The following is a 576,716-nucleotide window of genomic DNA, read 5'->3' as shown; positions in this document are numbered from 1 at the left end:
ACATGCTAGAGAGGTAATTTTGAGAAACCAAGAGCTTGAGTAGTCAGTAGTCAAACTGTCACCACAGGCTATAAATAATCTATTTTTTTTTTCACATGGGAAAAATCTCCATTGCTTTCCAGCACCGAGATTAACTTTCCATGTGACCCTGTGAAAATTCTTTCCTTTCCTTTTTTCCTTCCCTTCTCCTGCTTTCACTTTGGCTGATATTCCATGGTTAAGCTCTTGGTTTAATTTATATAGATAATTTTTCAGTACCAAATAATTCACTCTGCAGTGTTCTTTACACATTTAAAGTGCATTAAAATGATGAATAATACCATCACCTTTCAGTGAACAGCAGACTTGTAGTTTGTTTATACAGTACAAACCAGCATTTATATAGATTTTATATTTAAATCAAAGCAAAAAAATACACTTTTAAAGATCTACTTTACAAAGTAAAAAGAGAAACCTCCTGCACTTGCAGTAGCTCCAGAACATAAAAAAATCTGGTTTGTCTCCAATTACTGTGAGCAAATCCTTGACTATAGCTGTGAATAGTGGGAGATCAGTATACTTCAGAAGAATTGATTTATATTTTCCCCCGCTTCGGAAAATCCAAAATGACAATCTCCCTTCAAAATGTAATTTAAGAAAAAAATATTTCAGAGACAGTTCAGATAAGCTTCAGATACAAGAGAAGGCTAAATTGTAAGTAATTAATTAATGTGTTGGCGTTATTCTGTTATTTTGTGTGTCTGTGAGAGGAAAATCCAGGTAGAAAAAACCCAGCAGATCAGAACTTGGTGACCACCATGATCTTCATGAAAAATTATAATTCCTTGAGATCATGCAGAGCCCATTTTAGGATTGCTCCGCATTTGGCAAAACAGCTAATTTTTGTGGTTCATTTTGCGGTACACTTTGCTACTTTCAGCACAATACAAAATTGCGTATCTGTAAAGGCACCCTTGAATGATCCATTTGTAATTAAAGTAGAACTATAATGCATTTCACCCACTTCCCACATACCTATTTTTACCACTTTACTTCTTCTAACTCGCAGAAGATGGGAAGGGAAGTGCTGGGGCCTTGCCTAAGATGCGGTGTCCCCGGAAACCATTGCCCTCCCACTTGGTTTGCCTCTGTGCAGGAAATGCTGCATGAGCAAGCTACTGCCAGCGTGTGTTGTGTACTGAGTTATGTCTTTGCCCAGGATCCAGGTCCTAATAGCAATACTGAGTCCTTAGGACTCAATATATCACTACTAATTGTGGTGCTTATGCTTATCTGCTAGCCGGCTCAATTCTCAGACATCTCTAAGAACTGGAAGCTGGGGGAAACTTTTTACTGTACAGAGGTCCCTCAGTAGCAATTACAATAGCTGGAACACTCTACATTTTGAAAGTGAAATAATGAAGAAGAGGACAGCACGCTTACATATGTAAACGTGCCTTCCTGGTTCTAAAAAGCCTGCATTTTCATATTTTTGATGTTTCCCCTCCACACCTTCTTAGAAGTTTAGATACTCAAAGTTCCTAAATTCCAAAGTTCTCTCAAGTCAGGTTCTTGCTTATAAATTTCTTTACTGGTTCCTAAACTTCTGGTCAGCAAGAATCATGTAGTAGCTCAAGCTTCTGTGCTCAAACCTCACAGCTATTGAGCAGAAATGAAATTGATCTAAAGAGATACTCCTGGAGGGGAAGACCCGTCATCTTGATCCGTTTCTGATTTCTCTTCAGCCCTAATCTTGGAAACCAAGCTCTGACTTTCTAGTCTTTTAGCCTCAAATCCTACTGGTGATCATCTTGCCTGAATCTGTTCCATTTCTTCTTGCTCCCCACCTTGGACTCTTCTGGTTCACTGGACTGCCTTCTGCGTATCTTTTTGCTGCTCCTACTTGGATCAATGAATGGAGACTCTAGCACCCAATCTGGGGCCTTATATTTGGTCCTTGACCATTCCTTGCTCTGAACTGCTGCTTCCTTTGTTCTCTCCACCGCTTGGCTTTGATTTACCCTGACTGTTGTGTGTGGTTTGTGTATGCATATTGAATCCAGACCAGGCCTAACCATGGATCTATTCTCAGACTCCAAAACCCATAAGAGCTAAGTAGATGGGCTATATGGTTGCTGAAGTCACTCTGTGGACTTGGCAAAGTGTCTTTTGTATTCACATACTAAGACAGCAAAAGAATATGTTCAGGTATATAATTTTAAAAAATTCTTATTGAGTCTGACAGATGGATAAGTCACTTTTATCAAGCTAATCCATAATCCCATTACAGCCATTTCAGGCAACTCAAAAAGCATGTGAAAAAATATTAGCCACTTCAATAATACATTTGAAGACCAATTTTGTGGAAATGGGGTGAACTACATTCTGAAATATGATGTAAATTGAACCATGAAATAAAAGTTGCCATTTCATTAATTTAACAATTAATTATCTCATCTTTTTTGGTAACTATGACATATCATTAATTCTAATTTAAGTATGTCTTCTCATTAACTGATGCCCATATGTGTCGTATGACTATTCACAGTATTTTGGACAAAAGAATCAAACTGATTTTCAGATATGTTGCAGAAGACCACAGTGTTGCATGCATTCTAAATGAAATAACTGTAAAATACAAATCCAAATAACTAAGAATGCCTTGTATTAGAGGATGTTTTTGATCAGATAAAATATATTACATTTATAATGTGGAAATTTGCTATGAAAATCGTTTAAATTGAATTGTATTTGCTAATGTGTTGCATAAATACCGGACTTCAATGGATTTTTTTTTAGCTCTTCTTAATTTTACAATGAAATCTCTTTGGTGGAATGTCCAGCTTCTGTACTTACAGAGCATAAAATGTACCAAGTATGGAATGTTTTTATCTCACTGAATGACAAATACTATCACCCACATTAAAGTGCAAATCTGTTCTGCTACTTGACAAAGTAAACCAGGATCAATGTGTCCCAGTAGTTTCCTCTGAAGCTTGGAAAGCCCAGTTTTTTTGAAAGTAAAGCTGGGATACTATGTGTGCACTTTTTGGAAGAGGGGAAAACTGTCCTGGAAAGAGCTGGGCAGTAAAAGGCTATGTTATCATAACAGATTTTGAAATATAGGGCTCTGGTGTTTGGCTCCACTTATTAAAGAAGTTGAAGTAGCCTTAAAAACTCGGAAAGATTTAAACAACAGTTAATGTTGTCACAGGGAATTCCTTAGGAACTGTTGTCATGTTTGCCCATTAAAATCTTATTAAATTTGGGGTTTCCCACTATGTCCAAATTCTCATATACCGGAGTCATATGTTTCAGGGCTTATTACAGGAGTTGCACCCGATCAAGTCAGCAAGGGGGAAAAGAAGCTCTAATACTAAGATGCTGCTGGAGGATGTGCCTTCTTGTATGACTTCATTGAGCACAGTATCCTGATGAGTAACAAGAACTGTTTTGTAGTTTAGTGGAGTACTACAACTTCTCTAGAAAGATTAGAAATTAAAAGGATCACATAACTGCTTAGTTTAGAAAATATCTTTAAGACCATTGAGTTCAACCATAAACCTAACGTTGCCAAGTCCACCCCTAAATCATGTTCTGAAGCACTACTGCTACACGACTTTGAAATACCTACAGGGATAGTGACTCAGCCACTTCCCTGGGCAGCCTGTTCCAGTGTCCAACCCTTTCAGTGAAATAATATTCCCTAATATCTAATCAAAACCTTCCTTGGCACAACTTGAGGCTAATTCCTTTCATCCTATCACTTGTTACTTAGGAGAGGAGACCAACACCTACTTCCAGGCAGTTGTAGAGGGTGATAAGGTCTCCCCTCAACTTCCTTTTCTCCAGACTAAACAGCCCCAGTTTTCTCAACTGCTACTTATAACAGTGTTGCTCTAGCCCCTTCCTCAGCCTCATTGCCCTTCTCAGGACATGCTCCAGCACCTCAATGTCCTTCTTGTAGTAAGGGGCCCAAAACTGAATACAGTATTCAAGGTGTGGCCTCACCAGTGCCAAGTACTGACCACGCTATTTCTGATACAACCCAGAATGCCATTGGCCTACTTGGCCACCTGCACACAACGCTGGCTCACATTCAGCCCCCTGTCGACCAATACCTCCAAGTCCTTTTCCACCAGGCAGCTTTCCAGCCCCAAGCCTGTAGGGGTTGTTGTGGCCCACGTGCAGCACCCTACACTTGGCGTTGTTGAACCCTATCACATTAACCCTGACCCATCAATCTGGCCTGTCCGGATCTCTCTGTAGGGCATTCCTCTCCTCCAGCAGATCAACACTCCTGCCCAATTCGGTGTCAGTTTTGGCAAACATACTGAAGGTGCACCCATAGTTGATGTGGGCCACTTACATCTGGTACATTTGGTCACAGAGCAGGGAAATGAGTGCTACACAAGGCTAGATGGTGTGAGATTTGACCAGCTCTGTGAATCTCTCTTTGGCAAATACATAGCTCTCATTATGTTCTTTATTTTGTGAAGCCTCTATACTGAAGAGACCAGAATAATTATTTTCTTCAAATATATGGGGCTGATAATACTGGCCTAATAATCACTTTCCCCCAAATCTTCCTGTATATGATCTATTTCCAGCTGCTTATAATTTTTCATAGTCTTAACTGATACAGATTTAACTTAGTTAGTGATCATCTTCCTCACTCTAGATTTTCAGAACTGTTTTGAAAAAAAATCCAAACAGCAGTCATTTCTTAGAATTAATCAAGGGGAAAAGTACATAATTTTCTCCTTCTAAATTGAATGGAATAACCTTTATTTGAAATGTTGAAATGAACAAAGAATTAAGGTAAGGATTGATAATTTGACTGGAAGGATACTTTTTGACATAGTTATGCTTTTGTCATCCATCTGAAAATCATCCTTCTGGTTTAGTTGTAAGCCCTTGAAGCATTCTGATAGGTTTAATTATTTGAATACATCTTAATCAGAAATCAGCTAAATCTGTGCTGAATCTGGCATCATGTCTCTTTATGATAACCAAACTATCATTAAGACAAAATTACTTTTTATGTTGCAAGCCAGTGGACTCTGGACGGAGATGAACACACTTTCTTTGTACTGACTGCAGCTAGCTTCCTTTTATGATGTTTTTGATTTATATATAACACCTAGTGTCCATCTGAAAAATAGGGGAGAAAATACCTGGTGAAAGATTGAATTAAAAAAGACACAACACCTATCGTAAGTGGGACAGTTGTATACTGGAAAAGAAAATGTACTGAAATGAGAAGAGGAAAGCTGGGAGTAGGAGTTGGGGTGGGAAGACATCCATTGAAAAGCTGTACGTCTAACTCTGTGTTTCTTGGTTAATGGATGTTTAACATCTTTGTCAGAGTCATGCACAGTGGGATTGAGTACACTCTCAACAGGTTTATCAACAACATCAAACTGTGTGGCATGCTGGAGGGAAGGGATGTCATCCAAAGGGATCTTTACAGGCATGATAGGTGGGCCTGTGCAAACCTCATGAAGGTCAACAAGGCCAATTGCAACATGCTGTACCTGGGTTGGGGCAACGCCAAGCATAAATACAAGCTGGGCAGAGAATACATTGAAAATAGGCCTGAAGAGGAGGACTTCAGGGTGTTGGTGGGTGAGAAGCTCAGCATGGGCCGACAGTGTGCGCTTGCAGCCCAGAAAGCCAACCGTATCCTGGGCTGCATTAAAAGAAATGCGACCAGCAGGTTGAGGGAGGTGATTCTCCCCCTCCACTCTTGTGAGACCTCATGTGGAGTACTGAGTTCAGTTCTGGAGTCCTTAGCACAGGAAGGACATGGATCTGTTAGAGTCAGTTAAGAGGAGGGCCATGAAGGTTGTCTGAGGACTGGAGCACCTTCCATATGACGACAGTTTGAGAGAGCTGGACTTGTATAGCCTAGAATTGAAAGCTTCTGGGGAGACATTTCAGTAGTTAAAAGGCACCTACAAGAAAGATGAGGAGGGACTCTGCCAGGGAGTGTAGCGACAGGATGAGGGGGTAATGTTTTTAAGCAGAAAGTGGGGAAATTTAGATTAGATATTAGGAAGAACATTTTACTGTGAGGGTGGTGAGGTGCTGGCACAGGCTGTCCAGAGAAGTTGTGGATCTCTAATCCCTGGAGGTATTCAAAGCCAGGTTGGATGAGACTTTGAGCAACCTGATCTAGTGAAAGGTGTCACTGGCCGTGGAAGAGGTATTGGAGCTAGGTGATTTTTAAGGTCCCTTCCAACCCAGACCATTCTATGATTCTATGATATAACATTCTGTCAAAATTTTTAAATGCAAATCTCATTATTTTGTTCTTTGAATTTATTTGAGGGGGGAAAGTAAGACTGCTTCTTTCTTGATATGCTATATATGTGTATTGGTCAAATCCTATGAGAAGTGTTGAGAAGTTCAGAGCTTACTGGTATGAAATGCGACTGCCTTGTTATGGTTATTAGTATCATATGTTCCTTGACATTTTTGAGATTGCTGAGACTCAAGTAAAGATTTTTCTTCTCTGGCTTGTCAAAGAAGTTGGACTGAAATGCTGTTCCAAGATAAAGGATTTAAATCCTAATTATTAGTGGAAATCTAATTTGTATATATTATAACACACTTTAAAAATTAAATATTTAAAATAATGTAATTTTCTTACATCTGCTTTCGGACTTCATGTCCCTTGTGCTTCCCCCTAGAATAAGTGATGGAAGAGCTTTACAGACAGTAAGCTACAAAGGAAATGTTATCAGGCTGCATGTATTCCTGCCTTTTAGAACCTAAAACCCTGGAAGTTTGTTTTATATTAAGAATGTTAGTCTTACCTTTCCCCTAAGGACTTGTCCGGAATTGTAGAACTGGTGAAATGTTGGTGTCACAGGAGACTGACATTGGAACAATTAAATGAAGGAATTTTTAGTTGCAATGTGTACTTTTTGGCCAGAGGGAGAGGATGTCACTTGAATAGTGTAGGGAGTAAGCAAATTTTGTCAGTAGTCCTCCAGCAAAATCAAAGATAGGGAAGTGGAAACACAAGTATCTTTTTTTCTGAGCTTTTTGGTTTTGACACACAATAAAAACAGGAAAAGAGCAATTTAAAATGCAGATTATAGTTAAAAAATACAGCTTTCTGTTCTTGTTTTGCATATTAACAGCCTTCTAAGCTTTGGCAAGAGTCACCCCGAGCTTTGAAGTCAGGTTTTAGCAGAAAAATAAATAACAAAAATCTCAAGCACCTAAACTTTCAAAGCAATAGAAGGGATATAGCTCTAATGTTTCCATATTTTAAAACTGCTTCTATCTGAGGTGGTTCAAATTCATGACTTTACAGGAATGTACAGAGTGCCTCTCTCAATTCCCTTCAATTTTGAGGTCTAGTTGCCCAGCTTTGTCAATGTAGAGCCCAAAAGGCAAAGAGAATTTATTACATATATTGAAAAAATTATTAGCATAGAGCCCATGTCTTTGTTTGCCAACAGATTGACCTGAATTTTACAGAGCTGTCCTATGTGCCTCTGGAATTGAACAAAAATAGCTGCAATTAATATTTCTTCTGCCATATGCCATATTACAGTAGAAGAATATTTTATTATTACCTTGTTTAAAATTAGATTTTTAAATTTATGATCTTTTTGAAAATAAAAATGGCTGGCAGGAGGTGCAGACACAAATACATGAAGACCAGTTGCATTCAATTTTAAGACTTAGTGACTCAGATAATTATGCATAACTAATTAATTCAAAATCTGTTTATCAACAGTAGGCTGTAGCTCCAGCATTTCATCCCAGAGGCATTAACAAAGACTAATCACCTGCTTTCTTGTTGCATTTTATCTGAAAGGCAAAGTATGGAAAAAATACCATTCCCTCAACAGTTTACAAAACTTGCAAGAACTTCTAGTATCTGCTACCGATTAGATTTTCTGGCTTAAACTAAAATAAATTCTAAATAAGAAATGGGTTGTGTTAAAACATCAGCATTTCTGCTTCTAATACATAGAAAAGCTATGTGAAAAAGAAATTTGAAATACAAAGAAATACTTAAAGAATTTCAATAATTGTTTAGGTATTATGCTGTTATTCTTGGCAAAACATTCACTGGGCAGCACTTTTACAGTGTTATTGTTTTATTACTCTCTAATTTCTGCTTCACATTATGTTCTTTTATGTTTTTTTTTATTATATTGTGCTTTGAGGCCCAGGTTTTCTTTCGCTTTTACTTGTACTACAGTAGAAATGTTAACTAACGAAAATAAAGGTATACAAAGTGCTTCCCATGGGTATTTTTTCATGTTCTTCTCGAAGTTTGTAGTACATTCTAATACGGGAATACCTTGATGTCTGGTAGAGTATTCAGTATGTGAGGTTTCAAATATTCTTCTAAGGAAATGCAGTTCTGCACTGGAGAGGTTTGTATTTCTGTTCATCAATACATCTAAAACATTTTGTATGAAAAAATATATAAATCCATATTTTTATAGATCTAAGCTGCAGAATGCCAAAGTAAGCTGACTTCAAGATGTGCTTGTGGAGTTCCCCGTGTCTAAATACTAAATTCTGATTGAACCAGATGGCTACATAAGTACAATAGTTTCTTACAGAATCTGTAGATGAAATCCTGTTCCCAATGAAATCAGTTCCATAAAGTTTTTCCAGCATGACTCAGATACCTACAAAAGGTGACTGTCATGATCCTGCGGATATTCACAGGCGTTATTTACATACATGTAAAATTAGACATGTACATAAACACTGAGAAGGTTTGAGCCGCTATCACAAGGCTATTGTTGTGCTAATGATTTTTTTTTTTTATAAATACTTACACTACTTTTTATACTTGTTGGTAACTGCTTGTTAATAACTCATTCCTTTTTGGGACATATACTTCCCCTCTAGAGATGTCAGTGCTTATGCATATTTCTTAACAAAATTGTGTGCTAAGGTACATTTCTATTAATATTGTCAAATCATATTTAAACAAAGTTCTGCAATAAAATGTAATTTTTTCATCAATGTATTTTAGTGATCAGTAGCAGAAAAGAAAGTCCACTTCAAGGAGACAGAAATACAGACTAGCTGGATTTAATTGCAGGTATGAAGCAAATTCCCTTTTCCAGATAAGCTATATTTACTAAGTATTAGTCATAGCTTTAAAATTTATGGAACAAAGCATAGGAAGAATTATGCATTATGTTCAATGTAGTAAAACATACAATAAATTCAGCAACAAAGAAATCAGTTCCAAAAGTACGTGTCTTGCCTGCTCACAAGAAGCTATAGGTAAAGAGAAGTGACAGTCAAGGGTTAAATTATGAAATTTTGCAATTTATTTCTTATCATTTATGAGATTGTTAAATGTCAGAAAGTGGATTTTTTTTTTTTTTACTATCAGTATAAAACTGAACATACTGTGAGACATAAGGTAGCAGGTGTCTTGGCTCTAAACTATCAAGTCTGTGGGCATTCTGTTATAACAGGTGCTCCAAAAATTTGAACAGATTTTAACAAGAGCTGTATGGGCTTTTTAATTAGCCTGGTTACTCAGCATGTGGAGAAAGCACTAGGTATGTGCTTAAAACATCATTGTATCTTGCAAACAAATGTTTCACATACCCATAGTCATTCTTTTGGTTGTTATCTTAAAATTCCTTTCAATCTGATGCTAGAATTTCATCCTTGTGTTCATTCCTCTTATAAAAAGTGTTACCTGAAAAGAATCATCATTCTAAAAAAAAAAAAAAAAAATTGAATAGCTTATATTCCCTTCTTTGGAAGTAAGCATTTAGAAACTTCGATTTACCTGTACTTAACTGTGATTTTTCTTGGCATTATGGTTCACAGCAAATAAACACCCTACTCTGAATCTCTCGGTTTTAACTACAAAGTGTCTTCACTTCCAGTTCTGCTTTTTCCATTATTGTTAAGATTTTTATAGAAGATACAGTACAATAAACTGTAAAATCAAAGCAAAATAATTAAAAATGTTTTGAATTTACAATCAATGTGATTAATTAGATACTATTTCATAGCTATGACATGATTTTAGAAATTCATATAAATGCATGACTACAGAATGTAACATGAAAATAATACGATATAAATTGATTTGTGTTATAATGTTGATGTAAAAAGAATAAGCCAAAGAATAAGTCACCTTACAGGGGGGAGAAAAAAGGACCAAAGTGAAGTCTGATGTAGGATTTTTGTGCAAACTGTCCTGTAGTGAAAATTAAGATTTTAATTTATAAATAATTATATTTTCACATAGAATTATCTTACTAGTTATATCTACAATACCGACACAAGTATCTGCTGCCAGTATTCATCTAGAGATCTTTGTATCTATAGTGATTTTGTCGCTACGAAGTTTAATATTGCACATCTTAAATTACAGAAATCAGATTTTTAGCTCAGTAGAGATTGTTGAGATATTATGTGGAGGATTTCACACTTGAAACATTCCTGTCAAAATATCTTTAATCATTTGGTCTAAGATTAAAAATACCAAGACACATTTTGATCCATATAAAATGCATGCTTTAAAAAGTGTGCTTAATTTAAAAAGTGCTTATATCTGCATTTTTAAAGGAACTTCTCTTTTACATAAATTCATGTAAGAAGTGTACATTTTATGGTTGCGCTGTGAATTAATTTTCTTTCCTTATGCTATCATTTATTTGTTACAAACCAAGACATGCTGAGCAGTAAGAAACACAAGAATAGTCAATGATCATTTATTGCCTGAAGTACTAATTATTATCACTCTTACTGTATTTTTTTAAGTTTAGAAATCCTAACCAATTACTAAGCTTGATGGAACACAAGGATGGGGACATATTTATGCAGTGAAAAGAACTTAGTACTTGTTAACATAAATGCTAGTTTGCAGAGGTAACAATAGCGGTGAAAACAGCCTAACAAGCGTTAGTATCCCCATAGATTTTGTAGTTTATTTTGTGCTGGAGGGTAGGACCCGTGCCATTGCATTTCTGTTAGGTAAAATGGGTAACAAAAGCAGATTACAGTAGTGCATATTACCATCGCAGCTGAGACTGTGATTTGAGCATCGGTTGCCTTAGGCACCAATACTAACTTGATTTCTGACCCCGTCACCTGCTCCTGCTCCTTCTCCTGTACTACATACCAATCTTTCAGTCGTGCCATTGTGGTTGATTGGGGATTGTGTTACAAGGCAAATTTTCCTCTTTTAGAAACTGGGTATGTTAAGCCAATAATGTTGCTCAATATAATGTATTATCAACCTGTGGTCTCATTTTGCTGTGAAAATATAACTTATGTACAAATTAAGTCTTCTGGGAGTCAGTAGCAAACCTGACAACAATTAAATGGACTCTAAAATGCCAGATACATACAAGATTACTCTGTCAGGGAGACATTGAAGTAGTACTAACTTTGAAAATGTAGCCTTCCTTTTTATTACCATAATTTATTTCTAACGCAAAGTCTTTATTTCAGTCTTCTGTGGGCTAGAGAACAGTGACCACTTTAGCATAGTTTTCTAGATTCATCATGGTGCTACATTATCTGCATAATCATGAAAACTGAACTTAGAAGTATTGCTCCTGCTGAAGGATGATTTGAATTGCTTAACTGCCACGTAGGAAAGTCTGTAATGAGATTGAGATAGTAATGGATGAAAAATACAGCACATGAAACTGTAGGAGGATGGCAATCTAAATTTAGAAATCATTACAGTAATAGTAAGTAAGGGGGGTTAAGAGAGAACCATATGGAGTTGCAGCAACCTATTTCTAAATTCAATAGGGCTAGTCAGGTAATGATCAGAACTAGAACAAGCCATTCTTTTTAGATCTGGAGTTACAAACAAGAAGTCTATTAGTCAAAACTTTGCTATATCTTAAAGCAATGCTTTTGCAGATGTAGAAGCTCTAATTGGATTGATTGAATGTTACACTAAGATTGATGCTAAGTACAAGTGATAAAGTAAAATGTTGGAAGGTGAAAAGAACATGTTTTAAACAATTTCTAATTGCTGTCTAATGTTAACATTGATTTTGTATGATACTGATACTGATGTACTAGATATAAATATGTAAGTTCAAGTAACTATAGGGAGTTGGTCGTGCAGAATAAAGCTAACATGAAGGATTAAATCTGTAAATCAAGATTTGAAAAAGGTTTCAGCATTTATAAGTTTGTCCATGGAGTAGCTGTGGCAGATATAGTTTCGTAATAAAAGCCATGAAGCTGTGTGCCTCATCTAGATAGCTAGAAATCTAGCTAATGTACTTGCTAGTATAAATAATGTGTATGGCAATTCCATTAATTAATATTAAAAATATTACAGCTGTAAATTTATAAAGATTTAGGACCCAGTCATGAAAATAATTACAATCCTTAGTGATATTAATAGTTCCATTAGTTTATGTAAACACAGGAGAGCAATATGGAATTAAATTGAGACATTCATTTAGATATTTGCAGGATTACAGTCTTTGAAAGAGCTCTTGAGAATATCACTAAAAATATCTAGTTGGGTAAGAATTTGCCATTTTCAAAGAGAAGTTGGTAATTCCATGGATCACTGGAAAAGATATTAAAAGATGTGCTCCACAGTTGTCATTGTTTCCCACTGAATTTCACCATCCTACTGACTGCTCATTTTCAGGCACACATAATATAGGCTTGCTAAAATGTGCCAAATTTTGGAAAATTTCAGCCCAAAATCAACTCATAAAGACGAAGTTGTGATTATGAAGGACAGAAAAATTGAAATGAAAAGTGAAGAGTTAAGACACTAATTACAGTTCATTTTTTATTTCTTTTTAACGTTTAGTTTGGCAGTTCCCACTGTCTTTTACTGTACAGTGTCTGAGGTCAAGTAGTATTCAGATGATCTTGGAGTCAGTTGACAATGCTGTTTACAATTAGCGGAAAGAGAAAACATTGATGTGTTCTCTATTTTCCTCATTTGGGGCTGACTGACTCAGCCAGTTTTATTACTAGCCTAAAGGCAGTTAAAAAGGTCATGTGACTGATTCCTAAATTAATTGTTTTGCAAAAGGGTCTCATGTCTTTTCAAGGATACTCCATTGTTAGGATGGATAAATGACTCTTAATAAAATTTTTAAGTGTGCAGTTCATCGCCTTGATAGACAGAGAGAAGCATGTCAATTGTTTTACCTTTCACACTTAAACCTGGGAACTGCAGGGATTCAAATTTTAAATATTGAAGTTTTGCAGAATTTAAACTAAAGGGATCACAAAATCAACCCCAAATTTAGTCTTGAATTTTTATCTTTAACAGCTGCTAAACAGTACTTTCTACAATGCAATTGATATGAATACAGCCAGATCTTTAAAATCATTGCCTGAAATGGTGCTGCTTGATAAAAGTTCATGATAGCGCTAACATAAATGTATTGTATTGCTGTATAACATTCTAAGGTAAAGCAGTTAGCAGGTAGAACTGGTTTATATTTCAACAGCTTTGAAACTTATTAAAAATATTTGCTGTGGATGCTGCAGTGATATAATTAAAATATCCTAATTAATTAATGAATTTGTAATTTTAGACATATTTCTTCTGTTAATATTGCAGAATTTGTTTCATGCTTAGTGCAGCACTGATTCCACTAATATTAAATTAAAGGTGAAATGGGTATTACTTTGCTGGACATTTAGTGCAATGATTTAATCACGGTTTTACTTTGTTAACTGTATTTGGATAATAAACAATGCTTAGACACATAATGTGTGTTACAGCATATGTTACAATAATGCTAATAAAGGCTAAAAGAAAGAAACCCTTTAGTGACGTAACTTGAAATTAATATCAACTGACATTTTAAAGCTCACGAGAGAAAAAAAGGAAAAAACCACAACAAAACAAAAAAGAAAGAATAAACTGTAAGTGAAACAGAAGAGGGGAAGTCCCAGCAGTTCTAATTAAAGATACTTAAGCATTAGAACTACAGCACCCACCCACATGTCATTCTTGCATGACATGTAACAGAAGATCACCAGTTCTGTCTTGTACAATGTAATTTTTCCTTTAATTGTTTATTGATAACAGCAAAAGTGAGAGTTTTTGCATAATCATATTCATAAACTGTACGGAAATCTCTAAATCTGCCTCTAACCAAAAAGTGATTGTTAAAGCAACTTTCAAGAAACTCTGCCATTCATGTATTGTCCAATGTTTTACTGTCTACCTTGGTTCTCTTCGTTAAGCAGGAGATAAAGGAGCAGCCTGGACAAGGTGATTAGCTCATTGCATATGTAAAAAAGTAAAATGCCTGTTTCCTTTATTTCATTCAAAGAGGACAGAAGTGAGAACAAAAAGCCAAGCATATTCATGACAGTGGCAGATGGTGCCAACCTTGCACAGCTATTTTCTTTGATTATTGGCTACTTATTATACTTTTAAAAATGAGAGACAAAGCCAGAAAGCTGTGGTTCGAGAAGTAGATAATGAAGTCACACCAACATAGGTCACCATCTTGAATATACATACGAATTTGTTTTGGGTTTCTATAGAGTTTTCCTTGATTTCTCTTTCCACTTTCTGTTTGCTCTAGGAAACCTCCTAAACTGACTATAGATCTCAGTATGTTTCCACCAATATTAGACAGAGTTTGAGATTAGGTTGAGTAAAATATGTCTGTGCCATTTTAGAACACGTTGTAATAATTAAGAATCTTTAAGAATTGTCTTTTTCTTTTCAAAGAACAATATTAACTCATTGCAATTGGTATCTTATGTCTTTAATCACTATCAAACAGTGAGAGTGGATTTTGAATTTTGAATTTTGAATATACAGTTCTGAAAACTGCATTTACTGTGCTGAATCATACAGAACTTGGCTCAGCTTCGGAAAAAAATAGTGCTGGATTCAGAATAGAGGCATTTTTCAAAGTATCTAAGTAAACGTCAGGACGTTTTTGAATACTTTGAGTACTTTTATTTTTTTCTTTCCTGCTCAGAAGATCCTATTACATAGTATGGCCACAGTTATATGCGTGTTTAATGAAAATAACAACTACAGCCAAATTAGAATGAAAAAGAAAGGAAAGCCTACCAAGGCCTCATTTATGATTCTTGATTCTAATAGTCTTTTGAGAAGCAGCCAGTGGAGAAAGCAACACTTTTTCCACTGAGTGAATGAATCACATTGTCTTTATAAAAGATATAGAGAATGAATAGGAGAGTTTGGGGACCAAACAATGAGACCAACGGTAGTTTTTCCTACACAAGCATGTGACCATGCAGGCTCCTCTTAAAGAATAAAATTCTTTTGCCAGCAATAGAAGAAAATTCAAGCAAACATAACGTGGGTATGGAGCTCAGAGAGAGCCTCCACCAACAGGGAAAAAAGTATCACTGTTGTTCCCAGAGCAGATCAGACATTATAAACACATTAGGGTAGTATAATAATGAGATCTGAATATATTTTTATTGCTATATATAGCCACCTGGATCTGTAATTCTTAGGTCTTGAGCAGTGCTTTAATGCTAACCACATTATAAACCTGTATCCTCATGCTTGTGTGACTGTGTTACAAAGGAAACTATTTGCAAAGATAAACGTCAGGTCAGTGAACTTGTGATCCTTTAATATTTGTTTCAAATAAGTATCTCAAAATTGGGAAGCTCTGTGAGTTCAAGTTTTAGTTTGAACAAGTCACCATTTTGGGTCATGCATGGTCAGGAGAATGAAACGGGGTCTTGGAGGCTTCTCAATAAATATTAAGCTTACCCCATGCCACATAAAATCATCTGAAAAATAACTCTATTCTCATAATTCCAGTTTTAATAATACAAATTTCACCTTTACTGTAAGAAATACAGCAATGAGCTTTCAACATGTAACGGAGATCCTTGTGCCGCTCCGTTTCCTCAGTGTTTCTTTGAGCTGCTGCTAATAGTGCCTCAACATACAGATGCTTTCCAGCCAAGAAATATAACCAGGGATTCAGTTTCATATTCTTTGACTGCGCTGTTCTCTTACTGTTGTATCCCTCTCTCCTCAACTGTTATTGCTCTTAGTTATGAGAAATACCACCTTCTTAAAGTAGGAGCACATAGAGAATATTTTGTTCAACTTGCCCTTGCAAGTGCTGGTGCAATGCCTGTGCAGCATTGTCTTTATGTGCTTGGTAGTGTTTGACGGCACAGCAGAGAGAGTGGGTATGGGTACTCTGTACTTTACAGTCTTAGGTAAGAGACTCAAAGCGTCACACGTCCCAACATGCAGTAGTTCTGATTCCTGGAGAATCAGAAAAGGTTAGTGGTACTTATTCATTCTGTATCATTCATTAAGATATAACTTTTTTTTTTGTTTAATATTATCAGCGTAGTGCTATTGAAAATGAATACATTCCTTTTGAAAATTATTATCCTCCACTAAACCAATAGGTGTACACATGCAAAGATAAGAATATGGCAAGATTATCAGAAAACCTTGACAACAAATCTGCCAGTCTTCTTATCCCAAATTTATATAACTTGTACTTGGCTGAGATGGAAAAAGCAAGACACACGACAGCCCAGACATGCAGAAACACAAGTATCTGTTTTAAAAGTAAGCACACATGTGAGTCTTAACACTATCAGGAACGTCGTGCATTTTTCTGCAGTTTCTCAAAATCAGTCATTTTATGTCTACTTGGTTTTTTTGTTTGTTTGTGCTATAAATTTCTTGATTCTGTCTTTTAGTGCGTGGTTGTACAAAGGCCAGCAAACTGAGAGGACAAATGCTTTTAAATCTTTTTTTATAGAGAGAGTTGAGTGAATTATAACACCTTCTTCCTGAGAAAGATCATCAAATAGCTGTCCTTCCACTATTAAATTTAAAAGGGATGCAATATTCACAGAGCTACTTTAAACTGAAAATTTAAACTATGAGGGGGAAATAACAATAAATACATTTTATAGAAGACTTCCAGAGAATACATTCTGGAATACAAGGAATCACTGGTGAATTCTGCTGATGAAAAAGGAAAGTATGTAGTGTTAGGATCATTTATATTGAAGAAGATGGGGTAGAAAGTATGGTGAACCAGTGAAAAAACATATATTCACTGAAGAACAGTGACTTTATATTAGGCAGCACGTTATGAAGTACATTTGCTGGGCCTGCACTTATATTTTTGAGGCACTCAAATACTTATTGACTTGTGAAAGTAAAAAAGTGCAAACAGAGACCCTGCATCTTTCATGACCATTGGTTCATGTCAACTTTATGTTAATTACCAGAATCTTCAGACAGGCAAACATATGCAGTCTATCTCTGTGAATCACAGAATGGTACTATTCACTAGTACATAATACTGGTACTGGATGATGGATAAAATGTCCCCAGTCCATAACACCAAGAAAATCTGTAACATTGCTGCTAAAAAATGATGATCCTCATCTGAAGACCCTTCTTTTCCCTTTCAAACAATATAGTGGATCTAGGCAAAAGATAGAACTCTTTTATATATTGAAACCAGAGCCAGTTGGCTGCCTTGGCTAGGGTGATCAAATGCCAGCAAACCCAAAATCTTCGTTTGCTTTGAAGACCTCATGCTGAATGAGAAGCTGTTGTTGAGATAAAGATACTCTCTCTGCAAGCTTTTTTATTTTCTAGTTTTTGGACTCTTAAGAGAACAGAAAATTTAAGCAATGAAGTGTGCTTGTCCCTTTTTGATCAGAAAAGTTCAGCATGCGCATAATTTAAAGAACTGAAGTTGATCAACCCGAAGCGTTGTAGCTATAAAACTACATAGACATTTGACCCTATGAAACACAGACTTCGCTGAGAATTACACTAGAAATTTCGTACTGCAGAAAGTAATATAAAATTTCTTTGTATTGGAAGAGCTCTATGCTATTCAGGAGGTTGCTTGGCAAAGTAGTTGATGATGCTGTTGCTTGTAGCCCTCAACTTGCATAAAACTTGCAAAGCCAGCATTTCTCAACGTGCCTTCCTAGCCATCTTTGCTGAATACAGGTGGTTAGAGATCCAAAACTTAGCCGGCGTAGAAAGAGATGTCTTTATTATGCAGATCTGTGTCACTGGGTAGGAATAAATGAAACAAGAAGGGATTGTTCTTGGTAACAAAATATTGTCAAAATTGTATATTGTTACATGTATGTGTTAACTATAGTTACGACTGTAAATAGAGCTGTACTTTTTCTGCAACAGGAATTTATTCTAATACTTTTATGCTTTTCCTTCCTTAGCAGTATAATAAGTACTGTGCCATATATATAGAAATTACTCCCAAGAATGTAGCAAGCAGGATTCACACATTTAAATGAATTTAAAAAAAAAAAGCTGAACACTTTCCAAATTCTTCTATCCAAGCATCACTTAAGAAACTGTTTGTTCAGTTCAGTTTCATCTCTGCAGCTGCCAAACCACTTCAGTTCTGCCAGCTCTGCTCTCTGATTGCAAAATAAAGGGTGGTCACTTCACAGTGTATGCAAGAAATACTATAATTTTGTGAAAATTATGACATTTAAGAAATCCTTTCAATAGTAAATTGCTAGGCTATCCTGCTACATGCCTATTTATCAAAAAAAAAAGAGAATCCTTTATATTCACTTCTCCATGCCTTCCTATAACATTAGTGAATTTAGTATACTGGGTTTGTGTTTTTTAAGACTGATGCACTCTGCTGCAGCTTACATTCATAAATATTTTTGTAGTATAATAGCCTGTCAAAACAAATCTGTTTTCCTCATTTGTGTGTGCAGAAGGGTGTCCTTACTGCTTTTTGTCCATCTCTAAAGATAACAATAGGACAATAGTAATTACAAAATGTAGCAAAGCTTTTCTTTTTTCTTTTTTTTCCCATTTTTTGTCCTTACAAATAAGAGGATATATGAGAAAATGAAGCAAATAGCCCCTTACTATATGAAAAACGTTCCTACATTAAGTGCCTTAACCATTTTCATAGCTTGTATCTGAAGATCGAAGTCTCCTGTGTCTGTACTGTGTGCAGAAACACATAGTACATATGAAACCGCACCTGTTTTATTAAGATGAAATGCATATAATTGCATTGCCTTAGTACTTTCTCATATACATATATATGTATTTTGAATTTTCAGAAAAATAATCTCAATTGGTCCTTAGTCTGTAAATAATATGTCTCCACTTGATGTAAAGTAAAATATATAGATATACCATAATACTTTTAGTCTGAAATATAATTTAAAGCAAAATAGAGAGGGAAAAGCAGTAAACTGCTTATTGGTAATTTTGCTTAAGTTCCAAGCAGTTTTCTTCTCAGGAAAATAATTTTCCTCAACTGAAAAAGAAGTTAAAATATACTTAGGAATAAAAAATGAACAGAATATTAAGAGCTTTGTTTTAGTAGGTTTTTTTTCCTTGATAATAAAAATATTTGAGGATAAGCGGTGATACAGAAGTTATAAAATGACCAGGATATCATTTTCTGCAATACAGAAGCAAAGGAGAAGGAACTTCTAGGGATTTTTCTTTTTTTAAATGGAGCAAATGGAAGAATGAGAACCATTGCAGCATCCTGAATTTTCCCATGACTAGCACTGTATCTTAGTCACGGTACTGTTACTATCAGATCATGTTTTGTTTTGTTTTTTTCTCATTCTGACTTGTACTTTGTTCTGCTCAGAGAGACTCATTATGGGGTAAGGAATCATTTTGAGGGCTTCTTTCTGTTCACCTTCCATTATCACTGTAAAGCGCTAAAACTGACTGTAAGTCAATTCCAAATCCTAATGGTAGTGTCTTGTTCCCATTTTCTACTTAATGTGTATTGTAATTTACATTAATTCTGAATTGGATCTAATATGAATAAAAATTATAGAAATAGGTATTGTTCTTTTTTACTAAGAAATATTCTTGAGAGGATCAGTCAGTTTTTCTTCATATTAGCCTCATAACCAGTACTTGATGTAAGTACAGATACAGAGAATTAAAATAATTCTTTAATATCATGCCTCTTACATGGGATATTACGTAAACATTAGTATTTTTTTTGTCAAATACTATTTTCACGTATACTTGTGCAAACCCACTGAAATAAGTATGTGCACAGAGATATGTCCTCTATCAAATTCTTAACCCATAGATATATATCCTTTGCAACACTGCTTTGTGCCAATCGCCACTTCAGTAAGCATTGCCACATCATGATGACTGCTCTCCAGGAATTAGCAATGAGTTTGTTTATAATCAAGTTTATCAATATTTATAAAGTACTGTACTTAAGGGGATAATATATTGATAAAATACAGCTCTAAAATGCATTACATTTCCACGTTACATTTAATGGCTAAAAATACATGTAGTGGGTGTGGAGTAATAGGGGCCATACCCCGCCCCCACAAACAGTTTCTTTATCACCCCATCTGCTACCCCAAATGCTAACTCTCAGGAACACCACTGCTTTGCAGCATGTTTTATTATTCAAGCTTTGGTGGGAGGAGAGCTGCAGAAAGAAAGTGTTAACTGTAAAGAAAGAGAGGGTCAAACCAAGACCCAGAATAAGCTATATTGCTCCACTAATGCCAGGACAGTGGCACAAACTTCCACTGGACCCGAACTGGCTACTAAATACCATTAGGTTAGATTAAAACCTGCTAGAAAAAAAAGGAACAGTGAGAAGGAGGTCTAAACACATTTGTCAAAGAATTAATAAAGAGGCTAAAGGTATTTACGTAGGCAGGGAACATATGGAAGAGGAACAAGGCAGACTTTGAGAAGAAATTATTTAGCTTCATTAAAAAAAAAAAAAAAACACAAAACCAAAACAGAACAAAGATAAGGCTAGAAAAAAAAAAAGAAAGTTTATACTGTTTTCATACTGCCTTTCTGTTTTTCCAAAAAGAAGCAGGAGGTTGGGGCCTGATCCAATAGTGCACAGAAGTCAAGCAAAGTTTCCTATTGCTTTGGATCGGGTGCTTTGGAGAGAAAGAATTGCTGCTAAATAAGTATCAAATACTGATGAGTGTTAATGGGGGGTGGAGACACAAAGCGTCCAGTTTGAAGCACTTATTGGCGATGTCTACACTATCACCACTTGCCAAAAACATTTCCATCATTGTGCAATGGCTGAGCTTTATAACTGACTTCCAGTGTTTTAATGTATCCCAGCTCAGAGACTGACTTCCAGTGTTTAATGTAACCCAGCTCAGAGCAGGTGAGGAGCTGGCTGAATGCAACTCGTCGAGATGATTTTGGGGATGACAATATTGTTCATAAATGTAAGACAAATTCATTAAGCATGTTCATTTGAAAAAAAATCTGTTGGGGAAAAGAGGAAAGTGAGAAAAACAAAGGGTTTTAAAAAATGTATTCAAAATTTTAAAAATTGATTTTTGATCTTAATATTTTTCTTTTTTAAATTGATCTATTTCTTCTAATAAACAATACTTAAAATGGAAGAATCCTGAAAGGGAGCAAAATGTTTTGTTTTAGGACAATTGAAATTGTTTAGGGCAACACAAAATTAATTATTTCTCTGATTATGTGATTCATCTGTCAATCTGCAAATTCCATCATTCATACAGCTCTCAGACTAGGTTAGTACACTTATAGCCAAAATGACTAGCCAATATTTTGGGCTTCATTGGCATGTATCTGTTAGGACGTGAGGCTAACCATATGAACTGTTTTCTTTCAAAAAATCCCATTGATTTACAATGACTACAGAGAGATCTTCCTTGAATGCAGTCAGAAGAAAGAAGATAGTTTTCCTATTCCCAGCAGCAAGTCAGACAGCAGTCCTTGAAAAGATGCCCTGATTTCTTGGTTGCTGTTTTGCCATGATAAGATTATTGTTTGTTTTTTTTTCTTGGTTGCTTTTTCCCGTCTTTAGGTGTTACATGGATGTTTATGTTTATAGACAAGATTGACCTTTATGCTAAAATGTACAGCACACACCAATACACCCAGAGTTCTACATGTTTATTGAAAGAAAGCTGTAATTCCTGTCCCTTCAGTAATTGTTCATTGAGCTGGAAGGGTGAAGAACAAAAGCATCATACCAGAAGATGTATTAGTAACTTTTCCATAGGTAGTTCTCTGCTCCCGTAGAGATTCCGGTGAGTTAGTCAGATGGTGAAGAGTCAGGGTTACAGTCTGTTTCTACTGCACTCAAATAGAACTCGGGATAAAATAGAAGATCAATGATGTGTTGAAAAAACACAGGTCAGTATTAGGAAATATGGAATGGTGTGTCTTGATGTTAAACTGAATAGTGTCCTGTTAATTTATATATGCCTCAGAGCCTTTCAATTTTTCTGGCACTGGATAATCAAATCCTTGTATAATCAAGTCAGTTTTCAGTTTTGCAAGCCAGAAGATTCCATGCAGTATACTCAGCAGTGATCCTTTGTGAGGTACTATAAAAAATGAAATTCTGTTTTATCTACGTGGCCTTTCCTCAAGAAAATTTATGCTCTCTTGCTGGTTGAAATGTGTTAGCTGACACTCTTCTTCACCAGAAATGGCTGTGGACTGAGTCATGATCAAGGATAGGATGTCTTATATTGGGATGGCTGCAGTAGTTCCCTACCCACACTGCAGGAACAGTTCAGGCACTGATGTAGCAGCTACAGAATTGCAAATAAGAGCTTGGCATTTGTGTAATAAACTTTAGCAGTTCAACTACTGCTTTCTGAGAAGCATAGCCAGCTCTGTAGTCAAGATGGGAGTATCTAAAAGAAGCTAGAAAAAGAGGGATGCAAAACAGTAACTGCCTCAACTTAAGCCAACCTCACTTATGAATCAGATCCCTATGGAGTTTGACTGTTGTGGTGTGTATCCGGCAGGACACTTTGGAATGGAAGGCAGTGCAGTATGAAATATATTCTATTATTACTTGATGAATCAGAATTGGAAGAAACAGCTATTTATTAATCTTCATACAATGATATTGCACATGGCTAGTCTGAGATTCAGGGTCCAGTGGAAAGTAAATTTGACACTTATAGTTTTAAAATTAAGCAAAATAGTAGCACATTGTCTCAGAGTGCAGTGCTATGTTTTCAAGGAAAAAGAATTAATCACACTGAACGCAGTCGGTTTTAAGTATGGCACAAATATAGTTTTGCAAAACATTAGAATCACGCAGCAGAGACATACAACTGCAGACAATGACTAGAAAGAACTAAAGCCTCCCTGGTTACCTGGAATACTGAAGCATGACATTCCCAACTCAGTAGGGAAGGACTGAGACTCACAAATTGTCTGCTATCTAATTGTCTCTTGGCTCAGCTTGGAAAATGCAAATAGAACTAGACTGCAAAAATTGGTTCAAGAAGCCCTAACAGAATATCAAGCACTAAGCAGTATACAGCAGATGGTAAAAGATTTTTAAAAAGCAGTCTTCTTGAAGTTCACAATAGTATAGGGAGTTAGAAAATGGCAGGTGGAGCAGGAACTGTAACAGGTTATGGATTGTCAATAATTTCCTTTTCAGTGGCAATGAAACTGCTCTTGAAATCACCAAAAGGTTATAGAGATACACTTTAATTGGAAGACAAATACCTCAAGTGAGAACTGACACAAAGATGTAACAACTACAAGAAGTGCAGAGGAAGAATGTAATCTTCTGAATTAGCATTTATGAGTTAATACAGAATTATGACCAGTCCAGAAAATCTTGGACCTAGATGCACAAGAGAAGCATGGGCTATCAATCAAGAGAATTAAACAGCCTAAATACTTAGGAACATATTCGGTAGCAGGGCATTATTATTGAGATCCTTGGTGTCCTTCATTACTGTACAAAGGACACAAAAACTACGCCCCAAGGTACTAGAAGTTTATAATCAGAATAGGTATTACATCTTAGAAATAAACATTACATATGGTAGGAGGTTACATCTGAACACTACACAGCGATGCAGAGGACATGCATGTGTACACAAACAGTTCTAGGTTTTTACCTGCACTGGATGCATATTTTATTTACCAGCTACCTCAGCTGGCTTCTTCACTCCCCAGTAGAATACCAAGCAAATTTGAGGCATGACTCTCACCAACGTACCAGTTGTAAAAATAATAAATTCTTGACAGCATATAATAACTGTTAAAATGTTGTCACATTTGTTATTTTCTGGCCCCTTATCCTCTCACTACGGTAGGCAACTGTCTACTTCCCCTATGCTTCAAGTCAGCTATTCTGACTTTGGTGGAACAAACATACTGATAGCAAAATTAAAAAAGGAAGTGAAATTACTGTTGTCAAGCTGATACAAAGTGAATGTAGGACATTGTACAGTTTCAAAGAAATGGAAAAGAATATTAGAATGTAATTATCTTGGTTAGTCTGCACGTAGATAGCCTGGAACAGTGGCATCAACAGTGTCTCCAGGTCTAATGGAGCACTAACTGCAAAACATACTTATGACAGCTTTAAAGCTAATAGTGTTAACTGTTCCATTTCTGAATCATATACCTGATATATCCATTACAGCACCACTTCATTATTGTCGAACTTACTTGCTAAGTACTAATGTTTCATGCATCTTAAATAATTACTTAGAAAAATACTCCTGGAGCCCATAGAATGTCCAGAAGCTGAAAGGCACAAGAGGCCATCTCAGAGACAAGAAACTGCTGCTTTCAGATCTCATTCTGAGGCTTTCGGCTAAACTGCTCATTGATCTCTGATTTCTGCCTGTCGTAGTATTGTTTTTCCACTGCAAGAGAAATCTGATAGCTTCAGGCTTCCCTTACCCCACTCTGATCTCTTAGAAGGAGGTCTTTCAATATTTAAGTCAAAGTGTACCAGTTAGAAACCAGTTTGAGACTTTCAAAAAAAATCAGCAAAACTGGGCTGCTGATAAGGAAGAATGTCACACTGCTATAGAGTAGAGAGCCAAGGGTGAGGAGACCACAGCCTCAGAAAGTTGAGACTTATTAACTCGGTGGGGTATTAGCTTTTCAGAATTGGAATAGCGACAATTATCTCGTAACAGAAAAAAATCAATTCTCTCATCAAATCTCCTATAACTGTAAAAATAGTAATGTATCAATTAGCTCATGTGCAGGAGATAGACTCTCCCACTCCTTATTTTACAGCTATCCATTTGCCTTTCTTTCTTAGTGTATGGAAGAGTCCAAAGATACAGGTGGTTTTTCAACTTTTGTTCAAAATGACTGAGAATTTGGACAAAATTCCTGTAAGTCAAGTCAAAAGAATCTGTCCTGCAGCAATCTCAACGTGGCACATAAAAGAGAGAGAATAAGCACAGTTTATTTGGAGCACTGGAAGGAATCCCACTTATGTTTTCTTGCTGATAACTCAACTCACAGAGAAAGAGGTGATGCTCTTCAGGAAGCGAGGTCTCTCCTACCCAGATGAGTTGGCAGGGAATAAGTGACAGGCCATGTTAATGATGAGAAAATCTCTAGGTGGTTCCCTTTTAAGTCAGTAGTTTTCTGTCCTTTCCACTGTGTAGTGACTCCCTTAAAGACCACTTCTGTAAATGGACGTGTGTGTATACATGTATATGTGTATTTATACACACACGTATGCATGAAAGTAAATGTGTATATCGTGGAGATTCCTTGACTCCTCAAAAACTGCAGAAGAAAACCAAGGTGCTTGAATTTACTGGGTGGGAAGTGGGTTCGAAATAGGACAGTTTATCGAATTATGGTGGTCCCATCCCACAGACTGTTGTCCTTTCTTTGCAAGCTGTATAAATTCACCCTTCAGCTACATTTCCAACTTTGATTCCTTGTCACATTTCTCATTCCTGTTTCTCTGCTCAGCCAATGACAGCAGTGCCAATCCCCCAGTTGTTAAATCTATCCAAAAGCTTCCCCCCTCCTACTTTATATCACCCAAAAAGTGATTTTTGCAGCCTCTCCTCCGGAAAGAGTGAATTTGAACACAAAGACGGAATATTTGAGCCAACGAGAGAAGTAAAAAGAGAATCCTTGAAGATGCTTTTAACTCATGTTATGCTATGCATATTACAGGAAAAAGAATGTCCCTTTAAGTAGTTTGGGAGCCCCCTAGTGATTCTGTCACTGAAGAAACTATGAGATCCTCCCCCCTACCTGTAGGAGGTAGGTGGAGGGGCCTTCCCGTAATGGACTCAGTCTTTGCCATCGCATGATGCCAATGTTAATTCTACAAATCCTTATCGGGGCACAGAGAACCAGAATAAAGTGCTTTCCTTTCCTCGGTCAGCGCTGAATGTCCATTTTATTCATAATTCAAATTCCTATTTTGCAAAATTGCTAATTCTTGGAGATCAGAGACTTAAATCTTTGGTTTGCAAAGACTTAAATCTTTGGTTTGCAAAGGCCCTTCAAGGCAGAAACCCAAGTACATGTATACTTGTGTGTGCTGCAAACCTTCCCTTCTGAGTTTTCAAGAATTAAAGTATAAATCCCAAGCCTTCAGATTATGGTAAGAACTAAACCTTTTGCTATTCTACCATCACAAACCATAAGCTCTTATAAAATATATTTTTAGGAGTCCTATTGAATCGCACAGTATGTAGCATAATGTAATCAATACAAGAAGCTGCATATAAATAATCTGTTTGGATTCTCACACATTTTAAGATGAGAGAGGGCACCATTCCCAGCAGTACTCCCCCCTCCCCCCCAGAGTTCACACCTTTTATGGGGGAAAATGATTGTAAAGTATTCATTTAAGCCAATAACCAAAGCTTATGTTATTCATTTCTCGGTGATATACATAGTGCTCTTTTTGTATACTATTAACTGTGGACATATGTTTTTCATTTGACTATGTTACTTACACACACAATTCTTTTAAAAAATATGTAAAATATAACAGCTGCTGTAAAAAAAATATTTTTAGATCTCTGAAGTGCCTAACGAGCTGCAGTGCACAACAAAAATGGATTGGTCTTTGTAACATATCATGCAAGACTTTAATCTGTTTGGTCATCTCCCAGGAGAGGCGCAAACTGACACAATTCTAATATGACAATGTGATTCTGTGGGGTGTATTTCTTGGCTATAACGGCAAGGTCTTGATCATTCACTGCATCAAAGAAATTATACAAACAATGGATCAGCCAACTTTTAAAACAGCAGTATAAAAGCAATTGTAGAGGCACCAACTGTATAATCCGAGCTCTGCTTTGACATTACTGTTTTCTGATGGCAAAAATATACCTATTTCCTGCCAGTGTAAGTGAGAGATTAAGGGGTAAATATAGAAAACCTAAAGTTTGCTTTGGATGAGAAGTTTTTTCTTTATGAATTATTGAATAAATCAAATATCCTTGGTTCTTATCCCAACAGAGTGTGATGATTGCTAGCTTGAAAAAACGCAGCAAGAGCAAACGTTGGCAAGAGTGAGGCATTATAATGTGATGTCTACAGAGACTTAGAAATAGGAAGGATTGTCAGTTACAGTCAATGCTACCAATGTTGGTAGAAGATACTGAAACTGTAATTCTACCTAGATTAAGGTAATTAAAAACACTGTTCATGCCTTGAAAGCAACCTGTGAGAGCCTCTTTTAAGGAATGAATTTTACCACTGGTTAATACATAGATGCAGATTATTCCATTGCAACATTTTTGGCTGCTACCATGTGAGGGAATGGCAAGTATGGAAAACTGCCAAAACTGAATGTCTTCTTCCTTCGCTTCCAGTTGATAAGACAGGAGAACTAAAATGCTTTTTTTTGAAATAAATCATGTGGTAACTGGAGAGTAGGATGAGAAAACAAAATCTTATTTTTGAAGATCCCAGTCATACAGTGGTAGAGAACATACTGGGGAGGATCCCACTCTCAGAAGAGCTCTGACAATCTCTGCAGTGGCTGCAGCACTATTCCACAAATTTTCCGCTGCCATTTGATGGGGATCCATGATCTTTACTTGCACTAAATCCTACTCTGCCAGATTCTGCTAAAGCACTTTGCATCGTCCAAGTTAAACATCTAGACAGTGTTTCTCATTTGTTTGTTTCTCCTACCTTTTTAATGCTTTAGTCTTGATATTTCCAGAGTGTTGTCCAATGTGTTCAAAAACTGTGTAGACAGTGTCACTGAAATATGTCCATTCTGCTTCAAATGTGTCCAGGTGCACAGACCGCGTCCTTGAAACACTTCTGGTCAGACTTTATGTCACAGAAGGTTGCAGTAATGGTATCCAGCTGTCTTTCCACTGGTTTTTGAAGTGCTGGTTATACAGCAACATTTTTACAGTATTAACTTTAAATTTGTTGAAATTTAGCTTATTCCAAAGCTTTTGTGTAGTTAGATGTGGATGTCAGTTTCCACATATTAGCTAATTTGACTTTTGAGTCTTCTTCCTATAGGCTGTTGTCCCGGAAGCATTGTAATCAGTCACTGCCAATTTTTAGAATGGGAATATGTCTAGGGAATTTTGGTTTTATTTGGAAGCTCAAGGCCTGTGATCATATTAAGTGTATTTATTTAGGAAGAAAGGGTCACTGGTTTTGCACTTTTCATACTGTATTTTTCAATAATATCAGCAGCCTTGACAGTCTTCCTTAAAACAAGCTTTGATGCCGCCAGGATAATAATTATGTTCTTCTTTGTTATCTGAGAATTTATATGCTCCATGTGTCCATAAAAATTATCTCTTGTTTGAACTGTGCTTAAATTGTAATTAGTAATGATGGTGGCATTGCATTTCTTGTACAGTAGCAGTCTTGCTGTATAGTAGCTTTTGCCATTGGGCAATGTAGTTTATTGATTGTTGGAGATGTAATGGTGAAAACACAGCCAGTTTGTCCATTATTTCATCTGTGATTACAAGTCTACAACACAGATAGCTAATCTAAGTTTCCTTGAAACTGCTTTCCTCTTAGGGAAAATTTCATTTTGTGTTATATGAAGCTTGTATCTGGTGACTGCATTGTGCGACAGGGCAGCTCTTCATGTTGGGTGATTAAGTGGGTGTCAGTAATTGCCACTACAACCCTGCTATGTTCAAAGATGTAAATTTGAAGGACTTAAGGGGTAGGGAGGTTCCTCAGGGAATGTCTGGGCTATGCAATTAAATGCCGTGCAGATAGCCCTGAGCTTATGCTGACCCATCTACAAACTGACTGTCTGCATCAGCATGATTTTGCACCTCAGTAAAATCTTTGGCTCCAAGTAGTGAGCTCTGGCTCCAGCTCAGTGCCACGGTGATGCTGATGTACTGCTTTTGCTTCCAGAGCAGGAGTCTGATCTGCTGTTCTCTGTTGTGTGGGAATCACTGAACTCTACTATAGGTTCTAGCCAATGGAAATCATCTGTGGTCCTGAATTTCTTGCGAGCGGGTTTTGAAATTTTAACTCCTATTGAATCCATACCTACAGCTTTGCTAGTGTACTGTCAACTTGGAAGTCTGAAAGAATGGTAGATCAACTTGATTTCAATGCAAAGCACACGTGTTATAGCAGTGTCACACATCCATATTCGGTCACAAGGTAGAGACAAAGAAGATGAAGTGAAGCTGGCTGTAATGTTTGGCTATCATTCCCGTGGAATCTGATAAACGTCTGTCAATGATCTAACGTGTACTTATACTGCATGATAAATTTTCTACACTAAACTAGAACTGGATATAATTTGACCTCAAGCTTACACACTTGTCTGCAGGTGTCTGTTTGCAACAGCAGCTCGTGGGAGGAGAGTTTAGGTTTAACAGTGGGGATCAGGGATTGCTGCAGATTGCAGCTGATTCCTGAGGTAAGGAACGAGCATGATTGCCCTGTGCTCAGAGGGCAAACCAGAATGGTTTTATTTTGAAAATAATATGACAATTGTTATTTTGCTTGTTTTGGGGAAAACCACATTGTCTTTAAATGTTATGTGATTTTTGGATTTCTTAAGGGGAGCAGAAAGGTAGGAGAAAAATACGTGGGATACTTCTCAGCTCTTCAATTTCATACATACAATATGTATTGCACGGTTTTTTTCTAGAATGAACTAAAAGAAATTTGAGATGAATCGCTCCCATGCTTTATTCTCAGTTTCGTTTAGAGAATATGCACGGGTGTGAAAGATTAATTGGTTTGGGGATTGAGAGTGCAGCGCCGAAAGCTGCACTAGGGGGCAGCCGGTGACTGATGCGCCGGATTCGTGAGGCGCTGCCCTCGCTCGCGGCACCGCCGAGCAGACACCAGGACGGCCCCGCGCCTCGGGGAGGGTTTGTGTCCGCAGAAACTTCAATCAGCGCTGCCCCTCCTGCCGAAATCCAACAATCGAAAAGGTCTGGCATGATATCAGAAACTCAGCACATGGGAATGGTGGTGAACTACAGTGGTACAGAAAGCTGGGACAATGAAATGTCCTCTTAATTTTCGCAGTAGGGTTTTTCTGACTCCAGGCTCTTTCAAGAGCTACATTTTAAAGCAGGTCTATATATATTAAATAAATAACTAACTAAATAAATACACATATGTAAAATTCTATTTTATTTAATTGTTCTTGAAATAATTTACCTTTACACAGTACATTTTTCTAGGGAAAAGGAAAGAAAGATGAAATTTGGCTCATTGTCAAAATAAGTAGAAAAACTATGATCATCAGGCAAGATATTTTTTGAAACCATTTCCTTTATAAAGTTGCTTCAATAGAAAATTATATTAAAGATTGTTGCTTATTGCTCAACTTCTCTGTCAGCAGCACATACTCATGAAATGATACTTCATATTTTGAAGTGAATTTACCTATTGCAGCGGAACACTTATAGACCTGGAATGCAGCTAGGAATAGGAAGCTTTAAGTGTACTTCAGATTCAGAGGTTCAGAATTCTCACTGCAAGAACATTTATCGCAAGGAGGGAGGTTAGGTTCCAGTGCTATGATTGCCAGAATGAGTGTTGTTTAGGGAAACTGGTGGTGAGTAATGTATGAGGTTTGGATCATAGTAAGAAATCTGAAAACGTTCTGGTCAGCGAAGTGTTGAGAACTACTACATAAACATACTTGAAATCAAAATTGTATTTACTTTGCAGAACAGAGCTTCAGCTCTCAGAAATGAAAAATTTATTTCCTATTTTGCCAAACGAAGGAAGCTGAGACAGGGACAAATTTATGCTTCCAAAATGTCACAACAAGGAAAACTGGAAAAGTTATTTGACAAAGGAAGACAGAAAAGTGCTAGAAGAAGCAAAGATTCCAGTGGTAAAGTGTACATTGAAGTGTGGAGCCCTTGTGAGGCTAATCTTGTGGGCTTTGCTCTACAGACAGCAAGGAGAGACAAGCTCCTCTAGAATCAGAGAAAGAACTTCACTTCTAAGGAAGATTTTCAATTTCCAATAGTTAAAAAGAAAGCCTGCGAAGAGCTGACTAGCAAGGGTGAAGTTTGATTCTTTGTAGTGCAAGAGAATGATTTTATAATGTCCTGTTTCTATAACTTTCCTTCTTTTCCTCCAATATCTGGCACATATTTTACAAACAAGCATATGAATTGCCTACTGGGTTTCCTTAGTAAGTAAATACGTGGAAGTTTGTGAATCTCAGCTTTTCACTTTTCAAAACCTCAGAAAGTTATGTTAGTGCCCAAACCCAGAAGATCACAATATTTTCGCTTTTGAGATGATGTACTCTAAAAAGAATGGATTTCGTGTCAGTTCACGTGATTAGTTTTAAAGTAGGGTCCTGATACATAAATGGGGTTTGGAGACTACGTTACTGTGAAAAGTAATACATTTTGGCCCTATGAACCATCCTAACTGGAAATTTTCTTTCTAGAGTTGATGGCTGCTAGAGAATTTTACATCTCTGACATTTGATTTCTTCTTGAGCTATAACCATGTGCATTTGTTTGCCTATGTATGAAACTTTTTTTTTTATTCCTTCATCTTTGCATGTCACTGATGTGCAGTTTTGAGTACTAGAGGTAAATTATTGTGTAGGGCTTCACTTTTGATGGGTCAGTTAGTTAACAGCGTATTCTTAAGACTACCAAGGGCACCCAGAGATTTAGGCAAGAATGCGCAACACGGTAAAAATCCCATTCTACCATGTAAAAATGCAGCAGTGGAAAAAAAACCACATTATGTGGATGAAGTATAAGAAAATTTAATACCACTTCACAATGACTGTCTTCTGCCTGTTCTGAACAGAATCCAGATAATGCTTTTCATCTCTAGCTCTCCTGTATATTGTTTTTAGACTTATTACATTATATCACCATCTGTGCTACTCACATTTTGGGTACACTTCTAGATCTGCATACTGTAAGACATGAATTTATAGCTGAAGTGCCTGAGAGTCTCAGAGCTGCGCAAGCATTCTCTAGGTTTGTGCCACAGCAGCATACATCAAGATCGTCTCTGCCCCACAAGGCTAAAAGTTGAAATCACCAGAGAGAAAGAAAAAATGGGAAAAACACATAAATGACAAGATGATATTGATAAGTAAGGTAGTTTTGAGTTCACTAATGTTGATCTATTTATAGGCATCAAGACAAAGGAAAGCTTGAAAGATATGAAGCTAGTGAGGTCTTTTTATCAGTAAATAATAATATATTATTAAATTTGAACTTCGCTTCAGTAGTTATGCCTCTCATTTTACAATAATCAGAAGCATCATCTCTGTCACTACTGTGTTTTCTGCATAAAGCACACTGTTGCTTTATAATTGATTTCTGAAAATTAAAATAATAGAAAATGAAAATTCATTCCAATGCACTGATCTGTATTGTTTTGTCTCCTGGTCTCTTCTGAAAAACTTTCAGTCATGGTTGAATAACAACAAAGATTTCTTTAAACTTTTTGTTTCTGAAACAGATCTGTCTGATGGAAATGTTAGGAAAAGGCCATGTAAGAGGGCAAGGAAATCTTACGTTAATTCACTCATTTGTCAGCAGAGAACATTTCGAAATGAGCTATGTGTTGCCAAAATCAGGCAATATTACCAGACACTGGTCTTACAAATATTTTTGATAATGTGATTCTCATATCAGTTACATTAGAATAAAGCAAATATATTTTCAGTAACTACTTCAGAATTGTTTGGTCTTTTTCTGCTAACAGAATCATTCTTCATGGGCCTTGACTTTAACAGATGTACATAAACTGAACTGACTGGCAGTAACTTACTTTGTAATTACACTAACATTCCCTTTTTCTGTCTGGATGTCTAAATAATATAACTAAGAGATGTCTTGTTCAAGCAATGAGAGAGCAGAAGTATGTGACCATCTTCCTTTCTGAGATGGAGATGACACAATCTTAATTTTTGAAGGAAAGATATGTTGCTCTAAGATTAATTTTACAGACCATATTTAATTTTTCTCCTCAAATATTTTGCACATGCATTGGGGCTGAATTTGTTAATGATGATGTTGCCCAGGCCTGATAAAGCATGCTTGCTTTCTAAAACTCCAAAATGAGTCTTAGAGAGCTTATTTGCTGGCATTTTCACTATCATTGGTAGATTGAGGTCAAATGCAAACACGAGTAATGGCACCAGCACAGCTTTGATTTTGAGCTGCAGGGCAGTGCATAGTTTGGACTTGGCAACACATTGACAAGGTCACGTGGCCTTTGGATCTGACTTGATTCCTGATTTGCTATGGAATATGGTAGCTATGTGTATGATGCATTTTCTAGATCATAATGAAAACTAATTCTTTTTCTGTTCTGCTGCTCAATGCTGTTAGTATAATTTTTTTTCTTGTTCCATTTCAAAATGTCTTCACTGAAAACTGATCCAAGGAGAAAACTCATATATAGCAACTGTCCAAGACACTTCTAACAAGCACAGGATGGAAGGACTCTCTCAGTTCTGTCCATCTGAGTGAGCAAAAGACTTATTCTCATTTATATTGACTGTCATGAATACCTGAGAACTGTTGAAGGACAACATGAACCAATGCATTTTTTTTGGTTCTACCTCCTGCTGGTGGTGAAAGAAAAACTTTAGCATTTTCTATGCATATGTAACCTCGCTCTCCAGGATGCCCTGTTAGAATGGTGCACCACATTCCTTACACAAAAATCTGACCCTTTTTGAACAACTTCTTAGGCAATACTTACTGATTTGTACTAGATCACTCATTGAGGTCTGAGTGATTAATATTGCTCCACTTTTTTTTTTCCCAATATTGATGCTTGTAACCACTGTGGTAGTTCAGCTGGTCAGATGAAAACCAAAACTTGCAAGAATTCAAGGCTGCATTTAGGAGCCGAACTCAATCCTTTTAACAGCCAGGTACGTCTGATTACTCTTTTCCAGGCATTCATTCTCTATCATAAACATAAAGATTTTCACATTTTGCTAATAAATGAATGAAAATACCTTTTGGGGAATAAAGTGATATGTTTTAAAGACATTTGTTTACTTTTTCTGTAAGCTCCTGAGATGGCTAACATACTAGTTGTTAATCACACCATCTGTTCAAGCAGTGTTTGACTAAATGAATCAATTCATACTTTTTCTTCTTAAAGCAGTTTTTTACAGAACAATATGTTTGTGTCTATTACTCCATCGTTTGGCAGTGTAGTATGAGATATTTTAATTTTCCTATTTATTGTGCATGGATTTTCAATCTCCAAATATTTTTTTAAAATATGCATACAGCACAGAAAAGCTGTGTCTATTGATTTCTGTAGCATTGCAAACAGTGGAAAAATCTGTTCCATTCTGCTGTCAAATTTCTACCATCTGATTATATTTAAATGAATTATTTCAACATGTTCGGTTTGAATGACCATCAGATAAGAGATACCTCCTTTGTACCGAAGATGGCAGTGGTGCACAACCTACGTTGCTGCAGAGATTTAGCCTGGAAGAATTTTGACCGTATTTTTGTTTCTAGTTCCAGGAAACAGCAAATTAGGAGCGCAAGATACTGCAAACGGGAATGGCAACCTTTTGTAGTATTCCTTGTCTCAGCTGTCTCTAGTGAGGTTACATTTACATAATTCTAATAAAAGTTCAAGCTAAATATGGAAACTGCAGCTTGAACTAAATATAAATCCAAGTTTAGAAAGGGTGTGATCAATCTGTTTTAAATTTTTATGTTCATGTACACTTCCTGGCTTCAACTGAAACAAAAAAAATCATCAACGCCTGTGTATCAAATCTTGGTCATTCCTGAAATCTCATGTGAAAGGCTGTAAGTTTCAAGTGACTGTGGGTCATTTCTAGCTGTGCAGAAGCTTTGCACGAATGTGGTTGGATAAGTTCCCAACTCTCAGTTTACCTTAAACCAATGTTTTGAGGTTAATCCTAACATAGATTCAGAGGAGGAATGCTGGGCTGCACACCAGGAAAATCTGACAATTAGTAAAACAGTTTCTGAATAAAAATAATGATCGAAGCCACACTGGTAGTACAAACAAATAAAATGAAAATAAGTAATCAAATTCCTTCAGTAAGCTGTAAAGAATAATCCTAAAGGAACGTTGATTGAATGAGTCCTTAATAATTTTTCTGTTGTTGTGGACTAAACGTACCTTGACACTACAGTGGAATCAGAGTTAATAATTGTCCCTAAAGGCTATATCATATTTACATAGTTGCTTAAGAAACGGTAAGTGCTTTTCCCCACTGCTGTGATACCACTGTCCAGACAGTTTGCATTATAAGAGTGGCAGCTGTGTCCTCAGAGGCAAATAGCTATATAGTAAAGACAAAAATTGTTCTAAAATTGCGGCTCCTTTTTATTCTGTCTTTACAGCCTGAGAATTATTTTTGTAGTTCATAAGTGGTCAGGATACTTGACCAGACTAGTTTCTGAAGGATTGCAAGCTATAACAGGAAAATGTTCACTAAGAAATTAAGAATGTTACTGAGGTGATAGTAGCGTCTTTATCACCCTTGATTTGTCTAGTTTTATTTATTGATGGCTTAGGTTTTTTGTTAGCAACAGAGAAAGTAAAAGAGCAACTATGTCCGTGAATGATGTCTCAAAGTTTTGAGGCTGTCGATTGTTATCAGTACTGTGTTGTTCTCATTGGGGGACTTCAGCTTACCAGATGTCTGCTGAAAATACAATGCAGCAGATAGGAAACAGTCTAGGAGGTTCCTGGAGTGTGAGGAACATAACTTCCTGGCACAGCTGGTGAGTTAGCCAACTATGGAAGGAGCCCCACAGCACCTGTTTTTCATGAGCAGAGAAGGAATTGTGGACGATATGATGGTTGGAGACCGCCTTGGGCACAGCAATCACAAAATACTACAGTACTCAGTTCTTGGAGAAGTGAGGAAAGGGGTCTGCAGAACCACCACCTTGGAATTCCAGAGGGTGGACTTTGGCCTGTTTAGGAGACTGTTTACAAAGTCCTTTGGAAAACTGCTTTGAAGGGCAAAGGGGTCCAGGAGAGAAGGACATGCTTCATCTTCAAGGCACAGGAGCAGACCCTCCCCATGTACCAAAAGATGAGCCAGTGGGGAGAAAGACCAGCCTGGCTGAACAGAGATCTTTGTCTGGGGCTCAGGGAAAAAAAGATGCATTTATGACCTTAGGAAGAAGGGACAGGCAACTCAGGTGTTGTGAGGTTATGCAGGGAAAAATAAGAAGGTCCGAAGCCCAGCTTGAACTTAATCTGGCTACTACCATAGATGACACTAAAAATTGTTTCTATAAATACCTTAGCAACAAAAGAAGTGCAGAGGAGAATCTCCATCCTTTATTGGATGTGGGGGAAAAGATACTGACAAAGGATGAGGAAAAGGCTAAGGTTCTTAATACCTTATTTGCCTCAGTCTTTAATAGTAAGACCAGTTGTTCCCTGAGTACCTAGACCCCCTGAACTGAAAGACGGGGATGGCAAACAGAATGGAGCCCCCATAATCCAAGAGGAAATGGTTAGTGACCTGCTACACCACTTAGACATACTCAAGTCTATGAGGTCAGATGGGATCCAACCAAGGGTACTGAGAGACCTGGCAGAAGTGCTCACCAAGCCACTTTCCGTCATTTGTCAACAGTGCTGGCTAACCAGGGACATTGCAGTAGGCTGGAGGTTAGCAAATGTGACACCCATCTGTAAGAAATGCCGGAAGGAGTATCCAGAAAACTAGAGGCCTGTCAGCCTGACCGTGGTGCTAGGGAAGTTTATGGAGCAGATCATCTTGAGTGCCATCATGCAACATATACAGGACAACCAGGTGATCAGGTCCTACTTGACTAACCTGATCTCCTTCTATGACTAAGTGACCTGATTAGTGGATGAGGGAAAGGCTGTGGGTGTGTTCTGTCTAGAGTTCAGTAAAGCCTTTGACACCATTTCTCCTGGAGAAACTGGCTGCTCATGGCTTCGACCAGCATACTCTTCACTGGGTAAAAAACTGTTTGGATGTCTGAGCCAAAAAATCTGTGGTGAATGGAGTTAAATCCAGTTGGTGGGCAGTCGTAAGTGATGTTCCCTGGGGCTCTGTGTTGGGGCTCGTTCTGTTTAATACCTTTATCAGTGATCTGGACGAGAGGATAGAGTGCTTCCTCAGTAAGTTTGCAGATGACATCAAGTTGTGTGGGAGTGTTGATCTGCTTGAGGGAAGGAAGACTCTACAGAGGGATCTGGACAGGCTGAATTGATGGGTTGAGGCCAACAGGATGGGTTTCAACAAGGCCAACTGTCGGGTATGGAGCTTGGGTCACAACACTATACAACACTACAGGCTTAGGGAAGAGTCACTGGAAGTCTGCCCAGCAGAAAAGGACCTGGGAGTACTAGTCAATAGTGGGCTGAATGTGATACGCCAGTGTGCCCCGGAGGCCAAGTTTGCCAATAGCATCCTGGGTTGTATCAGAAATACTATGGCCAGCAGGAGCAGGGAAGTGATCATTCTCCTATACTTGGCACTATATTGTGTCAGGCCACACCTTGAATGCTGTGTTCAGTTTTGGGCTCCTCACTACAAGAAGGACATCGAGGTGCTGTGTCCACAGTAGGGCAATGAAGCTGATGAAGGGTCTGGAGCACAAATGTTATGAGGAGCGGCTGAGAAAACTGGGGCTGTTTAGTCTGGAGAAAAGGGGGCTGAGGGGAGACCTTATTGCTCTTTACAGCTGCCTGAAAGGAGGTTGTACTGAGGCGAGTGTTGGTCTCTTCTCCCAAGTAACAAGGGATAGGATGAGAGGAAGTGACCTGAAGTTGCACAGGGGAGATTCTGACTGGATATTAAGAAAAATTTCTTCACCAGAAAGTTTGCCAAGTGTTGGAATAGGCTGTCCAGGGAAGTGGTTGAGTTACCATTCCTGGAGGTATTCACATGTGTGTAGATGTAGTGCTTAGGGACATGGTGTAGTGGTGGACTTGGCAGTGCCAGGGTAAGGGTAGACTTGGTGATCTTAAAGGTCTTTTCCAACCTAAAGGAGTCTATGATACTATGATTGTGCTGGTGGAACACAATTGGCTTGCTGTATCATAAATAGAAGTGGAGTCTGTTGGTAATGCAGGCATCAGACAGCAGACTTTAGTAAGGAGTGGTACTGCCTTGAACTGGCACTAAAAGTGAACTGGAAGCCAGTGAAAGATATGAAATAATACACGTATTGTTTTCTCAGGTGTACTGGTAAGGTGATAAGCTGTTGACTTATTTTATGGAAGGTGAAGTTTTTGTATTTCTTCTATTTTAATTGCCAGCCTTAATCTGATCCGAATGTATTGCATGAGTCATTGTGAGGTGACTCCTGTAAGAAAAAGGATTATTTCTTGGTATCCCAAAGACAAAAGAAGGCATTCTTTCACTTCAAACCCCTTTTCAAGTCTAAATATTTAGCATTTAGCAAACTTGATCCACTCTGTTGCTCTGAATCACAAAGCTTGTTTGACAGAGGAGGGGCCCATCCCTTCAGTAAAAAAAAAAAAAAAGGGATGCCTCTTGCTTAATCTCACAGCTTCGCTTAGATCTTGCTTAAGTTTCAGTTTGAACCAAACACTACTCACTCCAGTCCTGGTAGTATTAATATATAAAGGATTTATTTCATGTCATTGATTTCTTACGCTGGAGATGTCATTCTGACATTGCTGACAACAAAGGTGTTTCATGTCTTCACATTCATAATGGCTCATCTATAAATGTAGTGAAAGGAAGAGATGAATGTAAGGAGAAAGGATGGTATGCAGACCTCTGGAGGATGAAGGCAGTTGTTATAATGCTACATGGTTCACTTGTGCTCTTGGGGGTCAACAACACCATATTAAGTGTGCTAAAGTCAGCACGGAGGGCAATATTGAGACTGAGGTTTAGTCCAGTTTTAAAGCCTTAGAGAAGTCCTACTGGGAATTTCAGATCTATTTCCTTCAGAAGTATGTGTAAGCTGCATCCAAGTATTTTAATTTGTCTGTGTAATATTTTATTTTTTTAGTTATGAAAACCTTGATTTTTGATTTTTCAACAAACTTTTCAAAACATTATGTTCTCTCCATGTAAGGACTTATAGAAGTTGACTATAGCATACTTTTAAATGTGGGTGTGTGGTTGGAAAAACAGCTTTCACATCAGACTACTGAGAAGCTCAGGCATCAGTGTGAAACTGGTCCTGCACTGCTTTTTCTGATTAGTTGAAAAGGATGTCTTGTGTGTGTGTGCGCGCGCGCACACGTGTGTGTCATGTCAGCTTGAGTCATGAAGTGTTTTTTCTGTACATACTAGAATTCTCCTTGAAAAATACAGGAGACCCTTGACATGTTCTTTCTCACTGGGTGGAGGTGTTCTTTAAGAGTTCAAAATGTTCTAGATCTTTTTGATTAGGCAGCACTTTTACAACTATCTAGTCTTGAAAGCATAAAATCTTCCATAATGTAACCTGATCTCCTTAGTGCTTTTATACGCTAAGAGCTGAATTTGTGCAGTCCTTATTCATATGGTTGATTGCTAACTTATATACAAATTCCAGCAACTTCTGTGGGATTGTCTTTGTGAGTACATGTAGTAGATAGTAGATAATATGTGATTTTTTTGTATGTAAAGAAAATATAGTGCAAGTGGTTACTCTTCTATTGCAGAAGAGTAACCCTATGAGTAAGTCTACTATGAGTTTATTACGTATCTTTTCTAAAGATTTTACAATAATGACTATTTTTCTTCTCTAAAATGTCAGTTAAGGGTAGCCATTTTGAGTCCATTAAAATACCTAAAAAGATTTTAAAGATTTTTTAATTAGTTAAAACCCATGAGTTTTCTGAAAAATGTTTTGCACTTTTGTTTTTTTGAAAATAAAGACAAAATTTTAATGAATGACTTTAAGAAAAGAACAAAACAAGGACCAAGTTTAGATCTTAAAAAAATTTGAGAACTTTGAATTTTTAAATATAGTTCCAATATTATTTGTTCTGGATAACTGTTACTGTCAAGTTAGAAACTAAACAACATCCAATTATATATAGCAATAACATTCAGTTTGTATTGAAGAAAGTTGTCATCAGTCTGTGTAATAATTAGTTTTCAGTATGTTTGATTTGAGTTTTGTACTATAGCTGACTGGGAAGTGGAGACAAAAGAGAAAATACCATCTAACTACTTCTAATGAAAGACAGCCAAACAGAAAAGGAAACTTTTAATTTTTGAGTTGAAGTCTATTTCTATTCCTGCATCTCTAAATTTCTAAAATTAAAGATTATGAAAGTCTATCAGTTTCTTTGTAGTGGTGCAATAGTATGAGATGTTAGGAATGTGTTTGCTATGAACTGTGCGATAGAACCAACGGAATGCCTGGTGTTGGAGCTGGAGTCAAATTGGTGTTGGAGCTGGTGTTGGAGCTGGACAGAGTCAAATTGAAACTTATAATACTCTTGATGATATTTTGATATTTCAATGGAATACAAAAAATAGAATTTCATTTGAATGGAATGTCAAAAACTGTGAGTTGTTATTATTTCTTTATTTTGCCATGGATTTCTGTCCCATGTGAAAGATGCAGTACTTTTTGTTGGCAGAAGGGTCATTGTTATTTTTTTCTCTTTTCTTTTTAGAAAATAAGAACATTTTGAATACAAAAATAAAGAAATAATTTTGTAGAAACCACCCTAAATCTATTTTGGCAAAAAAGTTGCATCCTTGCTATACATCAATAGTAGGGACAGACTTTCATTAGTTTTAATTAATTAGTTTTAATCATTTTAATATTTAAATGATTCCTAAGAATCATTTGTATCAGATCTTGTTTTCCAGACATTGCACTCAGTAAGGAACTCACAAGTCCAGTGAGGTTTAAATGAATGTGCTTGTTCTATTTGCTATCATCGTGCTGCTTATTCATTGCATGTCTCCCACTTACTTTTAAATAGTGCTTAGATCATAAACTAACGTTGTTTAAATTATGTTTATGGCAGATTAGAGGGGAATAAGATGAAGGAAAAGAAAGAAAAGAGGAGATGAGTGAGACAGAGAATGACACTGTTTCTTTGATCATGAAAATGCTTTATCAATTAGGTCCACGTAGTGTCTGATTCTCTGCCATCTTCAGGCCATATGTACTCTACTCTTCACTGAGTCACATCTTTGCTCATTATGTACCATTCTTTGTGCCTTTGCTCCCTCAGTTACTTTCCTCTGTGGTGGTGGCAATGCTCTAGCAGCCTGACAGTTTCTAACTTCCAGTCTTCTCTTTTAAGGAAATTCTTGAAGTATTATGGAAGAGAGAGGATTCAATAAAAAGCAAGTTCTAACTGCTAGATATGGCCCCTACATCATTAATTCCATAGGGTTATTTTCATAACAAAAGGAACTACAGTACAGTAATTCCGCCTAGAATGGAAGCCTTGTAATCAATGGGCTATGCAGAGGATTTTTGCATTTAGTTGCTTATTCTTGTATTAGTTTGCATGTAAACTTTCTCTCTTTCTTTCTCTTATGGGACCTTGAAGAATCAAGTCTTTTATACATTTTATTTAAACATTGTAAAAATATTTCCTTTGCAATTTAAATTGACTACATTTCAAATCAGAGAATAAAAGGAAATAATGATGACAGAAAGACTCGTTTAAAAAAACGCTGCAAATGTGGTGATGTATTATTCAAGGACAAACATTTCCTTTACACAGTGCAAGAGTCTGCTAAATTGCAGAACGCTGTCAAAATTACTGCAGCAACAGTGTTGCAGTTGTTGTAGAGTCTCCCCTCTTCTTGCTGTGCTTGACTTTGCCTCTTAATCTCTTTATTTGTTAATGTAGAAATGAAGTCTTTTGTGGACTTAGCCTAACCCCTCACTATTTTAAGGCCACTTGCCAACACTTCTGAGCACATAAGTGAATCTTGCACAGGAAATGCAATTGTGAGACTTGTTCTGGGTAGGCCAAATGATGAGTTTTGATCCTTCTAGACTCTTCCACTATAGATAACAGTGAACACAAAAATAACGTGCATAACAAACAAGGGCATTTGGAAGCAAGCATTGCAGCAAAAAGTTGTTATTTTCTGGGCCTACTAACATTGATATGTTTTAGAAAGGTAAGGGCATGACAATGGAGTTATTTTTTACCAGGATGGAAGTAAACCAGCTCCAGTCTTAAAGGCACAGTAACACAACAGCCAGAATCACCTGTGGCTGTTGGCTTTCCTGTTTTCAAATAGACTGTTATTGTGCAATATAATGCTTCATGCCATTTCAGGCAGCGCTTCAGCATTCACTCTCTTCCTGTAGAACTCTGAGTAATCTGCTTTTATATATCAAGTGGATAAGGAACTAATGCTTTCCCACAAACTTACTGAAGCTTGTGGGGTTTATATGGTCCATAGAAAATGAACACAAATTTCCATTTAGTTATCATTATGCATCATAGGAGCAGTGTCCTCTAGGTCTTGATTGAGCCAGAAGTTATGATAATCCATTCCTCAAAGGATAACCTAGAAATCGGAGTGTATATGTGCTCAGGGTGTGTGAATATAAATTACAGATGGCAAAGAACTGTATTTCCTAGAGTACAAGGTGCACATATTATTTATTTGTTATTTTGTGCTTAGTTCAAATATTTTAGTAAGAAGTATTTCTAACTACTTTATACTTCAGAATATACAATCCGTATGAGCTTTAAGAGCATATATTTTTGCTTCTGTTCTTTTCAAACCAGAAAGTTATAGTAAACCAGTTTTGTATTATTACATCCTCTCAAGGGACGTTCTTAAGTAAAAAAAAAAGTCTGCAAAACATTGCCCTAAATCACCAGTCAATGAGGCCACTCACAGTACATAAGCCTAACTATGTTCATAAGTCTTTTCTGGGTCAGGGCTGAAGAATGTATTCACTTGCCAGTACTGCCTTAAAGACAACAAACAAAATAATCAACCACAACAAGAAAAGCATCATTCTTATGAAGATACTTAACATTCCCTGAAGCATCCACACCCAAAAAATCAGTCCACACCTGAAAAGCAGGCTAAACTGAAAGCAGTTTAAATATTTTCTAGTAGAAGAAGTTCAAATATTTGCAAATATTAAGCAATTGCTCTATGTGCTTCTAATTCATCTGTCTGCATGAAACTTGAATCACAAAGGTCTCAATATCACTGAGAAAACCAAAAACTTCATAAGCTCTGAAACTCACTGTGTTTACTGAAAATGTGTAGGTCTGTAGTAATTCTAAAGATGTTGTCTTTTCCTACTTCAGGTTCCTCAGGCTTCATAAACAGTGTAATTAACCCCTAGTTGAGAATGACCTCTGTTGTTCATTCAGTACGTAAATTCTTTCAGTAGAGCTAATGTACTAAGTGTTAAGAGTATTTGTATATTGCTACAAAATGCTTTTATTTTGTACAGGTTTTTGTACTACATACTATTTGGAAAACAAAATGTATGTGCACCAAGGTTGCCAAGTTCCATGTTGAAGTATTAAAGATATATAAAAAAATTGATTTGTAATGGAAGTGCGGAATGTAAAGAAAGAGGCTTAAATGGCTGCTTCTCTCTGTCATTTAAAAAGTAACTACATCTATAAAACTCCATCTGTTTTGTCAGAGTATTCTGTACATTCAACTTAACCACTGAAACTTGTACTCTATAGCTGTTTTCACCACTGAGCTTAGAATACTTTTTTCCCAATTGTTTTTAATATTTCTTTTTGCGATACTGGGAGTTAGATGAAAGAATTGGAAACCAGGATCTCTTGAGTCCTCTTTTCCATTCTTTCACTTACTTAAGTGGCTTCTCTGCAAATTGCTATTTAGCCACTTGCAATTTAAGATTACAGTTTTACGGATACCTAATAGATGACAAGAGATTTGGAAAGGGTCTGTAAACTGCTTTGCAAGGCTTGCATGTTAGCTACAGCGTTTTAAACGCAAACTACCTATACTAAGTATTGGAAAACATTTTATTGTGTTTTATGTACTTTGTGGCATTTAAAGAGCTGCTTCTATTTCTGTTGCAGAAATGTCATGTAAAATCCATTTAATTGAATATAGATGATATTTCACCTGTGTAGGGATTTGTTTGGTGGTGTCTTCTGCATTCAGATTATATTTCCACTTGATTCTTTCCTTCCAGTTGCCTGCCAGTTATCTGTGATACAGGAATTCATGTTTGTAGAAAAGCAGTGAGGAAAAGTTTATCTAGTGTGACAGAATCAGGATATAGTTGTATCCTAGGTTCATCTTTAAAATTCTGCTCTTATGGCTATCTATGGCCAGCAGCTGTGCCTATAGACTCAAATCCTCATTCTGATGTCTGCCTCTCTGGAGTTTGTTGGCAAGTGTATACAAACAGAATACATTTAAATAACATTTGAAAAATATTCTTGTGACATTTATACATGTATTGTTGGAGAGATGCTAGTTGCTCCAGATTTGTTCCTACATATTTTTGTACATAAAACTACATCTCTCCCTACAGCATTTCAACATTTACTGTCTTGGATAAAGATAAAACAAGATAGATATTTTTTAGTCTTTTCTCTTTGAGGTTAGAATATTCTATTTATCTACCTTCAAGTGGCAGAGAAAAAGAAATGTAAGATCTCTTAGTCAACATCTATGATTAATAGAAAGATGAAGAATACTGTTTAAAATTGTATATGAATACCGTTTCTTCCTAGTAAGTTTTTTGCTACTTTCTGATGTGATACTACTTTCTGCTGATGCTGATATGAACAATTCATTTCACTGATGTGCAATGACTGTCTAATTTAATAAAAAACTAAATACTTAAATTAATTTTAAAGCTGTAAACTTGTGTATAAACAGTTAATCTGGCCAGCATGAGAGATAGCCTTGTGAGTGCTTCTCTGACAAAATACAAATAATAGTTAATTTATATGCAAAACCGAATTTACCAGAAGAACTTTGACAATAATGATGGCTTGTTTAGGGAAAAGTAAACTAACTGATCATTAGTCTTGGGAAATTCTCTGATGGAAACAAGAGAGTATTAATTTCATTCTTCAAGAGCTATTCAGTTATTAGTTAACACTAGGGCTATCCAGTAATGTGATATTTATCATTAGGTTATACACCAGAGCTTCCAGACACTTAATGCTTGGGGTGGGAATGTAATTCAGATCATTTAACTTCAAAAGCAAAGGCTGTTTACCCACTTGAACAAAAGGAGGATGTTTATTAGTGGGTAGCAGCACAGATCCAAGGAGACTTGGCCAGGCATTAGAACAACTGAGAACATGACAAATTTTGCTCAAAACCACCTACATTTTCATTCCATGAGCTGTAAGTAGGAAATACTTTGTTCACAATTTTTCACCTAAAATTATTTTGCAGGTGTTCTTCATTGAGAACCAGGAAAGTATGCAATCGTCTCTTAAATTTTGCCATTTAAAGCGAGTTTTCTTATTTGATATATCGAGTTTAGTAATAGCTACATATTTTGGAAGAGTATTATTTCAAAATTGGAGCTAACACTTCTAAGCAGTTGGTTTACACCTTTGAACAATGCACATTGAAGTGTGTTTTAGTCTATTTTTCTCCTTTCAAATGGAACGGATAATGAGAATCTCACTCAATTCAATGACTTTAATTAGTAGGTAAATCCGTGTTGTTTAAAATGATACATGAATGAAAACACTAAGTTTTGTTCTTCAAGCAATGATTGATGTAACAATCAAGACTTTTTTCTTTTTATGAATCAACATTTTAATAACTTCCAAAAGAAAAGGAGAACATGGGAGCCTCCAACTACTTTTCCACTGACTACCATTTGAGTTTTCTTGAGGACTGCAAAACCTGACCAACAAATTTGTGGCAAAAAAAATTCCTCTGTTCTGTCATATCACTAGAGGTTTTCATTCCAAATATCAAAATGTGGGGACAGTTATTGATTGAGTTCTGACTTAACTCATCTCTTGAAAATAAGTTTATAAATATTTTCCAAAAGTCTGAAAATAATCTTCCAACATATAGTGCTTTTGGCATTTGTAAAGGACACAGAAAAGCAGACTACGTTGCTTATGGGGTTTTTGGTTGATTGGTTCCTTTCCAGAGCTATTCCATGGGGTGAGATAAAGGAGGCCACACAGAATTGACACAGATTAGAGTTTTTTAGACCATTTCAATGATTGTGAGTAACTTTTGTGACATTCTGCACATCTTTTTATAATATCTTCCTCATAACTTGTTTAAAATCTCTTACAGAATTCTTGTAATTTATGTTAATGAAAACACATATGTGCTTCAGAAACAATAGCATTGCATCTCCGCAACTCATTAGGAAGTGAAAAAAAACATACATTCAAAATAATGTGCAAGTGAAACTTGCTTTTACAACCGTATTTCTACATAATTATCCTGTTTACAGTCTTTCCTATAGCTTTTCTCACAGAAAAATGTAGATTTGGATTCTAACTGAAATAAAAATGCCAGAAAGCTTTGGCAAGAGGATGATTGCTGCATACTTAGGGATATTGCATGGAGAAAGAAATGTGTTTGTAATTAGAGAAACACGGTTCTGATTACATCTAAGAAAATCCAAATAGAGTAACTTTCTGAAGGATGGACCATGTCAGCTTAATTGGATGAACATTCAGTTTACGCTAAAGTATTTAAAGGAAGTACACAGATTCTCACAAATTTACTTTAACAGACGGACTGTTTCACAGTCTTCTATAATAAATTTCTAGATTTGATTTTGAATTAAAACATACACAGTGTTTCTCCTGCAAGGTTCAAATTGTTTGACCAGTTTTCTCTGAAAATCTGTGAGTAATGAATACAAAAGGCTAGAAAAACATTCTGCTGAAGATAGTGGGCACTCCTGAACTCAGTAGGCACTAAATAGACATAGTTGACTATATTGTGTTTTTAAAAGTGTGCAAACTCTGAGTTTGTGAAAGAGTTAAATGGAGAGCAAGGTGCTGCTTCTTCTTGTCAATAGAAGGTTTCCATATCTAACTGACCCCAGTACCTGAATCCAGGCACTTCTAAAATGCATCTCTTTAAAAATATTTTAAAACATTCAGCCTGACTAGTTAGCTTTGGGCTGTTTAGTCTCACACACTTTTACCCTGAGTCCAAAAATTTATACAAGCCAAACTGGTGAACAACTTGGAGAACTAAAGCAACTTAGACCCACTGAACTAATGATGTCACAGAAATGTCTACATAAGGATTATCTCTGCAAAATACAATTTCTGATTGACTGATGTCGACCAATTGCCTTTCACATCCAACCAGCAGGCAAGTTGTATGGGATTTTTAGACTGCACAGAAGCCTTCATTTTGAGAAAACTAAAGCTTCTGAGTGACTTCCTTGTAGTTCTCTCTGCTTTGACGTGAGAATATATTTTCAGGGCACACAACACTAACAGATGCGGTACAGTTTAATTTACTATGAATAACCAAGTTTCATCAAAGCACTATTATTCTCAGAAAATGTTCAGACCTTGACTTTTCAGCCTGACCTCTTCCATTACTATTTTTTCTAATGATTATCTTACCATTAAGATTTTCAAGTCCCTTTTCATGAGGGTAGTGACCAAAAAGCCCCTGAGCCCTGTATCTGTTGTACCTAAGAGTCTCACTTGTTGCTGAATGTGCAAATAAATGACATTATTCTTTTTAGAGAGACCAAGTGAGCCAAAGGGAAATGGAGATATTTCAGTAGAAAAAAAAAATAGCACCAGTGTTCTTAAAACATATTCGTGTCAGCACCTGTAACAGCTCTAGAATTTTAACTCATGATCATAAGAAAAACAAATCATATTGCCTTTATATAAACACAGAAGAAACTTTCCAGAAAAAATGGCAGCAGAAATGGAAAGGGAACAAGACTGAAATTTTCATCCAACATAGATATTTGCTTTGTATATTTGTTGAAGTCAAGCAGGTAATATTTCTGTCTCTTGAACAAACCATGTCTAAAAACAAGGTCTTGAAACACCTTCTTTTCCTATCTCTTTCAGAACCATGACACATTCAATAGCATACCTAAAGGGACACACCAGCCCTAGACATTAAATCCTCAAATCCTTCATGCATTCTTGTGTGAACTTCACCTGTGTCTTGCTACAAGTTAAGAGTTTACACATTGACACTATGTACCAAACCTGCAATCATGTTTGCTAAGCACAGGAAACTTTTTCTTCAGCTGGTAAATTTGTCATGACTCTCTCGAAGAATGACATTATACCTAAGCATATAATTTCAAGAAAAAGCTATTGTGCCTTAGGAATAAATGTTTAAAACATTTAAAGCCTAGAAAGGAGAATCATGAATGTAAGCACAGCCTTTATGCTGCTGTTCCAGTGCTACAAACCAGACAAAATCTGTGGTATGTTGAGACTGTTGTAGTTTAACCTCTAGGTTGACTGAATCTTTTTGTACGCTGTGTGATCATAACTCATCTTTGGCAAAACATCTTATTTTTAGGTTTTTTGAGGGTTAATTGTGCAATATATGGTATGCTTTACTGATATTTTTCTCATTCTGTAGCAATCCTATTGTTGGTGGATTTCTCACTACTTGATATAAAAATCAATTGATATAAAAATATTTTCCAACAATTGTGATTACTTTTAAGGGTATACTGTAAGGCATTTGTCTGGAAGCAATTAGAAGCTAATATAAACTCACTGTTTAGTTTATTCAGTCAATCATACTAATTTCTTTCTCTCAGTGCTTTTCTTCTGTTTTAATTTGTTGAATCTTAACTGTTGATAACAGCTTTTGACTTTTCCTCTTTCTTTTCCCCTCACAGATCAAATCTTTTGCTTCTTTCAGGGTTTTCAAGCAACATTCAGACATACATTCAAAATTCCTTCACACTGCAGTTTTCCTGTTTCCTTTTGTTCTTGATTCAAATATAAACAGCTAGGTTCACTTTAGTTATTTGCAATATACTTAAGTATAACTTTGTATGAGTGTTGTTAGTGTATAATTTTTGGTTTTTCTTCTTCTCCACATCTTCACAAACTAAAACAATACTCACTGTTTACTGAGACCTGAGTTGACCTGATCATCAAGAGTATCATTTAAATTAAAATCTTTCTACTCTTCCATGATGAGGATATTTTGATTTTCAAATGTATTTTTTTTGAGAACTGTTGATATAGTGGCTAAAATGCATGATTCTTTTTTTAAAAATCTCTTCATTATATGTTATTCTGTTTTGTATTAGTTCTTTTTAATATTGCAAATGGATACATGCATAAAAGTGAAGTATAGACAGTTGAATACAGAAAACTAATTGCCTTTTTATTACAGCATGTAAAATCTTAGTCTAGTCCTTAAATCTTTCCTCACTTGCAAGAATAAGTATTGAGAATTTAAACTGCATCAAACTGAAGGATGCTGCAGAAATGTTTCTTCCCTGTTTCTTTAGTGCTATGAAACAAAATGAAAACACTGCCTCTAAATATTTCTTTCTAAGAGTCTTTAGAGGCTGATTAAATATTTACATGGTTCAATAGCAGTTCTGTAGAAGCAGACTCAATGCTCATAAATTCACCGATGTGCAAGACAGAGTCATATTGTAGTGAACTGTTAAATTCTGCTTGTATGTGAAAAGGCATGGAGCAGTATGTACTGAAGCACCACCGCTTAGATAAAGATAAGATTTATTTCTTGATTTGAAATACTTTATAAACAAAGCCAAATCTGTTGTGTGAGCTTTTCACATTATTTTCTTCCCTCTGGATATGATTACGTGCATTATTTTTAACAACTTCTTCAGAAGAGTTCTATGCAGCCTATTTTTGCAGTGGGCAGTATGCTTACCATGAATGACTTATCGCTTACGAGATTACAGTTTACAATAAAGACGAAGGAAGGCAAATGCATTTTAACGTGCAAATGTCAAGAAAAGCTGTACTGTTTCACTGGTTTATGACCTTCATTATGGCCTTAGAATTGAAAAATCTTTCTAAACTCCTACCCATCTGCTCTGAGTAAAGCAAATGTTTGTGCTGCTGCTCTCCATAATCCCCTTTTTCCTTTCTCCCACATCTGCTACTAACCAGGCCTTTTCTTGGTTGTTATGGAGTACTTAGTTTGAAAGGACACAATGACATTAAAATAGGAAGATGTCACTGTTATTAAAACATTCTACTCAGACTCAAAGTCAGGGTTCAGGAATCTTCAGGTTTCCTCAGTGATTTTGAGCAATTGTCTGAATCCTCCATGCTTTGTTTTCCTATCTGTAAAAGGGAATAACCGTGTTTATTTTTAGGGGAAAAGTATTGTTGCTTATTTTGATTGAAAGAATTTGTTCATTGCATAATATGAGGAAATAGTATTATCTCTTGAGTCTTCCACCTACTATATATAATGAAAATACTTTAAAAAGTAAGAGTACTGTCTCAAAATACTTTCAAATTAAGTTATATATGAATTGCTACCTTTGTTTTTTGAGTGTATTTGACCTTCTTCTGTTTCAATATTTTTAGACATTGAAATAATAATTGAATAAATAATACTAAATCTTTTGTGCACTTCCTTTGAACACTGGTAAGCTTTTATGTGCTATATTCTGAAAGTGCTAAACATGTGAGCTCTGCTTATTCTAATGCTCATTTGGAAGGCCAGATGTCTGGAGAGAAAACTTATTAAGGCTTGCCCATGTACGGAAGCTTCTATGGGTATAATTATATAAATCAGATTTATATGACATGTATAAACACTGCACTGTACTGTATCTTGGCAGGCACATGTTATTCGATTTGCTTCCAAGATTTCAGGTTGCTGAGCATCACATAGTGCCTGCCCAGAATACAATGAAAGAAGCAAAGGCAAAAAAAATTTGCAGCCTCTCACCCCCACAAGTCCAGTGGTTCTGAAGTCAGCCATGTTTGGTTTTAGGATATCTAGAATTTTCTTAGCATTTTTCCAAGTGGAGAAGCCTTAAAAATTGATGCAGAGGAGAGCTTGTCAACCTAAACAAGCGTATGCAGAAGTGGCTTAACTTGTCAACACACATTTTTGAAGCAGATCTTTCATTGCACCTTCTTGCTTCAGTCTAATGAAGGAGAAAGGCACAGATTCCTTGAATTAATTGCTCCTGCTTTCAAAGGAGTTGTTTATACAGCAGAGTAGACATTCAGTGAGTTGTTTAGAGATGCTTATGGTATGGAGATATTACTTGTTGCAGAAGACGGGAGACATAAAGGTCACTTGACTTCCTGGACAGTTGTGCCGATAACAAACATGCCATTCTAGGCTTGCACACAAATACAGGATGAGCAGAACTGACTGCAGAGTTTCTACGTGAAGCTATGTGAAAAATTTATTCTATCTTCTATTTCAGAATAAACTTTCAAATGAATCAATGCTAGTATCAAAGGAGCACTCGTGCCTCTGGCTATTTCAGACGCTGTTGGTGATTGCAAACCGGTTTGGTTTCAGAAAGTGAGCTGGCAGGGTATGGCACTGGTACTAAATATTTGTGAATCAACAGCTGGCCAGTGCGTTCTGTACCTCTAGAAAATGTACCAGAAAGAACATCTAATTTCAAGAAATATTTACAAATACAGTAGGGTAAAACTGAATTGCATTTATACTTCCCTCTTTCAGGTGGGTGACTTCTATGACACGTATAAGGTGACCATTCGTAGGTCACCCAGGACTGCAGGGGAATGAGTATGGGTTTGAGACATACTGGTGAAGTGGACAGCAACAGCAGCAGGCTGAGGACATCTCATGGTGCTAACAAGAGCAAGCAAGCACTTTGTTTTCTCCCAACAGCACAGTATGCAGAGTGCTTTATTGCCTGGGATTGGATGGCAGGTGAGAGGAATGGATCTGGAGTTTCCTGTTCTTGTCAAAAATGCATAGTTCCTGAACTAGCTGCAGAATATGGAGAACAGGAGGCTGTAAGGGTCAAACACTTGTGTTTGCAACAAAAAAAAAAGTAGGTCATAAGATAAATAGAAGTGTTGATACAGGCAGTGCCTTAATATCATAACATCGTACTGCCATGTTACATATTCTCTAGTTGCAACTTGTTACCTCTCTTTACACTCATTGTGTTTAACTGTAGTTGAAAATTGAAATATAATCAGAATGTATATACAGTAATGTGAAATGTGATGGTTTTTATTTATTGCAGTTTACTTGAGTTGTGAAATGTCTTCTGTGCCCTACCTCATAGTTGTTTTGATTCTAATATTTACTTGTCTCAATTCAAGGGACATAATGGAATACAGAAGGCTGAAAAAGCTGGTTTTAATTTTGTTTACAGGCAGGTTTTATATTGTTTTAATTCATTGTTAAGACTAAATTCTGTGCACATGATATTAGACCTATATTTTCCATGAGGAGCTTTACCCTTCTCCAATTTAATACCATGTAGCAAACTCCACCCTTCTAAAAACATACTCATTTTATGGTCATGATTAACTCTTTTTTTTATTCTTTACTGCAGCACCTGCCACAAGTTGAGAGCTGCAAGGAATGTTCTAATCTGTGGTTAAATGTGTTGCTGCTTCTCCTTCTTTCTTTTTTGATTACAGCTTCAAAAAATCCTCAACCTCCACCATTCTTTCAAGGGGAAGGAATGAATACTTGATATTCAGGGAAATCCAGCTATTGTAAACGCAAATTAGTCTTTTTATTGAAAGTCCTCATGCCACTGTGCAAATTCACAGAAATTAGTTATACATCTATGCATCAAGGCTGAGGCACACACAAGGCTAGATAATTCCTTTTTCAAAAGTCCACAGGATTGTCCTTTGACACTGTGTACAGAGTGCATTTACTAATTAAATACTTTATCATTCTAGACCTTTTCTTAAATATTTTTAGCTTATGCAACAGCATCTGGTTTAAAACAGGAAACAGGCTTATAGCTAAATGACTTTTGCACATAAATATTTAAGACTCTGTATACTGAAATGTGACACCACAAGTTATCACTTCCCGGCATGCAGCCTCCTATGCTCAGTTTTATTTTGGCAGATATAAAATATCACAGAGACATGATAAATGTAAAGACCTTCTCAGAAAACAAATTAAGTTCTAATATCACTTCGGAATGCTATAATCTTAAAGCAGTATTTCTGATTTTATTGAATTGCTGGTTTTTGGGGAGTGGTTGGTTTTTTTTCCCAAGGTAATCTGCCTTCACATTTACTTAAAAATTTGACCCAGTCCTTCTTTAGCCAGTGGGAGGTTTGCTGTAGACTTCAGCTGATAATTTGTGCTACAGGAATGTGCAATACAAATAGTGTAAACTCTCTTCTTTCATGGGATACCTACAAGCTTTAGGAGATACATTAAGCAAAAAAGTGTAGTTCTGTTATTCTGGAATTGAGTGTTGGGGAGGAAGAGTTGTAGCATTTAAGTAAACGATCAGACTGGCATTGACATGTTTACGACATTAATGCCCTTTTTATTTTATTTTTTAATTTCCTTTTGGAGTTTTGCTCCTTATCCCATGCTTGTATTTGTTTTTAAATTCAGAATACGAACTCCTGTGCTTGCTGTTCTATTTACTCTCCCTCTAACTGTTCCATTTCAGCTTAACAACCTGTGATGTTCTTCTACCTTTTCACTGGCCTGAAATGGACCTCTGTCACACTCAGAGCTTTGCAGAGGGTAGCAGTAGGCATGGTAGAAGCCAGCTGGAAAGCACAGAACATCTTTTAGATGTTAGAGCTTCCAGACTGGTTCCTCCAGACTTTAGCACGTCTTAAGAGATCATTGGGTAATCACTTCTGGTTAATCTTAATGACTGTTTTAGTAATAATGAATAATTTAATGGCTAATAAGAACTTCATTTTGTACTTGTTCAGCACAGGAGGGATTTTGTGTATTACATTCTGTTAAGTGGACAATAAAGAGATGTAGGCCTGGTGTTGAAATATTCCTATGAGATAGATATACCTCAGATAAGAAAACAGTTGAGAACAGTTGTCCGCAAACTGAGTGGGCTGCTTAAAAAGAGACAAAGGGAAAATGAGAAGAGGGGCACAGACAATCTGAAAGAGATTTTGTACACAGGGTGTCTGGGGGTAAGAGCAGTGGAGGGAAGCAACATGCAACAGAGCAGAGTAAGCTCTGACATAGTAGGGCTCTCAGCTATGAGTGGCTTTACTGAGAGCTGTTGTACCGCTCCAGGTTACTTAGGCTGTGTCCCACCTGCTTCCCACAGACCTATGAGAGATGGAAGTTGTGGAAAAATTAATTTCTCTTTCCTCCGTAGCCGATGGGCATGATCAGATAGGAGAGTCAAGGAGAGCGCTAGAGGATGGTATGGTCAAAAAGGAGGATTCTGGTGACAATTCTCTCCAGTTCCAGAAAGCTTTACAGTCTGTCAACTTGAAGTTTTGGTTTGGGGTAGTTTAACCTTAGATATGAGTATTTTTAGTAATAGTATTTCCTTCGTGCTGTTTCTAAAGAGCATCACATATAATCTAGGGAATGCATGTTCTTAGCTTTGTACATCTAAGTACATTGATAACAGCTAGTAGGGATGGACATGCAAGGTCCCAAAATAGTGCGTAGGTATTCTAATATTCCGATAAAACATTTATGAGAGTTATTCAAAACTACATGAAGCATTTACCCTGCACTTTGATTAAAAAAACTAACCTTACTCTGGAAATGGTAACATTTTATCGGTATTGGTTTAAGCTGTAAGGATTGCTGAGAAGTTCATAATCTTTTAAATTTTTTCTTCTCAAAAGCCAATGTTAACTGTGACCATATTAATCTGTTTCTTAGCATGGCACAGTTTTGACACAAATTTTGAAAATAAATAATAATTTCTATGGAAATTAACACTGAAAACCCAAAATATTTTCACTTGTCCTGTGTTTCTTATTCAGATCAAATTTGCGCTGGAGTAAAAAAATGACTGAGCTTATTTTTGATGAAAAAGATACTTTCTGGATACATGAATCATTCAGTAGACTATTTTTAAATTATACTTATTTTGTTCTTCAAGGGGAACTTTTATTTCCAGCAACAAAAGAAAAGAAAGAAGTCAGTGTCATGACTAATTGTTTTATACCTTTCCACTAAATTTTAGAAGATTTGAGCTTGAATACTGCCTTTTTTTTTGCTCCACACTGGTCAGATGATAAGGATTAATTTGCTGTGACCTATTTGGTTTGACCTTATTATGACCTTTAAGGTTTTTTATCCCTTTTCCTGACACTGTCTGTCATCTACCTTGGACTGCTGAGTATAACTTCAAAGCAGTGTTCTGTAGGATACTTAGTTTTATAGCATAGTCATTCATTCCAGCACATAAAAGGTCATTTGCCTATAAACATTGTTCCCGAAAATAGGAGTAAAATGGGTCCATTTTAAGCTTCCCAGCTTCTGCCTCTGGGTGAATGTTCCAAATGGAATAAAAGAGGTGAAACACACTCTTTCAACTACTTCAGTCCATTTTTTAATTTAATTCCTGGAGCAATATTAGCAGAAGAACTTCTGTATATGTAATATAAAAAATGTCCATTGTATTGTATTTCAACAGACGGGGTTTCGTGCAGTTTCTATTGTGCTTAAAGCCATTTTGCTGCTAGGTTTTCACACTTCTGTTGGAATGTTTAATCCGCCTCTGATTATTACAAATGAGCCAGAGGTATCAAACCTGTAGATTTCACATCTGGCTTAGGCACTTACATGTATTCCAGATTGTTTTTGACCTGTAATTTTTTCCTTCTCATCTCTAGTGATCCCACATGCACTTTATAGGGCTGCTCTGACCACTGTGCTTGCACATATTGATTATGGATAAAATTACACATTTTCTAATGGGTGCCATTTGACATGGTGATTTTCCTTTCCTTTCACTATGGCAAGTGACTGTTCTAACTTCAGCAAGCTCCATATCTTGCTATTTAGGAGAAGGAGAAACAAGAACTTCATGTTTCTAGTGAGAAAGACTTCTAACTTTTTGGTGAGATGCAGCACTTTAAGAGTAACATCCCAAACTCTTGATCCTAGAAGTGCAATGTTGTGTGCATGGAAGAGCTGTCTTTTAAGAATGACAAGACAATGGCAGTGCCCTAGCAGCAAAATGTCTTACTGCTCCAGGTTCCTATATCAAAATCACAATGATATAATACAATAACTCCTACTAACAGCATCTTGGGACCTTGATTAATGCAGCTGTCCCAGACTCATGCAGATAAGATGTTTGTACACACATATAAATTATACCTACATGCTCTCCCATGCTCTCTTGTACAAACCCTCACCACAAACCCTTATCAACTCATTTTATTCCTCTCTGTGTTGAGCTGTAGATTAGAGACCTTTTAATTATAAAATTCCTATTTGTTTCACAGGGAGTCCTGGCTGTACCAGGAATGTAGAAGCATCCTCTTAGGTCCCAGTGCAGCAAAACATTTAAGCATATGCTTAGCTGTGAGCACGTTTAAAGTTCTAGGAAAGTAAGAATCTAATCATGTGTTGAATCTGAGCCAGAAAATACAGCACAAGGCATGTGTAAGTAAGTGCAAACAGTTTGCTCAGGTTTTAGGGGTATGTTGAATTTTTTTTTATCGGGAAATGCCGTATAAACAGAGCCAGACTAAGTTTTGGGCATGGATAATCAGAACAATCTGCAACGGCTTCCCGTCTGTGGCTAATGGGATGTTTCTCCAAGCTTTGTCACCATGGCAAATACTTTTTAATACACAAACATTTGCTGCATTGAAAATCCACCCACTCTTGTTGAAAGATGGCCAGGTTTTGTAAAATTGCATTCCAGCTACCCTGCTGATTTTTAAGATAAGCCCTTTCAGTTAACATTCCATGTGTCTAACAAAAGATGTGTGAAAAGCACAGTTTATAAGAACACACATGGAATCTTTACAGTTTCACTGTTCTCTACTTTAATGTGAAAATGAAGTTAAAAAGTCTTCTGTATGTACATGCATGCAAAGCATGCAAACATAGTTTTATTCAGTGTTTTTTCTTTTTCTTTCCTTCCCAACCCTCGGAGGGACAAGCCAGTAACTCCATGCCAAGTTTCCATCTAAACTTGACTTCCCAGTTCTGGCAGGCATTCTGTGAATATCTCGTGTATTAATGAGAGATTAGTCTTTGAGGTTTCTTAGTCTTCACTGAGCAAGATGCTTGTGCTAGGTAATGAGGTATCATTTATGTTTTTTAAAAAATTGCTTTTAAGTTTTCTTCTTGCTTAAATATGAATGTATAGTAGAGCAAGAAATATCTGTAATGTTCTTGAGTGCAACACAAGTTAAATAAAATCTAAACGCTTTCCTTCCCACTATGGCTCTAGGAAGAATGATCTGTCCAGCTTTCATTTTCAGTGCCATATGGGTGTTTGATACCAGTAGGAATGTTCCAAACACTTACATGAGACAGTGAAATTTGAGAAGGGAATTCAGGGGGCATTTGAGGGAAGATATGTGCTATAGCAGTCCCGAGGAAAAGACAACTTGCATTTTGGCAACTTGTGTGAAGTTAGGCAAGACTTTAACTTGGTCAAAAAAAAGAGAAAAGGGAGGAGGGAAGAGGGAAGAGGGAAGAGGATCAAATAACAATCCACTAATTCAGAACCATAAATACACATAGCATTTTGTTCTTCAGGTCTATGCAGGGAAAATTTTTCCAAAGTTTTCTTTTTTTTTTTTTAAGCCAACTGTAATAATTTTATGCCTTTTAGCAAAATCCCTCAGCGGTTTCTTACTGTATTTCTTATTTTTCTGCCCTTTTATAAGGTATTTACTTCAGATCTCACCAAAACATAAACCTTCCTTAATTTTATCTTGCAAAACATAGCAGATAATGTGGTACAGTCCTGTTCACAGTCAAATGCTTCATACTTCCTTCACAATTAAAAAAAAAATTATTAACGCATCACTGTTGCATAAATGACACCTATCCCTACAGGGTAAACTTCTACAAATTTCCACAAAAATACTTCTGTAAAATTCCTGGACAATCTCCAAGAGAAAATGCCACGTGAATATAAAGATAAATCCACACAGTTCTTGGGTATGGTACTTGTTGTTATCCTCATTCTTTTGAAGTATTATCAGAAAATGTCTTAAACAGAAAAGATAACAAATTACTCTGCTCACCCTACGAGGTCACTCCATGAGCTCATATTACATAGGAAATAGAATCTGGAAGCCTGACACCCAGTTTGCAGGACTAACGCCATTTAAATTTTTGTGGGAAGCATGATATTATGTTTTCAAAGCTGTTGTATGGTTTCAGACCCATTGGTTGAGATTTATATGCACTGAAAGGAAAAGAAATCAAAATTTCACTTGAAAACAGGGATATATTTATAACTAACATCATGTTCTCAAATTTTGCCTCAGCGAAAGCAGATATGGTCTAGAAATTATTTTAAAAGATGAGTGTTTTCTGTATTGGGTGGTTGTACTACAAAGAATTCTTAGTAAACTTATTATTCCAACAGCTGAGGCTGCTTTGGAAGCTTCCTGTATTTTACAAGCATGACAGGGGGAGATTTGTTCATTAAACAAATATTCTCTGCTGGTCATGCTACTTCTTCTCATATACCATCTAAAATGTGTCTTTCATGCCCCAGGATGTCTGCTTATTCTTCTGGGCTTCTTGGTGGCCCATGCACCGCCTTTTTTGCTGCTACCAGTAAAATGCCTTCAATGGAATTACTTCATGTGATTTCAGCATCTATTGATTACTTGCTGCACTGGTCTGGAAAGAAAAAAGTGAGTCTGCACAAGTGATGAAAATAGTGGATATTTTGAAATAAACATACTCTGGAGCAGAAAAATATTTGCTGTCCAGGCAGGCTGATTCAAAGCCCATTTAAGTCAAAGCAAAGATTCCTTCTAAAACTAGTGGGCTTTGGATGAAGACCTAAATATACTGGGAAAAGATTCTTGCTATCTGATGTGCACACAGATGAACCAGGGACAGGAATAAACTCCCCCTGGATTCAATCTTAGCAAAAATTTCAGTGGCAGAAAAGGTTTTGAAAGAAATAGTTTCTTTGTAGAAAAATCTTGATCATCTAAATAAGGTAATTTAAAATATACTGAGCTGGTGATTTACTGAGCATGTATGAATTTATGCATATAGCCTAGATTTCTTAAGGCAGGCTGCAAGGTGCCTGTGTATTAGCTAGATGTTGGCAGGCTGGCTGTTGTGGCTCAATTCTGTATTAAAGCTTGTGCAAAGCTTGCTTTCCCAATTCAGAATGGAGATTTTTCTTCCAAGCGAAGGACTGTAAAAGTGTAACAGGAAACAAGTCAGTGTAAAATATTGAAGTCTTTTAAAATATTTAAATAACATTAGCACTGTGCTGAAATACTCATTTCCTAATTGCGTAGCACACAAAATCTTGGTCTTGCTAAGGCCTCCAATAAATTGAAAGCAGACTAAAACAAGTTTTCATACAAGAAACATCTGGTTATTTAAATTTCTTTCTTTTAATACTAATTTTAACAACTCCCAAACGTGGATAGAAATACTACCTTATACTTTTGTTTAAAGTTCATTTCCTGTCCCTGGGATATTTGCTGACCTTTTAATGCTGGCCATTTTGCTTTCCACTTTCTTATTCCTATTCTCATTGACTTCATTCCATTCTTGACCTCTCTTCCCCTCAAGAAAATTAAATGCAGTCCAAAACACGTTGGACACCAATTAGTTTTACAGCTCGTCTTACCTCCCCTCCTACTGCATTCTTCAGTTCATTGAGTCCACTTTTATACTTTCAGTCTTCACAAAACTTACGGCCCCACTGCAAAATAAACATTGTTGGAATGAAATTAAAGCCTTTTTCTCTGCTGTTTTCCTCCTGCTAACAAGGATCAACAAAAAGTGACTAGACACACAAGGAAAAATATCATTAGCTTCTACGTTTAGCAGTTGAAAACAAGCTTTCTTTCTTTTCTTGTAGTTATAATATGACAGAGGTTTATGGCACTTTATAAGAATAAATCTTGACTAAATAATAAGTAAGAATACAACTTTTTGTGTAATTTAATTTACTTGTTTATCTTTTAATTATTGAGGTGCTGGAACAAAGGAGAACGTATTTTTATTTGTTATGGAAATGAATATTCTCTCTTGTAATTTAAAAGCACACCATGAAATATAAACAAACAAAACATAAAAATAATTCAAGATCCTACTTATATTTAAACTTATTATTTAAAAATTAGATATATTTTGCATTCTTACATTGGAACAAATCTGCCATTTCAGTGTGATTATCATCTGGCCTAATAAATCTTTTGTTATTGGCCTACCCCTGATTCAGTGAGGCACTTGCTGAGTGTGGCAAAGTTCAGAACATTGCTGGTTGGATGGAAACCGCTTCTCCATTCCTGACATATGTACCAAAGCAGAAGACAGGCATTTCTCAAATACACTTAGCGACAGTATGCTGTCAGGAAAAATATTACAGACAAAATACCTGCAATTTTCTTTTTTTTTTAAAATGCAACCACGGCTCTGATGCACTAACCATCAAAATTTTCCTTTAACTTCAGTACTGCAAAACTGGACATAAAGCACCCATACGTGTGAACTGTTTCCTAGTATATTTTAGATATTATGGATATATTTATAAGTATATATCATATTTAATATATATGTACAATAGTATGTCTGCTGAGAAATAATGATGTTTTTTTTTAAATACTCTTCTTAATGACACTTGAGAACAGATCTGCATCAAAGCTTATACCTGCCCTAAAGTAACCTGATTTTTTGTAAGAAAAAAACTATAAGCCTGCCAATGGTTGTTGTTCTTAAAACTACTTTTTAAACTAAAAAAGTCAATGATAGGCACTTTAAAGTTTTTAGTAATTTACGGCTATGTGCTATTCAGTTGCTTGGACTGATCTGAAGTGTGTGAGGAAAAACAAGTGTCCTCTCTTCTCTGTTAAACAATCATCCTTCCTTTGGCTGTAAATAACTCTTATCACTACGAGCCAGAGAACACAGCTTTTATTGATTTATTTTCTCTTTGAGCCATCTTGTAATGTCTAAACACTCATATCTAAGCCATAGATTATTCAGGAACTTTCAGTATTGTTTGCAGTATAAACTTTTCTTTGTCCACACTTGCAAGAACAATTTATGCATCTTCCAACTAGATATTAGATCAGTATGTTTCTGTCTAATAGAATCTTTACAACATGAAAGAAACCTACTGAAGCAGAAGTGGTCTCTGTATAGTAGTGTTTCCAGTTTTAGGGATATTTTATTTTACTTTCATCATTAATGCTATTAGTGTCAAACTAAGAACTGTAACTCACATGATTTTGTAAATCTACCTTTGAACTTTATATGCAAAGTATCCATTTCATGGGCGAAATGACTATGTCTTAGAAAAAAACATAAATGTATGGTTCTGTCCTTTAACCAGTTTTTGCCCTGAAAGACTGATGAGCATTAGGTACTAGTGATATATATTTCTGACAGACACTACTCCCATATTTATTTCTTATTGTTCTAACTACATGAAAACCACTGTTTTTACTTCTTTATATCTACTTGGTACCTATCCTGGTAGATTAAGGAGAAATCTGACCTGAAATTTAGAAGATATATTTTGTAATTATATGCTTAGGACAAAAAGATTGATAAATCTTAAGCAAAAATTCACTTTCAGTGTAGCATGGCTTGGTCTTCTCTTTTCTTGGAGAAAAAATGCCCATAACTCAAGTTTTTAGCTGCAAGAGTTCCTTCACTGTCAATGTACTGCTTTGTGATACCTATGGTTCTGCTCGCATGTTGTTAGGCAAAATGAAATCTTTTAATCAGATGCAAGCTACAAAGAAAAACTGAAGTGGTGAGAATTATGCACAGAGAAAGAAGAATATGCCTCAAGAAAGTGTCAGTGTACCGCGTGCAAATGTTATTTACCTTTGGGGCACACAGACAGTTATAACCATATTAACACCCACTATGATCCTAACAGCAATTTTGTACTTTTGAATGTTGAATTAATTTGACATAGATAACTGTGTTTGTGTCCTACTGGAGGGTTATAAACACCTTTCTTTCTAAAAGCTTGCAAAGTCCTCCTCATGTTGAGTAGAAGTCTTATGGCGACTCATGGTGCTGCCTCGGCGCATTTACTTGTCAGGGTGTTCTTCATATTGCTCCAACATTTGTACTATAGCCACTCGCTTTTTGATGTGGAGGATGGAATAGCTCTGTAATACCGAAGTGCAATTTACAGAAGAAAACACAAAAATTAAGTTGGGGGAAAATATTCTGTGCTGAATTTACTGCTGGCTCAGAAGCTTGAGACCACATGACAGTGAAGAAGGCTCAGCTCTGCACTAGACTTAGTGAATGTATCATATGGCGGGTTCCCTTTCAGGGTGGCACAGTTAATCCACAACCCAGCTAATCCCCTCTACTGGTAACTGAGAGCTGATTATATTCAGTGACCTTCTGTACTAGCAATGCTATTTCCTGAATCCTGAAATTAAACTTTCCCGTTCTGCGGAAAGTCAGGGGCACATAAATATATCAAATAGGTCACATGACTGGTAAAGATAAGATCTGCAAAAAGTATGAATACACTGTCCTAGGGCAGCAAACATTTGAATGAACAGTAGTCTCTCTGGATTCCCTGTGTTCACAGAGAAAAAAAGAAAAAGAAATGTATTTTCAAAAATTGGACTCCCAAAAACTAGCCAATTTTGGCATCAAATTACGAAGTTTAATGGATCAAACAGCATTTCTCTGCTCTACTAGTGAGATCACAGCATAAATTATATCAGATTGTATTTCTTGGATTAGTAAATTCCTTTTGATGTGACTAGGAAAAGTGGGAATATAAAAAAATGTCTAAAGAACGTATGTACAGCTTGAACTCCTCCTTGTAATTTTTAAAGAATATGTTAGGATAAAAAAATTCAGAGCAACAATTGTATTAGGTATAGCTCAATGAAATTACCATAGTTCTTTTTAAAATATTTTTTGTTGAACTTGGAAAGTGGGGAATGAAATTCTGTTGTGAAATGGATTTTTGCACAGATAGAGCAATTAGAATCAACCTTTCCTTTTTGACTTTGAAAGTTAGAATACATTCAAAAAATGCAAGATGTAGCTTAGGCTTCAGCATGGGAGGCACAGTCCAAAATTAGCTGCTTGTTCATATTAACTCTTTACTTCCGCATTAATTTTCTGTTTCTCAATTGAATGTTACTTTATTTTCCAGATGTTTCACTCATGCCTTCCACAAGGCTTTAAATTTTTCTTCTGTCTAGAGGCTCTCTGTGTTATGTGAATGATAGATGAATCTGGAATGTGGAGAACTATCTGAACTGATTGAATGTAAATCAGAAGTAACAAGAGAAAGGAGGCAGTTCAATGGAGGCTGTACTTACATTACTGCCTTACTCTCACATCTTTGCTGCTGCATCTTCTCCTTTTACACAGTGCGTCCAAGTTACAACTCGCACAGGTTTGACCACTTGAACCGTAATCAGGCTTGGCTCATTCACTGTAGTTTAAGAGTTAGGGTATTAAAATCCTCCATGGCAGCCTCCATGCTTTTCTTCCCACAAGGGGGAAACTGTGCCATTCCAACTTCCCTAAACACTGCTTGTCTTGTAGATGCAGTGTGTAAGTGTCTTCATACCCCATAGTATCTTCATTTTACAGACAGTTATCATTTTTTGGTTTTCATGCCTCGCGGGCCTACAGACAATCTTCCTAGCTCACAGGGCCAAGTTCTTCAGGAGAAGATGGTAGAATTTAGTCTTTATGTGGTAATATAGTTGGAGAAACAGAACAGGAAAAAACTATTTTGATATGTGGTTTTTGAGAACAGGAATTTTCATGTAGAAGTGTTATCCATCTCACCTTGCTTCATCCTCAGCAGAGCAAAGAATGTTGTTCTGGCAATATTTTAGTTGTTGGAAAACTGCAGTTCTGTTGAAATCAAACTGTTTCACAGGAATGTCTCATTTCTTAAAAAAAATTTACCCAAGAAAAATACAAAATATATTTGAAGCCTAACTCAGTATGTGTGTGAGATTTTAACATCAAACCCAAACTGACAGGATGAAAACAAATGTGTGACCATGCCAGAAACAAATGTTTTCAGAATTCATTTCAAAATAAATCTTATTGTCTTGGCTTGAAATTATTTTTTATATACGCATGACTAACTTGGTGGGTAGGAATTTTGCCTGAGGATGTACAAGAACATACCCCCAGATCATGTGAATTATGTAAAATAAAATTTACTTATTTTACTATCCATACATAAGTACATTTATATAAGAAACCTATGCACGTATTTTTAAAAATCTTACATTTTTAAAAATATCTTTAAGACATCTTTAAAAATATCTTTAAAAACGGTGAAGGGGACATGCAATTGACAAAGGCCGGAGTGATGCTGCATGGTCCTGCAGAACTTATGGCTTATACCATTTGGCACTAATTGTGCTCTGTGAGTCTCTACAGTGTGTATCGCATATCCCTTAAAAAACATCTCCACATGATGTTTCTAGTTTATTTGGTTTTGGCTTTTTTTCTTTCATTTAACTTTCATTTTAAAAGAGTGCTTGATCAGATGAGATATATCTAATATTTTCTTTCAGTTGAGGAAAGGTTGAGTGCCACGTGTACAAAACAAAACAGATCAGGAAAGCCAGAGATGGTTAAATTCTAGAAGCTGATTGCCAAAACCCGTATTCCTGAAAGCTGCTGGAGAAATTCCTTATTCAGCATTCAGGAAAACGTGTCTGAGTTCCATTAGCAAAGTAAGTCAGATCTGTCATTGGAAAGGGAAGAAAATTGAGTTTCTAATGAGAGGTTCACAGGGTTTAGCAAAAGGAAGTCTAAGTCAGTGTTAAACCTGACTTTAATACATAATGTATACATATACTTTGTGTGAATTTATGAGCTGTATGAAGCATAATATAGCTAACACATTTGAGACGTATAGCCTTTAATTTAACCTCAGGAACCAAGGGGGATATTCTGATCCAGAGAACTGAGATTTAGAAGATTTTGGTTTACTGCTGACTTGCCTTGTGACTGTTCGTGTCATTCAGCCTTTACAATGGTCCCACTTTAACACTCATAAACTGGGGATAACATTAATTAACACTTTGCAATCCAGAGTTGAAGAATACTGTAGGAATATAAAAAAGCTGATTTCCTTCCTTAAGTACACATATGAATAATGTATTTGATAAATGTAATTTGAAAAATGTCATATTTATAAATTCAGTTGTGAAATGATCTTAAAACTGTACGCAAACATTACATGGTGAATCCTGTGCGCTCTCCTTAGCTACTCCTTGAACATGGCCCAAAACCAACTTAATTTCTCTGACCACTACAACTACTTTTCCTGGCAGTCTTCATCCTACTTGTCAGACTTCTTTTAGGCTGGTTTTCATCTTTGGCCCCTGGTATTTTCACACTGTTTATCAGATTCTTGTCATCAGACTCATCTCTTTGCCTAATTACTCCAGTTCTTCTGTTGGTTTTCTGTTTGATACTCTTTGTGCTCCCACTTCAGTTCTCTTGCGAACCACAGGTACTTGGGACTATGGGACCTGACGTCTATGGGACCAGACAAGATGCATCCCAGAGTCCTGTGTGAATTGGCTGGTGTGGTTGCCAAGCCACTCTCTGTGGTATTTGAAAAGTCATGACAGTCAGGGGAAGCCCCTGGTAACTGGAAGAAGGGTAACATTGTGCCCATTTTTAAAAAGGATGAAGAAAAGATGATCCTGGGAACTACTGACCTGTCAGCCTCACCTCTGTGTCTGGGAAGATCATGGAACAGATCCTCCTAGAAGCTGTGCCAAAGCACATGAAGGATGGGGAGGTGATTAGAGGCAGCCAGCATGGCTCAACGAAGGGCAAGTCCTGCCTAACCAACCTAGTGGCTTTCTGTGATGGGGTAACCGTATCAGTGGACACAGGAGAAGCAATGGACATAATCTATCTGGACTCCTGTAAAGCCTTTGACAGAGTCCCCCACAACATCCTTCTCTCTAAATTGGGGAGATGTGGATTTGATGGGTGGACAGTTTGGTGGATGAGGAATTGTTTGGATGGTCACATTCAGAGAGTATTAGTCAATAGCTTGATGTCCAGATGAAGATCCATGATAAGTGGTGTCCCTCAGGGATCTGTACTGGAACCAGTGCTATTCAATATCTTCATCAACGATATAGACAGTGAGACCAAATGCACCCTCAGCAAGTTTGCAAATGACACCAAGATGAGAGATGCAGTTGTCACACCGGAAGGACGGGATGTCATCCAGAGGGACCTGGACAAGCTAGAGAAGTAATCTTGTGTGAACCTCATGAGGCCAAGTGCAAGTTCCTACACCTGTATCAGGGCAATCCAAGGTTTCAATACAGGATGGGGGATGACGTGATCAAGAGCAACCCTGCAGAGAAGGACTTGGGGATGCTCATTGATGAGAAGCTTAACATGAGCCAGCAATGCATGCTCCCAGCACAGAAGGCCAACCATATCCTGGGCTTCATCAAAAGAAGTGTGACCAGCAGGTCAAGGGAGGTGATTCTTCCCTTCTACTCCTCTCTTATGAGACTCTACCTGGAGTATTGTGTCCAGTTCTGGAATCCTCCATATAAGAAGGATATGGAACTGTTGAAATGGGTACAGAGGAGGCCACAAAGATGATTAAAGGGCTGAAGCACTTCTACTATGAGGACAGGCTGGGAGAGTTGGGGTTGCTCAGCCTGGAGAAGAGAAGGCTCTGGGAAGACCTTATAGTGACCTTCCAGTACCTGAAGGGGGTCTACAAGAAAGCTGGGGAGGGACTTTTCACAAGGGTATGTAGTGACAGGATCAGAAGGAATGGCTATAAATTGGAAAGAGTTGGATTTAGGAAGAACATTAGGAAGAAATTCTTCATGATGAGGGTAGTGAAACACTGGCACAAGTTGCCCAGGGAAATTGTGGATGCCCCCTCCCTGGAAGGTTCAGATTGGATGGGGACTTGGGCGGCCTGATCTAGTGAGAATTGTCTCTGCCTGTGCAGGAGGGTTGGAACTAGATGATCTTTAAGGTCCCTTCTTTAAGGTCCCTTAAAATCATTCTGTGATTCTAAGATTAACTTAACTTGCAATATTAAGAAGAACTAACGAAAAACATTTTGATATTCTAACTTATGGTTGCTTATTTGTTATGAACACCTGAACAATACAGGTTTGTGCCCTGCAAGATGTCATCTTTGAGGGAGAAAAATTCATATTTTAGACTGACAGAAAGGAGACAAAATAAAGCCTTTTATTGAGACAAGTAAATAAGAGCTTATAGTCTTTGCCATGCATTTTGTGGTTCAGTTGCAACAATTCCTGAACACTGAGGAAGATTGTCCTGGCATGTTCAACTGTACTGTGTAACTAGAGCATAGATTTTCTAAAGTGTTGTGCCATCACTAATTAACCCTGTTTAACAGAGGTAAAGTTCTGTAATCACATTTTCTAAGGCCAACAGTCTCTGCTGATTCCAAGATGCACTTAATACTGGCACTATGGCTAAGTTAAATATGAATAAATATAACTATCTTACAGGATAACATGCCGTATAAAAGAATTCCACTTTTCTAGAATACTTTTCTGCACTTCAGCAGAGTGTTGTGTAATTATCTTAGGTGGTTGAATGTGACCTTAAAAGAGAAGGTGGGCAAAATTACTTTCTGAAAGCTTGGATGAGAGGATGGAAATGTGTTTCATAATAATGAGCATGTCAGCACTGCAGAGTTGCCCCAGGTCATTCGTGGCACATATGAGCACATTGAGTGGTTTTCTTAAAGTGTGAACCCTAAGTTTCTATCAAAGTTAGTTTACATGTACTATGTTTACCTGTGCATGTCACTGGCATTTCTGCAAGCATATACCATGTACCCTGAGGAGGATAGTGACTTGCGTTTGAAAAAGTTTTCTGGGTGTGCAGGACTGAACTGAAGAAAGATACTTCATTGCTGTTCACATGGATCAGCCCGAGTTCTGACCACACCGTACTAGATAAAATGAAACCTTCTTCATGGGACTGGCTAACCTGAGCTTAAGTAACCTAATGCAAGTTGTAATTTTTGGCTAGGTAGAAGCCACACCACTTTGAAAGGAAAAAGTATTCTAAATTCTTTCATGATTCAGCTTTGTCTTGAGAAGAATGATAGAGTTGTGAGCAGGGTATCTTCAACGTACAGTTGTGTGTGCGTGACTGTTCACTACAGCACTGATGATAGTGGTGACAGACAAACTAAATATTCAGGATAAGATTAATCTTGTAACATCACTTCACTTATATTTATGTTATGTTAATAAAAAAATTGAAAACTGATGAAAGACAAAAAAAAGCCTGTTTTTTTCTCTTAATAGCCTGTAGGGCTTGTTAGTTCTCTACCGGTTAAAATTTTCAAAATTAAAATAAATGCTTATATTAATAAGGATTTAAATGTCTTATTAAAATATTTTATATTAATATAAACTTTTACTAAATATTATCTGAGAAATATGTTATATCTTGACTTTTCAGCCTACATTGTTTTGTCTCAGATTTTGTCTTTTGATGCAGATCTAGGCTAAAGCTAAGGTACTTTTTTCATACAAAATACTTCATTGCTTGTGTTTCCAATATTAAAGACTTTAAAAAAATCCTGGTTTTTCATACTATCATTCATTTTGTGCAAGTTTGCAGACTTAAATTATATGAAAATAAAATCTATGCAAATTAGAGTAAAATATGCTAGGTTCACGCAAATAACATACTAACTTCCCTATATATATTTCAAACATCACATCAAAAGCAGAAATTATCAGTTCCTTCTTGCCTATCTGTGGTCTGCCTCTGGCTACTGCCTAGGTATTCTCCAAAGCTAAGGCAAATGTAAGAAGTGCACATGGTAGATGTTTCTCCTTCATGTATCCTATCCACCATGACCATATTATTCGACATATAACTATTAACTTGAGTGTATTATCCAAGCCTGGCTACACTGCATTAAACCAGATTTACTTTAATTCTGGAGTTAATTATAATCTAAGTTAAAATTCTGATTAGAATAAGCAGGAACGTGTGTGTGCATATTTTTAAGGTTTTCAGCACACAGATCTGAGATTTTTTACAACATGCATAGCATCTATAAACCGTCTTCAAAAATGTGAAAGTGATTTCCTCCTTGCCATATTTTCTTTTTGACCTGGTAGCACAAATTTGTGTGTTTAGCTGAAACTGCTTAAATACATTCCACAGATGTTCACTGACAGGGAGTGTCAGCATCTGTTGTTGTAAATGCGTACATTCTGAAACACAAGGATCCTTGAAAGATAATGACTTTTATATCATGTAAATTTGGAGGTTAGTTTGCAGACTGTTCTAGGAGCTCCAGCGCTGTACATTTTTCCATACCCAACCCCTTTTAGAAAAACAGAGCCCAAATATTTTGTCTGAATTCCTTGCTCAATGAACCTACAAGGAAACTTACGGAGCAATGGAATTAAAAGATTAAACCACAAGCCACTTGTGCTAAGTCTTTAAATGACTTACGAAGCATAGAGTTTACATAGTATCTGAGTCTGCAGACTCAATTGCCTTAGGAGAATTCTGAGGACTTTCAGGTTTTTTCTGCCTGACTTGACTGCTTTGTTGCTATGTGTCTGTTCCCATCTGGATGTTACAAAAGAACAAGACCAAAGATAAGACTGCAATTAAGTAACATTTATTTGTTTGGGGTTTATTTAACAGCTTCTTAATTAGAGAGAAAATCCTCTTTACTGTTAACCTAGCGTTAAGAATTGAACGCAACAATATCACAAGGTCACAGTATTCTCACTCACATAAGTACCTTAAGTCTTTTATATATTTCAGGCATGCAATACTATGCATGACAGTCTTGAGACACAATGATTTGATACACACATGCAATGTCCCCAACAAGGTGTTTTTTAACTGTAAATATTAAATATTGACATGACTGAAAGAAATTTTTACCAGTAGGCTCTTCTTTGGCTTTAAATCCATTAAATTCTTTGACACTGGGTAAGGAAAAAAATAAGCACATTGCAAACACTGCAGGAGACAAGTATTTTACCTGGATAACTAGGAATATAATATAGAGGCAAGTTAGTGGTTTGCTACAGGTATGAGGACACAGGTCGTATTATCCTGAGGATGCCTTTCAGTTTGTCTTTAGAGTGTGCAGTACTTAATTTTTAAATTTTGATTCAGTAGCAGCGAGGTATAAGCTGTGCTCTATAGGCTTGGGCTCCTGTTTCTGTTCAGTTATTACAAGGGTGAGAGAGAAAGGAAGCTAATGTGTCTAGCAAGGACTGGGTGATTCCTCCTCTTCTATCAGGAATGGGAAGCTGTGTGTTAGAGAGCTAGGATAAAGCATTTTGCCAGTGAAACAAATGGAAAGGATTAACAGTTAACTGTGTATAGTGGCTTGTAGTTCTACGGATCAACTATAGGCAAGTTCAGTGTTTCTGGGAGATCTAAATAAATAATAATGATGCAGTCATCAAAATATTTCTCATGGCTGATATTTGGGGACAGTGATGATCAGGTATCATTGTGGAATAGCTAGAAATGGTCCGAGACTGGATATGGGTTCCAAGCATGGTCTTGGAGTTGCAGAAGTTGTATCTTTTCATTTGTAGTCTGCTTCAAACAGTACATCTTTCAGAAGAGCACCAGGTGCCAGAGTGGATACTGTAAATTTTATATCCATGGGGTTTTTTTTTTCCATTTTCACCTTGATGATGAAATGTTTTCATACCTAATCACCCTGCTGAAAAAATGAAGCTGGTCAGAACATACTACAGAATGAGAACAGGCTGAGAGCACACTGTAGAGATTATAAACTATGGTCCCCAGAGAAACTCAAGAAAAATGAGGGGTCTCTGGCCTTTGTGATATTTTTTTGTTTTGTAAACAAGCTCATTGCAGCATATATTGGACCCTCCCAATATTTGGTTACTTTTTGTTTCTACATGCTACAAGAAGGATTGTGGGAGCTTTTTTCTTATCTCATGTGATGACTTCACCATTGACAGCCTATCCAGATAGTGACAGATGCATGAAATTTTTTGCTTACTGATCAGTAAAATTTGAGGTGAATTGAAGCTTTTAAAAATATCTTCTCCTTCAACAGACACTCTTGCAAATTAACATAAAACTTTTCAGTGAAACTCCATAAACAAAATGATGAATCTCGATACTGTGGGATTTCTAAGACAGAACTTCTTTTCTGCATCTCTTTACAAAACCTTATTTCTGCCTTATTTGGTTCTGTTTGGTTACTGCATACAGACAATTTTCACTTACAGATTTCTGAGGTGTCAGTAGGAAATATCTAGCTGTAGACAAACCTGCTACTTGACCAGCAGTGCAGGTGACTGTAGCTCATTGAATAGCATTTTTATTAACACCTGCCCTCGACAGGAAAAAAGCCACATTCCACCAGCATGTACTCAGCAACAGGAACAGAGACTGCACTGAGCAGCAGTGCCTATAGGAGACTCAGCAATAAATAGAAATACTTTTTTCCAAAATATGCAAAAAAGTAATTGGAATTTTCAGAGGTGTTTATTATTTTAAATTCCTTTCTGAAGCAGAGTGTTTAGCATTTTCCATCCCTGCATAGTTATCTGTCCAACTACTTTACATTAATGGACTGGTCTTACAGAGAAGGCATAATTATTTTTCATTAATAATTCAGGTACAGCAAATGAATAAAGAGCACTACAATTCACTAAGAAGGACAGGAATGGAATTCAAACCTACCAGTTGAGTATTTTCCACTTCGGGACTAAAAAAACCCCATGTGAAATGTCCGTTGTCTTATGCCTTAAAGTAAGAAGATACTCAAAGGTTCTCTGTACAGCAATGACAGAATATTTCTCGTTATGTAGGATATCAACACAAAGTAGCTGCAAAACCCGTTAAATTCAAAGTTACTCTTCGATATTGTCAGTAGAGTTCTGATATGAAAAATAGGTCATATAAAGCTATTCAACTGCAAAAATAAGATCAAGAAAGGGGTACTTAGGTAGCAGTCGTATAGAAAAGGACTAAGGAGTTATTTTGGATCAGCACCAATATTAGTCAACAGCATCATTTGGGTTTGAAAAAGGCATACATTATGTTGGGATATGAAAACAAAATCGTGTCTTGCAAGATATGAAGTAGTTCTGCTCAACAGAAGCTGAGTGAAGTAAAAAGCTGAAAGCATTAGCAGAAAAGCTGTGCCTGAAATAATGTTTCCAGCTGTAGATATGACAGTTGTGGAAAGACTGTGACCAGTCAATTTCTAGAGGAGAGCAATGAGGTACTCAGAGGAAAACCAGGAAAATCTAAAGTTATTTGTCCAGAGAAAAGGAAGCAGAGACATGGTAACAGTGTAACGTGTACAAAGAGCTGCTGCAAAGGAATGGAAGAATCTATTCCCACATTTGCGAGGGGCAGTACAAGAAGTAATGGTCTTCAGGTTGCTTGTTAGAATTACGTTATTTACTTTAATAATAAAGATGATTAAAGATAGGAATAGATAGCTTGGAGATGTAGTAGCACCTCCTTTGTCTGGAGTTAGAAAAGCATCTGTGAGAAATTATGTGAGGATAGCTCATTCTGTCTTTAGGCAGTGCAGTAGTTTCAATGATCTCAGCATCTTACTCGGCTCTTGAATTCTTTTAGGTTCTGAGGTTCTAACTATCTGATATGTATTTGGCGAATATTAACAAGCACTGGAGTGTGGCTGATGTAAGCTGTCAGGTGAGCGAAAAGGATATGAGCGTTGCACGCAATTTGTCTGAAGTCTCCTGGCTTTAGTAAGAAGTCATGGAAGTGATAATGGGAGGGATGAATTTCCACATGTAACACTAAAATCTGTAATCAGAACAGAACTAGCATAGCCTGTATCTCTTACATCTGAATTTTTCAACCAGAAAGAAATTCTAGTCTTAAACATTATGTGTGATTCAGAATGAATCTGATAGAAGGAATGAATTTTAATAGCATGCCTTAACTGTTTCAAGGATGCAGACTTCTGAGTTGCAAGCATAAAATACTTATGTCTACAAAACCTCTGCAACATGGATACTGTATGTATGAAGATGTGTTTCTTCTGAGAAGCCACACTGTTAGCATTAGTTCTACAGTAGAATTACTTGAAAAGCAAAACAATGCTATAATGGTATCACCTCGATTATTAATTTTTATTAACCTATATACATAGCTATTCTGAAAACCCACATGCAATACACAATCTATCATGAAATTCAGCAGTTGTGCATTATACAAAAGTTGATATTAATCAAATAACAATAATATACTTTGTATGCTTAGAAAAGCCTTCTCATCTATATTTGCAGTTCTCAAACACAAAGATTGCATTTTTGACTTTTCTAGCATTAGGATTTGGAAGAATAATCAACACAGAAATGCTCAGGTTTGACAAGTCGTATAAGATTTCAGTAAACATGTCTTCTCTCAGAGATATCAGAATCAGATAATATTAAGGGAAATTATACTGGTTGAAATGCTGATGTTCAAAGAGAATATAAATACAGATTAAAATAAAAGTGGACATTTAGGGATATTATAAATGCAAATAAAAGTTCATTGGAGGCTCAAAGATACAATTAAATTATGGAAATATGCACAAGTCCAATAAGTTAAAACATAAAACACTTTCGGATGGAAGGCTGTATAAAAATAAGCTTATTATTTTTAAACTAATATTTGGAGTTATCTGGAATATTTTGGTAATATTTAAATTGAAAATTCTCGTTTATAATAGGATGCTTTATGAAAAAGTTCAAAGAATTTAAAGTTTCTGCAGAGAGAAAATTCTTACAAGAATTTAAATTAATTCTACTCCAGCTATTTCAAAACAGAACATTCTGTAAATGTATTGCATTGGTTTGGTTACTGCATACAATTTTAAGACCACCACATAAAAATAGAATATTTAGATTAATCCAAAGTGTTTTTCTGTGCTTTCCTGTGATGGACCATTTCTGATATTTGTATTTGTTTCCATTCCATTTCAACACTAAAAGATATTAGAAATTATTATTTAACCCCAAAGAAAAATGTCAAGTCTGAATTGATTGTCTTAGAGTATTTTTATTTAAAAATGGGTCCTCCAATAAAAGTAAACCAAAAATTTAAATAGTTATTCTAAAATTACAAAATTTAAACAATTAACATGCATTGTGAACAAACTTAATTTATCCCTAATCTCACAGTTTCTAAGGATACAATATAAAGAGGAAACAAATGAAAAGTGAGTTCAACATGCATACATACATTTAAAAATGTAAAATAAAAGTAGTTTTAAATTTGTACTTTTCACATGCTTTAGGATTCTGCCAGATGACATTTATATGCTTTATTGTATCTTATGACTTGTATTTTTCACAGGGAGTAAAAGGATAATAGAATTCTATATTCAGTGACCACCTACAAATCCTTTTTAAAGGTACAGGTTAGACCGAGTGTGTTAACAGCCGAAACACATATTAAGAAAGTGAAAGATTAAGCTAACCCTTATCATGTGAGCACAGAAAGTATGGTTGTAGTTCTAGACTGCAGGATAAAGGGTAGAGATATAGAAATTCAGACAGTAGGAGGTATGTGAGAAAAAAAAAGATAAAATCTTAAGCACTCTCATACATTTCTGTTACTGGATATACCATGGAATAAAACACCAGTTCATAAGCCTCAACTTTTCTCTGCTTTCCTCTCCTATTCAGTGATTCTGTCCTCAAAACCCTTCAAAAGCCATCTAAATTCTGCTTTCCACTACTCCAGATGTGCAGTTTGAATGAGGAACACATAGGAAGTTTAAAGCACCTTCTTGCACTTGCTAGCTGCTATAGAGATTAGCTGCACATCTGTATGGCAAGAAAAATGGGAAACTTTTGGTTTTAATACTGGAAATTAAATAACAGCTTGACAAGAACAAAGGTGGTCTGGAAGGTTCCCACACCTCTCCAAACTACAGAGTTCGGCAAAACTTATTTTTTTAAACAATGTTTTTTGAATATCTCAGCCTTGATTCTTATTTCTTTATGTTTGGTTCTAAGAGTTCACAAAATACATTCTGTCTACTCTTTCTTTTTAGAGCAGGATGCTCAAACCAGTCTTGGGCAAACTATTATCAAACTTATTATTAGATGATACCGCCCATCTAAACACAGCTGCTCTCCCAGGAAGAGCACTACATGTACACTACATATACTATATGCGTTGCGTGTATAAACTTTTACAGTCCCTTTCCCTTAGCAAACAGGATACCATGTTAGTGACTTTAACACATGTGAGGGTTTTCTAATATATAAATGCAGCAGCAATGAACAGTTTAGTTGATTTTTTAGTTTTGTTTTTACCTGAAGTCTGTATCTTCTATCTTTCAGAGCTTTGCTAAATATGATGTTCCCGAAGGATAGTAGTGGAAAATCATATTATCTCAACATGTTATTTGTCACGGTTTTTACTGGAGTAAAAGCAGATGTTCCTCCTGCTTTGATAAATTAAACAGGCATATGTGGCAAGAGGAAGTTGATTTTTATCCCTGTAACATTTCAGTTAAGATAAGGAGAGCACTGAATCTCTCATTTGTCACTACTCACTGTACTTTAATCATGTGGCAGAGGAGTCTTAGAGTGCAATTTGTTTTGAGTGAAACTAAATTGGAATATGCACAATAGGGACACATCTAACACGCTTCAACTGTGAATGGATATTCAGTTAATGGTTACAGGTTGTCTAAAGTAAACAAACAAAAAAAGTAAAATATGTAACTTCAGATCTCCTCAGCCCCAAGTATTTGCTCTTCACTGTTTGACCAGAGCATTTGCTGCTCTAAAGGTATAGAGCAATCTATTCCTGTGCAAGCAGCGCTTCCCCCACCTGAGGTTTGATGTATGCTTTAAAATTGCAGCCGGTATGAGGAAATTACTGTTGAAGGCAAATAGAGTTTTAATGTATTGACCCAAATCTCATTAAAGCTGCTGGATAATTCCTATCAATTTTAGTGGGTTTTGCATGAAACCTAGAATCTTCAGGTATTGCTGCCTACTGCTGTCTGATAGCATTTAGTAATCTTAAAAAAACTAGAACTCAATAGAGCAAATTCTCCATATGAGTCAAAGAAGTGATTTGAGTAGAGAATGCAGATATAACTCTTACACAGATTCTTTCATTTAACAGGATGTGAGTGAAGATTAACTTATGTTCCATTGTATAGCTTGAAAGCATTTGAAAAAGTGAAATAATTCTTAAGAATTCACAGAAGACATTAAACATGACTGACTTGGACTTAAACAAATTACTTCTAGGATAAAACCAAATGTTTTGGTATAATTATATCTGATATAGCAAATATTTACTTATTAAAACTTTTCCTTTTTTTTCAAATTATCAGTGTCCTACAATAAGAAATTATAAAGAAAAGGGAAAAAAAAGACTATGCTTTGTGAAAGGTAAGACATTTTAAATAAAATGATTTTGGTTTTCTGCCACTTCTGTACAAAAAATATATTAGAATATTACGTGTATATATGTCTCTATACAACTCAAACTATGAGAGAGAACTAGAATAATCAATTGATTATGTTGTATTTGAAAACAAATTGGATGATACTTACGTGTCTTGCTAGCATATTGTATAGTAGGTCTTCGGTGCCATGCTTTACATAAGTTTCTGAAAAGGAGATGAAAAAAAAGAGTAAACAACCTACCCTTAACTATCTGATTTGTTTAATTTTATTTTAGAAGAGCAACATATTACTCCAGACTTTCGCGGCGTTAATGCAGACTAGAGGCTAAAACCTGACTGCATTCTCATTGCTGGGGTGGCATGTAGCTTTTTAGGTTTTGGTCTCCAAGCAAACAATAAAATTCCAATCTTCCCTGAATTAAAAAGGCAAATAAGCAGCACATAGAACTAAAGAACTCTGTCTGTTGTCTGCTCCCATAATTTCTCAACAGAAACTCTTTCTTCCATCTTTGGAAACTGGCATGCTCATGTCAAGTGAGTTCTCCTCATTTTTTCCCCACCTTCAGCTCAACTGGAGCGCCTAAATTCTCTCTTGCAGTGTATCTTTATTTTGCTTCATAACTAAAGAATATCCCTTTAAACAGCTCTTTTTCTTGACATCTCTTCCATATAGACCTGCTATCTGAAGGGATTTAGCTTGGGTTTACTTACTGCTGGGCCTCGTCTCCCAATCCTGACACAGAATCAGAATGAAAATTCCTCTCATTTCAGAGCAATTTTTGCATTGTATGGTTCCATCTTGAGACACTTCTGCTTATACCACTTTCAGGGAGCTGCCTCCCTTCCCTGAGAACCACTGTCACATTTTATGTTATGGTAACAGTTTTGGCATTGCTTCTTTCCACTGTAGAGTGCCAGCCTCTGAAATGTCTTTACAAACGGCTGACATACATGTTGTCAGATGTGTAACCTCATTCTTTAATATGCTGCTGTGCTCAAAAGTCTTCTGATGAGATAACACTGGTGAAATCTCTCCAGAGCACTAAGTTCTATGGTCAGTTAGGATGAAGTCAACAATTAATTCTTCCCAGTTCTATACTTTCAAGCTTCTTGTAGACTCCTGGAAGTATTGCTACCTTTATTAACCTTAATTTATTCCTTAAATAGTTGTTATAAACTTTGGCCAGGAACTTAAAAGACATGAAGTGATTATATTTAGTCAATTTAGCTGTGAACTAAAGACCTCAAGTGTCTTGATTCAACCACAGTTCCCTCTGAGTATTTCTTCTCAGGGATAAAAACTGGTTTTATCCTTTCTCTTGATCTTCCCAGCACTTCTAACTTTCCAGTCAGGTTTCTAAGAAGTGCTCTAAGCTAAATATCCCAAGTATGTTGTTGGAAGAACCAGGTAGTATCAGAAACCAGTCACGCTGTAAAGGTCTAGCATGCTATGTTAAATATGTATTATTTAGTTACTGAGTATAGCCTTTCCTTTTATTTGCATTCTTTACCAAAAGATGTTTCTCTCAACTCTCTGGTTCACTCTGTTTTGATCGAGATGGAATTATCAACTATTTATATTTGTTTAAATGTTCTGATTGAATGGATAATACTCAGTCTGCTTTCTGTGGTGTCACTGGCAGCACAGGGTAGTTAGCTGTTGTCAAAGTTTATAAACGAAGTGTCTGTGTACAGGACAGCTCTCTCAGTGTTAGTGAGATCATATTCAGTTAGTCATCTAGTACAAACACAAACCTTTCTGGTTCGGTGCCAGACTCTTATGTATCCCAGTTATATCTATAATGTTGTTTCTTTATTTTCAAGTTATGCAGGCTTGCTCTTCTTTCACTCTGTGGTAACTGGTGGAAACACTGTGCAGCAAAGTGTTGTTTATAATGAGTTAAAAAGTGTCCCTGCCTCTTCTTTTGGTTTTTCCCATACACTGCTGGATTCCAGAATTCAGTCCCACCAGTTGTGCCTCTGCAGTCAATAGATGTAATACACTGCTCAGGAAAAGTTTGAATATTACAGCCTGGCTACTTTTCCTTAATGTTCCAATGCATTTTACAATTATTTGTATTATCATGAAGCAGGTAATAATTTCACTTAAGATGTTTTATCATTTAATAATGCAATGTAGTTTAATTTAAATCAGTGTTGGAAGTTTCACTGCTTTCAGTGAGATGAGGTTAAGGTTTTCTGCAGCATAAGAGTTTGAATTTGTGGTTTCTTCTGAAATTTGTGTGCATTTTTGTTCTTTCCAGTATGGCAATATATTGCTCCTTTTTTCTGTTGCTGTTGGCACACCTTGGAAGTAAAAAAGTGGAAGCCAATAACTTATTTTCATCCAAATAATCTATTGCACCTCTTTAGTGAGATTCTTTCACTATTTCTAAGAAAATACTCACAAAATACTAAAGTATACAGTAGACTGTGGAGATAGGAAGGTGGAAAATATTTTGCTTTGGAGGAACACTGTTGTATTCCAATGTTTTACTGATCTCTACAAATCACTTTTAAACATCAATGGCTGTAAAGGACAGCTCTTGTTCAAAATTCACATACAGAGTTCATAGAGTTAATTGTTCCTAAAATATTTCCAGCAAAAACTTTATCACATAAAGATGTACAGAAAATGTTAATGGTAAGGTTTCAGTAATGTCTCAATGACATAAAAGTTTAAATCCCTTTCAAAAAAGTGGTTAAGGGATGTATTGAAAGCACAAGTATCAGTAGCTTGCAGAAAAACATGGTAGAATGTTCAGCCTACTGAAATAAGTCTTCTAACATCACACAGCTTGATTAGCTGGCTAATCTCCTCGGCCTCTCTGTGTAATTAATGGAGAGAATCAGCTTTCTTCACTGCTGATCCACGGCAAGAACCTAATTTAAGTGCTTGAATTGCCCAGTAGAGGAACCTGTTTCTCCTCACTGATTACAAAGAAAGGAAGCTGGCTAAGCTAGGTACTTCAAGTTTGGTTAAAAGCACTCTCTTCTGTGTCCTAAGTTTGGTTAAAAGCACTTTCTTCTGTTTCATAAGGGCTCAGGCTGCTGGAAGTGCAATTTCAGTCTCATAACCACTTAAAGTGGTTTAGCAAGTTTTTCCTTACAGCTGGTCAAGCATTTTAGATAGAATTCCTCTATCTAAAGATTATTCTGCTGAAATCTTTAATTGTCTCTAAACTACCAGTGAAAAAAAACCTGCTTTTACAAATGTAATTGTTTATCTAGAATGATTTAAATGTGGAGCATAACAAATGTTACCCAATTGGTTAGGAATTGCTTTCTGAGGTTTGTCATGTATTCCTTAGCAGACAGTATTAAAGTTGTCTCACCTAATACAGTATGTTTTCCTGTTCCCTGATGAATTGGGTAGTATCTGTAAAATATTTTTGCTGTGACCCTACAAAAAGATATATGCTTTTTGTTATGCAATCCCGAGTTAAGACCCCAAATTTTAGTCTCCCAAAATGGATTTCAATAAAATGTTCATGAGAAATGAACACAGTGACATGAAGATGACTAGCCCAAAAGTGATATTTGTGAAAAATACTCCTCTCATTGTTCCTCTAAGAAGTAGTAATTCTTTCTGATTTGCCTGTTCATTACCTATTCACTTTCCTGCAAATGAAGATTTAGAATCTGAAAGCACCAGCCAGATAATGCATCACTAGTGAGAGATTTTGTTAATGCAGAAGCCAAAGCACTTTCTAGTGATCGATTACGTATTCCTGAGTTCTGATATAAAAGTACTAATTCAACGGAGAAATGTGATTGTGAGGATTTTGGTTTCAGCACCCGAAAAATGTACTTGGAGATGACACCTCTTGTTATATCTTCCAACAAAACAAACTCACTCTTTCCCTTCCCTTTAGTGCATTTATACTGATCACAGTTTCCATCATCATTCAGATTATTCTTCTGAACAAAAAAAATGGCCATAAGATCTTCTTTCAAAATGTCTGTATAAACTGCTTTCTGTCTTGACTTCTAATTATTTTGTCCACTTAACTTGAGAACAGATGTTTTTAAACAGGCCTGCAGCTTTATCAAAGGGTTGTGAGAACTACTTTGGGATGACTGAGCTTATTTAACAGACAGATATACCTGTTCTAGGAACCTTTGTTTTGAGTCACCATGTGTTATTACCAATGTAATTGGTAAAACAACTATTAGTGTTAGCAGCTTGTAGGAATTCTAGAAAGGATTTTTATGGAACTGGCATACATATGCTGAAAATGGCTTCTTCTTTTTCTGCTTTATTGTTATTATTATTATTAGTAGTAGTAGTCCCATTTTTCCCATGATGTAAGTGAAGCAGAATAATCCTTCCTTCTCTTCATAACTGTTATATTTTTTTGCCATAAAATCCTTTCCAGTGCTTCTTTATTGTTATTGTGTGGAGGTTAGTGTAAGGAAGAGTTTATTTACCTTTTGATTCTGTGCTTAGAAGACACCCTTTTGAGAAGACAGAGGGAAGGCAGATTAGGAGAGAGGGAAGGGAGACAGTAAAATAAAGGATGAATATTCCCTCAGAACCTGTTTTGGTATCTCTAGTGGTGTGAAGGTGGCTGTGAAGCGGAACACAGTACACTGTCACTTCAGATATCATGCCAAAAGTTACATTGAGTTACAGTATTGCTGACTGAAAACACATCTGCTTTATTTCAGATGTGTAGTGCACTTTGCTAAATGCTTCTTTTTCTTCTCTAGCTCCATCTGATGGAAACACTTCAGTACTTGAATCTCCAGATGTGACAGTATCACAATTTTTGTTTATCCATGTTTTGTATTTTCTGTAAGCCATAAGCCAGATTGTATAGTATTCAAAATATGTGTGTACAAATACACTAAAGTTTAAATATTAGGGAAACCTAACAGCATAAATAACAGCATGGGAAAATGACCAAAGTTTTATTAGATCTCTTTTTCAAGAAATAATTTTAAATAATAAGCAGTAAATGCTGTAGAAACCTGCACTGCTATGGGAAATACAGATAGAGAGTGTCAGTGATCTGATTTCATTCTCATAATGATGTTACACATTGCAGAAGAATATCTGTTCTCTTCTTATCTAACTTTTTTTTTTTGTTAAATATTTAGATTCGTCACTTAAGAAGAGAAAGGGAGCATCTTGAAAGGATGCTAAACTGTAACTTAAAATTGAGAAAAAGGAAGCAACCCAGAAATGGCCCAGCTATCAGGTTTTCCTTCTCTGTTCTGAGTCTAGGATTTGGAGACATCTTCTTTGCTTTAAAATTAGTTTTCTTCTTTTCTGCAGACTTTGTTCTTCTATTTTTTTTCTGCATGGAACTATCCCCTTACTGCAGAAGTGAAAAATAAAACTATCAAAATTCCATGCCTCTGGTTATCCTATCAATTATGTGGCAATATTGAATGGAAAAATTAATAAAAACCTGTGCAAACTCTGCTGTTTCTTCAGTTGCAGAATATCCTGTTCCCTCTGGCTTAGAAAAAAAAATTGTGCCCAAGGCATCTCCATGCCATGTCTCAGGTCTGGCAGCAAAAGGTGTTAATTTTGTGATTTGTTAAAGTCAGAAAAGGATGGTGAAATATCTTGAAGATAGCTTGCCTTTACACAGAACTGAAGTTTCTCATATTTAACATGCTTACTAAATGAGTATCAGCAGATACTTAACTGGTGCTTATGAAAGGAATGACCAGCTGGCTTATTGTCGGTGGACATATCCAGGTTGGCTATAGAAGTGAAGGCCCAAATGGGCCAGATGTTTTCCATCATAGCACACTCTCAAAGTGCTGCCCTTATGCATGAACAAACCCCACACATCAAGCAGTAATCGTGCCCTGATTTCTGTTCTAATACACATTGCAGCATGAAATAAGTTACATTCCATCTTGTTGACACAGTGTGCTTCAGCTGCTGGTGTGGCAAGTTGTTTCTTCACTGAAGCTGAACTAAGAAATATCTGGCTTTATTAGACAGATTATCTTGTTACTGTTTTCATGGCAGTTTCTAACAATGGCACTTGTGTGGCACCATGAGAAAGTGAATATTCAGACCACTGAAAGTGCATTAACCAAACAAACCCCAAACATATATACACTTCCAAAACGTTTCTTTGGCACAGAATTCTGGAATAATATAATCTGTTCAGTAGCAAACGGAAAATTAACTTCATGTGACTTCATTTAGCTTCCCCACTAGTGGAAGAAACAGACAAAACTGCTGTAGGTCAGTTAAGGTCCCTGAACTGTGACAAAAGGAGACTTTACAAACGCCCTCTGCAGACATGACCTCCTAGCCATAGTCTTATCCATTTGCACTTTCTTGTCTAGCTTGGGTTTGCTGAAATTGCTTTCTCAGTACCCTGTAGCTTAAACGTGTGGGAGCAATCAACTCAACTAGTTTGACTGCCTCTCTTTTTCTGTCTTTGGCCCCAAAATCTAGCGTTCCTTTTTATGTATCATCTCAGCTTCAAGAGGAGGGCCACAAAAACAAAGAATCAAGGAATTGTTTGGGTTGGAAGGGACCTTAAAGATCATCTAGTTCCAACTGCCCTGCCATGGGCAGGGACACCCCCCACTAGATCAGGCTGCTCAAGGCCTTGAACACTTCCATGGAGTGGGGTATCCACAACTTCCCTCAGCAACCTGTGCCAGTGTTTCGCCACCCTCATCGTGAAGAATTTCTTCCTAATGTTCTTCCTAAATCTTCCCCCCTCCAATTTATAGCCATTCCCCCTCATCCTATCACTACATGCCCTTGTAAAAAGTCCCTCCCCAGCTTCCTTGTAGGCCCCCTTCAGGTACTGTAGGCCATCCCGTTGTCAAAAAAACCAAAGTTATTATGATGACATCAGCCACAGAGCCATATATTTATAGCCTGAGCTTGTCTGATCCTTCCAATGCCGCTGCCCATAACTGGAAAGAAGGATGAAAAAATCACTTGGGCCCCAGATTTCCTCACTAACTGTCCCAAGGCCCTAAAATCTCTTTTGATCAACCTTGGGCTGCGTACTGCAGCTTCGTCACCTCCCACATGGAAGAGCAGTAACGGGCAGTAGTCTGAGGGCCTTATCATACTGGGGATTTTCCTAGCAATATCCCTTTCCTGGTCTCCTGGGAGACAGCAGACTTCCCTGTGAGTAGGGTCTGCTCGACAAATTGGACCCTCTGTTCCCCTCAGCAGGGAGTCACCTACAGCTATGACTCACCTTTTCTTCCTTGTGGCAGTTGTAATAATATGGGGAAGGGTGCTCTTCTGGCCTTGGTACCTCCTGTGATGCAGATGAAGTGTTACCCACGTTGTCCTCTGGTTGGTCTTCCCCAGCTAGACCCTCATATGTGTTATGGAGAGGCACCTGGGGAGGCATGGGCAAGGAAGGGGTTAATTTTCTGCCCTGTTGGTGGACTTGCTTCCACTCACTACTTCCCTTTAAGTTCCTGCCTATATTCTGGTGAGGGAAGGATACCGAATCCCTTTGACTAGGGGCTTTTTCTGGTGGTTGTCTCTGTTCCCGTATCGGGGAGCTCAGGGCATGGTACCACCAGTCTATCTCTTGCTCCGACTCCCTGACGCTCTACTTCCTCTCAGAATCACACAGAATCACAGAATCACAAGGTTGGAAAGGACCCATTGGATCATCGAGTCCAACCGTTCCTAACACTCCCTAAACCATGTCCCTAAGTACTTCATCCACCCGTTCCTTAAACACCTCCAGGGAAGGCGACTCGACCACCTCCCTGGGCAGCCTGTTCCAGTACCCAATGACTCTTACTGTGAAGAATTTTTTTCTGATATCCAACCTGAACCTCCCCTGACGGAGCTTCAGGCCATTCCCTCTAGTCCTGTCCCCTGTCACTTGGGAGAAGAGGCCAGCTCCCTCCTCTCCACAACCTCCTTTCAGGTAGTTGTAGAGAGTAATAAGGTCTCCCCTCAGCCTCCTCTTCTCAAGGCTAAACAACCCCAGCTCTCTCAGCCGCTCCTCATAAGACTTGTTCTCCAGCCCCCTCACCAGCTTTGTTGCTCTTCTCTGGACACGCTCCAGAGCCTCAACATCCTTCTTGTGGTGAGGGGCCCAGAACTGAACACAGTATTCGAGGTGCGGTCTCACCAGTGCCGAGTACAGAGGGAGAATAACCTCCCTGGACCTGCTGGTGACCCCATTTCTGATACAAGCCAAGATGCCATTGGCCTTCTTGGCCACCTGGGCACACTGCTGGCTCATGTTCAGTCGGCTGTCAACCAGCACCCCCAGGTCCTTCTCTTCTGTGCAGCTCTCCAGCCATTCTTCCCCCAGTCTGTAGCGCTGCATAGGGTTGTTGTGCCCCAAGTGCAGGACCCGGCATTTGGCCTTGTTAAACCTCATGCCATTGGCCTCAGCCCAGCAGTCCAGCCTGTTCAGATCCCTTTGCAGAGCCTCCCTACCCTCCAGCAGGTCGACACTTCCTCCCAGCTTAGTGTCATCTGCAAACTTGCTGAGGGTGCACTCGATGCCTTCATCCAGGTCATTGATAAAGACATTGAACAGAGCTGGACCCAGTACTGAGCCCTGAGGAACTCCACTTGTGACTGGCCTCCAGCTGGAGTTAACTCCATTGACCACCACTCTCTGGGCCCGGCCATCCAACCAGTTTTCAACCCAGGAGAGTGTGCGCCTGTCCAGGCCAGAGGCTGACAGTTTCTGAAGCAGAATGCTGTGAGAAACTGTGTCAAAGGCTTTACTGAAGTCCAAGAAGACTACATCCACAGCCTTTCCCCCATCCAGTAGTTGAGTGATTTTGTCATAGAAGGTGATCAGGTTAGTTTGGCAAGATCTGCCTTTTGAAAACCCATGTTGACTGGGCCTGATCACCCGGTTCTCTTGCGTGTGCTTCATGATAGCACTCAAGATTACCTGTTCCATGACTTTCCCTGGCACTGAGGTGAGACTGACAGGCCTGTAGTTCCCCGGATCCTCTCTGCAACCCTTCTTGTATACGGGCACAACATCAGCCAGCCTCCAGTCTAGTGGAACTTCCCCAGTCAGCCAGGACCTCTGGAAGATGATGGATAGGGGTTTGGAAAGGACATCCGCCAGTTCCTTCAATACTCTTGGGTGGATCCCATCCGGCCCCATAGACTTGTGGACGTCTAGCTGGGCAAGCAAGTCTCTAACCGCCTCCTCTTGGATCACGGGAGCCTCAATCTGCCCCTCTAACTCTTGGATTTGTAAACAGAAGGAACAACTTTCTTTGGTATTAAAGACTGAGGCGAAGAAGGCATTAAGTACCTCAGCCTTGTCCTTATCCCCTGTCACTGTTATTCCTTCTGCATCCACTAGAGACTGGATATTCTCCCTCGTCCTCCTTTTCCTGTTAATGTACTTGTAGAAAGACTTTTTGTTGTCTTTCACAGACTTAGCGAGTTTTAATTCTAGTTGGGCCTTGGCCCTCCTGATTTTTTCCCTGCACGATCTCACTTCGTCCCTGTAGTCCACCCAAGATGCCTGTCCTTTCCTCCAGAGCACATAGAGCTTCTTTTTCTTATTGACGCATCTTGAGATCACCCTGCTCCACCAAGCTGGCTTTTCCCCCCACCGGCTCCTTTTCCGGAACACAGGGATGGCCTGCTCTCTCAGCTCTGCCACCAGGCTGAGGAGATCTTCCACCTGCTGGCACCTCACACGACTGTTGCCTCTGCTGCCCGCTGGTGGCACTCCCTGCAGCCAGACACCTGGACAGCTGCATGTTTTCTTGGGAGCGCAGTCTGAGCTGACATGTCCCTTCTGGCAGATGCAAAGGATGCCAAATTATGGCCAAACATTAATAAGTTTGGTATGGTAACATTGGTGTGGCCAAACATTGTAAATAATAGCAGAACTTTTAAAATATTGATGGAAAACACAGTGTTATTTTGCCCTGACATATTCTTAGACTTGTGCTGTTTTTTTATGAACTGGTCACTTGGTGTTACTTGCCTGAGTATGTATTTTCATGTTTGAAATTTATTGGAAAGGAGAAGCATTTGGGACAACCACTGGCCCTTTTTTGATTTGTTTATTCCTGCTGTACTACTGCAGTTTTATCAACGATACTGATAAGATGGAGGTAAAGTCTCTGTACACTTTTACGTCAGTTATCTTGTACAAGTTCATACAGTTGTCTTCTGCAGAGTGCATCTGAGCTAAGGCATAAAATGTTGGGGCCCTGTAAACAACATGCATTACAAGTCACTGGTTCCTAGAGCACGCATGACAGCTGCAGAATCACTCCATCATTAAGGGGAAATTCATAAGCTTTGGTTTTCTACTCTTGGTGACAGTTAGAACTGACCCTTGACAATGGTAGTGTTTGAAGAAACTGTGCATATCTGTTGGGAGCAGATGTTTATGTTTTTGTCTGTAAGAACAAATTTATTGCCAACAGGGCTAGAAAGGAACTGATACTTCAACTGATAGAAACTGATTGTGGCACTTATGACTGCTAGCATTACCAGTACCTGGAGAAGTTTTCTCCATTTTCTATTTGCATAGCCCTTCTTCCAGTGCTGCTGATACGAGGGTAAGAAAGACATATATGGAGACAGTCCAGATTCTACAGTTGCTGCTGCCATTCTGGTAAATGGAAGATCAGGAAGTCCACCTTTGCAGAGGTCTCTTTCTTTTTGCCCTTCTTTCTTTTCGATAAGGATAGTGATAGGCTCAGGTCTAGTGCCACCCCTTCCTAGGAAGATAAAAATATTTTAAAATAGAAGGAAAGCAGAAGTTGCTTAGGAGTTGGAAAATGGGGACTACGTGGCTTATGGAGTCTGAGGTGGGATTTCTTATCGCAGAGAACTGTGGAAACTGGAGAGGACCACAGGTCAGAGTATAGTGAGAAAGGGAAAGAATTCTTTACAGAGCCCTTAACCTCTATTGAAACATTTCAGCAGATCTGCTGTGCGATCTCCTCAACTCTCATCCTGTCTTCCCTTATTCCCCCTCACCCTCCCCTTGCCCAGACCTGATTCCATCACCTGCTTCCGTGTCTTCTCTTAAAGACTGCAGAAGTCCGATGCAATTGATTACAACTGGTGTAGAAGTTCCAGCCTGAGCAGCCTACACACATGGATCAGATTTCTGGATCAAGGCCTAAGGCTGAAACTGTAGCCAAATATTTCCTGCTTTATGTGAGCCCCCACAGTGCCTGGCTGTGTCCTGCAATACTGCATTAACTTTGCAATGTTGCAAATCGTGTTTCTTTTCAAAAACTAATTTTCTCCTATGAAATATCCATTGAAAGTGGTACTAGCTTTTGGTTGTTTGGTTGTGGAAGAGAATGTCTTGTTTGGCTTTGTGTCCTTCATTTTACTTGGGGAAAAATGCAAGACAGACTCTACAGTTTCCACTATTCCTATTTTTCAGCTGGTATTTCTGTGTTGGTAAACTTTGAACAATCACTGGAATCCAGGAATGGACTACAATTCACTTTGCAGCAAGTGCACTACTCACACTGTGATTCAGACTATTTTCCTGGGTTTATGTAAAATAGCTCATGAAATCGTGAGTGCTAATGACACTGAAGGAATCCTTACGGCAGTCAAGAACTGGCTGTATACAAGAGCTTTTCACTATGTGCAGTGGTTTCAAATTGCCTCTAAATCTTAGGAGATTCTTAATCTTATTCTATACATTTTATTTTGTTCTATAACACTGTTGTATGACAAAGCAACATCTCTCTTCTGCTTGATCTACTGCAACCATTAAAGTAATAACTCTGTGTATTTAGCTGTTTGGACCATTTGAGCCCAGACTTTCTTTTTCCCACTGAGGCTGGGGAAAAAGAAATGTGGGATTTCTAGATAAGGGGAAAATAAGGTGTAGAACAACATCAGGGAGTCCTAGGCTCTGCAGCAGTCTTCTGTTATCATTATGTATATTCATATTATGTAGGCAGGCCTTCTGAGGGGAGTTAGGACACTGGAAGATTTTTCTAATCCACTATAGCCAAATTTAAGCAGTGGCCTAGTGAATTAATTTTAAATATCAAGAGAAAGACTGATGAGAGAAACTAAGGAGATGGAAATGAAAGATGAGCAAGACATAGCCGTTTGCAATTTTGGAGCCTTTTCCCTTAAATCATTGAAATTTTTCATCTAAATATGGCTACTTTATGGGGTGCCTGCGTAAGAGACAGAAAGCACTGCTCATCAGAAAACCCTGATGATGTACTTTCAGGAAGCTTTTTCCAGATATCCTGCACTGGAAATATATTTGGACTTGAAAAAAATCTCCATAATTACCTACTGTTTCAGAAACAATTTGTGTTTGTTTGTCAGTTGCAAAAGATCAATGTAACTTTCCTTCTGTATTTAAAAATCTGTGCTAATGCTACTGCCAGTCATTACTGGTTTACTGCTATTTGTTTTGTTACATTATCCAGCGTGTTTGAACACCACCAGCCTAGGCATTTAATCAAAGAGCTTGTCTCTCTGTAATGATCTGAGAACTGATGAAATGCTGTCTGGAAAGACTGTGTTACTTAATCTTTGAAAACAGAGTGCAGATTTATTATTTTTTTTCAAAGTGAAGCACTAAAATGAAGCAATCCACACTGTAAGTTATTCTGATATTGAATCTGACACAGAAATGACATCACATTTATTTATAAACTACAGTAAATTTTCTGATTTAATGTTTGCTTTCATTGAAATGAAAATTATTTGAGAAAAAAAGGGATTTCAGGAATGATTAAAACAAAAAATAGGAGTTACTTTAATGTGATAATTACCTTCTTTAAATCTGAAATGTATATATGAAGGACAATCAGTTTTTTACATACTTCAAATTCTTAAGTCATATAAAACAGGGCTAATAACACAGCAAAATCTAAATATTATGTTTTTCAGGATTAATCATATTGGGACACATTGTAACTATAATTCTAGTGGCTAAGAGATTTGTCCTATAGTATTATTCACATTATTTAATTGCAGGAAATTTTTAAAAGTAATTTTTGTGGGATTTTAATATTATTTTATATAATTATGTATTAAAAACTAGTTATCAAAGTAGCTCAGAAAGCTTGACAACTGTTTTGCTAGAATGAAAACTGAGGACCACTTGAGCACTTTAAGCACAAATTCAGTGTTTTGTGGTTATCAGCCCAAGCTTATGAATGAGGTTGTTCCACTGCTAAAAAGCTAACTCTACTGATCTTTTCCCACTTGAAAAGAAGTGAAAATGAGATACCTTGAGACTAGAAAGGAAGACTGTAGCTAAAGATCCCAGTCCGGCCTCTAATAAACCCAGAGCAAGTCTAATTCCAGAAGAGCAAATAACTGCAAACTCTTTACGAATCAAAAGCTGCAGAATTATTATAGTTATACTCCCAAACAGAGCACTTTGTTCACCCTATCATAGCAGGTAGTAATGCGTGGTTTGTTTATGGATTTAAAACTCTGCAGTTTTGGACTCTGGTAAAGTCGAACTTAAAACTGTGTTTGAGTGAAGATCATATGAGGATCACTATTCTTTCATGAATGTACATCTTTAAATAGATTTCAGATTCCTGTGGCTAGATTCCCCAGGCTAAATGGGCTGCCCTTGGCAAAGCACTGGAAAAATGGAAGAGGAAGTGAGACCTTTAAAGCATTTGTGGTTCCCCCCTCCAAGCTGGCGGACAGTCAATCCAGTTCCAAGTCGGCATGCTGAGATGCCCCTGGCCTCCAAGAGATTATCTGGCAGACAGCAACTGATGCAGGCCAAAAGGCAAGAGCTGCTTCCTTTCCATGTGAGAATGGGCATGAGAGACAGACCTGGGCTAAGATCCTGGCTTTCTGCCTAAAAGTTATCTATTTTGCCAAAGAAACAAGACATTAAGAATCTTTTTGGTATGCAGAGAGTTGATTAATGCTACCACTGGGTAAAAGATCTTTTTGTAAACTGAACACAATTTTACGTTAGGTTAATGAAGAAATTTGGAGGGACAGAAGATCAACAGGAGGGTTTAGGAAGGAACGGATCAGATATGAGGGTGCTGGACACTGATTAAAACTGATGTTAATGGTATAAGAGGGCCATGTAGTTGAGAGTAAGTTAAATTGCTTAAAACTTAATGGACAGAGAACTACAGCTTAAAAATGTTTAAATATACCGAACACGGTGACTCCGTAAGTTAATGAAAGCTTGCATCTTGTGAACCTATGAACAGGAAGGCCCCAGGGTCTAAGGTCTGAAATGAAAAATTTCACCCTCACCCTACCTGCCTCAGTGTCTCTGTTTATACAGTATAAAAGAATATATAATATAGAAGAATATAGCTACATAAAAATATTGTTGGTGTATACGTTCAATTGTATTTGATGATATTTCAGATATGTGCAGAAAAGAAAAAAGTATTTGATAAATATGTGATAACAACTGCATACAGTTTTTTTAACCTCCATCTGCTAAGCTAACAAAAGTTTTGTAGTCTTCTGCACACAAACTGTAACCAACACGTTAGTGCAGTGTTTATTGTCCAAATCTGTGTGTGGAATCTTACAATGAATCCTAAAAGCCTTTTGCCTGAAGAAGGAAAAAGGGATTAGACACAGCCTAATAGATTACCAGCTATTTTAAGGAAACTGAAACAAACCATGTAAATGCTTTCCAGTGGGAACTAACATATACATCGATGTTTTGGAACATATGCATCCATAGAATATAAAAATCCCCTATAAATTTAATAGAAATATGAATGAACTTGTCAGAGCCACAACCATTCCACTATTCAAGGAAGCAAAAGTAGCGTCAGTCAGATTCATAGCGTCCCTCACAATTTTTACCCACTAAACTTGATTCATTCTTGGGTTCATCTTTCCAAGGGATTTTAAAAGGTTAGAGCTGTGATTTTAAAAAACCACAGAGGAGTCAATAACCAAGGAAATGTCCTGTTGTGGTATATATAATTATTCTCGAAGGTTAAAGCCAAAAGCACTATGCTTTGTAAGTTAAAGTCTTTGCTATTTTTGCTATATTTCTTATTTATTAGCTAGATTTTCTATGGCAATGATGGAGGGATTTTAAAAATGGAGATACAACTCATAAAACCAGAAATAAAATGCAACTTGTCTTTAAAGCAACCTTTCAAAACAATTTTTTCAATTTAGGTCATCAAGTTCCTACATTTCATTCTTCAGAGAAGAAAGATAAACCATATGTTTATTATTACAAAATGTTTTCCTCCCTCCACAAGGATGATTTTTTGCACCATGAAGTGCATTGTGCAAAGTTCTGTTACGATGCAAACTGTGGATTTCTGTGGCTATGGGGCCTCAGGTTGAGTGAGAGATCAAGAAAATTCTTCCTTGTTCTCTGATGATTTTGTCAAGTAGGATTGTTTTGCCAAAACAGAAATAGCCCCTGCTCAAAATCTTTCGCACAAATAAAAAAGTGGACTTTTTAATATATTTCTGTTATACGGTAAAGTTATGTTTCTGCTGAATTCTGCCATGCTTTCCTCATTGGTGATCATGTCTCTCAGCTCACGTCTTTCTACTCAGTGATCTCAGTTTATTCCAATTCAACTACCATTCACAAGATGCTTGGCATTTACATGCATTTTTTTCCACTCTGGTAGTACAAATATGTGGTCATAGAGAGGAAACTACAGGCTTTGGGCCTCTGCCCAGAGCAATTTAACTAGCAGAGTCACCACATACTGTAGATAAAGGGAGCTGAGTGCATAGAGCGGCTATGACTTCATGACTTGCAGTGCTAACTGATACACCTTCAAACCGAACACAGAGCAGTGAAATGCCTTTGTGAATAACTGCTTACTGTTATTTCTAAAACATGCTTAGGTCCCATTAATATTATTTTTTTAAAAACAAATTAAGCTGATTATCAAGGAAAGAAACCACAACTTTTTCTGTGCTTTCTTAATGTTGAGTTTACTAAAGCCATTTTATCAAATCAAACTCCTAAAACAGAATTGTCAGCTGTTTATGCCAACTTTGACTCTTAAATAAATTTTTATATTTGAATGACACATCTCAAAAGAAATTGGAAGAAATGGAAACAGTGCTACAAAACCAGTGGGGCTTACAAGTCTAATTTGACTATATAGTACATAAATTCATTCTCTCCATGTTCAACCCCTGCAGTGGAGATTAAACTCCACCAGCATAAATCAGCATTGCTCTATTGGTTTCATCAGAACTATATTGACTTACTTTCATTCAACTCAAGTCTGAGAAAGTTTAGATAATTAGCTAATATCAGCCTCTTTGGTTCTTCAAGAGTTTTGTTGCAAACTGATGGACACCTTGCATTCCTGCTTCAGAATTTTGCTGTTGTTGACCGTCGCAAAATACCAGTATAGTTGGATAAAAAAAGTTCAATTCACATCCCTGATTACTTGTTGCATTTTATAGAGAGGCATGATGCCTAGTCTACAGCATCCCCACCTTTATCTCGGTACCTTCTTTAATTTCTAGATCGTAAAACATCATGAAAATCCTTCACTAAGAAAGGAAAGGCGTTGCGTTTATTTTATGGCTCACAACTTTGATGCAGACCTGGGAGACTCATTAGTAGAAATTAATTCATAAGTTGTGGGAAGTTTTCTTGTCATTTCAGTCAGATTAGACAAGAGTCTAACATCAAAGTAGGGTTATGAATACGTATTTTTCCCAGAGTTCTGTAACTGTTTACACTGAAGGGTCTCTCTTAGAAGCTCCTGCCTATAGTTCAGCTTGGTAGTGGCTTCTACTATTATTAAATACTTTCAGCATAAACACAAATGTTTCACTTTACTCAGTTTATTTTAAAATTTTTAATCTGAAACATTTCCTTAAATCTGTTTCAGATTAGTAATATTAGATGTTTATTGGCTTGAATGAATTAATGTATACTTTATTTGCTGAACTAAGTACAATCACAGAAACAATCCAGGCTTCTCATGCATTAGATCTAAAAGTCTGGAAATTATTTAACAGCATCGCCATAACTGCAGTTTGCAAAATCATGTGAGGAAAGTACTGAGTTTATGGAATGAAAGTAGTTGAAATTTTAGGAGAAAGTAGTGAATTTTCTGTCTTGGAAGGATTTAGAGGATCCTTCTTAGGCGTTTGTCAGTGGAGGTACTGTGCTTTACTCATGTTCCTACAAACAGCAAGTAAAATCCTCAGATATCAAGTGTCATATTTTTTGATAGTTTTGTTCTTAAAAAAGGTAATGGGATATGTAATTTTCTTAGGTGTTAATCCTAAGGACATGAAGCAAGAATCTATCCGTTGTCAAAATCACGTATTTGAAGTCCTTAGGCAGAGAGGGCATGCAAAAATGTACATATGCTTTGAAAACCTGGCCCAAGCTATTTTGTTTTTGTCTCTCTGCCAAAGAATGCTTGCTGTTTTCAAAGGCTATTTACAAGTCAGAGGAAGTTCCCACCAGATTAGAACTGTTTTAAAGAAAGTTAAAGCCTGAGCCAAACTATTCCACAGCACAGAATCTTTTAAATCCGCACATACAATTCTTGAATCTATAAAAAGTTATTTTTTGATAAGGAAACCGAATGCATTGAACCTGCATAATAGCATGTCTTTGTCAAAGGCTGCTGTTACAGTCCCCGTGGTTGGTAGTGTAAACAAAGTGCTGTAGGTCTCTTTTGATGAAAGATTGGTCAAATAACTATGCTTTTGCTGGATAGTGGCAAACACTTTGGAGACCAGTTGTAAAGATTCTGGTATCATTTTACTGTGATCTGAGAAATGAAATGAACTGGCTAAATAAACAAGTAAATTTGACCTACCTTCAGTCATAGGCAAAACATCACATAGTATAGCTTTCTTAATCTGACTATAACTTTAATTCTTTGTTCTCTGCTATTTCTTTCCCTATAGTAAAGAAACAAAGTCTCTGTGGTTCATAAAACAAATAGAAAAAAAATGGTGACAGTTTTTGCAACTTACTGAGCTTTTGAAGCTCTACTAGTTTAGAAGGAGATACTGTCCTTGTCCCCATAGGGTAATTTACAGTAAGGACATCAAACATATCTTGAATATATGACATTATGAAAAAAAAAGTGTAATTTCCAAAGATGAATAGAATTTATCAAATAAATTGTATACTCTAGTCACCAAAAGAACAGTTACTTGTGCTTATATCTGATAATAATATTCTAACTCTTGTGCATCTAACTAGGATGCACAAGAAAAATAAAAAAAAGCACACTGAAATGTGTATGTGTATATGTATATGAGTACTGTATTGGGAAAGTGCAAATCACAACTTTTTACCAAAGTAAATTAAATGAAAAAAACCATAAATTCTTGGGAGACCTATGGAGCCCGAGAGCACAAGCTGCTTGGAGTCTGAAGTTATCTTCTCAAGCATCTTAATGTGAACACCTTGAAACCAAATTTACTACCCTTTCTTGAATATTCTCTTCACTCTAGAAAGTCCTGTTCTTGACTGATTATGACAGAACTCTAGTGCATGAAACCTATTTAAACTCCAGATTATTGAATCCTCTTTTACTTTGGAGCTATTTAAATTCTGTGTCTAAATAGCATAGTGAAAACTCCTCTCTTGTTTAATCCTTTGGTTAAATATTAAGGAATGACACAAAATGTTGAATCTTTACTATAAGGATGAGAAGTGCATATAAGTGTTTAAAGGAGTTTTTTGCTCCTTTTGAATTCTGAATGTTGCAAAATTGTTATGTTACAAGACTTTCTGAAAATTAAAAACTTGAATGGTTGGTAAGACCATTTTGTCCTGTTATCTCTCTCACTATCTTCATTAACATACTCGCCATCTCAGAGCTAGAAAGATACACTGAATATTTATCCATCACTTTCTTTTTCATCTTCTTGCTTTTATCTAATGGTTCAATTGCCATCATTTGATGTAAATGGCAGAGGTCTTCCCCTGTTTTTTAAAGTTTTTTGAATAATAATTTTATTCCTTTGAGATTCTGTGTTCAGCATTGATCTTAACTGAGGGAAAATACTGAATTCCATTTCAATGCAAATTCAAGCCTGCAAATTAGTGATTAAGCAGTGGAAGTCTATTTATAATATATTCAATATCACTGGAAAAATTTCTGTTTCAGGAAAGTGTACTTTTCTGAGAAAGCTGCCTGACACACTAATTTTTACTTTTACACATTGCGTAATCAACGTGTATAAGTATATATTTTTTATATAAGGAGGTCATAGTTTTTATATTAAAATTACACAGAAATAACTATACCTGAGGGTCATTGTTTTATGAATTTCTTGAGCTGTGCAAAATGCAAACAGCAGAAGACTTCAAATAAAATCCTTCAACTCTAAAATATAAACTGTATTGTCTTTAAAACAGGCACATTGACATGTGTCCCATGGTTCATATTTTTAATGATTTATTTTAGGTCAAATTCTGATTTGCAATTCTATTTACATCAGTGTAGTTTCACAGCTGCAATTTAGGGCACAGGGCCTTCAGGCTGTGTTGTTTCTACTGAACTTAGAACAAGCCTTCGCATCTTGGATAAAGCAATCCCTGCTGTCTACTCTCCTCTGAAACATCATCTAGGTGTTTAGCATCTCTTTCTCTCTCTTGCAATCCAAAGAGGACCTATGTTTTACCAATTTCAGCCACACTAATCTAATAGGCTCATCCTCCAATACAAATCAAGATGTGCAATGAGACTTTTGAATCTGGAAGAAAGAGCTGACTCTTGCAACCAGTGCATGGCAACATTCTGAGAAGATCTTGTCAGCACATTGTCTGTATATATCTGGGGAGTTATTCCAAAATTAATCATTTGTGTACAGGCATACCTGCATATCTCTGTGTTAATATCTGTAAGGTTATCATCCTATTGTTGACATTTACCTTAGCAGAATCTTCATATTTTTCATACACTTTTTTATTTTACCTCATTCTGTGGTAAAGCTAAAGTGAAGTAATGCATGTTGAGGCTCTGGAGCGTGTCCAGAGAAGAGCAACGAAGCTGGTGAAGGGGCGGCTGAGAGAGCTGGGGTTGTTTAGCCTGGAGAAGAGGAGGCTGAGGGGAGACCTTATTACTCTCTACAACTACCTAAAAGGAGGTTGTGGAGAGGAGGGAGCTGGCCTCTTCTCCCAAGGGATGGGGGACAGGACAAGAGGGAATGGCCTGAAGCTCCACCAGGGGAGGTTCAGGTTGGATATCAGAAAAAAATTCTTCACAGAAAGAGTCATTGGGCACTGGAACAGGCTGCCCAGGGAGGTGGTCGAGTTGCCTTCCCTGGAGGTATTTAAGGAAAGGGTGGATGAAGTGCTTAGGGACATGGTTTAGGGAGTGTTAGGAATGGTTGGACTCGATGATCCAGTGGGTCCTTTCCAACCTGGTGATTCTGTGATTCTGTGATTTGTCATTTTGCCACCAAGAGTCACTGCGTAGCTCATCTTTGTGGAAGCGAGTTCTGCAGTCACAAGCAATTGCTATGCAAGCTCTGATTTCCCAGTCTGCAATTCTGCCTGTGAAGTGCGATAATGTTCTCGAACTGTCAGTATTCACGCAGAACCACCTCAGTGCTGTTCTTCCCTCCTGTTATAACATATAATGGACATTCTCTACTGCAAGATGTGCTGTTTCAGAAATCACCACTCTTTATCTGCACTAAAGAAAGCATTTGTTTAAAAGCTGCTTTCCCCACTCAAAACATCTTCCAATGAAATGGAGAGTAATAAGCACAGAAAATAATTTGAACCATAACAAATGGTGAACATAGCAAACAGAACAGCAGTCAAGTGCTGTCTTACTTTCTTGTACTGCTAACTTATGCTTAGTAGTTACAAATAAAGTTGCCTGAAAACAGGATGGAGGAACCTTATGTGGCCATTTGCAAAATTAAAAAATGCCTGCTTCTGCCTAGTTCTAGAAATTATGAATTGTATTCTTTAAAAAACTGTATGTGTCATGCAAATACTGAGCTGTTATTGGTGGGAGTGGAATGCATTTTTTAAAAAAAATCTTTTTAAAAAAAGGAATTCTTTTTTAGTTCTGAAAAAAAGATCAGAAAGGAGAATGACTCCACAGATTTATGGCTCTGCATAAAGAAACACAATTTGCCAACGCAATGTCACACAGAATAGCTGCAGCATAAATTAGATTCCAGTTTTAAAAGTATAATCTCTCCAAGTTAATACATTTTGCTCAGATGCTCAGTCGGTTATGTTCTTATGTCTTCATCAAGAGACAGACATTAAGGCCAGGTCAAAGCCCAGTATTTTAACTGGAGAAGATACTAGGTAACATTTATTTTTGTGTCTATCCTTCAGTAAGGAAAGAGGTTTAGCTGAATAGTGTTGTCTATTCCAATTCCATCAGACTTTCAACCCCTATAAAAATTAAGTTTCACATGTAAGGAAGAATACTCAAGAAGCAAGAAAAATTGACTATAATAATCAAAGCACTCACTGTATTGAGAGAGCCATTTTTTAACATATGAGAGCTTCAATAAGTATCAGAACTGTCCCAGCTAACAGAAAGCTTACTGTTAATTCTGGGTTAAAGATTTCCATCTTCTTCAAGAATCACTAGACAATGACAACCATAACATTAACTCTGTCCTAGTGTCCTGGTTTAATTCTTGGAATCTCCCCAAGTTGGGGGATAAAACAGGCATAGCGATGCTTCTGTAGCTTAACACTTGCGGTTTTTCTTACACTGTTGTCTAAAAGGTACATTTCCAAATTCAGATACATATTCTGTCCTACTAATGTCCTTGTGAAAGTTATTATAAACAGCAAAAATGACGAATAATTACCTTCTATTTACCCAAAGCTGTCATGCAGCAGTCATCACCAATTGATGAGCAACTGTTAGTGTGGCATGAACATGTATTTTAAAACGTTCATTTCTCAATTCCTACACTAGGATCCTATCTTATCTGTAGTTGATCTATTTTCTCTGCTTGTTACTCAGGTGATGAATATCTTGAGCTGGGATTTTATCTAATGTTTTTCTCAAAATAATAACAGCACCATAGAAAATAGTATGTTATACTTTCTATTATAAGCCAGAGTTGCCGAAGCAAGAAGGGATTTTATTTGTAAAGTTCAATCATATATTTTTTATCAAATACAAACTATAATAATGAAATGTTCCTATAAATGTCAGCACTTTATCATTCTTACACTCAAAAACCTTTAAAGAAAAAATAAAATGAAGCACACTAAGACAAATGTTGCGCTTAGCCAGAAGTGAACTTGCAGTCAGCATTTTATGGACCAAATACCAGAACAGTACAGAAAATATTTTAAGATTTTTTTATTTAACCTAAATAAAATATTTATGCAGGAGAATTTATGTGAAACACAAAGGCAAGCATTCATCAAGTCTTGCTGCCTGTTTTCCTCGTCTTAGTGTTATGGTAAGTAAAACTGTATGTGTCATACACCAAGAGCTTTATACATGTTTAGTTATGTGGGTGGATCCTCACATTGATGTTAATTTGTCACAGCCAGCTGTCTGTGTAACCTGTGCAATAATCTCTGATAAACTCAAACCACAATGTCATTTACCTGCATTCCTAGGTAGAACCTATATATCATCTATTACAGTGGAGAAATCACCTCCTTAAACCAACAGAAAGTTTTCTAGAAATAATCTAGTAGTACCGAGGAATTGCAGTTCAAAGTAAGGAAAGCTGCTTATAAGACATGTTCTTCTGTTTAGGCAAAGGTCATGTATCCAAACTGCCTCTTCTAGCCCACACTCCTCTCAGACTATTGACAATCGCCTGTCTGTATTTGGTATTTTTAAAAATATGAATGAAAAAACAATTTTGTGGTGGTCTGGATGCAAGTTGGAGAATCTGTTCAGATACAGTTTTCACTACAGGATAATACTAATTGCCTTAGCCTGGGTGAGCCTTCACTAGCTGAAAAGATAGTCCATCTAAATGAAACTTTTTTTAGACTTTAGTCAGTCTGAGTCAGTCAATACTTACGATTGCACCTATTAAGTTACATCTTTTTTCCTCATATTATTTACTAATGTGCTACTAAATCTATTTTCAGATCCTTCCTGTTTATTTTCTTCCATTGTTTTCCTTCAGTTTTTCTTTCTCTGCATCATCTCCACCATTAAAAATAAATTTCCTGTATTTTCTTTGTCTGCTACTCATGTAAATCTCTTTTCCTGTTCCTTGTCCTGTATTTCCTTTTCCATTTTCCTCATTCTTAGATTTCTTCTTTCTTTCTTCTTTCATTCTTTTAAGTCTTATTGGTTTTTTTTAAAGTCTCTTTGTCCGCCTTCCCCATATTTGAGTTATGAACACCTTCTGCAATTAAAAAGCAACGATAGCATTATTACCATCGGTGAGCTTGCTTTTCTTCCTGGACTATCCCACTTTACCCTTTATTTAGTGTAAGCAGGTGGCACCTACTCAGTAAATCATAGCAGAGGAGAAACTGGAGAATGGCTGTCAGGGTGCAGAAAGAAAACTGTTGTCAGTTCTTGGCAGTGTGCTGAATATTTGTGCAGTTAAGAGTAACCTATGCTAAGGCACAAGTTTCAAAAAAAAAAAAAAAGCGCCCCCAAATCCCCAAGGTAACTAAAGCAGCATTCCTGGGTTACAGTTCTGTTGCTAACTGGCATAACTTTGCTTTCATTAATGAATCCCAGGTTAACACCAGCTTCGGATCTGGTCTGAGGTTTGTTCTAGTGAGATTTTGCCAACTGCCTCCTGTCCTTCATACACAGAGTGTGGTGAACGTAATCCTCTTGATAACCTCAACAGTTGCTCCACAGATGGGTTTTGACTGTGTAGGAGGTCCAACTGAATGAAAATGCTTCTCAGAAGGGCAATAAGTCCGCACAGATCTCTGTATTTCTCTGCTTCCAGGTGGCTAACTAGCTAGTTCCCAGTTAACCAGTTCGGAAAGGGCTTAGGTATTTCTGCTTGACAGCACGGAGCTCTATATAAACTGAGGAACCCAAGGTGAACATCAGCTTTTGCCACTAATACATACTTCATGCTCTGGTTTCCATGGAATGAAAATGCAGGTGCTCTAGCTAGAAGGTAGCCAGGGCACAGTCACAACCCTTTACACCCACCGTCTCTGAGTACTGAGGGAGGGCTGCAAGTTCTTCAGCATTAACAGTATGGACATTAGTCCTGAGAGTAAACAGCCTCCTCCTGTTACTCAGACACTAATCTCCCAAAATACTGTTCCTGCCTTTAAAGGTATTGAGAGGCATCAACTGTTTTAAACAAGCATTGTTCAGATTTTTGACCCACTCAAATAATTAATGTCTGGGATTTTTTCGTTGTTCCTTGCTTTGGCACTAAGTTTGTTTTAACAACAATTCATGCAAAAGCTCTCATAACTGTGACTCCTAGGGCACTCCTAAACCAAACTATATGTCCATATTCCTTCTAACACAAGCATTCACTCAAGGCACTGTTTACTGTAGGGCACAAGTCATGTTTTTTTAATTTTTTTTTTAAAACTGTTTTATGCAAGTTACTTAAACTGGAGAAAGAAAAACCTATTTCCCAATGTCCTTGGTTTTTTTTGTACAAGCAGCAAAAACTATTGTTAAAAGAATCAATTTCTGCAGCTGAAAACAGTCCTTTTAAGTGTTTTAGTAGAAAAAAAAAAGCCAGCAGAACCCATGTGTAATATATTCCTGATCAGTGCATTTGTGACCTCCAGGGTGGATTATTGTAGTTTATTTTACCTAGCAATGGTGCCAGGTGCTTTGGGGGGAAAAAAAACCTTCAGCTACTAGGAAGGTAGCAGCTTCCTTTTTCACGAGACAAGTCAAAACGAACCAGTTGTCTCAATAGCCTCTACAGGCTTCTTGGGGATAAATAGTAGTTGTATGTCTCTGCCCTGATATTACAAGATAAATCTGAGAAATCTCTCCAGCCATAACCACTGGCTCTCACAGTAACTGTTTCTTGTTAAATTGTGGATGATTGATGGGGGGAAGTTTGTGGATGTGAAAGACAGCTGTTCTTCAATATAGTCTCTCCTCTTTTTTAGCATGTTAGGGGAAAGTGTCCTCAGAACTTTTTTTTTTTTTTTTCCTCCACTCTCTTGACTACATACACTCTGGAAAAGTATAAAGAAATATAGAAATTACAATCATGACCAAGCAGTTACTAATAATACTGCATTTCAGAGATGTCAGTGAGAGGGTTTGCGGTTATTGTCATTTGTGGATGACTGCAGTCAAATAATATTTTCCTTCTGTGTACCTGTATCATATAAAAAGGGTGTTCAAGCAACATCCGAGTAACAAAGTTGATATTCAGCATGTGATAGTTTAAGAATAAATTTGTTCTTATGGTTTCATGAATTTATAGCAATCAACATCATGCATCAAGCTCATGTAAACTCATGCCATTTTATCAATTTTAATGTAATTATATACTGCAGGTACAGATTGTCAATTTACTCAAGGCAGAAGTATTTCATCTCTTAGAAGCTAATAATGTGTTCTGTATCAGCTACTTGTATTTTACCAGTACGAGACATGTCTTTTTAAGGATCAAGGCCAAAACCACAATTATTATTTCTTCTTATCAACATTCAGCCTTCACAGGCAATTACAGCTTATGCATATTTTATAACAAGCATTTGGAGCACATGTGGGTTGTGTAGTGCTTGCTCAGTGCCTTGTAATATCCAAGAATGCTTATGGCAGTATACAGTATTATGGGATCTTGTATGAAAGAACCCTTTTCCCTTTAATCACTTACATAAACCTGCTTTTTCTGCTTGGCAACCCTGCTATATCTTGTTTGTTTCAATTATTAAAGATGAAAAGAAAGGCAAAATATTCCTGCTTACATTTCTTATCTCTATGCTGGCACTGTGTTACTGTGTGAAAACAGAACTGCAGCAGAGGAACTGCCATGTGGAAAGAGACCTGCAGTATCCAAACATGTAGCCGGCATCTGTTAATGACCAGTTCCAGATATCAGAGTGAAATAAGCAAGAAGCCATAGAAAAAGAAACTTTTTATCCTGATCTTTAACAGCCACTTAGCAAACAGCTTTTGCTTTGAAAAATGAATACTTGTAATTCTCAAACCCGTATAGTCCTATCTAATGTTTATTAGCTAATCCTCATTTTGGTTGTGCATATAAGGCCTATTTCTGCACCAGTGTGCGGAATGCCACCAGTAAACTGTAAGAAGAGAAATATATCTACAATGTGTAGATACACAGAATCTGAGACAGCTGGTACCAGCTTCCTTACCCTTATTTCGATCCTGACCCAGGAATTTTCAGTGTCAGGGAATCCACTTCTGCCCCTTTAAACTTCCTTGCATCTTCTTTGTGCTGTCTCAGCAATGTTCAATGGAAAGAACTGGAGCCAAGAACTTGGATAAAGATGTGTAAGCATGTTTTGTATTCTATTATGCTTTTGGCTTTGGTAGTAACTCATGGCTGTGGGTTCCACAGCTTAATCATAGAATTCATTGTCAAAATCATCATGAGGATCAGTAATTTAATGAGGTTCTAGCCAAGACCAGGAAGCATTTAAAAGTGTCAGTGATTTTTAGGAAGTCTTTATTTAAGAAGCCATAGTTTTTCAAGGAAAGCTTTTCACAGATTTCATTTATCTTTATCCAAATTCAGTTTAATGGTCTACTTTCTTCTTATGAAACTCTAGCATAATATTAAACTAACACTTTTGAAATGGGGAAACTGAATTCAAATGGAGACAGTTTTATCATTACCTGGGCACAAAATGGTGTTTTGCCTGTTCTTTCCCTCTATTTTCAAGGGTAAGGACGAAACCCTGATCCCACAGAGCATGATGGAAATCCCACAGAGCTTTCAGGAACTTGAATGGAAGTTTTCCAAGACCTAATTTACCTGACAGAGCTGTATGTGAGTGATGCAAATGTTAGAGACAAGTTAGTGAAACCACTCATGAACACCTATGTGTGCACATAAATGCCATAAAGCTCAATTTTTTGACATATGATTTTCAAATTCAGTTATTCCACAGAAGTTTATGGTAATATATTTCTGCTCTTCACGTGTTCTGTGGGAGTTTTCCTACACAGTATTTTAGAACTTTGCATGTTCACAGTCTCCCATGAAAATGCTTCTTTTAAGATGGAGGTTTACTTCAATTGCTATCAAGAGAAGCAAGAACTCTAGCAGAAAAAAACCAAAACAACTGAATTCCTTTTGAACTCCAGAGAAATCTCCAAACGCGTGGGCAACAGTTCAAAATTCAAGCAAAAATTTTTCTTGTCAGTTATGTAGCAAACTGTTCTCTTTATCTTTTAAGGACACAACTTGAAGAAAATCAGTAACAAATACCAAATTATAGTTTGGGTTTGAAGCTAGAACTTTATACTTCTTTCACACTGCATGGCGACTCTATGTCTTTATATATGAGAGCTGCTGCATTAGAAAACTTTTCTTTGGCATGGATTACACAGGCCAAAATTTCTGTATCCTTGTTATGCTGGTGTTATCCTGAAACATGTGGTTAATTTCACAATGAGATTATAAATTGTGGCTTTTTTTTTAAACCTGTATTTTGGCATACATGATGCAATTGAATCAGCTTCCCTCTGAAAACAGCCGTTGAAATGCCAATGTGTTTGTTGCTTGCAGGGTTATGTGACTGCAGTCACAGCCATTCAACTTATCACAACAACACAAAATTCTGGTATGGCACATATTACCAATATGCTTCAGAAATAACTTTTCTCATCTGAAATCCTCACTGTGAAAAAGAATGTATATGTTTATTAATTCATTGCCAAAGAAGCAGACTTAGAATCTATCTAAATTAAAGCATAACTTGCAGTCTCTTGTGAATAACTGAATAACTTGGTTCAATGTTAGGTCACAGTGGATCATAGACTGTAACAAGAATATATAAAAGCTCTGAAGGGAGCAAAGAGACTTTATTCTGGAATGGTGAACATCGTTGCCAGAGTAACATAAACCTTGTGTGTTTTTACAAGGAAATGAGTCACTTGTTTCTGTTGGCTGGAACTCTGTTTTCTTTTAATTTCATATTTCAGCTGCCTAATATAGTTTGAAAGAACCCTAGGGTTGCAGTCTTTGGGCTAAGATACCTCATTAATTAAAGCAGAGTAGAAGGGTAGTACAGCAATTACGCAGAATTAAGAAAAATTGATAGTAAATATGACATTATCACATATCATGTGAAGAAAGCCTTGATCTCTACGTAGTACAGTTCTGTGAACTATTTACATAGTTCTGAAAAGATGATTCATTTTCACGTTTTATGTGTATACCTGTATGTATACTTAACATCTGTGGCTTGTGTCCTTGTGAAACAATTTGCAAGTTCTCTCCTTGCAACAATGAGTCTTGTAGTTAACTTAAGAATGTAAAACCTAGTTGTCATCAATGAACAGACTATGTTAGTGTTAAAGATGCTGGATACAATCCACACAAGCAGTGAGGCAATATTTCCTTTCTTTGGAGAAGCAACTCAGAACCAGTAAGATTCTTCACTGTTTTCCTGGTGTTAAGGCAGCCGAGTATTCTTGCAGTGTTGCCCCTTCTTGGTGAGGTGTCCTCATGAGGCTTAAGATCAGCACAGTTCATTCCTAAACCTCTTTCTATTTTCTTTCCTTATAGCTCCAAGATATGGAGATTGTGCCAAGCAAAATAAGTAACACAGACTGAGCAATTCTCAGCTACAGTGGAGCCTCTGAAGGAACATAGCTGGCTGGTACAACATAGGCTACTTTATTCTAGATGTAGTTTGGGCTGAAACTCCATCTAGCTTCCTTCACTACTACAGCCTTAAGTGGAAGTAGCAGAGAATGATGGCCAACTATATTCAGCGGAGAATCAAAGTATACATTGTGACAATTTATTGGTGATATAAATTTATATGCATAAACATTGCACACTTGCGCATGTGTATGAGATAGTTTAGACATCTAAGCATTTTTCAATTTAATGTTTGTGTATGTGTGTAGGTGTAGCAGATAATCATGCATTTATGGCAGCGTGAGTACAAGCAAAGCAAATTCCTATTCCCATTGGTAAAGATTATTCAAAAAGTAATGCTTTATGCTTAGATGTAAACACTGGAAAACACTCAAGAGATGCTTAATCCGTCCTATTCCTAAAACAGTGTTTGCATGCACAGTCAGACTCACCTGAGAATCTCAAACCAAATGTTTATAAATTAAATATTGAGGCATATTTTGACAACCTGATTAAAACTTAAGCAAGTAGTTTTAAATAATTTCAGTAGAGACCAAAGGAGTAATGGAGAAGCTAACTGAAACTTAAAGGTCATCCACTGTGATTGACTCAGGAAAAAAAAACTCTGGCCTGAACCAGGACCTTGCATTGACAGTTTAGACACAGGTAGCTAGTTCAAACTTCTTTAACTATAAATTCTATAAATCCCAAAAGCACAAAAGATGATATTCAGATATGTACAAGTGTAACTGAAGTTAATTAATGACTGCAGCATTAAGATTCTCGTTTATTTTGAAAGATATTATGCAGAGTGATTAGGGATTAGGGATGGGTTAGAGATAAAGTGCAGAGAAAACAACTTAAAATATTTGAAATATATCAGATTCCTTGTTTCCCTTACACAGAAGACTAGGGGTGGTTTTTTCCTCACCAAAAAATGATATAGCATATTAAAATAGGTAAAGATGCAAACTGAGGAAATAGGAACCTTATGTACACGTGATGGACATTGGCCTTCTCTTACAAAAGGCTATCACAGTTAAAGTGAAGGTTTAGGAGCAACATTAACTTGCAGTCTTTGTGAAACATGTAACCATTAATGTAATTGTTTTTCCCATTCAATGACTCCGACCTACCTGATCTGTACAGTCAATATACCTAAGCATTTTGACAGCTGCAGGAGTTGCAGAGTTTGAGTACCTTAAAAATAAAATGCCTCTGCCATAAATTTTAACCAGAGTTTTTAATCTTTGATTCTTCCAATCTTTTCTGTTCAGACAGGTGGAGGATTGTGGAAAGTACATAGCAAATGTAATTGTATGTTTACTAATCCAAATGAGTGTTGTTATTCTGCTAACGATGTATGCCCTCCGTTTCCCTTCTGTGTCTTCTAGCCACAGCTCTTTCAGATTTATGAGGAATCTTTTATTGTTTCTGAAGAACACTACTTCTGTGGAAATCCACAGAAATATGGAAACCTTTCTTATAGCATGGTCAAATAGTTCCTTTGGCCATTTCAAAGTAACAAGTGTTCAGAGATCAAGATCAGAATCTTAAACTCAGTGTGGATTCAGTGCAGGGGTATTTTGCCAGACTGAGTTTCAGGTTTTGGAAACATTTAAGAAAAATTAAATAGAATAGGTACAATAGGCACTTATGTTTAAGATCAAATACTCTTTGGAAGCCAGTATTCCTAAATGAAAACCTTAAAAAAGAGATCTTACAGACTCACCTTTAAAATGTACTGTGAAGACTTTTTACCTCAGCTGTCCCACCTACTATATTCAGTGTCCCTTCTATGCTTCCACAAGTGATGACTTGCGAACATTGAGAAATTTTTAAGGAATTTTTACTTGGCTCTGTGAAGGTTTTATCTTCCAACACCTAATCATTTTGAGGATGATGAAGATAATTTTGAGGATGATGAAGATATAAGGATTTTTTTTCAATATTTTTTTGTAGTGGTGATGGGGTTTATTTTTATTTTAGTTTTTGGTTTTAATTTTATTTTAGTAACTGCAATCCTGAAATATTAAGGTAATTCTGAACAGCATGTGATGTCTTTCTAGCCATTAGAAAAAAAATTAAAAAATTAATGAACTTCAGCCCACTGCAAGTCTCTGTACAAAGCACCATGTAATATGAATTTACTTGCCAAACCCCTTTCCATCATCTACGAGCAGTCCTGTGTGGGGAAGTTCCACTTGACTGGATGCTGGCTGATGTCATACCCATTTACAAGAAGGGTCAGAGGGAGGATCCAGAAAACAACAGGCCTGTCAGTCTGTCCTCAGTGCCGGGGAAAGTCATGGAACAGGTCATCTTGAGTGCTATCATACAGCACATGCAAGAGAACCGGGTGGTCAGGCCCAGTCAGCATGGGTTCATGAGAGGCAAGTCTTGCCAAGCTAACCTGATCACCTTCTATGACAAGGTGACCCGCTTATTGGATGAGGGAAAGGCTGTGGATGTAGTCTTCTTGGACTTCAGTAAAGTCTTTGACACAGTTTCTCACAGCATTCCACTTAGGAAACTGTCAGCCTCTGGCCCGGACAGGCGCACACTCTTCTGAGTGAAAAACTGGTTGGATGACCGGGCCCAGAGAGTGGTGGTCAATGGAGTTAACTCCAGCTGGAGGCCAGTCACAAGTGGTGCCCCCCAGGGCTCAGTGCTGGGTCCAGTCCTGTTCAATGTCTTTATCAATGACCTGGATGAAGGCATTCAGTGCGCCCTCAGCAAGTTTGTAGATGACACTAAGCTGGGAGGAAGTGTGGATCTGATGGAGGGCAGGGAGGCTCTGCAAAGGGACCTGAACAGGCTGGACTGCTGGGCTGAGACCAATGGCATGAGGCTTAACAAGGCCAAGTGCTGAGTCCTGCACTTGGGGCACAATAACCCTGTGCAACGCTACAGACTAGAAGTCTGGCTAGAAAGCTGCCAAGAGGAGAAGGACCTGGGGATGTTGATTGACAGCGACTGAACATGAGCCAGCAGTGTGCCCAGGTGGCCAAGAAGGCCAATGGCATCTTGGCTTGTATCGGAAATGGTGTGGCCACCAGGTGCAGGGAGGTTATTCTGCTCTTGTACTCGACACTGGTGAGACCGCACCTTGACTACTGTGTTTAGTTCTGGGTCCTTCGCTACAAAAGGCATGTTGAGGCTCTGGAGCGTGTCCAGAGAAGAGCAATGAAGCTGGTGAAGGGACTGGAGAACAAATCTTACAAGGAGTGTTTGAGGGAAGTGGGGTTGTTTAGCCTGGAGAAGAGGAGGCTGAGGGAAGACCTTATTACTCTCTACAACTACCTGAAAAAGAGTTGTAGAGAGGTGGGTGCTGGCCTTTTCTCCCAAGTCACAGGAAACAGGACAAGGGGAAATGGCCTCAAGCTGCACCAGGGGAGGTTCAGACTGGATATCAGAAAAAAAATTCACAGAAAAAGTCATTGGGCACTGGCAGAGGCTGCCCAGGGAAGTGGTTGAGTCACCATCCCTCGAGGTATTTAAAAGATGGGTAGACGAAGTGCTCAGGGACATGGTTTAGTGGCAGTTAGGAATGATTGTACTCGATGATCCAAGAGATCTTTTCCAACCTGGTGATTCTATGAGTGTATTTTAGTAGAATATATTACAATCAAATTTTGTGAAAGGTATTACAAGCATTTACCTGCATGTACATATCTATCTATTTATTTTGTTAGTATTATCATAATACTTTGGCTATTAAGTCACAGACAAGGTCTTCCCTTAGCAATTTCACTGCATTTTTTTATAGTCCCAGTCTGTATTCTCACTACAATATTACCTGCTCTAGGAAGCTTATGATGCAAGTGAAAGGTGGGATCACAAATAGAAACAGAAAGATGGAGCAGAAAAAGACTGTGATCAAGATGACAGAGGCTCCAGCACTGTTGCTATAGGTGTTTCTGACTGTGCGGGACTGGGCTTAAAGCAAGCAGACCCAGAGCACACCAGTTATGTGACTTCAGCATATTAAGGTTCATCAACTTCAGCTTTGGGGAATACAATTCAGGCACTCTCGGATTCTTTTCCATGCTGCTCTCGGTCTTATTTTTCATGGATACCACTTCTTCAGAAGTGTGTTGTTACAATTTTACTAGTATCGGTCTATAAAACTTCAAGCTAAAATTTGATTTTGCAAGCTGTTCCCTGAAAACCATTGCCAGTCTTGAAATATTCTGTAGAGTGAAATTCTAAGTGGCCCTGCAAAAGAAACTGATAAAACTTGTGAAATTTCAGAGACATATCGCCAACTTCTATCCCTGCTGGAAATTTGAGTTTACACTGTACCATAACTTATTGTAAGAATTAGCCTTTATTCCAGTTATTAGTACAGCTTCTTGGATAACATCAACATGCAGCATCATGCCTTGCCCTCCACGGCTTGCAGATACTAAACCCCTGAGTGACGTCTCAAAGTACAAATTATTGTTTGAACCACCTAAACTGGGAGTTTTCACTGATACAATCATCCAGATGACAAATACCAGGAAAATACACAACCTTACACAAAGTATCTTTTAGAAAAATGAAAAAGACCTTTTTGAGAGCAAGATAAGTCTTTTCTAGTATCGTATTTTTTCTAGATCGTATTTTTTTTAGGACAGATGTAAAAACAGGTAAATGCAGCTTCCAGAAGGAACCTGGTCTAAAAAAGTTGTGAAAAAATCATAGAATCATAGAATCATTAGGTTGGAAAAGACCTTAGAGATCATCAACTCCAACCATAACTGTCCACTACTAAATCATGTCCCGAAGCACCTCATCTACTCACCTTTTAAAAACCTTCAGGGAAGGTGACTCAACCATCTCCCTGGGCAGCCTGTTCAAGTGCTGGATAACCCTTTCTGTGAAGAAATTTTTCCTAATGTCCAATCTAAACTGCCCCTGATGCAGCTGGACACCATTCCCTCTTGTCCTGTCACTTGAGAGAAGAGACCAACTCTCATATCTCCACAGACTCCCTTTAGGAGGCTGATATGATATGAAGAACCATAGTATGTTCCATGTAATCAGTCCTCTGTGAATGAAACACAATGCTTCCTGTATACCCACATGTCACTTCTACATAGCGTTAAGCAAGTTCCTTAAATCATCTTACAGGCTAGTGCATGCTTGCAGAATATGATTTTATGATAATTAGTCTTTTAAATAAACGATAACTTGAAGGAAATCAAGGATGTGTTAAACTAATAAGGATCTCCCTTCTATCATGTCATTAGCATTTATTTTCATTGAATCATAGAATGGTTTGGGTTGGAAGGGACCTGAAAGTTCATCTACATCCAACCCTGCTGCTCTGGGCAGGGACACCTCCCACTAGATGAGGCTGTCCAAGGCCCTGTCCAGCCTGGCCTTGAACACTTCCAGGGATGGGGCAGCCACAGCTTCCCTGGGCAGCCTGTGCCAGTGCCTCACCACCCTCTTCGAGAAGAATTTCTTCCTAATGTCTAGTCTAAATCTTTCCCTCTCCAATTCATAGCCATTCTAGTGTCTACAACTGTGTAGTTGGCATATACAAAACTTCTCTTTTCTGAGAAAATATGCAGTCTGATGGTCAAACGGCAAGATGCAATCTGTGTATCTTTCTTTTTCTTTCAATGAGAGTTAAATGTTTGTCTTTGTAGAAAGAAATGTAATGTAATAGCAACTATCAACTGGCACTTGAATATGAAGCCATTATAAAGTATGTGGTTTTAATTTCCACGCAGGATAAGCCACTGCATAAATGGCATCAGCTCTTAAACCCAGCCTGGATTTAGCGTGTTGTCTACATACATAGGTCTGCAATATTAAGTAGAGGGTTCCAGTGAAAATCAAGATAGAACATTAATTTGTCTGTTTTATTCTGTCATTTTTTTTAACCCAGTAGTTTTGACAAAGAGGAAAGAAAATATATTATTGGAAAACATTTCAGTAAAATGAACTTAAATGAGAAGGAAATGTTTTCTTTTTAGCCCTTGAGAATGACCAAGGGTAAACATGGACAACACCGAGCAAAGCCTGGACTCCACTTGCAGATGAGGAATTTTGGGTTTTTTCTCTGTCATATAGCCTTTCCTGTAACTAGAAGTTAGTCTTTCATAAAAATGGCTAAGGCACAAGAGTGTTGCGAATGAGTTTCCTAAGTTATGAATTCAGATGCTACACTCAGTGAAGCTGTTGAATGATTTTAGAAGAATGGCATTTCAGCAGAATGTAATTCCTCATTTTTGCACAGAACACTCTGTTTCCACAAATTTTACAAGCATCATTTAACTGACTATTACAACACTTCGAGAGTAAGGAAAAAAACACCACAAAAAGTAATAAATAAATCTGGCAAAGAGATATAAATGCTGGTGTGTCAGAACTTTGATCAGCACAATTTAAATAATTTTCTGGCTTTACAAAAGAAATGAGGAAATCTTTATATGTATGTATTGAGTAGTCTTACATACCTACATGTGTGAGTATTCTGACTCGCTTACTCTCATCACAAGATCCATGCCTGTCCCAAGATAGGAAATGTAATTTCAAAGATGATAATTCTTTATTTATCACTGCATATATGTACAAATCACATGACAGGGATGCTTTCATTTTCATCACTTGGGGTGAACTGCGTTTACCACAGCATTTACTGTTTGTGTATCTCTGGAAAATCTTTGCAGTTTATGGGTTTGAAACCATTCTGTTTGTCAAAAACTAACTTTGAATGCAGGTCTAGAATTCCAGTTACTGCTAGGAACGTACTCTCTGTCTCAGCTGTTCTGGATGCAGCGAGGGGTCTGTCCTGCCCTGAGGTTCCTAAACAGTCTCTATTAAAATAGAAGAGAGGCAGAAAAGCTCACTCTGGTACAGAGCTAGTTATGAGGATGTCGGGCTCAGATTCCTCCTACCTTTGGAAAACCTTCCTCATGTAGAGTGAAATTTCTGGGAGGAACTCACGGCTCCAACGAATTCTTCCCTTAAGCTCATGCATCTCTAGCGAGACCCCTAGTCTCTGTAAGTCTGGATTCTTTCAGGATACTTTAGAAGCTTCTCCTTTTCTGAGACATCGTAAGCAGGATAATCTGTGGCTACCTTAATTCACATACCAGCTGGAATAATCTTTTTAGCACAGTTTGGATCCCTCTGCTTTGTGCTAAGGGCTTAATGTGCAGTCTATTGAATGTCATAGAAGTCTTTCCAGTGATGCTAAGGTGATTTTGGGTAGAGACTATCTGCTGTACCTTTCTCTCTAGAAACTGCAAGATACCAAAGAGCTAAAGAAACTGATTCAAGCTGCGCTTCAGGAGACAGATAAATGCACTACTCCTTTTCAATATGAGAGGAGGAAATGTAGAAACATGAGATGGAAAAGAGATTCCTAAGATATTGAGCCCAGCCTTGCACTGTCATCAGTCATGTCACATATTGTCCTGCAGAAACACATTTATCTCTACCTGCAGAATAGCTGAGTGTCAACTTCCAGTGGAGTGCTGCTCCGGAATGTCCCTACTGAAGGCTGAAGATGTTCTTCTAGTATCAAGGCTAATGCTATTTATGACAGTGTTCCTTTTCTGCTCATGTCCTTTGCTTTAAGTAGCTTGTTCCCTCACATAGCCAGGCCTCATGTAGAGAAAGATATGTCAAGGCACACAGGATATTTAACGTCCTTAGCCAAACTTTGGCATAGTAAAAATACCTATAACTCCTAGAGAAACTGTAACCATTTGCAATGCATATTGACTTCATATGATAAATTGTATGTTGATTTGTAAGGGGATTTCAAAAGATTGCAACAAAAAGCCAAAAAAACCCCAAACCTACAGGCAGTTATGGTGTTACACATTGTAAGACTTTAATGTTACTGTAGCTTCGATTAATAGTAATTGTAAAGCTAAAGCTACTTATTCACATTCTCTTACACAAAAGTTTCCAGTGTCAGCAGGATTTCGCTCCTGTCCAGGACTTGAATTTTAATCTTAATTTGGAAACTTTAGGACTAAAATGAGGTGAGTTGGAAGTTTTACACCTGTCTTGCTGTGTATTTCTTCTTTACAAAACACAATACAACTGAGCCAGCTCAGATCCAGGAAGCAGGATGACAGGTGATGCTGTGCCCCTGCTGGTTACTTCTCCTTCTTTATAATTGTACTCATTATGGGATTCTAGCTAATATCACTCCATTGTTATTTTATTGTGCCATGTAGATAAACCAGCTTACATTTGGAATTAGAGCTAGTCTCTTTTCTTGCCACATCATTGCATGATACAAATGAATGTTTTCAGGAAGTATAAACATCAGGCTTTTTTTTCTAATCTCCTTATCCTTTTCATCTTCTATCTCTGTACAAATTTATGAAATATTTTAAATTCTGTACTTTTTCACTTTTTCCTGGTCCCTTCAACAGAGTCATTCTACTAAAGGAGAGTTATGATTTTTTTTCTCATGGTCAAGTCCAGAATTGTTCATTTGAGAGGTTCTTAGCTGTTACTTAAAAAGATAGAGTACAAACCACTGTCTAAGACAGGATAGCTGAAACTCTGGACCACCAATCTTATATGGTGTGGCAATCCTTGTGTTCTACATCTGTACATTTTTCACCATTGAAAGCAATTGTTTGTTACAATGTTCCTTGTGCATAATTATGCATATACATCTTTGGTAAAAGCTAATTTCCACTAATTAGTAAGTATGATACAAAAGATGGGTTTTGCTAATTAGTTCAACTAATTAAATAGCTATATCACATTTAGATATTAGCTCCAGTTCTTGGATTGTACTGGAGTGTATGCTTCTGGTTTTATGGAATGGGACAGAGTTATCAAGCTCTCAAACAGACTTAGAGCTGCTCACTGTCCTCAGTGACTTATCAGTGACCTCACTTGTAGGTTGCTGGGGGCCAGGGGGGGGGGGATGTGGCGCGGAAAGAGAACAAGAACTCCAGGTGGAAACACTCTGTTTGAGAAAGATATAGCTCCTGGTTTGGTTAATTTGCTTAGGAGGGACTGGGCCCACAAAGAGGCTGGACTTAAATGGTACTGAGTTTTTACTTTATTGCAGACACTAAAAAAGCTAATGAATAGGTTAAAAAAGCTCCTACCCTTGGTAAGGCTTTCAGGTGGAAATAGTAGCAGCTAGCTAGCTTGCGTAAAGAGGGAAAGTATTCCCTCTTCAAACAGCCTGTGACATGTAGTCTGGACTTACACAAAAAAATTAAGTTTGCTTTTTAAAGAAGTGTTTCAGAAATAAGTGCGAGGCAGCTTCTAATTAGATGTCTCTGAATGTGCTGCTTAGTTGTGTTATTTGAATGCTTTCTTTTATTTTTCAAGAGGGAAGCACTAATGAAAATAAGCACTTTTATGCTTCATATTGTCAGGAAGAGTCAGAGCAATGTTGCACTGATTAATACTGAAGTTTGTCAAGAACCACAAGCCTTGGGATGCCGACAAGCCCAGCAGGGGTTTCCTGCAGAGAGGGATGTTTTGAGTGTTTCCCAGTCCCAGCAACAATCTCTTCCCGTGCCGGAGGCAATACTGTCTAATGGAACAAAGAGGGTAAAAGCAAATACCTGTTGCATGTCAGCCTGAAAGTCTTCTCTCTGCTCACTATTGGGCAAGCTATTTTAATGCAAGTCCAACAGCAGCTGATGCTAGTATTTCTGGCTGTGAACCCCGGGGATGAAGTTTCAGCATATATTTTTTTTACTGAAGCTAGTCTGGATGCTAACGTTGTGCAGCGGAGGAGGGGAGGAAGGAAAGCAGGCTGCTGGGAACACCCCATACTGGTGTCTCATATCATCCCAAAGGATCACCAGAGATTTATGAAAGGACTCTTTTGTAGTCCTGTTAGCAGCAACACAACCACTTTCAGAAGCAAGACATAAGTCAACTGAGTATTTTCTAATCAAGATTTACATAAGTATAACTATTGATCCCAGGGTGCCTTATCTGTCTCTGCATCAGCTTAACAGAATTAATTTATTACGCTTCTTTTTCATGGAACATATTTCAAATCTTATTGGTATAAATAAGACTGACTTTTAATCATTTGTAGCTTTCAGATTACATCTGATTTTCACATTTATATAATGTCTCATTGCTAGTGTATGGAATTCCTTGGGAAAAAACAAATCACAAAAATCAAAGGAGACTTTTAATAACTTTTTGATATGAAGCCTGATGAGAAATGTTATTTGTTCCCCAAATACAGCAAGATTTCTTTACTGGCCTGTCATAATACGAAAAACTGCATTTATGTGAGAGATTGTGTCTTAAAAATTGTATGCAACTGCTCTGTTCTAGAAATGTGAATTCTAAGTAGTGCAATAGTACCAGAAAGCATTTTCTTAAGAAAATGTTTTGTTCATTTCATGCAAGAAGCTTTCTCAATAGTTCGGAAAAGAGGCTGCCTACCAGGTATTTTTCTCTATCCTTTTCAAGTAACTGTTCAAGAGTGAGTGTAAGTGTTAAACATTGCTGGGTTCATGCACTTGAAGAGCACCCTAGGGTTAGATTCTAAAGCCCTTTCTTGGCCTTTATACTCATAAATAAGGGATTTGCTGCATTTTAAAGCATATCAGATCACAGTGAAAGTTTAAATTAGCATTCACTCCAAGAAGAACACATTCCCCAATGCTTGTTAACATTCACCTCTTGGGTACATGCAAAGATTGAAATGAGAGGCTTTCCAGACACTCTGGGCATTTTCTTCCTGTTCTCTGTACTTTTTTGCTCCTTCAAAACTGCAAAATAGCAAGATAGGTGTGGGACTGAGTCTGCTGGATTGCTGAAAAATTAGTTCCATATTACTACAGAGATATCACATAGGTGTATTTTATCAGTTTGTGTAATAACTAGATGGCAGCCAATCACAAAGCTATTCAAGTGTTCAAATGCAGCTGCCAATTAGCAGCTGTAGCAATAATCCATCCTAATAGCTATTAGCAGAGTTGGTGATGGGACATGCCTTTACAGCCTGAGACTGAAGAAGTAATGGTTATCTCTAAATCTTCTGGTTTTGAACACAACAGTGGGCTGTTCTCATTCTTGCAGTTTTCCTTCTGAGGATTTTATTGGTATGCAGTTGGAATAAAGTATCTGGTAGGGTGTATCCAATAAGAATATTTGAGGCTGGAATTGTCAGTGGCTTTGCTGAGAGGCACAGTTTGATACTTAAACATGTAAATATTTTCATCCAAAAACAATTTTCATGCATACAGTTGAAGTGACTAATGCAGCTGAGAAGATTTGCCACACTATGCATTTATGACTGCATGATTCCGATATTATTTTGGAAAGATTTATCTACAATAATGGATAAATTACAGTGAGAGATAGTAGAGAGAAGTCTTTGCAGTGCTCTGCAATCTGTGCTCCTCTGAATACAAGCCCACCCAGGCTGCAGCCTGGGGGATGCTGTGTAGGCAACCAACACAAGATTGTGCTGCAGAGTATTAGCTTAGTTGGTTCCTTCTCTTCTTTTTGGTGGAATGTTTGGAGATTTTTTGTGTTGGGATACCTCTGAAAGGGATACTTTCTTCATGGTACCTTCTAACTACTCTTCCAGTTTAATGTGGTTCTGAATTTTCAGCCTTGGTTAACCTCAGTCTCTAAACACGTTCACTCCTACTCATAGGCAAGAAAGGGGATAAAAAAGGAATCTATCACAATTTTTTATTCTGTAGGCAGAGGAGGGGCAGGATAGAAAAAGGTGCTGTTATCTTACTGCTAAATACTTGAAGGAGACTCATTTATTATGATAAGGAGACACACGAGAACCTTAATAGATTGGGTTTTGCAGATACTGATTTTCTGGTTTGTCTCATGATACTCTTTTCTATAAATACAAGCAAAGGTTTACCCACTTCTATAGCACTTTTGATATGGTTCCCTGTACCTGGAGATTGGTAAAACCAAGTCGTGACATGAAGCAGATATTAATGTAGTTTTTATCCAGAGGCTGGGTTGTTAGTAGTTTTGAGTTTTTTTGCATGGATCTCAGAATAAGTTCAGGCTTCTCCTTTTTGAAGCACAGTAAAACTAACAGCTCTGGGCTTGACATTCCATCTCTGGAAGTGAAACTAATTCTTTTGGCCCAGGGTGGTAAAGTTAGACAAATTAGCTGCAGAATTAGAAAATGATTATTCAAAACGTGGTCCCTGAAATAGTAATCTCTGGGTGCCGCTCTGAGTTCTGTTGCTGCTTTGCTTTCTTCAGTGGTAAATTTAATATAATCTAACCCAAGGGTTCTCTGCTGCCATGAAGCACATATTACAAGATCTCCTGATTCATTGCTGTGATAACAGAAAAAACCTATTCCTACTTAAGCTGCTGCACTGCAACTTCTGATGCAGTGTTAGGGAGAAATCTCAAAGCTGACTTTCATCCAGAAAGGAGAGAAATCCCCATACCTTTGTGCTAAAAAAAAGATAGTTAATGTTTATATATGCTGACTCCTGCTCTAAGGTGTAACTAAGAAAAATAATTGTTGAAATAATTGTTGTTATTTAGGAAATTGGGCAATTTATAAAACATTGTTGAGAACAGTAATCTGAGTTATGAACTGCATCAAAAGAGATACTGTCATAGCAATAAATGGTGAATTAAATGGTGAAAGTGCTGGAGGGCTGAGAGTTAGAGCTTAGTCTTGGAATATTAATTAAAATGATAAAAGTACATGGCATTCCTATGAAACAGCTAAGTGTATTGGAACAAACTAATTCCCATTATAACTCTGCTGAAGACACGAGTCACACAGAATAAATTTGGCTCACTGAGTTAAATGCTGCATCACTACTATCGGAGACAGAACTGTACCTATTGTGCCAGGTGCAATTAAAGAACTCACAAGATGCCTAGTCTTACTATAATAACTTTTCTTTCAACAGTCAAAAAGGATTGAGACAAGGCTGTATATAGGAGGAGAAAAAAAGCCTTTTTTTTATGGTTCTCTTTTTTTCTGTTGCAGTGGGAAAAAAAAAGAATTGCGTGAAATGACTGTTTTCTTTTGAGGCAAGTTTTAGAGATTATTGGACGGGGATGCTTATTCTTTGTCCAATATATCGAGGAAAACATAAAAAATAATAAATTGTCTTCTTTTAATTTTGGTTTTGTCACTACTTTTTACAAAACCCACAAAACATCCACTGAAAGGTATTTCTTGATTAGCTTCATGTCTATGCTAACACATCTCCATAGTAATCAGTCTGTTATAATTAACAATCTGGTTTTTTTTCTTTTTTCTTGCAATGATAAGAAGGACAAAAGAACAAAAGTGTGGAAAGGAGCATAACCAGAATAATTTATTAGTAGGAAATAGTCTCAAGTAAGAATTTGAATATGAGTACACAAGTCCAAAATTATTTGGCACTAGTAGTGAAAGTGTAGGGAGAAGCAAAGTATATTCTCTGACTGACATAAAGGGAGGGGGATAGGCTTTAAACTGTTTCCTGGAAAGCTGGTCCTAATAACTTTCAGTCCCATAATGGGATATTTGCCACTTCATATGTAAGTTTGTATTCAATGGTGCCTCCTCTGGCATACTCCCAAAACCTCTATCTAGAGCCCTATTCATGGTTAGCGTAGTGTTAAATGGGTCAATTTAACAAACTTTAATTGGATCAGTTTTCAAACACAAGTTACAAATATGGGTCTCTTCTTTTTTCACTTAACTCTAATTGCAGCTTGCTGTATACTACATGCCTCCATCAACTTGAATGCTGAAGTACAATGATGTTGCTGTAAACTGAGCACCTCATTCTGAAAAGGGAGGCCTACGCTGGTTTCTCAGCAGAAAGCACAGAAAAGCATTCAACAGTGGGTTATTTAGTCCATGGAAAGATTAATTTCTACTTACACTGGTTCTTGTAAAACAGAAGTCTCCTCTATTTCTCAGATACTTTTTAAAGCTGCTTGTTAATTCAAGCCTACAAAGTCCCTGCTAGTGGGAAGGGGAAATAGCTGGAAGATTACTGATTATCTGCTTTAGGATGACTCATTTAATATGAGCAATTGTGAATCATGAACAAACTATCTACAGGCAGCACACTTAAGACTTTATATCTTCCATGTTACTAGGTGCTTCTAATGTTTAGCATTTGCTGCTTTCTTCCTAAAAGCAGGAAGGGTCACAATATGGTATTGAAGAATGATGATTTAAGTGTCACACAAAAATATATGACACTAATTCTCTACCAGTTACCATTGCAGGGAAATTCAGCCAATCTTTTCAGATTCTTGTGTGCATAATTTCAAAAGTCTTTAAAATTACAAAGAAAAATATATTCCTGAGCACATGGGTCATTGCAAGATTGAACTTTGTAATGTGCTTCAACCAGCACAGCCAGCAGGAGGGTGTTCTACTAAATGGTGAAGGGACAGCAGCAGAGTGGGAGAGTAGGTCAGTAGGATTTACAGATGTTACTGACAAGAGAGGAATGGTGAGTTTTGAAAAACTTAAGGGTCACACTGATTCCAGCATGGAGTATTGAACAGTTCACGCATATACTTGATTTCCGCTGCTATTCCACTTTTTCTTTGTCCCAGTATGTTGTACTTTGACATCCAAGTGATCCACTTCATTTCTCATCCTAGCCTTCACATTTTTGTTCAGCTAGACCTATTTTTCCTGACATTGCCTTCTTGCACTAATCCCATAGCTTCCTAGCCCTTCTAGTGCTACCTGTCTCGTTCCAGGCTCTTTTGCCTCACCTCTCTCCTCCCTTTTTAGTTTTCTCATCCAGATTTTTGTTCTGCTTTGTTCTTCTGCTCTTCCTTCACATCTTTCTTTATTCTGGCTCCCTATTTCTCTCCTTCAGATCTCATTTTCAACTATCACCTGCCAATCAGCCTCATTCACGGTCCCAGTCTGCTTGTCCAATTGGTCTTATCTCAATAAGCTGTGTATTCTGGCCCTAAATATATGCTGAGTGGCCTATATTCTTGGCCATTTTCAAACCTGCTGGAGCTGTTCTGTTGCTTCCCTATTCTTTTTGCTTCCTATTTTCAGTTTACTTACTGAAGTGATCTTTTTTTCGGTCAGTTCTATTTTGAGGTCATTTTCCCCAGTCAACTAATTCCTAGGTCTTCTCTATTTTTCTTACCAGCTTCTTACCTGTAGCTCAAACAATCTTCCTATTTATTAATTGTTATTTCCCTTTAGCCACTCAGTCTCAGTATCACCAGATTCCTCGCTCCAGATTTTCTTACCTCTTTACGTCCACGTGCTGCCTGGTATTCTGCCTGCATTTGAATCCTTCTTGTGCACATTGCGAGTGCCAACAGGACACTCTCAGAGAAAGCAGCTCATTTTACAAAGTTCCTTTTCCTTGAGGATCCTTCTCCTACTGTGTGCCCGCCTCAACTCATCCAATTCTCAGGCCATTCCTTGAATGCACAAGTTACCTCAAATGACGAGTGCAACTAGGAGCAGGCTCCATTAAATTCTTGAGTGACCTCTTCTCTCAGACAATCATGGAGCACATAGGATTCGACTTTGGTGGATGTACTTGCAATGCATATGCCATAAAGCTGGTGTTTGTACTATGAATATAGTGCAAGCAATAAGTGTGTCAGACAGGCTCAATTGCTTGTATGGGAGTAGCTGCTCTGTGCAGCTCCCAGTACTGAATGGAGGTGGCCACATAAAGGTTGCCATAGCGCTTCTGAAATACTCTGTATCGTTTTAGGTGCATAACTTCTTTATCTTAGGGAAATTTTAATTCTCTTAAGTAATAAAAGCTGAGATTTTCTATGTACCTGGTAATTCAAGTTACTGAAATTATTCATTTTAAATGCCCTCATCTGTGGTTGCATAGTAAATGCTTTTATTAGCAGAAATATCTACACGACCAGAGAAGCAAGAAACAGGAAGATGACTATTAGGAAAAGTAACTTCCTATGACATGTCAGAGAAGGTATGCTCTACTTTTGAAGAAAATAAATTTCCCTTCATAAATTGGTAAGGCTTCCTATATTCTCTGTTCTGAACATACTCTCTGAACACTTTACATTGCCGTTGGTCCTTTATGTAAGCATCCCTAGATTAATCCTAAATGCTGCTCATGTATAGCCAAAAACTACATGATAACTAAACATTTTGTTTCTGATAGTGCCCTTTTAATGAGTTGCAGGTGCCACAAACTTCATGTTCCCTATAGTGCTTTATTGCTTACTAGATGCAGTAAAACAGTTGGCACACTGTAAATTATCAAGTGATAATTATATTCATGGCCTCAATACAAGAAGAAAATCCTCTGTTAACAACATATTTCTTCCAAAATGTGGTAATGAGATGTGTTGCACCTCCTAAGAAGAGCTTGCAGGGTGACTCTCTATTTAGAATACTGCAATCACAGTTCTATTTTCGGCCAGCATCTCTATGGTCAGAACAGAGAGTGACTCCGTACTCCCAAATGTGTTTTTCTCATTCACGGTACTCTGTAATTTTTATTCATCCACTAAAAGAAAATAGTTCTGTGGTTAAAATTGGGAAAGACATGATACTTATTTACCAGGAAGTTAGCAACGTGAATTTCTCATATGATCTGATTTTAAAAGATTGGTCTGTGAGCTGCAATAACCTGATGGCTCAACCAAGCTACTCTAGTATTTTTCCACTGTTCCGAATGTCTCCTGTATGCGAACACTCCATGACAGCTACATTTCAAATGGTAATAGCGTCTCTGAATAGCATAGGATGCTTCCTATCACTAATAAGCTCCTTTAATATACCAGTCATATAATGATGCTCATCAGTACAAATTAGCACTGCAAGGTCAATGAATGTTGATATGTTTCCTCCAACAGAACCTTGAAGAATAATATAACCCCCTCCTCCTCTCTAAGATAATTCCAGGCTGAGTACTGTCCTACAGCAAAATAAATTAAGGAATACTGGAATGTGTGGTTATGCTGCCACGATTTTGTAACAAACCAACCTCGTCTTGGATTTCTCCTCAAGTGCCATTGTAATTATTCCTTTTTAATGGTTTATATTACTCTGTCAAAAATCTCTGACCACTGTAAACAACTAGAATATTTAGGGAGCAATATTCACACAAGATTTAATTTATATCATTTCAATTTTAATGTTTGGAACCTTCCTCCAGGCTGCAAAGCTCTACACAGGCAAACAGGCACACAGGGGATGTGCAATAGTTACACACTGTGAGACCGCAGCAATAAATTCTGGCTTGATCATTAAAGGATATTGGTGTTGGTTTGTTTGGTTTTTTTTAAATAAATTCTATTCCTGTTTGATTTTGTGAAACAACTGTCTTTTATCCTTTTTTAAACAAATCACCTCAATTCTTGTTATTTCTTAGGTCTTCTTTCTTGCTTTTTGGAAAAATATAGATGTACGCTGAATTAGCTATTCCATATGTAAGCACTAATTCAAGAAAAATTTAAAGCTGTGTTTTGGTGCATCCCTGTTTAGGACAGCGTGTGAAAAACTAAGAATAAGTTATGAACAGGACCCTCAAGCAGATTAATTTTAGTAAATGAAACTTTAATTCAGTATTATCACCAAAAGTTGTTTAGCAAAGAAAAAAGGCTTTCTGAATATTCTGTTCTGTTTTCTTTCACAGCTAACTTAGCCACCTGTCATAGTTGTAGCAGATAATTAATTTCAGAGCATACAATTAGTCTAGCTAAGAATAGGCTTTGCAGCATACTACCTTCTTATTATTTCTTTATCATGCCTCCTAACCCATTGACTCATTACTTCTCAGCTACTACATTTACATTTTACTCTTGGGTGAACCCACAAAATAATAAAATGATAAGATAACCGGCCGATACTGCTCATTATGTATTGTAATAACCATAATAAAAGGGATAATCATATCACACTTATACTTAATGCATACTTCATTGTCTTAAACTCTGGCCTCATTGGTGATGATGTTTTTTTCCTTGGTGCTAGCTAGAAGAATTTAATATTAAACAAAACATATATTAAGAAATAATGGACAATTTATTGGAAAATATAAGGGTAAAACCAGGATAAATAGCTATTTGAAGAACACTTAGAAGAAGAATGTCTTTAATTAAAAAGATATTTCATCATTAAGATGATAGACAAATTAATAAATAGCTGTTTTGCTTTGTAGCATATAACACAGTTAAAAAGGGATTCTCATGAGAACAAAAATGCATAAACCATAGTGTAGTGGGTTTTGCCCAATACATAATTCATACATGCAAATGTTCTGCAGATATTTCACTATAAATATAATTAATTGCTGCAGATTCACAGATGAGGCTGTGTGACTGTGCATGCACGCATTGCCAGACACACTCATTTATGTCGATTTCAGGCTAGAGGCTCTTGTGACAGGCATAATAGGTAAGGGAGGGAAGGAAATCAGCACTTAGAGACACACATATTCATGCAGTATTGATGTAGACAATTCCTTACAGAAATGACAGCAGCCATCAAGAAACTGATGCAAGCGGCCTGAGGTAAATAAGAAAAGGTCTCTCATATTAATAAATACATGTACCACATAATATCGCATAACATTGGCATACTGCAATTTAGTTGAATTTATTCCTTTGTCACTCAGCAGTTATCTCGTTATGCTGTTGCTGATTGTTACTATTGGGAAAACCCTGAAAATGAAGAAAAAAGTTTTAATGATTCTATGTTAATAGCTTTGCAAGATAGAAGCTCTGTGGCTTTTATTACTGAAGCTTTCTCTATAAACAGCTCCAGAAAAGTTTACATATAGTCTTGGTAAAATGGGGAACTCAGGTTGATAAACATAAACATAGGGGTCATTTGGAAAATTCCAAGCAGGGAGAAGCTATTCAGCTTTGGAGGAGGGAAGCAGACACATGAGATGATCTAATAGGCCTTTCTCTTTTCTATTCTATATGATTTCATCACTGGTAACACAAAGCAGCTGTTGGCACCAAGTAAAGTAAATTACAGAGTAAATAGAATTTCTTGTTATTTCATAATCTCAATATCAACATTGTAAAAATTTAATGATATTTTTGCTAAAAAGTCGGTAAAACCATGCACTGAAAAGAAAATTCTTGATTTCTGTCTGGATTTTCAAATCCCTATCTAAAATAGTGAAAAAAAAAAAAGAAAGTCAGGAGATTGCATTCAGTGACTAATTTCCAATGGCATTGTCGGGTGTATAGGATGTGCTCTGATATGTCAGAGAATCATAGAATCACTAGGTTGGAAGGGACTCACTGGTTAATTGAGTCCAAGCATTCCTAACACTCCCTAAACCATGCCCCTCAGCGCCTCATTTACTGGTCCCTTAAACAGCTCCAGGGGAGGTGACTCAGCCACCTCCCTGGGCAGCCTATTCCAGTGCCCAAGGACCCTTTCCATGAAAATTTTTTTCCTGATGTCCAGCCTGAACCTCCCCTGGTGGAGCTTGAGGCCATTCCCCCTTGTCCTGTCCTCAGTCACTTGGGAGAAAAGGCCAGCTCTCTCCTCTCTACAACCTCCTTTCAGGTAGTTGTAGAGAGCAATAAGGTCTTCCCTCAGCCTCCTCTTCTCCAGGCTAAACAATCCCAGCTCTCTCAGATGCTCCTCATAAGACTTGTTTTCCAGACCCCTCACCATCTTCGTTGCTCTTCTCTGGACACACTTCAACATCCTTCTTGTGGTGGGGGGCCCAGAACTGAACACAGTACTCAAGATGCGGTCTCACCAGTGACAAGTACAGAGGGAGAATAACCTTCCTGGACCTGCTGGTCACGCTGTTTCTGATACAAGCCAAGATGCCATTGGCCTTCTTGGCCACCTGGGCACACTGCTGGCTCATGTTCAGTCAGCTGTCGACCAACACCCCCAGGTCCTTCTCCTCTAGGCAGCTTTCTAGCCAGACTTCTCCTGGTCTGTAGCACTGCATAGGGTTATTGTGCCCCAAGTGCAGGATTCAACATGTGGCTTTGTTAAACCTCATGCCATTGGTCTCAGCCCAGTGGTCCAGCTTGTTCAAGTCTCTTTGAAGAGCATCCCTACCCTCCATCAGATCCACGCTTCTACCCAGCTTAGTGTCATCTGCAAACTTGCTAAGGGTGCACTCAATGCCTTCATCCAGGTCATTGATAAAGACATTGAACAGGGCTGGAGCCAGTACTGAGCCCTGAGGAACCCCATGTGTAACTGGCCTCCAGCTGGAGTTAACTCCATTGACCACCAGTCTCTGGGCCCGGCCATCCAACCAGTTTTCTACCCAGGAGAGTGTGCGACTGTCCAGGCCAGAGGCTGACAGTTTCTGAAGCAGAATGATGTGAGAAACTGTGTCAAAGGCTTTACTGAAGTCCAAGAAGACTACATCCACAGCCTTTCCCTCATCCAGTAATCGAGTCATTTTGTCATAGAAGGCGATCAGGTTAGTTTGGCAAGACCTGCCTTTCGTGAACCCATGTTGACTGGGCCTGATCACCCAGTTCTCTTGCACGTGCTTCATGGTAGCACTCAAGATGACCCATTCCATGATTTTCCCCAGCACTGAGGTCAGATTGACAGGCCTGTAGTTCCTTGGATCCTCCCTGCAGCCCTTCTTGTAGATGGGCACAACATCAGCCAGCCTCCGGTCCAGTGGAACTTCCCCAGTCAGCCAGGACCACTGGAAGATGATGGAAAGGGGTTTGGAAAGGACATCCACCAGCTCCTTTAATACTCTTGGGTGGATCCCATCTGACCCCATACACTTGTGGGTGTCTAGCTGGGGAGCAAGTCTCTAACCACCTCCTCTTCGTGTATCATGGGAGCCTCATTCTGGTCCTCTAACTCCTGGGTTTGTACACAGGTGGAACAACTTCCCTTGCTATTAAAGACTGAGGGAAAGAAAGCATTAAGTACCTCAGACTTGTCCTCATCCCTTGTCACTGTTGTTCCTTCTGCATCCAGTAGGGACTGAATATTCTCCCTAGTCCTCCTTTTCATGTTAATGTATTTGGAGAAAGATTTTTTATTATCTTCCACAGACTTGAATTGTCATTACAATTCTGTCTTCGATTTACATATCTGATCAAACTCTGAAAAAGATATTATTTTGAGCTCATACTTCTAAAAATCAAAATAGACACCTTGATTTTTTAAATTCTGATCAGCAAAGGCTTACAATGCCTTCAACAGGAAATCAGTTAATCCCTTCTGAAGACTAATGTATTCTCATAAATAATTAGAGATCATATGTTACAATCCAGTTTCTAAAAAAACCCCAAATTTATGTTGGTGTCTAAAAATTGATGTCCTAATAGATTTCTAGAGTGGAGTTCTTGGAATTTGTGTGATTGCTGTATTCTGTCTTGTCCATGTCTTTGACATAAAGTTTGCAAGAACTGTGACGTTTGTGACTTGGCTGGACTGCTACAGTGGTTGGATAATTCCTTTATTCCTTCCTTTCTAGATTCCTTCCTTTCTAGACATTTTGTAATCAATTTGAAAGCTATATTTAGTTTCTTAGAACTATGTTGTTTGTTATTATAGGAGATAGGTTGGTAGATCAGCATAAGCTTCAGTTCCTTCTATTTTGGTATTACCCAGTAAATATCTGTTCAGAACACATTCTCTTTTTTGTGGTTTATATTGGTTCCATTTAATTTAAATTTAGAATCTTAGAGATGGAATTTAGGTTTCTGAATCTAGGGCTCCCCACACACTAAAAAAAAAAGTCACTTTGGAAAATCCAGGTGATCTTCACATGGAATCAAGTCAAGAGGGAACTGGAAAATGTGAATTTATTATGTTTACTTAATAGTTTCAAGGGTTTTCCATGCCTGATGTGCTATGCAGAAGAATGCATAAATATTTGTAGGTGAATGGGAATTCTGATACCTTAGAAAAGCCAAACAGCAACTGAAGAAGAAAATGAAGAGTTACTTTAGTAAAAGCTTTCTCTGAATACTTATGATAGTCAACTCTGTTTTTGTTGTTTAATTTAAAGTCATAACTCTTATTCACTTCAGTTATCTTGTTTGAGTAGGAAGGGAGAAAGCTTCTCATTCATTTGCTTGCTTTTTGGCTTTCTTCTTCCTGTTTTAACTTGGCCATTTTTCGGTATTCCAAGATTGTGACTGTGTCAGTGAACCCACAGAGAGAAGAAAACAAATATGAATTAGATGAAGTAGCTCAGTATGAATAAGAAAAAGTAAATGGCCAAGATAATTTCACAGGCTGAAATTTCCTTTCAAATTTCAGTACTTGCCACTGGCAGATAATGGCAATTGGCAAGAGCTGATAAATGATTAAATGGGACAAAAAACCTTCAACCTAAGTTAGGCTCAACTTGTTTTCAATAAAGAATCAATTTTTTTTTCTTCCTACTAAGTTTGCATTACCACTATTTTTCTTGAGTGACTTCTCTGATCATGGAAGTTAACCACTAGAAATTCCTCATTTTTTATTGTTTTCTATACAATATTTATACTAATTGTGTTATTTTCCTTGATTGTTTCTCTGGTTTATTAGGTTATTGAAGTCACCTGCATCTTAAGTCACCTTGCAGCTTAAACGCAATATGCCAAAAGTAAATGGGACACATTCTGCTCTGCTTACACCAACATTTATGACACAGTATCTTTTAGAAGAAAATCTCTTTTTTTGTGAATTGTTACTTTAAGGCAAAAAGTATTTTCAATCGTTTCCCCATTGTCTATACCATCTAATTTTTTGCTGACAAATCAATGTAAAATTTTGGTCATGATCTCTTCTTCAATCTGATTTCCTGAAAGAAAGATATAAAAACATTCCAAGTTTCCAGTGAATACAAAATCTACCCATTATCCTTCAACATTCAAAATCTTATTGCAAGTGAAGATGTGTGTCATCTTTTGTTCAGCGACATTTCTGTTCTTTCTATAAAAAGTTGCTTACTATCATATTTCCTTATGAATTGACACCCTGCAGGCTTTTCTTGTATATCTTCTGAAAAGCTGTAATTCTTGCTCTTCTGCCTTTCCCAAGCTTGCAGAATTTGTAGACTAGGATCCTACTCATTATCTCAAAAGGTTTCTTAAGAACTGCTTAATTATTCCCATCTTGCCATCTATTTTTTCAGCTCTTTAATTGTCTCCAAAACATCCATCCTACATGTAAGTTAGAATGATCTTTCTCTTGTGAAAATGCTAGTGTTTGAAAATAATTGTAACTCCATCCTGCCTCTGATTATTGTTTATACCTCTTCGGTAGCTGCAGCTCTCATTAGGATTATAAGAGATCACTTGTCCTTGATAAACACCATAACTAAGATACTGCAGCTAAGAATCTTAGCAAAGAGTTGTAGAGTGAATGGGCAGAAAAATAGATCTGCTTCTCTTTGGAAATAAATCTTTTTGAATTTAGGGTTCATTAATTTGCTTTGTCAATGGGAGTTACTGTAGAGCAACCAACGGAGACTTGGAGAGATTTTCCTCAGATGGCATGAATGCTTGGAAAATCCACAGTGAATGCAGTGGCAGACTTATCAAAGATCCACTTACCTAAAGCTTAAATCTTGTTCAGAGAGATTCGAAAACTAACTTGCTCACCATTTCAGCTTGTTGCTGTATTATGTGGAAGCTGAGCTACTTCACTAATTAAAATATGGATGCTAACTAGCAACCGAGGTTCATTGTTGTAGGATTGGTCTATAGAAGAGCTGTCTTTGAATATGTAGAAAGTAATTCATAGCATTGGTATTCACATAAGAGAATTTATCATGTTCTATATAACACGTAGGTTCAGTAAAGTAGCACTACTATTGTTTTATAAAACATGCCTGAGTTATCATAGACCCATCACAAACTCAAAGGATGATTGAGAGGATCAGCACTGATCCCATCATTCTTGATGTTTGCTACCAATGCTGATGAGCAACATTATCTCTGAAGAGCCCTTACACATCCCTCTAATAGTTTAGGTGTCATTAGGAAATAAAGTTCTGCAGTTGCACCATCTGTGCATCCTTTAATAATTTTTGAAGCTGGTGCTGAAATTGTTGAAGATTACTTGAAATTGGGCGGAAAGACAGAAAACTCGTTGGTCAAATTCCAAAAGGTTTTGTGAAAGTCAGACAAATAGAAAGAGTAGAAGGAAAGAGACACCAAGCAGTGCCCCCAGGGAGGGAGAGGCTGCATGATGAGCTCAGCGGTGAGCAGTCCTGTTTTGCCTGTCGCTAGTCAGTCAGCGTGCAAATGTTGGCTGGCCACTAAGTGCTTTCTTGAGTAGAAACCAGTGACTGGATATGCAGCCTTTTGCGGAAGCAGCAGTTGGAGGCAGAGGAGTGCTGTGGAGATAATGTCAGGGAACATGAGAGGCTGGGAACACGAGAGGCTGGGAACACAATAGGAACCTGCTTTGTCACAGGGTTTGTGCAGTCATAAGGGATACAGAGCTGGGAAGGAGAGGCTTCCAGGGCACAAGCGTATAGCAAATCAAGCTTTGGTAGTTATGCTGTCCATGGAATATTTTAAATTTGATCTGTATTTTGTTCCAATACATGAAATAATATATTTGCTTTGAAGAACTTTCCTGTTTTGTCCTCTTCCTCTCTCATCACTCTCAAACACTTCAGTTTTGCAGAAAGACATAGATTTTGTTAGGATTCTTTTCAATCTGTGAAGACATCTCTATGTAGAATTTGCTCTGGACTTCATCACTTGGATTCTTCCTACACGCTAATTAATTTGTATTTGGATCTCTCCTGTGTATGAAAGCATTATGTGTACCAGCTTGCATAGTGCAGTGTACAGCTTAACCTGCTCCAGGGCCTTCAGGAAGTGCTTTACAAGTGAAATTATCACCTCGGTTTCTGAGAGCTGTAAGCTATTGGTAGAAGGAAGTGAACCAAGGACAGCAAAAAGAGGAGAACATGTATTTTGCAGCTTGAACAGAGAGGCAGAGGAGCTGTAATAGATTTATATTCTCTGTGTCATTCATTCATCGTCATTTCTCTTACGTGTTCTGATGTAGACACCCTAGTAACACTTGAGTAACTCTGGGTTTTGCCTTCAATCCAAGCCAAAGCCAAGTCCTTTTCAACCCTGAATGCGCACATGCTGCTGAAAGGGCCCTCTACAGCTCTGAATAGAGGCCCCTACCATGTAACTGTAAGGTTTTTCATCACTGAAGAGCTGTGGCAAGCGAAAAAGAAAGTAAAGTACCTTAAGTTTTAACAGAAATTTCTCTCTGTCCTTGAGAGTGTAGATGCATTGCCCCTGTTCAGGAAGAATCCCATTGTGGTAGATGAATCACTATAATTGCTTCTTATACATTATCATTGAGTTATGCTCAAAGTTCCTAGTGGGCTGGTCAGGGTAATGCTATGGAGAATTACTGCCATTTCATCCTATTCCCTCCCCACCAGCTCCTATGCAAATCCCTGGGAATATTTCGTTGAAAGAAAACACACCACAGTCAGCATTTTCCCCTCCTATCCGTGGACTTGACCAGGTGGAGATACTAATTCTCATCTCCAGGAAAATGTGATGGAAGTAGTCACATTAATTTTAAAAGGATGTTAGGTGGAATATATGTGGATTGGTTTATCTGTTTTTCCTCGCTTTTATTTTTCCTGTTTATCCCATCTGTTCTGTGCCTGTGTTAGTTTAGCTTATAAACCTTCCGGAGACAGAAGTAAAACATTTCATACAAGGCATTGTCAGTATATAGTCAATAATAATGACGACGTAGCTAGAAGGTCAAGTAGTTCCTTACTATTTTCATTCCCTTCATATATTTTTCTTCATGTATGCTGTGTAATGTACATATTTCTGTGTTCTGGGTTTTTTTTTCCACTAAGGCCATACATTTATTACATGTTTTCTGCTGAAATATTTACAAGGCAAGTATTCCACTGCTGTTTAACAGTTTAATACACATCACTACTGAAATTAGGGGGGAACGGTACTGACTGAGGATAGATTATTTATGTTTAATTTTTTTAAAAACATCCTAAGTTTATGGTTTCGTTATACTGAGACACTTCCAACACTTTCTCCCTTGTGTGTGTGTTTGCATTTATAATTCCCTGGGACTTTTTGGGTTTTGTTGGCACTGGAACTGGCAGCACCAAAATATCCTGATAAGGATTGTTTATGCAATGTTTCCTGCCTTACCAAAGCCAGGAAGCGCAAACACCCATACAAAAATTTTGCAGGCTTCGTAGTCCAAAGCTGTTCAACAAAGCTTCTGAGTTTTCTGGATGCTGATGCCAACTGACCTTTTTTTATATATTTGCCTACCATTTGCACTGTGCCTAGAATGCTGCCAGTTTGTCCTCTTGAATTGTTGGCTGTCCTTGAAGACTGTGTTTACATATTCTTTCAAACAGACAACCATAGCTCACCAGCTTCCTTACACTGTTTGTCCAGTGTATCCCAATTAATTTTGTGTAATAACCATTCCAGGAAGTCACACATAGTTTAGGCTAAGCTTGTTAATTCTTCATGGTGTGACCAATAGCAAGACAGTTAGGATGAGGTACTGTTGAGAATCTTCCACAAGCGTTAAAGAAAACTGTCTAATACAATGGTTTGGGAAGAAAAGTACCACTGTACATTTATTTCTTCCTTACATTGTACAAACATGTACAACAAAGTATCTTCAGTTGCTGTGAGTGTATAGCTACTGAGAAAGGGACAGACATCCCAAGTAACGTTTTTAAATAAAGAAATGAATTGGGAGAATTTGGAAATCCATGCAAATTATTACTGCAAACTCTAGTGCTGAGTATCAACATTTATCAATAAGGTTTACAAGACTTGTTCTGACGGAGGTCTGATACGATGTGCAGAAGGCAGGACAATCCAGGATGTTAGAACAATGTTTTTTACCTTTGCATGTAAGACTTGATCATGAAATCTTTACAGAACCTGTCTGAGAGAACACGTAGCTTCTTCTTGCAGCCCAATAAATTAGTGCTTCATCTCTCCACCTGAAAGAAAGTCAGGTCCAATTTAGGTGTTTGTGTGTTTGTGAGCATGTTTAAGTGAAAAGGAAAAAAAAGGATTCATAGCTGTCAAACCTGCCAGGGAAAACAGTCCTTTTTCATTAAGCCTCTGCCCCAATTCCCACTTTTTCATTTGTAACTATCAGAAACCAAATTCCAGAACCAAGAGCAAAAGAATCTGATGATGTTCTTCCTTCAAGAGGGAGTCATTACAGCAACACGGGAGAATATAATAGCAAAGTGGCTGAGGGAAAAAAAAAAAATAACTTTTTCCGTCCTGTGTGGGTGAGGTACATAAATTAGAAGCCTGCAACTTGCTGGGATCCTGCGCTCTTTCTTCCTGGTAGTAGGTGTATTCCCATAAGGATGGCGTCCCAAGTCTATTACATCAGTTTCCTCTTTATGAGTAAAGTCTTTAAAAGCTGTCTGCTTAGGGAGTTTTTCTATTGGAAAGTGGTACCTCATTCACTTATTTTTTAAATAAATTTCAAGAATCTATATTTTTAAGACCTAAAGAATCTTAGCGTAGATGACCCCTATCTCTGATCCCTTAATAATTTAAACTAACCTAACAAGAATGGAAATGAGCTGAAGGATCAGAAATGGAGACACAAACAAGGGCAGGGATAGCAGCATATAAACACTTGTGGAAGTAAAATTAATTGGGTGACTATCATACCCGTGAAAAAGACTATTCATAAGAATTGGATCATCAGACACAAGCAAAGGCCAAACAACCTGCCAGTGTCAGAAGATGTGTAATGCTTAATTTTTAGTAATAAAATAAATGTTCCTCTTGAGAAGATATGAACCTCGTTAAGCAATGTTCTCGACTTCCTGAATGTATAAAGTGTAAGAAAAAAAGAGAATTAAAAATTGACTTCTGGATTTGAATCATGCCACAGTCAGATGGGAGACTGGAGAGATCATCATCAAGGCCTTCCCTGTGAACTGAGCAATATGAGCAACTGTGACTGAAGCTACATCTTATCTCTTCCTTTGATAAAAAGAGGCTGAGCTCCAACATGAAGTCAAATAACAGCATCCTTCATGCAAACGTCTAATCTCTTGTAATTTTAACTCCACTCTGTTTTGTAAAAAGGTTCTTCACAATTAGAGGCTCTTCAAATCCACAGTCTTAGACCAGATCCCCATATGTGAGCTGAAGATGTCCATATCTGTGCTCACATGCTCCCAGCTGCATTGGTGCATACATACATTTTGCAAAAGGACTCTGTATTGACCCTGTCCTCTTTCAGAAGAGTCTTCACCTCTACTATCGTATTCAGAAATTAGTTCAAATGCCTATCTTACTATAACTTGCTAAGAACGTACTATAACTGGAAATAAAATAAAAGTGGTATTTAGAAATAATAATAAAAAAAAGAAATGAAAGGAATAAAGCAGACTATCCCTTGATTTTAAAATCTATGTTTTTAAAAGAGATTTTTTTCATGATTTTGTCATTTTTTGGTAGAACCTCTGGCTGGTAATGAGAACTTACGCATCGTATTGAAAACTTACATTCCTGTTTAAAAACTTGTATAAATATATTATAAGATATGTGATGAATTTGCATTAGTCCTGTTAAATACTCATGTAAATATATTATTAATTATGATTAATTTCAGTTATTTTAATTATTCACTTTTTCAGTTCTCTCAGATTAATTTTGTTTCCTTTGTGGGTGTTCTGAATACTAAATCGGATTCTGAGATGGGGAATATGTTCAGAGCTTGTCAGAAAATACACAATCAATAGTCAATAATTCAGTACAGTGATTAAAATAAATAATATGAAAGAAAAATACAAAAAAGTAGAGAGGCTGCATAGGAACCAAATAGCTACTTTTCAACATTGTATGCTGTCTTTTTCCTTTTAAAACCAGACAAGAGATAAAGGGACATATTTTATTTTATTTAACATGTAGAGACTATGTTGTAATAAGCTTTAACATATTATTACTATAATCATCATTGTGGTGGTATGTGGGAAGCCCAAAATGTGGAAGGAACTACAGAAAACATTAAACGCTGAAGCTGCTAATGAGGTAGTTGATGTGCAGTAGTGTGAGACCTACAAGGTACTGGTCTCTCCAGAATGGTCTCCTTCAGCACCAATCCATCAGGAAGGAGAACGCAGCTCTGGTTTCAGAGGTCAAAATTGCAATAAAAAAGGTTGAAATGTGTTTCTCTGGGTAAAACGGTAAGGGCATCACCCGGGAGAGGGCTTTTGGCTTTAATAAGTTCCCTGTATTTCTTAAATCAAATTGACGTGACTTTTGAAAGGGGCACGTGTGGCACGGCTGCATCCCTCCAGAACGGTTGTGGCTGGCGTTTGTGCCTGGATCCCTCCAGAACGGTTGTGGCTGGCGTTTGTGCCTGGATCCCTCCAGAACGGGAGCGGGCGGCGTTTGTGCCTGCGTCCACGCGAGCACCAGCAGGCGGCGCTGTCCCCCGCCGCGCCCCGGGGTCCCCAGGTGGACGCCGCTCGCAGCCCCGCGTTCTGCGCGGCTCGAGCCCCGCGTTCTGCCGAGGGCCGGGGGCTCCCGGCTTCACCTGCCCATGGCACGTCTTTAACCCTGCGGAATTCTTCCTCCAAACGTTATCGGCCAATACTGGGAGCCGGGAACGTCCGCGGCTCTGCCACCCGAGCGCCGTTGTCCCGCACGGAAGGCGCGGAACCGGCCGAACAGCCCCGGTCTCCTCTCTCATCCCTGCCTGGGGTGGATCCCGAAGGAGGCTTTTCTTGAGGAATCGGAAAAAAAAGCGTGGTTTTTTTCAGGGAAAAAAAGCGTGGTCTGCGTGCTGCTTTGTAAAAGGCAGCGCTGCGTCTTCCCGGAGGAACTGACCCGCGGGCAGGGGATGCGCCGAGATTTCGGAGGTTATGGGTTACAGTGGTGGTCACATATGTTCATAGGTAATGTAGGAAGTCGAAGGGTGTAAATCAACTAGAAATTATAATAAATTAAAACTTGTAAACCGTTGTGAATTACTAGCATATTTAACCAGCCAGTATAAAATATGAAAACCAGAAAATATAAATCCTACAGATGATTGCAAGGCTTGGAAAGCACGCGCTAGCCTTGAAGTCCTCTGAGGAAAAGTTATTAACATTTGTCATTGCTAGAGATGTGTTGATTACAGCTCAGACTTCAGCTTGTTTGTTCACAGTTCTTCAGGTCCCGTAGGAATGTGCGTTTGGAGGCTTGGTGTCTCTGTGCCTCCCCTAGTGAAAATGGAAGCAAAAGTGCTTTATAAACATCAAATTATACAAAAATGAATCAAAATTCATGAAATAATGCAATAAATACTGCTAGCATCTGATAGAAATATTATCCCACGATCGGTGAGTACATTCTTATGTTTCTCAGCAGATCAAAGCCCCAGAGACCAGAATTGGAAATGCAATATTTTTATTTGAGTAACTTTCCAGCAAAATAAATACACTTTGGTTTATAGCGAGTTGTTGTGAAACACAAGGTCTGGAAAGAATTTTAAGTGCTATGAGCATTTTGGTGCATATCTGAAACACTTTCTTGATATCACAATGCTTCTGACATGCATGAAATCGTAAAGAATGGAAGAACTACAGTAAAATGCGATTTTGATAGTTTTGGAAACAAGAAAGATATAAAATGGTTAAATATGTGTGCAAGAATTCAAAGCTTTTATTGGTGCATTCTCTCGTTTATGTTAGGAACAACAAAAAACATTAAGTTGGTCCAAAACTGTAAAGCTAGCCTTGAAATCAGAAAATCCAAAATTACTTGTGCTTGTTATTTTTTTTCTAATTTTATTTTCTGCAATTTGCAACAAAATTGATGTTGTCTATAACCTTGTCAAAGACAAATAGTCCTTCCATGTCTCAGTTTCAAGTTTGTGAATGGGGTCAAAAAATGGGTTCAAAAAGCATTGTGAAGATGAATCAAAACAATATTGTAATGTTATCACAGTGCAGTAGGACAGGAGCATAAACATCCTAGATGTTTCTAATTAAATAAAAAGGATTTGTCTTCATAGTCCTGCTAACATATAAATTGGCATGTTTTGAAACAGCACAAAATGGACCCAAAAGGATCTCAGCATATCAGAGTATCACTTTTCCATTATCAATTTTCAGAAATAAGAAAACTTTTTAATCCCCTGTAATGAAATAAATTGTAACTGGGACATCTAGCTGGGCCTTGCTCTCAGTTCCACAAATTCACATCAGCATTAGCATTACTGTCTATGCTGAACAGAGAAAAATAAATGAAGATGCTCAGCTCTGGGCTGTCAGTGTGGCATGACTTGAGAACTCTTCTAGCGGGGAATGCTGGCGCTTCCGCAGAGAGGTCATGGGCCAGGGTGAAACACTCCAGCTTGGCTGAGGATCTGGCATTTCATCTAGATGACAGAAGGAGATTCAAAACTCAAGAGTAGGCTTCCATTTTTACAGCAGATCAAGAGTGATGACACTTGAATGTTTTTTTCAGTTACGCAGTAGAGACACCACACCTATTAGCTCTGATGACAATATTGCTCTGTAAGCACTAATTTGCATACACATGGGTCTGAGTGTCCAGCAATTACAAATCGTTCTTGATAAAACTAAACATGATAAATTGTGAACGAAGCTTAAAGACATGAACTAATTGAAAAGGCCAATGTGTTGTGTCCCTTTGTGAAAAAGACTTTTCTCTGGGTAAAGAAAATAAAAGAAAAATAGCACTAGAAGGTATCTGTTGTGACACACAGTTTAAAGGTTTGGTTTGTATGACAAAGGATAGTTTAAATTTATTAAAATGCCTTATTCCTTGGTTCCATTAAATTACAAATATAAGATGTCAAAAATGTATAACTTAATACTGTATACTTGATAATAGGTAAAAGAGCCCATTCACTTTGAGTTATTCGCGTGCTTTCTTTCACACAATTGTTTTACCTACTCACCTTCTCATTCTTCATCCCTTACACCATTATAACTTTGGAAGCCTTCTGGCAATTTCAATAAAGGTGACAATGGAGCAGAGGTGTCACAGATAGGATTGATACTGAAAATTTAGGCACATTTTAGAATAGAAGCCTGAAGGAGGTATCCTTCACCTTTTACTCAGAACTTGCTTAATGTAAGTCTAAAGACTTATAAGTCTAAAGACAATGTGTCCCTACAATCTGTAGAAATAAGACATCCGTTGTCTATGTTAATTGAACTTTTAATTTTTGTTTGCATGACAAGAAAAAATGTTTATTCTGAATTATCCACTAGCATTTAAAATCAGTGCTTTGAGTTCGATCAGGACCAATGACAGCTGGCTGGTCAAGCTGGTAAAAGGAATTCCTATCACTCCACAGCCAAAGTGGGCTGGGCTTGGTGTTTGCCTCATGTGTTGGTGGAGAACAGGAAGGAATGGCAAATACTGCTCTGAAACTGAGATGAAAACATTGAAAGGGAATGCCCTAATGAAAGAATTGTAGCTGATCGGTATTTTTTAGAGGTACAGTTATTCTCTTCCTTTTTCATCTGCTTGCACAGGAAAGACTTCATTGCTAGAGACACTTCAGAGGAACTGCATGGGATGGAATTTTCTGATAAATAATGTATGACTAGAAGTTGGATTCTTAACTACCTCCATCCTAAGATGAACATACTCTTATAATACAGCTAACTTTTGCCATCAGTGAGAAGATGATTTAAATAAAAAGTATCTGTATTAAATAGACCTATAGAGCTGCACCTACAAAAATGCTTCACAGGTTTTATGAAGAATGCTGAAAAAAAAACCCCAATTGCTATTAGTATGCAAACATCTTTATTAGCTCTGAGCATCTTGGGGTAAAGAAAATCAGCATATAGAAAACTGAAAAAATGTGGTGCTAATGTGGGAAAGGATTCTCTCAGACCTATCTAAACGTGAAAAAAAAAGGTTATTGCTGGCAATGGGTGTACCCAGATTCCTGGTGACAGGTTTAGCTGCAAACAAAGGGGGTTTCCCTGAGCAGCCCGGCTGATCTTTTGTTGGCGCCCCATTGCCAACAGTGGGAGCGCTGCCTGGTGCGCGGGAGACTTCATGAGAGGGGAAGGCCGAATGCGAAAGTATGTTAAATGCCTGTATGTTAGTGCCCGTTAAATACTTCAGTTCGACAATCTTAGAATAGCGTCCAGCCCTGTACATTTTACAGAAGTGAAGCTCACGGGGTGCAGCTGTCAGGAGCAGCTGAGCCAGCGCAGCACGGGACACGTCTCACTGAAACGATGTCACACCATGAAAGCTACTGTAAAAATACAAAATCGTAGTTACTCTGTGGCAATAAATATTGAAGAATTTGCTGAAAGGGTTAATAGCCACTAAATCTAGAGAGTTGATTTAATTGATGAAAACAATCAAGTGCTTTTCATCTTGGTGGCCCATTAACAATGGCCGTTTATTTAGCCTTTGTGCTTAAGTGTGGCCTACTGCGACCTGAATTGAAGAGTCTTTCATTTGTGTTGCAAAGCAGTCAAGGCCATATGATGGGGCTAAGGGTGGCATTACAACAAGGAGGTTTTGCAAGTAATTGGAACAGTGTGTGTTGGGGGTGAGGGGAAGAGCAGAGAGGTTATTGGTTGTGAGTTTAAATGTAGTTGCATTTCCATAGCCCCTGCGCACTGTTTGAGGTTATAAAACAGATCTTCGGTTTCTTACCATTTTTAAGTTAATTAGCATGCAGTACCTGGCATCTCTGCATCCAGAAGTGATGCACTGCTACTGCTTCTATTTATTTTAAAACTTTTGTGTGAATCAGATGGGCAGATTCCTAGCAAATGGATGTGGTGCCTTGCATTGCCTACAGACTGACCACACAAGGCAGACAAAGAATAGAAGAGGGTGAATGTTTGACACAGTTTGCAAACCGGGGAAGTGAGGCATAGGGTAATTCAACAATTTGCTCACCCTCTTCCCCACATCCTGTGGTAGATCTGGTATTGGACAAAGATCCCCTAAGACTCAAGTTAGTATCTTAACCAGAAAAAAAAATCGTATATAACCTTGTTCCTGACTGTGTCAAAGTAATAATGATTTCAGCACGAACATGTCTGCCTCTTTAAACCAGTGCAAAGACCCCAAGTGGTGCAGAGTACAGCAGTCCTCTCGGTACCTGGAGTGAGGTGGATTAAATGTATTTCCCTCCTAGTCTGCATTGCAATTGGCTTTTTCTGCCTTGGGGCAGAACTCCTAATGTCTAAATTAATCTGTGAAGCTTAAATAGGATTTCTCTTCCAACGCTCTTAGAGTCAGTGGATAACCATTGATTTGGTTTAACCCAGTTGCCCTAAAACTCCTTTGACATAGCAGTACATGCAGTGATTTTCAGGCTTTTGCAGCAACAGCCCAAATGTGTTTCCATCATGTTTTACTCTGTCATGACCAGTTAGATTAAGCTTTAGAGCAAAAGATGTTGTTTGGGAACATGTTAAGTCTCTTCAAGGAAAGACTGGGAAGGAACTTGGAGATCAGCTTTAGCTGTTACAGTTGTAATCAAATACTCTCTTAGCCAGATTTCTTCTTTCATCACTTTCGGGAGCCGTCGTGGCAGAGTGCATTGCTGCTCCTCTCACTGGCAGCCATCAGCCATTCTCGGTAACTTGACACAATTAAGCTGGAGACTGCTGCAGTTGTAAATGCTGGAATGATACAGGCTGCATTTCCCGTCTCCTCAGTTCCTAGAGACCTGTTTCTTCTGGATGCTTCTCTCTTCATTCATGATTGCTCAATGTACTTGTGACAACCACAGTAGCTGTTTACATGAAGATGGATTCTAGGAAAACACGCTTCTATTTCTAGCTGTCTTCAGTACAATATGTTTTCTTTCAGATCTCATTCTTTCATTGTCCTTGGGAAAATGCCCACAAAATCCATTCATCACCTACTCATCTTTATCTCTTCTTCTTGCTTATTCTGATTTTCTCGGAAGGAAATTAAATGTACAACCACCCATAACCTGTCAGCTTAAGAGAGATCAACATCACATTCCTTGCAGTTCAACCAAAAACTTCAGACCAGAACTTGGCAGTTTTCAAAGCAATCTATAACAGTTTCATCATCTATCTGGGCTGTAGCTACACATTTCCCCACAAACCTCTGAAACTTCATTTCTATTGTCCTCTGACCATCCACTAGCCTGGAACCCTCTTACCTTGCATTCTTCAGATATAATTGCAGCCTTTATGTTTTTTCCAGTGCATAAATGCCGCCACAGTCAACAGAAGGCAGATGATTTTGGCCATGGCCCTTTCAGCTTTTCCAGATGCACATTCTTACCCCCCCCAAATACCTGGTATTTCTGTTCCTCTCAGCTTTTCTCTAACTTTAATATTTGCCTCTCCCACAGAAAGTTATCATCATGGACATAAAATACTGCCAACTTACATGCTTTCTGCACTCATCTTTCTTTCAACAGTCATTCTAGTTTTGTGTTAACCAAAAAAAACCCTATACCAATCCAAATGAAATCCCCAAACCTAACCAAACCTCAAAAGCTGACATGCCTATTTCTTGGAGGAAATGCCACCTCCTAAAAGTACAACTTGTCTTTTAATCTGTGTGGATTTTGATGCATACACAAATTTCTTCCCTGGAAAAAACTTGTAAAGCGATCTTAAAGGCTAGCCAGGAGAGCTGCAGTGTCATTTGCGTAATTGTCCTCTGCTCAGCTGGAATTTGGAAGAATATCTGCAGTTACCTCTCATTGCTCAGCCTGCATTAGGGATTCATGGCTGCACAAAGGCTGCTTTTGCTATAGCACTGTGATGCTTGTCAATGCTTAAGTTTTTTAGTCTTTTCTTTCCACTATTATTACATTTAGCTTGGCTGATGCTAACACACTCAGGGGTTTTGGTGGACTTGACATGTATGTTTTATTAATAAGACAGTGTTGTGAGACAAAAATTATTGCGACTAGTGTGACAAAGAAATGGCATCTGCTTAATACTCTGAGGATCAGTTTATATCTGAGTAGAAAAGAGACACATTTGTCAGAACTAAACCCGTTGGGCTAAGCGCGTTTTTACAAATAACATTGGATTATAGTGTGCTGCTACTGCCTACTTCTAATGTTTGGGAAATTATCTTCCAGAGAGAAAATACTCAAGTGAAAAATATTGTAACTGTTATTGACCAGAACACGAATGTTTCCTGTTTGGGAATGAAGAGTGCTCAGCACCGCTGGCCAAAGTACAAATTTAAGGATGGACAATGGGCAGGTGGAGAATTCCGTGCGGGTTTGCGGTTGCTGTTCTGTAACCCGATTTTAGCACCGCAGCCCATCCTGCTTCTAGCAGAGACGCGGACCCTCGGCAGAACCGAAGCCAAATGTAGTTTTCCCAAAGTGTACCCAGTTCTCCCCTAAAGCCTGCGCCCTCCCCGATCGGCGACGAGATGCACAAAGAGCCAAGGAGATAACAAAGCGCAACCCGGCCAATTAGGTCAGAGGGGAGCCGTACGCGGATGCGACCACTGCAGCCCTCCTCCTCCTTCTCCCGCTGCTGCGGAACCCCGCTCCGCGCCGGGCACCGGCACCGCCACCTCCCCCGCCGCTGCCGCCGCACCCCCCGCCCCGCGGGGCTGCCCCGCCGCCGGGCCGGGCCCCCGGGCGCCGAGCGGGGCTTAAGCACCGCCCCTCGCCCCCTCTCTCCCTCCTCCCCCGCTCCCCCCGCCGCCGCCGCCGGCCCCACTGCCTGGCACCGCCGCGCCCGCCCCGAGCGCTCTCCGCGCCGCCAGCCGCCCCGCCGCTGCTCGGCCCCGGCCGGGCGGGGACTTGGCAGGAACTCCCGTGGAGAGCGAGAGCGCCTGCCCCCGCTCCGCTGTGGCGTTTGGGCGGAGGAGGAGGAAGGTCTGGGCTCGGCCGAGGAGCGGCCGCCGCCGGAGAGGAGGAGGCAGGAGGGACGGAGAGACGGAGAGGCGGCCGGAGCCCCCCAAAGTGCCCCCCGATCCCTGCGCCGCAGGCTGCATTTCCAGCTTCATGGGCAAAGTGTGGAAACAGCAGATGTACCCCCAGTACACCACCTACTACTACCCGCAGTATCTGCAGGCGAAGGTAGGGAGCGGCGGGGCTGCCCCGCGGCGGGGGCTGCGGGGGGCGGGCGAGCTGCCCGGGGCCGGGAGCGGGGCAGGAGCCCCCGGGGCGCCCGCCCCTTCCCCTCGCTGCCGTCCGTGTCGGGTCCGAGCTGTCTCCTTCCCCCTCCCGCCGGCGGTCCCCCCTCTTCCCCGGGGCTCCGCGCTCCCGCCGCCGCCCGGCCCCAAGTTGAGCCGCGGCGCCGGGCCCGTCCCCTGCCGGGAGCCGCGCTGACGGCCCGGGGCGGCGGGGCGCGCTGCTGGCGGCGGCGGGGAGGGCCCCGGTGCCGCTCCGGGACCAGCGCCGGGGCGCCTGCCGCTCTCGGATGGATCCTCATTGTCTGTGGAGTTGAATCTTTGTGAGCTGCCGCCCCGCGGTTCCCGAACTGGGTTAGGAACGCGCCGGGGATCCGGCTCCCGGTGTGTGTCGCAGAGGGCGGCCTCCGTTTGCAGGGGAAGAGGTTTTAGTAGTTCTTGCGGTGGTGGATCTCCACCTTTCCCCCCCCCTCCCTTTCTGCTTCCAGTCGGGAAGGGCGGCCGGCCCCACCGCTCTAGAAGCATCATGCTGCAAGCTGGCAGATGCAGGGGTGGTTGCATCAGCTGTCTGGAACATTTAGCATAAGCCTCTCCAACCACCAGTGTCACTCCTCACAAATCAAAACAGACCCATATGAGGCTTCCATGTGTGAACTTTTTTAGAGGTTATAACCGTGCTGGGGGGGTGTTTTAAGTGGTTTGCTGGGTTTTTTTTTCTTGTTTTTTTTTCTTTTTTTTTTTTCCTTTTTTTTTTTCCTTGGCTATGGAAGTGTCCTCCTGCCTGTATGGCAATGACAGGTCAGGAATTCTCTTTTATTTATCTGCGCATTTGCTAGGCTCTTTTCTTTTTAGAATTGTATCCTGTGTTACTGTATTGCGGAAGGTAATTTATACTGCTTGGCTGAAAAATAAATTCAATTTGACAGTCATGAGACATTTTACAAGTCCACAATGAGGAGGCTTTGAAATGTGCTTTCATATATACAGAAATGGATAGAAATATGATGAAGGTCTTCAGGTGATTTGAAATGACTAATCTCTTAAATGTGCAATCGACATCAGGCTAAAGAGTACAGTCTGTAGCCATCTAAAGATTATGCTGCAGCGTAATCGCTCCAGTACTGTTTAGACATATATTTTTAATGCATTAATTTTAAGAAAGGTTGACTATCTAAAGGACAGCGTTTTGCATCAGTTAGCTGTATGACTATATAAGTATTCTCAAATGAAAAAAAGTCTTTATTCAGAAACTCATACCTTTGTGTTTTTATGTGGCATTAGTAAGTTATGAAGCAAGTCTATAACATTGAATATATACAAAGCAATGTTGTTTGGCTTTTTTGACCTGTAAATAATTCAAGAGGGAGATAAAATGTAATGGCTTACTGTAGTTATTAGAATATGATCCTAGAAATCCATGATCCTGTGAGAAAACTTGATGGACCATCTTTGGAAAATGTTTCCTGTACAGATAATTTAGTATTGATTTGTATTACAATCAATGACATCTTCAAAACATCTTGCAGTCTTTGCTATAAAATTATACAGCCTGAAATTACATTACTGTGTTTCAGCAGAGAGAACACACAGCCTTTTGACCTACACACATGAAATAAAATATCTGTGTTCCAGTGAAAGTTTCCTGTTTCCAGAGATCTTGATTTTGTAAAAGGAATAAAACAAAAATATGTCTCCTTGGTGTAGATAAAAGGACCAGTAACTTTAAGTTTTGATATTCAAGTATGCAGAATTCAATAGTGGAAACGATCTTCTCACTTTGAATCCTCTCTGAACATGTAGAAAAAATAATCTGATTCATAGTTTTCAGCCTAAACCAGCCCATTGTCTCGTGTCTGAACTATTTCAGTGATTCTGGGGAAATCTTTGTTTTTTATTAAAGAAAAATTCTAACAGAATTGAGTAGCCTTTGCTGAATGATGGGTAATGGTCCGTGGTTACACTGGGGGAGGTAAGAGTCTTTGAAACTGGAAGTTTTGCTTCCCACCTTATCCTTATTTAAGTAATGTTGGAAAATCTGCTGACTAATAAACTGCAAATCGATGATTAGGAGATGACAGGAATTGCTTGAAGGTGGATTTTTCCACAGAAAGCTCAAAAATACTCATGAGAAATTGCACGCATTCATTCCTAATGGCTCTTTAGGTTAAGATGTTGATATGGTCAACTATTTTAATTGCTGCAAAATATGTTATAGGTTTTAAAACCAGATTTTGTATTTATCTGTTATGATCTTCACAGTCTTATTGATGAAGTGTTCAAGCTGGTTCAGCCATATATTCTGGGAGGAAATATAAACATTTGCTGTGATTCAGCACCTCCATCCCCTTAATCTCAGGGATCTCAGCATCAAAAGAGATTAGTGAAACCAGGGACTTAAATGAAATGAACAAAGTAAACATTGGAAGAAGGTGTAAGGCTTTTAATATGAAAAATCATTAAGGCAATGAAAATAGTTTGAAGTGGTTTCAAGTTGAGGCTTTTAAAACTTTCTGCATTTTTGGGACTGCCACAGTTTTTACGCTGGCATATTAAAATGTGATTTTAGGACAGTTCCTATACTGCAGCATTGTATGGTGTGCCAGAGAGCATCAAGAATGTTTTCCAAGTTCAGTGGATGTTTCTAAAGGTTTAGATACTTCAACAATATTTCTGTAACATTGCTTTTCAAATTTCAACTCAGTTGTATATAATTTCCTTAACATTTTATTTCTTAACAGCTTTTTAGGAAATTATGTTAATTATTAAGTGTTTTACTAGTGCTTAAAGGCTTCTCTGACCAGGACTAAAATCTGACTGTGCTAGGCAAAGTATCGTAACATATGACAAAACAGAGTACACATAAACAAATATAAATTTATATATACATCCGTAGGCCACAATCTGTTTGCTTTAGTCAAGTAAGAAATAAAAATGAATTTATGTTTTGTTTTCCTTTACCTAAATAAGGGACCCATTGCACACAATGATTTACAAATAAATTGGGGTAACTAGCTGTATTGCGGTTTTTTCCTTGGACAATAATGTGACATGATTAATTTCACTGATAGGTTTCTGTCTTGCAAAGGGAAGTTCTTTGTATATGAGAGAGTTAGCAAAAAATGGTAGATAGCATGGTTTATTTAAAGCACAAGCACTCAATAGTCATAGGTAATATTTATATGGTACTTGAATTCTATTTCTTTTATATGATGTTAGGTAACAACGACCTAGAAGGAATGAAATCTTGTGAATATTGCTAAATTACCTTAGAGTGGGCAGCTATGAAAAGAACTAATATTTCTAGGAGTTTGTGTAGGTTTGTGGGCTGGACTGTAGAGTGATGTAAACTTGTAGTGAGCAGGCAGATTCTGCCATGTCAAAAACTTATTTTCAAGCTGTTGACAGCAAACTTTAAAATGGGAACATTTAATTTTTATCCAAGCTTGTATAAGGCATAGTAAATGGGAAATCGGCTAATAGGAAACTTACTCTAGTGTTAAACAAAGCAGATATGAAACTTTCTTATCGCAGACACTGGATAATCCATAGTTGAGTGTCAGTGTATGTATTTAAAGACCGACATAGAACCTTCTGGTTTAGATGCTTCTAAAGCTGAAGCAGTAGGACCTAACGGTGAACACCTGCTGCTAGTGAACACCTTTACTCACCACATTCTGTGCCAAGCACAGGTCTTTGCCCTTTAAAATGTTTTACTAGCTTATGAGCTGATTTTAATCAGCATAAATAAATACTAATTCTGATCAGTTTAGTTAGATTTATTCCATATGCACTCTGCAAATTCTGTACATAATAAAAGACAACTTTACAGTTACAAAGAGTATGCGTGTATATGTTTATAAGGCTGGATAGAAACAATTTGCACGCTCCTTATTGCGGGAAGTTATATTAGCTATCCGTAATTGCGATATCTCTGGTTCTTGACTGGGCTTGGAAATCCATTAAAAAAACTCCAAACAGACAACCAAAAGAGCACAGGTCAGCTGCAGGCAAAGCTTTTGTCTCTCTGTGGTTACCTGATCCTATTATCCTCCTTAGCCTCTTGAATGTGTTCTCTCGTTCTGGCCAGGCTGGGATTGTATTGTGCAACTATCCAAAGAATTCCTTCAAAAAATTTACCACATTGTGGAAGAGAAAGAAGTAAAAAATATAAGGCTCCTGGAGTGCATTGAAGATAATTTCTTAGTCCAGCTGATAGAGACCCCAACCCGAGGGGATGCAATACGGGAGCTGATGGTCACTAGCACAAGTGAACTCATCAGTGACATTAGGATTGGAGGCAGCCTGGGCTGCAGTGATCATCCACTGTTGGAGTTCAAGGTCCAGAGGGACATGGGACAGGGAAGGACTATAATCATGAACCTAAATTTCAGGAAAGCAGACTTCGAGCTCTTCAAGGAGTTTCTCAGTAGGAACCCCTGGGACATGGTCCTCAGAGGCAGGGCAGAAGAACAGAGCTGGCAAATATTTAAGGATGCTTTCCATAAAGTGCAAGAGTGCTTCATCAATGATATTGGCAGCGAGATTGAGTGTGCCCTCAGCAAGTTCACAGGTGAAACCAAGCTGAGTGGTGCAGTTGCCACACCAGAAGGACGTGATGTCATCCAGAGGGACCTGGACAGGCTGGAGAAGTGAGACTGTGCGAACCTCATGAAGTTCAACAAGGCCAAGTGCAAGGTCCTACACCTGGGTCAGGTCAATCCCCGATTTCAATACAGGATGGGAGATGATGAGATTGAGAGCGGCCTTGCAGAGAAGAACTTGGGGGTGTTGGTTGATAAGAAGCTCGACATGAGCCGGCAATGTGTGCTCGCAGCCCAGAGGGCCAACCATATCCCGGGCTGCATCAAAAGCAGCGTGGCCAGCAGGTCGAGGGAGGGGATTCTGCCCCTCTATTCCTTTCTTGTGAGACCTCATCTGGAGTATTGTATCCGGTTCTGGAATCCTCCATGTAAGAAGGATATGGAACTTTTGGAACAGGTTCAGAGGAGGAGTACAAAGATGATCAGAGGGCTGGAGCACCTCCCATATAAGGACAGGCTGAGAGAGTTGGGGCTGTTCAGCCTGGAGAAGAGAAGGCCCAGAGGAGATCTTATAGCGACCTTCCAGTATCTGATAGGGGCTACAAGAAAGCTGGGGAGCGACTGTTTACAAAGGCTTGTAGCGGTAGGACAAGGGGTAATGGCTGTAAACTGGAGAGGGGCAGATTTAGACTGGACATAAGGAAGAATTTCTTCACCATGAGAGTGGTGAGGCACCGGAACAGGTTGCCAAGGGCAGTTGTGGCTGCCCCATTCCTGGAGGTGTTCAAGGCCAGGTTGGATAGTGCCTTGGGCAGCCTGATCTAGTGGGATGTCCCTGGCCATGGCAGGGGGGTTGGAACTGGATGATCTTTAAGCCCCCTTACAACCCAAACTATTCTATGATTCTATAAAATTTCCCAGTTTTAAGCCAAACTTGAGAGTGCTGGTGGTGAGGTGATTACGATGGCTCTATAAAATAATCTCAGGGGATGTAAAATATGGAGGAATGAAGAGTGTTCTCTAGAAACAGTGTTTTCTTCCAAACATCTCAGTCCAAAACTGGGAGTGCCTATTTGCATCCATCCGTCAGTCAGGGCAGTAATGTTTTGACACTAGCCACAGTGATTGTTCTATATAATAGCTTATTTTGTGTAGGGCATCTCTACCTTTGTTCCAGTTCTAACTCCTTTTAACTTCTGATGTTTAGTTCAGGTAGCTTGCTGTGACCTAGAAATATGTCCTGCAGACAGTATTTCCAGAAACTGTTGTTAGAATGATTCTCGTATGTGGAAAAGTTGAAGCCTTTCTAGAAATGGATCAAGCAAAGTTCATACAAAGCTCTGTAAATGTTTGTCCCCCTTGTCTTGAAATACTCCAGCTTTGAATCATTCTGTATGAGGGCCTCTCTTGAGAAGTAATGTCAAATAAGACCCATGGGCAAATATGCATTCAAAGCAGGATGTAACCAGATATATTGTTTAATAGTAGTGGCTTCAGGAGGATTTAAACCTAGATACTCCATGCTAGGACCACTTGCATTGTTTGGTGCCGTCAAGAAGGATTTGTATTAATGTATTGTGTATGTTAATGTACATCATTGTAACTATCTAAATAACCAGTAAAGATAAAGGTAGAAGCACTTCACAACATCATCATCTTGAAGACTGGCTTCATTGAAGTAAATGCGAGTTTTGCCTTTGATTGCAGATGAGCAACATTTTACTTACTAGCAACTTGATCTATGCTTGGGTTGTACTGACCATGCTTAATTAGGGGGTGATTTGCAATGACATGATATTCATAATCCTGTCTTTGGAGGAGCAAATCTAGGCAGTACCACATAGAATGTGTGATGGGGGCTGGAATCAAGGAGAAGTAGCAATGGCATCTTGTCTATAAGATGTCCTGATTTTGTATTTTTTCTAGAGATTTTTTTTTTAAAAGTTTTTCGAAAATCATGACTCTTCACTTAATCCAGTCTCCTAAGAGAGAGGAATGGCATAAATATACATGCACTAGAGACTAAATTTGAAAATGACAAAGTAAAAAATGTTTTCCCCACATCATTAATGACAGAAATGACAGGTTCTTATTAGCTTTCTAATTTCTAGAAGTTTGAGACTTAACTCATCCCTGGAGTACATTGTGCTTGGGGCTTAAATTGGTACTGTGTGATTTGCCTCATTTAACAAATGTCAACAAAATCTTGGTCGCTTTCCTTGATCTGTAGTAACTTTACTCCTGATGTATGAGTCAGATCCTGAGTCTGATGGTCTTATGGGACTGACTTTTACAGAAAAGTGATAAACCAATATATGACTTGAGAAAGGCTTGAAAATTTATTCAGTGCAGTTTTTCCTTTGTGTTTGATTGTTATCCTCCCCCCTCTCCCCGGGTATGATCCAAACCCATGCTTATGAAGTTTTATGTCCAGTTGGTAGGCAACAGCTGTGAGAGGCCAGAATTACACAATGCATGTGATTTGTACTAGTGTATTTTCTAGCTGTACTTTCAATGCAAGATCCCAAGGCAGTCATTAAAGGTGTGCAATAAGTTTGTGGGCAGAGAAGTTAATTTTCTTTGAATAAAATCATCCTTTAAAGTGTGTTTTCTTTCACAACTTTACTTTTACTCTTGGTAATGACCGTAGTTTTTTCTGCTTACTCTTAAACCAGAGTGGAGCATGCTGTTTAGATTCTTAACCTTATTGGTAAAGGAAACCCTATACTTCAAGATACTTTCCTTCTATTTAGAACATAAAACTTCAGGTCTCTGTCTCAAGGCTGAAATTTCCTGAGATTTTTGAATTTTTCCAATGGACAATAATGCAGTGTAGTAAAGCACTGTTTTTTTAAGCCTATTTTTCTGTAAAACAGTACCTTTCAGAAACATACTTACTTAGAATATACAGTATAAAAAGCTTGGAGAGAAATTTTAAGCTGCTTTAAAGTCCAAGCAGCAATTTGAGCTCTGAATGTTGATAGTAGATCCATCAGTCTTACTCAGAAAGGTAATTGACGCTACTAATCAGTGCTCCTTATGAAGGACACTTGAGTGTGATGGCAGTAAAGAAGTTTCAATGAAGGCATAGTTGTAAACTAGAAAATATAGCTTGGTACAGTTATGTATTTCAGTTTTGGTCTTCTGAGGAGTCATAATCAAGAGCGAATTACAGTGGTTTAAAAACTAAGTAGTTTTTCATGAAATTATGCTTTTGGTTTCAGAAATAGTCCTTTGAAGATACATGCTCAGATATAGCCAAAACTATGCTACAAATTATGCACACATTTTGGTTGTATTGTGTAGACTTTCTATGGCCTGTGCAAAGTAGCGATCACAGCTATTTCTACTAGAGAGTCACCTTCTTTGTTAAAGAAGTGAAAAATGTCAGAAAAACATGCTGATAAAAATCTGTTCTATCCAAGTTTAATTTGATTCAGTCAGAACGGGCACACAACAGATTCAGGTTGTATGTACTGTGGCTAATAGGTGATAATTGTTATCTGACCTCATGTTCTTTCTTAGTTTTCCTCGGCTGAAGATACTGAGACTTGCATCTAAATTTAATTTCATTAAGTTCTAAGCTGAATCACATTATCTCAGAACTGAGTAAGATAAAGAGCTTGAACATGGATATAATCAGGTATCATGGCTCTTTTGTTTCATGGTAGCTTCTGTATCCCTATTCATAGTCTGTGACTTTAAGAATACATTTAGTCTGAACTTGATGAAAACATTTCAAAATATATTTAAGATAAATTTCTGAAATCTCCGTGTACACATAAGGCCTGTGAAAAGCACTTAAAGATCATTCCAGGGAGATAAGTAGAGCCTACTGATGCAAAATGCAACTCACAATATGTGGTGTGACTCTTGTGCATTAAGAGGAAAGTATTGATCTTCTGTAGAGAGGTAGGGCCAATAGGCTTCACTCTGTAGATTTTACTACAGGTTTAGAACTGAATTCCCTTGCTTGTCTCTTGGCAACACACACTGACACAATTTCTATAGCAGTTTATAGGCTGTGGAAGTATCTGTGACCTCTTCTATCCCTCAGGCCATAGCTACATAATCACTTTAATTTTACATAACTATGCACAGCAGCCAAAAAGGGCAGTCTTGTCTTTCCCCATTGCCCTCAGCAACTCATTCCCATCCCTTCTCCTGTGTTGGCACTAGCATTCCTGTGATCAGTCCGCACGCTGAATCAAGAAACCAGCCTGGCTGAAAACTAACCCCAAACCCCCCAAATGTATTTTTACAGTGAAGCAACTAATGAGACATTTAAGGAGTTTGACATTTGTACAGCTATGGGTGAAGTCCTTGAGATAAATACGCCCTCTTGGGTCTCACTTTTGTACAGCAACACGGTGGTGCTTACTTCTCTAAAGAAAAGGTTTTCCATGTCTTTGGCCAGAAGGGTTAAAGATCTAAGCCAAAGGAAGATACAACAGAACGCTTAGGTTTCCAGAATATGTTGATTGCTTATAACTGCTAGCATAATTTTTCTAGGATCTTTTTCCTTTCATGATTTAAAATTGTGTTAGGTGTTGGTGCAGTAAGTGTTAAAAAAACCATTTGAGTTTGTCTTTCATTCTCACTACCAATGAGGGTGGAAGAAAGTGTGAAATAAGTTGTTGAGAGGGCTTAAGTTAGGTATGGGCCTGGGAGGAAAGAAAGAATCAAATGTAACTGGGACTTCCAGAGGCCTTGTAGCATAGTGTTACATCTAACTTTCCATTTTCAGCACAGTGCAACATTGATATTTTATTTCATTCTGGGGAAAGAGGGGAGAAGGCTGGCACTTCAAATTAGCAGCAGCTGCAGAATTAAGACAAGGGTGTTAGTGACTCATTTGGAAAAGTACTAGCTAAAACATTCTGTCTGCTAGAAAAAACATTTAAGAAGGGTTTATGATACAAACTTTGAATTTCATGAATCGTGCCTGTGACCTTCTGGTTTCCTCTGGGTAGCTTTTCCAATCAGTGACCATTTGCTTTTGACAATTATTAAAGTGAGAAGAATACACAGGGACATTTCAGAGGGGAAAACCTCTGTGTTAACGAGAGTCAGAGGCTCCAGAATGGCTCTTATGTCTTTTGACCCAGTCAGTTAGCTAAAAATTCTGATTCTTATTGTTCCAGGTAGAAGGAAAAAATGATGATCTCATTTGTTTCTTTGATGTTGCTGAGTTATTGACCAAGAGGGGTCAAACTCCAGTTTTGCTGAACACAGGGTTCTTGAATAATAGAAGCAGTTTCTTTGTTCGCAGTCCCAAATTCCTTCCCCCAATCTAGTATTCTCTCTGTTCAGGCCTTTTACAGGACCATATACTCAGTGCTCATGTTTAGGTTGTTCTCTGCTCTTTCCATATATCTGTGTTTGGGTGAGTTTTTTACTGTCCTGTGATGAACACGTGTATTTCCTTGTTCTGTCCCCAGGCCCTACAAATGGCTTTATTTAGCTTTAAGAATGGGAGGCTAAGGAGAGATTTTATTGCTGTCTAACTATCAAATACAAATGTATAGACAAGGTGGAGCCAGAGACTTCTCTGAGGTGCCCAGGGATAGGATCACAGGATGATTCAAGTTGGAAAGGACTTTAGAAGCTCTCTATTGGAACTTTCTGCTTAAAGCAGGGTCATCTAGAAGATCAGACAAGGTTGCTTAGGTCCAGACTCGTCTGGAAAGCCTTCAAGGATGGAGATGCAGACTCTCTGCACAACCTCTTCCAATGCTGGCTGTCCTCTGGGGATTGGTTTTTTTTTCCCTTATTTCCAGTCTGAACCTCTCGTTTCAACCTACGCTCTTTGATTCATCCTCACACAATGCACCACCGTAAGAACCTGGTTCCTTCTCTTTGATAACCTCCTCAGAGGTTTCCATTCTACAAATGGAAAGCTGCTGTTAAGTTCCACCAAAGACTTCTCTTGCCCAGACTGCATAGGCGCAGTTGCTTCAGCATGTCACAGAGCATGTGATCCAGCCCTCAGCCACCTGGACAGCCTTGCTCCAGCTTATCAATGACCGTGTGTTACTGGGGGCCTAAAGCTGCGCGTGGTGTTCTTGATGGGGTCTATCAATGCTGAGTCTAGGGGTATAATCACTTCCTTCACCGAAATGCAGCCCAGGAGGCATGCTTTATTCCAGAGCATGCTGCTGGCTTACATCTGGCTTGCTGTCTGCCACAGTCCCTCAGGTCTATTCCAGCAGAGCTGCTCCCCAGCCTCTGTCATTGCAAGAGACTCTTCCTTCCTAGGTGCCGAACTTTGCATTTCTCTGATATAAAAATGTTAAACGCACCTGTCCCACCACAGACCTTTGTAGTGCTCCACTTGTTAATGGCCTCCAGGCGCACTTTAACCCATTAACTGTGATTCTCGGAGCCTGACCCTCCCATTATTTTCATTGCCGTTTAGTTGTCCGTACATCCAGACTACATGATGTCCTTATCTTCGGTCCAACAATATAGTGGGACACAATGTCAAAGTCCTTTCTAAAATCAATGTGGATGACATTCACTGCTCTCCCCTTGCCTACAGATCTAGTAGTTTTCTCCTAGAGGGAACAGGCAATAGAATGCAACACAGTGGATACAAGTTGTGACATGAGAAAATTGTAATTACATATGAATAAAATTTTTCTTCACCATGAGGGTGGCCAAGCACCTGAACAGTTGCCAAGAGAGGTTCTGGAATCTCTTAAAAACAGTAAAAACTCAACTGCACAAGGTCCTGAGCAACCTGATCCAGTTGAACGTATTCTGGAAGGGAAGTTGGACTGGTCAACCTCCAGATGTTCTTTCCAAACTAGCATGTGATTCTGTAAAGTAGACCCTATCATCAGCATAAGAGGCTCTAAAGTAACTCTTACTGTTCTGTGTTTCATCATTGTTAGCTGTGATACGACATTTGGAAAGGAAAGGTATAGAAGAAATTCCCCTTTTCTATTTAACAGAACATGCATTCTACAAATATGCAAATGACATTTCAATAATCTCTTCAGCATGCAAATTCCCTTATCCTATTTTAGCAAATATTGTGTTCAAGCTGCTTAAAATTTAAGGTTTTAGCTTTGTCTATTTGTTTGTTTTTCTCCTGGCAGAACATTATAGTGCTACAAAATTATGCTGTAAATTGTGACAGACGTATACATTCTCATACTAAATCACTTCTTTAGGCTGACATTTTTTGTTCCTGCATCAAATCTGAATTTGTTGATAAGTTTTTGTCTTGGACATGGATTAAAAATAAATAAAACAATAACTAGCCCCCAGTTAGATCTTATTTCTTTCCAAGCAGACCTTATTCAGAGGAACAGCAAAGAGTACTGAGGAAGGCAGTGTTCTGACTTTCTTGTAGAAAAATAGGGAATAATTACTGTGTTCCTGTTGCCCTTCACTGACAGTTCTGCTATATCTCAATTCATTTTTCTTCCAAATTACAGGAAGTTCATCAGCTGCAGGAGCTATGGATATGTGAAGGGCTTCCAAACCCACCCACCCAGCTTCTTCAGTCTGCTCTGCTTTTATTAGCAATTCTTTCCAGTCTTCTGTATATTCCTGGGTTTTATTTTCTGAATTTCTATTTTCTTTATACCCATATTTTCTAAAAATTTTCAGTGGCAGGTATAATAATAGGATGCTGTCATGATCCCAAACCATGAAGTTAATCTTAAAGATGCTGCTTCTACTAGATCTTTAAAAAAAAAAAAAAAATCATATCTATAGTTGTCAACCAGATTGATGATAAGAAAAATGCATAAACCCCACCAAATGTCAGTTCATTTTTACACTGCTAAGTAAATAATATGATCATGGTTATTCATTAATTCTGAAAACTGGGTTTCTTGTTTTGTGCCAGAATATATATTTATGGACCCAAGATGGAATTATATCGGCCTTAACATGACTTCCTTACAGCAAGAAAGTTGCAGAGATGGCAGTATTATCACTCCGAGTCATTACCGTGGAAATGAAATTACCTGACTGAACACTTCTTTATTTCCTTTTTTATCTTAGAGTGTTTACCTTGATTGTGTCTGAACTATCTGAACATATATAAAAGTGAAGATTTTTACAGAAATACAGGATTGGGAAGAAATGAAGAGATATTTGTGCACAGGAGATACTTAGGAATTTTAAATGCTGTTCTTGGACTTCTGTGTACTTGGAGGCCTGAGACTAGGGAGGAGCATTATCCAGCATGTAACACTTACTTGCTAAGTAGCCATGCATCTTTCTGGGAGAAATAGCTAAAAAACATGGTAAAAGTGAAAGAAGAATGACAGAAGTTTACTTTGCCATGTTGCCCCCCAAAGAGGCAGAAAGGCAATTATGCATATTTTATGTGCTACCACTTTCCTTCTTTTAAAACTGAAAGTGGAATTCCATGTCAGATGAATAATTGCATAATGAACAAATTAATAATAAATACTTTTTTTTTTTACTTATGAAATAGAACAGGTCATTTTCCATGCTTACTTACACTCTATTCATCTCTGTCAGGGTTAGTGTAGATGACTCCTCTTTTACTGCTATTTATATGAAATTTAGAAATGCATGCATGTTGTACTCCTGGCATTTCCACAGCACACCTTTTTAAGAGTAAGGATTCATCTGTCTTCCAAAATATATTCCATCTTTCTCATTGATGGAAAGCTTGCTCTATCTCATCCAACTGCTTTTGTCATCCAGGGAAGATGCTGCACATCCCTGTGCTCTGGTGGTGGTTGCTAATACTTGTATATACACATTTGTAAAATGTGTTGAATATATAATTTAGTTGAGATTTACCTACCAATTGCTAGAAAATATTAACTGTTCATTCATTCCTTGATTGACTAGTTATTGTTATTCTTTTATTCTTGATGGCTGCTCTGCAGGATAGTCTGCGCTTCAATTAAATTAGGTATTAGGCAATCTAGTGAAGTATGTATGTGTGTGCATTATTTATAAAATATTCTGGGTTGCTGTCTGTGTAACAAAGGCATTCATGTATAAAATGGGCACTAGTTGTGATTTTTTCATGAATTAAGACTTTAATCCTTCTCTTGACACTGATATGTGAATGCTCCACGTGTTCTCTAATTTAAATGGCCATAGAATCTAGTTTTTGCAGAAAAATCATGCACCAGAATCTTACTTTATCTCAAGAAATAATAGACATTTTATTTTTTTTCATATTTATTTCGTAACAGCCCCCTATTTTTCAGTGTAAATGAGCTGCAAAATCTCTAGACCATACCCGACTATTGTTCATGCCAGCCTATAGCTTTAAAACAGAATTCAGGAGCCATTTGTTCTGGATACCTTGGAGAGAGTGGAAAGAAGGCGCTCTGGTGTCAAAGGTTGTATACAAGCCTGAACCACGCTGGCTTGCCTAAGGACTGGAGGATGTCAGGAGACTGAGCTGGGTTTTCTGGGAGTATAAAGCTGAGAGCCGTGTCTGGGAATGACAAATATTTCACAGTTTTAGTGAGAATCTTTTGATAATTGATACTTGCAGGAGTAGCATCTGGAAAAGAGGAAGGGAGAACATGGCTCAAGATACGAATGAGATAACAAAAGAGAAAGAGTCTGGTTCCATTAATTGTATATAATCTTGGCTTCACTGAAGCAATAGATGCCTTTGGAAGCAGTACCTGCTGTTAGTCTTTACTCCTACGTGGAGACCTGTGCAGCTGGTCTTGGGAGTGGTGGGTTTGCACAGAAGGGAGGTGGTTCCATGGGGCCGATCCACTTTGCTTTCCTTTCCCCCTTAATATTGAGCTTATCTCTGTGAAAGCGGGTTAAATAGGCTCTTGGAAGCTGGCTACAGACCTGTCTCTTGAGCCTTGTGTTGTCATTTGAGGTAGGTGAGTGAAAAATACAAAGTTGGATGGAGGGAAAATTAATTTTCAAAGAGGAAAATTGCTGTAGAGAACAGATAAGGGAAGTGAATAAGACAGAAAAGAGCGGGGAGGAGAAAAACACAGTTCAGTGGAGATGCTGGGGCATGGGAGCCAGAGCATGGCACGAGAAGATACCTCCAGCTGCCAGGCCATCCACGGGGAGCTGCATCTCCAACAAAAGGAGACTGAAGGCTGTATTCTGCAAGAACTCAGTTTGGGGACTGCTAAAGTTCAACAAGAATTAAAGGTTATTTTTACAAAAACAATGGAAGGTTTTGAGGAACACACAGGTAGGACCTCTGGGAAAGGCCTCATTTTATACAGATTGTGAGAAGACTTAAGATACGTGGGGGCAAATTTGGCAATTGTCTTTGCCTCTTAACTGATGGTACTATGGATAAACATGATATGATACTACAGATAAAGTTATGGAGGTAAACTCAGAATTGAAGACTTTGCCATTTCTTTTTATTTCTTGTAGATTATACATCTGTTTTCTTATCACACTGAAACTGAAGTAAGTTCAAGGATTTCCTGAACACCTCTTAAGTGATGTGGTGACAATGCTATTCTTATTTTATATTTTATTTTTCAGAAATTCTCTTATCCTGATAGGCCTGTCATGAATCTGAAAAATATACAGTATTGCAGAAGCTAAATGGAGTTAGCATTCCTTAGAAGCAAGAATATCACTGTACTGTATCACATGCAATTCGTGGCAGAAGTGGCTAAACAGAAAAAAAATCAGAAGGTATCCATCTCAATATAAAAAATTAGAAGAGAATGCATGGAAAACAGAGTTCAGTTGAAATTATGTAGTATATCAGCCAGAGCGAATTTTGAATTTATAACAGTATACTTTTTAATGTTTTCAAGCTTTACACGTACAGAGACATGCTTTCTTATATGAAAGTTTTCATTGTTCATTTGTGCTGTCCAAGCATGCTGTTCTGGTCGTGTGTCAGTCAGCTCCAAGGCAAGGGTCCATCCTGGCAGCCTGAGCAAATCCAGTGTTTGGACTAGAAATAATGTTCCAGCCCACTTTGGTGAGCGGGAGGTGGGCTTTCGCTTTAGATTAAGATCACTTGGAGGGAAAAGCAGGACCAAGAGAAGGCCTGAAGTGCTACTGTCACTACCACAGCATTTTCAGTTCCTATAAGTGAGATGGGACGATTTGCCTATTTTAATGCGTTTTTCTTGTGAAGTGGCTGGAATCATTCTCATCTTTGCTGTGGCCTTTGCAGGTGGTGGAGATCATAATGTTACAAAGGGGTAGGTAACTCAGAGCTTGTATTTTTCCGTCATGGTCTACCACTGTCGAGCACTACAGCTCCCCAAACCGGCTTAGTTTTATGGCAAATAAGTCCTAAGTAATAAATGGTGATTTTGTACTTGGAGTATGCTATCATGAAGCCATAACTACATCTGACCAAGAGAAAGACCTTTTTATTTTGTTCAAGTTTAATGTCTCTTTTTTTGTGGCTTATGGTGTTGTTTCTTTTTGTTGTTTTTTTAATCATTGGTTGTATTGGTGAAACTAGTGTTCAAAAAATGATAAAATCCTAGAGTTTTGCAGCATATAGTTTCATCCCACAACTCTCATCTGCTGTGGTCCTCTGAGATGGTATTTGGCATCTAGTTCCCTTATTCTGACAGGAGGCATCTTTGAGAGGTAACTGCTTTACAAGTGCTATGCACAATACTAGCACAGCAAGCACTGGTGGGAAGCCAGGTATAAGGATTTATTAGGTATTCTGGAATAATTATCCCCAAATAATTTCAAGTGAGCACAGTTTTCTCCTTGAATAGGAGCACCATTGTCCAAAACAGTTTAATCCACTTTCAAAACCAGCTAAGCAAGAAAAGGCATTCTTATTCTGAAATGTGTTTGCCTTCTCATGGTGTTACTTATAAACAACATTGTTATATTTTAAACTGCTAATCTGATACAATTTTTATGGCTACCTGAGGCTTCAGTTCCTACTTCTTTGCAAGGCAGAATCTTAAAGGTTTGATGATACTGATGTTAACACACTGGAGTGTTAGAGAGTAAAAGCTATCATTGGAATATTGATGCTAACAAAATTTAGAGCTTATCTCCACTTAAAAATGTAATGGAAATTATAAGGAAATACTTTTTTTTTTTTGATTATTGAGCGTTAGAAATTCCTGTGTAGATGTTCTTGTATCTACATGTCCATATCGGGGGTTATTTCAGAGTAGTTGTGGTGAATTTCCAAATGTAGACAAGACTTAATTAAGCTGACTTCACGTAATAAACTCATGTCAACTAAAACTCTATTAACTGTATTGTTGTCTAATTAATAATGTTAATATTTTTAATCATATAACTAAATCCAGTAATACCAGAAGTAAATACATACACCATGAATATTTATTCACTTTACTAAGTGAACATTTTGCCTGCATGCGGTATTTGGGCCTGGGCTTCAGAGTGCTTGGCAGAAAACAAATGAGATTTTGCTGTGTTCTTTTTGATGTCTTCCTTCTTGTACATTCTAAGTACTGAAGTTATACAGGTGTCTTACATTTAATTTTAAACTGAAAAGTTTCTAGTATATGCAGTAGTGGAAAACACAGGTAATTATGTGACTATGTGTATCATAATTATATTAATAAATTTATATTAAACATTAGTGGTTTTGTAAATAAAAAATTATATTACACGGAAGGATGGATATGAAGTTGCTTAGCACTGTAAAAAACACATTTACAATGATGTATTCATATACATATGTTTAATTTAATTACATTAAGTGTTAGCATGAGAGACCAACTCTGCTCAGTTATAGCCCTGTAACTGGAGGAGAATGAAGTTAAATAAGTAACGTGGAGTAGAATTTGACTCTAAACGCAGAAAAAAACTCTGTTGCGGTCTGTAGCATATTCTACTTTTGTGAGTCTTGGAGACTTCAAAGAGAATTTGAGTTTCCATCTCAGGGCAGAAACTGGCCATGTGCTTGGAAGCATGAAATCTCTCAAGGTAATACTTCATAACTGTGGAATGTATTCCATGACTGATATGTAGTTTAGAACTGAGAATCAAATTACACATTAGAAATAGTTGAAATTAAGTATTTTTCTAGTAAAGAGAGCATTATACTGGGTAAACAATATATGTTTTCTTTTCTTAAGGATGCACTGGAGCATAAGTATATGAAGCACTTAAATATGCACATTTATGTTTCCTGCTTTTTTCGAAGTAAAATTTCTTATAGTAATAAGAATGTAGTAATTAAAAATTTTTATTGAGTTAAATTATTAGAGTTTTATGTTCGATTCTCATAACTTTCTTTTCCTTTTACATTACTCTTTACTTCACTCCAATTAAGTTTGGAGCTTCTAATCTTAAGCAATTCATTTCCAAACATACAGACTTGTTTCAGCAAGGAAGGAGCAGATATCCCTAAATTTTATTGACGTCTGCACAGAAGCATCTGCTAAGGCGTTCTCAGTGGTCTTTTATTAAAAAAAAGGAGTTACTGAATGCTAAAAATAAATTGGTGAGTTTTGTTGTCCATATTAGTGCATCTAAGATTGACAGGAATTACCTGACTATTCGTTTTCACAGTGGTCCAGACCCTTGCGGGTACAGATTAGCTGTTTTGTCCCCAAGCGTATGTACCTTCCGTAGTGCCAACTCCACTCACTTTTCCTGAGTCCATTCCCATTACAAATTGAAGCCCTGTACTGGTCAGGAGTATCAGAATCCATCCATCTCATCTTCTTCCCATGATACTCTTACCTATCTATAGAGTATTGTGCTAAGTGGGAAAGGTGATGATCGCAATTCCGGCTAAACAGCTCTAATAGTTGTGGAAGTCCCTTCTCAGTTGCCTTTAATCAATGTAAGGAATTGCTGAGGATCCAGCCAAACCTGCACAAAGCAATTCTCCTAGGAAATAAAAAATTATGTTTATTTGACATAAAATAAATAATAAAGGAAATGTAGATTTTCTTATATTTGTTATTTTACATGAGGTTCTGTTCACATGAGCCCAGGTGACCAGGAGGATTTTCTCTGGAAGCTGGGTCTGCCACTGCATGCAATAGACTACAAGGTACTGGTTAATAGATTTAGCTTATCAGTTGCTACTTTTTATATTATAAAAGCACTCTGGCAGCCCTCCGCAGAGGCTGGGAGCCCTTTGCACAACGTGTGTGACTGCCACGGAGGACTTCAATGTCTCAGTGAAACACAGGAAGCAAAATGGACATAAGAAGGTATAAACAAACTAGGTAGTAGTAGTGTTTTGTGTGATAATCCTTGCGTTTAAGGATTACTACTACTTTTTAGAAAAACTGTTGCATAATGTGCTTTCAATATCCTGTGACTAATGGATACTATTAGGGAAATCTCAATAGTTAGGTAGATAATGTCAGACTGTGTGAGTACTGATAAAGAACAAAGAAACACATTCATTGCATTGTCGAAGGAGCTACATATACACATCTCAGTTCCAACAGTAAGATGCTATTTTTTGCTAGTACTTAATTTCTATCAATTTTAACATCCCTCATCTCTGTTTCACAATTTTTAAAAGGCTTAATCATGGGAATAGCATTTGGAGCAGTCAGTGTAGTTTAAAATTCACATGATTAAATATTTGAAGCTCTATCTGACCTGTGAAGTTCGAGTCTGACATACTTTTCCTGTCTTTACCACAGCTCTGATTTGTCTACATTCTGACATGCATGTTGATAAAAATGTAGGTGTGTTGAACTTTGCCTAGGTTTTTAGACATATGTAGTTGGCGTTGGAAAAATAAGTATACTGGTTATTCTGTTATGTTGCAGAACAAAAGCGAAATACAAAAAGCATGTGTTGCAGAACTCATCCTTGAAATGGAATTTCACATGAAGATTGTGCATTTATATGAAATCTAATGGCCATTTCTTAAGGGAAATTTCACTGTCCTGCTGAGCATAAACTACAGAAGCATTTATATAATAGAAAGTTGGAACACTGTAAATTATGTCCTTTGAACAATATATGAGCTTTCTTCGTATAGTGAACCGAAGTGTAGGAATGTAGTGTTGTTTGTCTCATAATTGTGTGCCTGCACACACCCAGTCTGCACTTCTAATAACAACTAGCCGTTGAAGGCTAGTTCATATAGAACACATGTTCTATATTTTTGGCTTCAGCTGTGTATTTTTGTAGCAGAAGTCTTTACAATAACAAAAATAACTTCATAATGATCATACATTAGAGTTAATGGTGCTAGTCTTATAATGTGCCCACATACTTGTTAGGACATGAATGATATTTTCAGAGTAACCATACAGTTTGTGGAACTATTAAGCGTTTTTGTCACCATTCATAAATTAAACAGCGTATTTTTTGAATATGCTCTTTTTTTTTTACTAATCTAATATTGCCATTTGTTATGATGTGATGAATCAATTCTCCAGACAAACTAACAAAAGATAACAGATCAGTTCTATGTCCCGGAGAAAAACACTACATAAACAGAATATCTGCCCAGGGCTTTAGAGGACAACCCATCATTATGTAAAAGAAAAAGGTCAGCCAGGTATGTCTCTAGCTGTGCTCCAGTACAAGTAAATATAAACCATAAAGAAAAGCAATTGTCATTTTACGCTAAGTGCAAAAAGCATAAGCTTCATTATCATGCTGATCTGGATGAACCTTAAACAATGTTTACAGTAAGGTTTGGAGAGTTGCCTAGCACTGGAATATACACAATTAAACAACATAGCTAAACTTCTCTTTCATGTCAGCATACTGCTAAAAAGACCTCCATTGTACTCACATGATAGTCATTCTTGGAACTTACAACATAAACAGAAATAGGGAACATTCACTTGTAATTCTGTATCATGGTAGCCGAGTGCATTAAGGGGCGTAACTGCATTTTCACCCATACAGGTTATGAAGTAAATTAGATATATAAAGTAATGGTAAGGGTGTAGCAAAACATGAACTCAATTCTGACATGTGGATGTGTCCCTGAATTCAGTAGCTGCAAATATGAACTAATACTTATTTAACATATTGCAAAATTAATTTTGATTGGTTTTGTGCACCCTCATTTATGTGACTGATAAGCATCTCTATAGTCATCCTTGCTTTGGGATAGTAACCCAAGAAAAGCAAACACAAATTACTGGGGGAATAAAAGAAAGCTGAAGGAAGAAGACGGTTGACTTTGATAGTAGATAATCTGAATTGGAACTGTAGTTTAGCATAGTGTCGGTCTCAGAAATACTTGTGTTTCACATTATAATAGTAGGAATTTCCAGAATCACCTATATGATTTCATATTTGTTCTAGTTATTTTTAATTCTTATTTTAAAAGAAATTATTTTAGATAACTCTTTTGCATACATGTACATCATTATAGTTCTTATAGTGCTTGTAACTAGTGTTATTTCAGTAACTTGCCTCACTTAGTTTCTATTAAGCTATTTATTTTTATGTAGAGAGTATATCTGAATGAACATTTTTAATGAAAAACTGTTAATGGCTGTATGTAAAAATGGAACTTAATGTAGGATATAAATTTAAATACGCAGTATATGACTTGTTTAAATCTAGGACAATTAACTAGGTTGTATGCAGTTGATGACACTGCAGAAAGATGAACACTAATTGTATTGTATATGAAAAATGCTCTGAACTTTCATCAGCGTTCAGAAGAGAAGAACAGTTCAAAGCTTAGAAACAAATTATAAACATAAATTCTTCAAATAGACAATGTTTCCTTTCAAATATTCTTTTCTAATTGAGACTTCTTGACCTTTGCTTTTTGTAGGAATAATACTAATCCTATGCAATTCCAGATAATCACAATGCTCACTCATCAGAGATTAAAACATGTTTTTGTAGTATTTGGGGACTTGAAATTAAAGTGTGTAAACTACACATTCTCTTCAATTTCACTGAGCAGTTCTTACTGCTCATTGACCAAAAATTATTCACATTATTATCTGAAATTGCAGTTTATTACACTTATAATAGAATAATTATATTCTACTCTATACTAGAGCTGTTAGCAAGGGGAATAACCATCGTTTTGTGTTGTGAGACCCTCAATGGTGTATATTCTGTAATAATTTTTTCAGTTTTAAAAAAATGGCATCTCGTTTGACAGATTCAGCTGAAGAATGGTGACATGCCAGTACTATTGCTTTAAAAACACAGAACTTAGAAATACTGCCTAGGCTTTTGTGTGAGTAGTAGATAAACAATTTCATTAGCAATCCTGCAGCATGTTTGCTAACAGTGTTAGAAAGTACTTTTCCAAGCAGTACCATTGGGTTTTTTTTTTTATCTGAGAATGTACAGCAACTTTTATTATTTTTGGAATACATTTTCTCCAGTTACTGTCCTTCCAGACCTTTCTGCCAGATGTGATTGATACTATATTACCAACTATTGCCAGTATCTTTCCCTCATATTTTTAATAGAAAAGAATTATTTCAATATCTAATGAATTCTTGCTTTTTAAATTGGATGGGGTTTTGTATGTCCTAGGGATCCAAAGAAAGTCCCTGGCTCGCAAAGTCAGGTGAATAAGTTGGTGCTCTAAGAACATTAATCACTGGACAGTAGCTGTATAAATTGTGAGAGGAATTCACTGTTTGCTGAACCCGCCTGGTGCACAGCATTGTGCTTGTAGGCTGGATGCAGGCACCCTACGGGGACACTCGGGGTTTAGGCGGTGTATTTAGGTATGCAAGGATTGTAGGCTGAGCAGAGTAAAAGAAAACACTAGAACTAAAGGTACACGATTGCAGCCAATCAAAAAAGTCACAGTTGTGTCCACTGGGGACTAGAGAGGCTTGCCTGCTAGCTTAGGTGGGGAAACTTATTTTTGATATCTATGTGTAACTTCACCAGTATTTCCACCAATCTGAATGGAGTTACGCCCAATGAATAGCGTGAGAGACTCTTAAAAGCCATTACAGTTAGCTCACTTTCGATTGCAATTATCACATTTACTTTAAGGCTGTAAGAATATTGTGCTACCATGCATGTCTTGTGGCTGTAAATAATTCTGTCTTAATAACGTTTTAATGTCTGCTAATATAAATCTACCTTCTTCTCACTGGCAGCACATTTTTCTTCTAATAATACCTAATGGCATGCATTTGTAGCTGGCCCTTCTGGCTGGTGCCAGCCATCCCTGTGCTGATAAGGGGCTGTCATTGCTTCCGTGATAAATTTGTACTAGCTAGGTTTAGAGCTAGTCTGTATTTTATTTGTTATGTTAACTCATAAACTGGGAATTTGCTCAAAATGAGTTTGTAGAAAATGGTTTGTACCATGTATATTTCTCTGATTTTTTTTTTAATGCAAAAGGAAAATACCGTCTTCTTTGAGTGATACTTTCCTTTCAGCTTTGAATTAAATTAGCAAGTGAGAAAATGTTACCTAATGTTTCAAAATGTGGGCCAAACGTATTTATGTTGTAATGGTAATATGGCTGGTTGAATTTTTAAGGCATTCACTCAAATGTTAGTAAAGTAAGTGTTAAAACAATTATTAAAAGATAAAACACAAATATGCTGCATCATCTGGTAGATATTTTCCGGTGTATGTATATGTTATACTTCTGCTATGCAAATCATTATTTCAGTGGAATTAATAGTCCTGTGTTGTACCCCAGAAAGTCAATGATACGTTCACTCAGTCTCATTCACTGTTTCCAGGGAAAACTAAAATGCATTTGTAGACCTTTCAGTCCAACATGCCCAGATGTGCAGGTGTAAGTTCGTGCCAGTATTCTTTGTTTGTACAGTTCCTCACCACTGATGTGATTGGAATTAGATAAATGAGGAATCCAGATACTGATTATGTAATAGGTTTCCCTCCCAGTCGTTGTCCACATAAAATCTTGATGCTAATGTATAAATTGTTTGAATAGTTTTTGGGTTTTTTTTAGATAAATTCTAAGTATGAATTGCCAGAATAGGGGTGCCATAAAGTCTCACTATTACTGAATTTACACGTCTTCACAATTCTTCCAGACTTTTTTAATTGTTTATTATATTTTATGACATAAAAAGCATGATGAAAAAGGCACGAGCCAGTTTAGCTTGTAGACATAAAAAATACAAACCACTGTAACCCATTAAGCTAATTATGGTATTAAAAATTAACATCTTCAGACTCTATGCTTCCTTTTTTACATTTCTGCACAAAGACAAAAATAGATGTGGCGTGCATGTGAAGCAACATGAATTTGGAGTCAGAAAAAAGAACTATTAACAACAAACTTCCACAGATGCAGTCCTGAAGGACTTTTTCCCAAATGTGTCCTGTTGTAAAGAACTGAGATTACTCATAGTAGTAAGGATTTGTTCTGGGACTTTGCAGGGTTGCCACCCAACCATTTTGTGGCTCCTAAGATATGCAGACCTTTTATAAAACACAGAGGAGCTGAAGAGCAAATGGAAAGTACCTTTTTATCCCTAGCCTTGGCACTTTGGAGACACCAGGACCTTTGGGCTTTATGGTGCCATCACGTTTTAATCAGAACTCTTTGGTGCTTTCACTAGCAAGTTCTGCTTGAGAATTGATGGCAAGAGTATGACCCTGGAGTGGTGTGTGCTTGCAGGCTGTGAGAGGTGGTGGGAGGCCAGCTGTGGAATGTGGGAAAGCGGCTGAACTGCTGAAGTCATGCAGGGAATGTTAAATGTGTCTCCAGCTGGCAGGGAGCTGTGGCTTAAACACAAGCTCCAGGTCCTGAGTATTGTGGAGTGTTCCCAGCACGCTCAACTACTGCTGCCCAGAGCACTGCACTGATATGTGTTGCAAATGGATCGGGAAGAAAATGAAATGCCTGTTGCCTTTTAGGGGAGATAAAGCAGTTTATGGCAGATAAAGCAAGGCGTAAAGGCTTAAACTTTTTTGTTATAAACTAGACTGCTGGAGTAGCCCTACCAAAGCAGTGGGAAGTGCCGTTGAGAAAAGGTAATTCTGCAACTCTCTGCTGAGAGAAAAAGAGTTCTCGTGTTTTTTGTGGTTTTTTTTTAAAAAAAAAAAAAATATTTTTTTTTTTAATTTCTTTGGGATGTGTCCTCTTAGAGAAAATGCAATTAATCCTTTTTTGACAACCCTCTAATTTAGTGGGGTTGTTATCCAGCAACTCAGCCGATGAATTCCAGTTTCACAGTAATGAAGCAGGGGCTGTGGCCTACTTGGCGTGGCAAAGGGCAGAGGGAGAGCAAGTGTGAAGTGTGTTGCAACCCTTCTTATGGGCAGACAGTTAGAATTTCCTCAGGTTCCCATGTGCTCCTCAATTAGCAGGGCAGCTGCTGTGAATACCCCGCAAGGGATACCTGCGGGTGTTTTCACATGTGTTTTTTTATCATGCTGGCAGAAGCTCACTTTGTCTTGGCTCTAAACTAGAGGGAAACTGTTGGGGCAATGCTTCAGCTGAGCTAAAAAGTCCTGCTGAGGTGTCAGCGAAGTGACTGCTGGTCCAACAGCACAGGCTGTGTAATCCCAGGTCTGTTGGAAGAAGAATCTGTAGACCGTTGTCTAAAGGCATACTGAGGAAAGAGAGCATGACAGTAAAACTTGAAGTTGGTACCTGTGGTACGAATAACAAAGGAGTTTAAGTTAAGTACTACCTGTTAAATGTGATATAATCAACAGTATATATCAAATATGATATAATCAACAGTAGCAAATAGATTATTACAAACTGCAGCATATAACTGCCAAACCATGTGAGACCCTAGCAGCAGTCCTCATCTGGAAATTCCTTGGTGCTTTCCTAAGGTTAATTTTCATAATAAGATTACAACTTTAAATAATGAAGAGAAAGCACTGATTGGCTGTTTTTCGGCTTTTGTTTAGCTAAAGGCTCCACCCAAGTAAATATGATCATAAGATATTTTCTTCTGCTACAGTTATAACTTAGGATGTGTCACAAATGGCATTAACATTGAAACGGCAATGGCTTGTGCCTCCTTAATTCTAATCCTGACCACAAACCTTTTGACTCTGCATCAGTAACAGAATGGAGAAACATGAGAAAAATGCTTTTTTAAACTTTTCCTATGCAAGCAATAATTTAAGGGGGTTTAGAGAATTAACTCTGGTGAATCTTGCTGCACAGATTTTAGACATTACTTTCCCCAGCTAACTGCGCTCCCTGCATTGCCTGGCCTCTCCCTACTGATGTACCTTCCCAATGGAGGCAGCAAGGGGATGCCTGCCCGAGTCTCCGCTGCTTCCCTGAAGAGTGTGATATTACCACTCAAACAGCATCATAAATGCTGCTTCTTGAAGCAAGGTGTCTCCACACTGGTAAATACAGATGGCTACCTGGGAACAGAGAAGAAAGTTTGCTGTAAGCAGTTGGTGAAAAAAGAATACATAGTATCATAATATCATAGAATAGTTTTGGTTGGAGGGGACCTTAAAGATCATCCAGTTCCAACCCCCCTGCCATGGGCAGGGACACCTCCCACTAGATCAGGCTGCCCAAGGACTCATCCAACCTGGCCTTGAACACCTCCAGGGATGGGGCATCCATGACCTCCCTGGGCAAGCTGTGCCAGTGTCTCACCACTCTCATGGTGAAGAAATTCTACCTAATGTCTAATCTAAATCTGCCTCTCTCCAGTTTATACCCATTCCCCCTTGTCCTGTCACCACAAGCCTTTGCGAATAGCCCCTCTCCAGCTTTCCTGTAGCCCCTTCAGGTACTGGAAGGTCACTATAAGGTCTCCTCTGAGCCTTCTCTTCTCCAGGCTGAACAACCCCAACTCTCTTAGCCTGTCCTTGTATGGAAGGTGCTCCAGCCCTCTGATCATCTTTGTAGCCCTCCTCTGGACCCGTTCCAACAGCTCCATATCCTTCTTATATTGAGGATTCCACAATTGGACACAGTATTCCAGATGAGGTCTCACAAGAGAGGAATAGAGGGGCAGAATCCCCTCCCTCACCCTGCTGGCCACGCTTCTTTTGATGCAGCCCAGAATACGGTTGGCCTTCTGGGCTGCAAGTGCACATTGCCGGCCCATGTTGAGCTTCTCATCAACCAGCACCCCCAAGTCCTTCTCTGCAGGGCTGCTTTCAAGCACATCATCCCCCACCGTGTACTGAAAATGGGGATTGCCCCAACCCGGGTGCAGGACCTTACACTTGGCCTTGTTGAACCTCATGAGGTTCTCAGAGGCCCACTTCTCCAGCCTGTCCAGGTCCCTCTGGATGACATCCCATCATTCTGGTGTGGCAACCACACCACTCAGCTTGGTGTCATCTGTGAACTTGCTGAGGGTGCACTCAATCTCGCTGTCAATATCATTGATAAAGATATTAAACAGCACCAGTCCCAGTACGGACCCCTGAGGGACACCACTTGTCAGGGATCTCCATCTGGACTTTGACCCATTGGCCATTACTCTCTGAATACGACCATCCAGCTAGTTTCTTATCCACCTTACCGTCCACCCATCAAATCCATCTCTCTCCAATTCAGAGAGAAGGATGTGTGGGACTGTGTCAAAGGCTTTACAGAAGTCTAGAAAGATCACATCCATTGGTTTACCCATGTCCAGTGCTGCGGTTCCCCATCATAGAAAGCCACCAAGTTGGTCAGACAGGACTTGCCCCTGGTGGAGCCATGCTGGCTGCCATTAATCACCTCCCTGCCTTCCATGTGCTTTAGCATAGCTTCTAGGAGGATGTGTTCCATGATCTTCCCATGCACAGAGGTGAGGCTGACAGGTTGGTAGTTTTCAGGGTCGTCTTTTCTACCCTTTTTAAAAATGGGCACATTACCCTTCTTCCAGTCACCAGGGACTTCTCCTGACTGCCATGACTTTTCAAATACCATGAGAGTGGCTTGGCAACCACATCTGCCAGTTCCCTCAGGACTCTGGGATGCATCTCATCAGGCCCCATGGACTTATATATGTTCAGGTTCCTCAGATGTTCGTGTGATCCTCCTGTACTGTGGGAGGGGGTCTACCACCCTGGTTACCATCTTGCTGTCCCATGACCCAGGAGGGGCGATGAGAGCAGTTATCGGTGAAGACTGAGGCAAAGAAGTTGTTGAGCACCTCAGCCTTTTCCTCATCTGTTGATACATGATCCCCGTTTCCAACCATCAGTGTGGGTATGTTCTCTCTGATCTTCCTCTTTCAATTGATGTACCTGTAAAAGCCCTTCTTGCTGGTCTTTACTTCCCTTGCAAAGTTCAGCTCCAGCTGCGCCTTAGCCTTCCTGACTTCTTCCCTACACAACTGGGCAGCGTCTCTATACACGTCCCAGGTTCCCTGTCCCTGCTTGCACTGCCTATGCAGTTCCTTCTTCTTTTTTAGTTTAACCAGCAGGTCTCGACTCAGCCATGCCGGTCTCTTCCCTTTCCTGCCTGATTTTCTACATACGGGGACTGATCTGCGACTAAAATAGAGCCTCATTGAAAAAAAAATGAGTAGGGAAATGAGGTGGCGACACAGCAACGGAGGGAATACAGGAGAGCAGAAACAGAAGGAGTACTTGGCAAGCACATGAAAGCTCACCTTCCAGTCTCCTCCTCCATCTGTCCTATGGGACTAATACGCTTCTCACAGTTAGGAGGTGGAAGGTAACCCTAGTGGTGTGTGAGGGTGGGGAGACGTGAGAAAAAAGGTTGTGGAGCTGAGAGACCACACTCTGTACTTCGAGCAGCTGAGGCTCAAGCATTCCCTTGCGCTCACTCTGCTACTTGGGCATTTTTGGCAAAAGAGCAAAAAGGACACCTGGAGGAAGCAATACCTCAAACTACAAGAGAAAGGCTTGCAAATGCTCATCTGCCAAAGCCAAAATTCTAGTAAGATTATTCGCTGTTCTCCAATAGTCAACCAAGTTGTTGCTGTGTGGTATCAATAGAAGCAGCTGGTGCAAGTAGAGGGTCTGAAGGAGATGAACGGAAAACTGATGTTAAGTGCTTGCAATCTGTGCTCTGAGGTCTGTAACTCAAATTTAGATCAGTATCCTATAATACTGAACATGCATTGTAAAACTAAAGCTGTGTTTTCAGATGTATTCTTTTGTAACAATATCAACTTTAAGCATCCCTCTTTGTCTCCAGCCATTCTTTCTTCCCACCAACAATGGCAGCATAACTGTTAGTGGGGCCATACAATGAAACCCATCTGGGAATCAATCCAGGTTATATATAAATAGCAAAAATGAATACTAGGAACAAGCAGGGTAAGGGGGAAATCTTTATGCCAGCTCTTTGCTGAAAGAAATGTGTAAGAAACTTCGCAGTAGTGAATTCTCATTTACTATTCAAGAACCTAGCAACTGATGATGTGCAAAGTAAAAAATCGGATCTATGTCCTGACAATCGGAGAAAAGCAATTGTGATTATTATGTTCCTTTGTGTCTTATAAAAGGGATTGTATTAATGTCTGCTACCATTCATTTATTTAGCAAATGGAGAATATGGCCTAGTCAGGCCCCCCTTATAATCCATAAGTAAAAAAGGTGTTACAGAAGTTAAACATTAAAAGTATTAGAGAATTTCTACACTAGATCTTGTAGTCTTTCATATGAAGTAGACTAATAGTCATGATAAAAGGCTAATTGAAATATACAAAGAATTTATTTCCATTATTGCAAATGAAATGAGGAAATAAATTTAATCTTAAAGTATAGAAATAGGGGAAAAAATGAGTTGCTTTTTCTGAGTAAATATTATTGACTGCTGTTGTACAGCATAAGAAATAATCCAGTCAGTTCCGTCTGTTCTTACTGGTGAAATTATCTTCAAACCACTGGACATGAAATAAACTCATAAAGTGAAAATGGAATGAGGAAAGCAAGTTTTGTTTGAGGAAAAATCAGATTTACAAACACCTGTGTCGTGTTTGTAAACAGGCCTCTTGATTCATGTAAATAGAGCGTGGCACACTGTATTTCATAGCTGCGGTTAGTTGAAAGCAAACAAAAAAAACCCAGCAGCAAAAACCTGCGTGCATGGATGTTGAGATACTGGCATTCCCTGGGTACGTGGTGAAGCAGGGTACCAGAGGCAGAGGTTTTTCTGCATTCAAGGAGCTTTGCTAGTCTCTTCTAACATCCTAACACCTTGGAACAGACTTTTTTGCCTTATAGCAGTGATTCTGAAAAATTGTTTCAAACAGTGATATCTTATCTGTGCAGGCTGTATGCCCTATAAAGTGGATCAAAAGACTGGGTAGTTTGGGGGACTAACATTTATCTGATTAAATAAGAAGTATCCGAAGAAATAAGGGTTCTTTTTTGAGTTGCTGAAATTTGAAAATTGGGAGTGTGAGGCAACACATTTAGAGTCCACCTGAACTGGGGCATTTTTAGACATTTCCGTGAAACAAGACATTGAAAGCATTGTGCTTCAGACTAATTTAAGTGTTCTTTGACCCAATTAATTTTCAAGATTTTTGAAGCTCATTAAAATTTATTAAAGATAATTTTGGAAGTTTCTATTTAGTGATTTAATAAGAAGAAGGTTAGAATGAAATAAATGAATGTATTGTTGATAACTTTTGTGAGGTTTGTGGTTGTTGTTGTTATTGCATAGTTATCTTCCCTGATACAAATTTAACAGCAGAAATTAGCTCAGATTTATTGCTGTATTGTCTCCGGACCTTCCTTGGGTCTCCATCTTTCAGATCAAATGCCTCCTTGTATATTTAAAGCTCTGTCCTTATTTCCATGCCCTGATTTCTGGAAGATAGGTGTACATCCTTTATCTTCTTCCTGGCTAATAAAAGGTTTGATTGAACTACATTGCTGTAAGACAAACATTTTTTAATCAACTTCTGCTTCTGTGGCCTGCTCCTCTATGCCTTTGCTTTTCACAGATTTTGTGAGTAACTTCAGCAAAAGTGACATAGTTTCTGAGAGCTCAGCTTTCATTTATTTTACATCTCGTGTATTGTCTCAATGTTTATAACGTTTTAATTTAGAATGAGAGCGTAGTTTATAAAGGCATGAATGATGTTGATAGGCCTTTATTCCATCTGATGCTGATTTAAAAATCCTTCCTTCTCCCAGACTTACATGATTTCAAATCTGATGTTACTGTCTAAGTCATAGTAGCTAGTGGGGAGTGAATAAAGTTGTCAGTGTTCAATAGCTATTTGTTGGTACTGTGAAATGAGATGCTGGTCTCAGCCTGCCTTTGATGTAGTTACTGAGGCCACTGTCTCATTTGTCACCCATCCTTGTACGCTCAGGTGAGAGTTAAAACAGAGAAGAATTAGAGATTCCTTTTTTTAAGGCAATACTCCAAAAGCAGCATGGAAGCAAATCCACAGGGCTATATGGGGAAGCTCATGTACTTCCTTTTGTGGAAAATGAGATTATGCCATTTCCAGAGCTTCTAAACCGTATTTGAGGTAGAGAAGGGATTTGATGTTTAACTTAAAGATAAATCAAAGTTTTAACTTTGAGATGAATGTCTCAATTCAAATTTAGCAATTCCTTAACTGAAAAAAACCCAAACTTTTTGAGATTTAATGTGAAAATCAACCAGTGCTTGCTGTGGGGCAATAACTGAAGGCCCAGACCACATGCAAAACACCTTTTCTGTCAATTTCTCACCACCAGACTCTAGGATTTCAAAGGCAATAAGTAGGATCACCTTCAGTGAAAAAAAAAAAGAAACCAAATACAGAATTAGATCATCAGTAGGTTTTAAGCTGTGAAGAGGCTGAGAATAACAGATTGCTTCAGTATCAGTGCCCTGCAATGATCCACTACAGCTAACTGGGGAGCTCTTAATTATTCCCTGTTTAGTTAAGGAAGTGTAAGACCAGATTACATTTATCTGCTGTCCCTTGTCAGTGAGGTTGAACATAGCATAGATGAGTGAAAGATTTGATTGTGAAGGTGTTAATACTGAGTTTTCAACTTGATGATGAGTTAATGAACAGGCTTTTAAAAAATGATGCACAATGGCAAGAAGTCTTTAAAGCTTGCTATCTTCTGTTTTCTTTTGAGGATAGTCCCTTAAAATAGTTACAGGTGTTCTATAATCTGTAAATGAAGAGTTTAGTAATAGTAGTGAACAATAATAATAATAAAAAATATTAATAGTGATAATAGCATTGATAAGATTCATTATTTGTGCTTCAAGAATGAGTGTTAAATAAAATAATTAGCCAAATTTGTAACTACCTCTTTGGTCCATCTTTTGTGGAAACATGAAACCAGGTTTGATATTTTATATATTGTGAAAACCGAGGAAGAATTAAATAAGTTTTTATAACTGAATGACAACACATCATTAGTGTATTTTTTTGAACTATGCTATTCCCATATGTGACTGTAACATATTTTAATTTTTCTACAACATTTATGTACTTATATACGTGAGTGCTGCACACAAGCACAACTTCTGTAAAGTACAATGTCTGGTTGCATGGTGAGATCTGACATTTCAAATACTGAGGAAAAAAATTTCTCAGACAGAGCAGACGACAGGATTGCAGAAGTTTGTACTGGAAAATAATGAATTCAGGAAATACCTTGTGCCTGACTCCAGCAACAATCTCTTCCTCCCTAAGAGTGATCCCTGATCTGTGCTCCACAGCCATGGCAAACACAGGCGGGGGTGGGGGAAATGGAAAAAGAATCTATAGTTAATGCAGAGGTCTTCTTTTCGTGTGGATCCATGTCACTGTTTTTGCTTACATGAGGTGAAGTTCTTCACTTCTTTCAGGAAAGTTCTGCGTTCTGCAACTGAAGGCAACATTTTCTTCTCAAAAACAGGCAAATACATCCTAAAGCCGTCTAGGATAGCAACCACTGTAGGATAACATTTTAAAATCCAACCTGTCTCTGCTGTTCAGCCTCCATTTCTAATTCAGTATTGAATAATTTTCATAATTCCACTCTTCTCTGACCTGACTTCTGCTCTTATGACTAAGTGAGCAAGGAATCTATACATAGATCAAAAGAGTCAGTGTTATTTTATGCTGTGAATTTGTCTACGAATTTAGAAGAAAGTGATATTGTGGAGTTGTTAATTTTATCTCTAGAATTGGTTATATCTGTTGATATATCTCTGAAAGAAAAAAGAAAAGAAGATACAAAAATCAGTAAAAAAGCGCATTGTTTTGTATTGGTGAACACCCCCTCCCTCCTCTCCCCAAGAGGGCTAAACCCAGAATGGCTGTCCTGTGTGTTCCTAACTAGGACGCACGGGGGCTATCACTATTGCCTTGCCCCTCATGAGAGTATTTATAGTAAACCAAAGTGGGCTTAAGGTGTCTGTTAACCAGAGTCTTCAAATAAAACTGTATCTAATTCTGAATCAAATGTTCAATAGTCTTCTAACGCTAGAATCAATGACTACCCATAGCAAAGGGAATTCACGAGTCAGATCCCAGATCTCCTCCATCCCAGACTACATGCTTGTCATCAGCTTTCCAGTAATGGATAGCTTAGGTGGTTGCAAATAATCAAGACAAAAGGTTGGTCCAAGAGTACCCAAGAGAGTAGGAATTCTAGCAGTAGGGATACCTTCTAGAACACTGTAATTCCTAAATTGTTCCTTTAGTTACAACCCTTTTATACTTTCAAAGACATAAATCCTGACTTCTGCATTTGGAAGAATGATACAAGTGTGTAATTCCCTATTACATATAAATAAAGTCTTAATTTGCTTTCGGACAGGGGTCAGCTGTCCTATCGCAAGGCTGGCCTGTCAACACAATAACTAGTTCTCTTGTCTAAACCAAAAATCTGGTTTGGTCCAGCAGTATGTATTCTTTTGTGAAGTAGATGCTTAAATCAGATCTAATCTCCATTATGAACATTTGCAGGCTGCGAATGCAAAGCTTCCTTTCTGATTCCTGCCTCTGTATTTCCATTATCCATATTTCATATATGCCTTATCTATTTCATAATACTTGCAGCTGCCCACCAGATCACTTCGGCATGGTAGATGGAAAAATGCCACTTTTCCCTATGTGACTCTCACTGTTTCTGTCATCTCCCTTATTTCTCCCAGTTAAACCCAGCAGCAATTGAACATGAGTAAGATAGCAGATCACCACCATTTAAATCTGCTTACATATTATTTCCGTAATTTTTTAGATTCTTCTCTTTACTCTTAGGTCATCAGCTAAATTACCCCAACTCCTCGGCATATAAAAGTCTGAGCAGTAATCTGTGTGAAGGGAATGGTACTGTCTTCTGTTCTCAATTCAGCTCTGCAGTCCAAGGAACTTTTCACTGTCCCAATTGAATATATCTTATGCCTCCCACGTTGACTGCAGAGGTCTTAAACCACTACACTAAGAATTAGCTTATGGTAATCAGTAGGGGTGATGTGCATTCTGCTGTAATCACCAAAAGAATATTATTTACCTACTTCTATATATTAACTCATTGCTTTAGATGCTTCAGGTCAAAGAAAAGAACTGAAACATTGTTCCACCTAGTGGCTTGCTTGACACTGCCTAAAACAGGGTTTATCAACCAACTGATAAACTTACCGATTGCACATCGCAGTAGCATTTTTTTTTCTTTAGATGTCATATTCTTTAATAGTAAGTGAAGTTTTTGTAATTCTCTAAGTGTTCTACTCTCTCTTCTGTGTTATGAAGAGATCAAAAGCAGTACTAGGTTGAGAAAAAGATTGAATTGAATCTCCCAAATATTGTGAGTCAACTAATTTAAAAACTATTGGCATAAACGAGATTCTCAACAGGTAACATGATACCTGGACAAAACTATCAGCTGTTATACTGCTTGGGTTGTGCTACAAGTGCACAAGCAGAACTGCTTTAAAGTAAATATTAATAACCAATATTGGCTTGAATAAAAGGTCAAAGTATGTAAAATCTAAATTCCAAGGGTAAAAAAATGTTGGTAGAGGTGTATGCAATAAAAGCTTTTAAATGTTCAAGTATGAAAGGAAATGTAACAGTACATAAAGAACAACCACAGCTCTAATATTGTAATATTAATGACTCCTTTTTTACTGGTAGGTTCAAAATAAATTTAAAGTAAGATTCCAGAATTTTCAATGTATTTTACTGCAGGGGAGTGAATGCACAGTGGGGGAATCAGGCAGGAGCAGAAATAGAATAGAACCTTATATAGCTCTCTTGCATCCTAGCATGATTCATTAATCACTAGGCCGTCTTATCATGAGTGCCTTTTTTTGCTAACGGGCTCAAAAGGACAAACTTTAAACTATGTATATCTTCATCTCCCTTTTGTATTGCTATGGATACTTGGACGTTTGTACTGTAGTCCTTTTGTTGAAAGAAAATACACTCAAAATCAGTGTACAGGTTAGAATCTGAGGAGTGGTAAATTGTAATGGTGGGGTAGCAGATTAAAATTTCACTTGATTAAAATGTGATATGCCAAGCATATCAGCAATCTGTTAGAAATTTTTCAAGCAAATGAGTAATAGTATGAATTTCAGCGCTGAAATAAAAGTATGTATTGAAGTAACGAATCAAACTCAATAAGCATTGACTCCAGTTGTGGCACTACTCAACAAGTAGTCCCTTTTTACTGCTCAAATGTACTACATCTCAAGTTTTTGTGCGAAGTGTTTTTCTCTTCCCTTACTGTAGCAACTGTATTTCCTAAAGAGAAATGTTGAATGGGAAAATCAGTTGCGCTGTTAGTTCATCAGATAAAGATGAAATGCACGTCTTCTGCACAAAACCCACTGTGTGAAGGTGCTGAAGAGCACTTTGGATGGATGGAAATCAACTGACAAATGCATCCCAGGACCGTAGCAATCCAACTGCTTTCTTAGCTGATGGGCTGGCCCCAAACCTGCCTCGTTCCTGCACATTGTGTGAAACCCTAGAGCCTGAGGTTGGAGAAGTCCATAGGGAACCCTCTAATTCAGTGCATCGAGAGCTAAATCTGCTCCCACTGCATTCAGAGGGTAAAATATCCGATGATTTTAGCAAGACGAGGATCTACTGCCTTTTCCAGCACATCTGCCAGGGAGCCCTTGCTAAGCAAGGGTTGAAAAAGTGGGTGTCGAGAATCGGCATTCAGCGTGCGTTCTTGTGTGCGCACGTATCTGCCTTTCAGACTCAGCACACGCCTGTAGAAAGTATTCTAGGGAGAGTTTTGACTTCTGGGCTGTTGTTGAAGTGCAGGACGAGGCGGTGAGTTTAGAGCGTAGGGCCCGCGCGGGCGCTGCCGTGGGTCGGGGCGGTCGAAGGCGAAGCGCCCTACATCATCGCTCCCGAACTTTTGCGAAGTGGAAACGCGATTTCCCTCCCCGAACCCACTTTCGGAAGGATTTGCGGGCTCCTCCTAGCGGGTGGCTGTGGCGCTCGGGCTGCTCTGTTGGCGGAGAGCTCGCAGCGCACAAGATGGCTGACGGGCCGCTCCGCGCCGCCCCCGCGCCTGAGGGCGGGACGGGGCCCCGCGGCGGCCGTTATCCCTCTCGGACGGAGCAGCGCGTGGGGAGCGCCCCTCGTCCATGCGGGTCACAGGGACGTTGGGGAGCTGCTCATCCATCCTCAGGGGCTGACAAGCCTGGGGCTGCTTTGTGAATGCGTGTCCTTATTAAACCTGAGAGTGTTTTGGGGACCTCTTGATTGCTGAGAGAAAGCATTTTGTTGTAGAAAATAAAGTACTTGGTTTAGTTTTTTCCAGTTTCTTTAGTCCGTTTGACTTCCCGCTTCTCCTGCCCTGAAGCCAGAGTGGTTGGGGTGCAACCACTGCTGGGGACTCGGAGCGTTACTGTGTGCTTCTTCTTGTCATAAATTTTAATTTCCTTAGATTTTTTTTTTTTTAATTTGTTTTAAGATATGGAGGTTTGGTGGTTTTTTTGGAAGGGATATCAGTAGGGTTTCGTAGTTGTGCGTTTGGGGCGCATGTGGCCAGGTAGTGTCCTGCTAAAGCCTCCGTTGTGTGAGAAATGTGCGCCCGTCATCTGAGATGGGTGTACAAGAAATGGCGAGTTACTTCAAAGAGAAATGAAGAGCTGGACACTTGAATGCTGAATCCTGCAGTTATTTTAGCTGCAAAAGTAATTAAATTTGATTATTTTTCTTCTCATTATACTGACACAAAATGAGAATGGGAAAAGGTCACTGAAACAATTAAAACTGGCAGTGAAAAATAGGACTTTTTATTTTTTCTTTCCCATACCTCCAGCATAGTTGCATTTATAACGGAGTACATGTCTCTTGTGGTCTCGATTACATCCTGTGTTTTTAGCTGGCAGCGTTTCCTCTGCAGAGGCCCTGCTCTGTATGCCAGCATGCATTTCTGTGTGTATTAAAAGAACAAAATCAAGATGAAATAGTAAATGAAACTACACCCCCACCCCCCAGTAAGTGGGTTTTTAATACCAGTGCTTGGAACAAAACAAGAAATGGCGAGCCTATTGTGTTTCTTTCTGTAAAACCAGCGACTGTGCTCACTTTGCAGTGTCAGAGAAGATTGAGCAATTAATTTAAGTCATCAAACATGTCATAGAGACCTTTCTCCCGTTCTTTAGTATTTAAATATTTGAAGACTTTATTTCTTCAGTAACATTTTCTGGAAGTGAAGCTTGGCTTCTCCAAAGTATTCTGTGTTTCAGGATGTGGATGCAAATCCTTACCTCCAGAAATGTCTTCTTTTTTTCAGGGTGCATAGGAACATTTTTGGAGCAGTGAACTCCACTAACAGCTGTATTCAATCTGGAGTAAAATCACTTCCTGAAAAAAGTGAAATTAAACTTAATATACAAGCTTACTTGGAATATAATACTATGGAGTTAAGGAACTTTGTGATTATGAAACCAAATACATTCACCCTGCTGAGGTAATTTCTTGTAAATTGTACACTATGGAAATCTTTAATCAATGTCAATGTTTTTAAAGCTAAAATTCATACGATTCAAATGTGCTTTTTATTTCCCCTCACCAAGAGAGTGCATTAGTTTGCTGGGTTTGTTTCTGTCGATTAGTTTCTAAAAAGAATTTTCTGCTGTGGTTGTGCAAGGTGGGGGAGGAGAGAAGTTAGGGCATGACAAAAAGCACTCCTACCTGCCTTAAGTGTTTGGCATTGTGAGCCCAGTCATTAAAATCATAAGACTGATTAAAAAAAAGACAGGTGTTAAATAAAAAACACCATCTGATTTTCTTAACAAAAAATAAGTTAAAAAAATCATGATATTCTCTAATTTAACACTGTGGTGTTACACAGAAGGGGTGGGAGGTTTTCTATATTTTTTAATATATTTAAGATGAAATGTGAGATTCTGGATATATTTCTACTGCAATCCAAAGGAAGGAACTGAGCTAGCTTGCGTACTGGTAAGTGTCATTCTTGTGGTTTAGACTAAAACCACGGAATAATGCTTAGCTTGCAGCCAGACTTATGCCACTGAAGCTGAAACCCACCTTGCAGTGTGTATTACTGTTCAGGGTACACAAGCTTCAAAATAGAAAACAACCAAAAGCAACTATGTGCACATTAGAATTGTTCATGTAACTCTATAATTCATCTAGCATCAACCAGGGCTTCCTAACAAGACCTAGAAGAATGACACTCCAAACCCTAATTACTCAGTTTTGTTTAAATTTCAAATAGAGGAACAGAATGTTTAAATCCATACAGAGGCTGAGAAACTGCCTCAGTCGTGGGAGCACTCCAGTGATTCTTAAAAGTCCCGCCTCAGCTGGTACCTAATGATCTAAATAGATTTTGCATGTTTCTGCATTCAGTAGCTTGGAAGCAGAATATTAGGGCAAAGATTCAAATGCAGTTTTCTTATATTTGGGATGAGTGTCACAGCTATGAGGTTATACAGTCTATTCTTCTTCTTGCTTATTAGCATTTCATTATTTTATATAAAACTGTGAAAATGTTAGTCGAAACAGAGAGATCGAGTCATGAGTGATGAAGGCAGCAGCGGCAGCAGGCACTAAACAGGGCGCAAGTGCCAGCTCCAGGCTGAGTGTGGGGCTCTCACTTCTGCTGGGGTGTTGCAAATGTGTGTTTTTTCTGCAGCTGCTCACACGTATGGTTTTCTTCTGCAGCATGTGTGGTTTTTTTCCCTTTCCCTTTACTGGTGGCATGGATAACCTAAGGGCCTACCTTGGAGTAGGAAATTCCAGGAGGGGGAAGGTCGCCTAGTATGTGCTACAATAGCTAGCTAAGTGACTGACAAACTGCCATGTAGCTTCTCGTGCTGTCAGCCTTAAAGAGAAACCCTCCCTTTGGTGGGAGTTTTGCTTTAAAATCAAGTTTCACTTCCTCATTTAGCAGGAGGGAAGAGAGTTATTTAAAATACTGTAAAATGCAGTAAATTCTAAGAAAAGTTAAATTTTGTGTAAGCACTGACCTTTTGTCCGTGTTTAGCTAACAAAACCTTTGCGAAATTTCTCCTATGTGTCATATTGTGGATTCTTGAAAGTAACAAGGTAAATGTTTTAACTCTTAACCCATATGTTTGTATGCACAACATTTCCCATTGGATAAGGACAGTATTTAGTAATATTTGCTATTTTTGTTTTATCTGTCTAGAGAACTTTCAGGGCAAGTTAATTACTGTGAAATGATGGAGTTCTCTTGTCATTGCTTTATATGCTATTTTGTTATTATCTGGTTTTTTCCCCCTCATTTTCCTCCTCACAGTACAGATGCTTTTGTATAAAAATGTTCATTGGAAGTTCTCTTTTACTGCAAATAAAAATGATTGCTTTCACCCCACTTGAGTTCAGTTATGGCTCTTAGAGAACCAGAGTATACCTTAGGGCTTCAGCTGCTTTATAGTTGGAACTATGTATTTTTGTTGACTTCTTTGTAAAATGTGGATTATATACTCATCTGTTGGATGCTGAAGATCTCTTGGGAGCAAAATGTGTGTCTTTCCTAGCAAAGTTTCTCTTTATTTTGTCCAAATTCATATAACTAAAATTAAAATTCTGCCCACCCCAACCAGTTGTTTCCGTTTACTGCCAACAAAAGAACTGAGCATTTTTTCCATTCCTTGTCCAAATTGTTAAGATACCCCTGAGGACCTTTGTTTACAGTGTCTTCTCATTCTTTTTTCCTTGACATTCTCCCCTCCCTCCAGCAGTGAGATACTAATTAAAGAGAGGACACGGTGACCCTGGGTTGTTTAAAAGTCACAGGGGAGGGGTGGTGGCACAATGACAAAACCATCCCTGCAGGAAGTAATCAGGCTGGAGACCCAGCACAATACTCACTTCCATCACCTGAAAAACCCTTTCAATTTGGAGATCCAGCCCAGAAGCAGAGTTATTTTCCCTTTAATAAAGTATCTTCATTAAAAACAAAGCCTCAATATCTCCGTGTGTCGGTCTGTTTAGCAGGGTTATTATACAAGAACTGTTTTTTCTTGAGCTCATACTGAAAAATATTTCTCTTGATAGTGTTTGTAAAGTAAAAGCAGTGTTAACAATAGCATGTTATGAATATCACCTACATTTGTCTCTGATTTCAAGGGAAATTGGTTGGTTAGCATGATATCATCCAGCAGGATTATGGTATTATCTAGTACATATGAATTTTGCAATATTATTATGGCTATTATTACTTAGTTACTAGCTGATCACTACTTGTGGTGCTTTAACAAGCACCTAGTGACAGAGAAATCCAGGATTCATTCCAAATTAGATTTTGTAAACTGGACCAGAAAGTCATCACTTTAACTTTACACCTGTGAAAATAAGATTTTGGTTTATGCAGGAATCTCTGTTGCAGGGCATTTCCAGCATAAGGCAAAGGCAGGTCCTGCAGCAAGTGCTGGGGCACTGCCCGCTCCTGTACAGCGTTCTGCTGGCAAAGCCGGGGAGACTGTTGATATGTTAGTGCAGCCAATTAGACAGATCAGCAGGCTCTTGCCCTAGCACTCAGTCTTCAGTGTTATCTGTACGGTTTTATCTTGTACCCATAAAAGAATCCAGCTGATTTCAGTAGCTATCCACTTGGGCTAGCCTGCGTAAATCAGATGGCAGTCTTGAAGTCAGCAACATGATACCTACCATTCCTGTTGATTACATGAAGAAAAAATAATCGTACTGTCTGGGAGCTGGATCAAACTGCAGACAAAATGCACTTTAAAATGCATAATGAATGTTTTTTAAAATTTTCATCTTGATGGATTTTTTTAAGCAATTAAGACTAAAAACAGCTAGGAGAAATAATTAGAAGAGCCCTGTTTCATACGTAAGAGAGAACACATCATGTCTTACTCCACAGCCTGAATCAGCCTTTGTCTTCTTGAAAAGGATTTTTTTTTTTTCTGTTTATTTGAGTTTTGTTTTGTTTTGTTTTGTTTTGTTTTAATTCTTGGAGGTATAGTGATACCTGGAAAAATCGTAAGTTTTAGTATGCCCATTTCACTGAGTATCAATCTTTGCAACAAGGTTTAGATCTGACAGTTAAACATTTTCTCTTCAGCCCAATTTAAAATGTAAGTGCAGCTCAAGTATGGTCAGTGTGGATCCATTGGATCAGTCAGTTGCACGTAGCTGACATGCCTTTTGCTTTCCGTGATAAGGGCTGTAAAATATGTAAGACCAAAAAAAAAAAAAAAGTCAGTGCATATGTGTTTTCAGTTATTTTGCAAAATCTTTGCTTATGCCAATCAAAACTATTGTGATCAAATGTAAACATTTATGTGAGAATATCTGTATTCTAGATAGCAGGCACCAGAGTTTTTAAAGTATTGGTTCTGTAAACTCTTTTTATACTCTTATTTTTTGATGACCTGCTGATCCCTCAAAAAATAAGGTGCTGTCAGTTTTGATCAGCTAGTGGCCGTGTCCTCAGGAAGACACTATGCCTCATCACCCTAAACCAGCCTGGAAAACAGATCATGTCCTTCCCTGCAGTGACCCTGTGACCCCTCGCACCTATCCAGAGCCCAAGCTGACTGTGCTACTAGAAACCCACAAAGTTATTACTGTCTGGGCAACTGAAAAGAGCTAGTTGTATCAAAACCCAATGCTGTGGTCCCATGATCATTACTGCCAGATCTGTGCCCTGTGGGACTGCTTGGCTGTGCAAATGTGATCCAGATCAGGTACGAGCCCGTGCACCGTGCAGGGCTTAATGACCATACAGGTGGAGCAGTACCTGCAGCCTGCCTGGAGCTCCTTGCAGCAGCCCCACATTGGGGCCACGGGGTCCTCTTTCTCCACTAAATGCAGTCAGTGTATCACCAGCTCTGGAGCCAGGTGGGGTTTCTGGCATCACCGAGGGGACAGGCTCACTGATGCAGCAGATATTGCCCTGGGTTGAGCAGAGGTGACCAGCGTCCCCCAAGACATTGGCTTTTAGGGTGTTTGTATCATTTGTGGGAGGCAATGACAGGTGTGAATGCAGCGACTGTGCAAGGGAAAGAGCCTGCTTAAAATGAGAATGCCAACATGTTGTGCACCACTAGGGACTGTGATGTTGGAGTAGAAAGGAGGCAAAAAGGGACTAAGAAACTCCTCTAGGTAATCTTCAGTTACAGAGGAATGCAGATGTTTGAGGCTCTGGTGAGATATATATATTGCTGGACTAAAACTGTCACCTTTCAAAAATTCAGAAAAAAGATGACATACAGTATGTTTTATAATAACTTTTACCAAGGAGAGCCCATTTGTGCGGAGTATTCGCTGCATCACATCATGTCGCTAGTGCAACTTCAATCCTGTACAGAGTCTCCTAAAGCTGGATTTAGCATCTCAGGGAATTGCAGCATAATGATTCAGAGCAAAAAGTATCAGCCAGTGTTCTTGACATCACTCTTGATTATTGTACTGCCCATTTGACTGGATTGTTATTGTTCAGATTCCTTTCTGGTTTTGTAATGGCTGTATTTCACATTAAAGTTCAATGGTTTAATTAAGGAAATGACTGAATAGGAAGTTACTGTTACCATGATTTCAGCTTTTAAAGAAAATTTGCCCTACACCTGAGGAAATCTGTGAACTTAAGCTTTTATTTAAATGTGCAACATCTCCACTTTGTTTTTTAAGCCACTGATATTCAGACAGATAAATCACACCATTTTCCTTCTCTTTGTGGAGTTTTATTAATTTGTTTCCAAGCATATAGTATACTGCACTGTCTTTCCCTAAAGTATGGTTTTAAACAGAGGTGATTTAATTTGCAAGTTTAATTGAGATCTGAAGACAAAACTAAGGACATTTTGTCTTTGAAAATGTCTCTTGAAATGAAAATATTTTATGTCCTGCTGCATAAAGCCCTGAGTAGCTGCTTGCTTTCAGTTTGGAGTCTGGTCAGGGCTCTGCAGTCAGACTGCGTCTTGACATTGCTGTTCCCTCAGCAGTTGTTTGGGATTTAGTAGTTCCTGCCTCTGTGTGGGTCTAGCCAAGCCTGTTACGTGTTACAGCTGCTCTTGACGTCTGAACTGGGAAATCAGGCCGTTAGGAAAAATATATATGTACATCTGTAGATTGAAATTGTATCAGTTTACTTCTCTACTTTGTAGCATGCCCGCATGAACTGTTGATACAATCCAGCTAAGGAGTGTGGTAATGTCTGCGTGGAAGGGTGAAATAAGTGGCTGGCATGGATATGGAGAGGGAATGCTGTGGCAGGGAGAGACATCTCTTAAATCAGATCTGATATGAAAGGAGTAGCAAAGTCTCAGTGGGAAAAAAAAATGCTTACATCTACTTGCTATGAGTACCCACTCTGCCAAATGGTATGTTTATTAGTTTGATCAGCTACCAAATAATTACAGTGGTACAGTAAATAGCATTAAGTACTATGCGTCATCTGAAGCCTGGAGTTTCTCAGCATGAAAAGGCATGACTTTTTCTTTTTTTCCCCTTTTCAGTATGTTTACTTTATACTACAGTTCTTGAAAGTAGCAAGGAACAGTGTAGTAGTCCAGAACAAACTAAGATCTGTAGGTAGGTATCATAAAATCATTTCCATTGTAGGGTGAGCTGCCTAGCAGGCAATCAACACTAACAATCAAAAAGTAGCGGGTAGTTCATGAGAGGCTCCTTGCCTGGCTGTCGTAACATTTTAACAAAGCAGTTTTACTACAGTTTTGATTTAATTCTTGAATTTTATCAGACAAACATAATAGAAAATCAGTAATTATACAATTTTAAGCATTTAAACTGACTGTAACCAAGGAGTCTAAAATACAGATTATAAAAGGATGTATTATTTTAAATGGAAATGTTATGGTAATACATTCTAGAATTAACCTTTTAGTTAATTTAAAACTGCCTTTTGTTTTGTTAGAAAAATTGAAGGTTGTCTACATTGGTGACATTTCAAAGATATAACCAGATTTTTTTAAAGAAAAATAAACAGGTTTTTTCTGTATTCTACAATGACACCAGTAAGAACTACGGTAAGGAGGCTCAACATGAGTTACTTGTTTGATTCTTCTCAAACGGATTTGTGGTCAGTATTGTTTAAATTTTTTAAATGAATATTCAGATTGTACTTTATTTTGGAGTTTAAGTCATATATCTCAGAGTTTTACCTTCTGCTATTTTTCTTTTCCATTCTGTAAGAACAGTGTGGTTAAATCTGCTGGTGTAGCCAATGCATAGCCCACTGAATATAGTCACCAAGGGATTAATACAGCTCTCTGGCTTTTTTTCACTCTGGCCTAGTTCCTGCAAAATCATGTGCCTACATGATTGACTCACATGAACCAGCGTATTGTATGTTGTCACTAGGAAAAAAACTTCTTTCTGAAGTTACCAAATACTCAAGTATAAAGGATTAAAAAAAAGCTGAAGACCTAGTAACGTCAAAAAAGTTAGTAGTTTTCACGGGTTTTAGTGACGGGTGTCAGGAACCTGCAGTTGAAATTAGTGTTACATTATAGGGATATTTCTTTACTTGTACGTCTTGTCATTACATTTGTATTTGATTTAAGAGCACTTCTTTTTCTCCAGGTAATGTCACTAGTTTGCTAACGCATATGCTTAGATGCTCTGAGGCAGTGTTGGGAACAACCTTTTTGTGGAATGAAGTAGCAATTTTAGTGGAAATGTAATGAACATGGGGATTAAAATGGAAGCATTTAGGCATATTTAGATTTTCAACCTTCTTTTCATGTCTTTTAAATGGTGTCTGTAATTCTGATAAAAATTGTTGAGTTGTGGAACAGTGGGCTCTACTCAAAAAACAATCTGAAACTTCTTGGATGCAAAGTTGTGGAACAGTGGGCTCTACTCAAAAAACAATCTGAAACTTCTTGGATGCAAAATGTATTTCTTCACTTTGTGCAGAATGTGATTTATATAACATCTCAGCTGACATGATCTGACACGTTTTTATGAATTCCTTTGCAAGGCAAAAATGCCTCTAGTTGCAATTTATAGTAATGAGACTGTCTGCTGTAAAGTAACTGATTACAATGAGGGTTATAAGAAACAGGCATGTTTGCCTTTCCAAACCATTAACCTCTCCTCGTTCCTGGAGTCCCTGAGCCTGTGTTCTGCAGCAGTGTTATCTGCAGGTCTCCAAAATCCATCTAGTTGTCCAAACATAATTTTGTGTGTGCTTCACCAAATAGAGTTGGATGGTCTTTTGGACTGGAGTTCAGCCAGTCAGGTTAAATAATACATTGGACAGTTAAGTGTGAAAAATACAACTAAGCACCATCTATAATTATGTAAACAAATATTCACTTTTCAATGAACTTTAGAATAGTGAGGGGTAAATTGTATCTTAGGGTCAAAAGCAATATTATGACATTATCCAGTTATCTTTATTATGTACTACTGGATTACATTAGGGGACAACTGGATCAAGTCCTGAAGTAGGCAGTTATATATTTGGTAGTTTTGATGGACAGATAACAAAAACCTGGCATGCATGCAAGAGCACATGTTCACATAGATTCACATTAAAATGCTGTAAAGGCAATTACCCAAATTCACTTCCCGCTAGAAGAATATCACCTATTTCCTCCTCGTAAGTAGTCCTAGAAGGTTCCTGTAGCCATTCACCTAAATCCTTTTTGTCTCGGAGCCCTGTTCAGCAAACATTCCTGGGGGTTTTGCTCTGCTCAGAAGTAAGTGCCGCAAGTTGCACTGCAAGCGCTGAAGCACTGTGAAGATCTGGTCCCTGGGGAGCCTAGTGCAAAATTCTTTTTGAAGATCCCAGAACGGAGAAAATCCTGGCTATGCAGAGCCTTTGACAGAAGCTGCAATAACGGAATATAGAGAAAGGAGTTGCCAAGTCAGTGGAGAACTTGAAAGAATGCTGGAACTAGGGGAGAAAATTCAACCTAAGTCTTGTGTTTTCCGAACCTACTCACCCAACTTGATCACAGTGCATCTGCACAAAATGGCTGGGGTCTGGTTGTTGAAAAACATCACTTTTCTGGAATCCAGCTGGATATGTATGGTTTAAAAAATGGGCATCTGTGCAAAATGTTCCGGGTAAAATACCATGAGGGAGCCCCACACCAAGAGAAGCCACCCAGCCAGCAGGACCTCCTCCCATGGCAGGATACACACCTTCCCCACCTTGTCTTCTCCAGCAGTGTGCTCCTTCTACTTAGCTTGTGATGGTCTGTTAGACGCCTCGGTGAAGCCAACTCAACTCTGTCATGAGTGGCAGACAGAAAAGCCAAGAAATTTCTGCTTTGTCAGGAAGTTGAATCAGCAAGCAAAAGAAATAGAGGCAAGCAAAGGGCTTGAAACCATGAAGCTCGGAGCAGGGGATTGGGAAAGGAACAGAAGATTTCCTTCTTTTCACCATCCTTGAGTGGTTAAAGGCACTCAGTATATCACAAAAGAGCAGTGTAAGTGCATTCATTCTGGGTGAAATCTGGGATCTGCTGGTAAAGCTCTTATTGACCAGGTCAGGATTTCTTTCAAAGATTTATCTTTGATTTGCGTGCATTGATATTGGTGAACAAACCTGTGAAATATGGTTGTGCAGTATCCGATAGATAATTTGAATCCAACTCGAGAGAATGTGTTGAAAACAACTTTAAGAATCTATTTACCTAAATAAACGCAAAACTTAATTATGATGCAATGAAATATTTTCCCACCATGATTTGTGCTGCTGACAGCCTGTGACACTTAGTATATAACAATTAGTAAATAGCTCTGAATTACTCACTGAAATAAATTGTCCTAGCCATCTTGATTAATTTACTGATTATGGAACATAAATATTCAGATCATCTCTGAATTTGAAATTGCAGGAACTGAAATGATGAAGGTGAGGACAAAGACTTAGGATAGCAGTGGAATTTGTCGCTAGTTTAGAATGGAAGTGACAAGCCCTTTGTTTGCAGCTACTGGCTGTATAGTGTATCAGAAAATGGCTTTGAGGTTCTGCTCCTGCTTTTCACCTGTCTGTGGGGCATCAGCCACATCCTATACTTTCAGGGATAGGATCCTATAGCCCTTCAGGGAAGGGCTGCGTCAGCAGGAACTACACCCTTCTTTCAGCCCTGAGAGTGAGCTCTGCAGGTCAGGAATGATCACAAGGCACTGGGAACCTTCCACTGTGGCTGCTGAGTGCCTTGCTGATGGAGGTCTTTAATTTTCATGGCTGCCAGGCTTATGGCATATATGAGCACTGAATTTACATGGGAGGAGGAATTCTGTTATCCTGAAGATGTATCTATTGATCATCTTCTTCTGTATTGTACTGGTGTAGGTGCTACAAACATAACAAGTGTGCAATTTCAAAACTCGCAGGGGTAGAGAATGCATTTTTAGGGGGGAAAAAAACCAGTTCATAACTTCTTTGGCAGAGTGAAACTCATAAGACCTGTCTGTCAGAAGTCTAAGCTACACCAGGTACTTCAGGAACAATTCTATCAAGGTTTATGTGGATACTTTTATTTTAAAGATATTGAAAATAAGATAAGATTCAGGCTCATTATTGAATATTTGCTTAACTTCTGCCATATGATCTTGTTTCTTCCCTTTGTACTCTAAATTAGGTCACTATAATCAGATTGTGTATTATAAACAAATGTCTTTCTGTTTATATGTGATTATAAAACAAACTCAGAGGGTAAAGGCTATAATTTTAAACAGATAAAATTTATATACCCCTTTGAAATCTACATGGAAATTAGTTTCTCACACCCCAGCTGAGGTGATGTAAACGGACACCCAAGAGCCAGTACAGTGTTGTCAGTGTGCTCAGGGGAGTTTGAGCACTGTAAAGGCATTTGCAGGTCAGAAATGAGGTTAATTAACAGGAATGTGTGTGAAGACAGGAAAAATTTGCACAGTGCTAGTCAGCAGGTAGAGCTGTCAGTTCTTCACTTGACCACTAGTATTTGTCAAACAAACACAACAGGACTTGTTCCAGGGAAAGAAAAAAAAGCAAGCAGAGTCATCTTAGGATAACAATATTGTTTGGAAAGAAATGTGTTTCTTGTGGTTTTGTTCCAAGATATCCACATGTATACCCCTATTGTGCTCAATCTTCAGTCTGATGTGTCTCTCCTGCCAGTGTGACCACTGTCTGCAGCAGAGATCTGCAGAGCAGTATCTGGTTTGTTTTTTCCTCAGGTGTTCTTCAAGCCCATAGCTTGAGGTGCAAGCTTGGTTTTGCACTAGTGACAGTAACTTCATCTTTTTGGGCATACCATATTTTAAGTCACTTTTCCTGCCTGTTTCCTATTACTACAGAATGAGCCATTTAGGATGTAGTATGTGTTGCTATTCCAGCCTGCTCCTCGTTGCTCTGGTTCAAACTTTGTTTACAGTGCACAATAGTGCAAGTTCCATTCAAGGCTTCAAAGCGTACATCTTGTTTTATAGATGTGGAAAGAGCAGGTAAATGTCTGAATTTTTTTTCCCATAACTACAGAACACTGACAAATATCAAGCTATTTCATGGACTTAAGATGCCAAAAAAACAGCATACAAAGGAATGGAATGAAATTTATGTCTGGCTGATTTTTGGTCAGATTTTCCACTTTAACCACTGCACCATGATATATTTTTTCACTGTCATTGGCTGTTCTCAATCTTTAAGTATATTTTAATTGTAGTATTTTAATTCATTTATTTTCTTTCATATTTCTAACATTCTAGTAAAATAGTAACCATTCAAGACTGGCCAAAATGATGAAAAAGTTCATCCAAGAAAACGCAGCTCAGCAAAATTGAGCCTCTTTTCTGTTCAAAACCGAGCAGTTATAACCCTACTTTAGAACTATACTAATTCTGAAGTTTTAGAAAAAATATTTGTGTATTTCAAGGTTTTGCTTCATCTTTTATTAATATTTGTATTAAAGTTTAAATATGTAAAAGATATATATGTAAAAATGTAAAAGATATAAAAAAGTCAAAAAGCTACCTAGAATCATTGTTTCCTTCAAAATACTTAGCAAATATTTTTGCATTCATCTACTCTTACATGAATTTATTCTGTACTGTAAGAAATATACAGTCAAGCATACATGTCAAAAGAGTGACTTCTAAGTAGTCTCACTTAAAACATAAATATATTTTAATATAATGAACAACTTCCTACATAGTTAATAACAAAGCAGAAAGAAACAGCATACTTTGTTATTTCAGACAGACTTTATTATTTCATTCTACAATAAATCCAGCAACTGTTTACAGACTTTGACTGCTTTATAGGTTCAAACAAGTGTCTGGCAACGTTATCAAGCTAATGGCAGAATTCAGGTCTGTTGGAGTCATTTTAGTTAATTCTGCAAATCAAGATTGGATTTTGTCCTGTGTTTTAATTACTGATTATGAGCAGCCCTCTTAAATCACTGTTACACAGTAATCCTTTACAGTAATTCTGTTTCATACTTGTGCTTCCCAGAATATGCAGGAAGAAGGTGTTTGACAGTGGAAACAACTTCTATAAGGAAGCACATTTTGTGGCTTTCAAAGAATAAATAATGCATTCCATAATATAAAATGCTGGCATGGCATTAATAAGAGATTGTGTTGCTCTCTATGTTCATATTCTTAACACCAGTCATCAGTGGAGGAATGGCAACAATTACTTATAATTGTGCAATTTATAAAGTGTCCTTCCAAGAACATTTAAAGAAGCATGGAAGGAATGAACTGCAAGCTGAAATGAATAGGAGTCAAAACATGTTCAAGGGAGGCACCAACCCAGTGGCCACAGCAGAGGACTGCTCTTTTTTTCCACAGAGAGATGTTGAATTTAAGGGAAAAAGCTCCACAGTAGAGATGATGGGAAAATCAGAGACAGGTTGGAGGATTCCCTGAGAGTATGATCTGATGGGCTTGTATTAAAAAAATCTGATATAATGACTGTGCATGGGAGTGTTAAAATGGCATTTATTTTTTTGTATTCTAATCTAGAATATAAGTAATTTGGTAACTTGGTGCCAATATTTGACACAATACAGCTGGAAAAGATTATTTGGCTTCCCCTTTTGGTTGTGATCGTCATGGAGATTCTTTTCTTATTGTTGAATGTATTCCTGTGATTATTTTGAAGACTGCATTCTTAAACAATGGCTTCTCATTGTGTGTGCAATACCTCACTCTTAGTAGATCATATATTTCTGCAAAAGTAATTGTTGCTTAAAAATTTTATTTTTCTAAAAAAAAAAGAAAATGTATGTTTTTATAATTTTAAAATTTAAGTTTTTGTAATACAGTTTTGTGTGTTCATGTTATTTCTGTGTCCCATTTCTACTGACCTTTCCTTTTCACCCTCACTTAGCAAGATACGATTTTTTTTCATTACCTGCATACTGGGAGTACTTAAATAATTATAAAAACAATTAATGATGAGATTATTTATCTCTAAGGGACCTTCTCATGTAATGAAGTTTGCTTTATTCCTTCAGCTGTTACATATGCTTTTCTCTTTCTGAATAGATGAATTTAAGCCTAAAATTAAAAATCTGCTCCTGTAGGATACTTAGCTTCCCATACCCCATTATTTTAACACCTCACAAGAAATGCTTAATCTCTCTCAAAGTTCAGCCCTGCATACCATTTCCTTGGGTGCATAGGGTATTTCAAAGTGTTGTCACTCAGCCTCCTGCCTACTCTGCTCTGTACCTTGAGAGGATGGATCCTCAGGTGAGTGAGCATTGTGGGGGAAAGCCATAGGTCTTCTATGTCCCCTCAGAGTGGGGAAGTGGGGTGCCCACAATCAATTCTTCAGTAATGGCTCTTCTGGAGGCCCTGAAGTGGCCAGGAGAGCAGGGTTCTGAGGAAATCCAGGAGATACAGTCTGAACTCACAGGGCTTTGCAGGAGACTGAAAGATTCCCTTTTAAAGCAGATCCATGGCCAAGGGACCATCTGTCCTACAGAGGCACTGAATGCCCTGAGGGGAAACAGCTACTCTGGTTGAATGTTGAGATAAATGAGGGAAGCCATGGATTTGATTTAGAACAGAAATGGTAAAGCAGCAGCTTAAATGTGTAGAACTGTTTTGAAAAGAATGGCTTTGTTTTGTCAGTCTATTATTCGTTAAGACTGATAAACATGACTGGAAAGATTCTTGAGGACTTCCAGTTCTCTCCAGGTTTTCAGAGAAATAATTCTTTCTGTATTTACTCAATATCTCTGCAAACCTAAATTTCTGAACTGTATGTAAGAGAACCTCAAAATAAAATAGAGCATATAATTGCAACATTGTAGCTCCAAAATGCACCAGATCTGCTCAGCAAGTTTTCCTTATTTCTGAATAAGCAACTCTGCATGATTTATACATAATTTATACAGACACTTAGATCTCCTTAGACCCTATGGTCACATTTTTCCCCTCAGGATCAAAATGAATTGCTCATTTATAGCTGTAAGCAGCAAGATGCCTGGCTGCCTGCAAGTCTGTTCACACCTGTTGTAGCACAGTTAATAATAAAATCCTTGAAAATATGATTACAATTATCATATCTGTATACATTTTATAGATTCAGTGTCTCAGTTTTGAGATGGCTAAATGAGTAAGACTGAGACTGTTCTTTGCAAACAAGGCATACTTCTTGCATCCCAGAAAATATGTAGAGGAACTCTTATCAGTATCTTGAACTGGTATATCACTGTACATGTACTGAAAAGTCCAGGGAATTATCTCAAGCCTTATCAACTTAATCTCAAAGACAGACTTTTACACAGAAATAATTTTGCCTGTGTTCTCGAGTAAGAACAAAGCAGTGTTTTCATATGAACATAAGTTCAGGTTGGAGAGCACCTCGGGCGATCTCTAGTCCAGCCTCCAGCCCAAAGCAGCATCAATGATAAAATCAGGTTGCTTAAGGCTGTGGGCAGTCTGATCTTGAAAACATTCAAGGATGGAGACCGCATAGCCTCTCTGAGCAATGCCTGGCTGTCCTTATGTCCAGTCAGAAACAGAAACTCTCTCATTTCAATTTAGGTCTGCTGTCCCCTTCCCTCCAGCCATCCTGCTGCAAGGAATCTGGCTCTGTATTCTTGATAACCTCATCATAGCTGTTGGAAGGCAGCTATTTCCCCGTTTAAGACAAAAATGGAGACAGAGTACTCAAGCCTTTTAAAAAGAACAGAAATTGTTGATAGGTTGATTAGCACTTAGGATAGGGCATCAAGGTTTTCTTCCCAGAAAATTAAGGAATGCATTTTTCTTTAAGGATAAATAAGCAGATACCATTTGACTGTGATCTAGTAAATATTTACAGGATTATATTTGTTGGTGTGTGTTTTCCTAATATGTTAGGAAACAGAGTAATGGTAACTGAGGGAAATGTGTCACATATTGAATGCAGGAGAGGGAAATCCATGCCCAAATCACGGGAAGCTGTGGGACATGTGGCAACACAGAGGGCAAGACGGCAGCGTTTCAGATACTGCTTTAGAATATTCTTGAGTGCCTTCCTGGTGTGACAGTGACTGAGCGTAGGCCTAATCGAGCATATAGTGTTTACATCCCTCCAGCCTCTTCCCTGGGGGATGGGGAAAGAAGAGGAGAGGGAAGGAAGCAAGGCATGATTGATGGGTTTTGAAAAGCTCTTCCCCCTGCGAGGGGAAGGTGTGGTCACTCTCTGCATCTCCAGCTAACAAAGCCCTCCTGTAGGTGTAGCAGATGTAGGCTTTGTCACCCCTTTGATGACCAGAACACTGTGCAGAAAAATATTGTTCCTGTTTTTCGTGCTGGAATACAGACTTGAGCAGGAGGAGTAGCCTGTCACTGTTACGGTTTCTACTGCTTTAAGACAGTGTTTCAGCACTGAATCTGATTGTGTCCTCTGTGACCGTGGGACTATAGTAAAACTGGAGCACATAGCACCTACTGTATGTAGTTCATCTCGAGAAGGCAGGGACACACAGCTACCTTTCTGTCAAATGATGCCACAGGTACATGAATATATTAAGCCAATATAATCTGGTACTGCTGCCAAAATAAACAGCCATATCCACCCTCTCGCCTCTCCCTGTTTTTGCTCCCATGCTGCCTCCTCCATTACACTGGTACAAGCAGTAGCGCAGCCCCATCCTGAACCAGACAAAGGAAATGATATGGAAGAAAACTAACCTGATTAGAGAGGATAGAGAAAAAAAAAGGGTTTCATCCAGAATCTGTTGCTGAACCACTGCTTTTTTTTCAGCAGTGGTGCCAGCTTATGTTGTAAAGGGCTGTGTGCGTGTGGCTACAGCCTTAACCAGACCATGGAACATGAATTTATCCTAGCTTTATGCATCTGTACTAACTTTATATGAGGGACCAGAAATGATTCACGATCCAGCACAAAGTTAGGGTAGTACAGAGAGACAGTACCTGATCTGACATGAAATCTGCTGGTACAAACTTATTCCATCAAACTTTTTTCAGTGGCAGTTATCACCCTGTGGCTGCAGTGCCTTTTGTCCAGTACTACGTGCCCCTAAACTTATTTTATCAAATCAAGGCCAAACTGAGTGAGATCCTAAAATGGACTTGAAAGAGGTGAAAAAGGGAAAGTTATGGAGAATGTAGTTCTGCCAAGTGACAGTGGTTTCTTACTGTCATCTGTAGTCAGGTGGGCTCTGATCAGTCGTGGCAATATGTTAGGATACCAGAATACTTGGTGATTATTTTTAGGGAGCAGAGTCACTGAAAATGATGGCCTTTGTAGGTAACAGTGCTATCAGATGACACAGTGTTTCTCAGCCTTTCAATAATAAACTACCTGGCAATTTTGTTTTCCTTCCCGGCTGCTTCCCACTGTGGTGGTTGTGTATGTGCGATGAAGGCCACGGCATCATCAGAAAGAGGAAGAAAAAACAAACGGTCCTCGGTGATGCATGTCCGTGCCAGAAGGTCTTCTGCAGTGTCGCCAGTCAGAAACTCAGTGGCTCGAGAGAACCCTAACTCTGGGCTTCTATAAAAGCCGAATTACTGGCGCCGCTGGGTAATGGAAATATAATAATGTAAACAATGCGGAGTCAGAGCGGGTGAAGTTGGAAACCCCTTTTCTCCACGTGTCCCAGTCTTGTCGCGTAACAACTGTAACGTTTCCTACGCCCAAATTTTGTGCAGAAAATCAGAAATTCCCTTTGCTTCCCGAACTCTGCCTCAGGGCGTTAATGCGGGCTTTCACCGGATGTTCCTCCCCCTCTCCCGTCTCTAATCAAGAAAAACTGGAGTTAACCCTACGGTATTTATTGCCCTGCAGCTGGGGACGGGGGTCTACACGGGAATCACCGGGGAGTCGCCGAGCGCTCCGACCCGCCTCGCCGGGCGCTCCCCGCGGCGGAATGCGCAACTTGCGCCCGGCCCCGCGTGCCGCGCGTTCCGCCGCGCCCCCCCCGCCCCCCGGCCTCAGGCGCAGCCAATTGCGCGGCCCGCGCAGCGCAGGGGGGCGGGGCGCGGGCGCTGTGCCCGCCGCGCGCTTCCCCGCCGCGGCTCGCTCCCTCCCTCCCTCTTTCTGGGCGGCGGCCGGGGCCGGCGGGAGGTGGGGCGGCGCGGGCGGCGGTCCGCGGGAGCCCGTGGATGGCAGGCTGGGCGCGCGCGGCGGGGTAGGGTCGGTGCGGAGCGGGCCGAGAGCCGCAGCCGGCGGGGGAGGCGCGGAGGCGGGAAGCGCCCTGCAGCCCCGCCGCGCCGCAGCCCGGCGGCCGCCGAAGTTGCTCCCCGTCCCGAGGGGGAGCCGGGGATCGGGCGGGGCGATGATCTTCCCCAGCAGCGGCAGCAGCGCGGCGGGCGGCGGCCGGGCCCCGTTTCGGAAGCAGGTAAGGGGGAGGGGGGCGTTTCGGCTCCCCTGCGCCCGTTCCCCCCGGAGGACTGAGGGAAGAGTGGGGAGAAGGGTGGCGACTTGCGTGAGTTGCGAGTTGCAGCCCGGCGGCTTCCCGAGAGCTGGGGCTCACCGACGGAAACTTTTTTTTCCTTTTTTTTCCCTTCCCCCCCAGTTAAACCCTGCGCCGTGACCTTGCCGAGCGGCCGGGCGGCTCCGCCGAGTGACCTTCCCGGGCGGCTGCCGGCCCCGCCGAGCTCGGCAACAAGTTAAAAAGCACTCGGTGTTGCGACACGGGCCGCGGGGCGAAACTTAGGGCTGAGTGTTTTTCGCTCATCGTGAAATGAAGGAGAGGGCTGTTTCGGCGAAGCAGCCCCCCGGGCTCGCCCCTGCTCCCCCCGCGGAGCGCGCAAGGGAAATCCTGTGACATTTTATGGGCAGGGAGATCGCCCTGATAAGCTCGGAGCGCTCGCATCTATGGAGCCGTGCTGAAAGAGGTATTTCTTTGTTTGTTTGTTTAGTCGCTGGAAAGAAAATAGTTGAAATAGTTGAGTCCCGGTCTTGCCGGGCCGTTGTCTCTTCGGCTGCGCTTTTTGCTCCCTCCCCCCGAAAACGTTGGCGTTAACCAAACGTTATTTACCGTGAAGCAAATAATTTTTCACCGAGTCTTTGATTTTTGAAAATAAATTTGACTTTAAGCTCATCGGAAAGTGTGCTGTGTGTTTGTGTACCAGAGGGTAAATGGAGGAGAGGTCACTGACAAGCTCCCGGCTTGACAAAGCGTGCCGAAAATACTGTGGCAGGCTTCTTCCCAGGTGAGGAAAAACCCTTCGTGCCTGCTGGTCTCTGCAGATGCAGCAAGAAATTCGATGGGTCTCGTTAGCCGTGCTGGGGGAGTTGTCCTGTCTCGCTCGGGGTCAGAATTCATTAAGGGCAGAAATAGCAGCTCGGGTCTCCCTGCCGCGCACGGGGGTTTCTGCGAAAGGCTTCGAGAAATCAAAGGGAAATGGGCTTTGAAAGGTTGGGACGCTCGGTGCGTTGTTGGGGCGGTGTGTGATCTGTGCGCTGACCTGTGCCGCAGTGGAAGCCAGACTGTCATATTTTCTTGAAGCTTAAAAAAAACCCCTGCTATTTACTTTCTTCTTCTCCCTTATTTCATAGAAATATCTTTTTGATGAGAATCGCTGGTGTGTTATCTCGGCAGCGCTCTGCAGATGCTGCCTAACAGCGCGTGGAGTTATCTCTGTATCTTGTGCTCCGAGCGCTCAGGTCCATACATAATAAAACACATTTTTTGTGTGTGCACTGGTTTTAATAAATGCCCTGGATACACCCACACCGATGATCTTGTCTGGTGCTCCTGCATGCTTTCTAAATGAAGCCAATTTATAAGTGACTATTTTCTTACCGTAGCTGAAGGAGCATCAGTTCGGGAAGGGCCTCTGGGGCGGCGGGTTTGCGGGGCACGAGCAGAGCGGGGGCGGCCGGGAGGCCCGGGCTTGGCCGGGCTCTGTTTGCGCGTGGATGTGAATTCTCCTGCCGGTCTGGGGCAGGCTGATAAGATGCTCTTCTTTTCACAGTGCAGTCCTTAGATTCAAAGAGCTAAAAGAACCGACTGAATCTGAAAAACAAACAGACCCTTTTTCTTCCAGTAGACGGAGAAAGAAATGAATGCGGGGGTATTATGTGAGCTTTAGACCCTGGGTACCAAAGGTTTCTTTTGTTAGTGTGTAGCCATTCTCTGCTCAAACACTTCCTACATAAGGAGCTGGGGCCTGCAGCTTTCTCTGTTTAAGTCTGTGGAAAACTCCTATTAACTTCATTCATGTCGACTAAGGTCGTTTAAAGATTGACTTTCTGATCTCCTTTTCACTCGGACCTCACCTGCAGGAGTGAGCTAATGTCAAATAGCGAAGAGTGGTATGAGCCTAATTTTTCTACTCTAGGTAATTAAGAATAGTCCAGATTAAGTTTCTGCGTGCTCTGTGAAACCTGTATTCTGACGGTGGAATTATAGTTGGGCAATCTGAGAGACGAGGTACTGTTAGTGTAGGAAAAGTAGTCTGCCGTTGTTTCTAAAAGGAAAGGCTAGATTTCCTGTGCTAATGGCACATAGTATAGATGAAGCTGAAAAAAATTTAAATAAAAATGAAACTGAAATCTTTCGAGTAGCTTGCGTATCACGTTACAAGTCTATTAGAGACATCAGAAAGAGCACTTCAGTTTTAGTATTTTCCTGTTACATTTTTAAGAGTTTCTAACAGGTCAAAGTGAAAAGATAAGTGATTTATTGGTAAAAGGCAAGGCAATACTCTCTTGGCGTATTTTTAAGATACTGTAAAGTAATGTGAAATAGCGCCTTAATTTAATACACTGACAAAATACTAGTTAGTTACTGGAAGTCCAGAGTTTTATCCGTACTTTCTTTGTTTTTCTAAAGAACTGTTTTGTTTTATAAACAAACCTGTGCTTATAGTATTACGCTTGTTATCTGCTGCATCTGCCTTGGTGTGCAAGTCAGGCATGTAGGAGCCAGTCGTCATGCTTGGTTTCAGGTCAGATTCGATGGGGTGGTGCCTGATATTTTTCTTTCCTTTAGAGTACTTGCAAGAATACTAAAATATGGTTTCTGGAGCTTTATTTTCAAAAGGGTTTCCTGCATCACGGCCAGACAGACATATGAAAAATACTCCTGCCAGGCTTAAAAGTTAGACATTGCTGAAATGAGTAGCAGCTCATCTGAAATTTGGCTTGAAATGCCAATTTAGGTCTAGTTAAAGAATGAAAAACATGCAGCATCTGCAGTAAAAGCCTATCACAATACTCACGACCATGCATCCTATCTGAAAGAGGCAGGCGTAAGCTAGTATTTTTACTAACAAGGTTACTTGAGCTATGCATAGAATGCACATGTGTGCATCTGTAATGCAAAGGAAACAAAATGACATGCAATGTCTTGTTTAATACAGGCTTTCTTAGCTCTTCAGTTTGTGTGTGCTGAGAACGTGATGATTCTCTGTCCCTCCTCCCACTTTCGTTATTCTCATGTAAATCGGGAGGCGCTCCTCTGAAGTAAATATTTCTACTCTCTGTAAAATTATCGTAAATAGAAAATTAGGCTTTCTCCTGCCATCTGCTCCCTCAATCTACAGAGCCAGCACAGCTATTTGATTAGGGATTTTAAATGACTTTGTGCAACAAGGTCTCTCCGCTGTCGGGTTTCTCGAAGAGGAAGCCAGAAGCAGCTCTGGGGGTGTCTGGTGAGGGCGAGCGCAGAGTCCCCCCTGCACAGCCTGGGTGCTGAGGAAGCCCAGCACGTCTCTGCCTATTAACAGCTCTACCCAGTAACAGTGGTTCTTGTTACATTTTGATGAGTGTAATGTTAATCTCGCCAGTGTAAGGAGATTTACATAGTTTGCTGTTTTCTAGCAGATTAACTGGGTGTAGCTGCACGTGAGGAATTTGACACTGATTTGGTGTTTGGCCTCTGTAAGGAGAGACGGACAAAGCTTTTGGTTAATCTTTGCATGCAGCTCTGTTAATAACAAGCGCTGTGTCACAGGTTGGGTTTTGTTAGAGGATGAAGATTAAGATGGGCTTCTAATGATGGTTAAAATGAAAAAAACTTAGGGTAAAAATGTAGATTAGCTTTTCACTTGCTCTATAGGTTTAAAGTATCAAGAAGCTACACCTGTAATCCTCCTTTATTTCCCAGCTGGGACTGTGTGTGGTGAGAAGGAACCTCATTAAACTTGGAAGACCTAGGCATGGTCAGTACTCAGAACATGGAGCTCCAGAGAGCAATCTGTGACCAGACCAATTCCACATTGCACCTCTTGTGCGTATACACGGAGCTGTAGGGAGAGGCTGAGCTGCCTGAAGGCTAACAGATACCTTTGGTTACCTTAATAAATGGGATTAGGGTTTTTTATTTTGTTTCTTTCAGAACTGTAAGAGTTATATTGTATCACATTGGCTTGCACAGACCAGAACTCTTCCCCTTTACATTTTATATGATTTCATGAAGTCTACCGGAGTTTAACAGGACTCAGCTTTTGTATTAAGTACAAGCCATTTTAAAGTTTTAATTGCATCTGTAAGATTGCTTCTGAAGCTCTTTATTCTTGGAGGAGAAAAACTGCTCAGTCAGTGGGTTTCTGTACTTGTAACAGGAACGTGAATGAAAGAAATAAAAGGAAGCACCTTATCTTGTCAGGCATGATGTTATAGATTATGAAAAGCGATATGATTGTCTTATCTGTATTTAGCAATTTGAAGTTTTTGTTCAGGATTTTTACCAGGGTGAACAATATATTCTTATCTGTTTGGAAGTGTTATTGTTTAAAGTATGTATCTTTGCCATTAAGCTTCACATGGAAGGGAAAAGAGAAGCCTGTGTCTTGAACATCTGCTGTTTTGTTTTGGGTTCATTTTTTTTCCCCTGAAACTTCCAGCCATTAAAAAAAAAAAATTGCTTGAGTTAACACATTTCAGAAGGGTTAGATCCTTTAAACTAGGATTGCTGGCAGGGAGGAGAGGGGAAGGAAGGAAGGGAGGGGAAAATCCTTTCCAGAGAGCTTGAGATGACTCCTAAAACATCTGCACAGTGCTGCAAGCAAGTAAATAAAAATACTGTGTGTATAATAAATCAGTGCTATCATTTGGTGTGATGGTTGTTTCAGTCTGCATTTTTTTTCATCTCTAAAGTCTTTATTAAAATTGATCTTTGGTTGTTGAATGAGATGATGTGTAACAAAAGAAGTCAGTGGAAGATCGGAACTTTTTTTTGCTGGCTTTCCTTCACGGCTGTTTCCAGTTTCTTCTGAATGTTTTTTTATGTTTCTGAATCAGATTGTTTCTAAAACTGGTTTCTTAGGGGACACTGAAGTCTTACAAAGCTGTAGTCCTAACGAAAAAGTGCGTGGAGGTGTTTTGATCTTGGATGAAGCTTGTTGGTCAGAAAATTTCTAGAAAGCTAACAGAATCACATTTAAATGCTCTTCAGAAGCTCTGTTGAAGTAATTGTTAGTTATTTTGAATATGTTTCAGAATTACTGTATGCTGTGGTAATTTTAACTGCTCTGCTGAAGCCGCTGCATTTGCAGCTTCCGGATGCAACAGGAAAGGGAAGGGATGAGTTGCAAATAGAGGAGGAAGGAGGGGGAGAGCTATGGGTTAGATAAGTACAAGCCTCCTAACCCAGCAACTTAGGAAAACCTACACACAATGAAAAAAATCATGTGCTGTAGGGGCTTGTTACTCTGATTAGCTCAGGTTTAGCTCAGTTTTCCTCAAGAGACTGCAGCTGAAGCAGTGTAGCTGCAGCTGTGTGTTGACACACAAAGTAGTTTAGAACTGAATACTGGTGAAGGATTGCTTTAAACAGATTCAAGGTGAACTAGTTTTAGGTCCATTTGAGTTAGTTTATTTATAGCAGTTTAAATTTAGCAACATTTATTACAATTCATGTAAATTAATTTAAAAAATACAACTTTACGCCAGTTTTAAGGCCTAACCCGTGCTGCGCTAAGGTGCACTGGATTAAGCCTATCTAGCAAATGTTTTGAACCGTGATAAGCTCCTCAAAACAGAAATACAGATGATTACAATACTTGAAAACTCTCTTTTTTTTCCCCCTGATTTTATGGTGTTATATGAAGATATATCAGCTCTGTGGTCTGTTGCAAAATAAAAGCTGATAATTACAGATATATACAAATTTTAATAGTATAAAACATAGTAATACCTTTTTGTTCATGTGTCCTCATAAAAGCAATGTTGTTTGCTTACCTGCAATAGTTTAGGAAATCACTTGTGTTTATCTAATTTGTTTAAAATATTTTGCTTTAGAAAAATGTGTTAAATAGAGTGGGTGTGTTTGATTTTACTTACATGGTTAGTAGAACTCTAGAACTTTGAGAGGTTGCAGAAACAAATAATGCATTGTTCTGGGGAGCCCCATTTGGGCTTCATGTTCCTTGGATGAAGAGCAGCAGAAACAACAGGGTGAGGTAAGCATCAAACTTAGTCTAGCCTGACATTTTCCTGTTTTTGAAATGAAATGATTCTTTACAGCAAGTAAATATAAGTAACATATTTAATTATTGATTCTGTTTCTTGACAGTGTCTGTTATTGGCAATGGCACAGCCACTCCTTACTCTTAAGTGTTGGGGTTTTTTTTCTGTTTAGATGAGAAGGGGCTTTATTTCTTTCCTTACCTTCTATTGTTTTATGTTCTTTCTTATCTGGATCTCCTCTGCTATACGGTACTTTATTTAATGATAGTGGAAACACGGCTTCTTAAGTCACCTAAAACTCATACATTCTCTCATTTGGGTGTACTACAGCATAACAGTGTTAAAATTCAGTCCTTTAGGATACCCAAGGTACGTGTATGGGATTTCCGTTTTTAGTGTGCCTGGGGAGTGAAATCCAGGATTCAGGTGTGAGTTTGGGTGTGTTACGTGGAACTTTACTCAGGGTTGTTAGTCACTGCAGGGTACTTCTTTCTCCCAAGCCTGAGGTGTAACCAGTTCTCGGGAAGGCTGCTGCAGCTTATTGGAGTAGTATCAAGTTATACTTTACAATCTGAAGCAATGTTTGTAGATGCTTGACTCCAATTCGGAATTCTGTTCTAGGGGTTGTTTGACCCACAGGAACCATGTCAGGTTGTGCTTCGTAGCACAACAATCTGAAATCACTCAAAACACCAGGCAGGAGAGGGTAAAATCAAATGCAGATCCTTGTTTATAAATCCACTAACAAAATATAAAATCCTTAAAACTGGAGAATGGAAAGAAAAAATTTGAAAGTTTCCTTTACTTTGTGCGCAGCCCCAGGAAGGCTCTGGTTATTATGCCAACCCTCTTGCCTCAGGTTGTGTTCAGAGAAGAGGCTCTGATTTAAGGCTCCATGTTTCCTTTTATACTTGAAATCCATTTAGTGGGTAAGGAGTAGAGGATTCTTTTTATCATTTAAGTCAGTGATGGGTTGTTCATTCTTCTCTCACCAGACTGTGAGTTGTTTTTTCCTGCTTAGAGAGTGCAAATGTCTTTTGGGCATCACCAGGTGCAATGCCGTCTGGGCTTTGGAGTGTTCTTCAGCTAAACACTAAAGTGATGACTGGTGTGTTGCAAAGGGCATTACATGCAAGGGTGGATGAATTTTGAGTCTTGTAGTGGTGTGTTGTTTTTTTTTTTCCTCTTCTGCCTATATGCATAACGTGCTTATAATGCCTTAAACAGTTGTGTAACAGATTTTTTTTTTTTTTAATCTGGGCTACTAACGGAGTAGGGGAGACTGTTATTCCAGCTGCTGCAGGTGACTGGCAGCGGTGTAGCCTGTGTATCTGGCTTTGAGGATGGTGACCCATTTTGAAACATTTGTGTTACTACATGGACATATTTGTTGTTCTGGCTTAGCTTAGCTGTTCCCTTAGCTCAGGTTTTAAATAACCTGTTACTGCATGAAATTCCTTTAAAGTATGTAGTGTAGAAGTAATGTACAGTACAAATTTGTGTTAACTTGGCCCACTGTAGCTGTGTTGTGGGAGAGCAGGGATGAAGCAGCTGAGCCATGCATCTGTGAATGCATCCATGGCCTCCTGTGAGCCCTGGAAGGCAGCACCCACACCAAATACACTTGGTCTTTGGCAGAGCCTGGTATGCAATTCAACAGATTTCTGTGTGGTATGAAGGCAACCACTAGCAGAATGAGATCCTTTGAAGCGTTTAGTGGTCTGTCTTTCAGATGAGTTCAAGAAGAGTTCTAAAAATGTTGGTCTGAATTTTAAGACTCTTGTGTATGCCGGTGCATATTTACATATCCAGTGGTGCCACTGTCTCACCACTTGCAGTGGGGAGACTAGTGTCGTGAATAAGTACTTGTCGAGACATAGAACCAGAAGATCTTTGAATTTCCACAATGAGAAACCTGAGATGGTTGGTATTAGACTTCTATTCTGCAGAATAAATGACATTTAAATTCCTTTAATATCATTCCATCCAATCTACTTGCCTTGTGATCTTCATTACAGTAGTGCTTATTTAAAAATACTTCTGTGTGATTTGGGCTAGGTATTTTATACAACTGCTTAGGTACTAACCTTTGAAATAAGGACAATTTTTGGCTTTTCTTTGGTATTCCAAGATATATAGTTCTGGATGCTCCTTATGAGAAACACTTATTGAAACTAGATTCTTACAAGAGTGTTTCTGCAGTGTTTATAACTTATTTTTTTGTTTAAGCTTACTGTTCCTTTATTGCTTTAGAGTAACAATGCTTCCAGTACACACACATACACGTAAATATTCCAGAACTCGGGATGGTTTTTGAAAGCAGAAAACCAGCACTATTTCATGGTACTGATGAGCTGTTGAACATGATTGAAAGTTTGAGAAATTTTTGTGGTGAATAATACCAAAATGTAATTCTCTATGTAGGATTTAGGTTTGTTAAAGGTGCTAGTGAAATTCAGGGCACATCATGGCACCAACACAAGAATGCAGTGTTTTTTGTTTGTCTGAGGTTCCGTAGGAGCTGCCTCCATTTCCTATTTATGGTATTCCACAATCCTGTGGAGGTTAATGCATGAAGGGAATGGAAATGATTAAGGAAGTTATTGTTTCAGCATTACATTGATATTGTAATTGCTGTAGTGACAGAATGGGGTTAACTGATGAACCTTACTTAGATTCCCAGCAAGTATACTGGTTTTGAATCTGTCAGGTACAGTGTGTCTTGGAGAAAGCACTAAGGGCTGAAGACTGGCTTAGTCATTAGAAAAAGCTCTTTGGCTTTTTGTGTAACTGTTCTTTACATATTCGGATGAGTTGTTGGGAATTCCCTGCTCTGAAACTCCTGACCGTTTTGTGCTTTCTGTTTTAATGTTTCACTTGCAACTTTACTGTTTTAGTGGCATTAGTGTATGGTTTTGTATTCCAATAATATATAAGATGATGGAACAAAAGATATAGCCTGTTTGTGTGTTTTATTCTTCTATTAAAAGACCTCTTTTTAGTGTGACACTTCTCTGGTGACCCTCTTTCAAAACTACGGAATCTGCAAATCTGGTTTCTATCTCCACCTTCTCTCTCCCCTGAATTAAGTTCTGTGTTGAGCCATTGTTTTGGGTGATAATAGAGAGTCTCAGGTCAGCCACACCTCTGGGGTTTATTCAGTACAGGATTAAGATGGTGACATGAAGTTCGAACTATCCTGTCGATGATATTCTGGATAATCTTAGGTAAATTATTTAGGTTTGGCTCTTCAAAAGGTGTTATTTAACCTACCCCCATAGATTTTTGTACAGAAATGTTCTGTCATCCAGAAGCGGGTCAGATCTTACAGCAATTGGGACTAAATATCTTAAATATATAGACACACATGTATGCATGCATGTATGGATGTGTAAATTTCAGTCTGTTCTCTGAAGCTCAGGGTAGAGCTTTAGAGATTATTCAGATAAAAGGTAAAATTTTGTGTTCAAATTCTCCCAGTCAGTTACTGTATGAGTGGTTTCTTTATAGTCTGGGAATGTTCACGTTAATATATTACTGATATTTCCAAATTAATAACAACGGCAGACTTCGTTTTGTTGAGAAACTGGATTGGTAAAGCTATCTAGAACTCTAGTTTTTGAAAGGAGTAGATATATTTCTGTTAGCAATAGTTGTCTTTAAGCAGAAGTTTAGTGTGCAAAAAGGCAGAGTTCAACCATTAAAATATTACTTGGAACAGGAATAACTCCATGAGTTTCCATGGTCTAGATTTTGCAGAATTTTTACCTTGATAGATTTAGTGGCTGTGTGGTCTTGTCTTTCCTACTAAATTAACTCCTTGTTTTTTTTCTCCTATATGAAGCCCTTATTCCAGTATTTTCTTGTTCCATTTTTAATTTGGAAAACCAGTTAGGTTGTGTAAATTAAAATATTTGGTAATTCTTTTAGGAAATGCAATGCACTGTATTTCAGCTTCAATTTGCTCTGACTTCTGCAGCAAATTAATGTTGATATATAAGATTACTAAAGTTAGTCATCCAGTGGCCGCACAGATTGATAGTCTCTAAAGGTAAGATTGCTACTAAGAAAAGTGGGGCTGAGTGTTCTTATTAAAAATGTAATTCTTTCAAATTGCCCTTGTCAGGCAAACCTGAAAGCAGTTGCTCAGGACTGCAGTAGAGGCAAGTGATTATTTTGAAATGTGAGCGGTTAGCTGGGCAGATTCCCTTTCATTGCAGTGTTTTGAAGTTACTTATCAAAAGTATTTTCCTTTATCTATAGCTTTCTGATGTGTTCAAGGGTATGATTCCATGGCTGAATTCTTGTACCAAGGGCAAGAACATGACTAATAAAGCTGTGAATGAGTTAGGCTCTGTGCCCAAACAAACTGGTTTATTCCTGACTAGTGTTTGACATGGTGTTCATCATCTCTATACATACATAGCGCCAGATGTGGTTCAAGCAAAATGCCCCTTCCTTTTCCAGAGGTGGAGGAGGCTCTCTCACACAGGTGCTGTGGTTGCACATGCCAGCTGTGCTCATGCGTGGCCTGCTGGCTGCACAGGCTGCCGAGTATATTGGAGACTGCTGTAAGCACCACTTTTATCACTTTGGGGATTTTGGCTATAACTGTTGATATGTCAGTTAGACTATTGTCTGTGCTGCCAGGACCACTTCATTTTGGCAACTGAATTCTTATATAGTTGAAGTTTTGTATTAGCAGTACATCTGGAAGCTTTCCTGGGTGTTACCCAATGCTTGTATTTTTTTGTTTTCGCATTAACAATTATCTATAGTGTCTATGAAAATGATTTATTATGCAGTCAGACATTTCACCCAGCAGCTATTTGAAGTGTTGCTTCCTTTAAGATGCACCAAGGAACAATATCCTGCACTTCCTTGGTATGCTCTTGCTAACCATTTGTAACTTAACTTCAGAACTAAGTTTCTGGATGTAAAAGAAGTCATTAATTATCATGCACTAATTAATTTTCATGTTCACCAACATTTTAATGTTAGAACAAGTCATACTGTGTTGCTTGAGTTTCATGCATCTGAATGACATCCTTACTCACTTAAACCCACTTTTCTCTCAAAATTAAAAATCTCTTAAAAACTAACTGCATCAGTTAAAACTGTAGTTTACAAAAAGCAATTTTCTCTTGATTCAAACCAAGGGTGAATTTTCAAATTAGAAGGCAAAATGCAAGGGAAATACTGTGTAAGTAAGTTAGAATAGCTCCACTGTTTGCATTATTCAAATATAAACTCCAGATTTCAAGAAAAGCAGGAAATAATAAATAAAACAGGCTTAAGTTTGTGCACTTTTTTTTTTGGAAGTGCATGCACAAGGATTTTGGAGAAGATAGTCATTTGTAAAGAGAAAAGTAAATGTTTTCAGGACTTGGAAAGTATTTGGTCTAATAAGTGATAAGCATCTACCAAAACATCATCCTTGAAAGAATGAGAAAAGACTGATTTGAGTTTGTTTCGGGTAAGGTTATACAGGAAATCTGACCCTAAGGCCAGAGCAGCATTGCTGCGTGTGGTATGTACGTGGGATTTTGCCAAAGTTGTAGCAGGCAGGTTTGTGCACGCTGCTTGTTGCCTTACTTTAAGGCTTAGTTACAGACATAGGTACCACATGTATTTGCTGCAGTTGTTTTAGTTTGTGTATGTAAAACCAAAGTTGATTTAATTCCTGATTGTTTGACAGCCTAATGCCATTTTGTCACCACTTTCATGAGTCGGCAGCAATGGTAAAAGCAGCAGTCTGAACTTCCTTTTGCCTTTTTCTTTGTCTTTGTTGTTGTTAATGTGAGGAGGGGGAGAAAGCTGTAGAGGCAAGGCTGCTGGTTTTGGCAGTAATAACAGCTTTAGCTATTCCTTGAGCTGCCATCTCAGTTTTTGGGTCTGCAGCCATCCTTAGCATACCATTAGCCTCATCTCTCCCTAATTCCTGTTCTTGTAACTTTCGCCTTCTGTCACACCTGTGGCTCTGGGGCAGTCACAGAGCTGATCCAGCTGAGATGCACAGGGCCAGCAATTGCCTCCCTCACACTTTTGTCTCCTCAGCCAAACTGAGGAAGAGGTTGGCTCAAAAGCTGAGCTGCCAACAGGCATTTTTGCCTTTATTTGGTTCTGCACCTAAGCTAGCTATCAGAGCAGCAGATCTAACCACCAGTGTTAAAGCTTGTTGACTTCCTTATACCACCTTTTCCCTGTCCGTACATCCTAGAGCTTTCTCAAAATGAGTTTGTGCTTCCCAACTTTATCAGGAGTTGACTTTCCATATTAAAGCACCCTATCAATAACGTTTGAAAGATTTCAGCTTTCTGTGATGTTCTTAGTTGGCCTGGTGAAATGTTCAAACCGTCAGAAGTTAGTACAGACAAATTGTCCCTGACATGGAACTAGACATCTGGGGAGCTCCACCTGAAGTTACCTACCCTTGGAAATCTTGCCCAAGATATTATGGATGAATCTTCAGTTTTAATCTTGCCTGCCTTTACAACTTCAGGAATTCCATCCTATTGAAGGAATACTGGTTTACTTATTTATAAAGAAAGACAAGCTACTGTTTGTAAAAGTGAGCTCATGTAATGGATTTTGCTGTGCTGATTTTAGCAAATTCTTTGCTGTGTTTCATCAAGTCCACAGGTTAGTAGTGTTCACAGTATTGTGGTGAGTTGCCTGCGTGTATGCAAGGACTCCTCATCTGTGTATCCTTGATCATTTGCATTTAGGAAAACATTTACATTTTTAGTAACTTTGCATAAAGATTAGATTTAGTAATTGGTCAGATTCCCTAACTGCCATTTTTAAATTAAATGTTTTATGCTCCTGTTTGTTATAGCTTAAAATTCAAAAGAATTCACTCACAGATCATTTTAAGGTGATGCTCAGCAACTTTTTGCTTTAAACAGACCTAAAGTCAAATTCTCTTGGCCATGGAGGTAGATGTGCTACCCAAACTGGCTTTTGTCAAACAACAACAGAGCAGTGTTGCTAGAAATGGTTTGGATCTGTTAAGACTGATGCTGAGCAAATGCTAACCTGCAAAGCTTGATACAAATTGAATGGGATTAAATAGTATTTGTAGTATACTAAGCATTGTGTTCTAGAGTATCCTGGTCCGTTTCCTGAAATGGTACTGGAAAAGTGGTCTCTCTTAAGTATGCTGGTAATGAAACAAGTGATGTGTATTGCTGTAACATTTGAAACTGTTCTTACAGAATCAAAATACATGCTCTTTTTCTACTCTTGTGCATAAAAATCCTTTAGCTGGAGAGAGAAAAAGGTGTCGAAGGACATAGCCACTGAGTGCTGTGAGATGCACAAGGTGTACTAACTGGAAATGTAAGAAGAAAATTGTTCCCTCTAACTTCTAAACCAAGCTACAGTTGCAGGTTAGGAATTCGGAGATGTCTAGAGACAAAAATTATGACTTCCTTGTCTTTTCCAGGAGGAAAGTAGTCCCAAATGCCAACGTTTTCCCTGAACTCTTCATAGCACATGACCTTTCAAGAAAAGTTATAAAAGCTTGTGGAAGGAAAAAGTTGAATGTGTATAATGCTGAGTCAACCTGTAGTTTAATTCAAGATTCAAGTAGATGGATACTCAAATCTAAGAGAACGTAGATATACCTGCCTTAGGTGTGTATACTCACACACTTTTTAAGGGCAAAGAAACAGGATGGTGATAAATCGGAGAAACATTCGCAGTTTCTTGGGTCTCTTCAAACTATATTTTCTGCTGCTGGTGTCTTGTTCTCTGTTCCATCTTAGCAGCATTTTCTGTAGTAAAGGCAGCTGCAGGATAAGTGGTGTTCGGGGTCTGTCTGACCCATTCATCAGCCAAGTGAGCTGTTCTTATTTCTCTTTCCCAGGAGTTAAACATCGCTGCTTTCCTCATGCTAAACTGTAATTTGTTCTACAGTGCCTGTGCACGAGTAGATCTCTGTGTGCCACAGAGGAGGAAGTTGTTCAAATAGTTCTGGACATGACAGACCACTCGTCCGTTTTTACTCAAGAGCAGAGGGTATCCTGTGTGTCATTGCGTACTATGTCATACATCTGTAGAAAACGGACCTTTTATGCCATTTATGCTGAATATGCTATCATGAATGTTTGGCCAATAAGGTTGGATGTGGTGGGCTTTAGTATGGCTGTGTAACAGTGCAAGATCATCACTGAGAAACATAAAAAGTTGACTGGTAGCCACTGGCTTCAAACATTTAGAAACAGTTGTCCTCGATGCTAAAGTGAGGTCTTCCTGCACATGCCTCTTTCTCAGTTGTTGCTTTAAATCACTTTTGCTAAGTATACATCATACCTAAAGTCTTGTGATATTCATCACCCTCTGTGAGAGTATGACTAACAGCTTGTCTGTCTTGGAGTTGTTAACCTGCACTTAACTGCGCTGATACAGTTGCATTGATGAAAATCCTTGTTGAGTACTAGTGTGGTGTCAGACCCACAGTGTGGGCAGTGTGGCCGGGCACCCGCACTGGGGTTTGCAACACTCTTCCCGGTTACAGAACAATGCAAGAGGCAACCGTTTTACAAGCAATGACGTTCAACTCCATTTTTTTTCTATTGAGATTTGAGCTTCTATGTTTTGCGTTAGGAAACCATGTAGAGTCTTGAGAGTCATTTAGGTGACTTCAGGAATCTCATTTGCAGTCTCATATGTGCTACAAGCAGTCTCATTAAAATCCAAAGAAAATTGATATACTTGTTGTAGTGTGCAAAGCAAGCAGTTTGCTCCTTAGTAACCTGCAGAAAAGCCCTATGTTGAAATATTTTGCCAACGTTATATGCTTCTGCCTTCTGATCTGTCAGTTTTCTATAATGCAGTGTTGAACTGTATAAAACTCTTTCTTGGTCAGATTTTCAGCTTGTGTAAATGAATGCAGTGAGTTGGAACTAGGCTGATGTGTGCAAGTGCAGAAAACCAACAACTCCTTATGTAATGAATCTGATGTAAAAAGTCGCTACTGATCTTACTCTTGTTTTAAAATGGCTGTGTTGCTAATTCAATAGTACGGTGCTGCTTTGTTCAGTTCAATGTTTTAGCCAAGGAGGAAAATCACATTTACAGAGATGTGGTCACCCTACCATAAAGAATTGCAAGTTTAGTGTGTGTATACATATACATATACATGTAGTGGCATATATACATAGTCCACTTGCAGCACCATTGTCTTGACCATGGTCTCCTTGAACGTCAAAATATCATGACAGATTTAGCACAAACTTAGTACTATTTCTGCTGAAGTTTGATTGATACTCACTTCAGCCTTCACTGAGATAATTGTAAAACTAACTTACGCTTTCCTTATGTGACTGCAATGTGTAGAAGGCAGTGGGGTATGAAATCCTAAAACCGTATTTAATCTGCACTCTTCTTGTTTCTTGAATTATGTATGTGCTTTTGTAGTTGTATCTGAGCTTTGCTTTAATACTTTACCAGCAATGTTATGTCTGTTCTCTTCAATGTGTTATAATGAGTTGTATGTGCTGCATTTTATGATACTACAGAATGTAAGAACCACAAGGGCACTTTTTGAAATTTGGAAGCGAGTAACAAAAAGATGAAAGGAACTTTCAGCCCAGCCCAGATGATGCTGACCTCACTTCATGGCAAATACTATAAAGGATTGTGGAAATATCTGCAGTGGAGTAACTAGGAAGGGCAGTGATGCTTGCAGTGCGGTTTCCTGTTGTCCAGCTCATAGAGGAGTCATTCACTTCCATGGAAAGTGATGTAAGATGCTACCATTCTCACCGACGTCAGTTTAACTGTAACTTGGCATAGGCACATAACAAGCTGCTGAGCAATAGAATTGGATGTTCCCACTATCGGTGTTGTACTGGTGCAATGTATCGATACTGGCTTATTCTTTTCTGACATCTCTACAGTAGTTAGGCCTGGAGACGCAGAAGTGCCTTAGGCCCTTAGAAAAGGGAAAACATTTGGAAAGTGAATAGGAAGGATAAAATATCTAGACTACTCTTTACTTTGAAGCATAAATTGTGCAGCTCAAAAGAGCCTGTTCATGGGGTCACCCAGATTCAATCTTGATGATGAAGTCTTAAAAAACTGACTTCTTTTTCTACTATGTTTTTTTCTGCCGTGCCACTGTTCTTCCAGCTGGAGATGTTGGCTGCAGTGAAGTGGGCGTAGTCTATCAGAAAGAGATAAAGATTTAGGAATGTATGAGAAAAGGCCAGAGCCGGCTATCTGCACTGTCCCACCTAGGTTATCAAAGAATGCAGCAAGAGAAGCAGGAATAGGTTGAGATCTACAGCACTGGGTTGCCTTATTAAATACTGGCATAACAAGGTGGCCTTGCTAAAAAGAATGTGCGTTCTTTTCTTTAAACTGGAATAGAGAGATGCATAGCAGCAGTGCTGCTGCTCTGCTGGGTGTGGTATACTGCCCATATGGAACCAGCAGTCGTAGACAAAGGATTTTTGATAGGACTTGACTTCCTCATATGCGGTCGGGCACAAGTTCTCCAATTTATTTTTTAACTTGAATAAACAGAAAATGACATAGCGGATCCCATGTCAGCCAAAAGAGCCATCTGTGGTCTAACCCTGTGACAAACAGTATAGCAATAATTCCAATGCCACCAACAGCATGGTGTTTGCCAAAAAAGCAGATGCTTCTTTAGACATGTATTTTCAATGTGATGCTGTTGCTATCCTATAATTGCTGTCTATAGAGAGAGGATGGATAGGACAGCCAGATGAGCAGAATGATTAAATTGTGGTTTGAGGGGGAAAAAACCAAGAATTTGGAAAACAATAAAAAAAATAAAAAAGAGACACTATAAAAATAGTTTTTTTAAAAACCTGAAATAAAACCCCACATAATTCTCCCTTGAGCTTAATGAAACCTGTGACACTTTTTTAGTAGGAAACAAGATTTGTAAGAGCTTATCAGGAATCTTATATCTAGTACAATATGGAAGAACAGTAAATAATATTTCATAAACTCTTCTGCAGTTTTTAACTTTTGAAAAGAAAACACTTCCTTCTCTATAAAGAACTAAAGATTGACCAAACATATTTTTTTTCCACTATACTGCCAGTCTTTCTAATACAGATATTCAAGCAGTTCTCTGAGTAAGCCAGGGTGAGTATCTGTGTCTGTACTGTGCTTTTTTTTTTTTACATGGTGCTTATACTCATATACAGCAGCTTTATGAGATAGACTTAACTGGACTGACCACCCAAATACAATAATGGATGGCATCCTTAACTGCTAAGAAGAGTATGACCTCATTAATATTGAGTATTTGCTACTTTATTAAATTAAAAACTTAATTGCCAATGCCCATAAAATACACATTTTAACATATCATAAATAGAAGTACTTGAAAACAGTATGTTTTTGATCACATTGAATATTATCTGTGGGCCCATTTGTTGACACGGGAGGTAAAAGTTCACAACAGGTAATGACAAAAAGGGTGAATAAAATAGCAATTGAGCTAGAGATCTGTATTCTCATAGAACAGTCTGTGTTCTGAACAGAAGTGACTGCCTTGCATGATGTGGGAAAGTTTCACTGTTGGACCTTAGTTTTGCAGCAGTCACTTAAGGAAATCATTACCTGCTATCCCTTGTTTTCCAACAAGGGAGCCAACAAATACCCAGAATAAATCCAAGTCTCTCATTTTCCATACATTTAAGTGCCATTTGATGGTGCTGCTTTTGGTATGCTACTTCTTCCCATTATGCTATAAATGCAGTAAAAGTAAAAATGGCCAAAAAAAAAAATTACTATTATTTATTGTCAGATCTCAGTAGACTTTTTTTTCCCCAATTCCATGAAAAGCAAAAAAAAATATTTGCCATTTTTACTATTTTTTTTTTTTTTTTTTATGGGAGATGTCTGGTGGTTTTTAGCTTTTCTTCCTAAAAAAATAAAATACGAACTTTGCATTATTCTCATCAGAGCAGTGTTTTCTTCTTTGAGGTATTAGTGCATCTTCTTACACTTTCAGTCTTGTTTAGGACCACTTCACTTATTAAGCAGGGGTTAAAACCAAAAAGGTTTAGAAGCACTGTGCATTTGAGAGTTGGGCCGGAGGAGGAAGCAATAGGATTGATGATGCTTTTGAATGTGCCTTTTGCTCTGCTTCCTCTTCTCCCAAAAGTGTGCACATCAAGACACTAATGATTTCATGAGCTTCTGCTCCACTCCAGTCCACACCTCACTTTCCACTACAGAGTGCCTTAGAAAGAGAACTGCTGACCTAGACAGTATTTCCTTATTTTGCTGATAAAAAGATCATGTGGGATGGTGTTCAAGTCTCAGTCAAGATTTCTAGGTATTTATTGCTTCTGCCTTATCCACTAAGCTGGTTGCGCTAACTGTGAAGAGAATTAGATTGTTTTGATGGGATCTGTTTTTAGCAGATCTACTCTTTGTGCTTTTTTTTTGTAATTTTGTTATCTTCTAGATTCTTCTAAGGTGAATGTTCAATGATTTGTTCCAGAATTTTTCTGGGAATTGAATTTGGGCTGACTAGTGTGAAATTCCCTGAGTCTTCCTCTTTCCCTTTAAAAAAAAAAATACAAAATTGCAAGACAGTTGATGACTAATAGAGAAGTGAAACTGTTTGTTGGACTTCTGTATGTACCAGCTGCAGTTTGGCTGGACCTTTTTTTCATGTCCTGGGAATTCAACAACTTCCATGAAGTAGAACAACTGCCTGAATGCTTGTTCTTTTCTTTGGTTTTTTTTTTTTTTAATCTGTTTTGGGTGACACCTTAAGAGTTTTTAAATGGTGGTATTGAGTAGGAGTTTCCTGTTTAATGAATGCTTACTCAAAGTCCTATATACAGAGAGAAGGAATGCCGATGGCCTTTTATCTTGGGGATCTGTGAACCTCTTAACACTGAGCACCAACAGTCATCTGTCAGCATTTGTAAATGCTGAATTTCTGCACTTTTCCTTATAAACCTCATAGCTGCTGCCCGTAATGCTCTAAGAAACCCTCTGTGTGCTTATTGCTGGCATTTCATGGACTCCACTGGAAATACAGCCTATGCCACTATGTAGGACCTTCCTGCTGGTATATGACTGAATGTGGCCCCTCTCCCATCATACAACCTGGAACATGAAAGCTTTGTTCAGCTCTCTTGTTTCTCAGGGGACTAACTCTCTGAACAGCTGGCAATTTGCTTTCCTAAAATTCATGACTGCAAACTCCACCAGCGTGTGATCACTGCAGCCTACACTGCCTCAAGTCTTGACATCAGCCAGTACTTAGCATCCATCACTTCTGTTGGTGATCATCAGGTCAAGTATTGTGTCCCCTCTGGTAGGACTATCTATCACCTGGCTTGAGAAGTTATCCTCAGTGCATCCCAGGGGTCTCCTGAATTGCTTACATGTCACCATGATACTTTTCTGGCAGATGTCAGGGTGGTTGAAGTCCCCCAGCCAGATAAGAGTTTGTGAGTGCAATGCCTCCTGTAGTTTGAGTAGGAGGACTTCGCCAATAGGCTTTTCCTTGATCAGGCAACCTGTAGTAGACACCAACCGCAAGGTTCCCTTTACTTGCTTTGGTCTCTGATTCTTACCCATGGGCTTTCAACCTGCTTGTGGCTATTCTTAAGAGACAGCTCTTGGCACTCTTATCTATTTCTCAATGTACAGGGCAATGTCTCTGCCTCTCCTTTCTTGCCTGTTCCTCCTGAACAGTGTGTAACCATTGACAGCTACACTCCAGTTGTGGGATTTGTCCCACCAAGGTTCAGTAATGGCAACCAGGTCATGGCGTTCTAGCGGCATGGTGACTTCCAACTCCTCCTGTTTGTTGCCCATGCTACGTGTTGCCTATTTTGTTGGTCATGCCACCTCTTTAGAGGAACACCCTTTAATTCCTTTGAGGGGTTTCATTGGTGTTTCTCTGTTGGCTCCTATTGCCTCATAAGGCTATAAGTGTGCTGCAGTTTAACCAATGCGTCTCAGAGCAGTGGGCTGAGGGACCTCACTAGCACCCCATTGCTCTAATCTTGGTGTTATCCTACAGCATGTCACAGGTGAGCCTGATATTTTCTCCATCTCCTTTCAAGTCTAGTTTAAAGTTCTGTTAATGAGCCCCACTAGCTCCTGAGGAAAAGCCCTCTCCCCCCTTTGAGAGAGATGAATCCATATTATTATTTGTATTCAGTGTCCTGTACTGGACGAGCTGCCTTTCTGAGATGTGCATAAACCCATCAGTATATGAGTTAAACCTCTCTGAAAAGGGATGCGTTTTCTTCTCATTGCAACTTGAATCTTCAGCTGGAACAAAAATTTTAACATAGTCTACAGAATCAGTGCTATTTTCTGTATGGATCCTGAGCAAAAGCCTCAGCTAGTTTCACTGAAGAAAATAAATCTGCTTATTTACTAGAGTCTAGAAGGAAGCTGGCCGTGAATTCTTTTGTGTCTGTTGGTCAATGAAGGGCTAACCACAAAAGCATGTACATGCTTTTTTGTCCAGTAGATCTCAATACCAAATTTTCTTCTCCTACCTCAGCATCTCAACTTTTTTTTTATATTGTTTCAACATAGACTAGCTGTTGGATTGCTGCAGCCTGTTCAAATTTCAGAAGCTGGAACTCAAATATTTTTCTTTAGATTAGTCTATAATTTTGTCATGGCTAGAACGTGGTACCATTGTATTGTGTCAGAGGATTGTCCAGGAAATCCAGGTGTAAGACTGAGAGGGAAAAGGATGCTGTAATTCTTGGTGAGCAAGCACTCGTGAGCAAGGAGAAGGGTTGATAGCTTCTGCAAAGGAACTGGAACATAGCCCAGGTCGGTGCTCCAGTCTCTCTCCTTTGTGATACCTTCTGTGATGTGGCTAGTTTCATGTATCCAGCACCTGTTATTTGTCTCTGGACTAAGGGAGTCAGTGGAGCATTTAAAAATCCCTAACAAGGGATGAAGTCAATGAAATGAGCTCCTGGAAACTCTGAAGCTTTTTCATTATCACTGAGACTTTAGAAGAGCTACTTGAACCAGGAGGAGCTTCCTGCATTCATTGCTTGCTCTACTGTTGCAGACTGGCCTGGTGTTTCTGAATTAGAAATAATTTTTTAAATAACAGTAATAATAGTGAACACACACACACACACACCCCCTCCTCCTGTTCTTAGACGAAAAACTGTTTGTAATATCAGCAGGTTTTATTATATACTTTAATGTGGCTCCCACTTTTTCAAATGTCTTAATAAAAAGCAAGTACATCTATTTGGAGCTTTATTTCATCACTAACAAGTGGTTACTGTTACATTAAGCTTTAATATAGGTATGTGACTTAAATAATATTGGTTCCATCTCCTGAAAAAAATATGGTAACGTTACACTTTGTAACAAGCTGGGATGGTTTACTTCTGTACCTTCTGTTGTTAGTAAACGTTGCTTTCTGGTGAGAACAAATTTAGTCCTGTTATGTTACTGTGAATGATGGTTTGTCCTCTTGCCATCATGAGGAAAAGGAAGCGAAATAGCTGTCGTGGGGAGAGGGCAGAACAGTCTAGGGGTGAAATTGTTAGATCTGAGCAGGGACTTTATGCTAGACTTTGTCTTGTTTCATTGCTGATAGAGCCATTCTCCATGAAGATTTCTTACAAAGGCAGCTGAGAAAAGCACGTACTCACTCTTGCATTTTTGTGTATCAAGGAAGGGCTTCTTAAATGGCTCAGAAAAAAAGGTGTATTGACTGCTTTCCTGGATTTTGCCAGAAACTTTTCTCAATTTTACTGGCAAGATGATTCAAATTAGTTAAAACACAATGGACTAGAGAAGAAAGACAAAAAAAAGGCAAAGTGAACGTTTCCTTTTTTACTTCCGTAGATACATGGTGATATCCATCCTGTGTTTTTGTTTCCTTTTATTTCCTTTTAAATGAAGAAGATTGTCATCTACATTTAGAAAAATAAATTTCATAGGAGTTGGCTATAACTTGGGCAAGAAAAAGGGCGTAACCCTCCATTTTTATCTTGCCGGACTCCTCCTAAAACTTACGTTAAGGAATAAAACTAGAGCTATGGGCTTCTCCACAACCCCATTCAGCAGTGTTTTGGTTTTTTTCTTTTATTTTTGAGCATTTGATTCTCAATATGCTTATTGCTATCGTAATGCCAACTGTAGTACTTGGGGCGTACGAAGTCTGACACAAAAAACACAAGACTAATCCTGTAGCTTGGGAAGCAAGAGTGGGAGGGTAGAGACGGAGATGGTTATAGAATATGCTCTAACCTGTCACAGGGAGACAAAGCTCAACTTGATCACTTCACACAGTATGAGTGGATGCGTGTTCAAGTAGAGACGTTTTCTTACCCTCAGTCAGAAAATGTCAGTGTGTGAGAGTGAACGTTGAGTTACCATGACGTAGTTTTTAGCCAGTTACAGCATCACTGTGCTTAAGCACCCACCCTGATTGCCAAACGTGATTCCCTGCAATTTCTACCTCTTCCCAAAGATCAAGTTAGTGCTCAAAGGAACCCATTTTTTGTTGGTAGATGTGAAAGCAAAACCAGTGGAGATCCTCAACAGCCTTTTAGAAAATGATCTGCAGAATTGCTTTGAACATTGACAGTGTTAACTCAGAAGGTAACTATTGTGAAGGTTTTGGTTTTTTTTTTCCTTCTTCCTTTGTTCCTTCTGTCTTACCTTGTAGGTCTTCCATGCTAAGGTATGGAAGGTTAAAGAGCTTTTTGGGAGAAACTCAGGGCTGGATCTCCAGGCACTTGTGGGCTGTCTGTGATATTTCGTAACAGGGAGAGTCTCTACTTGATGCCAGCCTCCACCCACAGACCCCTGCCTCTTCCCAGCACCTAATTGTTTCTGCTCCTTGTGGCTGGAGCACTAACACCCATCTTCACTATCTGAAGGAAGATGGAATAGAGTTGCGTCTTGGGTGTGCAAATAGCTCTCTGTGATCATGAGGCTGTGGTCTCAGCCATTAAAACAGCTGGAATAGTCCTGTTGACTCTTGCAGCATCACTGTGAGACCGTGTTCCTCACCTGTGCAAAAAGAACTTGAGGTGAGTGGGTTAAAGGAGGAAAAGGTGGCAGGTCCCAGGGTTTTCTCCTCCTGAGAAGGTTTCCAACAGAGTCTGGAGAACCCAGCATCTGAGATGCTCTCCACTTTTTCTTGTACTGGTATTATCCTGAAAATGCTTGAAAAGCAGCGAACTTGCTGAATCTTCCTGTGACAAGTGCTGACAGATTGAAGAACAACAGTTGGAGAACCTACCCTAAGGCAGGAGATGTAAATGCAGCAGCAGCAGATCTTTCTGTTTCTACTGGTTGACTCATGTCCACTGAGAGTTGGACTTGGAGAGGCCTCTAGAAATTCAGCTTTACTTGCGTAACATTTCAGACATGATTATGGAAACTATCATCAGAGTGCTGGACACTCAAAATGGCATCCCTACTACAGCTATTAGTTTGCAGCCTTAGATTAAATTATGAAGATTTAGTGATTCCTTATCTGAAGGGAGGCGATAAAGCAACTGTCTTCGTCAGGAAAGTGTTTTCTTTTAAACATTTGTATTTCTTCTTTCTGTTCTGGACATGACTTTATTCCAAACATGATAATTCCTAAGCTGTGCACCAGACGTGACAGCATCTTGTCTTACTAGCTGTGGCATCTTTTATTTTACTGAGCCTTAGTTGTCACAGTGTGTATAAAGCTCAGTGTTAGGTTGATAAATAAATAAATCAACACCCAATTTAATCCAGGAATTTTCCAGGTTCATGTAACTAAATTTTTTTCATCATCCGTTGAACATCCACAAAAATGCATGGTAATTTTTATGTCAATGCTAGTTACGGAAAGTGCTGTTTCAAAATGCTGTTTAGTGAAATCAGGGAGGTTAGGCAAAATCAGGCAGAGTAAGGAGGTACTTGAAGCTTAATCACCTGAACACAGCTGGGCAAACACCAGTGACAAGATTTTGAAACTATGAGATGATCCAAGTGGCAGTTTGGGCTAAATAGGTAGTTAGTGTGTGCTCTAATTGTGGTTTGAATTTAGAGTAGATGTGTGAGAACTAACACTGCTGTTTAAAAGTCACAGTATTTTTCCCGTCAGGAATTTTAGCTAGGCAAAAGAACTCATAATTATATGCTAGCATCTTATTTAACTTCACAGACATGTTTTTATTACCTGAAGTTAGAGACTTAAATGAATTGCTACCATAATTATCATGGTCTGTTTTGGGACAGTCATTATCCAAGTTATCTTCTGCGTGTTGGGAGTTACCTTGGACTTTTGTAGTCTGAAGGTAGCAAGGATCAGTAGTATCTCGTAACTCCCAGGTAAAAGGAATTTCTCAGAATTGTTCTGTTTTGTTTTGGTTGGATGTTTTTTTGTGTGTTTTTTTCCTGTTGATGGTGAGGATTCTTCTCCTCCTTGGCACACAAAATCCTACTCTGACTCATTTCTAGTCTTTAAGCATTGAGTGGTTTATAAGAAAGACAGGAATGTCTTATGTAAAGATAAGCTTATTCTCTAGTTGTTTCTCAATATTTGTCATTTTTCGCATTTGGGTTTTATATTGAGAAGAAAACACAAGCAGGCAGTTTTTCTTGTTTCAGGGCACTCCACGGGGATGGTTCTGTCACTGAGCTTTTCCTAATTGGTACCTGTGGTTTTCTCACTGCTGTGGTTGGACTGTGAAGGGCTGGATGGCAGGTCACTCAGAGATTAGGCGAGGGTGTTGGGAGCTTCTCACAGCTGTCTCCAGAGTGGAATGGGGTGATCATTCTGTCACTTGACAGGAAGGAAACTGCTGTGGAGAAAGAATGATGGCTAATGACCTTCAGGAATGAAGACTAAAGAGGAAATGGCAAACCAGTGTGAAAAATTTTTTCTTGTGAACAGGAATATTGTCACAAGAAATAATGGTCTGTTACTTAGGTTTATTCTTCCTTCACTTGCATTCAATGTTTTAATTCGAGATGCAGTGATTAAAAATCAGTGAATGTAGTTTTATGTATGTTACATTATTACAAACTGCTGTGAAGTTCGTATGATAATCTTAAGAACTCCTTTTGATATGAATTTGCAGCAGAGACTACAATATGTAAACCAAAACTTTTCAAAATTGATTTCAAGTTCTATAAAAAGCTTTCAGTTAATGTTCATGAAAGCTGTTTCTAAACAAACAACCCCAAACTTTGGCTGGATCTCCATTGCAGAACATCTTGCCAGTGAGTGCTGTATCAGCCCCGGGTTGGAAAAAAGTTTTTCGTCCTTGCTGACACAGATATGTTGGCAAAACCCCAGGTGTGGATGCAGCTGTGCCGTGAGGAGAGAACTTCTATCAGCTTAGTTTATGTCGTTTGGGGAGGTGATGCAACTATGCCAGCAGAAAAACTCTTCTCTTGGCATGCGCTGCCAGCGTAGGAGATTCTGCCAGCAGAGCTACAGGAGCAAAGCTCTGCAATGCTGCCGAGCCTTCTGCAGCAACTGCAGCTGGAAAAGCCCCTTTGAACAAAAGAAGGACCTCTAAAATTTACTTTTTACAAGAAGTCATCAGTGAGGAACAGAGTGGAAAGTGTGATTCAAATTTTAAAATTGAATTTTAATGTAAAAAATGTGTTTGAATTGTATGGCTTTAAGATGTCACTGGCCCTTTAAAGGTTGTGTGTGTCATTCGGTTGCAGGGTTTGAGAGCTGCACTACGCCCAACCTAAGTGTTTTGTAAAGCTTTTAAGGCCGGTAAGGGTGTGAGTTTCTGTGGAAGCAGTGGAAAACTTTGTCTGCAATCTTAAGAAGAGAACTGCAATTCCGTTTACATTCCTGTCATGTTTGGATGTGACCACTAGCATTAGAGCATCTTCACATTTAAATAAAAGTTTAAATTTCTCAGAATGGAGTATTTGTGTTATACCTGAAGACAGAGTTCAGATTCCTGCTTTGTCTACAGAGACATACGTTCATTTTCTTCTCCTGTCTTTGTCCAGCTGGGGACAAGATTTTACAAAACTTCAGTTTTTCATAATGTAGAAAAACAAAGATTTTGAAAGAAAAACATGGTAAGAAGTAAAAACAAACCTGAAGCTAAGATATTGAAAAACAGAATAGAGGCTCTCAGTCTCAAATAGCAATTACCAGTGAAGATGGCTGGTATGTGTGTGCTGACTTTTGTGGCAGCTGTACATGCATATACGAGCGAAGTGCGCATTTTGAAACCTTGAACAGAGCAGTTGTACATTTGATCAGTTTGCATTTTGAACTTAGCTGAAGGCTTCTTGAAAAGGAGGATAGTGCTGTGCCAGACTACGTTTGTTCAGTTTGTTATGAAAACATTTTGAAACTAGTTGCTTTGTCATTCTGCTTTGCTTGTAACCCTAAAAATAATTGCCTGGCATTACTGGAAGCAAAACGGTCTGACAGCCCAACTTGCACTGCTATAGTTAAAATCAGTCAGTGTTTCCATTACAAACTCTGAGGGAGGGTTTAATCTTTTTCCCATTTTAAATCATGCCTGGAAGAAATTCTAGTAGAGTGCTTCAACTCAGACGATAAATCTTTTGGAAAAGATTTGATGTTTCTAATAGGCTTTATTTAAAAACAAATGTCTCAGCCCTGTGGCAATGAAACACTGATATTCAGTTATGAAATTTTAAATAATCAGGAAAAATATATTTGGTAGTTTTCTGTTCAGCTCAATGAGGCAGCAACAATGTTTCTACTTACAGTGTTGATTTGGTATAGAGTGCTGCAGGTTGCTGTTCCAGGCTTCTACTGCTGCATAATAAACTTAGCAATATACTGAGTTGGAAGATTTCAGTTGATAGGACAGAGAGATAGGACGAGGAGGAATGGCTTTAAATTGGAAGGGGAAAGATTTAGGTTAGACATTAGGAAGAAATTCTTCATGGTGTGAGGAGACGCTGGAACAGGTTTCCCAGGGAAGTTGTGGGTGTCCCCTCCCTGAAAGTGTTGAAGGCCAGGTTGAATGGGACCTTGAGCAACCTGATCCAGTGGGAGGTGTCCCTGCCCGTGGCAGGGGATTGGAACTAACCCAAACCATTCAATGACTTCAAAACTTTCCTAGGGAAACACAAAAAATAAAAGCATAATTATTGTAGAGTATCTGATGTAAGGTATGCCTTTGTACTTTTCCCCCACTCACCATTTAATTCCAGTTCCCTGAGGTTATTTCCAAAATAGTCTCGTTTTTCTTTTGTATTAAAGCTGTAGATGCGTAGATACTTTAAAACTAAGGTGGCTTGTAATTCCTTCCTCTCTACCTACACATTCCTCTTCCCTGCCTTGTGACAGCCAAAGCTTTTGCACAACACAAACCCACAAGTAGTGAACCAAATCTGGGAAGGTTATTTTTTGGTTCCGGCTGTGGCCACACACCCATTTGTCCTCGTTGGAAGAAGAGGGTGGCATCGGGGGAGGAACAAGTGAGTTACACTGTAGCTACGCTGACATCTACTTTATATTCTACTGGATTTTCTCCCCTGTTCTGCTCCTTTCCTTTGCGGTTCCCAGGGCGGTTCTTTGCTGTGAGCTTCTCCAGCTGTGCAGGCTCAACTTTTGCAGGAAAGGGACTGCATGTAGCCAGTTCTTCCTGTCGGTGGAAATCGTGTAGGCACAAGGCTCCTGCTGGCAACTTTAGCTATTACATTCGTTGAAGTATTCCTCCCTTACCACACCACAGACCTGGCTTTCTGCGCTGAGCCCTGCTATGCTGTGGTTAATGCAAATGACTAAGACTGTTCTTCTGCAGATTTTCTCTGGTACATTTTTATCTTCCGTTGGGGTCTAATTTTTAAGAACAATGACATTAGATACTTTAGGATTAGGTAGAAGTGTTTATAAGCTAATCTCTTTTTTAAGCTTTTTTTTTTTTGCTGTTATATGGGGTCTTTTTCTTGAGACTGTTAAAATACAGAAATACTGAGAATAGTGGCAGTATAAAAATTCTGCCAAGGTACACAATTAATTTAAAGTCTGGTCTGAAAGCTGTGTTCCCGCTCTATCTTTAGTAATAAAAATAAAATAAAATTAAAAAAGCAGTATTGTGTGAAGTGCTAGGAGTCAGAAGAGATGCAAAAGGGGCTTCTAATTATTTTTATATTTCTGTGTAGAATGAGGAAATAGCATACTCTTCATGCCTGTCACGATAATTAATTTGACAGATGGAATAGTTACAGTGATGTAAACTTAGTTTATACCTGCTGGAACCTAAAGTAACAAATATCTCTTATTTCATTTTCACATCAGATGCCATAATGAAGAGTGATTAAATGCTATTGGTAATATTCAGCAGAGGTTATATATAAATTTGAGGCTGTGTCATGCATTGTGCATGCTTCAGATGATGGGTTTGCATATTAGAATGTTCCTGTGCATCCTGCCCCAAACGTGATGTGAAAGCAGGCATATTTAAAATGCACGAGTAATTACATAGATTTAACAGAGCAAGCTGAATGATAAACAGGCTACTGTAGACTGAGATAATGTATGTGCTGTGATTGCTATCTACGGTTTCCTCTAATGTGCTTTTTCCTTTGCAGCAGTCCATTGTACCAGCCCACCCAATGGCTCCTCCTAGTCCCAGCACCACCAGCAGTAACAACAACAGTAGTAGCAGCAGCAACTCAGGATGGGATCAATTAAGTAAAACAAACCTTTACATCAGAGCACTGCCTCCAAACACCACTGATCAGGACCTGGTAAAATTATGCCAACCGTAAGTACTATGCTTAAATATAAATTACAATGTACCTTAAAAGCTTACCGTAGGTATACAAAATGAGTTTTTGGATTTTGAGGGAAGAAAAAATAGATTCATAAGTAAAAATCCTTGTCCTGTAGTACGATGGCAAGTTTCAACTTCCCTGGCAATCAGAAGGAAAAGAATGTGTTTGGCACTTCTGAGAAGTAAAGAAAGTTGAAATATAGGGAGGAATTGAAGCAACCCATTGCTTTAGTAAAAACTATGATCACCCATACAACTGCCTGATGTTGTTGAAATCACACATAAATGAAAATGTTAAGAACCTGCAACAGAAGGTCTCCTCTGTTCACTACTAAGATAATCTGTTGGTACCAACTCCTCAAGTAATTGTTCTGCGTCACTGTAAATGTTCAATTTAGCAGGTGAGTGACTAGGGATATGGAAAAATACGTGTTGAAGATCGCAGCATAAATTAGCAAAATAGTTAGGGAAACCTGTAAGTCTTGGATCCCAGCTTACATAGGGTGCCTTTGGTTCTGAATATTGCAAAAAATCTGATATCTAATTTATAAAGAATTCTTTTTTGGTTTTTCCTTTTTTTTTTTTTTTTCTTAATAAAATTTGGACTTCTAGGGTAGCAGTCACATGTCAGTCATCTTAATATTACAATAAAAACAACTTTTTCTCAGGTCTTTAAAGAAAAAAAAAATGTTTGATCATTTTCCCAACGGCAAATGAAATCCATTTAATTTGCGGAAAAGAGAACAGATTATCAGTCTGTGAAGAGATCTATTGATAAATATTGTTACAGTTTCTGATGTGACAATGACCTCTTGTTACTTGAATTCTAGTTGCAAACACATGTTTTACAGAAGTGGATTTTTCCTTCCCATTTTTGTCTTTTGAATTGATGAAGAAACCTTGGCCTGCACACTCGTGTTATGTTAGGACAGAGTTGTGAGGTTATTTTGTGCTGGAGACGCCCAGTAACTACTATTTGTGCAGTGGTTACTATAGTTCCTTAATCTCTTTGTAAAGACATTCTGGTTTGCAGTCTTACATGTCATCGATGCACGAACATCCTAGAAAAAATATGTTCAATACTTTGCTGTAACTGCTCCTTTTCCTCTTGGATGGCCGAAGATTCCAGTTTTGTTGTTGTTGCTGTTCAATATATAATTGTAGTTGGAACAGCATGAATTTTGCAAATAAAGAAAAGGCAAGAACTGCAGCCATGAAGTTATTAAATCAGTTCTGAAGTGAATTTACAGACTTTGAAGGTCGTGGTGTTTCTTCCTGTGGCGTATTTCTCTCTGAAATGTCTTACTTGAGAGGAAAGGAAACCTTGCCTCAAAATTCTCCATTTCTGCTGAGGAACCAAGTGAAACGTCCAGAAATTTTAGGTGTGGAACAATTTTAAAAAATATGGATTATCTTTTAGGAGCCTTAGACCTCTCTGCCAACTTAGCCCCATAGCAACTAACTTGATGCTACAGTAAGATAGAAATGAAAATACTCTCTCCTTGTTCACAAAAGCTCAGTAATCTACTTTTACAGATTATAGAAAGTTTCAGATGCAAAATGTTTCCTTCCTACAAACCTGTCTAAACTTCTAAGACATAGAGGGCAAGATATTCTTGAAAGCGATCCTGCCATGTTTATTGTTCAAGCTGAGAAGATACAAGGTAAATGGGGAATAAAATCTTGGACACGTGGAAGTCAGTGAAGAAACTTCTGTTTCCTACAGATCTCTGAAATATATTCATTAACTCCTTCCGAATGCCTAAGATTTACAAGGACGCTTTAGATCAATTTTACCTCCTTTTTCCCCTTATAGAGTGGGTCGTGCTGTCCTAAGAAGGTGCCCACTGGTGCCCATAGTGGTAAGAGTAGATAGAAAGGCTGCTCTGCATATTGCAGAAATTATCTTACTTGCTGGCAATCAGCAGCTTTCAGTAGACCTACAGAAAAAGGTCATAGACTTTGTTTTATATCTTTTGGCTGTTGTCACTCAAGACAGAAAAACACCTGTGGGTTGCAGAAATAATGACTGAAAGATGTCATTGTCACTACAAATGCCAGAAACATCCCATCTGCACAGATTTTTCCCTCTGATCATCATGGGCTCATATAATATATACTGTACTGAAAATGTGTTTTCAGTGATGGTTATTGCGGAGAAATACTGCTTTCAGTATAAGCCCTCATATAAATGTAAAAAGTAGAAGAATGTACAGTTCTTTTGTGGGGATCTGCATATACTGTGACTTTTATTTGCTTTAATCAATACCTTTGCTTTAGTTCTTGCTCATTAGAGCTAGCAGTGCTAATTTTGGCCATGTTTTTATTTTGATTAATGATTTTTGGTAAATCACTAGAGTAGCTGCTTATCAAATTACAGGAGTGTTGGGCTTGCTTTCCTGTTGTCGCACAGCTGTGCATTATTTATGAATACAGTTAGCAAGCATTCACTGTTTTTGTTGAAGAGTACTGGTGAGAGCACAATTTGCTCTCTACAAATCTCCTCTCCACCTTCATCTGCTTGGTTCTTTCTAGAGCTCTATTAAGTGAAGCTTTCTCCTCTTTTGCAACGTGAAAAGAACATACTGCAATTTTGTTGTGAAGGTTTACCTGGGAGTACAGCTATTTTCAGAGAGCGTTATTGGCTTTTGTGTGTGAAGTAAGGCTGCCACGTTTCTGAATAGTTCATTCAAACTCAAGCCTGCTCGTCCAGTTCCAGTGTTGGGAAAACAAATTTCTTCATGTCACTTGTGCCAGAGGCAGAAGTGTGGTTAAGAAAAAGGTTGGTATTATGTTTCTCGCAAGGATGTCGTAACAGCCAACCCAGAACCAGAGCCTGGACTGTCAGGGAGACACCGTGTGAGTCAGTCTCGGCCATAAGAATTTTCCATCAGGTATGTAGGGGTAGGGAAAGCAATTGAGGCAGTGACCACATATACTATGTGTTAGGTGGGAGGCTAGACAGGAGAAATCAGCTAAATAGAAGGACAAGAGCAGAGGGAAGGAGAAATTAGAGTAAGGAGCCGATGAGCACAGTTTGGGGGAGCCTGCAGGAAGCCACTTGACCTCAGCACTGCCTGTGAGTCTTGGAGTGCTTTCTGCAGTGCCATTGCATGAGCTCTGTGGTAGTGAGTACACCTCTGCCATGAAGCACTGATTTTGCAGGGTTGCTGGAGCAGTGTCATCTCAGCCGTGCCTAATTGCACTCCCTTCCCCTGCTGGGCTATCAGTGCTTACTTTATGTGCCTCCTTCAGCTATTGTGTTGGCTTTTTGCTTACGAATACATTATTTAGGCTTTAATTGTACTTTCTTGTTCGTTGACTGTTATTATTTTCTTGCAGCTTATTTAATATCTAGATCTGAAGATGCGAGATTAAATCCATTAGTTATTCACTGAAATCATTGAGACTGCTTATGCGATTAGGGACTTATGCGATTGGGTCTTGGGAGATTCAGGTACCAGTTTGTAACTTTCTTTGGCACGTTTTCTAGGTGCTTTCCAGACTGTAAGTGCTGTGCTTCACTGCAGATGATGTTTGTGCTGTAGCCACACAGGTCCAGAATCCTGTGCTTTCCACCATCTTGCTTATGATTTACTTGCTAGCCTACAGTGTGGCATCTCTGTAACACTGAATTCTTCATCAGCCTCCTTGTGTGCTATTTACATTATTAAACGAGGATGGTGCGGCAGACCCTTTGTGCTCCTGACAATCCCCAGTCCCAGGGTGAGATTTCAAGCTTTGAGGCTTAACTCCCCTATTCAGTTCAGCATAAATGATCATGCCAGCCCACCCTTTGGTGTGCTCCTTTCCGTTCTGTTTGCTTGTACCATGTCTCTTGTATCGAGTTGCTTGTGGTCTATGTGATAGTTTTGAAATCTGTTCTTTCTCTGGATAGTTTCACTTAGTCGCCCCCCTTAAATTATTGCTGTATGGTTATAATATGGGTATTTAATAGGATTACAATTAGAAAAGCACTGGTTTAAGGTAATAAAGTTAGTGATATAGTTACCGTGACAGACCTTTGTACAGGATGGTCAGAATGTAAAACCAGAACCCTGTAGTGGCTGTCTTTGCTTATGTGAGATGGGAAATCACGCATCTTGTTGAAAGAGTATTTTAACAATTCCTTCCTAAATGTTCACCATCATGAACACATACATAGCTAAAATGAATGGCAGATGAATGGTCTTTTTAAAACATTTGAGCCAGACAGCTTTGTTTCTGCAGCATGGGAACTTAATTAAATAGTTGTGTACTCTGATGTTTTTCTGTTTTGGGGCAAGAGCACCCAAAAGTTGTTTTGTTTCCCTGTTCTTAATGAAACACATATTTTTATTAAGTCATGTGCCATCCATTAGTGTATTAATGTTTCCATGTTGTTTGCTTGCTGTGTAGTCGTGACCTCTCCCTGTGCTGCCGTTTCCCATCTTCTTCAAATACACTCAGGAATGAGAGGTGGTGAACTGGAGCTCCAAACACTTACTGTAGCAGGGAGCTGGCATTGTTATGGCCAGTTAAGAGCAAGAAATCTGCTAATTACTCAGCATATCTCATTAGAAAAAGGGCGTGGCTGGTCTTTAGGAAATAATCTGCCTTTTGCATTTTACTCTTTCGGGAAAATGGGCTGGGCATGTTACTGCTGCTCAGTTCAGTTTAAGGAAATGTCTGTAGCACGTGACTACAACCGCTTTGGAGATGGATGATGTGAATAAGAGAAAGCAGAAGATTTCAAAGCTAACTTCTCCAATTTTTTAAAGTATTTTCTCTTCTTTCCTTTCTCCTATATTCTCCATTTTTCTTGCGTTTTTCTTCCATGGTTTGTCAGCTGCAGTGAAGTATTGCATTCATAATTACGTGGAATATGATTTCATATCATATAATTGTGATACATCAGTATCTCTGAAACTGTTCTCTTTGAGATCAGTATTAATGCTAATTATATCGGAGCAGGAGCCTATTCTTTTTCAGAGTGTAAAGAAATCTTCTACAGATTAGTTCTTTTAGAGGTTTATGCATTTTAAAAATAGTATTATTGTGTCTATCTCTTTATAAATAGCATCAGATTTAGAGAATATCATTTGGTTTCAGGAGGGGGTAGACTCTTTAGCAGTTGAGCAGTATGTGATTTGTAATCCCCAGCTCTAGGTTGTGTGGTACCAGCATAATCATCTTCTTTATTTGTTCTTCAGGCACTGTGGCATGGTTTGGTTCTTGTATAATCTGCAGCAGAATTTCTTTAATTGCACTTAATCCAGTTTTACTCTTCAGAGCAAACACAACACCAGGAATGGTGAAGATATGTTTGCTAGATCTAATAACTGATAGTGCCAGTGCTATGTTGCATGTGCGGGCAGACACTGGTGTGGAACACAGCACAGACAACCAACCACAGTAACCTTGGGACTGGGACTGGGACTGGGGTTTAGATGCTCTCACTTGTGTTCAGCCCAGCCGATGTGCCTGGTTCCTCAGCTGGACAAACTGCCAGAGGAGGAGTTGCATGCCAGTATGGTATGTAAACTGGCTCTGCTAGCTTCTGTCTTAGCTGATGATCTTTGAAGAGATTGCTGTCAAAAGTAGGTATCCTATTTCTACAGCTGAGAAGAAATAGTATTCAGTTTTGTGCATCCTTTCTGCCAGATGCCCTGGAGGGCTGTAGATCTGACATGGAGACTGAAATGATGCTTTTTCTTGAGGCTTGACTTTCAGAGTCAGTGGCGAGGCATTTGCGTGGTATCCCTTGGGAATTGCTATTGGCCTAGAGATGTGATGTTTGGTTTAAATAGTAATTTCCTTTATTTTTTTAGCAACTGCTTTCAGCAGGCATGTTATGAAGTGTCTAGCCTGGCATGATATGAAGGGAGATACTCTATCTTCCCCTCAGTATTTGCACTTTAATTAGACAGAAATAAAATTTTGACAGATTTACATTCACGATCAAGTGAAATCCATGCCGAAATCCTCTCTGAGGAGTTTCAGGATATTTTTTTGTACAATAATGCCTTCTTGTAGAATGCTGCTAGGGAGCCATATGTATTTGTGTGGAAATTGTAATTAGGGAAAAAAGTAAAAAAAAAAAAGTCGTTTTCTCAAGTCCTATCCTGTAGATGCAGACAGTCTCTTGAGATGCTTTGAATTTAAAACAGCTATAGTTTTAATTTGCTCTTTACAGTTTGTGATAAGGCAAAGATTGAAATTTTTCGAACTCTCTATTTCATTTAGCCTAACAGTAATCAGCAGTTCCCTGTAGCACACCCTCTTTAAAACCAAGCAGTCTCAGTACAAATGCTCTGAAGAACTCGGTCCACATATGGTCATGGATGCAGCGACCTAGCGATTGCACAAGGTCCATCTCCCCTGGGAGATGAAAGTTTGGTTGCAGTGTAGGGCTGGAGGAGAGGTGATTCCATGGAATTTCCTTTAGGAAGTGGGGGCGAGGGAGGAGAGTAGGAGGAATGTTTCAGCCACAGCTGCTTGGAAGAGAAGCACTAGGAAAACATTGCTAAAAGTTACCGTTATCAAAGATCTCTAGTTGGAAAGAAAAAGCTGCCTCGGTAGTGTGTAGCCTGTAAAATCTGTTTGCAAGTCTGCAGGTGTCTGCTATACAGGGATGCAACCCTTGTTCCCTATTGGAGAGCCACAGGAAAAAAAACATCCTATGGCAGCTGGTGGGTTGCCGTTGATCACAGTCTGGGTCCCAGGCTTCCCCGATGGCAGAGGCCCGACTTCAGTGGGAGATGATGGTACTTTCCTGGGAATAACCAGTAATGCAAGAATATTTTGAAGCGAAATGTTTAATTTCAGTGGACTAATGAAAATGTTGAGTACTGATCAGGCTCTTTAGTGGGTTCTGTGGTGGAGATGCCAGAAACTGTCCCTTCTGTTAGAGATTGCTTAAGCAGGTGTCTCAGTCAGAAACCAGTTCAGAATTGAATTGGTTTGGAGCCCGAGTTCTGCCCCAGCATGCTTACATTAATCATGCCCTTGTTCTCAGGATACCATTCAGCATAGAAAGCAGGATCAGTATTGCAAACAGATTTTTTTATCTAAAGTCTAATATCTCATGTGGTTTCACATAACTCATACAAATCTCATGAAGTCTTGCCTTTGTTTGCTAAAGGTTAGTTCTGCTTAGCTCTGATTTTTGTACTCCTTGAAATGAAAAAATGAGCCATCTGATGTTGACATATTAGAAGACCGGTTTTGGTTTTCTTTGTAACCCTTCAATCTTTTTTTTTCCCCCATGTTCCTGCCAAGTTACATTTAGGGTTGAAAAAGTAACACCTCAAAATTGTATGTAATCCAGATAGTAAACATTCACAGCAAATATAAATTCAGATCCTATTACCTCCAATGAGACTTGTAGTTGAGAAAATCACTGCTTATCCTGTCCCACAACTTCTACCCTACTATTCTACCCTAAAATGTCATTCAAAGAATATCAGCAGCCTCAGTTCAGTTTGAGCAGTGCCTTACTCAAAATTCAGTCAAACTTTGTAGAAAATTAAATTTCTGAAGGACTCTGGGAGAAGAATTAACATTTGATCATTTAAATATTTAACCTTTGCAGATAGATCTGCTGTACCTGGAAAAACTAAAATTTTAATTTGGATGTTGATAAAGCTATGATACATGGACATAGAGCAAAAAACACCAATGCAAAACAAAAAGAGAAGACTTTGATTAGCAGTCTGTTTTGACACTGTTACTAATACAAATATTCCACTTGAAATAACCTCTGCAAGTTGGTTTAATCATTAACAGAATCAATTTCAGTAGAGGAAATATGTTACAATTTGTACTTCTATCCTACCCCTTACATTTCCATTTCTTATCTTTTTTTTCTCTCTGATTTTCCCCAAAGAGTAAAAAATTTGTAATATGTTGCTTTACTGCTACAACAGAAGTCCCCCAAGATAAACGTGTTGCATTTCATGAGTATTTTTTTTAGTATTAAGAATTACATTTAATTAATGTATCATTTTGGCCATCTTAATTGAAGTATATTAGCCCAAAATGTGTGATCTTTTAAAATGTTTGTTTTTTTTCTGTTCTGTGCAGCTGTGTGATCGTATGTACTATCTATCTTTTAAAAGACAGCCTGGATCAGAATTTTTGCCTAGGAGGACATTGTTGACTTAAGGCCTTACACATTATCAATATTTCAAATCCTAGTGCTGCTTTTTGGCTTAGATACAGTCACTAACAAGCTTTCACAAGTCTATCAAAATACCAGCAATTATCCTGGTGCATTAATAAGGATTTTAATGTCTGAGCAAATGCAGTCGTGAAATAAGTGTTATATTAATAGATCTAAAACCAGAGGGGGAAAAAATGCTTCATACAGAGTAATACAAATCCTGGAAAAATCTCAAATCTTCTATTTGCAAGCCATAAATGTCAGAAATAAAATTATCTAAACACCAGAAAAAGAGCCAAGCTTCTTATGGTTTTATGGAGTCTCCTGATAGACTGAGGAGCTTTTTGAGCCTGGAAAGTAGCAGAGTTTTACAGCTCGGGACATAGTTTTGTTTAGCAGGTATGTAAAATTGGCCGGGAACTGGTGTATTAACAAACCTGGTGTAGAACAGAAACACTTACCTATGCCTATGATGATGGCAAGCTTGGCTCCTGGTTGTTCGCAGTGCGCTCACAAAGCCCCTGATCCTGGGAAGCATTGAGCACCTGCAGGAGCCTCCAGCTTCTACTGCCAGTATTGGGATTTCAAACCATTTAGTGTTCCGTAGCCTGGATTTAGGATTTGTTTAATGATGAATGCTGAGCTTTTCAGCTACATCCAGATAAGCGCTGCAGTTTCTGGTTCTTTCTTTCATTTTGTTTTGTAGTTTGTTTTTCTTTCTTCTTCTTTTGGGCTTGTAGCTGTGCAGAACCTCAAGGCAGAAACCTCCCTGGTGTTCAACCTGAATGCTTTGACTGAGTTCTGGCAAAGCCATCTGGCAGAGAGAAGAGACTGTTTCCCTTCAAGGCCCTGAGGGTATCGGAGTGGTGGGGTATCCAGTGGAGCTGACGTAGCAATGTGCATTTCCTTCCCTGCATCGCTGTTTGTACTATTGTGATCTGAAACGGAGTGTTTCTAAATCATCTGCAGTTTTTGTGCTCCATATATCTTGTATTCACCCCCCTACATTTCCCACACATGATGCTACTTGTGTTTATTGTCTGACAGACTTTGTCTTAATTTTATTTTTAAGACTTTTTCATTTGTTGCCAGAAGTCTATTTGCTGTATTTTGAAGATCTCAAATACTGAAAGGGAAGTGTTGCTCCACGTTCCTTTCTGTCAGTGACAGGTTTCAGGGCTTTCATGTTGTAGTACAGAGGTACAGTTCTGGGAGTGAAAGACCATTAGCCAGGACTGCCATTACAAACAGTCCATCATTGTACCAAGGCCTCAGCATGAATGTACTCTTTTTAATGCAAATTAGGATCAATTCTTTTTGAACATCTTCCAAATATTCAGAATTGTGACATTATAAAAATATACACTAATCTGTCCCAGTCTTCTGTTCTTCCCAAGTGAATTGCGTGTTACTTTGTTCTGTGAGAAATTCTGAAGTCTTTTCCACTCGTTTTATTAATTGCTTATTCAGTTAAGTATTTGTTAATTCTCTTTGAAGTCTATGAGACTTGCTCTGAAGTATGCAGTTTTGCAAATATCATTAAATATTTTGAAAAGAGTGGCCCTCCCAAGAAGAGGGGACAGTGCTGACTGTCGCTAACAGACTGTTCCCTAACTAACACTTGAACTGAGATTGAGGTGGGTAGTCTAAGGTGCACAGGGTTGCGGTTTTGGACAGTGGAGTTGGGTAGAACTGATAAGGTGCAAAAAGTAGGTAAGTTTCAGTAGATCACAGAAAGGCCCAAGTTGTTAAGATGTTCTTGGGTAGATAGCCAGGGTAAGGAAAGCTTTTGAGTCTGATTCCTTTTTGAAAAACAGGTAAGACTTTTTTTTCCTCTGAGTTTCCATTTAACCAATAAATTAAACTTTGAAGTAATGACCTGAAGTAGCCCCTGTGCTGCTCTAAGTCAGTATGGAACATAGGACTGCTGCTTCATTTCTGATGGGACTTTTGGTCTTTTCTGTTGAAGGTGGTGCCCTTTTCATTGTTATTTAGAATTTATTGATCAAATGACACTGTATACTCACCTGAACTCACTTGGATCCAAACCACTGGCTTAATCAGAGGAGATTAGGAATTTGGACTCTTCCCTGTTTGTAGCAGAAAGGTGGGCAGCAGCAAAACTGTAATTTTAAAGGTAACTGGCTACTAACCGTGCATTGTAGTGATGTTTATATGGTGGATATAGGTTTTGGAAAGTTAGTTGTTTCTTAGTTGTTTCTTTATGTCATGAGATTAAAAAAAATAGATCATTTAATTAGAAACAGAGCAGAATACATCTAAATATATAGCTGTAAAGCCAGATGCTCAGTTCTTTATAATTGGCTCACCATGTGCTTCATGATACACTAATAAAAATCCTTCTGAAAATGGAATTTGTTGTTTATGTCACCACAGCAAGACTAGTTAATTTTTTTTCCACAAAAAAGGGGAAATTATTTTCTGTTTCTCTGGACAAAAACGTACAAGTTCCTGTGATAGAAGAAATTTTAATGCCGTATGGCATTTTAGCTTTGCTCTTCGTTTTGTGGTAGTTAATGTGCCTTTTTTTGCCCTTTCCTTAAGTAAAGGGGGGAGAGGCAGCTTGAAGTGCAGAGGAAAGAGTAAAAGTGCGTAGTTTTAGATTGTAGTCAGGAAGGAGTATTTCTGAGGGCAATTTTTTCCTCTGCTTGTTAGTGTCTTTTCCAAAGTTCTGCTTTGTTCAGTGTAAATTCTGACAGAATTTACAGAAATTTTAATTGTCCCTCAGGAATTTCACTGCATTTATATTTGGATGTTGGCCGCTGGTGTTCTGCCTTCTTCAGGATCTTACCTTCTGGTCATGCTTGTGCAAAAGATATATGACAGCTTTTGAGTTCAGCTTCTGCAGTGGTGGAAGAAATGTGAGGCTGTTTCTCTCCAGTTGCTTTCCTCTAGTGGTAGAGGTCAGCATTTGGCTGTGACAGCTCTCCTTTATTTTTTTGGCAGGCAGTTCTCTGACATTCTTGTTGCTGAGATCATCCCCACTAGGGCTTTCAGAAGAACATCTGACTGTGGCTCAAATTCTTCACTTTCTGCTGTTTTAATCATATAGTATGTTATAGGAAAGGTCCAAGTCCTTTACTGTTAATAATTAATTTGCTTCTAAATACCTTCTGTTGACTCAAAGGTCTGTGAATTTGTAGTTTCTTCCTTTCACCATGATTTGGTCTCACATTGAGGGTGTGGATTCTTTTAATCCCAAGGATAATTTAAGAGAAAAAAAGTATCATTAAATTACTGCAGTCTGAGTCATACTTGGTCTGTGAGTTTAGTTCCCTGGCCTTCCCGCACAGCATTTCCGATACGCAGTAAGTTGAGGGTGTGCAGGAAAGACTGTAGAGTGACCTAGATACCGTTTTAACTCTTTATTAATAAGTCATTTTCTGGCTTTGGATATAGCCATTGCTTCTTTGTATTCTCCATCCTTTTTTACGTGATAGGTCTATCCACTACATTTTCCTACTTCGGAGTGGTTTTCATAAGAAATATTTAAAGCTCTCTATTTGGTTTGGTTTAAGCAACTTGTTTAGAGAATTTCTGTGGAAAAATTAGTAAATGAACTATTTTAGTACCTGAAGCATAAACCTTGAGATTCATCCTCAAGTAGAAGCTGTGGCTTCTTTCATATAGCATTTTATCACTTCTAAGAGAAAAGTTCATTTTGCTGCCCTATTGCAGGCAAAGAAATAATCATATTTCTCTCGATAGTAAAATAGGTCTGTAAAGCCCAGAAACAATGTGACTGTGCTATTCAAGCTCCCTTGTTGGCATATGTTGTTGAATCCATTCAAGAAATGTTGCGATGCAAAACTAACTTCACTGGCTTTGGGCTTGCCCATCAGCTTTGCCGTTGTGCAGTGGTTGTGTGATTTTTCTTGGCTTTGTATGAGAACGTGTTTTTTGAATAGTCCCTTCCATGGCTGCTGCTGGTGCTCAGGGTTTGGGAAACTGCCACGACTGCTCCATTTGAGAAACTTTGAATCCTCATCTGTTTAATGTCGATGCCATCCAGGCTCGCAGTTAACAAAGCCAGCTGGAGGATCTCTATTTTCTTTTAAGCCTAATTGACCCAGTCTTGAGTCACTCCTCTGCACAGATGCGCATGAGTTAGGTTTTCCCTGCTAGGCCAGGACTAACCTGCCTTGTCTGTTCTTCACTGTGTGAAGTCCATCAATCCAAGCACTTTGTGATGGATGCCGGCCAGAGTGCAGTCTGGAACACTGGATTTATCCTCCCCTGGTAGCATATCCCATTAATTTCAGCCAGCTTGTGTATGTGCTACATGACAACCTGGTAGTGCACAGTGTGCTGTGACTGCAGGTCTGTCTGCAGCTCAGGGCTAAGAGTGGCTGAATTTTGTGGTGGTTCCAGAAGGCTTCAGTTGTACTTGGCTCGCCGCTGTAGTTACGGGATCAGAACAGGTTAATGGTGTTTTTAAAGGAAATGGTATATTTAAGCTACCAGGAGCAAATTTCCAGAAAAGTGTCTATTACATTCTCTTTGCAAAGCTGCAGAAATCAAGCTCTGCTGCTTGCTTGCTTCAATCAATATTCAAAAGACTGTCTTAAGCAGTGTGAAAGAGAAGAAGTGTCACTGAATATGACCCTGATGCATCAGCCACAAAGGTTGCACTTTAGATTTTCTGTTACAGCTTGTGATTGCTCATATATCTAAAATTTGGCAGCAGATGGGTGGTATTTTTTTTTAATGAGTAATACTCCTCTGTCCCTATTTCAGCACTTAATATTACTGCACACACCTTTTCAAGAGAGCTATGCAGTTATAATCAATAATATGTGAGCTGATGTTTCTGTTCAATAACATACAGACACTTAAATGCCCTTCTGAAGTATTTTGACCCCTGGGGGGAAACACTTTAGTACGACCATTTTCCCTATTGAAATGGAGATATTTGCTCTTCAGCACAGCTGAGACTTGAAACCAGAGAAGCAGATTCAAATAGGGATAAGTTCTACATGACTACTGTTAAGGGGGCATGGCCTCTGGAAAGCTTAGAAGTGATTTTTAATAATTTGTCCATTTGATGCTATTCTAGTATGATTGACATTAAGTTATCAGAAATTAAAGGAGGTCAGACTCTATTACTAATTGTACAGTTTCTTCATTATGAGATGTTAATTCCAGTATAGAATAACTGTTTAAAGCAGGATGTTTCATGCTAACACCGAGTGTTCGTAAGAGAACCGCTGTTAACTTCCAGTCTCTCTGAACTGCATTTTATTTGAATGTATTATTTTTTTTCCTCTTCTGCCTTCCAGACAGAGGTAGAGAGAGGTAGCCAGCACTTTCCAAGATGGGGTGTTAAATTAGTGCAAGATACTCATAAGAGCAAATAGGTATCTTTGTATAAGAAAGCATTTTAACCCAGCAGGCTAGATCTTGGATTCATGCTGTTCGCTTTGTGTTGTCTTAGCATTACAAAAATAGAAGGAAAATCATACAAAATATGCTGACATATTTTTAAAAAGTTATCAATGACAGGCATTACTCCGGTGACGAGCATCTTCCATACAAGATAAACGAAAGAAAAAGCGTTATATGTGTGTGTACGTATATGTTTATGTATTTTCTTGTGTCCCCATATGTGTAATTTATACAATACATGAGACAGATTCTTGTAGCTCAGAGCTGACAGATGGGTCAGGGGTTAGTAAACGGGATGTGGCTGAAAGTGCTATTGTACTTTGGCAATCTCCAGTTTCATGGTTTTCAAGACTGCCAACATATTCCTTGTGGCATTGTTTATTTAAATGGAGGCTATAAGACTTGGTTAGCAACATTCACTAGAGGTCGAATTAATATGCAACAATAAATTAAAGAGTAATCTTCTGCAAGTATACAAGCTTGTGGGATTAATAGATGTCTGTCTATCCAAACAGGAGATGGTCTCACTCTAGCTCTGCCTTTTGATTTATATTGTTCTGACTAAAACAAGGGAAAAAAAAGTATTGGAAAATGTTGATAAATAATTTTATTTTTTCCTTGCCTTGTCCTTAATTTCCTCCCACAAGAAAAAGAAATACAATATGCTTAGAAAAAGCCAAAATAAAGGATAATACATCATACACTGACAATGACTGAGTTTGGCTTCTTTGGATGGAGGAGGAGGAGGAGGAGTTGAAAAATACAGGTTTTTAGGTAGAGAGACTAATTTATGCTCCCAAACTCATCTGTACGGTTTCGTGCAAAGAAGAGAAAGGAGTTATAAATTATGAATAACAAGAACTGCTCTCTTATGTCTTCATAGTCTTATTCTTCCAAGCTGTTAGTGTAGGCTCTGCAAAATTGGTGAGGCTGAAATTTGTCAAGATTTACAGTTGGGTGTAGAAATACCGCCTTACTTTCAGATTAAAACAGCTAGCAGTGGTAAATCAATACATGTCGGTCTGCAGACCTGCCGTGAGCTTGGCTTATAAATACATATTAGCATTCATCTGGTTTAATTGCACATCTTCCCAAATCATTGTCTTGACTAGTGATCATTTCTCAGTATGAAAAAAAGGATTAAAGAAATAGCTCAACTGTAGAGATCGTATTCCAGACTTGTAATTTTAACCTACATGGAACTTTATTATTTTGCTTGTAAATGAATTATGATTAAAAAAACCCAGAACTTGTATCTTTCATTGCTATGTGAAACTCTGTGCTCTCCTTTTTTTTATATTCTTTCTGGGAGCCACAGGAACAATGATAATTTATTTTCAAAGACTATTGCTTCGGTTTTTGCTTTCAGTTGTGTGTAAAATGTAGATTTTTTTTTTTCAGTGCTTTATTCTTAACCTACGCATAATTTGTGTCCATTCTATAGTGTGAGGGTAAGATAACAACAGGGTGAGACCATTTGCTTTCTTAAAATAACATGTCTTTGTTCTTCCATCTTGTGGCCAGAGGAAACTGTAACCCCTTCCTGTATACCTGAATAATTTATTGGTAGATGGCACAGGCAAATTCCCGAAGAAAATGTAGATTTTGCTATGTTTTTTTGAGTAAGAATGATTGTGGTACTGAGAAGTAGGTTAGCCAAGAACTCCAAATACCTTTTTTAGTTATCTCTTTTTGTCATATAAGGATTCTCCAGAGTTTGCTCTGCTAAACTTGGCGCTGAATGATACGGACTTGAAAGCGCAGTCTGCTTTGTAGGGCAGGACTTGAGAGGCAGACGCCTTGATTTTTTTTCTAATGTTGTAGCATATACTGATAATTTCATGTGTGAATGTCTTAATATATGTTAGTTGATGTATGATAGTTCAGAGAGTTAATTGATTATGACTGTCTGAATAGATACAAAAATAATTTTCATGTAAGTTATCCTCAGTTCTGTGTCTTACGGTAAAAAAATCACACCTTTTAAAATAATTCACATGTGAATTTTAAAATAGATAAATAGAAAAATCTACTGCAAGTGTAGGCAGAAATAAGTTACAAAGTATTTACTTAGCTGTGCTGAACTGTTGATTTCATGAACTCTAAAGATTATCATAAACATTAACACTTTTCCTTTTGTGGAAGAACAGATACTTTGTTGCATTACTGTGACTTGTATTATTTTTTTCTTCAGTTTAAGGGAAACCGAGTTTATGGTTACTTAAACAATACTTGCACTTCAAAGTGTGTCAAAGACACAAATCCGTTTGTGTTTCTGATAAGTTGTTTATCCCGCTTAACCTCTAAACTGTGAAGTAACAAGACTACTGAACTGATAGATAGCCTAGCAGATGGTTCAGAGATTATGCTAAATCACCTCAGCGTGTCAGAAGTTAGGCCGGGTTATTGCTCTGGCAGTGGCTGCAAGGAGCAGTGAATGAGATAATTTTTCTCAGTTGTTTGCTTGAAATTCCATTTTTCTTCACAGTATGTGACATCTTGTCTCTTTGCAGTTAAAACAGATATGTAATCAACAAATTTAGGACCAGCATGTTAGTATCCTGGCTTTAGGAAGAATTTTTTGGATGATGAAAATCTGTAGGTGTCTATGAAGTATGAAAGATGATCTCTGCGGGGCAAGAGATTGACTCTGCCACTTTTGCTGCTGTTCCTCTCTCCTTTTTTTAGTGCCTAGCACTGTTGCTTTGGTCTCTCCCTGCCATCAAGTTGAGCATTATTATCTTACTAGCCTATGAAGGATTAAATAGGCATTAAATACGATGTGTTTAGTACTAAAAATTATGTTTCAGCTGATCAAGAGTAGGCCAAGTTTCAGGGCTTTGAAAAAACTCTAAGGCTGAAGAGTGGGTGATTACTAATCATAGTTCTGCCAAATATCTATATTCACATCCTTAGGCGAGCAACTGAGGCAACAAATGCTGATAAATTTTTCAGAGCCCAGAAAATAAATTATAGATACATCCTTCAGAATTTGGCTTTTTTCCCCCTCTTAAATTAATAAAAAAGACCCCAAACAAACCCTAATGTAAAGATTTTATACTTAGGTTTTAAACTCTCTTATTATTTAAATTCTACTGCTGTTGTGCTTTTCTCAAAGTAGCACCAGTTGAATTCTTCACGATGTGTGCCAGGGGAGAATATGAGAGCCTTCCCCTCCATCCTCAAAAGCTTCTTTTTTTTTTTTTTTCTGGTGGGGTAGCCTTTGTGGATTTTTTTTTTTCTTCTTTCTTCGCGATTGTGTCATCATAGTACTGAGGAATAACTGCTTTTTTCCCCGATATTACAACATTCCTAACCTTATAAAGTAAAACTAAACAAACATGCTATTACTTTATTTGTTGATTTAAGACTGACAGAGAAAATATCTCTGCAGGGAATTGGAAATCTGTTGGTTTAGCACAGACTAGAAGGCTGCATTAGGAACGCGCTGTTTTAGTGTCAGCTCTAATATGTCTTAAACATTTTAAATACTAAGAGATACTAAAAAAAGGAATTTTCCTCCATTGTGCTAAATGAAATGGCATTGTACGGTGGGTTGGGCTTTTAAGATAATCAATTTGTTGTGCACAAAGGAGCATACTGATTGAAAGACCTTTGCAAAATGTCCCAAAAAATAGGTGTAGGATGGTAACAGGACTTTTGCCTTTGACTTTCAGTCAGCTACTAAGGAATGGATAGAGATTATTTGCATCTCTACAGAGCAAGAGGAAGTAAACATTTCCTGATTCTAAAAACATTTCTTCCCTATCCCCACAGCTCATCGTTGGCTAAAGCAGGAAATAACTACTCTTAAAAAAACAAAATGGGTGGCTGAAAAAGAATTATCTCTAAAATCTTCCTATGTGTCGCTTTGCTGTGTATTAGAGTTTTCAGTTCTGGTACTTTTTAGCTGTGGAGTAGTTATATTTGTGTAGAGCCTGTACACTATAAACCAAACGTGTTCGGAAAATACTGCTTTTTATCTGTTAAGATGAATACTGTCCAAGAAACTGAGGAGGCATTTGTTCACACTTCACCAAATTGTGTATGTCTGTTATGCTGAGCATCTGCTCTTCTAAGTGTGGATAAATGTATAAGCTGATAGTATATCTGGTTTTGCATCTGGTTTTGCTACTTTAGATTACTCGTCAGTGAAATCTGCAATTGTAACTCACTGAGCCTGAAAAAAGGTTGTACCAAAGTAATACTATTTTGCATTAGTATTGGTAATTGCATCGGTAATGATAGATACTTTTATCCACTGATTCTTATTGAAAACATAAATATGCAAAACTGAAATAAGGAGTTAAAGGTAGATAGGTTGTGAAGAAAGCTTTCTTGATCTTGTGAAGAATTTACAGCAGTACGTGAGACTACTGGATTGTCAGTAAAACCAAAGATCCGTGGGGCAGGGGGTTTGGGGTGGGATTGGAGGTATTTGGTTTTGGTTTTTTGTTTTTATTTTTTTTTTTGTAGTACACAGATCCAGCTCATCAAAAAATAGTCCTTACATTAATGGACAAAATATAATTTTAGTCATTTTGTCAAAAAAGCCCCGGTATATGGCTTTCATAATTATAAATTCTGACTTGCTTGAGGTGTTTTTAATGTCCCAAGTAATACAATAAAAAATGAAAATGAGGACTATTTGGATATTTTGAAAATACCATCTTTCACTGAAGTACCAGAGAGTCAAAGGAACAATTAATAAGAAAGAAATGAACTAGCTTTGTGTCAAAACCACATGAGCATTTGACAGAATGTCATAGCAGTGCCCTAACTTTAATTTAGGTTCATAAGGAAGTCCTATTTTGTACATTGTGAAAAATATGATCCACTGCCTGAAACGGGGCACATCTGGCAGAGTTGATTAACCCAGTGCTTGAATAGGAGATTTTGCTGAACCATGTAAATTAGCAAATGGATAACAATTTCAAAACACGATTTCTGCTAAGTTAGATCATACATACCGTTTAACGGTGCAAATAAAAATAAGAAAGTATAACTGCAGCTGTTTATATAAAGTTTAACTAATTATGTTCTGGTAGCAAATCTTTAGGTTCATAATGACCATAAAGCAACTGAGTGATTCCAAGAAGTTTCTCAAAGAACCGCATGTCTTCCAACAACAGAAAACAAAATACGAACAAAATGTTCTCAGCAGTGTCTCCTTCTACACTAGGGCATAGATGTGGTGAAGAAGAATTTAAAAATGGAAACCATATGGTTTGGTTCTGTTCTCCAAGCTCAGTATTCTGCTGGATTGAATAAATTTCATCAAGTTTTTGTTAGAGAACATTTACCCATAATAGCAGGATTAGAGTAGGTTATCACAAGGACTAGCAGTATTGTACTGATAATAATTTTCTGAAATTTCCCTTATTGTGAAATTGAAAATTTGATAAATGGAGAAATAAAAACTCCCTGTGTTTATCTTAGCTTAAAAGGGAGCAAGAGCTTAAGGTTCAGTATACTAGTTTCCCAAGCAGCAGCAGAAAGAGTGAGGTATAGGAGCCAGCTAAAACCTTTTATACTGCTCAGAGGTGGTTTTTGGATCCCGTGGAAAAGATTGCCGGGGCTGATTATGTTCCCTTGGCTGTGCTGTTGGCTTAGAAGTGCCCAAAACACTGGAAGAGTAGTGAGGTATGGGAGCCAGCTGTACCAAGTAAGCTCTTGCTGACAACTCCCTTGACTCTTTTCTTCAGTTACAGGGAATTTTCTTTCTTTCATTTGCACAGGTGGTATAGAGGAGCTGAGAACTACAGCATAGTTGATGCCTTCCCATGGACTACTTAGGTACCTTCTCTTCAGGTCTCAGTCAAGATGAATGGGTTGGGATTCCACATACTCAGCAAGTGGGGGCCTTGGTGGGGCCTCCCACTGGGGTGGGGACTTGGCTATTAAGACTACTAGTTTCACGTAAATGTCATACTGTTCAAAATAGAATACTTCGTGGGAATGTGAGGATGCTGTCTTAAAAGTTGCACATTACTGATTTGCAGAAGTCAGTGTTTTTTATGTGCATTTATTTAGGGTCATACTGAAGGATAGTATATTCTCTTTGAAGCAGGAATTTGCCACATTTAGAGCACATGCAAAGTGCCCACTGGCCATATTGTGTGCTGAATAAAACTATGCTTGAATAAGGAAGTGGTATCCTTTTTTTTTTTTATTTGTTGATTTATTTAAACAATTTTGTTTTTGTAAAAAAAGCTAATTTACTAACTAAGCACCCTCACCCACATGTTCTTTTTAGTGTTAATATACAGGAATTTCTTTGGAAGTATTTGCTTTGTCTATTTTGTTCTAGTTATGCAACCTAGTCTAAAGTAAGGTTTATTTTTTATGTTGATACATTCAGAAACTGCAATGTATTTTAGGAAACTGATCTGCTCTCCCACATGACCTTCCTTGCTGGATTTGCCTGTTTGGTTTGTTCTCTCTTGTCTTTGGGTCACCTGGTGAGAATACTGGCTCCCTGCTGAAATTTGTGTTTAGCCAGATTCTTTTTCCTTTCACAGTTCCACCTGATAGTGAATTCATGTACTCAGAGCCACTTACATGTTATGAAATCCATGCCTAATTTTTACCATGTGATTCTGGCTCTTAGAAATAAAGAGCATTCCATGAAGGGCAGTGATAAGATGCTAAGATGCATAAATTAATCTAGAATAAACACAGAAGATATGCAGCAATGTTTCTGCATAGCAAAAGAGTTCTGACAGTACTACAGTAATTCAGGGGATAACAACAGGATCTCTTGGAATGCTCTTTTTACAGCTAGACTGGACTTAGGGAAAGAGTCTTCATCTTGAACACAAAGGTCTGAGCAGTTCAGGTTGGAAGACCTAAGCAGCTCTAAAAGGTCACGACTTTCTGTGGTAGCAGAGATCCTTGTGGCATGGTAGTGTCTGAGTCAGCGTCAGGTGGTAGAGAAACCCTTCACTGCACAAGCTGGAAGGCAGTCCGAAGTACTACAAAGGGAAGAACTGTGAGCTTGGTGGTATGAAGTATATTATGTTAAGCCATTGTGGGCAAAGATTTGAACAATTCATTCCAGACAACCTCTATCAAGCCTCTCACTGCCTGTTCTTATTGTACCTCCCCTAATGCACACACAGGTAAGTACTTTCAACACTCAAAATAGCACTTGTGGCAGAGACTTCAAGCTATTTCTTTCTCCATTCTTTTTCTTCCTTATGATGGCATCTTATCACCTTTGCATTTGCAAGTATGTTCATTATACTAGTAGATGTACAAAGGGAGAAAAATAAACACTGGTTTGGTTTGTTCTGTGTACTTAACTTTCTAAGGACCCTTTTCTTTCATCGTCACAGAGGTCACCAAAATTAGGCTTCAGAGATATTTTAAATGTTGAAATTATTCCTAGTTATTTGTAATAAATCGGTCTGTGTGATTATTTGCACTGGGTTTGACTGTGTTGCTGAACAATGTGATTTTAGAAGAGTGTATGTTCATGCTTTGCTTCAAGCCCTCCACTTCAAAAGCATCTAAGATAAAGGTACAGTGCTGTGGTTTGACATTCATGTTGCCTGGCAGTAGATATTCTTAGGGCAACTGAGTAGGTGGGGTTACCCTTTAATTTCTGCACAAAGAGTGTGTAATGTGCAGCAGTAAGCATTATTCTATTAAGTAGCCGTATTGCCTATCTTCCTAACTTGGCTTTTTATGAAGTTTCTTCTTTATCTTATATCCAAATATACCTTTGTATTGGTGTTCTGTAGTATAACAATAGCTTGTACACTCGTATGCAGACTGTTACGAGTAAACATACTCCTTTTAATCCCGTAACCTGTGCACCATGGCAATTATTTGCCTCTTACCCGAACCCTCTCTTCTTTAATGTGTTAGTTGACATTGGTGCACGTGCTGTACAGAAGAGAGATGCAAAGCTGAAAACATCTTTCCTATCTCTGAAGATAATTGAGACTAAAAAAAGAATGTGCACATCCACCCTCAAAAAAAGAAAAAAACCCCAAAACAATAAAACCCCAACCCCCCTTTTTTTATTGCTGCTGAATATTCATTTGGTGTTAGTTTTGGGAGAAAAATAATTACTTAATAAGGAATGCCTGGTTGCTTGTCACCAACCAGATTAGCTGTTACTTCTAAAGATTAGCACTGATTTGAAAGAAAGCATATTTAAAAAGATTGCCTCAGAGAAGAGGAAATGAGCAATCTCGATCATTGTAGAAGTGATTCTGCCAAACATGAGAGATGTTCTGGGCCCCTTGCTCCAAGAAGGATGTTGAGGCTCAGGAGCGTGTCCAGAGAAGAGCAACGAAGCTGGTGGAGGGGCTGGAGAACAAGTCTTATGAGGAGCGGCTGAGGGAACTGGGGTTGTTTAGTCTTGAGAAGAAGAGGCTGAGGGGAGACCTTATTGCTCTCTACAACTACCTGAAAGGAGGTTGTAGAGAGGAGGGAGCTGGCCTCTTCTCCCAAGTGACAGGGGACAGGACAAGGGGGAGTGGCCTCAAGCTGCGCCACGGGAGGTTCAGACTGGATATCAGGAAAAAGTTTTTCACAGAAAAGGTCATTGGGCACTGGCAGAGGCTGCCCAGGGAGGTGGTGGAGTCACCATCCCTGGAGGTGTTTAAAACACGGGTGGATGAGATACTTAGGGGCGTGGTTTAGTGGTTGTTAGGAATGATCGGACTGGATGATCCAGGAGGTCTTTTCCAACCTTGTGGTTCTGTGGTATGTGCTCTGCCTTAGGTAGCAAGTCTCGCGAAGCAGGCAGTAAGGCTTTGGAGCAGAAGAGTAGCCTAAGAGGGATACCTAAGACAGCTAGGTATGCTTGGGCATTGAGAGGAATGATGGTCTTCAGGCAAGACCTAACATCATAAACATCTTCGGAATATAAGTTTTCTCTTGCTTGCTACATTCCTTTTTCTGTAAGCAGGCAATACATACTCATTTGCACTAGTCTGTTTCATAGCTCATTGATTTCTGGTGGGTCTTGATTGCAGACGCACCTTAAAAATGAGCAGTTGAACGCAGGAGCCTATAGTGGCAGCAGTATTAGGAGAGCAGCATTCAGGAGGAAGGAAGTAGGTTTTCGTGACAGTTGTCGTTTGAAGGAAGCACTTATGAGGAACTGGAAGGAGTAATTTCCTCTGATATTGGGATAAACTGCTTGTCTGTGCTTCATGGCGTGAGTAGAGAGCTAGCACTTGGGAGGAGTATTCACAAGGAAAATTGTAGGAGAAATCCTGGTGATAGCTGCTATTGTTATACTGGTTCTCCGAATCGTTCCTAGACTCACACTGCTGAGACTTCTTGGCAGTCTTCCATGGCAGCTGGTTCTTTGCAGGAGCTGTGCTATGTAGGGCAGTGAATTAAATCACTAGCATTCTTGCACATTGGAAGATGGTCCATGAAGTGGTTTTAAAGAACAGACGTACAGACACATGTTTATGGGCTGATGTGTGTCAGCATCTGTGGGCCAGCACCATCCATAGCCAGTCCCCGACTCCTCTCTGTGAGCAAACTGGCTGAGGGTTGCAGTTACTTCATTTACATAGATAATCAGTGCTGAGGTTTTTAACACCATTACTTTCTACACTTTGAAGAACTGAAACAGCAGTGGTGACAAGACCATCCTTCAGGGAATTCTTCCCGCTAAAGATTATGTAGCTCTTCGCTTTAAGAAGCTTAGTAAAGCTGATAAGGCATGGAGAATGCTGGACATGAAATACAATACTGGGTACAAGTGACCTGGGACTCGAATTCAGTGGATCTTGAAGAGCACTGTCCCTGAACAGTTTGCCTCTCTCATTTGTAACATGTATGTTTACTCTATGCTCTGAAAAATTCTGGAGAATATTTCAAAAGTATTGACTTACCAAGGTATAGAGTTTTCTAAATGGAATGACACGTTTGGGAAATAAGTGGCATTAATAAGGAAGTACCTGCTCCAACTATTAGGCACAATTTATATTGCTTTATTACAGCTTGTAGAGTAATATATTTAGGTATGCACTGATCATTGACACGTGTACATTTTTAGGCTATAGATGGATAGTTCTATTTTATATCAATGTAGATGCTCACAATTTCAGATACACTAGAAAAGCCAACACCTGGTGGCTACTGTCCCAGGTTTACTCCCTTACAACTACTTGAAGCCATACAGTAACTCACTGAATAAACTGAAGATGCTCGAAACTGATCACAGAGTGATAACTACACTGAAACCTGTATTTGAATGTTCTTTAGGGGAAAGTACTTTGCAAGTAGGCTTCATCCTTGAGTAACTATCACTTCACACGTGAAGTTATTTGAGAACTCTAACTAAGCCTAACTTTATTAGGCTTCTTATGTATTTTGAAGAACTTTTGAGACTAATAGAGCTACTGCAGAAATTGAGTTGTCTTTTGAAATAATATCTTTTTGAAGTGATACTCTCTTGAAGTTACATTTCCCAGGTGAACTGGGAATACTTCATTCTTTGCCAAATTCCACTTTGTTACGCTGATAACATTTCTCATGATTTTCAGTTCATTTTGGGGTCTTGTGCAATGATAAAGAACCTTTAGGCACACAGTGCTTAGGTGTATCTGTTAATGTAAGAAGTTACATTATATTCTCATGTGAAAGCAAACTGATTTTGCATCCTTTCTCTCTTGTATACTCAAAACACTGTACCAAATGTGTTTCACAGGCAAACAGAGGAGGTTGTAGTAAAGAACATGAGAAACCTGTGCTCAGTTTCCAATTCTGCTGCTGGTGCAGGCCATAGGAAGTGCTTATTTTAAATTGAAACTGGATTTGACTTCCAAGGAAAATTGCTATTTTCACTAGCAGTGACAAATTCTACTCTAAATTTGATCAAAAACCCTAATACTGATAAACTTTGAAGGGCATTTCAGAAGTGTGCTTATGGCTGGGATTGCTGTCTGCCTGTTTCCCAAGCTTAGTTGCTCTTAGATCTCTGAGTGCTCACCTTTGGACTGTGGATCAGGTTGGCATCTGGGCTGCGCAGTTATTGGGAAGCTGAGGAACAGGGAATGTGTATGTTTTCCTTTTTAAAAAAAAAAAGAAAACTGAAACTTTCCTAAGGAATGTTTTGATTTTAGTTGGAATTGTTTGCATTTCAATTTCCCACTTCAAAAATACAGAAAATTCTTGTCTACCTTTGCTGATCAGCTTTCATAAATCTTAATTGCACGTCACCTTCTAGAATAGAGGTTTTAATCTTTTTCACTGTGTGTGGGAAAGAGATACCTAAGGGTTTGGGTTTTTTCTTCCCCTTGTACCATGTTAGATAGGAAGCCTAGCACTGACAAGGCGGTTTGTCTGCTTTATCTGTTATATACACTGAGAGAGCCCAAGCTTATGTCTAAAACGTGGTTTCATTTATGTACCAGGATTTTAACTGTGTTGTATTCTTTTTGGTAAAGGACTTTTTCTCTGGCTTGCTTTGTTTTGGTTTTTATCACTTCTATCTATGAATGAGTTTTCATTATACAATTATATAGTGTATATAATCCTATAGTGTGTATATATATATGTATACATTCTGTTTTGTTAAAAGTGAAGGTAGTAGGATATAAAATAATGTGACTTGGATATCTGTTTTATTAGGATGTTTTTTCCTCATTTTCCTTACATACGTATGATCCTTTTTAGATATGGGAAAATTGTATCCACGAAGGCTATTTTGGATAAGACAACAAACAAATGCAAAGGTATGTGTGTTTGCCCTTATATTACATTCACCTGAAAGTCCTGATTGATTCTTTAAGATACACTGATGTTGAATTTTCAAGTGCTTTCAACTTTTTTCTTTTTAATTCCATTCTTATTCCTAAACGAGTCTTATTCTTGCCCACAGTCAGTGTATTCAATACATTTGCTTCCAGTGGAGCTGGCAGACAGCCTGTGTCAGTGGTGCAGCCAAGCTGGAGTGAAGCTGACATGCACAGTGCTGGCTGGCAGTTTGCCTCTATTTTAAAAACAAAAATGGAGTTAAGGCAGCTTTTCCCCTTTTGCCTGAAGAAACTATGGAAGCTTGCAGAAGACCATTCAACTGTACTAAGCATCTGAAAAAAATCACATATTATGGAAATCGGCCCCATTGATTAGAGTAGTTTAAAGCAGTACTTAATTACTTGTTCCAGCCTTGTAACTGTGTTTTGTTATATACAATTGAACTTACAGGGAGCAAAGAGAGGGTTCATTTTCACCAAAGTAATTGCAGCTGGAAAAAATATTGGAAGTCCTTTAGATGATCTGGGTACATCAATTACAGTGAGATCATATCCCAGCAGCGCGTATGGTGGGAGAAGGTGTGGTAGCAGACACTGAAATATCAGAGTTCAGTTTTTTTTTTTTACACAATTAAGAGGATAATTTCTAAGCAAAGCAAAGAATTGTCAGCTGATTTAGCAGTGTTAATAAGCGTAAAGCTCATGAATGAGCATAAAGCTGATAGGCAGAGGCAGGAGAGGAGATTTCATTGTTCATTGAGATGCAGTTTTTGTGCAGAACTTGGAAACGGTGCAGTGACATAGGTTCTTACCTCCCTTTCTTAAGAAATTAAAGAGATGCTGACAGTTTGGAAATAGAAATTTCTAGATTCCCCGCCCCCAGCTTGCATGCAGATGTCATCTGTGTATATTTTAACTAGAAAGGAGCAGATGCCCTTTTCAATTATTTTAATTCATTAAAACTTACGATAACACTTAAATGATTTATTCTGTCTATTCCCTCAGTTCTGGGAGACTTTATATCTCTGTCAGTGATACAGAAATTCTGACATTAATGCTTTAAGAGATTTAAGTTGACTTTTCCAATGTACGTTTTAAATCTTGCTATTGAAAAGCAATAACTTAACAATCTGCTCTAACAATATACAGCAAGTTAGGGCTGCAGGGAAGCTCACTGCATGTCGTTGAATTTGCAGTAGGAACATAAGTAGGCAGAATGCAGCTATCTAACTGGAATTTAACCAAAACATTGTCAGTATCTGTGGCTCTTGCCAAAAAAGCACACCATAGAATTTAAACTAATTGGAGCAACAAGTAACTGAGTTTATGTATCATCTAGAAGATGGCAAAGCCGGCTTTGATGGCATGCATGGTGTCAGTATGTAACCTTGTCTATTACACCCTGCAGTGTGGTGGTGTTGATAACCTGGGCTGTCATGTAAAACTAGTTTTGGGTATGGAAAGCTAGTTTTGCCTTGGCAGCACAAAACTTGATATGAGCTAATTCACTCTGTTTCATGTCAAGATTTAACAGTCCGCAACACCACATGTTACACAGAACAATATGCTGCTTTCTTTAGCTTCTTGGCAGGTTAAATAAGCTTGGACTGATGTACAAGGCTGCTCAAATTGTTTTTCCTGAGTTAAGAACTTTAAAGCTGGTTCAGGTCTATCTTTACACAAGCTTTTTTCCCTTAGTATAGACATACTGTAAGAGAATACTATTAACTTCAGAAGAAATAAGTCCATTAGAGCTTTCTTAATTGTTGGGGTTTTTGTTTCTTTTCTTTTAGCTTGACTTAGACACTGGAAAGAGATTTATTTAATATTTGAGGCTATTCATTGGTGGGAACGAAGAGGGTTGAAAAATGTAGAATGAGGTTTGCAGTAACATCTAGGGGAAGTAGCTTCCAAACTGTGACTGCCTTTTGGTGTGACTTGAGCATCAAACTCCCAGGTTGCATTAAAAATCCCAGCCTATAAAGTCAGCATCTCTAAAGGCCAAGGTATATTGCTGTTCCGATGTCTTGGAATCCACTAGCTATACTTCGGTGTTCAGAATAAGAAAAGAAGTTACTGCAAACATACGGAAATCATTGTCATTAACTTTGGGTTTACTTTAATGTTTAAAGATTGCATTATACGGCATAGAAAATGCTTTCAGGACAATGTTTTACATTCTAGTTTCATTAACAACAATGGGAAAAATTCACTTGATTTCTCTGAAGCTGAGTTTTCACTCACTTTTAAAATATAACTATTTTCTGTGTATGCATTGAAGTAACTACTTCACCAAAAATTGGGTTATGATGCAGTAGATGTGTCTTTTAAACTGAATTCCTCTCCCAGCTTTGAGTAAGTGACATGTAACTTAGAGGCATATTGTTCATTTATTCAAACTGGACAAAGAATTTAGTTTAAAAAAATTAAGAGATTATGCTTTTGTTAGTGATCTCTATGAAGATGGTGTCACATTTGCTCGTAGAAAATTCATACCAGCTTACACAAAGCAGACCACCATACTACTTGTTAGCAATTCAGGCAAAATTCTGATAGTGAGTGGGCATGCAAGTTGATTGGTTTCACTAGGGTAGGTCCCAGCAGTTTGAGGTTGAAGGACTTTGTTAGATGGGTTTTTTGGGACCATACGAAGAACTTTGAAGTTCGAATTGTCCTTCTTCACCAGCTAGAAAATTGTATTGGATAACTGTGCTAGTAGAATATGAACTGTTTGATTATGAGCTGTTTGTTGTCTTGTTAAAGAAATATGTTTTATATTTCAGGTTACGGTTTTGTTGACTTTGATAGCCCAGCAGCTGCTCAGAAAGCAGTTTCTGCTTTAAAGGCTAGTGGAGTCCAAGCACAGATGGCAAAGGTGAGTTAAAATAGCTGGCTAATTCTTGCAATGGGTTGTGAAGACAAACAAGCTTGTATATTAGCAGAGCATAGGCGGTGTGAATTTTCAAGTTGCAGGCCCTTTACAGAGAGCACAATCCTCAAGCCACATGATATATTAAGTTAACAAAATGAGGGCTTTCATGGCCATATCCCAAATCATCTCAACTAATGAAATAAAGAACATAGTATGATAAAGTCTCCAAAGTCATCTGATTGGGTTTAACAATTTATTCATGATACTATTTTTTCCATTGGCTTCATCAGAAGAAAGATTAGCAATAAATTATAAGAATTTAGTCAGGCTTAATGGCTTAAATGCAACATGTTAATTCCTGGAACAAGGCAATAGCTGGAATAGTTTACAGCACAAAGGTATGAAGGGTTTTATATGTTGCCTGTTTGTTGTTACTGAGGTTAGCAGCATCAGAATTTGAGGATGACTTTTTTATGCACAATGTGGAATACTTAACTTTTTGACTTTGCCTTCAGCCTTCCTAGTATATTTTCTGTTAACCTAAATAAAATTTAAATCTGGACATTCATGATAGATGCCTTGAAATTCTTAGCCAACTCTTCAACAACCTATCTGCCTCAAAGCAAACTCAAGCTTTATTAAAAATAAAGAAATATGATCTTTTTTTTTTTTTTAACTAATCCTTGCCTCTAAAACTGGTTATTAGCCAAAAGTGATTTTTAGAGCAGTGCTCTTTTTGGCATACGATAAGTTTCTCAAATGTACAAAACTGGGGAGATGATACGTTAGTAATGATTTTGTCACACGTTCTGGTTAGGTCAGATGGCCCAATTCCAGTAGAATGCCATAAACACCACTATAAATCTGGTAAATAAAGAAAATATTACCAACATAATCTGTTCATATAATTCGTGTTACATCTTAAAAACAATTGTTTTTGAGTTTGATACTTATGTTCTAATTAAAAAAACCCCTAATAATGTAATAATAATCTCTGAGACTTTTTTAAATAAAGGTCTAGCAAATCTTTTATAGTTCTCCATTAGGTACAGATTTTTTTCAGATGAGATATTTTCCACAGCTTCTTAGCTGAGGAGAACAGTTAAGCTAACAACATAAAATGTCTTTGGATGGATTCCAGGGCAACAAAATGGAAACCATATGTTTCATACTTAATGCATGTTTCATTACAGCCATGATACAAACATACATGCTCACTGGAAAACACTTGAGGTTTGGTTGGTTTTTTTGTTTTTTTTTCTTTTTGTTATGTTTTATGTATGCTTAATAAAAACATTCTAATTAATATTTAGGTTTTGAGTAATCACTTTAAAATATACACCACAGTTTTCAAAGCCTCTGTCTGCCATCTTATGTATAGAATGTCTAGGTAGGAGGGGAGAAAAGAGAACGTGAACTCAGGTAAATTCATTTTGCCAGTGAATTTTGATGTCTGATTTAATTGTCGACTTGTGTAGATGGAGAAGCTCTAATAACTCACTATAGTAATGTAATTAATAGTTTCTTAATTTTTCCCATATTATATATTTATGACACATTTCCTCTGACAGTTGCAACATTGCTAATATTTCTTTTTGTTAGCATTAATGAAAAATTGTCCACCATAACACCTGACAGTTCTGATTGATTTTTCTGACACTGTGTCAAACCTGTTGACCTGTGGGAAATCTTTAACTACAGAATTTGCATTCCAATGAAACTTGTCGTTCTGCTTCCTAACATGGACAGAGTATTTGAATTACTAAAGAAAACAATCCCAAAACCAACCCAGTGAACAGTACCCCAACAAACAGTCACAAGTGACTAAGAGTTTGAGTGCTTTGATTTTTGTCTATTTTGGGCTATTGGCTTTTTTTTTTTTTCCCCTGGGCAGTGCTGCTCTCCTGTTGTCTGAAAAATCATATGTCCACGTGGACACTCCAAACCAGGAGTTGCCAGTATTTAAGTCACTTACGGTTGTTTTGGCAAAGATTAGCAAATCAGACTCTTCACATGGAAGGTGCTACAGAAGTTTACTTGTCTTTGTGTGTTTAATATTTTATACTTTCGCGTGTTTCCACCTGTGCCTTGAAGTGGTCTTCTTGCAGTGAAACTGTTCAGGCTTCAGCCTGAATGTCAAAGAAGATTTGGAAGACAGTTTCTCATCTGTTTGGCCGGTGGATTTCCTTACTGACCACTATGACTGCTTCAGTTCTAAAGAGAAAGAAATGCCTGTTGGCGGGATTTGTGTGTGGGAAGGCCTTGTTATTGCACTGTGCCCAGGGTGTCGGCCAGCCTGTCTCAGGACCATATGGAGATGGTCCCTGACCCACAGCAGCTGAAGGGGAAGGAAAATGTTATTGCTGAAGCTTGTTCTGGTGCTTGCTGCCTTAAACCGCTTTTTCTGTGGTGTCCTGATGTAGCTATATGTCAATGGGTTAAAAATTGTTCACATCAGCAAGTTCATCTGCAAATCCTAGTTTAGTAGAAAGGCTTCAGATTATACTTATTAAAACCTTTATTATTTGTTTTGCAGAGATAACTTCAAATATTTTACTTTGTGAGTTTTTCCTAGCTTATGCTATACTTGTGATCTGTTTCCAGAATGACTTGACTCGGGGAAAATATAGTCTTGTCCACTATGTTTCAGCTATTGTTGAGCAGACCGGGAGGGCCTGGGGCCCAGGACATGGCTTCAGGCCACATCCTGTCAAATCTGTTAGAGGGTCACTGTTTGTGGAGAAATGGCCATATCTTGGGAGATGTCGTGATGATGGCGTCAGTGAAGGAACTTGGTGTCAGACCATGGCTCAAGAAACATTATGTTCTTAGTTATTCTGCTCTTTCTGAGGTTGGAATTGGGAACATTTGACTAAGACAAAGCATGTTGTCTAGCTAGTGGTAGATTAACAGATTCCTAAGATAATATAGTGAAAGGCTTATGTCTACTACAACTGTTCTATGTATGGAATTACCACTTTTTACAAAGAGTCTGCAATGTAGTTTCAGACCGTAAGAAGGATTAATGTGTATTGTAGTCTTCTCACAATTGCATTTCAGCCCTGTCCTTAAAATTAGTGTAGTGTCCTCCCTTTAAAATAATTTAACCATCCAAATCCAACACAATTGCTGTAGACTGAATGAGCTTGATCCTCCAGACTTTATTGCTAAAGACCTTGCCTTTGTCATTTTTCTCTATCCTGTCTCCTTATATGTAAGATTTTTAGTTTTTCTCTGTGTACATCTTTGCTATAAGATCATTTATAACTTCAACAAGTTATATTCATTCTTTTCCTGCTTCTGTTTTCCTAATTTTTTTTTCTTATGGGAGCACAATCTTACCTTTAGTAAATGTATGCTGTTTATAATAATGAAATATATCCATGGGTGTGGAAGATTTCTACAATCAATGAAACTCATTAATTTTAGCCAAGGAATGTTGTTCCATGTAGTAACGTGCATTTTTAGGGGAAGACTCATTGTTTATACATTGAAAGATTTCTCCACAGTCACACAGTCTTAAGCCTTCAGATTCATAGTGTTATCATTACCTCCTGTTTAAATCTTTCACTTCCACTGAAACAATTAACTATGATGCTCTTGCTTACATTGTATTAGTTGTAACAGTAACAAATGACTAAATTTCAGATATTTTAGGCTGGTGCAAAAAATTAGGGACATCTTCAGAATTGTTTGTTAATCAAATTGTGTTGAAGGATGCCTGTGATAACAGTGCAAAGTATGTTGTACCATCATACCAACACTGACTCTTCCACTATTCTTACAGTTTCCGTTTCCTGGATTGGCCTACTGGCTCTCACAGTGACAGACCAAACTCTTTGAAACTCATTATGTCGAGGTTGTTTTTAGTTTGTGATAAATACTAACCCATAGTCTGATTTCACATTCATCCTCTGTAACCCAGAGATGACATGAATTTGTAATCTTTGTATTTTTCACAAGTGGTTACAAAGGCAGAACTCTGAAGCACTCCACATGTACTGGTAGCTTTATCTTTCTTTCCAATAATTTCAATGCAGGATCTTTTTTTTTAAGATTCTAAAGTTATTTTAAGTGGCCTTTTTCCTAAGCATATTTGGAAAAGATGAACTGTCACACTATATAAAGTGTGAATTGTACAGTAGGTGCAGGGTTACTGGGATGGAAAGGTTGCTTAGCCACTTGTCCTCATCCCTGTAACAGAAATCAAGTCTTTTCCACAGCTATTAAACATAATGTATTAAAGGCAGTCTCCCTTTATGCTGCTGATGAAGAGCATGGGTTTGCGTTAGCAAAAAATGAGAAACAGATAACTTTTATGACTTTTAATAATGTATTGCTTTTTGTACTTGTCTCCACTGTGGCAGCCTTCTGGAGAATTAAATCGGTTTTCATTCCTACGGAGTAAAGAAAGAAAATAAGTTTAGGTTACCATGGTAGCTGGTGCACTTAATCTAACTGGAGAAGGTAGGCATGTTGCAGGTTTTTTTATTCTGCATCTGGGCATCTGAATGCGAAAGAACAGATGACAGGCAAACAGGAGCTGACTCAAGCAGATTTCTACAGCAGGTTTTAGCAGTTTTTTTTAAAAGAGAAAAGTTTTCTACCTAGTTTGTAGTACTTATTGTAAACAATAGTATCAAATCCTACTGTAGTAGATTATTTTGAGTAAGTATAGTGAATTTCTCTCCTTTATTTGTAAAATTCTTTAAAAGTAGTAGTAAAATATATTGAGGGTAAGCCAAGGTTTGCTTACCTCGGAGGCTAAGTGTGCATTATTTCAGGACTTGCATTTGTGTTAAATAAGACAGGTAACAACTGTTTCCTTTGAGTACACAGTATTGACCCACAGAAGTCATGTCTCAGATGCTAAGCAGTGTTGCGGCTTGGTCAGACAAGGGTCCAGTGCCCTGTTATAAATCGTGGTGGACTTATTGAGTTTTCGGTTGAAAACAGTGGCATCCAGTGAGCAACATGCCAAACTCCCAGAGAGCCCCTTGGTGCTCTTCTAGCAAAGGGGAAGCCAAGAATGCCAAGGAATAAAAACGGAACGTATGATTGCAGTGGTAGTCTAATTGGCGACTTGAACACAATGCTTACTGTAGCTAAAAATTCCTTTCCATACAGTTCTTATTCCTTTTTGTAATACAGATGTTCCTGTGAAAATGAATTAAAATGTTTTGCTTATTAATCATATGCAGTGATCATGCAATTCTGGAGAGCAAGTAACTGAAGATTATGGTAGTGCTTTTTTCACTGGATTGTCTTGTTAACAGTCTGTGGTCAGACAGTATTAAAACTGTGGCTAAACCAGACATATTTCAGTGAGACACAGGCCAATTGTAAATTTTAAAGTAGTTTCTATACGAAGGCAGACAAGCATTTAATTCCTTCCCTATCAGCCAGAGGATCTTCCATGCTGTGAGCAGTGCCTTGTCACATGTTTCTGAATGGCTATCTGTTCGCTCTGACCTTACACAGAGCAAGAGAAAACAGATGTCTTACCATTTTGCCAAGTTCCTTGCTTGCAATTTAGGAACAGTTCCACACGCACAGGGAGGTTTTTGTCAATTTATTTCAGATGATGGTAGAGCATGTGCATTATGTAGGACTCCTGATCACTACTTTCCTCCAGAAATAAGCATTAGCAGTTGATTATTCCTACTCCTTCTGTAAGAAATAGTGTATCTTGTGGTGAGCTTATTAAGTTAGTGCTGTAAGTGCTTTTTTAGGAAGAAGAAATGCATTAATCTGCAAGAGCAGCGTTCTGCATCTTTGTATTATTATATTCTGCTAGAGAAGTTCTGGAGATGTGGCTAGAAGTATTTGGTGAGAAAAGACAGATAGAAACTTGCTGACATGAATTGCTAAAAAAAATAAAAAAGACTTCTTCCTAGTTTGCTCAGTAATACGGATACTTACAGTAGCCCACAAATTCCCTGACATTGCCCGTTATGTACAAATACCAAGCGCTTTCAGTGTCTTTCAGGACCTGCTGAAGTTCCTGTTATCTGAGAAGGCCATGCGTGAGATATGAAGACTTAAATTAAGTAGTTTACCTAAGTCACGTAGAACTTAAAAAAACTCTTGGTGATTCAGTGGTTTTTATTTTGATGTTGCCTTGCTAACCTAAAGTTGGAAGCTTTCCATTGACTTTGGTAATTCTTTTTGATCATTCCCATAAAATGGTACAAATAGAAATCTTAAGTCTCTTTGAATTAAGGTGAAAGCGGCTTATATGATTTCATGGATTTTAGACACAGGAAAAAATCCTTCCTTTGAAAGCACTTGGAACATTGTGGGGTATAGGCAAGGTTTGAGCTGAGTTGTTACACCTACAAACGTTTTTTCCAGTTTCACTCTTTTGCTGAATCTAGAATAAAAATTAGAAAATTAGATACCAAAGAAATTATTTTTCACTTCTGAAATGGAACTGTAATAACTATGTGAATTAAACTATGGTGAGACAGGTTTTTGTAAGGAAGGAAGTCTCAGAAATTAGTGTATCGAACTACTGTTTGCCAGAGAGACAGAGGGACAAGTTAAAAAGTCCATCTTTTCATGAAATTTTAACTGTTTAACCATTTTCCATGCCAAAACTTGTGTAAATCCAAACTATCTGTTTGTACAGTGCCTTTTGTTTAAGAAGGCATAAAGATAGATGAAGAATCCTAATTGTAGTTGCCATTTGGAAGTCAAGTCAGCTTGGAAATCCAGTGAGTTTTAAGGGGAAGGGAAGGAAATGACTTGCTGCTTTTGATCTCCCAAAAGGTACCCAGATAGCTGTTTTAAGGTTGAGTAGTTTTGTGGAGATGACAGAAGCTGCACGGGTGATGTAAGTAATTAACAGGAGGAGGGGAGATGTTTTGTACATTAATAGATATTTCTGCTGCCAAGCAGTATAAAAATCTTAATACACTCTAGAAAGAGTTCAGTCTTGCTTTAGGTCTACTCTAACAGTAATATCTTAGTATTGTAAACAAACTGTTTTGAGAACAAATGGCAGGGGTTTTTTATTTACTCCAAAGTGAAGAAATGGACTAAATTAATGTATCCTCACGTAGTTGGACCCGGTGAACCGTATGGGTCCCATCCAGCTTGTGATATTCTGTGATTCTATGATTTGTCCTTATAGCTGCTGCTTCCCTGGGCGGCTGTGGTTTTGCACCTGCAGTGCAGATATAATGTTGGTGCACTGTGGAATATGTTTGTTGGCATTTCAACTCTTTTGTTCTTGCATAGTTACAGATCAATGAAATTTCAACTCGTGTTCCAGGATTTCAGTGTGACATCCTCATGCATTGGCTGCTTTTTTGCTCTTTCTCCCTCGTGTGCCATTTTTAGTAGTTTTAGCAGCAGACATGTATAGGAGAGTCTTCAAACTCCCCTTTTTTTCTGCTGTGGTCAGTATGTCCCATAGGAGGATGAAAAGCAGAACTAATTGAATCCCTGGGAGTATGCAGGCTGTAATAGGCTGAGATAGAGAACGGGTTAGGAACGCAGAAGTCAGTCGTTTCCAGTCAGCCATTCAGCACACACCTGACCAAACCCAGGCTAGTTACTAATACAAAATACAGATTGTTTTAGTGCTGCAAGTCAAATTTTTCCGTCACAAAATGCTTTCTGTTCAGCGAAAGCAATTTCCTTACGATTTCCTCAGATGGACCCTTTTTTCCCCCTCCATTGCTAAGGGATTTGCAGTGTGGGTTAAAATTGCTAATAGTCTTTCAAAATTGAGCATTCCCTTCTCTAACAATGTTTTTCTGCTTTTGTGGCATGAAGTTTCCCAGCATGTATGGAGGAAGATGTTCATGTGTTAAAGTGCATGGCAGTAGGACTTTGTGTTGCTTTTGGCAAGGAGAGGGTGATGGTCTCTCAACCTGAATGCACTGCAGGTATAATGCAAAAGTGTGGTAACCCGTAAGGCTGGAATAGGAGCCTGAGAGAAGAGGAATGTGGTCTCCCCAGTTACCCGAATAAAACAGATTGCTCTGACACTCTGGAGTTGACTGAATTTCTTTGTGTGTTATGTGTTTCTGAATATAATCGTTTTGGTTTTACACGTAAATTATGTTTTTCTTAGTGTGAACAAAATGGGGCCTTTTTTATCTTTCCAAATGTTGTTAGGCTTTTTAATGAGAACATTTGTATAATACTATTCAGACTTTCTGTTATTATAGAATAAAAACATTAGCAAATTAGATAAAAATATGTGAAGGGTCTGATTTTCCAGCTTGTGTACTGGTTTTTTTTAAGGAAAGTTTTGGGTATATTTGTATGCAATATATTTTACAGCTTATAATAAAAAGTAAAAAAACCCTTCAGTTGCTTCTATGTTTATCAGACTATTCTTGTGGTAGTGTTTTGGCAATGTACCTACTCTTAAATGTGTTGTCTCCTTTTTTCCCCCTATTATTTTTGAGTTGTCATTCCAATCTCTTCTCTTTGTAATTTACATCTGGCTTTTTTTTAGCTCTTGCCACCAGTCTTGTATATCCTTGGGTAATTTCTTTCCTTTATCTTGTTTTTGGTTTTTTCTTTTCTTTCCAGAAAAATCTGAAATGTTAAGTTGTAATACAGACTATAAACTGGTCAATTATTCACCTTTATCTCCAGTTAAAAATGTTGTTGTCAGCAGTAATAGGAGTCAGGGGGGCTTTTCTCAGGAATGCTGTGTACAGTGACAGAAGGTGGAGGTCACAAATACTAGGGAAGAGCAGCGTTTAGAAAGGGGCCTGGGAAGTGAAAATCTGTACCAGTTGTTATATGGAATTGGTGTTGTTGTTATATTTTATATTTAAAATGTCTTTCCAGTGGTGAGAACAATAACGATTGGTTTCAATTCTCTTTCAGCAACAAGAACAAGATCCAACTAACTTATATATTTCCAATTTGCCACTTTCAATGGATGAACAGGAGCTTGAGAACATGCTGAAACCATTTGGGCAGGTTATCTCTACGAGGATACTGCGAGACTCGAGTGGGACAAGCCGTGGTGTTGGCTTTGCAAGGTAATTCGGTGGCAATACCCATTCTGGCAGCTTTTTTCCATTTTTTTAAATTAAGAAGGCGTTCATAGGAGGAGAAGGCAGAAGTTAGTGAACATTATTAAGCTTCTAAAGAAAAGGGAGATCTAGGTGGAGATACCAGCATGGTTCTGTTAATTCTTCCTTTGCTAAAGTGTATATAGATAAGGCTGTGTCTCACCTGACTTAGGTGGCTAAATCTGAACCTATTGCATTTATTGGACAGCTACGCAGAATAAGAGTTCACTGTCCACCTCTTCCTCTGCTTCTCTGTACTTCTTTCTCTTCTGTCTCTGAACCAGAAAATACGAGTTACATGGTACTTCACAGAAACTTCTGTGATGCTTCTGGCTTTTAAGGCTTGACTTTGAGACAGGAGGTGATAAGGAAGAGGTCCTTTCCTCCCCCTTTTTTTCTTTTTCTTCATTAGTTGGTCTGAGATCAACTAATCATTGCCCTTTGAACGTCAGCCCTTTGAACTTTCTGGCTTATTAACATGTTGTCATCTGGGAAAGAAAATATTTTTATTCACTTACAGTAAATCTTACCTTAAAATATTTGACAGCTAGGTCAAATATCTTTCCCAAATCAGAAAGAACAAATATTTTCCATATATTAGTAGATGCCTCCCAAATACTCTGGTAGTGGGAGTCTGCTTTTTCTCTAGTTAATTCAGTTATTTGTTCCTGGGTCTCTTCATCAAAGCCTTCTCTGTGCCGTTTTAATATTTTTCTATGTCTCATTAAATCCTGTTTTAAACCTAGTATGGTAATCAAACTTTGGAGGCTATAGATTGGAGATTTCTGTCATCAAAAATAGGGACATGCTTTGAGCAAAGAATTGGGATTCTCAGAATATGTTGTAAAATCTCTTGTCAACCATCAAATTCCAGTAATTCAGATGTTCAGCCAATATTACAACAACTCTGTGTTTGAACAAATAACAGAATCTAAAATTAGTGCACAGAAAAGAACTGAACAAATTATATCTCCTGATGAAGCCAAAATTTTTAGGGAGTTGTTTCCCTGTGAGTTGGCTGTGGGTGGTTCACAGCTTTGTGATGGTTTTTTTTCAAATCTGTGCCCCCAACACCCAATTTATTGGCTTGGCAGATTGTCCAGTACCAAGAAGATACAACAAAGGAACAAAATTAGAAAGAATGGGGTGATATTCCTTATTTTAAGAGTGAAAACCCAGTTTGATATTTACCAGAATTTCTTCCTGCTCCCTTTGAATAAAGGAATAAGTATTTGTAATATTTTTGATGTAAATTTAATTGGGCATTTTTATTTCATTCATATGCTTGTATTCTTTTCATGAAAGCATATGCATAAGTATTTGAGTGTGTACTCTATACCAGGTATACACAGAATGTGTGTGTATATGTTCTTGGATGATATACAAAGCAATGCATACCCAAAGGTTATATTTACTAATTTTGAAAAATGCTAGTACTTGCTTAAATGCAGTTTTCACTTTTCAGTGCTATGAAGGGCACTTGAGCTAAATTTCAGTAGGCATTATGAATTTATTCAGTCTTCTATCCTTGAACTTGCTTATTAAGTCCACCTTGAATCAGTGATATCTTGGGAATGCTTTTATTCTAATAGTGCCAGAAGAGTTTCAGAATTGTATGTAGAAGTCTAAAAGACTTGCGTGTATCCAAAACCTTGCTTGTATTGAAGACATTAGAAGAGATTATTTTTAAAGTAAATATTTTCTCAATAGGTTCTGTATTATGCATTATTCATTTTATAAATATATATGAAAGTGATGTTATTTTTTATATACATATTTTTTATTCACTTGCATGTATTATACATAATTTATAGAATAATCTGTTGCTGTCTTATCTAGTCAGAATTTCTCCCCTTCTGTAAGGTAGGTATTGGAACATTTTTTGATAAATATTGAAGTTAAAATTGTCCAAGAACAAAGTTTAAACAAAGATTTTAATTTCTTGCCTTTGGGAGCATTTTATTAGGTTAATAAGGGATAATATATTTTATCAAGTCTTGACTTCAGTCTGAAACTAAACTATATTTTTTGTTTCATCTGAGGAAAAAAATAATGTCAGATTTCTTTGATGACAATCCCAACAATCTAGAACTTCTGGAAATTCTCTAGAAGGTATTTTTGAAACCATGAAGAAACCTTCTTGTTCACATTGGCATTTTGGTGGTTTTGCTTGTAGTCTATGGCTATATTTCATCAGCCTGTGCAGAAGGGCTATCAGAATTAAAAAGGTGCGATGGCTTAGTAATTTTTAGTATTGCTTCTTTGCTGCTGAGGCCATTGGCCTAATCTGAGGATATGAATTTCAGAACTTAATGAACAAATAATAATAAATAAAAAAAATCTCTATTCAACATTGTCCAAATATTGCAGACAACTGCAAAATGTATTCTTCTTTTAAAATACATTTTTTGTTACACTTGCGTGTCTCGATCATCCATTGCAACTTAGTCCCAGCCGCCACTTAGCACTGGCACGTGTATATTGCCACAAAGGGATGTAGCTGCCACCTATGGAGCCACTCCCAGACTAACACTAGCTCACCAGTAATCCACCCAGTCTATTAAGTCTAGTTTTGACAACATAAGTGCACAAACCTGTTGAGTATGCTGGATAAATTCTCAGTAGCCATCACAGCTAAGGATGTTATGAATGATTGTGCATAAGTCTTTCTGCTTCCTTCCAGACAGTGTAGGTTCTTTTTACTACAGCTGTCCAAGTTGTGCTCTGCCTAATTTCCAAGTAAATAAGGATAATGTATTTGCAGTTTGATACTGGCTGTGGCCTTAGAGTGCATTAAATATTTACTGAGTTTAGTTTTACGTTTCTAACTTTGTTTCTTCTTAGAAAACATCCTCTCTACTGCTCACACATGGGAATGCAAGCTGCAGAAGTGGAGTGAGAAAAAGCAAGAAATATGCTTAAAAAAATCACAAACATGGGAATCTGCATGAGTTTTTAATTTATGTAAATTATTCTTTGTTTTCTTAGGATGGAGTCCACAGAAAAATGTGAAGCAGTGATTGCTCATTTTAATGGAAAATTCATAAAGACACCAGCAGGAGTTTCTGGTATGTTGCATATATTTATAACAAGATGTATGAACGGGTTACTGCTTGCATAGTGGAAGCCTGTTAGGCTGATTGTTGTATCTGGCTTCTCATTCAGAGGCAGGCTTATTAATATTAAACTGTGTCTTGTTGGATGACTGTAATACTTGCTCACTTTGCTGATGTAAACCTTTTATAGGAATCTAGTACTGTTGTCTCCTACCAGACAGACAAGCGGCTGAGGTGCCTTAAGCCAGCTGTGCACAAATTTACATCCCAGATAATCCCAGCTGAAGTCAAGAAATAAGTATGTATTGTATGTATATCAGAACAGAATTTGGGTGGTTCTCCATGGATGATTTTCTGGAGAGGCAAAAAATTGACTACTTTTGCCATTTGTTGATGATTTTTTCCAAGTAATTGTCACAAAATGATTTTATTAGAAAATAGTAGATTCTACAGCAGTGCCTCAATGCCAGGCACTTTCATTAATTGAAGTGCTGTGACTCGAGTCAAAGTAGGATTTGAGGTCCTTCGGGAAGATGGAAGGAGGTGAGTGAAGAAGGTCACTTCTAGAAATATTGTGCAAGGCCAAGTGCAGAGAATCTACATGGAGCAACTTGTCGCACCAAGTTCCTCATCAGTTTGTCTGTTCAGTCAGCACTGTTTCTAAGAGACAAGACGTATATTCCATAAACACGTTAAAATGAGGAAAGGAAATTCAGAGCAGCAGAATAAAATAGAATAAAAAGAAGACAGTAAAGGAGGAAAGAATACATGCTTGACTTCCCAGGCAGCTTTCAGTAACCATTTTATTGAGAAATCCCAATTAGGAATTTTATAAATTAAGGTGTTGGTGTGGTTGCTGAAGCCACCTTTATCCTGCTGGTGAAATGTTTTCTGCAGCCAGACCCTAACACCGAGAACTAGGAAAGCAACCCTGGATGGGCAGAGGAGTGGCTTGTTTAGTAAAGCTGCATACATCTGTCCCTGAAAGTTTAGTCTAGTTTGAGGCAATCTGTGCTGTGGTAGGGATGGAAAGCTGCTTCAGAGCACAGGAGGCCACTCCCTTCACCCATACTAATCCAGTGCAGGGTTTTGGCTTACCCGGTGTGGCTTTTGCAGACCCTTTGCACTGGGATTGATTGCTGAGATTATTCAGTTAAAACTTTGTTATACGTAGGGGCTGTAACATTTATTTTTCTATTTAATATATTTAGCAATCCTTGTTTTATGAGATGGAAAATCCCTTTAGGGGCATGGAGTGATTTTCTCTGAACACTGCCTGTGCTCTGATCCACCCTCTGTGATTAGTTTTATAGAGCTGCTAGGGCTTGGACATAATTAAGAGTAGAAAGTATGGAGAAACCAGGAGTTCAAATTAACATATAGGGGATTCTATTGAATTAGAGCCAGTAAAAAAAAAACTATAACAGAACCTCCTATTAGTTTTCTTTAGTTTGGTAGTTTTTATTTTCACTTGCGTTATCCCCTTCTCATTGAATGAGCCATCAAGCATGTCATCCTCTGGTGCTGGTGGGCTGTTGCTGAAGCTGCACCCTTAAATGATCAGGTTCAACCAGGTAGAAATAAAAAGTTGCTGCTTGAAATTGCAAGAATGATTTCTGGAGGAAAACATTGACCAGAAAAGTGTGATTAATTAGGGACAAGAAATCTGCACAGAACTGGTAATTGTCAGGTAGTGGAAACTAGAGAGAGGTCTCATGATACGATCCGCTTCACTGGCTGTGATCTCTAATGCTTACTTGGCAAAGTGATGCTCTAGGTTCTCTAAAGTATGTAAAGAAGCACACGCCTCTGGAGAATGATGTATGCTTGCTGTCAGCTAGCCTTGCGGTTACAAAGAGTGTCTAGATGAGTTGCTCAGAAATAGATAACTCTAAATGTCAGAAAGTCAGTTAAGAGAGATGAGTCACACCCTCCATGACGCTGAAAAATGCGTCAAATAAGCAGGTGCATAAGGCAATCGTGAGAACCTTGTTTATTAAAGACCCTCAGTTTTGTTGTATAGAGTACAGCTGAGACACCTACTTTTCCATGCTGATGCTGTGAAGTTCTGTTGCTCCTAGGAAAGTTTTTTATGGAGTTCAAATTCCTGCTGGAGTTCCTCACCATATAGCAAGCATGTGTGTCCGATAACACAATCTTATTAGAGGGTGCAGCTTATGCTGTCAAAAAGTGGGCAAAGTCATGGGGCAACTGTGGTCTGGTACTACTTGCACAGAGAGAAATGGATGTAGTGGGAAAGCTCTTGGACCAACAAAGGTTAGGAAAATGTTTTGAAATAGATTAGCATCCCTCGGGGTTATAGAGGAGCAAGTTCAAATACATGCAAAATAAAATCGTAGAACTGGAACTGTGTTTAAATTAAAACATTGTGTCCTATAAACTTGACTAAAATCAGCAAAGGGAGCTGGCTATTAAAACACTGTTATCAGGATGAGGAGGGTAGGAGAGACAAGCCTGTAATGAAATAGGTGTGGGAGGAAGAACATCTGTTCAACAAAAACATGCTTTCATAATGCAACTTTGTTATTTTAACTAAGTTTGAGTATAAATGGAAGAATGGGTTAAACACAGTTATAGGAAGCGTAGGTGAAACCTCAGCTGGAGCATGAGAATACAAAACAGAAAAACCTCTTAAAAATCTGAAAAGGCCAAGGGTAGCACAGGGCATCTAGTGTAGAAGTGAGTGAGTGACTGGGCATTGATGATACTGAGCAAGCTGAACCAAGATGTAATAAGGTATTCAGGCTTTATTTCCCTGCTCTGTATTAGCTTGATGAAATATATTCAATATTTAGTGTGTCCTTGTATGTCTTCAGGCAGGAAGAAAGAAGGTTAGCTCAGAGAACAATTTCAAATGCCCTGCAAGTCAGTATAATTCTAAAACTCCTAGGAGAGGTGTTTAAGTTTCACCATTTGTTCCTGTTCTAGTTGGGATTTGTACTTTTGTGAAGTAAATTATTGTAATAATTTGTTCTGTTTTATGATCTATGACTATCTGTCTGTTTTTCTAAGGACTTCAATTTTTCTATTTCCTTCTCTTCTTGTGTTTATTACACAGTTGCTATAATTTTGAAATAATTTCTGCATTTATTCTTTTTTTTTCTTTAAAGAATTATTATTGTCAGTGAATAATGTGATATCTAAAGCCTTTCTATTCTCTTGTGAAGTGTGAACCTCATGACATGAATTGGAGGAGATGGAGACTAGACTGGTGTAAGGAGCCAGGACACAGATGATGATGATTAGTGAGGACAGAGCAGCTAACTTAGCCTCCCTCTCCTGAGGATGATACTTAAAGTTTACTGTGTTTTTTGTCTTGTTTTGGACACATAACATAATGTAGAAATAATCTGCTGGACAAAATCATGAAAGGCATCTCCTCCCTATCGCAGCAGCATGTAGCTGCATGATGATACAAGATAATAATTACATAAATAATTACATGAAACAGTTGTGCTGTAGAATATGTAAGGTGTATATAAGTCTGAGTCTATTTGTCTCTCTCACATTTAAAATGAAAAATATAGAAGTTAAAAAGTCACAAAAGTTTTATGCCTATTTTATAGGCTTTATGGATTATTAAATACTTCTTTTACTGAAAAATAAGATAGATGATTTGGGTTTTATCAGGGTAAGGTAGAGAGAGCATTTTTGCTGAGCAGCCTGTATCGTTTTTGCTTCAGGAATGGTGGGTTATGGTGATGACCCAAAAATCAAAGATTATCCACAACACACTCTCCTCTCACCACTTATGATAAAGGTATTGGTCACTCACATTCTGTTTTAGGGAGGAAATTGAACACAGGTGTGAAAGCCCCTGCTCCTGCCTTTGCTCTTGACTGTATACTAGGAAGAGGTCCACCAGGTATGCTAGACACTACTCTTTGAAATTATTCTGATCTTGGACATCTTTCTAGTGCAGGAGAGGAGTGAAAATGGAGCTGTGAAGTAGTTATATTGTGGGCATAATTTTTAAGATTTTTCTGTTTGCTTACCTTTACAAAGTATCCAGCACTGCAGAGACCTATATGGTGAATTGAAACCACTTAAACTTGGATTTCTTAGTTATCTTTCACAGATCCTTTAGAAATAATCCGTGAACCGCAATCTGAAGACCACTTCAGAAGGGTATTGGGGGTTACAGTGCTGTTATTACTCCTGATTGTCACACTGAAGACAGAGGAAACAAGACTTCACCCATCAAATCAAAAATCAGAAGCTTTTACTGCCCTGATTCTCATAGTTTGTAATGGCTGCTTGGTCTAAGAAGCAACATTGGATTAAAAAAGAAAAATACTACCTAAAACCACTCAAAATACACTCCTGTGACAAATTATTAAACTGTGTGTAAGTTATTAAAGAAATATAACCCTCAGCACTGCATTTAAGTGAAGAATAGGATGGGGAGGAGTACACATTTCATTTTGCTTTAAACATATAAAGCTATTGTTATTTGAGATCTTTGGGATCACAACTTCTTTTTAATTCCCACAACTTTGGCAAAAGGTTCTAGCTATACAGGCTTGCTCTATCATTAAAGTGGTGTTTCAATGTTAGAATTCATTAGTCCCATCTGCTTTGTCACTAGAAAATAAACAATGAAAGTCACTAAACAATGCAGTTTAACTGCAAACTGATTTAAAGAATAGTGTTTTAAAACTATTTTGTTGTATTTTTTAATATCTGAAAGCAGGGTTTATTGAGAAGTTGAGAAAATTAGCCTTATAAAGGGTGTAAGCATGAAGTCCAACATAGGAACATCAATTTTATTCTTGCATTTACAGTATCACCTGGTACATATTTGGATAGACACTAAAAAACTGAAGACTGAATTCTAATGTACACATGTGCACAACATATGTGTGACAGGGATGTATTTACTCTCTGGTCTAATATTGTATTCACATCTTTTGCCTAATGTTTTTAATTAGCCCTAGAGGAGGGTTGTTCAGGGCAGGAGGAGATGGTCAGTGCTTTCCACTGCCAGGTTTTAAAGCACTAACTTACTGTTTAAGCGCAGGAAAGCTCATGGTCACAGAACACCTCCATGGCAGCAGCTCAACAGACATAGACAAACCATTGAAAGTGTCTTGTGGTTTTCATTAAGTGTCAGTAGAGTGAGCATTTTAAACTTGGTGTCTTAGCTGCCAAGGCTTAAGTCCACTGTAAGTCATAGGCTTTTACATCAGCTTAGCTGTGAGTGCAATTCTTAATAATTATTCTATGCCTCTCTGTCTTACACATATAGACAAGTCACTGAATGATTAATGATCCCTTTCATCACTGGGACTGCACACTTCCCAACAATTATCCAATAAAAACTACTCTCCTTTTCTTCCTGGACCACAAAGAAGATAGCTTGACTGGTCTGTAGGGCTTATTGGAGGTTTTTGTTTATGTGTATATCTACCATGTACATGTTTGTATTTGCAAGAGGCAGGATCTTACATACCTGAGAAAAATAGGAAAGATAAACTGAATAAATAAATGGCAGGATTAGTTTTGAAGAGATTAAGAGCTGTCTTCATTCCTCGGTGGGAGGGTGATCAACAGGTCATGTGTGGCTCCCATGGAGGTTTATCTTCTTCTGATGACCCTCCCTCTGATGACCATTGGTCACTGTGTTCTTGAAGCAATGAACACAGTAGTACTCAGGTCACGTGTATGGAAGAGCAGCCAAAAATTGTAGTTAGGCTTTCAATTGCAGCAGTCCCCCCTATAAGTGTTCAGATCTTGAACTAGAATCAGGGAAGGCAAATGCTTTAGAGCCTTCTCACAGCAGCTGGTGGTATTAAATAGTCTGCTTTGTTATTATTTTAACATGAGTTGGAGCTTTCACAGCATTTGGCTTCGTTTATGGACCTGGTGAGGAGCAAGATAAGCTGGAAGGTCAGAAAAGCAAGGGTTCCTATGACAATATAGGATGTTCAGTATGATGGAGCACCAGCTTCAGGCAAATCACCGATGAATGCCTTTTTATTTTATTTTTTTCATGGCTTCAGATTTTAGCTGTTAAATATGCACTGTCTAACATATGGGTAATTCCTATTCCATTCTTTTCTTCCTCTTCAAATTTGTCAAGAGTGTGTTTCCAATGCACCACTGAAGACATTTCATCATTTAAAATTTAGCTGGTTTCAGTTATGTACTGACAAAATAAATAATCTTTATTCTTAAAACAGATATTTAGGAACATTTTTTTCAAACAGTTGGACAGGTTTCGTCTGACTTTTTTAAAACGGTTGTCTTCGTCTTGAGACAATGATGGGAAATGTATGCAAAAATAACACTTTCAGAAAAGTTTTGTATAATTCAGTTTGTTTTTTTTTAATGAAAGCATAATGCAGCTTTAGATAAAGTATTTACTACCGGCAAGGGCTATAATACAGAATCACAGGGCTAGAAACCGCTAAGTGTTTTCCCATGTCTTCAGAAGCTGGTCTCGTGCCAATTTCTTTTGACTTGATCCAAAAATTTATAACGTGTATTCTGGAAGTCACATATGGTTGCCCCAGTACTAGATGGTTTGAAATAATTGTTGAGTAGCCAGAGATGCTCAGCTTATATAACTTTTTTCTTATTTAAGGCAATTAACTTCAGTGTTAGGATCTCAGCTTTCACTCTTTGAGTCAAAATAATTTCAGACCAGAACCTGACAATTTTACCCGTATTGACTAATGTCTTCTGAGATTAACTCCTGTTATTTGAACAGAGCTGTGTGTGGATTAAAATGCCTTACACTCCAAGGTTATCACTATCTAGCTTTTATAAAGTAACATTGAATTATCTGTCAGCATATTGATATAGTATCTCTTTGCCTCAAATATGTGAAGGTAGAAGTTGCTTCTTATGATAGAAGACCCCAAAGAAAAACTCCATTCTGGGAATGCCAAAAATCCCTTCAGGAATGCAAGATTTTGAAGACGATGATCTCTAGTTTCTTTCTCCTGCTTTAGGGTTTCTCTTATTTCCTTATGCATTTATTCTGCTGTCCATAGATCTCTAGTACTTTTTCCAGTGTCATTAGCCTAACCTTTCCCTCGTTTATTTTATGATTGTAGGAAATTAATTACCATTCTCTGTAAGATAATACATTTTAAATTAATTCAGTCATCATATTTAGAGTCTGACTCTCTATAGTAGTTATTTTACTGCTGAATAACAGTGCATGAGTAGGAGACACACAAGTCTCTGATGGATTTGTGGTCAGTGTTGGAGATGAGACATGGAGTCACATACCAGTTGTCTCCTCATCTGTCCATCTTTTATAGGCTGTCAAAAGATGTACCATGCAGGAAGTGGGTATTTTCCCAGTAGAACCAGCACCACATCAGCACTGGCCATGGTTATACTACTAGAATTTGTTGCATATTTGCAGATACAGATCTGCCGAAATTTTTTTTTTTTTTTTTTGCATGTGACTCTCCCACCCATGTGTTTACTCTGCATTTGGAAACTTCAGTGTTTTCAGATCCAGCCCGGTCTCATGCAGGTGTTTCCAAATGGAGAATGGCTGGAGGAGTGTCATAGTAAAGCTTAGACAGCTCATGTGTCAGGAATTATTGGCAGAGAAGTGTTCACATCCAAGTCATAACAGTCCTTCCACCCTGTGATTAAGGAGGGTGTGGTGTGGTACAGCAGAGCTATGCTTCAGCCACAGGTACTTGGATGCTATTACAGTTTAAACTAGTAATGGGGAAGGAATATTATGCACGCTTTTCTTTTCATTGCTTCAATTTTTAGATTAAAAATTGAAGTCATGATCAGGTTTATGTTATGCAGTAAACCAAGTATAACAGTATCATTTAATGGGAAAAAAAAATGTTAACGAGAAATATTGTAGAATTTCTGGTTGCATTGTGTGCTTTTTATAGTACAGAGATAAAAATGGAATGGAGGGTTTTGGCATTTTTTCAGTGCAATGAGGCAGGAGATGAAGGTACCCATTCCACTCTGCAGGTTAGAGTAGGAGGAAGTGCCGTGCCAGGTATTCTGGATGAGCAGGGAAGTTTAAATTTTGGGTCATCACTGAAACCTCCGAGGGGTGAGAGGAATGTATTTAAAGGCTTTTAGCTAGATTTGTTCTCTTCCCTCCTTAGATGTAACCGTAAGAGGCAAAACTCAGAATTCAGATGGCAGTTCTCATTTGTCCTCTGACTGACAGATACATACTTGGGATACACAGACCATATTTCTTTCCAACAGGTTTCAGAGCAGTAGTTTAAAATCAAATATGTAAGGCATTCCAGATGCTTTGTTTGTCTGTGGCAGCTGTCTTTGTGCTACGCAGAGCAGTTGTTAATGCTGTAGTATGAGTCTGTGTGATTTAGCTGTCATATTTGGAATATAACTTAAAAGCCATCTCTCATCTGGAGCACTGAACAGCTGTATGTGAATGCTGCTTCAACCAATATTATTTCTTTCTTTTCAGTTCCTGCAGAACCTTTATTGTGCAAGTTTGCTGATGGAGGACAGAAAAAGAGACAGAATCAGAATAAGTATATACAGAATGGAAGAGCGTGGCACAGAGAAGGCGAGGTGAGACTTGTAAGTCCTCCTTCAAGCTTTAGTGGGGGTATACAATAATGAATGCTTATGAAAATGATAGGTATTGAGACTTCTCGGCTTGGGTCTTTGGTGTATTAAAAATGCGCAAGCAGCTCTTACCTGACAGTTTGTAGTTCAGTAAGATACTTAACTGTATCTTTCTTAAGAATAAAAAAGGCAAAATGAAAAACGCTAGATCCTACCTCATTAAAGTGAATAACAAAATCTTCTTCAACTTGGTCAGGAAGATGTCTGAGATATTTCTGATATAATAAAACTACCTGAAATGTAACTTTATACACATGTAGTAAATAATCCTTTGATTTATGCAGCTCTGAAATACACGTCACTTTCATAAGATTAAAATAGTATACCAGTTCAGTGCAGCAGGTTTTTTTTAGTTGCAGCTTTATTAGTCTTTAATGTTCAAGATAATAGTTGCATAAACTTACTGTGGTTAGCAGGCCCAGACACCTCATTTATATGAGAGAATAAAATGCAAAGGTGTCTTCTGAAAAACAGAACTCCCCATTCATTCTTAATATATTGTAGGCAACACCCTAGCGTAATCATCTTCCTGCCCTGCTTCTCAAACACACACATATTCTCTTGGCCAGGTATTTTGTGGATTGCATTTTGTTCCTCATGCTGGGAACCTGGAAACTTTTATTCGTGGCCAGTATTGCTGACTCTCTTCTCTATGTAATTACTTCTGTCGATCGACCTTTCCCTAAATTATCGTCAACTATTTCAATACAAATTTTTGGTTAAAAATAATGCAACTAGAAGGAAGAGTGAGAGAAATAATGAAAATTAATTTTGTCAACTCTTTCTTTCCACTTTTTCTTTTAAAGGCTGGAATGACACTCACGTATGATCCAACCACAGCTGCTTTACAAAATGGGTATGTTAAATAATGGCACACTATGAAAAATTTGCATTATGAAAGAGGCACATAACTGGCATTTAATAAATATTTCTGCATTTCCTAGATTTTATCCGTCACCCTACAGTATTACAGCAAACAGAATGATAACTCAGACATCTATTACGCCATATATTGCTTCTCCGGTTTCCACATACCAGGTTTGTATATAGAACTTAATAGCTGATACAGTTCATCAGAGCTTATGTTTATTTATCAGTTGCTACATCTGGTTTTATGAATTCTGCAATAATGCTTCATTTTAATGAAGTGGCCTTTTTATGCTGTACAGCATGACAATGATGGCCTTAAAAACTAGAAGTGTTTGTTTCAGGAGGCACGGTAATTTAATGAGATACATGGTATCTTACAAAACAAAGTCTCTAATGTGCCAATGGCTAAGGTGTTTTCAGCCAGTTTTGCATTTCGTGTACAATTATTGATTTTTCTCTTGGTCGAGTTCTCTTCATGTCAGTAATAGATATTTAAAATATTCTTTATTTAAAACCTTCTTGATTTAGTTAAGTTCTATTTGAACTTTTCTCCAAGTTGTTACAGTCCAGGAAAAAACAAGCCCAGCAGTAATGTGTTACGTAGTTGTACTAAGAAGAGTACATGAACTTGCTTGGCACTAGAGAAGGAAATCTGAAGAACAGGTCTGAGTTCAAATTACGTTAGCATTCAAATTCAGTGTTTTTATATTAGAAGTAAAGCATTCAGTACTGTGGAACTGTTTCTAGCCCAAAAGTTACTTTATTTTGAACAATAAATTAAAACATGAATCATACACATTTTTTGTTCTTCGAGCCCAGTCCAAAGCTTCCTGAAAAGGAGTTTTGATGGGTGTCATACTAAGTCCCCACTAAGGGATATTGACAAACAATTCAGCATGCTGAGAAGTTATATGGAACGGGTTTTGTACTTCAATATAAATCTCTTGGGAATGCTAAATTTCAGGGCATTATACGTTTCTGTTTACAAACAATGTGCATTTAATGCAACTAGCATGGCAGTCTCAGCTGTATGCTCTGTAATTACAACTTGAGACATGCCAATTATCCCACTGTAAGCTAAATGATAAGCTGTTTTGGTATTTTACTGTTTAACACATAGATGAAGTAAACATCACTGATTCAGGTCATAAATAAATAAAACTAGTTAAATTTGGAGAAGTGTTACTACTCTGTGTCAGGGGAAGAAGAGGAGGCTGTTTGCTCTTCAGTGGGAGAGACATGCTGGGATTTCTAGCTTACTGTAGGTAAAAAAGGATATAGAAGGCTATGCAGAAGGTATATAGAAGGCTAATGGGTGCTGTAGGTCATTTGGTCAGTATTCCCTTGCAGAAATTTCTACCTACCTTCCTATTCCAGCTGAGAAGAATGAGGAAGAATTGTCTAGTGTTAGTTTGAAGGTCTGATGCCTTCTTGTGCGACCAAAATGTTATGTAGGAGTAAACCAGTCTACTCTGGGGTGAAGGGTAGCTGGATTAATTTTATATTGATTCCTGAGGTGACTTAAGCAACACGATGATTGCTCTTGACAGACAGTGCTAGTATTGTAGGTTTTAGACATTGAATTATTCTGCTTTGTACAGCAATGCCTCAAAAATTACAGCAAGTTCTTGCCCTTAAAATATTCTAGTAGAATTAGTTGCTGTTCTTTATTAAAACATAAATTATTTATTAATATAAGACTCTCATATAGTCATAATCCAAGTAAGAGTTGGAAGTTGGCACAGAAACATACTTCATAGGAATATTGTGTTGCTTGTCCGGGCTTATTGAGATAGACAGGCCACAAAACTGTATTTTTCTAGAAATGTTGTTACCAGTATCAATATACATGGCATGGAACTTAAATTATTGCAGATGAAGTTATTAATATCATTATATTTAAAGTGCCACAGTAATAAGAACTGGAAATTAAATTCAAGTATTCTGTATTGGGAAGGAACGAGGTTGTTGGCCAGAAGAGTTTCACAATTTGAGCATTACTAAACCCTTCTCAGTGAAACCTGCAACATTCTGTTATCTACACAATAGGATGTATCATAAGACCATGATTTCTTTATTTTTCTTTTTGGCATGGTATAACCTGTTCCTAGATTTATTCTTATTAAAGGTAAACAAATTTAATAACATTGTGGCTAGTATTTGTTTCTGCAACTTCTATATACCCAAATGAAAGTAGCAAACCAGTTACCATAATAGTACGAATAGATGAGCCAAAGCTTTAGTCAGGCTGTGCCAGTATTTCTGCCATTAAGCTTCTGCCTGAGAAAAGAGGGAGGGAAGGTTCAAGTGTTTTCCGTTTTTGAACTCCTGTTTGCTCTTTTTCCGGTTGAAAAAGAAAAAAAAAATTACTCTTATTTGAAAGTTAGTACCAAAAAGAGGGAAGAAGTATTTCCATCTTGCAGAAAAAACTTACCTGGAGTTTTTTCAAGACCGTCTACCTGTCCTGTTCACAGGACTCTGGGAATGATGGTAGAGGCGTTTAAGGAGCTGTAAATGTCCAGCAGCAGTTGTGAGTCAGTTCTGCAGTGCAGTACAGGTCAGAGTCCTGCCTTATCCTACACACCTATCAGAGATGGAGAAGAAACATTTCCGGTCTTTTCTTCAGTATTTGCAGAAAACTCTTTCAATGAGCTGTTGCAACCGGAGTTTTAAAACTAAGATAACCATATAACGAATTAGTTTACATTTTAATCTCTTTAACTTACTTTGTTATACAAATTAAGGATCCTACCTTGAGTTAAATATTTGGGTAGTGGTTTTAGAGAGAAAACATGCTACTTCCAATAGCAGGAATGCTTCTCAGAACCTTTTCTTCTTCCTGTGCTTTGGGAAGTACATGCCACAGTGTCCTGGAGAAGAAAATTCTCCTAAATCTTGTCCTTGTTCCTGGAACAAGATTCCTGCAGAATTCCTGGTTAATGTTTCCCTTGTGAAAATCCATTAATTTGTTTTATTCCAGTCACTAGAAGGCAAAGAATGCTATAACTTTTGAGATCCCAATTAATTTTCCTCAAAGGAGTTTGAAAGACAGAAGATGCCTCCTTTTTCTACACAGCAGAAATCTCTTTTGTGTCTATTTTAACCCTTCCAGTGTTTTTGATTAAATTCACGAGACCAGTACTAAAAACGTAGTGTACTGCTGTGAAAATTGCGTGGTATGTTGTCTCCAAATTTTGTTTCTGATTTAAAGGTAGAGTAAATACACTTTTCATAGACATCAGTGTTGCTCCAGAGAGTGATTAATTGCATAAAAAGTGAATAAATACAGGAGGGGGGCTTGCTAACGTGATTTAATAAATTATTACTGTGTCTCAGTTGGGAGTATTCAGGAAAAGAATGACTAAACCAAAAATAAAATACTGATTTTGTTCTAGGTTCAGAGTCCTTCCTGGATGCAGCCTCAACCATATATAATGCAGCACCCGGTAAGTTTTTATGCTTCTCTACTTTATATGCTTCTTCAGTTGTTACTGATTGTATAAACACTGTACATACTTCAAACAACAGGAGGTAGGTCAATTCCCGGCCAATTCCTTCCAGAGTTTTGGCAACTGCATCACAATTAAATTGTTGATCAAAATTAATAGAGGAAAAAAAGGTAGTAACCTGAATTGGGGCCTCATTTTATTAGGACAGAGAGAGGCTACCTTCACGGTATCGAGGTGATGAGGATGATTAAAATTACCAGCTCAGCATTCTGAGGAAATTTACTTTTTTCTTTTTTTTTCTTTTTTGTTTCTGTGAAAAGCACTTTGCAAATACCAATGTTTTACATACTGTTTACCTATCAGGAAGCGCAGCTGAAGACCTAAGGTTTTAGAATGGGTCTGGGATAGTTCAGACTGGATGATTTGTGGAAGGCTGATGAATATAGTGATATGAATGACACTGGCACTTACTTGAGAAAACCTGCATAGCTTGTTCTGGCGTCACCACTCATGAGTAATGCTAGTCTCCCTACACGTTTGGCTGTGGCACCTATACCAGACTGTCAGGATTTCTAATCTGTACTCTCCCATGATATTCTTCTTTCTCTCTGTGTTATTTGCCATTTAAGTACCATTATATCTGTGACTCAGTAGGTTTCTTGAGATGAGCATTACCAATACTAACAGCTGCATTGATATATGCACTTCTGTAGTTACCAAACACATCTGTTTCCAGATATGGAAAGGATATTGTCTTAGCTTTAATTAACCTCTCCATGCAGATTATAGAATGTAAATTTTCTTGGCAGAACATTTTCTTCTTGTGCATGCAGAGAAGGTGATACTGAACCAGAACACACACAATGTTGTTGTTGTTGTGTTTTTTGATGTTAAACACACACGCACACGACAGATTCTAACTTTTCTCTTTATGAACACAGATTTTCATTAAAAAACCCTTGCAAATAGTGCTGTGAAAGGCAAGTTTGTACATTGCAATGCTATGAAGTATATTAGTTTCACAGGTATATATATGAGATGAGATTTCACGGTTCAAAATAAAGATCTAGATTCCTGACTTCAGTTCAGTTTTGACCTGTGCAAAGACTGGTGCAGTCTTGCTCATTTGCTTTGCAGAGAAGCCTGCAGTCTACATACAGGAAATTCTTTTAGTGTTTGATGTGCCTGTGACTCATTTCGTCTACACTGATCACGTGGTTGTTTTTCCAACCGTACTCTGTATGCTTTTTCTCTTTTATTTTTTCCTTTTAGGGATTAGTTATTGGTTCAGGATACTTGCTTTCAGTACACTGTGATTATTTCTGTTACCTTTGAGCTTCCATCAGTTTTAATCAACACTACTTAAAGCACATTATACAAAGTATTTGGAAATGCATTTTTGTAGAGCATGATTGGTAAAAAGAAATTTGTTGATAACCTTCCATTTCAGGTAGCTCTGAAAACCTTACGTGTGTGGCCTTCATATTTAGCAGTATCGAGTGTTTACTTTGCTTATACTTTCTGTGAAGTTAATGAAATGATACAGGAGCGATAAAAGGTCATCACAGTAGCTAGTATTCAGACATAGAATCAGCATTACTAACCCACTCTTCTAAAATGTTTGTGCTAATGAAACCAACCATTAAGCAGGGCAGCTGTCTTGTGTGTGAACATTGCATGTCAAGGGTAGAATTCTCCTAACACAAATGTTCCTCCAAAGCCTTTATTCCTAAAGAAATAGAAAATTTTCTTCCTAAAGCCTTAAATTCCAAAGCTTAAGCTAAGTGAATCCGTAGTTGGTAATGCGTGCAGATTTTTGCCTTGAAGTTACATCTAGTTAAACTCATATTTTACAAAGTGTTTTCAGCAGGTGTCTCAAATGCATCGCACATCCGTTGTATGTTCAGTAGGACGTCAATGCAGTTCTTACCCTGTTACCAAACTGGGCAAAATGCGTCTGCTTGAGTAGAATATTCAGAATGCTGCAGACCTGCATCCTGAGTCAGCGCCTGGGATTAAGGAGAGTTATTGTGTGTGGAGTATTGCCTCAGAAGGACAGCACACACTTAGACTCTCAAATAAAAAATGTAATTAAAATCTCAGTATTGCTGCAACCATTTCTTTCTTTCTCTGTTTTAATAGGGTGCTGTACTGACTCCCTCCATGGACCACACCATGTCACTACAGCCTGCATCCATGATAAGCCCTCTGACACAGCAGATGAGTCATCTTTCATTAGGCAGTACTGGAACAGTATGTAGCAATTTAATACTAAATAGAAGTTACACAAATGGAAAATACTGTGTGTAGATCACAGTACACATGGGTGGCTTGCATGTAGAAAAAAAAGTAATCCTTTAAGTAGTCTTTCATCCAATAAAATATTAAGAATGATCTCAATCTGAAAGTAATATTGAGTAGTTTTTATTCAGTCTAGTAGCTGCTCAGAAATTGGAAATGAGTAAATAAAAACAGATGAAAGCAAATGAAAAGAACTTAGGTGGTAACTCCACAGTTATATGAAAAAAGAAAAAAATAGTTGTTTTTACGCTCCAGGAGATCAGAGTTGCAAAAGTAGGGAAGAGAAACTAAATCAGAAGAAGAGATGCAGGCTAGCTTCTAAACTGAAAAAATCTTTCTTTTCTGAGCAGATAGAATTAAAAAAAGGAAATATGATGATTAGGATTAACAAAAAAGGAAAAGTCCTTTACCTAGTCTTCGAAATCTAAATTTGGGGTTTCTAAAAACAGCTACCTCCTTTTTCTGAAAAGCCTATTGATTTCAGTCACGAAAGTCTTTCTCTCATGTATATTGCTTTAGGGAAACAGTCAATATCTATTAAATAATACAATGATAGGTATTTTGAATATTTTACATTGGTAGATATTGATAGGTATTTTGAATATCTTACATTTGGCTTTAATGCAACTTAATGAAATCTCTGTCTTTTTAGTACATGCCAGCCACAACAGCTATGCAAGGAGCATACATACCCCAGTATACGCATGTCCAGACAGCAGCAGTTCCTGTTGAGGTCAGTATATATTCTAAAAGACCAGAAGCAAGAGACATGAACTAGGTTTTTTTTGTCTAGGAAAACTACTGTTTAAAGCCTAACTTTGTAACTGTGAATCTATTGTGAATAAAATGTATAGTATAACTAGAAAGTGTCATTATACTCAACTAATATAACTAGTATTATAACAGACAGACCTGTACCTGTAGCAGTACAGTACTTGGAGCAGTCTTCTGTATAAGCATGGTTCAGATAAACTTTGTTTTGTGAAACATAACTTCCAATAGGAACAAACTAGGGGTTATTTTAGTTTTGATCTCTAATTTAGTTTTCATGTGAGCAAATTTCTCTGTCGCAGACTGTGATTGTAACGTTTTGCAAAGAATGCCAGTTTTACTTTGTAATCTCAGGATACTGTGCCTAATAAACTCCTCTGCAAGTCTGGCTGAAGAGCATAACTAAATGGTCAACGATAGTTTGTACCTTATACTGTTTTATAGGTCTGTACTTTAACAGGGCAGCTGAACAAGGTACACTGCAGCTCTTCCATTCAGAGGGAGAGCTAGACAGTCTCTTCCAGAACCTGTAAGAAAAAGCATTTCATTTCAAATTCTATTTGTCCAGAAACTCCAGAACTTGTTTGATTCAGTTCATGCATCTGCCCATGTGGGCTGAAGAAAGACTTCTGGTAATTAGCTGATTGCACTGTCTACCAGAGCACTATCAGCTGAATTAATTCCCCTCTTTCTGGGGGGGTCTGTGTGCAAAGTCCTGACTGCAGTTCTTTGTGTTGCCTAGTGCCAATCGCACCAGGGTACTCAAAGCAATAGCGTTTGTACACGTGGTAAGTAGATCTCATTCTTTTTGCTGCCCCTCAAAAGGACAGGGGCAGAATGCTCTTCTACATTTGCACATAGAAAATATAGTAGCAGTTATTTGCCCCTCTGTGTATTTATTTCTATGATGTCAAAAGTTTGTGGGTTTTTTAATCAAAGCAATTGAAGATCAAAGCAGCTGAGGAAATAAAAAGTTTGCGTGATTGTTTTACTTCTGTGTTTGTGGAAATATAAATCAATGCAAAGTTAACACCTCAGATTTGGAATACTCTTCTTATGAAATGTTAGAAGGAGTTCAGATTTGAAGACTGTTAATTGCATGCAAATACAGATTGCAGATTATGCTGCCTGGCTTTGTCTCTCATGTCTTGTCTTCATTTTATTTGCAGGAAGCCAGTGGTCAACAACAAGTTACAGTAGAGACATCCAGTGACCATTCTCCATATACGTATCAGCAGAACAAGTAACTGTGAGGTAGGGACTCATCCTGTCATATGAAAGATGTGAATTCAAAGATATTTTATTTCATAACTTACAATACTCTGTGTTGAAATTTTTTTAATGTCATATAAATAACATTGATTATATCTGGGGACAAGCAGTGAAGTTAATTTGGTGTTGATCAGAGTTAGAAGCCAGGAAAGGAAGCACAGGTTCCAGAAGTGAGTTAATGAATTACGAGTAATAGTGTTTTAATAATTTTTTTACAGCTCAACTGAATTACATTGTATGTTAATTTGTTTATCTTGGCAGCATGTTGTATACAAGAATAACAGTGAATTAGTGCAAAAATAATAGAATCACAATGCTAAAGGGAACTTTATACGTATTATATCCTTTAGTTCTGTATTACATGTAAGATTGGGAAGCAGCTTTGCCAAATGACTTACAGACCACAGGCACAGGGGTGGTCTGGTAGAAATCCTTGATAACACGTCCTCTGAAGACTTCCCTGTTCATCCTTTATTCTAGAATTTTGTCAATTAATTTTTAATTCATGTTCTTGCTTGCCTCTAATTCCAGAGTAGTTTTACTTTCCTACTCCATGTTTCCTCTGGTTTTGCTTGCATGGTCTTTCTGTACTAACCAATCATTAGCTTTACCTAAACTTTTGTGCAAAGTTTTTTCTTTATGTAGATCGCATCCTGAAAACACTGTTCACACTAACCATCCCCTTCTCCATCCTCCATGTTTTAAAATTCTGGAATTTAGTTGTTCCTTAACTCATCTTTTTTCCATTTGCTTTGTAAATCAGTCAATTTGACTATGTAATTTTTTTGTATCAAAGTTTGTAAGACCTCATGCTGAAAAAACGTGTTCAGCTTCAATAATGTGGTAAAGGCCGTTTTAGAAGGGTTTTTCTATAGCTCTCATGGCATTTCTTCTATACTCAAAAATCATAATCAGTTATGTGTGAAGAACTTCTAATTATGTGATATTCTCCCTAAATGTGTACGAGGTCCAACACAGAAATACTCCAAGGCTGTGCCTGTAAATCTTTTCATGTATCAAATTAAGAAAATCGACTATACTTACCTTCAAAATAGTTCTCTTCTGAGTCGACACCCAGCTGCATACGATGCTGCCAACATACCAAAGCAATTCCACAGATCATTTTCTGAAAGGTTGTTGAGGAGCTCTCTTGTTTTTGCTTTCACGTCTTCTACAAACAAAAAATGAGTTGCTTTGAGCACTGATTTGATCTTTGAGAAGAGGCAATTATTAGCTAAAAACTGCTTCACCAACAAAGGATTGTCGGATGGCCTGTTGTCTTGATGTTGACTTGCTGTTCACTCTTGCACACTGACATGTAAGAAAACATCTATATTTGAACACATGTCCACTCATAGTGAAGTGATGGAGTGGAGCCTTGTTTCAGTGTGACAGGTTAGAACATGTGCTATGACCATCTCTTTGTCTCTTCCCTCTCAGTCTTGGTTCCCAAGCTACAGCATTACTGTTGGGGATTTTTGTGTTGGACCTCATAGATCTAACAGTACACACATTATTCCGTTACATTTGATGTCGCAGGTCAGCTGTGTTATTTACAGCACTACTCTCATTGCCATTATTGGCATAACAACTTCTTATATGTTCAAGAATGTAAAGATAGAAACAAACCAATAGGGAAGCATCACACATTCAACAGATGGCACAGTCTGCATAGTGCAGCATATGACCTGCGTTTATTATTGTAGTCTGGCCAAATGCCGGCATGCACAGAAAGCCCACATCCTTGATTTGCTTCCAGGGCAGGGAGAAAGCAAAGCCACAGACTCTTCTTGTTATCCATTTCCAAGTGCTAAAATCATGGCTCCTTCATGTTTCCTATGCCAAGGCTGTTGGCTGGTGTTGACTGCTTTCCAAGAAATTATTATTTTTGCCATAAATCTTCCACGTGGGCATACAAAACCTCCTTACCAATAGAGATCTGTGGTAGACAGTAAAGTGTAACCCTGCGTGTTGTCTCCCTGTCCTGCCTCTCCCTCCCAGCCTGTCCATATCTTTCCCATAGGCCAGGGCCAGGCAGGAGGAGCAGACTTTAGTCTCCTGAAAGGATGAGATGTCTTGCCATGTGAGACACATTTTATAAAGATGACTCTATGTAGAATACCAAACTGTGAGCAACTCTGTGTTTGCTGTAAGCCAGTCCTCCATGTATTTTATTCTTCAGAGGAGTTCCGTTGCATGTAGTTGTATGCAGTAGGAGCCAGTGAAATCTATGTCAGCAGTGGCCATGGCAGTGGATACGTGGGGAAGGTTAATATTACTCAGCTGATTTCAGCCTCGGAGTATGGCATTTGGTATTTCTGTCCCTGGAACATGTTGGTACTCGTCATTTTTCAAACAGGTGAAGGGGAGGGAGTTGACAGTTATATTTTGGCCTAAATACAAGGAACACTGCAGTGTCTTAATTGTTGTGGCTTCATTATTATTGTCAAAGTGAAACCTCTTTTTAATTGTACGTGCAGCACTTTTGTCCTATTAAAAGTCAGTATTCATATTGCCATAAATAAGAGGGAAATGAAAAGTAACACTACTCAAGTGGATGCATTCAATCAAAAATATGCAGCATCTTTCCTTTAATGGCTACATTTAACAACTTTATAGCTTCTTTTAAAAAAGTTGCTGCTATGTGAAAATGGTCAAGATCCTTGCCAAAAAACCTGTTACAATTATACATGCGCTTGTAAATGAAAAACCTTACAGTATCAGACTTCGTCTTGCCTAAAGAAATGAAAAAAATGTCTAAACTTTTTTTCATTACCTGGGTATTTTTTTAAACCGATATGGCAATAGGAGCCAATGTAGTAAACTGAGAAGTCTTCCTTCAAATTAATGAGCCCTGAATTGCTGTTGAGTATTAATCCTCGTGGAGGCACAGTAGCTGTCTCTGCATTGGCTGTTGTAACTTGTACATCGTCTGCCTAAAGCTGCACCGAAGAAAGTTGTGTTCCTTTTCTAGAGATCAGAAGCCTTGGAGATGCTACCAGAGTGCATTCACAGACTCAACCACTTTTAGTCAATTAAAAGGAAACAATAACAAAACAACAGAGGAGATAGCTTTGAATGCAGTCTCTCAGTTCCCCACATTAAAGAGGTACCAAAGAGAGAGGGGAAAAATACAGTCCTGATGGACGGCCTTGTCCTGGGAAGGGCAAAGCACCTGTAGTTACTTCTCAAATTCATACTCAGATTAACTTAGTCTTCTCATTGTTTTTGGACAGCTACATTAGAAAAAAAGCCATGTAATTGTAACTCTACTCTTGCTTTGACCTTTCTGTTTTACAGATGCCCAGTGTTGATCTGGCCTGGAGAAGGGTGCAAAGGCTGAAACAATCATGGATTTTACCGATCAATTGTGCTTTAGGAATTATTGACAGTTTTGCACAGGTTCTTGAAAATGTTATTTATAATGAAATCAACTAAAACTATTTTTGCTATAAGTTCTATAAGGTGCATAAGAAAAACCTTAAATTCATCTAGTAGCTGTTCCCATGAACAGGTTTATTTTAGTAAAAAAAAAATTTTTATCAAGTGTTATGACGCAAAAAAAATATTCAAATTTCTGGGTATGCACAGATGACCACGAAGACTTATTCACGTGCATGACAGAATGTGTTTTTTTGGTTTATTTTTATTTTGTTTGTTTCTTTATTTTTTTTTAATTGTATGAAATGGGTTTTCTAAAGTTTAAAATAGTAAAACATCTAAGATGATGTTCTGTGCTTGCAGTGTGTGAGTGTTGCTTTAGTGCAGTGTTGCAGTTATAGTGTCTGGTCTTTTAGCTTTCTGTTTTTTTCTTTTAATGTAGTGTGAAGTGTCTTATCCTTTTCTATAAATTCCAATTTGCCTTAAATCTTTCAATGCTGTAGCTGTTTCAGTAAGTAGTCCAAACTAATGGTGTAGAATGCTTTGACCAAATGAGCTGGTCTATTATGCCTTGTAAAACAGCAGCATAGGGCTTTTAAAGGTAGTCAATAAAAATTGCTGAAAATTTGGCTTTTTTAATGTGTAGTAAGTGTTTTTAATGATTTTTCACATAATATGTAAGGTAATGAAATGCAAGAGGGGAAAAATGTTTTGTGTGAAACACATTTTCTGAATGGGGAAATTTTAATAGGATAAATTGTTTGTAAGGCCTTATGCCAATAGCTCCCTCTGGTAGTTTGAATGATTTAGGAACTCTGCTGTATGATGCAATGTAAAATCTTTTTTTGCCTTCTTTTCAGAAACTAACTTGATGTTCTAGTTTTAGCATAGGTAGAGTAGGGAGTTTGGGATGGAGATTTTTGTCCTTCCTTTATACTAATGATAGTGCTTTAGGATGAGGATTGTGCTGAGACTTAGCAAACAGAAAAGTTGCTATTACAGCAAAATGGCAAAAGCTAAAGGACTCATTTTCAAACATACACTGAGATGTAGAAGCATAATTGATTGGGTACTAGCTCTCTATAATAGGTAAATAAAAATAAAAAGACTTGGCACTTTTAAAAGGTAACTTTACCAAAGAACAAAGAGCCAGTAACCAATAATTCTGATTTGTCTCAGCATTATGTCTTCTGTACTCATTATTTTTGCCGGACCAGTTTGCGGATAGGAGAATGTGCCTTTTTTGTACATTTGCATTTAGGTTTTATAATTTTAATTGATGTATGGACACAAAAGCATGAAGGAAGACTTGGATCCAAGCAGTGCCACACTTCACATCATCACTACAAGTGTTAAGTGTAAAGAAAACCAATTTTGAAACTATGAAATTCCTGATTCATAAATACAGAGTTATTTGTACTTCACATATTAGATAATTCACTGCTACTAAAGCTCTTTATTACAATTACATATGTTTTAAATCGAATGATAAATTAAGTTGTCTTCCAAAACTGTGTACTTCTCTGGTCAGCTGTATATGATCAGTTATCTACCTCAAAGTTTGTTTCCTTTTGTATTGGGACAGGTTGCTGGCCCTCCCTGTTTCCACAGACCAAATCATCCTAGCTCAGGAGCTAGGGCTAAGCAGTTGTTTCTTTCAAGTATTTTTTAGTTTTTAAATTTTGTGTGAGTATTGGAGTATAGATGTCGGTGACATTTCATAGTTTCAAAAGTAAATTGCTGCTCTGAGAAGTGTAGATTCTAGTGAAATACATAGTCATAAGAGATGTGTTTTTGTTTTTTGTTTTTTTTTAAAAAGTTGTGGTATTATTGGTTCTATGCTCCCTGGAATATTACTGCTTTGTAAAAGTCCAGACTTCCTGCAGCACCTTGCCTGTATCTGGTGACTTTCCAAACCTGGATCTCTCACTACTTGATATTTTTGCGTTAATTAAAACTGCAGTATGATAGCTGTGTTAGAGGGAGGGAAGAGCTGCTGCCAGAAATGTCTGAACTAAGTGCCATACTCATTGTCTGGGTAAGATTTGGGAAATTTAACCTCTGTACATAAAGAAATAATCAGTTACTTAAACATCACATAGTAGACAGCCATTAAATTATAAAAAATTAATTTATGAAGAAAGACCTTTTGTACAGATTGAAAAAAAAAGATTTTCATAGAGATATCTATATGATCAAGAGAGTTAATTTTTTATTTTTGTTTTACTAGTGCCACAAACTTGCCAGTGGTAACTTATTTGTCCGGTTCAAGATAACTCTGTCGTTTTGTTTCCTAGGAATTGTTGTTAAACGCCAAAAGACATTTTTGAACTGTAAATTTGATTAGATTGTTAGCTTTTTTCTGTTTTATTTCTTTGAAAACTTTTGAATAAAAAAGGTAAAAAAAAAAAAAAAGAAAGAAAATGCATCGTCTTTTTCCTTCAGCCCTTCCTTTGCTGGGGAAAACACAAACAGGTTGTGGTAGAACCTTTGCATTTATTTTGAAGTGCTCTTGCTCTATGCTTTACAGTCTGGGGTTTTCCCTCCTTTGTCTTTGGTTAAAGTCAAATTTTAGCTCTTTCAAACCACATTACAAAGTCACTGATTCGTTCAGATAAAACAAAAAAAGTTGTGTGAGAAATATATGATGAAATACCTGATTTGAATACAAGAACTCTGTTGCTCTGTGTGTCAGGCTGCACCAAGAGTTGGATATAAACAGGCCTGCACACTGTAGTTAAATGCAAGCCAGTTTTCTAGTACAAGGGTGGAAGGGTCACTTGTTCGTAGCACTGAGTTGCTGCCTACGTGTCCTTTCATCTTTCCAAGTGCAGTGGTCTTGTCTGGCATAGCCAGTTCTGGAGAGCAGAGGCAATACTTCGCTGGAATCGAAAATTATCCTGGGTGCTTGCCTTCCAGCTGAAATCTGTGAGCATTTTATTTCTTTCAAGATAATGTCAGATTTATTATCCTTTTGGCAAGATCACCACTGCTGATGTAATGTATCAGATCAAGGGCTGCTCTGCCCCAAGTAAGGCTTGGGAAAGAAATAGGGTAAAATATTAACCCGTGTGTTTCCTAAGCTTTTCTGGTCACGCAGTTCTCAACAGGTTTGTATCTATGTGTGCGGCAGGAGGGGGGCTCTGACATAGTCTTGGGTGCCCCGGGGTGTGCCTGTGGCAGAGAGCTGTAACTGAGTGATCCAGGGGGCTCCTGCGCCTTGACGCCAGGCAAAGGGGAGCCTTGCTTGCTGCAGGTTGTGCCACCCTAGAGAACTCTCTCCCCCATGGGAGACTACATTATCCGCCTGGTTTTGACATATCCCAAGGACTCCACCAACCCTGTGACAGGCCAGGCAGCCTGCTGGGCACACGGTCCAGGTAGCGTGAGTGCACAGCCCAAGTTTTTGGTTGGACGATGCTGTGAGATGATGAAAATAAATGCATTTTCAGTGGGGCTGGTGAAGGGGACTCGCCTAGAAGTTAGGAAATGTTATTTACGTTAGCTTATGCAATAATGACATACTCGACAGTGATAGCTCTTACTATTAATGAAGAGAAAAAAACCTCATACTCTCTGCTGCTCAATACATTTAGACCTCTGTAACTGAAGAAAATACCATTTAACCATTTTGTGGTAATTAAAATACTGGCCAAGTGTGTTACATATCTAAAATGCAATGGATGAGAAGGTGAATACAGAAAACTTAAAGGGTTCTGCTACATTGTTCCTGTTCATCACCGTAGTGAATTAATCTCACATTAATATGCAGTGTTTTTGAATTAAGAATACTACCTTACAGAAGATATGTGTAAGATATATGTAGACTCAGAATAATGCTGGGTGGAAAGGCTTTTTGCTATCTATTTGCTTTTCTAATTAGCTCCATGATAAACTTAGCTCTCTTACCATAACACCAAATATATTTGATAAGAATAAATGCTTTCAGGTTAGTACCTTTTGCCTGATATAATAAGGTTGTGTCTATCATTTCTATCAGGCAATCTGCAATAATGCAATGTCTTTATGTAATATACTTTTATTATATATAATAAAACTCATATTTATTACCAAGAGGCTTGTTCAGATGTTGACTCCATCCTGTTGCATACAATTTGTTTAGGACCCTAAATGCTGTTAATAAAATGCCTTACCTGTTAACAAATACTGATAGGCATCATGTTCATGCGTGATGATTTTATACCGATGCAATTTGTGCAAGATTATGCAGAGACCCTGTTGTTTATTGGTTGTTAGTGATTAGAAGGTAACCTTTCCTTAGGTGCTGGGCAAAACCTTTATCTTCCTCTGTTTTCTAAATTAAGTGGGCAGGTGCAGGAGAAATGCAAGCAATGCACTAAGCAAAGTAACAAAGTACTGTTGATCAGCTGAGCTCTGTTAATGGCTTTTTGCATCTATTGGGCTAGAATGTTTGCAGATTAAATCAGAGTAGTCTAAAGCACTTTCCTTGTACTTTTTCAGGTTGTCTCAGAGAAAAAAAAAATAATTTTAGAAGTCCTCTTTTACTCTCCCTGTTCAGCTTTATTTATGTTACAGTGTCTCTGCCACACCAGGCAGGCTTGAGGTGGCACAGTTTTAGTCAATCATCACTTTCCACAGAAACAGCTAACATCATGTGATAAATCCATTTCATGTGCCAGAATATTTATATGAGTTTATACTCCTCCTCCTCCTGTGCACACTTCGCTGCACTTGTTCCTTTTGCTTTGATACACTGTTCCAAAATTATTTGCAAACTTTCACATGCATTGGAATAAGAGAGTCAATCCTATCCTGTCCAGCAGTGAAAGCCTGTGTGTTATTTGATGGCATTTAAGACGTGTATGCTGTTACCTTCCAAATGCTTGCAACGCTGTTGTACTCTTTCAACTCTGAAAGATCATCTGTATCATTCCCCAGCCAACAAATTCTGGCATTGATTAACCCAAACAAATCTGAGGCTCTTGGCTTTCACACTTGGTCCATTAATTCTATCCAGAATAGGGATTAGGATATACAAAACCTATTCTGTTTGGCAAATTCTCCAGCTGCTAAGAAAAGCCAAGATGGTGTCAGAACAGCAAAGATTTACAGTGCGGTGACCAGAGGGAGTGTGTAGGAGCCTGCGTGTGGAATGAGTCAGTCTTTCCTTTTCAGGACAGCTCTAACTGCACCTACCATCTGAGAGACCTGTGCAGCCCATTTCTCTAGTAAAGAAGAAAACATATCACAGGAAGATACTACTTCAGTTTTTTTCCCATGTCCCAGAGAAAGGACAGCTTGTCAACAGGCAAGCTTTAACCATTGGAGTTGTCTGTTTTGCTGTTTTCAAGCATATCCCTTCACTCAGTACTTACATCAGCGATATTCTGAATTCTGCTATATTCCATCGATCTCCCTTCAGCTGAATAACGTGATCTCTTTTGGCAGCTTCACTGGATAGAAAGAGATTTTTGGAGAACTGAAAAGAATGAAGGTATGTGGCACCGTAAAGTCTCCCCACGTGCACAGTACAGGTGTTTAGATCACCTTGCTCAAGCAGCTTTCTAAATAGCTTTATTGTTTTAGAGCCTAGCATGCTAGTGTTACCAAGGGAAAGAATGTTTGGAAAATGATTTCTGCATGTATCATCTCCTGATCCTAAAGAGATTATCTGCAGTAGGAATTTTCCCCAATATTTTCACCACCTGAAATTGACACACAACACTGATGGTTTTAAGCAATATCTGTAAAGCACTTAAGGGCAATGAAATAAAACAATGGGTTAAAAGGAAGCCAAGCAAAACTTTACTAGCAAATAGGATGTTTTGGTAAAAAGTTTTAGCTTTTTTTCAAGCACAAATAGAAAATTACTTTTCTTTTGTGTGCTTCAGTCTTTCCCTAGTGGGAAATGTGATTTTGTCCAGAATAAATTACACTGCTATGGTTTTTTTACCTTCCAGTGAATGTAAAAAGTATGAAGATGTATTTGCAGGTATTTGTTACAGCTTAGATTTTGTTTCAGTTTGTTCAGGTATCTTTAGCCAGTTTCAAAGATCATCTGTAAGCAGAACACACATAACCAGGAGCACAAAGCAGTTATATATTGACCATCCAACAGAACAGGAAGGAAGGGTTCCATGAACTGTTCGGCTAAGCATGAGTATGCTCACCCAGCCAAGGTCCTGGCGGTGGCTTTGCTGGCCAGGCAGGTGTCGGGCACGAGGGGAAGGGCCAGTCCCTGCAGCTCCTTTGAGCAGACCCTCAGTGTTGCTGTGTTTCCATCATCTGCCGCGCTCCGGCACTGGTGGCTTACCCCAACAAACCAAATGGGTGCTTCCTGACTAGCCTCGCTCTTTTCTTCCTTTGGATTGTATACCTTTACACGTTGCTGCTCTCCCTCCTGAATGGGTGAGCTACTGGCAATCCTATCTCAACAGCTTCTGTCTGTAATTTTACCGTTCTCTCTCCACAGACTTTCTCACAGCTTTTTTCCCGGCCGCCTGAGGCAAGGTTACACAGCTGGCTCGGAGCTGGGCCTTGCTGCACAGGCTGCTCCAGCCCTGGGAGAGAGGAGGGAGTCGTATGGCAGTGCTGCAGTGAAGAGAAGAGCTGGCATACTCCAGGTCTTCCCTGTGTCAGGAAACATCATTCAAGTGCAGTTGAGGGTATTCAAAGAGCTCCAAGTGTTGCCATCTTTGCCAGAACAGAATGAAAACTTGGTTTCAAACAGCTTTAAGAGGGGCCAGTGTAGCTCTGTGCTCCAGAAGTTACCAGCTGTGTATGTCATAAGTTCATGACCTCTTTCAGCCCTGCTCTGCTGACTTCCCACAGTTCAGCAAGTTCCAGCTGTCAGCAGGGAGGGCTCACACATAAGAGGAAAGGAGGCAGCTCAGCAGCAGGTTGTGGGCTTCTCACTGTAAAAAAACTATTGCTGCTTGCACAGATGCTGTGCCACAAGCTCTTGAACCACAGAAGTCATTGAACAAAGACAATGGCGGGGAAGCAAGCTTGCATAGGAAAGTGGGAATCCTTGGTTTTTAGGTCGTTTCTTAATGAACTACATTTGTATTTAAGAGAGCGGTCTAGCTCCATGTTGACTGTGGTGTCTCTAGAAAGAGCAAAGCTTTACCCTCCATTCTAGAGGGCAAATTTTGTACTTAAATGTTGAAAAGCTAGGTTTCAGTTAATTAAAAAATATAATAAAAGAACTAAGCAGTTCCAGGGATTCCTTTCCTGAAAATATTTTGTAGATGAAACCAGCCAGTCATCTCTGGGAAAACTATTCAGGACAACCCATACCATTGCGTGTATTACAGTAAGCGTATGCACAGCTCATCTATTCCAGATGGTGGTCATCTGATCAGCCCTGTGATGTGCAGTGATGCCCTGTTCCAAGGCTGCAATTAATTTCCTAAGCAACGTTGTGCTCATCAGTAAACCCAACCTTTGGGAGCCGTCCTTGTTTTGCTGGACTCACCCGGGTGAGTGAGGGATGCAGAGCCCTGTGCTCAGAGGAGCCCTGTGTGCTGGCCTGGGCGCTGGCTCTCCCCTCTGCAGCTGCCACTGGCTGCTGGTGCGGGTGGGGGCACGGACTGGGGAGACCCCTGTCCCACAGCTGTCCTGCTGCTGCTCTTCTTTGCGAAGAACTTAACATCTTATCTTGCAGCCACCAGAGGGCATCTTCATTATAAGCGGAAATAATTAAAAAAAAGTAAACCCCAGTACATAATTATGGTGCATCTGTAGTTACCCGTTACTAAAGCCAAACCCTCCTCCTGCCTCTGCACAATGCAATGCAAGTGCTCACGTTTCTAGTAATGTGTTTTTACTCATCGTTAGCAAAGCGATAGAATTGTCTTTATCAGAGAGAAGAAAGCCATAATTTTCTTTTGGTTAATGAAATGCGTAAGGGAGCCTTCACTGCGCAGCAGGCAAGGGAAAGTAGAAAAAAAAACAAACCAAGAAAAAATAAATCTAATCAAAACCACAACATCACTGAAAACACAAGTGCTTCAGGCAGGGTCAGGGAGAATTGACAAGTAGCTCATATGTGACAGACGAACACAAGAGGAGCCAAACAGCAAGGGAATGCTGGAGAAGTCAAGCAGACTGCAAAGATTCAACCTAGACTAGACCGAGAAACCTTTTCGCATTAACTCAAAGGCAGTCTATTTACATATACTCTTGGGAGCATCCTTATTATTACTCCCTTATAAGAGCTAAAACAATTAAAGTATATTAATTTGAAACAGAATAAGAGAAACAACTATCTTTTCAGGAAGTAAATAAAGCTCTGAAAATAAATTGGTACTTTAGGGACTAAATGAAAAATCTACACCGTGTAAAGTATTTGGGGTGATATAGAAAAGGCTGTTCAGTTTTGAAAAGTTCATTCAAGAAGCCCTTTCAGTAGTCGTTAAGGATGACTTCTTATGTATCCATCCAAATGACTTATACAGATGGGGAAGGTGGAAGGGGGGACAGCAGAAATAGTTATTTTTGCTGCCTTGTCTCTATCTGTAGTACAGGATGTAATTAATAAATTAACCATAACCCACAAAGGATGTTGGTGCTTTAAGTCTCAGAAGCTTTTTGTAGCATCCCTTTTGGTCAAGGGGAGTTGGTTTGCCTACGCCTTTCAGACAGTTGTGTTCCCCTCTGGTTCTGCTGGACACAGCCTTCCACCGCATCATCAATGCCTCGGGCAAGGCCAGTGACTCTGAACTACACAATCTTGCTTATAGATGTGAGCTACAAGAAGCATTGTTAATCTCTGCCAGGGATTTTATCACTCCTCAAAGTAATTAGATTAATCACTTCTGGACCAGGCCAAATTGCTCTGTCCGGCACAACAAAAGGCCTCAAGAGCCACTAGAACAAATAGGACAGTTCATAGACGGTCATGAATAAACACACTGTAAGGCTGGAAATATAAAGTATTTCTCTGTTTTGCAAACGCCCTAGCCTTAGGCTAAACAGTGCACAGATGCAGACCTGAATTTCTAGAAAAGGATCCAATCCAGGCATGTTTGCAATTTTTGAGGATTGCTTTTTTATATTGAACAAGGACTGAGGAAAAAAAGACACAAATCCAAATTTTTTTTTTCTCAAATTTCAGACCTGAAAGCTTTCCTTCCCTGTGGTTTTGGTTTTTTTTTCCTTGCAGTCTCAAATACTTGTGATTATCTTCTCTTGGCATCCACCTCAATGTCAGCATGACTGTGTTTGTCACAGGTTTTATATGCTGCTGCAAGCAGGACTCAAATTAGGCTTGGTGTGACCAAAGGACAATAGCTCTGCCAACAAGACAGACTCTTTTTTGATCTAACTAGCAGATGCTCTGCTAGCGTCTCTCACTTTTTTGCCTCTCTGATGCCTAAAGGACTGGAACCAGCCTGTCAGTGTGATCGTACTCACAGGAACTACAACTGTTTGCACAAGATCTGAATCTAGCCTAATGCCTACTTTAATAACTGCTTCCAACAGCTACTTCTGACGGCTCTGCTGGTAAATTCCATTCAACGTATCATAGCTTCTAAAAGCAGAGATTTTTCCAGAAATGGCTACTCTTTTTATAGAGGCTATTTTGCACCCTAGTGGATTATTTTAGATAGTAACAAATTGTTCCCGCATATCCCTGGTCATCAGTCTCTTGCAAGAATAATATTTCAGGGGGAGGAGGCTGGAAAAACACCCTGCTATGATTCAAACCTTGAATTCCCTTTTCCCACTTCCACCCCCCTCTGCTACTTGACTGTGGTTTTGGAAGAAGAAGAAACTACCAGGCATAAAAAGACCTGGCATTGAATATTGGACCAGCTTTTCAGGTATCACCGGGAGCAACAGGCCTAGAGGTGTCTGTCCAGACCAGACTTAAGAAGATATTAACAAGTTATAGCTTTTCAAGCAAGTATGAAGGCTACTGACTGCCAGTCATCCTGACAAGGTGATGACTAATGGGGACAATTAGCCCCCTCTCCTAATGTGCTGTCTGTCACGGTGATTTGAAAGGGAATAAGAACACTTTTCCCTAAGGAAACAGGTTGGCAAATGGGTTTGGGTCTGTTAAAGATTTAACATAGTTTCATATTAACAAAATGTCACAAAGTTGTTCCAATGAAGAGCAGGTTCAAGCCCAGATTTTTGGCTATGTAAATTCCTATTTAATTCATGTTCACATATTGAAAAATTCACCCTGTAGCAAACCTGTAATTCCACAGGAGTAAGATGCAGTTTTTCCATTAACTCCAAAGGGAGATAGATACAGTTCTGTGTCGTCCACTTCATAAAGTAATGGCTTTTTAAATTTTAAGTACTAACTAGTTGAGCCATATAGGATGAGTTAAAAAATAGCAGCTGTCAGTAATTTAACTTGTATTTATCTCTTTCAGAATGGTATTTCCAGTTTATAGACAAAGTTAAGACACATCTGCCTGGTTATTATTCATTATCACTGTTATCCAGCTAGTGATGGCTAAAGCTGATATTTCATCTTTGCTGTATTGATTTTAGCATCCATCTTTCACAGAACTTTATTTTCAGGTCTGCTGAGTGCCCAGAGCACAAAGGTAAGTTTGTGATGCATATTCACTGCTGAATTTTAAGAACCAAAGTGCTTTGAGTTAAGCAAGTTAATTTTCCTCAGTTTCCACTTCTAAGTGAAGGAGCTTTAGTATAGCTGACTGCGTGGATCTCAGCAGAACTTGATGAAAAGACAAAGAATCTATCATCACTGAACTAGACTACCCTTTACAGTGACCAAGAAGCAATCAGACTATAATCTAAGAGCCACTGTGAAAAGCTACATGACTAATCTGTATTTTCATTGTGTGACTGGTTGGAGGAAGGAGGTTGTAGCACAATAGTCAATTTATAGGAAGAACAATATAGTCATTCAACGGGGCATTATTCTGTACTGATTTAAATGACAGTAGAGCAGCCCACTCTTGACTTAGGAAAACACGAGTCATTCAAATTCCATATCAAATAATGAAATTGTTCCACTGACTTATTTGTTGACATAAATTACATATAGCTGATGTGTTCCTGCTGCAGACCCTGAGGACTCTTTGTTTATGCTAAACGTGAATGTATTCTAGCACATGAATTACTATCCTCCTGCTTGCTTCTTGGGCGCCTCCAGAATAAGTAATATGTTGGCATAACTTTGCCTTTTGTCAGCCAGCAGTCTGGTAGCACATTTGCTCGTCAATCTAATTTTAACCTTTTCTCATACAAGCACTTGGTATTTCATGTAAATCAACCCGACAGTCTGTCATTCAATAGGATACTGTCTTCATAGTCTTCTAAACTATGTGCTCTATCATGTGTTCATTTTTAAGCAGCAGAGGAAAAGGAAAACTAATATATTACTTCTGGTTTCTTAATACCAGAATGCCAGGAGTCTCTTTATTACCACAATAGAGACGAATGGTATTTCTAGCAGAGGTTTTTGTATAATGGACCTAGTAATGCATTCAGCACTTTCTGAATGAAAGGTCTATCCTGAATGGTAAGTAGTGCAATGCATGGTTAAAGACATCATAGTACATAGTCTAGGTCTGTTCCTACTATCGCTGTAATTCGTGGTAAGGAATACGAAAAATACATGCAACTGGTGAATTAAAAATTAATTTCTAAATAATTGCTCTGTGGTTCCAGCAAGTTTCTTGCAAAAATACTGATGCTGACAGCAAAAGACTACATAATTCATTCTGAAATAGAGATTTCTGAATGCTCATTTATTTTGATAATTTTTGTAAATAACATGAAAAGTTTACTGTCATATCCTTTGCTTTGTCGGGTTGTTCAGAAATTGATTTGGCTATAAAAATAGTGTGCTTGGAGGTTAGCTGTTTTGTCAGGGGTGCTGTAACTATGCATTACTTTAATATCTTTTATTTTTTAAACACAAATGAAGATCAAAGTCCACTTAATCAGCCTAACACCCATTCTGTCTTTTTTCAGATGTTCTACTTCCTTAAGAATATTTTAAAAAAGCAATTGTAAAGTTGTACTGAAATGATCTGTGATGCCTGCTAAGAATTCAGTCCTATATGACACCTGAAATCATTCACTGCATGATTCAACAGCTAACTATTTTAATAATTATGAAAATTACAGTTTGACTGACCTAAATGTTCTTTATTAATTCTTTGAAATTATTAGCACTGTATTACATTTCACTCCACTCAGGCTTGTGACTGATAAAATTATTTAAAAATATTTAATACTAGGTTCTGTTCTGGATAGTGATTTATGACACTGTACTTGGTCTGGGGCAGACCCTGAACTGTGCCTGCATTTCTCCCCAGCACAGTGCCCGGTAGTCCCCTTACCAAAATGAAGCCATTTCCCTCCTGTAGCATCACGAAACCCCTCCTCATGTAGCGCTTCTTGTGCTGCTACTTACTTACAGACCACATTACACTTTGAGTCCATCCCCACTGTCGTGTCTCCTTTCCAGCAACTTCTGTGCATGGTATGCACCCCAAAATTTACCTCTGTTCCTGTAGAATTAATTCACTTAGGTTGAGTATCTGTGTATGACTTGAATCTAATGAAATTTGTGCTATATCTACCACAAAGTTCTGTTTCTGGTTGAGCTAGTACTGTAACAAAAGTAATGACACACAAACTGGTTCCACCACCACAACCAGCATCTTTTGTATCTACAACTCCAGTACAGGCAGTATTTCCCTATCATGATCTAAAGAGACATAAGAACTTTAGTTTGACCCAAAGTCTTGGCCACAGAATAAGTGAATATCTTCAGGAACACAGATTTGAGATTTCTGGCTGTAAGTTTTATCTTGAATAAATACACATCAGAAGAATTTGTCCCATAAAGTATTCAGGTGCTTCTATTCCTTAATTTTGCATAGCAGATTTATTCATGGGAATTCTTTGGGCTTCTGTAGCTAGACTTTTTATGTGAGGCACCTGCAGTTTTTGCTCTCAGGGCTGTATCTAGGCAAATTCAATACAGTCAGTGAGGTGAACTGTCATAAGTGGTGACGGCATTTGATTTTACTGAACTTGTCAAAAATAATTTTACATGTAATCTGTTCATTCCATATTAAAGCCTCTGATTTACCATCACTCTTCTTGCAGCAGCAAGCTTTACCTAGTTCAGGGAAGTGTATATTGCCAATAAATGTTTGTTCTGGAGAAAAGCAGTGAATTTCTGGGGATGTGGTGAGGCTGCATTTTGTTACAGGAAAAATATTTTCTGGTCTTATTTATTTTTTGTGCATTAAGGCACATGTAGTTGTGTTTAACAAACATCCTCTTTCGCTTCAGATATTCCATGACTCTTCATCCTTGTGGATTACTGAAAAAACCATAATAAATCAACAGAATCAGAAGTTACAGAGTTATATTTGGGATGAATCTAGCCTCAGATCTTTATTTAAGAAGGAAATGAATCTTATAATTCTATGCCTGTATGAAGAAAAACCAAAAAATTATAGTAATATGTTGCAAATGTTACAGCAAACTTTTGTAATCTTTTCCCTGGGATACATATCAAAGCACCAACTCAGTTCTAGTTCCTAGCAGTAAATTCCTCCAAGAGGCAAAAGCAAAATCCAACCATCTCTATAGGAAAGTCTCAGTCGTTCTCTTTTCATGTGTATTTTTTATACCACTCAAAAAAACCCTTAAATGCATTTCCAGGTAGAGAGATAGCTTTAAAAAATAATTTTCTCCAGAGCTGCTAATCATACTAATTCTGTTAATGTCCACTGCTTTCTTAATCTTGACTCAGTCCCACCTAGTAGAAGGCAAATCTCAGTATCAAAGTCTAAATTTGGCTCACTTCTTTGTTTATGTAATATTTCCTGCAAAGAGGGAAAGCAGATGCCATACATGGGACAAGTACAGCTCACAACTGTAATTTGCAGCAACTTTGGTATTAAAATAGAGCACAACAGGTAAGTGACACAGTGATGCACTGTCAACCTGAGTTGCATGTGTTTGGGCCCCATATGAAAACTAACGAGAAATGCGGATATTCTGTCCTCCTCGGCATGAGTCTGTCATCCTGGTTGGTCAGAATCTGCATACCTGTCCTCCTCGAATCATCAGATTAAAAAAGAAAGGGAAAGAATAAAAATGTATGCTAATGTATGAATAAAAATGTATGCTAAAAATGTATGTAAAAAATGCTAAAAATGTATGCTAGAAACACTCTACTGGAAGGAGCATTTGGCAAGCTGCACTTAGGGAGAGACTATACTTATTTAAGTAAATAAAAATATTAAAGAAAAAGCCCTCTCAGATTTAAAAAATTACCTGGTATCTACAGGTTTTAGTCCAATATCTTTTGACAAATTAACAGTACTTCTATGCTAAAACAATCCTAATGATATATTGTACTTCTCCACTGTACTAACCACGCCCCACAAGTTTTATTGCCAAGTATTATTAGAAAGTCATTCTGTAGACATTTACATTCCATTTTTAAGGGCATGTAATAGAATTGCCCAGCATGTCACTGTCCTTGCACCGCATCAATGCTAGAAGTTTAGGAAAATGGTGTTTACAATTTGTATTATATGAATACATATAAATGCATACCAGCGCCTGTTACTTGGAGCCAGGCTGCTGGTATTTTTTTGAGGTCAGGGGAGACCTCTGCTGCTGCCAACACACTGACTCTCACCCGTTGCCTGCGGGACAGTTTAGTCCCCCCTTGCGTTGCCACTCCGCAGCTGCTGTGAGCAGCTCATGCTTCCAGCACGTTGCAGGAGCCCTGCTCGGTGACTCCGTGTGCCAGACACAGATTGTCAAGGTGGTTTATGACTCCCTGTGTCTGACTGACTGCAACTGCCAGTCAGAAACAAGGGAGAGCAGGGAAGTGCCCCCCACCTAACACAGCTCCAGGCCAGAGGACGTTCTTGCTGAGTCCTTCCACATCTATATTCTTCAGGCGCTTCTGGCCTCCTAATCAACTGCCAGTTTGCGACTTCAGGCCCTAATTAACTTCCAGGGACATATCAACGAAAAGCCATGATGTTGATTCATAGGGGACAAGAAGTGCTCCTGTTCCATCGGAGAAAATTCTGTTCTCTGGTACTTTTTCTATCCAATCCTAAAGGACCCTTCTCTTACAGTATAACCTGCTACTCTGACTCTGACTTTACTGCCTCTCTCATGAATTCCACTTTGGGTCCATGCTCAGCTTCCTGAAGCTGTTTGGCTTGTTGTTTGTTCCCCTTCTCCCTTCCCTCTGAAACACCTCCACAGCTTGCATGTTCACAGAGAAAATGTCTTTCACACCCCAGCACAGGCTGAACTGAGTGCAAAGCCATCTCCAGCCCGAGGCAACTTTCTGTCAAAAAGCAGATGCAAGTGTGGGTGACACGGACATTAAAGAAGCAATCTCCAGTGGTCCCTATAGCATTCCTTCCTGGGGTCTACTCTCCAGCAATGATCTCCAGCCAAGCACCACGTTGCAGCTCAGCTGGCCCCATCTAGGGCAGCTCAGGACAGGGACAGGCTGAGGAGAGGTGGAGTGGGACAGAGCTTTGTGGGGCTGCCCTGCAGCACCCCATGTCACCCACCCTCTAAGGGACCCCACAGCTGCTTCAGGATCTGAGCACACCCCACACACTCGCAGCACAGGCAGAGTGAGCACAGGGCCCCTTTGTCTCCCTCCCTCTGTGCATCAACCAAAGGGCTGTGCCCCAGGCAGGGTGGGGTGGATGTGATGAGGGAGGCTGGAGTAAGAGCTGGTTATTATCTTCCTATTTGGCTCTTGCAGAGCTGGTGTGGTGGCTTTATTTGTTATTCTAAGTATCGGGAAAGTGACAGCATTGGTGGTGACAGGGTCCCCAGCTGGGGCGGAGGCTGATGGGGTCTGTATTGGGCTCTTTTAACCCTGCAGCAGGGCAGCCTGGCCATGGGGAAGAGAGCAGCTGGCTACTGACCCTGCTGTGCCACCAGAGGATGCCCCACACACTGCAGCTCCCAGCCCTGCTGCAAGTAATGCCCATTCCCAGCTTCTTCTCAGGTTTTTCTAATCCTCCACTAAGTGCTTCCCTAACCCTACATTAGATTCTCATCTCATCCCTGCCTGCTTTCTGTGTGCTTTCCCTTTTCTTTAAGAGCTCCCCCAGCTCCTCATCTACTGCCCAGGGAAGCTGCATACACCTGAGTTTTTCTTTTCTTTATGACCATCTTCCTACTTGGTACCTTAGAAGAGCATTGTAACTGCTGCTCTGATTCGCAGTCCAGCTTGTACTGATGCTTCGTCTCATTCCCTAAGGTAATTCTGCTGCCTTGCCATTTCTGGTTTTGTCTGGGATTTGTTTGTTGTTTATCCAAAATTAATTGTATTCTGCTACTGAGATCAAAGAACTTAAGTTTACGTCTATTGAGATGAACCTGCGGTGTAGTTTACAGAGAAGAAGCACCTTCAGAAAGTGTGTGTGATTTGGGCAGAAAGCAAGCAAGAGGTGGAAGCACTGCATTGCAGAAAGAGAGCAGGTTAGGATTATAGCGAACATAGAGCGTAGCAATCAGAACAGCTTCAACATTACTCTTTAAAAGAATGGATTAATTATTCCAGCGACATTGTCCTGTGCGTCACTGTGCTAAGAGGGCTTTTATTTCTTCCCTCTGGAGTGGGGGAAGAAAGTGGTTGCTTGAATCACTGTTGATGTACAGCACATGAATTCCAGTTTTCATTTTATGAACAGTTTCTATCACCATGTCTCGTGTGGGCTGCCTCATGCTCATTGTACCATGGGGTTAGAGACGCTGTCACCATTCCTATAAATAGCCTGCTTGGTTATGAAGGACTGTTAGTGTTTCTTCTGGGAAGAATAGGACTTTTGACTAATGGCATTTTAGGCCAGTTTCCTTTAAACTTTCTAGAGGAGATAGGATTTGGAGAGTAGAAGACCTGCTAAAGAAAGCCAGTAATCAAGGTATTAATGTTTGAAACAGGTATTTTCTAAGCCTGGAAAATTTGCAGAGAAAAAACAAAGGTAGAAGGAGCAGGGCAGTGGTGTGCTTTTAAAAAAGAAGGCTTAGCTGCTGGGCTGACAAGGAACAAGGCAGCTGCCATGCGGAGAAAGAGAAGTTTCCGGTGATCCAGTCAAAAGCTGAGCTGCAGTGCAAGGATTGCTGCAATGTCAGAGAGTCTGCTCTGCACCAGAAAAATGCTCCAGTGTACTGGGAAATGCGAGGTAAGGCAATGTGGTTTTCTGCATATTTTTGGAGCAAAGTAGGAAGTAATTGTATGCAGAAAACCTTGTGTTTCAGCTGTTGGCTGTTTAACTGTTAGTATGATCATTTGAGTACGGAGAGCACCTGCAAACTCTTGGTAGGGATGGATTTTTTTTAAGCTTGTGAAAGGAGTGAGGATCCCTGGCTCCAAGAACATAGGTCGTTTGGACTGTGTGATCCTATTTCCATCAGTAAATGTGCTGGGGACACCAAAGAGAGCACGCATCCTGCTGGCCGCCCAGTAAGGGGTGTTTCATTCATGCAGTGCAAGAGAACAAATGCAGTACAGTGCTAAATGACGGGTAACAAGGTTTGGTAGGTGTCTTCTCCTGGCTATTAAAAGTAACAAATGCCAAGCTATTTGGGGGGTTTCCTTACACTCAGCAACTGATCTGGAATTCAGACTCCACCTTCAACAGCCTGGGAAGTTTCCAAGAGCACTTTGAATTGACAGCAGCATCCTTTATGTGAACAGTGTGTCTATGCACAAGATTGCCCTGCTGAAAGAAAAGGAATAGAGCATTACATCTAGGGATGTGTCTAACTACTACTGAACAGTGAGGAAAGCACCACACTTGCCAGTTATCTCTTCTGTGCATTTCCTCAGTTGTGGCTGGGGCCATCTGATGAGTGTTTCCCTTTCACTCCCAGCGCAGCGCAGTCTGTCTGCTGTCAGCAGTTAATGAAGTCACTCGCAAGACGCCATCCCCTGGGGAAAAGCACTGCTATGAATAGACCTGTTACTTGCATCTCTGGCTGCAATGCTCTCAGTGCTGTTTGTGCTGTGCCACCATCTCTGATGATTGTGCCACTTTTGAACAATGGTTTTCACTCTAGAGCTACTGTTATTTGAGATGCCAAAACCCAGTCCTCTTCCTTCTGGCAGAGCTCTAGAGCTCACTAAGTACTTCTGCGCTGTCTCCAGTGACAGGCACAGGTTCTGAGGTACCACAGGATTACGAAAACTGTGCAGAAAGAGAATGAATAATCCTATTGTAGCAATTAATTTTAATAATAGTCTGCAGTGACTGTCATCATCAGATACTTCATCAATGCACATCCCACAATAAGGAGGGAAACGTAAAGATTTTTTTTCTGAGAATAAAATATTTCCTTGCTATTGAAATAGAAAGGGAAACTGTTAATCTGGTGAAAAATATTAGAGAGTATCACCTATTTGCCCAGCTGAGTTTGCATGTCTAGGTATGATTAATCTTGTGTTTATAAGGAGCTGTGCGTTGGTCTAGGCAGCGGTGAGCTATAAAAGAAGCAAAATCAGCAAGAATAAAAACAGATAAAGAATAATGAATCATGACAATATATCGTCCAAAGTATATAAGATCATGTAAATACTACAATTTGTAGGACATACAGTCCTCATTAGTGCAGGTAAATTCAAAGACTATTCAATACAGAAAGTCACTTTCATGACTGAATTTATGGTTGAAACCTAACCCAAAATAATTTTACAGTAGAATACCTTTGTAAGAAAATTCAGTGGACAATTCCAATAAATAGTAAAAAAGAGAAGAACTGAGTAAAATAGCATTCAACTTGAACACTATCTGTTCTCTTTTTGCAAGATATGGAGGACAACTTTTTAAAAAGGTTGTTTTTTTAGTATATATACACATTCTTTTTTTGTACCATACTTAATGGTCTTAACTGGCTTTCCCCGAATAAAGTTGTCAAAGATTTAGTTCTAAGAAAGCTATGGCAAGGTCTTCAATAAAACGCAGATATAGTTTTTTTTTGCTCTAAATGTCTGAACCATTCCTACATGACGTTTTCTGTCATAAGAACCCTTGTTCAGGTGCCACATTGAAAACAGAAGAAATCAATACCCTTGTTAGTTGTACTTTTCATAATAATTCTGAATGACTGAATAATTTGGAGTGACTTGACCTATGTTACAATTTAACATAAGCCTTTAATGCTTTCAGCCTGATACACGATGTGGCTTACAATGTTGATACAGCTCATCAACTTAGCAATCTGCATCAGCTTGCTGAAGTATGCTATGAAAGGATAATGATACAGTGGTCCTGACCTATTTCTCTGTCATAGCTTTAACTAAAACATTCACATTATCTGTTAGGAGTGAAGGAGCTTGGGACAACTCACAGGAAGACTGTCCTGTCATTAGCAACATTTCTTTCTGAAAGTTTAGAAAGATAGGAATATGCCCCTTCAATCAGATTTCTGTGACCTGGTCAGCATCTCAACAGCATTCAAAACTGCCATCCAACTTGTTTTCTGGTATCCTATACATAAGAAAACTCAAATTAATGCATTGGATTTTCCCATACACTTGTTCAGCACTTTTTTCCAGTAACAACCGAAGCAGCTGCGGTGAGTTCAGCAAACCAGCAGAGCTGGATCAGTGCTGTCTTGCAGGAGTTCTCATCCTTCTCTTGGTGGGTACAGAGGTGCAAACCTGAGGGAAGGTTTCTCCTTTAGGGCTTGTTTCCGTCGCTGGCACCCAGGTGGCCTGGAGGCAGTGACAAGGCAATACTCAGCCATCTGCAGGCTTGTCAGCTGGGAGGAAGAGCCCAATCAGAATGAGGTTTCATTTAGTGCAAGCTTCCCCTGCAACGGGAAGCTTCCCCCTGCCAGGCTACCTAGGAACGACACTGGTATGATAAAACCTCCTGGCTGTTTCTGCAGAGGTGTCTCATTAAGGTCATATAGAGACAGGCTTTTCTTTCCTTAGCAGAATCGTCTAGACAATAGGAGTACAAATACTTCTCTCTCTCTCCAGGGCAAAATAACTTGTAATGATGATCCTTATCATCCCTGGAAGATGCTTCTTGCCCCCTTCAGTCTCACAGTGCCAAGCTAGTGGCAATTAATCTTATTCTTTAGAAACGGATATTAAAATCAGTCAATACTTCAAATGGTTGCTTAAAATCTGCTTGAGCAAGCTTTGTTCCCTCTCAGACCTTTTCCTGGCTTCCAAATGTCTTGTGCTTGGCTGTCCTCCGTCCAGGCTTTCAGACTCAGCTTTGGAAATCCCCTGTTCCCAACACTGGTCTGCAACTTTTCTGGCAATGTTTACCAGTTGTCCTAGTACAGTCAAACAAATTTCTTCCTCCAGGAAGGCTGCCCAGGTTGGGGCTTATGATGTTCTGTCCAACTCTGAGCCTGGACCAGTTCTGGTTGCAAGAGAGGAGTAATTTCTTTCAAGGAAGTCTTCCTCAAGCGTCACTGTAACAACAGAAACAGCACAGCACCAGGATTGTGTAAAAAAAAAAAATCATAGAATCATAGAATAGTTAGGGTTGGAAGGGATCTTAAAGATCGTCTAGTTCCAACCCCACTGCCATGGGCAGGGACATCCCACTGGATCGGGCTGCCCAAGGCCCCATCCAACCGGGCCTGGAACACCCCCAAGGATGGTGCAGCCACAACCTCTCTGGGCAACCTGTCCCAGTGCCTCACCACTCTCGTGGTGAAGAAATTCTTCGTAATGTCTAGTCTAAATCTGCCCCTCTCCAGTTTATACCCATTGCCCCTCATATACATAATATAAATTATGTACTATAAAGACTGCGAACTGAGAAAAATGAAAGCAAAAGGCCAGTCTTGAAAGATTAATTAATATGTAGGTTCAGAAACATGAGTTAAATTAAACTATCATTGTTCAACACACAAACACAGTGAAAAAAGCTAAGAGGTTTTTGAAGCAGAAGGGGAAGAAAAGAAAGATACTCCTATAAAAGTGTGAAGGATGAACTGGATGGTAACATATGAGAACGTAAACACCCATTCAAGATGAAGGAAAAACAGGCTTTAATAGTCCATGCGAGCAAACTGATGATGAAGGAGACATAGGAAAAAATAAGTGTTTTATCAGTAATGTGACTATGCAGGCATCATGAGTACTTGTGTGTCAGCACAATCTGAAGAGATAACTGCAATGGTTTTGTTTGCTTTTGTATAAATTTAAAACCATAAATACTGATCAAATGTCACAAAATGAGACAGAAAATGATGACATCATGAGAACACAATAAATATATACTTTCCACAAGGCATTACTAGCATATTCAGTCCATCACCAATACTATTAGATAATCTTGCTTGAAATTGTTACCATGATTTCAACTTGTAGGTCATGTACCCATCCCTTTTATCTTCAGGTTAACGTGACAGACAGAAAAGTGTGTTTGTGGTTTTCCTACATGTGAGAAACTTCACACACCACAGAGCAAGAGGGGAACTTCCCTTGCTTTGAAGTCCAGAGAAACAGCTGAAAAATAGGATGAACAAATGCTATGTTGGAGTGGCTTTTTTTCTGGCCCAGAATTCTTCTGTGTAGCAGTAAGCACCTGGATGCACCCAAGTTAGGGACAAATTTGCTCTTGCCTGTGCCTATAGAAAATGCAGAGCAAGGCACCTCCTGTGTGTTAGCCGAAGACCCATATTTGCTGCTAATTAGAGGTTTGCGTATAATCACATTCATGGCTTGGCATGGTCCCCAGCTGCAACCATAGCACCAGTGTTTGACCTGTTTGAATTCCTTGCTCTCTACTGTTGCTCTCAGACAACACTGAGCATGCCTATCGTTTTCTCATGTAAAAGGGCATTCAAATGCCTTCCAAATTAATGTTAATTCATTAGCCTCCTACATATATTTTTCATATAGTTTTGAACTTTTATAGTGACTTTATGGTATTTAGACACTCCAATGTCTCTCCTGATTAGGGTGGGCAGGGTCTTGTTCTAATTGGGAGAGTCTCACCCATGAGATCTGTATCTTAATGTGAATCAAAAGCAAGATTAATGTTGGAAAGAACCACATCATAACTGCCTGAAGTATAATGAATAACTGACAGCTATGACTCAATGTCTGCATTTCTTCCCTAACACAACACCACATTGTAGACTGGATTTAAATAGGGCTTTCACATAGTTTCAGGTAATGATTAAACTCCCAATGACTAAAATATCTCCAGGAGAACTGATGAGACATCTCACATGGTTACTCAAGTTCAGAAGTATATTCAAGCTTTCACTTTATCTCTTTTTTTTTTTTTCCAAAACGGCATTATTTTAACTGGAGCTATTTTAAAACTGCCCCATAAATGTGAAGTCAGCAGCACTTTGCAGCTTAATTTCAAGCTAAAATGATTGTATTCCAGACAGATGCACACACAGCATGTGTATGCAGTTTCATTATTTTTTCCATTTATAAAACAGAAGCTGTTTTAGTGTCTATGGCAATGCAGTCATCTCTGGGATGAAATATAACTTTGTACCATTTCATATTTTAGAATGAAAGACTGAAGGAGGGAGCACTGAGAAGAACACAAAAAAAGGGGAAATCTGTGTGAGTAGATTTGTCCTGAAGGAAAAGCTCCCATTGCAGCATTTCATTCCTGAAAAGGGTGTGTTGAAGCATGGAAGATAATAAAGAACAGCAGATGTCTTAAGAATTGATGCTGTGAGGAGTGTTGTAAGTCATTTAACTTCTGAGAGAAACGAGAATTTTCACAGAAATTAGATTAACTCCATCAAAGCAAACATGGTATTATTTTTCTGGAACTAAGATTGCTGTCAATATAGAACAACATGATTTCATTATGTAGCGTAATACAAAATAATACATGACAACTGTATATATTTATATATCAATATAATCTGTGAAAGGATTATAAACTAGGAATTAGGAGATAAGATTGGGAGACACAGGTAAATATTATAACTTCCCTGCCTGGTGAAATAGCAGGTAGGAGAAAAATGGACAGGAAAAATCAATACTGCATGGGTGGGAATGTGATATGAATGGTCTTAATTTCAGGAATAAAAGAGACACAAGCAACATGATTAAAAATAAAAATATTTGCACATTATCATAGAAGATGAGCCAAGATGTTTGTACAAAAAATTTTTTTGTGCAAATCGAGGCTAAAATTGCAGCACTGAGGGTGTCAGTGAATCTCCCAAGAATAATGAAGTATGGTGGGTGGGTGTTTTATGACTGAAATGCACTTAAACCAGTGCATAAACTGTTAAGAGAACTAGAAATAGAGACAGAGGTACAGAGACATCACTTGGTAACAATGAGGCCGCCTACAGAAGCAGCAAGAAGCAGCATGGGCAGAATGGAATTGGTCAAACTAAAGGTCTTCCAAAGGACTGCGAAGGATTGTTAAACATATATCTAACACAAATGACTACAAGCAGGAAAGAGAAACTTCCAAGCATTGTCTCATTGCAGGAGATTTTAACTGCTCAGAAACAGAGTATAAAGAAAATGTTACTGATAACAGTAGAATCAGTAATTCGAGGGTGTAATTGCTGGCAGATCTCATCACTAGGCAGTCACTGGGCTATCAGGATGCTATTCTAGGTGGTCTTTGTTAGGTAGTGATGACATAGAGCAGCTGGTTGTAAAAAATAACCTAGCTAAAGTTATCTTAACTTAGTTAAATTGAAAATAAGTGAAAGAAAAAACAAGAATAGGCCTGTTAGTTTCTCAAAATTTGTCCTTCTGAAGTGTTGTACCTAAAGAAACCAGTTTGTAATGTGAAGTGGGTGAAGGTTCAAAGTTTGAGTATTAGAATTTCTTTAAATAATATTTTTAAAATCTTCACTTTGCACTGCAAGTAGAGATTCAAGGATGTTAGCCCCGTATTGGACGAATAAATCCTTCAAATGAAAAAGATACTAGGAATGAGTAAAGAGAGTGAAAGTCATAGGGGAAGAAAATCTCACTGTACCAGATCGGATCATCAATTGAAATGGTATCTTGGGAACCAAGAATCGGGCAGTGCAGACAGATTTGTGCATTTACAGACTTACCATCTGTAAACAAAATTTGAAATATTGAAAGTTTCTTCCACTACACAAATATAAGGGAGTCTGATATGTGGCAAAGATGGGGTAGAGACTGAAGATTGTGTACATACTGCCCAAAGCAAAGAAATTATTTTTCTTCTTTTTTGTGAAGAGGGTGGTATAGATCATGGAGAAAAATAGAATCAGCATGAGAAGAATTTGTAGAAATAAAAGCTAACATTTACAAACTCATAAAGTAAATCCAGCGTATAGTAGGCCCATAGTGGAATGATGTCTGTCATCCATCCTAAAATCCTGAAATAATGAGCAAATTAAATTGCAAGTACAGGAATAAGGTCTTTTTTAAAAGATCTCCAAAAAAACAGAGGAGAGAGAAGAGCACAGGAAAAAGTGACCTTACATCTACAGCTTCATTAATCTGACCTTAGTAACATGGAAATTTTGTATGGATTTTTGCAATAAAGAATAAATAATGATATGGAGATAAAAAGGAGAAATTAGGATGAAAGCAATAAATGTTCGATACAACGTATAAGGGATGAGGAAATATATGTATGATACCATCTGTTCCGGAAGAGGAATTATTAGGCTACCTAAAGGTTGGGTACAGATTTTCAAACACCACAGTTTCAGCTGAGAAAGTATTAATACTTTAATTGCTGCTAAAAGTGGCACGGTCAGCTGAGAAAAATATGCATGCCATTATACGCACATTGCAGAGGAACTTCAGGGTTGGAGGTGTGGGGTAGAAGTCCATAGCACAAGTGCAGATAACACTCAAACTGAGGTGGAAACGAATTCTGTCATAAATCATGACTTATCAGTTGGGCAAGAGAAAGACCATAGTATTTTGGTCAGCTGTAGAGGGATGCTGAGAGAGCTGGGATGGAGCCATGGGCAGGGCAAAAATGATCCTCCTTGGATACAGTGCAGGAGACTTAAGGAGGGATATGTAAGTACAGACATCATTGTACCGGTCAAAGCTCTTCTGGAGTACTGTGAAGATCTGTCACCCACGATCAGGAAAGAGCATTGAAACAAATGCAGAGAAGTGGTACTAGACAAAACAAAGCATGAGGGATATACAATTGCTGTCTATAAATACATCAAGGGGAGAGGAAAGAAGGGCAGGGCAAATACTAGGAAAGGAAAGAAGTTATTTAAGTTACCAGACAATGTTGTCATTAAAACAAATGGATATAAATTGAAAGTCCATTTGGGCTGGAGCTGAGGAGATTTCCAGCTATGAGAAGAGTGAAGTCCCTGAAACAGTCTTCTGGTAAGAGTGTCGGGAACAAATCACTGTAGGTGAGGATATTGCTGTAAAATGGAACTTATTTGCTTGCAAATTGGTTAATATAATTCACGTAGTTCTTGCATAAAAGGTGAGTAGACCCACTTTCTATTTGCCTCTCTGCAAGAGAGTTAAGTAGCCTGAGTAGTCTTATGATGGATTTTTCATACATTTATTAACACAGTTACGTAAGGTGAAAGGACAAATCTTCAGTATCTATGAGATCCTTCACAATGTTGTGCCTTCTGCTTTGTACTATTGTGGCAGCAGTATTTTTTGACATTTCTGTTAATTTATTGGTTCAGATAGAAAACGTGATTCTGTGGCCTCCTGTGACATATTGATGTGCAGAATTAAATTTAAAGAAAATGGTTTAAAATTATGGTAATTCTGAATGCTAAGTGTCCAAGTGAAGCCAGCAATGTGATTGCAAACAGGAGATAAGAAACATAAGGCATCAGTGGATCAAATATTATTGACAGTATTTCTGTGATCAATCATTTTGAACTCCTGGAAAATATTGGTAAGGAAAATTTCCCTGCCTTATTATTTTGGTGTTACTCAGCCGAAATACTCAGAATTTATCTAGTTGATTTAATTTTATTTTTTTTAGAGATGGTCCTGTTTGCATGTTATTAGTCTTGCGTGGTTTTAGTTAAATATATGATACTGACAGTACTTACCAGTTCTTTAAGAAGAATTGCAGAAGCACCATTCATTCTGTATAAGATTGTTTTTCCAGTGTTTTTGTTCACATGTGAGTGGACACTGTTGGTTTAAATTTCAAATCTACTCTTTTCATAAGAAACATGTACATAGCAATAAAGCAAGGTTTGAAAAATATAGTAATAATTTATACTGGCAAAGATATCAGAAACAATTTCTGACATTTCAGAATCATGTAACTGAGCTTATAACAAAGGCACTAGAAGTAATGTTCTGTTTACTGTGACAGATGAGGCAGGAATTTGAAAAAAAACATGCTAACAAAAAGTTATAACTAATATAACATAAATGAAAAAATTGTCTCACGAATACAAGAGCATCTCCAAAGGTTCTGATGTGCGTAGCATGGCAAAATATTGCTTAAGGGTAGTATGGCAGTTTGTATCTGAATCCCTTTCTGCCTCTTAAGTTTCGAAGCAAGAAAGTCCCTACTCCAGTGTAGCAGAGTAGCCATAAGATGGCAGCACTCCGCACAAATTGCTCCTGGAACCCTAAATCCTGTTCTTTTCCCACTAAGACTGCACCCAGGAGAGAGCAGCCCAAACGCTGTATGTCTTTAAAGAGAAACCATACTGGCCACGTTCAGAGCAGCTCCTGGAAAGCTTCAGAAACATAGATGGTTTCAGGCAGTGCCTGAGCCCATTTTCCTCGGTTTTTAGCAGCCCTTTGGGTGCTGAGCTCTACACACTTATCTGTTTCAATTATTCTAGATTAACCTTATTCAAACCTCGTATTTCAGCAAAGCACTTCTGTAGGTCTAAGTACAGCAAGGTCAATGATAAGATAAACTTATTTTCTGTGTGTAAGACCACAGTGGAATTGCTTTTTACATGTGATTTAATCCCAGCTCTATAATTTAGAATTTACATCTAGATAAATCAGGCCTGAATACATCATGTTTACGCAACCCCACTGGCTTTTTCAAAAGCAAGTCCTCCCTCTGCGCTGCTGCCCAGCCCAGCCTGCTGCAGACTGTGCTAAAGCTCCGCATTCCTCCTGCTGCCTCTGCAACCTGCCTGCTCCAGAATTGGTTTTCGCCCTTCTCTATCGGGGACAGCAGTCCAAGTTTGCACTTAGCGTTAATTTGAAGGTACTAAGTCACAGAAAGCTCTTCAGGTAGTGTGCAGGAGGTCTGAGGTGCTGTGGTGCTCAGCCAGTTCCCACCACCAGTCTTGCATCAGCACTGAATGGAAGTCCTTGCTCTGGTGCCTCAGAGCTTTTATAACACAGGGAGAACAAGGTGTGCCATTTAACTGTGAAAAGCAAACATGAACGGAGGCCAGGCTTGATAAGTTCTGTGGAAATCCCTAGCATGGTTTGAGTGCCGTGGGTTTGCTGGCAGTCTCACTCAAATGCCTCTGATCTTTCCATTGGTTCCACCTGAGCTCTTCTGCAGTTCAGAGGTTTGATTACTTTGCTTTGAGTGTGAGACTGTATTCAAATCTGAAAAACAAACAAATCTTTCAGGGTGCTCACCCATGTGAAGGAAACTGAGGGCAAAGGTTTGCTCACACCCTTAACTGGAACCAGCTGGGTCAGGGCTGTGGGCAAGGTAAATACAAGTTGAAAACACCCTGGATTGCCTGCCTGCTGTTCATTGCACAGTTGGTGAGCAATTCCTCCTTCTTACACCTCTTTCTCTCTGTTTGCTCAGAGGTACGTTGTTGGTTTCACTCTGTGCTGTCGTCTAACAGCAGTGCACTGTTCCGGAAATGAGAGGAGACCAAAGCATGAATCATGGCCTGAGTAATGAATCCCCGACACCCCGCTTTGTTAGAGCTGGAGGGGAAAAATTCCTTTCCTCTGTGTGGCACTTAGACTCCCACAACCCACTGGAAAGAGCTAAAAACACCCCTCATTGTCTTCTAAAGCCGCTCTCTATCATGCATAGCTGTGCTTGCAAATAACACACACCTGCCCACATCTCAAGTGGGCTCTGTGGCTTCGCCTACACAGCAGCCTTTTGGTCCCAACTCCCTGACAGGATAAGACATTAGCACACCCCAAAGCATGGGAATTGGAATGAAGCAGCTCATTCGCTGTATATTCAGAGCTTCACTAACCACAGGCTCCATGTCATTTATATAGGATCCAAATGCGTACAGTGTTTTTTTTTTTTTTATTCTTGTCATTTCCAGGCGGAGCGATGCTCGCTATGCTGATTAATGAAGTGGGAAACAGCAAATAGTATCAACTGGCATTTAAAATGTATAAATCCAGATGCATTTATTTATTTTATGTGGTGATTTGGTGGGTGATAATATTGTTTTACATCTAGAAAAAACAAGTTAAAAAAGAAAAAAAAAGCAAAAATTACTGGTTAGTCACATTTACCATCACTGTGAATTTCCCCACCAAATACAACTGTTCATTAGGGATTGTAGCATTCTCTTTAAATGATTTTGCCAGCTCTCCCTCAAATATTGCTAGGACCTATGCTGCAGCAAAGGCAGAGACAGGACAGTCATTCCTGTATCACTGCAGTATTTGTGGTTGATTTCTATCTGTGCTGGATTATACTGTTTGCAGGATGTTCACACTGTGGTATGGCTACTGATATCACCTCCAGCTCCTTAGACATGAAACTAAGTTTCAAGCTTGGAAACTTTTTTTCAGGCTTACTTACTCAGCTAATTGTCAGGCAGCTTCTGAAACATATGTCATGGCCATTGTTTGGAAATGGGTTTGTCAGGCTGCTGAGGGATATATTTCTGGATACAATTTTCCAAAGAAAGTGCCTTCCATTTCTGCTAGCCCAAGAGTCTGGAAGCACTTGACTGTGCAGCTACACAATATATACCTTCTTTGGGAGAAAGTATTTTAACCATTCATACAGACTTTTGTATATTCTTCAGTTGCCACCTTTTGGTTCAAAACATTTGACCTAAAATTTTAGAGTCTACTTTAATTCCCCATAAGGGATTACCATGAGCTTTATAGACAGGTTTGATCTGGAAGCCAACCAAGGAGAGAAAAAAATGTCACCAGATGATTTAAATTGGAAGCAACGTGCCTCTGACCTAATCAGTGTAGCCCTTTGCCTCTTACTGATGCGTGGAGGTGGTGAATGTCACTATAGGCGATGGGAGACAAAGGAAACGTCATCTCACCATTTCCAGTCCCACAAAACTCTCTGATGAAGGACAGAAAGAGAGAAATGTTTCCCTCCCCCGTCTCCGTAAGTATTCTGAGAACTGTCTCAACCTGTGGGACATTCAGACTTTGAATTGCTCAGTATTTTTCCAGGCTTTCAGAGTGAGAGTTTATATGATAAGAGCAATGGGAATTAAAGGCTGGGTTATGTGTGAGGCCAAGAGATTGCCTACAAGAATTTCTATTTCATACAGATAGTGTTTCAGCTTCCAATTAAAGAGATTTTCTTTGCTTTGATGAGCTTGGGATATCCTGATCTCTTATGTTGACTGATAAGCTTTCACTGGAGCCGACATGCCTCCACTTCCAGTTTTTTCCTAACAGAAGGAACTAATTGTTTTGTCTTGGGCTGGTCTCCCTTATACTTAACTATGCTACATCGGTTCATACCATATTTGAAGGAGAGGCTAGTATTTTTTCTAAAATGAAGTAATTTTTTACATTTTAAAGCCAACGGAGAGGCACGCTTCTGTAGGCAAACCCTTCCCTTTCTACAAACTTTATAAACTCATCACCAGACTAACTTGTGGATCTAGGTCAGTGTGCCAGAAAGGAAATACTGTTGTTCTACAGTAAAAAAAGCCTGCTATTATTAATTAAATGCAGCTTGAGACTAGTATTTTTGTTTTATTTCTTGTCCCCAACGTTATTGTGCTATCTTTCTGAACCGTGATAGTCAATGTTTGTTACTCACCAGTGAATTTGGTAAAGTTGATTGAATGAACAGAATATTTTTCTGTGCTATCTTCATGTATTGTAAGTGCCAGGTATGGGTAGAAATGCACTGAAGATTTTATCCTGTATAAATTTTATTATCTTTAAGAACCACAGACTCCCATTGTTGAGCATTACCGATACTGAAAGGTAAACAGCTGTTTTCTGCTCTGATGTGTCATTATAAAGCTGTAACCGTGATTTAATTAAGACCAGAATTTGCTCCAAAATGAAAATGGCTGATGAAAATAATTATTGCCTTCTGTCTGTACCATAAACTACCTTTTAGTTATATCTCATTGGACTGATATCTCTGCTATGGGTAAACAGAAGAAGACTCTGTTTTATAAAACTTCTTAAAGAAGGGGAACCTTGCTGTCAAACCAAGCAGTGCTAGAACCCCAAAGGCTTTTACACATCTTCCCCACACGACAGTGGCTACTCCAGATTGCAATTCTGCTCTTCTATCATGTATAATAGTTAAAGCCAATAAAGCATTACATTAGTAAAGGAATTTCCTGGTCAACTCACCTTTAGATATTTCACAAGATATTTGGTGATGTTTCAAAACAAGAATCATCCATCAGCTTCCTGTCTAGATTTTCTTGCCTTGACCAAGATCTACTCTTGGTACATGCTGTCTCTCGACCTCTCTTAACCTCCTGTGCCCCTGTCAGTAAGTTTTTTTTATTTCCACTCTGTCCAGTCTTGTGAACTTCTCATTGTGTGAATTTTTAAAAATCAAAACTGACCTTGATTTTTCTCTCCTTATTTTTTCCTGTATGCTTTTGTTGTTTGTTCTGCTACTTTCTTTTCCTCCCTTGCTCTCTACAGACAATCTGGGGAGGTCTGTTCTCAATAATTTGCAGAAACTTAGTTATTTAATTCAAGTAGGACTTATTCAGATAGTCCTTGGCAGTCATCCCATTCAGAGACAGGCACTTAGCCTCCAGTCACGCTGTCCTTGCCAAGACCCAAATAAAATATTACCACACAAGCAAATGGGAAACTGATAAGATCAAACAGAATTTGTAAGTTTTATGTAGGTTGTATTATTCTTTCTCTCTACACTAAAAAGTTTGATGTCTTGAATCTAAAAATAAGCATTTGCTAATTGCCAGCTGTTCAGCTGGCTGGTCCTTAATCTGCGACACTCCTGGTCCTGTGCCTTTTGGTGGCTGGAGGGTTGCTACTAAGTCCTTTGAGTGCATGCTTTGAAGTGGTGTTGTACTACCAAGGGCTACCAAGAGCTACAAAGTGACCTTCTACTTTGAAGGGGAAAGGTTTTTGCCAGTGCAGCAGTGTAGATGTAGCAACGATATTAAAGGATGGGTACACAAATACAAATCAAAAACAATGAAATAAGATATGTTGGATGGCACTTACAGGAGGATTTCTTTCTTAGTATAATATGAGCAAACATTTGTAGTTGACTTCACTTCTTTTTGACCTTTTGTAGCTACAGACAATGTCCTCACAGAGTTGAGCCTTCGCCAGCTTGGGAAACGTAATCTAATCAATGCTTTTTTCTTGCCACAGGAAATTGCTGTAGCGGAACGAGTGCCTTACAAAGGATGCTCCAAGGTATAGAAAGGAGTTGAAGGAGACTTAGGAATGTTGTTGTAAATAGAAACGTTCTGATATGATTACACAACAGCCCACACTGGGCTGAATTTGGTCTAATGTATTCCCACCTTTCCTGCCAGCTCTGCCTGCCTTTCTTACTTCCTCCCTTGACGTGTGCACTTGCTCTGGACTAGGTAGCCACACCATTCAAGGGGCCCACCCAGGTGAAAATTAGGCCCCCACCTTCTTCATGGAAGGTGACTGGATTTTAATTGGTTCAGTTTGAACCAGCTCGCTGTTTGTTCGGACATGAGTACTGCTAGGAGCAAAGGGGTGGGAACACAAGGGCAGAGCAAAGGTAGGCTTGACGTAACCCAGTCTGAGCTGCTATGAATCTTCCCATAGACTGTGTAAACACTAGTAAAATCAAATGTGCCTGGGAACATTTCCAGGCACTAGAACGAGATTGTTTATGCTATTAAACTGTTAAAATCCTCCCTGGCATGATTTTGACCTCTTCCAATTAACACTCTCTGCAAACAATTTCTGGGCACAATTTGGTAGCTAGAGTGGTCCCAATAGGCAGTTTGGAAGCATAAACTCAGGTCTTTTTGTGCCAATTGGCCTCAATGCCCAGGAATGTTTCCAGGCATGTTGAGTTTAACTAGTATAGACCCATCCCTGCCATCACATCCTGCCCCAAGATTGCAGCTAGCACCAGTCTGAAAAGGGAGGTGTGAACCTGCCAGTTCTCTTAGTGGGAGCAACCTCGTCCTTTTGAGACACCTTTTGTAGAATTTCTGACTGTTCAAAAAAAAAAAAAAAAAAGAACAAAAAAACCCCCATGTTTTCAGGCCAGCAAGAGAGAGAACTGATGAAATTATAATTTTATGCTGCATGGCACAGAGTTTATTGCAAACCCTTGTGATAACAGAGGACTTGTCCTGAACAAATAGTTTTCAAAACAGACAATAGCAGAATATAAAAGACAGGAAGGGGTGAAATCCACAGATAAAAAATTTTATTTCCTTTTAATAAGGTTGCAAGAAATGCACATTTTGCCTTCATTCCAGCAGGACCAGGGTGGGGGAGGGCAGGGAAAGAGAGAGCAATAACTTGTTATATTGTAGCTGTGCTGTAGAATATTTTGCCACTTACTACTCAGAGTTAAAGCTGACATGATTGTTTTTCCAAGTCAGTTGCAGAACTGGGAATGCAATTACTCCTCCTCCTCCATATTAAAAAAAATCCACAACTGCAGCATTTCCTTTTCAGTCTGCATTGTTAATAGAATAAATATACTGCATATCTTGAATTACTGAAGCCAGGTCCTCCATTACAATAAGTGATGTTTTTTTTTTCCCCACAGTTGCCTCTGCAAGTTTCCCTTCACATAAGGAAATCTGAAAAAATGGGATTTTTGCATCTCTCCAGGTATACTCACTTGGCAATTGTAATGATCCATCTACCTAACACACTCCTTCAGGGAACAATTAAAAGCATTATTTTAGAGGAGCCTTTTAAGAGTTTCTGCACACGCCAACACCCCCTCTCCTGGCTGGGTTGCTCTAGGACCCAGAGCGACTGTGATTGACAGAAATCTTCACCTGCATGAATTTTCCCCTTATGCCTTATAAGGAGTCCAGGAAAACAAGGAAGTGATAACCATGTTCACGTTACTTTATGCACAGCTTGTCCTCTTTACCTGCCCAGGTAGCCCTCGTTTTCACTTTCATTCATGCTCTGTCCTGGTAGACTTAAAGTTTTCTCACAGTCTGGTGGAGGTGACGTCTGAAAACATACCCTCTGGAACGTATGATTTTTTACAACGTTCTAGCTTTAAGTGGACTATAATTAACAGGTTAATATATTCTGTCACGCAGCCAGCACTGAAAACGAATGGGGATTGAATTGCTTTGCCTCTGTTTCCTATTTCTGCAAAGAAATTACTATGTGCAAGGTAAGGCTCAGAGAGAGATCCATTTCAAAATTATTTTTGTGTTGCTTCTTACTTGAAGTTAATACTAAATAGCTTTCTGTCTTCTGTATTTAATAATTCCTTTCTGTTCCCTTGTTTTTTTTTTCCCCACAAATTCACTAATTCATCTAAGATTTATGTGATCGTTACATGGCGCAACATTTATGAAAGGGATGGGCATTTGAGCAATGTTGTTACATTAACTAGTGTTTGATCCACTGAGAAACTTAATGCTATGTATGTGATTCAGCATTTCATTAGTACTTACAGAATAAATTAAAATCACATCAAGTACCTACAGACACCAGGGTGAAGCAATATAAGGCATACAGAGTGAACATAAATCTGTTCTTTTATCATCCCTGGTTATGTTGGTAATGTAATGCCTTACCTGCATCATATCACAAACACATGTAACACTGCATCAGGTACACTGGTAACGTGTAATGTGTTCTCAGTGAATGTCACCCATATGAAATGCCAAGCATGTGAAAGTATGTAAGTCAATTGTCAGCAGTTGTGGGGGCTTTAGTTTTTATTGGAGAGTTAAGCTTCTACAAATAGAAATATCCTTATGAAGAAATTCTATCAGTAATCCTAAATATGGCTAAACATTCTCTAAATGACAAGATTCTTCATAAATCGAATGGTTAAACACATTATAAATAGTCTTTTATCTTCTTGGATTTAAATTTAGGGACCTGCTCTCAGGAAAGTGCAGTGACTTGTGAAGATTGTTTGCTTTCCGGACCACAGTGCGCTTGGTGTTTTCAAGAGGTAAATGACATAAAAAAAATTTCAAAGGCTTGAAGTGTTTGTAGTAGCTCTGAGTGCTGAAGTATTGACTTAATTGGGTCAGCCCATGGTTTTGTAATGCACGCAGCGCTCAGGGAAGACTTTCTGGGAATCAAAAGTGGGATTCAATCTACACTTAATGGTCCATTATTCATTGTTGGTTTTCATGTGTGTGGGTTTTTTTTAAACAAAACAAAACAAAACAAACCTTCCTCATCTAAGGTAGAAATAAAAGTGTCATTAAAGGGTCACCAGCCTCGGGGCTGACTCACCCACAGTACTGAAGATGAAGCATCAGACATCAAGTCAGAGACCAGACCACATCTTACACGTCAAACCAGACAGCGTAAACAGAAGGTGCTCCAGTCAGTTTGTGTATACAAATGATTAATCTGTGGTCGATTTTAAGTATGATGATAGTGTCAGTTTTATGATTGGTATGACATAGGCGTAAGCATTTTGGCTAAAACATTTGGCTTAAAAAAAATAATATAAGTATTTTTTTCCTATACATCTGCTGCGGGCTTTCTGTGTAATCCTGGGCAAGTCACTTAACATCTCTGCTTTTAAATCTTTCACCTGTAAATGATGCTAAAAAATATCTCATACTTCAAGGTAAATATTCTAGGTCCTAGTTAATTAGTGTTAGTAGGATAGTCAACTATCACAATTAAAAACTTGCCAGAAATAATAGAAAAATAAAATAAGTAATTTTCACGACAGTGTCCAATTTATATCTTTGCTGTTAAAAGTATTTATTGCATTTTTCAATAGCAAAATGATACCCAGGGCAGGAATAATGTACTGCTTTATGAAAGAGTTGACAAAAACCGAACAGCATGTTTTAAAAAAATAAGTTTTCTAAAAATAATATTGCAGTTTGCAAAACATGTTGCCATGAGATCCCCCCACCCACATTAGTGTGTTCACAGTAGATTTTTTGTTTGTATTTAACAACTAAACTAGGATTTTCTTGAAATGAACTTTGATCATGGCTACTGCCATGTATTTTCAGAAAACAAAAATGAAAGAATTTATTGCTTTTTTTTAAAAAAAATATCTGTGTAACTATTGATAGTTCCAGAGCAGTAAACATTTTTTTTCCTTTGTTCATAGGCTCATTCACTTGTTCGCTAGAGAACAGCACATCAAGAGTGCAAAAGATGTAGAAGCTTTAGTATCAGAGTAAACACAAATACTTCCAAAGAAACCACTGCTTTCTGTGGGATGAAAATGCACCTTGTAATTGTATTTGAAATATGTTTTCCACTTCACACATGTTTTGAAAAGCCATCAACTCAAAGCATGTAGCTAAAGGAGTTGATATCGATCTCCCTGTGAATGTTTTATAATGGTACCTGATTTCTATGCGCACTGTATTCTGGAAGCAGTTGGCATGATTTTTGCCTGAGCAAACACATCAGGATTTTTCTGAAGAATAGTAAAATGCTGTTGGCACCAGCTGTCTCAGCATTGTTTCCACCTAAATATAAAAGGTCCTTGATAATTTCCAGACATGATGGGTGACATTTTGGTGGAAAGAAGGGTCCCAGTTATGGTTTTAATAGGTTTAAATAAGTTTGTTCTGCTTTGGATGGAAAGCTTTTTAGTGACCAAAATATTTTATTTCTGCCAGGTTTTGTGGCTTAATTGCTGAACAGTGGGTTGCTTACTGAAACCCAGGGGAAAAGAACAGTGCCGTGGCTTGGGCCCGTGACTGTCAGCCAGGAATTGAATGTTTCAGCGCAAGTTCTGCTGGGCATTGCTCAGGTTTTGGGCAAAAGGTCTTGCAGGCCAGAGCAGCTTCCCGTTCAAGAGGCAGCTGACTGATTTTGAGGATCTAAACTTTAGACATACCTCTAGGAAATGGTAATAAGGCACAGAAGCCTCTTTGTAAAGCTAACCATTAACTTCACCCACTATGTGGGGGGTAGTACGTACCCTGCAGCAGTGTTGTGAGAAGGAATGCATATCAAGGGCTTTGAAAGTAGTAACAAAATTAAACTGCAAGCTATCCAACTGATATTGATAGGCTTGTGATTTCCTCCCAATGGGAGAAGGTCAACTAGGATGCTGGGCCAACTGTAACCAGATAGATATGGGCATGCCGGGAGATGCGCTGGGGAGTGAAGGAGGGAGGCTGCGGTGCTCGCTAGGCACCAGGCAGAGTAGCAGGGACTTGCTGCCTGCTTCAGTGACTGTGTTAAATGAGTGTTGAGGAGAAAGAGTAGGTCAGAACAAAACACTGAACACTGGGTACCCCACCATCACAAACTTTACATGCTTTTATTATCTTGAGATCTCTTCTGTTGTTAATTGATGTTGTTCCATCAGCAGTCCAAAACTGTTTAGGAAAGACTGATGAATCTGCAGCATAATCCTGTAACAGAAAAATTAGGGGCTCACAGGGGCTTTGTGTTATTGTTCCCAGTACTGCAGGAAGCCAAATGCAGTGAGTGGCACAATTCCCATTCCCCAACAATAGAGCTGTTTTTCCCAAGATACCTAATCAGTGTAAGTTACATTAATTATACACCTGTGTGACATGATCCATGAAGGGCAAATTTAGATTTCTGTGCTACCTATATCTCTTTCTGCATTAGTTTGCACTAATTTGCACCTTTGTTTCTGCTCCCTGCCTTGGATTGACCTTTCGTCAGCCAGGTGCCGGTGGCTGGTCAGTACATACATTTAACTCATCCATAACTCATCCATTCCTTCTCCTATTTGCTTTAGAATTACACGGACTTAGCTGGACTTCATGGGAGGTGTGATACCCCAGAAAACCTTCTGTCAAAAGGATGCCAGCTGAATTTGATTGAATTTCCCCTTTCAGAATTAGAAATTCACAGCAACAAGCCCTTAACTGTAGCGGTCCAGAAGAATAATTCTGATGTCACACAAATTTCTCCTCAAAAATTAACTCTCAGGCTGCGCCCAGGTAATTCACTCAATTCATATTTGTGGGGTGCTTTTTTTTTTTTTTTTTTTTTTTTCAGTCAATGTGATCTACTGAAGCCTTTTAGAGCGAATACTCAGAAAAAATCTTAATAAGATAAAAATCTTGGTAGGATATAAAGCCTGTGTTGAGTCCAAAATTATCACTTGACTCATTAGATGAAAGCTAGATTTGTCCAAGTTCAATACTTTCAGAAGTGCTGGGTACATCATAAAAATAGAGATGTATTTTTTTTGGTTCTTCTATTCTTTTGCCATTGAGGTGGCAGTGACAGAGTGGAAGCCGACTCCAACCTCTCTGGCCCTGCTCCTGTCCCTCTCCCCTGCAGGTCTGGCAAACAGTGTATCTCAGAGGCAGCATTAAACTTTGCATTGAGGATTTACAAGGTACCAGTGACATTTATGGAAACACACCAGACCTAATTTGGGGTTGAGATGTGAATTTTCCCTGGAGAAAATTTGGAATAAAGAAATGTCAGAGACACCACCCTCCTAGGTCATATCATAGTATTGGAAATGAGGATGAGACTTGTGCATATACTCTGGTTTTCTTTAAATTTCTAAAGTACTTGGTGTGTCCCAAAAGTGCTAATTTTAGTTTCAAATTGCTTCATATCTAAACTTTCTAAAGCTGCATAGTGCCAAAGTGATGTTCTCATGTTTTTAAATTACCGCAACCAGGTGTAAGTCTATGTTTACGGCTTTACTGAAGAACAGTTTAGAAAAAACACTAGAACTGCTTTTATTTTTTCAAACCTACTTCACCATATGTGTAAGTTTATGAACAATAAGGTGTTGCTCATATCTTCTATTTTAGAAGTGCTGATATGTATCTCATTTCCCATGACCCTCATAGGACATGAAGAAACAATACAGATCAAAGTTCGCCAAACTGAAGATTATCCAATTGATCTCTATTACCTCATGGATCTTTCAGCCTCCATGGATGATGATCTGAATACAATCAAAGAGCTGGGTTCAACTCTTTCCAAAGAAATGTCAAAACTGACAAGCAACTTCAGACTGGGATTTGGATCTTTTGTTGAAAAACCGGTTTCACCATTTATCAAAACTACAGCTGAAGAAATAAACAACCCTTGCAGGTAGGAAAGGAAAATATTTACCTCTGCATGCCAACATGAAGTCATAATATTAAATACTTAGGATGAAATTCAATTCAGCAGTTTCACTGGAACCTCTGCCCTCTTCCAAAGGTGACTGAGTCAGTTTGGAAACAAGATTTAGGTTTTTCAGTTTTGCGCTCTTATCCTTATCATGTTGAGTCTTACATTATTTGGAAAGAGGAATCTGGAAGTGATTTTGCTTTTTAGCTTTTGCTGCTAGTTACAAATGTGCTTGATGGGATAGCGCATGGGTATGGAGAATATTTATGTATTTTTCTTTGATTTGCTAGAACATACATGTATCTAAGAATTTTATGGCAGATCTATACTAAGCAGGTGAAAATCAAATGCAACTCAGGATAGCAGTTTCATTTACCCATCAATGTTGTTTTCCTGCCATTTTTTTCTTGAAGTCTGGCAGTAAGCCCCAAACCCAGGCTGCTGCAGCCCTCTCCGAACCTATATGGAGGAGTAGCTGCGCTCTGCAGCCTGAAGCAGGACTGCAGTAGCTTGGTGGTGCTCTTGGAATGTCATTAAGGAAACACAGATCCTAATGCATTTCTGAGTATGAAAACAAGGCACAGCAAGGACCGGAGGTTGTTAACAACTGGCTGAATGACTTTTCTCTACAGAAACAATTCCCAGGCTTTATGCGACCCGTTTTCATTGTCCGTGTCACAGCATGCTCTATGCTTCTCTTATGTTTTTCACTAGATCTATCTCAGATACAGACATACATGACCAAAACCTAATCCAGACAGGCTTGTGAAGTAGCCATTTTAGTGATTTTTCACTCTGTATTACCCGTAAGTCACTTATCTTGTAGAAGCGTACCATACGAGTGCTTACCCACCTTTGGATACAAACATGTTTTGCCACTAACAAATGATGCTGAAAAATTCAATGACATTGTGAAACGACAGCGAATCTCTGCTAATATAGACACTCCAGAGGGAGGATTCGATGCAATTATGCAGGCAGCTGTTTGCAAGGTAATTGAAGTTTCTAGGTATAATATTAATTATTCTGTATATTACCACTTCTAGTAGTATACAGTTATATTTCAAAGCAGCAGATCATTACTTTTCAAGATTTTTTAATCTTGAGCCTCATTAGGTTCATGTGAAAATACTCTTGGGTGTATCAAGTTAAACATGCGCATTGCAATAGTTAAGTGTTTCTTTTTGATTGCCAGGGATAAAAAAATATTAACTATATAATATCTTGGTCTGTTTTCTTGATAGTTTTTTTCTTTAATTATTTTTACTCTCTTTAGAGTAGCTAGAAGATTGACTTGAACATGGCCAGTCCGTGCTATTAAACACAGGAATAGGGGGACAAAATATTAGCCAAAGACAACGGAATGAACATCATCCCTTAAAAGAGATGTTGTTGTATTTTGATGGTCCCTTTAGCATTATTTCCTTAATTTATTTTGAGATGCTGTTGTCCAAATCTTTTTCTGGTTTTCTATATTGTCAGTGTAATACAACCCGCTAAATTAATGTCTTTTAAATGACAGGAAAAAATTGGATGGAGGAATGATTCTCTACACTTGCTAGTGTTTGTGAGTGATGCTGATTCCCATTTTGGGATGGACAGTAAACTGGCAGGGATTGTAATTCCTAATGATGGGAACTGTCATTTGGACCACAACAATGAATATTCCATGTCAACTGTTCTGGTAATTCACTATTAATTTTGCACAACTCTCGCATTTTGGAAATTTAAAGACTAACATGAGCAGCTTAAAAAATTAATGATATTATACCTTCATCACTGAAATGTATAAGAGTTGGGTAATCCAGATATTTACTGTCATTTATTTTATTTGTAATTGAGCATTTTAGTAAAAAGAGAACAGTGTATTTGTGTGAGATTATGATAAATTATGGCTAGGAAAAAAGAAAGCACAAATCTTATTCCTGCTAACCTGGAAAACACGTGGAACAGGACTGACTAGCATTTCCTTCTGCAGGGAAGGGAAATTCTGCATTAATCATGTTCCCTGCAGGGGCGTGAATTCAGGAGGAGTTCAGGAATTTGTAAGGCACTGTTCATGTAGGAGATTTTATCATCTTAAGGTCTAGTGTTCAAAAATACTGAATGTATGCACCATGCTGTTCAGTGTAAGACAAATACATTGTGGTCTTACACAGTGTTATTCTTACATATATATCTCACAGATGTTACTGAGCCAAGTGTCCCAGTATAGAGGGATTGGGACCTTCCTTGAACTGTACTTTTCTCAGAGGGGTTTCCTTAAAAACAAGGCAAGGAAATTATATATACTGTCTTTTATTTTGTACACATGCAGTGCCTAATTATAGTGCATACTATACAGATAATGCCGTATTAATTATGATCATTTGAATGGGTGTTTCATGGGAGACAATTAGCAACTTGATGCGCATGAAAAATGCATTGATGTAGCTCTCTTGTGTTTGTTTGCAGGAGTATCCCACAATTGGACAACTAATCAACAAACTTGTGCAAAACAATGTTTTATTAATTTTTGCTGTAACGAATGAGCAAGTTCACACATATGAGGTGAGCAAACTGAAATGGTCAGTTCTCCAGTATTTGTTTAAAGGTTCACTTTTTCATAACTGATACAGTAATTCTAGTATTAAGGACTGAACTTTGTAAGACATTTATGTAAAAACAACAGCTAAGAAATTATATATCAGAGAAAGGCTCTTAGTATTGAAAGGCTCTTCTTCACGTATTGATTTTTATGTTCTTAGGTAACTTTTAAATTGGATTCAAGTTGAATCACGCTATTTTTTTCAGTGAAGGATTGTCACGCCAAACATTGCTAAAGTGTTTAGTGTAATCACCATGATTAGCATTTTGTATTTTATAAGACTAGAGAAAGACAGTTGAGCCTGTTCTGACTTCTGTAAGACAAGAATATATTCAGAAACACACATTTGTCTTAATGCTCAACTCTGAGATAATGGGTTTTTTTTTCAGCTGACCTGATAGTTTTATTCATTTATCTTTGTTTCTATGTCTTTTTCCAATGAGAAAAATAGGAAAGTAATGGCAAAATTGAAAGTACAAAACTTGATGGACATGGATTCTCTTATGTGTCATTCCTCATAGACTACTGAGAGAAAACATTTTATTACAGGAATTTTTGACATTAGGATTTGCAGAATCTAGCTCTGTGAAGTAGTTTCCTGCTCCACGAAGTCATCTTGGGAAATGGGAACCAGAACAGTGGGGAGAGTAGAGGAGCAGTGGCTATGGCTATGTGAAAATCCATAGTTTTAGTAAACTGGATATCATTCACATCTGCAGCTCCATCCGTCATCTGTGCAGGCACCTGTTTTCAGTCTCCATAGATATAAGCCCCAGGTTGCTTTTGGCCCATTGGCGTCCCAGCTGTGAGCTGAGGCAACGTCACCAACAGCTGCCTAACTGCTTTGTGCAGCGAATGTGAGCAAAAGTGCTCTAAGATGAAATAAGAAGGGTAGTGGCATTTCTTATATCATTTTCTGTCCAGTCCTGCTCCTGGGAAGAAATCTTTACAGACAAAAAAGAAATTCTAGATGAGAATTCAGTGAGGATAATAAAGAATTTTGCAGCCTATGCTTGGCTGCTGGGACACATACTGCTGCGTGAAGGGGAACAAGGGAAGAGAAACTGTGTCTTCAAATTTATTCAGGTTGGTTGAGATTGAGTCAATAAGGGTGATCCTGCTGATATAAGAAGCTTGGCTTTCTAAAGGAAAAAGCCTTTTTCTAAAGGAAAAAGACATTTGTCATTAAATCCAAAAGTAAAGGAATGATAAGAAAGGTGCTCCTCTGGTTTGGTGACCACATGGAAAATAAGAAAGAAAGGGTAGGGGAAAAACATTCTTTATGACAGCAGAAAGAGCAGATGGGCCCTTGAGAGAGCACCAGTATGATGTATTTCTATTTCTGTCCTCTGTGTAACCAAGGGAAGACCCCCGAGTGCTTCTCTGGCTGGTTCCAGTTGTAGAGTTGTCTTGAGTAAGACTAATACTCCAGGTGTTTGAAAAAGGTTACAAGAGTCACAACTTTCATGAACAGGTTGAGACTGTTCATAACAGTCTCAACAAGGGAGGAATCACTGTGCATCCTGAAGCACTGATTAAGTGGCTTTTTAAAAGACTGTAACAAATACTGAGATGAAGATTGAAAATTTAGGTCAAAAATAGTAGACATCAACCACTTACAAATGCAGTAGTATTCTATAGTCATAGCACGGATTAGTTAAAATTTGTACATTAAAACCTTCTTAATAAAAGTGAAATACTTTCTCTGACTTTAATAGGAGCTGCATGAACAAGAGCTGTTCTAGGAGGTAGTTTGGCAGTATCCCTTTGATTTACAGACCCTTATTTTGTCTAACAAAGCTTTTCCCTAACTGATGACAATATATCTTCCCTTGGAAATTGCTGGTGTTCACCTTCAGAGTTGGCCAACAGTGTCCTTAACAGGGAGTTTCTATTTCAGTATCCCTGCATCAGAGTTATACCAGTATCAAAGTTATCAAGTGGCACCTTTTGTTCACTGGGAACACTAAACGAAGATTTATAGCTAACAAAAAATGCAAGCCGTTGCTAACCCAACTGGGAATGGTTTGTTCTTGTTACTTTCTTTGTTAGGAAAGAAAAGTTCAACTATCTTCTGTCTTGTAGGGTATATAGTAATCCTGTTTGGTATATTCTCTCTGCTACTTTCATCTTTTCAGTGCTGCTTTCCGTCACTTATTTGGGTGGCTCCTTTCTGTCCTGTAGGTGATGTAGAAAATCAGTCAAAGCAAGCACAAAAATAGTATATGTCTTACTGCTTTTTTCCACATTACAGTATACATTCAAGGGTATTTGTAGGACCTGCAAACAGGACAATAGTGTCATGTTTTCAACTACGTGATTCAAATTTGTGGTATCACTGTAAATAACAAGGTGTCCATGGTTAGGAATGTAAAAAGAACAAAGCAAGACAAAGAGGGATATTCTTGTGTTAAGGCCAGTGCTCAGGTAGCCTTGAAGAGCTGGGAGAAGTCCCTAAACAGGCACTTGGACACCACCGTTAAACTACTCTTGTCTTGGTGCTTTACGTCTTTTTAAAAGCCTCAGTGATGGAGATGCCGCTATCTCCCTCACCATCCCCACAACTTAATTATCCTTTGAGGAGGAAAGCCTGTCCTCAAATATCTCAAATCTACTTGAAGTCAGCATCTAATTACATCAAACCCCCAAACTGACCATTGCTATTTATAATTTGGTTTTTAGAGATAAACATACATCAAAATGACTGTGAGGACTTAAAAAGCACCTCTTTAAATAGACTTGATATATTCCATTAGTCTTAAGCGCAGTGGTCAGTGTTAAATTTATATTTTGTATTTTTTAACCTTTTATAATCCCCAATGTGTTTGCCCAAAATAATTCAGTAATTTGATATTCTTGATCCTTTTCAACTGAATTTTCTGTTAATTCACTCACATGTATATGTATTATTACCTGACACACAAATATCGTGGATTGCACACACAGAGAATATGTATGCTTGTAACATAGCCAGTTTTAGTTTCGGTCCTTCCATGCAACCAAACAGGTACTGCTCAGCAGTCTAAAAAAAGGGCAAGGTTTAGGTCTGAAGCCCTCCCTGACCACAAGAACTTTAAAAGCAGCCAGGTGTAAACATTTATAAGGCCACCCAAACTTAAAAAGAAAGAGGAGTTTCTTACACTGAGCCCTGATAATTTCAGATTATTTTTTAAAAAGATTATTTTTTTCCCCTGAAAGAAAAGGTCTTTTTAAAATATATTCACATCTGTCTAACTTTTTGCACCATTAGTCTCAGCTGACTCTTATCAAAGCAGCACAGAATGTTCTTATTTTGTAAAAATCATTCACTCAAAAAGCAGCTGTGAATATTACAATAATAATGATATTTGGACAAACTGTGTAAATATTATCTCAGTATAAAAGAAAGCACCAGTCTGTAAAGTCTCATGAAGTAGTTGTTATTATTGTGGATACTATTTGTTTTAAGCAGAACTGTTTAAAAATTTATTAAAACTTAGATGAGGAATAAGATTCCCTCTTTAGTCCTGGCTAAGTAGCACTTCTTTTGAAAAGAAATTGCTCTCTTTTTTTTTGAAAAATTATTTCTTTTTATATCACAGGAGGCTACAGCTTGAAAACTGTGTTTTTCAGATTGCATTTCACTGCTGAAAAATTGAACTAGAAATACTGAAGTCTCCACACTTGTACAGAATTTCAAATGATTTTTAAAAATTTGTCATGACACTCTATTTATGATGAAAATTCTTCCATCTTTCACATTTCTGAAAGTTAGACATAAACCCACTAAGATCAAATACATAATTATCAAATTTCACTAGTACGAATCGGAGTATCCCTATAAAAAGGCAGTTCATCTTTTAAAGAATATTTGTGAAAGACTAAATTTCATTACATCCTTTGGATAGTTTTATGACAGAGCACTCCAAAAGCATTATTCTACCTCATCTTGTTAATGGTTAAACAGAAATATGTGTTAAAAGGCAGGGTTTATCCAATGGACTGGAGATACATGCTTAGACTGGGCTTGCAACGTCATCCTTTTATCACCACGCAGAAAATTTTTGTTCAAAGAGGGAAGATAAAAAGCCTTCAGAACAGTATATCCCTGCTGTTTGTTTTGCATGCCACAGGTTAAAGGCTGCTATACTTCAAATTCCAGTTTTATCGTCTTTTCTTCTAATTACCTCCCAAAAGGTCCACATGTACCAAATGCCGAGTTTCAGTATTATAAGAATCTTTGAGAGAGCACTAATCACAGGAGGAGTCAGGAATGCGAAGTCACCAGCTGTAACATAAAATGCAGTTAATCCTGCTGATTTACAATAGCACTTTAGAAATCTAATGAATGATAAGTATTCCATACATAATATATAAAGTAATCCCAGGGCTTTTGGAGATGTAAAGTATAAGAGGGATGTAAGGGTATCAAATTATCCATGCTTATTAATAGTTCTCTGGAACTTTTAAAATTAAAATAATAGCATTGATACGATTAATTGCAAAGAAAAAGGAATGTTACAATATGTATTTTTAATTATGAACACATTCTTTTTCAAAGGCACGGGCACAAGCAGGAGTTCATGTAGTTAACAATCAGGCAAGATAAATTTTAATAAAGCATATTTAAAATCTAGCTGCCAGATGCCATGCTAGTGTCACAATTCAATTTAAGGCAAAAAGAAAGGAAAACTTATAACTGAAATCAATTATTAATTGGCCCTATATTATTAACATAAAGTCAACATCTAATCAATTTAAGACATAGATCACTGGGATACATGTGAGTTGTTACATCAATCATAAACCAGCAGAAGTTTTTTAAGGGCTTTTATCCACAGTTCTTGCAGCTCTTATTTTAAATCTCGTAACTTCTGTGCCCTCACAAACCTCAATACAAGGTGCTCTGCTACTTGCAAGGATAAAAAAGCAACTGCTGTTATTGAATACAGGGACCAAGACTCCCTAATAGTACAGCAACAGCAGAGCAGCTGATTCTGGCTTTCGTTATTTTTATTAGAGAAAATGCAACTGCTGATAGAATATATCTTCATTCTAAACTTGAAAAACTATATCTGAAAAATACTATAGTTTCAAACTTCCAGGCACTCAGAGGTGATTTAGCAATATATGTATCATTAATTTTTAGTGAAACTAGCCCTTCTCCAAGGACTTTCTATCAGGATATGTCTCGTTGAATCTGCAAGGATTCTTGAAAATGTCGCTACTATTTATTTTGAGTGGCTCCAATAAATTTTGATCTTTTCCAGATGGCAGCACCTTGTCACAAACCTTGTAACCTGATTTTTTTATGCTTTTCTTTCTAAAATATATATATATATATGCACATACTATTTCCAGAACTATGCAAAGCTTATTCCTGGAGCTACTGTTGGACGACTACAGAAGGATTCTGGAAATATTCTCCAGTTGATCATTGCTGCATACCAAGTAAGGTGTTTTCTTCCTCCATGTCTATATTTTCAAAATTATATTGCAGTTTGGTAAAAAAAATTGTCTTTGATTCATTTTCCACACTTGAATACAAGAACAGAATTTTTCATTCTTAGACACTGACCTTAATGGGAAAAGTTTCATTCACTCGGAGGATTAAGTGAGCACAGAAAAAAAGAATCCTATAACCTTCTCTCATTCCTTAGTCCTGCTGGAATGCTAAGTTTATATCAGTGTGTCATCTGTATTGCTTTTTTCATAGTCCTGTATTACACACCTACTCTTAAGCTTTCTTTAGTACAGGTAATTGTGACCCATAGTTCAATAGCTCAGTAAGGACTCAACTCTCTTCCCATCGGTATCTGTCACCAGAGCAGACGCACAATTGCTCTGCAGGAACATCTGGTGAAAAAAAGCACTGTCCTGTGCTCAGTGATCTTCTCTGCTTTAGTAATTTGATGCTGCCCCTGTGAGGCTGTTCTGAGTTTTTTAAAATATGGAATATAGGAGATTCAGTGGGCTTTTCTGAATAATACCAAGAAATACTGTAAAGATGACAGGAACATAAACACAGAGCTGCACTTCAGAGCTTTGTTTGTAAAATTCATCTTGGCTGTCTAATTCTCTTCTATTAGGGAATGTTTTTAGACAGTTTTACACGTTTTTACACAGGAATATTAATTTACATATATGTTGATAACATCATAAATTTCTCTCTTCCATCTCAGCACTTTTTTATTAAAAAACTGCTCTACTAGTTGGCTACAATGCCAAATAAGTCTTTGCAAAGAGCTTCTGTTTCTTTCCTTATTTTTTTTTCTGTTCTTCCTCCTATCACCTGAATGAGATGAACATCATTATGCTCAAAATTATTTTGGCCTTGATGGTAGGAAGGCAAACCAAATTCTTACAACTCCTATAAAAACAATACAATTGGTGAGTTATGATTGTCTAAAATTAAATAAAAAATCCCAGAAGATTCTCTGTCCTGTGGAAAACTGAATAAGCTAAGAACTTTAAGGTTAATCTTGGGAGTCTACATATTGTAATAAATATGGGGGAGAGCTATTGTTAAACCTCCAGTGACACCAAGACTTCTCTTCTGGAGCCCAGCCTGTTGTTAGTCACATCTGGTTCTTATCAGGATTCCTTGAGGCTGGCACTCATATAGGCAGAGGTTCCTGCATTTAATAGCTGAAATACCATTTTGTTATCCGGTGAATAAGGGAAAAACACAAAATAATTGTTCCGGCACTGTGTCCTGCAGTCTTTGCTATAACATTGTGCAATGCGCAGAACAGCACTTCCTCTAATTGCAGTATCACAGCACCTTCTGCCCTGCTGGAACACTGGAAAAGCGTCCTTGTCTCTTCCCCTTAGTGTTACCTGTTGTATACATTTTTTTTTCCCATTCTCTTTTTTGAACCTGCTGATATTTTTGCTCTCCATTGCCTTCTATGGCAAAACCGATTTCAGTACTGTGTCAAGATACATTTATCTTTTTTCCATTTTATACTACTCATGCTTTAAAGTTTCATTGAGTGAACCTTAGTTCTGGTGTTGTAGGGTTTGGTGAATAACAGCTCTGCATTCACCTTATCTTCATGTTTTCGTAATATTTTATCTCTGAGACACCTTCCACCCCTGCAACCTTTTCTTGAAATTGGACAATCTCAGCTTTTTAAGTATCTTCTCAGCTGCCCCATCCCTTTAGTGACTTTAAGCAGATCTTCTCTTTAACATCCCTGACACCAATAAGTCACTCCTGAGGTGTGGAGACCAGAAGAGCTTGTAGCACACTGAGAAGGCACAATAAGGGTAATACAGAAGCAAAATGTTACCCTTAGTCTTGCTCTTAGCATCCTTGCTGGTGGTGCCCAGGACATTGTTGGCTTTTTTATCTGCTGTGTACTTTGAGTAGATCATCTCCCAAAGCTGTCAGTTGTGATCCGAGTGCAGCTTCTGAGTTGTGTCAGCTGGTCCTGGTCCCAGCTGTGCTGTGGGGAGGATTTGGAGGGGCTCTGAGCTCCTCCCATAAGAGCAGGAAGGTGGCTGCAGGAACAGTGCTCTTGCCTCAGGGTCATAACTTGTCATGTCCTCATTCAGGTGCAGCATGTCTGGACCATGATCCAGAGTTGCTCATACGTTCTTAAAATCCCACGTACATTTCAAGATGTACAAAGTGTACAAGTAGCAACATGTCACATTCAAAATTTCCCAAAGCCCATTTTATTACATGTAACCTTAAAGGTTAACAGTCTTAGGGCTTCATGATGGAAAATCTTCCAAGCAGGAAACACTGAAACCCACCTTATTTGACATATGCGAAGACGTCTGAATTTTTTTTGGACTGGGATGGGGGAAATGAGGTTTTAAAAAATCCCGTGAAAAATGAAGATCTAATTCCATTTTTGTCACAGCTCTCTCATAATACTCTCAGCAGTGTAATTCAATGCCTGTTGTCTCTGTTTCTTTACCCACAAAAAAGAAATATCTTTCCCCTTAAGGGTAGAGTTAGGCTAAATCTTTTAACATTTTTGAAGTGCTTTCCAGTCTTTGCTTGCCATGCAAACACAAGGTTTGCTAATACTTTTCTCCAAGTGTTGCTATCTAAGAGATTCAGGAGGAAGTAAGCAAGTTAAGGAAGTCTGAGCTGCCAAAACATTTCTTATAAGCAGTTCTTGTGTTCTTTCTAAGTATGATTCATTTTCTTCTGTAAGCATATTTTTTCTGCTTTTTTAAACATTGAATTCTACATAACTTTGTATTGCAGAGCTGTGGTTTAAATTGCATTGTGACAGATATAAGGCTGTTTGCTTAAATTTATTCCAGGATTCTAAAATTCCAGAAAAATACCATTCTGTTTTTGGTTTTGTTTTGGTGGTTTTTTTCAGTGTTTGGCTCACTTTTCACTTACAGGAAAATAAGACTGAAGAAATAATACATTAAAAAGAGACGGGTAACACAAAGGCAAAATTTTGTAACACTGCTTTGCCTATTGTTTCATTCAGAAAAATTTTTTAAACACATATGTTTCTCTGTGAATGGCTTACAGCTTACTAAACTGTGTGCTATTTGTCCCCAGACTACGGCCAGGCAGCTTTGTAGATTTAAAACACCATTAGAAGTCTTCACAGATATAAAGATGTAAGAAACCAGAGTTTCTCACTGTTTAAGCATTCATTTTCAGTGGTGTACAGTGTGTATTTTGACTCTCACAACAGCAAGGGATGTTCATAGTGGCCCAGCACAGGCACCAGGATTCAAAGCATTACAACTTGTTCTTCAGCAGCATTTAATTTTCTCTGCTGGTTACACTCTATTTGAGACTCGTAGCTTTGCAGCTGGTGGAAGAGGGACTATTTGGTGGTATTTCCAACATTAGCATATACCAATATTCACAGCTATATTTGGTATTTTTTGAGAGCCCAGCTATTGCAAACAAATTATTTTCTACGAATCTCTGCATTGTTTCAATAACAACATAAGTGCCTAACTCTAAAACAAAAGTGAAGGGAAAACTGGACACGTCCAGGGCTACCAAAGTTACCAACCTAGTGCACAGTTTTACTGCTCTGGCTTTGTGCTGGAAAGAGCTCTGGCAATCACGTGAATGCATCTTGCATGACGTGTTTCTGTTTATTAAAGTGCTTTGCTTACTGACAAGGTTTTTCAAATGAGAAGATGTCAAAAAAAAAAACCAACCCACCAAACACAACTCTAGGACACATTTTCAGGGCATCCAGGACATGTACAAAGTTGTTTGCCATGCAGGTTTATACCTATTCCACTTTTAGTTTGTTTTACCCTGGCAGACCTTTACTCCTGTGAGTCATCCTGATGTCTTTACTAGAATGACTCACCGAAGTAAGGTCAGCGAGCTCCTCATGCTCTGATTGAAGTGCAGGGGGTATTTTGTAAAGCAATTGAGGTCACAAGAGCACAAAGCCAAGTCCATGAGACTTCTTTCTCTGCTATTGCTAAGGGACTTTCGAAAAATTTCTATTTACTGGATCTGCAGTCCGATGAAGTCATAGGGAATTTCCCTGTGGTCTGCTATAAGTTTTGGATTAAGACTAAGTTTTGTAAGCAAAATTGCTATAAAATATTTTAAAGAGTTAAATATAAAAGCCTGGACATGAGAGAGTTAAGAAAGTAATTTTTTCACTTAAGAAATGAAAGTCTAATTGAACAAATCAATTTAAGAAATGAGTATATTGCTGAATACAATTCCTGAAGCAGGAATTTCCATCAAGAGAAGAAAGGAATGGAGTAAGCCCCCTGGCTGTGGGAGCTCACCATAGCATTCGTCTCTGGCTTTGGAAACATTGAGCTCAATCATGAAAGCCCTGCACTGAGGCAAAACTGATCTCAGAGCCTGCACTGCTGTGAAAGAGATTGTGAGGTTTGATTCTACCGGCAGATATAAACAGGAAGCAATACTGGCATAAGCTGGCTAATCAGGAATAGCCCAGTGCTAGTAATGCAATCAGGTGCACATATCTGTTCCTAGGTAAGACCAGGCCAAAGGGAAACCTGTGTCAGTCAGCCGAGCACTTAGCAATGAAAGATGATTTAATAAAACACTGAATTTCTTCTCCTGCCAGGGCAGGAAATAAGCCCTACGTAGCGGATATTAAACTGATACCACCATCGCTTTCCACTGAAAGCTGATTTTGTAGGTACTTCCTTTGTTTTGCTCATTCTCCATTTTTCTTTCAGTAGAGAAGTCTGTAAATAAAAAGCTAAACCCAGAAATTTACTCCAGGAATAAGCTGTAGGTTGGAATAAGTTACAATCCGCATTACAGAGACATAGAGCATTAGCAGTGCTTGGCAGTGTTATTGCTCCATTCATCTCATGTACTTTTTCTTTAAGGAGCTGAGGTCCGAGGTGGAGCTGGAGGTCTTGGGAGAGACAGAAGGGCTCAATCTCTCTTTCACAGCCATCTGTAACAATGGGACCCTTTTTCCACATCAGAGGAAATGCTCTCATGTGAAAGTGGGAGATACAGTAAGTGAAGAACAAATTCTCGGAAGACATGAATTCCAGAGAATTTAGAACACCGAGGTAGAGCATTTGCTCTTTACCAAGTAATCTTCCTCCAAAGGAGTTCCAAAAAAAGCAGGTGGTATCTTCGACCCTCTTGTTCTGCCCCATGCGTGCCCCCGTAGTACTCTGCAGACCTGCAGCTCTGAACAGGCACAATTTTCTCTTCCAGGTCTCTTTCAATGTGACTGTAAGTCTCCCCTCTTGCGAGAAAGGCAGAAGGCGTATTGTGATGAAACCAGTGGGACTCAGTGACACACTGGAAATGGAAATTCACCCACAGTGCAGCTGTAACTGTCAGGCAAAGGCTGAGATGAATAGCCCAAAATGCAACAAAGGGAAAGGGTTGTTCGAGTGCGGAGTGTGCGTCTGCAGCCCGGGGTATGTGGGGCCGCACTGCGAATGCGACGAGGGCAGCCTCACCACCAGCTCCTGTAAGAGCTCAGCAGATCAGAGCTCCTGCAGCGGGAGAGGTGACTGCTACTGTGGGCAGTGCGTCTGTCACCCATCTCTATACGGAAAGGTGTATGGGCCACGCTGTGAATGCGATGACTTCTCGTGTGTGAGACACAGAGGGCTCCAGTGTGGAGGTATGGTCCCTTTTTAGTGTCTGCATTTTAGAGCTATATTGTCTCACTCTTTGCTATGAGCTTGTGAATCTGTATTTTTCATCAATATATTCAATAGCAATTACTTCTGTATGAAGTGTAACTTACTGTTTCTGAATGATCTTTACCTTAACACAAGAAAAAAAATTTAACCCTGTATTCAAATTCAAAACTGAGACACCTTTAACCACTCCATTGTTAGTCTAAGTTGACATGGCTTTACTGGAGTATATCAGCTACCATCACACAGTTTTAAGTCCTCTGACTTAAAACTGAAAATACAGAGGGAGGAAGAAAGATATTTAGGAGTGAGAAGAGTCAGAGAGGGGAAAAATACATGCTATTAAGGAGAATGATTTTAAAGGTTATAATTCAGATTCTTATTAAGAGACTGATTTAAAGTATAATAAACGTTTTTCCAGGCAATGGTGACTGTGATTGCGGGGAATGTGTGTGCCACAGTGGATGGACTGGTGAATACTGCAATTGCACAACGGATACCAGCCCCTGCGTTGCTGAGGATGGGATGCTATGCAGTGGGAGAGGCGAATGCATCTGTGGGTCATGTGCTTGCACCCATCCAGGGGCTTCAGGCAAGATGTGTGAAAAATGCCCTCTCTGCGGTGACCCTTGCAGTTCCAGGCGGTAATGTGTTGGTTTTATGTCTCTGACCTTTGTATCACCTAGGTACCTATTTCCTATACTGCCTCTGCAGTGAGCTTACAGCTGCTACCGTAAATTCGATTTGCAGACCAGAACCCCAGAGCTTCTTTGTCCTTTGAGAGGAGTAGTTATACCTCATACATCAACTATTTATCTGCATTACTCCTGTACAGAAGAACTTTACAGAAAACAATTCCACCACCTTCAAGCAGCACAAGGAAAATATCACAATTCCACTGTTGTCCCTGGCTATAAAACTAATCAAAATGTCATGTCTACTTATTTAGAGTTAAGGCCCATTTCTCTTCCATACCAGCTTTCCATCACTGTATTTCCATGCTTGTCACTCCAGCCTACACTACGTATGAGATGAAAAGCAATTCTGTGCCACATCATATATATGTTTGTTCAAAGCTTTAAGGAAAGAGAGCTTCTGCATGCAACTGCTCTAAACACCGAGGACAATGCTGCTACTTTGCTCTGCCCAATTTGGCAAAGAAAAACAGATATAAGGTTACACATTGGGCATTACATTAGCCTATTTAAGCGTGTATATTGTATGCAGTGTTAGACCTTTTCTCTCTGTTGCACTCACTTCCCTTGGTGAAACACAGGGCAGAGAAAGTTAAAAGAGAGAGAATGTTGGGAATACCTGGATAGGGTAACAAAGAGAGCTTGAAAGGCCAGGTCAGAGGAGTTGGAGATGAATGGGTAGGCACCTGAGAAAAAGAGTGGTAGTATGAGAAACATGGCAAATATGACAAAACCACCATCACCTCTTAATTTGTCACCGTGAGATAGAGGCTATCCCATTACCTGCTTGCTTTTACTATTCACCATCTCCAGAGTGAGTGGTAAAGTCACCTCCATCCCATGAAGATAATCTCAGCAGCCTCAGCATATTCTCATGGATATATGTAACTAAATGCAACAGGAGATGGCCAGAGGGTTTTTATGGATGGTTTGTTGCAAGCCATCTTAGCAATCTAAGTAAGTAATTCCTGAGACAAGTAATCACATTCAAGAGACACCTTTAGAGACACCTAAACAGTTTTTTAATCCATTACTCAATAGATTTTCAACAAAGGAAGACTTATAGTAGGTGCCCCAGCTTGATCTCTCTGAAGTCGATTTCAGATATTGTTCATCTGATAGGCATTTCTTTGGCTGGTATGTAGTGTGAGCTTAGTTAAAGAAAATTATTTTTGGAAATGAAATTTGTGTGTGAGTAGCTTCATGTCTTAGATAGACCTACATGAATAATGTTGCCTGGGGTTTTGTCTGGTAGCTAATAAGCTGGAAGAGACAAGAGGACAAGAGAGAGCTTATCCACAATGCTTTTATTCATGTGGGGTTTTTTATTTTGGGTGTTGTTTTTGGTTACTACTTCGTCCATAGCACAAGACCTTTTGTTTAACTTTTTTTTTTTTTTTTAAAATTCAGGTGCATATATACTGGCTTTTATATTGTTGCTTTGTGACAGGCAAAGATTGATGAGCTACTGAATTATTTTCTGCAGGAGCTGTGTGGAATGTCACTTGGCCTCCGATGAGAATTCACTGGCAGAATGCAGTGAAAAATGCAAATTGGTTGATGCAACTGTCAGCACCACAAAGGGTTTGCATACTCAGTCTTCCTTTCCTATGTGTGCATGATTAGTGATCGCGTCCCCTTTCAGTAATTCTATATTTGAAAGTAGCTTTGGTTTTCTGCCACAAAATTATATTAAGGATCATAAGGCAATTGCTGAATGTCTGCAATGGTTCTGTGGTGAGCAGGAAATGCAGATCAGGGCTGGTATTACTCCTCCAGGTTAATTAACTCATTGGATCATGCCTACTTTGTAAGCAGTTCATGTAAGAAAGGGCGGAATTTAATAAATACCAGTTCCTGCAAATCAGTGACTGATGAAAGCCCCCCAGGTTTTATGCCTGCGCCAGTGAGCTCCAGTGTGGCTTCTTTTACCATACAAGTGCAAAGCCTTAGCACTAAAAGTTAAGCACATCTTTCAGCTGAGCTCTCTGTAATTCAAAACTACCTTCCATCAATGGGAATTTCTGGAACAGGAATTAACCTTAAATAAAATTGTACTCTCAGAAAAAAAATATAGATTTAAATGAAATAGTACATCTTTGTCTTTCCCGTAGAGCAAGTGCTTGCCTGTTCAGTAGACAGTCTGTATTTATTCTAATAGAAATTCTAACCCTAATACCATGGCAAAATGCAATTGCTGGGCCAGATAGGAATGGGTATGCTGTGTCCACATCACAAGTGTAATGGAAGCATTAAATTACACAAATGTGAGAATTAGGATGATAATGCAGAATGCTGTATGCACATCTAAGGTCTGTGTCTGTAAACTGTTGGAAGCCCATCCAGAGCAGTGATGTAAATCTTTCCAAGAAAGATAATAATCCATAATCCAGAGTGCGAAAGTTGCAAATATTGCCCTTGTAAAAGAAAACTAATTCTGATTTTGTAATTTTATTAAAATTACCATAATGCTTTTCCCTTTTAGATATCAGCTTTTGTTTATGACTATAAAAAATGTCTTTACAAGCTTCAAAACCATATAAGCACTTTCATTGTATCTCTAAGTAAAGTTTTCAGGCCGCTATTGCCAGATGGCAGATATTTATAGCTAGGAATACATAAGGCATTCTACTTTCAAATATAATGAATATTAATCAAGAGCAGAAGCAGTCACTTATATGGCTCTGTTCAGATACACAGAGGTCACAGGAATATAAGCATGACAATATCATCTCCTGTTGCTGCTTATTTCCTTTTTTTCCCATATCCTGTGCTTCCCTGACGGGGACTGCCAGCTACTTCTTTAGATTTAAAAACTTCTTTGCAGCAATTACTGCAACTGCTGGAGTGAGGGCTGCGGAACTGGTCCCATCGAAACCCTGCTCGCCTGTGCCTGCCCCCATTTCGCCCATTTCATTTTAAATGCTCGTGTAATAGGTTAAAGAATTTGTTCTGGCATGCAGGTAGCCTCATTAAGATGTCCTGAGGGGAAAAAAAATTATCTTCAAAATAACAATAATAAATCCTAAAATCAAAACTGTATTACCTAAACAAATAAAGAAAAAAAATGAAAGTGGTATAACTAGACCATCACATAATATTTAGGACAGATTATTGAGTAACTTCATGCGGTACTAGACTGCTACTTTCTGGTTTGTATTTCAGTTTCTGTAACGGCTCAAGGCTTTTTAAAAAATAGAAATAGCTCTAGGTTAAAGAAAGCATTTTAAAGATTTACTTTCTCTTTTGCATGGGTGTGTTGCAACACAATGACTGGAGCTGTGCAGCAAAAATAAAAGGGTGGGCTTTACATTTTCTTGCCTCGTGGCTCTGCCCCACGGCAGGGAGCAGCAGTGCCGATCGCTATGCTTTGCTGGGCTCCTCCGCAGAAGGCATCACTCTTTGCTATTTATTTTCATCCCTTTGCCAGAGGATGCCCTTGTTGCTACCCAGGAGGAGCTGCCATTCCTAAAATACGGCTCCTGCCACCACCCTGGCCACCGGGCACCAGGATGCTCCTACACCAAGTCCTACAGGGACAGTTACGTTTTCCTTGGAGAAATAGAGTTTTTCTATTCCCATCGTGTTGCAGTGGGCAAATTCCCGGAGCAGCAACAAAGTGGATGCTGGGGCCTGAATCAGCTGAATCAGCATGGCTCTGTTTTGACTCAAAGTGAGAGGAAACTGTTAAAAAAAAGGGGGGCGCTTTGTTGAGCAAAAGGCAGACAATAAAGGGCATAACAACCTCTAAATTTACAGACTGTTTTGTTGTATCTTTTATCTCGATGTCTGCTAGGAAACAGTCTTTTGAACTTCAACTATCTAGCTTGCCAACATTACCCAATTCTCCCAGTGTGACTCCAGTGATTTCAAATGCCATTGAATCTAATGCAATGAGGCTGCAGACAGAAGTGGTAAAAGTGTTATGATTCACTGCAGAACAGAGAAAATTCAGCAGGTGTAAATTACAGGAGTTTACCTAGCTAGGCAAATTTTTGTGCCAGTGAACTGAAAATAATCTATATCATAGTCTCTCTTAGTGATCTCTCATCCTAAAACATCAGAGAAATAAAATTACTGAGCATAATCTGCATTCTGAATAGGTTGAACTGGCATCTTTGCTTTCATTTCTACATCATTCCACATAACCAGCTTCCTGCTTTCCTTGGTCTCAAATTATGACATTAAATTAAAAATTACAATTTAAAACTAATGTATTTGCAGTTGCTGCCTTCTGGATGATATTTGGAATATGCCTGCAAGTGTTTTTTCTGCCTTCAGGAGAGCTAAATGCTACTCTTTTCTTTCTTTTCTCTTTCTCTCTCCTTTTCGCTCTCTTTCTTTCTGTCTTTCTTTCTATCTTTCTAGCAAGCTATTCTTCAGATCTGCTTGCTTAAAAGAGTTGGGAAATAACAAATATTGCAAAACTTGTGACAGTGTTACTGGAATTGTGACCTGGCTCTGAGTGCCATTAATTCCGTACACTCAGTCTGCAGTTTATGGCTCTTCAGGCAAAACCAAGTGTTGTTAAATCAGCAAATCTCATCTGCACGTCATCTTGACATTGCTCAGCCACCAAGGACAGGCAACAGCTTAAATACAAGATTATCACAAACCAAGAGCATGTTTACGTTAAAATCCAACCAGATGTGATTCTCTCTTTATAAAAAGAAAAGGACTGTAGGGTAGTCGACTATTTATACTTCCATAATTTCTGTGGTGTTTAATACTGTTCTCTATAAGACCAAACTTTATGATAATAAGCAATATGAAAAAAAAAGTGAGAACTTATCTCTTTATGTACCACAGTCTTCTTTAAAATCCATATTCCTGTCCAATTCCTACATTATATTTCATTACTCTTCATGTAAAAGTTTGAGGACTTAAGATTTTTGGCACAGTTGTGCATCAAATTCCAGTAAAAGTTTTGACTGGGCAAGAAATAATGGAGAGTGACAATTATTTTCAAAGAAATATCTGAGAAACTTACCGTTTTTCTTACCAGTAAAAATGAAACTAAATATGTTTTTCTAAAAATGTACTGAAAAGCGCATCTTTCCAGATTTTCAGTGATCTTTAAATCACGGGTTGGATGCAAACACAGTAAGAAGTGTTCAGTCTCAGAGGTATTGCACACAGTTATAAGGTTGGATATTTCTGCTCTGTAAAAATACATATCATGGTTAGGCTCCGAACTATGAAATTTCTGGTTCTAGACCTGTAGTCTCAATTTTCGAATTTAAGTGCTTTTATCGTCCCTCACAGACAGTTTCATCCTGTCTCCCTCTTCCCTTTGAATGAACTTTTCTTAACAGGAAAGGTTTCCCAGTTAGGAATCATCTGTGAGGGAAAAATTGGTTAGGTTTGAATAGGCTTGATTAGATATACAGATCTGCATTAAATGGAGAGAAAAATAAATGTGGGCAGACTGTCGTCTCAGGTTACTCTTTATCCACTTCCCTTGGAGTCACATTACAAAGATCTCAGAATCACAGTTTTCTGTTATTAATTTACTATTATTTTGTTATTTATTTATTTTTGTGACAATAGCAGAAATACCAATCTTTTAGAGGGCTACTGGAGAAAAAATAGATGGCAGCCTCTTTAACATTGTCCATTGCTCTTTGATGTATGTATATGTACTTCTGAAACATAATCTAGACACTGTAGGAGTAGCTGTAAACCAAAGAGAACATATGGTTTACTTTGTCCTGTAACTAGGGATTACTACATCTCCTAGGCAGCTGGTGGTTAAGTGTCTTGGATGCACTTCCATTTCATTGAAATTTACAATACTCCAAGTAAATAAGGTGCACAAGCTGGTCAGTGCAGACTGACAACACCTGGATCAGTCCTTGGGAAATAGGAGTGAAAAATCTGAAACAAAATTTAGAGTGGAAGAAAAGCCATAATATTTAGCAGAAATTCTGAGGGCATTTCTGCTTTTGTTTTTCAGTCGTTACCATCCACAGACAAGGCTTTGACAAACATGATGCCAACAGTGTCTCTTTATTACATGTTAAATTTCATTAGATCTGACAAATGACTTTTGGTTTTTTGCTCCCTCTGCAGATTATTCAGAGGATAAATCCATTCCCTGCTCTTTGAAGGGGGAAAACGAATGTATAACCACATTTCTACTGGCTGTGGATGAACAGGGAACGACAGTCATTCATAGCATAGAACAGAAAGGTAAGCATTGAGCATTGCTTTTTTAATGTGAAATATGATTTAAAGATACAGGCAGGGTCAGCTATCTAGGACCTGAGCTCTTTCCAGCAGCACTGCACATCCTTGTGTCTGTAGCTTTCCTCTGCCCAGACAAAGCATCACCTCCCTAAGTAATTATCGAATGGGTAGTAAAATAAATATCGGCCTTTCATGAAAGATGGGCAAAATTATCCCTGGGCTTCAAGTGTAAGTTATTTTTTCTAAAGCACTGTACAATTCTAAGACGATGATGCCAAATGTCCTTTGCATCATATAAGAAAATTATACTTCACTTTGAAATGACATTCATTTCACAGATGGACAAATATCCAAAAGACTGTCTGATTTACTATACCTGATGGAATTCTAAAATACATTTATGATTACATTTAATGTTATAGTATTATTAATTTTTTAATATTTTGCGTAACTAACATATTCATTTGATCTCTTTATATGCTTTCATTTAATGTTATTTCTTTATTTACTGTTGTTTCACTGCTGTTTTTTCATTAAAGCTCTTAATCATATCAGACAAGAGAGAGCACAGACACTGCTTTTCAGCTGCCAGTTTGGATTCCAGGCAACATAAATGCATTTTCTGGGGGCACACCCTATGTCTCAGTGCTAAATGTTAATTAAGTTTTAGGGAAAGCAATGCAGATTTGTAACCTCATTCTGATGGCACAAATGGGGTTTATTTTGTTAACCCTCTGTGTAGCATTTCTCTAACATACTGTGGGAACAAGAGTGATTTCACTGCATGAAAAAGCAGCATAAGGATTGTAGTCTGGTTTTATATAGGTTACTATTACAGCAAAGATGGTTGTAGGAAAGGCTGGTTTACTTTGTAAACTACACCTCTAAGACTGAAATATTTAAGGGAAACCCACTGGGAAACAAAAAAGTCTTTATTAAATGCTTCTACTATGCATTTTAAGCAGAGCTGGGGAAAAAAAAAAAGTCAAAGAAATATTTTTATGAAGACGCAGTCCATCAAATGATACTATACGCAACTCTACAATAGCCAATGCTGCTGTCATCCACTGTTCCACTCCTGGGCCTTGAAACTATTGTGCTGTGGCAGTTGTGATGTGGCACGTGAATGTGAACTGAGATTAGAGCACCATAAATACTCTAGAAATTGGTTTCATTTATGGAACTGAAGTCAAGATGGAACCAGCAGCCGGAGTATTAACTCGCTGCTCAAACCAAACCCCATCCATTAGCTAAATAATGACATCAAGAATACAAGTAATGTGAAATACCATCCTTGTAAGCCAAATGAGATTGAAATAAATTTTTCATGTCCTTAAACCATAGCTCAGCAGAAAACTTTGTAAAATAGTAGCACTCACTGACTTTCATGAGCAATACCTCTTAATATTGCAATAATCAAACTTCTCTTTGTGTTTTGGTTAAACAAAAACTTCAGTTTTAGTTTTGAGTCTGAAACATTGTGTGTTAAAACTTATTACAGAACTTGAAGTGCAAAATTCCTTCAAATCGATCAGTCCATTGTTTTCAGAAACTCTAATGGATTATTTGTTCTTATTGTTTTCATGAGTGAAATGTAGTTTCCCCCTAGCACTCTTTTCTATCATCAAAGTCTTGACTCTGATACATATCTTGCTAGGATTTTTTCCTCTGCAACACACTGAGTATCAGTCAGTTCAATTAGAGCTTCAGCTATAACATTTTAAAACTTAGAATCTTGTCAAGTCAGCCCTGGTTTTTAGAATTATAATGACACAAATCTGAAAATAATTTTCTAACTTTCTGGAGTCTGGGTCTGTATCCAGCAGCTGCTAATCAACACAGTAAAAGAGCAGAGGAAGAATATAGCAATTGATTTTTAAACACTTCATTGCAATATTTTCAGCCGGTTTCACAAACGCTTAGCAGGTTCACAGAAGAAAAATAATAGGGACTTGAAGGAAAAGGCATGTACAGCTCACAGCAAATGAGATACCCTGCATGACTCTGATTTTAATGCCTAAAATTTATTGATTGGATACCCATAGTCATAATTTTCTTTTTTACTTCCACAGACTGTCCACAGCTTCCAAATATCCCAATGATAATGGTGGGTGTCACTCTTGCTATCCTTCTCATTGGCATTGTTTTACTTTGTATATGGAAATTACTGGTGTCAGTTCAAGACCGAAAAGAGGTGGCCAAGTTTGAAGCAGAAAAATCAAAGGTGAAATGGCAAACGGTATGTTAAATGTATTGATTTTATATAAGGCTTTTTAATTTGGTTGCATGATGCACAACTGTCTTGAAAATTCTATTTGTGTCTTGTTTTTGTTCTTTTAAATTGATACATTTTGCTGTTAGATTTTCACTACATTTAGTATTCTAAAAAGTAAAATTACAATTTTTGATAGGGATGAAAAATAGTTACAGCTCAGTCTCCTGGTTTAATCTTTTCCACATGTAAAATCATTTAGATGATGTTTTTATTTCTTGTTTTTTAGTTAGTACCTTGCCGTTAATCAATCTTAGAAAAGTTGTTCACTGCCTATGTAATTATCGCAGGTGTACCCCTCCTGCCAGAAACAGAGCCCGTTTTAGGAAAGAAACAGGCCATTTTAGGCCATTGTTGATGGCCTCTGTCATGATGTCATAAAGAGGAGCAATGAATGTAAGCTGTCCACAATGTAGGTAAAAGGACAGAGAAATTCAGGCTTTATCTTCTATCTATAGCTTCCTTACATCTAACGCAAGCTTGTACCACATGTTCCCTTTTCTTCTTTCCTTTCTGCCCTTGACTTTTTTGTTCTTTTGCAAACGTTTTAAGATTTCTGAGGCTCTTTGGAAAAAGACATGTTGAGTAAGCATTTCTGGTGGGTGTCAGGGGGACAGGCAATTATGCTGCTGTTCTCCCAGCTTCCACTCTTGCACAGAGCCCTGTGACTGCAACATTTCTGCAAGGATGGACACTGCCAGCCTTGCAGCTTTTGAGATGGGAAAAATCAACCACTTACAGGCAAGGCCACTGGAGAATGTTTTCTTAATACCTAGGGAGAGCTATGTATGGTAAGAGGGAAGCGAAGGATACACTTGATAGAAGCACTTTAATTTTGTTTTCTGTTGCCACAGGAAATGATAGGAATAGAATGATGAGAGGCCAGGATAAAAAAGCCCAGGTGGGACTTTGCCTTCTCCCATGGCAGTTTGTGGCGCCCAGACACCATCTGTGTTTTCAGAATGGTCCAACCACAACATCTGATACACAAATTCTGTCAGATATATTTGATAAAGTACTGTTTCATGGTGTCCCTTGTTCTAATCTGGCAGACAGATGTGAAGGGAAGCATGTTCCTGACCCTAGACTGGTTCATGCTGTCTCATACAGCCTAGTCTCAATGACAGTGGTTTAAAACTTAAGGAAGTTGCTGAAGGCTACCAAAAATTGATAAAAGGTACAGAATCACTTCTGTACAAAGAATAAAGAAGCCTTCGCTAGGGAAATGAAATAGCAGGAGGAGAGTGGGATATTGGACTTCAAATTCTTGACTGGGAATATTGAACATAGGCTGTTTGTTCACCAAGTTTTCCCATACAGGCATGGTGAGACAGCAGGCTCCAAAGAAGCCAAAAAAAACATCATTACACAACACTTGGTTAAGGCATGGGATTTATTTCCAAAGATATTCTGGGTGATGAAGGTTTGCATGGATTCAAACTGTTTATAGACACATACATAGGAGGAGGAGATCCTCTGTGACTCAGGAGGTCTGTGAATGTGTGCCTGCTTTTCCACAGCCAGCCTGCATTGCCCACTGTTTGGAATGAGTTACTGGGCCAAGCAGATGTTTGGCCCAAGTTTCTCACAAAGTAGTGCACAAATCACTTTCTGCACATTGGGAAGCAGAGTGGTACTAGCTGGTGTGTGTACAACCTGCATCATAACAAGGGTCCAAACAATTCCTTTGCTGAGGAGGTATGTTCAAGGCAGTGGTATGCAGTTACAACTGCTTTTAGATGAAGCAGTGGCAAGATGAGTTAAACACTGGATGACTGCCATTTCTTCTGCTTTTGTTTGTTTTTTTAGGAAACAAATCCATTATATAGAGGCTCAACAACCACTTTTAAAAATGTAACTTACAAGAACCAAGAAAAACAAAAAGGGACCATGGCTGCAGATTTCTATTAGCACCTGCGACGCTACAAACTTAGGTTTACTGGCAAGAGATCTAACCCACTTGTTTCTTCTAGCTGACTACGTGATATTTGCTTGCACATTGCAGTGATATAATCATTCTGTTAGAGAAGATATATCTCGTATTGGGAAAACTGTAGATAACATATTAGTGCTAAAGGTTAGTAGAAATACTAAGAACAAAAGAAACTTTACTATTAAAGCCCCCCATCTTAAAAAAAAAGCATTACAAAAAATTTCAGTTTTCTCATTAATACTGACCATTAAAAATTATCATATGTAAGCCTATTTTTGTGAAATTAGGTATACGTAATGAGCTGTACACTACTTTGTTCATATGCACAATCCCAAATATTTGTGTTTAGGAATGTATTTGTACCAGTCTATTTGGTGGGCTGGTTTAAATTTAAGAAGGTAATTTTTTCATGAATGCTGCTTAAACAACTGAGGTTAGTGGTTACTCATGTCATCTATGCGACTGAACAATTTTTCATCAGAAACAAGTAGTGTTATTGCCTATCTTCTATGTACATAAGATACACAGAAACATCTCGTCTCTAAGTCTTCTTTCTTGTCCTTGTTACTGTTTTTCTTTAAGAACTCAGTCCCTCTCAGGGAAAGCTAAATCAAGCCCTTATTCACTCGCAGAGTTGTTTTCTCTTCCAGGCATAGATGGTACTTTTTTTTAATTCTCTCTTGCTTAAACAGTAGTAGAGAGGATCCAGAGCAAAAGAGAAACACTTGTAAATTAGAGACACTAGTAGAGAAACGGTAAACCGCAGGATAACCAGAACTCAATTTCACCATTTATATCCTGTTTAGGCACTCAAAATAAACCTTGCATGCCGAAACATTACATGAACTGTTGCAGGAGCCCTTTACATGCAGGAAAAGTTCACACACACAGACTCAGTATCACACACAAAGACGGTAGTCTTCGGTTGATATATCCAAAATTCTGGGATTCTTTCACTACCCAGCAGTCAAACCATTTATTCATGTGTGAAATAATATATTCAGCTCTTTTGGGCCACCATTTTTTTTTCCAAATTAAGCAACAAAAAGACCTATGGCTTCAACTTCATATTCATTTCTATGATATTAATAAGGATTTTTACATGCCAGTTTCAGGTAGTTACTAATGACTTGCTATATATTTTTAAATCGTTAGGAAATTCTTAAATCACTAGGAAAAAAAAAGAAGCACCAACAAAATGAGCTAACGTGCTGGCATAAAAAATTACAACATTGGGCTATATTAAGCTAACAATAGTGTACTTTACTTCTAATATCACTTTTCCTCTGTATTTTTTAGTACTCTGGAACAGATCATCAAAATGTATATGTGAACACACTTGTAAAGGAAGACTTAGAAATCAAAGGTAGATTAACTTAGTCACAGACAAACAATTATGTCCATTTTCTATGGTAAATCACATATTTGATCTAAAATACTTAATGTTCATTTAGAAATAAATATTTACCAAGTCTGTGCAACTTCAGTCTCTCTGTCCTCTCCTGTGAGACTGATGTGTTAGCCAGCTCTGACCCATGCCTGTTTTAGGGCCTAATCAAAAACCAACTGGGATCAATGGCTACAGATGAGGATCTAGTTTCAGTGAAACTTTTTAGTTTTGGTTTACAAAGATTGCTTTGTTTAAACAAACGGGTTAACACTGTCTATGAGTGGATTAGAACTTACTGTTTATGTTTCTGTGCAAAGAGAAATAAGCACTATCAGATGCCTTTGGGAAGAAGGTGATGCTATAACCATGTATTAAATACAAAAGTATTGCAGTGTGACAGCAACGATGGTAATCATTTAGCTGGAACAAGTTAATTACAGGCTCGTATCTGTACTCTTTGGTATTCCTTCATATCTCATAGTGGAAACTGTGCACAGACAGAAGCCTGCATCTGCAGCCCTTCCAACCACTCGGCTCCTACATATATCAGTGCAAGTTACACATGGGACCAAATCCTATTTCCCTAGCACATGGGTAAGCTCAGGGAACGCAAAGCTGGCCCCTGGATTGTGTCTCAGATTCTGCTTGGGTCGGGATTGTCTAATGGAGTAGGGAAATCTGGATTTAGCCCATGTAAATTGTCTGTTACTGTCTTGTTTTTCATGTAGAAGTCATCAAATGACAAACTATCTCTGAAAGAAATTAAAATTCTTTTATTACTTTTAAAGTAATAAACCTCTATACTATTTATTAAATACCTTTTAAGTTCTGTTTCTCAAAAGACTGATTCTGCTGCTCATTATTAGAATGTAAAGCCCTTCTTCTATATGTTACCCATTTCAATATTGAAATACATTTCAGTATTCAAATGTTGTTAACAAAGTGGTGTTCACATTTCATACCAAACACTTAATGGTCTGCATTCCCTGTTCCTACAGGAGATTTCACTTCACAAAGCTACTCACTATCTTCCCACCACTTGCATTTTCTGATCATCAGCAAAAATCTGATTTGTTATGTAGGCAATGGTTACAGTCCAATTAAACCTCCTAGCAATCTCTCTCCAAATTAATAAAGATGTACAGAAACTGGGCAGTATGTTTTTTCCATTTCCCTGCTGTGATTGGCTGTACTGTAGATGTTCTGTGCACCTTCAAAATCATCAGGATGGAAATCATGCAAATAACTAAGAATTCATCAGGAGAGAGAAAATAGAAGGGCTTGGTGAGGAAGGTCTCTACTATTGAGGGATATCCACGAACTAGGCTCATTCATATGAAACATTCTTTTAACAGCATTAATTTAGATCATTAATTTTGATTAAACCCTCAGATTTCAAGAACTTCCAAGATCTTACATGCCAGTCACCCTAGAAATAAGGGGTGTGAACTTGTACCGAAGTTCATTTTTTTCTTTCTCTTTCCTTTACCAAATTATGAGTGGGTTTGCATGTTGGTGAGTGGGATAAAAAAAGTCTTTCTGCTTTTTTCATGAATATTGTTTTGATCTGAGGCTGGACCTTGAGATTGGTCAAAACATCTTTTTTTGATAGCAATACTTCTATTCACTGAAGAGTTACACTGAGTAAAATAATAATCATTAGCAATTTTATGGTACTTGTATATCTTTTACAACCTGTAGAATGGTAATTTCAGTAATATATGTTAAATGGACAATTTTCATTTGATTTATGAAAGTTGCATGTTGACCTGTAATGTATATGTCCAGATTGCATTCAACTTCATTTTGATAATATAATTAGTAGGTAGTGATTCTGGGATACGAGGCTCGGATGTCTAGTGCAGGACTCTCCATGTCTTGTCTAACTTTATATACAAGTTCAAGATGTTTTGCAGCGGGCATAAGGGAGTTATTGCCCCCCAAAACCTACCACACAATTAAAAGTAAAACAAGGAGGTAATTTTTATCTTACCCTATTTGAAAGAAATAGGTAAATGCCTCAACTTATTTCTGTAAAAAAAGGAGTTATTTAATCTTGAATAAAAATTGTAAAATTGAATGCATTTTTAAATATGCTTTTATTGTTTGTTCTTAATTTTCCATTTCAGCATGTGTCTTTATCGTTGTTTTCACATGATTTGATTAATCTTAGCAAATTTCTCATGCTTTGGTATACCCTGGATCTTATTTTACAGCTCCTCTCCCCCATCTATTTTAAGACAGCAAATGAGATTTAACATCTGGATTTACTTCTACTTGTGATTCTTTTACTTTTCAAGGAAATGAGTTAATGGATGAATGCTGTAAGCAACATATTTCTGGAATTCTGATTGATTACATATGGCATTCTTTTATACAACGATCCCTAAATTGCACAACTTCCATAACGATAAGGATCCATTAATTCTCTATGTGTAACAGTAGTAGCATCTTTTTGGAACTACATGGCAAAGCGCTTATTTTCTCTTTAATCTGCAGGCTACCTTTCCTTTTTTTCCTCTAAGGAAAAGTCATATATTTTGATCTCTGCTAATTTCCTGCTCTGAGGAAGAGAACATTCTTCTGCACCCTTGACAGAACTCTATTTAAAGTCTATTGTATTCTCCAGGCACTCAGTAAGGTCATGTTCTCTTGCATTTCACAGTGGATAGTGAAAAGCAAAACTGATAAAATCGCGCTATGTATACTCATGGCATGTAATTCAGAGTCTATTCTACCCCCTAAAGTCTATACTTTCTGGTTTTCTTTGTTTTTAGGAATGATTCATGCTCAGAAACGTTCACTGATGTATATATCAGCTACAGACAGCAACAAAACCACCATACTAACAGCTAGGGTAGAGAAATACAAAGGCTTTGGCGTTTTAAAGATCTTGGTAGATAAAATCTTTTTTTCTTGATGCTGGATTAGTCTTTCTATTCTACCAGTCATCACGCAAAAGCAGAGAGAACCAAAACCTGACTTTCATAGCAACCTCTCCCTTCCTTATGCTATTTACACTACAGTTCAGATTTATTTTTAATCAAATTGGACAATTTAAAATCATTTCAAGACATTTCTGTAATAAGCTAGATGAAGTTCGCAAGGCATGTTTTTTTTTAAAAAGCCATTTTTTTCACAGGTTTCTCAACAGTGTTTTTTTTTCATTACTGTTTCCATATTTAGAATAGGTAGGAGTGTAAGTAAACCCAAGGTCTTTATGTATGAAGAAACAGGAAATTTCTATTTAGTGTTCTACAGTTGGATGTTACCTGTGTTTGGAAAAAGGTGTGTACCACCAGCTTTAGGCTTCAAGTCAATAACTAGTTCAATGGCAAACTGTATCTCCTGTTGATCTTCTTAGGTGAGAGATTAAAACTCACCTTCTCTAAAACTCTTGACTGACTTAAAAATCAGACCTATAATGATAGTATAATTACCATGTAATAGATTCTCAGTTGCTTCTATTTTAGTTTTTGGTGTATTTGAAAAAGGACAGATTAAAACAAAACAAAAAGACCCCACACTAAACTAAACAGGAAAAACAAAACAAGCGAGCAACAAAAAAAATCTGCAATAGTCTCAAAGGTAATGGAGAAATCAAGCACAAGAATATATCAAACCAGGAAAAGAACAGTTCAGGTTGAGTCTTAGAAATCCTTAAAATCAATGAATTGTTACAAAAAAATTTGAAACACTTCCCCCATTTCCAGTGTCTGCAGGCAGGGTAAATCCTCTGTAGTAATGTATAATGAGCCAACACATGAGGTGACAGTCAAATGAATCACGGTCATGCAAGAGAATTTTGCCTTTTAGAGATACAGTGCTCTGTACCTCTCATATTCATCCTAGAGTACCTGCAGCTACTGCTTCAAGCTGTCTGGGACTGTCCCATAGGGTTTGTCCACTAGCAGCACTCAGGAAATTATTGCAAAATAAATCTAGGAATTTATCGTGGGCTGTATAATCCACATGAAAACTGTAGACAATGTTCACTTTGAATTGGACTGGCCTCAACGTAGTTAATCTTTATTCCAAAGTAAGGGCAAGAATGTCTGAACATGTTGAGTTCTTCTATATTGAGATTCTAAAAGACAAAGGAGGAGAAAGATGAATAGCTGAGAACTTTCCTGCCTTTCTCCACATCAAAGGCCAAGACATCTGGCCTGACTGGTTTGACAGCATTGGTGGCAAGTTGTTCCCATTGGTTATAAAGTACTCAGAATCTTTCAGTGACTCATAGTCACAGCATCTACTCTATTGCAATTAAGGCATTTGTTTGCACATTTACATCTGATGATAAACTCAGCCTCATACTAGCAGACAGAATTTCCCTGCAGAGAAAGTACACTGTTCTCACAAACGTGTCCAATTCTTTCATAGAAAAACAATCCACCAGCAAACATTACTTTTCTCATACTCAAAATGAGTAGTGACTAAAGATCACTGGGTTTTATCAATCTAATTTCATACTTCATGCTTGTTAACAAATTCTCAGTTTCCACATGGAAGGATGCAAAGGAAAAACGTTTTCTCTTTTTTGATTGTCTTATCAGCATAAAATTCAGAGAAGAGAGCAGAAATTTTAACAAGTCGTTGCCTGGTGCCTACCACTTAAGTGTGTGCAGAGATAATACAAAATACAAGTAATAAAGACAAATTCTCCTGCAGTGTGAAGCCAATGAGAGCTCAGGTTTCCAGACTTTTTAAAATCTGGTTCTTAAATCCTCAAATATGAGACCAACAGTAGATCAGATTTATCAAAAAAACTAAAAATTGAAAAGAATAAAAACATAAATATCTATGCACTTTTATTGAATACAATGCAAGATATCTAATGCAAAAATTATTTCATCTGGCAAGAAATTGATTAAAGGAAAGAGGCAAAGTAAAATTGCTTTGGGTTTCTCTGTGTGCATATTCTGTAATGAGCACAGTAAATGTTTTCATTAGCTGTAGGCTTTCTGAATCTAAATGTGTAGAGTGTACAAGATGCAAAGGCACATCCTCTCCCAACTTGTGAAGTCACATCAACACCAGGTACGTGTTATACCCTAGAACTTCGGAAAGCAGATGTCCTTGTTCTGAGTGTTGTACCCAGACAGTTTTTTTTCCCAACTAGATTGCTGGTACATTGTTAGAGGTTGTCTGTACTTCCTAACTCATTGTACTTAGTCTCTCGGTAAACGACAAACCTTGAGTTTAGATCCAACCCTCACTTCTGCCCACTGGAGTTTATACCAAAGCCAAGCCCAGCTGACTGGCTCGCCACTGTTTCAGACACCATCAAATCAGCAGAATGCGTGGAGAGGCAATGGGACCAGGCAAGAAGTGTTTTGGTGGTGGTTGTAGGAGACCAGCAACTGCAGGCTTCGACTCCTGCTATGGTGCCTTGCAGCTCTGCTGCCAAACTGGCAGTGCTGGCTGGTGGAGCAGCACGGGCTCAAAGGCGTGGAGGGAACACACTGACTGAAGGACTTGTGCTTGAAAGCATCAGTTTTCCTGGAGCTGATGAAAACAGTGTCTTTGATGCTTCACTGTCAGAATCAACATCCATTCCATTATATTTTTAGAGGAATTTGATTATTGCCTGTTACCCTGATTTACGAAGCTTTGTTCTGATAAAATGAAGAGGGGTTGTGCTTAAGTAATTGGGAGAAGACACATCTGGCCAAGCACATCAGGATGGTTTTGCCTACAAACCTTTTTGCATGTGATTAAGAAACACAGAGAAAACTATCAGTTGCTCAGGTACACTTAAACCATGAAAGAAAAATTGTGAAAGTTTTATGGGATTTATATTTACTCTGAAATGTCTGCTAAGGAGCTAAATGATGGCTTTACTGGTTTGTTTAAAAAAGTATTACATTTGATCACAGCATGTGTAACTTCTGGTATTGAGTGTGAGTCACAGGTTTGTTTAGTAAACACATCTACAGTCCTGCCTTGATAGCTTTCCATGGGAACACACTACTGTTTTGTAGCAAATCTTTGCAAAAATCGTCTTATTCTGCTATTGATTTCCTCATAAGAGTACTAACAATGGAATGCTCTCCTGACAGAAGCCATCTATGTTTAAACCATGCTGACCCTACGTCAGTAAAGCACTTACATGTCTCAGTTACATTATAGGTGTAGGTGTGTACATACAAAGACTTGCAGTCATTATAAGCACTTAAATGCTTAAAATTTAAGCAACAAATTATCTTCTTTGCCAGACTGGGAGGTTTAAGTTCAACACTGAAGTCAGTTACCTGAACATTCTTGAAATGCTTTAATCAGTGGATCAGCTGTATGTTATGGCTTTGAGCTCTGTAAACCTGAGCTAGTTAACTGGAATAGAAGACTTTGGCAAATGTCTCCAGGTATAGGCTGTCGAGGCCAACAAATTCAGACATGGGTTAGCGGGGAGCAGAAGTAGTTAAAAGCTGCATGAAGACTGCAGACAAACCCAGAGTTCTACTGAATATTTGCTCTTTGCATGTAATTCCCCTTCCTACAGTGCCATTGTGATTTAGTTTTGTTTTATTGATCTAAAGTCATGACTAAAACTGGCTTTTCTTAGAAGTTCAGTGGAGAACCACTCCCTGCACAACATGGCACCATCCCTCCCCTGAAGGAGTGCAAGAGGGTAAGAGAGAGCCATAGACACTTTCTTGTTTTCTCATCCCTCCCTGCAGAAATGCTGGCAATGTGCTTGTGATGCTACAAAGAACTCTTTTTGCACTTTATTTTGCCCATGTTCTAAGCAGAGAAAGGAGGAGGTACATTTGTGTGGAGTACCTAAATCACAAAGGCAGATGAACTCAGAAAAGTGCATCCACCTATGTCCAACTATATGCAAAAAGAAAGAGAACAGATCACCAACAAGACATGAAGGGAAAAATATTTACAAAAAGTGAGTTCCAGACAGAAAATGAAAATAGAGTTGTCAAATCACTACAGCAAATGCCTTGAAGGAAGTCAGGTAAAGTGTTGAATAAATAAATAAACAAAATTGTTAAGTTATACAATTCAGTGTGCAAGATAATACAACTGTCTTATCAAGCTTACTTTGGAAAATGTTGCAAACCATTTTTACAAGCCACTATGCCAGCAAAGATGCCCCACTACTGTAACTAAGTAGGTATAGATTTGCTATAAATATCCAGATCAGTATAATTGCAGCTGCACTAGAAAGGATTTACCCATTTAGTCAGAACAGAATGGATTCAAGACTGTTTAGCCAAAGAGAAAGGTTTGAGTATCAGAGAAGAAAAAGAAGCAATGAAAACTACTCAGAATCAATAAGTTGCTAATTTGCATTAAGTAAAATGTTGACAAAAACATTGTCGAAATGTTCATTATTAGGAATCTGGAATCAGAACGTGCTTACTTTGATGTTACTGAAATGAACAGAAAAACGCATCTGAGGTTGGACTCCTTCTCACAGCCCAGAGCGGCCTCATTTTTGCTGACTGGCGCCTTTATTTTTAAATGCAGTACTACAAGCACAGCGTTATCTCTCAGTGTGACCCAGAAGTGCTTTCTGGAGCAAGAGAGCACTTTTCTGGAGCTCAGTTCTCAAAGCAGTGGCCGAATACACCTGAAGAGTTGCAGACAGTTCTGAGTGCCCAGGGTTTTCTAAGGGGCTCAGTAACAAGCTTCTCTCTCAGAATCTGAAATTCCCTGAAAGCTGCAGCATTTCTGAGAGGTACTTCACAGATCCTTCAGAGCTACAACCCTTCTGTCTTGCAAAGGCAGGTCACTTCTAGAACAGCTTGCTCAGCAATGTTTCCTGCTGTTTGTTCTCTGCCAGACAGTTTCATCATCTGCTAAACCAGCAGAAACTCCTCCAGTTACGCACTTCTTTCTAAGTCTTCAGCTTCACTTGCTTCTCAATTCTTCTACCAAAGTACCAGTAAGAAGTTCCCCCCCAGCTCTGAGATTTCTGTTCCATCCCTGTATCATGATTGATGTGGACATGAGGGAACAGAGCCTTAGTTCGGTTTTGTTCAAACACTGCAGATTTATATATTTATGTATACATTTATACATATATTTATATACTCTGCTATGCATAAAGAACTACGCAGAAATACACTTATGCAGATTAAAAATGAACCGCTCTGCCGATTCCGGTAAAACTACTCTTTAACCCAGAGGTTCTGCTTTCAAATTTCCCTCTGCTATTTATAGCTCCCATGAATCCTAAACTCAAGCCAGGTGAGGCAGCTCCTGCAGATATTTGAGAAGACGGAGACGAACAAAATGGAAGAAAGCAATTATTTTTTCCCCATGCCAAAAATGTAAAATGCCTTTGAGTTGACAAGCTGACCAGGAGGGAAGAGCAAGCCTGTGGGCGCGGCGATAGAAGCGGGGATGCTCGGGGCAGAGCAGCACACTGCGGACACGGACCGCGGTACCAGCGCTCTCCCGCCTCTCTGCCGAACTTTCTGTTTCTTTTCACAAGCACCTGCAGCGCAGGCACGACACAGTAAGGGGTTTTCAGACGCAGAACACAATGCACGCCCCCTCCACTCGCTCGCAGCCGCAGCGCTGGCGGGGGCGGAGCGGCCCACCGCCCTTAGCCCGGCCCCCGGGGCGGGGGCGCTGCCCTCCGCGAAGCTCGGGCAGACGCGGTGTCTCCGCGATGCTGGGCGTGCGGCTGCTGGCGTGCTGCCTGCTGCTCGGCGGGGGCGCCGCCGCCCTCGGCCGGGGCGAGGTGCCCTCCCTGCGGAGTGAGTGGCGGGGAAGCCCGCGGGGCGCTGCGGGCGGCCGGGAGGTGCCGGGCAGGGGGAGCCTTGCTGCGGGCGGGCTGTGTCGGGGCGGGGGGAGCCCTGCTGCAGCCGGCGCGGGTGGGGCAGGGTGAGGGCTCGGGGCTGCCAGGGACCCGGGGAGGTCGCTGAGCCCTGCGAGTCTGCCCTGCTCCTTGCGCCTTTCTCGGCTCCGCGCTTGCTGTTCCATTGCCTCTGTTGCACCTGGAGGGGGCACATTGTTTTTCCCTCATTTCCATTACATTCCCGTTATTTGCTCGATTCCTGCATCAGCATTCTCACTGCGTTTCGGAGGGGAAGGAAGTGGGAGGTGAGGAGAAAGGAAGATACTTTCCTAGTTTTGTTACAGCTATTTATTCTGTTAGCTGTGTTGAACCTAAGGGAACAGGAACTTGGGGGTGCTGGTTAGCTATCAGCTCTTCGTCCATGGCTCCACAACATCTTGAGGCTTCACTTCTGGGGCTTTTCCTCTCGCCTTGTTCCTGTATGGAGAGATGTAAGAGAAGCAGGATGCTTCTGAAAGTCTCCCTCCACCCTGTGAATCCTAAAGCATAGGCTGTCTCCGTTTCTTCCTGGAACCTCAGGGATTTGCGTGTTCACAATGCCACTTGCAGCTCTTCATCTGTCAGTCTCAGGGCACAGCATCTTCCCTGACACCAGAAGCTTTGTAGTAAAACCCTTCTATAAAATCAAGTGTAAAATGGATGGCATAGCTTTGACAGCCAAAAGGAGAGAAGCCTGAGAAGTACTCCCAAGGCTTGCCGTTGCTCCAGCTGCCTCATTGCCCTACTTGAGGAGGGGGCTAAGCTGGGGCCTTGGAGCTGTCACTGATCCTGCCATCTGTGTCTTGCATCTGCCTTGAGCTGGCAGTTACCTGGCAGTTGCATTTTGTAGCTGAGGAAAGGAAACTGCTTCTGGAAGAGGCCTGTGTGGCTCAGGAATTATGGTCTGGCCTACAAGAAAGCTGGGGAGGGACTTGTTGACAAAGGCTTGTAGTGATAGGACGAGGGGCAGTGAGTATAGACTGGAGAGGGGTAGATGTAGCCTAGACGTTAGGAAGAATTTCTTCACCATGAGGGCGTTGAGGCTCTGCCACAGGTTGCCAGGGGAAGCTGTGTCTGCCCCATCCCTGGGGGTGTTCAAGGACAGGTTAGGTGGGCCCTTGGGCAGCCTGATCTAGTGGGAGGTGTTCTTGCCCATCACAGGGAGGGTTGGAACTGGATGCTCTTTAAGGTCCCTTCCAACCCAAACTATTCTATGATTCATTCTTGGCATAAGTTGTTGCAGAGTGAAAAGGAAAGCATGCTTTTATTCACAGAGATCATCCAGCTGGGTTATTTGTGTAGACTGTGAAAGACCCTTATCTTTCCACAGCAGTCTTTGCAACTTTTAAGAGCCTCACAGATGAAGGCATTCAAAGGTTCAGACTCCTTCATCTTTGGATTGTGGTGTTGCTCCTCTCACCCCTGGGACACTGCTGCTTGAGAGCTGCTGTGTGCTGTTGAGGTGGAGATAGATTGGGAGTTTGCATAAGAAGTTCATTTAAGTGTGAATCCCAGTATCGTGGTGAATTAACTTATCAGTGTTTACTGCTGCTAACAGCATCTCAGCTTCCACTTATCTAGCAAATTAACAGTGTATTTTCTTGGACAACAAAGATAAGACTGCTGTGGGAAAGACGTACACTAGCATGAGAGGTAGAAACCCTTTCTGGCCATGTAGATAGTCACTGATGTTACCCATGGAGGACTGGATAAGAAGGATGAAAGCAGCCCAAACCACACAAACTCACTGAAAACTCAAAGGGCCAAGCTGGGTATCTGTCACCAAGTGTTGTCTGATGATTTTTCAGTGCAGTCAGACACATACAGCAGCTAGAAATTGCACGCAGCAGAAATCATAATTGTAAAAAACCTGCTGCTAACGTTTTCAGTGCGTAGTCTCCCAAGGATATTAAACAAATATTTCACCTGTAATGTAATAGGAAGTCCATGGGTTAATTACCATTGACTTTCAGAGTAAAGTTTAATAGCTGAGCTGTTACAGATTTATATTTTGCCAGTTTCCAGTTCCTCAGCTGCCCTCGTTTTTTCAGTCTATATGCTCAGTCAAACATTTGTTCCTAAGGCGTTAAACACCTGACCTTTTTTTTTTTTGCATGCTTATAATGTGATGTCACATAGTTCAGTGAATTTCTACATGTTTCCAAGAAAGCTGGAATGTTAGGCTGACCCTACAACATCTGCTATTGTCCAGGGTAGTGGTGTATGTTGAACAATATGCATCCAATAGAGGATCAAGGGACTTTAACCCTTGATAACCAGCTCTTATGGTATGGATAGGATAAATCCTACCTTTTCTGTATCCGATTTACAATGCAAAATATTTTCTTTCTGCTTCTACAGTTGCAGAGATTGAAGAATGAATATATTGGGGTATGGCAGTGTCAGCTTTAAACTTCTTAGCTTTTAGTTTAATTGCACTTTCCCACTGCCCATAGAGAGTTATTTTACAATATACAGCATGAGTGCTTGTAACACTTAAACTTCTACTTCATTACTGAGTAATGGACCAGTGCTGACCAGTGTTTTTTTCTTTAAACATGGCTGATGGTTTGGGACACCTCATATTTTTTTGGCTGTCCAACTTGAGAAATGTTACCTAGCTTAATTTTTGTGAGCTTGAAAATGATCCACATGCTAACAACTTAACTTGCAGTAATTTTAGACCAGTACTTTTTATTTTTTAAGTGCTCATTATTCTAATGGGTGCTTTCAGTTTTCTACATCAATGGCTCCAACTAAAACATTTGTCTTATGGTACTATTTGATCATCTGCAGTATTTTACAGACTGAAACTTCTTCCCCCTTGCAGATAGAGGAATATTTATTATCCAAAGTGAAGACTCCAACATGTGCGTTAGAGTGGACACAGTTGGCCTTGTTCTGGAAGACTGCAGTCAACTTTCAAAAGACATGTTATGGAAATGGGTATCCAATCGCCGCCTTTTCAACATAGGCAGAAGCACCTGTCTAGGACTGAACATCAGTAGACCAGAACAGCCATTAAGTATGCTTGAATGTGATTCAACTCAGTACTCGCTATGGTGGAATTGTGAGGGAAAAGTATTAGTTGGTGTATCAGAGTACAAACTAGCAATTGAAAACAGCAAACATATTGTGGCCAAAAAAAAATCTACTTACCAATGGAAACAGTACATGTCCGATGATGAAGACCTCTGTGAACACCCATTTCAAGGTAAAAATAAGTTTATTTCCTAGAAATGTAGATGGTGAAAAGCTTTCAAAATTTCTTTCGAAGCACAGTCAGGTGCTTATGATCCCTTCCAGCCTATATTGTGGTTTAGGACTTGAAGTTTTGGTTTTGTGTGTGTGATGGTTATGTGCATGCCACACAATTATTGTCTTTATCTGTTATATGGACTCCCAAAAAGCACCAGTACCCTTGCAAACAAGGAAGCGCTCTTTTGAAATCCTCTATAAAATAGAAAGGGGAACTATGGATTTGCTGTTATCTGTCCTGCAGCTTTCATTATCAGATAAACCCAAAGGGAGCTAATAGAAGGATTTGGAATTCCTGTCACTGAAAATCATCTGCTGTCAAAGCGTTCATCGACTGAGTGTTTGCAGCATTCAGTGGCTGGACTCTGACTGTGCCACACTTTGAAGCGGAGATCAGGCTTTTGATTAATCCTGTTGTACAGCTAGCAAAGGTGTAGGAAATGTATGTCAAGATCCAGGTCTGCAGACCTGAGCAGTTTTCCAGGTATAAGGGCTAAGATAGATCCATTTACCATGAACAGCAACAGACAGACCGCACCTTGACCCTCAGCCTCTCCTTGGCACTTCTGTAGAAGGGAAGACCTGATATTTGTACAGTGTGTCTCCGTTTGGTGCTGTTGGTTCTCCCCATTTGAATTGGGTGTTTGGGTTGCAGAACTGTGGTCTTAGTGGTTTCCTCTGTAGGTGCAGCTGGGCTTTGGCCTCTGTTTTTACCAAAGTCCTTCCCTGGGGACCTGTGGTAGCTGGGAAAGCACTACAGCATCTGACCTCTTCTTTAAAACCTAGTGGACTTTATATTTAAGACCAGACAGAAAATATTTAAACCTACAAAAGTCTTACATGTTTGCTATGTACACACAGCAAGATGAAAGTAAACCTGTTTTAGCCCTAATACAGCAACATCTGGGAGAAGAGGGTCAGCCTTAGGCAGGCACTTCCAACTTAGTTTCAGGGTGAAAGTAATTGCATTGGCAAAATTTCTTTCACCTCCAGTTTCTACTTTCCTCTTATTTTCCACCTTCTACCTTAGCTTATGCACATGAAAATGCAAGCCCGCGTTAACTGTGGAAACCTCTAGGAACCTGGCAGTATGTGCTAATTCTGTAGTTGGAAGACTTTGATCTTTAGGCTATCAACATGGGATCTTTGACAAACAATTTTATTCTAATTCTTATTGTGTTTCTTTGACTTTTTGTAGAACCTCTGAGGCTGACACTTATTGAAATAAAGCTTTTAACAGCTTTCACTTGCACTAGATTCTCACAATATTTTGATACTCAAAGAACAATAGAAAATATTTCAAATATTTTCTGAAGCATTAATTGTGACAACAGATGTAACATTAGTTCTTTGGCTAGATTATTATTCCCCATGGTATAAAAAATATTTTTAAAAGTTTATTTAATATTCCTTTGTCTTTCACATTTCCTTTCCCATAGAATTACAAAGAGAATGGAGAAAACATTAGAAATGTGCTTTATAAAGGGTAGGAGGAACAGGGAAAGTCACACTAAATTGCTTGGCTATCATAGACTAACCAAAAATAAGTAGAGTTTGCATCTGAGCATGTACTGATTCTGCTAACTGTTGGTTTATGTAGTTGTTCTGAAATGTCAGTGCAGGCTTCTGTATTAATTGTTCCAATTTTGTTTATTTTCAGTTGTTGTAAGTTGGGAAAATGCGACTGGTTTCATGGCAACAAATTTCATAATTATTTTTTCCAAATTCTGTTCACTGAATTTACACTGCTCATACTTGTAGTGCTGTGTTATCAATTACAAATCAAAATAAGAAAATAACTTTAGACAATTTATTTTTGTCATTCCTGCTAAAAATGGGAATAATGAAATATGGGGGCAAAGAAATTTCTGTGGTCTGCATTCTTTTAATCTCTGTGTTTTGTTTATTACAGAAACATACACCTTCCTGGGAAATTCTTTTGGTTTCCCATGCATGTTTCCATTTAAATATAACAACAAATGGTATTATGAGTGTACCAGAGATGGAAAGGAATTTAACTGGTGTGCCACAACAACTCACTATGAACAAGATGAAAAATGGGGGGTTTGCCCAGATACTGGTAAGGTATTGCTTGTCATCTCTTCCCTCTCGACCCCAAGAGTGTCTTTGCTCTTCATTAACTATTCTAGGATGCACTCTGTTTTAGATTAATTCCTTTCTGTTAGAGGAGAATGTTAAAAAAAAAACCCCAGCAAACAAATAAGACTTAAGCAGATTTTATCATAATTTATCATCTTTGGCCTTTGGAGATCCAGGTCTTCAGCCCAGATGCAAAACTACAAAATGCGAACAAAAGGATGTTATTTTGCACAGCCCATTGACCTTATCCTGCAGCTAAACCTATCTTCTGTTCCAGTAATGTATAGGAGCTTCTCTGAAGTAAAGCAAGGGTTGCTTCTGAAAAGTCACATTCTGCTTTAGACTGCATTGCATCTTGCACATTCCTGTTCTTCTGTGCATTACTCGGACACTTGGATATTGGGCCTAAAAATGAGAAAGATTTTGGATGTATAATCTTCATGAATATTAAATATTATAAATAGCATCTTGTATCTTCTTGCATAAATAAGAAAAATACTGTCTTCTGTCAGCAGAAGTGGTTTGGAAAAGCCCTTCCTGCTGAAGCTATGTTTCTCTGTTCCAAAACATATAAACAGCTGCCAATATGTCTTTGTAATGGGAATTTCTGGGAATTTCTATTATAATAGATGGTATTTTCAGTTTTGCTTATAGTTTGTAATTATAGTAAGTTTATTCTCTTGTGCATAAGATGGAAGGAGATCCAGGTGACTGCTCCTCCAGAAGTTGAGTGAGTGTTCATAGTTTGAATGTTTCAACATTCAGCTTTAGGAACAATTGATCAGCCATAAATTAAAACATAGCTTTCTTGGCTTCATGTGAGCTGTGAAAATCATCACCAGCTGCAGATTAGCTCCAGAGTATTTTATCAGCCATATGAAATATGGACATTTTATTCTGTTTGCATCATATTTCCATATGTTCTTTAACAAAGGAATGTGAAAGGAGTTCTTCCATTGAGATGTTGTTTTCATTAATTAATTGTGTTGTTCAAGATCTTATATTTCTAATTAGTTTGTATTCTTGGGCTGTTGGTAATGAGTCTTTTTTTAAGCAGAGAGTGGCTGTGACTTTGTTTGGAAGAAGAACCCTGACACGCATCTTTGCTACCAGTTCAACCTTTTATCTGTGCTGACCTGGCATGAGGCACGCTCTGCCTGTCAGCTGCAAGGAGGAGACCTGCTGAGTGTCACTGACCCTGAAGAGCAGGACTACATAAGTAACTTAAGCAGTGAGTAGATGTTTCTCTGGGAACCTGCATGAAGCCTGTAGTTAGGTTTCCTCTTTACCTATGAAAAAGAGGTAGCTTTGGAACCTAATACTCTGTGTGATGTCTCTCCCATGGCTCCTTGCAAGGCTTAGTCACATAACACACTGTTTGAAAAACAGTGAGGGTAAGTTAGCACCTTAAAAACCCAAGTGCAGAAGTGGTGGTGTGTGTTTTGTGAGGGATTAATTGTCTTAATTCTCCCTTCCCACAGAGATTCCTATTCATTTCTTGCAGCTGTGGTTATGAAGTGTGTTTGTTTTCTTTGAGAATTATACAAATATTTACCTTCTCTGCCCCTTTCTCCTGTTAAGTTTTCTTTGCAAGCTGGACTACACCAAATGTGCATGACAAGAACATTTCTGCAGGCCTGAAGTACGTGTTCTATGTGGGAAAAATGCCAACTTCGTTTTCATAAATGGATAGTATTCCTTCTCTAATAAGCATTTTGGTTTCTGCTGTGCAGCAAGCACCTTGGGCAAATTTTGCAGAGTCTTCTGTCAGCGTGGCTTTTGTGGGGTATTTTAGCGTGTGTGGAGAGGAACAAGCAGAGGAATAGGTTTTAGAGTTGTGTTGTGAAAGGCTGCCTCAGGTTTCTGGCTCATGGCTTCCCATTATTGCCAATTTTCAATTGCAGGATGTAAGCTAACAGGAAGTTTTAAAAATAATTTCATTAGCTTTTTGGTACATCTGCAGGCGGTGAAGAGACTGCAAGTCATTTGGTGTACAGAAGTCTGAAATTGGCTAGTGTTTATGTAGCTACTTGTTCTAGATTGGACTTCTGAGGCCAGCAACAAGTTCTGCAGGTTCGATAGCTTTTGAAGGATGCAGACTTCTGTGTTTATTCCTTTCTGTCTTCGTGTTGAATTACAAAGTAGTAGGCTTTTTCTTAAGACAGGAAAACCAGCCTGAGCTTTCTGGGAGTGATTTGAAATTTTGCTTTATTCCTATCCTAACAAGTCAGGAAAGCAGATCTATAGCTGTAGATATTTTAAAATCTGTCGAAAGCATGAAATATTATTTCTTCTGTTTCAGGGCAGTTAAACGCCACGGATATGATGCTGTGGACAGGCCTGAACTCCCTGGATGAAGATGCTGGCTGGCATTGGTCAGATGGAGCACCGCTAGTGTTTGTGAACTGGAGAGCAAGTACTTGATGTTCCTCTTGGATGTATTATAGCAGTGTAATTATATGTTGTCTGTAATTGCAGCTTGATACAAGAGTGCTGTTCCTGCATCTATGTTTGAAAAGTGAATTCAGGGAATGAATATACATCTTTTTTTTTTTTTAATAGAAATATTTATTCATATTCATGACCTGAAAGCCCCTTCTAGGAATGTAGCATCAATTGAGATGGATCCATTCAAAGCATTAATGATCTATGTTATTTACTTTAAAGGTGTTTTTAAAATTCCAGTTCTGTATTTAAAAGCTATCCTCCAGCTGGTTTCATGGAGGAAAGGAGTTTCAATTTGTTTATATTAACATGCTGTAATTAATATTAGCACATTAACGTGAGCTTCGTGACTTGGTTTGATACATTTTGAAGTCTATCCACAAGCAGATAAACGCAGATGCTCTAGAGCATATTTCAGCCTCTCATCTGATGGCAGCAGCCAAAGAGGGATCACCACACATGTACAAATCACAGTCAATGTTCAGCTGTCCATAGTATTGATGTGATATTACTAAAAGTTTGGTTATGCACAGATGTTTATACATCCATTCATTACTGAAAGGGTTGCAAAGCATTGGAATAGGCTGCCCAGGGAGCTGGTTGAGTCACCATCCCTGGAGGTGTTTAAAAGACAAGTAGATGTCATACTTGGGGGACATGGTTTAGTAGCAGACTTAGCAGCGCTGAATCAATAGTTGGACACAATGAGCTCAAAGGTCTTTTCCAACTGAAACCATTTTATGATTAAGATGCAGAGAGCCTCAATATGCCATTTTACAAGTAAGAGCTGATTTATTGTAATTTTTTGTTTCTCAAAAATGTATTTGCAGATGTCTCTGATAACCATTTTAGAGAAAATCGTTGTGCAGTGATTAATTCAAAATTGAAGTATGGCTGGCAAAGTTATTTATGTGAATCAGGATTGCCTTTTGTATGCAAAAAATATTTAAATAAGACAGAACACGAAACGTTGGGTAAGTCTATGAATGCTACCGTACTTTTTTTGTGGGTGTAGAAGGAAAACAAGAGGCAGCCATCTGAATATAAAATCAGCAGAACAGAGTCTGAGCTGGACTAAATGTATTGATTTGCTAGTTTAAGTTAAATACAGTTTATTTTAACTGATGTAATAACTGTTCCTTCTGTTTAAATATGGTCCTGGACAACATGCCGAGGGTCTTAAAAGTAACAAGTAGTTTTAATACACGTAGCATTTAATTGGTTCCTTACATGATCAGAGGTTTACAGAATGCTCATTCTCTTTATAGTACAATAAAGCCACTCTTTTGAGTTTAAAAATAGATTTTCAGCTTCAAATGGAATTAACCCCTGGCCCACAGAGAAGGAAGGTATGTAAATGGAGCTGAAAATTGGCAGCTATTTTTATGGCTTGCTGTATTTTGATGTACAAAAAATGTATTATACTTTTTTTTTTAAGAGTATATCTGACAGATATAGGGTATATAGTACATAGAATGCCTCAGACTTTCTTTGGGAAAGTTAAACACAAAATTGGGTTTATTAGACTGTTAATTTTTGCTTTGATAAGAACAGCTTACATAGGTTCAACTTCTTCCTGATAACTTAAAAGTTTCCATAGTTGTTTCAGATAATGAGAAAGGACTTACTCAGACTTCTTGTAGGTAATGAATCTGAAAAAGCTTTAGCTGGCTTTGTATCAGGTTCAGAGGTAATAAGAGAGATACATGTTTTAAACAGAATAACAGATCCATTAGTGTGTTTGCACTAGTCCAGCAGCCGAAATGTAGTTTTGGCCTCCTTAGGTCACCTTGGATGACTCCATTTTCAGTATTGATGATAAAATAAAAGCTCTTAATATGTTATGAACATGGCATAACTTTGACAATTCTAATATGCATGGACTTTGTATGCTTAATTAAAAGATATATGGAAGTATTATGCCACTCGTTGTGATGCTGGCTGGTACCCTCATAATCGCTACTGCTACAGACTTTTTAAAGAGGAGAAGAGCTGGAATGATGCTTTTATCTCGTGCCAAAGTGACAATAGTGGGCTCATGAGTATATCCTCCTTGGCAGATGCAGAGTTGCTCCTTGACTTGCTTGAAAGTGGTGAGTTTGGGAAGTGCATTGTTTCTAAAAGTGTTTTGTGATATTCTTTTGTGCAGCCCTGTAATATTGTTAGCCTTATATTGCATGGCACAATTAAATTATCTTTACAAAAAAAAGAAGGCATCGTGCGTGCTCCTTGTAGGATTCTTAGAAATGTATAGTATCACATTCTTCATTAACCATGTTTAAAATAATGAATCAACAATGTAAACACAGTGAAGCAACAGTAAACACACTAGTTTTTGTCCTTTCCTGTTCGTGACTGGTTCCTTGCAAACTGTTGCAAAATATTAAATTATTAACCTTATGCAAGAATTGTGCCTAGAAGCAACAACAGTTGTATTTTTTACTTTCAAACTGGCCTTGTCCGCGCGACAAAGTTAGTGCTGCTGGTATGTTGGCAGAGTCCCCTTAGATTGCATCAGGGGGCATCAAAGGAGTTCTGATAGTCCACTTTGTCCTAAGAGATGGCTTAAATGCATGAGGAACTTAATGAACAAAAGCTATTAGGCACAGCAATACCAAGAGTTTTGGTGTCACAGCAGCAAAGAAAAGTGAATATTTGTGCTTCCAGCTGACAGCAGTGTGCTGGCAGAGCTACACTGTTTGGCTTAAGCTTCCCACAGCTGGGGCACAGTTACATGTTTCGTCAACTCTGTCCCATAATCTGTGGTTGCAAGGTGGTGTGTTACACTGGATTTACTGGACATTGTCTATTTATCCTTTCTGGCACCCATCGTCTTCACTGTCCTGTCTTTCTCCTAGGAGACTAACCACTGTATCAGCTTCCTCCCCTCTGTTAACACCCTCCATAGATAACTAATACCATTTTTTCTAGAGATGCTGTAATGGATAGATATAATTGTTCTCAGCTTGTATTCAGCTTCGAAGTCTGCAGCTTGTGTTTTAGACCTACTTCAAGCTTCCTTTCAGGAGAAGGGCTTGCATGTCTTGAAAGCCTACCGTTTTCTAGCTGTAATAGCTGGGCAAGTAAGACGTTACATCAACCAAAGACTTGTCTTTCCTATGTTTGCCCGATACTGTGGCTACAACTGTGCTGTCACTGGAACTTAAAAGCATCACTTAGAGAAACCTAAAGCTGAGTGTGCCATGGAGGTTTATAGAAAGAAATCTTTCCCTTCCATATCAGCTTTCTGCCCCATGTGGTTCCAGGAAAGTGCTTATGCTCTTGATTTGTGTTTTTCGGGATTTCAAAGCATATTTTCTGCTATGTTGATCTATATTTGAAATAATTTAGTCTTCAAGGGCAGTAGAACGTTATCAGTGAGAGAGTTCTAAAGTTGTTACAGCTATTTTTTTTTTCTGCTGATAAAAGGTAATTCTTTTGAAAATCACATGAAAAATTTTTAGTAGTGGTGTTGATGTTACAGGAACATCAGACGTTGTTTCTTCAATAAATTCTGAACTCACTTATTCTTTTGCAGAAAATGTAACTGAAACGTGGATTGGGTTATACAGTAATAAGACCCCAGTTGTTTTTGAGTGGTCAGATGGCATTCCAGTAGAATTCTCTAACTGGCACAGCCAAGAACCTAACACCTTTCAAAGAGCAGGACCACTCTGTGTTTCAGCACAAGGATCTGTAAGTTTCCTTTTATTTTGGAAAGAATTGGACACTTTTATTTTGACTCAAAATAGTCTGTTTTCTCAGTGAGTGTAGGTTTTTTCTAAATCACAATCTGTGACTTTGTCTCTTGATTTCTGGTATACTTACATTGTGATAAATGCAATGCAGTCTTTAGAAACTAATACATTTTCCAGAGCACAGAAGATTAATCATAGGTTAGATTAGAGCTTGTGGTCAATAAAAAACTGTCACCTATGTAAAGCTTGCTGAATGGAAGAGAACAAATATGAGTAGGTATTTTGATAAGGACAGAATAATTAAAAATCCAAGTAGTGCCTGCTACAATTTGTGATGCATCGGTTCCTGTCTTGAAAGCATCAAATTTATATTTTGAAAAACTGTAAGCTATTTTATCTTTCTGTCAAAATTTATAGACTTTATATAGTGTCTTTCAAAATCAGGTTGTAGTCTATGCCTATGTAAAATTATAGAAGCTGACAATAGTAGGATTGACCCCAAATCAGCCAGATGTTGTAAAACTGGGAGTAATAATACTATGTCCTGTCAAATAACAAGTCATGCCACTGACAATATTTTCATAATTTCATACTTTACTTTTACAATTAACAGTACTTAAATTCAGTAATACATGATACACATAAGTGACACTATATTCCTTTTTTTTTTTTTTTTATAAAAAGTGTGAAAACTGCATAACAAAGAGTTTCTGTTGTCTCTCCATTAGTGGGTCCAGGTTGCAATCTTTATCCTATGGGAAAGCCAAGACAATTACGCTGACCTGGAAAAGTGGGTTCCCACTAGAAGCAGAAAATAGGACTTGGGTAACATTTTGGGTTTTAGATACATAAACCCATATTTTACTCAGTTTGCAAGTGTAAGCAAACAAATGAAAATGTAAAATACAAAGGAAAAGGAGGTCTAATCCAGTTTTCAAGCATTACTTTTGTACATGTCCAGTGTGTATAGATGTCTGAAAATAATGTCATACAGACTTTGTAATATCTTCACTAAGGACTGTTCAAATATAAAGACTAATCTTGCAAAGAGCAATTATAGATAAGAATAAAATTCCCATCTATTCTGAAAATAAGTGCTCTGGTGTGGCCATAGTGTTAGTTAATTAAAATGCATTACATCCTAAGGAGTGATTCCAGGAGACAAACCCTTTCGTATGACTGACTTGAAAAGTTCTCCTGACAGTGGTGATAGAAATAAATGGTTCATCTATGGATAAATAAATAAATTGAGATAAGTTACTTGGTTTTACAGAGAAGTTAAGTAGGAGACGAGAGCATAATCTAATGTGTATGTATAGATATGTATGAGCATATGAGCATGCACAGAATATACTTCTTTTTTTTCCTTAGGAAGGACATTGGAAAGTTAAAAAATGTGAAGACAGATCTTTCTACATTTGCAAAAAAGCAGGGGAATTTAATCATACATCTCCTGGGATGGAATCAAGTTGTCCAGAGGTAAGGGGCTTTGTGGTTTTTGTTTGCTTTTAGAGCCTTGCTAATAAAATAGAATTACATAGAAAACATGTAACTATAACTACGGAACATATGGATGTAAATAGATAACTTTAATTTTTCGAATTAACAATATCCATGTTTTGCTAGGAAAAATCTCATTGTTTGCCTTAAAAGTATGTAAACTAAATTTTAATGTAAGATTAAAAGCTTCCCCAAGGTGCTTTTCATGGCTTGTTGCATTTTTAGTGGTTGTGACCCAAGTCCCTATTTCTTTCTAGGTCAAAAGTGAAAACCCTTTTGCCTTCCATCTGTGCAAATAATGGCTGTTATATGATGCCTTATCCCACACATGGTTTTCATACATTGAAATGGAATGGCAGGGTGAAAAACAGACAGTGTCATTGACATGGAGAGTGAACTCTTCCACTCCTACACTAGCATTCTTTTTACTTTCAAACAAAAATGGGAAGGAGCACAGGTATCTATATCAGACATTGTATGAAGTTTTCAGGCTTTTAGGCTCTGCGTTCTGATAGTAAAAGGTAATGTGTTAAAATATGATTTTAGTTGTCATCAGTTCCTTTTTACAGTGTGAAAAGAACATAGATAGATTTTGTGCTGTTAAAATTTTATTCAAAACTCTGGAGGGATTTTGTGAACTTTTTTTATTAACAAAAATGTCACTTCTCTAGCTTTCTTTGTCTTTTAGCTCATTGTCGTGTTTTTATTTTTTTTTATTTGTTCTTTATCTTGAAAAGTCAAGGAACATAAGCAGTTCAGTTGAATTATGAGGAGGTTGAGGCTGAACTTTTTGGAGTTGGATGCAGTTTTTCTCCAGACCTACAGTGGTCAGATCCAGCATTCTGGTCATACCATTATGGAGGCGAAGGTTACTGCTTGATTCTGCTTACCATTTCTAAAAGTTTTGGGTGACTTCATTCATTTCATTTGGACTAATGTGTTTCATCACTCCACAATTCTGTGTGTTATTAGTGTGGGAAAGGCTTATCACAGTCCTAACCATGTGAAAAATGTGCAGAGCATCAGGACTTCCAGTTGTTGTCAGGAGCTTGACAGCACTTCAGCTTTTGGTACTTCGCAGGATTGAGACTTGAGATTGAGTCACTTACAATAGGTGGGTTGATCTGCTCTGGCAGACTTCCTACTCAGGGTAAATTTCTGTTTATTGATGTTTCAATATGTAAAAACATATATTGAACACTGTTATAGTCCCTTGTAGTTGTAATAGATCCTTTTCATTCTAACATGGAGTTAGATTCATTTAAACAAAAGAAGTCAATACTAAATTTACTCAAAGCTACATTTGATTTCAGACATTTTGTCTTTCAAACCAGTTGAATATTCAGTATATATGTTGTTGCTAGATACTGGCCTGATTTTCTAGGGCTAAGTCTTTATTTCATGAAGATTTACCTTTCCCTATTTTTCTGTTGCTAACTCACCAGTGCAGAATATCTATTGGAGTTTCTCTTATTTGACCTTCTGCTTCATTAATGTTGTACTGTGGTTCATGTTGGATTGCTCGTAGATTCTCAAGGAGCTTTGTTCTTGGGTACGGTTGTTTGCTTTTCTAAAGCTTTTTAGTCATGATGTGTTACTACTGAACTTTCATCTCATGCTAATTTTACAATCTGTGTATCGGATTAAATAGTCTTTAACTTTCTGTGATTCTGCTGACTGCAGTTTTTGCAACATGTCCATATCAACTTAACAGAAACCTGAGCCCTTTTTTTCCTGTACTTCTGTCATCCTAAAAAATAAGTGGTAAGCACTTTCTTCCCTTAGGAGGTTAACTATTCTTTTTTTTCCCAGTCAGCAGGCTATTACTGAGAATAAATATTTTAATGCAAAGGTCAGATTCTCTGGGCAGTTTTCCCCAACACTGAAATACCAGTTTAAAACATTTTCTTTCAACTAGCTTTTGAAAAAGGTTGTGGAGCTGCCAGCTGCTTGATAATTGAGTTGAAGGTTTCTGTGTGCAGAACCGACCGTATTTGTACCAGTGACTTTCTCCAGTCCTCTGTATATTAATTAGTGCATCAAAAGATAACAGTACAGTACTAAATGGAGCGTTTGTCTTTATGGCTGTTGTAACAGGAGGGGATTGTACTTCTAAGAAGAGAGTTGTTATTAAGGCTACAAAACCCTGTAAAGGGCAGAAGGGTAGCTGCTAAGAGTGAACAGTCCATTTAGTCTCTTGTTCTGCCTCTCATAGTGGCTGCAAGTGGTGTTTTGGAAAAGGAGGACAGGGCAAATACACTTAATACTTCCTACAGTTTTCCGTTGACCTCCAACCATTCAGGGGATTTCCTGAGCCTTTTAAGCTTTGTGTGTCTAACAGCCTGCATTGCTTTTCCCTTCCAAGTGCTTGAGGATTTCCCCTTGAACTCATGCAAACTCTTTGCATTCAGTGTTACTTAGTGAACAAGAGGAGGACCCCATCTGTATCACTTCATATTTATCTGTACAGATTGCCATCTGCCATTTGGTCTACTCATTACTCAGCCTTTTAAGTTTGGAATTTCTCATTCTGTGCTTGCGCTTAGTGCAAGCTTATTGGCCTCCACTTACTCCACCATTTTGTTATTTTTTTGCAGTCAAGATTAGTCTCAAATCATTTCCCTCCAATCTTTAGTCACTAAGAAAACTTTAAGCGGAAGGTTATGTGGTGCCATTTGTTTCAGATGAAATTTTTATAGAGGTTAGGATGATTGCACTGATTCAAAGGAAACAAACACGTTTATCGCTGAAGAATTCCAACTGGAGGAAACCAGATCTTTGCTGTTTCCTACATGCATCCTTGTAGAGGGTTGCTTAATCACTACTCAGCCCACTTCTGGTCCTCAGCCCTCTTCTGGTTCCCAGACCGCACACCCCACCCCCCCCCGCCCTCCAAGTTTAAGTGCAGATCAGAGTGAAAGCAACATTGCTATGTCCCCCATGGGACTGCCCAGAACCCACTGGGTCCACTGGTGCTGTAGAGTTCTCAGCACCTTCCAGCATGTTTTGCTCATGGGGAGGTCTCAGCTCATCGGTGTGGAGACGGGGAAAAGCCTCAACCCGGTTTATTCTTACATGCAAAACCAGCTTCTAAGCAATGCATAATGTTGTTCTTGGGTGAAACCACAGAAGTTGATACCACAGCTTGTTTTGCTTCTGTGCTTTTGTGCCATGTGAAGGGCTGTGCCCAGCTATCTTCCAAGCATCGAAGGGAAACGATAGTAAAAGGCAGCAGAGCTGTCAGGTACCTGACAGCAAACACGTGCCTAACTAGAAGCTGAAATTTCCCTCCCAAGATTCATAGGGGCTGAAGGATGTGCATAATGTTTGATTGCTGTACTGAACGAGTCTGCAGCACCTCCCTGTGCATTTTACTGTACCTGAAGATGGACAGCAGAAAGAGACCTTCTTTGTTTTCCCTTTCTTCTCCTTTTGCAGTTAACTTGATGTTTGATGGTGCCTGTTTGGGTGCTGTGCTCACTCCCTGTTGTGCTGCTTTGTGAGCTCCCGTGAAAGTAGCGTCTTCCTCAGGGAATTGGCAAAGTGAGATCAGCTGGTTCTGCTGTCTGTGTGCAGCTACAAGTTTAGACAGAGATGGTTCATTATCTCTTTGTTCTTGATTATTTAAAACACTTAATGGATGACCAGGCAGGTATACTGTGAGAATTCACACTAGTCCCGGTAGATGAGAGATTAATATTAAAAAAAAAAAATTAATAATAAGAGTAATAAGACAGACTGACCACTAACTCAGTATTCTGATAAACCATGAACATGTATCATTTTAATTCTGCATTATTAGAGTAGGATGATTGTTAATTTAATTTTTTTAAGTTATATTTGAAAATGAGAAAAGGTAAATAATGAGAGTGCATAGCTGTATGAAGGGCCAGCAATTTCTGGAATAAATATTTCTGTTTATAGATGAAGACAAAGACAGCTATAATCCTTTTTTTATAACAACTGAACTGAATCTGACATGGCAGAGTTTACTGTGCACTTCAGGTGTTAGATATTAGCAATGAGTTACCACAGGTGGGAACAACCCTACACAATTCGAAGTATAAAATTGAAACAAAAGTAGTATGTGGGGAGCATGCCTAACTGTTGCTCACGTTTTTGTCATACCATTTAAAGATGTAAGCGTATGTGTGTCAAGTCAGTTTTTGCACAATTTAAGGATTTAAACTTCTGTTAAATTTGCCCATGTTTTCAGTGACTTTGAAGGTAACTACTCTTGAACCATGGTAGAAAGGAAAAGGGCTGTAGGGATGCGAATGATGATCAGACAAAGTACAAAAGGGGATCAAGTTTTTCACAACTATATAGTCATTAATAATCTATAAAATAATGTTCATTTCTTTTAAGGGATGGGAAAGACATGGTGGATATTGTTACAAAATCGACAGTACCCCTCGAAGTTTTGAACATGCTTCCAGTGGTTATTTCTGCCCATCTGAACTTATATCAGTAACAAACAGGTAGTTAATCCTATTAGATAGCGTGAAGATACTTCTAACAAGAGCTATTCTAACTTCAGAAAGTGCTGCATGGCAAAAAATATTACCATTATGAAATAATATTTGCGTGAGAGGCGAGCATAATTACTAACATTGGCTGAAATCAAAGTTGCTTTGCTTTATTTTTTAATTGAAAATGAATTCAATAAAAAACAATTGTTAGGCTAATGAACACTTATAGCAATGTGCACATGTGTGAGCATCAGGAATCTAAACAAAATGCTTTCTACAGAGGTGTGCGACATCTTTCAGAAACTATTAGTGTACTTGGAAACTCTACTAAAAAGTGAAAATATATTTAATTTTTAGAAGCAAAATATATCAAACATTAAATAAATAAATGTTTTATACATTATTGTATTTATGTATGCATTTTGTGTGAGTTCACAGCAAATAGGAGGAGGGAGTAAGTTTGAGAGCATTTGAGGTCTGTCTTCCCTTGCTTTGTTCCCATTTACCTGTATTCCAGCTTCAGCAAAGGCTTTCTCCTCTGCAGATGCCCAGCTACTTGGGTTTTCTCTGATCTCTTTGTGATTTCTCCTATATGTTGGATTCCCATTAAAGTTTATGACATACTGATAGATATATTACATACATACTTGAAGGAAGAAACCTGCCCCCCCTCTAGGGCAAGGGATTTCTTTAACCAACAGCAATCAGATGAATGATAGCTAGAAATTTTAGGAAAACGCAGGATTCCATGTAAGGATTTAGATTTATGGTAATTTGGCCTGCCAGGTGGTTTCAAGATTGTGCACAATGCATACAGTGCTGTCCTGCAGTATGACAATAATCCTCATGGTGAGAATAAAGGGCAGCTGAATGTTTGCCACTCAAATGTCACAGGGAGCAAAGAGAATGCTGCACGTCACTAGAAGCATGTCTTCTGTCTTTTTCTGCTTATTTCATTTTATTTGATTTTTGTTTTGTCTAGCTGTCACTGTTTGTTAGTTCCCAGTTCCAATGTTGGAATGGCAAAGGAAGCTAGCTGTTAGTTTAACTTTTCTTTTTTATTGCTGAAGTTTGTTGTTCTGATGTGGAAAATGCAAAAACTTTTCAGTGTGTTGATCCTAAAATATTCATTAAAAAGTAGGTTGTAGAGGAAGGAGAGTTGATATAAAAAGAGCACTTGCAGAGGAAATTAAAATGAAATAGAAATTCTCAGTCACTCTCAGTGTTAAAGATGTATTCATTTTTTCACATTAATGTCATCCTTATGGCATTTAGCTGTTCTTTTTGCAATGTGTGAAACCAAGAAAGAAGTCGTATAAATCTTTGTCAAACTGGGAATTTACTTTGCTATATACATTTTCATAGGAAGCTGATTAAATGTGCTCATAAACTGAAGCATTTTGGTTTAATGCAAAACCAATTATATCTGAATAAATTAAATTTAAGTGACACATGGGTTACCATATGCAATGATTCTTACTTGCAAAATGGTGTAAATCTCTCACTTAGTTTTAATGAAGATATTAAAGAAGTAAAAAGTGGTTCCTTCTGTAGTCAGACCAGCTAGTGCTTTGAGTCCTTCAGCTCTGGCTTCTTGGCGCTGGTTCATGTGTCCAGTTCTAATCGGATACTCTGTACACAACTTTTTCTTCTTTCTTCTGTAGCTTTTTCATACCCCACTATCTTTAGTCCTTCATACAAGGAGTTTCTTATTTGTGCATCATTAATATATTCTGTCTTTACGTCTTCTAGTTCAAGCATTGAGCTTGTAAAATGTTAATCCACTGGTTCTTCTATATGCCCAAATGCTGAAAAAATAATACGGAAAAATTGTGGTTTATGCTGTAGACTTGTGCCTGAACTTCCCTATAACATTCTGTAAAGAAAATTCAGTACCTCATATAGTTTTCTCTTCTCACATTATTTAAATAATTTCATGAGAACTCTTCACTGAAATGCCAATTGACCTGTTTTATTCTAATAAGCTTTTTGCCCTCATTATTTTATTAAGGTTTGAACAAGCTTTTATCAACAGCATGATCCGTAGTGTGGCAAAATCTGAGAGAACTTATTTTTGGATAGGATTGCAAGACATTAACAACACAGGAGAATACTTTTGGCTAAGTCCAGCAGGGAAGAACTGCTCTGTGAGCTACACGAACTGGAACAAAAACCAGCCACGTGAGTAACATGCCAATAAAAAAAATAAATGGCTTGGAGAGGGGCAATGTTCTCTCTTCCCCATGCTACCAGTGGCTTAGCAGTGACTGAAGGGCCCCAGTCCTTTCCTCCCTGCCCAGTCAAGAGATCAGAGAGATAAGCTTATATTTTCTGTTGACTGTGTAACTTCCTGCCATGGATTTAGTTAGATTAATTGGATGTTGTGGAGAAACCAGAGCTTCCGTCCCTGCTTCCCGCCCACGCAAATTTATCACAGGTTTCCTCATTGTGGCACCCTGTGTGGTGAGGGGAAGATGAACATTTTCTTCATCATCTATCAGGATGACAATATAAAAACTTATGAGTTGGAGGTGATCTCCAGCAGTCACAAAGTCTGACTCAGGAAAAAAAACCAAACATACTTTCTTCTTCTGTGAGATGTTTCATACATTTCTTTATGACCTTTTGAAGGAGACCATCAGGGCTTCCCAAGGCTCTCAGCAACAGGTCCCAGGGAACTTACGAATTTTATTCAGCAAGCATCACAGTTTGTAATTTTGCATTTTATATGAAAAAAAGGGGGAGAGTTTGTCTTCAGTACATTTCTGGCAATAAGAGCACTGCATGGAAATTTTTTTTACTTTCCCTTTAGTTTGCTGCTACTTGGTTTGCTTATTGGATTTTGTTTGCTTTATATTAATGCAGAGGAAATCATTTCAAGAAAACAAAAAAATGAAGTAGCTGTTCATCCTTTGAAATTCAAACCTCTTAAGGATACTTGAGTATAAAGACATAAAAGTAAAAACACTCCATTTCAATAATTGCTTCTGAGTTTTGGATTCTAAACTTATTGCTTTACTACTGCAGATTGCAAAAGTACTGTTTTAAATTGTATTTCATCTCCTGCATGTGAGAGGAATACTTTGTCAGGGTTGATTTTACAAGCTCAAGTCCACCAATACAGGCTTATAAACTGGTGGCTGACCAAACGGTTTGCTACTTTTGTAAGTTCACTGAGGTTTTTATCCAGAATCTGATGCAAATAAAACAGTCACTTCACATGAAGTTCAAATGCTTTATTCTGACACTTAACACTTAGCTCCATGTCTAGGTCATTCTGGAGGATGTGTGGTTATGCGAGGGGAGCAACCTGTTGGTTACTGGGAGGTGAAAAGCTGTAAGAACTTCAAAGCAATGTCATTATGCAAGCAAAAAATCAATTCTTATGAAGAACCTGAACTTACTTTTCAAAAGCATTTGAGTTCCTGCTATTTTGGATGGGAATCAGAATCTAATCTGCTTAGCTGCTACAAGGTACATGATGAACTTTCTCTGAATTTTTCTGATTTTACATTGGGTTAGGAATTTGCTGTTCCTAGACTATTTTTGATAAAGCAATATTTCTTTTACTCAGCAAACAAAGATCAATTGTTACCATCCTTCACTGTGTTTTAAAGCAAGCAAAAGTCTTAAGACTTGAATCAGAACTGTACTTGGAATATACGTGGCTTTATTGTAGGAAAAACTGAAAATAATACTTTATAGGTTTCTGAAACAATTGCTATCCAAAATCAACTACATTTATGGCAGTGTTTATTTTATTGCAGATATTTCACAATGAGAAAGTTCTGATGAGAAGAACATGGAATGAAGCAGAAGCATTATGCCAAGATTTTGGAGCACATCTTGCTAGTTTTAGCCATGTCTATGAAGAGACATTTTTAAACAATTTATTATATACAATTTTTGATAGGTAAATATACTTTTAACACCAACAAGGTTTATCTTAATCATACTAGTATGTAAAAAAAAATCTACAATTTAGTCTCTTACATCCTCTTTACTAGTGGCTGAAGGTGTCTCTACTCTTGACTAACATGAACTTAGAAATGGGTGAAAAGAAGTTTGTTAGCAACACTGTAATGTCATTATTTTTGAAGATAATATCTGTAGTAGATGTCAAGCAACTGTTAATGTCAAAGTGCTTTTCTTGTGAGTTAACATTCCACGTTGAAATTCAAGATTGGCAATTTTAATCCTGTTTTAAATGTTTTCATCTTCAAAAATATAATTTAACATTTTAGTGGGAAAACTAGAGTTCAAAGATACTAAAAAGTTAAGAACTATGTTACAGAATAATAGAATCATTAGGTTGGAAAAGACCGTTGAGATCATGAACTCCAGCCATACTTGTCCACTACTAAATCATGTTCCCAAGCACCTCATCTACCCACCTTTTAAACACCTCTAGGAATGGGGACTCACAGGGCAACCTGTTCCTGTGCTGGATAACCCTTTCTGTGAAGAAATTTTTCTACATGTCCAATCTAAACTTCCCCTGATGCAGGTTAAGGCCATTCCCTCTTGTCCTATCACCTGTCACTTGGGAGAAGAGACCAACACCCACCTCTCTGCAACCTCATTTTAGATAGTTGTAGAGAGCAATAAGGTCTCCCCTCAACTTCCTCTTATTCAGGCTAAACAACCCCAGTTCCTTCAGCTGCTCCTCATAAGACTTGTTCTCCAGCCTCTTCACCAGCTTCGTCGCTCTTCTCTGTACGTGCTCCAGAAATGTCTTTCTTTTGGTGAGGATCCCAAAACTGGACACAGTATTCAAGGTGCGTCCTCACCAGTGCAGAGTATAGAGGGAGGATCACTTCCCTGGTCCTGCTGGCTGCACCATTTCTGATACATGCCAAGATGCTATTGGCCTTCTTGGCCACCTGAGCACACTGCTGGATCATGTTCAGTCATCTGTCGACCAACACTCCCAGGTCTTACTCTGCTGGGCAGCTTTCTGGCCATTCTTCCTGACATCTGTAGCGCTGCACAAGGCTTTTGTGTCCCAAGTGCAGGACTCTGCATTTGGCCTTGTTAAACCTCATCCCACTGGTCTCAGCCCATTGATCCAGCCTGTTCAGGTCCCTCTGTAGAGCCTCCCTACCCTCCAGCAGATCGATTTTTCCTCCCAGTTTAGTGTCGTGTGCAAACTTGCTAAGGGTGCACTTGATCCCTTCATCAAGGTCGTTGATAAAGATATTGAACAGGACTGGACCCAAATGATATATTGAGTTCAAGAATGAATGAGTATGCGTATTTGCACTGTTTAGAAAATAGTCTGTGAAATAGCTAAGGGAAACACATGTGGTAAGTGTTATTTTCTTTGTTTCCATCATAGGACAGAAGAAAGACAGTTCTGGATTGGCTTTAATAAAAGAAATTCACTTTCTCAAGGGACGTGGCAGTGGTCTGACAGAACACCTGTAATTATCTGTATACTACATATTTCAGTAACCTTTCAAGTCATAACTGAGCATAAGGTCACAAAAAATAAGCCTTGTGAGCAAACGTTGGCCAGGAAAATTGTTTTTCATCTACCCATACTTCACTTAAAGTAATTGTTACGATAGGAATAATAGTACACTACTGTTAAAGTAGCAGCCTGTGCAACTGCCAAAGGAATTTGATAGGGTTATAAAGGTTTGCAGATGTGTGTTTTCCTGCAAAGCACGTTGTGGTTAACCCAGGACCAGGAATGTGCAGAGTGAGCACATATGTGTGTATATATACACAAATACATTGGAAAGCCTTAGAACTGTGTTTGCATGCTTTATTTGTTCTATGGCTGTTAGGCTCATGCCTGCATTCAGAGTTAAGCCTGTACTTTTTTAATACCACTTTGGATTTTGCGTCCTTTAAGATATTGGTGCCACACGCCTCACTAATGATTTGTACCTGGGATTTAAACATTGATCAAGTGAAGAAGGGTCAGTTTGTAAACTGTAATTGATTTTCAACCTGAAGAACAGCTCTGCCGTGGTTATTTAAATAATTTCAGAATGCATGATTGAGTTTTGCACTTGCAGTATGTTAAATGAAAGCAAAGGCTGTTAGGTGTGGGTAGCCAATGCTAATCATGTAATAAAATTGTTAGATTTCATAGCTATTCACTGATTTTTACAGAGAAGGAGGCTGTTACAAAATGGGAAAGTTGAACAGGACATTGTCAATACATGATTATGGACCCTATATTTTATTTTACCATTGTAATTTAGGTGGTTCTCTAGTTGTTACTTATGATGATCTTACCATACACACATGTCCAAATTCTTCCTTTTTCTCCATAACAAGATTTTGAATTCTTTCATCTCATATTGTTGGTGGAAGATAACGGATGTGCTGGTTTTAGGTTGTATCTTCATTTTTGGAAAGCAAGTATATTGAAGATGACTCAAGAAACTGCGGTGTGTTCAAAGCAAATAGTACCGTCTTTCCAGCACGCTGCAATGAAAAGCGTGAATGGATATGCAAAATACCAAAAGGTGAAATTTTTATTAACATACATTGTCTATTATAGCCATTGCTTGCTATTCAGGAGACACGAGGAAAAAATTACCTAAAATCCTACTTTTTAGGCACATCTGGAGTTCTCCTTATTGGTGTTCTGCATGAGATCATGGCAAAGTTGTGTGTGGCCATTAGATTGTGTTGAACATTTAACAGCTGTTTAATGGTGCAGTCAGTTTAAAAATGCATTGCAGTTAGTTAACAGGAGTTAATCAAAGTTCTTTTTATAAGAACATTATTCATAATTTATTAATAATAAGTTTATATTTATTTATAGCAACCTGGTCTAGTGGAACCCCCATGACAGGGGATTGGAACTAGATGGTCTTTAGGGTCTCTTCCAGCCCAAACCATTCTATGATTCCCTGATAAAGCTTACTAAAAGTGCTGTTCAGTAAGCGTAGTAGTTATTTTATTTCATTCTATTCCATGTTTAACTCCCTTTTTTGTCCCTGAATGAGAATAGAATCATAGAATCACTAGGTTGGGAAGGACCCACTGGATCATCGAGTCCAACCATTCCTAACAATCCCTAAACCATGCCTCTCAGCTGCTCATCCACCCATCCCTTAAACACCTCCAGGGAAGGCGACTCGACCACCTCCCTGGGCAGCCTGTTCCAGTGCCCAAGAACTCTTTCCATGAAAATTTTTTTCCTGATGTCCAGCCTGAACCTCTCCTGGTGGAGCTTCAGGCCATTCCCCCTTGTCCTGTCCCCTGTCACTTGGGAGAAGAGGCCAGTTCCCTCCTCTCCACAACCTCCTTTCAGGTAGTTGTAGAGAGCAATAAGGTCTTCCCTCAGCCTCCTCTTCTCCAGGCTAAACAACCCCAGCCCCTCCTCGTAAGACTTGTTCTCCAGCCCCCTCACCAGCTTCGTTGCTCTTCTCTGGACACGCTCCAAATCCTCAACATCCTTCTTGTGGTGAGAGGCCCAGAACTGAACACAGTATTCGAAGTGTGTCCTCACCAGTGCTGAGTACAGAGGGAGAATAACCTCCCTGGACCTGCTGGTCACACTGTTTCTGATACAAGCCAAGATGCCGTTGGCCTTCTTGGCCATGTGGGCACACTGCTGGCTCATGTTCAGTCAGCTGTCAACCTACACCCCCAGGTCCTTCTCCTCTAGGCAGCTTTCTAGCCAGACTTCTCCTAGTCTGTAGCACTGCATTTAGGGTTATTGTGCCCCAAGTGCAGGACGCGGCATTTGGCCTTGTTAAACCTCATGCCATTGGTCTCGGCCCAGCGGTCCAGCCTGTTCGGTCCCTTTGCAGAGTCTCCCTACCCTCCAGCAGATCCACGCTTCCACCCAGCTTAGTGTCATCTGCAAACTTGCTAAGGGTGCACTCAATGCCTTCATCCAGGTCATTGATAAAGACATTGAACAGGGCTGGAGCCAGTACTGAGCCCTGGGGACCCCCACTTGTAACTGTACTCTTCATTATTTTGATTATATCCTTACCATGTGGAAAAAGCAATTTCAGTGAAATACCTCTTTTCATTCTTAATCATCAGTGTTTTAATTTATTCACGTATTTTTGCAGGTGTTAAACCAAAGAATCCAGTCTGGTACATATCTGGTATGAAAACATTTTCTTTTCACATCTTGAAATACTGTCATTTGGAAATATAATTTAAATTATTAGAACATTTTATTTATTTCATTTTTATCAAGTTAAAAATTTAGATAAAGGAACTCTGTAGGAACTTGTTACTACAGGTCAAAATCTGTTATGCTTTTGTTTAGGATCACCCAGACATCAGAAAGGAACGTTGCCAGTAACAAGCACAGGAGTTCAGTAACCTCTCCATGACAATAAATGGCCATTTCGAAAAGGCTGAGCAACCCTGTTAACGTTACTGCAGTATCACAGGATAGAATATAGAACCAAAGTTTACTCATTGTTTACTTTTTTTCATAATTTGGTGTATCAAATATGGTTCTGCTGTTAGCTGTGTCATATTTGTCCTGTGACATGTGGCTGAAAGTGGGCCATAGGGGTCACAGAGAATGACATTTTTAAATGAGTTTTTAGCCCTGTACAGGGCTGACTCTTCTGCTTGTTTTCCAGAACTGCCATGGTCATATTATCAAGGAGCGGAGTATCTTTTCCATGTCAACCCTACAGACTGGGAAACCTATGAGTTTGTCTGTGCCTGGCTTCGCAGTGGAGTGGTAACAATAAATTCTTATAATGAACAAGCCTTTATTCAAAATAAAATTAAGAAGGTAAGAATAACTGCCCTTTTGAGTAAACAAATCCTCAGGCAGTAACTGGTTATTTTCTGTTGCATGTTTTGGGATATCTGGCTGCCTGTTGCACTAGGCACAATCTGAAAGATATTTTACTTTAGAAATATTTCTCTTGCTGTCCTCGTTTCTGACATCTCTCCCTGAAGCCCTGTTCAAAGAAGTCTGTAACATTTCAGAATCTGCAGAATCATCTCTGCTAATGAGCAGGTTGGTTAGACTGCCTCAAAAGACCCAGGAAGAGCTAAAACCAGCTTCCTATCCCAAAGTTATGGTAGACAGACGTAAAAAGAAATGCTTGTTTCACATGTGGTGTACATCCTTCTGTGTTTGTTCTTCTTTCTTCACCTCTCCATGACCAAGGGGACCCATTCCTCATAGCAGTTCTGCATCCACCAGGATGTCTGCCAATCCTTCACAGTTCCATAGTTATGCTCCATTCCCATTCAGTAACTTGCAGCTGGCCATCGGGTAGCGATACTGAGGGACATTTCAGTGGGTATATTAGCATGACACAAGCATTAAGTCCAGATGTTTGAAATGGTCTTCATAGTTTAAAAAAAAAAGTTTACTCTTGGGGAGAGCTGGCCAAGAATGAAGAACTATCAATTTCTCTGTACCTTAAATAAATCTAGTACTCTAAACCACAGAAGTGTGGGTGCTTACAACCACAGAAAATAGATTACATTGTCCTCTATGTGTGCCAGCTTGGGCAACATTCCGATATGTCCACACATTTGTATGATGTCTTCTGAATTAAACCCCTTTGTGACTGTGGTTATCTATATAAGAGAAAAGATTTCTGCCTCTAAATTCCCTCCTCTGGATGAAAGCAGAATTTCTGTCTGATGTAATAAACAGGTTTGAAGCTGAGACATAGCTGCAGAAGCATATGTATTCCCAATAAACTTAAGTTTGTTTTCCTTTAGATGTTCTCAGTAAAAGCAAAATAAGGAAAATAAAAAAGAATTTGAATACAAATAGTGTCTGCCTTATTGGTGTTGTAATTTTATGGTTGTGATGTAAAGGGATATTATAGTGTAATATTTAAAAGAATAAGTGGCGCTGAGTAGAAGAATTCTTGGCCTACAGTAGCTTAGTTTTGCTTTGTGTACAGCCTTCTCTGCTTTTAACTTAAAATAGAAAGCATAAGTAGAATTGTGTTATATTATGATGAGAGTTTTAAGTTCCCAAGGAATTATTCGTTGTTTTTATCTTTTATTTAACAAATTTTGTTTCAAAACATGATGAATGGGATTTAAACCAACAGTTCGTGGCAGAAATAGCTTATAATGAAAGGGCAGCATAACTGGCTTGGTTGTCATCTCCCACATCTACTAGAGACTCCAATGTGGTGTAATTATGGCCTTACGTAAAACTGAATGTTTATGATTTAAAAAATTATATAACTTAAAAAAATATGTATTTTTACAATTGAATATCACTTAAAATGGCTAATCAGAATGCTTCTTTAAAGTCATGTTTACTTAGAAGAGATCTTTTAAAAGTGGATTTATCATTAAAATTAGCAGTTATTATGGCAGTTTGTGAGCATTCTGCAATGAAAAAGCCAGTTTTACTCCAGTGGCATTGGAAATCATGTTAACTTCCTTGAAGTTTTGTCTCGGAATATAAGATATGCAGCTGTTTTAAAGCCTGCTGCCTTTGGCTAAGCATTCCTACTACAACCAGGTGTGCCCCTAAGTGTTTGTAACAGATCTCCTGCAGAAGCAGGAGTAGGGATCACTGAGATAATGCTCAGCAGTTCAAATAGACTTTGTATGTGTCATTAGAAAACGTGATCAAAATTTCTTAGCATGGAAATTGAAATCACATTTTTCAGTATTCTTTTAAAAACTGTAATGTGTAGGTTAAGTGCTGTGGTTAGAAAACTGAACTTGGGAGGGGCCAGGCAATACCAGAGCGAACAGCATTCCTGAATCTCTTCTATGTCAGAAATGTCTATTTTATTCACTTGATATTGCTATATAAGCTCTAAGCTTATGAAATCCTAACTGTAACTCCAAGGACGGTGTGACTGCCACAACACAGGCTGCACTTCAATTTTTTTTCTGGAAAAAAATAAATGCTTCCCACGGACAGCATGGCTATTCCAGTGTCCTGCACACTCAGAACTTTTTCTTTGTTGGCTCTTTCCCGAAGACCCCAGAACTGTGACAGTTGAGTGGCTAAACCTGAAAGTGAAGCCCATTCGTAGTTTGGGCAGAATCAAGTCAGCATAGGAATAATAAATGGCCGTGTGAATAACATTTCTCTGACTTATCCATAATCATTCACCTTTAGGACTGGAGGTCTATAACTTTTTGTGAAAAAAATTGGTCTGGAAAGCATCTCTAGGAATTTCTTATATGAGTTATATAAAGTCCATGAATATTTGTTGAAACAACTTGGAAAGATTAAGACCTAGCGGCATATTAACACTAGAAGTAAATATTTGCAGTTGTCTGTTCTTAGTAGTTGGGGAAATCAGTTTCTAAGATTACAGGCCTTTTCAAGCCAGGGAGGTGCTAAATTCCTAAAATTGTAAATTCCTAGTTTACAGAAGATAAATCATCAATGCAGTGGAAACTGAAGTGACAAAAATGAACACAGGCAGGATTTAGCTCTTTTTCTTCCCATTGGAACCCAATGGAGATCCTATTCATCAGAATACAAACAGAACTTCAATTTAGGGGTTTGTAAATGCTTTAGTAAGAGACCAACAACACTTAAACATGTGGCAAAACATTTTTTTATAGCTATCAAGTAGTGATGTTCATTGGTGGATTGGATTGCATGCAGAAAACATCAGCGACGAATTTGGGTAAGAATACCTATACTTCACCTGCTGTGAGTTTTACTTAGCACACATGGTTTGCAGACCACTCTTCTGAAACGGTTTGATATCTGAGTGGGCTGTTCAAGACAACTTCAGTTCTCATGTAAATATTATTTAGAATATATTATGATTTCTTTTAAAATGGGCATAAAATATACAAGCCAAAGACATGAATATCAACCTTGTTATTGTTGGTTGTCTTTTTTTTAAAGCTTAGTTAATAAAGGAGCACTTTCTATCCTGTATCTGCTTACAATCACTTTTAATAGAGTTTATATTTTTAGGTAAGGGTAGGAAAAAGTGTAACTACACTCTTAGCATTTCTATGCAGCTGGAGAGACAAATCACCAGTAACATACCAGAACTGGGATGAAGGAAGGGAAAGAGAGCCACGGAAACCGGGGAAAAGATGTGGATTTGTTTCATCACAAACAGGTTTGTTTTATGTTTCCTTTTGTTGCTGGAATTGTGACTTTATTCTGTTGTTGGCCAAAGGGGCTGTATTTTTTTTTAATTACTTTCAAGAAATGTAGTACATGGTCCTGTATTACATAGTGCTGTTACATGGTTATAGTTTGCATAACTGCTTTTATGGTTAAGAAAAGAACAGGAAAAATAGCATGAGTATGCTGAAACTAGGTTATGGGATTTAAAAGGCTATTAATAGTTTCAGTACTCTAATGTCAAAATACAAAGATTGCAGTGACACTGAATCTTTAGTTTTACTTAAGAATCTGTTATGTGGCACAGAAAAAAAAAGTTAATGCATTGCTTGCTTTCAGATTCAGTTTTCTCATAAACAAATGAGCCAGATTAATGCGCAATAATTTTTCTTATGTTTATATACTGTTTTTCTATCATCACACAACTTTAAATACTCAGGTTTCTAGCTTATTTTTGATCTTATAGCCAATTTGCTAAGGGATTTTTGTGTACTATGGGTTTACCACTAGCCTTTTCATCACATACCTCTACAGTCTGCTAGAGTAATTAAAAAAATTGCAGTGCTGGTTCCAGTGATTTCTGTCATCTCTCAGTCACTGTTTTCTGAAGATCTGCAAATCATATGCTAAAGGAAACATGTGAAGTTCTGTAGAAAGAAAAAGAAAAAATCCAGCTTTATATTTATGAGGACTGAAATAAATAGATCCAGTTGATCGCTTGTAATCCCAGCCTTAAAAGCCAAAACTGAAAAAATGTAAAATCTTTCTTTTCCTCACACATAATCTTGCGGTTTTGATTCATGACTTTCAAACATTTGAGTTTGGTGCTACTATAGTTAGTATTGGACAAAACAAAGGGACGCCCACCCTCCGCCATCAGCTGGCCAGCAGCTGGGAGCTGGTCAGCAACTAGAGTGAACTTTGTTCCACTGAAAAATGTGTTTTCAGGTCAGTATGTATTCAACAGGGCAGCATTTTATGTCAGTACCTGCATGTTGCCAACAATTTTCAATGCAAGGAAGTAAAACTATTTTATTTGGAAGGCATCATTTCTGTACCTTTGCATTTTTTTTAGCATAACTACTGTTCTTTTGAATACATGATGATGTAGGCATATGTGACTCGGTGTAGAGGAATTGGTTTAACTTCATAAAATCAAACAAGGAATAATACTGTGAGTTCCATGAATGATCAAATCCACTGTAATGCAATATGTCCAAATGTATTTGATGCAAAATCTTACTTTACTTAATTACTAAAGGATACCCTTCTTAATATCTAAGCTTGCTAAGAAAAAAATCCTTTCCAGTATTTGAGCCAATATTGAACTATTTTTTCTTTTAACACAGGACTCTGGGGTGATGAAAACTGTACTGTCTCTCTTCCCTGTATTTGTAAGCGTAAAATTGCTTGGAAAATAGAGAAAGAGATCCCAAAAGACCAAAACCAACAAGAAACGTGTCCCAAAGGCTGGTTGCACTTTGGTTTCAAAGTAAAGCATTTTTTTTCTGCTGTTTGATAATTCAAAATGCATTCCTTACTTATGAGTGAAATTGGATTTCTTAAGGATTAATCAATATTTAAAGATTTTCTTCTTTGAAAGCAGGGCCCTTAGGTTTATAGCCACTGACAGCAATGCAAAGCTTTACAGCTGTTGAGTAGCTTTGCACCCAAAAGTTGTCTTAATGAGGTGTCAAAAATTTTACTTCAGTTGAAGGATATGCACAATTATGTATGCAAAAGCATTCTAAGTGTATTTGTGCTGTTGCTGTAAAAAGGCTGTTCCATGCTCTTGCTTGAAATTGTTGTAAGTGGAAGAATCTTCTATATTCTCAAAACAGATCTCTGACATATTGTTCTACTAAATGGTCCCAAATAGCTGCCATCCTCCAAAAGATGCTGTCTCAAATAGGGTTCATCCATGATCATTATAAACCAAAGTCTATTTGCAGAAATCAGGAAGCAATTATATCAGCAGGCTTCTCTTAAATACACACATTCTGTCATAGCAACATGCATTGAGGTGGCTGGATTTATCCCAGTGCTAAACTGCAGTGACTACAGGGATAAATTTAATCCAGATTGTGTTTGCCTTTACACAAACAATTTGAATCCATGCCTGATGGCAGCTGAAAACTGATACAAAGCGTGTTGGAGAGGTCCATTGCAGGACAGAAACTGATGAAATATTTAGTTTTCAGTAACAGTGTGTGAAATGTTTTAGTGATTGCCCTTAGTGATTGCAGAAAAACCAAAATGAGCCTTTTTATATTTTGTAAACAGTGCTTTTTGATACAAATTCCGAAGGATCCAGAGCATCTGAAAAACTGGTACTCTGCACAAGAGATCTGCGCTAGCTATGGTGGGTCACTTGCTTCTCTTGAAAATGAGCTGGAACAAGGTAGAGTACTGAAAATATTGTTAAATAAATAAAATTTCATCTTCATTAGGAGGCTGTAGTAAAGTTTCATCTTGGATAGAGATTCAGGAAAAAAGATTGCTCAGAGTCTGCTCATGGTTCTACTGCTTTAATCAAGTTAGTGTTTCTCTTTCCTGGTTTCCCAAACTGTAGATTCAAATATCCACTGAGCTGTATGATAGATTTTGAGGAGTAATTATCATTTCTTTTGTGCTTACTACCATTCATCAGAAATACTAGATCCTAACCCAGCTGAGGTTAACTCAATTTAACTGAATTTATAGTTAGATGACACTGAAATGCTGCTCATGTTCATACTTCATGGTGACTATATTATGTCATTGATGAGTAATGAAATGTTTCAGTGCTTTAGTATGTTAGGAGAGACTTCATCTATCCCTCAATGGTTACCAGTTAATTATATTTTATTCCTGTTTCATTTTCCAGCTTTCATAACAATGAATCTATTTGGGTGGAAGACTAGTGTTTGGATAGGTTTCCAGAGTGACGATTATGAAAAATGGGTGAATGAAAATCCTCCAATGTATTCCAACTGGTCTCCAGTTGATGTAGTGGATGTAAGTATTTCCAGGGAGTTTAAGGACAGTTGAAAGGTTGGGTTTTTTTTCCATAAAAATCATGACTGTCACAAAGAAAAAGCTGAAATTGTTACAGCAACTTAGTCTTCTCTTACTTTTTGCAACTTAAGTCAGCTGTGGGCACAGATTTATGGGCATAACTAGACAGCAAAAAAGGCACTATCAGGATAATTATTTAGATAATTTGTGCTACAGTCAGGTTCTCTTGCAATTGCTTTTAATCATCGGACTTAATTATGTGGTTAGTATCGTGTTCTGAGTCTGAGCAAAGTTTAGGAATAAGATTATGAATTTCATATTTTAATATCTTATTTTAAACCATATTAGTCCAAATTTGTATTGGGCTTAGCCTGTTGTTCAGGAAAGCTTGCGACTTTTTTATTATGAGGTTTCAAGTTGTGTTTATGGGGTTGTTTCTTGTTCTACCTAAATATTTATAATAATGACTTTAAAATAATTATTCTTGCAAATATAATGTAATAATTATGCAGTGTTTCTACACAGTGTCTTTTTAAATTAATTTAAGGTTCTGTGTTGATTGCAGAGACAGCATTATAACAGTGCAAACATTCAAGAACAACTTCCACTCTGTACATTGGTATCAAATAACCCTAATTTTTATTTCACGGGAAAATGGTACTTAGAAAACTGTCAGAAAAAATATGGGTTTCTCTGCCAAAAGACTCAGGGTAAGGTTTTGTTTTGCTTTACTTTGGTTCTCTTTTCTTACCACATTAAATTCATCTTAATTTTCATCTAGGAACAGCTGTAACACTAGGTGTCTGTAACTCTAGCAACAGAAGATTTCTAAGACAGTTCTGCTCTGGTGTTTAGACAAACTAGCTCTACACTATTTAGTACATCAGTAGCTGTGATGTAGAGGTAATTTCTAGAAAAATATTTTAATAAGTTCTCTTCGTAAATTTGAGCCTTCTATTGCATTTCTTAGATTCAGGAACAGAGATGAAATTTCATGTTTCCTGTCATGGCAAGCAGAGTAAAAGCATGAAATGACAAAAGGCAAAACAGAGAGTAATTTTGATGAAAATACGGTGTTTAAAAATATTTAGGGGATGGGACTTGCAGTATTAGATCAGAATAGACTCTGGAAAACGTATATCTGTGAAGAGTGCAGACCAACTGGCTGATTAAATAGAATTTGGCTTTTCTTTTAATGCCTCTCTAATTCTGTTACCATGAAGTTCAGTTGCCAGAAGCCCATTGCTGTTTCAGAGAGTCCGCCGTGTTTGGTTTCCCTGAGACCCGTTGGTGGTGCTGCCTCTGGAGTGGGGAGCTGCTGGCGTCCCCCAGGCACTGTGGCAGCTTTGGGGACCAGTCCCAGCTCTGCCAGGGGGAAGCTGCCAGAGCATGTGACCGAAATAGAACAGCAGCAAATTATTAACCCTAAAGCAAAGCGAGCGCTGTAATCTGAGCCTGTAAGAAGTGTCCTTGGGTGCTCTAGTTACTGCAGGGGTGGGTTGTATGGCTCAACTTTACGTATCACCTCTCATTTAAGCCCTGAGTCTGAAGGGACAGTCCTCTTCTGCTGGCTGCCTTGGAGAGAACAGAGAGGCAGTCAAGAAGTGGAGTAAACAAATACAAGCTTTGGGCAGTGCTCGCATGTGGCTCTAGCAAGACATAGCTGTATTTAGCATCATTTATTATGAACTACCGTCAGGCAGTGCTGGAGTAATCCTGCACCTAAAAGTATTTCCCTGCTGGTTTGTTTTGTTTACCTCCCTAACGTTATATTTTAACCCTTTGCTGCTGCCTCAGACAGATGGGAAAGGTGTTAAAAGGCAGGAAGGAAAACTGTTGCCTCAGGTTGGCCAGACTGCAGGGCACCCAGGGTAACTGGGGCAGCAGTGGGTGCTCAGGACCCTCCCCACGTTTCCTGGCTAGTGAATGTGAGAGTGGCCCACAGGCTCTGGGTGAAGCTCCCTGAGGAGGGGGGAATATGCTGTGCACAGAGCTGGATGCTGTCCACCTGTGCTCCTGGGGGAAGGGACCAGTCCTCCCTCCCCAGTGTGACACCCATGGCACTCACTCAAACCATCAGGCAGTTCAGTTTGCTAACTCAGCAGAAAGCTTTCCTGTCTCTTTTTTTCTCCCCTTATTTCTCTTTTCCTTAGTTGATGTAATTTTGTGCAGCTTTTCCAGGCTGCATTGGCTCAGCGCAGGGTTAGGCAAACACCAGGACTGTGCATGGGAATATGCAGCTGGAAGAGCAGGGAAGCAAGAAGGGGAGGAGTAAGACAGCCTCTTGCTGGCAGTAGTGAACTGCTAAATTTACTCAAATGTCCAAACAAATGTCTCAGTTCCTGGAAGGATGAGCTGGTGCTTTGCTTCTGCCATTTTTTCCCTATCCAGTCTCCCTTCTTTCAAATTATTTTCTGTAGGAGGCTGAAAGGACATAAACCCAGCAGGAGGTGTGAGCTGGGCTCCAGTTTCTTAGTGATGCTTGAGTTAGGATTGTGTCAGCATTTTACTGCACTTCCTGTCTTTTTTTTAAGCGGTGACAAGCACTGAGGGATGGAATAGAGTGCTTCAGTTAGTTCAAGAGCAGAACTTCTTCTTGCTTAGAAATTTCTAATTTTAAATGATTTGTGAATGACAAATAATAAATTAATGTACTATTTTAAGATGCTTCGTAACACTTCTCCTCTCATAGTCATTAAGGGAACCATGTCTAAAGTAACTCCACCTTGTAGCAAAGTCAACACTTCATTTTGTAATATCAAAGAAGTTTTACAGACAGAAGTAATTAATCCAAAGTGACAAACAAGATGAAAACTGAGGCTGTGCTTTATTTTGATTGTCTTGTTTAAACTGTACTGTGGGCATTCATACGCATTAGCAAAGGCATTTGCCTCCTGTAGAAAAGTGAGTGTGGCAGAATCACAGACTGGGCTGGAGTGGAGATGGGACTCTGTCTCATGGTTTTTTTCCTGATTTTTTTCTCATGGGAGATGCTCTCTCTTTATGAAATCTAAAAAGTCTGCACTTCCTTTCATTTTTTTGAGCCTTGCTGTGTTAATTTGTCATCCAAAAGATATTTAATTCCCCATGCACGGAGGATTTCTCTTTTAAGTACCAGTACTGTGATCTTCCCTACACTGTCTTATGGATGGTAAATAGGAGCTCAAGAAGCTCACAAGTACTTGTACTATGAGCCACAATTTGTCATCCTGTTGTGCCAGCACAATTATTTGTTGAGGCGAGGCTTTGTGCTGTAAATTAATCTTGGAAATTATTAAGAAAAATGTGTCAAAATTACATCTAAATTACATGCAAGTTATCTGGGATAAGAGTACTCTGCAGCCCACTGCTATTGGACATTGGGGATATGCCCAGATTCCAGGGGACCTTCAAAGGTCCGATTAGTGGGACTAAAGCCGTCCAGGTTTTCTTTTTTATCTTACACGTTACACTCATTCACTCCTGTGATGAGTTTTGGGCTGTGATGGAATTTCAGATACTGTTCTAGACTTTTCTTTTCGAAGTTCACAGTGTCTTCCTGAAACTGAGGAGTTTGTGATTTTTAGGTTTGTTTTTAAGAATAGCTCTGATTTTTTAGGAGCTGTTCTGCTATGTTCAAGCTGTCTGTTTAAAAAAAAAAATAAATCCTTTCTTTCTGCTTCTAACAGACACATCTGGACAGATCATCAATTCATCTGAAATGTACCCTGTGCCAGATAGCTTGGAATATGGAAATAGAACATACAAACTAATACATGGTAATTTTACATGGTCTTCAGCTTTAAAAACCTGCATGGCAGATGGTGCGGAGTTGGTCAGCATTACGGACCAGTATCACCAGGCTTTCCTCACAGTCATTGTGAATCGGCTGGGATACAACCACTGGATTGGGCTGTTCACTTCAGATGTACGTAGTGATCTCCCTCACTGTGAATATGATGCTGCAAAGGAGTGTTTTGAGTATCAGGATGATGAGCTGTCATTCATTTCAAGTCATAGGAAGTTTACATCTGAGAATGAAACCCTAGAAAGCTTGAGCCCTAACCATTTTTTTGCAACATCATGTATAAATCTAATGAGAACCAGTTTGGTGCAACAAGTATGGAAAACTGAAAGGCATAGAGAACATTTAAAAGCACAGAAAAAAATCTCTTGCTGTGTCAACGGTGAAATTATCATAGTCTATGGAATCATAGAATGGTTTGGGTTGGAAAGGACCTTAAAGGTCATATAGTTGCAACCCTCCAAACATAGGCAGGAACAGCTTCCACTAGATGATTATTATAATTTATTATAAATATCTGTAATATATAATACATTAAATATATTACATTAAGCTTTTATATGTTATATTCTATTACTTATATGATATATTTAACTAATTTTAGTTATAATTTGTTATTTAGTTTATGTATTTAGCTAAACTTCTATTAGATTGAATATAATTTAAATTATAAATTATGTTGTTTCATTTTCAGTTGCTCAAAGGCCCAAATAACCACTTGCTGAAAAGAGCAGTTTAGATATAGTTTGTGGTCTCCCTGAAGTAAGTTGGGAGCATCCTTGGATCTGTCTTCTGTAGATCCTTCTAATCTACTCAGCCTTTGGAGATATAAAAGATGTTCTGTAATATCTGGTGAGGATGCCACCAGAAGAAAATGGAATTTGTGTGGTGCTAAGGCATATCAGAAAGATAATCTTGAAATTTGTTTTGGCAGAATGGGCTTAACTTTGAGTGGTCGGATGGGACTAGGTCTTTGTTTACCTTCTGGGAAGATGATGAGTCCCAGGCCTTTGGCAGCTGTGTTTACATTGATACTTCAGGGCACTGGAAAAGTGCTAACTGTGAGCGACTTCTGCAAGGAGCAGTTTGCCATGTGCCACCTAGTAAGTCAGAGTGAAGTGTTACATGAAATCTTTGCAACTGCGAATGTGTGTATTGACAATGAAACTATATGGAAGGAAATTCATTGGTTTGAGTTAAGAAGTGGTGATAGTATTATTTAAAATTTAAATCGATTTCTGATATTTCCTTGCTGTATCTCCTTTTTTTTTTCCCATAAGATATTGGCCATCAGGTCTAGTCTGCGAGAATGGAAAGAGAACTTTAATAATAGAAAGAAGGAGAATTACTTGCTCTTTCTCTGTCTATAGTGAACACTGTTATCCATGAAAAATGATTTCTAATAACCTATCTCAAAGGGAAATAAATTCAGTTTGCTGCAGTTAACTGTGGGGTGGGAGAAGGGAAGCATTTAGAGCGAAGCTGAAAAATTAGAACCACATCTTCGCTGATTGCACATGAAAGATTTTTTAGCTCTTTTTTTTTACATAACGATATTTTCCTGTATCTAAAAAGCATTCTTGCATTGCTCTGTTAATTACTTGTGCTTCATTTGAATCCAAAATTCAGGTCTGGAACTCCATTCCGTCCAGGACTGCAGAGTCTTTGGCAGCTTCCAGTTCTCAGTATAGTTCCTCTTGGGTAGTACTGATCACCAGGGGTTCACCTGTAGCTTATTTTAGCTTTTGGATCTGTTGAGGAGAAAGCAGTTTTGGAATCCTCCAAGACAACAATTATTCTCTAGCATGGTTTGCATACTGAAGTTGACTAATTCTCTGATTTGTTTCTCATGTTGTGTAACCATATGTAGCCTAAAGTTTACTTAATTTTTTAAAATGATGTTTTGTAGCAAAATAGGTTGCATGTGTAGCTGAAACCAGGGCACTGTCAAAAATCACAAAGTGAGCTTGTAGAATTGTCCTGAGTCAGAGGGACCTTTTGCTGTAGCACATTGCATACCGGAAAGACCGGTTGCTGCGATGGGACACTCCACTGTGCTGCGGTATTTGTCATGAAGTTATCTTTGTGGCTTAGTGGAGAGTAACTCTGCAGTCCTTGGAAATTCTCAGCCCTCTGGGAGATGCTGGGCAGCCTCGAATGCTGTGATGTGCCTGTAATTTGGTCATATCTCCCTGTGCGCATCAGTATCGGGTTAGATTGTCCTGATATGGCTGTTGCAATCCAGCAACGTTTTTGATCAGAAACAAAACCAGCTCTACTGTTCTAATACAAGAATATACAACCACTAGATTTTCCCATTTTAAAATAGAGGCATAATGCAATAACATGCTTATTAGCATTACTCCAAAGGAGTGTGTGGAATGTTGTATTAATGTGTATGTTGTTGTGACAATAAAGCTGTGCTGTTATTTCTGTCACAGAAAAGAATCTCACTGCCTATAAAGGCTTATGTTCAGAAAAAACTGTTCCCTGGATCAAATTCAAAAACAGTTGCTACAGCTTTTCAACAGTTCTGCAAGGCACAAGTTTCAGTACTGCATACGAAGTCTGCAAAAATCAAGGTAAGTGATTATTTTGTAGCTACAAAATGTCATAGTGAAATCTTAATATATATTCTCTGAAAGTACTGAAATCATGGCATGTGTTTCTTCTACTTTAGGTTAACAATAGTGGTGCTCATAATCCAACTATGGATTTGGAGGCAGCATGTGAAAAGATTAATTTCTGGAATAACATATAAACCCTTCAAATTGGTTTTAAAATAATGTGAGAACAGTTTTCTGTCAGCCTGAGCATTTTCACATTAACTGTAGATTTAAGATCTTAAAACATATAACCAGAATTTTTAAGTTTTTAAATTGAGTCTCATAATTTTAATGTTTTTTTAAAATGCAGTGTTACATTTTAATGGCATAGATTGTTCAAAAATTTGTTCTGTGTTTAATCTGTAGGATCAAATCTCTTAACTATTCAAGATGAAGATGAAAATGCCTTCATTCTGGAAGAATTGCACAGTTTCGGTTATTCCGTGCAAATGGTTTGGTTGAACCTCCTGCTTGTTACAGACAGTAAGTTCTGGGTGGAAGAGAACTGCACCAAAGAATCTGTTTTGATTTTTGTTTTGTTTATTTGTTTTTTTATTTGAATGCTGGTATAACTATCTTCTAAAACACTGTTATCCTTTGAGGTTTTTTTTCCTATGCTTGTTACCTTTTTATGATATAGTAAAACCAGTCAAGCTATCTATGATCATTATTTATTTGTATTCTGAGTACTCAGTAGGTACACATGTATGTGAATGCCTTTATTATCTTAGAAGACAGCCTGTAGTGCTTCTTTGTGTCAATTACACAGGATGTTCTTAAATCCTTAAAAAAAAGTAATATATTGTCCAAGCAGACAAAATCTTGTTATTCTTTAATTCAGTATTTATGTGAGGGTAAGTCCAACTGAAAAAAAGATAATTATTATTACAAAAATTATAAAGTTTTATAACTTCTGCCCTTAGATGAGACAATCTCCTGGTTTGATGGCTCTCCCTTAAATTATTCTAACTGGGGCATCAGGGAGCCTGAATTAGATCATCTCAAGGGGAATTTCTGTATCAGCCTAAGGACCACAGATGGAGTCTGGAAAATATCTCCATGCAGAGAAAAAAGGGGATTTATATGCAAAATGGATGCAGGTATGTGCTTTCATAAAAGAAAGCAGTTGTGTGCTTATAACCGTTGTTTTACATTTTCCCTGTCACTGCTTACTTCCTCATAGTTTTCATTTAAATAATTATGTACCTTGGTGTTAGGAAAAGTACCCGTAAAGAAACCCAGCTTGCCAGGGTCACCTCTGTTTGAGGAACCTGGGCAGCTGTTGTGTTACTGCCAGCTGTGGTAGACTTTATTGTGTGGGTGGGCTGTGTGCAGGGCATCATGCTGACCTCCATAGACCCTGTAAGATGGGCAGGTGCAGCCTAGGAAAGCTGCACAGACACCATGTCAGTAAGAACATGGGGCTCCACAAAGCCCACCCAAAATGCCCGGGTCACTGCTGGACTCAATAGCTAGATTAATCCACCACTGCACAGTTCTGCTCATGCATTTGTACTTTAAAAAGTGGATAAATGCTGTGTCTCATCCTTGTACAAATGTCAATTAATACATTCCACCAAGTTTAAGGGATTTTAGGTAACAGATTAAGTCATACTTAACTCGGTCAGTTAGATTCCTATTGATATGAATCCAATTAAACAAAGAACAGCCTGCTCTTGTGTGGTTTTAGGTATATTGTCTTCTCAGTATCAATTTCTGTTTCAGATATCAATGCAACAGAACCCTCTGAAAAAAGTAAGTCCCTTCTGTACTTTCTTAATTTTTTTATAAGGAGTAATAATAATTCATTTCGAACCAATACCTTCTGAGGTGATGTTTTCCACTATTAAACATGTAATTTAAAATGGGTGACACGTAAGGAGTAATAATACGTTTTCCATAAAGTAACTACATGTTTATATTTAGAATTATCTATAATTATAGTGGTATTTACTTAATAATAATTTCTGTCCTTCCCTTTCAGCATCATACCGTGGGCTTGTAGCTCTGGCTGTTCTCGTGACATTGGTGATGCTGGCTGCCATTTCCCTTTTTCTGTGGTGCCTGTATAAACAGAACCACCAACTCTTCCACAGGATACTGTGGATCAGAAATGCCTATTTGCCACAGATTAATGCTGATGTTCCTGCTTTGGAAGAAAGCATTCTCATTTCTGATTTTGACAGAAGTGAAAACAATTAATTGATCAGAAGTAGCCAGCGATCATGTCCTCCATGTGAAACTCCACGATCTACAGCAGTTTTCTCCTTCTTAGGAGTCCCCTGGGGTGCCTATATCCAGAGAAATCCTCACAGTCATTGTCCTATGAGCCTAGGGGCTCCCTACCTTGGAGATGTTTTGCTTTGTGGCAGGATGATGTGAAGGTGTAAGACAGAACTGTGGGTCGACTAGCTCCTTTGGGACAAGCCAGGAACTGAAAACCATAAACCTCCAACTGATTTTGTGAAGCAGTCATGTCTGATGCCCCAGAGCAGCAGGCATTTTCATGCAGCGTTTTCCTTTTGGGAGTGTTTGGGCTTTTGTGTTTTGTTTCCGTATGTCACGTAATCTGCTCATGAGCCAGCATTAAAATTTGGCCTTGAATTTAGGAACTCTGAAACATATTTCAAAGATTACAGAGTAGGTTTTTTTTTTCTTAATAACCATTCCTTCTGTGAAACGAACAGTTATTTTTCAGATGGTGGATTCTTGCCAGGTGGATTTCCAAACTTGCAGAGGGATGAAGTCACTTTTGACATAGTAGTGCCAGAGTTTTGGTAGTTTGGCCTGAGACACCTAGTTCATGTTATAAAATAAACTAGTCTAGAGATGTAATGGCATATGGGCTTTGTCATCCTGAAGTTAATATATTAATTTGAAATGCATGTAGTATACTAAAGATTTAACTATGTTATCTCTCACCCAGATTATTTAAGAAATGGAATCCTATCAACTTCTCTTAAAGATATTTGTGGGCAATACCTGTTTGAAGAAAAAAAAACCTGTTCTAAATCTTGCTGAAGTTTTATGTTAATAAATTGCTTCACTGTTCATCTACAGTATTTCTGCAAGCAGTATTCGTGTATGCTTTTCTGAGACCCTGCTCTTAAAAGCTAAGGACAACATGTTGGGGGGCCACATTGGTCTTCCCAAAGGGTGCTATGGTCCTATAACCCTGTGTAGCAGACCCTCAGAAGGACACTTTTCAATTTCAGTGTTCATGTCAAGGTGCTGACAAAGGAGATGAATTTTGCAGACCAGTTGGTCTGTAGTCTGATGGTTGTGAAGGACCCAGCTCAGGTTTCTGCACTACCTCAGTTACAGTGGCCCAGGACAGCGATGCTTACTCTCCGTGGGACTCCCACCACCCAAACCAGTCCTCACCCACATTTCTGAAAATACCTGGAGGGCTTCAGGGATTTTGGTTTTTATTTTTATTGCAGTGAGGAAAAACAAATGCTTAGTCATGATGAGTTACTTCAGAATGGATTTACTGTGCCTTCAGTCATCTCTAAAAGCTGATGAAAAGGGCTGCAGTTATTGTTGGGTTTGTTGGTTTGTTTGTTTTATGATGACTCATTCTAACAATTTTGTAAGAGCCCTGAGATGGAGGTACGTTCCTCAGAATTAAGCAAGCAGCTAAGGCCAACTGAAATGTTTTTACACAGTATTTGTGCATGTGCACGGGAATGTATTACTGCCTCTTAGTTAGATTTCGTGCAGGCAATTCTAGGAACAAAAGTTACCTGTTCATGTCATAATTATGTATAAGGCTATTTTTAAAAATTACTTAGTACATAGAGTATTTCTGTGCTGGTTTACAGAACTGATCAAAAATGCTGTCAAAGAGACTGCAGATGGTTTTGATCCCAATATAATTTTCAGCTTACTGTTTTTAAAAACTTCTTGTGGGTATAGCTATCACAGTTCTTAATCTGAGATTTTCCCATCATATAAGATACGAGCAGCTTTTCTTTGTCTATTTTGTGTGATGGTTTGACCCATACATGAGTCTTCGGTCATGTTTTTAAAGTTTGGGTTTAGTCCTGTAGGTTTATCTATGGGACTGTTTTTATGTGAAGTCCACTGTTAGAATTTGCGGATTGCAACTTTTGAGTACAATTGCCAGATAGTCTGCTGTTTGTGGGTATGAACTGTGATAACTTCTTTACCACCAAAAGGAAGGAAGAAAAAAGGTTGTGACCATCTCTCCCTTCCCCATGAGAATTTTATGTGTTTAAACTTCAACCAACAAATCCCCTTGATCTCATTCACTGACAAGTGTGTAAATGCTGCCTTCTTACAGTACAGCAAGCAGAGTGGGTTGCAGGATGGTTTTTCTTTGCGAGGGTAAGCTGTGTTGTCAGGGTTCTTTGTTTATTGGCTACAGTGCTGTTACTACTTACACAGAGTCTTGTCAGATTTTGAGGTGGTTAATGAAGGTGTACTTTTTTTTCCACAGAACTTGACATAGGCTTTTTATCAGTTTCCCTTGGGGCATATTGAAGTCATTTAAATATATTTGCAGGGCAGTGGTATAATAAGTAACCCTAACCTAAAAATAGTGATCATTGATTAACATTGACTCTGATGTAGATGACCTTGCGTTAAGGGGAAAAATAGTTGAAGCAGTATTTTCTTCCTGCTTTGAAATGGTTTTGAGGGAAAGGACCTTTAAATATTTATTTTTAAATCTTTCATGGTTTAACTTTTATAATTGCAGGTATTATTGAGTAAAAAATGTAATTGTTGACTGCTTTCTCATTTTTGTTCTGAATTTTGTTATTCATAGCTTTTGTTTGTTTTCCCTTAATCAGAGGTCTCCTCTGTTCTTTATCAGAGTATGTGGTGACTATGTTTTTACTGCTGACCTTGATGATATTGGCAGTGAGATTCACTGTATTGTTTCTACTGGAAAATTAAAGAGTGAATAATAATTCTCTGTGCTGTAATTTTTCCAGAATCTTTCCCCAGCTTTAATTAGCTGCTATGCCTTAGTGTCTCGTAACAGCAGTCCCCAAGCTTTGCACCAGGTCATTTTGGTAGGAGAGGGACAGCTTGCACCAGCTTCCTTTCTGGCCCCATGGCTGGACCTAGACCTGGGCACTGCAGACAGTTTCCACGCACATGGTGGTCCCAGTATCTCATAGGGCATGGATGCGTGTGCAGGAGGTGCTGGGAGGTGGAAGGATGCATCCTACTGCCCATTCCCTGCAGTCCAGGAAGCTGGGGCTGCCAGGGATGAGTGATGGGCTGGAGCAATTTTCCTGCTGGACTGTGGAGGCTGTGTTTTGTGGGAGTCCATTTGTTTCTTCCACAAAGAAGATGGAAATGCGTGACTGCAGCACGGTAGCTTCCATGGGCAGCATCAGAGTGCTTCCATGTCAAAGAACTGGGTTAATCAGAGCCTGAGCAGACAACTGAATGTTCCATTTTCCTCTGCCAGGCCAGCTTCTTTGAATGTGTTACTGAAAGGGAAGTGTTAGATATCGTATTGCTCCTTTGCCTTAGGGAATCGAAGGCTATCCCCACCATAGATAGATACATTCAGGCCGAAATATGACACAACTTGTCTACCAGATATTGGGGTTTATAAATAAATCCGTGTGCTTACTTTTGCAGACTCCGTTCCAGGAGAAAATTTACCTCCTAGTTCCTTTAGAAGCCCTTGCAGCATGCCTCTGAGGGAGAGAGATGCCTGATGCAGCTGTCACATCCCAGCTGCATGAGAGTCTGCAGTAGGAACATACGTATGCTGGCGATGCCCAGCATGACTGGGCAGAGCAAAGGGTTGTGGCACGAGGCTGTAAGTGGCTAATGACTCCTAAGCAAAGCACTTTCTAGATGTGCCTCTCCTGGCTGCAGTGCTGACCTTCCTACATTCTCCTTCTGTTCCCCTCTTCCTTTCCCCTACTTTCATATGCACATGCACACCCACGCTTTTGTGGCTGGGTCAGGACAAGAAAGGAGCCGTGGGGCTGCTTGAAATCTGTGCAGCAAAGTCCAGAGGGAGTGTAGGGAATAAGAAGATTTTTGCACTTTCTTAAAGACAACTAGCTCTGGTTCCCAAGGCACCATCACGCAAATTCCCATTTAATTTAGCCCCCTACTTTTTTTCTTTCATTCTGTTGCCCCTCCCTTAGTGTAGTAACAGGCACCCTCAGTCTCTTATAATAATAAACCCACGGTAATGAAATCCATGGCATACTTCCTGCAGGGCATTTAAATATAAGCAGAATTTTTTGGTTAAAAGCTAAATTGCACACCTTCAGCGACTGGGCTCTGAATTAAAAAAAAAAAAAAAAAAAAAAAAAAAAAAAAACAGGCCTCTTCTTGAGCTATAATAATATTTTCTTTGGTAATCAGTGGAATGTTGATTTTAAACCCCTGCAGGCCAGCAGTGATATCTCACAATCCATTGCAGCCCTCGTGTAAGTAACTGACAGGAGCAATTTCAAAGGCATTATGCTGTTCTGAGATATGAATTAAGGTAGATCTCTGTGCTTGGAAACACAGTCTCGTTTTGGCCAGTAGATGGTAGTGGTACACACAGAGCTGACAAATTGAGCTGCTAAAGAGGAAAAATCAGAGGGCTCTGCACCAGATCCTTTAGACGTTTAAACGAGCAGCAAAACTCCCAAGTCACAGGAATGCAAATATCAGTGTCAGTTCTTAACCACGGCTGCAATGTTACAGAGCTGTGTTATGTTGGCCTTGAAATCTCAGTGTGCAGTCTCAACAAATGGGATTGAAATACTCAGAATGGGATGATACAAACCCTTATGCTGATCTATGGGGTTTTCTTTTGTTTAGTGAGTGATGGGAAAATCCACTTAGGTTCCTGAGTATTCAATAAATAAGTAAAGAGATCTTTATGTTATGTTGTAATTTGGATCCCTTTGATGGAAAGGTAATTCACTGAAAATGCTCTGGCCAAGTCTCTTTACTGTAAATGGATTTGTTTTAATGTTTTATTTCTTTACTGTATTAATGCAGGTATTTACTTACTAACTCACATGAGAGAAGGAAAACAAAGACATAGAAATGAAGAGACATTTTAGATATCTATTGCATAAGTAATCGTTCCTCAGCACTGTTGAAAGCCGATTTATTTTCTCCCTCTCTCAATTTATTCTGTAAGTTGCTCAGAGCATAAGACTTGCTGATCCTTTTCTATATCCATTATCTTTATGCAGGATGGCTGTGATTTGAATTCTGATCTTAGGAAATTAACCATAGAAGGGAGCATTAAGAATCATTTTGTAGTAAAGCCTCGCTTTAGAGTCTTAGTTTTTATAATCTTATACTGCAGCTCTTCTAGACTTTCTCGATCCTCCTGTAACACACAACTGCCATTGTCTAAGGAAGTGTACCAGACCCAGCCTGAAGTGATTCTCAACTGCAATAGTTTCCAAAAGTGCACAGCTAGATAATAGCGAAAATGCTTTATTACCATATCCTTTCTTTCTAATGCTTATTTTTGTTTGTCGTCTTGTTGCTATCATAACAAACACCATGCTTTTCTTAACCTCAGCCTGGAGACTAAATCTCCACTGTGGTTCTCGGAAATAAATGCTTCAAAACAGTTTTAGTGAGAACAACAGCTAAACTTGTAGATACAAGATAAATCTTGAATTGCATACTGGGCTAAAAGTTACTCTCCTCTGCATGCCAGCACAGGAAAATAGGGAAGATTCTTTCTCTGAATCACGCACATAAAGGCCTAACTAACAATCTGCTTTCCACAGAGGCGGCCAGCCTGCAGGTAATGGTGGCGGTCACTGAGTGCTTGAAAGCCATCCACCACCACTGCATTGACTGGTAGAATGCAATGTCTCAGACCATGCATTGGAAAAAAAAAACCCTAATCCTGTCTCTTTTCATATATTTATAGATATATGTTCATCTTAAGAAAGTAAAAGTTTCCATTCATGCTGTTCAAAAAAATCCTCTATATTATTTCTTTTAGTTTTTAGTGAATACTAAAAATTATCCCATCAAGTGTATTCCTCTTATGAAGCTATTTAGTCAGGTCATTTGTTCTAAAACATGATCTTAGGCCTTTGACCCTGGTCATAACCTGATTAAATCTGCTGTGCCACTTCCTCCTGCCATAAACTTTTTCTGTATTGTAGGTGAGAAGTCCCTGGAAAGGCAAAAGCAAGCTTGCACTGAGCTAATAAAAGACAGACTCTGCCTCATCAGCAGCTTTGGGCTGTGTGGCTTCACTGACGCTGGATTTGGGACTCTGTCCCAGAGCTTGATGCTTCCAGGTTCATTCAGGTATGCAAGCAGAACCCCTTACATTGGACACTGAGCTGGATTACATAAACTATTAATATAAAGTAAAAGAATACTCTTAAGTCATGTAAGGCTTCATTTGTTACAACCCTAGCACAGGTTATGCATAATTCTGCTTTATCAGTATTAGTTCCTCTTGGGAACTTTCTCCTGGTGCTAGCAGGCTTACCTGTTACGTATCTGAAATCTGACACCTACCTAAATGCTTACATGATCTAGACATCATGTTTTCTGGTATTTGATATTCAAGAATATCAGAAGGATTCTTTCTGGAGAGGTAAGAAAATAATATTTTTGCTGCCACATGTCATGTTCTGCTAGTCCTGTGGGTTGAAAATGATGCTGAAAGGCAAATTGAATTACTTTAAATTACTGTTGTTTCAAATGCAAATATTGAAGATGGAGTTGTACATACGGGACACATTGTGGCCATAAAAAATGTAAAGTATCATTCAGTTAAATGTGGAAATGCATCAGAACAGCTCCAGGAGGCTTTCCATCTGCAAAGAGCAGATTAATAGAACAGAAGCCTACAGAAGCAGCAGCTACTTAACCCTTTAAAAAAGTTCTAGCATAAGTAGCAGAGTGGTGCTTCCACACACACCATACCTAGGTTAGGTTATCAGTTCAGGTTCCTGGAATGCCTTGCCTCCCTGAACATGGCACCTCAGGGGTGTACACACCATGCATCTGGGTGTCCCAGTATGGTTAAGTTATGGAAGAGGGAAAGAAAGCCAATGTGGGCTCCTGTCTTCATCTTATCCTTGACCATCCATCTTCCCCAACTTTCCAGAATCTGTTAGTCGGGGTGGATGATTTAGATTTTAACTATTGCTATTTTCATATAGGTTTCCTTCATTCTTGCCCGATGGAAAGAATGTAAAGAGGAAGTTGGGTGAGTCTCGGCTCCTCTTAGAGGTTGCTTGCCTGCTTGCTCTGATGTAGCACAAAGCAAACCCTCTTGGAAGGGCAGATGAAAGGAACAGATGATCAATGGTGAAAGCAAAAGTATAAAGAGAACAGGGCTTAGTTATTTCTACTAGTTGGGAAGACTAGAACAAGAAGTAACTGACTGAAACCACAGTAGGACATATGTGATAAATAACCATGGGGCCAGTTGGAACAAAAATAAGCAGCTGACATAAGTGCTAAGCTCACCTTCAGTAGCACCATCCACTGTTAGATTTGATAACTGTGATTTAGAAATAAACAAATTGATCCACCACTACTGCTGGTGAATAGATTCAAAACACTGCTGGATAGCCTTTTCAGCTCAGTCTGGGTAAAGATGAGTAAAGCCTGGCCTGAGAATATTGGTGTGTATGTGGTTTTGGGACTACTGCCTTCTAGCCCAAACCTAGCTTCTAGCTTCAGGCCTTCTGAGCCACACAGGTGTTGAACAGCCAGAATTTAATATCTCTGTGGACACAAATCTGTGCAACTGAGATATGGAAAACATCTCTGGTTAAATTTGTCGCTTGTCTCAGGACAGGAAGAGCCAGTTCTGAAATGAGTATAGCTGAATCATCCAATTCATCTACTACAGCAACTAGTAGGATGCAGGCATCTGCCCAGAGTACCTAAAATTCACATCCAGCATAAAAAAAGTGAAGGCCTTGAATCACTACCTGAAGAGCACAAAAATAAAAATATACATGCAAAATAGAAGCCTATTTTTATTTTTTTGTTTTGCTTTCATTTCTTTTACTCTCTTTGGTTTTGCTTTTCTTTTGCCCCGAGAAGTCTCTGATCCAGGTGATGCCTAATGATGTGTTTGCTTGGGTTGTACTTTGAAGGTGTCTCTGTACTGTCCAGTTGCCTCAGCAGGTCTGGAGTTGGGTCATAGGTGGGATCCCAACCTGCTGGGAGAAGCAGCAGCACTCACCTCTGCATAGGAGGCAGCAGTGTCGCATGCTCCCATTTCTTCCTCTTTTGTAATGTGTTACTGGAAACAGCAACTTCCTGCACAACAACTGCCTGCTTTAAAGCACGGCGATATGACTGACTTACAGGGCAGCTTTTGGCAGACTTACAAATATCTGTTCCTAGTTCTGTGTGGGTCTGCTGGAGTGTATATGTGGCCAGATCTAGTTCAAGTGCTGCTGGATAGACTGTAAAGCCCATGATGTTCAAAGAAAAGCCAGAATCTGTGAGAAAGGGCAGGAATGGTTTACCCCAGTACTGCCAGGATCATAAAATCATAAAAATTTCCTTTTTAAAATGGGATGCATTTAATCTATTTGGAAAACAACACCAAAAAGAAGAAAATTAATTCTGACATGTGCATTCTTCAAAGTTTCTGAAACCGGTATTTAAATAGAGCCCTAACACGGCTAGGAGGCTTTTTGTCTCCCTCTGGAGACAAAGAACATTCATGGGATGTGGAAAAAAGCTGAAGCCCCAGAAAGCCCACATCAGAGCATGTTCCTACATACAAGGATACCCAAAACAGATGCAAGATTTAAGGTGCATAGCGTTATGTCAGTGCTAGTGTTTATTAGTTTTATGTTTCCATTTTAAAGCAATGGTTCTTTTGATCCATATGAACTACTGGGCAGGGAAAGAAAAATAAAGCTTACACAGAAAATAACAAATTTTTCTGGCTGGAGGCCAAACCTTCACAAGAGAATACTGAAGCCTAATATGTTTTGTTTGACGTCTTTGTTTCTGATAGATGTTGACTGAATTCAGGAGGATGAACAAAACCAGCTGGGGAAGTCAGTTTGCTAATTGTTAACCCTGTAGGGAAGAGATTGAATTGGAAATGTGCATATGAAATACTCTGGGAAAATATAAAAAATAATGTAGATCTTTTAGGGAGGAAAAATATAAACCTTAACACTGTGGCTTGTATTTTTAGCTGAATGAGAGAAGTCAGTTTGTGATACATGACTGAATTCCTCAAGACGAATAACAATTCAGTCTTAGATTCATTTGCTCCCTGTGGTATGCATGGGCAGTCCAGAGGCTGAAATAAGTCTAACATTAAGGAATGACTTTAAGGTATGAGTAGAATATATTTAGGGTATACATTTATTGTGATATAAATGGGGAGTTGGAAGGGAAGACTCTTGTCAGACTCTTAACCATTTTGCAGTAACAAAAGAGGGATTTTCAAAGCTCTAAAGAGGAGAGGAGCATCAAACTGCATACTGTGCCTTAGAAAATCTTATAAAAATGTAAAAATTAAAATAACAAAAAGAAAAAAGGTATGATGGTATTTGGACAGTAGGCTCTGCTGTGACATATTTACATCTTGTGCTATATGGATGCTCTAATCTTTGTTCTACAAACTGACCAGAGGGGTGGCCACATAGTATGTGCAGGTATTTTCCCCCATTTCAGGGAATGGAAGAAAGGAAGAGTTATTTATAGGCAGTATACCAAATTCCATTGCAGTTCACTGTTTAACTTGTGGTCAGTCTTAGCTATAATTATAGCACAAAATTGACACAGAAAAAAATGGATTAAAGGAAAAAATACTGAGGTATAAAAAAATAAAGATGGAGGAAGAAAATTAGGAATAACTTTCACCATTTGCTTAAGTTGGAGCTCTTTTTTCTGCTTCATAACGTTGGTTGCAGCACAGAGACATCTGCTGTTAGCAAGTAAGTGCCAAAATAGATGTAGCAGAATGCGTTATTGTTTACAACAAATAGATCATGTGGAATGCTAAACTGATTTTTGTTCTGTTGCTTGTAATTCAGTGTGTAATCATTATAGGTGTCAGATTGCTAGAAGAAAATCTTAGCATTGTTAGGTAAGCCTTTTAAACTTGAGTTGCTTAACAATTTAATATCTGAAATGTGTATAATTCTTACTTGTTTTTAAGGCTGTAGGTAGTATTACAAGCTTAACTAAAGTATTATCCAGTAGGCAATATAGTAGCTGGCAAAGTACCTTCTGAACATGTGCATTCGCTGATTATTTCCAACTCTCTTTAGTTGCTTTGACATAATCCGCGCGTGTGTACTGACAGCTATTACAAATGATGAACTGGGGTAATTATAAATCGTGCCATTTCCAGAAAGCTGCAACAATCCTATCCCTCCCAGGACTGATTAAATTGCAACTTGTTATGTAAAGTGAGCACTTACAGTATTTTTGACAGAAAGCATTAAGCTTAAGCATCCCTGAGTGCCTGTGAATGACAGTCTTAATATGTTACCATACACTTGAAGATCAGAGGGGAAAATCCGCACTTTTGGACAGGAATTAATGCAAAACGGACCCAACCCTGACTCCCACTGGAAAGTGCCAGAGATGCTTTAGATTGTAGGTCCTGCTGCTTTCATCCTTATCTTGTGAGAGAAAACCACCAACCAAGTAAACAAATCCAGCAGGTGGAATATTCGACATGTGTGGGCATGCATCGCTGTTTCTTTGCTTAGGCAGTTGCAATACTAATAACAAGCAAGCAGACAAATTACATCAGAGCAATGGTCAGTCATTGAGTCATAAATCAACCAGTCTTTATTTCTCTACTTCAGAGAAACTCGAGGCAAAGAGAAAGGGAAAGCCATATATTTTGCTGTTGTGCTGTTTGGTGGCAGGTACAGGCAAAAGGATTTAGCTGGTGCTAGGACTTGGGGAGGTCCAGGCTTTGTTTTCTGGTTTTACTGCTATCACTGTGTCATCTTGGTCAACTCATTTGAGTTTTGTTTTGAATATTCCATAAATAAAAGGGGAGGGGGCATTATTCTTTGGTGGTCTTTTAGGGAATTTGATTGCCAAGTACAGTGCAAATTGCAAAACGAACACCTTGCTACTAAGGGGAAAACCCCTTGCAGTAACAGTGTGTAGTTCCTCATTCTGTCGCTGTTTCCAGACTGCTTCTGAGGGCAGACAGATACGTGTTTTGTCAAAAAACTATTGGTAAAATTTAAATTCCAAAATTCTTTTTTCCAGCTAAACTTGAAGTAATTTTTGTTCTCAGTTCAGGCTAAGAGCAGCGTTACAGGAGGCAGCTAAAATGACAGTGTAATGAAATGGATAAAGAATTCTATTTTCAGTTATGTATTGGGTTAAAAATGTAAGATTAACATCCAAAACTTGTTTAATTACAGCATTATTATGGTATTGTATTACAGCATTAACAGTCCTTTCAAAATCTGTGGTATTGTTTGTAAAAATTAACTAATTGAAGGCACCTTCTGCTTAAAGTGTTCTCTAGCACTATATTTGTGTTTGTTCATGCTTTCTTTTTATGTCCAATGCTGTGTTTAAACATGTTGTGTTAGGTGAGTAAAATACACTCTGACCTGGAGTCTTCACTAATTTTTGCTTTTAAAGTCAAGATTCCTGGCTTCCCTTCTGCTTGTCCCTACTTTGCTGTGTCTGTCCTGTCCTCACTGACGGGGCTTGTGACTGTGAAAGTGTGTGGGAGGAAAGGTTAAAAGATAAATGCTAGGTTTAACAAATATGGTTATTGTTACCATAAGGATTCACTGTGAAGTTAGTGGCTGAATCATTTTATTTTTAAGGTAGAATTACAATAACATTCTGCATCCATGCCTGAGTTAAAGTTAAAAATCAATACACTTTTAGCATTTTATCTTTCTGAAGACTTCAGGTTGTCAAGTCAAGGGCTGGATTCATAAGAGGAACACAGTCTAGTCATTGGACTTTATACCAATAAGTAAGCATTCAACAGGTCACAATGAGAATATGAGTGCGACTGAGCTCCAGTAGTAGCAGTATTCGTTTGTGGGGAAAGGGAAGAAGGAGACTTAAATTCCAGTTCATGCTCTAATAAACATCTCAGTACTTTGATTAAAGTGGATAAGTTCCAAAAGGAGAACCTGAGAACTTGCTTTAGCCTGGTAGTTACTGAATTAAATTGGATCAACACGGGTTCAGATTCCTCTTACAAAATGGGATTGCACTTGAGCCTTTCATAGCAAAGATGCCCAAACTGTCCATGTATTTGTTAAAAAGAGGACAACAGCATCTTATCTTTCTCTGTCTGAGAACTTTCCCAGTGGACCAGTCAATTGACAAAGTTTAGAGAAAAGCGAGGAGTTGAATAGCTTTGCACTGTCAAAACTTCTGCAAGTGTATCTTCTGCAAAAGGAAGAGTAGGGAAAATGTGGGCCTGCTGCTGGGAGGGGTGGTGGTTTCAAAGGATGTGGAAAAGGCAGAGGTGCTCAATATCTTCTTCACCTCTGTCTTTACAGGTAAGATTTGTTGTCAGGAATCTCAGGCCCCTGAATCCAGTGGGAACATCTGGAGCAGTGGAGACTTTACCCTCAGTAGAGAAGATAAAAACATTTAAACAAATTGGACACAGACAAGTCCATGGAACCCAGTGGGCTGCATCTACAAGTGCTGAGGGAACTGGCATGTCTTTGCAAAACCAGTTTCAAATAACTTTGAAAGGTCACAGACTATAAAGACTGAAAGTTTGATACAAATGTCATGCCTAGCTTCAAGAAGAAAAGGCAATGTGGGGAACTACCTTGATACTCAGGAAGGTGATAGAGCAAATAATTCTGGAAATCATTTCGAAATATGTTAAGGATGTGAAGATTACTAGGAGTCATCACTATGGGTTTATGAAGGCAAAATCATGCCTGTCCAACCTGATAGCCTTCTGTGGTAAAATGACTAGCTTGGTGGACAAGTGAAGCATGTTAATTGTCTTAACTTTAGCAAGGCTTTCATCACTGGCTGTCATAGTATCCTCGTTAATAAACTACTGGCTAGACAAGTGGATGGTGAGGTGGACTGAAAACTGTCTGAAGTGGCAGGCTCTAAATATTATGAACAGCGGCACAACGTCCAGCTGGAGGCTGGACCACTGGAAGCTGGAGGCAGGAGTCACTAACAGTGTACTCCTGAGGCCAATATTGTTTAACATCCTCATTAATGATCCTGGCTGATGAGACAATAAGTTTGCGGAGCATTGAAGACTGGAAGGAGTGGCTGATACACCAGATGGTTGTGATGCCATTCAGAGGGATCTTGACAAGCTGGGGATGATAGGCAAAGAGGACTCTCGTGGAGTTTAACAAAGGGAAATGCCAAATCCTGCCCCAGTTGAGTAACATCCCCACACATTACTAGGGGCTGGGGACCAACTAACTGGGAAGTAGCTTTACAGAAAGAAGCTAGGAATTCTGGTGAACACTGGCTTGGACATGAGCCAGCAAAGGGTGAACATCGCAGCAAAAGTGTCCAACAGTACCCTGGACTGCTTAAGGAGGAGAGGTTGCTAGTAGGTTGAGGTGGATGATCAAGGACGTGTCCTGACATGCCCTGCTGTAACCTCCATCACGGAAGACAGGCTGAGACCTTTTCCCACAACTGTTGACTTTGTGTTTGTGTTTTATATGGTTAATGTAGCTACTTTCACTATACTTGTATTACAGATTTTGAGGTTTCCCTAAGTTGAATATTTCCTTTCAAAAGGAAGTTGCATATTTCTCTGTTAATATTCTCTGTTAATGCTATTATTGCTTCTCAGGAAGAGAGGTCTAGACCAATCGATCTTTACTGGGATCAAGAAAGTGGTGGTGAAGGATACTCTTGAGGATGTCATCATCACAGTTCTGTGAGTTCTGTCCTTGAGATTCCAAATTCCATCCTTTGGAGAAACCAGATTAGTATGAGGCTTTATATGTGCCTCAAGTTTCCTAATACTCTGGTTTTAAGCCTCCTAAGTTTATCTGAGACAGTGGGATTCTGGTTACAAAATTGAACCTTAAAATTTTTGGGAAAATAGGTGGCACGCCTTTGAGTGCTCCAAAATTATTATTGCTTGTGGGTTATGCATTAAGATTGGAGTTGTTTATTTGCCATTGCTAGTAATCAAAGGCGTAGAAAACCAAGGATAAGAACTGTAATTTCAACCCAATTTGTTAAACTGTTTTGGTTTTTTTTTCGATTGTTAGATTCATACTTGTACTGGTTCACTTGGCTATTGTTATATTAATCCTGGCACTTGGATAATCACACATGCCATCCTGGTTGTCTTTTCCTCCCTATATTTCTTCCTCTATCCGGTATATCCTGATCCTGAACTCCTCTTGTCTTTCAACAGTACAAGTTGAAAGAGGCCTGGGCACGAGTTGACACCTCGTGGATCTGGGAAATACCCCGTGTCTTTTGACTGGGGAGTTGTGGATCTAGGAAACACCCCCTGTCTTTTCCCCTGGGCACGTCGAAAGAGGCCTAGGCACGAGTTTACAGCTCGTGGATCCAGGACGTGACAACCCCTTTCCTTCTCTCTTCCTCAGCCTTATTCTCCTCATCCTCTCCTTTTCTTCTAAGGGTCACCACTATCGACAGCACGGATCTGAGTTTTGGATTTGAGTTCTGTGACAAATGTTTAAGTCATGGGGTGGAATATAAAGCCTGACTATGCTTCTTTCCTTGCCTTAAACATTTCGTCTGAAGGCTGGCCATTTGTGTGTCTGTTTTGTGGTGCCAGCAATGAATAGTGGAGATGGTGCAGCAGCAGACCTCACCAAGGACAGAGCTTGGGATATCTTGGATTATTCCCATGCTCTCTCTCTCTCCCACCTGTTATTTCAATCAGACCCGCCTGGACCACGTGGCCTGGAAGAGGCATACAGGCATCTTGACTTGTATCAGAAATGGCGCGGCCAGCAGGTCCAGGGAGGTTATTCTGCCCCTGTACACAGCACTGGTGGGACTGCACCTCAAATACTGTGTTCAGTTCCTTCGCTACAAGAAAGATATTGAGGCTCTGGAGCATGTCCAGAGAAGAGCAACAAAGCTGGTGGAGGGGCTGAAGAACAGGTCTTACGAGGAGTGGCTGAGGGAACTGGGGTTGTTTAGCCTGGAGAAGAGGAGGCTGAGGGGAGACCTTATTGCTCTCTACAACTACCTGAAAGGAGGTTGTGGAGAGGAGGGAGCTGGCCTCTTCTCCCAAGTGACAGGGGACAGGACAAGGGGGAATGGCCTGAAACTGCGCCACAGGAGGTTTGACTGGATATCAGGAAAAAGTTTTTCCCAGAAAAGTCATCAGGCACTGGCAGAGACTGCCCGGATAGGTGATGGAGTCACCATCCCTGGAGGTATTTAAAATATGGGTAGACGAGGTGCTCAGGGACGTGGTTTAGTGGCAGATAAGAATGGTCGGACTGGATCCAAGAGGTCTTTTCCAAGGTGGTGATTCTGTGAAGCTGCTGCTGCGACCACATGTTCCTGAGGAACTGCTGCTGCTCATCAGTGTGGTGACTTCTTTCCTTTTCCCTTCTCTGTCTTTCTCTCTGCCTCTCCCATTACCTTACGGTGTGCATGTCGGATTGGATCTGAGTGACCCTGGCTGCGTTCAGGAATCAGGTTGTGATCTGAACAGGTTGGGATTTGTTCCTGTAACTTTGGGAAGTTGCACCCCTATGTCTCAGCTGTACACGTGAGTATTTTGGCCTGTTTATGTTTCCTGGAGCCAGAATAAATATCACTTTTGATTTTTGCCTTGTGAGTGACCTTCTTGGCCTCTGGATTGCTGCACAAATAAATCACACACACACACACACACAGGGTCTGGGGTGGGACAGGTATTTAATGAGCATGAATTAAATACATCACTATCTAGAACTCTACAGGCAGATACATTTTCTTCATTACTTCTGTTCATCCTCTGTTTATTTCTTTTAGAATTTTGTGATTTACATAGGTATATTAAGGATAAAGACGTACAAATCAAAAAGTGATAATAGTACTGTTTAGCTATTCTAGTGATTATATAATATTACTATCTCTTTCCCCTTTTTTCCTTTTCCCCCCCTTTTTTTTTGCATTTAAAAATGTAACTAGAGGTACTCGTGCAATGTTGTAACGTAAGATACCATAAAAAGGAGGCTTACTCCTTGACAGCATCAGCAAAGGAAGGAGAGTGGCCTCAAAATCAAAGCTAGGAACAGGTTTGGCTTGGACACAACTGATAATCTCTAAGTGGGAGTTTATCATAAACAAAAGTGATCTCTGAAGTGGTCAAATCCTGAAGGCTTTATAGCTTAAAATATGCTCTGAAGTTTTTGTCTAGAAGCCTATTAATGGTTAGTGCATGTGCAGAACACTGCAGATCTGAGTCATAAGGGATCTATACTGTTCTGTACTATCTTCACCTTTCACGTACTCCCTCATATATTCTGCATCAAGCACATGAAACTCACCAGCAGTACTTGTGCAGTGATGAAAAGCTGATAGCAGTACTCCACAGTCTCTCCCTGATTTGCCTTTGGTGTCAAGCACAGAATGAAGTTTTATAAATTCATTTGTATGCACTGTCCACCTACAAACTTTATCTCAAGTTGTGTGAGCGTTGAGTCACAGGCAGGTAGTTCTTGTTCAAGTCCCAGCATCATGTAAGCTGTGGATAATAACAAAAGCCATTTCAGTTCCACTCTCAGAAATAACGAGTAAGGTATAAATAATTTCTTTACAACAACAAACTCTCAAATCAATAGAAAAATGCAAACAGCAAGTTCCAGTTAGAAGTGCCTGCTGATCTGTTCACCCATTAGGAGCTTTCATCCACGTCAAGAAATTACCAATGGACCATATCAGCCAGATCACTCTTGTCTGCATGTTTGCTGACCTTGTAAAAAAGTGTCCAGAGGCCTAGACGGTAAATATTGATTTTAGAGAAGACGTGTCGGCACTGCCCAACTAGATCATATTTATCAAGGTGCACACTAATTCTATTCTTTATTGCAGTTTCTAGTGCTTTGCCTGGCACTGATGTTAGGCTTGACAGCCACTAGTATTGTCTGTCCTATCCCCTCATTGCCCCTCTGGGATATTTTTTTGAGATTGGTGTCACATTGCCACCCTCCAGTCTCTGGTAAGCAAGCTTGAAGAGAGAGGTAGGTCCATTAGTAGATCTGCTGTTTCTTATCCACACTTCCTTAAAAATCTTGAGTGCCTAGGGATTTGTTGCTCTGCATACTATGGATTACAGCCTTCCCCAGTTAGCACACTTTCAAGCAGTGTCTCTGCCAACTCCCTCAGAAAGAAAGGTTCAAGTATGGGGATCATGCTTATTCCAGTGAACACATGCAAATACATAATTTAGCTTTTCTGGAAATGTTTTGGCTTCTTTTCCTTTTACTCTCCAGTTGTCATTCAATCCAGTGGTCTCCAGTGTGCTTCTTTGTCTTCAAGCATCTAAAGAAAGATTTAATAATAGCTTTGATTCCTGTTTCGAGCTGCTGCTCACATTTATTTTTATGGTTCTTTCACTATGCTTTCCTTTAATTGTTGGTTTATGATCCTTTCTGTGTTTTTCTTTTGGATATTGCTTCAACTTCTTGTTTCTAATAATCTGCCCTGTAGTGAGATTATCTGTGCCCACTTCTTTTTGCCTATTCTCAAAACTTTAGTAGATGCCATACACTGATGCTGTGCTGTTCATCCTTCAGGAAATTCGGCTCCATGTGTAGGAATTTACTGTTTCCAGCTGGTTCTTTTTGTTTCCTCTTCAGAAGCTTTCTCATTGCTATGTCTCTGTCCCTTTTGACACTGGGTGCAACTGCTGTGCGTGCTTGTCCTTTGTAAAGCCTGTGTGAATTTTAAATATAAACACAAGAACAGCAACTGTGAGCTGAAGATGTAAGTCCAGATCTTGCACATTAAAGAGGACCAAATGAAGGGCTGCATCTCCCCCGTGGCTTCCAACCACTGTCCAACCACTCTGTCAAGTGGCATTGATGTAGTCTAATGTAGCCTGTGTTATGTTCCAGTTGTGCAGCGTCCAGAAAACACAAGGGTTACCTGAAGTACAATTTTGGTTGTATTTCCCACTGACCCTGCCCATCTGATCTCTCTCAGCAGACTTTATCTGTCCTTCTGGTCAGGCAGGCAGTCCACCTACTACATACACTTCAAGTCTGCATTTCTGTTCATGCAGATTCTGTGTCCCATGTGGTGTCCTTACTTTGTTCACTGATTTGATTCTAAGATCTCACTAATAAATCTCACTACTCTATCATCAGGAGAGGTGACTCTTATCTTTTGTGTATATTTTATGTTCTGGTACTGCGATGCCCTACGTGCGTCTGTCATGTATTGTCTTATTGTAAGACTAGGCATTTAATGTTCTTCATTTATTCATTGGATTTTTAGCATGTGTGTAAATTTACACGTTGCAGGTTTTGTTTCCTTCTTCATGTCTCATTTGAAAGACACTTTTGTTTGTTTTTACCATTCTTTATTTCTGCTCTTTGGCCTCTGCTGCACTCAAAATGGCACAATTTCTAAGCCCTTGCTGATGGTTTATTGAACTGTGTGTTTCCCCACCTGCTGCTCTTTAGTTTATAGCTTAATCAATCACAGCCTTTAAATGCCAGCAGTTTATCCCCCAATGAGCCTATCCTTTCCACACAGGTTCTTTTTATCTCAGAAGTATTCCCAAGTTCAGATCCATCTGAAGTTTCGCTCTTTACACCGTCCTCTCAGCTGCATGTTGAAAGCTTGCCTCTTTCTGGCCACACGTAAGGCAGTGAGGGCATTGTGGAGAGTGCCATCATAGAGGATGTTACTTCATCTACCCTCCAACAAGTTGAATTTTGCCTCTAGAACATCATGTGAGACTCCAAAACATAGGCTCTTCCCCCGCAGTGTTCTGCTTTGCATATTTGAAGAAGAAAAAGAAGCTTTTTCATTTAAATTTAAAAACTCTTCCACTTGAATTAATTTTTATTTGCTTAAAAATCTTTCCCAAATTATAATTGATGTTCTTTTGAACCATTCCTCCAGACTAAGTTTTTTGCAACAAATGTAATGTGGTACAAAATATTATCTGAGTTGCCAGCTCCCACAATCATATTTTGAGTAATAATCCTGCACTGGCACAGTGACAACGGAAAACAGCTTTTGAGGAGATTGACCATATTAACACTGCCAGCAGAACTACAACACCGGGGCACAATTTCCATTAACATTGCACAGTATAGATGTCAGAGACCCTTTCTTAAAGCGCTAGGAAGGAATATAATTTACCACTTACCTTATGATTTTAAGTGATTCTCTGAAGGTTAAAGTACTGCTTATATTATTCTGTTGTTGTTCCAGGAGCATGCAAAGACACCAGCAGGAATTAAAGCCAAACCAACACACAGAAAAAGACATTCCCTGCTATCAAAAGACAAAGATGCAGGGTGGATGTGTCCACACTCCATTCTTTGTCTCATTTGTCAAACCTGTTGCTTGTATTTCAGTAGACCTTGTCTAATCTGAGTTTGAATACTCAGCAGAACAGATTCGGAGGCAGAAGTTGGCAGCACCACATTTGAGTGAAAAAGGAGGGTGATATTACAGTAAAAGTTTTTAATTCCTTTTATTTCTGAATGTTACCCACCACATTTCTGTGTAGTGGGAGAAACCATTATATAAAATGCTATAATAACATCCAGCCTATTTATTATGACTCATGATACTTTCTAAGAGAGTCACGTGTAAGGATTCCTAACAATAATAAAAACCTTCAAAAGCAATGAAAAACTCAAAACTTTGGAACTTGTGCCAAAGATTCATACAGAGATTGTTAGGGAGATGAAAAAATTGCATCAAAGTTCAGCTGAGAGAGTGTGTGTTTTCATCTTGAGCTTTACTGTGCAATATGAGAGTTTCATAATGTGCTAAAAGGTTAGGCTGCTGCCACTGAAACAGGAAATCTAAAGCAACACCAGAGACATCAGTAATTTTCCTTTGTGTTCCCTTCTTGCTAAAAGCTAAATAATCTTTAATGTTTAAAAATAATCAAGTCCTCAACAAGCAGTTAAAAAAGCAAGTCAGCAAGCAGAGTAAGTGTCCATGAAGAAGAGACCATCCAGGTAGAGATAATGCAAAAAGAAGTTGAAGTTATTGCTTAAAGTTGTCTCTGGATATGACCTCTCCCTATCCAAAACAGTTGTTGGATGTGGATGCTTATCACCTCCCCTTTGAATTTCAGTTATTTTTTTCATGGCCACATCTGAGATTAACTCAACCAAACCAAACTTGTGTATTCAGAAAAGAATTATTTGGCTTTTAGCCATGCTTAGGGTAAAAGTTGTAATTGTCTGGTTTTCTATTCTATTAAACTATCTTTAAACATGTTCAGGGCTTATATTTCCAGTGGTTAGCAGACATGTTACTCAAACCTGATCCATGTTGTAATATTAAACTTGGCAGCAGAGTGCAGGTAGGTCTGAAACGTTTGTTTGCCGGTGGCTTTCTTAAAGAAAGTCCTCTGCCTCAGGAAATAACTCTGGTCCTGCAACTCTTGAAAGCCCTGATTTATTTGGTGGGGTTTGTTTGTGTAAGGGCCTGGGTATTGCAAGCACTGATGTTGCAAGGTGGAAAAAGTAATAAAAGTTTCAAAGTCACTTCTGGGGGGAAGCAGACAAGAGCTGAAGTTACCATCTGTAGAGCCCATTCCCATCTGTGGGAGATGCTGGAAGTAGCAAATCCTTTTCAAGCATTCCCTTCATGCTCACTGGCATGTGGATGTGATCAATCTAGCCAGAAAAACTGGATTGTGACATGTTGATTGTAGAAGAGGGAGGAAGGTTGCTCATGCAAAGTATCTATTTCATGTGGTGAGCAGAAGAGAGGTGGGGCGGAGATTCATGGATAGACAGGTGTTGACACTTCTGCAGTTAGTACTATTGTTATAAACATAACATATGGGCATAAAAGCAAAGAAAGTATCTGTTGATGAGCAAGAAAGACTCCTGCTAGAAATACAATGCTCTTAGTCATGATGTTGGCACCTCCAAAGGCTTTTTTGAGCGGAAAGGCAAAGTAATCTGCTTGGAAGCAAGAGAAAAGGCTGCTGTGCATTGTTGTCAGCTCTGTGGCTGGGTTCCTCCTGCATCTGAAATTCTGTGTTTGGTTATCCATGTGGGCATGGCTGAAGTTTGTTCTGCTATTACTGTTGCTTTGCCACGAGCAGTGGGTATTCACGGGGATGTGATGTTTGTGATTTGCAATACAGAAGTCGTTCACCAATTATGCTATGAGTGATGCTGCTGCATAGCTCTCATTAATGCAGAGGCCTTGTTGATAAAGCTAGGATAAATCCTTTAAGAAGTAGGCTTTGGCACTGTTATAAGTTTGATAAGCTTTGGTACAAAACCACTTTTTCAGTTAACAGAAAGCTGTAGATTTTCATAAGTTATCACGTGACATGCACTGATTTTGATTTTCCCTGCTCTGCTCTTTCCATAATACTAATTTCTTTGATTATTTCTTTGATTTTTTTTTTGTTTGTTTGTTTGTGAAGAGATTGCTCCCTTTACAATCATCTACCATGAAGAAATGCTTTTAGTCTTCCTTTTTTAAAAATCTGGCATTATTTGAACATAAAAAGCCAAAGGAAGTCAAGTCTTCCACAGGAGAGATTGCTCAGGGCAGAAGGTGAGCAAATTCAGCAGAGGAAACATTGTCTGAGATACTCCCTTTGAAAGCTTGCTCCATTAGGAAGAGATGCGTGAGAAATTGTCAGACTTGTAATCGATATGGAGGCTGACTTTTCTGGTTAGGTTGTGTAGATTTCTGGTCAGGCTCTTGGTATACAATTGGCTTTTGGGAGCATCCTTCTGCAAGGAATATTTGGCCTTGCATTTGGATGCCACCTGATCCGTTCCAGTGCCCAGATCCATCTAATTCTTGTAGCGCCGGTCTGTGCATCAACACGTCCTACATAGCTCAGTGTTGCTAGGGAGGGTTTTGCCCTGCACAGGCTGCCAGGTAGACCAGGTAGACTAACAGCCCTTTGCCTTGGTGGGGGAATGCATGGCATGGGAGTGCTCAATTTGGCCAGCTACAGAAACACTGTGCTATCCCACTGAAGGGTTAACAACCACAACTTGCATATTAGCTTTTAATAGGTCATTTCCACAGACCACAAAAGTTTGTACTGCAACTTATTTTATCTTAGTAGAAAACAAAAAACAAAACAACAACAACAAAAAATAGAAATAAAACCCCCCAAAATAACTATTTGTGTTCAGGCTTTTTAAAAAAATGCTTTTGATATATAAAGCAGTAAAACTACTGTTTACATGTGTTTTTTTCAATAGCTTCCTATTTTTTTAAACTTCTTTCATCAAAACACTGACTCCTTGTTTTGTGCACAAAGCACTTTAACCAAGGAGTTGTGCAGGTGTGAGCCTATATACTCCCATCATCTGTCTGCTACTCGGCTGGGGGCAAAGGGAAGGGGTGTATTTTGGTGGGCTCACCAGGGCTGTACATCTTGTGTCTCCTCATACATTAATGTATGACAGAGGTCAAGAGCAGGGCACGCACATACACACAAAACTGAAACTAAGTGGCACCAGCGCAAACAGTGATCTTTTCCTATCCTTGGACATTCTTTAAATTTTGAGTCGGGGTCAGAGTCTGATCCTGTGTTATCTAGCACGGTATTTTATAAGAAGATAAACAAAAAAGGACGTCAAATTGGAAGTGCATGTTGGAGAGCACGTAATTTATGTTAAGATGCCTTAAGAGAACCTCCTCTCTACTAATATTCATAGTTGCTGATATATGTTTGGTAAATAGGATGCTGTTAATTTCAGAGTTACTGGCCCATGTTCAGTAAAAATATGCACTGCGCTCTTGTTAGTTTCAAAGTTAAACTCTTTACTACTTTCCATACCAAAACTGGGACAGTCAGTTATCACTTTAAAAATAGCACCTATTCAGAAAGGGTCATGGGGATGCAGGGCTCACATTTAATACTTCTTGTTATGATGTTTTATTTAAAAAGAAACACACCAACCCACCACATATTTAATTTTAGTTTTAATAGCTTGCTTTTGTATCAGGCTCATCAGTGGGGAATTTCTGCCTCCCACTCTTTGCATGGAGACTTTAAAGCTTTGCTCTTCCAGAAAATGAACTGTTTCTGGTAGCACAGCTTTGATTTTGCTGCAGCTATGGATCCCTCTCTGCCTGAACCTGATTTCTGATTTTTCAAATAGCTCCTGCCTTGGCAGCCAGGTCTTGCTCTGTGGTTTCCAGCAGGAGAGAACATTTGCTCACTTACAGATGCCTGGGTTTGTTCACTGTCTTTCCGCTCAATTCCCAGTCCGGCACACCCTCAACTCCTGCGTTCCCCGAGCGTAATGGGCATTTGAAATGCATAAAACAGACTGCACATTGCATTTCTCATATTTATGACTATCTAGGATTTCTTTCCCCGAGTGGCTGCTCCTCCAAGTTTAATCAAAATAGGTTTTCTTAGCCAGTAATTTTTGTTCTTGCGACTTTGCAAGCACTTTCTTGCACAGCTCAGGTTTGAGCTACACCACCTTTCCAGGTCTGCTCCGAATCACCCAACATGCAGCTAAAAACAGACATGATTTAATTTTACATCCTTCCCATCCGTTTCCCTTCTTTCTCTTTTCCTTACCCAGGCCAAACAGTTCTCCGTGTCTTTGTGTTTTTATTTTTGGAGTCTGTGACTTCCTGCAGGCAGCACCATCACTTTCTCAGCAACAGCTATGTCATCTCCTCCCTCTTCCCTGGCAGGAACAGATCAGACAATTGCAGTTTAAGCTGCTAACTACCAGAAAACTCTTAGCAAGTCTGGCACGGCTGCCCGGGCCGCTTCTGCCCCTCCGCGGCTCCCCAAAGCCCCGGGCAGCGCCTCGTGGCTCTGTGATGGGGAGCGATGGGAGCCTTCGAGGGCCGTGGCTGCCCTGGCAAGCGCTGCTGCGGGTCCCGGTTCTCCCCCAGCATTCATGGCCCGGGAAGGACCCGCTGCCCCTCGAGGGGCATCGGCCAGAGCGGGCGGGGAGCACAGGGTGATGCTGGGTAGCACATTATTTCATCCAGTTGTCAGTATTTTACTTAATGCCTTCTATTATTTATTTTTTATATATTTTATATATATAATATATATAATATATAACAGCATCCTTTATATTTCGGGTTTATATTTTCTTCACTTCTTGCCCTTCACTTTTAGCATTTCTGCTTCCCCTTTCTTTCCCAACCGAATCTCCAAAACCTTTCTTTTAGTTTTAACTTTATCACGTGGTAATTAACCAGGTCCGCCTTTCTGTTTTTTCTTCATCTTCCCGGAGCCGTCTTCATTTTTCTCCTCCTTCCCTTTTGACCCTTCATCCTCTTTATCTTCACTTTTCCCCCTTTCCCACGTTGTCCTCATCCTTCCCCTCATCGTTTCACATGACACTTCCCTTTCCCTTCGTTGTGTCCCACTCCCTTCACCCACAGCCCCGCTCCCGTCGGGGCCGGTCCCTCCTGCCCCGAACCCCTCCTGCCCGTATCGGACCCTCCCGCCTGCGACCCCTCCTGCCCGTCCCAGATCGCTCCTGTTCCGGATCCCTCCTTCCCGTATCGGACCCCTTCTGCCCCGACCCCCTTTTGCCCGTATCGGCCCCTCCCGCCTGTATCGAACCTGTCCTGCCCCGACCCCCTCCCGCCGGTATCGGACCCCTCCTGCCCCGAACCCCTCTCGGCTGGGACCCTCCCGCACCTCCCTGCCCGCCGCGGTCTCTCCCGCCCCGCCGCCGCGGCACCGCCCCATCCGTCGCCGCAGCCTCGGGGCCGCTCCTCTCCGGGCAACAAGTGACGCTCCCGGGACGGCCCAATCCCGCCCTCCCGCTCGCGGTCCCGGGCAGCGGGCGGCGGCCGCGACGCCCCGGCAGCGCCCGCTCCTGCAGCCCGCGGAGGATGGCGAGGGCGGCGAGGCTCTGCCTGGCCGCCTGCGGGCTCGCCTGGCTCCTCGCCTGCTGCGCGGCCCGCCGGCGCCTCTCCGGTAAGCGGGGAGCTCACCTTGCGCGGGGGGGGAAGGTGCGGGGAGCCCCTCTCCGCCCCGGCGGGCAGCGGGGTGGGGGGGGGGCGGCGGCGCCCGGCGGTTCGCGGCGCTGCGTCGCGCTGTGTAGCGAAGTCCAACTGCACGGAAACAACGTGGGAAACTTATGAGGAAAAGTGAAAAGGGGAGGAGGGGGGAAAAGAAGGTGACAAAACGCAGAGCTCCCGCTCGGGGCGTCGCGGAACCGGCGGCTCCCGGTGCCCGCGGGGCGGTGGGAGGCGGGCGAGCCCGGGGCTCCTCTCTGGAGAGGAGAGATGACCCGGCTCGGGCAGGTCCCTGCAGCGCGTCAGGCCATCCTTTCTGTTCGAAGCTCTGTGCTCGGAGAGGGGGGCAGGATCTCTCCTATCCTTTCTGAAAGCAGGTGGGAAAGTTTAATGCTGAGCAAATTCTTGCAGTTGAGAGCTGCTGGCTTGGCTGGAGCTGCGGGGAGGCGAGCTCAGCTATTCGCTGAATAGTTGCACATCACGTGTTTTATTCCACCTCACCTGTAATACTGTATCCTTAACCCAGGAAAAACGTAGATCTGATGGAACAGGCCCAGAAGGGGGCCGCGAAGATGCTCGGGGGGCTGGAGCACCTCCCACACAGGGACAGGCGGAGAGAGTTGGGGTTGTTGAGCCTGGAGGAGAGAAGGCTCAGGGCAGACCTTAGAGCAGCTTCCAGGACTGAAAGGGTGTTACAGGAAAGCTGGGGAAGTGCTCTCTGTCGGGGAGGTGCTCTCTGTCAGGGAGCGCAGTGGTGGGATGAGGGGTAACGGTTTTAAGCTGAAAGCAGGAAGATTTAGGTTAGATTTTAGGAAGAAACGTTTTTCCGTGAGGGTGGTGAGGCACTGGCCCAGGTTGCCCAGGGAAGCCGTGGATGCCTCACCCCTGGAGGTATTCGAGGCCAGGTTGGATGAGGCTTTGAGCAACCAGACCTAGTGGGAGGTGTGCCTGCCTACGGCAGGGGTTGGAACTAGGTAACCTCTAAGGTCCCTTCCAACCCAAACCATTCTATAAGTCTATGATTCTATGATATTTTTATGTCCTTTGGCAGTAACGGGCTTGGTTTTGTAGCTAAAGATGTCAGGTATAACTTCACAGCAAGAGTGTTGAACTGGAGCGCTTTGGCACCAGCATAAATAACTTACTGTACAGAGAGGTTTGGTGCGATGGTATCAGCGTTTTTTGGGGGAAATGCTAAAATGTAGCTTTCTTCGCGGTGTCAGAATGAGGATTGTGTGGGGAGGAGTGGAAGAAGAATGAGGAAAGAGGCAGATCAGAGGAGAGGCAGGCAGCACGTTACGAGAAATTGAAAAGAGGAATAAAGTCTGGAGGGGAGAATAAAAAGCAAAAAGCAGATATAGTGCTGGAAAAGCACAGTGTAAAAGATACTAGAAAAGCAAGTTGGGTTATTGAAATGTCTTTCTTACTTAATAGAGAGAGTGAGAGTGATGCTCAGTTAAAATGTGCTGTTCAGAAAAAGTCACTCCGGTAGGTGGCTGACTTAGAGATTCTTCCTTACAGTTTGACCAGCTCAGTGCTATTTAGATACTATTTGGTACTTACACAGTGGAAAAATCACAAGTAGACTGGGAAGTAGTGGTAAAATTCACTGCATAACATCACTAAATATTTTCCTTGCTGTTCAGCCAAACCTATTATTAAGCCATATTAAAAAAAACACAGTAGGAATGTGATTGACAGTGTGTTACTATTAAATACAAACCACTACTCAGCAGATTCCTTATTTTAACAGCAGAGTAATAGCCTTGTGGGTCTGGGACAGCCAAGGTCCGTTTCAACCTCGTTAGTGAAAGTTTCGTACTCTGGGGCCATCTTTATTGTGGCATAAGAAATAGTTCTAGGGCATTTTTTTTCTTGGTTAGCTTAAACCTGCTGCCACTTGTCATAGAGGTGTTGTACTGGCGGAGGTGTCAGCTTGTATCTGTGGGGTGAGCTGTATCTTTTTTTAAATTGTGTGCTATGCTTTGTCAACCTTTTTTACCTGTTTAGTTACAAGCTATGTCACAACTGCAAATAAAACAAGGATTCCTCTAACTATTTGAAAGTTATATTCCTAAATTTTGTATTATCTTTGGTGGGATATTAATTCTGAAACTCTCCCAAAAGGAGTGCCAGATACTGATTCACATACCAGCCTGTCATGTTGTGTATTATATATGATGCGTGCTTAAAAAAAAATGCTTACTAAGTGAAGATTGTTAATAATTTATGTTACCTGTTGTGTCTTATTGCATTAGCAGATAGATATGAGGACAAGTTTTGTTCCTCAGTAAGCTAGCAAATTAATCAGAGGTTCATCTCATCAGTATGTGTTAAAATTAAAGGAAGAATTCTCATTGATAGGATTGGGCTTGGAAAAACAGCCTCGTGTTATCTCCCCTCATTTTATAATGACTTTGAAAGAGGTCTTTCCCCCCACCTCAGAAGTAAACAACGCTCATTAAAGAACAGCACATTGTGCTTAAGGTGGCTTATGTGAAAGAGTGTAATGTGCAATCAGCAGCTGCTGTACTTTTCTGGTAGCTTGTCCCAGAATGCGATTACACTTTTTAAAATGAACTTCTGTGAAAGTGATACTGAATCATACCCATATGTGGATGTTTTTTTGTTCTTACACAGGCAATGATGCTTTTACCATTCGCCATGACACGCAGAACAAGTGCATACAAGTTAAAAACTCGCGGATAGTGATAGATGACTGTAAGGAGACAAGTGGAGCTTTATGGAAATGGGTATCCCAGAATCGCCTCTTTCATTTGGGATCCAGGCAGTGCCTGGGACTTGATATATTAACCAAATCACCGTCTCGCCTGAAAATGGTTGATTGTAACTCAGAATTGATGCTGTGGTGGCGATGCGCTGATGCTTCCATCCTTGGTGCATCTCAGTACAAATTGACTATCAAGAGTCCTTACGTAACTACAAGCATAAATGCAACAGACCGGTGGAGAAGCAACAGTTCCTCTGATGATATATGTCAGTATCCTTACCGTGGTAAGTTTGCACAGATGTTTGGAGGATTTTTCATTTTCCTGAAGGGCTTTTTGCCATGTGTCTATGCCAAGCAATTCTTAAGATTAGTTATATGAAAAGGCTGATCAATAAAGCAACAGGGTATTTTGCTGTAGAGAGATACTGACGTTGAAGCCTGAAACTTTAACTGTGAGAACCTATTTAATTATGAAATAAGTATCAACCACTCTCTGTCAGAACTGAAACTGTCCTTTACAGTGATGGGAATTTTGCTGTTAGTTCAAGTAAGAGCAGGGTTTGAGGATTTTAATTTTTTTTGCTGGTTGGCTGTACAGTCAAATGCAGTGCATGCTGTTATCTTACAGCCTATTGGGCTGTCAGGGACCATCCATTTCCTTTGTTCTGGTAGTCTGTCCACTTGCCAGGGGAACCAGTCTCATCTGAAATCTCATGCTTCCTGGAAGCACTGGTGAAAACTTGCTTTATCATAATTAAGAGCAGTATTTTCTTTGTATTTGCATTATTTGAAGTGCCCAGCCTGAAGACCTCAGTGGGCTCCAGTTTCCCTCTCCTGTATGTGTTGATTCCTACAGCCTTGTTCTGTAGTACTCTCTGAAAACCACTTGGATTTCAATAGGACAATATATTTATACCTAACTTACCAGGAAGGGGGAAACAAGTTTCTGCTGTATTATGCCCCACTCAGAAGTACAGAGAAATACTTTCCTATCATTTCTTTCAGTTCTGGCATTGCTGTATATTCTCTGTGACAAAAAGGTGGCATGTTTCAAAGCCACAAGTGTGATTAGCATGCCTTTAAGTTAACTATGTCTATACAAGCAGTAACTTTTTTTGATTTACTGTCCTTCCCCTCCATCCTCAGACAACTTGTATCTACTTCTTTACTTTTTTCCCCCTTGCAGAGGTTTATACCAAGGATGGGAACTCCTACGGAAAACCCTGTGAATTCCCCTTTTTGTATAACAAGATGTGGCATCATGACTGCATTGAAGACGAAACACATACGGGTGGGAAATGGTGTGCCACATCTGAAGATTATACTCGTGATGGAAAATGGGGATTCTGCTTACAGCCAGGCACGTTGAGTTTCTCAACAGAGATTCTAAAAGCATTCTATCACTTCACGTATGTACGGCTCCACCGTGGTTTAGCACGTTCCTGTTAAGCTGGGTAAAAGCAGGTACCTTTTCTATTGCAGTGTTGACAGGACAGTTGACACACGCTCATTCTGCAGTCTGTGGGATGACCAATATACCTTTAGTATTCTACTATATATTTTTTTTAAAGTTCTTGATGTTTCAGTATAGTTGTAGTTAAAAGTAACGTCTGCTTCCTTTAAACAGAGGATGGTTGTCATGATTTCTGGGAACATGATCCAAGGTCTGAAAGTTGCTACCAATTTAATACACAGTCTACTCTTTCATGGAAGGAAGCTTATATTTCATGTCAAAGGCAAGGAGGAGATTTACTTAGCATCCAAAGTGCATCTGAATTAAGTTACATACAAGGTAGGTGTAATTATTCATATACGAATATCAGGCAATCTTGACAAATTAACATGAAGAGAGGACAGCATTTTGGGTTCTGTTTTAAAACTCTGGGTTTAAACTTGATTGTGCTTAAAAAGCATTAGTGTTTTCATTTGTCTCACTTTAGATCTTTTAAATTTATCTGTATCATTTCATTGTAATGGCCAGCGATTGCTCGTATTTATCATGAGGGTTGTCCCCAAAATCTCAAATATGGGCCAGAGTGGCAAAAGACAACTTGTTGCCAGCTTGTTGTCATGAAATCTCACTGGTGTTCAGGCTTGGCCTGGAGAAGTTATCGGTGTGCCTTTAGGTTTATAAAAGCAAAGGACAAAACATCTGAAGAGATTGGGAGGGAAAACTTGTGTGAGTGAATTCCTCCTCAGTTCAAAAGGAGTTGCATGTCCAATTGTAGTAGCAATCTTTCTGTCCTCAAATGCATGCTTTTTCAGATTACTTTTTTTTTATTTAAAGGAGACCAATAAAGGATGAGCATTTTATACTAATTGTTTTCTTAACAAAAATACATTTATTTTCAGCTAATGATGGCATTGCTGAGGTCTTTTGGATTGGCTTAAATCAGCTGGATGTTTTTGGAGGTTGGCAGTGGTCAGATCACAAACCTTTGAATTTTCTCAACTGGCATCCAGGTAATGATGTTTCTGGTGGTATTAACAATATTAACAATAAGAAAACCAGTACTTTGCCTTTCTTTTTTTCCCTTCTCCATCAACTTAATCAGAACAATCATTGTTGTTCCCTTTCTCTTGAAAGATTGGAAGCATCTTTTCCTTCTGGCCAGTGAATTTTTCTGGACTCATTCTATATTTATGCATGATTAGGTTAATAAATGATTGAAAAGGTAGAACTTAATTACTATATTTGAGGTCCATTTTAGTAAAGAATCTACAGTTTCCCTAGCTGCTAAATTTCTTCTCCTGCTGACAGAATGGCATTGTCTTCCCTCAGATATTACAATTATTGATGTATGTGCAGGAAGTGGCATTACTTAGAAGCCTAACTTGTGTTTGTAAACTTCATGGTTGCTTAAATTTGTTTCAAGGTGAAGATGAAAGAAGCATAAAACCTTTAAAAAACTTTAATTGATTACTCCCAAGTTCCTAGTAGAATTGGTGAGAGTCTTGTTTGTTTGCAATTTTCAGCATGTACTTGTAATATTCTTGCAAATATGCCATGAATGTGTATATATGAGAATACTGGAGCAATAATTATCAGGAATATTGAAGCTAATATTGTTCCATCATTGAAGCTGAATTTAACCTTTTTAAAGTGGAATTCATTCTTTTTTTCCTTCAGTTTCTAGAATAGTGCTGCAATATGAATTCTGTGGAAAAATAAGTGGTTTCTGCTGCTTCTTTAAAAGCTTTACTAAGAAATTTCTGTGAGATTTTTCAAATGGGAGATTTCTTTTGGAAAGGTTAAGGACTTTGCTGCTGCTTGTACTACTAGCTGCACCTTGTTCTATAACTGCGATGACACTGTAGGACTGTAATGCAGAGCTAGAGACTAGACTACCCCAAGTTATAGTGGCATGATTTAGCCTGCAGTGAAAAATACTTACTTATGTGCCCCTTACTTCTTGTCCTTTCACTGTACACCTCTGAAAAGAGTATGCTGCTGTCTTCTTTATATTCTCCGATGAAGATCTATGACCCACTTTGAGCCCTTTCTGTGTGGGGCTGAATGATCCCAGTGCGGGGGCAGCTGGGCTGCTCTGCATAGGACACAGCTTGGGTTTGCCTTGGGGCTCAAAGAAAGAGAAAGCCAAAAAATACCATTGGAAGGGGCTACAAGGGAAGCTGAGGACTGCAAAAGGAGTTCTCCTCTGTGACATCTTTATTTTGGGGTCTTGTCTCAGATTTCTGTTAAGGCAAGGGTTGTGGGTAGCATTGAGAGAAAAAGTGCGGAGCCGTGTTTGGAGTGGGGCTGGAAAGGCGCTGCCAAAGGAGATGAAGGACTGCAAAAAGGATTCTCCCCTGAGATATTTTTAGTCTGGGAAAGTGCTCAGCGAAGGGTTTGTTGTGTTGTAAATAGAACATTCCTCCTGGTTCTATGATTAAACATTGGAAAAGAAGTCCAGATTCCTTGATTCTGAAACTTCCTCTCAGAAAAATCTCTCTGGGTCCTATGGAAGGACAGGTGCCTTCATTCGAAGCAAGCTGTGTTCTTCCAGTACAAGGTGCTGTACTGTGCAAAATATATTACTCTTGTATTGAAAAGCAATAGAAAAAAGAAGCAGTTGCTACCTTACTGTTTGATAACAGTTTTTATTTGCTGTTTTTATTTGCTCCTGTCTGTAGATATGCAGAGTTCGTCCCCGCTGGATGGGACTAGCTGTGTGGTGATGAATGCTACTTCAGGTCAGTGGCAGAGTTACCATTGTGGGACTCCACTTCCATACATTTGCAAGAAGTCACTCAATGAAGTTCCAAGCCTCCCAGGTAGGACAGCTTGCATTTTTTGTTTCTGTATGTCAATACAAGAGTAATGTTCACTTGTGGAATCTTTTTTTCCCTTCCCGGTCCTTCTTAGGCCTCTCCGCCAAAATGCTTTTGCAACAGCTTTGGGATTTTTAGCAGAGCAGAAGCAAACTATGTATCTTCAGTGTCAAGAAGGTGCATCACAAACAGCTTTCATTTTTTATGGCTTTCTCATTCACATCTAAGGTGTATCCTGTTACAATCTTGCCCTTCTCATTGCATTTTTCCGTATGGCTTGTGCCTTCTTTCATGTGCTACTGAAAGTCTGGAACTGGCAGTTGCACCTCAAACCATTCCATCTCTACCTTAAGCCCATTTCTCTCACTCTTGGGTGCATTGACATAAAATAAGACCTACCTGGGGCTTAGATCAAAGTCTTTTGAATTCAAGTAGAAGTAGTTAAATGACCTCACTATCCTTTGAAACCAGGCCCAACAGTGGAAATAAGAATGCAAGAGTTGGTAGCTTGCCAAGTGTGTAATCTTTACTGGATCCATAACACCTTTTACAATATATTTATTCTCTCCTCCCTGCACACACACATGCAGTTGTTCAGTTTTTACCGTATCTAACTGTGTCATATAACTCCTTCCATGCTTTTAGCCATTTACCTTTGTCTGGGTGTCCAGCCCTTCCCATATCCATGGCCTGTTCTTCCATGTGTGCTTTTGGCCTTACCCACTTTCCAGGGCTCATGCTTGTGGGGCTCTCATGGAAAGACTTCTAGTGCAAGGTGATCGTCCTTGGGTGAGGGGGACCACTAGGGGATAAGACGGAGGAAGCAGAGTTGTGGAGCTGAAAGGTGTCATGGGGTGTCTCTGGCTAAGGCAGGTTCACTCGAGCTACCCCGGGAGAGGTGTGTGACTTTGTGGGGAAAAAAAATAGTGAGTAGTTCATATTTAACTAATTTGCTTCAAACTTTTAAATGATCCCTTGAAAAATAGCTGTCAATGAAACATAATTATCTATTCTCTGGCTCCTCAGTGGGGCATGTGGAGTTGTTACCAATGTTTATACGGTGTTTTATTTATTAAAAAATTAAGTACTTGTGATTAGGATATTTTATACTGTGTTTTGAACCAGAAAGGCTGTTAGTATATACCTTTTTCAGCATGTATTAAAACCAGTCTGAATTCTTGAATATCTTAATTTTCAGAAGGAAAAAACATTTAAAACTTAGTATTTGTTTCATTGTGAGCTATTAAAAATTGGTCTTGTGCATGGTACTGCATTTTGATAATAATGCCCTATAAAAGTGCATACCCCTACTAGAACAAAGTTTTATGAAGTTGCTGTCCTACAATGAATAACTTGATTTGCCTTTAATTGTTTTTTGAAAGCTTACAATTACTTCTGAACCTTTCACTTACACTACGACCAGTTTAATGTAATGCATTCCAGTTTTTCACTTTCATTCTTACTAACTTCTTTCTCCTTCTACCTACTTCACCGCCCTTAAGTATTACGAAACCCCGTAATGCTGCTCAGTTAAGTCTGTTTGCTTGACTAAACCGTGACCTTTTCTTGAATTGTTAGCCCTGAAGAGATGTGAACACATTCTGATCGCTGCATTCAGGCTGTTTTCAAGGTGCTGCTGCATTTAAAACATGCCAGCCTTTTGCACTAACCAATGTAAAACAAAAGCCTCTAATTCTGTTTCTCTTCTCTATTAGAGTTTTGGAGACACTTGGATACTCGCTGTGATTCAGACTGGCTTCCCTACAATGGTTTTTGCTACATGCTGATAAACAACCAGGCACCTTGGAGTACAGCAGAGGAGATGTGCAAAGCAAATAAGAGTAACCTCATCAGCATACACTCATTAGCAGATGTCGAACTGGTTGTTACAAAGCTTCACAATGGTGAGTTGGGACACTTGTAAAGGTCCGGCACAAGTGCTGCACACCATAAGTTACAAACCACTTTCCATGTTCTAGCGTATGATTGTCATAACCTTTAGCTTTTAAATGAAGGTGCTGGTGCTGACCTTGTACCCAGGTTACTGCTGAGTGTTGCTATTCAGGTGTAAGCCCTCTGTGTTAGCTCTTGGTTTAGTTTGAGCTACTTTATCTATCTGTCTATCTATCTATGCAAGCTACTTCTAGTTGCCTAATAACTTGTGTTTAATTTTCTCATTTAAAGGGGATTGTAGATATTGGGTAAATATTTTGACTATGGGGTGACTGAACTAGTACGTGCTATTTATACTCTTTGATCTTATGTTTTTGCCTGCACTCCAAAAATTAAATTTGATTGAGCTTTTTTGCTTCTGTTCGTTACTTCTGGGTGGTTTTGGTTTTTTTTTTTTTCCTGTTTATTACCTTCCCTGTGACACTTATGCCTATTCATGAATACAAATTAGGAAACAAAATCATAGAAATGCATTATACTTGTCTCAAATCACCTTTCTCACTGTAAGAAAAAGTGTGTCGTTTATGCTGTGCAGTATAGTGATAAAAAACTAATTTTGCTGATTTCCCAATCTTTTACAATTAAATTGAATATTATTTTGAAACTACAACGTTGTCCTAATTTTAAATTACAGATGCTACAGAACAAATTTGGCTGGGTCTCAGGAATGAAGACGTACCGACCTTATTCAAATGGTCAGATCGCTCAGATGTGGTTTTTACATATTGGGATCAGAATGAACCAAAAGTTCCTTTTAACAGCACTCCCAACTGTGTGTCATATTCAGGCAAGGTAGGAATACAGTTTTTCTAAAAGCAAATTTCTTAGCTGACGCTTGGCAGCTGTGTGCTGTGAAGAATGGAAGAAATTGCTCACAGCTCTGAGACTGCCACGGGTGTTGGCCAGCTGGTTGTCCTCATCACTGTGCATTTTGGGTTGCTGTGTTCTTTCGTGTCTGTGGCAGAGAACTAGGAAGGAGGTGGGCCAACCTCTTGAAAGGAAGAGCTGGGTACAGTCATCTTGAGGACCAATTTGGGTCACCCTGTCTGAGGATGGGTAGTGAGATACGTCTGTAGGAGAAGAAGAGAGGAGAGGACAGACATTGCAAGGATACAGTACAGAAGAAGTAAGGGGTGGGTGAGGGAAGCAGGTCACAAAGATAAATGGAGAGGGAAGCAGGCTGGATCCCATCTCCCAGATTCAGTAGAAAACTGGGACAAGTGTCTGCTTGCTGTGAGGCTGGCAGCGGAGTTCATGTGCCCAGCTCCTCTGAGCTGCCTCTTTGCAGCCTCTGCTGGAAGCTGAGCACACCCCCTGTACCCATTCTCTCCCTGATCCAAGAGAGTTGGCACCACCGTGGCCTTTTCTTCTGTTTTTAGGTGTAATCCAGAATTCTCTTATCTCCGCATTTGTCAGCTTTCTCTGTCCCTTCTGAGCATGCATCTATGCATGTAATCCAGGGCATCCCACCCCCACTATTTTTACTGAGGCATTTGGCCCTGCACTATGGAAATGGAAAGATTTTAGAATTTTAAATACTTTTTTTTCCTTCTCACAGTTGGGACAGTGGAGAGTCAGATCCTGTGAAGAAAAATTTAAATACGTGTGCAAGAAAAAAGGAGAGATTTTGAATGAAACAAAATCAGATAAAAGTTGTTCATTGGAAGAGGTAATAGGAAGTCTGTATTCCTTTTATTTTCACTTGGTTCAGAAACCTGCTTAAAACCACTTATTTCATCTACTTCCCATTTACTTATTGCCTGTACATTAAAATCTACAGAACATTTTAGGTGAAAAATGACTTCTTTATAGCATGAGTCAAATTCCAGATCCTCCTAAGTGGACTCTGGATGTGTTACTACTCTGTTTATTGATGAAAGTATTATGAGCATGGACTCAGGGAATGTTGTGTTTTATTTATTTGTTTGGAGGAAAAAATTGCTTTTACTAGATATGTTTTTGCTAGTGCAATTTTTTTTTCTGTGGTTTTTTTTGCTTTAAATATGTTTTAAAACCTAGGATAAACACTTTACAACATAAAGATACGCAGATATTAATAATTGACTCTAGATTTTGCTTGGCTTTTAGTTTTGTTCTTCAACTTGAATAGAAGTAGGGAGTTTTTTGGTTGTTTTGGCTTTTTTTTTTTCTGCAGTATAATGTATTACAGCACTAGTGAGGCTCGAAAGGAAGTCTCTTCTGTTTTGAACAACGCTGGGATGATATTACTAACTACTTCAGAGTTCTTTGATTCAGTTTTGTGTGGCATATTGCCTGCAATAGGAAACATGTTTACCCCTAATCTTTCTTTCTGCATGACCTCGAGGTATTTTCACTCTGCCTCTTCAGAGACTGCCAGCTTGTAGAGTTACAGCTTTCTGTGCCGTTCAGACACGAGTAGCATTGGTAGGCTAGCAAAGAGGTATCACATTGCTTGAAATCTCAGTGTAAATGTAGGGGAAAAGATTTAAATAACAGAGAAATAGTTCAAGTTCACAGATTTTCAGTGTATTTTTTTTTTTCAGAAGTAAACACTAGTAATGCCCTCTTATTATTCCTCTCTTTGAATCCTGGCATTGGTGGAACAGCATGAAAACTCCTATTGTTTTGACTAGGACTAGGCTGTCACCCTTGTATTTCTCCCTCTAAATGCACATAGCGGTCAGAAGACTTTGCACAGTCAAGCTAAAACAGTGGTGTATTTTATTCCCATGGTTGCGTTATTTTTTAGGACTGTGAATCTGAATGTTAGTGATACTGAACCTTGTGTGTGATGCACTGGATTTCTTTCTTGTATGTGCTGTGCCAACTTGTGGTTACCAACCAATGTTGGCAATAATTTATATTCTCCTGTAGATAATGCCTAAATTAGGCTGTTATCTATAAATGTGCTTTTCATTCTTTAACTAGGGATGGGAGAGACATGGAAACTACTGTTACAAGATTTATGAAACAGAAGTTTCATTTGGATCACAGTGCAATCTTACAGTGATGAACAGGTAAAGCACATCTCTCTAATTTATAGGCATGTTTTACAATGGAATCCTAGAGATATAGTCAGAGATTAAAACCTCTGTATGCTAATCAGTGGTTTATAAAGAAAAAAATAGAATAATGATTGATTTGCTTTTGCAGAGAACTAGCTCACTGTGTTTTCTATGGTCTGACAATGGTAAACTTAGTGTAAAATCTTCTTGGAAGTATGTGAATTTGCAGTCTGCTGACCCCATGTTGACGGGACTGTCTGGACAGCCACTTGCACTGACACATGTAATAATAGGCCTGGGTTTCAAATTGTCTCAGTAGTTTCAGATGTCTTTCAAATATTGACTCAATTTAATCTGAATTTTCAGATTTGAGCAAGAATTTATAAACAACCTGATTAGAAAACACACCAAAGTTGAAGAAAAATACTTCTGGACTGGTTTGCAGGATATTAGTCAGTCGGGCATATATTCCTGGGGTGCAGTGAATGGGAAAAAATCTGAAGCTGTGACATACACTAACTGGAATTCCTTGCAACCAGGTAAATTTAACAATTAAAAAATTAGGTAAAAATACTAGCATTTTACATTGAGCAAGCTTTGGAGTACCATGTTACAGAACTCCAAGGAGGAAATGAAACAATCGTTCAGAAATCTGGATTCTTTTGAAAACTACCCAGTAGTTTTAAATATGTCTTTGGTGGCTTAAATCTTAGAGTTTTCAGGAGGATGCGTGGCCATGTCCAGTGGAAAGTCTCTTGGAAAGTGGGAAACTAAGGACTGTAAAACCACTAAAGCATTTTCTATCTGCAAAAAATATATCGGGCTGCCCCAGAAGCCAGAAGTGCTCCCAAAGCCCACTGATCCCTGTCCCCTTGGGTGGCACAACGGATCTGGCCTTGCCTGCTACAAGGTAAAATGTTATTCCTATTAGATGTTAATTGTTCATTTCTGTTTTGCAGCAAGTGTGCAGTTAGCTTTTTTGTTGTGGCTTATAGCTTCTCTGAAGGGTATCTCAAAGGTGTTTTACACTGGGAGGGGAAATTCATGTCCATTCAGGTTGACTGCCTCCAGATGTTCTCATGCGTCATCTTGTGCCGCTTCCCGGATGATGCAGTGTGCCTCTCTCTACTCCTCCCTGGCCAGCTCTGCACATCACAGTTGGATGGAGCTGACAGCATTTGCCCTGTGTTGGCGTCTCAGGAGCCTGGTGCTGACAGAGGGGGCCCTGTCTGTATCCCGGCCTCCCTGCCATCATGTGGCACGCAGAGACACCTGAACAGGGAAGGAAAGCGCTTTGCATTGCCTTCGCTTGTCCTTTTCCTTTCTATACTCCAAAAATGTAGATAGGAGAGGTGGGGTCTTCTCTGGACTGAATATGGATGTCAAACTTTATCGAAGAAGGTGCAGCCTCGATTGTATTTTACTGGTTTTGAAGTAAATAGTGGAAGCAAGCAGCTATGCTGATAGTTGAAATGGCTTAAACAAGTTCCTGTGTAGAAATGCAGGTTTTTCCTCTCCTGTTAACAATCAAATCAAGTTAAAACTAAGGCTGTTCAGTGGGTTGTTTATTTGTTATTTAGGGATTCAGTGTTTGCAGTGAGCTGTGTCTCGTAAACAGCTCATGTAGCAAAGTGGGGAAACCCAGCTTGAATAACAAGGCTGTGAGCAAGGATCCCGAATGGTGAGGTCTGGCTATTGTGCGGCATAGATGTCCTGTGGCTGATGGGATGGGACAGCTGGCCCTGGCTGTTTCTTTAAAACTCTTGTTGACCAAGAGCAGCATGTCTGTGCAGAGAGAACCCGCTGATGGGAGCTGGCTTGGACTGAAGTCAGGGGGATCAAGTTGGCATTTTAGCTGAGGTATATGAGCCAAATATGCAACTGTGATACATGCAGGTAGCAGAGGGTGTGCTGAAGAACTTTCTTCACCTCTAGTGTGCAAATGGGCCTGGTTTCAGAGAAAACTGGACTTTGCTGTTCACCATAAATTTGAAAGAACATCCCTTAAAACTTACAATTTGGCTTGCAGTTTTGGAGTGAGTTGGGTGTTGTTTTGTAAAATCTTTCTGGTAAAGAGAAACAGAGAAAGCCTGTCATGTGGAATACATTGCATTTGAAACAAATTTTGTCAGCTAAATTTCGGAGGCTGGCTATTGTCAAACAAACAGGAAAAAAATAAGTAATTGTTAAGAAGGCAAGCTCTCTCCCTGTGGAAATACCGGATATCCGTTCCTACCTAGGATGCCCATATTGAGTAGCACAGGAGTGTTTTAAAATAATCTTTCTTGTGTCATTTTCTACTCTGACATTTGGCTGTTGTGAAGTTCTTCCATAGTGAACGAGTGCTGCGAACCAGGACCTGGGAAGAGGCAGAAAGGTTCTGTGAAGCCCTCGGAGGCCATCTGCCTAGTTTTACCGACTTGGAAGAAGTGAAGGTGCTTCATTCTGTCCTGAGAAAAATAATCAGGTAACAAACTAGCCATGGGCTAAAATTTTTACTTCAGTCACATTCTGCAGGAAATCACAAATGTTGCTGCTGACCCCAAATGGCAAGTATGAGATAGTGTACAGTGACTGCATTTTCCACAGTAAAAATGGCTAGATGTGGCATTTGAACTGCTGGTCATGTCACTGCCTTCCTGGAAAATGTCAAGGGAGTGCAGCTTGGACAAATGTTTTGCATTGCTAGAGGGAGCACAGGAAAAGAGAGATTTGCTGCAAGCATCTTCCACTACATGAATTTAAGTCTGTGTTTTTATAATGTTTCTTTCTTTATGTTGAATTTTGGTACCCCTGGGTGATAGTTGTTACTATTCTTTACTGATATGTTCTTTAGAGATGAGTTATTGTTTCAGTTTTTTAGGTAGGTCTTATCTTTATTCTTTAAATTCTTGCTGACTTAACTGGGTGCTATCTTTTGAAAACTTGAATAATGTCATGTCCAGCAATCTGGTTGGCACAGATCCCATTTGGCATAACTGCAATAACACGGTATGAGCATTGGATGGTGTGTTGAGTTTTCTGGTATCAACAAATCAAGTACTACATAATTTATGAGTCTAAAGCTCTATTTTTAATCAAAGGAATTGTCACTACAAAGCTTTATTAGGCATTGGTGTGATGTCAGATCCTTGTGTAATTTTTTTTTTTTTTTTTTGATTGGCAGCCTGTTTTTTCAGAACTTTTGTCAGCTTAAACTCAAGTGCTGCCAGTTTTGGGATCTAAATTTTTTCATCATCAAACTAAATTGGAATTATTTCAGAAGCTGCCAAAGTACAACATGGATTAATTTTTAAAACATGATGACTGAAGACATGCCTTATTCAAAACCCAGTGAACTTTTTTTAGATGTGCACAGATCATGAAAATCATTCCATGTTTATGTTAATAAGACACAAACCCAAGCTTGTATGCTCTCTATATAGATGGCTTAGCCTTTGTAAAAGCTGCTTGTGACCCCTTTACTAAAGTCACTGAAGTGCCTGAAACAAAAATTTATTTTTAGCTATAGATCTTATTTTAACTTTTTTTGCAATTAGAAATTTTGTTTTAGTGTACCTAATCTACTATGAAACAGGAATAGAGAAGTAACTTATTTTATTTTCCTACGAGTACTTGGAAATACTTTTCAGTTCCCAGAGTGTCTGAGGTATTAATTATAGCTAATGGACATTTTTGTTACGAGTTTGAAGGTGGAGACTTCCTATCTTTCAAAAAAGTCAGTTGACATAGGATGCTACTGCAGTTCCAATATTTCAGAAAACTTGAACTTAGCCTGAAAGAAGGAAAGTCCCAGTGCTTCAGTATTATTATACCAGAACTTTAATAAAGGGCAATATTTTGAGGCCAGTGTAAATTGATTTTGCAGTCAGTGTTGCAGTAACTACCTGTGTAAAATATAATGCAAACCACGGTATTTTCATCAAGTTTAACCTCTTTTTTAAGCATTGCAGAACTTCCTGAACAAAAATACTATGTATTTGATACTGTCAGAAGTATTTTAAATAATATTTGTTTGTTTAGATAACAATGGAGTTTTTAAGACTGTTATGCTTTTAAATTACTCAGAAGTGGTGATTATATGAAGTATTTAGGAGATCAGGAGTGAAGGGTGGCTTGTCTGAAAATAAATGTATTTGACAGAGGAGAGAAGAAACCAACTGTATTGTTTCACCAAGAACAAACGATTCAGGTAACTGGGAGAAATCATCCCAAGATAACATTAGATGTGATTGGCTGCTGGAGTGCACTGGCACGCGGTTTGTCTGTGTTCCCTGCATTTACTCGGTGCAAACTCTAACCTAAACTATTCATTCAATGCATTCATTTCAGCTTGGGGAAGGAGCCACACCTTGGCTGTTTTAGTTTCGTTTCCCCCCCTCCTCCCCACCTTGCACAGCTCTCCGGTGACTCATTGGTAACTGTTTGTTTCTAAATATTAGCAAGTCAGTTTGGTTCACCGGAAAAAGGGCAGCTTGCCTAGTCCATTCTGTTCTTTACTCAGATTCCACCTTAGAGGCAAATAAGAGCTCAAATTGCTCCAGCTAAGTCAGGCAATTGCCATTGGAAAGGAAAATAAAATTTGCCTGCTAGCCTTTCCCTGTTTGAAAGGAATAGGAGATAACCTCTTCACTTTGAGAAACATCATACAGGCAGAACAGATCCAGTTCAGTTAGTTTCATTCTTTTAGAATTGTTTTTGAGCATTCTGCAGCTTATAGCTGGCAAAGACCTTTGGTGAAAGGAGACTAATGGCTTGAACTGGTTAGAAGTAACGTTGCAATGAGGACTCTTTTCTGGAAGAAAATCAGTTGCCTTTAATATGCACAGTGCTGGTGCTGTAATTGTTCTGAATCTAGAAAGCCTCACTAACACTTGAGTTTGCAAGAAAGAAAATGGTCTTGTTCTCAACACAGTGGCCAAAACAGTGATAAACCTGAGGTGCCAGTTGTAGTAGTTTCATTAATACAGCTTGTCCTTTCTTATGTGAAAGAGCAGATAATGAGCAGGGTGGCAGTTCAGCTAATGGCAATAGCGTCAAATGGGCTTTATATACACTTCTAGGTCAGCACCGCTCAAAATTAAATGGTGCCCTAAATTGCACCATTAAGAAGTTGGCTTAGATGTACATCTTACTTGGTCTGAAGAACTAGGTTGAACTCCAAGCTACAGTAACTTCACCTAAGGTCTTACTCTTGTGTTGGAACTGACATAAGGGACAGAAAAAAAAGCCTTTTCTATTTCAGCAGTTAGAATATGCCAGCAGAAAAATTGCTGGTTTATATTCCCTTCATGTTGATCTAAACTGTGTTTATCCACTCCTGCACAACACTGAATTTTATCAAGTTTCAGTTCTCTATGAGAGAAAAGCTACTGGTATTCTGGAGCGATTGCCAGTGATTTAGTCTTTCGTTGTTAATCAGCATGGAGTCCATTGTAAAGCACAAATTGCACCTATTTTTTGTTTTAAAACTTGGGATAATCTGGGATTTAGAGGCAGTTCCAGGAGTGTGGCCAGAAGAATATTCTGGCACTGATAAACTTGTTTTGAAACCAGTCCATAGGGTGAATTTTAAGCTTTGCACTGAGGAGACAGATGCCTGAAGTACAAGCAAATTCCTTGCTGCAGCCTTAGTTGCGATAGAGTGTTCTAGTTCGTATGTCTTAAATAGTCGGCAGAGTTCTTTTCTGTGATGAGGTGATATAATTTCAGAGGGCTATCAAAAGGCCGTACTTAAGCTAAAAACATTATCAAGGACAGTGTAGTAGTTACAGATCTGAACACTTACAAGAGAAGCAAAAAATGCACATTAATGCCTAAGCACCAAGTCAGCTGAAATACATTGTTATATTTGCAGGCCGGTAGTTGTAAATTGAGAGATAAGCTGGAGAAATTCTTCACCTGGCCCACGTTTTTATTATTTATTTCTTGAAAAAAAGCCAAGTATAATACTTCGAAAAATTGCCCTAGTTCCTCAGGTCCTGCAGAGCCTTTTGAAATTAATGTCTCAACTTTTCTTTTTAGTAGATACTCCTCTGTGATTATCAGTTGCTTAAACTGCACTGAACTGTAGGTGCCGATTAGGAAGGAAAGGTTAAGCAATGTCCGATTCATAACTGGAAGGAACAATCACAGAAAAGTAAAATTCTAAAGGCAAATCGCCTAAAGCCACTTACCTGCTAGTTGTGGATGTTTGCCTTGTAGTTTTCCCTCTGGAGTGATGTGGGGCATTTAGGTTCTTTAACGGCTCTGTAGTGACATCATTAAAAGACTAAAGCCTGTTCAATATGGTAAGATCTCACTACTGTGATCTCACTATCACACCATATTAGAAAATTAATACTGGGGTTGTTGAGAGAAAAAAACAACCAGAAATGTGATTTGTTGGTGGCTGATGCTTTTCTTCCTAATGGGAACCCTACCAAATAAAATGTTGTTGCCCACATCTCTGGGCTAATCTGTTGTTTGTTAGTGCTGCACTGCCAGCCGTTTGAGGCTCAATTTAGCATCTTTATGGTGATGTGTGCGGAAGGGTAGTGGCACAGTCTTACCAAAGAATTTCTTGACATCACCCTGTGATTTTGTAACATTGCTTATGGAGATAAGCCTGGGTCAGAGTCCGTCCCTCCGTGTAATGAAGTAATTTTCATAAACTTTCCGAGTTCTTTCTTAAAATTACTTTGTCAGCTCTACTTTTATTGGGGAGCCTTTTCCAAACACTGACCTCTGCTGGTCAGACATGTCCTTCCAATTTTGAGAGTGAATTTATTTCTGAGTTGTGGTTCCTTCAAATGCAATGTCCTGTTTGCTCAAGTAGATGATCTTATAGGTTTAGTTTCCTAATGCTTTGCAAAGAATTATATCCTTTCCCTGTCTTTCTTTGTCAAGCCTAGACAAGAAAATCTTTTATTCTTGTTAATAGCCTAAACTCTCATTTCCTCAAGTATCCTGTATTCCTTCTCGTTATTTGATACAACACAAATTTATGGAATAGTACTCCTGATACAGTTTTACAGGAGCCCTGTACTAAGGCATCAATACGTTACTATCGCTGTCAGTCTGCCTTGATGATAGTGCCTTTTCATAGCTCTCTTAAAACAGGTTTTCATGTAACCTGTGATTTCAGAGAAGACTCGTGGTCTTTCTCCCCTCTGCTACTTCCACCTCACATCATCACTCAGAAAGGTGACTGTTGCCTTTCTTGGGCAGGATGGCAAATTGGGAGGAATCATAAAATCATAACCTTCAGTACTGAGCACAAAATTGATACTTTGAGAAGTAGAGGTTGCAGTACAAAACTAACCTTGCAGTTTGACTAGCACATATTTAATTTTGTTATAGTATCTTTAGATTCATAAGCAACAGTGAAGAGTATGGTAAAGGCTGTTACGTATTTATGTTGTAGACAGGTTTTTTTGGCAACTTTATATCTTGGAGCATAGCCGAAATTTTTAATTTAAGCATCCCGTTCAAGAAAAATGAACAAGTAAAATGTAGGAAAAAAATACAGTTCTGACTGTAATCCTCCAAAATGGAGTAAAATTTATCTTGCTGTTCTCTTATGCAAGCATTGGAGTTGGTGGTGTTGTGTGCTCTTTTATGTCTGGCTCTTTTATGCAGATGCATAATTGAAATACATGCCCAAGCTTTGTTTGTTTAAATCACTGACAAAGGAAATATGGAGCCAGTTATTCTATATGAGTAGAAGTTTTCCTGTGGTTTGAGGAAGAGTATATTTGAGCTGATGGTGTAGAGACAGGTGACTTGAGATGGACAAGAGGAAGAGAAGGACGACAAATTGACATTATGTGTGTGATTCTGGAAGAGAAGTGTAGAAAAGAGACCTTTAATATCAAGCAACAGCTGTTGAAGCGGTGATGCAGCAAACAAAGGAATGATCTGATTTAGTTTTCTCTGTGATCAGGGAAAAGCAGCCTGCAGATCTTAAAGAGAAGTGCGGAAGTCATCCTAGCCCCTACATCCATTTTCTCTGTGGACTGCTACAACTCGCAGTAGTACACCTTTGGTTTTGCTGCTTGATCCTAAGTAATGCCATAGCATAGGTCAGTCTTCCTATTAAGTGAGCTGAACCCATATCCTTGGCTTAAGTTTTTATTTTATTTCCAGCAATGACAGATGGGTATGGATTGGAATGAATAAGAGGAGTCCAGATTCTTTGGGGACCTGGCAGTGGAGTGATGATAAACCTGTAAGTTAACTTTTAACCAGAAAATGTAATGTCCTGATTTGTTTCAGCTTGGACTGGATTGAAAGTAAATAGATAAATATTTTAATTAAAATATGGCAGATCCTTCAACAGATGAATAATTCAGAAGAAGATTGTGCACTTAAGAGCTGCCATCCAGGCAGATTTCCAATTAAAAATATATCTTTAATAAGGTTAATCTGATTTCTGTCTCCATCCCATTAAAATATTTTAACAGAAATATTCTAAAACCTCTGTAACAGAAATATATAACTTCTAAAAGCTGTTGGAAAGAACAAGATGTCTTCATGCCTCAACATGAGAGGAGGGTCTATCAGTTTGTCTCCTTGATATGTCAGACTTCTCCAAAAATATCTTCCTCATTGTAATTGGCTTATCTGCCTGAATTTATTTTTCTCCCTCACCATAATAACAGGTATGCAGGCTTAGAACTCATCTAGTAACTGCCATTTTACCTGTATTTTAATAGTGATAAATATAATAGAATCCTGGGTTTGAATGGTTATCTCTGGGGATTACCGTAGCAAAACCAATCATGAAGTACTGATTCTTTCAACCTGTCCATCCTGTAGGTAACCAGTGTTGTTATGCCACTCGATTATCTGGAAGATGAATATGACACAAGAGACTGTGCTGCATTAAAGGTTAGTTTCAAGGATTTTAATGACAACATGCATATTTTTACATGAAAGTACTTTGAAAAAATACTTTTGCCAAACATGTATTGAATTTAGGTTGACTGGTGAAATGTTTGCTTTACATAGTGAAAATGTTGCTAGTTGCCAATCTACACGTGCTATCAGTTTGCCCTTATTCAAGCATTTTTTTAATAAATGAAGTGCTGAGCTGATGTTAACCTTCCATAAGATTTCTCTTGAACTACAAAATGTTTTAGTAACAATGCTGTTCTATACTATGTAATGCCATACTGTGGTGCATATTACACTCATATATTACACATAACACCTAAGGATGTAATGTGGAACTTAAAACAGAAAAAAGCAAACAGAACTCTACCAGTAAATTTTAAAATCTAGAACAGTTTTTTCTGACGTACAAATTAAGAAAATAAGGTAGGGATACCCTGGCAGTAGCTAGGATAGAGGGTATATTTGTGTTTATTATGTGTATTTCCTTGTTTATTTGTGAAATAGACTGCAAGTGCTCTGTCAGTTTCTGATTCAAAATGTCAGGCATTTGCTTAATTCCTAATTATGTTCTTCTTTGCTTATTTTAGTCTTGATGGCATGAGTTATAAAACAGCCTCTAACTTTTCTGAAGCATCACCTGACTATTTATAAGCTCATTCCACTACCATCCCTTCTTTTCATCCAATTAGAACGACCTCTGCTTTTAAAATTTACTGAAGGAAAGGATAGTTGCATCTCTTTGCTTCTGGTCTCACCATTTCCCCCTATTCTCTTCTCCTGTATTCATGACTGCAGTTCACGAAGTTGTCAACATCTAGCTACTAAAAATTTTAGGCCAAAAGAGAGTAGTTTAAAGGGGACACTGAATTTAGTAATTTCCTTTTCCTGCTTCTAGGTTTAGACGTTTTCTTTCACTAAATGATAAAAAATTCTCCTTATTGGAGATAATTGTAAGAGTTATGTCAGATTTTAAGCTTGATTGTAAGAAATAATCTTAAAGAAGAAAGACTGAGATGGTTGCTTCTCTTGAGAAGAAATGAGAATCATTTCAGGGCACAAGTTTTAGCAGACAGTTCAGGAAGAAAGCATCCATGAGATGCTATGTGCTACAAAAAAGCAGAGAGGCAACATTTGGTAAGAGAACTTGAGCCCTTTACCTAATTGCTTCACAAACTTGGCTAGCATGGAGAGGTTCTGGTTGAAGAATTAGTGTTGCATCTGCTTATTTTTGCAAAGTAAGTAGGACTAACACCTCAGTAACACATCCCGACCTTGCCAAAGTACATTTTCAACAGTTTCAGAGGCCTGTGCCATACTCAATCAGTTCTCTGTTCCTACTTTTATACAGACCTCTCAGTTTTCACGGAGATCATTTTGGAGATTTTATTTCCATGAAGGCAGAGACCTGGAATTTTACTTAAAACCTTTTGATTGTGAAGCTAAACTTGAATGGGTCTGCCAGATAACAAAAGGTAAACTGCATTTACATCAATTTACTGATATAAGATTTTATTATTATCACTGAGTTATCATTATTGCTCAATAACAGGAACTTTGCAAAAAGTTCTTTATAACTTCTTCTCTGAACTGTTAAGATGTTTTATCTATGTCACATCCAAAGAGATGTGCACTTAAAATATTCAAAGATATATCAGGAAATTACCATGAGGAGGGTGCAGTATCACTGCCTTCTTGTCTCGTGAAGTGAGAAGCAGCCTCTTATTAGGTGAGATGATCTAAACCACCAGGTTGCATTACTTGTGAACTTGACTTTTCTTAGGGATATTTGTAACTAAATCATAGAATAGTTTGGGTTGGAAGGGACCTTAAAGATCCCTTAAATGACCATAGACATCTTGGGTGTGCGGTTTGTTTCAACCTCAGGTCAATCATCTGCCTTCTGGTAAAACTGGTGTGCTAATTCCTCATTGTAGTGAGACAGAAGAATGGGAACACAAAAGAGTGGTGTGGCATGGCGTATCTGCACAGATCCGTTTTTTTCCATGCAGTAGGAAGAGTGCTGTAATCCAATAGGCTTTTATGTTTTGGTTGTTCATTAAAATGCTTTTTGAGGATGAAACTTTCTTGTTGAGGGGAGGTAGAGGTAGATATACAGCTTTGGTGGTTGTATTCTTCTTGGGAGAAACAAACATGCAGATATTTAAGACTGAGGTATGCAAAACTCCTATTTAGTTTTATATCAGTGCAGTTTAAACTATTAAACCTTTGTATAGTTTTCATCTCCTGTTACTTTTTCCATCACGCATACAGAGAAGCATGAACGCAATACATCGGTTCCTTTGTTGGTAACTTCAGTCTTAGCAGAAGGTGAACTTGAAGTGACTGTTCCTTTTCTTTCCTCTGAATAGGTAGCACTCCAAAGACACCTGAGTGGTATGTACCAGGTAAATGGATTTTTTGCTTGTTCTTCTGCTATGTGTAGGGAGTTGTTAATACTCAGTCTTTTATTAGCTTTGTTATATTACTATTGTAATACCTGTCTGATACCAGCAAAGTCATGACTGATAGAATTTTATTCTGAGAGAGATTCAGAATGCAAGGAAGCGTGTTGGCTCTTCCCAGTGTCAAAATTTCTTGTTACATTCAGAAAAAGAAAGGATGAGTTTCTCAGAATTAATTTCTTATGTATGTCATATTTTTTCTTGGTAGATGAAATTGGAATTCATGGAGCCCCACTTGTTGTTGATGGAGCAGAACTGTGGTTTGTGCCAGATAAAAACCTGAGCTTCCAGGAAGCTATTTTCTACTGTCAGAAAAATGATAGTGATTTAGCCTCTGTGGAGTCTTACCCAAAACTCAGGACAATACTATCTCAAATAGAAAAGGTAAGGAGGTATAATCTAACAGATTACCTTATTAACTTTCCCCTATTGGAATATTTCTTGCCAATTTTTCCAGTATAAGAAAATGTTAATTTCTTCCTTTTTCCTCTTGACCTGAATATTTTAAATTGTATGTAAAAGGAAAAGATGAGTTGACAGAGAAATACTTTCATGTCAGTCTTTTTAAACAATTGTAAATTTAAAAGTATCCTTAACAACATGAAAAAACCTTGCCTCCAAATGGAGACACGGTGTCGTAACAGGACCACCATGTAAGCATCCCATTGTCTGCAAATGCTTCACTAACAATTGTGCTAGTTCTCAATTGTATACAGGGGACAGCACATCATTTTTCACCTGAGAGAATTTAAATAGAAATGCATGGTGGTCTGATAGCCTTTACTGAAGGGGGTTCCTGTTGTTCATGGCATGAAAGTACATTCTTTTAAGGAATCATACCAAAATATTTCAAGTTTCAGCACCTCTTTCTACCTTCCTTCAGCGCTGCTGCTTGTGAGACAGCAGTGCTTTCTGAAATAAGCAGATTGCAAGCTCTCTTCATGAAATTTCTTTTGACAAGAGTTACCGGGAAGGAGAAATTACAAGACAGGAGAAATTGAGGATTTGACTTGCCGAGTCTGTAGCCTTTTCACAAACTGTTCTTTGCTAGGCTATCTGCTGGAAGAACAGGATTGCTCTGAGGAAGGAAGAAAGGAAGGTCCTGTGGAACCATGTCAGCTTTAGGCAGCTTGCAGCTATGTTTTGGTTGTCTGGTGGAGTTTCTGCTATGGATTTTGTGGGAATGATATATCTAGCATGCACTTAAGACAATGCTGCAAGATTTCCTGTAGCTTTATCCAGCACAGTGGAAAATGTGAGCTATTTTTCTGGTAGGTGCAGGGGTCTGTCTACTTTACGTCTCAGTCTCAAACTGTATCCTTTCCTATTGCTGAAGAATAGTAATTCCTGCACATTTTAGAAACATTTTAGATCAAAATTAGTTTTGTTATTGATTTATCCTTGGTAGAGTCTGGAGCTCTTTGTGTATGGTTTGTAAAATACTGGGGGTTTTGTTCTTTATTTCCACAGTTATCAAACAGCGAACAGAAGTGGTGGCTGAAGTTTATTGATTACGGCTACAGCTATCATTCACCGTATGTAGAATAATTATGAGATGCTTTATTGTAAGCTTTTTTTGATGTGCTTTTAGGAATATAGTTAACTGGAACAGTTTCCAAAGGCAAATATTTTATCCCCAAATTTGTAAATGATTACTACTTCTGTATCATCCCACAGAAGTGGGATAAATAATTTGAACTAAGCTAGAAAAAGACACCACATTATTCAGTGACCACTGTTCTCTGCTTTTATTCACATGTACCTGCAGCTATTCTTGCCATGCTAAACTTAGACCACAGAGCACCAAAAAGAGAGAGAGTAGAACTGGATGATGCTCAGGCAAAACAAACAGTGATTAATACAGTATGTATGTCCAATGAGAAAGCGGGTGTATTTCAAAATATTGTTGAAGTATTTTAATTAGCTTCCAGATTTTTAGTTCTATTCCCATTACAAGCATTATCAACATAAAAAAATTAATTCATAGTAACTGAATTCATAATCTGTCTATCAGAGCCTCTGATTTTATGTTGTTGGGGTTTAATGTCTTAGTCTTGTCCTGTGAATCCTTAAAATCTGTGCTCCTGGTAGCTAATCTACTCCACTGATCTTTAAAATGCTTTTATTGTATTTTTAATCCCACTTCTATGTTCGGTTAATAACTGAGGAACTAGGCGGAAAACATATCTGAAAAAAAAAATCCCTCTCTGTTGGCTCTGAGGAGATCTGAGATATACCTGAGAACAGAGAATGTGAAACTGGTTTAAGACATCACTCTTCTAGTTAAGTAATGCCGAAGTCTTGGGGGGGCTTGTAGTGTAGCCTTGTAGAGCTGAGATGTCTCACAGCAAACCTTGCATCATGCTGTTCATGGCTGCACTGAGGGATTATAGGCTTCTCAGAAGAAAAATTCGTCACTTACCAAAATACTATAGCAACATAGTACTTGGAAAATAAAGCAGGGGCTATTGCCCATTCTCCTCACTTGTCATGACGATGTGCCAGCAATTGCAGCATGGTGATAAATAACCTCCTAGCCTTGTTCTGCACACCTCCTCAACAAAGTTAATTTGAGCATGGTACATAACTACTGAACCTACCACATATTTGTTCCTAGTTTAGTTTCCCTACCTCTGTCCTTTCCAGTTTTGTAGGGCATCTCCTAGAGACAGTTATCAGCCCATATTTTTATTTGCACTGGTTCTGTTGCTGTCAGAGTTTCCACTTGAAGATCACATTGGATTGGAGATTGACTATTAAATGTTTGTATCCAGTTTACAGTTATTTTCACGCTTTCATGATCGATTCTTGAGGGATTGCTGGTATGTTTCCAGAAAGAATTGGTATAGAGGTAAGGTTATTATTTTTTCACCCTTCTCTGTCATTATTATACTTAAAAAAAAAAAAAAAAAAGTACTTACTGTTCTGCCCAAACCAAACTCTTATGTTTAATGCAAATTGATATTGAATTAGGAGTGGACGGCTTCTTGATGATAATCTGATTGAATTTTGAATCATTTATTTCTTCCTGTGGTAGAAGCCATGATAATATTTCTTCATGACCAGAGGAAACCTGAATTCAGAATACAGGGTTTTTTATTATTGATTGTCACTCTATTTGCAACATAAATTAAGTGAAAGCTGGTTTTGATGGTTAGATTTTTGTGTTTATACTACATACTCTGGAAATTAATTCTTAGTGTTGTGTTAATTAGAGGAGCTTGACTGAATGCTTGCAACCACGTGTGCATCTGGAGGTGCAACTTTCATGAAGTAGTGGAGTCATACTGAAGAGGTATACAAAGTAATGGAAACACATCTAGTGGTGCTTGAAGCTTCTTATTTCCTTTTTTTAACATTTTTCTATATTGAGGAAAATTTATAACCCTGGAGAACAACTAGTTCCTCCTGTCTACTCACATTTCCACTTTAAAGCCTGTTTTCCCCGTTATTCTGTTGTGTGCTGCTGACCTAATTTCATCCCTATGAGTTCTTGACAATTACTCTTGGCTAGGAAGTCAGTTCAGTTACTGTAGGAGTCATGTACAGCGGTTCAGGCCAGACATTCTCCGTATGGATTCTAAAGGATGCCTTTTGACTTTAATGGCTTTTAGGTCATATACGCTCTATGTCAGAATATGAGATTAGTCCTCAGAGTCATAATTTTATTTCATGATTTTTCTGTTTGAAGATATCTCTGTCTAGATGAAATGTTCGTACTGGAAATAAAGGGTCAGACTCTGTATCTTTAGGAATATTATACATATAAATTATATAAATAATTTACATTTGTCTTTTGCTCTGCTGTTACTTTTCATGCTTTAGATTGCATAGTATTTCACTGAGCTTGCACTGAAAAGGACTTCGCTTCAGATTGGTCTTTGTCATGTCATAAAATATAAATGGCAATAGAAGCATGGTAGGCATTATCATAACTTTTTTCAAACTTATATTTCTGCAGACTTCCCAATTAACTGTAACATGAAACTGCCTTTCATCTGTGAAAAAAATAATGCCTCCTTACTAGAGAAACACGATCCCAGTTACCGTCCAGCCAGAGGAGGTTGCCCTAAAGGTTGGAGTCAGTTCCGGAATAAGGTACAAAGATAATAGAAATCAATCATCCTTACCTATTTTTCATAGTCCAGTAAGCAGGAGTGCCCTGCTGAAAGAGGTGAGGAAGTAGCCCCTGTGTTCAGGAATGGACTGGGAGGTGGTTTTTTGAAACTGTATACAGTGACTAAAATCATGTCCCCCACTTCTCTATCCCTTATTCAGGATTGATGATTTCTCAGTTTCAAAGCAGTAATTTTCAGTTTATTGCTTTCCCATCACCACATGTTTAGGTCCAACAACATTGATTGTATTGTCTAATCTTGGGGTCTGCTTTGAAGGAAGAGAAGGATTAGAACGGGAGAGGATGAGGTTTCTGTGGCAGAAGCATCTGGCAAACACTCCGCATCCTAAGTTGGCTTCAGGACTTAACTCACTTAAGAATTAGAAGCAACTTTTAAGAATGAACTAACAGAGGTTAGAAGCCATAGTATAGTATGTTTAAGTGCTCTGTAAAGTCTTAGTGAGATTAATTCCTGTTGTTTGGCCCACCATTATTCTGTAAATAAGAGTGTGCATCAGATCTGCTCATTACATTGTGCTAAGGTTTGCAGTTTTATTTCACATCATTGCAGAATATAGCTTTTGGTTTCCCATGTGGTTTCTCCCAAAAGGTAACATATTACAGAACAGTTTCCTGGCCCAGCCCAATCTGACTTCATAGTTCATGTATGAATTCTCTCTTAAAACAGTACATGATCCTGATGTAGGCAATTAAAAATTACTGAATTCTAATCCTCAGAGAACGAGGAGTTATTCAGTGGGATTATTCATCACTCTATATTTAGCTGTTCTGTTGACTCTAATAAGAAATGCGTGCAGCTACTATCAGTTTCTTGCTTTCTGAGAAAAATAGTCATACCGTATTGGAGAAAGTTAGAAGTGATTCTCTTTAGAGTTGGTTTGACAACCTTTTCTTATGAGTTATTTCTTAGGAAGCAATGGTATGATGAAAATCAGTTTTATTATTTTTGTTTTGCAGTGTTTTCTAAAGATGAAACCAGAATATTTAACATTTAGTGCAGCAAATGAAAAGTGCGTAACTTACGGAGGTTCTCTCCCATCTGTCTCAAGTCAAGCTGAGCAAGGTACGATGGTGAACTCGGGCTGCCTTTGGTATGCAGCTTCTCTTCTAAATTCAGTATAGCTTTGCTTAAGGCCTTCAGCATCAAGTCACGTGGTTATCTACAGGCACACTGGGAGCATTCTAAAAATACAAAACTGGCTCAAAATTTGTTGTCTGTTGTTTGCATCACTGGAAACATAACATGGAAATGAAGGTAGTAAACGCTTGAGCAGGTTCAAAGAGTGGATTTTCTGTATGATCTTAACCTGATATAAGAAAAAAAAATTTAGTCTTGCATTAAGGGCTGAGGATAGAAGGGTCACCACTGAATGAAGAATTCCTATGTTTTACTTTGCAAATTAAAACATCACTAAGACTGTAGAGTCTGCACTGTGAAAACCACCTGAGGAGCTGCTTCCGAGATAAGCTCAGCTGTCTGTGTGGGGATGAGATGGCAAACACAATGCCCACTAGAGCACATGGCACCCTCTGTGTCTCTAACTGTTCTGACCAGCTTAATATGGCAGTGAGTCAAACCTGATCACTGGCAAGCTCTCTAGGGTGCTGACAAGAGGATGGAAAATACGCGGACTGCAAAACACGTAGTTGTTCCACCTTTGGGACCTGCCTCTTGGCTGTCACATAAACTAGAGTCATTGAGGGAAATGCAGTGAGGAAGAAATGCATTCACGTTGGCTGCCAGTAATGTTCAGCAATAAACCACTGAATGAGACAGCTGTATTTGCATCCATGTTCTTGAGGATAACTGACAGTTCTCTGCAGGTGTATCTGAAGTAGCTCAGTGGAATCCTGCACTGTGCACAGTGCATATGATATTTGTAAGCAAATAACCTCTTGCCAAATGGAATATGGAAAGTGAACTAGGGAGTCCACTAGGGTCCCTGCAGGCAGCAGTTGAGTGGTAGGTTTTTTAAATTGCTGTTATTGAGGATGAATAGGGTTACAGGAATATAAATGTCTGAGACTTGTGTGGTTTTGGATGTTTCTAGGATTGCAAAAGTATAGCCATGCTGAAATGTTACATAGCATGATCTTTTGTCTGGTTTGGTGCATATGGAAGTGTTTGTTACTGTTTTTTGTTTGTTTTTCTTTCCCCCCTGTGTTGTAAGCCACCTATATGGAAAGAAGGCAGAGTCCTTTTAAAGACACATGCCTCTTTCTGTAAGTTGCTTCTGCTTTTCCAAGTGGCATTAGGAGACTGGCTAGCTCTGACATGGAAATCTTCAGTGGCTTTGTCTAGCTCAGAAAATAGGCTGAGCCTGTCTGGCATGTGGCCAATAGTTAAGACAGGTCAGCAGCAGCTAATTACATAGCTGCAATTTGTCTTCCTAATCTAGACAAGCTGAGCGAATGCAGTTGGTGCCTGCCGGGTAGCCACAGCCCATTGTTTCATGCCAGAATGCTCATTAAGAGCGGTCTGATATAAGGTTTTTCTGGCTGAAATTTTTTTCCAACTAAACCTGACTTCCTTTGTCATGTCCTGCTTTCTCTGATGATGAAGTGGGCAAAGTCTGCCAGAATCCAGGAAATTGTTCTGATTTACTGTATACGGCAGTAGGAGAGGAAGATGGAGATAAGACTTCCTCCATGAATTCAGAGAGAGTAGGAGGGAGCTCTTCTGTTATCACTGCAGGGAGACAATAGAAGATCTTGCAGCCCTGTGGAAAAGCAGCTTTTGAAATTTGGATGTAGGTGCAAGAATAGAAAACAGTGGGCAGAGAAACAGGTTAAATCCACTGCCTGCTGCTCAGCTGAGAATTTGAAGGACAAATACCAATACTCTGCTCCTTTCAGATAAAATCAACGTGCAAGGTGCTACCTTATAGAGGCAAGGATTGATAAGTGTTTTACAATCATAAAAGGCTAGAGAAATTAAATTAATACAAACAGGGGTTGCATTGTCTTATTTATGTGAAGATTTTTGTTCTCAGATGTTTACTGTTGTCTGAACCGCAGTATTTACATTTACTGTTCTGTCCAACAGATTATATAACAACCTTACTTCCTGGTCTGCCAAAAGATATTTGGATTGGTTTGCAGTTTCTGTTCAGCACAAAGGAAAACAAATGGACAGATGAGAGTAAACTGTTATATAGTAACTTTCATCCACTCTTGACAGGAAGATTAAGGAAAATTCCACTGGATGTAAGTTCCAACTTTTGACTTCTGTTGACTATTGAGTAATGAAATTTGGAATATTGACTGTATAAAAAAAAAAAGCAAAAAGATGTAACAGACCAAATCCCTCTGTTAGTGGATTTAGTTGGCAAACAAGGTGACTGACAGTAATTGAGTTATTATTTGGATGACAGTTTTTGGACCGAGATATGAAATGTTGAAGGGTGAAGGAAAAGAGGTGAAACAGCTATTTATTAACTCTTCTGCAACTTCTATTAGCAGTTTAAAGATTACATGAAAACAGTAATCAAAAAGATGTCTTCAATGGTTCTTGGTTCAGTTACACTTAAAATGCATCTGTAAACCATTATGTGTTGGTATTTTGCTTGCTGCTCTACTCAAGGTAGAGCATAGTAAATGTAATTGAATTACACCCACAAACAAGATTTATTTTAAGCATTGCATAATTGCATTTCGTATTTTCCCTGGCATTTAACTTAGGAATTCTTTATTAGCCCAGGCACCTGGTAGTGTTTGTAAAACAAGTAAGCTATACTGTACCACTCCTTTGAAACTTCTTAACAAGTTCAGACAGCTCAGGTTCTCCTAGCCTCATGTTACCTCACCTTCTCTACTTAAGTACATTTATGCCTAATTTGAGTCTGATAAGTATATTTCTGCTTTTCAGCTTTTTGATGAAGAATTTAACAATCAGTGTGGTGTAATCCTCAATGATCCCAAATCACAATATGTTGGAACATGGAATTTCACTGCTTGTGCTGACAGGCACTTCTTGGGTATATGCCAGCGGCCTACAGGTACATCTGAAGAGTCAAAATAAATTACAGCCAGAGTCTGCCGTTAAGATGTGTCTGCCAGGAGACATTTTAGCGCGTGTCACTTGTTACTCTTGAAAAGCAAGATTTTTGTAGAAACTGAGCAGGTAAATTTTGGAAAAGCAGAGTGTGGAAGATGATCTGGGGTTAATTTTATCAGCTGTTCAGAGTTTTCCATTTTGGTTTTCCAGCCCTGTTCAGAGGGGTCTGTTTTTCTGACAGACTGTGTGGTTTTAGTGGAACCACACTTCAGCAGACAGGACTTTAACGTTCTCCGAGTATAGAGGTCACATGCATCTTGGAGTGGAACAAGTGACTTCTTTTTTGTCTTCAGAACTGTGAAAGTGAGGAACCCTGGGAAGGAATGTCACACTATTTCCCTCCTCCTTAAACATATCCTGTGGTTTTTAGCACTAAAAGAATGTTAAAATTGGTCTTTCCAAAGCAAAACTTGAGGGCATACATGGAGAGTTAGAATTTGGAGTGATGCAGCTTTCCCTAGCTTCATACAGATCAATTGGCATGAGTGAGTTTTCTTAACCTAAACTAAAAATAATATTCTGATATAGCCTTGTGGGTTGGTCAACACCAATTACTGGAATTGAATCAAACATTCCTAGCTCTTATATGCATTTAATTACAGCTATGGACTAATGTTCAAGATACCCACTTCTGAGTATGTTCTTCTGCGTAAACAATCCTTTTAAGTAACTAACATGCTATCTTTTATTAAAAAAAACCCAAACAGGTGTGCAAAACACACAAGAGTACGCCCACCTTCTTCTCAAATAGCCAGAGATTTCCCTGCCCCCGTTTAACACAAAAAGTGTTCTTTAGTTCAGTGCCAAATATTTCAGAAATTCCAAGTGTCCAAATTAGAAGTTTAGATGGAAGACATATTAAGGGGGTTTTCATTAATAGTAGGTTAACAATATATCTCTGTAGATCAAGGTAATGTTTTTCGGGGCTGAGTGAAATACTAAGTAGTTCTTTTTAGCCACAGCAATAGAATGTGTAACAAGAAAGGTCAAAAACCTTTCCAAAGGTCCAGAAGACTGCCAGAGAAGGTGTTCTGCTATGGGCCGGTCTTATATCATCGCTGCATTAGGGATCTGAGGATAATTCAGGTGGGAAGGTACCTCATCAGAGTGCAGGGACAGCTGTGAGAGAGTCCAGGTTGCCTGGGGCGTTATCTTGGGATTCTGGTTCCCTGGAATCTTAGCATGATTGTGCCTTGCAGAACTTCTTGAGACATTAATCCTCAGCAATTACTTCATTCAGAAATGGATACTTTCCTGTTACCTTTTTTCCAATTTGGTGCCCCTTGATGTGTGATGGCACAGTTGGTTCCATGGTTCTTTTTTGTAGCTGGGTACTAAATGAAAGCATTTGGCAGCAGACACAAATCACTTCAAACAGTCTGTTTCAGCCTTGACACTTTTCAGATCTATTGAAAGCTGTAAATTGCATATAAATATGAGATTAATATTATGTTTCTATCTTCTTGTGTTTTGGAAAATGGCCCTGTCAAGCCTTTCAATCAGCCATTTATACCCTGTTATTTATAGAGTGAAGGCTCTCAGTGAGCCTTTTTCTGTTTGGGATATTTTAAATGTCAGGATTTTTCTCCCTTCTGAAGAGACCAATTAATTTTTGGTTGTGTATAAAATTTTGAGGGTTACCAGATTTGCATGCTGTAATTTACCACCCTTGGGAATGTCTGCATCTTTTATTAACTGCAGTTGCTATGCATCGCTGAGCTGTATCCCTTCAATATGATGCTGATAGCTGTGATAACACTCAGTGCTTAGAGCACAAATAATGAATTATACCATTCCCTATGCAAAGCGGATTTTCTGCAACTAGTTAAGCCCATGTGGAGGCAAAATCAATTCGCTCTATACCCATGGGTGACAGTAAGGAATTCTGGGACTGTGCTTTACACTGATATCTGATGGACAAGTTTTGTGGCCCATTAGATTCGCAGAAGTATAAATCCACAGGCTCCACAGCGATAAATGAATTAAGTTTAGGTGTTGCTATATTGCAGCAGAGAGGAGTTACCCTCTTCCATTCTTGTATTTAATTAAAGTTATAGAATATATTTTTAATTCAATAAGTAGAATTCTTAACGTTATTAAGCAGTTAGTTAGAAATAGAAAATATAAAAATATGTGAGCCTAAGTTGAGAAACTGAGATGTATAAAGATAGTCTGAAAATTATTCTTATTTTTTTTCTTTTATATATTTTCTGACTAAAGTGTCAAAGATTTGCTTTTAACTATAATCAGCATAATCTACTGTCTAAGCAAATATTTTTCATTTCTTTCCTAAGGGAAGTTCAGTCAGGTTTTTCTGTTTGTTATGGAGAAATTTGGAGTTTAAAACGTGTTCTAGTGTTTAACCACCTAATAACTGGATTTCTTTCTTATGTATAGGAACTGCTGATAACCAAACAGAGCAAGTTCTTAATGAAACATTGAGCTATCAAAACATTCAATACATGATAATTCTGAAGAATATGTCCTGGAATGATGCAATGACTGCATGCATAAGTAACAAGATGCATCTGGTTAGCATCACAGATCAATTCCAGCAGGCTTTTCTTGCTGTTCAGGCTGCCCTTCGTAATTATCCACTGTGGATTGGACTCCTCAGCAGAGATGTAAGTTTTCTTTTCCCCTTAGGCTGTGGCTTAAGGTAATTTTTAGAGTTACATGAAATAAAACTGGGATAAAGAGATGTGATGAAAAATTAATTTCTAGGGTAACTGTTTTCATTTAGGGATAATAATCTGGGGAGTCTCAGGGTTAATGTCCTAAACCTTCAGTTCTCTACGTTGCGTGATTCTTGAACTTCACTGCACAGATAGATTATGATGAGACAATTCTTTTAAAAGACTACAGGATGAAGGATATATTGTATGGTAGCAGCAACATAGATCAGTGAATCATCTTTGTGTCTTTTGTTAATGAATGAGTAATAAGAGTTGCCCTTTAATATCATCACCACTGTATACACTACCACGCTAGAAAGACAGCCCAAAACCTGTTTTAAAAGGGAGAAATAAAAAGTGGCAAATAAAATCCAAAATGAATCATTGAATACTTCTGGACATGCATTTCTAAAGCTTGAATTAGACTCTGTTGTTACCTAATGTTATTTGTGCCTGTGTTTTGAGTTAGAAGGAGATATCCTTGAGAAAGGTGAGTGGGTTTTTCTTTTTTCTTCTGTTTGATTTGCCTTTGGAAAAGTCAGTGAAGGGTGTACTACTTTTCCTTTATTAGCCAGCTCTCTCTTGAAGTTCAGCTGTTAATGAAGTGGCTTGGGCTTGCTTGGCCAAGCCTTTTTTTTTTTTAATCATGAATGTTGAGATAATTGCAAGAAAGAAGTTAAAATCTATTTGAGAAGTGCCTTACAAAGACTGATGGTGCTCACTTAACAGCGATGGGGTTATGATCTTCCCTTGTCACTAATGGGCTACTGAGTATTCTAGGCAAAGTAGGGGGGAAAATAGAAATTTCAGTATATACTTCACAGAGAATATTTTTAAAAGGAAACATGCATTTAGTCTTAGTGAAGACGAGGAAACCAGAACAACCTATTTTCCATCCTCTTTTAAATCTTTATCTGTAAGTGAAAATCAAATGATTCATTTTGCTGCGTACAACTCGAGCATGCACTAGCTTTCCACTATTGCAACACTTTGTTATTTGGGCACAATTTAAAAGTCACATGAAAGGAAATTATAATTAAATTGGTCAACAGAACTTGTTATTCCAGTGCTAGAATCATAGACACAAAGGGAAGATAGAAGATAAATTAAATTACAAAGCAGCAGGGGGATTTCCTGAAGAGAACTTTAAAATGTAAGCTTCTTAAAGAATGGGGTGCTTGAGGTATGTGGTTTTTTCCTTATTTCTCCTGCATCTTCCAGGGCAAGAATGCATCTGATTTATTTAGTTAGCTGCGTACTTCGTAGATTACTTTCAACTCAGTGTGAAGTAACTGAAACTGGGTCTTATTCACAGATATTATCATTTTTCCAAGACCACATAATTATATCCACCACTGATTTGCAGGTGCAAATGTTGTAATTTGGAGTTCTGGTTACCAGACCTTCCTAAATAAGCATAGTAGTTAAACATCCACATTTGATAATTTGCCATCCACTTCAGCTAATTCATATTTTTGCAACTGTAGAACTTAAAATAACAAAGTTTGTTATATTGTGAGCAGCAGATCAGATTGTGAGGGCAGTGGAACACTTACCATTCTCAACAGAAACACTGTAAACATCTAGGTGATATAAATATATCACCGTGTCATTTTCTCTACCTAATATTTTTCCTATGTGGGCTCATCCCTTTTACTTATACAATGCTAGGGTGGAAAACATTATGGCTGGCTGGATGGGAAACATGTTAGTTTTAGTCGCTGGTCTGAAGATGAAGAAACGAGTGAAGAATGTGTGTTTCTGGATACTGATGGCTTCTGGAAGACTTCTGACTGTTACTCTGAAAATCGAGGTGCTGTTTGCTATGCATCAGAAAGTATGTATCCCTATATAATACTTAGAAAAGCTGAATTTTGTTTGATTGTGAGGCATATTTGATAATTGCAGATTCAACTTGTATTTCCTCTGATAGGCCGATCTGTATGCCAGGAATAAAAGATAAAGACTTCAGATAGGGGGGTACACACTTGTTGGTCTTAATCCACGTTACTTACAAATGAATTTGGCATGGGTGCATTGGGCCAGACTGTACCCTTCATGGTGTCAAAAGATTTGCACAATTTCTCTAAGAGTGTTGCATACTAATCTTTCCTGCTTGCATGTGGAAGAAAATTCAGCTATATCTGTACTATTTACATCTTGTTATCGGGACCTCCTGAAATTCCTGGAAATATATACAGGGAGGAGGTGCATGGCTACATGGAGAAGAGAGATAATATGTAGATATTGACTTGAACAGAGTAAATTGAAGTCCCTTGCAATTCACAAAACCCTCTTAAATGTAGACCAGTTATAGCAAGACAAGCAGGAATATAGAGATATCCTGTGAGGGGGATACATATGTAGTATGACTGTTTTCTGAAAAATAAAGATCTTTCTGAGAGATCGTTATGGATTTCTTCCCTATGAGGAAGTTTGGGTAGTTGTTGTGGGTTTTTTTTTTTTTCCATGAGGGGACACAATTAAGCCATTGTTGCACATGCTGGGTCACATGAAAGCCTATACTTGGCACTATGACATCCTTATCTATTCTGTGCTTGCAATCTTAGCAACTGCAGGAGGAGTCCTTCACCCCCTTAAGTGTTAGTCATAGCCACAGAACTAAGATGTGTTGCCCGCTATTGAAGTGGCTTATTTGTTATGGTGATCTGTCTACATACAAGAGAAAATAAGAACTTTTAGTTATTGGCCCATACTTAGCACTTTTATGTAGGGACTTTATTCTTAAACGTAAAATAACAATTGTTCAAAGTTGCAGGCATCTGTATTTCTGATAATGCTTACTGCTGGCTTTGTTAGTTGAAAAAAAATCACCATCAGGAGGCAACTGAAAGCGACAATGTATTACACATTTAGAGAATGACACAATTTGTCTTGCCTGTTTTTAAATGCTACCTGACAGTGGTTTGTGGTGTGTCAGGTTAAATGTTGTTATGAATAAGCGATGTCCTGAATGTCTTCTTTCCTTTCTTTAGAGAAAATTGAAAAAGAACCAGTTACACAATTTAAGTGCCCACATAAGATTAAAAATACACCCTGGATATCATTTAGAAACAATTGTTACACTTTTATGATAACAAAAAGTAGATGGAGAGAACTGAAGTCTCAAGAAGCACATCATTTATGCAAGAAAATGAGTAAGTGCTTTGTCATATTACAGGTATTTATGGACTTATGGCAGCTTGAGGGAGGTGCGTTTTACATCTGTGTCACTGTCTTACAGTGACAGCAAAGTGAGTGTTATGAAAGGAAATGCTCATTTGGAAATGAGCATTAGTGTTGCACTTTACTGCAGATGTTAAATATCTGGGGTGATTGTCATCCCCTTGGCAATGTTTTTGCTCTGTTCATTTAGTCATTATATTATATATGTCTCCTTTACACATTCTTGACCTATCTGTAATGATTATTAACAATAATAGCAAAACCCCACTTAGTTTATTTTGTAAATGAAAGGTGAATTTGTCAGAAAGTAATTTTAAAAGTTTTCAACAGATCCAGAAGCATTTGTTCTGAGCGTTCGAGATGAAGAAGAGAATTCCTTTGTAACTGAGCAGCTTCATTCATTCAGTGGTCTGGCTATGTGGGTCTGGCTGGGTGTCATATATGATGACAGTGGTAAGATTTAATTTTTTTTTTCCTTAATAACTGGGTTTGAGACAGTTCGCAGCATTAAGTGCATGTTTCTTGCATGTTTCAGTACATGACTAAAGTCAAACTGAATAGAAACCTATAATAAAGCTTTGTATTTGTATTAATCTTCTAGAATAAAATAACTGGACATGCTTTCTTTTTGAGTGATAATTAGATCCAGTATGTTCTATATAATCCTAGATCTGATTTCCCTGGAAAGCAAGACTTTAAAGGATCTGGATGAGTAATGTTTACATATTTAGCATTGTTTATGGAACTAATTTATAGTAACTTAGACTATCGCTGCATGAATATCTGCTAATGTCATTAGTATATTCAAAGTTAAATGGTATTTGCACACATAACGCAAACGTTTTAATCAATATGCAATATTTTCCACAGATAAAGTTCTCAAGTGGTATGATGAAACTCTTCTGACTTACAATAACTGGAGGCTGGGAAGACCTAACATAAAGAAGAACAGTTTTTTTGCTGGTGTAAATCTTGATGGGTTTTGGGATATTTATAATTATTCTCAAAGCTGGCATGCTCATCACTATAATGCGTACAGTATTCTTGCCTGTAAAATTGAAAGAGGTAAGTAGAGAAGATTGGTGTCATGTTGGATGAGGGTCTTAATTTAAGTCTTGATTCTGCAGGACCTGCTGTATAAGGCTTTGTTTATGATCCCAGTGAAACGTACAGCACAGCTGTCACGGACTTCTGGGTTGACACGGTCAGTCTGTGCATCGCTGCTGTAATAGTCTGATCAGGAGGGGGATGTGTTTGTACTCTCCATCAACTGCTCATGATGTTCAAAACACCAAATGATAACTCAGTTGATGTAAGTGGCTTGTACTGAACACTTCAGCACTTGAGTTACATTGATATAGATGGATATTAATGCTTTATGTATGTCCTAGTAATGTGGATGAAGTGCACTGAACTTGTCTTCTTATTCTTTGAAACAGGATCCCAACAGCAAAAGCCTCCATTGCCTGAGTCTATTCCACATGGAAACAGAACATACAGGATCCTTCAGAAAAAGTTAACATGGTATGAGGCACTGAGGGAATGCAAACAAACCAGGAGTGATCTAGCAAGTGTACACAGTGAATCGCAACAGTTATTTCTAGAAGATGTTGTCAGGCAAGATGGTTATCCTCTGTGGCTTGGGTTGTCAATTCATGATGTGAGTATATACTGTTGGTGATGTCAGTAACAGAGCTTGTAGATAATTTTCTGCATAGGGTAAGAAATATTTTCTGGTGCTTTTTTCTAGTTTTTTGGAATCCCTGTTCCATGTAGTCAATTACTTACTTTCCAACCATCTGTAGCATGTGTTAAAGTATATTAAATTTTAGTGTATGTAGCCACACTAAGATATCTTTCCAAATCCTTGACATTTAAAAATAATACAGTGGTCCCACATCATTTGTGGCAGCTCAAAGAAGCACAGTTTGCAACACTACCTTCAGAGGCTCCAGATTTCATGACCCTCTGTAAGAGCAGATTCCATTAGCAAATGCAATTGGAAAGGCTGTATGGAGCTGTTTAGGCCAAGTTAGGCTTTCCAAGGCAGTTCAGGAACTGGCTCTGTAGCAATTTATGCATCCCTCTCCCAGGAGGCATAGCAAGAGACAACTGCAAATCTTTCTTCTCCTCTGTCTGCTTAACCTTGGAGACAAGAACCTGTGTCCTCAACCATGCTCCCCACACTAATCACCAGACCTGGTCACCAGTGTTAACTTTCATGAATACGTCTCTGCAGAGGTGTGTGATTTTGATGCATACCTTTGCTACTTCTGCCTGTCCTTTGGTCTGAGTGGGTTCCTCCACTTCTCAGAACTGACTCTTCATTATTATGGGTTTCCAGCAGTGTATCTGAAGTAGGAGCCAGCACTGGAGTACGAGCTGCCTGGCTTTACTCACTGAAGCCATCCCAACTGTTTACCAGTTTGCAGCATAACAATAATGTTCATAGCAAGGGAGACAAACTGCTTAAATAAAACAGCAGGATGAAATTAAGTAAAGCGATCCCCATAGGATAAAACAAGGCACACTGCAGCTTTGAACTTACAAACATGCCACACTTTCTCAGTTCCCACATATAATGAGGATTTTTAGGTTAAGAATTTATTGGAAAATGCAAACTATGTTGTACAGTTATTTAGTGTGGATATAGAAAATGAGGCCATCTGTACTTATATTTATCCTTTGTAGAGTGATAAATTACACTGCATGACTTATTAATGACTGACAAGATTTAAAGCAGAACCATATGCTGTGGTTTAAAAGTTGTGGGTTTTTTCTTTAATTAGGGAAGTAAAGCTAATTTTGAATGGTCAGATGGAAGCGACTTTGACTATTATCCTTGGGAATTAGAAAACTCAAATAGTACTGAGAACTGTGTTCTGTTGGATACTAAAGGATCTTGGAACCGTTCAAAATGCACAGATGTAGCTGAAGGGGCCATTTGCTATAGTCCTCCAAACAGTAAGTATTATTTCTGATGTTTTGTGTAGTAGTTTTGTGTATTCTATCTTTGTATATTGTATTTGGAACAAGAAGTGAAGGCTAAAAAACTGTATGATTCTCTCTTTAAGAAGAGTAGTCTCTTGGGAATGATAAAACACTTTTTAATACTCAAGGGAGATTAATTCTCTTCATTCCAGTGGTCAAAATATAAAACTATCCTGATCACTTCTTGATCACCTGTGATATGAATATCAAAACTGTATGTATCTTTTCTGAATCAAAATCTTTTATCAAATGCATACAACAAACTTCAAAACTCTGTAAAAGGCAAGAAAAAATGGTTCGCAAGGCTTTGGTATGTCTTATGCTTGTTTTAAATAAATTAATCTATGACACATGAAGAAGGAATTTAAGCTAATTGAATCATGGTTGTTGGTAAGAGGTGTAGTCCTTGTTAATGCCTACTGTCATTTTACTACACAGAGACTATGCATAAACTCCTGCAGCAGAAATAACGTCAATTTCTTTGTCTTTGCAGAGAGACAATTACAGCCAGAGCAAGTGAGCAGAGCCCCAGGATGCCCACAAATTAGTGATACCCTACAATGGATACAGTATAAGGATCACTGTTATGCATTTGACATGGCATTCTACAATTTTTCAGTATATAAAGTGGAAGATGCTAAGAAAGTCTGCCAGAAACTGAGTATGTCTATACTCTTTATCACATTACAACCTGTAATTAGTCCACTGTTCAAAAAGAAATAAAAACCAACAACCAAAAAACCCACACTGTTTATACTTCAGCTTTTATCCTTCTTTAATTTAGGAAAAGATAAATTAGATAAATTAAAAAATTTATCTTTGAACATCTGATAAAGTTCCTTGATAAAATACTGCAAAGTGCTGACAGATTGTTTGGCACAGATATTCACAAGTAAAATGCAGATAGCCATTGATGAAGAGAGGATTTAGAAATTTAAGGCTTACAGTTTGGAGGAAACAGTTCTATTTCCATACAATTAACTTTTATAATAATTAATGCTGTTAGCAGTGCTTTCTTGTTATATGCTTGCTAATAGTGAGTATGTACCATATAGATATTAAGGCACATCACTAAAGAAAAAAAATCAATTTTATCACAAATGAAGGGATTTTTATCTCTTCTTTGATAAGCTATGTGGGCAATTATACTGCAGAAGATGATGTTAAGTAGTCTTGTGTACAGAATTTTAATCACCTTCTTAACTTTGAAGCTAGTGAATTTCTTTTATTGAGTTGTCTTATAGCGTGAAGTTTAACTCATTCTGTAGGATGAAAAAGAAAAGGTGCAAGTAGTCCCAGACCTGGATGCAGCTCTCTGTTGAGTCGTGCCTGGTCTGGCTGTTGAAAGAGAAAGTGACCTTTCTCTAAATTAAGCTTCTGGCTTCTCTTTATATATACTTGTAAAAACAGGTACACTCTGAGCCTGTCTCTAACATACCCTTTCATCCCCCTTATTCCTTAGCTGCTGTGACACTGTGTATCAAAACCTGAGCCACGATGAGGCGTTATTTTAGAACGTAGCTAAATGCTGAACTTTTGTTCTACTATATTTTTGAAAAGGTCTTATTCCTTGGACAGTACTGGTAATTCTGAATGTGGCGTATCTTTTGGTATCTTCCGTGTATGTAGTCCACAGCTGCAGTAAGTTTACTTCCATTTTAGTTCGTATGACCTGCTTGAATAACCAGTGATCTGAAGCCATCTTGTATAATATGCTGTATTTTAGGGAATTGGAGGTTTATGTCTTCATTCTGCAGGTTACTTTAAGCTAATTTTAGCAGCCCAGGTCAGCAAATCTTTTCCTGTAGCAATTGCTCCCACAGAAAACTTGGTGTATAAGCACAATGAAAAATCTCTGAAGTTGCAATTCTGACCAGTTTCCTCTTCCCTGTAGATCCTTCAGCAGCCCTTCTGACTATAGGGGATGCTGAAGAAAATGCTTTTGTGAGCACACATATAAAGGAAAATTATCTCATCACGAAGAATGTATGGCTTGGCCTGGCTCAGAGCTCTAAGGGTAAGAAGTAGCAACCATGTATAAGCACGAGTGTTTCACGTGGTAGATAAAAATGCATAAATCCTCCAGTAAGAATATAGCTTTGTAGTATTGATAGCCTACAGTAATTCCTGCCTGAGGCTGGAATCCCTCATTTGGCATTATGAAGCCCTTTGGACTTAACTGTAGCTTAAGGCTCTTCCTGTTGCACAGTTTGTGTTGCTTAAGATCAAGAGTCACTGAAATGCATTTTCCCCGACACCGTCATTGGTGCCTAAAAGTTAAGCTGCAAATGCATCAAATGCTAAAGATCCGGAGAAGAAGTACAGCTAAAAGTGATGTGATCATCTTTATTGCTTTTGATGTATGGGTAAGAGAGTCAGCCTTGTTTCTTTTAGCAATTTAAAGGAATCAATAGATTGTGAATGACATTGTGTATCATTGCAGCATATTTTGGTCATCTAAACAAGGCAATATTTTTTTTTCCTCAACAGATCAGTCCCTAAACTGGCTTGACGGCTCATCAGTTAACTACGTCAACTGGGAAAATAAAACTGCAGAAGTCTATGAAAAATGCAGTGTTATCCTGTCCACAACTGGCATGTGGTCCAAAGTTGACTGCGGTCATAGTCAAGGCAGAGTGGTTTGTAAAGCTCCTTTAGGTATGGAACCGTTGCTTTTAGCAGAGATTTAATTTTGTAGTGACTATATTCAGGATTTTCCTTTTTTGATGGAGAAGGCATGTTGAAATAATGAAATTGCAGTTCAAAAAGGAACCTACCAAGTGCCTCTGCCTAAGCAAAAGACTTCTGTTGCTGTTTTGCCATAAAATTTCACTCAGGGACAAATCTAGAGGAAATTGCTTCTCCTGGCTTCCACTATCCACTAAAGGGTAAGGGAGGGAACTGTAATTTCCACTTAGGAGAGAACGTAAGAGTAGTCGCTATCACTTCTTACCATGGGGTATCTCTTATGGGCAAGTCTGGGTAGGTGGAAACAGAAATGCTGTTGCTTGTAAGAGATGCCAAGTAAGCAGGTACTGCAGACTGTTTTCAGTCTTGAGGAGGCTTCTGGAAATGGTGCCCCACAGCTCCAGAAAAACTCAGACCTCATGTTACTTTCTCCTACTCTGCTCTGTATAGGAAACAAAGCAGTTACCTGGGCAATTAGTAAGAAAGTTCCTGAGCAGCAATGGAGTCTTTCTGATTTTGTATACATTTTCACTGAACTGGAAATGCAGGAGTAGGTGCTGCTCAGGAGGACCTCAAAAAGATCTTTCTTGTTCCCTTGTTCTCCAAGAGAGTCCAAGTATAGTTCCCTTGCACTCCAAGAGAGTCCAAGAACTCATTAGATTTCTGAAGTATACAAACCTCGAAATGAGTGCGGCATTTACTAGTAGGCTTTTGACCTCCAGAGGTCCCTTCTAACCTAAATATGATTAGGAAGTTAATACACTAGTAGATGCTGACTCATATGGGAACCTAACTTCCCACTTGATGAAGTGGAGACTATTAATAGCTGGCTCAGTTTGCCTTGACTTCAGCTAAATGCATGCAGCGTTAATGTATAGCTACCTGAGCCTCGACTCCATGACAAAATATTTTTACCAAAGCTCGTAAAGAATAACTGTTTGTGGTTTGTTCTCTTACAGGTTCTAATCATACTGGGGTGGCTGTAGCATTTGCTCTGCTAATTATGTTGGTCTTCATTGTTGGATTAGTGTGGTATCTGTATAAAAAGAAGCATCTTCACTGGAGTGCCTTTTCTTCAGTACGCTATCAAAGAGGAATGAATGATGATGAAACTGATGACATGTTCACAAAAGATAGCTATTGAGAAACTGTTCCTTCTGGGCAATTTAGCATGAACTTCACTGTGTGAAGCCATAATGAATGAACTACTTGATGTTTTATTACTTCTTTTTGGAAAAGTAATAAGGTGGTTATTGATGGGGGCTAAATTTTGTTCTTTTATATGAGTGCACTTTTTATTCAGGTCCGTGGTAAGTATCTACATTTGGCCTCAGCCATTTAACGTGCAAGTTTTTCTAGAGTTCTGTGATATTTTTTAATTTACAGTATTTTTTCTTTTTACTGAAAAGCGTTTTTAATTAATGCCAACAGTACTTCATGGAACATCACCTTAACAAATGCAGTTAAAATAGCTGCATAAATTCTGTAACTTTGTACAATTATCTGTCAATAACTTCATGCAAGATGATGTACCATTTTGGTATGCTGTAAGAATTTTGCTGCTAGCATTGGGTTACCCTATAGAAGCTAACACAAAGATGATAAGTAGGAGATAAACTGGGTTTGTGTAGCAACTTTTGCCATAAGCAGTAATAAATTTTGATATAGTAGCGGAGGGGGGAGTTACCAGACAGTTGAGTATTAATTCCCATCCAACTAGAATTTAAATTTTCTTTTTCTTGTCATAGAGGGGTAAGATTATATTGTAATTTTTTTTTCCCCCAGAAGAGAGAATGCAAAAAAAAAAAATTACATTATATTGGTAAGAGAAGAATCTTCCTTAGAACATACACTTTGAATAGAGTTATGGGGAATGCCCTGCACTAAAACCACAATGCCATCTAGGAGTAAATTAAATAAAATATTTGAACCTTGAGACTGTGGGAAGCTGGCAAATCACTACTATTTTCCCTGAAGGTAGTAGTGGAGCTAACCAAATTACCCATTAGGGCCTAACTGCAAACATGAGCAAAGCTCCAGATAAAATAAAAGCCTTAGGCCTATAAAAGCCAAGCCATGAATGTTATGTTTTATTTTGTGACATAACTGTTTTTTAAGTATATGGTTTGGTTTCTTTTCACAGCTTCTTGCATAAAGGTTTGAAAGCACAAATAGCAGGAATGTTTACAGTGAAAATCAGTATCTGGACCTAAGCGTTACTTAAATAAGATTTTAAAAACTTAGGGTAGTATTTAGAGAAAGACCTATCCCATTCTATTTTATGTCTTCATACTACTCTGAAATTAGACACAAGTGATTTTCTTGTAGATCAAAGCACAGAAAAGACCTTGTTATGATCCCTTGTACTGTGACACCCAAGGACTGGAGTGTTGCAGGGACAGAGTTCCTTGTTCTGTAACGAGATCTTCCTGACATCTGCTTCCCCCTTATACTCTGATTTATGCTAAGGTTAAATACCTAACTTTATAAGTTAAATACATCATCTGTCCAAGAAAGAAGAGAGATATATCTAAGGACAGAGTGAAAAGAATGTATGGTAAATAAACTTGTGTACATAAATGCTAAAAATACTTGAGTATTTTACATAAAACTTAAACTTGATTTTTGTATGTGGTGTGTCACTGTGGCCTTTTCTGCGTGCTCCAAAGCTATAAAGGGAACAGGAGAAGACGGAATTGTACCTCTTAATTACTTTAATGATTTGCTCAATCAATGTTTTGAAAAAGTTTTTTTAGTGCACAACGACTCTTTTAATGCACAATACAAGAACAGGCACGTGTACTTTAATAAAGGAGGATATGTAAAAGACTGAATCTGTTCCCCACATAATGATGTAGGATGCGGTAAATCGAAATACGCTTGTTCTGACATGCAGAGATAAGTACTACTGGTCTCTCTGAAGCAACGGTGCAAGGTCATAACGTTCAGCTGCCTTTTTTCTCTGCCGTTTACTTACATTAACAGCACTTTTCTTTGTTCCTGTTTGCACTATTTTGTTAAGCAAGTGTTGAATTATTTGTATTAAGAAGCAAAAAAATTCTTGTGGATACCGCTGTAGAGCTTGGTAGAAGAGCAGCCTGAAGGGGCACAGTAAAGGAACCATTGTGTTAGTTTGCTGATCAAAGTAAGCACTTTTGTTGTTTATTTGGTACTTTGGGCACAATTGTGAACATTTTCTTTCTTCTTTCTTGAGGTAACTGGTAGAAAAAGTAGTTATGATGCTAGTTACTAAGTAATGAAAATAACCCTCCCCTCCTTAAACTTGCCCTGGTATGAAAAGCGTTTGAAATGTAACAAAGCCTCATTTCTATCACGTTCTGGTTCTTATATGTCCAAGGACTTTGTCAAATGACTTCTAACTTAATGAACTCAAAAAAAAAGTGTTGTTTTTTTGTTTTTTTCTAACAACAGTAAGTGGGAAAAATTATTTACAAATTCTCATGTTTTGAGATTTAGTAGTTTTATAGATGTTCATACTTTGAGAATTTTTAGGTGTGAATCTGAAATTGAAAATGAATAGTAAAATTCTAATTATCCAGCACACATGAATATAACTTTTTATTAAAAAATGTATATTTGATTCTTATGAATGATGTAAATAGTTTTTAAGGGTCCGTTTCTCACTTTTGTTTCATCATACCCAAGTTGTCTAATCACTGGTAATTCTTATTTGAGTAAGCACAACTGCCGTAGTGCAGGTTGATTATTTAGCAGTATTGTTATTGAAAGAATAAAGTTAAATAAAACACTAAACTGCTTTCACAGGTTTTGTTTCCATGGAAGCAGTTAGCACAGCTCAAGTACGACTCATTAACCACTGGTAAAAAATGATGTAGCACAGAGGCAGGGACCACAACTAAAGCAGATAAGCAAGTGCTACCAGGGTAAGAAAAATAGCAAATTTTGATGTACTTAAAAAGAATGACGGTAATTTTGTTTTTGCAGCTAACATACTTCATCGTGGAACATAGTTATACCTGGCTTTTATCAAGATGCTTCTGGGTTTGCACAGAAAGGAAACATTCCTCTGTGCCTTTTTTTTTTTTTTTTTTAATTAAGATGCAGTTCATTAGCACCTTGTGGCCCATCTTAGCTCCAAAGCAGTTTAAGGGCTCCCAACATAATTTCTCATTAGATATGGGCAAAGTTATATTGCTTTCAGCTGTGTAATATTTGCAATTAAAGCATAAGATGTATTCCTTTTAAGTGTCTTCTGAACTCTGAATTTCAGAGCTCTAAAATCCGTGACTCTTGATCGAGGGCAGTGTTATTTTTAGCTAAAGTAATGGCTTGCTGTATGAAACATTCTGTTGTTTAAGACAGTGAAGATGATGAGCAGGGAAATAGGAGCACAGAAATGAAATGCTTTTCCCAGATCCCAGAGCAACGGAGTGGGGAAGACATCCTAAACCCCCTGCATCTCAGAGCATGGGCTGTCTGCTGGACTCTGGCGGCTCTAGATGAAAACTCTCCACTAAGATTTTTGAATGCTTAAAACTTGCTGTGTGAGACAATATCATTTCATTTGCCTCCCTCTTGTTAGGGCAGAGCTCAATCCTGCAGGAATGAGCTCCTTTCATGGTGAGTGGAGCATCATCATCTTTGGTTCTTCTTCCTGAATTTTGCCCAGTCTCAAAGGGCACTGTCATGGAAAGGTTAATGCACATCTGCCACTAGACCAGCCAGCAGTTTTGTTTTAATACTATTTCTGTATCAATAAGTTAATTGACATAGAAACTTAGTCCACAAGTGCTTATGCCCGAGCACTGTTTGAGCCCAATGCAATTGTACTTCTTAGCATTTCTTTCCTGTTTCTCTAAACCGAATGTACCATCTGCTCAGTGCTCTGGTGGACATACGTTATACATCTAAACAGTTTCAAACGGAGGAAGTAAATTGCATGGCCTGTCAGTGGTATTCTGTGTGTGGTTGCAAATAAACAAAGATAAAGCATTACAATTTGTACCCTTTATGCATCCACTCTTATGGCGAGTATGGAGCACAGTGGGATATGTAACACTCAGCTTCATAAAAGTTTGTTGAGTTCATTCTGTTGTCAAGAAGTACATAAAGTTCTTATTTACCAAGTTAAACAGACTGCAGTTTTAAAGGCAGAGCTATGGGCAAATATTAAAGGACTAAGCTTAGGGAAAAAAATGATTAGCTACTGTAGAGAGAAATGAAATCGTTACTCTAATGGACCTTTCCCACTTATTTCTGAAGAGTTTTAAGATAAGAGCTGACAAAGCACTAGAAAAGGTAATTTTCTGTTGATAGCAAATTAAGTTGCAAATGGCATATAGCATAAATGCCAGTATAAAATGCTGTTATCTTGGTTTTATTCCTATATGGTAGTTTCACTCTGAAAATTCATGTTGACTCTATTGTAATATCTGGCAGTTGTAACTAAGATTTTTGACATATTTGAGGATGTAGGGGAGGATACCAGATGAGGTTTTTGTGATTATGCAGTAATGCAACACAGACTTTAAGTCCGTCTGGATTTCTGTTTGCCAATGCAGAAGGGACTATAATTATAAACAGAACAACAGTTATTTGCTTTGCTCCTTTTCAGCATGAATAGAATAGTTTACTCCACAGTGGCTTTTAAGAAAGTGAATTTTCAGTGATAGAAAATAATTATTGCAAAATGTGCTTTCTTCATTGTGCTGGTGCCTTGTGTGCACATCTTTTGTTATAATGAATGAGAATAAAGGTCTTTTTCTGCACACTGTATCTCAGGACACTCATACAGATAGTAAGCATTCTATTTCTGCTTTTGTTTTCTTTTCAAATGTCATGTGTCACAGTTCCCCTTTAATAGATGATACAGAGTAGATAATTATACAAAAATGTGGTTCTTACACGCTGAAAAAAACAGCAAGCCTTGTATGCATATTCAAATAAAACTTACAAAGTAGTTAACTGAAATGATTTCACAAATGTGTATGCTTGAATGTCATCCCCATTAGTAAGTGAACTGCTGTCTTTGTTTTCATAAACATGTTCTGGTTTTTAAAGAGCATCTTATATCAAGTGGGAGCATGAATTGTAACGGTGTGTGGATAATACAAGGGCACATTTACCTAGGGCTTGATCATGAACTACTTGGCAGGAAAGGATGGGGCTCCTGAAATTTCCGTGTATTGTCTCCTGGGGCCACTGCTCTGCTTTGTACCTGTTCCGTCTCTCCCCAGCTGCACAGCACTCATGAATAGGTCACTAAACAATGAGCTCACCACCACGGACACAAGAACCAACCAGGCAGTCTTACACCAGCACCAGCCGCTGGGGAAGGAGACCAGAGAGCACCTCTTCCTAAGGAGCAGCAGCCAGTTGAGTGCAGCCGTGAGCCTGAGAGGTGAGGGATGACCATGACCAATAGCCCCACACTGACACAGGGTGCTGGAAAAGAGAGCTATACCACTGACAGACAGAATATCCCATGACAGCAAGACACCGTGTCTTCGCAGCAGGGGGTCTGTTCTTCTTATCTTGGAGCAATAAACCTACAGCAGCCAGAGGGAGAGCAGCGGTCTAACCCAACCCAAACACTGTGCAACAACGAGGAGTTTGCTGTGGGCAACAGCCAGCTCTCCCCATTTCCAGTCCCCAGAGGCCCCCTCCACGCCTCCCTTCCTTCTGCAGCCAGGGCTTTTCCTGATACAGATTCAACACCTTTATGCCCCACACCAGTCATACCTTGCAGGGCCACCTCTGCTTCCAAGCACATAATGACAAACCTTCCTCTGCATCACACTGCTTAGAGAATGACTTACCAAGATGCAACCATCCTGGGGGAGGTGAAGGGGAAAGCTCCTACTTTAAACACTGCTGTGCCCCAGGCGCACCCTGACAAGGCACAACTGAGGACAGCTGAGTTGCTTTCTCTCAGCTCATGCTGCAACAGGATAAAGAAACAAGACAGGTAAGTCGCTTTTATGAGCCTCTGTGCTTCATTAGTGGACTTGCAAAACCTGTGGCCAATTACAGCCTGTGACCAGTTAAAGCCTGTTACAGAACCAGCTGAGTTTATATTGACAGGCACTCACTACTTCATTGAGTCACTTGGGATTTACGAGTGTTTGCTTTTACAGAAAGGTGTTTGTGTTGGTAATGCTGAGCCATCACATTTCGGGGAAGCCTGAGGCATCGCTGTGCCAGGTGCAGGGCCTGAGGGTTGTGGGCATCCACAGACGTGTCCCTGCGTGCAATGTTAGCAGGCAGTGGAGCCGGGCTCCCTGCCCCCAGCTGTACTCTGTAGCCGGCCAGGCTGCCCAGCCCACAGGGCAGAGGGTGGCAGCTGACATCTGGCAAGAACTGGGAATCGCCCAACATCATGTGTTCACTCTTGGTTGCATCCAGATCTAAACGCTAGCGGAGTCCAGGTATGCTGTGAGATGGCATCCTCCCTGTTGAAGAGGCTGTCTGGCATGCAGCCATCCTTGAAGAGCAGTACTTAAAAGGTAGGTAGAGAGAAAGTGATTTTCACTGGCAATCAGGTTCTCGGCAATTGCCTCTGTGTTGATAGTGGCATGAGCCCGAAGTGTGTATCTGATTGTTGCATTAGGAATTGCTGGCATGGGATATGGACAAGAACTTAGCAAATAGGCAATCTGCAGATTTAGGAGCTTCCATTTTGCTGAAGGGGCTGGAATTCATGTTTGAGGGATTTGCTTAAATGCCCAAGAGAAGCACATTGCTTTGAAGTCAATGCATAGAGTAATGATATAACATAGAACTTATGTAGGGAAAGGCTGTGTTTTAGAACAAGGTGTAAATAAACAGTTGAAGTGTACAGTCAGACTGTTTTAATAACTAGATACATGTGCCTGTGCTATAACCTGTAATTTTGTGTATAAACCATTTTATGTTGACTGTATAAGTGCCGATTATAAATTGTGCCCTGTTCCAAAGCGTAACTCTTAACGCCCACTGGCATGAAACTCTTTAATATAAAATAAACGTTACACCATACAAACTTGGGTTGACTTATAGGGAAATACTGGGGTGGATGCCAGAAGGGAGTGTGCATCACACTGACAGGGTGGTAGAATTAGAACAGTAGTGGGAGAAGGCTGTTGGTTGGCCATCACCTTGGGTGGTCACTCACCGCGACCAGAGCCATAAATGAGATTGTGCATGTTGTCATAGTTGTGCTGGAACTGAAATGGCGCATGTTTGTTGTCATGATAGTGATGTATTAGATGAAGCAAGTGGAGTCTGAAATTCAACAGCTGCAAACAAGGGTGCCTGGCTAGCTAGCTCCTGCTTTAATCTGCTGCAACTGCTGCTGGCCTCTGTGTGTGCCACTGAGAGAAAAATTCGGTTTCAGTTAGTTGTAGCCCAGTAGGCAGTGAGGAGGGGAGACATACCATGCCAGAGCCTGACATGACTGAGAAGTGTGCTAGCATTAAGAAGGCTATTCAGGAGAGATGTGTAGGCCAAGCAGCCTGTATTTGGTTTTGACATCCTTCCTCCATCCAAATAAGTCACCTGCATGTCACTTCAGGTTTCCTAAGCAGAAAGGAGGCAGAGACAGAGTGGGTTTGGGAGTACACAGGAAGGAATATAACAGCTGAGAAAAGAAAAGCAGATGCTGAAGTAAGGAGAGGGAGCTCCAGCCTCAAAAAGACGACCTGGAAAGATTATGCAAAGTGATAGGGATGAAGAAAATGAAAATCTGTGGGCGACTGGAGATGAAATTGCCTAGGTCTATCTCCAGGGTCCCAAGGCTCTCAGAGCATCCAACCAAGAGATAAATGAAAGCATCACTACTCAGTTTCTGTACCAGTGTGTGGATTGAGAGAACTTTGATAGGGGATAGGCTGTTGCTCACAGCTCATCTGGCCCCAAATTTACCACTCTGGAGATGAACACGTTCTCTCAGGTGATCATAATATTTGAGTCATGCTACTGTCACAGAAGCACAGTTGGAAGCTTAATTGAGCTGGAAGCAATTTTCTGTCATTGGTGATTAATTGCTTGCTCTGCTTTTACCACAGTAACCGCCTCAGAACCAGTCCCTTGAAATTGTGTAGGACATCTCCCACTGACCAAAGGTGCAGCCCAGCCAGGTGCAGCAGAAAGGAAACAAACCTTCCCCCTTGCAGTGGCAAACTATTTTCTATGATTCGCCACAGAGGCAAAATTTGCTTCCAAGAGGAAGGGCTGCTCCTCATGCCATTGATGCCTACTTTTCCCTTACAAATTCTGAGTGTTAGGTCTCCGAGTAAACATATCTTAACACAAGCACACAATGTTTGTGAGCGAATATGGCCTCTGCAATCCAATAATTTATTAAACTTTCATCTTGTAAAGCCAGTTACAAATTGAAAAAGACAGCAGAAGGAATGCTGTAATAGAAATGAGCAAAATTACAACAAATAGTAATGGGAGTTACATTCCCAAGTGGGTTCAAGCTGCCTGCAGCAACCCAAGAGCCAGAACACAGAGCTAGTGCAGAGTTAGAACAGGGATATCAAGGCTCTTGATACATGAAGAGATTTAGTCAGTGTACAGACTGATACAGAGTGTTACTTCTCAGGGTGCCCCTGCATTCCTGTTCCCTCTCACTTGTGACCTGCTCATCTTTTTATTCTTTGTGACAAAAGGGGGATATTTGTAGGATCCTTCAGTAAAGCTAGTTAAGGCAAAACTCCAGTTGAACCTATGATACACAGTAGTGGCTATCCTCTTACACTGGTTGTGTGGCAAGTGGACAGTGTTTGCACATGCTGCAGTGTAGTGGAAATGAGAGAAAAGCACAGATAACATACAGTGTTTTTTCTTGTACTGTCAACCTCAAAACTACAGTGTTCTGCAACACAGTATTAGTGACATGGCACAATTTGATCATCAATTGGAACAGAACCGGTTGAATACTGACTTCTAGTTTGCTATGAAATTTCTTTTTCATAGCTCACAGGCCTTAGCTGCCACTTCTTCAGAAATAGAGACAACTGATTTTAAATACCCAATAAACATTACAGCTCTTCAGTTTCATTAAGAAACTGAACGGGCCTTTGCGTTCTGGGATCCCAAGACTAGACCAGGGTCATAGAAAATGGCTAGCCACCAGGTTTCTTGATTGCTAATGCAACCAATTTATGATGTGACTGATATTGAATACTATTTTAAACAACAAAATCAAGTTTCTGAAGTCAACAGAATGAAGATGATTGTCATCTTTCACTCAGAAGAAAAAGAATTTCTGCTTCTTCGCAAGTAGCTATAAAAACATCCAAGAAGCAGCTGATTTGGCAAAACAGCATTGCTTTCCAGTTTTGCTGATGAATAAGGACCTAGGAGAGACTGGAAGGGGATTCGGGAATTCAGTGATGGAAGCAGTTCCAATTAGAATTTGGAGGAAGATGAGGAGTTTGGCATCTGCTTACAGTAGTAGAGCAGAAGTGAAATTCTTGCCTATAACAATTTATGTAGGCACCTATTCACTCAGTAGGAAACGCTTCACATAAGTTCAGGGATCCCCATCATCCTAAAATCCCATCTAGAGAAGGAAGGAACTTAATACAGCAAGCTGTTCCCCATGAAAACCTCTCACTTCCATCAAAACCTAGAGTTTGTGAAGAACAGCTCTTCTGGAAATGCAACTAATCAATCTGTCTCACCTCCTGAGCTGTAGAAAGGCAGTCATTAATTCTTTAGGCAAGTGTTACTGCTTGGAATGTAACTGGGATGGCAACCTGATAATCAGTTTCAGTGGTGCTAGTCCCACAGCTTTTCTCCTATATTGGAGTATTAAGAATTTTAAGTTAAAGTGCCACTTTTTACAGTGTTGTACCTGTGAACTTGTATTGGAAGGTCAAGAACCACCTTTGGTGTTTTTAATTGTTTGTTTAATGCTCTCTCATATAGGGTTTGACCTCTTAGTTGGACAACTTATGACTTATATTTTAAAGTTGCTTTCAAAAAAAATAAAAACCAGGTATTCTTTTAGCTATGATCCCAGGATCACAGATGTTTACATGTTGGAAATGCAAGGAAGTTTAAGTCCACCTCCTGTAGTGCAGAAGTGATTCTTGTAAATTTTTCTGCTACTATGACAGGTAACAGTGAAAGCAGCAGAGAAAACAGGCAGGATGCTGCTGCTGCTTCTGACTTTGCTTCTTTAAGGTACACCATTCATCAAAAGCAAGGGGAAAACCAAGTTTTGGGTAGTTAATATTGAACAACATTTGTTGCTGTTTAATATCTTTGGGAAGAGGTGCAAATCCTATGGTACTGTAGATGTCACTTCAGTTTTTAAATATAGTAGTCAGTCAAGTGGAATTCTTAAAAAAACATCTTTGCTACACTTGTGCTGGCAAGTTGCAAACACCAACCATTAAACAACTGCCTCTCTCTTGTGGCAGTTCATTCATATCACCTAGTCCAGATGCTAGCATGACTGTCCACACTGGTAGCTGATTTGACACTGCAGCGTTTCTTCACAATCATGTTGATGTATGCTTTCATGATCTTTATTATCTCTCCCACCTAGAGAGAGAACACAATAACAGAGGATAAGCACATTAAAAACCTAATTCCATTGAGACATATCAGTCATTTTGCAGAAGAAGATTTCCCTTGTCCAAAGTCTGTGGCTTTGAGCAACCTGATCAAGTGGGAGGTGTCCCTGCCCATGGCAGGGAGGGTGGAACTGGATGAGCTTTAAGGTCCCCTCCTACCCAAACCATTCTATGATTCTGTAATTTGAAAGTCATGGCACTACAAGTTTTGCATGCACTACTAAATATGAACATGACAGTAAGGAAAGAAATGCTTGACAAGTTCACGCTTTGCTGTAGAGACACTTAAATGGCTTGTAGCTCAAAGTAAAGCAACTGTAATGCTACTAATTTTTTTTTTTGTTTTTTTTTTTAGTTTGTGAACTATCCATTCATGTACTGGGAGGGAATGAAAAAAATAAGCCTGCTCATAAGCACCCAGAACTGGTTTTCCAGTGCACTGGGAATTTCCATTCAACCTCCTTCATTGGTCTTCACGGCATCATTTTTTCCCTGTTTATCCCTGTATTCAAGAAGAGGTACCACAGCACTTTAGGCTTAAGCTCCCTTCATCTTTTTCCTTGGCTGTCCAATCCATTCAGCAGAAGCTCTTTGCATATAAACTTGCCTATTCCCTGGAAATTAGAGCTGAAATTACATTAAAACTGCACATGCAATAAGTCTTGTGCTTTCATGTACCTGGGATGTTTCAAAGAACATTTCTCTCTCATCCACTGTAATTTTGAAGGTGTTAGGCTGTGGTGCTCCAAAGAAAACTATATGCTCATACTGGAAAGTTTCTAGTGGTTTAGGGTCCCCTCGTTTGTAGACAGACACATTCTCTGTGCTGACTCCAAGCCAAAGATCATTTGGAAATCCACCCTCCTTGCACTGCAGAAAGAGAAACATGAAATTTTGCATAAATGCAGTGGAGTATCAAATCCTCTGTGATGCAAGGAAAAGCCCTGTATTTCTGGCTCCCAGAAGACATTTCAACTCTTCACCCCAACAGAAAAAATAGGATGTCTGCAGAAAGAATCTTGTAGGCACTCCAGCTGCAAAGATTTAGAAGTGACATTGCTGTGAGTCAAATATGAGTTGAGTAACAAATAATTGTAATATCTAACAGCTCTCATCAGATTTTGAAGTAGTTTAGGAAGTTAATATTCCACTTACTATTTTACATATAATATAGTGACTGCAAGTAACTTCACGTGGTAATCCACTCAGGCAGCAACTAAATAAATAAAACTGGAACTGTGGATTCCTACTCTACCAGGCCACAGTGCTCTAAGTGACCCACTCTGAGCTGTTTCTGTTGTACTACTGCAGAACAGGATTGCACTTTTTGCCAGTAAGGACAATACAGCTTTGTTTTACTTTTGTTTTCACTTGCCACCCCCTTTGTAAGCCCCCCCAAAATTTGTCAAATTCTATTTTCTAATGGAGCAGGAATCCACTGCCTCCATTCATTTACTAGGACACGTCAGCTTGCTTGCACTGTGCTCTCTGCATCACACCTCTTTGATTATGTGGTACTGCACACTCATCCTAAGCTTACTAAGACAACATGCAGCCAGTTCCTGAAATTCCCTTCTGCTGCTGAGCAACGTAGTAAACAAAGCGGCATCTGTTCTCCAGACTGATGCCTCTCCCTGGCAGTAGTTACATGAGTTTATACATGGCTCACCTCAACATCAAAGAGAGTTGACCCATAACCCGGCCACTCCTTTACGATGGACATGTATTTCACCATGGCCTGATGCTGAGAGAGTCCCTGCAGCTTGGTCCATTTCTGTGCTATGCTTGCCCGAGCAGCTGAAAGCTCTTCCTTTACCCACATCTCCATCATCTGCTCCTCTTCTACCTTCTGCTTCTTTACAGAGCCTGTCTTGAAGCTGCGTTTCAACGTCCCTTCGAGAAAGCTTGTTCGTCTTCTCTCCAGAGTGTGACTGGTAGTGCCACTACTCTTTGTTGAGTGGAGTATTTTGGATCTTAGTCTATTAACTGGGTAGATTCCCTCAAGGGTCCAACTTATTTTAGAATAATCTCCATGAAGATACTGCAGCCGTAGAGCCGCTAGGCGCTGTAGTGTGTCCTCTGGCGCAGGAAAATGACCATCTATGACACTTTCATGAGCCTATAAACAAACAAAAAGTCCCCCAAACTCATTAGAAAGCAGAAGCACCCTTTATGCACAGCTGGGTAAATCACAGAATCAGTAGGTTGGAAAGGACCTACTGGATCATTGAGTCCAACCATTCCTAACAATCCCTAAACCACACTCCTCAACACCTCGTCCACCCATCCCTTAAACACCTCCAGGGAAGGTGACTCAACCACCTCTCTGGGCAGCCTGTTCCAGTGCCCAAGGACCCTTTCCGTGAAAAATTTTTTCCTGATGTCCAGCCTGAACCTCCCCTAGCGGAGCTTGAGGCCATTCCCCCTTGTCCTGTCCCCTGCCACTTGGGAGAAGAGGCCAGCTCCCTCCTCTCCACAACCTTCTTTCAGGTAGTTGTAGAGAGCAATAAGGTCTCTGCTCAGCCTCCTCTTCTCCAGGCTAAACAACCCCAGCTCTCTCAGCCGCTCCTCATAAGACTTGTTCTCCAGCCCCTCCACCAGCTTCGTTGCTCTTCTCTGGACACGCTCCAGAGCCTCAACATCCTTCTTGTGGTGATTCCTTTGGCATCTGCCAATCCCAGCAACAAAACCAAAGTTCAGGAGGTCAGAACAGACACTATAATACAGAAGTCAAAGTCTGCAACTGGTGGATGAGCAGACTGCATGGGAAACACCTCTTTCTGTAACCCTGAACAGGACAGCAATCTCTAAGGGACCCCTATCCTTTAGTAAAAGTATTACAATGAGAACTCTCTAGGTCTGTAAAAGGTGGGAGAGACTCGAATTGAGGCAGTTTGTTTTGTGCTGTACCAGCTGCGCGTTCTGCGTGGAGATTGTATTCAACACCAGAGAGTCAGATCTAGTAAATTCAAGACTTAACATCAGCCTTATTGCATACCAGCACCTCCCACCTACCTGTCTTTCAACTTGTGTCTTCCTGAATCCTCCTGCTTCCTTTTGCCTATTTTTTTTTGTGAAATGCATTTTTTGTTTTGCTGCATCCATCTAATGTCTGGATAACATCTACCATCCTACTCTTACTTCTCTCCCACCACTCTTTCCTTGTGAAAGCAGTCTAGGCTGAAAGCCTTGTAAACACAGAGTTGAGTACAAATGAATTTCCACAGAGTACTGTGATATTCTGTTCCTGGTCATTTCCTAGACATTCTGTAGCTAACAATACTTAAACTTCATTTCAAGAAAGCCCTCTAAGGGAACCACTGTCTGTGTCATGTACGTCATCAATTTGATTGTCATCCAGTTTCAGTCTTCATGACACTGACCCCTTTAACAAATATTAATTAATTTTCAACAGCTATAATTTTCTGAGGCAAGATCAAAGCATTCATTAGAAGTAAGAAAGATGAGCCGAATCATGCAGCTGGGTAATCCCATCAGTTTAGTTTCACACCCTCAATTGCAAGATTATTTCACACCAGTGTGACCTCTGGCCTAATCAGCATCATTGTGTTATGGAGTATAGTGACTTAAAAATAGAGTACTCAACAGACAAATATTGTCAACTACATTTTCTTTTCCTTTTTCTGTGATATCACTCTAATGCCTCTCTGTTAATCAGAAGAAATTGCCCCAAAGACAGGGGTTTTTTAGTCAATTCCTGCAACTTGCCAAGGATGTGCCGTCCTTGTAAGCTGACACACAGATAAGATTTTTCAGTTTTCTTTACACCTATGTTCTGCAAGCAGTTACACTTATGATTCTTCTTGTATCATTATCCAAATTTCTATCTTTTAAAATTAATGGTAACTTTTTAAAGCATTTTTATTATCACTGGTGTTCCATTTTTTTGTTCTTCCAGAGCCAGCTTACCTGCTCAAACATGAAGGCAAACTCCACCCCATCTTTGGGAACATTCTCAATATCCAAGAAGCAATAAAGCTTAAAATACAGCTGCCACTGTCCTTCTTCCTCTTCTTCTTCAGAGCCAGCAAGTCTGCAAGACAGGAAAGAAAATGAGAGAGGAAAGAAACAGTAACCAGCTGCACTACAGTGCTGGGATGCCCACAGTGCAACTCTCGATATGAAGATACCTCTGGATTTCTGAAACAGAGAGCACAGCAAACTACCTAATTTACCAAGACAACCTCAGTGCAGCAGACTTTTCTGGTAGTTTCCATTTTTTCTTCTTCTGAGTCAAAAGAAATTTTGATTCACCAGGATCCAAATTTATTCTCAGACATGCTTGATCAAAGAATTTGATCAATGGTTCTAGATAAATCCAAGAGTTGGGGAGTGGGACACGAAATATCTCTCATTTTCAAAATACTATTTCCATGTAATCTCGTGACTCTGGAAAGCATCATCTTGCTCCCATTTGGAACAATTTTATTTTTCTCTTTAGAACAGATATATAAAATAGACAATGGCATTACCAACTTCCTTCACCGTTTATTGCTTTCTTTGTATGTCTGGCAACAGAATCACAGTCCATGGTAAGAAGTTAGAGCTGCATTTCTATGCCCACCCAAATATTTGCTCTCTGTTCTGATACAGCTATTATAATGTAAATTGACAAGATCGTTATCAGGCTTGAGCAAGTCTTCTCTGAGCCTACCACTACGCCATTACTGTTCGATAAAGGCGGGACTAATTTTGTCCTGATGAACCACAGAATCATAGAATAGTTTGGGTTGGAAGGGACCTTAAAGATCATCTAGTTCCAAACCCTCTGCCGTGGCCAGGGACATCCCACTTGACCAGACTGCCCAAGGCCCCATCCAACCTGGTCTTGAACACCTCCAGGGATGGGGCAGCCACAACTTTCTTGGGCAACCTGTCTGAGTGCCTCACCACACTCATGGTGAAGTAATTCGTCCTTATATCAAGCCTAAATCTGCCCCTCTCCAGTTTATACTGGTTCCCCCTTGTCCTATCACCTCAAGCCTTTATGAATAGTCCCTCTCCAGCTTTCTTGTAGGCCCCTTTCAGGTACTGGAAGGTCGCTATAACATCTCCTCAGAGCCTTCTCCTCTCCAGGCTGAACAAGCCCAACTCTCTCAGCCTGTCAAGCCAGATAAGGAATGCTTCTTTGTCACCGAAACAGACATGAACATGGCTTTCTGTACAGTGAGAAAGAGCACTTCAACATTACTAAACGTAAGTTCAAACCAGAGTGAATTGTTGAATCACTGCAGCTGCTTTAGATAAAACTACCTGACTGTACTATCACTTAACCAAGTGTTATATCCAACTAGAAGTTAAAAGATTTTATGAGATGTTCTACCTCTCAAACTTGGCCAAGATATCAGCCACAATCACCCGACTCTCAACAGCACGGTCCACCTGCTGATTACGTTCAAAGAGTGCAAACATATTACGGCTGTCCTCCATTGCTAAACCGCGGATAAGCTTTTCAACCACCTGCAGAATCAGAGAGACACAGATCGCAGAGAAGGTATTATACACACTTTCACAGCAAAGCATCAGATCCTCTTCAGGACACTCATACTTTCATAGACCTCTGTCACATTTTTTCCCTAGCTATCCATGTTTCAGATTAAAGACCCTAAAAGATCATTCCCTGCAGGGAAGTCATTGCTTCCATTTGTTCATCCTCACTGTTCTTCCCTGAACTTTTTCAATCTCCACCACCCTTTTGGAGATGGGGGAACTAGAACTCTGTTCAAGATGCAGTCACATAATGGATTTAGATGTCATGATGACACTCTCAGTTCCTCTAGTAACAATTCCACTCTTTGCTACTATTTTTACCTCCGTTTAGCACTGATATTTACAAAGAAATGCCTACTATAAGCTGTAATCTTGCTTCTACCTGCTAACATTGAGCTACTGGCAGAATATCCCTTCTGAAAGGGTTCTACTGTGATATCCTGAATTTGTCCAGAAAAATCTTTTTAGTAAGTCTTCAGAATTATTACCTTTATAATGGGCAGAACACCAAAAGCATTTAGATTTTGCACACAATTGTTAAGTGATATTCTACAACCTGGGCATAGGCCTTGCACCATTCTGAACCTGTGGAATAAGCTGAGCTTTCCCTACAGACTTCGTGGATACAGCAACAAAAATACTAATTACAAAATACCAATGAGAAATTAGAGACGAATGGGGAAAGAAGAGTCCTTTCAACAGACCCAGCATCCAGACAGAGGTGTGCTTACATCTGGTAAACGCTACTAACGCATTACCTCCCCAGCGCTTGTGTGTGAATTGATGGTTATTTTACAGGAGCCACCGCCATGGCAGTACACTGTTGTGGTCATTTCTTCTCGGGTGAGAAGAGCCTGTATTTCCTCCTGGGAGGGCACAAACTCCCTTGTCTTTGTTCTCTTCAGGGAATCACTAATGAATTGCGCATACTTGTCTATTTCTGAGCCTGGAAAGAGGTCTTTTACCCTAATTGTAAAGAGAAACAAAAAAAAACCAAAACAAACAAACCATTACATAGTGAACCAGAAAGCAAGTACTTTACTGTATAACCTGGACTACTGTACGTGGAAAAGTTTAGAGGATGAGTCAAGTACAACCACAGGAAGAATGAGCCTGCTTTTACTAGTCACTCCAGTCACATCAGTGGCATTTCTCAGCAATGCATCAAACAAACAGTTCGGTCTTTCAGGAGTGTAGTATCCGCTGAAGATGGCAGGATTGACTGTCTGAATTTACAAAACTATGAAATCAAATATAAACTTTTTCTCATTTATTCTTAATTGATTTTTTAATTTGCTAGCTATGCTTTAGCTACTTGTACAGTATTTTCAGAAATGGGAAGGTAGAAAATAGATGTTTGTACATGGTGTCTCCCTCCAAGGCCAGGAGCTCCGAGTATAACATTACCTGCAGCTCCAGTGATAAAAACATGAAATGACAACATGGAGTAGTCATCAGCATCCCTTAGAACCAGGCTCTGGATGTCTGAAAGACTCAGCTATTTGGTACACTGGCAAGAATTTCATCTCACTCATTTCTAGTTTGCAAGGAATCAAATATACTTTATCGTTTTTTCTCATCATTAATGAATGGAGACAGGTTGCACAGCTGCAACTCAGCTCAAATGCAGACTGCTTTGGAAAGCTGCATAACGTACTGAACATGAACTGGGAAGAAACGTGATGTAGTACGCTTTCATGTAGTTCCTGAAAATTGGAGGTTAAAGCAGACTAGAAATAAAAATTATAAGCATTACGTGCTTAGTTAAGCAAACAAATACTGAAAAATTATTAATTGAATTTACAGTCTACCTACTACTCCACAGTATGCATTTTGACCGTGGCACACGGAAAGTAGTACAAATTTCAGTGAATATGAAAGTACAGCTCTCACTTTTCCTCCTAATTGAGAATGTTTATATGGACATTAGTAAGCAGTGGGTGATCAGCTGAAAATCCACTTTTAACAGTTTCATGGTATTTTATTTATGTAGCCTTACTTTCTGCATCCTTTTGAAACAACAGATGGGTGGCAAGGGACGGGGGTGGAGTTTGAATACAGCAGAACAACTGGTTGCAAGAATTGTGCACAAAGTTAGGAGTCTGCAACACGACAGGGAAACGTTTGCACAGGAGGAGCGCAAAACAGATGATGATCAGGAAGAAAGGAAACAGGCTGCAAACAGGATGCGTACCTTCTAAGGTGGAACTTGAGGTAGCGCAGGATCCCTCTACTGGGCAGAAAAGTGCAGCTCATACATGACATCAGCTGCCAGTGGTGCAGATTCCCAGTACTGTTGGGATGCGGCATGTGGTTAGTTTGTTTGATGAGCTGACAGTACACTTCATCACGAAGGGGCTTTAAATCATGGCAGGTCTGCAGGATGCCTTGGATAATGGGTATGGGGTCAGAGACTGTCTCAATTTCCTGAAGGGAGTTAAAGATCTTCACTGCTTCATCCTGTAAGCTGCTGTAACCCTTCTCTTGTTGCACTGGGGAACAATCACAAAGGTGACAAGAGGTGAGCATCTCCTTACTTTTCTACTGGCCTAGCAACACTACTCGCAATTGCAGTATTCTGTCACAGAACAGCAACCTGAGCATTAGCTCATCTCTTGAACTTAAATTTATACTCAAAATTCATTAATGCTTCCCCCTTAAATGTGCAAATGCAGTTTTAGTAAGTATTGACCAACACCTAACCTGTCACCACTGCAAACTCGTATATTGTGCAGAAAAGCAGAGTAATGTTTTCAAGAGAAAAACTAAAATCTAGTTCAGGCTTCAGTGTCTGCAGATAAGGTGTCTAGAGACAGCTTTTGACACCTCATCCGCAGACACAGCTGAAGGGGTGGCAGAAAGTCACTTCTGTGTAAACTGTCTCCTCACCTGAGAGCAGAGGGTCGCTAATGCAGTTAAGGCATTAGGTGCCTGAATGCAGACACTGAAGCCTAGCTTACATACTTCCAAAATCTGTGTTGTGTTCAGATTAGCTTTGACCCCCGAGTCAACACAAAATTTCGACAAGTTGCTGTACAATTTCGACAAGATGCAGCTTTTACATATCATTTACGTAAAATGCCCACAGCAACATTGGCTATGTTTTCAAGCACCTAAATGTCTGCTTGGAATTGCTCAGAAGAATGCGATTACTACAATACCGCTGCAGACTTCATTTGCCTTTGTGCATTCCTGAGGCTGTAGGTCCTTCTCAATCTCCTATGCAGCCACTGCTTCCTCAGTAACCATACATTAATAGTACAATACAAATACACAGCCCTTTAGCAATACGTTCCACAGTGGAAGTACTTCCTAATTTTTCTGTATTTCAGCATTTTCCCGTGCTTTTACTTTGCCATTTAATTTGATTCTTTGAGAGACCACGAGCAGCTCCTCCTCTTTCACTTTCTCCATGACAGCCCTCCAGCCCTAAAAAACTCTTTTTGACACTGCTTTATCTGGTCTTTTAACTGTAGGCAGATCTTTCTATGCCTTTCACCTTATTTGGGTAGGTTTTTGGTCTTTTAATTGTAGGCAGACCTTTCTATGCCTTTCATCTTATTGGGGTAGGTTTTTGCCTCTCCTATATCTTTGTTAAGATGCGGAAGGCCAAACTGAATCCTGTATTCAAGATGCAGGTGCATGATACATCAATACAGCTGCACAAAGACTTTATTTTTCCTTTTCTAAGCTTTCAAAACCTTGCATTAGCTGTTTTGTTTCTGTGCTCAGCACAAGAGTCAACATTTTCATAAAGCTATGTAAATGTGTGTTCACTTTCCTAAGCAGAACTAGATCACTCAGACCCATCACCGCCTCTGTGGCAGACTGGTTTTTTCCATATGCATTACTTTGCATACCCAGATTGAAATTAATTTCTGAAAAGATTTTGCAACCCAGTCACTCCGCGTTAGAGATTCTCCTGTAGGTCTTCAGCAGAAGCTTTCAGTTTTAGTATGCCAAATCGTCTGGAATCATCAGCAAATCACTGGTTTTCTGGTGGCCTTATCAAACAGTTTAGCTCTTTCATGCTCCTGAAGTATTTGAAGAAAGGGCTCATTTAGTTTGGTTTTACAGCAGCTTCTTTATGACCTATCCCACTGCCAGTTGCATGATGTAATCCTGTTGTAGGATTTGCACTGGAGCCATTCGCATCCCAGCTGCAGCTCAAGGATGACGGGCTGCACATCCCCTGGACTGATGATAAGCTATTTGCCTCCATTTACTTTAAGATTCAGCGTTCCTAAGATATGAAGCAGTGAACAAGAAATACTACTATGCAAACAAAGGGACTGCTCGCTTTATCTGAACCCTGTGGGCTACACTGCCCCATCAGACTTCACCTGCACAGAGAGAGCTTACAGACCACTTCTGTGGTGCTCCGGCTTCACAACGATCCTCAAAATGTGAGAAAATTCAGTCACATAGGTAAAATACTTACAGTTGACACTAACATCCCCATATGGTAGTGGGAGCAATGGGGAATGCAAAGGGTGCTGGGTATATCGCAAGATTGGGTTCCTCCTATACGTCTGTTCCACTACTTCCAAGTTTGTGCTGTTTTCCTGAAAAAAAAGGAATTCTCTTCAGATGGGGATAGTTTGTTCATGGATGTCCTTATACATTTAGGTTCAAGCTCAATCAACTTTATATAAGTTTCTGAGGTCCACAGAGGGACAAGGTGACCAAAGCATAATTCACATATAAAAATGACTCTCTACATTATTTCTGAAAATTAAACATAAGAATAGCCAGGCGAGGTCTTACCAAAGGTCACCGAGCCCAGCATCTTGACTTCAAAAGTGGCTTGTGGCTGATACCTAATGCAGGCATGTAACAGGCATGTATAGCATGAGTCCTCCCTAGTATATCCTTCAGCAAACAGTTAATGGACTTTCTGACCACAGATCCACCATGCTTCGTACATAACACTGAGCCTGTCCTCTCTGAAGTTGTCTGGTTCTGCTACATGCATTTATGGAAAGGACAACCAAAACGCATATGGTGTTCAAAACCTGGTCCCATCACCATCATACACACTGTCATCATGTTCTTCTACATTTTATCCTATATTCCTTTCCTAACAACTCAATGCTCCATTTGTTGTTGAACTCCAAGTTGAAGTTTCCCAAGATTCTCCACAATCATTTGCAGCTCTTTCTTCCTGAATAGTTACAATCTAATTACATCTACTTTAGAGCTCATCACTATTAACATGTACATTTCATCTGAAATATGCTTTGGTCTATTTTCTGATTCCAAATTTAATTTGCCAGAGTTTCTGGAAAGAAGCCTTTTCAAAACTTACTCCTGCTATAGTGGCACAACTTGTGTCTTTTTTAACGGTGTTTTCTTTCCACTCTTTTATACGCTATTTAACCGCACAAGCCTAAGGTGCAAACAGGACTTAAGGCTACAGCAAAGTCACAAGGCTGGGAGGAACGCAAATTTTCATATCTGTGTCCAGAGGATGCTTAGGGAGAGGGAAAGATGCAGCAGGGATTTGCAAATGCTTAATGGTGTAATCCTGCATGCAATCTGTAATTACACAGCAGCTGCAGCCTAAACTTATGCCAATCAGTTCACATGCCAATTAAAACCAAAATTCACATTAAGATTTGATTATCTAGTTGCACAAACATTTAGATTTCTATGAAATAAGTTTTTTCTTCTTTTTTTTTCTCTAAGACAGCAACTCCACTTCTTGCGAGATTCTCAACAATGACATGGTAAGGCCAGTCGTGATCTGGTTGCTCCCAGCTCTCTTGGGAATTAGCACGATGCCACCTACCCTGATGTCATGAATTAGTTGCTGTGTAGGTGTTTCTATGGGAACTTTGCTGTCAATGACACCTTGAATGGCAGAGGCCCAGCGCATAGCTTCGTTCAACAGCTTCGTGTAGAGTCTGTAGGAGTGCTTTCGTCCATGGACAATGATGTTCCAATAGCCTGTGGAGAAAAAAGCTGGAAAGTAAAACTTGCTTCCATATTACCTTCTCTTTTTGCTGCAGCGTGTGGCTGAGGAAAACCCTTGCTGCTTTGATAGCAACACAAGGTGTGTCTAGTTAAAAGTTAGACATTAAAGTTCCCCATTCCCAAATCATATTCATTGGCAGGAAGGTCCCAGTCTAGGATTTGGTAGAAGGGCAGCTTCCCAAGGTACATGTATCTTGCAGTGTAACGTGAACACACCCCTGTCAACCAGACAGCTCACTCTCACAGGCTGGATTTCCCCTACAGGGTGCTATTAATCACTTAGAAAATGACCACTCTAAACACAGTACCTGGTCAGATCGCCAAATGATTCTCATAACTTTTAAAAATAACATTTTTTACATAAACTGAGAGAACAGGTTAGGATAACGACAATTCACTCTAATAAAAGACCACCCAAGACATCAGTTGAGATAAAAAAAGGTCAATGATTTCTTGAAAGTGAGCAGAAAAAAATTCCTCTCTCTCACTTTACTAAATACATCCAGCTTCCAGCCCTTTTTAAAAATATCCCAAGTAACTTTACTACTCAAATGTCCAGTATTTCAAGCCTTCTTCTAAGGTTCACCTTCTTTTTGGGGGGATTCACCCCTCACCTCATAATCTGAGCTCCCCCATAAACTTATAAGGCAAGCAGTGGAGGATCATCCCAGATCCTGCCTTCCCATAACTATGTCACTCAGCAGAGAAAGCAAACACAGGCGCTTGTCATCTTTTGTTTCTAACAAGTTGAGTAATGCTAGAAAAAAGACTTACAGTGTATGCTCTGCTGTTATTTAAGTGAATAACATTGACCCCAGAGACAAACGTAGGTCATGTTACAAAGTCACAGTTACTTAGAGAGATGTGCTGATAATTACAGTGTTAGCTGTAAGAATTCATACCCCTTTCCCTATTTGGGAAACACTCAGATGAACAGTGACACTAGTCAGGGAAAAAAAAACATCAGCACTGTGTATCTCTGTCAGCTGCGAGGGACCTACTGTCACCTACACACTACTCCCTTTGCAAGGCTCTTACAGTTTCTGTGGGGTTCAAACAAAAGACGTTCACAGCCAGACACAGAGCCTCAGATAACATCAAGACTACCTTCTCAACATGACACACTACTGCATTCCTACACCACCCCTTCTTCAGGCAGCTCCACACATGCACAGTCTCTTCATTACCCCTTTCTTCCTCTTACCCGTGTCTTTGAAGACCCTCTCATCAGGCTGCACTACAGAGCAAAGGCTGTTGAGCACAAGTGTGCCAAGCTTGGCAGCTGTGCGCTCAGATGACTTGTAGTAATCAAGGGCAGTGTTTGTCAGCACAAACCAGCGTTTCTTCATCTTCAAAGAGGACATCTTGTTACTGCTCTGAACCTCTTTATGAAGCCAGCCTAGCACAGGAACACAAACATATCAATGGTTTCACCACCACAGCAATCCCATCTCTGGCCTGGTGACTCTAACTATAGTACCAGAACCTCTCTGCAAAAAGCTGATGCTGGGACCTACCAGCTCTGCTTTGATGCTTCCCTAACAAGTCACAAACATCTGAAAAAATAATTTACTATTCATTCTTTTGGAAGAGATGCCAAATGCCTATCCAAACTTTGATGGAAAAGGTTTGGTGATGCATGTCTTCCAATAGAAAGATATGTAAGCTTCAGCCTCAGAGAATTATTCTCACCTTACTATGTCTACCAGACATAGTTTGTTTAGCTGAGGGCAGCAGAAATCCCAGAGATCTCTCTCCCTCCTTCTCTACATGACAGGTGCCAGCAGGGACAGGGCTTTCTGGAAACAAAAGCTGCAGTGTCATGTTATGGTCAGTCAAAGCCAGCTGCTTCTGAACAGCAGCCATGCTCCTTCCCTGATGGCATTTGCTAGGCTTATTGAAATAGGCTATGGAACTAACATCAGAAAAATAAATGGATAGAGAAGTACTTATTTTTTTTCCAACTTTGGCTTTCTGAATATACTTGACAGGGAATTGGATCACAGCAAGCACAACACAGGCAAGCAGCAAGCAGGAAGGTGGACAGGGGCACAGAATGAATGGTTTGGGAGAGCAGCTAAACCCTAGGCTGGATCAGCTGTAATAACTCCCCCTCAGATCATAAATGGAAGATGAGTTTCACATGTTGTAAATGCAAGCATTTCCTTTTACCTCTCACAAGGAATTCCTGGCCATCAACCTTAGATTCGCCTTTTGGTTTCTGCAGCAGGGAGATCCAATGATGCATCTCCTCAGGGGTGTCGCTGTTGCAGTGAATCACGCGATTTGCTGTGATGATCACAAAAGAATTTGGTCTGCCAGAAGATAAAAGCATTAAGATTGGCTGTAACCATACAAAAACCTCAACTCGCAGAATACCCAAAGCCGCACCTTCTACCTTCTCACAAGCAATGCAGAAAGATTCTCTTAATACAAACTACAGAGAAGCGTAGGAACACTTCAGAGAATCTACTGTGCAGTTGGTCTGCAAATCGATGAATGCAGAGACCAGGTAAATGGAATTAAACATCTTCCAAAAGCTATTTATAAAGACTAGAAAACATTAATTAGCTAATGTTCTGGGTTCATAGGCAAAGGATAATAATAAGTACAAGGTACCCTTTGATTGGACTGAGCTAGTGCTGGTACCACTGGGCTGAGTTAGTACAGTCATTATCCTTGTACTTATTAAACCCAGCGATTTAGTAGCAAACATAGGTCCCAGCATGATCAGCTAAAATGAATTTGAGATTGGTTTTAAAAATGAGGAGCTGATCTTGACAAAACAGGAAAAACTGTTACATTGCTCCTAGATGACTTTGTCTTCTCTTGCAATAAACAAATGTGTCCTCCCCAAAAAATATTCACAATTTGGCACAGAATTGATGCTTTACAGGAAAACACACAAAAAAAATTTGATCAGTTCCAAGAGGATAGACTTGGAAAGCTCTGAAAGCAAACACATATTCCTATGAGAAAACAGAGAAATTGGGAAGCAGAATGCAAGTATGAAATAAAAGGTAAAAGGTACAAGGTAATAATTATGAAATAAAAGGTAAAAGGAAATTGTCTAGCCATGGCATAAACTTATGGAAGATAAAAATAAACTGCACAAAAAACTTTGCTGAACAATAAGTATTTTCCTCAGAATTTGTTTAACATTGATTCAGACATCGATACTCCTGAAGGGTGTAGCTCAGCAGATGCGTGAACAAATTGTGACTGTTCAGCTTACTAATCTGTGCCTAGGTTTTCACTGGTACACCAATTAACTACGAGTAGCCAAGACTGAGAACTGGCTAAAACATTTTTATGAATGAAATCTTAGTTCACCATGAAGATACGCATTTTCTAAACTAGTAACACCAAAGCCCTGGCAACTTGTGTGAAATAAGCAGATCATAAATGTAAAAAGCTTAATAGCTAACATTTTACTTCAGCACTGTAGTAAGAATCTTTGCCCTGGCTGAACCTGTTAACACCGTGGGAAATGGTTAAATGTTAACATAAAGTGATAGGAAATGTCTCGTTTCTTCTCTAAAACTAACCTATCTGTGAACTAACCAGTCTGTGCTCTGTTGCATTGCAAAGATTCCAAGAAGAGTACAGATTTCTAAATTCGTCTATTATTCTCCTACAGTGCTGTTTCTTTCCCCTAAATTTACAAGATTAACTTATAATTACTCTGTTGAAAAACTGGAAGTGCTGCTTTTGCTGGACATTTTTGTTCAGTATTAATAATAGGTAAGACTATATTTTTTTTTACATTGAGATTATGCTGTTCTCACTTTCAAGAGGGAAAGGAGAAACTTTCACTCGAAAATAACTCTGTGAACTTCATCCCTGTGAAGTGATATAGCTTGTTTCAAGCTAAAGACCTCAGATACATTTATTTGTTTGGAGATAAATTCTGATGAGTTTAAACAAATGCAAAACTCAAAGAAAACCTGCACCTACCCACAAAAATATGCTAGAGTGTACCTACCTATCAGGATTGTCTGAGGCACAGACAGAGTCAATAAGCCCAACATCCAGGGTTCCCTGTACAGAGAGAAAGACACAGATAATAGAAATTGCTTGCATCTTAAATTACAGACATTCTTCTTCATGAAGAGGACTGGAACTGAAAATATTCTTCGGAATTCCAATAGCTTCAGTAGAAATGAACATATGAGAAAGCCACAAGTGAGTCATCTTTGCTCCCTAAACAGCATGAGATGATGCACAAAGGCTCCAACAGGGCTGAGGGAAAAGAGCTACAAATCTAAAGAGAGCATTATGAAGGTCTGAAATAACCTTTGCTAGTATCTCCCTGCTGGCAAAATACAGAAATACATTGTTCTTCCCAACTGCTTATCTTCTGTCTGGAACAAATGTGACCCAGACTAGTCCCATAATCCCACCCAAAGGCATTTTATCAGAATGACACAGCCCCACTCTTTCCCCTCAAACCAAATAGAGCTACTGGTGATCAAGCCAAGCCACCTGGCACAACCACCATGCTCCCCGCTGTTTAACCTTTTTCCTATCGCTGTTTCTTAATAAAAATTGCCAAGCTTCCTAATACTGTTTATGAACTATGGCACTGGATGTGTTGAAAAAACCTGCACAAAACAGTTAAAACACAGAGGGCTCCAAGCATGCACACAAACTGGTTGCACAGTAACTCACCACAGCATTCTTTGGATTGGCTTGTTCATCTTGCATTTCCCTCAGCTGCTGCACTGTAGCACTGTGTACTCGGCTGAGGACATTAAACCAACCACTGGCAATGAAAACAGACTCAAAGTTAAGATTTGGGTAGTGAAACAAGCTCTAGAATATGATCAAGGAACCTGGGAAGCTGCCAGTGGGAAATTCACAATTCCCTGAGAACTATGCTACAAAACATCTCTTGGGCTGACAATTCCAAATTCTACTGTCTTCCTTCCTCTTTATTTATCCATGAAAATTCTGTGCACGTTCTAAAGCATCTGCTCCCACAAAACCCAGTTTTCTACCCGCTCTTCAAGGAACTGCAGGCAGGCAGTGGCCTTACCAGGGAGCACATATAAGCAGACTGAGAAAAGCACACAGCATTCGTAAAGATAGGGTCAGTTGGGAACCTTTCTGGACTAGAGTCCTGGAGGTGCCTGGGAGCCTTCTTACCTAGTCTTTCCTCTGATCTGCTCATAAACTTGCAAGTCACATGGCTGCAAATTGATCCTGGGCTTTTTTATAGGTTAATTTGGAATTAAGTTATTTGTCTGTGAAAGGGCTTCTTGCTACAGACCTATCTGGTGGCTAATCTGTGCTGCAGAACAAGCAGATTCTTATCTGCAGCTTCCAGTGAGATCAGCAAACATCTAGACTCCATGGAGGATTCTCAAAGGGGATACTCTACAGCATCCACTAATGTGCCCTTTGCTAGCACAAGTGTTGGTGCTTTCTTCTCAGAACAGAGACTGACATGGGGTTGACAGAGGCTACATTTGGTTTACTTTTGCCCTAGCAATTTTGCAATGTTATCTTAGGGCATACGTATTCCATTTGTGGAAGTTCTAGGTTAAGAAAGTACTGTTAATTCAGCTACTGCCCCTTGAATTTGCCCGTTTCTTGTTCATGTGGCTGTTCTTAGTCTATTTCTGTTAATTTATCTCCAAATGCCTTCTCCCTTCCTCTCTTTACATCCAAATGAAATAACAACAAACCCTAAATAGCTTCACAAAATCAGATGGAAGTAGATAAGAAAAACAGTTACTCTGGCTGGGCTGCAAGAGCAGAAGCCTTGGTAAAAGTGGGAAGACACAAGCAGCTAGGGACAGTAACCTCTTAACTTGGCTTTGCATAGCCAGAACAGGTTGTCCAACCTGCCCTTAAACAACCGATTCCTACTGACTGGCCAGGACACCAAGAAGGAAGGACGTGAGTCATTTGTTTGCTTTGTACTGGGAAGATTTTATCAGATGACACTACAGACTCTGATAAGCTGCAGCCTTTTCTCTGTCTCCTGGATAAAATCCAGCTGCTTTTGCAATCATTTACAGACAACATGAATAGACTTTTTGTTTGATTCAAGATTCCATTCAATAAATACATCAGCTATTAGATGTTCTAGTTTAAATTAAGGTTTTGTGTGTTTCCTGAAGTAACCCTTGAATTCATCATGCTCACAGCCACATAAGAAGGTGGCAGTCCTGTGACTGACTGACGAATAGGCTGAACCACCATCTCAGTAGCTGCAGCTGGAAGCCCCCAAAGTAGTACTTCTCAGTAAGCACAAAGTGACACCCTGGAACGAATTCCCTCTTTTCTCCAGCAAAAGGGAAGTGATTGTTTTCCAGGCTCTCCCACGAGTACCTGGTTCAGATCTGCACCGAATAAACAAACCTAATGAAACTCCTTCTTATACCTGGCATCTTCTGGTGACTCTGCGACAATGTGATAAACTCTGTCTTCTGTCACGATGTCCAAGGCATTCTCCTTTTCATGAATGTCTACAATCTCTCTAGAACACAGCAAATCATAAGAGCCAAAGCTGAAAACTTCCATGGGCATAAATTGCATCTAGCCAATTTTTTTTTTTTTTTCATTCACATCATTCAGTTCACCATACAGAAGGAAAATTGCTGGTTTGGATGGCTTGTGACCGACAGAAATACAAAATTCAACACACATTGAAACATTTAGAGTCCCCTTAAAATTTTTTGTACAGTTAGTGCACTACAAAACCAAAGATTAAGGTGTTAAATGCATTTTCTTCAAGACACCAGCAAACTAGATGGAAGAAGAAAGAGATCACAGGGAGACTGATATAGAGGACTGCTCACAAAGTGGGGTGCGCCTCTCTTTTTGGTACTTCACAGGTCCACTTAATGCTAACAGGTCTCTAGTCTCTCCTTTCTTACAGAAGGAGTTGAGGAATTGGCTATGGCAGCAAAAACAGCATTCAGGACTCAGGAAAGGCATAGTACATACCGCCAAACTCAAATCCCGCTGTGAGTGTCATACGACCTCTGTGAAAGGCCTGGAGAAGCCAGGAAACAGATGGAGTCAGAGTAGGAGAGAATGCATGGGGTATGTACTTAATTAGCCCCTGCTGATCTGCCTCCATCCATGAAGTGGAAAGAACTTCTGCCGGATTATGAAACACAAGACTGGAAAAAGAACTACCGAGTAATTCCAGACTCCCTCCAGTGTAAAACTAGAAGCTCTAACTGTCTTTCCCTTCCATTATGTCTCTGATTCTCCTAACCCTATGGGAGATACACAGGCCAATGAAATGGCAGTACTGGACAATTCAGTATTGATTGAGAGACTGAATACTAGGGATCAAAAGGACTTTTTCTTCACTCACTTTGCCCTTCTGATATCAATTGTCCCCTTAAGCTTTTCCTCACTGTCATTCTCAAAGTACATCAGCTTGGATTCTCGAAGCACAAACCAACGGCGTTTCCAGTTGCGGCGTGAAAGTGTTGACATGCCTCCACCTTTCTTATACAGCCAGCCTGACTTTAGTGCCTCTTGCTTGGTGCGGAACCACATGAAGGCCTCGTTCTTAAGAACACACCAGCGCCGCCTCCATGGGTTCATGAGACCTCCTGAAAAGTGAGGGAACAAAATTTCATCAGACATGCAGCAACAAGGGCCACGCTTTGGTTCTGATCCTGCTACGTGGGCACTTAGTTGCCACTTCATTTCTTACATGAAACAAAGGAGCTGTAGGAGAGAAACAAGGTTATGCTTAAGTTTGGACAGATTAAAACCAGAACAAACTAGTGAAACAAACACAAAAATATAGAAATATATGCACTACTCAAACATTTTTGTGCTGTCTTCAGTTTTGTAGATAAGAATGAGTCATTCAAGCCCACACCAAGCAGACATAATTAGGTCTCAGTGGTAAAGATATCCAGTCTAATTCCCTGACACTCACCTCCTAGCTCTGTTTTATTTGCTTGTTTTAAATAAAAGAAGAAGAAAAAAACTGAATAAACAGAGAACTAAAGGCAAATGAAGATGACAATTCTGGAGAAACAGCAGAGAAAGAGGGTTTCGGGTTTCCATCCTTCCATGGTTTTGGCTAAAGCCGCTTACCTTTCATGTAGAGATAGCTGTGAAAATAGGGTGGTCCTGAGCCATTGAAGAGAGTGACTCGTCCATTACAGAACTCTTCATCTGTATCAATGTAAACATCCACTTCTTCTTCACTGTCCAGAAACTGAAAGAAAAAGAAATGCAGGCTACTTGGTTTCTCCTGGTCATAGGAGGACAGGAGCAAATTAACATGGCTAGAGAAGTCACATACTCAGAAGGCGCAAAATTACATATACTCTTTAAAAAAAAAAAGGTAATACACTGAAACCAGAGGCTTGACAGCTTACCTATTAATGCCTAAAGCAAGAGTCCCCAGCGTGCAGAATTTTCACACCAGAGAGTGACATTAAGCAGTGGACATGGCTAGAAAACTTCAGCTACCTGCTATAATAAACCCTCCTGTTACAAGGCAGAGCCCACAGAACAAAATCTAATTTAATGAGATTAATACAGAATTTTTCATTTTGGAGAAGTTTTCTGATTTTATTGGCAGACAGGCCAGGATGCTGGGCAAGACAGAGCACTGATCTAAGCCCAGCAAAGAAATGCCTTGCTTTCAGCTGATTAGAGAAAAAAGCATATTCCAGGACAACTGAACCCTAAACCCAAAGATTTAAATCACTTAAATAATACTACTGCATTTACTCATCCCTGCTCTCCAACTAGATAATGGCCCTCAGCCATAAAAACAGTTTACACACAAAATCTCAAATTACCTCATCATTTCCTTTACTTTAAATACAACTTCCTTTGATCAGCTTTATTAATTTAATACTAATGAATGCAGCTCCTTAGGCCTTCTCCTTCCTCAAACGCATGTTGCTTCATTTCATTTTTCCCATCTACTCCTCTTTTGTCTTATTCCTGTTCCACTCATTTATTCTCCCTCTTTTGCCACCAAGATTAAAAAAGCAGGTACTCTTGGATGAACAGCTACTGCTGGGATTGTGACCCAGCTGCAGTTATCTCTTCCTGTGGCTCTTGTCATGACAGTACCAACTGGATTTGTGATGTCTTAAGTACTTAGGAGCCGAAAAAAACTCTCCTCTTCTATTAACATTTGAAGAAGAATGTTACAAATCAGCCTAGGCTGTGAGAGAATTCATGACTTGAAGACTACCTGACAGTGATCTGTGAGTACTTGTCCACGGAGAAGGTACCTTTACTCAAGAAATGCAAACAGGAAAAATAATGCAATTTTTTTAAGAAGGGACATAATCTGCCACTGGAAAAGAACAGCAAAGGAAGTAAACTGAATTCCTTAAAAAAAAAATCAAACATTTTCAAAAAGATATTTTGTAGTTCAGGTCTCTGTTGTCAGCGACATCATTTATCTGAGGTATTTTTATGACTGTCATTGGCTTCACACCTGAACTCCTAAAAATCTTATGCAGGCTTATCTGACATCCTGTTCTGTAATGGAATGTATAGTTGCATTATTAAGCCACTAGCCTGAGGGTACTCAGGAAGTCCAGAGCCTCATGTGGGACCTAAGCTGAGATGCTTCAAGTGCAAGGCTCCAGCACTGTCAGAGTCCCTGTGCAAGGAATGAAAAGCTTCAGTGGTCTTGGCTATGTGCGCCAAGATGCAGCCTGGATCAGCACAGTAATTTCTTCTAGCCTTAGAATAGCTTAAAACTTGCACAAAGCAGCTGAAAATAAACCCTTGACGCTGAACAGTAATGGGAATAGAACAAGAGAAGTTTCAGTGACAGAAACAAACCAAACCTCAGCCTTTCCTGTTTCCTCTTGTGATTGTCCACTGCAAGCTCAGGCTACTCCTCCAAGATCCCTCTAAGGCAGAACGTACACCTACAAGATACTAGTTGCCTGCTTTAAGTCATCGTAAAGGGTGTTACATTAATATATGGTGATCAGAACAATCTGTAATAGCCTAGTTACACATGTGCTAGCTTGTGCACCAGAAGACAATGGACAAGCCCTCTGGCCTTCAGTCCGTGTCTGTTTCCTTTTCTTCACGCAGATTACTGACATAGGAGAGCTATATATTAGTAACAATGCCCAGAGCAAGCGGGCATACAGTAAGAAGGCAAAGATGTTATAAGCATTAAAAAAGTCATCCTAATGTCCAGAAAGGTGAAGGGAAGGATTCTTACCGAGTCAAGGCTGCCACGGTTGGAGTCCAGGCTGGTACCATGAGAGTGTCGCAGACCTTCCTCACCATTCAGAGGTTCAGCTGAGGCGCTACCTGCATCTCCACAGCCATCAAACTCCTCATGGTCATAGTCAGACTCCACATCCGGAGGAGGAGTGTATACTCGCTCTCCCATCTCCCCGCTGTTACTCCTCTGTGTATTTGAGACAATACTGCAAATGCTTTCTGCTGGGTCAGACACAGCTCTCTGCTCCTTGGGGCTAGTGGCTCTTTCCACAGACTGTCCTGGAGCAAGGACAACCTCTTCCACTCTCTTTTGGAGAAGTGAAAGGCTTGTGTCTGCAACTTCCTCTGAGTAGCTATTGCTGCTTCTCATGCCATGCTGATTCAAGACCACCAAGCTGGAAGTTGGCCGGCCTTCATCATCAGCATGAAAACCCTCATCCACTTCTTCTTCAGCCAGTGGTGCCATCAGGCTGCAGTCAATGTTGAGTGTCCCCTCACTAGAAAGTGAACGCTCTAAGTTTTGCACACTTTCATCCAGATTGCCAAAATCCAGCAGCTCCAAGAACTCCTGGGCAACCCTAGATGCCTCCTTTTCCAGCCTCTGGATCTCTTCTTCTCGTTGCCGATTGATTTCATTCCTGGTGTTTTCACAGATGATAGACATATGATCCTCCTTCTGTTGCTGCAACTTCTCAATCTCCTTCTCCAGTCTTAAGATCTCCTCCATCTGACGTCTCTCTTCTTCTTTCAGTGGAATATCTACCTCTTCAGTCTTTACTGCTTCCACCTTAAAGAATTTAGAACAGTGTTAAAGTAGTTTCTTCAATTTATTTGTGTTCCTTGTCTGGACCTTCTATTCTTCTGATCTCCTGTGCTTGCCTTGTAACTCTAATCTGCAAAAAGATGACTCTAAGCATCCTGCAAAAATCTATGGTGTAAAATCTAAAGACAGAACCACTGCTCATTTTTCCAGCAGCCTACCTCCTTTCTGAATCATACACAGAAGCTCACTGGGATCAGTGAATTTTTAGAAGAGCCTCTCTGTCTGCTACTCATGTTATAACCCTTTGTACACTACAATATAAAAGCATCCTGAAAGGCTGTCCTCCCTTTTGAACTATCTCACAAACATACACACATATAGGAAAAAGCGACTATATATGAATAAATATATGCATAGCCTGCTTAAGAGCTTGAAGATTTCCCAGAAATTCATTCAAAGATTTGGGGATTTTGTTGCTTCCCAAGTTGGGGATATGCACATCAGATAAGGTCTGGAAGGGATATTTGCAATGAAGCAGGACTGTATCCACTCCAACCCCACTCCACCAAAACTCCACCCAGAATTTTTTGGTATTCTTTAGCATCGCTGGATGGATGATGGCTGGCTGCTGAAAATTCTTGCCTTCCTCTATTTTCCACACTGAAGTAACAGGATATTTCTAGCAAGTACAAAATAATTAGAAGGCGGAAGGGACTGGTAACTTTTACTGACATTTAGCTATAAAATAAAGCCACCCTCCCCTCCATGGAGGATGTTGAAAACATACACACACAAGAAAGAAAACACAAAAATAAATTCCAAAAGGATCTCATGTATTTCCTGATAGGAGTATGACAATGCAGCCAATGAACGACCCATTTAAGCCACAATCCTTGTTTTCTTTACAGTTATTCTGTTGCTTGTTCACCATTGGACTCTTGTAGACAAATGCGTTTTTATACTCTAATCTGTCATCTGTCCTGAACAGAGCTGGCCTGAAACTGGGGAACAAGGGGTTTGGCAAAAGAAAGAAAGAGATACACAGCTGTTTTCACACACCTCTGAGTAGGTGGTCTGCTCTTTGATATATAAAGAGCCAACAATTAGATCAGTTACAACAGGTTTATTTTAGCCATGGTAGCAGCCAGCTGTACTCTTATTTTGGCTATTACGGGCAACAATCCAGCAAAACAATGTAGCTCATCACAAGGTCATATAATAAGCTCAAGTAGTAGAGATAACAAAGGATGTTGCATATTGAATATGGAACTTTTAAAATAGGAACTATGCAACCTGGTACATGAGCCTTGAAAAAACCCCACTGCCTTGTCAATTCTATGCAACTTGCCAAAGCCAAACACCTGCAAGTTTTTGTTCAAAACCCATTTTTAAATCATGTTGCCACAATAACAGTATTACCTCCAGGAGAACTGTAGGCAGTGAAAGACCCTTCACAGATACTGAAGAGAAGACATATGAACAGAATAACTGTCAAACTTACCTGATCCACCTGGAGTAGTGCATTCAGTTGTTCTTTTTCTCTGTTAAAAAACAAGATATGATAGTCAGAGAGAGACCTACTTCTCCTACATGAGGCTTTCAGGATTACATGGACATATCATCCCTCCATGGGTAAGGTTAAAATAAGGTACCTGTTGTTAAGACTGATTTAAAAGCTTTTGTAATTTAGTAAAAATCCAATTCTCTATGGTTGGCATGAGCTTTGTGGATACAACAGATTTTCCCCGTGCACTTAACTTTCAGATCAATCAGGAAATGAGATTAGTTGGAACACACTAGGAAGGACATTGGAAACAATAACAAAAAGACAGATCAGTTAGACTCATGATAAACAGAATCTTCTGAACTACTACACATCTGTTGATATAAAATGAGGTTGTACTGGCATAATTGACACTTATCAGGAAACTTTTTTAAGAAAAATAAGAGAGTTGCTGCAATACCAGCATTGAATTGTTTTTTATTTTGCTTTTACTGTATTTAAATGCCACATAAATTATCGATTTTTTTTACTTTGTTAATGACTAAGCTGACAACTTCTTATTCTAAAGACCTGTGTGCTCCAGCTTGCATAACTTCTCAGTGGCATGCAAAACCTAGTTTACCAGTAAAGGCTGTAAGATTCAGAGTTTGTCAGTAAACGTGAGTAGAGGATAAAACCCTATCCCACTGTGCTGCATCTCCACAGAGATCAAAAAGGTTGTACTCCAAGGAAAAGCTGTCACTACGGCCACTTTCTCCATAGCAAGCATGCTACAAGCAACTTAACTAGTAAACATAAAAATGTCGGGGTCAGGCATAGGGAGCAGGGACAGGAAGTTGCTGGATGGAAGAGTCTACTTGTCGCAACCACTGTACAGCTAAATTCAGACTGTCCATGGTAACTTTCAAATCTATAATTCAACCCCAAACAGAACAGGAGGGCAACAATATTTATTTCCCAGGCCCTGCAGGTTTTCCCAGCCAAATTCGAAATCACAGCTGCAAGTCACCACATCCTTAAAGCTCTCACTCTTGCTCTATCTCAAAAAAAGAAAAATCCAGGAAATGTTCATAAATGAAAGCTGACATAAGTGAGATCCAGATGGTTCCAACTCTACTAAAAGATCTCTAACAGTAGTCATGAGTTAAACAATTGCCTTAAATGATAAGGGGGTTCATGAAGCAGAACCATTTTAAAACAAATCAGGAATACCACCTATAATCTACACATTAATTCCTCCAACTGTTCCTCACATTCTTTTAGACCTCTGGTATTTCTTGCTGCTTTCCACCGATCTCCAACTGATTCAGACTCTTCCTGAAATGTGATACCCAAAACTAGGGACAGTACTCTAACTGAAGACTTACCAGTGCCAAGCGGAACAGAATCACCCCCACATTTTACAGAAAGAATCCTGTTTATAGACAGCATTTGTCTTCTCTCACACAGCATGGCACTGGTGACTAATACTCAGCTCAGCCTTCAGACCTTCTTCCTGCTGTTGAAGTAGGCATTCCCCCTTCTCTCTCTGTGCATTTGATTATTCCTAATTGTAGGTCTGCATATGTCTGTATTGAAAGCTATCCTAGGTTTTCCAGACCATTTCTTCAATTTGCCAAAATTATTTGAATTGTAATCCCATCTAGCCATATACTTACAGCCCCTCACCAGGCAGTCTTATTTGCAAACTTAGTAAGGATATTCATACTTCCTCATCCAACTTATTAAGCAAAAATTGCAAAAGTATCATATCCAGCACAGACCTTGGAAGAATCCCATTCAAGAGTTTGCTCCCATTTAACAAAAAACTACTTCTGTTTACTAATTAAGATGCAATAATACATTGCATACAAAATGCAGTTAAACCACAAATCCTCATCTTGCTTCACGTACTTTTTGCCAAATCACATTCCTTATAGTGTCATAGGGTACTTTTGCAACATGTGAAAGCCCTTACCTACCCTCTATCCGCCCAAAGTCAAGTTAACCTGTCCTCTATGGCTTTTTCCTATCTACAAGGCACGTCATAAGCTAGCACAGAAAGAAACAGGCAACTTTAATGCTGTTCGTTTTTCAGAAATCCATGTTTGCTCCTAACTCTTTATCAAGCATTTATGACTATTAGATTATTTGTTTCGGCATTTTCCTGAAACTGAGGTTAGGCTGACTGGTCCTCAATTGGCTTTTCTCTTTTCCTATTTCAAAAGGTGGTCATTAGGCTTGGCATTTTCCAGTTTCATGGAAACTACATTGTTATCCACAAAGGAGAAAGAGAATAGCTACTGATTAAAACCACTTCAGCCAGTTCTGAAAGTACCTAAACATTAATTTCATCAAGTCTGGATGAAGTCTTTGTAATCTAATTTCTCTGAGCTTTCTAAAGTCTTTTACCTCCCTGCTAGGTTCTGAATTCTTACACAACTGCTAAGTGTATTTAGAGTTCACCAGTTAAACCTTTTGGTTAAACCTTTTGGTTATAAAAATAGCATCAAACACCTCAGTTTTCTCAACATTATGTTTTTCTTCCTGTTGAACAGGAAGAAGAGTAGACCAAATTCCTCTATGTCTCCCTTTTACTAACAGTGTATGCACAATAACTGCATCCCAAGTTTTAGTTCGTTATAGCTCAGATTGCACCTTGGTCCTTCTAATTTTGCCCCTGCATACGCATTGGGTTTTTTTGCTTGTTCTCAGCAGATCAGCCAATTTGCAATTTCTGTGGACTTCCACCTCATTTTTTAGGTCAAATGGGAGTTTAGAATTTAGCCAAGTTGATTTGCTAGTGGCTTTTTGGCTACTGAGTCTGAATGAAGCCATTTTGACATCAAGTAGACAATGAAAGCAAAACAAGTATTTCACCTGATTCCTAGAAACACTGACACTTCTTTACAATGATGCTGGGTTCAACACATCTTTCATGGGCTGTGAACTAAAGCGCAAGGGCAGAAACACACAAGAATGAATAAGCTAAATAGGTCCTTTTATCTAAAGCTAGGTAGAGGCAAGCTCTGCTTAGTACAATGAGGACTTTAGACCTGAAATAGTGCCTGCAGCATTTGGTATCTGCAAACTAGTTATTGACATTCTGAACTTGCACAGCTTCCTGTTGCTGATGTTCTAAATCGACACATTGATAAAACAGAGCCTTCAGTGTTATCCAACAAATTCCTTGACCAAACTGTTCACCACTGGTGTCACTGACTCCATGTCTTGTCTCAGCAGATACATCACCCTACTTTCTCCGGCAAACCGCAGGCAATCTTTTTTCCTCGTGAGATGCCTCTAACCTTAGAATTTTCTGATGCTTCTCACATGTCTTACTCTGCCAAGATCCAACCTTTGGAGAAGTATGTAACAAAAGCCTACAGGAAACATAACCAACTATTTATGAAAAACTTGGAAGAGCCACAGGATTATTTGTTTAAAGCGTTATGCTTCTTAAAAACAAAATATTATCAAGAGAGACATTCATGGATAGGATGTAGGTAACCATGGAGTGAACAGTAAATCATAGAATCACTAGGTTGGAAGGGACCCACTGGGTCATTGAGTCCAACCATTCCTAACAATCCCTAAACCATGCCCCTCACCACCTTGTCCACCCGTCCCTTAAACACCTCCAGGGAAGGTGACTCAACCACCTCCCTGGGCAGCCTGTTCCAGTGCCCAAGGACTCTTTCCGTGAAAATTTTTTCCCTGATGTCCAGCCTGAACCTCCCCTGGCGGAGCTTCAGGCCATTCCCCCTTGTCCTGTCCCCTGTCACTTGGGAGAAGAGGCCAGCTCCCTCCTCTCCATAACCTCCTTTCAGGTAGTTGTAGAGAGCAATGAGGTCTCCCCTCAGCCTCCTCTTCTCCAGGCTAAACAACCCCAGCTCTTTCAGCTGCTCCTCGTAAGACTTGTTCTCCAGCCCCCTCACCAGCTTCGTTGCTCTTCTCTGGACACACTTCAACATCCTTCTTGTGGTGGGGGGCCCAGAACTGAACACAGTATTTGAGGTGTGTCCTCACCAGTGCTGAGTACAGAGGGAGAATAACCTCCCTGGACCTGCTGGTCGCACTGTTTCTGATACAAGCCAAGATGCCGTTGGCCTTCTTGGCCATGTGGGCACACTGCTGGCTCATGTTCAGTCACCTGTCAACCAACACCCCCAGGTCCTTCTCCTCTAGGCAGCTTTCTAGCCAGACTTCTCCTGGTCTGTAGCACTGCATAGGGTTGTTATGCTTCAAGTGCAGGACCCGGCATTTGGCCTTGTTAAACCTCATGCCATTGGTCTCAGCCCAGGGGTCCAGCCTGTTCGGTCCGTTTGCAGAGTCTCCCTACCCTCCATCAGATCCACGCTTCCACCCAGCTTAGTGTCATCTGCAAATTTGCTAAGGGTGCACTCAATGCCTTCATCCAGGTCATTGATAAAGACATTGAACAGGGCTGGAGCCAGTACCGAGCCCTGAGGAACTCCACTTGTAACTGGCCTCCAGCTGGAGTTAACTCCATTGACCACCACTCTCTGGGCCTCTGGAGAATGTAGGATTCTCAAGAGGTGTACTGTCACCACCCACAGACTGCCTGGTTTTGTAACATTAGCTTTTCCTTTCCCCGTTCTGATGTCTCAGCTCATCCACATCCCCGATGAGAGAGACACAACAGCAGGAACAGGGAGAACGTGTATTCTAATGAGTGTAAGAGCTGCAGTAGCAGTAGAGATGCGCTGCCCATCTTGCTCTCTGACCCAGCTCACTGGACACACCAAGACCCACAATACTATTACCTTCTTGGACTCCTAATACCCCCAGATTTTGGAAGACTGAATAAAACTTGGTTTGCCACTGCAAAGGCAATGAGAAAATTATGCACCTCTGCCCAGTCAGTGTAACTGCCTCCCCTCATGTACATTCCAAAGCAGAAAAACACTCAATTGAGGTAAAAATACACCAGAATTAGCTTTCCTAAAGGAAGCAGGACGCTCCTTTTCCATGCTACTTTTCTACTCTAAGTTGCCCACGGTCTACCCCAACTCTGCTCCCTCATACTGGGACACTGTTTCATGCAATTGCTGTTCCAGTGTTACCATCATATCAGTACCCCAGACCTGCTTTCACACTACGGCAGCTTTAGTGCTAGGGAATTATGAGTGCAAGATACCATCTTGTACCTTTCCTTCACCTCTTCCTCTTCCAGTTTCCTCCTACGCTCCTCCTCTTCTTGCCATTGTCTTTCCTCTTCCTCTCTTCTGATCTGTTCTTCCTCTTCTTGCCTCCTTTTCTCCTCCGCTTCCTGCTTCCGCCCGAGTTCCTGCTGCAGCAGGTGCTGGTAGAGGCTGCGAGCCAGGCGGCCACGCCAGTGCTTCTGCAAGATGATGGCAGAGGCCTTCAGTCGCAGCAGGCTCTTCTTCCAGAAGTATGCTCGGTAGTTCTTTTGGATTATAACAACACTGGCTAGCACTTTTTGATACTTCTTCCTAAAAACAGAACCAGACACTTAATGCGCCATGAAGCAAGACACGCTTTACATTTCCCACACCCTGGTGTACTGACCAATCTTACCACATCCAGAGAAGAGTATTGGAAAAATATTGCTCAGAAATTACACTATTTCTGTTCCACTACTGCCACTACCCATAAATCTTATTCTCCTCACTGTTCTCATTCCCGTATCTATCACTGGTTTGTTTCCACAGCCACCTACTTTCATGAAGACCCTTCACAGATGAAGAACAGATATTAGCCACATGGAAAGAGGAAGTCCATCAGCCCAAAGTCTCCCTGCATTGCACATGACACACATTCATTGTGCAATTAGCATAATCACTCTGTGCAGGCTTTTGTCCGGATTTTTTCTAATAAAAACAGCCAAACGGCCTTACTATATGAGAAGAATCCCTTATTTTAAGCAACCAAAAGCAAACTACTCCAGGAAAAGCAACAACAATCTGGTCACTTTAATCTCCTTGTTGTTTGGGGGAAAACACAGTGATACTACAATATTGATTGCTGAACATAACATAGTAACAAGCTTCCATAAACATATACTTACAATGCACAATATCTTGCTTAAACGCTAATAATATCAAAACCAACTTTGCAGCGCTTTGAAACAAAACAAAAGAAAACATGGTAGGGCCCCAAAAGAAAAGAATCATTATTCAGTATTTGTGTGATTTAGTGAAGTTCTAGGAAAGTCAGTTCTTCCCGCCGCATCACAGAAAATTTTTTATCATGGACCTGAAAAAAAAGTCACTGGTAGAAGTTTGTACACGATACACACACCAGGCAAATAACAAAAGGGTTACTATTGCACAGTAATGTGGATCAGTTTGTAAACCAGATTAAAGCGAACACTGAACAGTTCAAAAAGAAACAAACATAAGGTCTTCTATTGAAGAACCAAAGGCCAAACACACCTAATGTAGGACTCTGTTAGGAAGCAGCAAGTCAAAAAAGGATTTAGGGGCCACTGGGTGAAGGCAAACTCACAATGCTACAGAAAAAGTACCACTGGGATTCTTAACACTTGCAAGCAGAAATAGGGTGTAGAAGGGAAATGTACTGCATTGCTACTTTTATCTTGGTGTTCAGTGTTAGCACCTCCACTTCAAGAACAACCTTAAGATGCTCAAGTGATTTCTGAGGAAGCAGGAGTGGAACAAGAAATCCTGGCTTATAGAACATGCTTGCTCCACACCTTAAGAAAGAGAAGTCTAAAGAACGGTTTGATCCCAGTCAAAGCACACACATTTTTGGGTGTAATTTCTATTTATCCAATAGGGAAAATAACAAGATTTAATTCACCTGAAGCTGAAGTCTATTGAGGCTGGAAATAACTGGACATTTTTTGAAGTAACTGAATATATTTTGTCATCTTGCTGCAGGGAAATAATCATTAGTACTATTCAAATCAAATCATTCTTTACTCCAAATCAGAATTTGCAGGGGAATATTCTATGAGATTGTTACTCAGGATCTTGGGCCAGTAGGCTACAGTAATCCTAGGAGGTCTTACAGTCCTAGAAAGTATTTCTGGAAACGGTATAGTATTCTCACATATCCCTCCCACAGATCTGCAATCCCCTGAGGAGAAGACACACCACAAAGTCCCCTCTCTGGCAATCAAGCCTCCTTCAAATGGCAACAGGGACTCACACTGACAGCTTGCCACTTCCCTGCATATCAGATATGTCAGCCTAGTCAAGAAAATCAGAAGGATGCTCACAGCAGTAACATGCATAGGCCACAGTCTTTCCCGTAAGTATCAAGTCAAAGCAAGGAAGCACAGAAGAAGAAGAGGAAAGGGAAAAGGTGATAAGAGGTGGGTGGTTTTAAATTAATTCCTCCTGGGCTGCAGTCCCTCAAATCTGCTCCTGCCGTCCTCCCTGTGCCCTGCACAAGGGGTGTGAACAGCTGCACACACACCCTCCACCAAGGCAGATACAAGTGCATCAAAAAGGGCACTCTGACTTTTACAAAACGCATCTGCCAGAAACTCTCTCAAGTGCAACATGTGCCAAGCCCTGCCCAGCTACAGGTCAGCTCTGCCTGCTAATCTGCCAGGCTGAAGTGCCCCCTCATTCCTCATGACCGCAGCCAAGCTTGCAGAGGCCCTTCAGCTGAATTGCTGCACACAGGCTGTGGATTTCATTTCCCTTTTTCAGCCTTCCATTCACCCTCTTGCAGGGGCCAAAGAAATTCAACTTGCAGTCCATGCTGGGGAGTTGGGAGATATCCTGACCATGTATCACAAGCAAAGGTGGGGTGGCTACAAGGCTCCAATGCTGCATTTGAAATGTAGTTAATTATTCTGTCCATGAGCTACAGTTATCAGTTATGCCTCCGAGGGCTAGAGAACACAGGGCTATGGAGTGATTTCCTACTGCCTTTTGCCCTAAGCAATAAGTTCCTATGGAATCCAGAGACACAGTCAATTTGTATATGGATCCTGCAAGTCTGAGAAGAATTATGTGTATTTCGACCGGTGAATCTGTTACCTACAGCTCCGAGTTCCACAGATTAGCTACAAAAAACGGCATCATTTGAATGGGCTTGATTTTCTTGTCTCACATTTTAGTGATCAGTCAGAGACACTGTGAGGAATGAGAGCAAAGAAAATGTTCTTACCATTAGGACTGGTTCCCCAGGCTCACAGAACAAGTTCACAGAAAGGGAAAAACCAGTAAAATCCTTCCTGAGGCATATGTACCTTTCTTTGCCAACCTACTTTGCATGAGACCAAATTAATTTACATACACTTGTATTTGCAAAATTAACAGAAATGATATCAAGCATAAGACAGCACACACTCGTACTCCTGACCTCTGCCCCAATTCTGCTCAGACTGTTCAACACCTGCCCAGATGCAGTCCCTCTTGCTGGACCTTCTCCAATACAGATACAGTGCAACTGAAAACTCTTCACACCAAAGTTTCCCAGTCTCACTCCATAGCTCCTTCCTCGCTCCCTGCTCCTCTCCCCTGCAAAGTCCAGTTACCTCCAGCTGTTTGTGAGGATTTCCATTCTGGCTGCAAAAGCAGAGCTTGTTCTTAAAGATGAGACTCAGAAAAGCAACACGTGGGACAAGGAATTCAGATCTGTGGAGACTGGAGGGCAAGACTTCCAGCCAAAAGGAACACTGCTGCAACACTGTCTCCATGACAGCCCTGCAGGGCAGAAGCTACCTTTGCAGGAACTCAGAAAAGCAGTAATCCAGTTTGCCTGCAGCGATGTTTCCCAGAAAATCAATTTTCCTGTGCTAATCCCTACCCCTCTCTCCAACTGCTAGACACAAAGTAAAACAGAGCAGAGGCCCTGACACAAAGAACTTGCAATCTCATATACAAACAACAGAGTTAGATATCTGTCTTCCTAGAGAGAAATAAATAAATGAATAAAAGCCGTGTATTTTGCCGATATTCACGCTGGCAAGGCAGGTTACAACCCTTGCACACATTTCTCAATACAAAATGGGCTACCTGGTGTAACTGGAGCTTTTATAAGAGTGGCTGCTGGAACAGCTCTGCTGGCCAGTGATTCCACCCTCTCATACCCCTGTCTGGAGCAGAGACCAGCCAGTAAAGCGCATCTCACCGGGATTAAGCGTTCATGCCACAGCCATTAAGGAGTCAGCTGCTACACTGCCTGCAAGGGGCAGAGGAGGGGTGGTTTGTCTGCAGTTGGTTCTCCCAGCCCTCCTCTGGTCAGGTGCAAAAGGGAGCGGCAAGAGGAGATTACTGGTGCAAAGCTGGCCAAAAACCAATTCTGAAGAGTTAATTAAAAGGAGAGGGAGATCACGAGGCAAACAGGCAGGGCGAGGAAAGAGGGTGAGCAAAGGCAGAGCTGCAAGTGAGGAAGAAGCAATTTGCAGGGGTCGGGGGGAGCAGAAGCCGGAGTTGACAGGCACAAGGGAAAGGAGGGGACCCGAACTGGAGAGCCCTAAAGGCAAGGGAAAGGTGTCATCGGAGGCAAGCAGCGGGTACCGAGGTCCCTGCAGAAGCCTGTTGAGCAGCGCTGGGAGAGGCTGCGAGCGTGCACAGGGCTGAAGAAGAGGCGGCAGAGGTGCAGAAAGGTTTCAGCAGAATCGATGGCAGCAGGGAGGGCGGACAGTGCGGCTCCCCGTTAGAGCAGGGGAAGGGGAGAAGGTGGGCTGGAGAGCAGAGCGCGGGGTCGGGGCGATCGGGGGGGCGGAGGGGCAGCCCCAGCACTGACCTTGCCATGTAGCCCAAGACGTGGGCCCGGATGACTATAGCTGCTTTCCTCAACTCCTCTTCCCGATCCTTCTCCAGCTTCTGCTCAAGAGCCTCCTTCAGGAAAACCTGACGCCACGGGGAGGAGTTTCGATAAACACAAAGAGAGGAAAGAAGTCAGTCCCCGGGGAGCCGGGAGGTCCCATGCGCGGCGCTCCAGCGCCCGCGGGACTCTGCGCAGCAGGAAAAAGTTTTGCAGCGGCTCGAGCCAAACTCCGCGCCCAACCCCCGCCTCCCTCGCTCTGTGGTCAAGACTTAAAAGAGAGAGAGGGAGGGAGCGGAGGAAGGAGGGGAAGAGGAGGAGGAGGAGAAGAGCCTGTGCCTGCCATTAACCCTTTCCCAGCTGACAGGTCTCCCCTCGCTGCCGGGGCCACCCGCGGCAGTCCCCGACAACGACTCGAGACATTAAACGTTTTGCAAAGAAGCTCCTCCGCGTTTCAAGGAAAGGGAGGAACATTTGGGTTTCCAGATTCCGGGAAGCAATCTCAACAGCAATCCTAATAATGGAAAAGAGTCGAAAGCTGAGTGTCCGAGGTGAAAAGCTGAGCGCACCCAGCCCACGGCTCTGGGTGGAAGCTGAAGCCCCCACCAGCGCTCAGAGGCGGAGATGCTGCCTTGCGGGAGAGGTCCAGCAGTGCAGAGTGCTTGGGGGGAGCTGAGCCCCGACGCGAGAGTCTCCAGGTGTTACTGAGAGCACTTCGGTGTCCACTATTTTAATTCACAAGCATCTTCCATCACTTGTATTTCAAACCTCTGCTCAGTGCTAAATGCTTTTGTGAGGGATGACAGTGCTAACTTCATAGAATCATAAAATAGTTTGGCTTGGAAAGGACCTTAAAGATCATCTCATTCCAACCCCCAAAGTTCCAACTTAGAGAAAAAAAGACTGAGGTACAAGCAAGATAAAGGCGCATTTACAAGAACTGTGATGGAATATCTGAAGTGCTTTAAATCACCTGGCTGGCATTATGTTAGCACCGAGTTCAGTACAAATTGCTGAAATAAAGGCTTTGCTTTTTGAGATGGGCTGCAGCTTGCATGGAGCTCCACAGTGCTGTGGGTACACTGCTAGCAGTACCAGCCTAGATTAAAGTTGGCTAAGGTATGTCCATCAGTCACAGCAGCAACTGCCGTATGGCTGTGCTTGTGTGACCTGCTGCCTGCCAGTGGCTAAATCACTGCCAGGGCCAGCAGCAGAACAGGCTACACTAGGAAAGCGCTGCCCCAGTTTTTAAAGCACTGCCGTGAACCCAGGCTGTGAGCTGACAGTCATCCATCTGCAGAACTACATTAATCAGAAAGAACTCATCACAATTTATTGGATCCGTGTGGCTATGCTGAGTGGTCAAAGGGACATTCAGAGATTTCAACATACGATTAGTCCAGTGTTCTGCACAAACACTCCCCCTGCTTCCCACTTACCTCCCCTATGTCTCTGTATTCCCTTTCATCACTGCTTTTGGCCTCATCACTTAGGCCCTTTTCTCCCCTGCAATGACCACTGTGTACTGAAACCTCTCCCCGAGTTAGTACCCATAGCCAGTGGCTTCCCTGGACTCAAATTTCTCATGCAGAGCCATTTCATAGCAATTTCCATTAAGATGGCCTTAAGAAATGAACCATTTGGTAATGACTAAATAACCGTGGGTAGTCTTAAAAGAAGGTTCATTATGAAGGTACTGCCAACCATGAAGCTGGCATCCTTCCCTGCAGGTTGTACATCCACTCCCTCTGTCAACTCAACAATCTTTTAAAGACTTCTTTGAGACAGGGATTGCTCTTTCCGTTACATTCCAGAACCAAACAGCAGTCACCCATTTCAAGAATGCAACCAGCAAAACACTGTCTCAGTGCGTTATCTTCATCAAATTACAAAAATACTCAGTCCGTCAGTATTTCCCTAGCAAGCACAGACTGTGCTGTCAGTAAGAAGGGGGGAAAAACCCCTAACTTCAGGGCATGCAGAGTTGAACAGAACCCAACCATAAACCTGTAGGGTTTTCTGTATACGCTTGAGAGTGAGGGGTTCATCTCAGATAACATAACATAACAATATCCACTTACAAGCTATTGGCATTTTGAGGAGTTTTTTAACTCCCATAGATGACTAGGAAAAGTAAAAGTTATTCAAATCCAGAAATATTTCTTATGCCTTGTGGAAAGAACTTAGAAGGTGCCCATTTTCTTTGTCATAATTCAATTACTTTCTGAAAACATGAGATCACTTTCATCTGAGGAAGGAATGATTGAACAAAGCATGCAAGGTTACTTCTATCCTATCTGCTCATATTAGACACTGGCCAAGTTTTAAAGCACTGTGCAGCACCACAGTGTTCCTCACACAACCTCAATGCCTGCATGCACCATCAGTGCAACAGTGAGCAGGCTAAGGTTATGTGTAGATCAGCAGACACAAATGTTAACTGTGTGTGCATCCATGTGTTCCTAAGTGTGATCATATGATTCTTGGGGACAACACTGGGAAAGCAGGAAGTGGGTCACTGTGACCTGGATGCCAAATAGTCTAAAGAAACCTCCTCCTTCAAACAGGCCCTGCAAAACTGCAGGTTGAAATATGGTAATGAATGCTTTCAAACATTGTGCTTTCAAACACAAGGATTATGGTGTTAAACAGCTGCAGGAAACCTGTATTGTAGGTACGGGCAAGTTTGGCAGAAGGTCCAGATGCACTGAGGAAGGGGGACAGAAGCTGCTGCTCCATCCCAGCGCATCCTCGGTGTAGACAAGGACACTTTGGCAGGTGGTCTTCCATCATCAAACTGCTTTTTTACATCCACGCCCTCATCTCTGTCATGCCACCGGATAAAACCTGCCTTATATACATTAATGCCTCTTATAAACATTAATTTGACAATTGCCAGCACAGCAGCTGCTCTATTCTTAATGGAAAACACAAAGATCATCCTGCCCTTCCTCCTCCATTTCCTTTCCCAAGCTTCACAATCCCCTTCACTAATTCACAGAGTCTTTTCCTTCCTCCTTCAAACAATTGCTAGGGATATAATTATCCTTCCATTCATTTTGCAGGAAGTATTCCCCCTTCTATAAGCTTTGCTCTTCACCCACCCCTTATACTTCTTCCTAGGTTACATTCCCTTTGGCCTGTCACACCTTTTTCAGTAGCTGCTTCTGACTCAGTAAGCCGAAGTGTGTTCTGAGAATTGCTACCTGGGTACTCAGAGCTGCACCTGTAGCAGCAAAAGTGGCAGCAAGAGCACACAGGGAACTTTCTCTCCAGGACAATGGCTTATGCTCTGTGCCCTTTTCTGATAGCTTTACATCACCCTTACCTGAAAACCTTTGGAAAAATTAGGGCTCTTTTCTTTCATCAACCCAAGTATTCCAGGCCTGTGTTACCTAGTGCCAGCTAAAACTTGAATGCAAAGCACTCTGTAATCCAAAACCGAGATGTAACAGCTGGATAAGGCTGCAAGGAAGGGTCTAGAGGGAAGCACCACTGCTCTTCACGGCTTCTTCATGACATCTGCTTTCCTAGAGGCAGGCTTTCCAGAAGCACTGTCACAAAGCAGTTAAGATAGGGTTCTCCAAGGAAGCAGGGAAATGGCTTTGCCACCATCCAAGCATAGGAAAGAACGTCAAGCAGCTCATCTGAAGAATGAAATGCTAAGGCAATGGTGACAGCACCTTGGAGCAGCCAAGGGTTGGACAGCCATTCAGCATGGCAGCAAAAGTGGAACAGGCCAGGACAGCATTGGAATGATACACTCTCTAGAATAAATAGAACCTCTCCCCTTTACCAGGACAAACATCTTTAACCCTGACCAAGCCAAATAGAAAATAACTTCTGCAACCAAATAAGACGGCTTCCCAACACCTTTCAATTTTCCTTCTCAGACATAAAGAAGAGAAAAAAAGACTACCATTCTTAATCATTTCTTTCTTCCTAGAATATTCAGACCCAACAGCAACTAGAGACTGCTGCTCATCAACATACCACATACAGCTCTTCAGCTAAGTTGTAGTTTATAGAAGAGAATTGTTCAAAGAATTTACATTAGAGTACATCTAGAGTTTTGGCAAAATACACGTTGTTTGCCCTGGTATACCACCTATATTGTTTTTCCTAAAGAATTTGTTTGTGCAGGTCAAGGAGCGAGTAAAAACAGACAGATGGACTCAGCATCCCAGGATGCACGACAGGGACCAAAAAGAAAGGGATCCTATAACTACCAGGGGCTCAAAACAGCCTGGATTTCCTGCTTGTTGTCAGTCTGTTTTGTTCCCTGAACTTCAGCTTACAACCTTTTATACTGTAAGAGGTCAATAGGTGCGTGTGAGTTTGGTCCTCAAAGGACCAAAACCCAAAAATTTCCCTGCTGGCCTTGCTGCAGCCCAGCAATCTTCCATCTCTTGTCATGCTAGGTAGAAAGTTCAAAGTCCATCTTTATCAGCTCTAACCACCCCCTTCTAAAGCTTCCCAGTCACAAGTGGCTCTGCAACACACACACACTCCACAGAGGCTTTAACACTAAAATGTTGTGAAACTGGCAACCACCCAAGTAGTGTGGGTTATCCAGGGACAAGAATGACTGAAATGGTTCCTGATTTGCAGGGAACAGTAAGGAGACATCAGATTCCCAAATTAAAGATGGAGAACACTTCAATCGTAGAGCTGAAATACAGCTATGTGACAAAACCTTCTTTCTTGAAGATCAGTGGAGGCATGTGAAGAAAGGCCTTAGAAACTTCAGGTTAACACAATTCCTTCCCACAGCAATAGCCAGTGGTTTCCTCTGTTGTCACACACAGTTCATATCCCAGACTACCAACTGGTCTACCACCACTTCTCTAAGAAAGGAAGAGAGAGATCTTGCTCTCTAAGAAACATTATAGTTTATGCTACAAAGATTGCAGAAAGCAACAAATACCGTTATCTGATCTCCTGGACAAATTAAATGTGAATATTCACTGGAATCACTTCCAGTTCTGTTGTGACCCTGGAAATATTCTGGACTACTTTTTTGAAGGTCTAAGGGCAAAAAATGCAAGAGAAGTTGCTTTGATGGATTACCCTGTGCTCTGGATACAGACTGCATAGCCACTACTTAGAAATGCTGTCTGCACTGGACACCATCCACCTTGGAATATTCTTTGAAGAATTTACTGGAGTATGTGAAAGTTGTGACAGAGACAGTTTCACACTCCCAGATTTCTATAGCAATATACCTCACAATGCTCACATCTGTTTCTGTGTGAAGCCGTCTCAAAGCCTGAAAAAAATCAGACTGAAACACCCACCTCCCTCCCCATTAAACGAAAGATAATAGTACATTTCCAGCTGGATGCCTAAAGGAAAAAACAAAAATGAAGCCCCTCAAAAAACAAAATACAGACTACACCAGGCAAAAGAGGTGTTAAACCTTCACCAAAACAGAAGCAAAATCTGAATGATGCAAGTGGAGAGAAGCATTTGGCTAACTTTCCCTAGAAAATATATGCTAGCATCTGGGCTAAGTGCACAAACCACAGCAGAAGGCTGTCACACATCTGGTGATCTGGCTATGTATTCACAGTTTAGATACATACCAAGTAGGAGCTCACTGTCTCTTGCAAGAATTTCAGTTAACCAAGCAAAGTGAAATATCTGGTACAAGCGGCAAGAGTTAATGGCACACTCTGCAATTGCATTCAATGACACCCACACTTGTTCTCCTTGGATCCTTAAACTGGATCAGACACAACAGAATCAACCTGTCTTCGTTAATGAGAAGGAGTTTAGATAAAACAAAAAAGCCTTCTACATCTTTAGGAACATAATATGGGGAATACTTGAGATGCCACAGGTCAGTGGCATAGTCCAATGTATTTAAAGGGTCATCACTACTTTGCCCTTTCTAGTGCCTTCAATCTCACCAGATACAATTGCATCCCCTTGTAGCTGGAACAAAGCCATGCCCTGCCCAAAACAGATGAAGTACCTTGGTTTTACCCAACTGCCATTCTCTCTTGCTGCTGTCATAGGTCTGAAGAAAGCCTGCACATGCAGCTTTGCTGTTGTCTGAGAAACTTGGCCCCTTCAAAAGCATCTTGTACCTAAGAACCAAACAAAAACTCATGAGATTATGCATGACAGTAACCCACCATCCCCCTGCCCCAATCTTTTAACTTTAATTATCCTACTCCCATCAGTCCTTCTTCCTCTGGGACCTCCCTTCTCTGTGTTTGCCTTCAATTTGGAAATTTCCATCCCTCAACCTTTATCTGTTCCTTCCACACTGGCAATTACTGTTGCAATCCAAGTAATAAAATACAAACTCAACCACATATTTCAATGAAGAACAACTGTCTTTCTGAAACATGTGCTTTCATCAGACACAAGTTATTTTGTTCAGTATAGAGGTGGCATTTAATGCTCCAAGAGACAAAGGAAGCAATGTTCAGTGGTCCCTCCTAGTCTTAAATTTCAAGAAATCCTTTTGATGCAGGTAATTAAAAGAAATACTCTCTCTTTCCAATATTAGTCTATAGTGTCTGTTAAAATTTGCTTCAGTCAGCCAGATAAAAGGGTTTAAGTTTGATATGTTCTTTTTATATATTATGACCAACTGAGTTTCATAGCTTCACACAAGCAAATATGTGGCAAAGCTAAAAAAAAAAGGACTGTCTATCTATTCTGGTGTTTACCATAAAGGCATATTTTCAAAAGGTCTTCCAAATCAGTCTATAATATGGGCGATAAGGGCATGGTTAGAAAAAAATCCCTCAAATGAGCCACATTGGTAACAGCAGTTATAGATGAAATAAATATATAGAACCATATACTCTGGGGCTGTTACAGCATATGGTACAATGACAGCAATTACCTGCTGAGGAAGTCCTGGAAAAGGCGCCGTATAGGGAAACCTGCTCTCCGAACTTTCACTGTCTCCAGCATCCCTGAATACCGGAGCTGATTTAGCACCACATCTGGATTGAAGAGGTTTGGTGCCTACATAATAATCCAGATTGAAAAACAAATAAGACAGGCAGAATAATTGTTGATCTTGTCATTACTTCTTTCCTGACTTTAACAGTGACTGTTTCTCTGAGCAGTCACAGGTTGTATATCCGTTTCTCCGTACAAAGTCGAAATTGCAAATTTGAGCATGCCAGGTGAAAAAGGGGAGGTTTGTGTCAAGGGGAAAGCAGCTTCACAACACTGCGTGGCACAGAAAAAGGTACAAAAGGGAGCTGGGCAGAATCTGGGAAAAAAAAACCAGTCTGCAGACTGCTGTCATGGTCGGATCATGGCAGTAAAGTAATGATAAAATGCATTAACACATACAAAATTGCAGTTCTTTCTGACTCAGTTCTCTTTGCAGTCTCTCTCAGACAAACTGGAGACAAACTACAAAATTCTTTTCTGGCACAAAACCCCCAGAAGGCTTTCCTCTGCTGCATCGTACATGGTTTCAAAACACACAAAGAAAATTATGGGTTCAGAGCTCCTCACCCAAACTAGTTAGCAGCGTATCCTCCTGTCACAGTTCACAACCCAAATGAGAGCCAGTCTGTCTCTAAGCACTTGGTCACGAAGCATCCACCTCCTCTGCCTTAGAGCCAGAGGTTTGTAGGAGATGCTTCCTACTGCACAGGCCTTGCATTCCAGAGCAAATTGTCTACAGGCACCACAAACAGGAGTGATTGCTTCTTCTACCCTAGCTCTGGGCTCTGCACAAGCTCAGTTCATCTTCCAAGCTTCATAAGCATAGAAAGAGGTGGAAATGACTATATCATATCATACTGAACATGCAGTCTGTTCTTCTGATTACCAGGGGGAGAGTATATTTTTCCTCAACTATTAAACAACTAGAAGGAAGAAGGGAAGGTGAGAGGGAACTGCTGCTATCCTCAGTTTGGACCCTGACAGAATACCTTTCAGGCATTTGTGCAAGTGAGCATTCATGAAGGCTTGTGTTGCATGCATGCATTTTGATGGATGACAGACTTGCCTTTTCTGTATTTGGTTTGATGCAGCGGATGAAGAAGGGGTTGGAAGTATTAAGTGTGGCCATCAGGGAATGAAGGGAATCCTAAAAACCAGCAAGACAAAACCCAAAGGACCAGTCAGTACAGGAAAAAAAGAGGCTACATTTGATGCAATAGGGTCTTCATGCAGCCCTCCCATTCCTAATGTCCTTTGACTCAGTCTACCAAAAGTTCAGTAACCCAGAAGATCCCTTCCTGCCCAAAATATATACACATAGCACACTCTAACACTGTTTGCATGGCCATACTTGTCTTAGAGCTGTATAGCTGATGTGAGTTATCTTTACAAGTCTCTCAAATTTAAATATAGGAAACTAAAACCGTGAAACTAACAGCAGGTTTGCAGACAACCTAGGGGGATGAGACTCTTACCTGCAAGGTCCCCCCAGTAAGGCCTTATTGGAATTGCCACTATACCTGTAAGAGATGCGGCCTAAAAGGACACATTCACTTAGCTGAAACACCAAAACATGAAAGATCAAAGAACCTCAAGAACTTCATACATTTAGCAAAGTATTTTTTCTCTCTGTCACCCTACTCAGTCTTAGCATCTCACATTTTATACCAGACAGAAATCCTTGGGGCAGTGGCACTGTCTTTTTTTAGCACTACCACATTCCTGCACATTTTCAGTGCTGGACACAAAACAAGGATGAATGACTCCTCTTGGCTGTAGGCCTTGCTTTATCCATCTGCTCCTCCCCAGAAGCCTGCTGCTGTCTTGGAAAACATCCTACCCTGAACTGGGAACTGACAGTTGGTCTGCGCCTCTGGGTGCCCATCTTCAGTGTCTCTTCAGTGCAACGACTGCAGACTCTTTCAAAAAGGTCATAGATGAAGTCCAGCCTAAGGGAGAAGAAAAGAATTAGAGATGCAAGATCCCTACCACCTGTGGGAAGATGCCTATCATTCTCAGCTACTGCCCTGACCAAGTGTGAAACACCTCATTTTTATTTCTGCTGTGCCACAGAGTGACTGCAGGAAACAGTTCAGCTGGGTACTTCAGTGAGGAAGTACCCCTCGTTCAAGGTCAAAGCCAGCTCATTTCTCCAGGGTCATACTTCCCATGTGGATTCCCAGTAGTACCCCTGCGTTGCCTTGTATGTCACATGGCTGCAAAGCCAGAAACCCCATCTCACACTGTCAAGCAGGATATTACGCAAAGGAAGATCTCCATTCTGCACTGGCTAGGACACGTCCCTTGAGCTACGTGCCTCCAGGTGAAACTACCTTGAACGTACTCTAGGTAGACTGTGCTGTCACTCCCTCCCAACCTAGTTGCCATGACTAGCACCCATGACATGTTCATGCAATTGCAACCACAGCCTGTCTGTGGCCAGAGGACTTCTAGAGCTACACTCAGTATAGGTCAGCTCTGGGGAACCTTCCACCTTTTAGCCACTCCTTAGATAGCGGTCCCGGCTCTTACAAAGTTGCATGAAGCTCTTCAGTAGTGCTTGTGTTGGTTTATTGTTATGACAGCTTCTAGCAGAATTTCCCTTTCTGGCTTGTTGAAAAACCCCAAGTCCTTCTATTACACTGGACAATGACGACCACAATTCTGGCTCCAAGCCCTGTGTAAAATGTTCCCCCAATGCCATCATGTGAGGCAGCTACATGATGCTCATATTCTCAGCTTCTGCAGGTTGTTTAAAGGCCGATCACAGTGCAAACACAATGCAGGCTTCAGAGAAGATACAGTTCTGAAACAGCCTCATCAGGCTGAAACTCAAAGGCAATACATGGACTGCGGTAAGAGGCATGTTGTAGATTTGCTATTCAAAAACTTCTACAGTCTTCCATGTTATTAAATGCCTCACTCCTTCTAATGCCTCACACCTCTGTCTTCCAGACCTTGTTCAAAGTCAAAGCCAGCTCATTTCTCCAGGGTCATACTGCAGCACTAGGATATAATATTAGGGGCCATGCCTGATCCCATAGCAAGGGCTCAGTCTGGCTCAGGATATGGATGGAAGCTCTCCACTATCAAGCAGGCTAGAAAACAAGCAGTACAAAGGCTGCATTTGACCGCATAGTAAAGAGCTTTGACTTATTCAGGGGCAAATTTGCTATTGTTGAGACAGGGAGGTTAGAGGAATACCAAGAAAAGGAAAGAGACGAGGGAGAAAACCAGCATCGCCTGCAGGGATTTCTGTCATGCTTTTATAGCTCTTTTCAAAACTGGGACAACAAGAGTGCTGATTAAATCTGTGCCTCATCTGACTTCTCCAGATCTCCTTTCTTTTGCCAGGATACTTAAGCAAAAAGAGAAGAATTATAAAGAATAATGCCTGATGCTTAGACAAAAGCAACTGCTTTCCTTGGATTGGTTATTACATGAATGTGGCTTAGTCCAGTCCAACAGATGTGGTCTCCACACGAGCTTAAGGGGGAGCATACCTGCTGTCTTTCAGCATGTTTAAAATGTCATCTCGAAAGGTGTCTCTGTTCTTCTCCAGAAATCCTCTCACATCGTATAGCACCTGCAATGCAGACAGAGCCACTAGAACAGTGCTGTACAAATCACTTCTACATTAATATGCCAATGTACAAGACCTCCAGCAGAGCTACACAATAACGCTGCAGGTTCCTGCCAATATCCAAATTTTTGGGGTCAAAGTGCTCCTGAGCTCTGCAGTTACTGGCAAGAAAGTGGCTTTTAGCCATCAATTAAAACAAACAAACAAACAAACAAAAAACAACACACAAAAACCCTCAAATACAAGATCCAAGTGAAAGAGCTGCAGAGATTCGCTGAGGTATGTGTGTGGGGAAACCCTCAGCCAGGTGTGACGTACTTCATCCACTTCAGGAAATACTAACTATGCTACCCAGCGTCCTGACCTCTCAACCATGTCTCAGCAGATATGATTCTAGGAGGAATTATGGTGGCCCTTCTTTAGCATGCAGATGCCCTCCCTTGACACACCTCCATCTGCTCCATATCTCTCCACAACAAAGAGCAGCATTTAACCTTGAGGGCTTGGAGACTTTTTTCTTTTTACAATAGGTATTTAGCCTTTTCTCCTCAGCTCCGAACATAAAATCTTCCTTGTGGGTATTACTTTGGGCATTGTTTGTGAATGTCTAAGGACAGACAACATGAACAACAGAACAATGGTTTAGCCTCCAAACCAAAAGCTACTTGAGAAACTCAAACAAACATTCCAGCTGAAGAATATACTACTGGAGAATGACATGCTATTTTAAGCCCATCACACTCCCCTTACTCCAGTAAAGGGCACTACCTGGGCAGAAACACACCGATATGCCATGAACACCTACCTCCCCAGCATAATGTTTTATGCCAAACTGATGGTCTGTTACCCGAGGCTTCACATAGTAGTGGTTGCTCTGAAATGAAAGAAAAAGAAGTTTTTGTATAACGCCAGTGTAAAAATAAACAGGCTCAGTCAGGAACTCTGCCATGACTATGACAACGCTGGGATGGGCAAGGACCTTAACTACTGCAGAGCTTGACCACATCTGCTGCCACTATCTGCAGCTACAATTACGTTATTCTAATAAGATGGAAAAATCCAGCCTTTCAAAGCATTCCTTATGTGAACAAGGGCTTGAAGAATCAAAGTTGGGCAGGCATGCCATGGATGAAATTCTTGCATGTCTGACACCTGAGGAGAATGGGCTCCACACAAACCACGTGGTGCAAGGCATGGGATCAGGATGCAGGGAAGATGGCAGCTTTGCAGAATGCCTACTCATCTTCTCTTTGACAAAGAAAATATTATACCAGTCTCCTGTCTTCCTCTATATTTCATTTTTCTTTGCACCTCTCTTCCCCTTTTCCAATACAAATTTTTAATTTGCTGTACTAACTGTTCCACTCTCTCATTTTTCCCTTCCTTTCTGTGTTCTATGAAAACCGTTAAGTGTGTAAGAGCAGCCATGCTCCTCGAGACCACCGCTCCCCCCAGCTGAGTATTCTGCCTCCAGCAGTGGCTATGTAGGGTAGAGTAAGAACAAGGCAAGTAAATGATACTTCCATCCTAATACTCTCTCAAACTCCAGTTATTTTCATGAGGTCTGCATAACTAATAACCCCAAGTGGATTTCTGCCACAGACAGCCGGACCTCTCCTCCCAGTCTCTGTTCTCCATCGCCTTTTGCCGCGGATAGATGGATCTCTCTTCCTAGTCTCTGCTCTCCGTCGCCTCCCGGGTTCGTGCTGACAACTCGGCCTCTGTTTGGGTGCTGCTCTAACTCCGAGCTCCTCCTTGGCGTGCTCTCTCTTACTCCAAGCTCTTCAAGTGGTCCTGTTCTGAATGGTCTCTCCAACTGCTCCGCCACGCCAGACTTTATACACTCTTATCACTCGTTAGCAGCTACCCCAATGATTGGCCACTTCGAAGGATCTCACAGTTGCAGCAATTAAGACTACCTCAGCTGCCCTACAATTATCTCTTGTTTACAACAATACATACATTTTACATCATTTTACAACATTTACATCATCTTACAACATTACATCATTTACAACATTTACGTTTCCCTACACTACAGATTTCCCTTTGAAATATTTGCACATTCCACACCCGAACCCATGCAAACTTCATGCATCCAGAGCATCCTTTTGCAGGGAACTCTCAACCATCCACACTGGGAACTACAGCTGGTTGATTTTAAGCCTGGCTCCCATTAGGGCCATTTATCTTCTATGGGCCATGTGCGACTTTTAAACCTGTCACAGCCCATCTAAGTCACCTTTTCTCCACGCTGCGGGGTCCTTTCAACATACTTTTCCATAACGCTGAAGCTGTCCCAGACCTGTTGTTTATCAGATCTGATATAACCCTTCCTGAGTGGAAGAGACCAGTGGTGTACACTGTTCAAAGTGCAGGCAACCCACGGATTCTACAGTGCCATAACAATGTTTTCTGCTTTCATTCTACTTCTTTCCTAGGAATTTCTAATGCTAGATCTGGGTGTTTTATTACTACTGAGCACTGAGATGATGCTTCCATCGAACTATCCATCACAGCCTCTGTCTAGGTCCTGCTCCTTAAGAGCAGTATCAGCTCAGGGCCTATCATTGCAAGTGTGAAGCTAGGACTATTCTCTTTCAGACACACCATTTTACATTTATCTTCACTGCTTTTCATCTTCATTTTATAACCAAATCAGTCTCATAAGGCCCCTCTCAGTCCAGTCCTGCCCCACAAATTATCAGAAAACTGCCACCTCAGTGCTTGTATGAGACAGTCTTACAGTCCTCCCTTTCTTGAGCTAACTGACCATTCATAGTCTATGTATTTACCCAACAGCAAGATAAGGATTACAGGCCTATAATTTCCTAGAATATTTTCTAAAAATTAAAACAATTTCCCACCTCATCCAATACAAGCACTAAGAAAAATTTAAGTAAGATGCTGCACTGTTAGTAATTCAGCTCTTTCACTTTCAAGTTCTCTTAGCAGTATTGGGTGGATGGCTTCTGACCCTGATAACATGTTAGTGCTATTAAAAACATTTTAATTGCTTTTTTTCCTTTTCATATTGACTCATTTTCTCTGCTCTTCCCTTTCCCCAATCCAGTCATCTTTTTCCAGCCACAAACTTCCCTTTCTTCCACTGCAGCATGACTGTTACTGACTCTCTCACATGGATTGGCACCCTCCTCTCTGCTCCCTCTCTACCAAGCCCTTATATTTCATCTGTGCCTACAATACTTCTGGTTCCTTCTCCCACCTGCCCTATTGCTCCTCTCCCCAGCTGTATCAGAGGTCATATTCTCATAAATCCCATCTCTGTGCTTTTTGTCATTAAGCCTACTGCAATCCACAGAAAACACAGAGAAGAGGGCTTATTCTCTTATGATGTCCTTCAGGCTTTCCAGCAACGCTGGCTGGATGCCTTCCAGTGGTCTTCCAGACAGCACAAGAAATTTTAACTGGTACAAAAAAACCCTTTCACCTTCAAAAAATGCAAATCCAAGAGCACTGTCTACTTCATCATTTCTCCCTGCACTTCATCTCCTCAGCCTCTTCCACTTCTCATAAGCTCCCTAGGGTTCCACATTAACTGCTATCCCCTCAAAGCAGACAGAGGTGACACTATGAACAGCTTAATGAAAAGGCTGCTTAATGTACAGAAATCACCAAAAATAGCAACCAAAATGTTGTGGGGTGTAAAGGATTGCAAAATAATACTGACAGTCTCATGCTGCTGTACAATAAACCATGGGTACCTTCTTACCAAGGGAACTGCATTCTGGTCTGACTATTTATCTCAGAAAAGAATAGAGAAAAGATGTAGAGGAATTCAGAGGTGAACAGCAGAAAGAAAGAAGAGCTTTAAAATTTCTTCATTTGGAGACAAACTGAAGAGTTTGGGACAGTTCAGAAAGAAAATTCAGAAGAAGTGATGTATTAAAAATATTCATAAGTTCAATATTAAACGTTAACAAAATACTAACAACAAAAAAAATGAAAAAGGTAAATCAAGCAAGCATTCTCATATACCTTGAACTATAATACAAGGAAAAGGCACAGTGGACTAAATTGAAGGCATCAATTTAAGCCTAAAGAACGGAAATATTTCCACAAAACCATGCGTAAGTAGACAACCAGAAGTCATTGCTATTGTATCCAACTAGTAGTTGTGAGTATTACTAGCAGAGCTAGATGCAAGTATGAAAAATGAAACTATCTGCATCTATGCCAATTAAAAACAAAGTCAGATAAAGAATACAAATTTAAATGTTTCAGGCTTGATTGAAACCCAAATTAAAGGACTATGAAACATATTAGCTGACAATGTTCTTACCAAAGTAGTAAATTATTCCATAAATCCATGCTACAAGGTTTAATTTGCTTTGTTTTCAGTCTATTTACTATTAAGAATAGAGTGTTGGCTGTACCAGAGACAAAATGAGAGATTACTACAGTGATCTCACTGTGGTTTCTGTGTCCCCAGGATAACTTTCTGACCCGTGAGAAAAAGCCCTTCTACTCCTGTGTCCAGAATACAAGAAAGAGGAGGAAAGAATTTAATTAATTAGGAACAATAAGAAAGCTTTCATTAAAAATCATGAGGCAAAAGCCGTCCCCAGCCCCAGGAGACAGAGATTAGACGTGCTCTGGAGCAGACTCCTGTGAGTCAACTGGCAGGAGAAACTCATGCACACTGTGCAGCTGCATCCCGTGCCTGGGGTGCTGCCTTGTGTGGTGTCGCAGACTAGTAGAATTCGACCTTCAACCCATGCTACAAATTCAAATCTTCCCTACCTTCAGCCTGTGGAATACACCCTCCCTCTCTCTATGTGCACAAGAGACCATTTGCAGGTTTCTTCAAAAGTTACTTTTGTTCAGTGCAGCCTTATTAAACACTCACAGGTTTGGGCCTAAGGCATTTTAAGTCTCCTGCACAAAGCACATATTTTAGATCAACAAAATCTTCAGTTTCAGTTTTGAAATGCTGATGGGGCTTACATACTGATCATTTGCCTGGCAGGTTATTTTTTTTACTTACCATATGCTGGCTGTGAAGTTTTTCCAGAAGGGTGTTGTCTGTGCCTTTGGGGAATCGACTCTCTTCATTTACCAAAGCCAGCAGACCTAGTTTCTACAGCCAAACAAGAGACAGGCTTTTACAGTCCGCAAAAGCTCCAAGCTCTACTACACAGCACCAAGCCAAGAACTGGGCATCTGGACATTAAGCAATAAACCCTGAGTTATACTTAGCAAAACTCGAGCTGAAAGCAGAATTCTGGCCAGTCAATGCATTCAGCAAGCAGAACCTAAGTCAAGATTATTTATTAAAGATTCACATTAAGGCTTTTACCTAAACGCTGCTCCCTGTCTAAAACTATGACACGCTTCCTAAGCTTACTGTCATCAATGAGTAGAGATCTGCTTTCTTGAGCTGGGGCTATGGCTACAACGGCTCATACTTTTGCCAGGTCATGATGGAAAGAGGATCTAAGTACTATCTATTTTTAAAACCAGGAAACCCCAAGGAAGGTCTCAGACAATCAGCAGTCCCCACTGTGCTCCCTGGAAACTGTCACAGATAAATGCTCACCTTCTCAATAAGGTCCAGGCACTCTGCATTATCCATCCAGTCAATGGCTTCCCAGTTTATTCCTTCCCTGACAGTCAAGAACAAACAGAAAAAAGATGTGAAATGCAAGATCCAATGCCCTGAGATGCAGGAGAGCAGAAGTAGCTGAGCACGGCAGCTGTCTCAGGGCTCAAGATGATGTGCAGGAATTAGGGTTTGCCATGGTTGAGGAAAAAGAATAGGACACACAGTGAACTGCTAACACAAGGAGATGGAAGTGGAAGACAGCCTTTCTTATCCATCCCAGTGATTTAGACTGCTGCTTATCTTGTAGTCATTGAGGAAATTACACACCAAGCACTGAGAAATTGTAGTTGCTCTCAGTAACTCCTTGAGGAGTGATGACCATCAGCGCAAGTGGTGGTGGTGATGGACAGTTTGCTACACAGCTTCAAGAGTCAACTGCTGAGCCGCTAATCTGGAAAGCAGGCCTGAAGAACATTTGCCAGAAAACAGAACCACAATTCATAGGTCCACCAGAAGAAGCAATAGGAGCATCTTTCAGAACACTAACTGATGTAGATACAGCACTACAATAAGTGTGCCTTGATAATCGTCCATGAAATTCTATAAATCTGTGCTGAATGTGTTTTTCCCCCCTTTTGCTACCTTCTTACACTCCCATAATACAGGCCATTTATGTTTTCATAATTCAGAGAAGTCTGGGAATAACTCTTGCTCAGGAATCCAAGGAAGAGTACAGGCTACGCAGGAAGCTATTTACTGACATTCTGATATAGACACCTTTCAGGTGAAGGCTAACATTTTGAAGATAGTGAAGCTGTTATCTACAAACCCTTCGGCCTAGGCTTCTTACTTTGAGGTTCAAAGCATTCAGAAAACTATGGCAACAGCTGGAAGCAACATACTGGAAAAAATTCTGATGAACGGAAAGAATTATCTGTCCCCTACAGGGAATGGAATATCTTATCCACTTAATGAGAAAAAATATCAGCTTACAGTGTTTCAGATTTTTGCAACAATGAGTGTCGGAGGCCATATATTTTTACAAAAAGACCTCTTAGATTCCCTTTCAGAGCAAGAAGACCTTACAGAATTGAAGGGAGCAGAATTTTCTGAAACAAATCAAATCACAAATTAATCAAGTTTTCCCTAGTGCCTCAGCCCCCTTGTCTAATTGAATGATGAAATACATGGAACTACTTACTAAACCTGTAGAAGCAGAGCTGATACTGTGAAAGACAAACTTTAATCACATCATCCTAGAATAACTTGAGTAGTCAATAATAAAATTCCGTCCTTTCAGCCACAGAACTTAAACTTGTATGTAATCATCAGGAAAAAATCTTTTGTCATGATGATACCATTCTTAACACAAGCTTCCTGCAATAGTGGAATTGGCCTGAGAAGAGAGGGCGTAAATAGCCTTGCAGTTTTGTAATCTTTAGAATTTCATGAATTGGCTATTCAGCTGTCTCCCTTTACAAGGCTGCTCTAATTTGCCCTCACTGACCCTATTCAATTGCTTCATTCACAAACATAAAGGCTTCTGTTTCAGAGCAAAAAATGAAGGATTTATCTAGCAGCCTTCTCCAGAAGCAGAAATACTCTAGAACATCCCAGATACTTCACAAAATACAATCCAGTATGAAGCCTACAAAAGAGAAACAGCTGTGCATAAGGCCTCATGCTCTTTAAGCTCAGGAATCAGCCTGATTTAAATCTCCTTGCTGAGTAAAGGAGCAGCATAGGAATCTCTAGGTCAGAAAGAGCTGTTGTATATCTAACCATCTATCTCTAGGAACTTTATTTTTTGCACACCAAGATTCCACATGCATAACGCCACCAGTACCTTAGGCAAATCATTATGGAAGTCAGTAATAAGATCAGTGACCATGTGTTCTAATAGGTTAAAACCCAAGATCTTCCCATCCGCTGGAGGGATAGAAGGGAATGTGAACTTCCTAAATACTACAAGAGAGAAAGCCTTTGCTTGGAGACAAGGGAACTATGCTGGAAAAGCACATGCAAAATGCTTACAGAGAGTGCAACAAGGCCCAGCTGCCCCCACTGCCTTAGCAGCAGGGACTGAATAGCACAAAGGAGGAATGATGTCCTGCATTCTACCACCTATGAAAGCAACAGGGGCCCCACTCCCTCAGTTTGTCACCTGTTGTACTCCAGCTGCTCCAAGGAGAAGATGTGTTTGTTGAAATATTCCTGGAGTTTCTCATTTGCATAGTTAATGTTAAACTGCTCAAATCGATTCACCTGTAAGAAGAAACAAAGATTATAAAACTTAACATTCTTGTCCCTGGGCTCTAAAACAATCTATAACAGTGATGAGGGAGGTGCCAAGCCTGGAATCAAGCCAGAGAGCATAGAACCAAGGAGTGTCAGATGGACATGAGGAGGACAGTATGAGGAGGCCAACTAGAAGAACAGCTTTTGTAGCTCATGCAAAGTTGATTCAGTAGGCCTGTATGGTAGTAAAGAATGCTAAAGACAATCACATTTTTCTTCTTCCTAGGAAGAAAGAAATATAATAATTCTCTAAGTGTTTGGTCACTGGGTTTTCACTTCTGTGAAATATCTAAGCAGTCAGTATGTGGCTTCTCAACATACATGCCTCATCAATTGCAGTCAGAAGCATTACATACAGAATTCTCAACAAAAGGAAAAAGACATGTAAACAAACAACATGCAGGTAGGAGTTGGACATTTAATTTGTACACAAGTAAAAAATTTAATATGATGTCTCACAGCATATCTGCGTAGAGGCTGTGCCACAAACCAGACCTTAAACACCAGCCTTTATGCATACAGGTGGCAGAAATGAGCAGCTAAATATATCTTGCTGCTCATGGACGGAAATGGCAGTGGAGAAATCCCAGTATGCCCTATGCTAACATAAACAGGATACAAACCTACCAAATTTCTTCCTGTATGTACAGACATCTCCAAAACCAAACCACCCTGAAAAAGACAAAATCCTGACCTGAAAGTTCTCGAAGCCAAAGATATCCAGGATGCCCACAGACTTGAAGTTTTCCTTGCCTTTGATCTTCGTATTAATCTTGCTAATGAGCCATGAAAAACACTGGGAATACAGCGCCATAGAGAGGGAGTCCCTGGAGTCAGCTGCCTGTAAATGCAAAGAGAAAAAATTAGTTACGGGGAGAAGAGAAGGCATATGGAGCACCACAAATCTCTACAGGATTTCAGGTTCGTCCACTCCTCTTTACATGTCTTAGTTTCTGTACTGGTCATGCATATGTACAGTCAGCATTCAAGTCTAGAGATAGTCCAGCCACACAGATGTACCATGTCTGACCTTTAGGTAACTCACCTTGAGAGGCTGAAGGAAGCAACAAAATCCTTGACATGTTTTGGAACACATGCTGGGGCAGGGAAGGTCACAAAATACCTCATTACTGAGCCCGCAGCAGTTATTTGCATCACCTGAGCCAATATTTGCAGTGACAGGCAAGGTATCTTGGTTCAGTACTCCTAATAGAGCTGTCAAATGGGAGTCCACTCAATTTTTCAAAAACTGGTAGGGCAGGATTTAATATTCTGTCACCAATTAGTCTCAAAAATCTCCTCTCATAAACATTCCTGCAAACAGCACTATCTACTGGAAGACAGGGTAGGCCAGCCAACAGCCAGGGTTCATGTCCCAGTAGACCACGGAATGAGAGACCTTTCTGATGCTGACACAACACCCCGGGCAGCGATCATAACCAAGTGTGACAGGTGGCAAAAATAATTTAAATCATGATCACTAACAGGCAGCAGATAATTGGGTGTATATAAGCATGTGGATGAATGTCTGAAATTGAACTTTTGATATCTCAAGCAAAAGCCTGCTACTTGGTAGCTGTAACAGGAATGGGCTGGTTGCAAGTTTTCATAACACTTGGACTAAACAAAAGTGGCATGCTCAAAATCCTCCAGTTAATAAAAAGACATGAGACAGAACCACATATTAAGAGGCTGATCACATGCTGTCCTGTACATACACTATTTAGACTGGGAAACTAGGAGTTAGGGTTCTGAAAAGAAGAGGAGGCCAAAAATAAGGGTTCCGAAAAATAAGATGTAATCCCAGTGAGTATAAAAAGGGGCCAGGTAAGAAGGCGGCAAAGATCTTGTCTGCAAGATAGATGCTGGAGGTGGGGAACGAGCCTGGAGATCAGAGACATGTGGAGACAAATGAGAGTATGCTCAAAATCCTTGACTTGTAGTTTCTGAGACTCATAACTGCAATGAGCTACACAACATAAACCAACACAACTTTCTGCCTGACCCTCCTGGACAAGCAGCAATCTCCCTACTGAGGAAAAAAGCCGAACATAACACTGAGGGGTGAGCAAGCAAGTATGTGAAATAATCAAGTAGGGTAAAAGGTATAATGTTGTCATTTCATAAATAAACAGCAGTATCCAGATCAATTACAGGTTGTTTACTCTTTCTTGCTTTTGCCACCAGGGCAATTCCTTCAGTAGACCTGACCAGCAATGACAAAGATCATCTAAATGCACCCTCATCCTCTTTAGTTTTACAAGCCTGAATAACACGACCTCTCCTGTTCTGCTTCACTAACAGCACATGCCAACTGCCTCTAAATCCTCCCAGCCTCTCTCAGCAAGCTTCTGAGGCCCAGCCTGTAGGATTTGCCTTTTCACTCAGTTTTTCTCCTCCTTTCTTCTCCAGGATAATATCTCCCCTGCAGCCACCCAAAGGCCTAGGACACACAGCAATCTTACCATCTCTACAGAAGAGAACATTTCAAAACATGGGCACACATGACTTTTCTGGGTATTTCTTCCCTCCATCAGATGGTCTGTCTTATTAGTTGGGACTAAAAATGCCCTCAAGGCCATGCCTCTGTACTGTCTCTGGCTACACAGTAAGCTGGACTCATTTTCCAGGAACAGGACCTCCCCATCCAGCTGTAACCAAAGCCGTTTTCCCCATAACATGTCTCAATGAGGTTCTCAAAGGCTCCTTTCATCCTCCCCGCTTCGCCTGCCTTCAGGCCAGTTCATCCATTCAGCCCACTAAAATGTCAAAGCTTAGATGGGTAACGAGTCCATTACACAATGACCAATTCCTGGCAGCTCTATCAATGCATTCCCACAACCAGTGGGAATAGGTGGGCACAGTACATTGGGGTTTAAGCCAAACAGTCTTTACAGGCCCAGTGTTCAGTGCAACAGGCTCACCTAGTGAAGACAGCTAAGTAGTAGCACCCACTTGCTGTAACAATTTTCTTGCAGTCTTAGTACTTCACTAAGTGTGGGGTCCAACATGAGCCAGCATCAGGAATAGCTATACTATCAGGGAAAGCTCTGTTCAGGGAGACTCTTATAAATTCTACAACTGCACATTGTTGCTCTGAACTGCATGGAGTGTCTCTGGCATTATTTTAAGTCATCCATTTGCACTGATATAGAAAGAGGTGGATTATTTAGGACAGACAGCTGAGAGGAGGAACTGTGGTACTGGATACTGAGGATATCTACTATACACTACAGGCTGAAAAATAATTGCAACGCAATTTCACTGCAAAGAAAAGTCAAGACTATGAAAAGAAAGATACTATTTCTTAAAGGCAAAGCTTAGTTTGTGATATATTAGCAGGTGTGTTCACAGCAAGAAAAGAAGCAACTACTCTGCTGAAATGGCCACTGTTGAGACTTCAGCTTGAATACGATTTCCAGTTATAGGCACTTCACTTTTTAAAAGATGCGGGAAAACAGAGACAGTAGAAGAAGAGATTCAGAGAATTTCTTACAAGGATACATTGAAGGAACTGGATTGTTTAACTTTAGAAAAGAGAACGCCATGTGAAAAGCTTCACAGAAGCAGAAGCTTATAAGGTGGACAGCTGGGATGTCAAAGGTAATTTGAATATGAAGAAAATCTTTCCAGCTCCAGACTCCACTGCAGCTAAAGCAGGATACTTAAAGAGGCTATGAAATTCCTTCCATGGGAAATCTGAAGGAAAGTTAGATAGACATCCATTAGAGAAAGCCTAGTAATTCTCGTTTGTTTGCCAATGCAGAGGTTGGACTGATAATCTTCTGCAGTCTGTGCCAGCACAACATTTTCACTACATATGTTCATTTTGCTATAACACAATGCTATAGTCTATCCTAGGAATATTATTCCTTGTTTCTTAGTGTCTTGCATTTTATTAATGACAGAAGATTTTCTACAGTTATCTATGCACGGACCTAAAACACCAAGAGTGCCCTCAAGTGATCAGCAACACCACAAATTAAAGGCAGTAGGCACAACAATGTAACAGATAAGCAGAATTAGCTCCAGCATGCAGGACAGGTTCAGAAGATGAGAACCACGTATCAGTTTATTTGGTCCTCCTTTGCTGTTGTATGGACACACAAAGAAGCTACTGTGGTGTAATAACCTACTATCTGCCAGATGTTTGTGGTAACTGCATGCAAGCTTTTATCTTCCAGTAAATGCAGTGTAACCAGAGAGTTCTGCAAGGTAAAAGCATGCACATATGCAAATACCACTAAGCATCTCAGGTACCTTTTACATGGACATGGGCGTGACCAATTCCTGGTGAGTAAAGGTGACTTAAAACCAGTATTATGCATTGCCATTTGCTAGTGAACTCCACTGTAAAGCCTAAAAAGCAAAGTCAGCATTGGGACCTGAACTATCAATGAGGGCAAAATACTTGAGGACACAGCTGAGCACCTATAGGGTGTAACAGGAAACTAAATTTGAATGGATGATACAAAAGGGAGACAGAGGGCCTGGAAATGCAGTCGTAGTAGCATGCGCTAGGACACTTACCTGCTCCACAGTGAGAGGGGAGCTGATCTCTTCCCCACGCAGAATCATGGACCTCTGTGTCAGTACTTCAGAAAGCTGAAAGGCATCTAGGCCCAGGAGGTCACTGGCAATGTTCAGCACTAATAACAAAGGAGGACACACTTTTTTCTCCTGCATGGACCCCCATTGCTCATGGGGGCTCATATTCTGCAGCTTAATGAGGAAATCCTGTGACTCCTAACAAGGCAAGTGACTAAGCCTCAGCACAAAACACAATCCCCCTTACTTGTCTTTGGCATATCCAAAGCTGCAAGCTCACATATCCAGTCTGATGCAGGGTCAGCACCAGTTATGGGCCATGGTCACAAACTCATACAAATCAGCCTTTCTGCTGACAAAAGGAAGAGCAAAGCACTGTGCAAAGCTCAGCACCAGCAAGATATTTATTGAAGAAGAGGATGTGTTCTCCTGAAGGCACAATAGTGCAGTCTGAGCATGGGATGCTAAACGTAGATGTCAAGAAGAGGCAATTAACTTAAGACTTAAAGCACGTGTACTACATATTTATCGCTTCTGTCTGTTTAGAGATCCAACTTACACCAGACCAGCTCAGGCTGGATAACTGTAACAGAGTGCACACTAGCAGATGCTTCAAAGGAAGATGTGGGAGAGTCTGTAACAGACTACTTTTATCTCAAACTTCTCCCTGTTCCAATTTCTTCCTGCTCTTTCAGTGCAGAAGAGAAACCATGAGGCTGTGGACTTAGTCTGGGAGTATCCAGGAGAACAAATGTATCAGCGGGCCACAGCTCAGCTAAATCATACTGGTAAAATCATGGTCTGAAGCCATGCATCCTGTAGCAATGCTTTTGCAGGTTAAACTGCAGGGAACCTGCTGGCAAAGGCACTGCAGACCAGCATAGCAGAGGGAGAAAGAATTTATTGGGGCCTTACATGGCTTGGCATAGCATACCAAATTGGTAGGGTCCCACTCACCTGCTTTCGTGGTAATCTGGGCCCCGCCAGCAGTCATGAATTCAATATTTCCCAGATGAAGTGTGCCAGAAAGAAGTTTGAAGATGTCTCTGATTTCTTCAGTGCTGAAGTCTATCACCTTCATGGCAGTCTGTGCAAAACCATATAGCTAATGTTGGCTGTACGTGCAGCCACAGTACAGTGCACCCCCTACACTCGTGCCCAGCCCACATAAGATGTAAAACTTAGAATTACAGTCATCATGAATCACATTGATATAGAATGGCACAGCCCTGCTCTCAGCCATACATCTGCCAATGATCTTCACTGTCTCCCATTCTCTCCTTCATTTACCCTATCCCCATCTAAGGCAGGTGGACGTTTGCCCTATCCACAGTTGGACTTTGCTGCTGGTGTTGCCTGTCTATTACAGGAAGAACATGTTTGTTTGTGTCTGTGTGAGGAAATCCTTCCCTGAACACTGGCAGTACGGGTTACAGTTGCCACTGGATTGCTTCCACATTCTGCCTTATTGTCTTCCCTGAAGGATGGATCTACATAAAATACCTAATTCACTCTGATCCTTGCAACCCCCTTAATATATTCTAATTTAGATCAGTAGATCTATGCACTGATTTAAAACCATTTTCAGTATTAACTGCGAGAAGGTTAGAAACAGGTTACCAGATAATGAGGAAGAATGGCAGATTCCCTCTGTCTTAGTCCATGCATGCGAGGCAGTGTTCTTGGGACATTCCTGAGGCTTCGAGAGATAGAACCTAGCCTTCACGCATTTGCCCTGTCAGGGTTCTAGTTCCCTTCTTTCTTCCAGGCCTCTCCTCAGCTGAAGTATAAATGCCATGTCAGCATTGAAACCTCTGCTGTACAGGAGACACTTCCTTCCCTTAAATTACAATTAAGCAGGAGCTATTGAAATCCTAAGCTGACTCGTTTCACCTTGCCTATCTGGTTTTACCTAAACTATTAAAGCCCTCAGGCCAATAGTCACTTACCAAACAGACACAAACTGCATACTCATTTTGCTAAACCCATAACCTCTGGTAAAGTTACAGATGTCTATTGAAATCTGTGTGTTATTTCAGAATATGCCACTTGCACAGGTGATACAACTTTACCAGAACATTTTTTGAGAGCACTACCTCTAGACCAGACTGTTCCCCTTCTGTTTGTCAGTGTGAGGCTTCCTGCAGCAGACCATCTATAGGACTCCTAGAACCATTATGGGGTGAGGTTTATGTTCTCCAAAGTCTCCATCATTCTAAGTTAATATTCATCCTTGACTGTTACCCAAATTCCCCTATTTCTGTAAACTAAAAACACTCTTCGAGCCTCGTTTTTACCACAAATAGTTAGAGCTAAGTTTCAGATTCAATGAACACCAGATCTTCGCTCAGGGGAAATAAATTCTGCCTGTGAGATCAAGACCCTGCAGTATATTTAGCCACTGGATTGTGTCCAGAAGTTCAGGAGTAGTTAGGACTGGACTCACCATGACCTTACTGAACATCTCTACATCATTCAGGTTCTCATCAGTCACACAATCAGACTGGTTCAAGTAGCGATAAGTCTCTGGCTCAGAGAGAGAAAGGCTTTCTGCAACAGAGGAAAAATGTCAGGGAGAAGAAAGACAACAACTTATTTAACAATCGCCCTTTTCATTCTATGATCTTGGTCCCCCCAAACAGTGTGTAGGATTACCACGGGGAGAGTTCATCTGGACAGATTCCTTACCCCTCAAAAGCCATACCTAGACAGTGAATGCACTGGGGAAGAGAAAGAGAAAGGTGTGCAGTAAAAAACCTTGCAGATGGTATGCAGAATGATCTAGAGCAGCCAAATCCCAAGCTGCAGAGTTGCAGAGGAATATTTCAACAATAAATTGACTCAGAAAAAAACCCCAAAATACAGAAGATGAAATTAAATCTCATAAAGTGTATAGAAACATAGTCTTAACTATACACAGTAATGACCTCTAAATTAGGTATCAACACTTGAGACAGAGTTCGGGCAGTCACAGTAAGATTTCTGAAGGCATCATCCCAGAGCTGAGTAGCAGTCAAAAACCGAATACAATTCAGTTCCTTCAGTTTTAGAAGGAACACAGAACTAAATACAACATTAGGTGTATCTCCATAGCACAACCACATCTTAAATACTATCTGCAAGTTTAATCTCCCACTTTGAAAAGCATAGAGGAGAACTGAAAAAATCTATGGAGAAAGGAGAGAAGGATGATCATGAGACAGAAATACATTATAGACAGGAGAAATGAAGCAGACAACCAGTTTGGGAAGGGAGATGGGGAAGAACAGTGGAGATTTCCCCTAAGAAAATAATCTGGCTTGCATGCTTTCCCCAAGTAATTGCTGAAAAGCATGTTCCGCCACTATTTCCCTTTGCTTTGACTGATCTGTGAATTGACCCACATGGCCATTCCTGCATGAACTCCCTAGAACTGAAGCCTTACTTTCTTCCACTCTGTGTCAGGCCCAATTCTTCCATCTGATTTTTTCTAGTACACACAGAACAAAGACATAAAGAAGTGCCCCACTCCCTCAAAACCAGAGTGCAACTGTAACGTGTTCCTGACTACCTATATGACCTCTTCAGCAAGACCATCAGTGCTCAGCAGCACCCAGCCCAGTACACACAGATGTTGTTAAAAGCATGCTGCACTACAGAGAGGATTCTTCCACAGCTTGCAGCTACCACTTGCTTTGCATGCCTTCTTCCAGACTCACCTCTGACTTCCCCATGTACAGAGGGACAAGCCCTTTGTTCAGATACTACAAGTGTTTTGACTTTAGTTCTGCCACTACATTACTGGTCTTCATAATTTATATCTCTATTACCTATACTGAAGGCTTGTTGTAAAAGTATTTCTGTTAGCCCTACCTTGAAACTCCTTGAACAGCTCCCATCAGCATCTGAATCAAGACTCCCTACCCTTCCTTTGCCTCTAGCCAGTTTCATTACCTCATCTCTCTATACCTCTGCTTCACTTTGCACAGACTTTTCCCTCCAGCTCAGAACGCCTGAAGTGTCTTTTCTCATACTGCATTTCTGTCATCCTCAGCTTCTTTCTCTCACCCTCCCTTTCTGTTCCCATGAAATGGTCTTAAGAAAAAACTATGTATCAAGGACCTGAAATATCCATACTCTAGTTGACTTACACCTGCCGGACTGGAGAGAGGACAGAGACATATTCCCAGAAAATGAAATTACCTTTCTGTTCCCCACTCACACCAGCCAGCAGAGCATAAAAGATGTGGTAATTCCTCTCTCCGGGGTTCTGGTGTACCACTCTGTTCTGAAACAAAGAATAAAGGAGTTGCCAGTAGAATGAGATCATGCCAGTGGTTGAAAAGGCAAAGAGAAGACCAGGATACAGGTAAATCCCCAGGGCCAATGCACAATAGGGGTTTCTTCCAATTTAGTGATAGTGTTGTCTAAATAAGCTTTTTTCTTTTTTCAAGATCTCATCATGTGTGGCTCTGCAACTAAGTGCATACAGACTTCTCTGAACTCAGAAAGCGCACACATGGACAAAATGAATCTTGTCAGTTCTGATCCTGCTCCTCAGTGAGTTCCTCAGTCCAAAGCAAACTACACCAGACACAGGTGTCTGCATTTGGAGTTGTATCCCATATTCCTCTCTGTGGAACTGAGTTTCCAGGTATTTGTTCTCTCTCCCTTTTCCACAGCTTTCTTTTTTTTTTTAGATTTCCTCTGTAATGCACAGCACTTATCAAAGACAGAAGAATAGGCTCTAACAGATAAAAGACAAACATTGTTCCTCCACCATCTTCTTCCTCAATTGGGACAGTGGCAGTAGTAACACCTAAGAAGCTAACATCTATGTGCTCTGATGGAGACAGCATCATCCAGGAGGAAAGATGGCACTTCCTCACCATATTATGAGGAGAGGGCTCACCCAGAAGTCAGTAGAGGTGACACATACCTTCTCCAGTAAATCTGAACAGTATGTTAAGGAGAAAACATTCAAACGACATATGCACAGATTTCCTGACAACTGACAAAGAATGTTATAAATACATTGGATGAACCTTGCAACAAGCAACAAATCATTAAATAACTGATGCTTGGGAAAGTGGACAAACAGCAGTCACAAATGTCACCTCTAATCCTCCTCTCCACTCCTTATTCACAGAGGCAATATGTGCAAAAGAGACATTTAAAACGGCAATGTTAGATAGAGCATAGGATCTGCACAATGGTGAGGTAACCTAACAAAGGGTGAGACATTAGGGACTCCTAGAAAGATTACAGAGGCCACTCTTATCTGAAAGTGTGTACTGCATACAGTAAGTCTTGCATCAGATCTCATTGCTTCTGCAAGACACCGCTATCTTTAATCTACTGACAGCATATAAAGAGCAGACTAAACAATCCAAGCCTGTTATTTACAACAGTAGTAAATTCATCTGGCTGCTGCTCCAGTGGAAATTGGTGTGGTTTGCAGTCAGTAGCAGCTTTGAACATCAACATCAAGAAATGTAGCCAGGGCACATTTAGGTGCCTCATGTAGACAAAAGATATATCAAAGCCTTTGGCAGAGGGGTACATGGGCACACAGGGAAGTAGTCATGGCACAACATAATTTGACTATATCCAATCTTCCCTGTCCTTGTTGTCACTGGAACAGGCTGTGACCACTTCCCTGAGGAGACTGTTCCAGTGACTTAGTTTTAGGTAGTCCTGAGAGGAGCAGGGAGTTGGACTTGATGATCCTTACAGGCCCCTTCCAACTTGAGATATTCTATGATTCTGTGACTGGGGTTTCAACGTCCACTGGAGACGGGCAGTCCAAAACAGGGAGTCATACTTGGCCCTCTAAATTCCTGTTCTTGCATCCAAATGCTGTACAGAATATATTGATTTTTAGTTTGGTCTCCTTTTTCTAAATAATTAATTCTTTGGCAGAGCTAACATAAGGGAACAATCTTCTGGGAAAAAAAAACAGGATGCAATTAACATTAGCAATCTTCCTAGGCAGCAAATTCTAGGGATTTAAGTATCAGGTGTTGCAATTGCCAAAGCAAAAAGTCAAACTATGTCCCTACCTAATGCACTACCTAGACAGAAGTTTCAAGAGTCAGGTGCTGCAGAGCCACCAAACAAACACTTCTTCCCTCTGTAAGTTGTGAATTTGCCAACAGTTATAAACTAGCTGTGAGAAACCATGGTCAGGATGATGGATTTCCTGACCCACTGAGTTCCTCCCTGTCTTTATTCACTCCATCCATTTCTGGTCCACTGAAGAAAAGGATACAATCAGTTACTCGTCCTCCCTGGATGTGTCCATGTTGAGAAAAGTGCAGCTGAATGAACTTGCCAAAGCGGCTGGAATTGTTATTATAAACTGTCTTGGCATTTCCAAAGGCCTCCAGAATAGGGCTGCAGAAACAAGGTGATGAAAATATGAGTGGCGATGAGACATCATTAAAATAAAGCTTTTGCTATCTGCACAGCGTGCGCTGCCATGTGAGATCAATTTATTACAGCACCAGACTGGACAAGCAGGAAGAGCTCAAGGGCAAGGAAGTATGGCAAGAGCAATTTAACACACTGCTAGATGAATTTTAAACCTATGGGATTTGAGTTAATTAAATCAGTCTCCCATCACTATGGGCAGCTGGTGTTCACACTGTAGAGGGCATTCCCCACCAGTGTGACTTCAGAAAATAAAAAGCAGCAAGACCCAGTCAGGTTGTGTACTTAACACAGCAGCATCCCATGAAATGGGTTTGTATTTTTTTCAGAAGCACCAAACATATAGGGCAAAGACTCTGTGGCTTTAAACCACATACTGGTTTGTTTCTGTTTCTGCCTTTGAAAGGGAAGATAGTATAGCATCTCTTAAAATTGAAGGTAAATATTTTCAAACTATCAGAAAAACATAGTACTAAACAGAGTTGTTTGCTACTGAAATTTGATACCAGAACACACAAACCTTTGTTGTTACTTAAATCTTGCTTAGGTTGATATAAATCACAAGGTTTCCAAGCAGAGGGAATACACATACATTATAGATCTAAAAACATCATTCTAAGAGACTGACACCATCCACATCAAGAAAAAATGTTGCCAAAAAAAGTAGTCTATCACCAAAGGTCAGATGGATGACGAATTGAAGAATTTTGCCTTCTGGTCACCCTCCTGTCTTCAGCAGGTTCATAGAACACTGAAAATAGTGAGTCAAAATGCGGCTTGGTTCTTGCTCCACAGTACAGTACAAGGGAAAAGCCTAAACAATTAAAACTGACATGCTGAATTCAGGATTAAAATATTCATTTTTGCAATTTAGCCAATTCTAAAATATTCTGAAGGCCTGACAAGCAAGGAGTCACAGGGATGCTACAAGAACAGCCTGTATACAGTCATGTTTAATTCTAAAATACACATAGTTTTTAACAAAAGTTATTGCAGTTATTGCCCTGTGACATACTGGAATTTTTTTAAACATCTCCATCAATCTACTGTGCAATTCCACTTGAGAGAGGGGCAGATAAAATATTACTCACAAATATTATAACGTGACAAATCATCACAAATACAGATACTGCTAAAGTATGCTGAAAGCTTCAGGCCTTGCAGATATTAAGCTAAGTGAGACCTGTGGTTGTGGGAAAGGCCCAACAACCTGCAGGAAACTGCAGGCATCATTTTCCCAATTTATTTCTTGAAAATATCACTTTAAACAAACAAAAGCACAGAAATGAAATTGCTCTGTTATAATACATTGCCATTTTAGAAAACTCAGTTACAGAAATCTGTGTGCACACATCAGGAGGTAAGTTCCTTGCCCTGGAAAATATAAACTGCAAGACTCATGCCTCTGAAACAAGTATGTAAATCAGAACATTGCACAGGAATAGCCCTTGGAGCACACCAATACCATGAATCAACAAAAATTAACGGGGACAATCAGAAAAAGGGAGGACAGAGTTATGTTATATGTCCACCACATCTGCAGTGAGCATACAGTAACCAGACAGCCAATCTTTATGGCTCTAAATCATGTTAAATTAGATAAACAAAGCACAAGGAAGTATCTTTATAGTTCAGTTTGGCAACAGGCTCACGCACATGAGTGTGGCAGTCTTTCAGGAACGGGGGAGGAAACAGGCATGTGGGTGTTTGAGGTTGGCGGCAGCTGCAAGGCAGAGGGTTGGTTGAGCTGCTACAGCCAGGAGCGAGGGCAGGTTCCTGGGCCAAGTAAACTGTCCATGCCAGCGGGCACATCACAGCTTGGCATTTGATGCAGAAGTGAACTGTGTGAGGAGGAGCGGTACATCAGGAAGATGATGCTCGCTGCTCAGCTGGATGAGGACAGGGTCTGATACAGGACTCAAAACAATGGGAACCAATTTCAGCAGGACAGCAGAAAGTGAAGCCTGGAGTTTAGAAATACTGCACATGTGCAGCTTCAAGATTCGGATGCATAGCAGAAGACAAAAAAAGAAGATTTGAAGACTAGAGGGATGAGCAACAGGAAACCTAACATGGAGAAGGCGGAAGATTTAGAGTCAAGTGAGCAAGAAAAAAGTCTGAGAGGAGAATTAGCAGAATTTTTAATGGACTAATGAATATTTTCAAGAAGGAAAACAGACCAAATCAACAGTGCCATGGCAGTTGTCAGAGCCTGATTTCTGAGAAATACACCAAGCATAAATGTTACAACACACAAATAAATGATAGAAAGCTGAGGTAACCCTTTAATGCTGTCTGAAATGGAGAAAGAATTCAGCATTGTTCCTGGGCATGTGCTGGGATGCAAGGATGAAAATCTGACATAAACTAACCCAAGGGGGCCACTGGCAGAGTAAATGAAGCCAAACTGCAAACACAGGAGGCAGACTTGTTAGGAGTGGCAGCAGCCTCTGGCTCTGGGCCAGGTCTTCAGATTCTCTTGACAAATCAAATTCTCTTGCAGTTGCATTACAATGCACTAGATATGCACTAGAGATGTACACAAAAGAAGTTGGGAGCTCTTACTCCACTTCATTCACAGCTGTGGGATCTTCCAGCCTCAGGAATCATTTAACTACCATTGTAAGTGTTCTGTATCACAGTCAAGTTACCACCTAACTGCTAAGCAGGCTTGAGCCTTCTAAGCAGCTTGCTTTAAAGCAGATTTTGCAGATCTTGAGTCATGACTGTATCACACTTAGGAGCTTTTTGCAATTTGCCAAAGTCCCTGGTAAAATATGCACACCTGCAAAGGATAAAACATCCCACAGTGGTCTCTCAAGCACCAGGTCCAAAGGCAGCAACCTTTCTGCTCAATGCTGCTCTGCTTATAAGGATCCTAAAAACTGCAATGCCCTTGCAGCTGCCACACTAGACACTGCAGGTCTGCTCAGGCTATTTTCATCACGGTTACTAGAAACTTTTTTACATCCGCGTCTTCTAGGAAACATTCCTTCTCTCTGCTCTCTGGGCCCTGAAATATGCCACATGCATCAAAGTCACTTTTACACACACATTTCAAAGGGTTCCATCTTATTGCACAGCTAGATCCTGTTGCAAATACCCAATTAGGTTTCTGCAACTATCACAGGCTCAAACTGGGATCAACCTGCATCCTCACCCGACAGTACTGAACTGCAAGAACCCCAGCAAGGTCCTCTGATCACAGGCAAGACAGTCTTGTGATGGAAAATTTTTGTTTAATATAATTTATTAGATAGAATTCAGGTGTTAAATACACACTTAAGTAAACATGTTTCCTCCCTCTTCCCAAGGCTTACCTAATATCAAACACCTATTTTCCTCCTTTTCTTAGCCTCATCTTCCATTTTTACCTCAGATTAAAACCAGTCCCTCACAGCTGCGCCCACGAGGCAGCACAGGAGGCTGGGACCACACACACAACTTTTTCTTTCCATTGCTCTTTGCTTCTTCATTTTCTCTACTGCTTTTCCCCTCTTACTGTTTTTTCTCAGGAGCACCTTCCTTCTTCAGGTTTTCCAGACACTTTTTTCCTGGTCCCTTAGGAGTGTCAGTACCTCCTCTGACATAAAGAATCCCCCACAGAGCATGTTTCTGTTCCCTCATGACTGCTGTTTTCTTTCCCAAACATGTTTGATCGAGGTGCCAGGTGCTTCCCTGCCTGCCTGCCACCTTGGAAAGGTTTTGGTGGGTGGTGGTTATCTCCCAGTACCAGCTCCAGCTGAGGCCAGCTCTGACCAGCCTGGGGCTTCCTCCCACACAGGCACTGCCGCAGCCTCCAGCAAACCTCCTCACTCGCGACCCTTACAGCTCCCATGGATGCTTCTCTGTAAAATCACCTGACTGGACAGTGAGAGGGCTGCGAGGAGGCCCACAGGACCTCTGAGGCCAAGGCATAGCAGCAGCCTCAAACAAATGCAGGCCAAGGGAGAGTGGGGTCTGAAGAAGGAGATCAGGAGTCAGAATGTGATGAAGACTCACCCCAAGGACAGCCACAATTGAGAGCTGTGGGAGATGGGGATGACCTGGGACAGCCAGGGAGGGATATTACCCACATTCCCTCCAGCTGCTGCCACAAGAGGTGTAGAGATGAAAAGAGGGACAGCACAGTGATGTGCAGGTGAGCTCAAGGGTGCAGCTGAGTGGGCACAGGGGATGAGTTGCTGAAGGAAGGTGAAATCCCAGCACTGGCTAGAGCATTCATCCTCTGGCTGCCACATGCACCCCACACTGCTCTTGGAAAGAAGCCTAATTCATGCACTGGCACCTGGGAGAGCACTCAACACGAGGCATCTCTGCAAGACTGCAACCTCCATGTTTCCCTGACATGACAGTGCTCAGCACCATGAGCCTCACTGTCCAGGTTCGGCTCCATCCACAGCCCAGCTCAAGTAGCCCAAATGCAGAAACCGTGCAGAAGGCATGTGTCCTGCCACAGGCAGGTGGCCCCAGCACGGCAGTGTCTGTGAGCCTGCCCGGCCTCTGCGGCACAGGACAGCATCCATGCAGGTGATCATACCTGCTTTCCAGGATGGCTTCTTCCACGTGAGTGCTCTTTTCAGATGCAGGGACCCCGAGGGAGGTCTGGCTCATGGCTGACAGAAATTTCAGCAGCAACTTGGTGCTTTCAGTCTTTCCAGCTCCACTTTCTCCACTGTTAAAGAAAAGATATAAGTTCCATTCACAAATCCAGGACAGACCAAGTAATGATCATCCACAGGAGAAAATTAATCTCCAGGAATTAACACGTGGTACGTCTGCTGTGGCAAGCAAGGGTCAGGCAAAGGGTAGGGTAGGATGGTGTGGATATTTAGGCAGATGTCATTGCAAACAGAGCAGCAGGAGCAAGGCATGTAATGCAGTCAGGGAGCAGCCGGATCTCACATTTCTAACCTTATCAGAACACACTGGCTGTCATGACGCTTCCACAAGCAGCAGTAGCATTCATTAGCAGTGGCGAAGATATGGGGAGGCAGCTCACCGAGGCGGTGCTGTCTGTACAGGTCTATGGCATCCACACTGTACAGACCAGGGATGGGTTTGTAGGGATTTACTGATGCCAAGATGGAACCAATGTTTGTCTAGGGGGAGAAAACAAAACACAGCAATGAATAAAACTCCTGAAAAAAAAAAAATCACAACAAACACAGACCCTGAAGTAACTTACGGTGAAGCCTAAATCAGGAAGTTGTGCTTTAGCAGAGAGCTCCCCAGTTTGGCAAAGAATGTCAAACCCCAGGGCAGGGTATGGATGGGGCAGTTTGTATTTCACTGTTTTACAATAAAATGTTCTCAGTCTGTTGTCTGTGCTAAATTAAGCTTACAAAATTTATTAACAAGGAGCCATCTTCATATGTAGCTACCTTGCACTGTGCTTGAAGCTAAAAAGCAGAGCCAGTACTGAAGGAGGGTCAGGAGGTACTTTCAATGCCCCTGTCCACAGTCTTAAGTGGAAGAGGCTTAGTAGGGTTTAAGCAGCTCCTGAACAAAGAGTGGGACACAGAGACACACGCACGTGTGTGTAAAGAGCCAGTAATGCATATAGTTTCTCTTCTGCTGAAAAATGCTATTTGGCGCATCTTAAATCATTTGGTAAGCCAAATCAAAATTGACAGCTGAAGATGAAGCTCAGGATTCCAAACCAAAACACTTCTACGTTTTATAAACATTTTATTTTGAAAATATTTATTTTTAAAATCTCACAGTTCAGGGGAAGAGTTAGTAAGATTTAAAACAAAATACCCAAAGCCTTATATTGAATTTCAAATGTATTCTTTTGTGAGGTCAGAAGGAAATTAATTTTGTTTTTTGGGGCATGACTTTTTCAGTTCAGCCAACCAGATCAAATCCAGTTATTCTCAGAGCTGCAGTTCAGAGACACGGTGCCACCTCTCTCCTAACAATGGCTTTGTAATATGGTCAATACTCAGCTTAAATCCTGCTGCTAGTGCAGTAGCCTCCTTCAATGGGACATCCTGGGCTGCTCTGTTCCAGGAATACCCATTCTCCGCAGGGGTGACAGAGGAAGCAGTCTTGCAGTAGGTGCCAAGCTCTGTGGCCAGGGACAACATCTACTATTATTTCCAAACCATGAATTATGAGTCACCACATACTTATACAGGATTTGCATACATCCATTGCAGAAGCTGTAAACGAAACACTTGGGAACAAAAAAGATGCACGCTTTCTCCCTGCCAAATGAGATCTGGGGCCATACCGCATGCCAAGCTCTGAAGCCAGAAGCCAGACTAAGATGCTGTAGTTACCAAAATATTTAAGACTTATTGATTAAAGCAGCACCCACAGTTCATCAGGGGAAAATAAATATCACCTGGGCCTAATTGCATTATTGATATGAACAGGCTAGCATGGAACGATTCTTGAGGACTCTCTGGCATGGACCTTTGCGGCAGAAATATAATTCATTGCTCATAAAAGCAGTAAGCAAGCAGATGATCTTTGGCAAGACAGGTGGGAAGAAACTGAGAGAGAAAACATGGATCAGGAAAAGCACTGTACAACCCGTTGAGCAACAGACATTGCCCATAGATCCTAACACTTCTCCCAGACCTTCACAGCATTTTTTCCCTCTCAGATGTTTTATTTTGCTTTTTCCACTCCAGTTTCAGTTCTCCCAAGAGAGAGAGCTCCCACTGCAGTCTTTTCCAGAATTTCTTCCACTACAGCCATCTCTTTCAAAGGTATTTCCTAGAAACTTCTCCATCTCCAGTTGTAGTCTCCTCATCAGCTGCAGTCCCTTATAAACAATTACTATCTACAGTTTTTAATAGCAGTAGCATTTGTGCATCAACCAGGTACATACCAGCCACTCCATTAGCAAGGGGTGACCGCCCCCAGAGAACTCTGTAGAGCAGGACAAGCTAAGCATGGCTTGCCTACTTCTCAAGACAATATATACTGCTTGGGTGGTTAGGCATGGCAGAGCTAGGACAGCACAAAATGTGGTGGTACAGCCCATGACTCATTTTGTCAGCGCTCACATTATGTTGGGTCTGCTTTTATTAAGGGATACAGGAATTGCGGGAACAGAGGAGGAAGATGCACTGCTAAAAGGTGCAGGCTGTTGCTGTGCTCACATAATTTCTTTACACATTTGGTATAGCTCGAATAACGTTTATCTGGAAAACAAATTGAGATTGTCAGTACTGCTGTAGCACAGTAATTTTGGGTACCACACCAGTCTAGATATACTGCTACTTACGTTCCCTGACCAGAAAGGATCCACTTTAGGAGCTCACAGCAGGATGCCTCCAGGCATACAGCTCAGAACTGCACTGCCTTCTTTCACAGAAGTTGTCCCCTTCACGTTCCCAGTTTTCTATCCTCTCATTTTTTTTTAATTATTTATTTATTATTATTTTTAATACTAGTTACCAGTATTCTAGGTTACCCATTCCTTAAGGGTAACTTGTTTTCCAGAAAACAATATTTCTTACCTTTTTTCTGGTCTCTCTGGTTTCCTTCCACATATTTTTGGCCCTGACTGACAGACATAACTCCTCCAAGTATAGCTTCATCTGCAACCTTAGCCTACTACGTTCTATCTATGGAGAACGTTGAGGATGCTACTAAATGAACCGAAGCCCTGTAACATTCATAGCATTCACAAATCACTGCAAGTCATTAGGTGGCACTACAGCTGACATTCTCAATTTCTGCTTAACTGAAAACTATATGCAGCTAGGCTACGGCAGAAACTAATAGCTATTGATAAAGTAACTGCAGTATTAGTGTCTGCACTACAGAAATAAAAAATAGCACTTGCATGGTTTGGTGTCTTCCAGGTCAGATGTTGCACAAACATATACCCAGGTACAGTTCCACTCAAGAAGGGGCTTATAATCTTTCACTGAGGGGTTCTTCCCAGTGCTGAGCATGTTACAGAAGTCAGGTCCCTTCATAAATTGCAAAAAAAAATCAGATCTGAGGTGCACAGCTGACACTCATTCACTACACACAGACAGAAAATGACATCACATTTAAGCTTTTAACACCCTTCCATATGGATGGAGAAGCCATAGAACTGATGCTGAAGAAGAGAATAAATGACAGATCAGAGCTAGAGGAAAGGCTTAAGGAGATACAGCTGCTGTGACACTGTCACAGTGCTGGTGGTCTGGCATTTCTGGTGCAAGGCACCGACTGAAAAGGGAGAGAATCTTGCCTCATATTTTGAAGTGTGAGGAAGAGGAAACAGGAGGAATATGCCCAAATGGGGAAAGACCTGCACAAACAAATAGCATGCATCAAATCCAGGCTAGGAAGAACAGCAAGGACAAAGGCCATCAAATGTGTGTGTGCACATGGGTACTGCTACAGGGCCGTAAGACTATGTTGGCAGACAACAGGCAAGGGGGACTACAGCAACACAAAAAAGATAATTTGCAGTCTTCTCTGCATCCTGGTGCAGGAGATGGTTCAGAAATGGGGTCACTTTATTGATCATTTCCTGGAATACAGGTACATATGGTTTGGTTGCCTTGGTAACAGTTGCCATGAAAACAGAGATTTACATTTTTCCTATCATAATCTGAAAAACTCTGGGTACACATAGCATGGCAAGAGCAAGGTAAGAGTAAAGCAAGGTAAGGCAGTCTTTGTAATATATCCTCCTATTCTCTTCATGTCTCAGCAGATCATGCTGCCATCCCAACATTCCAGGGATGCCTTGTCGCAGGTGTGCTTCTCCTCACAAGTCCCTTTCCTGATGCTTGTGTCCTTCCTGAGGGCCCGAGAGGGAAATCAGGAGATGCTTTGAGTATTCATCTGTTCAAGGAGAGCAGAGCAACTCCAAAAAAGCAAAACTGCATGTAAAAGCAGAATTAGGCAACAGGTTTCCTCTCCTAGTTTTGTTCAAGCAGTAGCTTGGTTTGTCCAGATCAGAAGAAATACTCAAGAGCAACCTGCATACACTGCACTTTCCAGTCTACTTTGCCATATAAACCTCTGAACAGCAATAGTGGAGAATCTGGGAACATGAATGCCACCTGGTAAAACACAGACTGTCACAGAGGATACAGAGGTGCACAAAGCCTAGAGGTGAACCTTCATATTTTGGAAGTTCCTTTATATATGCAAAGAGGTTCATCTGGTAGGGGTATGATCTCACAGGGCTGATGGAGCTGGCAAGGCAGAAAAAACCCTCCTTTTCTACCCACATGACATAATGCTCAGGAAATAACACTAAAATCAGTATTTCACATACAAAGTGGCATTAGCCAAAAGAGATGTGACCCAGCTTGAGCACTTACATAGATGTGACCCTGTTGGTAGCGCTGGTGCAGGTTCAGTAGGATGGCAGCTTCATGCAGATCTCCCAGCATGGACATGTCTTCGACCCCATCAACGCTGGTCTGGTGCATTGGTAAGACCTTTTCTCTAGAAAGGGAGGCTTTGGGGTACTGGAATACCTGGAGGAATTGGAAGAAGGACAAATGAGTGCAAGACACTAGGGCACATGGTTTGGTGCAGCACTTAGGGACACAGTTTCATGGTGGACTTGGCAGTGTTAGGTTTACAGCTGGACTCCAAGATATGAAAGAGCTTTTCCTACCAAAATTATTCTGGGATTCTGTGTTTTCCTACCAGAAACATGCCCTTTTCCACAGCTTTATATTCAGCACTGGAAAAGGAAATGAATAAGGCACAAATCTGCTCCCTATTTTTATAGCTGTTCCTCTGTTCCTGTTCCTACGTATTTGAGGAGGTTGAGGCAAAGCTTACTCTCATTTCCAGGTTTGTCCCTGCACTCTCCAGAGCAGCAGCCAGAGAAAGTCTAAGAAAGGTTGTCTCATCAAGGGCACAAGAAGGCAAAGCACCTGAGAAGTGGAGACATCCTGCGTGCATGCCAATGTGTAAGTATGTACTGCAGCTTTCAAAGTCTTTGTACAGTGACAGCTATTAACTTCTACCACTGATGGGGGAAGTGCCTTCTCTTCTCTCTCTAATGCGGTGCACTCTTCTTGCCTCAGCTGCTGAAACCTTACTCCTGCTAGAGCCCCCTCCTTCTCAATAACCCACACTTCAGCTATTGGGTCATCTTCTTCACCATCCTTCAACACATCTGAGATTATGTTACTGTCCCCCTTCTCCACAGCCACATCCCAGCCCTCCTTTCCTCCTCCTCAAGCACGATGCTGGCATTTCACAAAAGTTATTTCAGTTGCTTCCCACTCTTGGATTCAACCATGTGTTATCTCCTACCCAGCACCCCAAGCAGTGCTAAATGGTAAGACCCAACATAGATACATGGGAGACTTCATACAAGCAGCCCGGAGAAGCAAACTGGCCCACAGTAATCCTTCCAAAGAAACTTGGGCTTCTCCTGCCCTTCTGCAGCTCTAGACTCTACCTCATTTCCACCCCTGCCTGTGCAAAGCAAAAAACTGATGGTCAAACCATTATCTATAGTGTTGATCTAACTGGTTTCTCCTGCCTCCTTCCTTGGTGTCCTCAGCCTGCTGCAGCTGCCAGGGAGAGGCCGGCCACACAGCTGCAGGCAGAAGACAGAATGAGGTCACCCTGCCCCCTCCAGTGAGCCACCCTTGCAAGTCCCCTGCAGGGAGCTCACTGCTCTGAGCATACACCCTCGCCAGTGCGGAAGGAGAATAACCTGGCACAACATCCCTTTATGAGACCGCCACTATGCCTGCAAAAGCCTGCATAACTGAAGCAACAGCTCTGTTCCTGGAAGGAGCTGGCGAGGAGAAGCAGGCTCATTTTCACAGATATGTTCACTCCAGCTCTGCCCAGTCATATGTAATGGGACAAGAACTTAAGTCTCTTCCACTGGGAGACTGCCCCACAGCCCGATGATCTTTTCAGGTGGGAGACTTCAAAAATACTTAGTTTGTGTTCATGAACAGAGTAGAACAAAGCCCACTCCAGCATGCGGGCATTCTACAGGCCTCCCTGGTCTTCTCTGCACCACTTCTGCACCTGGGTATTAGAGAGGTACGGCTCTGCCAGAAGCAAGACTCCCACTTTGCAAGCATGAACCCCCAAAATAAATCAGTCTTTGCTTTCATCACAGCAAAGGCCTCAGACATTTCCAAAAGAGAACTCCAGAGCAGGAAGGGAGAACAGGAAAAATAAATTTAGGGGAGAGTACAAGCTGCAAATGCACAACATAAACCGGGCTCCATCAGGAGCAAAGCCACTACAGCCCTTTCAAACTACAAGGCAGCAAACCACCCTGGCTATCTTTTCCCTGCTGACTTGGACAAATTTTGGGAGGGGACAAGTCCAAAACAGTGTGATGTGATCTTTCCTTACATCTGCCTGGCACTTAAGTCATTCACCACTGTATTGTCAGCACCTGTGGCCATTTGGGCTAGGAAAAAAACATCAAGAAAACGACTAGGGAAAAAGCTGAATGGACAAGTGTTCCAAAAGACACCAGGCAGCTGGCAGCACCTGTGCCAAGAGACTGCTATGCATGAAAAACAGCTGAGTGATGGGGCAGAGCTTCTTTACCTACTCTTGCAGACAAGACAGGGGAAAACAGGACCCTGAAGAGCAACAGGGGCCCCTAAATACATATGCAAATTATTAGTAGGGATTGGCTCATCATCTATTAAACTTGTCTTGAGCCATCTGACTGGGGTTATTCAGTCATCCCTCTGTAAAAAGAAAATCTTGTCCAAAATCCTCAAAGAGTTAATCAGGTGCTCTGCCAAGACTGCAGAAAAGGTGGACAAGAGGGTCATTGGCTCTGGTACCCTCTGGACAGAAACACTGCATAGGTGAAATATGGATGAGTCGAGTGATGCCACACTGACACCCTAGGTGAGGCCAAGATGTCATCTGTCTGTCCCCCGGGCTGGGGAATTTCACTAAATACCCTTGTTCATCTCTGCACCCCTAGCAGGTCACCCTTCCTCAGGCAGAGGCTGGGGCCTCCAGCCCCACTGAGATTTGGGACAGGAGGTCTCTGTGCCCCTGGAAGGCACTTGTGCCATGAGGGAGAGGTTTCAGGCTTTCCCTGGCACTGGGAGAGAGTTGGCTTTTAATTTGTCCTCTGTCCTCCAGGGTAGAGACAAGGTTCAAGTCTCTCTATCACCAACAGTCTGCAGGGATCATCCAGGGTCCTGCAGGTAAAAACGTGGTATATTTTTGTTCCTAAGATTGTGTCAAAGAACTTTCTCTGATGAGCTCTGAGATATGAGACACAAACATGACCCAGACATGATGACTCTACCCTTATAGCTCACAAGGTGGGCCCTTTCCCACCTCCAGCAATTCCAATAAGGAGGCTCTTGTTACTCATTGGTCAGTTCTGGACTCCTCCAGCAATCTGCCAGGAAAGCAGTTTGGAGGAACATTCTCATCATCATCCTGTTCCAGGTGAGGTAAGCCAGGCTGGCTTCAGCAGCTTGCACTACTGAGCTAAGTAGGATGGCTGATTTTGCCCAAAGCAAATGAGAACACAAACTGATCTCTCAGCAGAGCTGCCTCTGAGATGCCCCTTTGCCAACAAGTTGATACTTAAAGAGAAAGTTATAGGCATTAATACGCAGATCCTTATTTGGGAAGAAAGAACATTGGCTTTCAGTCTAACTACAAACAAGCCATCAAATACCACACAGGCACCTCACAACACAGCCAAAGATTTCCACTTCCTCCCTAATGACAAACTGATTAAATCTCAGATTTAACCCATGGTCTGAACAGAATGACTAGGACTTTCTCCCAAGCCCCTGCAACGCTCAGAAAAAAACCCAAAACCCAGCTGGCAGACAAGCCAAGATAAGGACTGTCAACCGAGTCAGGCTGAGCAGAGGAGAAACGATACCTCCTCAACCTCAAATCCATAAATTAGAGCAGCTGCTGCATTAGCTGTGATGAATGCCTTTGTGATCTCTCAAAGTCAGTTAGTGACTATCCAGCACTCCCAAAATGAGGCAACGCCTGAAGAAAGGATTTGAGAGACTAGAGCAACCAGATGGAAAACCTGTGTGCCTGCTAGGTGAGTTTCTGTCTCTGAGAAACAAACCAGGCTCTTTAAAAAGGAATGATGATTTAAAATCTAGCCTTTTCAAAGCCAGATTGAAAAGTGTGACAGTCCTACCACTGACTCTTCACAAGCTGGAGTCCTAAATCCCTTTTCCCCTCTGAGCCCTCCTTTATTTGCCAGGTAAGAGGCTGAGAAAAACCCCGCTTGTCTAATTATCTCTAACAATGCAGTTGCCTGCAGAGCACCGTTCACCAGAACAGCTGAGTGGATCTAACTGCTCACTGCCGGAGGGCACAGTCCTGCCCATTTCCTCATCTTCCTCCCAGCCCAGGCATCAGTCTGACTCACCAAGAACCTCAGTGAAGGCAGTGAATAGTTTTCCCAGGGACAGCAAGCTGAGCTGACTCACTGAGGACCTGGATGATCCCCTAAGGTCCCTTCTTACCAATATTAATTACTCCATGATCACTGCAATAGGCATGCCAGGGAACCACAAGGAGCGCAGAACTGGGAATAGGGTAGGGAACAGTCTTGTTCCTATTGCTGACAGAGTGCTTGGCTCCCAGAGAAGCTCTGCTGCCTTGTTGAACTGACCTATGCAGGGTTGCTGCAATTACACTGCTGACTGACATGGGGAGTTCACTTCCACATGCCCTCATCCCAAAGGACTGATGGCAAAAGCTGCTTAAGCAGATGCTGGTGAGCACAAGAGTCCTTACAGCAGTATGGCTTGCAAGAAGCACATCCTGGCAGAAAGGGCTGCTTAGTTGGTAAAGCTGCCTCCTTCCTAGGAACATTTTGCCAATATAATGGTTTTTCTATGCTTTTTAAAGCAATACCTTCAAAGATGACACAAGAAGAACCAAGCAAAGTGAGGTGGGCAGACAAATGAACAGAAGAAATACAACAATATTTAGAGCTTTGGCATGGTTTGTAAGAGTGGCAGTCACTTTTCAGACAGGATTGCAGCATTTCAATTGATACATTCCCTTTTAACTTCAAGGTCACGCAAGTCCAAGAAGTCCAACTTGCAACTTGACACAGGCTACAGCCTCATGCGAACTTCACTTACCATGCCATAATCTGAGGTGAAGAGCACATTTCCATCGGCGCATAAGCCAACAGTGCATGGCTGCAGCTGGTCCTGCTCCCGCAGCCATACCCTGGCACCCTGCAAAAAACCAGAAGACCTCCTGTTAGAAAGAACTGGGGCCTGCAAGGTCTGCACATGGAGTGCAAACATCCAAGGAAAGCTGGGGGAAGGTGTGGTATTCAGAGGCTACTTCCAAGCTGCTTAAAATTTTTAAGCAAGCTCTGCTTTACATTTTCAGAGAAACTGGTGTTGGTTTTTTTAACGTAACATGAGAAGAAAAAGCAGTTTTAAGCAGCTTCATGCAAAAAACAAAGTAAGGAAATGTCAGTTTTTATAGAAAGAGTCATGGAAAGATACAAACATGCAGAATAGTGGGTTCGGCTGTCTAAATATTTTCAAATTTAGCATAGCTGGTCACTGAAAGTAATGCTATAATAATAATAATAATAGAAAATGTAAATAAAGCATGTTTACAGTTTCATACACCCACACATCATTGTAAATGCCTCCAGAAATCATCAGCAACAGCTAAGTAGACTTCACAGAGCTTTGCATGCCTCTCTTGCAAGAGTTTCCTTCAGTAAATGACATGACTTGAGTGTTTCTCTGATGTATGTTTACACTGATGTATATATGATAGCCCTGATGTACAAGGTCCAACACAAAAAAATATAAGACTAATGCTATAGCTTAGGAACCAAGAGTGAGAAGGGAGAGTCAAAGAGATGTTATAGAACATGTTTTAATCTGTCACAGTGCGAAAAGGCTCAACTTGACTGCTTTACTCAGTACGAGTGGACACGTGTTCAAATACAGACGTTTTCTTACCTTTGGTCAGAAATCGTCATTGTGTAACAGTGAACAGGCAATTAACATCAAGTTTCTTGTGAAACAGAAGACATCCACAATGGAACTTCTCAATTATTGACTGAGGATTACGGTAAAGACATCTCAAAGATTAAGTCAATGCTCAAAGGAACCCATTTTTTTGTTGGCAGATGTGAAAGCAAAAACAATGGAGATTCTCAACAGTCTTTCAGAAAATGATCTGCAGAATTGCTCTGAACATTGGCAGCATCATATGCAGCTGTGAGTCAACTGAGAAGGGAACTATTTTGGAGGTGACAGTAGTTGATTTTCTTAATTTGTTAAATAAAAAGAGTTATAGGCACAGTATCTCTCTTTTTTTTTTTTTTTTTGCTTGTGCAGGACCTCATACATATAGTGCTCGGTGTCTCTCAAGACAACCCCAAGCACAAAGGCAGATTTCTGGTAACACATACGCATGGATCTGCAGAGCAAGCAGATCTCACAGCCTGCCTACCAAAAAAAAGTGCAGGGGAAATGGGTTTGCTGGATTGGCCTCTTCTGCCGTGCCTCACTATGGGACCTGGTACAAGAGAAAGAGCAGGATCGCAAAGACAAATCAGTGAGAGTATGACCTGCAGTTATGCAGAATTAGGCATAATGTCACAGTGCATTTCAGTTATTGCAAACTAATCTGTTCCATGTCTTCCCATAGAAATCAAACAAACTCTGCTTAGATAAATATTGAGAAAAAGCCAAGCTGATGAACTATTGAGTAATGTTAAGGCCATTCTGCTTTTCATCGATTCATAGATCTACTTTCTTCCTAATTTGTTTTCTGCCCCTGATTATTGATTATAAAAGTCATTCCTGTCCTCTTAAGACCTGTCAGCACTATTAGGTCTTTGCTTACTGGCTTATTACGTCTGAAGAGATGCAATAGTATTTCTATATTACATTATACAGAATGTAGAACATCAATTCTATTTTTAATGATTTCTTTTAGTTTAGGTGGGGATTTTTAAAACTACTTTAAATTCTTGAGTACCCTGGATTTTCCTTATTGTAGAAGAAACGTCTGTTGGTCAGCCTCCACTCCTCCCAATAAAGTAACTGGCTTTTAACTAAAAAAGGTCTAGATAATTCTAGCTTTGCTGCTGTGTTTTGCTGCAGAGTTTTCACAGTAGGCAGATTAATTTTCCCTCACCAAGTGAGTGAAAAGCACCAGTGCTTCTGATCAGTACCTAAACCCAAGGACGGTGTGTGAAGATCACCATCATGGCCAGTGAGCAGGTATAGATTCAGGTTTCAAGAATCCCAGAGAGCTGGTAAGTAATACATAGACTATAGATTCTGAGGAACTATACGTAGAGGTCTTTATGACATCCTATTGCATTTTCTGAAACTCTTGATGCATGAGATGGAGACAAAGTGTCTCCAAGGTATCTGAGCAAGACATTGCTGTTGAGAAATCATCCATTTCCCAAATCACATGCTGAGTATTCTGCATAAACATATGAATAGTAACATGCCTTAGTAGATCTTTATGATATTTTCACCAAAGCCTCCTCCTACAATCACAGCACAGAGCAAAGAGTCAGAAAACAGCAAACTTGTGTCTGGAGTTCCCAGCAGTGGGATGAAAGAAAACCTTTTCTAATACACTTATCATAAACACTTGTTCCAACAGTGCATTTCAATGCCTTCAGACACCAGTAACCCAAGAGCACATAGATGAGAGCCCTCAGGCAAGTGCAGTTTAATCAGGAGCCAGGCCTGCCCCCTCCCACACACACCGCACCCTGATACCATAGTGTGCACACAAGCATGCACACCCCATTAGGAGTGTGCCATGCTCACAGAATCCTACACAGTCTGTCCCTGTAGACCGTGGCAGGGTCAGGTTACACACGCTTTCCACTTCCTGAGCTCAGAAATTAGTTTGGAGGTAGAAGCAGTTGATAATCTGACACACAAGAGGCACTCTACAAGCATGAACACTGCTATTTATCAGGTACCATTCAGAGGGAAAAAGAGAGGAGATGGACAATGAGATCCCTCCGGTATCTTTTAACATCTAGAAATTATCAGAAAGTCATGACCCCTTTCCCAGCAGAAGTCGATGTGCAAAAGTAGTAAAAAATAATCCCAAAAGGAGACCTAGTTCTTTTGTATATCACACCATTTCCTACAGACTTAAGCCAGATCTTTCTGTGTGCTGCTAAAAAGGCAACACAATGAAACTCCCAGACACTGTGGCAATTCAGAAGCCCAGAACTACTTACTTCAGTTTACTTTGATGTTGTAGCTGTTTTTACAACAGCAATTGCCTCTGCCCAGTGGAATAACTGCACCCATTTATGTTGCTTCCAAAAGGAACATCATGCTGAGATGGCCAGAATAGGAACCACAGAGCAAATAATTATTGTAACTTCTGCCCAGCATAGACCCCATTTTCTGAAAGGCTGAGTTTGTTTTAGTGCATCTCCTTCCATCAGCCCTTTTTACTAAACACGAAATTCCCCAGGGAGCCTTGACTAAATACAGAAACAGATGGCGACACCAGAGAGACTGCCCTCACATCACCCACCTCTCCCCTAATACCACACATTTCATTGATGAGATGAAAGGATTAAATGGAGCAGAAGACTTCCAAGAACTGCAAGGATGAACTTCCATGGAAGAAGCAAGAGCAGCAAAGCAGAGCATAGCCCAGCACTGCAGAGCAAGACCTGCAGGTCTGGTAGGTCCCAGCTCCCACGGGTATCACAGACAATGGGAAAACACCTGCTCTCCCAGCACAAGCGTAAAAACCCTTCAGTTTTCAAACTGGGATATAGGTGGCCTTACTCACATCCAGAAACAAAACAGTTTAACAAAATGAAGCAACAAGCAATCACTGATCTGAAGAGAAAGCCTGAAAAAAAACAGCTAAGGAACAGCAGAGCAATGATTTTGTGTAACATCCTTCCAGCCTGGCTGAATACTGATGATGCAGCTAACTTGAGCCCCTTAAATAGTGAGAATAGCTTATTCCCTCCCAGTTCTTCTTTTAACTAGGAGTTTATTTGAGGGGTTGTTTTGTTTTTAAGTGGAGCAACAATGTCAGGTACTGAAAGAAAGAATAACGTAGTAACGTACCAGGGTTCCTGTATCAAGGGTAGGTCACTTGGATGTTTAATGAACTCTGGGACCAGCATCATGTTCCCATGGCCTCAGTGCAATCTGTCCATGAACTGGCCTTGCCACAAAGTGCATAGCAATGCACAATCCTGAAAGCTGATCCCACAACACGGGGTTATAATTTAGAAAATAAAGTTGCTTGCATACCAAGAGCTGTGTTTCATCAGTACTGCCTCACTCACACCACAATGTCTTCCACTGCGGGCAGTAAACTGTAAGATGTCATTTTTCTCTGTTCACATAACACCTGGCACTTTTGAATCCTAGACTTGGAAATAAATAACATTTCCTGGCCTCCATGATATCAAGTAACGAACAGAAATCACAGATTTATTTGGCCTTCTGTGCCTCTGTAAGAGCAACTGATACCAGAAGTAATCTCTTGCATTCACATACTTGTACCTGCATCTTAGCAGGCAGTATGCTGTGTTGTCAGAGAAAGGATAAGGGCAATCTTGTACACTGTACTCTAGTGAAGAGCCAACAAGGCAGATCAGCAGCACAGAATCCTTGCTGCAGAAGCAAAGCATCCATGCATTAAAGCTGAGTGCGTAGCCTCTAGCAGGTGCCCCTTCATCATCAGCTACCCAGCTACTGAAGGCAAAGCGAGCTCCAGAGGACAAGAAACAGGACTCTGTACCTGCAGGTGTCTTTGCCTCTCCAGAGCCTCCCAGCCCAGCAGAAGACACACTCGGGGCCTGACATGAGCAAGCCACTGCTCTGTGACTGTACCACAATTCCAAAACAAGTCATCATATCCTGTTCTCCTCTTATTTGTGTAGTCTGGATAACCCTTGAATTTTCATGTTGCCTCAGGATGTCCTCTCTCTTCTGGAAACTGCCTCTTCCCAGGCACAATAAAGAGCAAGCTGCCCCAGCTGTACTGAATTTGAGGAGACAGAAAGGAGTGCTGTCTCTCTCCAACAGCACTCACATGACCTATTGCTCCTTGTGCACAAACCTGCATAACTCCCAGGATAACATGCTTGGAAGAGGCTACAATCAGAATGGGTGCATCAATTTTCCAGGGGGTATGCAGAGAGGAAAGATGCTTTTGGGTGCAAAACACCTTTCTGTGTGTGAAACATGCACACAATTGTCCACTATTTCCATTACAGGATATTTTTGTAACATTTTCTTTGCCAATGAATGCAACACTTAGCCTCCAGATCCACCTGCAAACCCAATACTATGAGAAGCAGTTGCAGTGCCTTGGTTTGGATAATTATCCCTGATCATTGCTGCAGCCATTCTGCAAGGGGCAAGGATGTCTCAAAAATGTACACCCACTGTGAGTCCAACCCAAAAATCTCTGTAGGTGCTATAAGTTTTTCAGCTATAAGTATACACACACTTTTTTCCTCCTAGTACACTGAAGCTGTTCAGTGAGTATTAGGCATCCAAGCATTGTATTTTTTCCTGGCAATGGATCCATATGCTCCCAGGCTTGGAAGCAGCATTGTGCTAAGCCAGCTCTCTTCCCAGCATCAGTGGGCTTTGTGGTTGTAAACCACACAGCAGCGATTGCACTAGAAAGGTCCTTGCAATCCGGACAAAGCCAGGATCAGGTTTCAATAAATGCACTTTTCAACAGATTGAGCTAGATGATCATGAATAAGTGATAGAACAGATATGAAGAGACTTAGCTAATGGATACAAAATTGATGGAGAGGGGGAGTCCCTGACACCCTAGACCCATAGGGGAAAGAATGCAACCTTGCTGTTTTTCTGATGTCAGCCTGAAATGAAGGCATACAGCCAGTCCCTGGGTTACAGCTCATAAGCAAAACCTGGATCAGCTGCTGGAAGGAAGGGGTCAGCCCAAGAGGCCACAGGTAAGAGAAAAAGAGAGCAATAATAGCTGAGCTGGCAGCAGCCAGTATGGGAAGAGAGAACACCTTCCAGCTGGGAAGAGGGACAATACCTGCAAGAGCAGCAGCAGAGATAACAGAAACACAAGTGTGATTGTTGCATGGCACAAGGATGACACACTGGAGAGCAAAAAGTGACTGGATTGCACCAGCAAAGGTCCCATGGTTCCCACACAGTAACCCACTGAGCCTGGGCAGCCTCTGCAAGCCATGACAGCTCATGGAGCTTAGCATAAAACTGCAGCCATGGGTCTCACTGCTCCAGAGCTGCAGCCCAGGCTGAGCCTATGACTCAGACTACTTCTGCCAATTAGCAGCCCCATTCCTTACTAATTAAGGAGCAAAGCCCTCAGTCTGCCAGCAGCTCTGCAGAACAGCAGTTATTAGGAAAAGGTTTGTGCATTTTAAATCATCTAAGAGCAGTTTGTCACTTCTGGTCACTGATGTATGTGCACTGCTTCCCACTCCTCTTTTGCCTCCCCCTCCCATCTGTTCCATTCCTTTCTCCTCCCCCAGTTTGGCTGCCACACAGCTTCTCCCCACTCTCCTCCACATCTCCCAACTTCAGGTATCTCCCAGGACATGCCTGCTCCTTCAAGGTAATTCTTGATCTTCTCAAAGGAGCAACCTCCCACGACAGCGACCACACTAGCTCCTCACCATGAGAGTGGAGGCAGTGAACCACCATTTCCACATGCTTCAGCGCTGCCCTTTACCAAGGTGCGCAGTGAAGAGGCAGGCATGCACCCCTCCAGACTTCACTGCAAAAGCTCTGTCCAGGCTCAGTGTAAGACGAGCTGCTGCCTGCAACTCCACCACAGGCACTGGAGTCACTGCCCTCCCCAGGTGAAGCAACAGTTCTACCAAGTTTGCAACCACCTGGGAACTTCTCCCAAACCTTGAAAACGCATACTAAAGCTAGCTCAGTTCATAAAAACCAGGACCACTTGCACACCTTCTCTACGATCTCTTCTCCACCTAAAACAGGAATCAAAACAAGTCATTCCCTAGGGCACATTACTCACATGGATATCTACAGATGCGTACTCCCTGTTTCTGAACATCCCTGACACATCACAGCAACAGTGGCTTTCCCACGTCTCCTCTATAGAAAGGAAGGAGACAACGTGGCATGTGCAAAAGCCCAGCCTGGCCCTAGCAAAACTTTCACTGACCAGCTAGCAGCTCCACACTGAGCAAGTGAACTATCCCTGCCCTATCCTCACCTTAGACATCGCTTTGGGTCTTCTCCCACTCTTGCCACCAAATATATAGCGAGGAAGCTTCCTTGCAGCTCCCACCCTCTTTCAACTTTGGCCAATGGCTTCAAGGCTGAAGCTGGGCTGAGAGACAGTTGACTGGCATTCAAAATTCACAGAGGAGAGCTTAGGGCCTCGGGAAGCCACAAGGATACAGCAGTCTATCACAGAAAAGCCAGCTCCACCATCCTGCTTCTGTGCAGCCACCATGCAATGCACTTTGTAAAAATCTCAGATGAGAGCCCTGAAACAGTATTTCTTCTACAATGTTTATTATGCATAATTTGGGATTATTTCCATACCTTTTTGCATCTTGCCACATCCTTGACTTCAATTATTCCCTGCCATGTGGAGTTCTAGCATTTACTCATACATTATATGGAAAAGTAGACTTTTTAATCAATCAGTCTCATCCCTGTGAAGCAGAAAATCCCTTTTTCTTGCAGTCAGAGGTGGAGGAACACAGGAATCCAATCCACCTTTTCTGTCTCATCCATTATTTTCTGCTCTTTTGCCATGTCTCCCCCTATTTGTCATTTCACTAATAAAATATTCTCTTTTTTTTCACACTCTTCACAAGGCATTTTCCTAGTGTTTGATGGTCCTTGGTGTCTTTCCCTGGAACACCACATATAAACCAAATGGAGTACCTCCGAACTGGGATGCATTGTCATCCAATCTGAAATAAACGTGACAGTAGGGAAGTTGGGTGACAGTAAAGACAGTAGAGTCCATGTTTCGCTATTTTCCCTTCTAAAATCACAGAGTACAAAGCCATGTGCTAGTAGCAGCATCTAGATACTATACAGGGAAGACAGCATTGTGAATAATGATGGAGACAATGCGTATGTTTTTAATAAACAGCCCTGGAATGTACCTCTCTTGCATCACACTGAGATGCTCAAGTGCTTTCCCACGTAGTAGTGAATGGAAAGGTTGTAAAACTGTTTAAAAATCAACATGTCCAAGAGTTCTCAGAGATCTGTCCAATAAAGTTTCTCAGCAGCTGATAATAATTTTTTATAAGCCTGGTAATGCTGAAGAAATTCCAAGAGAGTAGAAGGGTCAGAGCCTAAATGAGAGCAAGAGCGGAATTATCCTGAGTAACCATGGGCTGCCTAGTCTGACAACTCCAGGGAAAAAAATACAGAGGTTTTGCCCTCAACTTTTCCAACTTAAAGATACTCTAGCTTTAATCATTGTCCAGTGCCAGACAATATGTTGAAAGAAGTCTAATCAGAAAGACTCATTTGTTCTTTGATTAGCAATCAAGTATAGGGGATAAACAGGACAGTAATAGACTCTCGTGGCATTGCTCATGTAGAACGCAGTATTCTGATAAAATTCAGCCCTTGAGGAGCAAACAGCAGCAAAGGGACCTCAAAACAGATGTTATGAATGGGGAAAATAATGATTAATTGTGGGAGTTCCTAACAAACCTCTGTAGAGACAGGGTCAGTGCTATTTTGTATCCTCATCAAGGACCCAAAATCAAAAGCCATGCTGACAGTATGAGCAGATGCCAACATCTGGTAGATCAGTAAGCACCCACAAAGATGAGACCATCAGAGCAATGTGGATTCCACAGCCCGCTTGTTTGAACAAAATGGGATTAAAATACAGCCAAACTGAAAGGTCAGCTTCAGGGGAGGAGGAATGCAAGGAGCACTTCAAACGAAGGAATGTCTTCTGGAAAGTCACAGACCCGAAGAGGATTGCAAACTGCTAAACAGAAACTCCCAGGACATTTGGTTGCAACAAGAGCTGATGCATGTCTGGGATCTATAAACAGGAGCAAGGAAGTTTACTGCTTATTTATGCTTTGAGGTGTGAGAAAGAAGCCTCCCAGAAAAAAAATCTAAAAAACTGTGTCATTTTTGTTATTCAGAAAGCTCCCTTGTAATGCAAAAGTACTTGTGAAAACGTTAATGTCATTATGCAGATTTGCGAGAGATAGGGCTGCCCTGTCCAGCCCAGACACGGACAGCAGGGGGTTCGCAGCAACATGATGCCTAGAATGGGCTGCAAACCTCACCTTGGTCCCTTCATACTCAACTAACTAAACTCTACTGAGACTACCGCTCTGCTACCTGCTGCCTCACTTTTGTCAGCAACTCAGTGCCAGAGAATAGTTTCTTGAAGAAAGAGAAGTTACTTGGGTCAAAACAACTTTCATGAAGCAGAAGAAAACTAGGACCCCAAAATGGATGGAGCTGCCAGACTCTTTAGAAATGAAGCAGTGTTTATTTTAAAACAAGATTGTGTAACCACTTGAAGAAACTGCAAAAAGCAGGGAATCCTCCAGAAATAAGAAGCCTTTCCAGAAAGTGTGATTTAGCCAAATCTTCATCATTGGCTCAAAACACAGGTAGCAGGAATAAACAGGACTAATACACAGCTCTGGTTAGAACCCAAATTTCCACCTTCTCATCAAATATACTGATACTGTATCTATGAGAGGCCTCACCACTGGTTCAGTTGTTACGATAATTATAGCATTTATAATGACATGACCCAAGAGTCCCCAGATGCTGTGCCAACTGCTGCATGGCAGACAGGCCGTCCGTAGGTGTTTTTCCTGCTGTAGAGCTCAGATGGAAACGAGGAGGCAGAACTGCAGAGCTTAGGGTAACTAGAGGATAACCAGAAAAGCGAAACTCGCAGAAGTTCCAGTTTAAATGTGATCATTAAGGCTGAAACTTCTGCAAGTCTCGGTTTCCTGGTTATCTTCCAGTTACTCTACAGCACTGCTGAACTGTGTGCAATCTCATATGGAAAGGATGAGGCAGAACTGCAGGGCTTAGGGTAACTGGAGGATAACCGGGAAACCCAGACTTGCAGAAGTTTCGGTCTTAATGATCACATTTAAATAGCTCACATGTTCTCCTTAAAGCAAAATGGGAAATAAGAAACTGTGAAACATTTGTGATTATTATTATGTTCAATTAAAAAAAACAAAAGTGAATCTAGAGCAGTAAAAGGTAGTTCTGGGGGCAGTGAGAGGGCAGCTGCAGGCTGGCCCAGGGAGACCTGGCTTTCCTTCGTGAAGAGGCTCCCATCCTGTGCCGGCACCAGCCTGCTGATAGGATCTGACAAGGTTGCAGCTCATGCAGCCTAGCTCCAGACAAATGCCCTAAGGAGGGAGCTAACAGGACTCCTTCTCTTCCACCAGACACTTCTTCATGTCACCTTAGCTACAAGAGCTGCAACTGCTGCTCCAGAACAGGGCAGCCGAGCCCTTTCACCAGCCTCTTTATCGCTCTGAATGGTTTGGAAGAGAGGCAGCTGGGATCGAGAATTCTGCATCAGGAACATCCATGCTACACCAGCCCCATGGATATCTTCAAGGATAGTGGTACTTCTCTTTAGTTGAACTACATAGGCTAATTAAACAGAGGGGTTGCTTTCTTTGGTATTGACTCAGTAAGCACTACATACACAGCGTGGATATAATAGTCAGCATTTCTCTGTCTCTTCCTAGTCTCTCCAGATCCTCTTTTCTAAGAGGTCACAATATTTTGGGTAAGGTAAGAAAGAGGAGGTTGACAGGGAAAGTCAGTGAAGCACGTGATCCTCAGGGGAGTAAAAAGGCTTGGTGGGAATATTCCTTCACACAGCAGCCCCACTGCTGAAGAAGGCAATGCTCTATCTACTCTTTCTTTCCAAAACAGCATTTTCCTAAGCCAAGGGTTGTTAACACAAAGGCATTCAGCTCACTGTTATCTGGAAAGACAGCACATCACTCATGGTCAGTGTCATCCAAGTCAGCTGAACAATTTCCCTTCTCCCAGACAGGAATCGCTAAAAGGATTCTTTGGGACATCCAGCCACAGTCCTCTCTCACAGAACTCCACCACCTCCCAGCTACGGGGAACAAGATGAGGGCAAACCAAGCTGTTGAAAAATATGCATGCCATTGATGTGCTACAGGCTTGGGGATGGCTGGAAGGCTGCCCACTAGAAAAGGACTGTGAGTGCTAGACGATCGCCAGCTGAATATGAGCCAGCAATGTGCCCAGGTGGCCAAGAAGGCCAACAGCTCCTAGCTTGTATCCGAAATAGTGTGGCCAACAGGACTAGGGAAGTGATTGTCCTCCTGTACTTCACACTGATGAGGTTGCACCTTGGATGCTGTGTTCAGTTCTGGGCCCCTCACTACAAGAAAGACCCTGGGCTGCTGGAGCATGTCCAGAGAAGGGAAAAAAAGCTGGTGAAGGGTCTGGAGCACCAGTGTTATAAGAAGCAGCGGAGGGAACTGGGACTGTTTAGTCTGGAGAAAAGGAGGCTGAGGGGAGACCTTAATCACTGTTTATAAGTACCTGAAGGGAGGTTGTAGAAAGGCAGGTGTTGGTCTCCCAAACAACAAGCAATAGGACAAGAGGAATTGGCCTCAAGATGCACTAGAGGAGGTTTATACTGGATATTAGGAAAAATGTCTTCATCAAAAGCATTGTCAGGCATAGGAACAGGCTGGCTGCATTTAGGAGACATGTAGATATGATGCTTGGAGACATGGCTTAGTGGTGAACTTGGCTGTGGTAAGGGTTGAACCTGATGATCTTAAAAGTCTGTTCCAACCTAAACAATTCTATTATTCTATATATGAGCCCTCCCTACCTAGCACAAGTTGGGCTCCCGGGGACACTGGTCTCTGAGTGATGCAGCCAAGCAGTTTCAACTGAGAGCTCAAAGCTGGGGAAAGCTGCGTGTGCAACAAAAAAAACAGTCCTGTGCCTGCTGTACCCATGAATTACAAGTTCAACACTGCAAAGATGCATTTGCAGACAAGTCCTTTCAGTTCTTCTCTTTACCCATGTATTCTGCAAGTGTTTACACGCATGAGTTTACACCAGGAGTAAGGAGCCATCAGACAGCTGGAGGACAGCATGCACAGTTGAGTATCACATGGCTCGCAAAGTGCCACATTTTGCAGACTAACTGATCGCTTTGCAGGGTAGTCAGACACTTCTCAGTTGCATCAAGCATTCAGCACAGCAGACAGGACAAAGATGCCAGAGCAAAAGAGACCTAACAGAGTTGCTTGCTCCCCACCACAGTTTGGGGCCAAGAAAGCAGCTCAGATGTATACATGGCGGCAACTCAAGCAGCCCTTGTATGCCTCCATGGACCTGACCCTGAGACTCTCCTCTGGTCTGCATCTGTCACTGGGGGAAGCAGTTCCTTTCCCCACCTCCATGGCAGATGTCTCAGGCCACAAAGAGACAAGCTGTAGCCAGGGAATGAGGCAAAGTAAGTAAAGATCAGGCCAGCTGTAGGTAGGACAGCCGAGACCACCATAGCCATGCAGGACATGAGCACAGGATGCCCCTGCCCTTCTTTTCACATGTCAGAAAGTTTAAGGACTTTGGGGGATTTATGTTATAACACAGATCAGAACTGTTGCATTTCACCAAAAGAGCAAGGAGAAAACTGGTTTAACACTTAAAATGCCAGCATTTCTAGGCCAGTAGCACATGAAAATAAGTAGAATGGCATCTGTGACTTCACTGGATGATGATGCTCATTGCAGGCTGACCATGAGGCCATGCTGGCTGGTCATTCCAACTGGAGACCAGAGAGCGACAGGATGGGAGAAGTGTCTCCTTTAACTCTGGCCACGACATTCATGCTCCTGGGGGGAATTGGAGACCGAGTCATATCCTTTGTGTCGCCCTACATCCTGCCCACACTCACAGACATGCAGGGAAACTATCATCCGTCACTGCGCCATAGCCCAGGCCTCCAGGGCCCCTCCTCCCTGCCTGGGCACAGGACTCCCTGCGGCAGCCAAGAACACACACACCAGCACAGCACACACACCGTCTCGGCTTCTCTGCTTATACCCATCTGGAGCAAAAGCATCATCCATCACATCCCTGAGCCATGCTGCACACCAGACCTCAGATGGCAGACACACATCTTTGTGCTGTACCACTTGGTGAGGATGAAGGCTCTCTAATCTGGTCTGCCTGGGCTGCCACAGGGAAAAAGCTGCAGCAGCACACGCTCCGCCTGCTCACCGTCCCTGGGGTCAGCAGTCAGAGGAGGACATGGTACATGGGAAGTCCTTCAGCAGTGTCAAACTGACACACACAGCCAAAACTATTTCCTGCACCAGCCCCCCCGGCAAAGCCAACGTGATAAGTAGGTTGAACCCATCACTATGCCACTTATCACAGATAAACTTCAAAGAATAAGAACCAGGGAAGCTGGGACGACGCATAGCAACCCCGTCTAACCCCAAACACTGACCACATCGCTGAGTGTGGTATCTAAATGCTGCAAGCACAGCATGGGAGCCTGCTAAGACCAACAACATGCTAGGGTTTAAACTATTCATTGTAAAGGATGACATGCATCCCTTGGGACAAGCTTGGCTTCTGCTGCAGCAGAAAGAGGTGGAGCAACTCCCTCTGCTCAGGCATTGCCTCCTACCAAGAACCCCCCATAGAGAAGGAGGAAGAGCAGCTGGGGTGCAGCAAATGCCGAACATTCCACTCCAGAGAAGCCACATCCCCCTCTCCCACCCTCACTGCCTTTCCTGCAAAGCAAAGCTCGATGCTTTCCCATACATCTTTGGCCCAGCTCTCCTGCCTTGGCCACCTTGGCAGAGCCAAGGTGATAAGTAAGTTGAACTCATCACTATGTCACTTATCATAGATAAACTTCAAAGAAGTTGAAGTGACTTAAACCTGTGATTTACAAGAGATGTAAGACTTCTAGAGAGTCCCTGGCTTCAGGGCTGCCCCTCAGCCCTTCACTGGAAATCCTTGTTTCTCCAGATGACAGCAGAATCATGCCTGGAATAAGTGAAGCTGGATGAAGCTGGCAGTTCTCTGCTGGGTGCTACTTGCAGAGACGCACACTGGGCATCCCCTCTCCAGCCTCCCATTCTCATCAGGCACTTCAAGCTCCTCAGTGGCTACTCCTGTTTCAAGAGGCTGAGAGGTTCCTCGTGACAGAGGGATAGGCATAAAGGCTCTGGTGAAATGGTCCTTTGGGAAGCCCTGGCCTCCATCTGATTAGATACAGGCGGCCCCAGCTTCCAGGAGCAGCAGGTTAATCAGTTAATGGCTGAAAGGATCCTGGGTGATGTGCTGTGCATGCCGAAGGGCAGCCCCAGCCGCACAGCCCTCAGGGCAGCCACTCCTTCCTCGCTGAGGCCAGATCTGGGAAAACATCTGTTCTGATAAAGAAAGTGCTTCACCAGGGAGGGGGCAGGCCCGAGCCCATGAGCGGGGGTGACAGCTCCCTCGCTGCACCTGGGACATGGCAAGGGACAGGCACTGGGTTTAATGGCCTGGAAACCAACTTGGGGTTGGAGGCAGAGTATGTCTGATGCCCCTGACCCCAAACAGAAGGCTTTCAAAGCTCAGCCACAGACCTCAGGATGGCTGCATCATCCCACAGAGCCTGCAGCACCCGCTGCCAGTGCCATGGACAGCAAGGGCTGCCCCAGCCTTGCACCCACTTGCCCCTAACAACCAAAGAGAGCGTCAGGCTGGTCTGGAAACCTGGTTTCGGGGTGTCTGAGGTATGTGTGGCACTGGGCCAAATGCCTTAAGGCTGCACATCACTTTTCCTGCTCTGGGATGCACAACGCCCCACAGGGCTGTTGCAAACCCCCAACAAAAGAGAACTGCAGGCAAATATGGGACCAGAGCCTACATCTAACAGGTACGAGCCTGGCTCCGGAGGAGCCCGTTCTGCCAGCCGGCGTGAAGGTGACTGGGCAGAGGCACCTGGAAGGCAGCAGACCGAGGCACACGCTCCCTCCCGTTGCACGCCTCCCGGTTCCTCACCGGCTCTGGCCCGGTGCCACGTGCAGCGAGCGAGGCTGTGACATGCACGCACAGGCAGGAGCGGGCTCTGGATCCTTAAGTCACTGGAGGGGATTAAAGCAGCGTGTGAGCCGTCTCTGGGCAGCCATGACTATCATGCAACAAATCCTCTCCTGCGAGCAGCCCTCGGCCTCAGCTGCCGGAGCTGCACATCACTTGGGCTCTGGCCCTTGTAACCTGTCCGGCTCCTCCTCGCCAGGGCTGCCCGGGCAAGCTGGGCCTGGAGAGCACACAGGGACGAACCCTGCCGCATCTCAGCCCCCCACGAACAGCGCAGCCGGGACTGCCCAGGCGAGGGGTCGGAATCCCTCCCGCGGGGAGAGCAGTATCCCATCCCGCCGGGAGAGCAGCATCCCGCCCCGCGGGGAGAGCAGCATCCTACCCTGCCGGGAGAGCAGCATCCCACCCCGCGGGGAGAGCAGCATCCTACCCTGCCGGGAGAGCAGCATCCCACCCCGCGGGGAGAGCAGCATCCTACCCTGCCGGGAGAGCAGCATCCCGCCCCGCGGGGAGAGCGGCATCCCGCCCCGCGGGGAGAGCGGCATCCCGCCCCGCGGGGACAGCAGCAGCCCGCCCCGCGGGGACAGCAGCATCCCACCCCGGCGCCCCCGAGGCAGCGTTCCGCAGTCCCGAGCCTGAGCACGGCACCCCGGTGCTCATCCCACCCCAAGACCCGACCCCTCCGGCCGGCCTCCTCCAGGCTGCCCCCGCTTCCCGCAGCGCCCGGGCAGTGGCAGGCGAGTGGGTATCCCCGCTGCCCACCTGGCTGAGAGAGGCGTCCATCGGCGGTGCCGCCCCGCCCGGAACGCTGCCGGCCGGCTCTCAGCGCCGCATCACCTCGGCCGGGCAGGCAGGACCCGCCGCTGGCTCCGCCTCGGCCGGCGCGGGCAGCGCCGTGGCCGCCCCGCTCCGCCCCGCTCCGCCCCGGGGCGCGGGGCTCGGCGTGCGCGGCAGTGCTCCGGAGCGGGGCAGCTGGTGCCGCCGGCTCGGGAGGAGTCAGCGTGTCGAGAGGGGGATGCTGGAAAGGGTTTGGGGTGCGGGAGGCGCCGGCTGAGCCCGAGCAGCCGGTGCCACCCATGGACATGCGGCGGGGACCACCTCTGCGCAGCCGTTGCGGCCGAGTGCGGGCTTTGGAAAGACAGATGCGATAGCAAATGGTTTTGGGGTCCCTTTAGCAGGTCAGCAGAGCACGATAGTGTGAGAGAGACTGTTAACAGGAATCCTGATCGAGTTTCAAAATAATGTCTGGGAAATCTGGAACAACTGGCATAGAGTAAGAGGCTGAGTGAAGCTTGTCAAAAGCATGGTCAGATCATTGTCCACGAGTGCCCACACGGTGAGGGTGTTTCTTTATTCTGAAAGAAAGGAAATCTAATGGAGAAGAGGCGCACAAGTTTTTGGAGATTGTTATGTTTCTCAATAACATGATTTTTAGGTACTTAAAACACGGAGAGGGTTATGAGGGAGGTGACAGTATCTTGTCCAAGCTCTGCTACAAGCCAGAGACGTACCTAGGCCACTGCGATGGTCACCCCCACCACCCTCTTCCACCTTCACTAACTGGATGTTTAGGTAAGGTTTCCTAATAGATGAGTTGCTGTCAGTATGTCCTTCTGTTTTGATACCAAGTCACTGAGAGCTACCCTAGGCGTGACTATCGAGCCTCTTTTGTACTTGTCCTGGATTACCTTAATCCACACCACTTTCCCTGTCTTATGAAAACATCACGCAAGACGGTGCCAAAAGCTGAGGTACAGTCCTTGTCTCACTTCTAATACTTCCATCTGCAAGGCCAGTTATCCTGTTAGTGAAGGGGATTAGATCAACTCAACAGCGATGTGTCCTTGATAGTCCTCTCTGCAGCCACGCATTTATCATCAAGCTGTTTCTGCCACAGCCAGCCTTCTCCCTGCGGGAGGGCAGTTCCTCCTCTGCTATTGCTGCTTCTGCAGATCATTTTGGCTGTTAGCCTTCTCCCTTCTGGATGGTCACCAGGGAGTCATGGGGCTCCTCACAGCCCTGGGAAAGTTGAGGAGCACACCTTTCCTTTCCTTCTGTCTGTCTACCAACAGTCTCCACCAGCAGGCATCTCTGGGAGGTGTCAACAGCTGACCCCTCCCAGACTTCTCCAGTGGAGAAACTTTGACAGTGGATCCTATTATCCATAGGTGGGTTGCCCATCAAGACATGACCCTCACAGCGGTATGTCGAGGGAGATGTTACAACGAAGTGACAAGCTAGCAGCAAACCTATTCCCAGCAAACGTGCTAAGCAGCCCAAATGCACTCATCATAAATTCAGGGCCTTACCTTTGTTGCCTAGGCCAGGGTCCTTGTGAGCTCCCTTTCCTTTTTCTGTTCATCAGCTCTCAGAGGGTACTGGTAGGTAGTGTTTCCACAAACACACCATGGAAAAAAATTCTAAGCCCACAACTGCTGCAGTTTTCAGCACAGTGACAAGAGGTGCAGCAAGTGTATTGCTGGGTTGTAAGGGAGCAGTTGCTGTTTCAGCCTGAGAGACCTCCCTGCAGCTCCGAGGCAAAGGGCTAACAGGGCTTGGAAAGCCCAGGGCAAGCTAAAGAACCGGTCTTTCAAAAGCGAGAGTTTTAGTAGTAACACTACTATCGAGTGACCCTTCCAAAAAGGAAGAAAAAGGTGGCTTGGCCCGGTCTTCATAACTAAGTAGCTTTCCAGACTATCTAGGCAATAAACATTGGATTCCCCAAACACAGCAGCAGTGACTGCTACTGTAAGCCCTATGCTCTATCAGCCTAATAGGAGAGGTGGTGAGAATCTCGCTAAGAAATTTATGCCTGATATTTGCTCCTTCCTGTTACAGGATTAAGTTGCTAGCCTTGCTTTCATACACCCCAGCTGGAAACAACAGTGTCTGAACTGTCTCCTAACTCTCTTTAGGTGCTGCTCTCCTAAATGGAGGGTGGAGCTACAACCATCTGCTTCTTCACCTGAGTGCTGACTCACCATTGCTACGCACCTGGACACTGCCACCATCACAGCTGGTACCTCCCCTCTGCCACCCTGGGAGCTCTGGGGCTGGCTGCCACATCAGCAATGCAATGAACGCAAAGCAGTCAACGAGGGCTGGCATGGACCCCACCGCCCAGGACAAACCCAGGACCCTCTCCAGCTCATCACGTCCCCTCCCCACCTCAGGGCTTCCTGCTGCCCCGAGCCTGGTGCAGTGGAGCTGCCTGCACGTTCAGCAGCAACAATGGCAATGTCATGAGCTTCCAGCCTTCCCACTAGCCCAGACAGAGATGGCACAGGAACCCAGGTGCCATGGCAGTTCTGCTTGTTGGCAGAAAGCCGGGCCCTGGTGCAGTCAGGGCGGGTGGATGCTGGGGAGGTCTGGGCGATGAGCTGTTCCTGCGTCTGTGAAAGGAGCAGCCCTCGGGTGCTGCAGGCTGCAGAGCCCCGCACCCAGCCATGGCAGTAGCAGACAGTGAGTCAGCTTCCTGATGGGCTTTCCACACCGAGGGAAGGTTGGCGGAGGACTGGCAGGAACAAGCCGAGGCAGGAATTCCTCCTGGACACCAGACAATATCCTAACTTCCTCCTCTGCCACGGGCCTGGCACACGGCTGGGAGGCGGGCAGGCCAGCGTGCCTCCACCGCAGACGGTGAACAACTGCCAGGCTTGCTTTCCCATCGCCTGCAAGAGAATGAGTTGTGACACCTCAGCTGTGGGTGCCACCTCCCCAGTGGGCAGCCGTGCTCATAGGGTGGGGAACTGATTTCCTCTGCCATCGTCCCCGGGATGATCTCACTCAGAAGAGCTGGCAGCAGAGGCAGGATACCTTGGACCCAGCTGGGGTCACAGGGAGGCACAGAGGCAGTGGGAGGGCACCTGAGCTCTGCCATGCAATGCCATCATGGCAGCCCCTGGCAGCAGGCCCTGCTGTTTTGCCAGGGCCACTAAATGCCCCCTTGCCCAAGCACAGGGCAGCCAGCAGAGGATTCTTGAAAACAGGGCAGAACTGAGAAACAGAGCAGCCAAAAATCAAACATGTCCCTTTGCAGGACTGGCCTAACCCTGGCAGAGCATCAGACACTGAGGTGCTCTCCCGCCACAGACTGACTGTGTGCAAGGGGAAGGGGACACACAGCAGGGCACACGCTGTCCCCACAGCCCTGACTCCCTCCCCACTCCAGTTTCACAATCGCTTGGAATCAGCTTAGAAAAAGAGTACTTCCTCCCTTCTCCCATTCCCAGCCTGTGGGGAGCCTGGCCACAGGTCAAGCCAGGGCAGGATTTGGCCAGGCCAGCTCATATTTG

At 39.6% G+C, this 576,716-nt stretch overlaps 5 protein-coding genes and 1 long non-coding RNA gene across 17 annotated transcripts; 4 read left to right on the top strand and 2 right to left on the bottom strand.

The window, feature by feature from the left end:
* Nucleotides 1–141,944: 141,944 nt before the first annotated feature.
* RBMS1 (RNA binding motif single stranded interacting protein 1) lies at nt 141,945–287,786 on the top strand. Of its 4 annotated transcripts, none has more exons than XM_054069604.1 (14): nt 141,945–142,283; nt 225,439–225,614; nt 250,825–250,883; nt 253,688–253,779; nt 262,630–262,787; nt 265,809–265,888; nt 274,329–274,444; nt 275,299–275,348; nt 275,437–275,530; nt 278,758–278,808; nt 280,954–281,064; nt 281,765–281,845; nt 283,053–283,137; nt 286,456–287,786. In XM_054069604.1, the coding sequence occupies exons 1-13, from the start codon at nt 142,209–142,211 to the stop codon at nt 283,128–283,130; spliced, it is 1,221 nt and encodes a 406-aa protein (XP_053925579.1). In that variant the 5' UTR covers nt 141,945–142,208; the 3' UTR covers nt 283,131–283,137; nt 286,456–287,786. The 4 variants fall into 4 exon arrangements, with proteins under 4 accessions (XP_053925579.1, XP_053925580.1, XP_053925578.1 ...); XM_054069605.1 differs by having other exon boundaries at nt 141,946–142,283; nt 274,329–274,435; XM_054069603.1 differs by lacking the exon at nt 141,945–142,283 and adding an exon at nt 196,217–196,873 and having other exon boundaries at nt 274,329–274,435.
* A 14,965-nt stretch (nt 287,787–302,751) lies between these two features.
* Nucleotides 302,752–353,083, top strand: ITGB6 (integrin subunit beta 6). Of its 6 annotated transcripts, XM_054070225.1 has the most exons (18): nt 302,752–303,713; nt 309,030–309,085; nt 319,380–319,444; nt 319,894–319,970; nt 320,686–320,765; nt 323,520–323,724; nt 324,559–324,844; nt 325,692–325,857; nt 326,388–326,549; nt 327,320–327,415; nt 332,793–332,882; nt 337,764–337,898; nt 338,107–338,524; nt 338,965–339,187; nt 340,725–340,822; nt 345,311–345,430; nt 347,500–347,666; nt 349,509–353,083. In XM_054070225.1, the coding sequence occupies exons 4-18, from the start codon at nt 319,910–319,912 to the stop codon at nt 349,608–349,610; spliced, it is 2,409 nt and encodes an 802-aa protein (XP_053926200.1). In that variant the 5' UTR covers nt 302,752–303,713; nt 309,030–309,085; nt 319,380–319,444; nt 319,894–319,909; the 3' UTR covers nt 349,611–353,083. The 6 variants fall into 6 exon arrangements, with proteins under 6 accessions (XP_053926200.1, XP_053926199.1, XP_053926201.1 ...); XM_054070224.1 differs by lacking the exon at nt 309,030–309,085; XM_054070226.1 differs by lacking the exons at nt 302,752–303,713; nt 309,030–309,085 and adding an exon at nt 317,982–318,028.
* Nucleotides 304,274–313,754, bottom strand: LOC128852535 (uncharacterized). Its single transcript, XR_008450443.1, has 3 exons — nt 312,535–313,754; nt 304,927–306,960; nt 304,274–304,462 (listed from the first exon to the last, which is right to left on the bottom strand). It is a non-coding gene; the product is annotated as an uncharacterized LOC128852535 (long non-coding RNA).
* Nucleotides 353,084–359,612: 6,529 nt separating the features above from the next.
* Nucleotides 359,613–416,457, top strand: PLA2R1 (phospholipase A2 receptor 1). Of its 4 annotated transcripts, XM_054069621.1 has the most exons (33): nt 359,613–359,742; nt 362,653–363,036; nt 364,993–365,160; nt 366,238–366,411; nt 367,483–367,596; nt 368,456–368,599; nt 369,530–369,718; nt 371,164–371,321; nt 372,695–372,802; nt 377,192–377,304; nt 379,307–379,476; nt 380,567–380,769; nt 381,063–381,208; nt 382,634–382,718; nt 383,645–383,777; nt 385,344–385,379; nt 385,872–386,029; nt 388,810–388,874; nt 389,221–389,324; nt 390,682–390,824; nt 391,616–391,733; nt 392,199–392,329; nt 392,895–393,039; nt 395,998–396,236; nt 397,048–397,216; nt 398,555–398,695; nt 399,086–399,202; nt 399,643–399,819; nt 400,427–400,474; nt 400,704–404,525; nt 405,716–405,855; nt 406,855–407,002; nt 413,197–416,457. In XM_054069621.1, the coding sequence occupies exons 1-30, from the start codon at nt 359,655–359,657 to the stop codon at nt 400,919–400,921; spliced, it is 4,386 nt and encodes a 1,461-aa protein (XP_053925596.1). In that variant the 5' UTR covers nt 359,613–359,654; the 3' UTR covers nt 400,922–404,525; nt 405,716–405,855; nt 406,855–407,002; nt 413,197–416,457. The 4 variants fall into 4 exon arrangements, with proteins under 4 accessions (XP_053925596.1, XP_053925598.1, XP_053925595.1 ...); XM_054069623.1 differs by having other exon boundaries at nt 400,445–400,474; nt 405,716–407,002; XM_054069620.1 differs by lacking the exon at nt 405,716–405,855.
* Nucleotides 416,458–425,564: 9,107 nt separating this feature from the next.
* Nucleotides 425,565–471,420, top strand: LY75 (lymphocyte antigen 75). The gene is made up of 35 exons (XM_054069237.1): nt 425,565–425,765; nt 428,447–428,821; nt 429,724–429,897; nt 430,165–430,329; nt 430,890–431,000; nt 432,672–432,812; nt 434,525–434,713; nt 435,397–435,554; nt 436,321–436,431; nt 437,673–437,761; nt 438,116–438,288; nt 438,463–438,659; nt 440,074–440,216; nt 445,877–445,958; nt 446,549–446,620; nt 447,975–448,098; nt 448,996–449,031; nt 449,297–449,472; nt 450,559–450,623; nt 451,863–451,939; nt 453,050–453,186; nt 454,184–454,289; nt 456,273–456,433; nt 457,095–457,224; nt 459,681–459,907; nt 461,630–461,795; nt 462,955–463,116; nt 463,475–463,597; nt 464,015–464,209; nt 464,584–464,804; nt 465,934–466,108; nt 466,629–466,796; nt 468,030–468,152; nt 468,626–468,793; nt 469,783–471,420. The coding sequence occupies exons 1-35, from the start codon at nt 425,681–425,683 to the stop codon at nt 469,965–469,967; spliced, it is 5,190 nt and encodes a 1,729-aa protein (XP_053925212.1). The 5' UTR covers nt 425,565–425,680; the 3' UTR covers nt 469,968–471,420.
* A 6,686-nt stretch (nt 471,421–478,106) lies between these two features.
* LOC104054609 (unconventional myosin-X-like) lies at nt 478,107–573,317 on the bottom strand. Its single transcript, XM_054069236.1, has 41 exons — nt 573,184–573,317; nt 557,440–557,538; nt 552,664–552,822; nt 548,285–548,472; nt 547,911–548,045; nt 543,210–543,334; nt 541,878–541,891; nt 541,142–541,226; nt 539,406–539,509; nt 537,917–538,046; nt 536,942–537,060; nt 533,106–533,252; nt 532,278–532,378; nt 530,108–530,174; nt 529,556–529,648; nt 525,353–525,421; nt 524,468–524,550; nt 522,805–522,913; nt 522,031–522,111; nt 520,903–521,027; nt 520,018–520,132; nt 514,020–514,126; nt 509,477–509,782; nt 504,324–504,363; nt 502,055–502,846; nt 499,939–500,062; nt 499,199–499,442; nt 498,254–498,349; nt 496,534–496,627; nt 495,848–495,903; nt 494,035–494,177; nt 493,067–493,261; nt 491,678–491,835; nt 490,328–490,451; nt 488,081–488,378; nt 486,645–486,852; nt 485,720–485,856; nt 484,306–484,429; nt 482,045–482,494; nt 481,054–481,245; nt 478,107–480,343 (listed from the first exon to the last, which is right to left on the bottom strand). Exons 1-41 carry the CDS (start codon nt 573,202–573,204, stop codon nt 480,230–480,232), a joined length of 6,171 nt encoding a protein of 2,056 aa, XP_053925211.1. The 5' UTR covers nt 573,205–573,317; the 3' UTR covers nt 478,107–480,229.
* Between the last annotated feature and the right edge of the window lie 3,399 nt (nt 573,318–576,716).

Source organism: Cuculus canorus, chromosome 6, assembly GCF_017976375.1.
Source record: "Cuculus canorus isolate bCucCan1 chromosome 6, bCucCan1.pri, whole genome shotgun sequence".
In the NCBI taxonomy this organism is placed as follows: domain Eukaryota; kingdom Metazoa; phylum Chordata; class Aves; order Cuculiformes; family Cuculidae; genus Cuculus; species Cuculus canorus.
The sequence above is the reverse complement of the archived record's forward strand: the minus strand, read 5'-3'. Positions and strand labels throughout refer to the sequence as shown.

What these genes read in the sequence shown, in the direction of transcription:
- RBMS1 (XM_054069602.1), top strand. Translation starts at nt 196,232, where the DNA reads ATGCGGGCTTTCACCGGATGTTCCTCCCCCTCTCCCGTCTCTAATCAA. An exon ending in ACAGCTGCTTTACAAAATGG is followed by an intron (nt 275,349 to 275,436) that starts GTATGTTAAATA and finishes TGCATTTCCTAG; the next exon opens with ATTTTATCCGTCACCCTACA. An exon ending in CATTAGGCAGTACTGGAACA is followed by an intron (nt 281,065 to 281,764) that starts GTATGTAGCAAT and finishes CTGTCTTTTTAG; the next exon opens with TACATGCCAGCCACAACAGC.
- ITGB6 (XM_054070224.1), top strand. Translation starts at nt 319,910, where the DNA reads ATGGGGATTGAATTGCTTTGCCTCTGTTTCCTATTTCTGCAAAGAAAT. An exon ending in GCGCTTGGTGTTTTCAAGAG is followed by an intron (nt 320,766 to 323,519) that starts GTAAATGACATA and finishes TATTTGCTTTAG; the next exon opens with AATTACACGGACTTAGCTGG. An exon ending in TCATAGCATAGAACAGAAAG is followed by an intron (nt 345,431 to 347,499) that starts GTAAGCATTGAG and finishes TTACTTCCACAG; the next exon opens with ACTGTCCACAGCTTCCAAAT.
- PLA2R1 (XM_054069620.1), top strand. Translation starts at nt 359,655, where the DNA reads ATGCTGGGCGTGCGGCTGCTGGCGTGCTGCCTGCTGCTCGGCGGGGGC. An exon ending in GGGGGTTTGCCCAGATACTG is followed by an intron (nt 365,161 to 366,237) that starts GTAAGGTATTGC and finishes TTTTTTAAGCAG; the next exon opens with AGAGTGGCTGTGACTTTGTT. An exon ending in GACAGAACACGAAACGTTGG is followed by an intron (nt 368,600 to 369,529) that starts GTAAGTCTATGA and finishes CTTAATTAAAAG; the next exon opens with ATATATGGAAGTATTATGCC.
- LY75 (XM_054069237.1), top strand. Translation starts at nt 425,681, where the DNA reads ATGGCGAGGGCGGCGAGGCTCTGCCTGGCCGCCTGCGGGCTCGCCTGG. An exon ending in GAAAGTCTGCCAGAAACTGA is followed by an intron (nt 466,797 to 468,029) that starts GTATGTCTATAC and finishes TCTTCCCTGTAG; the next exon opens with ATCCTTCAGCAGCCCTTCTG. An exon ending in GGTTTGTAAAGCTCCTTTAG is followed by an intron (nt 468,794 to 469,782) that starts GTATGGAACCGT and finishes GTTCTCTTACAG; the next exon opens with GTTCTAATCATACTGGGGTG.
- LOC104054609 (XM_054069236.1), bottom strand. Translation starts at nt 573,204, where the DNA reads ATGGACGCCTCTCTCAGCCAG. An exon ending in ATTGATATCAGAAGGGCAAA is followed by an intron (nt 498,350 to 499,198) that starts GTGAGTGAAGAA and finishes GCTGTGTTCTAG; the next exon opens with AGAGATTGTAGACATTCATG. An exon ending in CAACTCTCTTTGATGTTGAG is followed by an intron (nt 481,246 to 482,044) that starts GTGAGCCATGTA and finishes CTCTTTCTGCAG; the next exon opens with TGCAAGGAGGGTGGATTTCC.